This window comes from Stomoxys calcitrans, chromosome 2 (assembly GCF_963082655.1).
Source record: "Stomoxys calcitrans chromosome 2, idStoCalc2.1, whole genome shotgun sequence".
Taxonomy (NCBI): domain Eukaryota; kingdom Metazoa; phylum Arthropoda; class Insecta; order Diptera; family Muscidae; genus Stomoxys; species Stomoxys calcitrans.
This window is the reverse complement of record NC_081553.1, coordinates 122,734,824-123,262,914: the sequence shown is the minus strand read 5'-3', so window position 1 is coordinate 123,262,914 and position 528,091 is coordinate 122,734,824. Positions and strand designations below refer to the sequence as shown.

The window sequence follows — 528,091 nt, the reverse complement described above, 5'->3', positions numbered from 1 at the left end:
GAGCTACCGGGTGCGTCCACAAGTGGCGGATAGTGGAATGCTTCACAGGGAGTAGCTGCAACGGTAGTCGTAGACAATCAGCGATATCGAGCAAAGAGTCTCAGTGATAGGCCGGGCGACACCTGCTCCTGCACAAATACTGCCTATGATGCTCGATATGACAAGGCGAGTTATTGGCGCCTTTATATAATCAGTGGCCACCTTGTTCCCGCGAAACCGAGGTCTCCACAGCCTTCCGCCATAAAAGAGCTCCATTCATCTGTATTCCTTTTTCAAGACAGTTTCGAATAGAATACCAGATCCAGATATTTCACTCATTTCACTTAGCCATCTCGACATTCTACCTTTCCTTAACCTCGTTGATAGTCGCCAGAAATTTGATTCGCAGTACGACATCGTCCGCGAAAGCAATCATTCTCACGTCATCTCACTTGAGATCCAATAAAATTTGGTATATCACTAGGTTCCAGAGAACCCCTCCCTGTGGTGCTCATCTTGTCATCCGCTCTCTGACTACACTATCTGCGAAATGCGCGTTGATAATCCTTCCACGTAGCAGAGAAACTCGGTTTGACCCACGGCGGTCCATGTTACTATCGACCCTATCTCTACGTTGTAAAATAATCCCTCAATATCTGGGAAGAGTCTCATTGCGTGCTCTCTAAATTGGACTTGAAATGTGCATTTTGTGACCCATTAAAGTTCTCCGGCGTCAGTCCCCTGTCTTCATTGTTCATAATATTGATAATTTTATGCTTTGAAATTTATGGGGATTATAATTTGTCTCAAAATTTTAGGTAAATGTCAAGCTTAAAGATGTCGTTCAATATAGTTTTTAGGTAATTAGTTCTGGGGCTTAATTCTCGCATCCATTATTGAGCGAGTTTTTGTTCGAAAATTAATTCCGTTCCGTAAGTACAAATTGGATCATCGTAATTTATCGATTACGGGGAAGAAAATCGATACACCGAGCCTATTTGCTATCTCAAAGGTAAACAATGCACCCTCTAGATCATGTAGATCTTCCTTAAGGCTTCTGGTCGGTGGATATCTATTCAAAAGATGATGATTTGGATGGTCTTTGTGATAACAGCCCAAAAGTTATTGCTTAGACAGCATGTATTGGGTTGCCTAAAAAGTAATTGCGGATTTTTTAAGAAAGTAAATGCATTTTTAATAAAACTTAGAATGAACTTTAAATTAAATATATAATTGCCATTTTGTTCGATAAACTTTTGCCATCTTCCTGGCAAATTTAGTATTCCACGCTCATAGAACTTCTGGCCTTTATCTGCAAAAAACTGAACCAAGTGCGATTTTATAGCCTCATCATTGCCGAAAGTTTTACCATTTAAGGAGTTCTGCAAAGATCGAAATAAATGGTAGTCTGATGGTGCAAGGTCAGGGCTATATGGTGGATGCATCAAAAGTTCCCAGCCAAGCTCACTCAGTTTTTGGCGAGTGACCAAAGATGTGTGCGGTCTAGCGTTGTCCTGGTGGAATATGACACCTTTACGATTGACCAATTCTGGTCGCTTCTCCTTGATGGCTGTATTCAATTTGTCCAATTGTTGACAGTAAACATCCGAATTAATCGTATGGTTCCTTGGAAGCAGCTCAAAATATACCACACCCTTCCAATCCCACCAAACAGACAGCATAACCTTCTTTTGGTGGATATCAGCCTTTGAAGTAGTTTGAGCTGGTTCACCATGCTTGGACCATGATCGTTTTCGACTAACGTTGTTGTAAACAATCCATTTTTCATCTCCAGTTATGATTCGTTTTAAAAACGGATCGAATTCATTGCGTTTAAGGTGCATATCACAAGCGTTGATTCGGTTTGTTAAATGAATTTCTTTCAATACATGTGGTACCCATATTAAAATTGATGCCAAACAAACAAATTTAAACAAAATTTCGCGCACTTTTTTTCTAAAGCAAGCTAAAAGTAACAGCTGATAACTGACAGAAGAAAGAATGCAATTACAGAGTCACAAGCCGTTGAAAAAATTTGTCAACGCCCACTATATTACTACTATATTACCGACAATTACTTTTTGGGCAACCCAATATTTTTTAGGCAAGTAGTTCTGGGCTTAATTCTCCGTTCTGTAAGTACAAATTGGATCATCGTAATTTGTCAAAAATTTATCGATTTCGGGGAAGAAAAATCGATACATCGAGCCTATTTTGCTATCTCAAAGGTAAACAATGCACCCTCTAGATCATGTAGATCTACCTTAAGGCTTCTGGTCGGTGGATATCTATTCACAAGATGACGATTTGGATGGTCTCTGTGATAACAGCCCAAAAGGTATTGCTTAGACAGCATGTAGTATGTCTTCGCACCATCGACCATCACAGTCAGCTCAGTATTCACCTGACGCGTATTTTTATTGAACAGTGTGGCTGAAGATTTGGTGGCAGATATCTTCAGATTTCGTGCAGCGAAATATGAGGCACGTTCGTTGAGGTAGACGTATCAACCTATCGCAGATGTCAACAATGGGTGGATGCCATTATCGTACAATCGATCTCTATGCCGTCTGGAGGGGGTGGAATGGAGGATAGGTAGAGGTTAAACAGTGCCAGTGCTTCGACTTCTAATCCCTAAATTCCACAAATGACTGGCGACCACACAGATAATTTGCGACCCAGCGTTTCAGGCCTGGCTGGATGCACGTGTTGGCGATGTCCTCAAATAATTTGGCATGGCTGACCGTGTCGAATGCCTTCGATAGGTCCAGTGCCACGAGGACCGTCCCATCACATGGCCTGGGCTGATTGAAGCCACGGAAATGTGTGCGGTGATGGCATGCAAAGCTGTTGTTGTGCTAAGCAATCTTCGAAATCTATGTTGATGCTTGGTGAATTGAAATTCTCTTACGAGGCCTGGGAGGAGTAATGCCTCAAGCGTCTTTGTCACTGGTGAGAAAAGGGAGATCGGTCTGTACGACTTCCCCAAACTCGGGTCCTTTCTAGACTTCAGTAGCGTGATCACTTTGTCCATTTTCCAGACATCGGGAGCTATAAGAGTGTTCAAAGGTTGAGGACAGTTGTAAGGTACCCAACTCCAGGTGAATCCAGATTCTTCAACATCGATGTAGAGATTCCGTAGGGGCCCAACGCCTTAGTTGATTTGGTGCGACGGATGACATTCGTAACTTCGCCCACGGTAAATTGTGATGGCAGTTCATCGGCTCGGAGAACACGAATACGGCGAATGGCTCTCCTCCTTGCCCTGCCACTCTCGGGATGCACAATAATTGACTGTAGAACAGTCTGGTGCATCTCTTCGGATCAGTCAAGTTGCATTGTTCCAAGTGTTCCAGCCACAAATTCCGCTTATATTAGTTGACTACCCTGTTTATTTCCAGATTCAGCTCTCTGATTCTGGGTTTAGTGGGGTCTATACCACGAATCCCATCACATTCGTCTGCGAGTACCACTGCCTGCGCCGGGAAATTGGGCCGCACTAGGGGTTTTCGATCGGCTGGTATAAAGCAAGCGGCTGCTGCGTTAATGATGTCTCGGAATTTCCTCTCGGCCTCTACCACATCCGAGAGGGTGGCAGTTCACTGAAGCGGTGATTGGTATACTCTCTGAAGCCAGCCCAATCGGCCTTCTTCTGATTGATAAACGTCCGGCGCTCATAGTTATGAAGTCGGGTGGTCGGTCGATGGTGAGAATTATGGGGAGGTGGTCTGATCCCAAAGAGATGACGGCTTGCCAGGATATGTCACTCAGGAGATCAGGGGATGCAATGGAAATGTCTGGTGAGTTGCTGCACCTACTCGTAATCCTAGTGGGGGCGTATTCATTCACCGTGAAAAACGTAGAGCTTTCAATCTGCTCTGCCAAATCTATGCCACGATGGTCGTTACCTAGGAGAGAATGCCATGAAGTGAGATTCGCATTAAAGTCCCTCAGAGCCAGACGGTTATGGCCAGATAGTAACTCACTTACGTCGTGGTTGTAAGCTTGGCCATTAATCGGACACAGCTACCAACCGGCGGTATGTATACGATGTATAGCTCCATTTCGGCAGTACCCGACTTGACTGCTCTCCCCATGCACTCCATGTAGGGGTCACCAGCGCCAGGCGCAGGCGAGATGGGAATGGTGGAATGGTGTATCACGAAGGCCAATCCCCCACCTCCATTCCTTGAGCGATCCTTACGTAGCACATTGTACACTTGACAACTGTGCAAGCTGCAGGTGTTAGTCAGCTTTGTCTCCTGGATCGCTGCGACCAATATATATTTCCGACTCATGAAATCCAACTGTAGGTTTGGTCATGTTTGTATATAATTTGATAATTTGCTTTGCCGAATTTGGCTAAGCACAAAGTTCATTTTTGGCCAATTTATAATTATTGTTTTATTTTATGAAATAAATACTTTGACGTCCCTTTTTAGCCCATATTTACCGACCATGTCAATATGGGACTCAAATGAAAGGTATTTGCGAGTAGAATACGAATCTGATATCCAAATGTGGGACCACGTTTCTAGGGGTCCACCCCTTTCCCAAAACACCCCCCAAACAGGACTTATTTACTGGCCATGGGAATATGGGGCTTAAATAAAAGGTATTTGAATGTAGAATACGAATCTGATATCCAAATATGGGACCAATTGTTTGGGGGGCCGCCTCTCACTAAAAACATACTCCAATGGGGACAAATTTACGACCATAGCAATATGGGGCTCAAATGAAAGGTCTTTGGGAGTAGCACGAATCTGATATCAATATTCGGGAAAAGTGTCTGTGGGGCCACCCCACCCTCACAACACCACCCAAATAGGAAGTATTTGCTGACTATTGTAATATGAAGCTCAAATAAGAGGGTTTTTAGAGTAGAACACGAATCCGATATATATTTTCAAGGGCAACTCACCCATCCCCCAAAACACCCCCAAGCCGGTTATGTTTGCCAACTATGGAAATATGGGGCTCAAATTAAAGATATTTGGGAGTAGACCACGTATCTGATATCAACATTAGGGACCAACTGTCTAGGGGCGTCCCACCACTATAACAACTCCCTAATAGGACGTATTTGCTCACCAAGACAATTTGGGTCTTAAAAGAGTGGAACTAAATATTTATAATTTTTAAGGCCAATACCCCAAACCGGACATATTTGCTGACTTTTGCAATAAGGAGTTTAAATAAGATTAGAAAACGAATTTGATATCCAATTTTGAGGCCAATGGCAATATGGGCTCCAAATAAATGATATATAGATATATGAGAATAGAGCACGTTGCTGATATATCTAAATTGAGAATAAATCGAGCATATTTACCGACCATGTCAATGTGGAGCTTAAATGAAAGGTATTGGGGAGTAGAGCAAGAATTTATACCCTCTTTCGGGACCAATTTTCTGGGGGTCTACTCCTTTCCCAAAATACCTCACAAACACCAATTTTTTACTGACCATTGCAATAAGTGCCTCAAATAAAGGTATTTGGGACTAGAATACCAATTTGATATCCAAATGAAGGAAGGTATTTAGGGCATCACCCCTTCCCCAAAACACCTCCCAAAGGCTAAAAATTTTTCGACTATGCCAATATGTGGCTCAAATGAAAGGTATTTGAGAATAGAAAACGAATTTGATAACCTATTTTGGGAGACGCCTGTTCGTGCAAACTCCTCTAAACCAATGGCAATATGGGGTTTGAATAAATGGCATTTGAAAGAAGAGCACGATGCTGATATTTTTCAGGGCCAAGTGTCCGAAAACATCCCTAAATCAGATATCATGAGAATATCGGGCTTAAATGAGGTATTTTAAGAATGGAGTACACCTTACATCCAAACTTAATTTCGTAGGCCAATAAATATCATATGGGATTCAGATAAAGACACTTATATTGTTAAACTGTTTGTCAAGCGAAATACTATTTTCGTAGCATGGTACTTCACTAAAAGATCTTTAATTGCCGAAAATAAATATTCCAAAGAAACTTTTATTCCATATAAAGTAAAAGAAGGCGCAGCGGAGCGGGCCCGGGTCAAATTGTTCTTTATATATATGTGTAATTTATCTATGGTGTGTGTTTGTTCAGAGCTGACTTTAAAATAAAACCCTTCGCTCAAGAAATGACTTTAATTTTTAGTAATATATATATATTTTAAATATTTATTTATTTTTCAATGTATAATTTCAATAATGTACATATGTATATATAAACGTTTCATCAGAAAAGCTTCAGGCTAACAAATTACTCAAAATCCAATTAACATACGTTCCAACTCTCGTATAAACTCCTGGCCAACCCTCAAGACCACACGGTCTTGGGCCATACGATACAACACCAGCTACGTAATAAATGTGACGCTTATTTATGCTTTCGGTTACCATCAAAGGACCGCCGGAATCGCCACGGCAAGTATCTATGCCATCCTCACCACCTGCACACAATTGATACTCGGAGCTGATGTTCATCTGGAATGTTCGATATGTACTCTGACAACGTGTTACATTCCAAACATTTACCAAAATTTTCAATTTCACCGGGCTGGTATTGCCCGTTTCGGTGATACCCCAGCCGGCAACATCCATGACTTCAGATGTGAATAATTTCGAGCGAATATTTTCGGCGATGGGTAAACATATGGGTATTATATATGATGTAGGTGAAACACTTTCTGCCAAGCGAAGTAAGGCTATGTCATGGAATTGCTCCTTTGACCCAGCTTGATATGATGGATGGGCAAGGGCATAATCCACTAGAATATCTTTGTACGAATCTATGCACTCCTTTCGTCCTCTGGTATCTTCAGTACAGTCAGGATCATGACTAAGATCCCATTCGCCCAAACGTACGGCATACAATTCCCATGTGGATGGCATATCGGGATGCTTGAGACAATGGCCGGCAGTTAAGACATATCGTGAATTAATAAGACCTCCGCCACAGTAAAATCCAAAGCGATCAGGGCCTAATAAGGATGAGAACATATGGTTTATGTTTGGTAGAACTAAGAAATAATTACAATGATTTTTTTCCTAACTGTAAAGATTTGAGCGTTAAAGATAAACAACTAAATTTAAAGCCGTCCATTTACTTTGGTGAGGTTTTTATTTGATATTAGGATATTTGTAAAGGGTGTAAAGGGGAGCCTTTACATAGCCCCACAAAAAATAGTCTAAAGGCGTTGAGGCCACCGTAGCGCAGAGGTTAGCATGTCCGCCTATGACGCTGAACGCCTGGGTTCGAATCCTGGCGAGACCATCAGAAAAAATTTTCAACGGTGGTTTTCCCCTCCTAATGCTGGCAACATTTGTGAGGTACTATGCCATGTAAAACTTCTCTCGAAAGAGGTGTCGCACTGCGGCACGCCGTTCGGACTCGGCTATAAAAAGGAGGCCCCTTATCATTGAGCTTAAAACTTGAATCGGACTGCACTCATTCATATGTGAGAAGTTTGCCCCTGTTCCTTAGTGGAATGAAATAGAATGTTTACCGAACTCGCCTCTCAATAAGTCCATTGTAACACGTGCTGTGTGGCATGTGACACCGTCTTGTTGAATCCACAAGTCAAGTCTTTGCATTTTGGACAAAAAAAAAGTTGAATAGCATCTCACGGTAGCGCTCACTATTCAGAGTTACGTTTCGAGCCGCATCATCTTTGAAGAAGTACGGTCCAAAGATGCCACCAGCCCATAACCAGCCCATAAACCCCACCAAACTGTGACTTTTTCTGGATGCGATGGTAGCTCTTACAATGCTTTTGGCTGATCTTCACTCCACAATCAACAATTCTGCCTATTTATATACCAAATGAGTCTAAAATGAGATTTGTCGCTCAATGGAGAAGCGCGCGATGAACTTTCTTAACAGAGTACGCATTTTGATAACAAAATTCAATAATTTACAAGGCGATTTATGGTTAAATTATAGACCAAACTGAAGATGTTTGACAGTGAAATAAAATACGAGACTTGCGTGATCTGTTTAAACCAGTTTGCCAAAAAGACAATAGCTAAAAAATCACAATAGTAGTATGATAGATTCTTAATTTTGAGTCTTATTATATTGGTAACACCGCTGCCTTTGTTAATAGGATTAGGGGGGAGGTCTTAGATGTGCCGATATGTTCGGAAAATGTAATCGATGAGGTTCTGGATTGGATGGTCTCCTCTTGGTATGTAAGTATTGGTTTAATCACGCTCCTGTAGAGCCAGTGGACTATCCTAGGATTCAGGATCAATTTCGAGCCTACAGCCCGTCTACATAGTGCCCAACATCTATGGGCCTTCTCAGTGCCCTCCTCAATGTGACACTTCCAATTCAGTTTCCTGTCCAAGATCACACCTAAGTAATTGACCTTGTCAGATATCGAAATCGTCTTATTGAGGAAATGTGGTGCATAAAATTGGCCACCTTCGTCTTCCTCGTGAACAGGCATATTTCAGTCTACTCTGGGTTAACATTGAGACCTCTGGGTCTAGCCCAGTCATATGCCAAATGCAAGACCCTTTCGGCCCTTCTGCATAGATCGTTCGGATCATAGAAGTATTATAACATCGTCTGCGTAGCAGATGGGTTCAAATCCCTTCTCAGTCAGCATCCGTAATAGTCCATTTATGGTAATCACCCATAGGAGTGGCCATAAAATGCCCCCCTGTGGCGTGCCTTATCCCTTATATTTATGCCATGGGACACACAATTTATCCACCTGTTCCTTAGCATGTGGTTAATCCAGTCTCTAAGGACTGGGTCCACCCGGTACTGGTCTTAGGGTTGAATCAGTGTGCCGGTCCGCACATTGTTAAAAGCCCTCCACAATACGTTCCATGGTTTTGAGTAGAAAGGACGTAAGGCTTATGGGTTTGTAGGCCTTTGGTGTCGCAAAACTTGCCTTGCCGGGCTTGGGTATAAACACCACCCTTGCCTCCTGCCAGGCCTTCGGAGCATAAGAAAGTCCTAGGCACGCTGTGAAAATTTTGGCCAGACGAGGCGCCAGATAGTCTGCCTCTTTCTGTAGTAACGGTTACTTTATAGTTTTTAGAGCGCACAACAAGCCGATTCCTGGCTAAGGTGTATGTCCATTGTGGCATGGGGCGTTTTAATATCTGCACCCTCTTTTCAACATAATCTAACCTAACCCATTGCGTATTAAAGACAAAAATCTTTTAATGTTGTTGTTGTTGTAGCCACATTTTCATGTGGAGTTGGGGATCCTCGTCATACTCCTGATGTGAGCAAGCTCATTCCGGCCGAAAGAACCAATCGCCGCGGGAACAGGGTGGCCATTGGTTATTTAAAAGCGCCAAAAACTTGCTTGTCATATCGAGCATCATAGGCACTCAGTATTTGTGCAAGAGCCGGTACCGCCCGGCCTCTCACTGAGACTCTCCGCTCGATACCGCTGATTGTCTGCGACTGTCGCTGCGGCTACTCCGTATGGAGCATTCCACTATCCCCAACCTGTGGACGCGCCCGGTAGCTTGCTGCTAAACTTCACGTGACAACAATGAACACCATACCGACCGGATGTCAATGTTCAAGCCTGTGTGGTGCTCACAGCTATCCCATGCCGGGAAAATCTTTTAATAATGGTCAATTATAAACGATCAATCATTAAATCCTTTAAGGGAGGCCATCGTGGCGCTGAGATTAGCATGTCTATCTTTAACGGGTTCAAATCCTAATATAAATATGAAAGACATTTTCCATCGGTGTCACATTCTTGTTTTATTCTTTTTATATAAATAAAAAACTTCATTAAGTATTGATAAGATTTTAATTTTCAATAAAACTTTCTTAAGTTTTACAACGTTTCGTACACTCACCTGTTTTATATTGTATTAAAGCCATCCATGGGAATTCATCTATTTGGGTAACATTGCCTCCATAGATACGATTCGTCAAAATTTTACCACATTCGCCGGGTGCGGGTAATACATTACCCGCTGGCGATGATTTCATACTATTCGAAGTTCTGTTATTGCCCGCAAAGCGGTAGCGTTCGGGACAGCACACCTGTATAATGTGAAAGCAAATTATAAATATCTTTGCAATTGGGATATTAGTTAACATGCCAGTATCTGCTTAGACGGAGAGTCCTGTGTATTATCATTTCCACAGTGACTGCCTTGCAATAGTTTGAGATTATCAGCCGATATATTGGTGCTTGAAGTATTAAGGAGGTTATATAAAAACGCACAGTCTTTTATTTGAATGCATATGCCTTTTTCCAGGTGGGGATTTGTGCAGACTTGATAGGCCAAGAGTGCTGCAATAGAACATGAAAAGAAAAACGTAGTCCATTAAGCAAGGATAAATAATTTTTTCTGTGTATACCATTCACCTCACGATGAGGGATATTCAACTCTTTTCGTAATCTATCGAAGTAATGTTGCAAGAGTATATAGTTGTCTCCACCTTATTATTCTCAGTCAATTTAACGCTGCCCGTCCTTATGTCTGCTGTAAACACTCTTACTTCTCTAAAATTTTGCAGAAATACTTTGCGTAGGTCCTTATGAATTATATTATGCGTGCCGAATTCAGACAGAATTCATATAAAATATGTATTCTTACTAAAGTTTCATATTTATTATAGAATAATTACATATATTCCAAGAAAAATTTTGATCTTTATAATCGCCGAAATACCGTTAAAAAGTGCTTCCATTTGATAAAAGTTTTCATATATTCATCTGCAAATTGGGTTTTACCCATTAACACAATATATATATATATATATATATATATATATATATGTATATATATATATATATATATATATATATATATATATATATATATATATATATATATATATATATATATATATATATATATATATATATATATATATATAACTTTTTTTCTATTTAATAATAATAATTTAATAATTAATTTAATTAATAATAATTTAATAATTAATTTAATAATTTAATTTAACATGAATAAAAGAAAAATGTATTCCATACACCGAAAAAAAAATGTAGCAATATTCATCATTGTAGCAATATTCATCAGCCACCCTGTATATATATTTCCTCTGGAAGGAAAAGATGTAAAAGTGGTCGCGTATGCTGATGACGTGGCAATTTCTATTGCCAGAGTGGAACTCTTTCTGACTGCCAGTGCGGTATATACACACAGAAGGAGTTCTATAGCCTCTTCTTCTTCGATGTTCTCATAGCTTCTGCAAAAGTCTTTACTGGCAACCTTCAGTCTGTCAGCATGTTTTCCGATTAGACAGTGACCTGTCATGACGGACACAATGACAGAGACGTCTGTTCTAGCCAATAACAGCAAAGCGGTAGACCTCTTCAAATCTAGATTAGGCATAGTTTTGAAATGCTCACAGCCCCCTCTTTATGACCATATATCATTCGTTGTCCTTCGGGTCTGGTCCTGAAAACTTAACTTGCATGTCGCTAGAGGCATGCCCTCAGATTCCAGTATCCCTGAGATGTGTAAGGAAGTTCCTAGTCTCCCAAGCTCGTCGGCTTTACAATTCCATGGAAGATTGCTGTGGCCCGGCACCCAGAAAAGGTGAATTTTGAACTGTTCAGCCATCTGCGACAGTCGAGGGCGGTTTTTGTGTTCAGAAATACGTTCTCCAGGGATTTAATGGCTGCCTGGCTGTCGAGGAAGATATTTATGCCAATCGTCGTAATGACATTATATCTAAGCCATTCCACCACTTCCTTAATTGTAAGGATCTCCGCTTGACGCACTGTAGTTGTCGGTTAACCTTGGTTTGGAGCCATCCGTATGGAAGTCTATATAGCTTCTGTTACCAGGGATATCGTAGTTCCAATCAGCCCTATCAGGAATAGTAATGCAGTACTTTTTATCAAACAGGGGCTCATGTAGGGTGTAATTCACACTGCCTGGAACATCGGATATTGTATCAAGAATAACAGAGTGTCCGTGGCCGCCAAATGACCAAAGAGAAACTTCCCATAACCTCACGGCAGTGGTCGTTTGTTTAGCCACAATGTCTAGTGGCATTAGTTGTAGCATTCAATTCAGCGCATCAGATGGTGTAGTCCGCAGTGCGGCCCGGTGCATGATGCCCGGTCTAAACCCCCCAACTTTTGCCAATGGCTCTCTTACACGAGTATAGGGTAAGAGTTGTTTTTCTTGCCCTTTCCAAAATGGGTGTTTTCCTATCCAGCAAAACACCCAGGTATGTTGCGCTTTCTGTAAATGGAACATTCTCTCCACCCAAGAAGACACGTCCCATTCTAGGTAACTTGTATATCCTGCTGAAAAGAACTACTTCTGTCTTGCACGGATTTATATCTAGACCACTTACGGAAGCCTACTTTGCTGTTGCACGTAGAGCTTTCTGAAGTATATCTCTTAGAGTGCTGGAAACTTTCCCTTTACCGCAATGGCCACGTCATCAGCATACGCGACCACTTTTACACCTTTTCCTTCCTGAGAAAATAATCTATTGTTAATGGCTATATTCCAAAGTAGAGGAGACAGTACACCTCCTTGAGGTGTTCCTCTGCTGACCCACCTTTTTAGATCCACAGATTCTAAGCCTGCCGTGAGGCATCTTTTAGTAAGTAAGTTATTAATGAACTTTCCTAGAAACTCCAACTCCTTCATGATTGACGTCGGTTTTACATTATTGAAAGCACCTTCAATGTCAAGAAATGCTACCATTGTATATTCCTTGGCAACAAGAGAACCCTCTATGTAACCAACTAGGTCGTGAAGAGCTGTTTCAGTGGATTTTCCTTTACTATATGCATGCTGCTGCCGCGACAGGCGATCTCCAGGGATCTTTGTCCTAAGACATGCTTCTATCAACCTCTCAAGAGTCTTCAGCATAAAGGATGACAGACTAATAGGACGAAAATCTTTCGCCTTCGTGTGGTAGGGTTTTCCTGCTTTCGGAATCAAAATGACCTTAGCGTCCCTCCAAGAGAACCCTCTATGTAGCCGACTAGGTCGTGAAGCGCTGTTTCAGTAGATTTGCCTTTACTATATGCATTCTGATGCGATCTCCAGGGATCTTTGCCCTAAATTATGTTTTATATCAACCTCTCAAGAGTCTTCAGCATAAAGGATTACAGACTAATGGGACGAAAATCTTACGCCGTCGTGTGGTAGGGTTTTCCTGCTTTCGGAATCAAAATGACCTTAGTGTCCCTCCAACTCACAGGCATATATGACATTCTAATACAAGCAGAGTGTATCTCCCGAAGTCAGGGAACCAGTTTATCAGACACAGCTTGTAATTCAACCGGTGATACATCATCAGGGCCTGGCGTCTTAAAGGAGCTCAGACACAATTTCCCTTATAGCCTCCGACGAATGCATACCAGTGACAACCTCTTCTGGCGTTGTCCGTTGGAGAATTTCCCGGGAAATGTGTATCAACGACTAGTTCATGTGTTTCCTCTATAGACATTGCCCATACACTCTCAGACTTCTGAATATATCCTTCGTAGTTTCCACTTTCTTTTCTGGTCTAGAAGGGATAGACGTGCAGAATTTGTGCCAAAATTTATCCCAATCCGCCTTTTTTCTGTTTAGCCGAGGGACCACTTCTGCAGTATGTTCTCCAAAGCTGAAACTAATATAACGATGATCAGAGAAGCTGTGTTCATCCAGCACTTTCCAGTCGCATATTCTTCCACTTATATCTTCCGTAAAGGTAATATCTAGTACCTCCTGCCTGTTCCTGGTAATAAAGGTCGGTTTATCCCCTTTATTATAAATCACCAGATTGCAACTTATAATATATTCAATAAGCAGCTCACCTCTTTCGTTTACATCCTAACTTCCCCATATCTGGTGATGTGCATTAGCATCACTTCCTACAATGAGGCTCTTTTTCCCTATAGAAGCGGCTTCAACCAGCGACTTAAGGTTTGATGGCGGCATCTATGAATCGTGTGCCATATACATATAGGGAAGCCAGCCAGTCATTAGAGTAGTTTATTTCAAGGCTGGTTACTACTAAATCTTTAGTGCTTAGCGACGGAAGAAGAAAAACATTTAGACTACTCTTTGCAAGTATACAGACTTTGTGTCTCCCAATTCTTGTACCGTTGAGAAGTTTAAATCACGGAATTCTTAGTCCACGAACCATTCCTCCACACACCCATGGTTCCTGGATAAGAACCACAGAACCACGCAAAATCCCCCTGCCATCAGGAGGACCTTAAGTGCCGCCGAAGCGGCCTAACAATGGTGAAGATTTATTTATTTATTTATCTGTAGAAACCGGACCATTGACAGGATTCAGATTCCACTGTTGTGTTAGCCTCGTCTTCATCCAGGAATTCATTCTCACAAGATTCATTATAACTTGTCATGATGAGCTTCCGTACGCATCCAGGGACAGGTGAGAAAGCTGTGAAACCACTCTTCCTCAGGACACTGGAGGACGATGTGGACGATTTCTCTCTGTCTGTCGAAGTACTTTTTGAGTTCCGTCCTTCCCCGCTGGCGCACACCTTGAGCCCAGGATACAACCCCTTCGGACTTGTTGAGGTCTGTGAGACAGCCGGAGTTTAGTTCAGAATACTGCATATCTTCGGTCACCACCAGCCTCATCCAATCTACCAATCTTCCAGTCGGTGGTTGAAAGATTGGGATTACATTCCCTTAGTCTTCCAAGTATCAATTCAGGATCTGAAGACATCCTTGGTATCCAAGCATGCGCCATTGGTCGACAAGGAATGTCTTGTTCTTTTAGGCATGGGATGCCCTCCAGGTGACCGCAGCCTTTTGGCTGACTGCGGTGCAGTTTCCGAAGCTAGACGAGAAGTCTTTGGGGTAGCCTGTGCAGCGAATTCCCTAGCCCAATTTAGGGAGTCTTTCTCCTTATTAGTGATAGTCTTAGAATTATTGGCACCAAGCCTCTCAACAAACCTGAGAGCGATGCGTCTTCTTTTATTCCAACCTCTTAACGAGCGAGTTGGTTTGCCGGGGAAGGCTGATGGCCAGAGATGGCCTGTCAGAAACAGTGACGTATATGACATACATTTCCGACGTATATTACATACGTCGAAAACGTCGTAAACCTAGCCAAAAAACTAGGTTTCTAACAGAAAAAAAAATTCGAACGAAAATATGTCGAATTTTTGATCTGATTAACTAAAAATTTTGGCATAAGTATTAACACTCCATGTACCGTTTCACTTGACACTTCCTCAGATGTCATGCATTTTTAACATATGTCGTTTACAACAGCTTTCAAAAAGCAAATAAAAACGGGAGAAGCAAATAATTTTGCAAAAGGATACAAAATAATTGCAATTTCTAATATAAAATTGATGAAAACTAATAATTTATTGATTTTTTGCTTCACAAAAAAATCCTTAAACGTTACTTTATAAATTGACTTGAAATTTGCGTATATTTCCAATTTATTGTGTGAAAAATGTAAATGCAAAAATTAAAAAAAAAAACTTAATATTACTTTTATTGCGAAATTTTTTTACATATAAACTCTTCTATATACAACAAATAAGTGACAATAATATTTGTTAAAAATCAAACTTTTACACTGAGTTATTAAGGTTTATGACGTTTGCGACTTTTTCTACGTTTTATACAAGTATACGACGTTTTCGACTTTTACAACTTTTTGACAGTCGGAAACCTAAAAAATCGTCTTACGGACCATCTCTGCTGATGGCCTAGGCAAATTATAGGCATGCGAACTAAGAATAGTTCGGCCTTGTCCTTAAGACTCGAACCTGGTGTCTTCGTCCAAAGCCCCTGCTGACCAGTTGTCTGTCGGCTAGTGGAGATTTCAGTAGCAGACAAAATGCTACGGCCTAATACTCGTACCACCACCGCAGCTGTTGGGTCTTTGGAGTCCATTCTAAGCTTACTCCCGGGCTCTAGATGTGCCACTCCACTGGAAACAGACGCAGATCATCAACCGCCTAATGGATACCTCTTTAGCAGCTATCCTTGAGTGACTTAAATGTATATTCCAAAAATAATGACTTATTACGAGTTACAGGAAAATTCTTGCGGATTGAAATAAAAAAACGTCCGCTTCTCTCAACGGTTCAAAGAAGATTCTCTACTGGTATAATAGCAGAAAAATTAACTACTAATATTCAGAAGACAGTGTTTGCTATTTTAAGCTTACTTTTTTCTTTAAATATACAAGACTGGCATGGCCTTTTGTATCTTAGCTTAAAGAAAAAGATTATGAAAAGAATAAATTCAGTGGTGATTTATAATCAACTGAGACACACATTTAGATTTGTTTTTTATTTTTTCTTCTAATATCCCCTTCATAATTAAGCAGCTGCAAACAACATACTTTTCAGCATTAAGCCTGCTGCTCTGAAATTGTAGAACTACTGCTGTAAAAGCAGAAAAACTGCTAGAGTATCAGCAAAATTTACAAATAATATTCAGCATCAGTGATTGGTATTGTCAGCAAACTTTTTTCAATGAGTGTAGGAAAGATTTTTTTGAATTTTTTCAAATTTATTAGGCGTCTAGGCGATGGGATTAAGACGATTTTACGACCTTTTTTGTACACAAATTAACATGGAGAGACAGACAGACATTGCTATCGAATCGAATCAGAGAGTGATTCTGAGTCAATCGGTAAACTAATCAATCGGTCTATTTCTGGGCGTTAGAAACAAAGGAACTAAGTTATAATACCCTGTACCATAGTGGTGGTGTATCAAAAGACTTCAAGGTCAGGGAGGGTCTGACGTTGGAAAACTTTAGGCATGCAGCAAGGGCACAACATGCATACCTCAAGGCAAGGTCGAAGGAAACGGCCCTCCACGAAGTGGTGCGAGAAATCGAGACGTCTCTCTAACTGAAGAAGTACGCGATGGCGGCCTTCCAGAATATTGAGAGGGCATTTAACAATTAACTCAAATGGTGGGGGATAAGGGAAATGCTTCAAGGGGACGGGGATGTTCTCGGTATTCGCTTTCCCGGGAGGGAGGAATTGAAAGCGAATCCTGTTTTTAAAGAGAGTGATACTTCGGTCTTCATAGATGGCTCAAAGATGGAGATATGGATTGGATTGGGGCTTTACCCCGACACACAAAATATCGGTACGTTGGTGAGACTGCCGGCCGAGTGTATGTTCTTTGGGGCAGAGCCATGAGCCATAACGATAGCCGCAAAGGAACTTCTGGGAAGGTATTTACAGTTTTCCTTTTCATCACAGGTCGGACTAGCCACCAATTCCGATTTGGGATAGTTGTGAGCACCACACAGGCTGGAACATTGAAACTCGATCTATGTGGTGTTCTGCCGCCACTTGATATTTCCATCGTGCTTTTAGTCTTCCCGGTTTGCGTGTACCACCGTGTTTGCCTTTAAAAGACTTCTTTGCTGGAGCTTCTTCATCCATTCTGACAACATGACCTAGCCAATGCATTTGATGCGTGGAACTATGCTATCGTCGTCATACAGCTAGTGGTTCATACGTCGCCTATATTCTCCATTATCGCAAACTGGTCCATATATTTTACGAAGAATCTTTCTCTCAAATACTCCAAGCACTGCCTCATCTGCTTTCACAAGTACCCATGCTTCAGAACCATATAACAGCACGGGTAGTATCAGTGTCCCTTCAGAACCATGTAACAGCACGGGTAGCATCAGTGTCTTGTATAGTGTCATCTTCGTTTGTCGAGAGGTGGTCTTGTTTCTAAACTGCTTACTTAGTCCAAAGTATTTAGCATCTGTTTGCCAGTATTATTCTTCGCTTAATCACAAAACTGGTGTCATTCGTTTCGGTAACGGCGGTGAAGAGGTAGATAAAGTTACTGACTGTCTCAAAGTTGTGGTTCCCAACTTTCTCCAATTTATTTATCTGCTCGGTTGTACAAGGCTTTTTGGGAGTTGAAACCATCCAATTCGTTTTATCTCCATTTACTGCCAGACCCATTTCCACTGACTCTCTTTCGATTCTTTCAAAGACTGCAGTTACTACTTCTGGTGACCGACCTATGATATCGATGTCGTCGGCATAGGCGAGTAGCATGTGTTCTCTTGTGATTAGTGTGCCATATCTATTCACATCTGCATCTCGTATAATCTTCTCCAGCAGGATGTTAAAGAGATCACACGATAGGCTGTCTCCTTTTCTGAAACCTCTTTTGGTATTAAATGGTTCGGAGAGATTATTTCCCATTCTCACTAAGGAACGCGTACCAGCAAGCGTCATCCTGCAGAGTCTTATTAATTTTGCAGGGATAACAAACTCAGACATGGCTTGAAATACCTTTGAAAGTAAAGGCCTATCGAAGGCGGCTTTGTAGTCAACAAAGACATGCCAGGTCTTCTTGGGTCTTTTCCAGGATTTGGCGCAGTGTGAATATCTGGTCTAGGGTGGATTTACCAGGTATAAAGCCGCATTGATAGGGCCCAATTATCTCATTGACTTTAGGTTTTAATCTTTCACACAGTACTCTCAAGAGTATTTTGTATGCGATGGAGAGGAGACTTATTCCTCTGTAGTTGTCACATTCCGTCTTGTCTCCTTTCTTGTGTACGGGACATAGTATGCTGAGGTTCCAATCATCGGGTATGCGTTCTTCTAGCCAGATTGGGCAGATAAGCTGATGCATACGCCTTATCAGCGTGTCGCCTCTGGTCTTAAATAGTTTAGCGGGTAACCCGTCGGCTCCTACTGCCTTGTTGTTCTTTAGTCGGGTCACTGCTACTTGGACCTCATTCTGACTAGGAGGTAAACATTCTATACCATTATGAGGGATTGGTTCTGCGGTATCCTCTTCGCCGCCAACGTCGGATACTAGCAGTTGGGTAAAATATTCGTTCCATATCCTCAGCATGTTATCTGTGTCAGTTACCAGATTTCCTTCCTTGTCTCTCCAGGAGGATGTGCCTGCACCAAAGCCATCGGTTTGATGTTTAATTCTTTGATAGAATTTCCGGACTTCATTCTGACTCCTGTACATCTCAATTCGCTCATACTCATGTCTCTCCACTTCCTTTTCCTTTCCGCGGAATAGACGTTTCTCCTCTCTCCTTTTCTCCCGATACCTCTCCTTCATCTGGCGCGTTGCTACTGATTGCAGGGTTGCTCTATATGCCGCATTCTTGGCTTCAGTAGCATCTCGACACTCTTGGTCGTACCATGGGTGTCTTGGAGGAGGCTTCCGGTACCCAAGTACGGATTTCGCGGCATTTTCCATGGAGTGGGCAATAGTTTGCCACTGCGCCATTATAAATTCGGAACAAGGAGTGCTTTCTTCAAGCAGTTGGATTAGTCGAGTGGAGTATGCCGCTGCCATTTGTTTGTTTGTAGCTTTTCAATGTCCAACTTCCGTGCAGTGTCAGATCGTACTTTCCTCGCCATGTTCAAACGGGTGATCCGAATCTATATTCGCTCCACGGATCGATCGTACATCTAACACGCTGGATGAATGCCTTCCATCTATCACAACGTCATCAATTTCGTTTCTCGTGTTTTGATCGGGTGACAGCCATGTGGCTTTGTGAATATTTTTATGTTGAAATCTGTTGCTACTAACTACCATGTTTTTTGCCGTGGCGAAATCTATCAGCCTCAACCCATTACTGGACGTTATCTCGCGGAGGTTAAATTTTCGACTGTTGGACCAAAAATGTCTTCCTTCCCTATCTTCGCATTAAAATCTCCCAGAACGATTATATCATGGGCGGGGCAGTGGTTATATTCTCTCTCTAGGCGCTCGTAGAAAATTTCCTTTGTCTGCTCGTACTTGTCTTCGGTCGGGGCATGGGTACAAATAAGGCTGATGTTGAAGAATTTGGCTTTTATGCGGATTGTGGCTAGTCTCTCATCCTCCGGAGTAAAGCTGGAGACAAGGTGTTTCAGTCTCCGACTAACTACAAATCCACAGCCAAATTCATGCCTCTAGTTATGGCAGCTATAGTATAGTTCGTCATCGTTTGGTGTTGTAGTGACGCCAATCCCAGTCCATCGCACTTCCTATAAGGCGGTAATATCTGCCTTGTACTTCTCTAATACATCCGCCAGCGCGTATACTGCATCTTCTCTATAAAGAGTGCGGACATTCCAGGTGCAGATCCGCAAATCATGGTTCTTTTTTCGTTTGCGTGGGTCGTCAATGTGGGGGGAGTCCGTTTTTACTATTCCTTTCGCTGTTATATCAGCATATATTGGGTTGCCCAAAAAGTAATTGCGGATTTTTCATATCATCGGCGTTGACAAATTTTTTCACAGCTTGTGACTCTGTAATTGCATTGTTTCTTCTGTCAGTTATCAGCAGTTACTTTTAGCTTGCTTTAGAAAAAAAGTGTAAAAAAAGTATATTTGATTAAAGTTCATTCTAAGTTTTATTAAAAATGCATTTACTTTCTTTTAAAAAATCCGCAATTACTTTTTGGGCAACACAATATTATCTATCCGCTCAACATAAAATTTGGAAAATTGAATTGAGCTGTATTTGGAGGCCTCAGATGTGAAGAGGTTTGTATGTCCGGTTTTGGCGCTGAGCGCTTGGGTTCGAATCCTTGCGAAAACATCAGAAAATTTCAACGATTGTTATCCCCTCGTAATGTTGACCCCAACTTTTGCTCAAAAAGGTGTCGCTTAACGGTACGCTGGGTTGGATACGACTATAACAAGCAGCTTATCGCTGTGCATAAGCTTGGATCGGCCAACACTCATTGCCATGTGAGAAGTGTGTCCACTGTTTCCTTATGGAATACTCGTGGGCAAATTTGCTTTTGCATTTGATAACATAGCAATTATCAAACTTGTGTGATAATTGAACCCATGACCACCGCACTAGAAATCCAATTTCGCTATCAACTAAGTTTTAGGGCCTTCAAGGTTACCTAAAATTCCTCTCCAAACTTTTTCCAAATAATTTTTTAATCTGTCTACGAAGATTCTTCTTCTACCTAATAGATTTTGATTTCCTCTCAATTCTATTTCGGTGTTTGAGGGGTTTTGCTCTCCACCTATTCTTTTGATACAATACAATGAATGAAGTAAGAATAACGAATAGATTTCACCCAACTGATAATAACATTTAAAAAACAAACAATTGCTAAAGTTTAAACCGGCTCCTCTATTAGAGTGACATAATTGCGAACAACGGCTCATGTTTCGTGATATTTACTTAGGAAGTTGGTCAATGGTTTGCTATTAAAAGTGCAACAGAGTTGCGAGTAGCCTTGTGAAACCAGCAAGGGATAATGTGTTCATATTTGTGCATTAAGAGAAAGGGAGAAAGTTTTACCAGTTATTTTTAAGGAAATGAAAATCATGCTCCTTCACCTTTATTTAATCAATTAAAAGTTTAAAAATGTGTTATAAGCATTTTTTGAAATATAATCTCAAAAACAATGCTTGTAAAATCTGTGGTACTTTATACGTTGCAATGCATTGTATGGATGAAGTACCAGTAGGGGCAGCAAGACAACTACCGTTCATCTGTGGATGTGCTTTGTATATGATTTTATAGATCTTAGTTCTTATCACTTTCAAGTAGATGTGTCAAAATACCGAGAATTGTGTTATTGATACCGCTCGTTGTATATAATACATTTCGAATGTTGTTGTTGTTTTTTTTTAATAATATTTCACTGGCAGCGAAGATAAGCGATTTTTTTTTTGTTTTTTATAATTTATGCTATTGTATTTTTTTTTTTGTTTAATTCATGTCGAACCGCATTGAGCGTTTAAACTGTTTTGTCTAATTTACATTAAATGCTTAATTTTGTTATTTATTTTGGCTTTTGTCTTCTAATTACCGGCTTTGGCTACAACACTCAGACCAATCAATACACAGACTGATCTCACGAGACTTATTAACATTTCCTCAAACTCGCACGGACTGATGCCGTAATTAACGTCTTAACCCAATGCCCGATGATATGAGACTAAATTGTTAAATTGTTTGAATGCTGTCTTAACAAATCTTTTCCCATCAATTTAAAATCTCTGAGAGAAACATTTACTTACAGTAGAACATCTATATGCCAGTTTTTATTGTCCCGAAGATACAAAACTATTCTTCATTGTCGTTAAATTTGTAATAAATACAAAAATACGATTCTAAAATGCCATTTTGATCTGGGATGACATTTCTACCCAATCATAACGAAATTTGCCGCATATCACTTTTTTAAGCCAAAGACAAACGCTATGAATTTTGATGAAAATCAGTTTAGATTTATATATAGCACCCATATATATATATTGATGGCCCGATTTACAATTATAACGGCGTAGTTCCAACTGTCGGTTCAGATTTGGTTATAGCTTCCATAGAAAGATAGTAGCCGAAGGTCAATTATTGGGCTCTAGTGACTGTTGGTTGAAAACTGTAATGGCAGCTATAACCAAAGCCGAACCGGTTTTGATGAAATTAAGCAGAGACTTTCAGCTGGGTAATATAAAATTCCATGCCATAATTTCGTCAAATCGGTGGGAAATTGTTGTACGCCCTAAATAAAGTGCAAATCGGGTTTTTTATACACACTATCGGACAAAAAAAGTAAGGTTTTAAATATTTTTAATTTTCTGAATGAAACTTATTGGGTTGCCCAAAAAGTAATTGCGGATTTTTCTATAGTCGGCGTTGACAAATTTTTTCACAGCTTGTGACTCTGTAATTGCATTCTTTCTTCTGTCAGTTATCAGCTGTTACTTTTAGCTTGCTTTAGAAAAAAAGTGTAAAAAAAGTATATTTGATTAAAGTTCATTCTAAGTTTTATTAAAAATGCATTTACTTTCTTTTAAAAAATCCGCAATTTCTTTTTGGGCAACCTAATATATTTGTTGTTTTCAAATGTTTATATATAAATTATAGTTTTATTTTTAATTCGGTTAATATTTTATCTAATAATGCACATAACATTTTATTTCATATTTATAATACAAACTATATGGCACATAAGGAATTTCAAGTGACAAAATAAAGTAACACTTCTCTAATAAATATTATAAAAAAAGGCAAAAGTCGGGCAGTGCCGACTTTATAATACCCTACACCTACCCTTTAAATACAAAAGTAGGACTATATCTAATTCTAACTAATGACCATATTATTGCTGTATTACTGCAAATCGGACGAACATAAATATGGGAGCTATATCCAAATCTGAACCGATTCTATAAAATTCACCAGCAAAATTGAGGGTTATAAGAAAATCCTTCCTTCCAAATTTCAAGAGAATCGGTCAACAAATGACAATTTTATTGCTGTGTTACTGCAAATCGGACGAACATACATATGGGAGCTATATTCAAAGCTGAATATTTACTTTTAATATCGAGAGACATAAGAAAATCCTTCCTGCCAATTTTCGAGTGAATCGTTTAACAAATGACAATTTTATTGCAGTCTTACTGCAAATCGGACGAACATATATATGGGAGCTATATCCAAATCTGAACCGATTTCTATGAAATTCACCAGTTATATTGGGAGTCATAAGAAAACCTTCTTGCCCAATTTCGAGAGAATCTGTTAACAAATGACTATTTTATTGAATTACTGGCTGTTCCGGGCACGCTTCGCTGCGCCTTCTTTTACTTTATATGGAATAAAAGTCTCATTGGAATGTTTATTTTCGACAATTAAAGATCTTTTAGTGAAATACCATGCAAACTTGACTAACAGTTTAACAATATAAGTGCCTTTATCTGAATCCTATATGATCTTTATTGGTCTACGAATTCAAGTTTGGATGTAAGGTGTACTCCATTCTTAAAATATTTCATTTCAGCCCGATATTCTGTGGGCTTTTCGGGGGAGAGGTGGTCCCTCAGACACTTGGTCCTGAAAAATATCAGCATCGTGCTCTTCTTTCAAATACCATTTATTTAAACCCCATATTGCCATTGGTTTAAGAGGAGCATACAGGATGAGGCGTCTCCCAAACACATGGCCCTAAAATAGGTTATCAAATTCGTTTTCTAATCTCAAATACCTTTCATTTGAGCCACATATTGGCATGGTCGAATAATTTTTTCGATGGTCACTAAAAAATTGCTGTTTGTGGGGTATTTTGGGAAAGGGGTAGACCCCCAGAAAATTGGTCCCGAAAATGGGTATCAATTCTTGCTCTACCCTCCAATACATTCCATTTAAGCTCCACATTGACATGGTCGGTAAATATGGCCAATTTAGGCGTGTTTTTGGATTGGGGTGGTCCCCCAAACACTAAGCCCGGAAAATATATCAGCAACGTGCTCTATTTTCCTATATCTATATATCATTTATTTGAACCCCATATTGCCATTGCCCTCAAAATTGGATATCAAATTCGTTTTCTAATCTCATTTAAATTCCTTATTGCAAAAGTCAGCAAATATGTCCGATTAGGTGTATTGGCCCTAAAAACTATGAATATTTAGTTCCACTCTCTTTAAGACCCAAATTGTCTTGGTGAGCAAATACGTCCTATTTGGGGGTTGTAATGGTGGTGGGACGTCCCCTAAACAGTTGGTCCCTAACGTTGATATCAGATACGTGGTCTACTCCCACATACTTTTAATTTGAGCCCCATATTTCCATAGTCGGCAAATATGACCGGCTTAAGGGGTGTTTTGTGGGATGGGCGGCACCTCAGTGAGTTGGCCTTGAAAATATGTATATGGGATTCGTGTTCCACTTTAAAAACCCACTTATTTGAGCCTCATATTGCAATAGTCAGAAAATACTTACCACCCAAATGGTGGTGTTGTTGTGGGGGTGGTGTGGCCCCAAAGACACTTTTCCCGAATATTGATATCAAATTCGTGCTTTACTCCCAAAGACCTTTCATTTGAGCCCCATATTGCTATGGTCGTAAATTTGTCCCTTTTGGGGAATGTTTTTGGTGGGGGCGGCCCCCAAACACTTGGTCCCATATTTGGATATCAGACTCGTATTCTACATTCAAATACCTTTTATTTAAGCCCCATATTCCCATGGTCAGTAAATAAGTCCTGTTTGGGGGGTGTTTTGGGGAAGTGGTGACCCCCAGAAACGGGGTCCCACATTTGGATATCAGATTCGTATTCTACTCGCAAATACCTTTCATTTGAGTCCCATATTGCCATGGTCGGTAAATATGTCCGATTTCGGGGTCTTTTGGGGCTTGGGGTGGTCCCCCTAGCACTTTGTCCGACTAAAAAATTGCTGTTTGTGGGGTATTTTGGGAAAGGGGTAGACCCCCAGAAAATTGGTCCCGAAAATGGGTATCAATTCTTGCTCTACCCTCCAATACATTCCATTTAAGCTCCACATTGACATGGTCGGTAAATATGGCCAATTTAGGCGTGTTTTTGGATTGGGGTGGTCCCCCAAACACTAAGCCCGGAAAATATATCAGCAACGTGCTCTATTTTCCTATATCTATATATCATTTATTTGAACCCCATATTGCCATTGCCCTCAAAATTGGATATCAAATTCGTTTTCTAATCTCATTTAAATTCCTTATTGCAAAAGTCAGCAAATATGTCCGATTAGGTGTATTGGCCCTAAAAACTATGAATATTTAGTTCCACTCTCTTTAAGACCCAAATTGTCTTGGTGAGCAAATACGTCCTATTTGGGGGTTGTAATGGTGGTGGGACGTCCCCTAAACAGTTGGTCCCTAACGTTGATATCAGATACGTGGTCTACTCCCACATACTTTTAATTTGAGCCCCATATTTCCATAGTCGGCAAATATGACCGGCTTAAGGGGTGTTTTGTGGGATGGGCGGCACCTCAGTGAGTTGGCCTTGAAAATATGTATATGGGATTCGTGTTCCACTTTAAAACCCCACTTATTTGAGCCTCATATTGCAATAGTCAGAAAATACTTACCACCCAAATGGTGGTGTTGTTGTGGGGGTGGTGTGGCCCCAAAGACACTTTTCCCGAATATTGATATCAAATTCGTGCTTTACTCCCAAAGACCTTTCATTTGAGCCCCATATTGCTATGGTCGTAAATTTGTCCCTTTTGGGGAATGTTTTTGGTGGGGGCGGCCCCCAAACACTTGGTCCCATATTTGGATATCAGACTCGTATTCTACATTCAAATACCTTTTATTTAAGCCCCATATTCCCATGGTCAGTAAATAAGTCCTGTTTGGGGGGTGTTTTGGGGAAGTGGTGACCCCCAGAAACGGGGTCCCACATTTGGATATCAGATTCGTATTCTACTCGCAAATACCTTTCATTTGAGTCCCATATTGCCATGGTCGGTAAATATGTCCGATTTCGGGGTCTTTTGGGGCTTGGGGTGGTCCCCCTAGCACTTTGTCCGACAATTGGATATCAGATACGTGTTCTCATCCTAAATAAAATTTCATTTGAGTCCCATATTGTCGTGAGTGGTCTAAATATATGTTTGATAGGTTTTAGGGTGGGGCAGCCCCCCTAGGTACCCCATCAGAAATTCGATTCGAAGTTGCTCTTCCTTTGTTATTGATGACTTCTCTCAATCTTTTCAGCATACTTTGTTGAAATTGCCCTCCATTCACTTTGAATTTTTTCTCAAAATGTTTGACCATTTGGTTTTTGAGCATGCCATTCTAATTTTTCAATGTTATTTTCTTCAAAATAGTTTTTAGCGACCTTACTCGTGTGCTTAGGGTCGTTGTCTTGTTGGAAGATGAACTCCCCTTAGCCCATTTCCTCTGCACTGCTATAAAGATTTTTTTCCAAAATATTTACATAGTTCTCTCTAGTCATTTTAGAGCCAATTTTTACGAGCCTACCATCTCCTGAAGAGGAAAAACATCCCCAAACCCTGAGGCTTCGTCCACCATGTTTTACAGTATTTATAAGGTTTTTCGATTTTAGTCTTTGTGTTGGTTCACACCACACTCTTTTCTGATGTTTGGAATTTTTTAGTTCATATTTTGACTCATCTGTCCAAATAACTTTATTCCTAAATAATTCAGGCATATTTATATACTTTTTTGCAAAAGTCAATCGTTTTTCTATTGGCTGCTCGTAGGAGAGGTTTTTTCTTAGCGAAGGCACTTTTTAAACCCCTCTCATTAAGTCTTCTTTGGACAGTTCGTGTCGAAATATTCAATTCTAGCTACTCTTTTACTTCTACGGCTGTCGTAAAAGAATTTCTCTTTGCTAGAATTGCAATATCACCATCCTCAAGCTTTGTCGTCTTACATTTTCTGCCACATAAATTTTTTTCTGCCACCTTTTATTTGACTTCCTTATTTTATACCAAGCAAAAATTTTTCTGATCCCAGATTCTGATATTTTATACTTGGAATTCAAAGCTTTCAATTTCATCCCGATCTTGTACCAACATGTCGTTTTGAGTTTCGGTTAAGGGCTCAGTTTAGACAAAGTAATGGTCCATACCTATTTTTTTTATATATGTATATTGGGCGAAATAATAAGTTTCCTATGTATTGTTATTCTTGGCACTTTCTTAACGGAAGGGGACATATTTCTGAAATTTTATACGCAATTATTACAAAACTTCAGCTGATAAAATTTGAAGTTTGAAAAAATTTAAAAACCGAAAATTTATGTTTAGAAAACTGCTGTACTCCTATTCTATTTCTCTGTGGCATTTATTACAATTTATTGTTAATAATAAAGGTTAATTGTGTAGCCCACCATGGAGAGGTGGCCAGTCTGACCTGTTGTGATAAAAAGTGAGACATATGTGATAACAAGCAATTAAATGGATTATCCGCTAATCCATGTTATCATTATGTCGTGAAACTGAGGTATGTTCAGGGATTCCACACACTCCTCCACGCACTTCGACCTCACTGTACTAGAGCCCACGGCCTTGAGGGCCGCCATATACACATACTCATACATAAGCTCAGCTGAGAGCTACCGGGCTAGTCCACAAATTGTGATTAGTGAAAGGCTTTGTGTACGGAGTAGCTGCAATTGAAAGTCGCGCACAATCAGCGGTATCGAAGGGAGAGTCTCCGTGAGAGGCCGGGCGGCAACGACTCTTGCTTAAATACTGAGTGCCAATGATATTCGATGTGACAAGGCGATCTATTGGCGTCCTTTAATAACCAATGGCCATAACATTCCCGTTCCGGCGATCGGTGACCTGAACGAGCTTGAAGAGAATCGCTACCTCCACATACAAATGTGGCTACAACATCATCAACAACAACTGATTTCGAAAACTGTAAATCCCTTCCCTTTCTTTTGTGTCTATCGTTATGGCACATATCTCTGCCTGAAATGCTGTATGTGTCGCAATTTAGTCCCAATTCGGTCTCTTCTCCTGAAACCCTCCTCAGTCTGGTCCCCGCATCCATAGTCTCCAAAAGGGAAACTTGGCCGTATTCTATCACCATGCGCGGCATAGGGCGGTGACTGTCGAGCCATCTCCTCGTTATTAAATGCTCTCTCAATATTCGAGGAGGCCGCCATTGCGTACTCCTTCAGTTGGAGATACGTCTCAACTTCAAGCATCACTGCGTGGAGGGCCGTCTTCTCCGACCTGCTCTTGAGTTATGCCAAAAGTTCTTCGACGTCAGATCTCTCTCACCTTCAAGTCCTATTTTTTTAAAAAAAAATGTTTTGTTTGAAATATCAAATGCTACGTTTGGTAATAAGCATAATTGCCTCTACATGTAGTACGATACATTTGTTCTACATTTACATTATATTTACGAGGGCATAACCAGGCCTTAAGATTGTAAATACTTGGAACCCTCCAAATGATTTCTAATTTTAAGAAATTGATATTAACTTGGAGGCTCTCTGAGGAACAATGGGTTTATTCCGCTTCTATGGTTATCAGCAAGTAAGTATTTTTTTTTTATCACAAAATGGTGTGAACATAAATAAATTCCAAAAATCAAGAGATGTATGAGTGTTTTTTTTTAATGAAGAGAGACCTGTAATTAAATAGTTTTCTTTTTTTTTTTTAAACCTTCATAAAAAGTGTAATAAAAGTAATCAATAAAATTTAATTCTACGCTTTCAATGTTCATCAAGGTTTTTGTCTTTTAACTGTTTTTTTTTTTTTTATTTTATTGCAAATAAATGTCTAATAATAACGTATTCCTCATACTCGTTTTAGTTGTTCCTTGTTGTGAGCCAAGTTTATAGTTCAAGATCCCACAGATTTAAGCTATTAGGTCATTTGAATACGAATCTGGTGACGATTGAAGCGGAAGGGGATGCGGCAAAATTTTATGAAGCGATCAAGTGCGTGAAGACTGTTGTAAACTTTGTATAAGACATTGGAGAATAAGGTTATAAAACGAATTTTTTTGATTTTGGCTAATCATGAATTTCTTGTAGCATTCAGCTAGTAATATCTTATTTAAACAATTATATATAAACTTCTCCTGATTTCATTGTTGTATCAACCACCATAGGATAGGGGGTATATTTAGAGTCACTCCGTTTGCAATACATCGAAATATCCATTTCCCACCGTACAAAGTATATAATTTTCGGATCGCCGTAAAATTCTAAGACGATTTAACGTGTATCCGTCACTTGTAATCACGCTATAGTCTTTAAAAATTAAGATATTGAATTGAAATTTTGCACAAATACATTTTTTGCTGCACGCTGGTTAAGTTCGTGAATGGGCCACATCGGACTATATTTGTAGATATAGCTGCCTTATAGACCGATCTGTCGATTTAGGGTCTTAAGCCTATAACAGGCTCATTTATTACCTGACTTCGCTGAAATTTGCAACAGTTAGTGGCACAGTGAGTTTAATTAGGTCCGTCGATATCCGAACCAAAAATGGTCCACATCGGAACATATTTGGATATAACTGCCACATAGACCGATCTGCTGATTTTGGGTCGTAGGCGCATTTTTTACCCGACTTTGGAACAATTCGAACAGTGAGTTGTACTCAGACTCCCAAAATCTGTCCTGAATATGGTCCAGATCGGGCTATATTTAAATAGATATGGCTGCTATAGAGACCGATCTTCAGCTTGAGGGTCTAAAGACAATAAAAGGCGCATTTATTCTTCGATTTGCTGAAATTTGAAACAGTGAGTTGCAGTAGGGCCCTCGACATCTGACCCGAATATGGTTTATATCGGCCATATTTACATATAGCTACCATATAGACCGATTTGCCGATTTAGGGCTTTAACTCTATAACAGACGCATTTATTACCGAAATTCAGAACAGTGAGTTTTATTCAGCTCTTCGATATCCGAACCAAAAATGGCCCAGATCGGAACTTATTTGGATATATCTGCTATATAGACCAATCGGCCGACTTTGGGTCTTATGTCTATAACAGGCGCATTTATTAACCGACTTCGCTGAAATTTGGAACAATGAGTTGTATCAAGACTCCCAATATCTGTCCCGAATATGGTCCAGATCGGGCTATATTGCATATAGCTGCATAGAGACCGATCTTCAGCTTTCAGGATCTCGGACCTTGCTGAGATTTGAACCAGTGAGCTGATTTAAGACTCTCGACAATCAACTCAAATATGGTCCAGGTCGGATCATATTTAGATTTAGATATAGATCGATCATTTTGCCATTTCATTTGTAATTCATTAAATTGTACATTTTCAACTCTACAAATATGCATTCTAGTCCGTCATTATATTCATAGACGATCTGAACATGCCCATCCGTCTGTTTGTTGAAATCACTCTACAACCTTAAGTTTAATGATTTATCAATTTTTATCAACCTCTTGATAAGAAATCTTGAGTTCATAAAAGTCGTATTTTTGCCCTGATTTCAATGAACAAACGTCCCTAGTTTCAATAAAGCGATTTTAGGGTTTGAGCCCAGAAATAAGCTTTTACTGCTTATTTTCACCGTGCTAGTAAGTTGCAAGGACCGTTTAAGATATGTCTCACCATATCCTAGCCATAAATGAGGTCGTGGCAGCCAAAATACTACAAAAAAGCCTATTTTGAAGTTAAAAACCAAGTACTACTTCACATTTTATTGCACATTTGTATAAGACACTTTTCTTCGGTAGCACTTCTTCTACAAAATACAGAATCATGAAAATATCTCTATTCCATTCGATTTTATGTAACCGGCAACATAAAAGTAGAATTTTCCAAATTTTGTTGCTATATTCCGGGATTGTACAACCCTTGTATTGTAATTTGCCAACTGACAGCTCTATCGTAAAGCTTGACATTTTTGAGGTAATACTTACTCAGAACGTTTTGGCATATTAGCGCTATTTGTGTTGTTTACAGTAATTTAACAGGTTCATCTCGCCCCAAAAATGGTATTTAAACGTGAACATTTTCGTGCTATTATTTTTTACATGAACTCAACAACAGTGCATCGATGAACTTAATTAAATTTTTGGCGATGAAGCTCCATCATGGACCAGTGTTTATCGATGGTATGGTTAATTCAACCGAGGTCGTAGTTCTATTTCGAAGACGAATTTCGTGAAGGTCGTCCAAAATTAGTTGTTCCAAAAATCATTGATGTGCGTCAACTGATATTGCAAGATCGTCATGGGACCTATTGTGGGATTGAGACAACCTTAGGCATTAGCGGGACCAGCATATATTCAAAATTGCATGAACATTTGATCGTAAAAAAAAATTATTCGCGTTGGATCCCACACAATTTGTCAATCGTAAAAAAAAAGGCTCGTGTCAATTGGTCGAAAGAAATTCTCCAAAAATACGAAACAACTGCATTTTTGAGAACTCAAAACATCGATTTGATGAGTCATCCGCCGTATAGTCCTGAGTTGGCATCGAATGATTTCTTTTTATTCCCGTATGTAAAAAATAAAATGAGAGGTCAACGTTTTTCAACACCTGAAGAAACGGTTGATGCTTTCAGAATTTATGTTTTGGAGATATCTCAATCACAGTGGCAAAAGTGCTTCGACAATTGGTTCGAACGCATGCAAAAGTGTGCATATCTTAATGGGGAATATTTTGAAAAACAATAAAGTTATATTCGATGACTAATATTTGGTTTTGTGTTCTCTATTCTCGAAATATAAAAGGCAACCCTCGTACACCTTACTTTAAAAAAATTGCCATACCTTTTCAACGATGTATACAACATTTCCCAATTCGGATTCTATCTACTCAAAATTCAATGTAGTCTTCACTAAACTAGGTGTAAAAATCTCTATTTTTGAAATGTATCCTTATATGGGATCTTCATCAAAATATTGATTGATTCGTCCATGGGTTGTAATATATTTTTCCTATGCCGAGAAAATGTCACTTGGCAAATTTTAGAAAAATTGCGGTAAAAATGTGAGTTCCAGAGCGAAATACCAAAAATCGGAAATACGTTTGTATGGGACCTACACCTAAAGTAGGACCGATCTGGACCTTATTCGACACACTTGTAGATATGTCTAAAGAAACCCCTATTCTAAATTTCAGCTAAATCGGATAAAAAATACACACTAATGTCGTGTACTATGCCATGCATAAAAGTCATGTAAAAACTTCTTCCCAAAGAAGTGTCGCATTGCGGCAAGCCGTTCTAACACGGCTATAAAAAAGAGGTCTCTTATCACTAAGATAAAACTGGAATAGCACTGTTTGATATGTGTGAAGTTTGCCCTGTTCCTAAATGGTCAAATTTGTAATGCATATATATATATATATATATATATAATAATAATAATAACAATTAAGAGCGTGCTAAGTTCGGCCGGGTCGAATCTTATATACCCTCCACCATGGACCGCATTTGTCGAGTTCTATACGCGATATCTCTTTTTAGGCAAACAAAGAATATTGAATAAGAACTGTTATGCTATTGGAGCTATATCAAGTTATAGTCCGATTCGGACCATAAATGAATGGTGAACATTGTAGAAGTCATTGTGTAATATTTCAGTTCATTCGGATACGAATTGCGCCTTGTAGGGGCTCAAGAAGCCATATCGAGAGTTCGGTTTATATGGGAGCTGTATCAAGCTATTGATCGATTCAAACCATATTAGACGCGTATGTTGAAGGTCATGAGAGAAGCCGTTGTACAAAACTTCTGCCTAATCGGATGAGAATTGCGCCATCTAGAGGCCCAAGAAGTCAAGATCCCAGATCGGTTTATATGGCAGCTATATCAGGTTATGTACCGATTTGCGCCATACTAAGCACAGTTATTGGAAGTCATAACAAAAAACCTCGTGTAAAATTCAGCTAAATCGGATGACAATTGCGCGCTCAATTGGCTTAGGAAGTCAAGAATCAAGATCGGTTTATATGGCAGCTATATCAAAACATGGACCGATATGAATCATACTTAGCGCAGTTATTAGAAGTGATACCAAAACACCACACGCAAAATTTCAGTCAAATCAGACGAGAATTGCACCCTCTAGAGACTCAAGAAGTCAAGACTCAAGATAGGTGTATATGGCAGCTGTATCAAAACATGGACCGATTTGGCCCATTTACAATCCCAACTGACCTACACTAATAAAAAGTATTTGTGCAAAATTTCAAGCGGCTAGCTTTACTCCTTCGAAAGGTAGCGTGCTTTCGACAGACAGACGAACGGATATGGCTATATCGACTTAAAATGACATGACGATCAAGAATATGTATACTTTATGGGGGCTCAGACGCATATTTCGAGGTGTTACAAACAGAATGACGAAATTAGTATACCCCCATCCTATGGTGGAGGTTATAAAAACGAAGCTCTATTGAAGTACATCATCATTCTAGTATTTTCACTTTTAGGGCCTTAAATCTGGATTTCCACATTCAATTTCATGTGGATGAATTTTTAGGATATGGCCTGCTCTAACGTATTTTTCCCATCTATGCTAACTAAATTATTCATATTTGTCTCAATTTCCCTTACACGTTCAATTTGAATGTAACAAACGAAGTGTCAAATTGTCAATAGACCAGTGACCAGTGAGTAATTTATCCCAAATCTACATGCATGTAAGCTGACGTTTGTGCGTCCCTGTTTGAGATTTGGTGTGAGAGTTTTCAAATTGTTATCTTATTTCCGGTATCCTTTTGATAGGATTCCCCTCGGGCCCATAAGGCGATGCATGTGTAGGTAAGCTGCAAAGAGAACTGCTAAACTTTAGCCATCTTTTTGTTAACGAATGTAAACAGGAGTTTTATGAGAATTTTATGTCTGAGTCCACAAACATTTATGTATGTTGACTAATCTGCTACCCCAGGCATCATCAAACAAATCCTCCATGCAATGTGTGGAAGGTGTATTTTGTGTGGATGTGTATATTAAATAAAAATCCACTTATCCACTAAGACCTCCGAAGGACACTCATGGCTGTTCATATTTCTCCATGCTCTCGTTTACGGTTAACATACTTTTATAGCATTTCCAGTTGGCGATTTGAGCAAACAAAATACCTTTTCTGGGCCACGACAAGCACACACCACGACACATGGTTATATGGAAGGATCCTTGAAGGAAACATCATTATTGTACAATGTGTGCGGGTGACAAACAGCAAATAGGGTGATGAACCTTTTTTTAAAGCACATACGAACGAATATGTTTAGGCGTTGGTGTTAAACGCTCTTGGATTAGAGTTGTAAATATGCGAAATGGACATTGCACACGTGCAAAATATATTTTTTTTTATCTATTTTTACATAATCAATGGTTTTAAATTTAAAGCAGGACACATGGAAGAGCTTTGCAATTTCCTTAAATGAATTTGCTTTCCGATTAGTTATAGCAATTATGAAGTATTTAGGTTAGGTTGGGTTTAAGTGGCAATTTGCCATCAGACTCACATGGACGTTTTCGTCCATTGTGATACCACAGGAATAGGAGAAGGAATATGTCTTCTAGTTCCTCCCATTGAACCATTTAAAAACCCAACAACTTGCGAATGTTCACATCCGTTAAATCAGACAAGTTCTCACAGAAATGAGAACCTAATGTGGGACTCCTTCTGACTGTCTGTGTGGGACACACACACAGCAGATGTTCCGTAATCTCTTCATCCTCGACGTCTTGGCAGCTTTTGCAAAAGTCGTCACTTGCAACCTTCAGTCTGTCAGCATGTTTTCCGGTCAGACAGTGACCAGTCATGACGGACACAAGAACTGACACGTTTGTTCTACCCACCGAAAGCAAAGCGGTAGACCACTTCAAGTCTAGATTAGTCCACATAGTTTTGTGTATGATTACAACCCCCCTTTGTGACCATCTATAATTCGTTGCCCTTCGCGCCTGATCCTGAAGACTTTGCGTACATATGGCTAAGGCCATACCCACAGATTCTAGTTCCTCTAGAATGAGTAAGTAGTCTCGCATGCTAGTCTGTTCTGCAATTACCTGAGATATCTCTGTGGCCCGACACACAGAACAGATGAATTTTGAACTGTTCATCCATCTCTTTGAGAGATCTGCGGCAATCGAGGGCGGTTTTTGTGTTCCGAAATACGTTTTCCAGGGATTTAATGGCTGCATGAGAAGTTATTTATGCCAATGGTCGTTATGACATTACATCTTAGCTATTCGACCGCTTCTTTAATTGCAGGATCTCCGCTTGATACATACTACAGTGGTTAGTAGTTGGGTAACCTTCTCGAGTACACCCTAAATTAAAGTTCTTCATAGTTCACCCCTTAGTAGTCTATGTAACTTCTATTACCAGGAAAACTGGAGTTCCAATCGTTTTTATCAGGAATAATGGTACAGTACGTTTGATCAAAAAGCGCCACAGACAGGGTGGAACTCCAGTTTCCCTGGCCACAGTGTATCAAGGATGACACAGTGCCAGTTCCGGTTATTTGACAATGACAAATTGGTAATGAAAATAGAAAAAAAATATTTTTTTTTCAAGCTATTGGTGTTATTTTAAAGATTTTTGTTAAGGCGTGCAGACTTTAACTCGTCTTATGCCGCCATGGACATATATTTAAGCCAGTCATCGGTTTTCTGTGCGCTCTAATGAAAAGTCAATCTAATCGTATTCCTATTTATGGCCTAAGAGGGTAATACTTAGCCCACGCCCTTTAACTTGGACTGCCTTGAAAGGCTTCACATTCACTAAGGTTATTGATATCAGTCCTCTAGCTCTTACAGTCAAGACGTCTACTTTCATTCCCCTTTACTTCACTATGGCCTAGCACCAAATCGATGCGGATTTTGTCATACTCAAGGAAGGCAAGAACTCCAAGACAGAGCTTGACTTCACCATCATGGTTAATATTTCCATAAAAACCACCCTCGACGTTCTTGGGTTGACACCGCATCCTCTTAGGTTATTGGTAGTGGTCTGTAAGATTTTGTAAAACATTACGACAATGTCATGTTCAGAGAGGGTATCAATTGCCTTCTTACATTCTAGGAATATTCTTACAGTCTTGGTTGTTATGCACCTAAGGGCCGTTTACAATCTCGCATTAAAACCGCACCACCTAACGCATTTCTGCTATGGTCAGCTAGCGGAAACAGAACTCGCTCATGGGTTCTCGATTCAGGCGCCTAGACAAGTTTTCTCTTCCAGATTTCATCAGTCTGCGTATCACAAAATATTTGATGTCAATAGAAGATTGTGAAGCTAGAATAAGAAAAAAGTTGTTGTTGTTATTGTCGCGACATTTGATTGTGGTCCTCGTCAAGCTCCAAAGGTGAGCAAGTTTATTTCGCTCCATACGAACGCCACTGGTACGTTATAATCATTGGATATTTAAAGTCGCCAAAAACTGGCCTTGTCATATCGAGTACTCTCACTGAGAATCTCCACTCGATACCGCCGATTGTCCGCGACTACTGTTGTAAATCACACAAATCTGAGCGCAGAATTCTAACCCGTGTGGTTCTCCCGTGTCGATTTGAATCAATTGTCTCCCATCGCCTCGCCTATGCCAAGACAACACGTTCTCTGAACATGTGTAATCTTTCTGCTCGAGAGATGTTGACATACTTATTTTATTTTTAGCATCACGAGCCAAAGTGAGAGCAACTCTACCTTTGATTTTATAAATCTTTAAATTGATGATCCCGGCTCGAAAACGGGTCCCCTCTTTGTAAAATCCGAGTCTGAGTTAACAGCTGGTATATTGGCTTAAATGTGGAACGCAGAGTACACAAATGCACAGAGACAACATCAAACACCGTACAGATATGGCCCCAAAAAACTGGCTCCAAAATAGGTCTAACAAGTAAAAGCGTGCTAAGTTCGGCCGGGCCGAATCTTATACACCCTCCACCATGGATCGCATTTTTCGAGTCCAAAAGGATAAAAGAAAGTAATTGCTATGCTATATATCAAGCTATGGTCCGATTCGGACCATAATTAAATTGAATGTTGGAGACCATAGTAGAAGTCATTGAGCCAATTCGAATAAGAAGTGAGTCCTTATAAGAAGTAAGGGAGATCGGTTTATATGGGAGCGGTATCAGGCTATAGTCCGTTTTAGACCATATTTGACGCTTATGTTGAAGGTCATAGGAGAAGCCGTTGTACAAAATTTCAGCCAAACTGGATGACAATTGCGCTCTCTAGAGGCTCAAGGAGTCAAGATCCCAGATCGGTTTATACGGCAGCTATACCAGGTTATGTACCGATTTAAACCATATTAATCACACAACAAAATACGTCACTTAAAATTTCAGCCAAATCGGATAAGAAAGGCGCCCTCTAGTGACTTAAGGAGTCAGGATTCAAGTAAAAGTGTGCTAAGTTCGGCCGGGCCGAATCTTGGGTACCCACCATCATGGATTGTGCTTAAAATTTATACAAAATAAATTTTTTGATGGGCATAATTTTGTTCTGCATATCAAACTTCTACCAAATCAGCAAAAATTAAAGCTTTTAGGAACGGAAAAAGGATGATCGAGAGACCAGTTTACATGGGAGCTATATCAGGTTATAGTACAGTTGTTGGAAGTTGTAACAAAACACCTCATGCAAAACTTCAGGTAAATCGAACAAAAATTGCGTCTTTCAGGGGCCCAATAAGTCAAATCGGGAGGTCAGTTTATATGGGAGCTATAACCAAATCTGAGCCGATATGGCCCATTTGCAATCCCCAACGACCTACATCAGTGACAAGTATCTGTGTAAAATTTCACGCGTTCGACGATCCAGAATATATGTACATTATGGGGTCGCAGATCAATATTTCGAGGTGTTACAACCGGAATGACTAGATTACAAAAAGATTGTGAATACAAATCAGTAAGGAAAGGCAAAAGTCGGGCTACATCTACCCTATAGGTACAAGGTGGGAGCTATGTCTGTTTAGTAATAATAAATATGTTCAAACTGTAATTACAACGGTTCACAAATGACAACATTATTTGGAAATTACCGAAAATTTGACGAATTTGACATATATATAGGAGCTATATCCAAATCTGAACCGATTTTTTCCAATTTCAATAGGCTTTGCCTCTAGGCCGAAAAACATGCCGATACCAAGTTTGAAGACGATCGATTGCGACCTTTAGTTTGTACACATATTAACATGGACAGACAGACAGACGGACATAGCTAAATCGAATCAGAAAGTGATTCCGAGTCGATCGGTATGCTTATCAATGGGTCTAAATCTTTCTTTTGTGTGTTACAAACTAATTCATTAAGTTATAATACCCTGTACCACAGTAGTGGTGTAGGGTATAAAAATCACATTTTGGCTATTTTCGGTTTATAGAGCTCTTTTAAATGTTTGTGAATATGTCTGCCACTGTATGACACACGGATTGTGAATACAAATCAGTAAGGAAAGGCAAAAGTCGGGCTACATCTACCCTATAGGTACAAGGTGGGAGCTATGTCTGTTTAATAATAATAAATATGTTCAAACTGTAATTACAACGGTTCACAAATGACAACATTATTTGGAAATTACCGAAAATTTGACAAATTTGACATATATATGGGAGCTATATCCAAATCTGAACCGATTTTTTCCAATTTCAATAGGCTTTGCCTCTAGGCCGAAAAACATGCCGATACCAAGTTTGAAGACGATCGATTGCGACCTTTAGTTTGTACACATATTAACATGGACAGACAGACAGACGGACATAGCTAAATCGAATCAGAAAGTGATTCCGAGTCGATCGGTATGCTTATCAATGGGTCTATATCTCTTTCTTTTGTGTGTTACAAACTAATTCACTAAGTTATAATACCCTGTACCACAGTAGTGGTGTAGGGTATAAAAATCACATTTTGGCTATTTTCGGTTTATAGAGCTCTTTTAAATGTTTGTGAATATGTCTGCCACTGTATGACACACGGTTAAAACCTCCAACTTTTGTCAATGGCTCTCTTGCAGGTGTATAGGACGAGATTTCCCATTCTTGCTCTTTCCAAAATGTTGCATTTTAAGTTCAATTTCCTGTCTAGTAAAACACCCAGGCATTTTGCGCTTTCAGTAAATGGAACTTTTTTACCTCCCATGGAGACAGGTGCCACTGTAGGTTACTTGTAGCTCATGCTGAAAAGAACTACTTCTGTATTGCACGGATTTACACCTAGAACACTTTCGGTAGCCCACTTCGCTGTTGCATGTAGAGATTCTTGAAGTATACCTCTAAGAGTGATGGGAAACTTTTACCTAACCGCAATTGCCACGTCATCGGCATTCGCAAAATGGCATACCAGATGAAACGTATTGGAGACTACTTGAAGCTTACGACGCAGGAATGCTGTGTATTGCTTACAATAACGATACTATATCATAAAACACATCGCGCCTGCACTCAAAAATCTTTTACAAAAAGCTTGTGCAATAACCAACATCAACAAAAGGATAACATCAGAGTGGATGTGTGACCAAAACCATTTTTTTCTCATTTCCTTTCCAAACAATTTCTATTTCATTTCATTTCTTTTAACAAACCTATCATAAATTAAGCACCTGTAATTTTCAGCAAACAACAGACTTTTCAGCAGTAGGCCTGATGTTCTGAAATTGCAAAGCTACTGCTGTAATAGCAGAACTACTTCTGTAATAGCAGAACTTCTGCTATAATAGCAGCAAAATTAACTACTAACAGTCAGCAGACAGCGTCTGCTATTTTTAGCAGATTTTTTTTTATGAGTGTGGCCTAATCTAGACTTGAACAGGTCTACCGCTTTGTTGTCGCTGGCTAGAACAAAAGTGTCAGTTTTTGTGTCACTGACAGACACATTCTGACAGACTGAAGGTTGCAAGTAAGGGCTTTTGCATAGCTGTAAGGACGTCGAGGAAGAAGAGTCTATAGAACATCTGCTGTGTGTGTCCCACACTGGCAGTCAGAAGGAGTCCCATTTTAGGTTCTCATTTCTTTGAGAACTTGTCTGATTTAGCGGATGTGAACATTCCCAAGTTCTTGGGCTTTTAAAAGCGATCTGGTTGGTAGAAACTATACTGGCAATTAATGGTTCGTTAAAGAGGATGAAATTGCTCAAGATCATCTAAAGCGAAGCTTTGAATAAATTTATTCAGGTGACATATTCGTATATGTCAGTAGGTTAGATAAGGTAGAAAAGAGGGTGCTGATATTAATCAGTTCCATGCCACTATGAACATACACCTAAGCCAGTAATCGGCTTGTTTTGCGCTCCAAATACTAGAAAGTAACTTCGAAAAAGAAAATTTAAGTCAGGAATTCCGTGCTACTTACAAATTCCTTAATTGTTTTCCATACCACTCCCCTAAGTTGGTTCATATCTGGTATTGTGTACCCACATAAGTCCAGTGTCTGTTAGCAGCGAAAGCCGGACAATGACACAAGAAATGCTCCGACGTCTCATCAGCTTCTTCACATGCCCTACACATCATTTGCCGCGCCGATTTTGTATAAGTGAGCTCGTAGTCCTACGCGTCCCGTTATGATACCGAAAGCTTTATTGACCTCCTGCTTGCTTTATTTCAGTAATAACATCTTCTTCTCAAAATCCGGATCTGCCCATAGGATTTTCCTCTTCCTGCGTTTGTAGCCCACGCCATTAACTCGGTTAACCAAGTTTATTTACGGCAGTCCTATGGCCTTCTGCTTTTTCATTCCCCCAAAGCGGAGCAATGGCCCAGCACCCAAACGATGCGGATCGTGCCATCCTCAGGGAAGACGTTAATCTCCTTCTTACACTCAGTAACAATGTTACACCCGTTACATCGGAAATGCTCCCGAATCGCAAAACGAAAAAATATCTTATATACATTTTGCCCTTCTTCTCTTTCTTTCTTTAATCGGCTATGACAGAATATTTGTTCCACTAGCCGAACGTAGAATAGCGTTCCAAGCGCCTCGATCTTCTGCGCTCATTCTAAAATCTCTGACACCAAGTTTCGAGGTGTCTCCCACAACTTGATCTTTCCATCGGGCTTTTGGTCTTCCCGGTTTGCGTGTACCACCGTGTTTGCTTTCAAAAGACTTCTTTGCTGGAGCTTCTTCATCCATTCTGACAACATGACCTAGCCAACGCAGCCGTTGTATTTTGAGGCGTGTAACTATGCTATCGTCATCATACAGCTAGTGGTTCATACGTCGCCTATATTCTCCGTTAACGCAAACTGGTCCATATACTTTAATAAGAATCTTTCTCTCAAATACTCCAAGCACTGCCTTATCTGATTTCACAAGTACCCATGCTTCAGAACCATATAACATTACGGGTAGTATCAATGTCTTGTAAAGTGTAATCTTCGTCTGTCGAGAGGTGGCCTTGTTTCTAAACTGCTTACTTAGTCCAAAGTAGTATTTGTTTGCCAGTATTATTCTTCACTTAATCTCAAAACTGGTGTCATTCGTTTCGGTTACGGCGGTGCCGAGGTAGATAAATTACTGACTGTCTCAAAGTTGTGGTTCCCAACTTTCTCCATTTTCTTTATCTGCTCGGTTGTACACGGTGTTTTGGCAGCTGAAACCATCCATTTCGTCTTATCTCCATTTACAGCCAGACCCATTTTCACTGACTCTCTTTCGATTCTTTCAAAGGCTTCAGTTACTACTACCGGTGATCGACCTATGACATCGATGTCGTCGGCATAGGCGAGTAGCATGTGTTCTCTTGTGATTAGTGTGCCATATCTATTCACATCTGCATCTCGTATAATCTTCTCCAGCAGGATGTTAAAGAGATCACACGATAGGCTGTCTCTTTGTCTGAAACCTCGTTTGGTAATAAATGGTTCGGAGAGATTCTTTCCTATTCTTACTGAGGGACGCGTATCAGCAAGTGTCATCCTACAGAGTCTTATTAATTTTGCAAGGATACCCAAACTCAGACATGGCTTGAAATACCTTTGAACGTAAAGGAGTATCGAAGGCAGCTTTGTAGTCAACGAAGAGACGGAAGGTGTTGATTTGTCCTTCTCGGGTCTTTTCTAGGATTTGGCCCAGTGTGAATATATGGTCTAGGGTGGATTTACCAGGTCTAAAGCCGCATTGATAGGGCCCAATTATCTCATTGACTTTAGGTTTCAATCTTTCACACAGTACGCTCGAGAGTATCTTGTATGCGAAGGGAAGGAGGCTTATTCCTCTGTAGTTGGTATATTCCGTCTTGTCTCCTTTCTTGTGTACGGGACATAGAATGCTGAGGTTAAAGGGGTATCGAAAGCGGCATTGTAGCCAACAAAAAGACGGCAGGTGTTGATTTGTCCTTCTCGGGCCATTTCCAGGATTTGGCCCAGTGTGAATATCTGGTCTAGAGTGGATTTACCAGGTCTAAAGGCGCATTGATAGGGCCCAATTATCTCATTGACTTTAGGTTTCAATCTTTCACACAGTACGCTCGAGAGTATCTTGTATGCGATGGGGAGGAGACTTATTCCTCTGTAGTTGGCACATTCCGTCCTGTCTCCTTTTTTGTGTACGGAACATAGTATGCTGAGGTTCCAATCACCGGGTATGCGTTCTTCTAGCCAGATTGCGCAGATAAGCTGATGCATACGCCTTATCAGCGTGTCGCCTCCGGTCTTAAATAGTTTAGCGGGTAACCCGTCGGCTCCTGCTGCCTTGTTGTTCTTTAGTGGGGTCACTGCTACTTGGACCTCATTCTGCGGTATCCTCTTCGCCGCCAACATCGGACACTAGCAGCATTTTCCCCTTACTACCTTAAAATTTGATTACATCATATGACAAATTTGTTCGTTCAAAGTAAATAATACATTTTTCTCTTATTATTTATATTATCTTCCACCATATCCTCTTAGCTTTAGTTTTAGTTTTAATATTCTGATTGATCATGTGAAAAGTTTATTTTAAAATTATAACTAAAATTAACTAATATTTGAAATTCATAGCATAGTCTTATGTTAGAACACACATCCATACCACACTGTTTATATATTCGAGAAATTATTCATATTTATCTCTTTTGCAAATCTCATGTAGATTATGTCTAACACATGAGGATGTAAAAGGATTTCGCTTCGACTATCGTACATATCGGATTTATGCAAATGCAAATAGACATGGGACGGCTAAGTACTACACATCAGATACAACCTCATCACATTTGCCATGCAAAGAAAGGAGTAGTGTTTCAGTTAAATCCATTATCCGCAAATGCAAACGAGTGTGAGTACCTACATAGACGGTACAAGGATACAATATTCGAACGAGCATTTTTTGATTTTAAATCAAAAAAAGTAAAAAGGAAAAGGATTTTAAATCAAAATAAGTAAAAAGGCACTAAGTTCGGCCGGGATGAACTTTGGATTCCCACAACCTCAGGAATAATTTTAAATCACCGTCATAATCCGGTGAAAAATTTATTATTTATGCACCCATAGCACCTATATCCAAATATGGTCCTATTTGGACCAAATTCGGCACGGCAATTGAGTGGTCACTGTTCAATTTTTGTTCAATATTGGTCTTTTTGGCAGCTATATCCAAATATAGACCGATCTGAACCATATAGGACACGGATGTCGAAAAGCCTAACATGAGTTACTGTGTCAAATTCCAGCGAAATAGGCTAATAAATGCGCATTTTATGGGGCCAAGATCTTAAATCTAGAGATCGGTGTATATGGTAGCTATATCCAAATCTGGACCGAACTGGGCCGTATTGAACAAGGATGGCTAGAGGCCTAACACAATTCACTGTCCCAAATTTCAACGAAATTGGATAATAAATGTGACTTTTATGGGCCTATGACCTCAAATCCGCAGATCGGTCTATAAGGTAGCTATATCCAAATCTGGATCGATCTATGCCAAATTGAAGAAGGATGGCAAAGGGCCTAACACAACTCACGGTCCAAAATTTCAGCCAAATTGGATAATAAATGTGGCTTTTATGGGCCTATGACCTTAAATTGGCAGATCGGTATATATGGGGGCTATATCGAGATACTGTCCGATATAGCCCAACTTCGGACCTGCCTATGGACAAGACAAGAGTCTGTGTAAATTTTTAGCTCAATATCTCTATTTTTAAAGACTGTAGCGTGATTTCAACAGACAGACGACGGATGGACATGCTGGATTGTCTTAGATTTTTCCGACGATCAAGAATATATACGAGTAAACTTTGTAGGGTCGGTATGGATATTTCGATGTGACAGAATGACAAAATGAATATACCCCCATTCAATGGTGGTGGGTACAGCTGCTATATAGACCGATCTGCCGATTAAGGGTCTGAAGCCGCAATTATTACTCGATTTCGCTGAAATTTTAAATAGTGAGTTGTTTTAAGCCTGCAGTCATCCGGCTTAAATATGGTTCAGATCGGACTTATTGTATTTTATATCCATGCATAAACTTTTTGCAAAATTGCAAATTTTGCCCATGAACATTCCACTAAGGAACAGGGGCAAACTTCTCACCTATCAACGAGTGCAGTCCGATTCAAGTTTAAGCTCAATAATAAGGGGCTTCCTTTTTATAGCTGCGTCCGAAAGGCGTGCCGCAATGCGACATCTCTTTGGAGAGAAGTTCTACATGGCATATTACCTCACAAATGTTGCCAACATTAGGAGGGGAAAGCCAGATGGTCTCGCCAGGATTCGAACCCAGGCGTTCAGCCTCATAGGCGGACATACTAACCTCTGCGCTACGTTGGCCTCCATTTTCACTGCGCAATATTTGCAGCCTCCACAGCAAATTTACTAAAAAATATCGATTATGAAATCATCTTTGCCCGAAATGGGTATTTTGGGGATTTTTGTTAAAAACTTTGGGCAGAATTAATTTTTGATTTTTTAAGGACAGTCTTATCGGTAAAACACAAAAAATTATTTATTATTAAAAAGAAAATTTTGGAAATCGGACCACAAATTAAGATTTGGCAGCCCGTACAATTTTTCGAAACGCCAAGTTGACCAACTTTAGGGCCCAGACAAGAGGATCACCTAGGTCTTTGAAATTTTGCACATGTTAAATTTTTTCGATTCTGTTTCACTGTACGAAGTTCGGACTCGGCCCCATATCATTCAGCTAAAACTTGAATCGGACAGCACTCATTGATATGTGAGAAGTTAGCCCTTGTTCCTTAATGAAATTATCAGGCGCAAATTTGCATTTGCATGTGATAGACTGCTAGATCCTCGTCTAGGCAACTTCCTGATATGACTAGAAATTTAACTAACAACGTCTACACCTCGAAGTATTTTGGCAACATTCATACAGCTTTATCTGTAAATACAGATTCTGGTTTCCAATCCTCTCGAGTGGTAAAGTGCATCCCGAAAACTCTGGCATGAATCGAGTTTAGGGGCCGAATTAACGCATATGGGATCGAGAGCGCTTTCGTATCGAATTAAATTACTTCTCGTACTTAATGGATGTTATTCCACTTTTATATACATTTTAATGTTAGGTTAGGTGGCAGTCTGCCATCAGACTCACCTAGACGTTTTCGTTCATTGTAATACCGCAGGAACAGAAGAAGGAAGATGCCTTCTAGTTTTTACCGGTGAACCATCCAGCCCAATAACTTGCGAATGTTCACATCCGCTAAATCAGACGGTTTCTCAAAGAAATGAGAACCTAATGTGGAACTCCTTCTGACTGCTAGTGCGGGACACACACACAGAAGGTGTTCTATAGTCTCTTCCTCTTCGATGTCCTCAAAAGTCGTCTGCAAAAGTCGTTGCTGACAACCTTCAGTCTGTCAGCATGTTTTCCGATTACACAGTGACCTGTCATGACGGACACAATGACTGAGACGTCTGTTCTAGCCAATGACAGCAAAATGTTAGAACTCTTCAAGTCTAGATTAGGCCACATAGTTTTGTAATGCTTACAGACCCCTCTTTGTGACCATCTATCATTCGTTGTCCTTCGGGCCTGGTCCTGAAAACTTAGCTTGCATGTCGTTAGAGGCATACCCACAGATTCCAGTATCCCTGGAATGTGTAGGGTAGTTCCTAGTCTCGCAAGCCAGTCCGCTTTACAATTCCCAGGGATATCTCTGTGGCTGGGCACCCAGAACAGGTGAATCTTGAACTGTTCAGCCATCTCGTTGAGAGATCTGCGACAGTCGAGGGCGGTTTTTGTGTTCAGAAATACGTTCTCCAGGGATTTAATTGCTGCCTGGCTGTCTGAGAAAATAATTATGCCAATCGCCGCCTCATGACCAATGAGAAAACTCTCTTAACCTCACGGCAGTGGTCGCTGCAATTTGTCTAGCTACAATGTCCAGAGGCATAAGACGTAGCATTACATTCAGTGCATCAGATGGTGTCATCCTCAGTGCGGCTATAATACACAAACAAGCCATCCTTTGGATCCGGTTAAGTATTGAGCCGTAGGTGGACTTTTGAAGTGCCATCCACCAGACCACAACACCATATAGCATTAAAGGTCTGACAAATGCAGTATATACCCAATGCATAACACGTGGTCTAAACCCCCAACTATTGCCAATGGCTCTCTTGCAGGTGTATAGGGCGAGAGTTGCCTTTCTTGCCCTTTCCAAAATCAACAACAAAACAACAATGCATTTTGCGCTTTCTGTAAATGGAACATTCTCCCCACCCAAAGAGACAGGTTCCACTGTAGGCAACTTATATCTCCTGCTGAAAAGAACTGCTTCTGTCTTCACGGATTTATACCTAGACCACTTTCGGTAGCCCTTTTTGCTGTTGCACGTAGAGCTTCCTCTTATATCTCTTGGAGTGCTGGGAAACTTTCCCCTTAGATTGCTGGGAAACTTTTCCAGAAACTTTGACAGACTAGTAGGACAAAAATCTATCGCATTCGTGTGGTAAGGTTTTTCTGCTTTCGGAACAAAAATGACTTTCGTGTCCCTCCTTCCTACAGGCACATATGACATTCTGACACAAGCAGAGTATATCTCCCTTAGCCAGGGAACCAGTCTATCAGACACATCTTGGAATTCAACCGGTGATTCATCATCAGGGCCTGGTGACTTAAAGAAGTCGAAACTACTTATCGCCCAAAGGATTTTAGGCTCAGACACAATTTTCCTTATAGCCTCTGACGAATGCATATCAGTGACAACCTCTTCCGGCGCCACGTTGTCCGTTGGAGAATTTCCCGGGAAATGTGTATCAACGAGTAGTTCTAGTGCTTCTTCACTAGACATTGTCCATACATTCTCCGACTTCTGGATATACCCTACCGTAATAGGTCTCGAGGACAGAATCTTCCTTAGCCTAGAGGCCTCAGATGTATCATCCACGGAGCTGCAGAATTCTACTCAGGATTTGTTCTGAGCCTTTCTCAGCTCACCCTTATATTTTCTCAACTCAGCCTTATAGATGTCGCAATCGTGTGGTGCTCTTGTGGCTTTTGCTCTGTTGAAGAGTTTTCTGCAGTCCTTCCTTAGACCAACCAGCTCTGGGGTCCACCATGGCGGTCGCTGTTTGCACCTTGGCTTGGCACTAGGGCATGCTGACACAAGCGAGTCATTCAGGGCCGTCGTGATCCGCTTGACCACTATGTCTATATCCTCCGAAGTTTCCACATCCCTTTCTAGTCTAGAAGGGATAGTGGTGCAGAATTTGTGAAATTTATCCCAATCCGCCTTTCTTCTGTTTAGCCGAGGGATTACTTCTGCAGTATTTTCTCCAAGGCTAAAACTAATATATCGATAATCAGAGAAGCTGTGATCATCCAGCACTTACCAGTCGCATATTCTTCCACTTATATCTTGGGAGACAAAGGTCATATCTAGTACCTCCTGCCTTTTCCTGGTAATAAAGGTCGGTTTATCCCCTTTATTACAAATCGCTAGATTGCAACTTTTAATATATTCAATAAGCAGCTCAGCCCTTTCGTTGACATCCGATCATCCCCATATCTTGTGAGGTACATTGGCATCACTTCCTACGATGAGGTTTTTCTTCCCTACAGAAGCGGCTTCAACCAGCGACTTAAGGCGGCATCTTTACATCGTGTGCCATATATAGGGAAGCCAGCCAGTAATGAGACTTGTTTATTTCAAGGCTGGCTACTACTAAATCTTCAGTGCTTAGCGACGGAAGAAGAAAAACATTTAGACTACCCTTTGTAAGAATACAGGCTCCGTGTCTCCCATTCCCCGTACCCTTGAGAAGTTTAAATCCAAGAATTCTTGGTCCACGTACCATTCCTCCATAGTTCCTGGATAAGAACCACGTCAAATCCCCCAGCTATCAGGATAACCTTTAATGCCCCCGAAGCGGCCTTACAATGGTGGAGATTTATCTGTAGAAACCGGACCATAGTCAGTTAGTAGTTATACTGGTTCACGTATGCAGCAAGTCGGTCCCAGTGCTACATAGGTGCTCGTGGTATTCTCTAGCCCTTCTTAGTGTCTATTGAGGTCACCTTAGCATGACGAGCCTTGACAGCATAGTTTCGAATATAGACATCGATGAGTTGTATGTTCAACATTGTCTTAAATCCAGCTTGTGACATATATATCCTGTGATACCGGATTTTTGCAAACTTCAACAAATAGAGTTTTTTGTTTACAAAGTTCCGTTATGCTACTAAAAAGTTCATATTTTCTTTGCAACCAACATTTTTCTCAAAATTTGATATATAACTGGTTGCAGAGTAATTGAAAAAGTTTTTCTCCCACTTTTCGGTAGTCTAAGTGATGAGATGAAGAAATTCTATCTACCACATAACGCTGCGAGAGTGTCAAACAGAAAAGTTTTCCCCTAAGAATATATTCTTATTTACAAAAATCTCAAAATATTAAACTAAATCACATCCCCTTAGAATCTCTTAAGGGTCGTTAAATTTCTTTGCTTGACTTTAATATTATTTTTCCCAGCTTATCTTTTGTTTTGAATGAGTTTGTCAAAATAAATATTTCACATCGTCTGCTGAGCACGCACGCCTTCACTAAAAGTAAAGACCATAGAGCCATTTACATACCCATACCCATACCCGTGCCTAGTAGCCAGCACTATCTCTCGTGATTAAATTTTAACCAACTTTTAAGGACTCGATAAAAAAATTATGCGCTACGTTTTAATCTTGTTATGTATTCATGTTGGCGTTACATTTACAAAATAACTCCATTATTTCGCTTGTCTAAAATGCTTTTTCTTTGCCTTTGACTGTTTTATTATGCGGCCAGACGAACGAATAGCCCCACGCCCAAAAAGAAAACAAACCGGATGGAGGCTCCTACCTCTCGCGATGTCCTGTGAAATAACAGGATACTGAGGAAATCCAAATAACCTCAGTTTGGCAATGGCATCCACCATCATCCCCTTGATGTCTGCGAATATTATTTACTTCCGTCTGTGAAATGCATACGGGAGTATTTGAAAACATTGTCCTTTTGTTGGGTATGCTGGCTATTTTTCTTCCTGTTGAGACGGGCGACCAACGAGCGCCGTCGTCTGCTGTCTGATGGCAGGATACTCAGAATCGAAATAGTTTTTGTTGCATCCGCATGAGAAATAGCATCGTCAATGTCGTAGTGAAACGCATTTGCGAATATCCATACATTAGGATGGCAACTTAAGGTAAATAAGATGGTTTTTTATGGAATTTGGAAGTATTGTGGATTTTATCTTCAAAAATATATTTACAATAGATTTTAATTTCGAGCAATCAATTATTTTTTTTTATTTATTTAGGAAGCATAAATATAAAGGACAGGACCCACCCTAGTATACTCTAGCATATCAAATATGTATTACATTCAAGTGAAGAGATATGCATGTACATACATTTAATTTTTTGTCCAAAATAGTAAAGCATTTTGTACTATTTGTTACATTTTACAGCCACGAGAATATAAATAAAAGCACTTTAATTTTTGAAATTAATTTGAGGTGGCAAAATCAATTATTTTTCTAGGGAACATTTAATAGGTTTAAAAATTTTCCAAGAACATTCCATTAAGTTATAGCGGTGAAAGTTCTGTCTGCTGTCTGATTGGAAATATAAGCCCAATGGTTTGTAGGTGGCACCTAAGGGTCTTAACGAAAAGTAAAAAACAGTCTGCAACAGCTTATCTTCGCCCAACTGACCATCGTCTTGAAAAAAGGGATAGTTGCACTCGGAGAAATTTTAAAATTTTTAAAAACAGCAAAAATGTTTGCTGTTTTAGCAAACAAATAATATATATGCTTTTAAGCAAAATAAATATTAACCACTAAAATGCAATAATATATGGGAAATGACCTAAATATGACCTTTAGACGTTAAACATTTTAATTTGTTTCATTCAAAGGTAGATTAGGTTTTAGTGGCAGTTTGCCATCACTGAGACGTTTTCGCCCATTGGGATACCACGGTAGTTTCTACCGGTGAATCATCCAGGTTAAAGCGATCTGGACAAGCCCAATAACTTGCGAATATTCACATCAGCTAGAAGGAATATTCACCAAAGGGAAGATGCTTCCTAGTTTCTACCTTTAAACCTTCCAGATCTCTTTAAAAAGCCAAATAACTTGCGAATGTTCACATCCGCTAAATCAGACAGGTTCTCAAAGAAATGAGAACCTAAAGTGGAACTCAAGTCAGAAATACTGCTAGTGCGGGGCACACACATAGAACGTCTTCTATAGTCTCTTCTTCTTCGATGTCCTCATAGCTTCTGCAAAAGTCGTTGCTGGCAACCTTCAGTCTGTCAGCATGTTTTCCGATTAGTCAGTGACCTGTCATGACGGACACAATGACTGAGAGGTCTGTTCTAGCCAATGACAGCAAATCGGTAGATCTCTTCAAGTCTAGCTTAAGCCACATAGTTTTGGAATGCTCACAGCCCCCTCTTTGTGACCATCTATCATTCGTTATCCTTGGTGCCTGGTCCTGAAACTTAGCTTACATGTCGGTAGAGGCCTACCCACAGATTTCAGTATCCCTGGAATGTGTAGGGTAGTTCTTAGTCTCGCAAGCTCGTCCGCTTTACAATTCCCAGGGATATCTCTGTGGCTGGGCACCCAGAACAGGTGAATTTTGAACAGTTCAGCCATCTCGTTGAGGGCGGTTTTTGTGTTCAGATTTAATGGCTGCCTAGCTGTCTGAGAAGATATTTATGCCAATCGTCGTAATGACATTATATCTTTGGCATTCCACCACTACCTTAATTGCAAGGATCTCCGCTTGATGATCACTGCAGTGGTCAGGTAACTTTTTCCATATGACCAGTTCAAGATCTCTAGAGTACACCCAAAGCCCAGCTGGTCGTTTAGTTTGGAACCATCCGTATATAAGTCTATGTAACTTTTGTTAACAGGGATATCATAGTTCCAATCGGTCCTATCAGGAATGGTGGTACAGTACTTTTTATCAAAAAGCGCCTCGGGTAGGGCCTGGAACATCGGATATTGTATCAAGGATAGCACAGCGTCCGTAGCCGCTACATGACCAATGAGAAGCTCCCTTAATCTCACGGCAGTGGTCGCTGCAATTTGCGTAGCCACAATGTCCAGAAGCATAAGATGAAGCATTAAATTCAGTGCGTCAGATGGTGTCGTCCTCAGTGCGGCTGTGATGCACAAACAAGCCATCCTTTGGATCCGGTAAGTATTGAGTAGTAGGTGGACTTTTAAAGCGCCATCCACCAGACCATAACACCATATAGCATTATAGGTCTGACAACTCCAATGCTTGACACGCAGTCTAATCCCTCAACTTTTGCCAATGGCCCTCTTGCAGGTGTATAGGACAAGTGTTGCCTTTCTTGCCCTTTCCAAAATGTTGGATTTAAAGTTCAATTTCCTGTCCAGCAAAACACCCAGTTATTTTGCGCTTTCTGTGAATGGAACATTCTCTTCACCCAAGGATACAGTTTCAACTGTAGCCAACTTATGTCTTGCACGGATTTATACCTAGACCACTTTCGGTAGCCCACTTTGCTGTTGCACGTAGAGCTTCCTCTATATCCCTTAGAGTGCTGGACAGCTTTTCCTTAACCGCAATTGCCACGTCATCAGCATACGCGACCACTTTTACTCATTTTTTCTTCTAGAGACAATAATATATTGTTAATGGCTATATTCCAAAGTAGAGGAGACAGTACACCTTCTTGAGGTGTTCGTCTGCTGACCCATCATTTCAGATCCACAGATTCTAAGCCTGCCGTAAGCCATCTTTTAGTAAGTAAGTTATTAATAAACTTTCTCACGGTAAAGTTGATGCCTATAAACTCCAACTCCTTCATGATTAACGTCGGTTTTACATTATTGAAAGCACCTTCAATGTCAAGAAATGCTACCATTGCATATTCCTTGCCAGCGAGAGAACCCTCTATGTAGCTGACTAGGTCGTGAAGGGCTGTTTCAGTGGATTTGTCTTTACTATATGCATGCTGCTAACGCAGCAGGCGATCTCCAGCGATCTTTGCCCTAAAATATGTTTCTATCAACCTCTCAAGAGTCTTCAGCATAAAGGATGACAGACTAATAGGACGAAAATCTTTCGCCTTCGTGTGGTAGGGTTTTCCTGTTTTCGTAATGAAAATGATCTTCGTGTCCCTCCATCCCACAGGTATATATGACATTCTGATACAAGCAGAGTGTATGTCCCTTAGCCAGGGAACCAGTCTATCAGACACAGCTTGTAATTCAAACGGTGATACATCATCGGGCCTGGCGACTTAAAGGAGTCGAAACTTCTTATCGTCCAAAGGATTTTCGGCTCAAACACAATTTCCCTAATAGCCTCCGACAACCTCTACTGGCCAGTGAAAAGCTCTTCTGGCTCAACGTTGTCCGTTGGAAAATTTCCCGGGAAATGTGTATAAACGAGTAGTTCTAGTGTTTCTTTTATTTTTGTTTTTAAATTTAAAATAAGCAAACAGCGTTTGCTGATACAAGTTAACATGCATCGGAAAAAGAACAGTTAGCAGACAGGGGTTCGAGCTTGGTTAGTGTAGAACTTATATCATAAAAGTTTCTCTCAACAACCCATGTCAAAATTGAAACGTAAGTGGACGACATAGGAGTGAGGATAGAAACAACATGATACGATGATACGAACTGGCTAGTATATTCACAGCGTGCCCATAAACCTTACGTCTTTCTATTTAAAACCATGGAACGTATTGGTATCCACCATGATAAAGAGTAGGAAATCCAGCGAACTGCTCAAATACAAACAGCATGTCTATGTCAAGGGAAAGTCGGTGGAGACTGTATTGCCCGAGATTGTGCTTAAAATAAAAGAATCCTTCGACGCCAAGAGCACACACTAGCGGTATATATTAACATCGAGGGAGTTTTTAACAATGTGCGGACCGACACACTGATCCAATCCTTAGACCAGTACCGGGTGGACAAAATCCTTAGAGACTGGATAACCATATGCCATATGGAGCAGATGGATCCCATAAATATAAGGGAGAAAGTGGTACAGAGCACGCCACAGGGGGGCATTTTGTCGCCGCTCCTATGGGTGACCACAATACCATGACCTATTACGAATGCTGACTGAGGAGGGATTGGAACCCGTCTGATACGCAGACGATGTTATGATACTGTTATAATAAGGAACAGACCTACCTATGCAGAAAGGCCGAAAGGGTCCCGCAGATGACATACGACAGGGCTAGACCTAGGGATCTATGAACATCTTTACGCAAAGTAAACTGGTCATTAGGACATTAACAACCAGAACGGTAAGGTCACGAACAGTCTTGGAGTGTAAGAAGGAGATTAACGTCTTCTCTGAGAATGGCACGATCCGCATTGTTTGGGTGCCTGGCCATAGCGGTGAAGGCCAGAGGATTGCTGTCAACAAACTTAGTTAACCCGAAACCTTTCAGGTCGACGCACTCTGGAACAGCGAAACGGTCGGACGACGAAAATCCTACGGGGAGATCCGTATTATAAAAAACTAATACCGAAAGGAAGCAAGTCATCGGTCACTAAAGCTTTCGGTATCATAACAGGACACATAGGACTATGAGTTCACTAATGCAAAATCGGGGCGGCAAGTGATAGAATATGTAGGGCATGCGGAGATGATGAGACGTCATTGTCATTATGCTTGGCTTTTGCGGCTAACAGACACCCCTACTTAGGTAGGGACACATTACCATACATAAACCAATAAAGGGGCGTGGTATGGAAAACAATTAGGGATTTTGTAAGCAGCACGGAATTCCGGACTTAAATTTTTTTTTTCGAGGTTATTTCTTAGTATTAAGAGCACACAACAAGCCGATTACTGGCTTAGGTGTATGTCCATAGTGACATGGGGCGGATTAATATCCGCACCCTCTTTTCAACCTAACTTACCTAACCCATATCATAAAGGCGTTTTCGCAATTAATTCGATATGAGAACAACCTTCCAACGATGGGAGCCACCGTGGTGCATAGGTTAGCATGCCCGCCTATTGTACAAAACCGCCCGGGTTCAAATCCTGCCGGAGAGAACACCTTAAAACGTTTTTCAGCGTTGGTTATCCCCTCACCAAATGAGGTGAGGTCAGCGACACGCCATTTGGACTCGGCATAAAAGAGGAGGTCCCCTTGTCGTTGAGCTTAAATTTGAATCGGGCTGCACCCAATTGATAATGTGAGAATTGAGTTTCTCTCTGATTTGTTCCATTATGGCATGTTTGGGAAACACTAAACCGCAAAATTCCAACGTAAGACCTTCACGCCTAAAAGTGTCCGATGAGAATTCCATTAAGAATCGAAACGCGCCATACTTTGATTGGTGTTGTGGTAACCTCTAGATTTACTCTTCCATTGCAAAAAAATTATTCGATCATTAAGCTCGTCTCGAAAGAGAAATAAAAATGTGAACTCTGAAATGGGGTATACTAATTTCGTCATTCCGTTTGTAACTCATCGAAATAATGATCTGAGACCCAACAAAGTATATAAATTCTTGATCGTCTTGACATGTTAAGTTTATTAAGCCATGTCCGTTCGTCCATCTGTCCGTCCGTTTGTCAGTCGAAAGCACGCTAACTTTCAAACGAGTAAAGCTAGGCGCTAGAAATTTTGCAGAACTTCTTCTAGATGCCGCAATTATTATCTGATTTGGCTAAAATTTTGCACAATGGCTTCTCCTATAATACTTAACTTAATACTGTCAAGCATGGTCCGAATCGGTCCAAAACCTGCTATAGCTCCCGTATAGATTCTCTAGGCTCTATCCATTGGAAAAGGCGGGGATGACTCTTTCGAGGCTTTCGATGGCGCCAAGTGGCAGGAGGATGCCACGGTCATTGGATGCGGAAATGAGAAGGCATTCAATTGTCTTTCAACCTGCATCTGTGGCCTTGAACCTCTTTGGCGTGGAACGAAAATAGAGCTGGTCCCGATTGATAAAATCCCCAGCTGGAAAACGTCGCGGGTGTGGATTTTTCCTCCTGTATTGGAGGATTAAGCCATATACTAGTACTGGCCTCCATGAACGTACCATACGATGACGACAATCCCTCTACACAGTCCCAGCCCCAGTTTGCTGGTGCGAGGTTAAGAGACATGACATTGTACTAGGGGGCGACGCCAATGCACCCCACAGTCTCTGGGAAAGCACGAAAGGGGTGAGTCACTTTTTGATTACATTTTATCTATGGGTTTGCTTGTATGCAATAGGGATAAAGCCCATTCTTTCTACAACCAGATCAGTAACAGGTTATAGATATAACGCTTGTCGCAATCAGTAACTCGGTCTTGGGCTGGAATGTTTCCACCCAGTGCTCCTTTTGGGATCACTATAGGATATGCTTTCAGGTCGAGCACGAGATGGGGAGGAGGATACCATACAGAAACCCGCGAAGGACCAATTGAAACCCGAGAAGGACCAAAAGCTGGGACTACCTAAAGACCATGTTTTTAATCCAAGGGAAGTGGAGGCCACAGTAGGTCTTGTCATGGAATGCCTGAGCTAGGCCTTTTGAAGGCATGACCCGAACGAGTACCACCGCGAAAAATCAGCTAGTCATGGTGGTCGCCGGAACTGAATGTACTCACGGGGAGGAGCAGGAGGGTTTTTAATAAGACCAAGGGAGAGAGAACACGGCATAGGGCAGGTTCACGAAGGAGACGAGGAGTGCGAAGAGGATATCCTGGGCGTAATTCTGCGTAGAATTGAATAGAAGCACTAATGAGGATCTAGGTTGCGCAAAGTGCTCTGCCCTCCTCAGAAAGTTAGGTGTACTCCCTGAGGAGTCAACAGCAGTCAAGAGAAGGTGAAGCTTCTGATGGAGATGGATTTTCCGGGCGGCCAGGAAAAGGTCGGCGATAAAGATTGTAGCACCTACATATGCGGCCTTAGCGGAAGAACTCATCAGGGACATCATGGACGAGGAAAGATAGTGTGGGCATTCTTTACTTTCTGGCCATTTAAATCGGCCGGACCTAACGGGATTATCCCGGCACTGCTGCAGGGGTCCCTTGAAGTCACCCTGCCTTGGCTAGAACAGATTTTCCGGGCGAAGCTGGCATGGTAAGGGCATGGAGGGAGTTCAGGGTGGTCTTTTTCCAAGGGCAGGAAGAATAACCCACATCAAGTCCAAGCATTATAGGTTCATTATTATGTCATCTTTATTACTTAAAACAGTGGAAAGACTGATAGACTTGAAGGATAGACCCGTCTATGAAGGTATTTCGGGGAATAAAGGGGCAAACTAATGCGTCATGAGGGGTTCGTCTGCGCCAGGCGAACCAGTCACCGGCCTTGCCTACGTGCCATTTGTTGGTGGCTAGATGGGACTCAGCTGATGCTGAGGCTCTGGGGCTCTGGCCTGTCTTCGAGAGGATGAGGACGAAGGGTGACTGGCGTTCGATAAGACGTCGCTGAGCATATTGACAGAGGTTATAGCCGGACACTGTGCCATAGGCCTCATGGCGGAGAGCATGGGAATACTGCACAATGACTTCTGCAAGAGTTGTCTTGATGAACATTGAGAGGACACTATCGAGCGCTAGCTCTGCTCATGTCCGGGTCTGCAGGGACGCAGGCTCTCTTTTCTAGGAGATTTCGGGTGATCTTGCGAACGTACAGTGTTTTGAAATTTGTAAACGGAACAGGATGGTTCCGACGGAGGGTGCTTTACCAATTTGAATCCTTTACCATAATTTTTCAAATTTATTTAAAGATTATCAATGCTTATTATACCTATGATGCCAAGAATTGAATCCAAATAGATAATACCTAGATTTGATAATATCTAAAATGTCATAATAAACAGACCTATAAATAGTGATTGCAGGAAGTGCCTCTATATTTATTTTTCCTGTTGTTAAGGATATACATATGTATGTGTTCGCTGCTTCCTGATGTCTATGCATTCACGACTGTGTTACTACGTCTGTTCGTCTGAACCTGACAGCCAGCGTGCCAAACAGCTACACATTTACGTAAATATTTACTATACTCGTACACTGCCTGCCAACACCGCCACCCACCAACACTCTGAATAATAAAATCCATAGAAAAAGGTAACAACAACAACTTCATCACTAACGAACAGAAGGAGGAGGGGAATGACTTGTTACGTATATACCAAACATTAAACCAAAAGGACGAAGTCAATGTACAAAATACCGGCGAATGTAAAGAAATGGAGCAAAACAAAACTGTGAACGATAATGGAGGAAGTGAAGACGGAATAAAATGAATTGAAACATGTTACTATATAATGTTGACAAACATTTTAATTCAACACATAGACCAAAGAATCTATAAACATCGAAAGTGCCAATGCAACATTTTAAGTTTATCTGTATAGCGTAGATGTCGTTTTTTTGTGTCTTTCTTCTAAACAGAGCGGAAAAGGTAAATCCATTTTGCTAGTCCAAGAGAGGAATTGTGGTATTGCCAGCATAAAAAAGTCTACTGATGGGTAAGTATGTAAAGGGCAATTTTTTAAGAGCTATAGGAATGTTTTTCAAAAAAAAGCATATAAAATTGAGAGAAAAGCATGAAATCTTTATTTGAATCGATAGTATGGTCCATATACAACAATTTAATGCTTGAAGATTCTTTCATGCAAATGTTAGCCGTGACTGCGCATCAAATGATCATCCGTTTAGTCCAATTTCGGCATACTCTTTCCAACATTTCGGCCGGTATCTCACGAATAAAAACTTCAATGTTGTCTTTTAATGCGTCAATTGAAGCGGGCTTGTCTGTATAGACATAAGCTTCAACATAGCCCAAAAAATAGTCTAAAGTGAAATAAAAAGTTCACCGAACTCGCCTCTCAATAAGTCCATTGTGACGCGTGCTGTGTGGCATGTGGCACCGTCTTGTTGAAGACACATATCATGCAAGTCAAGCTCTTCCATTTTGGGCAAAAAATGTTTGATATCCTTTCAGGGTAGCGCTCACCATTCACAGATACGTTACGATTCGCATCATCTTTGAAGAAGTACGGTCTAATAATGGTACCAGCCCATAAACCGCATCGAACTGTGACTTTTTCTGGATGCATTGGAAGCACTTGCAATGCTTCTGGCTGATCTTTACCCCAAAATCCACAAGTCTGCTTATTTACGTACCCATTGAGCCAAAAATGAGCTTCGTCGCTAAACACAATTTTTTGATAAAAAAGTGAATCTCCGTTCAATTTTTCAGGAGCGCATTTTGATAATAAAATTCAATAATTTGCAAGCCTTGTGCATTTGTAAAACTATTCATTGTTAAATTATAGACAAAACTGAAGATGTTTGACAGTGAAACAAACCACGTACGTGAACTGTTTAAACTAGAGTTTCCAAAAAGATAATAGCTTAAAAATCAACCTTCACTTTAAATCAGAAAATTCTTTTTACTTTAAACGTTTAATTAATTTAATTATTGTTCGAAAACGTTGAAACTAAATTTATTTAAGATTAACAACTTTTAACTACAAAAATGCAGATCTGTTAATAAAATTTATTTGAATTCTAAGGCAGTTTTTATCCAAACTAAATGAGTGGATATGACGTCACGGGATAACTATGAGCATCACACAGGATGGAACTTTGAAATTTAATGTGTGTGGTGTTCTTCGTTATCTCGAGAAACTTAGCTGGGAGCTATCGGTCGCGTCCATGTTTTGATATGGCTGCCATATAAACCGATAATTATCCAATTTGCCATACTGGGGCAGCAGCAATAAACACCTAATTTCAAATGGAATCCTCAATGAGAGTGCACGTCCTACTAAGCAATTTTTGGAAAATATGAACAAACTCTTTGACGAGCTAAATGTTAAAAGTTCTATCTCAATAAACCCCAATAATTTTTCATTGAGAAGAAATACCACGAGTAAAATGAATGTACTGAAGGACGAACTCTAGTTCAACACCCGTCCTTCGGTGCGAGAAATACGCCATATCATGCGAGTATAAGTTCAGCAAAAGTTTGAGGATTTCCAGAGGTGGCACATCAAAAAATTGTGAATCCGATGAAACATTTTATGTTTCCTGGATTGGAGGTGAGATCCAAAATTAAAAAGGAGCCAAAGACTAATAAATATATAATGTTGACAAACATTTAAACTCAACATTTGGCACCGTGTTGTATAACAGTTTTGTCAGATATTTGTAACAACTTGTTTATTACGTTTGAAAAAGAAAACAGTCAACAGTTAGTTGACGCAACATAGTGGCTAAAAGTGGAAACAAAATAAATATAGGAATGAGATTGCAGTATATGACGCGACAAGAAGTAAACCAACAGCAATAAAAAAAATATGGACTTATGTGAGCCTTATTCAGTATGAAGACGCAACTACCACAGTGTATTTCGCTTATAGGCCTCACATTTCATTTGTCGCAATCAGTGGATGAATTATATAGCGAATTGTACTAAAAGCGATTTTTTTGGACTAAATGAGAACATTAGAGATTAAATTTTGTTTACTGAAAAATTTTGTCTCGCACATTGTACTTCCAACTCTTTTCATTTTTGTTCTATACCTCCACAAAAAGGGCTATAATACGTGTTTATGTTTGTCCTTTGCTGTGAACTTTGAGCTCCGATCTGCGTGGTGTTAATCATTTCATGATTAGCTCATCTCAGAGTTACCGGGCGCGTCCACGTGTAGCGGATAGTCCAATGCTTCGTAGGATAAGCTACGACTGCAGTCGCGGACAATCATGTTTTAATAAACGGCGATAGTAAGCACCGATAAGATTAGCTGCTTAGCTAATCGGGGATAGCCATTTTCTTCATACAAACTAAGCGAGAAAATCCGCTTAATGTCCAAATAAAACACCACTACAGTACACATTTATTAGTGTACCCACCACTGTTTCAAAGCCATACCTTTTCTTTTAATATACTTTCTATCAAATGTTTCTACGAAATGTTTTGCTACACTCTTTACTGTCTAAAACATTAGAAATGTTTTATACCACATTTGCACCTTGTATACCAATAATATTAAAATGTTCAGTACAGTACAGAGCTGATGTTGAATAAACAGCGCGAATTTCTTATAGCCGTGTTCAATGTACACACCTTTTGTATCTGCTGCAACATTTGGATTTTTGAGCAACAAATAAACTCGTTGAAACAGCTACACTGCACGGCAGAAACGTCAAGAAGACAGCAACATCATCGAAGAGAAATCCAGTAACGTGTAATTGAAACGTACTTTTGAGAGTGTGTGTAACACACAGCCCGCTTAGCAGGCTTTCATTGAAATGTTGATTGGAAATACGAAAACAAATGGAACCGGCAGAGGCACAGGCAAATAAACCAATGTACCTAGCGACAAAATACATACAGACAAACAAACAAAGAGGGCATATATACAACCACCAGCTAGCTCCTTCGTTTGTCAGTCAGACAGTCAAATGGACAGACAGACATGCCGGCAGATACACTACTGACACTAACTAAAAACACCGACCAATGCATGATACATGGTGGTAGTGGTGGTGGTAGTCGCCGTCGCCGCGACAACAATACTACACAATGTGCAGTGTAGGGTAGGCCTTTTTGAACGGGGCCTACTAAAATGGTTAAATGTAATAAACTTAACGGAAAGCCAAAGAAAATAACTAGTAAGATATATTCCTATTATTAAGGTATTTTTTTTAATCCTGTGGACCCATCTCGACTGTATTTAATGTGTGTTTTGAGAGTCATATCCAGATGTACTTCATGTACAAATGTTCAGTCCAATTGAATATAAGTTAAGGTTTCTAGAATCACCAATCGGAGGATCGGCTTATAAAGCAATCTTGTTTGGTGTGCATATTGGATATCGTATGTGTACTCACATGTCAAATTCTAGTCGAATCCGGAGATGGGTTTACATGGAATCCCATTTCTACTTATAGATCTATCTGGGGCTTGTTTGATTTGGGTTTTGGAGGACATAAGAGTACTTTGCCAAAAGAAGTATTTATGCAGGATTTCAAAAGAATGGCTTTATTCGTTAAAAAGCAATCGTGATTGTAATAAACGGATACAATGTTGTTGATAGTAGGTATATATATATAGTGGTATACACTCAGGGAAATTAGTCAGTAGAAATAGCAAAAAGTTTGCTGAAACAAAAGAATGTTTACTGAAAATGACAGCCATTTTTTGCTAAAGCAGAACATATACTTTGCTGTTTCAGATAGTAAAAAAATGACTGTAGCCTAAAAATGCCACAAATTCTTTAAAAACTTTTATATTATAACTATCTTGTCTTTTGATTTCAAAAGTATATAGCGCATAATTCTTTCTAATTTCTCCAATTGGTAAATTTTGAAAAATTTGAAATAACAGCAGGCAAAATCAAATATCTGCTATTAAACAAAATCACATATCTGCTATTAAAATGGCGAAAATAATATATTTATACCTATAATGACTCACATAAGTATTCGTTTTTCTGTATTCTTCAAATGTATTAGATTTTTTGTAAACCTTTGAACATTTTTGTAAAAATATTTTTATTGAGACGCAAAAAGAGTCGAACTATGCAACAAAAAAAAATTAAATTAAAAAATACTTTATTTTATTATTTCTAAGGATAAATAGAAAAAAAAACTAAAAAATCTTGTTCACAAAAGTCTTCTATATACTAACCACATTTAGTACTTTGTATGGTCACTGTATGAAGGAAATGCTTTTTTCATTGTTTTTAAGGTTAAAAAATTTAAAATTTTTTTCAAATATAGTTGAATTTTTTTTGCTTTTGTGCGCCACGATGGGGCTCATTTCTGACTGAACGCCTTCATCAATAAGCAAAATATGCGTTATTGGTCAGACAGCAATCCACGTGTACTCCATGAATCATCTTTTCATCCCGAAAAAATTGCGGTTTAGTGCGGTTTATGGGCCGGTGGCGTCAATGGGCCGTATTTCTTCCATGATGATCAAGACCGGCACGTTACTGTGAATAGGAATCGCTACCGTTCAATGATAACACAAAATATTTGGTTCCAATTGGATAACATGGACTTGGAGGCCATTTGGTTCCAACAGGATGGAGCCACAAGCCCCACAGCGAAAGACACAATCAAATTATTGGAAGCCCAGTTTGGAGAACGTGTTATCTCACGAAATGGTCCAGTCGATTGGCTGCCTCGGTCGTGCAATTTGACGCCATTAGATTATTTTCTGTGGGGCTACGTCAAGTCTATGGTCTAGGCAAGATATATTCATTTACAGATAGTGGCAGCTGCCCAACAACAACAACAGTGATTAGTGCAACTCTGATTTTGTTTATGGAACTAGTTCGCGCCATTTCTTGTTGTTTGTGTGTGTATGGTTCTTAACTATAATACACACATATAACCAAAACACTTTGACATAAAGTGCACTTCTTCAGATATAATTTTACTCAGCTGTTTACGGTACACTACCTGGTAATTATGTCATGGGCCTACGCATGACACAAAATCAGAGTTTTGGTTGTGTGTGTATTATAGCTAAGAACCATACACACACAAACAACAAGAAATGGCGCGAACTAGTTCCATACACAAAATCAGAGTTGCACTATTCGCCGGTTTTGGCAGATGGTGCACTTAATATTTTGTCGTTGGGCAATTGCTGCTACCTGTAAATGAATATATCTTGGGTCTATGTCAAAAATCCAGCGACGATTGATGATCTTCGTACGAATATCGGACGATTTATGTTGATAAACTTCTGAACTTCTGTAAGCGAGCCCGTGGTGGCCATGCAGAAGAAATCGAGTTCCATATAATGGCATCAAATGTACTTTCACAGAAATAAAGAATTTCATTGATATCCAAAACCGTTTTTTATTATAAAAAAAACTTTTGTAGCGCTCTTATTGAAATACCCTATACAAACTTTAAACTATATATTTATGTTTGTGCATTCCCTAGGCCTTTTATAAGCCCCGTTATATGGAGGCCTTAATTTACTAAAATTTTTCATATCGATGCTGTTGCGTTGCTGCCACCACCGACGCTGGCCGTAAACTCACTCTACCTCGTGTATGCTGTTGGTGTCGCAGCAAAACAAGTTTCAGTTTTTCAAACGACGCTGTCGCTGCCGCATGTTTTTCTCTTCGTGTAGCGGATGGGTCTGGGTTTAGTTTGATGTTATAACAACAACAAAAAGCAAGCAATGAGTTTGGCTTGAAAACGTGGTGTAATGGATAACAGCACCGACAGACAGACGCATCGAAGACGTAAAATCAAATCTTCTTGTGTGTTTTCACCATTCAATTCCTTCTCCATAGAAGATTAAAGCAAAACAAATGAAAATAAAATCAGTTACAAATCAGATTTAACAACAAAAACGAAAAAAGTGTTCCGTATCGCCGCGTACATTCTTCCACAACGCGCACTAACTGGTATTTGAGTAGTAGAAGTCGAGAAGTGAAAGAGAGCAGGAGAAGAATATATGATCAGGAGCTGAGAAACAAAGTCGCAAAGTCAAAATACAAATACATAACAACAAAAAAGTGCAATAAAAACAAAAACAAAGGAATAAAAATAACACAGTTAACGAAAATCTATTGGTAAAAAGTAGAAGTTTTACAAGAAACACTACAAGCAACTACAAGTGCCTTTGCAGTGTTTTAAATACAAAAAAGGGCAAACGAATTCTCGCTCCAAATTCAGCCAAGAGAAGAAAGATAAAGTGCAATTTTCTAAAAGAAATGTGAAACAAAAAATATTTTAAATCAAAATTGAATGTAGCTTTTTAAGAGGTTTCAGTGAAATCTGCTCACAAAATTTCATCAATCATTGAAATTCCCATATGGAGGATTGAAGCACCACATACGATGACGACCAAGAGTTGCTGATGCTGGTTGGCTGTCTGTCCATTAGCCCATGTTGGTCCATGCTATTGTGGTGTTGTATCTAAACAAGTTTACAACTCACGAGGCAACAGCATTCGTAGCCAGCAGCATACAAACAACCTGGTCAACGCAACACAACACAAACGGCCAAGTCCAGTCCAATAAGTTGTTGTTGTTGGTTGTTCTTCTAGTTGCCGCGCTTATTGTCTGAATAAACCGATTTTCGAAAATAATACGAAAGTGGAAGAAAACAAAACAAAGGTGAATAAAATGATCCCAGAATGAATGAAGAGAAGAAAGAATGAAACAAAAATAATAAGGGAAAAAAGTGGAATAAGATTTTAACCAAGAATTGTCACGGCAACTATAAAAGTATCGAATCGCATCAAATCGAAGCCAAAAAAAAAATAAGAGATATTTACAAGTAAAAAAGTTTTAAGTTTCACTGAATCATCATCACGATCATAATCATCAATGGAGCTGACGTGCCCCGCTAGTTAATTATTACCCACAAAAGCTAACCACAAAACGTAAAGCTTAGTGTCACGAATCAATAAATCGTAACGTTACGTACGTGTCGAGTTGGTTTTTTTTATTTTTGAGAATAAAATTTATTCGCTTACCTTTTGCGATTGTGTGTGCAAGTGTATTTGTTATCCGATGGATTAGTTTTTACATCTTCTTGAAATTAAAAAAAAGGATTAAATTATAAATGTATCTTCTGGATTCGCTACCATCACAACGCATAAGGAGTCATACACAGCCCAAATCATCTCTTGGTCATCCGTCATTTTAAGATTCTAACTTTCTTTTAAGGTAAGTTATGCCGGTGGTATTAATAATTTGTTAGAAAAGCGCTGTAACAATAGCTAGTAAAAGATAAAACCAGTAAGGAAGGGCAAAAGTCGGGCGGTGCCGACTGTATAATATCCAACACCTACCCTATAAGTACAGTGTGGGAGCTATAGCTATATCCAATTTTGAAGCAATTTTGATGGTATTCGGCGGATGTTTTCAGATGGTTTATTAAACAATACGTATCAAATTTCGAGCAAATATGTTCAAACTGTAATAACCATGGTTGACAAATGACAACATTATTGCCAATTACCCAAAATCTGACGAACATATATATTGGAGCTATACTAAATCTAAACCGATGTAGAGCAGATACTGTGGTAACCGTCATGGAAAGCATTGAATAAAATTTTGGCAAGATTGGTTAATAAAAGCGCTTGCAGTGGATTTTGGAGTGAAACTCGGTCGGTGTACATATATGATAGGTATATCTAAATCTGAACTAATTCACCACTAATGTCGAGAATCATAAGAAAATCCCTCCTGCCAAATTTCGAGAGAATCGGTTAACAAATGAGAACTTTACTGCAATATTTATTAAAATCGGACAAAAATATACATTGGAGCTATATCTGGAACAAACTTCTCAAGTATTGTGGTAGTTGACGAGAAAAGCGTTGTACAAAGTTTTTCAAGATTGGTCAGTAACTGCGCTTACAGTGGCTCTAGAAGTGAAAATCGGGCGATATACATATATGACAGCTATATCTAAATCTGAACCGATTTTTATGAAATTCACAAATTAACAACTGAGCAATTTATTGCAATATTTCTCAAAATCGGACAAACATATAGATGGGAGTTATATCTGTACAAAGTTTTTCAAGATTGGTCAGTAAATGCGCTTGCAGTGGCTCTAGAAGTGAAAATCGGGCGATATACATATATGACAGCTATATTTAATTCTGAACCGATTTTTATGAAACTCATAAATTAAAAATTGAGCACTTTATTGCAATATTTCTCAAAATTGGACAAACATATATATGGGAGTTATATCTAAATCTAAACCGATTTCCATGAAATTCATCAGAAATGTCGAGAGTCAAGAGAAAATCCTTTCCGCCAAAATTCATGAGAATCGGTTATCAAATTTTATTGCATTATTACTGCAAATCGAACGAACATCTATATGGGAGCTATATGTAAATCTGAACCGATTTGTTCCAATTTCAGTAGGCTTTTCCTCTAGGCCAAAAATTATGCCTGTACCAAATTTTAAGACGATCGGATGAAAACTGCGACCTGTACTTTGTACACAAATTAACATGGACAGACAGACGAGACGGACATCGCTAAATCAAATCAGAAAGTGATTTGGAATCGATCGGTATGCTTATCAATGGGTCTATCTCTCTTCCTTCTGGGTGTTACAAACAAATTCACTGTGTTATAATACCCTGTATCACAGTAGTGGTGTAGGGTATAAAAAGGGAAAATAAATCTAAAATGCGGTAAAGTAGATAAAAATTGACAAACGCAGCAGTTGGCTTGTTTATCTGCTCTGTAAAAAATTTAAAAGTGAAAAAAGTGAGGAATAATTAATAACATACTCCTAACCTAACTCCTAGCGTTGGAAAAGTTGTATTGGTAAAAAAATTTTCTGAATTTATAGAACAGCGACTTTGATTTTTTTCTTTACAACTCTTGGTTAAAAAGTCGATTGTAGATGAGAATAAACGAATTCTTACTAAGATTTTATTATTTGATTTCCTTAAAAGATAATTGGTCTGTATTTTGGTCCATTCCCGTTGGAGAAAGCCATTTCTCCAGCGCAATCATACTGGCATGGGGGTATACAAATCTAGCCATTCCGTTTGTAATACCTCGAAATACTGATCTGGGACCACGTAGTGTATATATGTTCTTGATCGTCTCGAAATTCTAAGTTGATCTAGCCATGTCCGTCCATGCGTCTGAACGAATGAAGATACCTGCTTGAAGTTTTGCACACAGATACTTCCTATTGATGTAGGTCGTTGGGGTTTGCAAATGGGCCATATCGGTTCCGATTTGCATATATCTCCAAATTGAATATAGCTGCGATCTTCTGATATGACTTCTTGAGCCTCAGGACCATAGACCGATATAGACCGATATCCCAATTTGATATATTGCGCCTCTGGAAGCCGTAATTGTTATTCGATTTGGCTGAAATTTCGCACGGGGTGTTTTGTTATGAATTCAAGCTACTGTACCAAGACCAATTCGGTCTATAACCTGATATAGCTCACATATAAACCGATTTCTCGTTTAGTCTTCTACGACCCCTAGAAGCTTCAATTTGGTCCTGACACCACGTAAAGAGAAGAGCAGGAAAACTATTGATTTTCTCTCTATGCGATAATTTCGATATTTTTCTTCTAACTATCGATGCTATCGCTATATTTGTTGAATAGTTTATAAAATATGTGGTTTTGGGGGAATTGACTAAGAAAATATTAGCGGGATTGGTTTCTGGGGGTTAAGAAGCCATATCACATTTCAGTGGGCAAAAATGCGGATTCTAGATGTACAAGAAATTAATTTCTGAATATGACGCAATTTTCTTATTTAAGTTTTATTCATTAACATTTTGAAGGTTATTTTCTTCTGACAAGGTTTGAAGCTTTTTCTATTCAATCTAACAAAAAATGGGCTTTTATTCACATTTTTCTTGTAGCCAACTATTGGCAGCATTTGTCATAACAAACAAGCCACCATTTAAAATTGTTCTGATGTTTACGCCGGGATTTGAACCCAGGCCGGGATTTGAACTCATAGGCGGCCATGCTTATTTCTGCGCCACGGTGGCTTTCATCAAAAGAAGTGTCTAAATATCATTTGTTGCTCAAACAATATGAAGAAGACAAGGTTTTTTTCTCTCTCTCTCTTTCTCTTCTTTTCATCAGTATCGTTTTTATAACTTTATTATCCGAACCGGGCCCGCTCCGCTGCGCCTTCTTTAACTCTCTAATATCTTTTTAGCGTGCGGACACTTCGCCCTTAATGCAGATATCGAATTCGTGCCTTTGTAGCCTATGACGCTGAGCGCTTTCGAATCCTGGCGAAAACATCGGACAAAGCGGTGTTATTCCCGTGAGCCCCTATACTTCGATCTGATTTTCTATGCCAGATTCGAAATCTACTCCCGAATACCTTTCATTTGAGCCCCATATTGAAATGAATGTCCAATATGTCTGTTTGGGCGAGTTTTGGGGTTGGGGCGGCACAATGGACCTTCCTTCCAGACCAACCTACACAATATGCGGTTCTGCCGTTTTTCAGTCTATACGGAACAAACAAACCTAATTCCATACATCTGTGACTGGCTAATGTGCCCAATTTTGGGCGTTTTTGTGGGGGTGGGGTGACCTCCTTATACTTCGACATGAATTTGTATGCCAGATTCGTTATCTACTCCGCATACTTTTCACTTCATACCCATATTGTCCTTATCGGTCCACTTTTGATTTTGGGTTGTGTTTTGGTGTAACGGTGGAGGTCCGCCCCCTTCCGTTATCAATAAATTATAAAGCCTATTCCTACTTCCAGACCATATTCGTAATCTACTCCCGAACACCTTTCATTTGAGTCCCATATTATCATGATTTGTATGCCAGATTCGTTATCTACTCCGCATCCTTTTCATTTGATACCCGTATTGCCCTTATCGGTCCACTTTTGATTTTGTGTTGTGTTTTGGTGTAACGGTGGAGGTCCACCCCCTTCCGTTATCAATAAATTATGAAGCCTGTTCCTACTTCCTGACCATATTTGTAATCTACTCCCGAATACCTTTCATTTGAGTCCCATATTATCATGATCGTCAAATAATCCTATTTTATGGGGTTTTGGGACTGGGGCGGCCCCTCAGATACTTGGACACAACTTTTATTATGAAATTCGTGCTCTGCTGAATAGCTTTCATTTGAATCCCATACTGTCCCGATTGGTCCACTTTTATTTTTGGGGTAAGGGGGAGGGTCCCGATATCAAAAAATTATATAGTCTATGTTTCCTGCCAGACCAACCTACACAATCTGTGAAAATTTGAAGGAAATCGGTTCAGCCGTTTTTGAGTATATACGGAACAAACATACACAAATTGAATTTTATATATAAGATTGTTTTATATATTAATATTGAAATATTTAAACTTGACATTTAAAATGCATAATTAATTATATCTCTATTTGAGAACTCTTAACTTCGAAAAATATTGCAGCTGTCAAAAGTCAAATTCACAAAGAAAAATAGTGGGTCACTTGTTTCGTTTGGTTTCCTTTTAATAAAAGAAAAATATTCTTATTGACTTTAAACAATATTTACTCTAGTTTACCGCTTTGTTTCGTTATCTACCTGTTCGATGGCAAACAAATTCAATAAAAACTAACTACCTGCTTATTTTCTGTTTGGCTCGCCAATGGTAAATGGAACCACCAACCAACCCTTAAAAGGTTATCAACCGTTCACATGGTTTTTAAAAACAAAATAAAATACAAAATGTGTTTTATTTATTGGACAATGTAAGAATAGACTGGAAAAGGCGATTGGAAAAACATTTGTTGTAGTGCTAGGCCATAACACTAACCCACACACATGGTTGGGATAGGTGCTAAAAGTCCATAATGTAGATGGAATGATCATTTCATCAATACCTGCAGGTAACCTTTCAAAAGAAATTGCTGATGAACGTTTTATGAAGTTAAGTTGCTTTAGATCTCTCATGTGCCTCTTTCTACACTCGTCATGTGTTTTCCACATCCCTAGGCGAAGTTCTTCTCTTTTTTGTTTAATACTTGACTTTTTGATTGGATAAACTATCTGCCTTAACCTTAGGTTAGTTAGTCTCCGTTTAGAATTTGTATCTTCAGTACTTTTTTAAGATTTTTATTAATTACGAAATCTTGCCATTTCCTCAGGGTATATTTTAACTGTTTACAAGCATTTCGCTTTAAACTCTTCTGTTGTGTTTCATTTTTTATTGAAATTCATGATTTATTAATAAAAGTTTTTTTTTTCATTATAAGCCATGAGTTATTACAAAATGAGCTAATTATACACATATATATGTTGAGACAGTTAACTGAGACGTTTTATGCGTTGAATCAGTGCGATTCAACTTTTTCAGAAATTTGGTTTTGCAGGTGACTAAACCTCATTTCTGGCTTATATGAATCGTTTACGAAAGCAAATTTCCTGAGAACAAAAATGCTTATTCAATGCGTTATGTAAAATTTAGGTTATCCGAGAATTAATTTCAACATTGACATTATTAATTTTCGCTCAGAACTATTCATTTATGTTAATTTCTGAATATGACGCAATTTTCGAATTCAAGTTTTGTTCTTTTTCATTTTGAAGATTCTTTTCTTCTGAAAAGGTTTGAAGCTTTTTCTTTTCCATCTAACAAAGAATGGGCTTTTATTCACATCTTTCTGGTGATCAACTACCGGCAGTATTTGTCATAACATACAAGCCCATAGAACGAAGCAAACATAAACAAATTTTAAAATTTCAATGACAAAAGAAAAAATTAACTGTCATCAAAATCTGTCTACAAACAAAAGCGTAGCCTAAACACTGTAAAAAGAAGACCGCTAAGAACAGATAAATCAAACAAAAATCAAAATTAGCAATTACTTGATAAGCAGTTATATTGTACACTGTTCTACAGCAAAACGGTATATTTGTAAATAAAAATTAAATAAGAACTTTAAGTAACTTTTCAAGAATCAAATCTTAACATACAGCTCATACAGCTTGTAGTTCATACGACGCCTATATTCTCCATTAACACAAACTGGTCCATATATTTTACGAAAACTCTTTCACTCAAACACTCCAAGCACTGCCTCGTCTGCTTTCACAAGTACCCCTGCCTCAGAACCATATAACAGCACGGGTAGTATGAGTGTCTTGGATAATATAATCTTCGTCTGTCGAGTGGTGTCCTTGTTTCTAAACTGCTTACTTAATTCAAAGTAGTGATGGCAAACAGATGCCACCATTGCAAATTGCAAATTTTTGCCCATGAACATTCCACTAAGAAACAGGGGCAAACTTCTCACATATCAATGGTGCATCATTATTCTTCGCTTTATTCCAAAACTTGTGTCATACGTTTCGGTTAAGCGGTGCCGAGGTAGATAAAGTTGCTGACCATCTCAAAGTTGTGGTTCCCAGCTTCCTTCATTCTCTTTATCTGATCGGTTGTAATACAAGGCGTTTTTGGGAGTTGAAACCCTCTATTTCGTCTTATCTCCATTTAATGCCAGATCCATTTTCACTGCTTTCCGTTTGATTTTATCAAAGGCTGCAGTTACTACTTTCGGTGACCGACCTATAATGTCGATGTCGTCGGCATAGGCGAGTAGCATGTGTTCTCTTGTGATTAGTGTACCACATCTATTCACATCTGCATCTCGTATAGTCTTTTCCAGCAGCATATTAAAGAGATCACACGATGGGCTGCCTCCTTGTCTGAAAACTCGTTTGGTATTAAATGGTTCCGAGAGATTCTTTCCTATTCTTACTGAGGAACTCGTATCAGCAAGTGTCATCCTGCAGAGTCTTATTAATTTTGCAGGGATACCAAACTCAGACATGGAATAGGGGTATCGAAAGCGGCATTGTAGCCAACAAAAATATGTCAGGTGTTGATTTGTCCTTCTCGGGACTTTTCCAGAATTTGGCGCAGTGTGAATATCTGGTCCAGGGTGGATTTACCAGGTATAAAGCCGCATTGATAGGGCCCAATGATTTTGGTTTTTAATCTTTCACACAGTACGCTCGAGAGTATCTTGTATGCGATGGGAAGGAGGCTTATTGCTCTGTAGTTGGCACATTCCGTCTTGTCTCCTTTCTTGTGTATGGGACATAGTATGCTGAGATTTCAATCATCGGATATGCGTTCTTCTAGCCAGATTGCGCAAACAAGCTGATCCATATTCCTTATCAGCGTGTCGCCTCCGGTTTAAAATAGTTCAGAGGGTAACCTGTCGGCTCCTGCGGCCTTGTTGTTCTTCAGTCGGATGACTGCATCTTGGATCTCATTCTGAATAGGAGGTAAACATTCTACATTATCACCAGGGATTGGTTCTGCGATATCCTCTTCGACGCCATCGTCGTACACTAGCTGTTGGGTAAAATGTTCCTTCCATATCCTTAGCATGCTATCTATGTCTGTAACCAGATTTCCTTCTTTGTCTCTGCAGGAGGATGTGCCTGCATCAAATCCATCTGTTTGATGTTTAATTCTTTGATAGAATTTTCGGACTTCATTCTGACTCCTGTACTTCTGAATTCGCTCACACTAACGTCTTTCCATTTCCTTTTTCTTTCTGCTGAATTGCTACCTCTGCTTCATCTGGCATGTTGCCACTAATTGCAGGGTTGCTCTGTATGCCGTATTCTTGGCTTCAGTAGCATCTTGACACTCTTGGTCGTACAATGGGTTTCTTGTGGGAGGCTTCCGGCAGCCAAGTACGAATTTCACGGCATTTTCCATGGAGTGGGTAATGGGTTGCCACTGCGCCTTTATATCATTGGAACAAGGGGTGCTTTCATTAAGCAGTTGGATCAGTCGAGTGGAGTATGCCGTTGCCATCGTTATGTTTGCAGCTCGTACTTTCCTCGTCATGTTAAAACGGGTGCAAACCTTTGCTGCAACAAGGTAATGATCCACGGATTGATCGTACATCTAACACGCTGGATGAATGCCTTCCATCTATCACAATGTGATCAATTTGGTTCATCTTGTTTTGATCGGGGGACAGCTATGTGGCTTTGTGAATATTTTTATGTTGAAATCTGGTGTTGCCAACTTCCATGTTTTTTCCGCGGTGAAATCTATTAGCCTCAACCCACTATCGGCGTTATCTCGTGGAGGCTAAACTTTCCGACTGCACTCCTTTCGGTGACCACCATCAAAAAACCTATTATGGATGGTGACTGGGGAGGAATTTAAACCTGTCTGCTATGCCGACGATGTAATACTACTTTTCAGCTGTGCTGGAAACACGAAAGGGTCTTGGAGATGACATACGACCGTACTAGACTGAAATCTGGACTGAACTGAAATCTGCCTGTTCATGAGGAAAACGATGCTGGACCAATTTGTCGCACCACGTTTTCTCACTGGTATATATTCGATGGAGGTTATTGGGAGAATTGAGTCTGAGTCAAAAATCCTTTGGGTGATAAAAAGTCTTGACTCCTTTATGACGCCAGGCCCTGATGATGAATCACCGGTTGAATTACAAGCTGTGTCCGATAGACTGGCACTTTGGATAAGGGAGCTATACTCTGCTTGTATCATGTCGTATATACTTGGGGGATGGAGGAACGCGAAGGTAATTTTCATTTTAAAAGCAGGAAAACCTAACCATACCAGATTTTCGTCCTATTAGTATGTACGGTTGTTCAGAGGAGCAGGTGCACAAATATGTTTTGTTGTAATAGTTGGATGTCTTCATTTCGTAGAAATGTATGAGGTGGGGTATTGTTATTTCTGCTGCGCTACGAAAGCGATACACTATTAAGAGCCTAGTTTAAACCTAGAAGACATTTTTTTGACTTGATCCTACTGATGAGATTGGTGTGGTACCCAACGAAATCGTGATCCAGGAAACCAGTCAAATGCTATTACAAGGCAAAATAAAATTTTCTGCCTAACTTCAATTAAAAAAAGGGATTTTGTTTTTCTATTTGTAGTAGAAACAGCTTCTTTTTCTTCAAATTATAGTTTTCATCTTGTTCAAATTTAAACAAATTTCAATTTTGACTACTTAACCATTAGGATTAAGGTGTTAAAAGTTCGGTTTTGCCCAACTTTACTTGTTTTTTCCAATTTTTAAATTTTGTCGATAGAACCGATAAAAGAAATCTCAATCGATATAAAGCCCAAAAAATCCTTAGTATCGAAAATACCATCGATATTTTGCCAGCTCTAGTAAACTGGCGTTCTTTGAAGATGGCACGATCCACATTGTTTAGTTGCTGGGCCATTGTGGAGTAAGGGAGAATGAAAGAGCGGACAATTAACCTGTGACGCCCTACCGTTAGTAAATTTGATTAATTCAAAGCCTTGCGAGTCGACGCAGTCCAAGTTAAGAACGTGGGCGAGGTTTTTCGAGGTTACTTTTAGTCGATTTCTGACTTAGGTGTAAGTCCATCCCTCTTTTCAATCCAACGTAACCAAACCCACCTCGACGTCCTCATGGCTTTTGCAGAAATCATTACTTGCATTTAGAAAAAGTGCTTATCCTAAATATGAGTTAATTACATAATTGACGTTTGTTCATGATTTTTACTCCCATTTAGTTAAAAATTCTTAAGGGTATTAACTTTGTACAAGTAAAGCGAATATATCATAATCATTTTTGATAAGAAAAAAGTTAGTACGATAAATGTTTTGCTTTATGTTGCTAGCAAATATTGAAAGGGAAAGGTGTCATCGATTGAAACGATAGTGATGTAGATGAATGAGTAGAGCGTATGCCTTGAAAATATAATTTTCTTGGTGCAACTCTCGGCTGCTACAAAAGCATTAAATAATGCAAGGTTTAATATTAAATTTGACTATTTCAAAGAGCTGAGCGATTGAATGCTTAGGGATGGGAGAATGTTCGGAGTTAAATGTGTTAAAAACATAGTATTCGCCAATCTCCAATTAGACCCTGTTAAGAAAATGTTGAACTTTTAACTACTACTACTAAAATTTCTCATGAACATGCCATTAAGGAACAGGGGATACTTCTCTCAAATCAATGAGTGCAGTATGATTTAAGTTTAAGCTTTTTTATGCCAAGTCCAAACGGAGTGCCGACATCACTTGGCAGAGAAGATTTAACATGGCAGGATATCTTACAAATGTAGCCAGAATTAGTTAGGGGATAACCACCGATGAAAATTTTGAGCCATCTTGAGCCTCGGACCAAGTGTAGTCTGAGACAGTTCTTAATCTGATATTCGTCCCATATAAACCGATCCCCAAGAGGGATGTATTTCTTGTTTTGAGTTGCCATTAACTTTGTTAAATATGATGGTAAATAAGATTTGGCCCAACCGAACTTGACACGGTTTTACTTATTTACACTTTTATAGACTTTTGAACCAATTAGCTGGTTTCCACTTTGAAAATAAAAGCAACGTTAAAGCTAAATAAATCCTTAGTATTACCTAAGAAATTACTACACCTCTACTCTGCAAGTGTTTATAATTTGTGTTTTTTTTAGGAATATTTTGCAGGTTTTTTTTTGTTTTCTCCACCGCTAACAAATGTATCTTTCTTTGGAGATTTAGTTTATCTGCTTCTGTTGAAAAGAAAGCAATAATTTCCTTGCATTTTTAAGTATCACACTTCTTTATTTCCACCTCAGTCTGTGATGCTTGGCTCACCATCATTACTGTTGCCTTTATCAGGGGCCAACATCTTCATCGTCATCAAATGCTGTACCAGCCATCGTCATCATTCACTCAAACCTTCTTCTTCATGGTTAGTGTTTTAGTATTTACAAAATAAAGAATCACGTTTGTTTATAAGCCGGTTTTATATTTTGGAGCTTATTATACAACGTCAATGTTGATGGTGGTGGCTGGCTGACCGACTGCCTGGTTGGCTGGCTGGTTGACTGGCTGTCAATGGTGATCACCAAGAACTTGGATGATGTCTTGAATGTCTGTTGGTAAATCACGTTTGGCGCTCTTTTTTCTGATCATTCTTGTGCCAAAGATGAGTTGCATGGCCTTATTTACCCATATTTGAAAATGTAAGAAAAATTAAATGAATTTTTGGAGCCAAGTATTTTTGGGAGTGTTTTCCACAAAAATGTTGTTGCTGAGTTAAGTGATGTGATGTATTTGTGCTAGATTTGCTGATTTTACTTTTTTGTTTTTATTTTTTTGATAATAAAAGAAAGTTTTCAATTACCCATCACTATACAAAATTATCTTTCAATCTTAAATGTTTCAAGATGATTGAAGTTAATTTTGAGATTTTGTCTGTTTGTGGGATTTGAAAGAGTAGTGCCTTGTAATGAGTGACATGTGAAAGGCGCCACCTACATGTGATTTGTATTTAAAATTCCAAATTTATGACACTAACTCATATAACACATAGAGAGGAATCGCTAGGATGTTGACTTTGTTTAAAATCAAATCAATTTATTTTAAAGTAGATATATTTTTATTCTCTTCTTATAAAGGGTGTTTTTTCAATGAATTTTCATGAATCGACTTATTGTGCGACTTATACATGCGTTCCAAAATTAGGCCATTTGGGTGGAAAAAATTCCGGCAAGAATCAAGGAACCTCTTGACCAAAATCATATTTAAAACGTAATGAAAAACTCTTAGCTTTGTCATAAATCTAAATTCCTGGCAATAACATTCATGCGTTTTTTTTTCTTCTTGGAAGCCACACGTCGAAAAAATACACCCTTTACAAAGAAGTCAAATTGTGATTGTTTGCTCCGTATAGATTCAAAAACGGCTTTGCAAATTTTCTTGAAATTTTTACACATTGTATAGGATGTTCAAAAACTATATGTGTCGAAGGCAGTTGAATTGTTAGGTTAGGTTGAAAAGAGGGTGCAGATATTAATCCGCCCCATGCCACTATGGACATACACCTAAGCCAATAATCGGCTTGTTGTGCGCTCTAAAAACTATAAAGTGACCTTGAAAAAGAAAGCTAAGAAATCCAGGCTACTAACAAAATTCTTAATTGTTTTCAATACCACTCCCCTAAGTTGGTTCATGTCTGGTGTTGTGTCCCCGCCTAAGTGCTGGTATCTGTTAGTCACGAAAGCCGGGCAATAACAAAAAGCTCCAACGTCTCATCATCTTCCCCGCATGCCCTACACAAGCTATCACTTGTCGCACCGATTTTACATAAATGGGCACGATGTCCTATGAGTCCCGTTATGATACCAATAGCTATACTGACCTTCTTCTTACTTCCCTTCGGTAATAGCCTCGTATTCTCACGATCTGGATACCCCCATAGAATTTTCGCGGACCTACCGACCGTTTCGCTCTTCCACAATGTTGCATGCGCACCCGTCGCCCATTTCCTTAACTAGGACTGCGTCGACCCGAAAGGCTTCGGGTTAACCAATTTTATTGACGGCAGTCCTCTGGCCTTCACCGCCAAATAGTCTGCTCTTTCATTCCGCCTTACTCCGTTATGGCCCGTCACCCAAACGATACAGATTTTGCCATCCTCAGAGAAGACGTTAATCTCCTTCTTACACTACAAGACTTTTCGTGACATTACCGTCCGGGTTGTTATTGCCCTTATGGCAATTTTACAGTCGGTAAAGACGTTCACACGCCACGTCCTCGCGTTAGCACCACACCACTTCACGCATTCCGTGATCGCCTGGATCTCCGCCTGTAGGACCGTATTATGGTCAGGTAGTCTAAAACAGATCTCAGTTTCTGGGCTCTCAATGTAGACCCCCAGGCCCACTCTGTCCTCTAGCTTTGATCCATCCATGTAACATGATCTTCCAGATGGCAATACAAGGGTTCCGTCAATCCAAGACTGTGCGAATGGCAGCAGTGCCTCGTACTCGACATCAAGGTTCATCTCCGATCCGATCGGAAACCTCTTCCCTTCCAGGTTTCCTATCGTCATTTATAACGCGATGGTATGAGTGTGACACTTCCAATTCAGTTTCCTGTGTAAGATCACACCTAAGTATTTGAGCTTGTCAGATATCGAAATCGTCTTATTGAGAACGTTAAACCCTTATAAGTGATTCGAATTTTGTAGGTATTTATGTATACTATTCCAAAAAGGGGAACGCCCCATCCCAAAACCCTTCTAACGGTCCACAGTCCGATCAGGAAAATTTGGGATTCAAATGAAATGTATTTGAGAGTCAAGTACAAATTGACATTCGGGTCAAGTGTCAAGCGGCCGACCACCTTCACAAAATCTCTTAACGGACATGTTGTTAAGTGTTTTTGGGAGTAGAGTACGAATCTAACACTAAGGTTTGGGTCATGTGTTAATGTTCCGTCGCACCCAAAAAACCGCCATCTTTGAGAGTGCAAAATGCAAATTTTCCCATAAAAATTCCATTATGGGACTGGGGAAATCAAAATCAATGAGTGCTGTCCGATAAAGGACCTTCTTTTTATAGCCGAGTCCGAACGACGGAACTATAGACCGAAATGGGAAAATGTGGCCAAAATGCGATAAAACCCACAAATGTGCTCCGATTTTGATGAAATTTGAAACAATTGCCAGGGATATGTTACCTGTTATACCCTGCAGTGGCACAGAGTTGAAATACAGGGTATCAAAATTGACCATATTTACCATCGTTTACTTTATAGGACTTTTAATTTTTGACGTCCAAGACCAAATATAATGATTTCTTTCTTGTATCGAAAGAACTCAACGAGATGAACAAAATTAAGTCAAAATATATGCCTTTTTATACCCACCACCGTAGGATAGGGGGTATATTCATTTAGCCATTCCGTTTGCAACACATCGTAATATCAATTTTCGACTCTACAAAGTATATATATTTCGGATCGTCGTAAAATTCTAACACGATTTAACAATGTCCGTGCGTATGTCCGTCTGTCCGTCTATCCGTCTGTTGTAACCACTCTACAGGCTTCAAAAATTGAGATATTGAGCTGAATTTTGGCACAGATACGTCTTTTTGATGCACGCTGGTTAAGTTCTTGAACGGGCCACATCGGACCATATTTGGATATAGCTGCTATATAGACCGATTTTCTGATAAAGTGTCAAATGCCAATAAAAACTTCTTTTTTCATCCGATTTTGCTGGAATTTTAAACAGTGAGTAGTTTAAGACCTCCCGACATCTGACCCAAATATGGTTCAGGTCGGACTTTATTTAGACGTAGATATCATATAGACCGATCTGCCGATATAGGGTCTGAAGCCCATAAAAGCTTTATTTATTGCCCAATTTCGCTGAAATTTAAAACAGTGGATTATTTTAAGCCTCCCGACATCTGACCTAAGTATGGTTCAGATCGGACTATATTAAGATATAACTGCCATATAGATCGATCTCCCGATAAAGGGTCTGAAGCCCATAAAAGCTTTATTTATTACCAGATTTCGCTGAAATTTGAAACAGTGAGTAGGTTAAGGCCTCCCAACACCCCACACGTATTGAGACGTTGCGAAAGATATATCCATAGTTTTGGCAACTACGGCCTTCAAAGGTCATTTCGGATGAAAGATATATATGCGAGTTATACATAAATCTGATCCAAAATCAACAGCTTTCGTCCTTGGACCAAAAGAGATAGAAGAACAATTTGATGACAATCGGACAACAAATGCGACCTATATCCTGATCAAAAGAATACATGGATAAACAGAAAGACAGAGAGTCGGACGGACAGATGGACATAGCTAAATTGAATCAGGAAGTGATTCTAAGACGATCGGTAGACTTGTCAATGGGTCTACCTCGTTTCCTTCTAAGTGTTGCAAACAAATGCATAAAGTTATAATTTGACAACAGTGGTGGTGTAGGGTATACAAATTGTAAGGTGTAAAAACTAATAGATATATCATAATAAATCTTTTTAATTTTGCAGAAGTGTTTGCACGAACGTGGTGATTTTCCAACATTGCATTCACTGACGAGAAAAAAATCTCAATTGAGCAATTAGTAAACTCCCAAAAATATCGTGTTATCTTAACGGAACACACGTGGGAGAATTTGAGTCTGCCGCCGCCACCCAAAGTAAGATTCCATCTCAAGTATGGGCAGCTTTGACCGCCGATGGCCGCTCTCCAATCGTTTTCATCGAGCCTGTCGACTTTTTATAGGAAAAACATTTTGAAAACTGTTTTGAAGCCGTGGGCTTGCAAACATTTCGGTTGTTCAGCTCTTCATTACATCCACGCAGTGGCGGTTCAATTCGCTAGATGCCCATCCGATGGACTTTTCTATTTAGGCCAGTTTAGAGAGCAAGGACTAAAAAATATACCCGTAAGGAAGCGTTGAAAAATACCATTGTAAGAAAATAGACCAAAATACAGGCAGATTACATTAGTGTTGCTTGCAAATCGTTTTTTGATCGACTCAGAAGAATAGTCACGACAAGGCAATCCAGCAAAAGTGAATGGATTCTGAAATTTTGCCAAGAAGCCATATTGGTTTTAACGCCATCACCAAAACCAACCTACCAACATATATTTGGGAAATTTTAAAATCTATTACTGATGGTTGATTAACATTTTTTAGTATTCAAAACTTTTCTACCTTTTTCCCATCGACTTCATTTTATTTGGTCACTCCAATTCGAACACTCTGTGCCAATGTGGTCACAAATTTAGGTGAGTGAATGAACGTTGTTTATTTAGTACCGGTATTTATTTTTATTTTCAAAAATGTTCAAAAAACATCTCTACGACAATCACCACAATATTTATCTTGAGTTTTTTTTTTAACTTTGTTATGTCTATCTGTTTGAACTGCATTTAACATGAAAGCTTGTTGCGAAACTGAATCTTTGTTATTTTTTTCGCCCATCTAAAATCGTTTGGATCAATACTTGACAAGAGAAATAGTGTTGTGTTTATCTTAATGATAAAATGTCAGAATTGTTAACAGAAAAATTTCAAAATATTTGCTATGGCACACCTTTTTTTTGACTGGGTTCATTTGCTCTGGTACTGGTTTAAGCTTTGAGCTAACTAACCTGCATGTGTCACAATATTGGTGATGGTATTCAGGATGGTATTCAGGTTAGTTGAAATGTGAGTGTTGTCAACGAAAATGGTACGGCAATAATAAAAAGTTGAGGATTTTTTGTATAGTTTTCATTATATAGAACAATTTGAGGATTGCCTTATATCTATGAAAAAAAAAAAACAAACACATGTAACGGTGCCGAGTCTTGTTGGTACTTCCATAGTCTACGACCGAAATATTTGGGTGCCCATGACTCCAAAGCAGATTCCAAAATGTTTTCTCAATAATTAGTGGTATTTACTACAGGCTCGATAAGACAATTGGAGTGTGGCTAACGGCGCTTACAGCTGTCCATACCATCACCTGAGGCTCACATTCTCGCATATTTTCAGATTTTTAGCCATTTGATTGCCACTACAGCATGGATTTCGTTGAAATCGAGCTTTCACTTGCCGAACCATTTCAGGTGTCTTTGTACCACCACCATGGCGTTTGACAACACTAACAGATCATTATAACGATTTATGGTGCGATATACAAACATTTTGTTCACTTTCAGGTGTTTTAAATCGCCAACCGTAGCCGGTTGTGATTTTCTGGCCAAATATAATGCAATCACACCATTATATTTGTCGTGCTCAATTTCAACCAAATCAGATAAGAATTACGTCTCCTAGTGGCTCAAGAAGTGAAGATTCAAGATCGGGTTATATGACAGCTATATAAGGTTATAGACCAATTTGAACCATAATTACCACAGGTGTTGAAAGTCATAACGAAACACGTTATGCAAAATTTCAGCCAAATCAAAATAGGAAATGCATCCTTTAGAGGTTTAAGAAATCAAGGCCCCAGATCGCTTTATATGAGAGTTATATCAGGTTATTGGCCAATTTCAACCATACTTAGCACAATTGTTGGAAATCATAATAAAACACCTCGTGCAAAATGTTTGCCAAATCGGCTAAGAATTGGGACCTCTAGAGGTTCAAGAAGTTAAGATTCGAGGTCGGTTTATATGGCAGCTATATCAAAACATGGACCGATATGGGTCATTTACAATCCCAACCTACACTAATAAGAAATATTTGTGCAAAATTTCAAGCGGAAACGTGAGGCGCCTCATCGGCCCACCTTCGTCTTCCTCGTGAACAGGCATATTTCAGTCTTCTCTAGGGTAACATTGAGACCCCTGGATCTAGCCCAGCGATATGCCATATGCAAGTCATTTTCGGCCCTTTTGCAAAGCTGGTCATTTATGTTGGTCACCCAAAGGAGTGGTGATAAAATGCACCCTGTGGCGTGCCCTGTGCCACTTTCTTCCTTATATTTATGTCATGAGACCCGCAATTTATCCACTTGTTCCTTAGCATATGGTTTACCCAGTCTCTAAGGACCCGGTACTGGTCTAAGGATTGGATCAATGTGTCAGTCCGCACATTGTTAAACGCCCCCTCAATTTCATATCAAACCGCCAATGTGTACCTTGGCATGGAAGGATTTTTCTATTTTATGCACAACCTTGTGAAGGGTAGTCTCCACCGACCTTCTCTTGACATAGACATACTATTTGTATTAAAGCAGTTCGCTGGATGTCCCACTATTTATCATGGTATTCACAATACCTTCCATGGTTTTGAGTAGAAAGGACGTAAGGCTTATAGCTCTGAAGGCCATTGGTGTCGCATAACTTGCCTTGCCGCGCTTGGGTATAAATACCAACCTTGTCTCCTGCCAGGTTTTCGGAGTATATGCAAGTCCAAGGCACGCTGTGACAATATTGGACAGATGGGGCGCCAGATAATCGGCCTCCTGTAGTAACGCCGGAAAAATTCCATCAGGTCCGGGAGACTTAAATGGTTTGAAGCTCCTCAAGGCTTCCGTCATGATAAGCCTTCGATCAACCTCATTATTCCAAGATTTCGGTGTCTCCGTGACTCCCTTCGTATCCTGTGGAAAATGCGTTTTCATCAAAAGCCTCAACATGTCCTCCGTTGTATAAAACGTAACCACATTGACAAAAAAACCAATCTTTTTTTCAATCCATCTGAATTAACTTTTACATTTTGTAAGTAAAATACAACTCTCTATGCACATTTGTATGCTTATTTTAAACTTTTTTAAATTATGGCTTTGGTTTTTTTTTCTATTTACCTTTTATCATTTTCATTAAATTTAGTAATTTTATTTCAAAGCAAATCCTTAACTCAACAATTGTGATGATTAAAAATAGCCCAAGCACGACATGGCAAGCAGGCCAAACTAAGAAAATAAATAACCGGATTTTATTCTTTGGTTGACTAAAATCCTAGGCTGGCTAGAAAACAAGCAGCCAAACAAAAAAGCTGCATTTCAAGCCAATGGCTAGCCAAGCATCAAGCATTACCTGGTATGTTATGTGGCGGCAAAAGTTGGTGGTAGTAGGAGAAAAGATTCTGGTCCCAGAACCCCCTAGAAGTAACGAAAACCGAAACCGCCACAAAAGGTGATTCCATGGCAGCAGCTACAGACGCATCACCACCAACCAAGCTGTTGAGCAATCTATGGCGGTTAAATGCTGTTCGCTGTCTCAGTGTCTTAGACCATACCCCATGCCATAACGTCCTAGCCATGGTAACCAAGACGAGTTTTAACCATTTTATTGACATGTCTTAAACAACCAAACCAAGAAAACTTCTGTGCTAATAATACAAACTTGCAGCACAAGCTGCAGGGAGGGCGATAGAGAAGGCAGGTGGAAAGGCCCAGTGGTCGGGTGGCAGGCATGCATGCATGCTGGAATGGAATGCACATACGAGTGCAACACTGTCATAGCTTCAATGCGGCTATATCTGTGCTGGTCTTCTATCTATGTATGGCCCAATGCCTCCACAACGGAAGCCTAACATATTCTTGCTGCATTATGGCTCGCTCATATCTCGGTCCCTTGTCGCACTTTCTGGCTGTTTGGTTTATTTACTGAAATAAAACCAAAAGTAAAAAGTTTCTTTAAGTGGTAAAACAGAAAATTGCAACCAAACCAGTTAGTCTGGAGTGGCAGTCAGTCAGTCAGTCAGGCGGGCGGGCAGGAGGATAGGCATATTTGAAACTACATTTACTCATACTTCATTGCGGCGGGCAGCCTCTTTGGCAGAAGGAAAAGTAAAATGGCAGCTAGTAAATAGAGTTGCTAAAGCAAAAACTTGACGAAAAAGGATGCCAGCATAAGGCATATGTGTGTGTTTTTGGAGCAGCCATACAGGGAAAAGTTCAAAGTTCTCTTGGTGGCCTCGTTCAAAGGCTGAAGTAAATTATTAAAATTAAATGAAAAGTATTGTGTCTAGAAACAGAAATCGGCTGGATTACTCATTCATTTATTCCAGGATGTGTTCTAAACGCTATTTTAAAGCTCTCAATACTCTTGGTGTTCATTGGTATCAATTGTTGTTGTGGTTGTTGTTGTAGCAGTGTTTTGAACACTGAGGCGGGAGCCCTTGCCGACGAAGGAATCCATCGGGTCAATCCGGTACATACAAGTGGCTGCCACGGGATTGTGGTACCAATTGTAATAACATTTTATTGGAATTGTACAACTTCATTATCTATAGTTTTTATGAATGAATAACTAGTCGTCGAGTTCTATGCAGACTTTTTGTATTCCAGATCTGTAATTTAGTAGATAGAGTGGAGAAAGACAACTCGAAACTAGGTGTCAGACATTGGGTATGGAGCGCAGAAGATTTAGGAGCTTGGATTTTAGTTATATATAGCCGCTGTATAGACCGATCTCCAGGCTTAAATTTGGCACAGTGAGTTCATCTAAATCGGCTGAAAATGCTCCTTTTATGGGCTCAACACTCTATATCGGGCAATCGGTTTATATGGCAGCTATATCCAAATATGGTCCGATCTGGACTACATTTGATAGGAATGGGTAGGGGTATACCAGAACTCACAGTGGCAGATTTCATCGACTCAAGACTTTAAGTCTGAAGATCGATCTATATAGCGGCTATATATAACTAAAATCCGATTTTATGAGATCCGAAGGTTAGGTTTGTATACAAAGAATACGAAATCATCAAGAATTGTTTGGAAAATGTTTTTATACCCAAGATATCTGCAAAATTATAAATACCCAGCTTTTGGGCATAAATGGGTAAATACCCGGGTATTTGCAATTAACTGGCCCATCGCCCATCTCTACTAACGGTGTAAATCGTTACTTGCAAATTGTAGTCTATCATCATTTTTTCTAATCATACAGTCACTTGCAGTGGGACTTCTTTTTTAGTCAATGGCATAATTATGGAGCGTTCACAATCCCTAATCTGGAGAGATCTTCTATACGTTGTTTCTTTTAAGGAATGGCCTCATGTCGCTGGACGCGTACCTACAACTTCCAGTTACCCTGAAGTTTGTAAGGAAGTTCCTAGTATTGCACAAAAAACAAGGAGAATTTCAATCTGCTCAGCCATCTCCTTGAGAGATCTGCGACATTTGGGGACCGTTTTTGAGTTCATAGATATGCTCTTTAGATAGTTAATAGCGGCCTGGCAAACTGAGAAGATATTTATGCCAAACCTTGTTGAGGCATTATATCTTAGCCATTCCACCACTTCCTTAATTACAAGAACCTCTACTTGATACACACTATACTTTGGCGGATATTCTTCTCTATATGAGCAGAGTACACTCCAAAGCCTACATGGTCGTCTAGTCTAGAACCATCCGTATACTTACTTTACTTTAGTTGGCTATGATAAAACATTTGCCCCTTTAGCCTAACTAAGAATAGCGCTCCAAGATCTTCGATTTTCTGCGATTCTCCTAAAATCTCTGATATCAAGTTTTGAGATGTTTTTCACCACTTAATCTTTCTATCTGGCTTTTGATTTTCCCGGTTTGCCTTTGTCACAGTAATCGTATTAAAAGGACTTTATCGCTGGAGCTTCTTCATTCATTCCGACAACATGACCTAACCAACTCAACCGTTGTATTTTGATACGTTTAACTATGCTGACGTCTTTATACAGCTCATACAGTTCGTGGTTCATACGACGCTTATATTCTCCATTAACTCAAACTGGTCCATAGATTTTACGAAGAATCTTTCTCTCAAACACTCCAAGCACTGCCTCGTCTGCTTTCACAAATACCCATGCCTCGGAACCATATAACAACATGGGTAGTATCATTGTCTTGTATAGTGTGATATTTCAAAACTGGTGTCACACAGTATTGCCAAACCGAAAAATCAAGGAAATAATTCTTGAGCTTTTAAACGGATAGAGATATGGACACGTAACATAACATAGTCAATGTCGAGGTGTTTTCCAAAATGTATGCGAAATTCGGGCAGCCTAGTAGGTCCAGAGTAGATCCTTGGGGCTTAGAAGTTGGTCATCTCGAGCACGTCAAATTTCAAATTGCTTGCCAAACAGTTATTTATGGGTCGATCGACTTGAATCGTTTTTTAATAGGACCGGTCAAATTGCACAATTTTTTTTAACTCGTAGAATATTGTAACCTTTCTAACAATGTAAAAAAATGTTCAGTCGGTTCACAAATAAACCCACAATTTCAGCTCGTAAGGTTACCAGCTCTATTTAACAAAAAAAAAAAGAATCAAGCAAACCATTAAAATTTTGACATGCTGGAGGTGACAACTTTCAAGCTCCATGAATCAACCTCTGGACCTACTAGGGATCCTTAACTTTGCATACTTATTGGAAAACCACCTTGACTATGTAAAGTTTCGTGTCCATATCTCTATCCGTTAAAAGTTCCAGAATTATTTCCAAGATTTTTCGATTTAGCAACACTGCGTGTCATTCGTTTCAGTTCGTCAGTGCCGAGGTAGATAAAGTTGCTGACTATCTCAAATTTGTGGTTCCCAACTTTGTCCATTTTTTCTTCATCTGCTCGGGTGTACAAGGCGTTGTGGGAGTGAAACGTCCACAATCGCTCACATTCTGACAAAATCTAGTGCACCGTTTTTTAAAGATTGCAAATGGTTTTTTGTGCTGCTGAGTATCAAATCTGCGTTCCATCCATTGGTCCATATTTTTGCAAAGTATTTTTTCTATCAGTGTAGACGTCAACGTATCATCCCTTACCAGAGTTATTGTAGTTCCAATCGATTCGTTGAGGAATAGTGGTACAGTACTCGTCCTCACACCGGCCATCCTTTGGATCCGGCTGAGTATTGAACATTAGGTAGACTTTTGAAGCGTCCTTCACCCTAATAGTTCTGATAACTGCAGTATATATCCATTGCATGACACGCGGTTTAAACCCCCCAACTTTTGCCAACGGCTCTCTTGCAGATGTGTAGGGCAAAAATTGCCGTTCTTGCTCAATCAAAGATGTTCGATTGAAAGTTCAATTTCCTGTCCAGTAAAATAAATGGAACATTCTCTCCTACCCAGGAGACGGGTGCAACTAGTTGTATATCCTGCTGAAAATAACAACTTCCATCTAAAACGGATTTACACCTAGACCACTTCATCGTCATACGTAGTGCTTCTTGGAGTATATCTCTAAGAGTTCCGGGAAACTTTCGGGATCACATTTACACTTTTTCTATTGTTAAAGGCTACATTTGAAAAGAGATGAAACAATACACCTCCTTAAGGTGTCCCTCTGCTTACCCATCTTTGTAGATCTACAGATCCCAAGCCAGCCATAATGCTTCTTTTACTAAGTAAGTTAAAAACAATTATGGTAGTGTTGAAGCGCTAGAAACTCCAGCTCCTTCAAAATTGACGACGGTTTTACATTATTGAAAGCACCCTCAAATTGAGGGTCTCATTGTTAAGAACTGATATCATTGTATATTCCTTGACATCGAAAGAGCAGGTCGTGAAGCGCTGTTTCACTCAGGCTTACTTTATGCTTATTGTTACCGAGTCAGGCTAACTCTGTACGAGCATGTTGCTACAAGCAGATTATGCCTTTCTAAGCCAAGGAGCCAGTCTATCGAACACAGCTTATAATTCAACTGGTGACACATGATCAAGGCCTGGCGATTTAAAGGAGTCCAAAACTTTTTATGGCCCAAAGGATTTTCGACTCAGACACAATTATCATCAATAATCTCCGACGAATGCATACCAGTGACTACCTCTTGCGGCGCCACATTGTCCGCTAGTACCAAACGATAGTAATCATTTTGTACTTGATCTATACCATGTGGTATTTCTTTGTTACCATACGGTGTTGCTTTACTATCAATACCGTATGGAACTAAAATGAGTACGTTTGGTATTAACTTTTCTCTGGGTGTACAGATCTTTAGCTTAAAATTGTTGAATGCGTAGGATTATTAATTTTTTTTTTAAACTAACTGAACCGAGCCCGCTTAGCTGCGCCTTCTTTTACTTTATATATTGGGTTGCCCAAAAAGTAATTGCTGATTTTTTAAAAGGAAGTAAATGCATTTTTAATAAAGCTTAGAATGAACTTTAATCAAATATACTTTTTTTACATTTTTTTTAAAGCAAGCTAAAAGTAACAGCTGATAACTGACAGGAGAAAGAATGCAATTACAGAGTCACAAGCTGTGAAAAAATTTGTCAACGCCGACTATATGAAAAATCCGCAATTACTTTTTGGCAACCCAATAGAACAAAATTATCCTTTGAATATTTATTTTCGACAATTAAAGAGCTTACAGTGAAATACCATGCTACGAAAATAGTATATGTGTATCGCTTGACTAACAGTATAGCAATATAATTGCCTTTATCTGAATCCTATATGATCTTTATTTAGGGTAATTAACTTTTGGGTCTTAGATATACTCCATTCCTTAAAGTCTTTATTTCAGCCCGATATTGTCATGATGTCCGATTTAGGGGTGTTTTCGGGAGTGAGGTTGTCCCTTAGACACTTGGCCCTGAAAAATATCAGCATCGTGCTCAAACACCATTTATTTAAGCCCCATATTGCCATTGGTTTAAAGGGAGTTTATGGGATGAGGCTTCCTCAAACACTTGGCCCGAAAATTTGTACTCTTTGGGGGGTGTTTTGGGAAAGGGGCTGTGCCCCAAATACATGGTCGCACATTTGGATATCAGATTTGTATTCTACTGCAAAATATCTTTATTTGAGCCCCGAATTGCGATGGTCAGTATATAATTGCTGTTGGTGAGGTGTTGTGGGGAAGGGTAGACACCAGAAATTAGGTCCCGAAGGTGGGTATCTCCTCAATATTTTTATCTCAATACCTTTAATTTGAGCCCCACATTGATGTGGCCAGAAAAAATGCCCGATGAAGGGGAGTTTTGGGGAGTGGGGTGATCTCCCAAAAACATAGCCCTGAAAATATATATGAAAATATATCAGCATCGTGCTCTACTCTCAAACGTCATTTATTGCCATTGGCCTCAAAATTGGATATCAAATTCGTTTTCTAATTTCAAATAACTTTCATTGAAACCCCTTATTGCAATAGTCAGCAAATATGTCCGGTATGGGGTATGGGCCCTAATAACTATAAATATCGAGATCCACTTCCTTTAAGACCTTAATTGTCATGGTGAGCAAATACGTTCTATTTAGGGGTCGTTATGGAGGTGGGACGTCCCCTAAGCGGTTGGCCCCGAATGCTAATATCAGATTCGTACTCTACTCGCAAATACCTTTCATTTGAGCTACATACGGTAAACACGACCGGTTTGGGAATGTTTTGGGGGATGAGGCGGCCGTTCAGTGACTTGGCCCTGAAAATATATGTCAGATTCGTGTTCTACTCTAAAATAACTCTTATTATAGCCCCATATTGCAATAGTCAGCGAATACTTCCTATATGGATGGTGTTATGGGGGTGGGGTGGACCCACAGACACTTTTTCCCAAATATTGATATCAAATTCGTGCTTTACTCGCAAAGACCTTTCATTTGAGCCCCATATTGCTATGGACGTAAATTTGTCCTCTTTGGGGGGTGTTTTTGGGAGGGGCGGCCCCCAAAACACTTGGTCCCACATTTGGATATCAGATTTATATTCTTAACTCAAATACCTTTTATTTAAGCCCCATATTGCCATGGTCGGCAAATGTTAGGGGGGTGGTCCCCCTAACATTTGGTCCGACAATTAGATATCAGATACGTTTTCTTATCGTAAATACCTTTAATTTGAGTCCCAGTTTATCGTGATTGGTGTAAAAATATATATTTGACAGGTTTTGAGGGTGGGGCGGCCCTCCTACGTGCCCCATCCGAAATTTGGATACCAAATTTTTTTTAGGTTACTATAAGAGAGCACACATCATTTCGCTTAAATCGCACCACCCATCACCGAGATCAGGCGTTTCTGAAAATTATGGTTAGGGGGAGGGTCCGCCCCCCTTCAGATATCAAAAAATGTAGTACCCTATTTTCACCACGGGGTCAATATGCACCATCAGTAAAAATTTCATGAAAATCGGTTCAGCCGTTTTTGAGTCTATAAGGAACACACAAACAAACATACAAACAGACGAACAAAAATTGATTTTTATATATAAGAAGATAAAGTTATCCATAATAAATATTTCTCTTCACAAGGAATAGGTCAAGCATTTTTGTTTAATTAATTGCCTAAATAATCAATCATCCAAAAAAAAAACGTAACCGCAAATCATTTGGTACTAAATCATAACAAAAAAAATCAAAATTAAATATGGCAGTCGCAATTCGATGCACTTGGATAGAATGTCAACAATTTAAGTTGGTCAAGAATTTCAAATATTTTTGTTTTTTAACAAATACAACAAAAAAAAAACACAACCATGCCGCACCTAAAGTAAAACAAATACAGCTAAAAGCTACGGCTACAACAAAACTTTACGATATCGACTGAAAACAAATGGCATTTATAAATAACTAACGAAACAAACGGTTTGTAGAGTGGCAACACGACACACTACCGACCTCTGCTTGAGCGCACTGAAAACAAGTTTTTAACACACATATATTTAAAAAAAAAATATAAAGAAAAGTCAAAATATTAAAAGCTACAACAACAACAAGAGAAGTCGGCAACACAAAACTTGCAAGGCACAACAACATCGCAACAATAAAATTCCAAGTTTGAGTCACATCGAATTCGAGGAATCGAACTTAAAGGAAAAAAATATTTTGCGGTTATAATGGCAATATAAGCAACTCACAACAACACACAGCAGCGACAACAAACAATAAAAAACACCATTAAGTTAGCAATTTGTTTAAACTTTTATAAAAGATATGAGCAGGCAGGAGGACATACACGAAAAGTTCCATACAAAAAGTTTATTAACAAATTTTCCTAATAATGTAAGACGTTAACTTTTTCATTGGTCGTTTATTCAAGTGAAGGCATTTTAAAGTTTATCATATAATCGAAAGAGGAAAATGATGAAAAATACTCTTGAAACACGACCCTGAAGTATTTCTGTCATACGCCCTACTGTTTAGCAAATTTTGTAATGAAAACCAGTAAGGAAAGGCAAAAGTCGAGCGGTGTCGTCTTTATAATGCCCCACACCTACCATATATTGGGTTGCCCAAAAAGTAATTGCGGATTTTTCATATAGTCGGCGTTGACAAATTTTTTCAACGGCTTGTGACTCTGTAATTGCATTCTTTCTTCTGTCAGTTATCAGCTATTACTTTTAGTTTGCTTTAGAAAAAAAGTGTAGAAAAAGTATATTTGATTAAAGTTCCTTCTAAGTTTTATTAAAAATGCATTTACTCTCTTTTAAAAAATCCGCAATTGCTTTTTGGGCAACCCAATAGGTACAAAGTGGGAGCTATGTCTAATTCAGAACCAATTTTGATGGACCTCGCCGGATGTTTTCAGATGGGTTATTAAACAATCCGTATCACATTTCGAGCAAATATGTTCAAATTGTAATAACAAATGACAACATTCTTCCAAATTACCCAAAATTTGATAATGTGGTACTCGTCGAGAAAGGTGTTGTGCAAAATTTTGGCAAGATTGTTCAAAAAATGCTCTTGTAGTGGCTCTAGAAATGAAAACGGGCGATAAACGTATATGACAGCTATATCTAAATCTGGACCGATTTCTATGAAATTCATCTATAATATCGAGAAGCAAGAGAAAATCCTTCGTGGTATATTTAGAGAGAATCGATAAACAAATGACCATTTAATTGCGATGCGATACTGCAAATCGGACGATAATTTATATATAAGAGCAATGTCTATATCTGTAGCGATTTCGAGCAAACTTTATAAACATTGTGGAAGTCGTCGAGGAACGCGTTGTACAAAATTTTGGGAAGGTTGGCCAATAAATGCGCTTGCAGCGGGTCTAGGAGTGAAAATCAGTCGATATATATATATGAGAGCCATATCTAAATCTGCACAGATTTCCCTGAAATTCACAAGTAATGTCGGGAGTCATTACAAAATCCTTCCTGCCAAATTTCGAGAAAATCGGTTAACAAATGACCATTTTATAGCATTTTTACTACAAATCGGACGTATATATTGGAGCTATATCCAAATCTGAACCGATTTCTATGAATTTCACCTGTAATGTTGGGAGTCATAAGAAAATCCTTCCTGTTAAATTTCGAGAAAATCGGTTAAAAAATGACCATCTTATTGCATTATTACTGCAAATCGGACGTACATATATATTGGAGCTATATCCAAATATGAACCGATTTCTATGAATTTCACCTGTAATATCGGGAGTCATAAGAAAATCCTTCCTGTTAAATTTCAAGAAAATCAATTAACAAATGACTATTTTATTGCAGTATTACTGCAAATTGGACGAATATATATATTGGAGCTATATTCAAATTTGAACCGATTTCTATGAAATTCACCTGTAATGTCGAGAGTCAAGAGAAAATCCTTACTGCCTAATTTCGAGAGAATCGATTAACCAATGACCACTTGTTTGCAGTATTACTGCAAATCGAACGATTATATATATGGGAGCTATATCCAAATCTGTACCGATTTTTTCCATTTTCAATAGACTTCGTCTTTAGGCTGAAAAACATGCCCATACCAAATTTGAAGAACATCGCATGAAAATTGCGGACTGTAGTTTGTACACAAATTAACATGGACAGACAGACGGACATAGCTAAATCGAATCAGAAAATGATTCTGAGTCCATCAGTATACTTATCAATGGGTCTATTTCTCTTCCTTTTGTTTGTTACAAACTAATTCACTAAGTTATACTACCCTGTACCACAGTTGTGGTGTAGGGTATAAATATGGCTATCGCTCTAGCTTGAGGACTCAGGAAATTGAGATGGCTTGATGAGGTCTTCCTGGAAATGAGGACATTGTGATAGCCTGTGGTCTGCCTTTTTGCTCTTTATCTAACCCAACCTTATCTATTCTTGCGGCTTTTGCTCTCTACCATCTTAGTATTAAGTCTTTTGTACAAACTATAACTCAAACAGCAGTTCATAAAATCTTAAATGGTTTACCAAAAAAAAAAAACTATTTTAAAAATTTTATAAACCACGAAGACATTTCACCACCCAGAGTTCTGCTTTTAAATTTCATATTTTATACAGTCAGCAGCTGTCCATCATTTATTTAAATGAACGCCAACTTACCAGCATTGGAAATTTCTCCATATCTGGCGAATTGGTGGTCATAATCAATAACTTATTCCAAATGGTGTGCAAACAGTTGGTGTTTAACGTTTAAACTTATTGACCAAGCTATTAAGGGGAAGCAGGCAGCTATGCTCTACGGCTGTAATAAATCATGGCCAGAGATTTTTTACCAAAAAAAGGAGAAAAGAGTTTATCCACTTGTGAGCTCACAGCACACAATCTGCTCAACATTTATTTCATAACTAACTTCTTTTGTGCAAAAACAAAAGATGAACAAAAAAATTTAAACTTTTTAATATTTTACCTGCTGTGCTGTGATGTTTTGTTTTTGTTCTTGTTGTATTGTTTTACTTATTTCTCAACTGTAGTTATGATAACTACTATTTCTTCTTTTGTTGATTGCAAAAATGTTAAAGGCAACAGATGGCTGGCTGGCTCAGTGAGTGAAATTATTGTGAATTTTCATTAGCAATAGCCAGTCAGCCAGCAAGAAATTCATTTATTTGATGTGTTTGATGGTTTACAGACAGCTGAGTTTTTTAGTTCAACTGTGAAAAACTATATTGAAAATTTAACTATTGGCTAGACATGAACAATTTTTAAATTTATTTTCAAATATTTATGGAATTGTTTTTGTCAAAATTAATTTAAATTGAGTGGCAGATCAGAGAAAGGACGCTTACAACAAACATATAAGTGATAGCAATAAAAGCGCGCTAAGTTCGGCCAGGACGAATCTTATATACCCACCACCATGGATCGCATTTGTCGAGTTCTTTTCCCGGTATCTCTTTTTAGGCAAAGAAAGGATAAAAGATAAGAATTGCTATGCTATTGAAGCTATACCAAGTTATGGTCCGATTGGGACCATAATTGAATTGAATGTTGGGTACCATAGTTGAAATCATTTCAGCCAATTTGAATGGGAATTGCTCCCTTTAGGGGCTCGATAAGTAAAATAGGGAAATCGGTTTATATGAAAGATGTATCAGGCTATAAACCGATTGAGACCATGTTTAACACGTATGTTGAAGTTCACGGGAGAAGCCATTGTACAAAATTTTAGCCAAATCGGATAATAATTGCGCCCTCTAGAGGCTGAAGAAATCAAGATCCCAAATCGGTTTATATGACAGCTGTACCAGGTTATGAACCGATTTGAACCATACTAAGTACAGTTGTTGGAAGTCATACCAAAACACGTCATGTCCAATTTCAGCCAATTCCGATAAGAAATGCGCCCTCTAGAGGCTGAAGAAGTAAAATAAGGAGATCGGTTCTTATGGGAGCTGTATCATGCTATAGACCGATTCAGACCATATTTGACACGTATGTTGGAGGTTGTGGGAGAAGCCGTTGTACAAAATTTCAGCCAAATGGGATAATAATTACGCCCTCTAGAGGCTCAAGACTCAAGATCCCATATCGGTTTATACCAGAGCAATTTCACTTTGTGCACCGATTTGAACCATATTTAGCACAGTTATTAAAAGTCATAACAAAACACGTCTTGCCAAATTGCAGCAAAATCGGATTGTGCCCTCTAGAGGCTCAAGAATTCAAGACCCCAGATCGGTTTATATGACAGCTAGATAAGAATATGGATCAATTTCCACCATACTTAGTTGTTGAAAGTCATAACAAAACACGTCACGCCAAATTTCAGCCAAATCGGATAAGAATTGCGCCCTCTAGAGGCTTAAGAAGGCAAGATTCAAGATCGGTTTATATGGCAGCTTTATCAAAACATGGACCGATTTGGCCCATTTACAATCTCAACCGAGCTACTTTTATAAGAAGTATTTGTGCAAAATTTCAAGCGGCTAGCTTTACTCCTTTGAAAGTTAGCGTGCTTTCGACAGACAGACGGACGGACGGACATGGCTAGATCGACTTAAAATGTCAAGTCGATCAAGAATATATATACTTTATGGGGTCTTAGACGAATATTTCGGGGAGTTACAAACAGAATGACAAGGACCTATTCGCCGTACAACTTATAGCACCATATAAATTTTAACATCACCTCATTTAGGTCTCGCACATGTAGCATGTACACGATCCTTGGGAACTGAAATCTGTGGATATGCCTCTAGCGACATGTAAGCTTATTTTCAGGATCGGGCTCGAAGGGCAACGAGTGACATGTGGTCACAAAGTGCGGGTTGTAAACTCTGCTACAGAAAACACATACGTTCATCATCCTTCCTTTCATCCAACCATTCTCCGTCTATTTTTCTATCTGTTTAGAAGTTTACAACTAGTTTTCGATACAAACCATTTTGTTATTAGCGTGCATTAAAAGTGAATTCTAGTTTTTCCACTTTTAATTCTTCCTAAAAGGCATCGATCTACAGGATTTATTTGCTGTTTACTTTACTTACTTTAACTTACTTTAATTGGCTATGACAGAATATTTCTTCCACTAGCCGAACGTAGAATAGCGCTGTTTAACAACAATAAATACAAACAGCAAATAATATTTCAAAGGCCATTTTAGAACAACAATGGTTTGTAGTAGAGAAAAGTTCTAAAACCATTTTTAAGTGCAAAAGTCATGCAACAATCACCATTCAGAAAAAATACAAAGAAAGTTGTTAATCACTGTGGCAGCAAAAGAAAATTTATGTCAATATGCCATAAGCCTCTTAGAGACAGTCGAACGTAAGTATGTATCTGCATTGGGGCGTAGTAAAGAAAACTCGTATGCATCAACAACAGTTAAAATCTTGAGGTTAAATTTTCTAATTAACACCATTAGAGATAGACAGAAAGAAACAAAAACAATGGAAATTGTAGAGAAATAAAAAACAATAATGGATGGGCAATTCCACATTGAGTGGCCTTTGGAAATTCATGTCAAGATATTTAAGGCTGTCATGAAAGGTTCATAAGAGCTACTAATCCGTTATAACAATTCGTTTTAATGTAATTGGAGATAATCTTCTTAACATTCAGTAGAGAGTTGTTTATTTTGTTTGTGTAGTGGGGAAGTTGATCATCGGAAATATTTATCTATTTTCGACTAAATATGAAAGCAATTATTTGCTATAATTAAAACAAGACGTAACTGTTACTATTCGAAAAGGCAAGCTTTTGGTAGGTTAGGTTAGGTTGAAAAGAGGGTGCAGATATTAATCCGCCCCATGCCACTATGGACATACACCTAAGCTGCCTAATCGGCTTGTTGTGCGCTCTAAGTACCATAAAGTAACCTCTAAAAAGAAAATTTAAAGTTAGGAATTTCGTGTTACTTACAAAATCCTTAATTGTTTTACAACTAGTCGTCAGACTAATAAATGAGGAAGAGACGGATAAACCAGAGGGATGCACAGTTCGTTCCCAGCCTTTAAGTAAAGGTGGAGTTTCTGACTCGGATTCAGACAACGACTGTGCCAATGAAACAATCATCGCAGCCGAATCGAGAGATGAGGGCATCGGGATGACAGCAGAAGTGAGCGATGGCTTTGCTAAGCTCACAAGCAGACCGAGAAAGCGATCCGGTGCACGACGAAGGAGACAGAGGAGAGGAGTCCCGATGAGCATAACACTGCTAAAATAGTGAAGAAGAAAAAGAGCTCCCCGCTTTCAAGTACTCTGGGAAGACCAAGCCAGCCATCCCGCAATGGAGACTCCAGACTGTGTCCTGCGGAGGTGGACAAAGTTGGAACAGCACGGCCCCTGAGTCTTCATGGAGGACTGTGACTTTCAAAAGGCCACACCCATCCCGGAAGGGGGAGATGGTCGCTGAGAATGGAAGGAGCCGCCCTCTTACGCCAGAGTGGCAAGGAAGCACAACAGAGATGAGCTGACTTATGCAGTCATCAATATCCACTCCCCTAAGTTGGTTCACGTCTGGTATTGTGTCTCCACCTAAGTGCCGGTATCTGATTGACGCGAAAGCTGGGCAATGACAAAGGAAATGCTCCAACGTCTCATTATCTTCCCCGCATGCCCTTCACGTGCTTTCACTTGCATCGCACCGATTTTACATAAGTGAGCTCATAGTCCTATGTGTCCCGTTATGATACCAATAGCTATAATGACCTCCTTCTTGCTTTCTTTCAGTAATAGCCTTGTCTTCTCACGATCTGGATCCCCCCAAAGGATTTTGGCCGTCCTACTGACCGTTTCTCTGTTCCACAATGTTGCATGCGCATTTGTCGTCCACTCCCATTACTCGACCTGAAAGGCTTCGGGTTAACCAAGTTTATTGACGGCAGTCCTCTGGCCTTCACAGCCAAATCGTCTTCCCTTTCATTTCTCCTTACTCCGTTATGGCCCGGCACCCAAACGATGCGGATTTTGCCATCCTCAGAGAAGGCGTTAATCTCCTTCTTACACTGCAAGACTGTTCGTGACCTTACCTTCCTGGTTTTTATTGCCCTTAACGCAATTTTACTGTCCTACTGTCGGTAAAGATGTTCACACTTGACGTCCTTGCGTTAGCACCACACCACTTCACGCATTCCGTGATCGTCCGGATCTCCACATGTAGGACCGTATTATGGTCAGGCAGTCTAAAACAGATCTCAGTCCCTGAGTTCTCAATGTAAACCCCCAGGCCCACTCTGTCCTCTAGCTTTGATCCATCCGTGTAACATGATCTTCCAGGGTTCCGTCAATCCATGGCTGTGCTGATTGCAGCAGTGCCTCGCACTCGACTTCAAGGTTCATCTCAGCTATTCGATCGGAAATCTCTTCCCTTCCTTCCAGGTTTCCTATCTTCGCCTCGATTATACCGCGATGGTATGAGCTGTTCCCATCCTAAATCCATTCTCCCATCGCCTTAAGTCTCATTGCCGCAGTATTATCATATCATATCATAGCCGCAGTATCAGGATATCAAGAATAGTCTCCAGTGCCCTAGTGGGCGTGGTTCTCATCGCTCCGCCTATGCCAAGACAACATGTTCTCTGAACATGTAACTGCAGCAACCTTTATAACGTTTCAAAGATGTTTGAAGTTAATGGCAAAAATCAACAACATTTTTTTTTCCCGCCACTATTGAATGGGGATATTACTGTTCTGGTCATTCCGTTTGTAATAGCTCGAAATATTGATCTGTGACCCCATAAATTATATATATGCTATATCGTCTTGACATTCTAAGTTGATTTAACCATGTGCGTCCGACCATCTTCGTGTACGTCTGTCTATGGAAATCACTTAAGCGATCCAACGCGTAGAGCTGGCTGTACGAAAATTTGCATAGATACTCCTTATTGATGTAGGTCGTTGGGGATTGTAAATGGGCCATATCGGTTAAGATTTGGATATAGCTCCCATATAAAGTGGTCCTTCGTGTTGACTTCTTGAGCTCCTAGGAGCTACAATTATTAACCGATTGCGAAATTTTGCACATAGTGTTACGACTTTTAACAATCGTGCAAAGTATAGTGTGAATCGGTCAATAATCTGATATAGCTTCCATATAAACCAATCTCCCGATTTGACATCTTAAGGCCCATTTTGAACTTCCAACAATCATGGCAAGTATTGTCCACATCGGTTTATAACCTGATATAGCTCCTATGTAAACCGATCTCCTGATTTGATCTCTCAAGCCTCAATTTTAATCCGATGGGGCTGAGATTTTTTACGTATTGTTTTGTTGCGACTTCCAACAATCGTGTTACGTACGGTCCAAATCCTTTGTGTAAATTTTAGCCGAATCCATGGTGGTGGGTTCCCAAGATTTGGCCCGGCCAAACTTAGCACGCTTATAATTGTTTTTTGTTATTTTGTGAGAAGGTTATTGCCAAAGTTTGGGTCTTGATTCATTATAGGTTAGTTAGCACGCCAAGCATATAAAATACCGGGTTTTATACGAGGACATGTTTATGATAACATCCTGCGACATCGATAATGGTAATGTATTGGTAAATTTTTAACTCTTTTGCAACAATATTTCTAAATTGTCCATTTTTATACCCAACACCTAAGGATGGGGTATACTTATCTAGTCATTCCGTTTGTAACACCTCGAAATATTCGTCTGAGTTGATCTAGCCATGTCCGTCTGTCTGTCGGAATCACGATTGCGGTCGAACGCGAAAAGCTAGCCGCTTGAAATTTTGCACAGAAACTTTATATTGATGTAGGTCCTTAGGGATTGTCATATCGCCATATCGGTTCAGATTTAAAAATAGCCCCCATATAAACCGTTCTCCCGATTTGACTTCTTGAGCCCTTACAAGCCGCAATATTTGTACGATTTTGCACGTGGTATTCCGTTGTGACTTCCAACACCTGATATATCTTCCATATAAACCGATCTCCCGATTTGACTTCTTGATTTATTTCGATTTATCCAAAAGTGTTTTTATTCTGCTCAAAATTTTAGCGATGTTTTAATTTTAAGGCGTTTTTGATGTTGATGTGGGCATAACAACATTAAAAAACCCCAAACTATCCTCGCAGCACCACTAGGTGAATATGGATTTCCTTTCTCTTAAACAACAAATGAAGCACAAACGTTTTATCTCAACAATTGAATGAAACCTGGATATGGTTTAATCATCTCCATAAATGGCATCCGTGGAAAAGTGCATTTGTGCATTGGCATAAAAGTTGCATATGAATTCGCCTTATTGCAAACACTTTAAGGGGGCAAAATGTTATGGCTGACTTTGTTGCCTCGAGGTCCACACATAACGAAAACACAACTACAAACAAAAAAGTCCTCATCATTATCATTAGAAGCCTTAGTTTTAGTAAATATTATCTGCACAGACTCTTAAATAGGAGAAAAAGGTAAATTTCAACGACACCACCTGTGCCTTAATTGTTGGAAATTTTATTATGTGTGCGCAAGCCTTTCGAAAGTTTGTTGAACGAAAGACCCAGCAAACAAATATTACATAATAAGCAGCAAACAGGATACTAGGTAAATTGTTTGAGAGTTGAGATATAAAGGTGAGTAAAACTAAATTGTGATGTGAATACAAAATCAACATTGTAAGAATTTGAAATTTTTTTGGGCAAATATGATTAAACAAATTTGAGTCAAATATTTGCCTGTCTGATCTTATCCTAAGATATTTTAGTCCATTGTGATTCCACAAGAACATGACACAAGTAAGAGCATGCTAAGTTCGGTCGGGCCGAATCTTATATACCCTCCACCATGGATCGCATTTGTCGAGCTCTTGGCACGGTATATCTTTTTAGGCAAACAAAGGATAAAAGAAAAGTAATTGCTATGTTATTGGAAAAATATCAAGTTATGGTTCATTTCGGACCATAATTAAACTGAATATCGGAGACAATAGTAGAAGTCATTGCGCAAAATTTCAGCCAAATCTAGTAAGAATTGCGCACTTTAGGGGCTGAAGAAGCAAAATATTGAGATCGGTTTATAGGGGAGCTGCATTAGGCTATAAACCGATTGATGTCATTTTCGACACGTATATTAAAGGCCATGAGAGAAGCCGGTGCACAAAGTTTCAGCTAAATCGGATAATAATTGCGCCCTCTAGTGGGTCAAGAAGTCAAGACCCCAGACTGGTTTATATGGCAGCTGTATCAGGTTATACACCTATTCTTAGCACAGTTGTTGAAAGTCATAACAAAACACCTCATGCAAAATTTCAGCCAAATCGGAGGAGAATTGCGTCCTTTAGAGGCTAAAGAAGTCAAGACCCCAGATCGGTTTATATGGCAGCTATTTTAGGTTATGGACCAATTCGAACCATTCTTAATGCAGTTGTTGGAAGTCATAACAAAACAGGTCAGCCAAATCGGATAGGAATTGCTCCCTGTAGAGGCTCAAGAAGTCAAGACCCCAGATCCGTTAATATGGCAGCTATATCAGGTTATGGACCGATTTGAACTATTCTTAGCATAGTTGTTGAAAGTCATAACAAAACACCTCATGCAAAATTTCAGCCAAATCGGATAATAATTGCGTCCTCTAGTGGCTCAAGAAGTTAAGACCGAACGGTTTATATGACAGCTATATAAAAACGTGGACCGATATAGCCCATTTACAATCCCAACCGACCTACACTAATAAGAAGTATTTTTGCAAAATTTCAAGCGGCTAGCCTTACTCCTGCGAAAGTTAGCGTGCTTTCGACAGACAGACGGACATGGCTAGTTCGACTTAAAATGTCATGACGATCAAGAATATATACACTTTATGTGGTCTTAGATGAATATCTCGAGGAGTTACAAACAGAATGACGAAACTAGTATACCACCATCCTATAGTGGAGGGTATAAAAAAGATGAATTCTATTAGTTGAACTAGCCAGATCGCATTAAATATTTTTATATCCGTTAGTTCAGACAAGTCATCAAAAAAATAAGAACCTAAAGTGGAACTTCTTTTGCTTGCCAGTGTAGTACTCTAAAGATTTTATACAGTTTCCTATTCATCGACGTCCTTACAGGTTCTTCAGAAGTCGTTACCAGTAACATTTGGTCTATTAGCATGTTTTCCAATCAGATATTTACCTGCATAGAGGAATACAATAAGTAAGACTTCTGTTCTAGCTGACGACAGCAAAGCGGTAGAACTTTCTCGTACTTCGCAAAAGCATTGGAAGGCTTCTCAGGCAGCTGTTATAGCTGTTATATTGACTGTTATAGGCCAAAATATCCAAAAAAAAACGTGACAAAAGTCTGAGAAAAAAATGCAAGTTAAAATCTGGAAGTTCAATTTTCACCGTAGTGCTCTTTTTTGCTTAGTACAATTTCAAGAATCAGAAACGCGAAGCACCTGTTAAAATTTTTTCCATCTATACTAATCTTACTCGGCATGAACGTCGAGGGGTTTGATACTTATACAAGAGCTCTTACTGTTCCAAAGTTCAGCGAAAAAGTGAATAACTTCTCATATTGACTGTAACTAGTACGAGGGTCAAGAGATCTGTTCCAAATTGCATAAATTATGGAGAAAAATTAATCTCTTGTGGGATCAATCGAGAGATCGAGCTGTAGGGTCAGATTTGGTCGATACTCTAATGTTGAGGGGTCCTGAACCAAAACAGGCCGTGTCACCGAACCGTTCTCGTGGTCCCTGATCTTTCAAAGGTATTTGAAATGGCCTATCACACCATGCTCTCCATTGATGGTGAACTACATGTGGTGTTGTCTGTCATACGTAGAGCTTAGAAAGTCGTAGTCGAAGCCCCGTAGAATTAAAGAGGGAGTTCTCCAGGCGGGTGTTCTTTCATCTATGGATAGAGATACATTATTATCTGCCTATAAAGCTTTTGTCCCAGCAGTAGTCAATTATGCATCGCCTTAGCGGGACTTGCGAATGGTTTCCGGACCGTCAAGACACTCGGGGCTGTCATTGACCGGAGAAGTACGAAGGAGTATGACTTCTGCAGGAGTTGTCTTGATGAAGATCAGGAGGAGACTATCGAGCACTTGCTCTGTCCACGTCCGGTTTCAGGAGGGAAGCATGCTATCCTTCCTGTGGAGGCGGTTCTTCTGCGATCTGAGTGATCTTGCGGAGGTCTCCCGAAACTCGTGAACGGGACGGGATGGTTCCGCGGAGAGTGTGATAAGAGACGGTACATACATTAAGTAATCTTTGCAAGCTTCTCTATAAACAAAATCTTCTGTGCTGCCATCAATCACCCGAATTTTCAATTCAATTCACTGAGATAGAACCTGGATACCTAGAGACGTGACCCGAATTAACATCACCGATCCACATACCACCTCAGAATCAGAATATTTCAGAATATTTACAAAGATACTGTAGCCAATGCGAGTATATAAAACAAGCCGAATATAGTCCTTGCTGAATGCCCACTACCAATTTCAAATGACGAGAAAGACCTACCTATGAAAATTAGAATTTCTTTGGCCCAATTAAGATCCGGATGGCGTAGCAAAGCTATCTCGTCTTGTACTTTTAGCGTACATCGCTAAAACAACAACAACCTCTTCGAGTTTAGATTGAGTGTTACAGTTTCCAATTCGTGACCATATGTTACCCGTTGCTTAACTTCGAAGAGTTAGTTCATATGTCACTAAAGGCAAACCAAGAGATTCCAGTTGAGCTGGAATGTGTATGGCAATACATAGTCTTAAAGTTTGTCAATAATCAGCTGGGATAGTTCAGTGGCACCAAGAACAGATGAATTTTTTAATTATTTGTTTGGAGATCTGCGACTGTCACGACTTCTTTTATTTCAAGGATATCTGCTTTATATGCACTTCGGTGATCGAGTATTCTTCCCGACATCCCAGTTTTTTTTAAGGAACATGCCAAAGCCCACATAATCGTTCAGTCTACAACCATCTATGGAAGACTACATAACTTCTAGTACTAAAGATACTGTAGCTAGAATCAGCTCTATCAATAATAGTGTACAGTTCTTTTTTAGCCACAATGATCACATTCTTTAAGAATGACATTTAATTAAGTAAATCAGTGTGCATGGTGTCATCTTCAGTGCCGCTATAATGCTTAAAGAAGTAATTTTTGCCACCGACAGAGTATATAAGGGGAATTTTGGAGTGTCGTCCACCAGACTAGCATTATTGGCCCGAAAAATACAGAATGCAACCACCCCAACTATTGCCAATGGCTCTTTTGAAGGTGTATAGGGCAAGAGTTGCTTTTTTCACCTTTCCAAAATGTTGGAAATGTTGATGTAAAATTTTTGATCTTTTGGGATCTTCGCCCTAAAATATATAATTATTAACCTCTCTAGAGTTATTAGCACAATAAGGGGAAATGGGCTTTTGTCCCTCCATCCCACAGGTATATATAGTAAGCCGATATAAGCAGAGTATATCCCCACCCTAAGCCAGGGAGTCAGTCTATTGGACACAGCTTGTAGTTTGGCTGGTCATACATTATGAGTTCATGGCGAAATAAACATATCGAAACTTTTGATAACCTTTAATCCGGCATAAGTTTCTTGGTGATCCAAGACGATTGCATAACATGGACCATCTCTTAGGATCCCTCATTGTTCGTTGGAGAATTTTTGAGGAAATGTGTATCCACGAGAAGTTCAAATAGTTCCTCAATGGACATTGTTTATACATTCACAGACTTTTGGGTGCATCCTACCCTAATGGGTGCGGAAAGACGTCTCGAGAATTCGAACTTCCGTATGGAGGTTCTTTTTTAACTCACTTGCCCTTGAGTTATGCACCTTTTGTATCGCTGAAAATATTTTCAATGTAAGTTTTTCTCTCACATTCACTGGCTTCTCTTTTTGTTTGCTGGGTTACTGATTTATTTACATTCGCCGTGACTCTTTGAAGAAAGGTAAAAAAAAAATAATCGTCTATAACGTTAGAAAGGGCTCATGCTAACGATGCACCTGCTGCTTTTGGCATTTCTACTCTGGCTGCTTGCTACCGGTTTCTGTTTGCTAGCAACTCCAGGGCAATTCCATGGGATCATGGAGTGTCACTGTAAACGACTACAGGATGCAAATGTAAAAATTTATGCAATTTAATACTTGAATTTATGTGCTGATTTCATAGCATTTGTAGATAGATAAAATAACACGTTTGCCATTTGGATTCTACAGCAAAAAAAAAAAAAACACATCAAGGGGCGCACAAAAAATTGTATTTTTCTTAGGAATTTCAAATAAGTTGTTGTAGTTTTTGCAGCATATAATACACATATTTCTAAACTTGTTTGTACATATTACTTAGTAATTTCATTTCTCATTATTGCTTGGCAAAAATTCTTGTATTGTTATTTGTAATAATCAATATTTATGTCTTGCTTACATCTTTGATTTCCAAATTTGTATGGTTTTCATTCATTATTTCTGCTCAAAAGCCATTTGTGGTTAGTTGCAAATTTGAATATTTGCTACTTTTTCTCACATCACATTCAAACATACCATGCTTGACCCCAAAAAAAATTCGCAATTTTTTCCCCTTCCACATGGTATGTGAAAACATGTTTTCTTAAAAATTTAATGTTGCTGCAGCAGTTGCAAGTGTTTCATAATTTAACGCTCAAACCAATGGCTTGTTCGCTGTGTTTTCATTGTCTACGTATGAGGCTGATTGGTCCTCATAGGTGAGTAGTAGCAACCTGCTGGCAGCTTAGTATCTTGCGTCTTTGATTTCACAAAAATATGTTTCTTTTGCATTTGCATTTTTTGTAGCGTTTTTTTTTTTGCCTTAGAGGTTCTTCTAATGCCCGCAAATGTACAAAAACAAACGCCATATATACTGCATTTGGGGTTTTTTCTTTCTTTGTTCAACATACAAAAAACTGGTTTATGTTTTACAGTCATTCTGGCAAATGATTTTTACTATTCTTCTAAGCATTTTTTGTGTTTGTAACAATTTATTCGCACATTTGTTAAGCTATTCATGGTTTAGCTAAAAAGCAAAATGGACTAAGTAGCAATTTGTGGTCAAATCAGGGCTGCGGAGTCGAGTTAAAATTGCTTGACTCCAGACAAATTGCTCGACTCCGACTCCGGAGTTGACCCCGGGCTCTTAAAAGTGCTATATATGCATAGCACTATACACATCCCTTAAGAATGGGTGTGTTACCCAACCTAGACAGTGAAAGGTATTAACGAGTAGATTATGAATTTGTTAAAAACATAAAAATAAAAATTGGACCTGGGATGGACTTGGACCCCTTTTAGCCTAAGGCAATATATGGTAGCAAATGAAAGGTGTTACGAAGTAGGCTACGGCGCTCTTTTCCAATTTTCACTTTTATCTAAAGTTAAGGACGACGAAGAGAAGGAGGATGATGATGAGTATGAAAAAATCACATCGTGGGTGTAAAGGAAGCCCACATTAAATAGACTCCTTCTAAAGACAAAATTTTAATTAAATTGCATCCACTAGAGGCTCAAGGGATAAAATCGTTAGATCGGTTTATATGGGACCTATATCAGGTTATAGACCGATTCGGACTATACTTAAGATATGTTAGATTAGGTTTACGTGACAGTCTGCTATTAGACCCACATAGACGTTTTCGTCCACTGTTGTACCACAGGAACAGGACAAGGAAGATGCTTTCTAGTTCCTACCGTTGAACCATTCAGATCGCTTTAAGAAGCTCAACAACTTGCTAATATTTACATCCATTTTTAGGAAGCACATTTTTGACTTACGTTTACTGTTGGACCCTTAAACTCGTTCGAAGAACACTTAATTTCACCCTCATTGGAAAGCAATAACCATTTTTTTTTTTAGAAAAATGTTGACTTTACTTTACCGTTGGACCTATGAGAGAGGGCACAACTTTAAGCCCGGCCGAAGGTATTGGTTACATTTTTTTCTAAATAAAATGGGCTAAAGTTTTCTCCTCTTTCATAGGTCCAACAGTAAAATTAAGTCAATATTATTTTAAATAAAAATGGCTATTGTATTATTGGCTATTGTACTTAAATAAAATCAAGATTTTTTTGAATAAAAATTCCTTTTGCATTCTTCCTAGGAGAAAATTAGGCGGCCTTCGGCCAAGCTTAAGATTTTGTGTTATTTTATTTTGGGATTTTTTTAGAAAATATGTTAAAAAAATGTGCCATATGGCTCAAATTATATTGGTTTTTATGTAATTTCTTCATTTGGGTTTTATGGTATTGGGCCTTATGACATTATTATGTGGTTGGGTAATATGTCATATCTATTTTCATTAAAAGTCCACAATCATTTCATAAAATGTCATTGTGCTCAAAAGACGGTCATATCGCCCAAGGTGTGCAAAAACAACTAACATTGCCATTGTTTAGGGGATATGACATTTGTTGTTTTGGGGGAAATTCCAAATCCCCTGGAATGTGTAATCTAGTTCTTAGTCTCGCAAGCTTGTCCGCTGTATAATTTCCTAGAATATCTCTGTGGCTCGGTACCCAGAATAGGCGAGTTTTGAATTGTTCAGTCATCTTGTTGAGAGATCTGCGACAGTAGAGGCCAATTCTTGAATTCAGAAATACGTTCTCCAAGGATTTTATAGCTGTCTGGCAGTCTGAGAAGTTATTTATGCCAATCGTCGTTATGAAATTTTATCTAAGCCTTTCCACCACTTATTTAATTGCAAGGAACTCCGCTTGATACACACTGCAGTGTTTCAGTCTTCCGAGTATACCCCAAAGTTCACCTGCTCAACTAGTTTGGACACATCCGCATAGAAGTCTATGCAAGTTCTATTACCAGGGATAACCCAGGCAATAGGTAAAGCACACTGCTTTGAACATAGTGCATTGTATCAAGGATAACACAGTGTCGGTAACCGCCACATGCTTAAAAAGAATGTTCCGTTAGTCTCACAGCAATGATCGCTGCAATTTGTCTAGTCACAATGTCCAGAGGCATTAGGTCTAGTATTAAATTCAGTGCATCAGATGATGTCGTCTTTAATGTGGCTGTGATGCACAAATAAAACAACCTTTTGATTCGACTGAGTATTGGCCATTAGGTGGACTTTTAAAGTGCCGTTCACTAGACTACAACACCATATAGCATTAAAGGTCTGATGAATGCAGTATATACTCAGTACATAATACGCTGTATAAACCCCAAGTTTTGCCAATGGCTCTCTTACACTCTTGGTCAAGAGCTGCCCTTTCCAAAATGTTTGATTTAAAGTTCAATTTCCTATCCAGCAAAACACCCAGTTATTTTGCGCTTTCAGTAAAGGGAACATTCTCTCCTCCCAAGGGGACAGGTGCCATTCTATTCTGCTGAAGAGAACTACTTCTGCCTTACATGGATTTACGCCTAGACCACTTACGGTAACCTACCTCGCTGTAGCACTTACAGCTTCCTGAAGTATATCTGTAAGAGAACTGGGAAACTTTCTACTAACCGCAATAGCCACATCATCATCATTATTGCAATCACTTTTACCTCTGTTTTTCCAGAGACAGGAATATTTTTTAATGGCTATATTCCAAAGTAAGATATGTTTCTATCAACCTCTCTAGAGTCTTCAGCATAAAGAATGACTGACTAATAGGATGGAAATCTTTCGCCATCTTGAGGTAAGGTTTTCCTGCTTTCGGAATGAAAATGGCTTCCTTCCCACTGGTATGTGCGATATGCAGATGCAAGCAGAGCATATCTTACTAAGCAAAGTAGCCAGAATAGCGGGAACAGCTTGTTATTCATCCGGTGATGCATCATCAGGGCCTGGCGATTTAAAAGGAGTCAACACTTTTTATTGCCCAAAGGATTTTCGACTCAGTCACAATTTCCTCAACAACTTCAGTGACAAACTCTTCAGGTGCCACAATGTCCGTTGGACAGTTTGTGTCAACGAGTAATTCAACTAATATCCTCACTAATCATTTGGCTTATTTACAATACCAGCCGACATCCTTCATCCTTCGAAAAATATCGTACTTTCGGTGGACAAGCAAGGCTAGGTCGACTTCAAATATCAAGGATGTATATATTTTGTGGCGTTTCGGACGAATATTTCGAGGTGGAGGGAAACTTTTTTTTTATAATTAGGGTTTTCCTATATTTTGAATAATTCACTCTTCTATAAATGGCGAGAAATCGCCAGTAAAAAACATAAACATTTTTACTAGTAATTTGTTCCCACATTGTTTAATATATACATCTGTAACACTACATCACCCTTTACATTATGATTTGTAAGAGGGGAACTATTCTATTCATTCCTTTTTTGCATTTCCCTCCCCTACTTAGTTGGCTGCATTATGATTTATGATGTTATTGGCCTTATTCCAAATTATGAGCACTTGATTTGTTGGCCAACCAAACATAAAAACAAAGAGAATTGCTTTTCATCTTTTTTTTTTTCGTTATAATAATTTTTTTCTATGGCAAATGACAATGACTTGAATTGTGTTTTTGTTTTATTTGCTGCAACTTTTTTCTATATGACCGAGATTTGTAGTGTGCAGCATCAAAAGAATTTGTTGTTTGTTGACCTTAATTGAGGCAAGGGCTATGATGGAAAAAATTATGTTTCTGGCAGCATTTGCATGCTTACTTTTAGTTACATTAAATATTTTGATTTTGCAGTATGTGTGGTGCTTGGTCATGGGCATGAAATGAATGATGATGGATTTTGCTAAGATTTTGCTTTTGGCCACAAGTAATATACAAATGTGGTCTTGCTTTTCTTTTTTATATAAAAATGTGTATTTGGTTTTCTCATTCTCATTCTAATTATTTTCTTTCCTCTGCTTTCTTTCAGGTAAATGAATAAGATGGAAATTTTGCTGATTAAATGCTGTATATATAGTTGGTAAGAAGTTGACTTTTGTGCAGAAATCAACAAGAAAGTATAAAACGCTAAGTTAGTAAGGGCCGAATTTTCTATACCCTCTACTCGATATCTCTTTATAGCCAAAACAAGGAAAAAGGCGTTAAGTTCGGCCCGGACGAACCCACCACCTCGGGTATATATGTAAACCACCTTTCGTCAAAATTCGGTGAAAAATGCATACAGTATGCCCCACGGCAACTATATTGACCTTTTTAGTAGCTATATCTAAAATAAACTGATCTGAACCATATACGACACGGATGTCGAAAAGGCTAACACAAGTCACTGTGTCAAATTTCAGTGAAATTGGATTATGTGGCCAAGATTTTAAATCGAGATATCGGTCTTTATGGCAGTTAATCTAAATCTGAACCGTTTTTGGCCAAGTTGCAGAAAAATATCGAAGGGCCCAACATAACGCAATGTCCCAAATTTCGGCGCCATCTGACAATAAATGCGCCTTTTATTGGGCCAAAGCCTTAAATAGAGAGATCGGTCTATATGGCAACTATATCCAAATCTGGACCGATCTGTGCCATATTGCAGAAGTATGTTGAGGGGATTAACACAACTCACTATCCCAAAGTTCAGCAAAATCGGTTAATTAATGTGACTTTTATGGGCCCAAAGCCTTAAATCGAGAGATCGGTCTCTATGGCAGCTATATCCAAATCGGGACCGATCCAGGCCAAACTGAAGAAGAATGTCGAAGGGCCTAACGCAACTCACTGTCCCAAATTTTGGCGACATCGGACAAAAAATGCGCCTTTTATGGACGCAAGACCTTAAATCGATAGATCGGTCTATATGGCAGCTATATCCAAATCTGGACCGATCAGGGCCAAATTAAAAAAGGATGTCGAGTGGCCTAACACAACTCACTATCGCAAAGTTCAGCAAAATCGGTTAATAAATGTGGCTTTTATGGGCCTAACACCCTAAATCGGCGCATCGGTCTATATGGCAGCTATATCCAAATCTGAACCGATCTGGGGCAAATTGCAGAAGGATATCGAAGAGCTAACATAACTCACTGTCCCTAATTTCAGCAAAATCAGGTAATAAATGTGGCTTTTATGGGTCTAAGACCCTGAATCGGCGGTTCAGTCTATATGGGGGCTATATGAAGGTGTAGTACGATATAGCCCATCTTCGAACTTGACTTGCTTAAGGACGAAAAATGAATCTGTGCAAAATTTCAGCTCAATATCTTTTTTTTTTAAACGTTATAGGATCGGAATTTCATTTTTCGATTTGTTGCAAACGGAATGACAAAATGAGTGTACACCCATCCTTCGGTGGTGGGTATAAAAAGGGTGATGGAAAAAAATTGCCATCTATTGGAGCCATATCAGGTTATGAACCAATTCGGACCATACATGGTTTAGAAATTGGACACCATAGTAGCTGTCATTTGGCAAAGTTTCAAATCGGATTGGAATTGCGCCTTATAGAAGCTCAAGAAGTATCAGGTTATGGATCAATTCAGATCAAATTTGCCACGCATGTTGAATGTCATAGGAGAAAATTTCAGCCAAATCGGATAAGAATAGGCTCAAAAAGTACAATAGGCAGATCGGTTTAAATGGGAGCTATATAAGGTTGGGAACAGATTTAAACCATATTTGGCTCAGTTGTTGCAAAATTTCATCCAAATCGGATAAGAATTGTGCTATCTAGAGGCTTAAGAAATCTAAATCCAGGATCGGTTTTTATGGCATGGCAGATAACGAATACGGAAAAATCTGCCCAGAAAGCTAGTCCGGTAAGGGTCCAAGAGGGTCTTCAGAATTTTGAACCCCTTCAATCTTTATATGTTCCATATTGGCCCAAAATTATGGAAGAGGTATCTATTGTGGAAGAGGAAAGTAATCGTGTTACTAAAAACCTAATTTTTTGGGGAATTGTATGTTAAGGGCCCTCTGGGCCACTTTATCTACGAGTTTGATAGAATAGTACATTGATATAGACAGTTTAATAGATATATGATATTAAATAAAAAATATTAAAAATAAATCCCAAAATCATAAATGGAATCAATAAATTTATTTATTTCTAGAGAATTTTTTAATTACTTTAAGAATTCATTTAGTTTTCAAATTTTCTTTCGGATTATTGCTTAATTTTTGGGTATAAATATATTCTTAGATAGCCAAGCAGCCATTAAATCCCAGGAGAATGTATTTCTGAACACAAAAACCGCCCTCGACTATCGCAGATCTCCCATCGTTCTGGGTGCTGCGCCACAGAGATATCCCAAGGAATTGTAAAGCGGACGAGCTTGCTAGACTTGGAACTACCCTACACATTCCAGGGATACTGGAATCTGTGGAAATACCTTTAGCGACATGTAAGTTTTCAGAACCAGGTCCGAAGGACAACGATTGATAGATGGTTACAAAGAGGGGGCTGTGTCCAATTTATGTTCTCATTTTTTTGATAACCTGTCTGATTTAGCGGATGTGAACATTCGCAAGTTATTTGGCTTTTTAAAGTGATCTGGATGGTTCAACGGTAGGAACTAGAAGGCATCTTCCTTCTTCTGTTCCTGTGGTATCACAATGGACGAAAACGTCTGAGTGAGTCTCATGGCAGACTGTTATTTAAACCTAACATAACCTAACCTCCATATAAGGGTACCTTAATATAAGTTAATTTCTGCGCCTTTTTTGATTCCAGTGTGAAGAACCTTTATCACTGAGTTACCAATCCTTTAGACGGCACGTTAGACGAGTTACTAGCGTATTTGGAATAGCAGTGCGAGGGTCGTGAAGTTGATTTCCACCAGAAGCCTTGATCTCTCGCTACTGTGGTATCCCAATGAAAAAAAAAAATTGCCTTAGTGCGTTCGTAAAGGACTGCCACTCCTTTACCTACCCTCCCATCCTTTGCTTTATGGAAATCTTCCTTTGCCTATTACAATATAATCTTACAAAATATTTTCAACTCTTTTGGTATTTGACAATCGTTTCCAAGCCAAAACAATTAAATTCCCACGCAATTCTTGGTTTGTTTGTAAACCATTTCAATCATCTGAAAATTATTCGTGTTAATTCTTTAGAGGTGGGTTGAACAACAATCATCGCTTTGTTTTTCATATTTGTTTGCTATTTTTAAAACAGCCAAAATTCCAAAGAAACGGTTTGTTGGCGCAAAACGAAATTTTTACGAAATTATGCAAATTTTTGACGGCTTTGAATTTGGTTTTGTGTGCTTCTGTAACTAAAGGGTTATTCAAAGAGTACTTACAGTATGTATAACGGATATAAGCACATCGTGCATAACAAAAAAAAAAACTTTATAAGAAGATGTTTCAAAACACCATGTCTTTTCTTATATGCGTTGTTTACTGTACTTGGGATCTTTTGCCGAGTTAACGTTAATGAGTGATATTTGAATAAAGGATTCTTAGCGATATACATTAACAGTATATTTGAGAGATAAAGGGACAGTAATTGTCCCCAGCGGAGCGTAAGGAACTTCTCTTGTTGTATGTCACACATCCATACTGTACTTATATTAACTCCAGATCTAAACGAATCTTGTGGAACCAATTTCTGCCGGACACAATTAATGAGGAGTGTGAATTATTGGTTTGCAGGCTAAGAATTTCTGGATCAGTACGGTGTGGATTTATACAAATCTAATAATTTGTAATAAAAGAAAAAGACCGCACTCTCTAATCTGAAGCAGGCAGGAGGTTCTACCCGCAAAAAAATTAAACGTTTTAGACATTTTTACGAGAAACAAAAAAGTTTTTTTTTATTTTAACAATGTAACGTTACGCTTCAACATATCGAACGTTAGCCATAAAATTAGTATTATCGAATGTAACTACCTTTGTTTATTGTAAACCCTTTAGCAACTTCGCCTACGGTAAAAGTACCTTTCTTTTGTTGTAAAACCAAAAACTGTTAAACAGTTAGCAAAAGCGTTTCGTTAGCGCAAACAATTATTTGTTTACCGGACCAATAATTATTCTCTTGTGCCTCTCTTACTAGAGAGAGAGATAGGTATGAGTATTAAAGCATATAGATCAGTGATGAATAAAAAGAGATGGGCGGATAGTAAGCTCGGAAATTGACAATTTTTAAACTTTCGCCATATGTACGTCTAATGACAAAAATCATTTGAGCAACATCCCTTTATTGCGAAATCGTATTTATTGTGGAAACACCTCTTTGATATAATTACCACATTAACCACGCTCGACAACCCTGTCTATTAGCTGTACTTTTTCCCAATGCATGTGTTTTCTAATAGACAGGATTGTCGAGTGTGGTTAATGTGGTAATTGTATCATAGAGGTGTTTTCGCAATAAATACTATTCAAAGACGAATCGCGTCCCATAGTAGTTGGTGTATGTTGCGATCTCTAGCTTTCCTTTTCCATTTGCAAAGAAACTCTTCGATCATTGAGCTCGTCTCGAAAAAGAAACAAACAAAAGCATATACTTTTATCATAAACAAAATCCAACGTTTTTCAGAAAAGAAGTTTGCTTGGCGAAAATTTCTATTATGTGGAACGAATTATTTTTGTTTGTAGATGTTACCTTTGTATGGGAGAATATCAGCGAAAGAATATTTAACTGGGAAGTTTCTCTGATCATCGTAGCATATCCGTGGAAGATGCATACGAGGCTTCTAGAATCCGAAAGATCATATTCTTCACACCTTTTACGGTAGGAAACATTTAGGAGTCAGACAAATATGTCTAGTGAGAACTTCTCGTGGATACACATTTAATTTTTTTTACTATGTTAGTCGATTCCCCGAGCTAACTTATTGAGCCTCTGGATTGCGACAATTTGAACAGATTTAACTGATATTTGGTTCCGACTTCTAATATCTGTACCTTCTTTGGTCTGAATCCGCACATAACCTGATATAGTTCCACGTTTTCCATAGTCATACCACAACAACAGGAGAAGAAAGAAAGGTTTATAGTTCTTACCGTTGAACTATCCAGATCCCTTTAAAGAGCCCAACAACTTGAGAATGTTCACATCCGCTAATGTGAGTGAAGATAAATTCCGAATTTAACTAGTGGAGACACAAACCACTGACTTAACAGTCCTCTGTTACTGCCATTAGCAGAGCACTGTTAAGGAACTTTGTAGGTAATTAATTAATAAAAAAAGGATTTGTTCATAAAAAGGAAATTTCAAAACACAAAAAAACCAAAAAAAGATCTAGAAAATAATAAGGTGATCGAACATTAAAATTTAGTTCCCTCAATAACCGCAAGACGTATTAACAAGATAAAGAAGATTGTAAAATTGATTGATCCACTGTGCACAAATGGATAATAGTAAGGCGATGAGACCGGTCTCAAATGAGAGCTAGAGAAGCCTAGTTTCTTATACATATGCACAAATTTTCCAAATAATCGTCTAACTATCGAATTTTTCAAAAAAGCTTGAAAAAAATCGCTACAAGACCTCAAAAATCTATTTTGCGTGAACCACTGTGCAAAAATGGAAAAAGTTGATACTTTGAAACCGGTGTCAAACGACAGCTTATGAAGTCTAGTTTCTAATCCAAAAGGGCCTATATTCCAAATAATCGTCTAACTATCGAATTTTTCAAAAAAAAAACTAGAAAAAATCGCTACAAGACCTCAAAAATCTATTTTGCGTCAACCACTGTGCAAAAATGGAAAAAGTTGATACTTTGAAACCAGTCTCAAACGACAGCTTATAAAGTCTAGTTTCTAATCCAAAAGGGCCTATATTCCAAATAATCGTCTAACTATCGAATTTTGCAAAAAAACTAGAAAAAAATCGCTACAAGACCTCAAAAATCTATTTTGCGTCAACCACTGTGCAAAAATGGAAAAAGTTGATACTTTGAAACCAGTCTCAAACGACAGCTTATGAAGTCTAGTTTCTAATCCAAAAGGGCCTATATTCCAAATAATCGTCTAACTATCGAATTTTTCAAAAAAACTAGAAAAAAATCGCTACAAGACCTCAAAAATCTATTTTGCGTCAACCACTGTGCAAAAATGGAAAAAGTTGATACCTTGAAACCGGTGTCAAACGACAGCTTATGAAGTCTAGTTTCTAACCCAAAAGGGCCTATATTCCAAATAATCGTCTAAATATCGAATTTTTCAAAAAAACTAGAAAAAAATCGCTACAAGACCTCAAAAATCTATTTTGCGTGAACCACTGTGCAAAAATGGAAAAAGTTGATACTTTGAAACCGGTGTCAAACGACAGCTTATGAAGTCTAGTTTCTAATCCAAAAGGGCCTATATTCCAAATAATCGTCTAACTATCGAATTTTTCAAAAAAAACTAGAAAAAAATCGCTACAAGACCTCAAAAATCTATTTGCGTCAACCACTGTGCAAAAATGGAAAAAGTTGATACTTTGAAACCAGTCTCAAACGACAGCTTATAAAGTCTAGTTTCTAATCCAAAAGGGCCTATATTCCAAATAATCGTCTAACTATCAAATTTTGCAAAAAAACTAGAAAAAAATCGCTACAAGACCTCAAAAATCTATTTTGCGTCAACCACTGTGCAAAAATGGAAAAAGTTGATACTTTGAAACCAGTCTCAAACGACAGCTTATGAAGTCTAGTTTCTAATCCAAAAGGGCCTATATTCCAAATAATCGTCTAACTATCGAATTTTTCAAAAAAACTAGAAAAAAATCGCTACAAGACCTCAAAAATCTATTTTGCGTCAACCACTGTGCAAAAATGGAAAAAGTTGATACCTTGAAACCGGTGTCAAACGACAGCTTATGAAGTCTAGTTTCTAATCCAAAAGGGCCTATATTCCAAATAATCGTCTAACTATCGAATTTTTCAAAAAAACTAGAAAAAAATCGCTACAAGACCTCAAAAATCTATTTTGCGTCAACCACTGTGCAAAAATGGAAAAAGTTGATACTTTGAAACCGGTGTCAAACGACAGCTTATGAAGTCTAGTTTCTAATCCAAAAGGGCCTATATTCCAAATAATCGTCTAACTATCGAATTTTTCAAAAAAACTAGAAAAAAATCGCTACAAGACCTCAAAAATCTATTTTGCGTCAACCACTGTGCAAAAATGGAAAAAGTTGATACTTTGAAACCGGTGTCAAACGACAGCTTATGAAGTCTAGTTTCTAATCCAAAAGGGCCTATATTCCAAATAATCGTCTAACTATCGAATTTTTCAAAAAAACTAGAAAAAAATCGCTACAAGACCTCAAAAATCTATTTTGCGTCAACCACTGTGCAAAAATGGAAAAAGTTGATACTTTGAAACCGGTGTCAAACGACAGCTTATGAAGTCTAGTTTCTAATCCAAAAGGGCCTATATTCCAAATAATCGTCTAACTATCGAATTTTTCAAAAAAACTAGAAAAAAATCGCTACAAGACCTCAAAAATCTATTTTGCGTCAACCACTGTGCAAAAATGGAAAAAGTTGATGCTTTGAAACCGGTCTCAAACGACAGCTTATGAAGTCTAGTTTCTAATCCAAAAGGGCCTATATTCCAAATAATCGTCTAACTATCGAATTTTTCAAAAAAACTAGAAAAAAATCGCTACAAGACCTCAAAAATCTATTTTGCGTCAACCACTGTGCAAAAATGGAAAAAGTTGATACTTTGAAACCGGTGTCAAACGACAGCTTATGAAGTCTAGTTTCTAATCCAAAAGGGCCTATATTCCAAATAATCGTCTAACTATCGAATTTTTCAAAAAAACTAGAAAAAAATCGCTACAAGACCTCAAAAATCTATTTTGCGTCAACCACTGTGCAAAAATGGAAAAAGTTGATACTTTGAAACCGGTGTCAAACGACAGCTTATGAAGTCTAGTTTCTAATCCAAAAGGGCCTATATTCCAAATAATCGTCTAAATATCGAATTTTTCAAAAAAACTAGAAAAAAATCGCTACAAGACCTCAAAAATCTATTTTGCGTCAACCACTGTGCAAAAATAGAAAAAGTTGATACTTTGAAACCGGTGTCAAACGACAGCTTATGAAGTCTAGTTTCTAATCCAAAAGGGCCTATATTCCAAATAATCGTCTAACTATCGAATTTTTCAAAAAAACTAGAAAAAAATCGCTACAAGACCTTAAAAATCTATTTTGCGTCAACCACTGTGCAAAAATGGAAAAAGTTGATACTTTGAAACCGGTGTCAAACGACAGCTTATGAAGTCTAGTTTCTAATCCAAAAGGGCCTATATTCCAAATAATCGTCTAACTATCGAATTTTTCAAAAAAACTTGAAAAAAATCGCTACAAGACCTCAAAAATCTATTTTGCGTCAACCACTGTGCAAAAATGGAAAAAGTTGATACTTTGAAACCTGCGTCAAACGACAGCTTATGAAGTCTAGTTTCTAATCCAAAAGGGCCTATATTCCAAATAATCGTCTAACTATCGAATTTTTCAAAAAAAACTTGAATTTTTTTTCAATGCATTGAATTTTTACAGCGGTCAAAAAAAGTATTCATCATTCAATGTTTTTTTTTAATAAGTCTACAAAAGACAATTGGAATAAAAACATATTAAACTAATGATGCAGTAGTGCTTGTGTGATATATATGTACACAATTTCATTGTTTTTAAAGAAAAAAATAGTATTTATTGGAACAAAAAGGGCCATTTTACAGCTGAACACAAAAAATTAAACAAAAAAAGTATTCATCATTGCAAAAAAACAAAAAAATAAATAACATAATTTAAAAAAATTAATACTTTGTTATTCGACCACCGCGTCTTATAACTTCTTTTAAACGGTTTGACATCGATTGGACTAATTTAGCGGTTATATTTTGGTCTATATTAGTCCATTCCTCCATTATCACCTGTTGCATTTGACTCTTGCTCGAAAAATTGCGCGTTCTCAATTTGCGTTCGAGATGTTCCCAAAGATGTTCAATTGGGTTCAAGTCGGGACTTTGAGGAGGAGTTTTAATGAGTTTGGGGCAGTTATACAGCATCCACATCTTGGTATTTAAAGCAGAATGTTTGGGGTCATTATCTTGATAATATTGAAAGTTATTACCAAGCCCAAGTTTTACAGCACTATCTTTTAAATTCCTCTTTAAAATGTCAATGTAATACTTATGATCCATTACTCCATTAATAATTTCAAGATTTCCCGCTCCTGAAGCCGCCATACACCCCCAAACCATTAAACCACCTCCACCATGTTTTACAGTAGCAACTGTGTTTCGTTCTTCAAGCTCTGTATTTGGTTTTCTGTACACTATGACCTTTCCATCGCACCCAAAAAGATTAAACTTGCTCTCGTCTGCAAAAATGACTGTTTTCCAAAATGATTCGGGCTGTTTTACATACATTTTTGCGAAGTTTAGCCTTTTCACTCGGTTTATTTTATTTATAAAGGGCTTCTTACGTGCAGTTCTTCCTCTGTAACTATGCCTTTTTAGTGTATTTCAAATTGTTTGTGTAGTAACTTCCTTCCCTAAATATTCCATAGTGTTTTTACGAAGAATGGTCGCATTTGTCTTCGGAGTTTTCTGAACTTGCCGCACTAGCCAACGCACATCTCCAACTGAAAGTGCTTTTGGTCGACCAGATCTTGGTTTATTGTCAACAGTTTTCGTTTCTGTCCACTTTCTGATGATGGATTGTATAGTAGATCGTGGTCTATTTAATATTTCACTGATAGTTTTTTGAGTTAAACCATTCCTGTGGTGTTTTATTATCAAAACTTTTACCTCATCAGAAACCTCGTTTTGCTTACGACCCATTTTGACAAAAACTATATTTTCAATGAAATTAAATATTTGCTGTCAAGGGCAAAGCCTCCTTTACTAAATAAAACAGAAAAGGGGGATTCCCAAATAATATTTGAATTTGACTTTGATGATAGCACATCAATGATGAATACTTTTTTTGTTCTGTTTTTGGTGTTATTATATAAAATTGCATTTTTTGCGCTAATTAAATTTATTTTTTGAATTTATTTTAAAACATATTACGAAAAATAAACTATTGCATAAAACTGCATTATTTGTTTACTTTAAATTTTCTTCAATTACGCAAAATAAGTGAATTTATTATCAATTTTGCTAATGATGAATACTTTTTTTGACCGCTGTACATCGTAAATATTTAATTGGTTTTTTACCTTTTTAACATAAAATTTCCTAGCCTGGGTTTTCAAAAGCAATGAAAGGTTTTGAATCCTTTTACATTTTTTGAATGAAAAGGTATGTTAGTTAAGCTGAGCAATTTGACCCATTTGCAAATATTTTGATTATGTGTGGTGAAGGATTCCAAACACGTATTGAGTTTTTACATCAGCAGGTTTAATACTTTTTATCGTGAAATTTCCCTGCCTGCATTTTTTAATGAGGTGGTATGTTAGTAATCTTTTTACCTGTGTACGCGACTTGACTCAAATTTTGCAAAAATGTTGATCTTATTGGATTCTACCTGGCATTGAATGATATTTTTTCCTATCTTTAAAATTACATTTCGGTTTCGATTACCCTTTTCAATTTCTAATCTGTGTTTGATCAACAAAGCGAACAGTTGTAATTTGCAAAAAAGTTACAAACCTTGCTATACATACAAATTCTGAAAAGTCTTGTAGCGATTTTTTCAAGTTTTTTTTTGAAAAATTCGATAGTTAGACGATTATTTGGAATATAGGCCCTTTTGGATTAGAAACTAGACTTCATAAGCTGTCGTTTGACACCGGTTTCAAAGTATCAACTTTTTCCATTTTTGCACAGTGGTTGACGCAAAATAGATTTTTGAGGTCTTGTAGCGATTTTTTTCAAGTTTTTTTGAAAAATTCGATAGTTAGACGATTATTTGGAATATAGGCCCTTTTGGATTAGAAACTAGACTTCATAAGCTGTCGTTTGACACCGGTTTCAAAGTATCAACTTTTTCCATTTTTGCACAGTGGTTGACGCAAAATAGATTTTTGAGGTCTTGTAGCGATTTTTTTATAGTTTTTTTTTTGAAAAATTCGATAGTTAGACGATTATTTGGAATATAGGCCCTTTTGGATTAGAAACTAGACTTCATAAGCTGTCGTTTGAGACTGGTTTCAAAGTATCAACTTTTTCCATTTTTGCACAGTGGTTGACGCAAAATAGATTTTTGAGGTCTTGTAGCGATTTTTTTCTAGTTTTTTTGAAAAATTCGATAGTTAGACGATTATTTGGAATATAGGCCCTTTTGGATTAGAAACTAGACTTCATAAGCTGTCGTTTGACACCGGTTTCAAAGTATCAACTTTTTCCATTTTTGCACAGTGGTTCACGCAAAATAGATTTTTGAGGTCTTGTAGCGATTTTTTTCAAGCTTTTTTGAAAAATTCGATAGTTAGACGATTATTTGGAAAATTTGTGCATATGTATAAGAAACTAGGCTTCTCTAGCTCTCATTTGAGACCGGTCTCATCGTCTTACTATTATCCATTTGTGCACAGTGGATCAATCAATTTTACAATCTTCTTTATCTTGTTAATACGTCTTGCGGTTATTGAGGGAACTAAATTTTAATGTTCGATCACCTTATTATTTTCTAGATCTTTTTTTGGTTTTTTTGTGTTTTGAAATTTCCTTTTTATGAACAAATCCTTTTTTTTATTAATTAATTACCAACAAAGTTCCTTAACAGTGCTCTGCTAATGGCAGTAACAGAGGACTGTTAAGTCAGTGGTTTGTGTCTCCACTAGTTAAATTCGGAATTTATCTTCACTCACATCATCCGCTATGGTCCGTTCTTCCTCGACGACCTGACAGCTTCTACAAAAGTCATTACTTGCAGCCGTTGAGAGATCTGCGGCAGTCGCGAGCGGTTATTAAATTCAGAAATACGTTCACTAGGGATTTAATGGCTGAGGTATTTATACCAATATTCGCACGGTGGGATTGAATCGAAAAAAACTGGTGATGGCAAACAAATCTTGAAATATAGTAAAAATATAATGTTAATGACTATATTCCAAAGTAGAGGAGGCAGTACATCCCCTTGAGGGGTCCCTCTGTTTCAGTGGACTTGCCTTAGTTCTAGACTTTCCTCACCATACATTGTACAAACATTCTCTAACTTCTGAATATATCCCACCGTTATGGGCTTCGAGGATAGGATCTTCCTTAACGTAGAGGCCTCTGATGTATCCTCCACGGAGCTGCAGAATTCACCCAGGATTTGTTCTAGTGTGTGGAGTCCTCGTGGCTTTCGCTTTGTGAAAGAACTGTTTTCGAAATCGTTCCTTTCTTCCTTAGCAGTTATTATGATTGTACTTGGACTTTCTCTTTCTGCGAGAAATAGTATGTAGAAGATCCTATTCCTTCACCACTGATATAGGGTATCATGTATTTTTTTTTGATCATAGCAAACAACCTTCAGAAAAACCTTGATTTTTTGTTCTAAGTTTTAAGTGTATCATCTTCTCCAAAAGATAGTAGACTTATGGCACGAACATCTTTTTCATTTCGCATGATTACACGTAGTTTTAAACTTCTTTAAGCAGAAAAAATTTCATATCTCTCTCCATAAATGACGATATCGAGAGATATCATAGTTGGTTATTGAAATGGATTACAATTTCTGCTCACCTACAAAATTTACGAATTAGTCACAATTTCCCCTTCAATGCCTTAACATACAGCTTTGTTGAAATATTGCAACACTTTTCTTTAAACCCTTTTTATTGAAGTATTTTTATTTTATTGTATGTAGCTCGTATTCTATTTAAAGTCTTAAGCGTGTTTTTACTTTGGCTTTGTTTACAAAGTACGCATCAACAACGCAAGTTGTAGATGTTGTCGATGAGTGCGATATATTCATGTAAACTCCATAAAAGGTGTTAATTAAAATGGACTTTAAGTAGGTAATGGCGGCCTCTGCTTTTGTGTTTTGTTATTTTGGTCGGCTTTGTTTTTTGATAGCTTCCATTTGTGACGTTGTTGTATTTTTAAATTTTCATTGCATAGGGTGTGTGGGTGGGTTTTGTGGCAGGTTTATTGGTTGGCTTAATGTGTGGGCGCTTAAACGCTTCCATTTTCCGTTTATACTTTTTTGTTGCAAGCTAAATGAATTAAACACCGTTTTAATTGAAATTAATGAATAAATTAATAAGAAAAAACATGTTAATGTAGATAACGATTAAAGTAAAACACAATAAATGTAATTCGTTGTACAATGGTAATAATAAGCACTTCAAGTGATTAGTGATATTACATTACCTGCATTCATAACAAACAGTAAGGGGTCCTTAGTTTAGATCTGTCCAAGGGTTATTGTTGAAAATGATTTATGGCAAACGTAATTAAGGGGTGAATGAGATGTCCATAGTAAAGTAGAACTATGGCTTTTAATTTTGGTTTAGAATTCCATTTCAGTTGCACTCACAAAAGAACATCTCTTTTTTCTTCTTTTATGAAATACTGACCACTGCGCTGCCTTTGTCATAACACAAGAGCTTTTCAAAAATCAATAGCATGACGTCTGTATTGTTTTCTTTTGGCTTTAGGAGACTTTTCTTTTTTTTCTCTCGTATTGTATTGCATATTTTTTTTTGTTCGTAAGATTTTCAAAGAACTTGTCATAAGTCTATGTTTACGTTCCTAAGAATGCACCAAAAACAACTCCTCTCGAGTGCATTGAAATGTGCAAAAATAATTGTTTATGTTTTTTTGTAGCTTTGCGCTTGGCTTGACTAGGCATTGCCCACTTTTTTAGATTCTCCTGTACCTATTCGTTGCTGATATTTTTCTTTAACGTTAAACAATGGACGGCTTGGCTTCTCTTCGCAGGGTTCCTGGTTTTAATGGCATCCTGACACTTCCGCTTTGGTGGCTGCTGTTCGGTTGAATTATGACATGCATGGCATGGTGCGTGGATTAATGCATAAAGCACAAATGTTGTTTTAAGATACACTGAAAAAAAAAACAGAAGTGTGCTAATTAAATATCACAACAGCTTTTGTAAGACGATATCGAAGGCGTATGCCCGGTTTATTCTCTAACTTGTCAGTGTAGCGAGAGAACCTTCCGTGTAGCCCATTAAGTCTTGAAGAGCAAATTTCTGTAGCCGCGTCTGTGAAATAAGCGGGCTGTTGTCGAGGCAGTGAATATCTAGGAACTATCGTCCTGAGATATGTTTCCAAGAGCAGCTGTAGAGTCTTAATCATAAAGAATAACATACTTATAGGACAAAAATCATTTGATTAAGTGTGGTATGGTTTTCCTATATTTGACATGAATGCGACTTTGTGTCCCTCTTTCCTGCAGGTATATAGCGTTGCTGTCGCGAAGTTTTACCAAGTTCACACTGGTATATCTAGAAATTACCGCTACATGATTTTCTTTTATTGACAGCTCGTATTGTTTACAAACCATCTAACGCATTTAATTCCGATTTTATTAGAAAATAAAGTTACTTGTAATGCAGTTCAACTTGCAATTGTTGGCGAACTCAAACACATCAAAGTGAACAAACTCATTATAATGATAATAGTGGCGTTGCCAAACGCCATATTGGTAAAAGAACTGCAATCAAAATCTGAAATGGTTCAGCAATTGAAGTTTCAAACTCAACGAAATCCTTGTCGTAGTAACAATCAAATGGCTAAAGGTCTGAAAATATCCCTTGCAACAATTAGGTTATTGAAAAACGAGTTCAAGGTAAAGCCTTGCAAGTTCCAAAAGGCACACGGGTTTACACCAAAGCAAAAAACAGTTCGACTCGAAAGAGCAACGGAGTTGCTGTTCTTGCACGAAAGTGGAGAATTTCCGAATATCGTGTTCTCTGACGAGAAAAATGTCCCAATTGAGCAATTCGTTAACTACGAAAATGATTGCTTTACTTAAACAAGTAAAGCCAACGAACCACCAAGCAGGATTCACTAATAGAAAACATAAAGTGGAAAGGTCCCATGAACATCATTAAGGATTTCAAATCTACCGACTGAAAATATCATCATATAGGAGAAAACGTAAACAAACAATGAATGTAAAAAGAGAACTAGTTGAAATCCTCAAGTACTGCCAAAAACTAAAAAATTGTATATCGACTGATCATTTGGCTTAACCTTTTTTAGTGAATCCTGCCACCAAGTAACCACGAAGGAATTTTTAATCTTAAGTGATAGTATTGGCAGCTGTGGCCGCTTTCCAATCCAATTTCATGGCGTCAAAGAAAATTTGACTTATTACAGGGAAACATTTTGGAAACTGCTTAGAAGCCGTGGGCACGCAAAAATTTCAGTCGTAGACCATGGACGTACCAAGAAGACTCAGCACCGTCACATGAAGCACGTGTAAACGAAGAATGGCTAAAAAATCATACTTCGCTGAACTAGTGAACTAACTAGTTTCGTTAGGTAATGCGTGCATATACATAGAAGCAGTTTCACTTCTGGCGAAGTTCGTGTGATGTCACTCAGTATCTCTATATTAGTAACAATGGTGATATTTGCCAGAATCCAAAAACAAAAAAATAAGTTAATATTTTTTTCGACTTTTTTTCAAAGTGTAAAAAGGAACCTTCAACGTTTTTGGCTAAAAATTTTTCATTTCAATGTTTTTTTCCTCACAGCTCGTATTTCATCCCCGGTGTTGAGCTCATTGGAGTAATTTAATTAAAAGTTAACAAACCTGGAGGAAGAAAACTTTAAGTTGCAACTATTTCATTTGACGATGCAACAAAAGAATGCTGCCAGTGCACTGTTGCAGCAACGATAATAGTTCTTTGCACTGATGCATATTAAAATGTTGAATTACCTGAGGGCGACTTGCGACTGATTCCAGAGACTGCTAACAAAAAAATGGCGAAAACAAAACCAGGGTTTTATACGCCTGAAAGACTTAAAAAGTCCAAAAGCCGAAAGAGAAGTTGCTAAAAGCCTGCAAGATAGAGTTAAGGGATTTTTAATGCAGCGAACTGAATGGATGCAATGGTTGCTGGGTAGATAGATGGATGTTGCCGGTAGGTGGAATGCTTATGCTCTAAGATAAGAGAAGCCGTATTGTCTAAATGCAGCAAAGTGCGACACACTTTGATAGTTTTGTGCAACATTCTTTCATTTCCTTGTGTTAATTTTATGGAACAGGAGTTTCAAACAGCCATATCAACAACAGCCATCCAAATGAAGTAGTTGTGAGTAGTCCGTTGGAGTAAAAGAGTTTGTTGGGCTCTTGCGGAAAAGGGGCAGGTAGCTGGTGATGATATCTTACACTTAGATTACATGCCATATTCGTCTACATCCTGGTGTAATCTGAGGATGTGGAAATCCCATTGTTCTTTTGATAACTGCCAAAATCAAGGGAGACGGCAAACACTCTCTAAAGCTCATGAGCATTAAATGAGATCTGTGCCAGGAAATGCAGACATCTATGCCATGTGCTTAAGGACATTTACAATGAAATGGGTGTTGCAGTAAGAGAAAACAAATGAAAGCGCGTTATGTTCGGCCGGGCCGAATCTAATATACAATCCACCATAGAGGATATGTAAGATACGTTATTGGAATGACTTTTTTAAGTATAAAGTAGATATATCAAGTTATGGACCGATATGGAACCAGACTAGTAGAAGTCATACAAAAACACCACGTTTAAAATTTCAGTCAAATCGAGTAATAAAAGGCGTATATGTGCCAAATTTCATCTAAATCGGTTAACAATTGCAGCTCCCAGGGGCTGAAGAAGTCAAATCGGGAGATCGGTTTATATGGGAGCTATATCAGGTTATAGACCGATTTCGACCATACTAGGCACAGATGTTGAAAGTTATAACAGAACACTATATGCAAAATTTCAGCCAAATCGAACAAAAATTTATACAAAATTTCCATCAAATATATCAAAAAAAAAAAAAAATAAAATTTTGTAAGGCAGCATTTTTGAGAAAACTTTTTTTCGCCAAAAATTTCTCAAAAAACAAAGTGTTGATGGAATTTTCGTGAAAAAATAATTTCGATATATTTTTGTCATTATCTTTAAGGAAATATTTTCAAAAGACAACATTTCAGTAAAATGAAATTGATAACTATCACAAATTATGTGTAGAAATCAGCCATTAGTTAGAAACCGGTTAACTTTGTTAAGAAACCGATTTATCAAAAACCTGAAAAATGGCAATGTTAAAAAACCGATTAGTATATTCAGACTAAAAAATCGGTTTTCAAAAACTGAACTCACCACCCTAATCTGAGGCTTTTGAATGCGTTTTTATACTCACCATCGAAGGATGAGGAAATTTATTTTGTCATTCCGTTTGTAATATCTCGGAATATCCATTTCCGGCCATACAAAGTACATATATATATTCTTGATCGTTGAAAAATTCTGAGGCGATCTAGCCATGTCCGTCCATCCGTGTGTCTGCCCGTCTGGTAATCACGCTATATTCGTGAAAATATTGAGTTGAAACTTTGCACAGTTAATTATTTTTGGCATTGGCATGTTAAGTTCGAAGATGGGCTATATCGGACCATCTCTTGAAATAGCCCCCTTAAAGACCGATCACCCGATTTAAGGTCTAAGACTAATAGAACCTACGTTGTTTACCCAATTTCGTTGAAATTCGGCATAGTGAGTTGTCTTGAATCCGTATCCAATATGATCCAGATCGGTCCATATCTTGATATGCCCCCATAGAGACCGATCTCTCGATATAAGGTGTAAGGCCAATAGAAGCCACATTTATTACCCGATTTCGTTGAAATTTGTCACAGTGCTTTATTTTTAAATCCTTGAAATCAGGTAGAAGCCGTATTTTTCAACTGATTTTGTTGAAATTCGGCATAGTGAGTTATCTTGACATCCTTGATATCCGTATCGAATATGGTCCAGATCGGACCATATCTTGATATGGCCCTATAGAGACTGATTTCCCAATTGAAGGTCTAAAGCCTATAGAAGTCGCATTTGTTACGCGATTTCGCTGAAATGTTGCCACAATGATTTTTCTGGGAACCCTGGACATCCCAACATAATAAAGTTCAAATCGGACCATATCTTGATATAGCCCCCATATAGACCGATCTCCCGTTTTAATGTCTAATGCCGCATTTTTAACCCAATTTCAATGAAAGTTGGCACAGTGAGTTGCCTTGAGGAGGCCGCCGAGGCACAGAGTTTGCATGTCCGGCTATGACGCCGAACGCCTGAATTCTGATCCCGGCGTGAACATCAGAAAAAATTAGTGAGTCCTGCCATGTTAAAACTTCTCTATCAAGTGGTGTCGCTATGCGATACGCCGTTCGGACTCGGCATAAAAAGGTCCCTTATCATTCAGCTTAAACTTGGATGGGACTGTATCCCCTGTTCCTTAATGGAATGTTCATGGGGAAATATTATAGAGTTGTCTTGAGACCTTTGTCTACAGTCTTTGACCGCTAAGCTGGCAATCAATCAATGAGATAAGGTTTCTTGATTTTATTTTAGCCGGGTATTTCATTGTGAGACTGTATACACTACGAGTTTATGCATAACTTTGTCGTATTGTCTGTCTGTGGAAAGCACGCTAACAGTCGAAAGCTTAAAGCTAGGCGCTTGACATTTTGCACAAATACTTCCTATCAGTATAGGTCGGTTTAAATTGTAAATAGGCCACATCGGTCCATGTTTTGACATAGCTGCCATATAAATCGATCTTGGATCTTGACTTCTTGAGCCTCGATTCGATTTGGCTGAAATTTTGAATGAGGTTTTATGTTAGACTTCTAACAACTGTATTAAGTATGGTCAAAATCGGTTCATAACTTGATATAGCTGCCAAATAAACCGATCGCGGATCTTGACTTCTAGAGCCTCTAGAGAGCAGAATTATTATCCGATTTGGTTAAATCATGGCATGAAGTCTTTTGTTTTGACTTCCAAAGACTATGTCAAGTATGGTCGAAATCGCTTCATAACCTGGTATAGCTCCGATATAAAATCATCTCCCGATTATACTTATTGAGCCCATATAGGGCGCAATTCTTATCCGATTTGTCTGCAATTTCGTACATCGTCTTTTCATATAATCTTTAACATGCCTGACAAATATGGTCTGAATCGGTCTATAACCTTACATAAAGGTCCCATATAAACCGATATTCCTATATTATCCGATTTGGCTGACACTTTGCACAATGACTTCTATTATGGTCTCCAACATCCAAACGATGTATGGTTTGGTCCATAACCTGAAATGGCTCCAATAGCATGACAATTTTTATGCATTATCCTTTGTTTGCTTATAAACAGACACTGGGCAAGAACTTGAAAAATGCTATCCATGGTGGAGGGTATATGAGATTCCGGCCGAACCTAGCACGCTTTTACTTATTAAAGTGACAATGTCTAGTGAGGAAACACTAGAACTACTCGTTGATACATATTTCCCGGAAAATTCTTCAACAATTTTCCGACAACGTGGCACTAGAAGAGATTGTCACTGATATGCATTCGTCGGAGGCCATTAGGGAAATTGTGTCTGAGCCAAAAATCCTTTGGACGATAAGAAGTTTCGACTCCTTCAAGTCGCCAGGTTTTGATGAATTACAAGCTGTGTCTGATAGACTGGCTCCCTGGCTTAGGGAGATATACTCTGCTTGTATCGGAATGTCATATATGTATACCTGTCGGATGGAGGGACACAAAGGTCATTTTCATTCCGAAAGTAGGAAACCCCTACCACACGAAGGCGAAAGATTTTCGTCCTATTAGTCTGTCACTCTTTATGCTGAAGACTCTTGAAAGATTGATAGAAAAATATCCTAGGGAAAAGATCCCTGGAAATCGCCTATCGCGGCAGCAGCATGCATATAGTAAAGGCAAATCCACTGAAACAGCCCTTCACAACCTAGTCGTCTACATAGAGGGTTCTCTTGTTGTCAAGGAATATACAATGGTAGCATTTCTTGACATTGATGGTGCTTTCAATAATGTAAAACCTACGTCAATCATGAAGGAGTTGGAGTTTCTAGGCATTAACTCTACCCTAAGAAAGTTTATTAATAACTTACTTACTAAAAGATGCATTATGGCAAGTTTGGAATCTGTGGATCTAAGGGCAAGAAAGGCCGCTCTTGCCCTATACACCTGCAAGACAGTCATTGGCTAAAGTTGGGGATTTAGACCGCGTGTCATGCATTGGTTGTATACTGAAGTTGTCAGAACTATTATGCTATATGGTGTTGTGGTCTGATGGACGGCGCTTCAAAAATCCGCCTACTGCTCAATACTTAACCGGATCCAAAGGATGGTTTGTTTGTGCATCACAGCCGCACTGAGGACGACACCATCTGATGCATTGAATCTTATGCCTCTGGACATTGTGGCTACCCAAATTGCGGCGACCACTGCCGTGATGTTAAGGGAGCTTTCTCATTGGTCATGTGGCGGCTACGGACACTGTGTTATCCTTGATACAATATTCGATGTTCCAAGCAGTGTGGATTACACCCTAACTGAGCCGCTTTTTGATAAAAATTACTGTACCACTATTCCTGATAGAACCGATTGGAACTACGATATCGCTGGTAACAGAAGTTACATAGACTTCTATACGAATGGTTCCAAACTAATCGGCCAGGTGGGCTTTGGGATGTACATTAAAGATCTAGAACTGGTCTTATCGAAGAAGTTACCTGACCACTGCAGTCTGCATCAGAGATCCTTGCAATAAAGGAATTGGTGGAATGGCTAAGATATAATGTCATTACGACGATTGGCAGAAACATCTTCTCAGGCAGCCATTAAATCCCTGAAGAACATATTTCTGAACACAAAAACCGTCATCGACTGTGGCAGATCACTCACAACGAGAGAGCTAAACATTTTAAAATTCAGCTGTTCTGGGTACCGGGCCACAAAAATATCCCAGGGATTTCTAAAGCAGAAGAGCTTGCGAGACTAGCAACTACCTTACACACTCCAGGGACACTGGAATCAGTGGGTATGCCTCTAGCGACGTGTAAGCTAAGTTTTCAGTACCAGGCCCTAAGGGCAAAAAATGAGGCAAAGAGGGGGTTGTGAGCATTTCAAAACTACGTGGCCTCATCTAGGCTTGAAGAGGTCTACTGCGTTGCTCTCATTGGCTGGAACAGACGACTCAATCATTGTGTCCGTCATGACAGGTCACTGCCTAATCGGAAAACATGCTGACAGACTGAAGGTTGCCAGCAACGACTTTTGCAGAAGCTGTAGGGACATCGAGGAAGAAGAGACTCTAGAACACCTTCTGTGTGTGTGTCCCGCCCTAGCAGTTAGACGGAGTTCCACTTTAGGTTCTCATTTCTTTGAGAATCTGTCTGATTTAGCAAATATGAACATTCGCAAGTATTTGGCTTTTTAAAGCGATCTGGATGGTTCAACGGTAGGAACTAGTGGTATCACAATGGACGCAAATGTTTAAGTGAGTCTTATGGCAGACTGCCACTTAAACCTAACCTAACCTACTTGTTATATTGGGTTGCCCAAAAAGTAATTGCGGATTTTTCATATAGTTGGCGTTGACAAATTTTTTCACAGCTTGGGACTCTGTAATTGCATTATTTCTTCTGTCAGTTATCAGCTGTTACTTTTAGCTTGCTTTAGAAAAAAGTGTAAAAAAAAGTATATTTGATTAAAGTTCATTCTAAGTTTTAATAAAAATGCATTTACTTTCTTTTAAAAAATCCGCAATTTTTTTTTTGGGCAACCCAATAGTAAAGAAAATTAAAAAAAACTCACAAAATATTTATGTTGTCATATGACAACACCAGGTGGATGGTTCAACGGTAGAAACTAGTCATCTTCCTTCTTTTCTTCAGTCATCTTCCTTCTTTTGGTCCTGTGGTATCACAATGGACGCAAACGTCTAAGTGAGTCTGATGGCAGACAGCCACTTAAACCTAACCTATTTGTTATAGTGAAGAAACTTAAAAAAACTAATCAAAATGTTTGAGTTGCCATATGACAACACCAGTGTAATCCGGGTTAATGTTCTGAAGTCCTACACCGATAAAAAAAATTGATACCAAAGTATTAATAGTGAATTAATACCAAAACGATGCCGAATAGTAGAGGTGATGTAAAGCGTTTTACGTACCATACGGTTAATTCACGTTATTGCTTTGGTTCCATGCGGTATCAATTTTTCTTTCGCTGTAAGTTTGTCTTCATTTCATCCGTTTTTGGAACTCCTTTCCGTGCTGCTTTCTTAAATTCTATGTCCATAAAAAATTTTAAGTTTTGTTATAATGACCCACTCTAATATAACTACTTAAACATACCGCATACTGCGGGAAAATAGAGTGTAAACTAAAACTTCGTATAAAATATAAAATGAATGAATTTCAAATGAAAGTCATTTGAAACTTATAAATGATGCACAAGAACCACTACCACCACCATCCCAACTATTACCACTAACTTTGTGTGCAAATTAACAAAAAATTTCCTTAAAACAATGAAATCTCACCCTATGAAAGTTTTACTTTACTTGTAATGCGATATAACCATCTACTGAAAAATGCAGAATCGTCACGACTAAAGAGAGAACTAGAACTTGTTCTTTGTCCAAATGCTTCTTATTGTGTGGAACAATAAGCCTTTTGTGTGTGTGTGTGTGTATGTTTTTAGGGAAGTCTCATATTTTTGCAATTGAATGATGAATTTTTAAAGATGAAATGGGTATCATATCATTCCAGCGGTTGTAGTTAGAATAGGGGAAATATTCTATTTCAAAGTTTGAAATAAATTAAAATTATGGTTTATAAAGTTAGCAGATTTTTGTTACTTAGGGAAATAACATAACGACAAAATATCTATGGAACCAAGATTTAAAAAATGTTTTCGAAAAATTAAAATTTTATAACTTTGTCTTCTTGATCTTCATCAGGGTTTTAAATTTTGAAAATTTTGAAATTTGAAAGTCGATTGTTTTGTTTCAAAATTTAAAACCCTGATGAAGATCACCGGCGGTGGTCCAAATATTGGTAAAAATTGCAAATAAAACACCAACACCTGTTTTTGTAAATTGTTCTATGACCTCTAGCCAAACCAAGAAGACAAAGTTATAAAATTCCGAAGGTCAACAATAAAATCACAGAATTCAAAATTTTAATAAGTTTTTTTCTGAATACAAAACTTTAATGGGTAAAAAAAATTAAAATTTGGAGACTATTTAAATTTTGGCAAAATCAATTTTTTGATGGTGAGGCATCTCTAAAATTACGTTATTAGGCTTTTTTGTGATTTTTGAAATACTTTATAACCAACTATTAGTGAAGTAAGAACACATATTGGAATTTTTTCCTTGGCTATTATTTTTAAGGGCTTTTCTTTTCCGTTGCTTTTTATTGCTGTTGAAGCTAGCTTAGCTCTTTGTGCAAAATTATCAAATGATTATATTCATAGAAGGCACACCTGCTGTTCCTTTTTTCTTTTCGCTTTTTAGCAGCATAATAATGGCAGCAAGGCATGGACTCTTTTATGCACTCATTTTCAGTTATAGAAACCATTCACCAACTGTGTTTTTCATTGCCAACAACGGTTTTGAGAACCAAAGAAATGGTGTGGAGTGCTGGAATGGTGGTTGTTGCTATAACAAAGTTAACAACACTGGACAACAAAATTGGCACGAATTGTGTTACTCAATCGTTGCTTAAAAGGAAGCAATACATATCAGACTTCATATACAGAACAGTTTGGATAATATCTAAAACGTGTGAATATTGTAATCGATTGATTTCTATTATTTTTTTTTCAATTTTTTTTTTTTGTTTTAACGGGATGCAAAAATGTCTGAGACTGCAGCAATAATCTGCGCCGTTAACATTTTAGTTTAAGCAAGGTCTATATAAATTAAATGAAGCTATTGTACAATCATTAGTTGTGAGTAAGCATATTCTACTCGTTTAGATTATTTGGAGATATTGATCGACCCAAAATTCAAGGCCTGAGAAACTGAGGAGAACATTGATAAAATGACCAAGCAAATCATGAATGTACAGAACGACTCGTTTAAGCCTTCATATCCTAAAACCAAAAGCGACAAACCATGGACTAGTGTTTGGTCTAAAGAATTGTTGTAGAAATTTCGTCAAGATGGCCAAATCAATAAGGGCTTCACTGGACTGGGATATATATAAGGAAGAGAAAAGAAATTACAGGAATGAGTTGTAAAACGGCTCAGAACAAATCCTCGACAGAATTCTGTTACTCCGTGCAAAATACATCCGAGGTCTCGACGGTTTGGAAGGCCGTATGCTCTATATTTTTTACGGTAGGGTAGGTTAGGATAAAGTATTGTAGGCATTGAGTGAAGCGGACGTGATTTTATTTCGCTCCTCAAAGAAAAAATAAATATATATTCGTGTCTCGGAATAGGTACTAACTATTACGAAAAAATGTTAAAGCCTTTTGGAGTAGGCTAGAAATGGACTCCAAAGACTCAACATCTGCGGTGGTGGCGTCAGACCGCAGCATGTTTTCCTCTCCTCCTATAGGTGTGGGTACCTTAGCACCTGTAGTCGAGAGTAATGCTTCAAACGTACAACTAGTCGTCAGACTAATAAATGAGGAAGAGACGGATAAACCAGAGGGATGCACAGTTCGTCCCAGCCTTTAAGTAAAGGTGGCGTTTCTGACTCGGATTCAGACTGCGACTGTGCCAATGAAACAGTCATCGCAGCCGAATCGAGAGATAAGGCCATCGGGATGACAGCAGAAGTGAGCGATGGCTTTGCTAAGCTCACAAGCAGACCGAGAAAGCGATCCAGTGCACGACGAAGGAGACAAAGGACTATGTAACGGCAGCGTAGTCGGGCAAAAGAGCAGGATGATGGAAGGGATAAAACTGACATTCCGAGCACTTCTACGGAATCTGGAAAAAGAATCAGATCTCCCGAAGAGCAGAACACTGCTAAAATACTGAAGAAGAAAAAGAGCTCCCCTCTTTCAAGTACTCTGGGAAAACCAAGCCAGCCATCCCGCAATGAAGAGTCCAGACTGTGTCCTGCGGAGGTGACAAAGTTGGAACAGGAACGAAGGAAACGCGCACGGCCCCTGAGTCTTCATGGAGGACTGTGACTGCCGCCCTCTTACGCCAGAGTGGCAAGGAAGCACAACAGAGATGAGCCGACTTATGCAGTCATCAATATCGGCTGTGCATCCGATAATCAGATAATCGGTCCCAAGTGGAGGATCTGGTTAACGATCGGATTTTTGAACATGTGTGGAACTCTGTAGAGGGTCCACCCACACAATTGATGAGCTGCGAGTTAAGAGGGGACATCTTTACACTGCGTTTTGCGTCGCCGGAATGTATTGATACCGTCAAGCAGCTCGTCAGAGGTATTCACGCTCCTAGGGAGGGCGCAAAGCTCGATCTTGTGAGAAAGGTGGATATCCCCCACCTCACAAAGGCTACGGTCTTCATCAAGGGATGGGGCAGTACATTTGCGACGGAACGCATGTTAAGATTCTTGGGCAAGCAAAACCAAGGTTTGGTCGCAGAGAAGTGGGAGGTCTTCCACAGGGAGGAGAAGGACAAAGGAACTCTCTTTGTGGTTGGCATTGATCAAGTCTCCGTGACGAGTTTGGCTAAGACTAAAGGCATGGCGCACTACGGGAGCAAAGCTGTCTTTTCAAGATTGGGAAGAATAGGATAGGCAGAAATTCACATTTTGAAACATCAGGCTGTGCAGTGGCAGGTGACTCAACACCGCCCGCTTTCAATATTGGAAAGACTAGGAGAAGCAATGATCCTAATACTAGAATATCAGGCAGTGCAGTGGCGAGAGACCCAACACAACCTAACACCTAACCTAATCTAACTTAGGTTAGGTTTGGTTGAAAAGAGGGTGCAGATATTAATCCGCCCAATGCCACTATGGACATACACCTAAGCCAGTAATCGGCTTGTTGTGCGCTCTAAGAACTATACTAAGTAACCTCTAAAAAGAAAATTTTAAGTTAGGAATTCCGTGCTATTTGCAAAATCCTTAATTGTTTTCAATACCACTCCCCTAAGTTGGTTCATGTCTGGTATTGTGTCTCCATTTAAGTTCCGGTATCTGTTTGACGCGAAAGCCGGGCAATGACAAAGGAAATACTCCAATGTCTCATCATCTTCCCGCATGCCCTACACATGCTATCATTTGCCGCACCGATTTTACATAAGTGAGCTCGTAGTCCTATGTATCCCATTATGATACCTCCTTCTTGCTTCCTTTCAGTAATAGCCTCGTCTTCTCACAATCAGGATCACCCCAAAGGATTTTTGCCGTCCTTCCGACGGTTTCGCTGTTCCACAATGTTGCATGCGCATTCGTCGCCCACTCCCTTAACTCGGACTGCGTCGACCTGAAATTTTACCAAGTTTATTGACGGCAGTCCTCTGGCCTTCACCGCCAAATCGTCTGCCGATGAGGATTTTGCCATCTTCAGAGAAGGCGTTAATCTCCTTTTTACATTGCAAGACTGTTCGTGACCTTACCGTCCTGCTTGTTATTGTCCTTATGACAATTTTACTGTCTTCCCGTTCTCACACGGCATATATTAACAGGTTTTTTTTTCGATTTTCTCCACTGTGCAGCTTCGATTCATGACCTCAAAGAGAGAATTTGTAAAGCTATCCAGTACATAAGGCATCTTTTCGATTTGGTTATGAAAAATTTCATGAAAAGGATACGGTCCTTTAAGCGTGATCTTGGTAGACATTTGGCTGATGTTCTTTTTCATTATAAACAGGATACCTTCCCTTTTATGGTGTTATAAACATTCGATTACTTGTCGCGAAAAATTTTATTTTTTTTGACTACCAAAATAACACCTCGTATTGGAAAACCCTATACATATTTAAAAATTTTGCTGTCGTCGCTCGTTTGGGAGTTTCTCCATGATGAAATGGCAGAGTATCCGGAAGACTTTTCACTCTTACGGTTGACGTTTGGACACGATTATCAACCAATGTTGGCACCCGAAAAACTTAAATCATAAACAAGTAAAAACTTGTTAAGTTCGCCCGTGTCGAACTTTGGATACCCACCACTATGGATTAATTAACCATTCAATTTCATAACAACTCCACTACCATATCCAGAGCAATATGCTAATGGGGGCTGGTCTGGATAATGTTTGATTCAGGTCTCGAGAACTCTTATACAAGTTTCAGCTTCAGCGAAATCGGTCAACAAATCCGCTTTTAAGGGATTAAGACCCTACATTGGAATATCGGTCTATATGGCAGCTATATCTTAATATAGTCTGATCTGTACCATATGCTGGTCGGAGGACGGAAGGTTTAATATAAGTCACTGTGTCAAATTCCAGCGAAATCGGGTAATAAATGCTGGTAATAGATGCAGAAGACCTCAATCGCCAGATCGGTCTATATGGCATCCAAATATAGAATTAGAATTTTACGACGATCAGAAATTTTAATAATTTGTAGGATCGAAAATGGATATTTCGATGTGTTGCAAACGGAATGACTAAATAAATATACCGCTTTCCCTATGGTAGTGGGTATAAAAATTACCCTTATAGCCCCAAGATTCCTAGACAAGGGTACAGCACGTCTATGGCAAGAGCATTCATGCAATTCATGACATAGTCAACTAGATAAAAGGCTCTCTCACTGTCAAAGAAACATCAAGGTCTATATACTGAAGGCGCAAAAGTTCTGGGTTTTTCTTCAGGTACTGAATTGAACTATAAATCCAACATTACGGAAAGAGTAAAAGAGGCAACTATCCCCAATATAGCTGTAAGAGGGTTATTAGCAAAGGTTCGGAGGTTTAAAGCACGTATCATGCACTGGTTGTATACATCATTTGCCAGCCCTATAATGCTATATGGTAATGTGGTGTGGTGGTAGGCTCTTCAACAATCCATCTACTGTTCAATGCTCAGGATGATCCAAAGGATAGCTTGTTTGTGCATCACAGCTGCATTAACGACGACACCATCTACTATGTTGACTTCTAGATGGTTTTAGACTGTTTGCTTTGGGATATATTCTGAAGAACTGGGACTGGATACATCGGGAAGGTTACCCGATCACTGTAGTTAAAGCAGTTGATAATTACAATTTTAAACAGATGGGAGATCTGCGACAGTAGAGGGTGGTTCTTGAATTCAGAAATACGTTCTCCAGGGATTTAATGGCTGCATGGCTGTCTGAAAAGATATTTATACCAGTTGTCGTTATGACATTATATCTTAGCCATTCCACCACTTCCTTAATTGCAATGATCTCCGCTTGATAAAGACTGCAGTGGTCGGGTAATCTTTTCGATATTACCAGTTCTGGATCTTAAGAGGCCAAAGACCACGTGGTCATATTGTTTGGAACCATCTGTGTAGAAATCTATGTAACTTTTATTTCCAGGGATATCGTAGTTCCAATCGGTTCTATCAGGAATAGTGGTACAGTACTTTTTATCAAAAAGCGGCTCATGTAGGGTGTAATCCACACTGCCTGGAACATCGGATATTATATCAAGGATAATACAGTGTCCGTAGCCGCCACATGACCAAAGAGAAAACCCCTTAGCCTCACGGCAGTGGTCGCCGCAATTCGTCTTGCCATAATGTCCAGAGGCATTAGATGGAGCATTGAACTTAGTGCATCAAATGGTGTCGTCCTCAGTGCGGCTGTGATGCATAAACTAGCCATTCTTTGGATCCGATTGACTATTGAACAGTAAGTGGACTTTTGAAGCGTCGTCCACCAGACCTTAACACCATATAGCATTATAGGTCTGACAACTGTAGTAATAACCCAGTACATGACACGTGGTTTAAACCAAAGCTTTTGTTTGCCATCGGCTCTCTTATATGCATATATGGCAAGAATTGCCTTTCTTGCCCTTTCCAAAATGTGGATTTGAAGTTCAATTTCCTGTCCAGAAAAACACCCATCTACTTTGCGCTTTAAATAAATGGAACATTCTGTCCCAGTCGGACAGGTGCCACTGCAGGCAACTTGTATCTCCTGCTGAACAGAACAACTTTCGTCTTAGAAGGAATTAAGCCTACACCACTTTCTATAGCTCACTTCGCTGTTGCACGTAAAGCTTCCTAAAGCATATATCTTAGAGTGTTCCGTTACGTCTTCCAAAAATTGTGCCAAGTATGGTTCATATCGATCTTTAACCTGATTTAGCTCCCATGTAAACCGATCTCCTGATTTGACATCTTAGACCCTTGGAATAAAATCCTATGGGGAGATCTTAATCTTGAGAAGACAAGGCTGTTACTGAAAGAAAGTAAGAAGGAGGTCAGTATAGCTTTTGGTATCCTAACGGAACACATGGGACTACGAGTTTACTTATGCCAAATAGGCGCAGCAAGTGATGGCGGCTAGGTGACACCAACAATTAGGTGGGGACACAGTACCAGACATGAACTAACTTAGGTGCGTGGTATGGAAAAAATTAGGGGTTTTGTAAGTTGCACAGAATTCCTGATTTAGGTTTTCTATTTCGTGGTACTTTTTAGTATTTAGAGCGCACAACAAGCCGATTACTGGCTTTGGTGTATGTCCACAGTGGCATACGGCGGATTAACATCCGCATCCTCTTTTCAATTCAATTTAACCTAACCTAGGCCGCTGGGGTCCACCGTAGCTTAGAGGTTAGCACATCCGCCTATGACGCTGATCGCCTTGGTTCGAATCCTGCCAAAAACATCAGAAACAGATTTCAGCGGTGGTTATCCCCTTCTAATGCTGACAAAATTTGTGAGGAACTATGCCATTTGAAAAAATGGTATGGCAGCCATGCAAAAGCTTCTCCCCAAAGAAGTGTCCCACTGCTGCACGCCGTTCGGACTTGGCCATAAAAAGTAGGCCCCTTATCAATGAGCTTAAATTTGAATCGGACTGCACTCATTGATATGTGAGAAAATTGCCCTGTTGCTTAATGGAATGTTAATGGGCAAATTTGCATTACTATTAATGTAGGTCTTTTGGGATTGTAAGCGGTCCACTTTTAGATATACATAGCTCCTATGTAAACCGATCTATAGATTATACTTCTTGAGCATTTAGAGAGCTTAATTCTTATCCGATTGGCTGAAAATTTGGAAAATGATTTTTCCGGTGACCTCCAACAAAATAGTCAAGTATAGTCCTAATCGGTCCTTAACCTGAAATTGCTTCTATATAAGCCGATTTATCCTTTCCTATTTGGCTGAAATTTTTCGCGATGATTTTCCTATGAACTCCAACTGATGTACCGATTATGGTGCTAAAAGGTGCAAAACCTGATATAGCTCCCATAAAAACCGATTTCCCGTATACACTTCTTAACCATCTAGAGGCCGTAAATCTGCCCATGTTCCTTCATGGAATGTTCATGGGCATATTTGCGAATTTACATTTTCCCCGCAACTGTTAAGCAATTTGGCTGAAATTGTTCACATATAGTTTTGTTATAATTTTACATCATCCATGGAGAGTGTTGTCCAAATCGGTCTATAACCTTACATAGCTCCCATATGAACCGGTTTCCCGATAAGTGTTCTACGTCTCCTAAAAGCTTAAATTTTGGTATGCAGAAATTTCGTAGCAGAATCCATGGTGGTGGATTCCCAAGATTCCACCCGGCTGAATTTAGCACGTTTTGCTTATTGTATTTAAAACAGCAGACTTTGTTAGTTGTTGACTTCCGTTTTTACTAAAACAGCAGTCCAATGATTGCTGAAGCAACAGTCATGTCTTGAGTGTAGTTATGCAGGCATGCCAAACTCAGACATAGACATAAAAAAGTTTAAATGTTAAAAATTGCAACAAAATGTTTGGTTTGGAATAATTTTTTTATTTTCTTTTATTTACCAAGAATACTATTCACATTTTTAAATTCATTCAGCGTGGTTAATAATTTTTGATATTCAGTGTAACTGGCCTTTTGTTCTGTGTGTCTCGGTTCTTATTTGTTATCAACTCATTTTCAATAGTTCATTGAAAAGTAATGAATTTTAATGTCTGTTTCACATGGAAAGCACCAATGATTTCGAACAATGCTCTCGCAGATTGTTGGGAAAATTGTTATACGCGCCTGTGTTTTGTTTGTTTTTTCATCTGCACATGCCACCAATTATAGCCACATATAATGATTATTAATTGGAGTTGTATTAATTTCCGAATTTATGGTGGAAATAACTGACCTGTGTGTAGCGGTGGTGTATGCTGTAGTTGTCGACTACTCCCTTTGACATGAAGTTAAAATTCTCTGATTAAGTGGTTGTTGGTATTGGGTTGGGCTACCTACCAGGCTATGAAACGTTTTCGAGAACAAAACGATAAAAAAATTTAAAAACAGCAAAAGTGACCGGAAATACCATGTTTTCACTCTCCCTCTTAGTATGCTCTACCTGGGTTTCATTGCCATTCCTCGCAAACGTAATAAGAGGCATATGTAGCCCTATGCGAGAGAGGGGGTGTTTATTATTCAATACGGTTTTTGGTTTTTTTTGTTTATTTTTCACTCATTGTTCATTGTAAAATTCTACTGTTGACACCATCATCATTATTTATGCATTTGTCAGCTGTAAAAATGGGTTTAACTCCACCCGCTGTGCCATAGCGACAATGATGCTTGAAGGGAAATACGTTTCGCATATATTTAGGAGCGGCTCCAATTGGAATTATCCCTAAATTACATTTTGGTTTTGTTTGGGGTTAGATTTCTATTTGTGACAAAATTAACCCCAAAACCTCAAGAGAAATACATGAGCGACCTGTGCGTGTTTAGGTTCAATGATATTTTACCCATCCATTCATCCTCCCATCTCTCCATCTGTCTGTCGTTGCAGTAATACTTAGGTCGGTCTCATCTGTTTACCTTTTGGGTTTATTTTTCTTAACTCTAAAACACTTGAAATTTTAGGTCTATATTTTGGCGTTAATCTTCGTTTTTGTTTCCTACCCAAAGACAGCTGGTGTTGCTAATGATTGGTTTCAAAAGTGGTTCTCGTTGTTGGTATCATTTTTTCTAAAGTTATTGTACAAAAAAATTGGGTTTGGTTGTGGCATTAAAAACGCGGCCATCCCAAATTGTCATATGTGGTCTCTGTATGTAGCCTTCTCGTTTTTGTTCCCTCAGACACGCCATAGGGTTGCGCATGCATATAAGCTCAGAATTATCTTTGTATTGTATGTAGTCGCACACATACATGCCCAATAAGTTATACCTTCTATATGGTAATTTCGATGTAAATTTTGTGCGTGGGCTGTTGTCATTTATGGCTACAATATTCCTTACTTACATTTTTACAAAAGATTTGTAATTGGGCCTGTAATAGTTTTTTTTTTTGGGAATTAAGGCTCATGCTGTTTATAACAATATTTTGATTTGCATATTTGGGAGCAATCATAAGTGAATATGGATTCACAAGTTTGTGCTAAGACTCTTACAGATTGTGAATAGCGACAACACGATTTAAAATTCAGCCAAAATCAGTTTTAATGTTACAACTGAATTATTGACATTTTTCAGGGCGGGGTGTAGGTATGTTGGGTTTATTTTGTTGGCTAAGCCTTGAAATTGCAATTTGAGATTAAATAAAGCCATGCATTTCTATGGGGTATTAAAATCTTTTGTTTTTTGGAAACCTATATTCAGGAGGCCACTGTAGCGCAGAGGTTAGCATGTCCGCCTTTGACGCTGAACGACAGGGTTCGAATCGGACTGCACTCATTGATATGTGAGAAGTTTGCCCGTGTTCCTTAGTTGAATGTTCATGGGCAAAATTTGTATTGTAATATTTTATTTTGAGTTTGTAGCGCTGACGTGGTTCTAACTAATTTGTGATATAAAATTCGGATACACGTAAAGTAAGTCCCAACGGGCCATATTAAAGTTATTTAAATATTGTTTAGGTTAGGTTGAAAAGACGGTGCAGATATTAATCCGCCCTATGCCACTATGGGCATACACCTAAGCCAGTAATCGGCTTGTTGTGCGCTCTAAAAACTGTGAAGTAACCTCTAAAAAGAAAATTTTATGTTAGGAATTCCGTGCTACTTAAAAAATCCTTAATTGTTTTCAATACCACTCCCCTAAGTTGGTTCATGTCTGATATTGTGTCTCCAGTGCCAGTATCAGACGCCAAAGCCAGGCAATGACAAAGGAAATGCTCCAACGTCTCATCATCTTCCCCGCATGCCCTACACATGCTATCACTTGCCGCACCGATTTTACATAAGTGAGCTCGTAGTCCTATGTGCCCCGTTATGATAACAATAGCTATACTGACCTCCTTCTTACTTCCTTTGAGTAATAGCCTCGTCTTCCCACGATCTGGATCCCCCCATAGGATTTTCGCCGTCTTACCGACCGTTTCGCTGTTCCACAATGTTGCATGCGCATTCGTCGCCCACATCCTAAAATCGGACTGCGTCGACTTGAAAAGCTTCGGATTAACCAAGTTTATTGACGCCAGTCCTCTAGTCTTCGCCTCCAAATCGTCTGCCTTTTCATTTTCCCTTACTCCGTTATGGACAGGCAACCAAACGATGCGGATTTTGCCATCCTCAGAGAAGGCGTTAATGTACTTCTTACACTGCAAAACTGTTCTTTACCTTACCATCCTGGTTATTATTGCCCTTATGGCAATTTTACTGTCGGTAAAGATTTTCACTCTCGACGTTCTTGTGTTAGCACCACAACACTTTACGCATTCCGTGATCGCCGGATCTTCGCCTGCAGGACCGTATTATGGTCAGACAGATTAAAACAGACCTCAGTCCCTGAGTTCTCAATGTCGACACCCAGGCCCACTATGCCCTCTAGCTTTGATCCATCCGTGCAACATGATCTTCCAGATGGCAATACTAGGGTTCCGTCAATCCAAGCAGCAGAGCCTCGGACTCGACTTCAATGTTCATCCAGGTATCCGATCGAAACCTCTTCCGTTCTTGTACCTCTAGAGGGTGCAATTTTTATCCGATTTGGCTGAAATTTTGTACAACGGCTTATCCCATGACCTTCAGCATACGTGTCAAATATAGTCTGAAGAGGTCTATTGTCGGATACAGCTCTCATATAAACCGATCTTCCTATTTTACTTCTTGAGCCCCTGGAAGACGCAACTTATGTCCGATTTGGCTGAAGTTTCGCGTATGGTATTCTGTTATGACTTCCAACAAATGTGCCAAATACGGTCCAAATCAGTCTATAACATGATATAACTCCCTTGTAAACCGGTAAACCGGATCGAGCAATCATCCTTATTCGGTTCTAAGAAGCTTTAATTTTTCCTGGTTTAACAGAAGTTAGGTAATTGAATAAAATTATGCCCTTCAACTAAATTTATATTGTATACACCGTAGGAAGCCACCGTAACGCAGAGGTTGGCATGTCCGCTTATGACTCTGAACGCCTGGGTTCGAATCCCGGCGTGACCATCAAAAAAAATTTTCAGCGGTCGCTTTTCCCTTTTAATGCTGGCAACATTTGTAAGGTAATATGCCATATAAAACTTCTCTCCAAAGAGGTGTCGCACTGCGACTTTGAACTTAAACTTGAATCGGAATGCACTCATTGATAAGTGAGAAGTTTGCCCCTGTTCCTTAGTGGAATGTTCATGGGCAAAATTTGCAATACATTTTTAGCAGAATCCATGGTGGTGGTTTCCCAAGATTCGGCCCGGCCGCTTTTAGCACGCTTTTACTTGTTTTTTATACCCTCCACCATAGGATGGGGGGTATACTAATTTTGTCATTCTGTTTGTAACTACTCAAAATATTCGTCTGAGACCCCATAAAGTATATATATTCTTGATCGTCGTGACATCTTATGTCGATCTAGCCATGTTCGTCCGTATGTCTGTTGAAAGCACGCTAACTTCCGAAGGAGTAAAGCTAGCCGCTTGAAATTTTGCACAAATACTTATTATTAGTGTAGGTCGGTTGGTATTGTAAATGGGTCATATCGGTCCGTGTTTTGATATAGTTGCCATATAAACAGATCTTGGGTCTTGACTTCTTGAGCGTTTAGAGTGCGCAATTCTTATCCTATTGGAATGAAATTTTGCACGACGTGGTTTGTTATGATATCCAACAACTGTGCCAAGTATGGTTCAAATCGGTCCATAAGCTGATATAGCTGTCATATAAACCGATCTTGGGTCTTGACTTCTTGAGCCTCTAGAGGGCGCCATTCCTATCCGATTTGGCTGAAATTTTGCATGACGTACTTTACTCTTACTTTCAACAACTGTGTCAAATAAGATTCAAATCGGTTCATAACCTGATATAGCTGTCATATAAACCGGTCTGGGATCTTGACTTCTTGAGCCTCTAGAGGTCGCAATTATTATGCGATTTGCCTGAAAATTTGTACGACATATTCTCTCATGACCATCAACGTACATGTTTATTATGGTCTGAATCGGTCTATTGCCCGATATAGCTCCCATATAAATCGATCTCTCTATTTTACTTCTTGAGCCCCCAAAGGGGGCAATTCTTATTCGTATTGGCTGGCATTTTACACAGGTCTCCAACATATAATTTAATTGTGGTCCAAACCGAACCATATCTTGATATCGCTCTAATAGCCGAGCAAATATTTTCTTAAATCCTTTTTTGCCTAAGAAGAGATGTCGGGAAAAGAACTCGACAAATGCGATCCATGGTGGAGGGTATATAAGATTCGGCCCGGCCAAATTTAGCACGATTTTACTTGTTTTTTTTTTTTTGTTAAGTTTTATTACACTTCATTTTAGGACATACCAATTATTAGTTAAGAAAAGAATCCAAACTGTTCCATAGGTAAGAAATCCATTCTGGCCACCTCGAGGTTGGGTATAATGCCCTTCCATCAAGCGATCTTGGACTTTATCATACCAGATTACTTTATTGAAGGACATTGCGACCCATTAAATAGAACAAGTAAGAGCGTGCTAAGTTCGGCCGGGCCGAATCTTATATACCCTCCACCATGGATCGCATCTGTCGAGTTCTTTGCGCAGTATCTCTTTTTAGGCAAACAAAGAATAATGAATTTGGACGGAGGAGGAGGAGCTATATCAAGTTATAGACCGATTCGGGACTCAAGAAGCAAAATCGGGAGATCGGTTTATATGGGAGCTGTGTCAAGCAATAGATCGATTCAGACCATATTGCACATGTATGTTGAAGGCCATGGGAGAAGCCGTTGTACAAAATTTGTGCCAAATCGGATGAGAATTGCGCCCTCTAGAGGCTCAAAAAGTCAAGACCCAAGATGGGTTTATATGGCAGCTATATCAAAACATGGACCGATTTGGCCCATTTACAATCCCAATCGACCTACACTAATAAGAAGTATTTGTGTAAAATTTCAAGCGGCTAGCTCTACTCCTTCAGAAGTTAGGGTGCTTTCGACAGACAGACGGACGGACGGAGGGACAGGTGGACGGACATGGCTAGTTCGACTTAGAATGTCGCGACGATCCAGAATATATATACTTTATGGGATCTTAGACGCATATTTTGTGATGTTACAAACAGAATGACGAAATTAGTATACCCCTATCCTATGGTGGAGGGTATAAAAATATAAAAAAACTAATGGCATTTGAAATGTTCACAATTGAACAAAAATCATTTTTGAAGATTAAAAAGGAAACAAAAATTAAAGTCACATATAATGCGAAAGAAAGACAATAAATCTAAGTATTTTACCTCTTCAACAAAAAAAAAAACATAAAAAACTAGACTAAATGAAAATTAAAATCTTTCACTTCTTGTGTACTTTTGTTATGGTCACGACTATTTTATGGTCACTCTAAAACAATTGTTACACATAAATTTCAAAGGAAAGAAAAACACTACAATGTTTTTATTATAGATGTACCGCATAAAAATGTACACTTAGTCATGCTTGGGACGGGGTCAGTCTTTTTTTGTTTCTTTTTTGCTGTAGGACTGAAATAGCTCAAAACTAAACGTGGTTATTAAATTTAATGATGTCATGTTTATTGGATTGCTGTTTTTTGTTGTACCTGTTCTAGGGCTCTAGAGTACCGCTTGCAGAAGAAGGCTGCCTGAACTCGTGTTTCCCTTTAAACAATGATAGTGGGAAATCTTTTATACTCCCATGTGTAATTATGATGTCGCCAAGAAATAACATTTCTTTTCATACTCGTATTGTGGCGTCAGGCTAAATCAGGTAATGTAAGTGATTAAATGAGTTAAATAGAAAATTATTGTGCAGGGAATTTTATGTTTAAAAGTTAAAACTTGAAGGATAACTATAAAAGTCAAAATATATTATTATTGAAAGTTTATATAAACTTTTTGTACCCTACACCACTACTGTGGTACAGGGTATTATAACATTGTGCATTTGTTTGTAACACCCAGAAGGATGAGAGATAGACCCATTCATACCGATCGACTCAGAATCACTCTCTGATTCAATTTAGCTGTTTGTCTGTCCATGTTAATTTGTGTACAATGTATAAGACGCAGTTTTCATCCGATCGTCTTAAAATTTGGTACAGGTATGTTTTTTTGGCCTAGAGACGAAGCCTATTGAAATTGGAAAAAATCGGTTCAGATTTGGATACAGCTCCCATATATATATTCGTCCTATTTGCAGTAATAATGCAAGAAAATTGCCATTTATTAACCGATTCCCTCGAAAGGAAAGAATTTCTTCTCGATTCTCGACATTACTTTACTTACTTACTTTAATAGGCCATGACAGAAAATTTGTTCCACTAGCCGAATGTAGAAAAGCGTTCCAAGTGCCTCGATCTTCTGCGCTTATTCTAAAATCTCTGACACCAAGTTTCGAAGTGTCCACTTGATCTTTCCATCGGGATTTTGGTCTTCCCGGTTTGCGTGTACCACCGTAGACTATACGTAGACTATATACTCCATTATTGCAAACTGGTCCATATATTTTACGAAGAATCTTACTCTCAATTACTCCAAGCATTGCCTCATCTGCTTTCATAAGTACCCATGCTTCAGAACCATATAACAGCACGGGTAGTATCAGTGTCTTGTATAGTGTAATCTTCATCTGTCGAGAGGTGGCCTTGTTTCTAAACTGCTTACTTAGTCCAAAGTAGCATCTGTTTGCCAGTATTATTCTTCGCTTAATCTCAAAACTGATGTCATTCGTTTCGGTTACGGCGGTGCCGAGGTAGATAAAGTTACTGACTGTCTCAAAGTTGTGGTTCCCAACTTTCTCCATGTTCTTTATCTGCTGGGTTGTGCAAGGGTTTTTGGGAGTTGTCCCATTTTTACTGACTCTCTTTCAATTCTTTCAAAGGCTGCAGTTACTACTTCCGGTGACCGACCTATGATATCGATATCGTCGGCATAGGTGAGTAGCATATGTTCTCTTGTGATTAGTGTACAATATCTATCCACATCTGTATCTCGTATAATCTTCTCCAACAAGATATTAAAGAGATCACACCATAGGCTGTCTCCTTGTCTGAAACCTTGTTTGGTATTAAATGGTTCGGAAAGATACCACCATAGCGCAGAGGTTACCATGTCCGCCTATGACGCTGAACGCCTGGGTTCGAATCCTGGCGAGACCATCAGAAAAAATTTTTAGCGGTGGTTTTCCCCTCCTAATGCATGTTGCCAGCATTAGGAGGGTACTATGCCATGTAAAACTTTTCTCCAAAGAGGTGTCGCACTGCGGCATGCCGTTCGGACTCGGCTATAAAAAGGAGGCCCCTTATCGTTGAGCTTATACTTGAATCGGCCAACACTCATTGATATGTGAGAAGTTTGCCCCTGTTCCTTAGTGGAATGTTCATGGGCAAAATTTGCATTTGAAAGATTCTTTCCTATTCTTACTAAGGAACGCGTATCAGCAAGTGTCATCCTGCAGAATCTTATTAATTTTGCAGGGATACCAAACTCTGGCATGGCTTGAAATAACTTTGAACGTAAAGGAGTATCGAAGGCTGCTTGGTAGTCAACAAAGAGATGGTAGGTGTTGATTTGTCCTTCTCGGGTCTTTTCCAGGATTTGGCGCAGTGTGAATATCTGGTCCAGGGTGGATTTACCAGGTCTAAAGCCGCATTAATAGGATCCAATCATCTCATTGACTTTAGGTTTTAATCTTTCACACAGTACGCTCGAGAGTATCTTGTATGCGATGAGGAGGAGACTTATTCCTCTGTAGTTGGCACATTCCGTCTTGTCTCCTTTCTTGTGCACGGCACATAGTATGCTGAGGTTCCAATCATCGGGTATGCTTTCTTCTAGCCAGATTGCGCAGATTAGCTGATGCATACGCCTTATCAGCGTGTCGTCTCCGGTCGTAAATAGTTCAGCGGGTAACCCGTCGGCTCCTGCTGCCTTGTTGTTCTTTAGTCGGGTCACTGCTAGTTAGACCTTATTCTGAATAGGAGGTTCTGTCGTACCCTCTTCGCCGCCAACATCGGACACTAGCAGTTGGGTAAAATGTTCTTTCCATATTGTGAGCATGATATCTGTGTCAGTTACCCGATTTCCTTCTTTGTCTCTGCAGGAGGATGTGCCTACACCAAAGCCATCGGTTTGATGTTTTATTCTCTTCATTCTGACTCCTGTATATCTCAATTCGATCACACTGACGTCTTTCCATCTCCTTTTTCTTTCTGCGGAATAGACGTTTCTCCTCTCTCCTTTTCTCCTGACACCTCTCCTTCGTTTGGGCGTTGCTACTGAATGCAGGGTTGCTCTATATGCCGCATTCCTGGCTTCAGTAGCATCTCGACACTCTTGGTCGTACCATGGGTTTCTTGGAGGAGGCTTCTGGTACCAATGTATGAATTTCGTAGCATTTTCTATGGAGTGGGCAATAGTTTGCCACTGCGCCATTATATCATCGCAACAAGGAGTGCTTCCATCAAGCAGTTGGGCCGGTCGAGTGGAGTATGCCGCTGCCATTTGTTGTGTTTGCAGCTTTTCAATGTCCAGCTTCCGTGCAGTAACAGATCATACTTTCCTCGCCATGTTCAAACGGGTGCGAACCTTTGCTGCAACAAGGTAATGATCCAAATCTATATTCACTCCACGGATCGATCGTACATCTACACGCTGGATGAATGCCTTCCATCCATCACAACGTGATCAATTTGGTTCCTCGTGTTTTGATCGGGTGACAGCTAGTGGCTTTGTGAATATTTTTATGTTGAAATCTGGTGCTACTAACTGCCATGTTTTTTGCCGCGGCGAAATCAATCAGCCCCAACCCATTACTAGATGTTATGTCGTCGTGGAGGCTAAAATTTCCGACTATTGGACCAAAAATGTCTTCCTTCCCTATCTTCGCATTAAAATCTGTCAGAACGATTTTAATATCATGGGAGGGGCAGTGGTAATATTCTCTCTAGGCGCACGTACAAAATATCCTTGATCTGCTCGTCTTTGTTTGGCTTTTATGCGGATTGTGGCTAGCCTCTCATCCACCGGAATAAAGCTGGAGACAAGGTGTTTCAGTCTCCGACTAACCACAAATCCACAGCCAAATTCATGCCTCGTGTTATGACAGCTATAGTATAGTTCGTCATTGTTTGGTGTTGTAGTGACGCCATTCCCAGTCCATCACACTTCCTGTAAGGCGGTTATAGCTGCCTTGTACTTCTTTAATACAATACATCCGCCAGCACGTATACTGAACCTTCTCTATAAAGAGCGCAGGTATTCCAGGTGCAGTTCCGCAAATCATGGTCCTTTTTTCGTTTGCGTGGTCGTCAACAAAGGGGGGGTCCTTTTTTACAATTCCTTTGTTTCTCATAGTAAGTATAGTTTTCCGGGGGCGGGTTATTGGCCCAGCGCCCCAATCGCATGGGCTTTGTGGGATTGCACATGTATTCCTCGTTGTGGCGAGCCACTTGTTCCAAGATCCGACGCTCGCTTCAAGCCGCCCCTAACCGGGGAACAGACGCTAATGTTGGCCATTGGTTTTTTGGTGGAGCCAATAACTCGTCTTGTCATCTCTCGACATTACTGGTGAATTTCATGGATATCTGCTCAGATTTAGATATAGCTTTCATATATATATCGTCCGATTTTCACTTCTAGAGCAGCTGCAAGCCCATTTATTGACAAATTTTTGTAAACGCTTTTGTAAAACGCTTTCTTCGACGACTATCGGTTCAGATTTAGGTATAGCTCCCATATATATGTTCTTCCGATTTTAAGGTATATTGCAATAAAGTACTCATATTTTAATCGATTCTCTCAAAATTTGGCTTTCGGCATTACTGGTGAATTTCATAGAAATCGGCCCAGATTTAGATATAGCTGTTATATATATATCGCCCGATTTTTAATCCAAAAGCCACTGTCAGCGCATTGTTTGACTAATCTCGCCATAATTTTGCAAAACGCTTTCCTCGACGGCTACCACAATGTCTATAAAGTTTGGTCGTTTTTAGCTAAGAAACGTATAGGAATTCTTCCTATTTCTTAATTTTTTTCAGTGTAGACAACATTGTTTTCTTTAATTTTCCTCAAGATTTCCATAGCATAATTAAATTGTAGATTGAATTAAAGGTGGCAGCGCATATCCGGTGTTGACGGTATCTGGCCACAAGCTTGCGTTGCTAACAATTGTCTTAAACGAATTGGCGCTACAAGGCTGGAACCCCAGAGGCCATTCTAATTTTATTGTTTTTTCACACAATTTAATTTATTTTCTTTTGTTATTGTCTTAACAATTTAAGTTTTTGTTTCTTCCCAACATCTTTGAATTGTCTTTACTGGTCAATTGCCGGACAAAAACTAAACAAAACAATGGAAGAACTAAACACTAGCTCTAAGTCTGGGTGCGGTGGCGAAGTCTTTACAAGAAACAAGTGTAACAATTATCATAAAAGAGATGGATAGGTTTAAGTTTTTCCTTTTTTCAAAGAACAAGTATTTTCTTTCCATTTTGTTGGATAGGCATGAGGAGTTTTTCTTGGGCAAACAGAAAACTAAAACAAAAAAAAAAAAACGTTTGTTAATCTTTAATGGTTAAGTTACCCCGGGTGTGTGTATGTATTTGAAGATGATACCAAGTGATCAGAGTGCTGAAGTGATAAATATCGCTGCATTTGACCCAAAGCCTGGCTTTATTGTTTTTTCCTTATCTCTTTTCGAGGGAATTATGTTAATTAGATAATGTGCGTGTTAGTCACTTTGGTCAATATCGCCGCCATCACCATCACCACCACCACCACCATAGCCATCATTTGTTCTCATGAAATGAAGACTTATTTTATTTTAATTTCTGACATTTAGAAAATTTACGAGACGTGTAGGCAACTAGTTTTCTTTTCGTTTTTTAATTTATTTTCAAAGTTAGTCAAAAACCTTTCTTTCCTCACGCCCATCTCCTCACTGGGAATTTCTTATTATTTGTAGGCCTTGTTAATTTATGCATAATTTGATAACATTAGCTGAGAACCTTAGCCAGTAATTCATCGCACAATTACTTGTGGGCTACGACAACTGGACTTATGGCCTGGACATTCTTAACGAGACTGGCTGACTCAGTCATATCTTGTGTTGGTCTTGACTGATTTCTTATTAATAAAAGTTTGTGGGTTTTGTGACCAGCCTAGCTAGCAAAAAAACGTGAGAAAATGTTAATTTCCAAGTGGTTCAATGAACTCTACTTAAGTGAGTAGTAGTTTTAATAGAGTTGTCTAAGCTTTTTAATTTAGTAAACCTTTAACGTGCGTTGCTAATGCTAGACAAATATAATCATAGAAAATAATTCTGACAGTATCTAACATGACCTAGTTCTTAATTTTAGTTAAGCCACACACAACTTGAACAGTTAAGTGAATCACCGATATTCCCGATTTGGCCATTAGAAAGAATTTTAATTTATCTAAGCAAATGGGGGCGTTTTTAGAATCCTCCATTTATCCTTCCAAATGTCTAATCCCAGCAAAAACTTGGTAAGTACATGTCATTATTTTTGGCATGTAAAATATTGGATAACTCATTATGCTTAGAATAACTAGCAGTTACCAACAGGTATATCATCTTTGTTTCCGGTAGAACATGTCATTACATAAAACACTCGATGAAGCTCAAGTATAAGCACTTATTTGTAATAATAAAATCAAGTAAGAGCGTGCTAAGTTCGGCAGGGTCGAATCTTATATACCCTCCACAATTGATCGCATTTGTCGAGTTCTATGCGCGGTATCTCTATTTTAGACAAACAAAGAATATTGAATAAGAATATTGAATGCTATTGGAGCTATATGAAGCTATAGTCCGATTCGGACCATAAATTAATGCTGAACATTGTAGAAGTCATTGTGTAATATTTCAGTTCATTCGGATAAGAATTGCGCCTTGTAGGGGCTCGAAAAGCTAAATCGGGAGATAGGTTTATATGGGAGCTGTATCAAGCTATTGATCGATTCAGACCATTTTAGACACGTATATTGAAGGTCATGAGAGAAGTCGTTGTACAAAATTTCAGCTAAATCAGATGAGAATTGCGCCCTCTAGAGGATCGAGAAGTCAAGATCCCAGATCGGTTTATATGGCAGCTATGTCAAGTTCTATACCGATTAAAGCCATACTGAGCACAGTTATTGGAAGTCATAACAAAATATATAATGCAAAATTACTGCCAAATCGGATGAGAATTTCGCGATCTATTGGCTCAAGAAGTTAAGATACAAGATCGGTTTATATGACAGATATACCAGATTATGAACCGATTTGAATCATACTTAGCACAGTTGTTGGAAGTGATTCCAAAACACTACGTGTAAAATTTCAGTTAAATCGTACGAGAATTGCACCCTCTGGAGGCTTAAGAAGTCAAGACCCATGATCGGTTTATATGGCAGCTATATCATAACATGGACCGCTTTAAACCATACTTAGCGTAGTTGTTGGAAGTGCTACCATAACACTACGTGCAAAATTTCTATAAAATCGGATAAGAATCGCGCCTTCCCTAGTGGGGTCGTTCCCAACAATGCAACAATGTCTCTGTGTGTCCATACTGAGACATTGGTTGACGACATGGGAGTAAGAGCGGATACAATGGAGGACATGTTGATGCTTTTGGTGAAAAAATAGGACTGAAAGCCTGGTAGGTAGCAAGAGTGGTATTTATACACAAGCCTTGCAAGAAAAGCTATGCGACTCTAAATGCAAGCATCTATAAGTCTCGCGTCCTTTCTACTCAAAACCGTAGATTGGATACCATGATAAACAGTAGGATATCCAGCGAATTGGTAAAATATAAGCGGCATGTCTATGCCAACAGAAGATAGGTGAGACCGAGATTGTGTATAAAATAGAAGATTCTTCTAAACCCATTTGAGATTTTGTCCTACTGACCTAAACCCCGTTTACATTGCTACTTTAACCCGGATTGAGCCTTAAATCGTCACCTGATTTAATAAAGGGATGATTAAGCCATTAAAACAGGTTTTAGTTGCTTGTTGAAGCCGCTTCTGCAGGGAAAGAGAGCCTTATTGTAGGAAGTGATCCGGATTTGTTCGTGGTTTTACTACGTTGCAAGAGATCCTGCCTTCAAGCCTTATGTTGCTTGTTGAAGCCGCTTCTGAAGGAAAAAAGAGCTTCATTGTAGGAAGTGATGCTAATGCACATCAACAGATATGGGGAAGTTCGGACTTAAACGAAATGTGTGAGTTGCGGTTTGTAATAAAGGGAATAAACTGAAGATCTAAGCGGAACGATATGCGACTGGGAAGTGTTGGATGACCATAGCTTCTCTGATCTTCGTAATATTAAGCTCAGCCTTGGTGAAAATACCGCAGAAATAGTCCCTCGATTAAGCAGAGGAAATGCGGATTGGGATAAATTTCGGCGCACATCCTGTACGATTATCTCTTCTAGACCAGAAAAGGAAGTGGAAACTGCGGGGTACATAGACATAATGGTCAAGCTGACCACAAAGGCCCTGAATTACTCGCTTGCGTCAGCATGTCCTAGTGCCGAGCCAAGGAGCAAACTGCGACTACCATGGTGGAACCCAAAACTGATTGGTCTAAGGTAGGGGTGCAGAAAACTATTCTACAAGGGCACCACACGATTGGTACGTCTACAAGGCTGAGCTGAAAAGGCTCAGAACCAATACTGGGTGGAATTCTGCAGCTCCTTGGAGGATACATCTAAGGCCTTAGGCTAAGGAAAATTCTGTCCTCGAGGCGTATTGCGGTGGAGTATATTCAAAAGTCAAACTGTAACAACAATGTCTAGTGAATATTCCAAAATTATGTGGCCTGGTCTAGACTTCAACAGGTCTTCCGCTTTACTGTCGCTGACTACAACGGACGTCTCAGTTATTGTGTCCGTTTTGACAGGTCACCGTCTGATCGAAAAACCTGTGCATGTTCCTTATAGGCTCAAAAACCGGGGTAGCGACTTTCTTTAAACTTTCACATATGATGTAGAATGGTCCTGTATTGGGGTACAAAATTTTTTTATTGCCTGAAGGGGGCAGATCTTCGCCTTATCCTTATTTTGTTTCGAATATCGTCAGATCTCTAAGATGGGTGAATTGTTGTAAGCTAAATTGTATTGTATACTCTTTTATAGTAACCAACAAATAAAAATTTGGTTCCAAAGTTGTGCTGGGATGCCTAGGGGCCGCTCCACCCCAAAGCCCGCCAAAGGGATATATAGAACAATCACAACAGTATTTGATTCAAGTTAAAGGTATTTGAGAGTAGAAAATGAATCTAATATTCAAATATGAGGCAAAGAGTATGCGGGCCGTTCCACCCTCAAAATATCTCGAAATCGGACATATTTACCGTTCTTGACAATATGGGGCTTTAGTAAAAAGTCTTTGAGAGAGGAATACGAAATTGATATCCACTTTTGGGACCAAGTGTCTGAGTGGCCACCTCACCCTCAAAACACTATCCGCCAATCGGATTTCCGTAGTTACCGACCCTGGGAATATGGGGCTCATTTGAGAAGTATTTTGAAGTAGTGCACGAATTTGATATCCACGAGGGAGTGAAAGAAGGCGAAGCGGTGCGGGCCGGTTCGGTTAGTTAACATATATATTCTTGATTGCCACGCCTTAAGTAAATCTGGCTTTACAGACAGGCCAGAATAGGCATTTGCGGCTTCTGATGATCACATGTTGATAGTTTAGGAACATGCTGCATTTAACTGTGGTAATGCTGATTTGAAATTTAGTCTATATGGACCATAAAAAGAAATTGCAAACTAATTGTTTCATATATGACTTTATAAGCTTTCTGGCTGAATCTTTTTTTATTTGCAGACATTTTTACAGCTGGCCATACTTTTCCTTTCCCATATTCAGTTAAACTATTTTTATGACTTCTTTGGAGGCTTGTCATTTTCTATGTGTTTTTCCATTTTCCTTGTTTATTTCTTTTATTTCATCTTATTCCTTCTCTCTTTTCCTCAAATTTACAAAGGTTCACACGCTCGTTCAACTTTGTTTTGGTCTAAGTCAAAGCAAGTTTTGTCGTAATTTTCGTTTTGCCATTTTTGCGACGACGTTGTATGGCATGCCTTTTGTTTGGCTAGATTAATTCGTCGGTTTTGGTGATGCGAATCTTTCCCATCTATTAATTTAGTCACTATGGCGGCCACAAGTGGGGACACCACTAATATGAAGGCTATTAACTTGCTTTAACCCAAAAGTACTACTTTGCCAACAATGGGCCTTACTTAGGCAATAAATAAACAAATGGAGTTTTAACTGTCTGTAAAGTGCCTGTGTTGGGAGATTTTATGTGTTAATGGGTTAGGGAGGCTATGAAGCTCCATAAAAGAAATTAGAAAATTGTCTTAGGAAATCTGTGGAACGTGAGAACTCTTAAAATAATGTGAAAACTTTTAATAGCAAATCACGAATAAAGTTTACGAAAGTAAGGATTTGCCAAACAAGTTGATAAATAGATTTGGACTTAATGTAATCGATTGTTTGGAGTGGGGATTTCCCTGATTTATTTTTTAACTTGTTGAAAATTTTTGTAAGGGATGCTGAATACAAATTCCGGGAAAAAACATGTTTGTATACAAACTTCAAATTCAAGGATAGAGGATATAAAAATCATTTTTCTATTAACTGAAAACTTATATAAATATGAAATTTTTGCGGCGATAAACTTTAAGACACGTTACGGTATGTTTTAGATCTGTAGTTTTACCTCAAGACCTTGGGCGGTCTATACTACTTTTGAACATAGCCTGGAGAAGGTTCCGTAGCGCAGAGGTTAGTATGTCCGACTTTGACTCTGAACGCCTGGGTACGAATGCTAACGAGGACATCAGAAACAATTTTTCTGCGATGGTTATCCCCTCCTAATGTTGGCGAAATTTGTGTGGTACTTTGTAGAGGCGACCAACTTAAACCACCTAGATCCTTCTTACTTTACACATGATCTCGTCAGCTATAGCCATTCGAATCTCAAAGAGTTATCTCTACCCATTCTCAAACGGTAGATTTTTTGCTAGTTTTTTTTTTTTTTAATTGCATCCCACTGTTAGTTCCTTAAACTATGAGCATTCTATGACTTTAAAAGGGGATGGCGATGCGTCATGGCGGCATGATATATGTTGCACCGGGCAGTCGTTTTTAATTGACGGGCTGGACTAGGTTTTCAGGAAAAGCACCTCTTGGCAGGATCGCTTGTTTTTTCTAGAATCTTATGTGCACTCAGCGCAATTTGTTATTTAAAACAGCAAAAAATTTTGCTAAATTTTTGTCTGCTGAAAATGAGAAAGCAGAAATTACTGCTATTTCAGCACACATAGAACTGCTGTACTAGCAAACATTTCGGTCAGCGAAGTCTGCCGTTCTAAGTAGGGGAAGGTCGGTGGAAACTACCCTGCACGAAGTTGTGCATAAAATAGAAGAATCCTTCGATACCAAAACGTACACACTGGCGGTATGTTTATGGTCAAATCGAGGGGGCTTTTAACAATGTGCGGACCGACACACTGATCCAATCCTTAGACCAGTACCGGGTGGACCCGGTTCTTAGAGGCTGCATAAACCATATGCTAAGGATAAATTGTGTGTCTCATGGCATAAATATAAGGGAGAAAGTGGCACAGGGCACGCCACAGGGGAGGCATTTTATCGCCACTCCTATGGGTCATGCTGACTAAGAAGGGATTTGAATCCTCTGCTACGCAGACGATGTTAAAATACTTCTAAGGGGCAAGGATCCCAACGAGCTATGCAGAAGGGCCGAAAGGGTCTTGCATATGGCATATGACTAGGCTAGACCCAAAGGTCTCAATGTTAACCCAGAGAAGGCTGAAATATGCCTGTTCACGAGGAAGAGGAAGGTGGGCCAATTTAACGCACCACGTTTACTCAATTAGACGATTTCAATATATGACAAGGTCAAATACTTAGGACTGATTTTGGACAGGAGACTGAATTGGAAGTATCATATTCAGAAGCGTACCGAAAAGGCTCACAGATGTTGGACACTATGTAGACGGGCCGTAAGTTCGAAATGGGGCGTGAATTCGAGGATAGTCCACTGGCTCTACAGGAGCATGATTTGACCTATACTTACTTACGCCTCAGTAGTTTGCTAGAATGGTATGGAGAAAAAGTGCAACATAAGGATCATAAGGACAACAGGTTCAGAGAACATGTTGTCATGGCATAGGCGGAGCGATGAGGACCACGCCCACTAGGGCACTGTATGTCAATGGGTCATATATCTATTATAGATAATCAACCCATTGACATACAGATTAAATGTGAGGCAGCCACTATGGCTATGAGACTTAAGGCGATGGGAGAATGGATTGAGGATGGGAGCAGCTCATACCATCGCGTCATAATCGAGGCGACGATAGCAAACCTGGAAGGAAGGGAAGAGGTTTCCGATCAGATACCCGAGATGAACCTTGAAGTCGAGTGCGAAGCACTGCTGCCATCGGCACAGTCTTGGATTGACGAAACCCTTGTATTGCCATCTGGAAGATCATGTTACATGGATAGATCAAAGGTGGAGGACAAAGTGGGCCTGGGGGTCTACATTGAGAACCTAGGGACTGAGATCTGTTTTAGACTGCCTGACCATAATAGGTCTTGCAGGAGGAGATTCGGGCGATCACGGAATGCAAGAGGTGGTGTGGTGCTAACTCGAAGACGTCGAGTGTGAACATCTTTACAGACAGTTAAATTGTTATAAGGGCAATAACAACCAGGACGGCCAGTTCACGAACAGTCTTGCAATGTAAGAAGGAGATTAACGCCTTCTCTGAGAATGGGAAAATGTGCATCGTTTGGGTGTCGGGCCATAACGGATTAAGGGGAAATGAAAGGGCAGACGATTTGGCGGTGAAGGCCAGAGGACTGCCGTCTATAAACTTGGTTAACCCGAAGCCTTTCGGATCAACGCAGTCCGAGTTAAGGGAGTGTGCGACGAATGCAACATTGTGGAACAGCGAAACGGTCGGTAGGACGGCGAAAATCTTATAGGGGGATCCAGATCGTGAGAAGACGAGGCTATTGCTGAAAGGAAGCAAGATGGAGGTCAGTATAGATATTGGTATCATAACGGGACACATAAGACTACGAGCTCACTTATGTAGAATCGGTGCGGCAAATGATAGTATGTGTAGGCCATGCGGGGAAGATGATGAGACGTTGGAGCATTTCCTTTGTCATTGCCCGGCTTTCGCGTGTAAGAGATACCGGCACTTAGGTGGGGACACTATACCAGAAATGAACCAACTTAGGGGAATGGCATTGAAAACGATTAAGGTTTTTGTAAGTAGCACGGAGTTCTTAACTTAGATATTCTTTTTCGAGGTTACTTTTTTGTATCGGCGCATAACAAGCCGAATACTGGCTTAGGTGTATGTCCATAGTTGTATGAGGCGGATTAATATCTGCACCCTCTTTTCAACCCAACCTAAACTAACCTAAGTACAAAAATCTGCTGAAAAAATTGTATGCTCTGTTTGCCTGTTACTTTCTTTGATTACTTTAGGTATTTTTTTAGAAATTTTGTTAGAAGTGGTGATTTTAATTTGTGGAATATTACTGTGAAAAGCTACCTAAACCATCCATTGGTATACATTTTAGAATGTGGCTAAGCTCGCTCTCATTGTTTGTTATTGCTCTTCTAATGTGTACATGACTGGCATCGCCTTTTGTTTCTAAATTTAGAGAAAAAAGATTATGGAAGGAATACATTTAGTGGTAATGATAGACGTCCACTGAGGCACACATTTACATTTCTATTTTATTTTTTCTTCTTACACCCCCTTCATAAATAAGCATAAGTCATTTTCAGCAAACAACAGACTTAGCAGCAGTCCAGCCTGCTGCTCTGAAATTGCAGCACTGCTGCTGTAATAGCAGAACTACTGCTACAATAGCAACGAAATTAACTACTAATATTCGGCAGACAATGATTGCTATTTTCAGCAAACTTTTTTCCATGAGTGTACGATAATCGCTTGAATGATTCTGACGCCATGTGTTGTAGGATAGACAAAGCCCTGTGATCGAATGTTTTAGGAAAGAAGAGTTTTTATATTAGGACTTAGGAAGCATGAGGGTATTTAGGAAGCGTCAGGGTATTTGGTGACAAGGAGAAGTTGGAGACAGTCAGCAGCTTTTGTTCCATTGCCCCGAAATATAGAGAAAAAAAGACAGAATTATGTTTTAGATCTATTTTCGTGTCTTATATTCTTGGGTTAATTCATTCTCATGTGCATGTCTTTGCCCATCTGCAAATTTTTTTAATGGTATGGAATTACTTAAATGGCATATTACCGGTGTGGTATTGTTTCCATCTACTGGTGACCCATTTACCACATGATCCACATTACCTTCCTATATTACATGGAATATGTGTTAAAACATTCTTGATTTCAACAACAACACGAGTACGACGGTGACAACGACAACGGTTATCATGACAGGTCTTAGGAATTTGTCGTTAGGAGCAGCAGTTCCTACAACACGTCTTTGTGGGTTCTTACTTTCTTTCCCAATAATGGCCTTCTGCGTTTTTTCACAATGGAACACGGCATGGCAGAGTATTTAAGAACAAACATTTCTTCCCATTGTCACTTTCAATAACTTAATGAGAAACGATGGGGCAATGGAAAACTAAATAGCTGTGTGCCTATGTTACAGGAGAAAATGGAGAAATGGAATGTGTTGGACGGTTATGTTAGAAAACATGGCATGTGCCCCATTGTTTGTCCGTCCATCTGTCTGGCTGTCAGTTGCCAGTACCTGCTTAGATTTTTAGCCACTGAACCACTGCCACGTTTTGCTTTGAGAATATCAGCACATGGCCGTATGACAGAGTGAATCAAGTCACTGCCACTTTATCACGCATCATGTGGCCAAAGCTAACATGGAATATGCCCGCCAACCCATCTCACTGCCAACCAGTGATGAATGAATCAAGCAAACATCTATCCAAGCTAGCAAACAACATCTTTGCTTTGCGGACAGACGTACAGACAGAGAGCGAAGAGACAAATAGAAATGAATCTAGCGATGCCGCCTCTTCCTGGCATGTCAACAAGAAATCCGTCAAAAGAAAAGTGGCTTATTGCACTTGCCTGCTTCATTTTTTCCTTTGTGCCCAACCCCCGCGTTCAGCTGAAGCAGAATTCGTTTTCGCATCTATGTAGAAAATTAATGTACATATGTTTAGTTTTGCCCTCCCCCCTTTGCCACCCCCTCAAGGCACATACCTATGTATGTTATGCAGCACTTAGGATTTTCTTTACTTTATGTTGTGTTGTGGAAAATCTTACTTGGGCAACTTGAGGGAGGATTTTGACATAATATGCGTGGTTATGTTGGTTATTTTCTAGCTCACTTTCATTGGGAAATAGAAAAGGTTCAGAGGACAAAAAAGTTCATTTAAGAATTGTAAAAAGGGCCTTGGAATTGTCCTTGGTGGAAACTATTTAACTGAACATAAAAGGAAACCTTTTGAAAATATTTTGTAATTCAGGAAAATGTACTGTGAACTGCCATTAAGCCTTCCAAATAAGCGCGACCATTAGATGAGAGATGTTTTTTTTTTTTATGCTATCGAGAGACTCGTGGTGGTATGGCAGTTACATCTGTATATCCAAAAGTCTTGAGCAACTCAAAGTACCTAATTTCAGCCAAATCGAATCAAAAGTACTTTTCCAATAACCTCAAAAAATCTAAACGAGAAATCGGGGAATTTCGCCGACTAAAACAATATATTGTCCGATATAGTTCAACTTCGATAACCTGCCCTTGGTTAAAACTGCAAGTTTCAGCTCAAGGTCTTAATTTTTAAAAACTGTAGCGTGATTATAAAAGGCAGATGGACGGACATGGCTCTGTAAGATAAGATTTACCAGATTCAATTGTTCATTTTAATCCATTTTGCAGGGACAGGAGAAGGAAGATGCATTTAACTTCCTGCCATTGAACCAGTCTGCTCGATTTAAAAAGCCTAGTGCCTTGCCAATGTTCACATCTGCTAGTTCAGGCAAGTTCTCAAAAAAGGTGGAACCCCTTCTTGCCAGAACGGGCTACGCATCCTGAAGTTGTTCCATCGTTCCCTCTTTCTCGATGTCCTCATAGATACTGCAAAAATCGTTACTGACAATCTTTAGTCGATCAGCATGTTTTTAAATCCACTCTCTGATTCTCCGGCAAAACTGGTCATGTTGCGACCGTTTTGCTGGAGGAACGTAGGACGACCTATTTTGAGTAATACACCACAATTTGACTGCCCTGAAGTTGTGGGAAAAGTTCGAAAAAGAACAAGAGAAGACGAATCATTATTAGCACATCGGCTCAAACTCCATATTAATTGGCCAAAACATCGAATTGATGTGTTATCCGCCGTACAGTCCTGACTTGCACCCCCAATGGCTTTTTGTTGTTGAACACTTTAAAAAGCATTAAACTCATTTTTGATTACAAAAATTTGCTTTTTTTTATCAAACCAGAAACTTATATAGCAGCCCTCGTATGAATATCCATGACCGTCGATTAAACGATGTCCATTCGTCCATTTTTTTTTTCATTCAAATCACAAAAAAAGTTGATATCGATTTGTAATTTAAATGAAATTGATCCAGGTCTAAAGCTCCCTCTCATAAAACTTGACCACCTTATTTGACTTCTGGAGGCCGTAGAGAGTATAATTGCCAACTAGTTGGTCGAATCTAGCTTGGGATTTAGTTCCATTCTAAGTTCATAACCAAATACTGATTTCTCTTCTTCACCGATTCCATATCTTCAGCGTCTACATATTTGACTTCTGGAGGCCCTGGAGAGTATAATTGCCAACTAATTGATCGAGACTAGCTCGGGATTTAATTCCACTTTAAGTTCCCTTTTTCATCGATTTTTCTTCCGGATTTCTAATCGGCAGAGAAAGTGTTTGTTCTTGTTTGCAATTCTTCATTTGAAACACGGTTTGACCAGAAAATTCGAAGTATTTGTCTATGCAGCGATTTATGAAAACTTGGACTTTGCAGGCAGTCGCTTGTGTCAAGCTCCAAGTTGTACAACCATATAAGAAAATCGATTTCACATTACTGTTGCTGACTTTTGTATTATGTGAGGTGTCACTGCATCTCCAAACTTTGTTGAGTTCTAATACGAAGTCTAATAAATTTAAAAATAGCGTCGGTGACAGGACACAACCCTGCTTTACTACTATGCCGATCCCGAATGGTCGGCCCTCTTTTCCATTGAAACGTACTGAAACTTCAGCATTCCTATACAGCTTTTGGGGCTGCCCTTATTCAACAGCGTGCCCTACATTGAACTTCGTAAATCTGTGTCAAAAGTATTCTTGAAGTCAATGAATAAAAGGTATAGGTGTGTATTAAGTTCTCCAGATTGTTCAATAATTATGCGCAGGGAGTTAATGTGGTCGGCACAAGAACGTCCTGGCCGAAAACCTGCCTGTTCCTTCCTCAAAATGCTGTCAAGTGCAGTCGAAATACGTTGCAGAATAAGACTTGTCATCACTTTATTTATTGCGTTTAGCAATGTAATCCCCCAGCAGTTCTTACACTGGGTAAGGTCACTCTTCTTTGGGATTGTGACCATGATCCCCTTCTTCCATTCCGTGGGGACAGCGTTTGTATTCCAGGCCTCCCTGTTTATTGGAGTGATCGCTTGAGCTATGGGGTATGCTCCATACCGCAACAGTACAGCTGGTATATTATAAGGGTCAGCTGATTTGCCATATTTGAGTGAGACCAGAGTCCTTACCCACCTTGCCATTAAAATCTTCCATAACAAGTTTAATGTTTCCTTTTGGTAGAGAGCGTATCACTGTGTCGAGTTGGGAGTAGAATTGATCCTTTATTTCGTCGTCATCGAGTTTGTTTGGCGCGTAGCATTGTACAATAGATATTTTGCCGAATTTTGAATTTAATCTTGCCTTCATGATGCGTTCAGATATAACATTGTATGATAGAAGAGCTCGCTTTGCATTCGGCGATTGTAAAAGACCGACGCCCATTTATTCGGTGGATTTCATTGCCTGAAGAAATGAAGTGGTAGCCACCTTGAAAATCTATAGTTCCCGATTTCGGCCATTCACTTAAACCGAGGATGTCCAGGTTGTAGTTTGACATCTCGTTCTGGACTTGGTAAAGTCTTGGTGCCTCTAAGAGAGTTCTTACATTCTATTGGGTTGCCCAAAAAGTAATTGCGGATTTTTTAAAAGAAAGTAAATGCATTTTAAATAAAAATTTGAATGAACTTTAATCAAATATACTTTTTTTACACTTTTTTTAAAGCAATCTAAAAGTAACAGCTGATAACTGACAGAAGAACGAATGCAATTACAGAGTCACAAGTTGTGAAAAAATTTGTCAACGCCGACTATATGAAAAATCCGCAATTACTTTTTGGGCAACCCAATATATTCCAATCATAAACCGTGTTCTGAATTCACAGTTGGTCATCGGGGAGTTGTCAGTTCCATTATTTCTTATTGATATTTCTGTAATCGTGATTTTTTTAGATTGATGGCGGATTGGGCCATCGCATCGGTGCCTAGTGCTAGGGCTGCCAGCGACCCACTAGGCCGGACTTTCTTGATGGTGAATCTTCTGAAGATCTGCGAGCGCCGCTGTTGGCCATTTCTTTTGGCTCACCAGCTGCCAACCCTGTTGCTCGAACCCATCATTATCGTATTCCTATTCGCGTAAGCGGGACACCCCCTGCATGTGCTAACTTGTTGGTTCGAGCCCCGCATATTTTACCCTCATACCTGATGAGCTTTCCCAATCCACCACCTGGGAAGGCGTCCGATGGAATAAGTAGCATTGAACTTCAGCACCTGGGGAGCGGAAATTTTAGTAGATCTGGTTGAAATTTCGTACGTTCTATATTGTATGACGACTTTCAGCCATCTTGCTATGTAATGTCCAAATTGATCCATTAACTGGCATGGCTACCATATTGAACGTTTCCTCGATTTTATACTTTGTACGTCTGAAAGGTCCCATTCCTATCGGATTTGACTGCATGACATATATGACAAATTATGTAGCAATGTATTCCAACATCTGCTCCAGTGTGGCCTTACTCCGATCCCCTGCATGGGTTTCATGAACATCTGGAGGGCATAATTTCAAACCGATTTGTTTGGCAAATATGGGCTGAATCGATCAATAACTGATATAACTTCTATGTAAACTGGCCTTGTGTTGATATTTCTTGAGCACCAACATAGCGCATTTCTTATCCAAATATTAAAAACAGTTTCCATGTGAGCTTGTGCTTTAACCTACAACTTTTGCCTTTGCTTACTGGTTATATATAAGTTTAGTCCAATGCGTATGAACACCTTGGTGTAGGCTGTCCAAATTTATCGGAATTTTTGCTTCTCTAATATTATTCTGTGAGCGAACGTTTTTGATTTAGCTATTAGCTCATAGTCGTATATTCAATCTATCGGTCTTACCACTTTTTTCCAATAACACACTTCTTTGATGTGATTTACTTCTAATACCCCATGAACGATTTTCTCAAAATACATACATGGTTACAAATGGAAACATCATAGTGTCTCAGTGTCTGATAAATCTCAATATGTACTAAATCCACTCTTAATACTTTTCTTTCCTTTTTTTTGTCATTACAGATTTAAACATTTCCGAAATTAAAAGCAAAGGTAAGTTTACGAAAAAAAGCAGATTAATTTTCCGGCATTTCTTTGTCAATTTTAATCGGCTTAAATGAGCCATTTACTTGTTGCTGGAAATGCCGTTTTAAAAACGGAAACTACAACGAATTGAACTTTAAACCCCATTTGACCAAATCATTGCAATTAGCCGTAAGGTATTTTGACACCTCTTCCAGACAATGCTGTGGACGAAACCCACATACACTGCGTCCAGCGGAACTGAACTAAATGAGCATAAATTGTTGTTACCTCTAGCCCATTGCCGCGTTCCCCTCTTGGAAGTGTATAAAGCGAGATAACTTTTGTTATACCATGATTACATGTTTTAATGAAATTGTAACCCAAATTTTATGGTAGCTTTATTGCAAAGTGTTTGTAGGCGATGAGATGTGTGGGGGAGAAAGGGTAAAACGTTGAATGAAAACGCTTTGAAGAGTAAAAAGACAAAATATATTACTGTCTAATACCGTCTTCACCTACTACGACCGAGTGAGTGGTTTTTGCTTGCATTGGGCAAATGGTTTTATTTTTCTTACTGCTCAACCTGACTACATTCAGTTCGAATTGTTTTAGACCAAGTGGCATCGATGACAAGTGCTTAACTCAGACCTACTGAACTGACCGAATTTTTTGAGAAAAGCGATTAAGTGCATTCAGTAATGCCATTTTGACCTGACAATTTACTCTTGCGAAGAGGAAGAGCATTTGCTTAAATATGCGAAGAAGGTTTCTAAAGAGTGATTTTTTTGCTATTATCTTTTTGGCAACACTGGCTTAAACAGCTCACGCACGTTTCGTGTTTTGTTTCACTGGTCAATACTAGGACCCACACTTTAAGATCGAACAATATCAATGTCCGTTATACTTAAACCATCTAAGGCGGAAGTTACAAAAGATACAAGGATCCCATAGTAGCAGCTGGGAAAAGAGATTATTCCAACTTTAGCAGGGCTTGCACCTGCAAGACTGACTGCATACTGTATGTCAGACCTACAATCCAATATGGTGTTGTGGTTAGGTGAACAGCGCTCCAAAAATCCAGCTGGATCCGAAAGATTTTTGTGGGGGGTCCTTGTTGGTTTTTGTCTCTAATGGTTGTATTCGAATTTATCTTCACGTATGTACGTGACGTTTTGTTTGTATTGATCCACAAACTTGTATCCGGTATCTATAATCAGATGCTTCGCCCTACCCAAAAGCCTACCCAAACGGAAATTTTGACCGATTAGCACAATATGTGTGTGAAAAGAAAGCTATTTTGAAATGGCGTACTAATCTTATATTATTATCTGGGACCTATTGTCGAAGGGCGGCATACCACCAAATGAACACTGGGTATAGGCAATAAGGAACTCAAACGAATCGGTAAAGTAGTTATTTGGAACCCAAAGTATTGAATCCCCTCCCACCCCAAAAATGCCACCAAACGTACATGTTGGCAACCGGGACTATATGGTTCTCAAATAATAGGTCAATGTGAGTAGAGCACTAATCTGATATCGTAGATTGGGAAGCCCCACCCAAAAAAAAAAAGAATAAACGGACATATAAGCCGCTAGCGCCAAAAAAAAGCAAATCTTGCAACCAGTTATGGTTAAAATTATATAGAAATTACCTGTAGGTTTTTTTAATGCTGTATCCGATGTGATACCTTCATTAAGTGATTTAAAAAGGAGGAAGTGTTTCGGGCCAGTCGTAATTTTTTGCAGAATTTAAAATTCTGGTCGGCAGAACTTAGCACGATAATACTAAGTTGTTCTCATCTGAAAGCTATGAGCGCCCTGGTAGATGAGTCTGATTTAAAATTACTGCTATAACTATACATAACCTTAAATTTTTAAAACTTAAATTTTTATATCCTCCTATATAGGATGGGGAGGCCACCGTAGCGCAGATGTTTGCAAGTCCGCCTATGACTCTGAACGTCTGGGTTCGAATCAGCGGTGGTTTTCCTCTCCTAATGCCGGCAACACTTGTGAGGTACTATGCCGTGTAAAACTTCTCACCAAAGAGGTGTAGCACTGTGGCACGCCGTTCGGACTCCGCTATAAAAAGGAAGCCCCTTATCGCTTAAGAATTAGCAAGATGTAGAAAATTGGAAAAAAATTCTACATTATATACTTGGTCCGAATCGGTCCAAAACCTGATATAGCTCCCATGTAAACCGATCTCCCGTATATACTTCTAAAGCTTCTAGAGTGCAATTTTTTTTTATATACGATGATTTTTCTTATGACATCCAACAGATCTACGAAGTATGATATCAATCGGTCCAAAACCCGATATAGCTCCCATGTAAACCAATTTTCCGAGTATACTACGTAAGCCTCTAGAGGGCGCAATTCTTATCCAAACTTATAAAAAAATCCATGGGATTTCTTGATATGACCTTCCATTATCCTTTTGTAGTCTCTACCTATAAAGAGAACTCGTCCAAAGAACTTGTGTTACCTATAAAGGCAAATAACTTGATAAGTGCTATCCGTGATGGAGGGTAAATAAGATTCGACCCGGCAGAACGCAGCACGCTTTTACTTATTTTATATATAAATAGCTGAACCGATATAGTATATGTATATCGCTTGACTAACAGTATAACAATATAAATGCCTTTATCTGAATCTCTTTTTATCTTTATTGGTCTATGAATTCGCTCGGAGGGTTTAGAGATATATAAAGTAAACCCCATTCTTAAAAGTCTTCATGTCAGTACAATATTGTCATGATGTCTGATTGAGGAATGTTTTCGGAGGTGAGGTGGTCCCCTAGAAACTTGGCATGGAAATAGTCTCAAATACTATTTATTTAAACCCCATATTTCCTTTGATTTAAGGAGAGTTTATGGGATGAGGGGTCCTGAAACACTTGGCATCATTCTTTGTACTCTTTGGGGAGTGTTTTGTGAAAGGGGCGGGGTGAAAGGGGATATCAAATTCGTATTGTACTCCCAAATACCTTTTAGTTAAGCCCCATATTGCCATAGTCAGTAAATAAGACCTGTTTGTGGGGTGTTTTTGGGAAAAAGATAGATCCCCAGAAAATTGGTTCCGAAAGTGGGTATTAATTTCGTACTCTTCTTCTCAATACCTTTCATTTGAGCCCCACATTGACGTGGTCGGTAAATATGCCCGATTTAGGGGTGTTTTGGGGAGTGGGATGGTTCCACCCCAAACACTTAGCCCAGAAAATATATCAGCTTCGTGTTCTACTCTCAAATATCATTCATTTGAACCCCATATTGCCACTTGCCACAAAATTTGATATCAAATTCGTTTTATAATCTCAATTAACTTTCATTTAAACCCCTTATCGCAAAAGTCAGCAAATATGTCCGGTTTGGGGTATATAGGCCCTAAAAAGTATCCATATCGAGATGCACTCCCTTTAAGACCCAAATTGTCGTGGTAAGCAAACACGTCCTATTTGGGGGTTGTTATGGGGGTGGGACGTCCCCTAAGCAATTGTTCCCGAATGTTGATATCAGATTCGTGGTCTACTCCCAAATACCTTTCATTTGAACCCCATATTTTCATAATCGGCAAACATGACCGATTTGTGGGGTGTATTGGGGGATGAAAATATATATCAGATTCGTGTTCTACTCCAAAAAAATACCTCTTATTATAGCCCCATATTGGAATGGTCAGCAAATACGTCCTATATGGATGGGGATATCAGAGTGGGGTGGCCCGATATATTCTTTTTCCTAAGTATTGATATCAAATTCGTGCTTGACACCGAAGACCTTCAATTTGAGTCCCATATTGCGTCGTATATTTTTCCCCTTTGGGGGTGTGTTTGGGAGGGGCGGCCCCCTTAACACTTGGACCCTCACTTTGATATTCGTATTCTACACTCAAATACCTTTTATTTAAGCCCCATATTGCCATAGCCAGTAAATAAGTTCTGTTTGAGGGGCGTTTTGGGGAAGGGGTGGACCCCCAGAAACTTGATCCCCCATTTGGATATCAGATTCGTATTCTATTCGTAAATACCCTTTATTTGGGCTGCATATTGCCATGGTCGATAAATAGGTTCGATTTAGGGGTGTTTTAAGGGTTGGGGTGGTCCCCTTAACACTTGGACCCACATTTTGGTATCAGATACGTATTCTACACTCAAATACCTTTTCTTTAAGCCCCATATTGCCACAGTCAGTAAATAAGTCCTGTTTGAGGGGTGTTTTGGGTAAGAGGTGAACCTCCAGAAACTTGATCCCCCATTTGGATATTAGATTCGTATTTTACTCGCAAATACCTTTCATTTGTGTGTCATATTGTCATGGCCCAAAAACCACCATTTTGGGAGTTGGTGTGGTCACCCAAGCACTTGGTCCGACAATTGGATATCATATACGTTTTCTTATCCTAAATACTTTTCATTTGAGTCCCATATTGTCGTGATTGGTCTAAATACATACTTAATAAGTTTTTGAGGGTTGGGCGGCCCCCTAACACCCCGATACGAAACTTGGATGCCAAATTTTTATTTTTAGGTTACTATAAGAGAGCACACAAAATTTCTCTTAAATCGCACCAGCCATAAGCGAGATCAGGCGTTTCTGAAAATGAGGGTAAGGGGGAGGGTCCGCGCCCCTTCAGATATCAAAAAATTTAGTACCCTATTTTTACCACGATATCATTATGCACCATCAGTGAAAATTTCATGAAAATCGGTTCAGCCGTTTTTGAGTCTAAAGGGAGGGTCCGCGCCCCTTCAGATATCAAAAAATGTAGTACCCTATTTTACTACGATATCATTATGCACCATCAGTGAAAATTTCATGAAAATCGGTTCAGCCGTTTTTGAATCTAAAAGGAACAGAAGAAAAAACGTACAAACAAACAGCAAGCAAACCGACAAACAAACACAATTTGATTTGTATACCCTCCACCATAGGATGGGGGTTTACTAATTTCGTCATTCTGTTTGTAACTCCTCCAAAATTTTCGTCTAAGACCCCATATAATATATATATTCTTGATCGTCATGACATTCTAAATCGATCTAGCCATGTCCGTCCGTCTGTCTGTCAAAATCACGCTAACTTTCGAAGAAGTAAAGCTTGAAATTTCGCACAAATTCTTCCATTTAGTGTAGGTCGGTTGGGATTGTAAATGGGCCATATCGGTCCATTTTTTGATATAGCTGCCATATAAACCGATTTGGGATCTTGACTTCTTGAGCCACTAGAGAACGCAATTCTTATCCAATTTGGCAGAAATTTTGCACAAGGTGTTTTGTTATGATTTCCAACAACTGTGCCAATTATGGTTCAAATCGATCCATACCCTGATATAGCTGTCATATAAACCGATCTGGGGTCTTGAATTCTTCAGCTTCTTATCCGATTTGGCTGTAATTTTGCATGACGTGTTTGGTTATGACTTCCAACAACTGTGCTAAGTATAGTTTAAATCGTTCCATAACCTGATATAGCTACCATAGAAACCGATCTTGAATCTGGGCTTTTTTACCCACTAGAGGGTGCAATTCCTATTCGATTTGGCTGAAATTTTGCATGAGGTGTTTTGTTACGACTTCCAACAACTGTGACAAATATGGTTCAAATCGATCCATAACCTGATATAGCCGCCATATAAACCGACCTGGGATCTTGACTTCTTGAGCCTCAAGAGGGTCAAATTATTATCCGAATTGGCTGAAATTTTGTACAACGGCTTCTTCCATGACCTCCAATATACGTGTTAAATATGATCTGAATCGGTCTTTAGCCTGATACAGCTCCCCTATAAACCTACATCCCTATTTTACTTCTTGAGCCCCTAAAAGGCCCAATTCTTATTCGATTTGGCTGAGATTTTACACATATACTTCTACTGTGGTCTGCAAAATTCAATTAGCAAAGCAATTATTTTCTTGTATCTTTTGTTTATTTATTTTGTTTATTTGATCCATGGTGGAGGGTATATAAGATTCGGCCCGGCCTAACTTAGCACGCTTTTACTTGTTATATATATATGTGAAAGGTCTGCCTTAGGAACATAACTAAATTTGGTATTACCGGACGACGTTTCCTTTTTTTCGTTTTTTTTCTTGCAACATATGTTGAGATGATAAAAACATTTAATTTTGATGTGCTTTTAACCCCATTTATACAACTTCTGCCGCAGTTTCTTGACCTTACCTCATGCCCTATTTTGCGAACCAGTACGATGTAAGTTTTTCTTTCTTAATAAACACCCATGCTTTGATTAAATTTCTCTTTTTTTATGTGTAGAAAAAATCATTTAACTAAATTCCTACGTCTTTTACTACCAACACCGACAATCAGACAGACCTTTTCTGCCATTCCTGGTTATGCGGTTTCTGGGTATTTCCTTGAATCGGCACATTGCACGTGCCTTTGGTGCTTCTGCCCACAAAACAATCAGGCAGGAAGGCAGTAATGCAGAGCATAAAGGCATGCGGCAGGCAATTGATTCGTGCTCGTGGTTTTGTTTTCGGAATTCCTCATTTCATTTTGAAAGACTTTGACTTGAATTTCTCTTGCGCTCTTCTGTAGTAGTAAATTAAACGCATTTCACATTCTGTGACCCATATTTAGTCCTAAAGGCTTATTAGGCGACACTGAAGGGTTGGGTGACAGAGGCATAGGGGGAGTGTGCAGTTACTTCCATATTTCCAGTTTCTTTCATCCGCTGTTCTCGCCGAGATAAAGCCTTTATTATTGTGCGTCCATGCATCCATCCATCCACGCTTCGATTGTTCACTTCCCCACTTCAAGATTTGATTTGGTGGCCATTTGTTATGTCAGTTGTTTGTTCGGGGGTTTTTATGCTCACTTAGAATGCTCGTTGGAAGCCACTTCATAAATTATGTATTTTTTTTTTTTGTACAGTGCACAAAACAGCTAAGTGCTGTATAATTCTATAAAAGAATGCCAAAACAAACGTTTTCATTAATAGGACAATGATGGTAATCTTAAATGCACTACATTTAGGTGCTTGATGTGAAGGACTGGTAAAATGCGCTTGTTGAACAAAAAAATACAGCGAAAATTTTGGTAAAAATAATTTTAATTTGGTAAAAATATTATGTTAAGGCCTGGTCGGTCTTAAACTGAAAAACCATCCAAAATAGTTAACGTTTGGCAAGTTAGATTAGGATGTCGTGGCAGTGTGAAATCAGACTCACACAATTTTGGTCCATTGTGATATCACAGTAGCGGACGTGTCTGTAGCCTTCCTGCCTGATTGTCGAGTCCTTAAAAACTACCACTCTTACCTAGACTACCACAGCAGCAACAAAACATACGCTCTCATGGGAATCGATCCAACTCCCAGTGTTGGACTGGGTTCGATTCCCAGAGAGCTCACCAACAACTTCTCTACCGAAACTTTAAGGAAGTTAGGCGAACGTTTTCTCTCTATATGCAAATGTTTAAAAAGTCAAATCGTGGAGTCGGTTTATTTGGGTGCTATATCGGCCTTAACTCCAATTCCAGCCATAATTGGCACGGATGTAATTAGTAGTGAGAACATGACATGCAAAAATTAGCACCAAATCGTGCCAATACCAATTTCGACCTGTTCGTGGTTAAAAATATCGATTTGGGAGATCGGCTTATGCCCAAAGCTGTTTAAAATCTGGGATCGTATTCGCACTCAAGTGCTAAATGCAACAGCCGGGCATTGACATAAAAGTGTTCCAGCTGCTCCTCATCTTCTTCACATGTTGTCACTTGCTGCACCAATTCTGCGTAAGTGCGCCCATGGTTCTCTGTGACGCATAATGTTGTAGAAAGTTAGCTTCGCCTTCTCAAGATCCTAATACCACTTGGGGATTTTTATCACTCAAACGATGCCTTGAGATTTAAGGTTTAGGTAGACTGGGTAACCTATCATGATGGTGAGTTCACTCGGAGGCAAGTCTTGGCCCATAGTGATACCCTAGCGAAATGTAGGTGAGAAAGGATGAGAAAGAAAGAAAGATATGAGATAGATTGATGGAGAGATGTTTAGAGGAGAGTAGGGAGTAAACGCCATGCGACAAGCCCATATTCACGTACATCGCCGGAGGAGCTCGGGTCCACGTCCACCTAACCGTTGGTCCTGTGCATCTACTCACACTTGAGCTCGTGTGTAGGGATGAAATCCTACATCTCCGGTTGCAAGTCGTCTGTTTTTCATATATGAAGAGACCTCCCAGTGATACTTCTGCAAGATCACCAAGATCGAAGAAAACCGACTTCCAAGGTAAAAAGCCTGTACCCTGTCTCGTCAAGACATCTTATGCAGTCATCATTATGAGGGATTTTCGATGCACCAACAGCTCGCCTATCGCACCTGTTATAACTGCTATAATAGTACTAAATGACCTCATATTAAAAGTCAGCAACTAAAGGGTGATTTTTTAAGAGCTCAAGGATAGTTTAAAAAAAAACGCATAAATTCAGAAAAAAGCTTGAATTTTATATTTTATAATCGATAGTAAAAATGCAAATTTTGCCCATGAACCACTAAGGACCAGGGGCAAACTTCTCACATATCAATTAGTGCAGTCCGATTCAAGTTTAAGCTCAATGATAAGGGGCCTCCTTTTTATAGCCGAGTCCGAACGGCGTGCCGCAGTGCGACACCTCTTTGGAGAGAAGTTTTACATGACATAGTACCTCACAAATGTTGCCAGCATTAGGAGGGGAAAACCACCGCTGAAATTTTTTTTTATGGTCTCGCCAGGATTCGAACCCAGGCGTTCAGTGTCATAGGCGAACATGCTAACCTCTGCGCTACGGTGGCCTAAATCTATAGTACGGTTCATATAATTTAATGCTTGAAGATTATTTTACGGAAATGTTGACCGTGACTGCGCTTCAATTGGTCGATCCGCCTAGTCCAATTTTGGCATACTCTTCCCAACGTTTCGGCCGGTATCTCACGAATAAATACCGGTCCCGAATGTGAAATAAAATGTTCACCGAACTCGCCTCTCAATAAGTCCATTGTTACGCGCGCCGTGTATGCCACACAGCGCGTGTGTGGCATACGCTTTGTTGAAACCACATGTCATGCAAGTCAAGGTCTAGCATTTTAAGCAAAAAAAAATGTTGGACATCATCTCATGATAGCGATCACCATTCACTGTTAAGTGTACCACCAAAGTGTACCTTTTGCATTGGATGCTTTGGTTGCTCTTGCAATACTTCTGGCTGATCTTTACTCCAAAATCTACAATTCTGCTTATTTACGTACCCATTGAGACAAAAATGAGCTTCGTCGGTGGATGGAAGAAGCGCGCGATGAACTTTCTTAACAGAGAACGCATTTCGATAATAAAATTCAATAATTTGCAAGATTCATGGTTTAATTATAGACAAAACTGAAGATATTTGACAGTGAAACAAATCACGAAACGTGCGTGAGTTGTTTAAACCAACGTTGCCAAAAAGAAAAAAAGCTAAAAAAATCACCCTTTATTTCGTCGTACTTCGGCTAATACTAGGCTAGAGTATCCTGGTAGTTCAGCACATACCGATGCCTTCATCAGACCTATCATCCGCATCAACGAGTATAATACCCAGAATGAAAATTTGGCCGTGCCCTCCTTCTTCAGTATGTTGAGCTCCTTAGCTTAAGCTTAACCTTATCAGTAAAGTTCTGTATATAGACCTCAAAAGGTTGCATAAACAGCATCGCTTTCAATCCTCGCCTGTAATGTGGATCTCAACGCTCCTCTTTTTCTGACGCAGGCCAATTTTTAAGCCTCCTCGTACTCCTTGGTACTAGTCCTGCTTTCCACAGCCTTTGGCAATACTAACGCCCATATGGCGGCACTGGTCTCACAATGCCCGTGAACATCCAGTAAATCATTTTCGGAGTAATTCTACACGTCTTAACCAAAGTTCTTCGGCGGGAGTTGTAGCCACTCATAGCCTTCTTCTTTCCTCCGGCTTCTTTCCTCCGGCTTCTTTCCTCTGGCTTCTTTCCTCCGTATTCTTTTACCAGGACAGTTTCGAATCAAGGACTAGCCCTATGTAGTATTTCGCCTCCTACCACGATTGCTGAATGGTCCTTACATCTCCTAGTAAAAAGGATCAGCTCCGACTTTCTTGGGTTAGTACTCAACCCATTTTTTTACGGCCTAAGAGCGAGATACATGCTGAGTAGTTTAATCTCCTGGCTGTCTATCGCCTTTTTTCATGAAGCTACATGCGTTGGGATATTTGCAACGTAGTTTGAACAGCTTAGATGCCTGGTTCCTCGCAGAATGTTGATAAGAAATTCCTTTTAGCACTTCTCGCCTCCCATTTGAAGCTATGCAATCCTCTGCGACGTTCGTTTAAGTTGCTCGCTTTATTCTCCCTCTTGAAAATTTGACCATGATTAGAAACAAAGTTCTCACATATCAATGAGTGCTCTCCGCTTAAATTTCAAGATCAATGATAAGGGACTTCTACTTTATAGCCGAGTCCGAACGGCGTGACGCAGTGTGACACCTCTTTGGGAGAAGTTTTTTCGTGGCTGCCATACCAAATCGTAAAGTACCTCACAAATGTCGCTAGCAATAAGAAGGAATAACCACTGCTGAAAAAATATTCTGATGTTATCGCCAGGATTCGAACCCACTGTAGGCTTGAGAGTATTATGAATGCGATGGGGAGGAGACTTATTCCTCTGTAGTTGGAACATTCTGTCCTGTCAGCTTTCTTGTGTATTAGACGTGGTATGCTGAGATTTCAATCATCGCGTATGCGTTCTTCTAAACAGATTGCGCAGACGAGCTGATGTATACGCCTTATAAGGGTATCGCCTCCGGTCTTAAATAATTCAGCGGGCAACCTACCAGCTCCTGCTGCCTTGTCAGCCGGATAACAGTTACTTGGACCTGATTCTGATTAGGAGATAAACTTTCTGTAGCATCATCAGCGATGATTCTGTCTCAACTGGAGAATGTGCCTGCACCAAAACCACCGGTTTGATGTTTGATTCTCTGGTAAAATTTCCAGACTTCATTCTTACTTATTCGCTCACACTCACGTCCTTCCATTTCCTTTCTCTTTCTGCGGAATAGACGTTTCTTCTCTCTCCCCCTTCATCTGGCGCGATGGTTTGGCTTCACTAGTATATCGACAATCTTGGTGGTACCATTTCTTGGGGGAGGCTTCTGGTATCCAAGTATGGATTTCGTGGCATTTTCTTTGGAGTGGAAAATAGGTTGCCATTGCGCCGTTATAGCATTGGGACAAGAAGTGCCTTCATCAATCAGTTGGGTCGTTCGAGTGAAGTATGTCGTTGCCATCTGTTGTGTTTGCAGGTTTTCAATGTCCAGCTTCGGTGCATTTTCTCCCTACGTTAAAACGGATGCGAGCCTTTGCAGCAACAAGGTAATGATGCAAATCTATGTTGGCTACTAGGTTAGGTTAGGTTGAAATGAGGTTGTAGATATTAATCTGCCCCATGCCCTTATACACCTAAGCCAGTGCGCTCTAAAAACTAAAAAGCAACCTCGAAAAAGAAAGTTTTAAGTTAGGAATTCCGTGCTATTTACAAAATCCTTAATTGTTTTACATACAACCCGCCTAAGTTGATTCAGGTCTGGTACCGTGTCCCCACCTAAGTACAGGTGTCTACTACCACGCTGGATGAATGCCTTCCATCTATCACAACGTGATCAATTTGGTTCCTCGTGTTTTGATCTAGGGACACACATATGACTGAATTTTTTATGGTGAAATCTGAGGCTGTTCTTTGTCGGGACGAAATCTACTAGCCTCAAGCCATTATCAGACGTTATCTCGTGGAGACTACATTTTCCGACCGCTTTGAAATCTCCCAGAACTATTTTTATATCATGGGCGGAGCAGCGTTCGTATTCTCTTTTTAAACGCTCGAAAAAAATATCCTTGATATATAAGACTGTTGTTGAAGAATTGGGTCTTTATGCGGATTGTGGCTAGCATCTTATCCACCAAAGTAAAACTGGAGCCAAGTGGATTCAGAGTACGACTAACCACAACTCTACAGCCAAATTAATGCCTCGTGTTATGGCGGCTATAGTATAGTTCGTCACTGTTTAGTGATGTTTTGACGTCTTTTCCGATCCATCGCATTTCCTGTAAGACGGTAATATCTGCCTTATACTTTTCCAACACATCCGCCAGTGCGTATACTGCGCCCTCTCTATAAAGAATGCGGACATTCCAGATGCAGATCCGCAGATCATGGTTCTTTTTTATTTGCGTGGGTCGTCAACATTAGGGAAGTCCGGTATTTGGCAATCGGGACCAGTTCTATTCTTCAGGTCTGACTAACGGAAGTGAAGTGCATTGGGAGTGGGCTTAACGCCGCTGAGTGAATCTACCTATAGAGAGGCTGTACACGTCAAATATCTCCAGCATTAGTGGGAGGACAAACACCGCTAACTTTTGTTATGTTAAATCTTCTCTACCAAGTGGTGTCACTATGCGGCACGCCGTTCGGACTAGGCATAAAAAAGGAGGCCCTTTATCAATGAGCGTAAACTTTAATCGGACTGCACTCATTGATGTGAGAGAAGCATTCCCTGTTCCTTAATGAAATATGGGAAATTTAGTAATTAAGTGGCTAGCCTCTCATCCACCGGACTAAACCTGGAGTCAAGGTGATTCAGTATCTAACAAACCACAACTCCACAGCCAAATTTATGCCTCGTGTATAGTTCATCACCATTTAGTGATGTTTTGACATCTTTTCCGAACCATCACACTCCCCCTGAGGCGGTAATATCTGCCTTATTTTTTTCCAACTCATTCGCCAGTGCGTATTAAGAGTCTGCGCCCCCTATATTAAGAGTGCGGACATTCCAGGTGCATATCAGCAGATCATGGTCCTTTTTTATTAGCATGAATCCTCAACGTAAGGGGAGTCGGTTATTTGTCAATCGGAACCAGCCGCGACATGCGACATACCTTGAGATTGGAGTATTCTTGGCCATTTGTACGACTAGCGCCAATGAAATATTCCATGTTCTTTTAGCTATACAAAATTTTTTCGTTGAATGCGATTACAGCGTCTTTAGTAAAAAAGAGCCTTCATCAAAGTATTTTGAACTTCACGGAAAATATTTTATTTTAAAAATCAATTTCTTATTGCTCGATTCCAGATACAAAAAGCAATTTTCGTACAACAACACTGTTCAATCTGGATATACAATTGAGATGCAAAAACTCCGGAAATTCATTCTACAAACTCTTAGAGGATTAGGTGACAAGCAACATAATTTTCTGCTTTTGTAATCCATGTTATGACATATTTAAAAAATGTATGTGTGAATAAACATTTTTGTGGCTACTTTTCTCTAAGTTTTACTCATTAAAATTATTTTCACTCCTCGTCAATATTGCATGGAAGTTGGGAGTAGCAAGATTTTAGCTTAAACATTTCTCACATCATTATTTGTAATATAGATTTTCTTCATCAATATTTTTCGCTCATCTGGGCTATTAACACAAACGACTTTCTTCAACGTGAATTGACTGAGGAGCTTTTAAGCCATGATATGATATTTGCAATGTGTGTGGCAGCATTTTATGCTTTGTATTTTCGTTTTATGACCAAGCAAATGGATTTTATGGCTCCTCAGTTATATGGCTTCTTCAACACATTTTAAATGTGTAACCATCATCAGCTGGTGGATGTTAATAATGCTGCAATTCAACGATATTGGCTTAAGAAAAAATGGATGGGAATATTTTTTATATGGAAATGTGTGATATAGGTAGGAGTGAAGGGAACAGCAGTTCTTGAACACGCTCTAACCAAAATTATTGATCTATACCTCGTAGAAATATGAGACACATTTCAATGATCACCCATCACATAGTCCAAGGCATCCCTCGTCAAATTCGTTGCGGTTCCATGCCATTTGACTTTGAGTGAATGCATCGTTGAGAATACAGGGATCATATGACTTCTCCATACAATCCCAAGAGGCAATACGTGCTGAAATGTTTATTTGCTTTATTGATCATATTCGATTGTTGCTTTTTATTTGGCTTTTTCTCTTTTATTTTGGAACAATTCAAATATTGTGTATGATTTAATCAAAATAAAATGGGGATAATTATTGAGGCATATTTGTGAACATGTCTTATCGTTTAAGCAAAACAATATTACAGAAATGGGAAAAGATAAAAACCAAAAAAGAGATTTTGCATCAAAAATACGAACTTCTCCCGTTACATTTAGCGTTTACCGATTAATGTTTATATTAATGATAAGGCAACTAGTTTGTATACCCGAGTCAGAGTGGTGCGCAAAAGGGTAACAGATTCTGTTGAGAAGTTTTATTGAGAGGAAATATTACCCAAATGCCGCCGGTATTAGTAAGAGACCCTCACTGAGAGTAGATACCACGCTGAGTGCTTTATCTTATGATAGGATCTCTGCGCAATAAGTGGGCATGTTAAGATGTTCCGTGTGCCACAATATCCCTTTTTTGGACACCATTACACAACTACTTAGGTTAGGTTAAGTTTAAGTGGCAGTCTGCCATCAGACTCACTTGGACGCTTTCGTCTATTGTGATAGCTATTGGATCGTCTCTTGATTTCTCAAACCCACCCCTTCTACACACCTTCAACTTCAACCTTCAACTCTTTCAGATGTGTTGAGTTTTGCTAAACGGCCGGAGTTTAGTACGAATACAGTATGTCTCCGATCTATTTGTTCCTCAATGGAAGGTTCATAGGTAAATTTGCATTTGCAAGCTGTCTAAATGTAATATGGTGGTATTTAGGTCCATTCAAGTGCTAGCATATTTTTTCCTTGCTATCTAGAATGGCTCAAATATTGTGAAAGTCCATCGGATTGGTATCTAGCAAATTAGACAACCACTGTTCGGAGAAAATGAAGTGGGGAAAATGATTTTTAGGCACCCTTCGTTTCAACGTACTTTATGTGGCAATGCCGACTGTTGTGGATATGTCCATGGTCAAAGTAGCTTCCAAATTGTTTTCCAGACAATGAGTTCCATTTATTTAAGCGTCATAGTCAATGAAAACGATTGGAGATCGGCCTTCGGCGGTCCCACTTGTCCATGCCATCACTTGAGTTGGACTTTTTTTCTGGTGGCCATTGGTGACTCAAACTCTTCATCGGATAAGTAAAGATGATCATTATGGAAGTTCAATTGAGAAATTTTTCTCGTCAGGAAACACGATGATCGAAAATTCAACACGAAGCGCAACAACTCCTATGCTCTTTCAAGTCTAAGCCTTTTTTGTTTGGCGTATTGGCAATATTTTACCTTGAGCTCGTTTTTCAATATATATTGCATCTTTTGATAGGATCTTTAGCTATTTGATTGCCAATACGGCGTGTATTTCGTTGAATTCGTGGCTTCTCTTGCCGAACCATAAAAGAGGTGATTGTAGTTTTTTTTTACCACACTATGCCGCTACTCCTATGGAAGACCACCATAAATTACCTATTAAGGATGCTGACTGAGGAGGGAATTGAATCCGTCTGCAACGCAAACGATGTTACAATATTTCTAAGGGTTAAGGATTCGAGCCAGCTATGCAGAAGGGTCGAAACGTTCTTGCATATGGCATATGATTGGACTTAATCCAGAGGTTCCAATGTTAAGACGTCCCAGAGAAGACTGAAATATGCCTGTTCACGAGGAAGACGAAGGTGGGACAATTTAAGGCACCACGTTTCCTCAATAAGACGGTTTCGATATCTGGCAAGGTCAAATACTTAGATGTGATTTTGGAAAGGAAACTGAATTGGAAGTGTCCCATTCAGGAGTTTACTGAGAAGGCTCACAGACGTTGGGCACTATGTAGACGGGCCGTAGGCTCGAAATGTTGCCTTAATCGGAGGATAGTCCATTGGATCTCCAGGAGCGTGATTGGACCAATACTTGCGCCTCAGTAGTTTGGTGGACAGCTAAGGCGAAAAAGTGCAACATTAGGACCATACACAGGTTAAGAGAACCTGTTGTCTTGGCATAGGCGGAGCGATGAGGACCAAGCCCGCTAGAGCTCTGGAGTCTATTCTAGATATCCGACCCATTGACATACAGAATAAGTGTGAGGCAGTCACTACGGATATGAGACTTAAGGCGATGGGAGAAAGGATTGAGGATGGGTGCAGATCATATCATCGCGGTATAATCGAGGCGACGATAGGAAACGTGGAAGGATGGGGAGAGGCTTCCGATCGGATACCTGAGATTAACCTTGGAGTCGAGTGCGAGGCACTGTTGCCATCGGCACAGTCTTGGATTGACGGAGTCCTAGAATTGCCATCAGGAAGATCATGTTACACGAATGATCAAAGCTAAAGGACAGAGTGGGCCTGGGGGTTTACATTGAGAACCCAAGGACTGCGATCGGTTTTAGACTGCCTGACCATAATAAGTCCTGCAGGCGGAGATCCCGGCGATCACGGAATGCGTAAAGATATGTGGTGCTATGGCGAGGACGTCGAGTGTGAACATCTTTACCGACAGTAAAATTGCCATGAGCGAAATAACAAGCAGGACGGTAAGATCACGAATAGTTTTGCAGTGTAAGGCTTTCTCGTCTAACAGATACTGGAACTTAGGTGGGGACACAATACCGAACATGAACCGACTTATGGGCGAGGCATGGAAAACAATTAAGGATTTTGTAAGTAAAACGGAATTTCTGACTAAGAGTTGTTTTTTCGCGGTTACTTTTTAGTGTTTAGAGCGCACAACAAGCCGATTACTGGCTTAGGTGTATCTCTATAGTAGCATAGGGCAGATTAATATCGGCACCCTCTTTTCAACCCTTCCTATCCAATAGCGTTTGACAGCGCAACCAGTATCAGTTTGTCCACTTTGAAGTGTTGAGTTCGCCAAAAATAGCCGGTTATGATTTTCCAGCCAAATATAACACAATCACAGAAATAAACTTGAACTCCATTACGATTGACTTTCTGTTTACATAAACTCAGAAGCAAGTGCATTTTGAAGGGTTGTAAATAATTTAAAGAGTGGTTTTTGGAAAGTTTTTCAAAACAAAAACGCATATAATTCAGAAAACTGCATGAAATCAAAATTTGAATCGATAGTACGGTCCATATAATTTAATGTTTGAAGATTATTTCAAGCAAATCTTGACCATAACTGCACCTCAAATGGGCCATCCGCTTAGTCTAATTTTGGCATACTCTTTCCAACATTTCCGCCGGTATCTCACGAATAAATGCTTCAATGTTGTCTTCCAATGCGCGATCTAGGCGGCCAATTGACCGGTCCCGAACGTGAAATAAAATGTTCACCGAACTCGCCTCTCAATAAGTCCATTCTTACGCTTGCTGTGTGGTATGTCTTGTCGAATCCACATGTCATATCAGTCAAGCTCTTGCATTTTGGACAAAAAAAAGTTGCATATCATCTCACGGTAGCGCTCACCATTCACAGTTACTTTACGATTAACATCATTTCATCATTCATGAAGAAGTACGGCCCAATGATGCCACCAAACTGTGACTTTTTCTGGATGCATTGGTAGTTCTTGTAATGCTTCTGGCTGATTTTTACTCCAAAATCGACAATCTGTTTATTTACGTACCCATTAAGCCAAAAATGAGATTCGTCGTTGAACACAATGAAGCGCGCGATGCATTTTCTTAACAGAGGACACATTTTAATAATTAAATCCAATAATATGCAAGCGTTGTTCGTTTGTAGGACAATTCATGGTTAAATTATATACCAAACTGAAGATATTTGAAAGTGAAACAAAAAACGAAACGTGCGTGAGCTGTTAAAACCAGTGTTGCCAAAAAGATAGTAGCTAAAAAATCACCCTGGTTGCCCAAAAAGTAATTGCGGATTTTTCATATAGTCGGCGTTGACAAATTTTTTCACAGCTTGTGACTCTGTCATTGCATTGTTTCTTCTGTCAGTTGTCGGCTGTTACTTTTAGCTTGCTTTAGAAAAAAAGTGTAAAAAAAGTATATTTGATTAAAGTTCATTCTAAGTTTTATTTAAAATGCATTTATTATCTTTTAAAAAATCCGCAATTACTTTGCGGGCAACCCAATAGTTTGCCAGACATACCAGTGTGATCTTGGTAACACTTCGTGTCAACTACTTCATATGCAAAATTGATCCGTAATAAGTGTCAACTTGAGAGGCTCATTTTTTAAACTGCATTTACAGTAGACAGACAATCACAGCCACAGTGACATCAATAAAATTTTAATATTTATACCCTCCACCATAGGAGGGGGGTATACTAATTTCGTCATTCTGTTTGTATCACTTCGAAATATGCGCCTAAAACCCCACAATATATATATATATTCTTGATCGTCGTGACATTTTATGTCGAACTAGCCATGTTCGTCCGTCCGTCTGTCTGTCGACGAGCACGCTAACTTTTGAAGGAGTATAGCTATAGCCGCTTGAAATTTTCCACAAATACTTCTTATTAGTGGAGGTCGGTTGGGATTGTAAATGGGCCAAATCGGTCCATATTTTGATATAGCTGTCACATAAACCGATCTTGGGTCTTGATTTCTTGAGCCTCTAGAGGGCGCAATTCTCGTCCGTTTTGACTGTAATTTTGCACGTGGTGTTTTGGTATAACTTCCAACATTTGTGCGAGGTATGGTCCAAATAGGTCCATAACCTGGTTTAGGTGTCATATAAACCGATCTTGGATCTTAACTTATTGAGCCGCTAGAGGGCGCAATTCTTATCCGATTTGGCTGTAATTTTGGACGTGGTGTTTTGGTATCACTTCTAACATTTGTGCGACGTATGGTCCAAATCGGTCCATAACCTGGTATAGGTGCTATATAAATTGATCTTGGATCTTGACTTATTGAGCCGCTAGAGGGCGCAATCCTCATCCGATTTGGCTAAAATTTTGCACGTGGTGTTTTGGTATCACGTCTAATATTTGTGCGATGTATAGTTCAAATCGGTTCAAAACCTGGTATAGGTGACATATAAACCGATCTTGGATCTTAACTTATTGTGCCGCTAGAGGGCGCAATCCTCATCCGAAGACCACCATAAATTACCTATTAAGGATGCTGACTGAGGAGGGAATTGAATCCGTCTGCAACGCAAACGATGTTACAATATTTCTAAGGGTTAAGGATTCGAGCCAGCTATGCAGAAGGGTCGAAACGTTCTTGCATATGGCATATGATTGGACTTAATCCAGAGGTCCCAATGTTAAGACGTCCCAGAGAAGACTGAAATATGCCTGTTCACGAGGAAGACGAAGGTGGGACAATTTAAGGCACCACGTTTCCTCAATAAGACGGTTTCGATATCTGGCAAGGTCAAATACTTAGATGTGATTTTGGAAAGGAAACTGAATTGGAAGTGTCCCATTCAGGAGTTTACTGAGAAGGCTCACAGACGTTGGGCACTATGTAGACGGTGCTATATAAATTGATCTTGGATCTTGACTTATTGAGCCGCTAGAGGGCGCAATCCTCATCCGATTTGGCTAAAATTTTGCACGTGGTGTTTTGGTATCACGTCTAATATTTGTGCGATGTATAGTTCAAATCGGTTCAAAACCTGGTATAGGTGACATATAAACCGATCTTGGATCTTAACTTATTGTGCCGCTAGAGGGCGCAATCCTCATCCGATTTGGCTAAAATTTAGCATGAGGTGTTTTGATATGACTTCCAAAAACTGCGATGAGGTACATAACCTGATATAGCTGCCATATAAACTGATCTGGGATCTTGACTTCTTGGGCCTCTAGAGAGCGTAATTCTCATCCGATTTGGCACAAATTTTGTACAACGGCTTCTCCCATGACCTTCGACATACGTGTGCAATATGGTCTGAATCGATCTATAGCTTGATACAGCTCCCATAGAAACCGATCTCCCGATTTTGCTTCTTGAGCCCCGAATCGGACTATAACTTTATATACGCTTTTACTTGCTTTGATTTCATTTCAATTGCGGTAGCTCAACTTTCCTTAATATCATTAATGGTAGGTTCCTGCATTCTTTATAGTAATCATCATAATTTCTTATTCCAAACATAATGTACTCTTAAAACTTTAACTCTCTTAAAACTTTGCAAGTCATAGCAATGTGGCCTTTGCAATTCTACTGGCATCACAACGAATATTCATGGTAAAAATTGTACAACTTTCAGTCATTATGTCTGTCCACAATTCAAGTGCTGCAGTTACAACAACTTGACACAAAACGTGCGCATATTGAATTGTCAGAAAAGGGCAAAAGTACACATAATAACTATGGAAAAAAGCAGACCGTGAAAGGAAGACGACTACGAAAACAGCGCTACGGCAAAGGAGAATGATTTCGTCCTACATAGAGGCATATTTTCACCCATGATGATGGATGGGTAGATGAAAAATGGAGATGGCTTGGATGCCTCATCAATGTTTAAGGTATTCAATCAAAAGTTGAACAAGTCAGGCTGCTATTTTGAGTTGATGTCTTCTGTCACCTGACAATGGGGTTGAAAATATTATCAAATAATTAAGAAAAACAAGAAGAAGGTAGAAATGTGTCAAGACATTGTTTTGACCTAGTTGCATATGGTATAGACCTTACAAGGGGGAGGGTATGGGACCAATGAAACTTTATCAGATGCAGGCTTCAAATTTAAAATGTTTCGGTAATATTGAAGACATCGTTTATTGAATCTTTAAAATTTATTTTGCATTGTAGTCAAATGATTCTTAGAATTTTAGGTCAAAGTTGTAAGATTAACTATTGTTTTCTTTTGTAATGCTGCAGTTAAATTATTTTAATTGACGGTTGCAACTATTGCACCCTCAAGGAACTTTTTAACAATCTCCTCAAAATATTTAAAATTCGCAACATTGTATTTAAATGTTTACGTGCGTTTCATATTGTTTTTTGTGTTTAACCGTTAATGGTAAAATCTCTTCAGCTGCATACTTGTCCTCTTTTTGCTTTGATAGCTGGCTGGGTGCAATAGCAGAGTGATGGGGTCAGCATGGGTACAGTGGGACATTTTATGAAATTTTCTGCACCCAAATGTGAGCAAGGGCAGAAATCAAGAAACTATAGAGGTAATTGTTTGAGGAAATATAAACTTAAAAAGAGAAAAATAAAACGCTGACGCTCTTCTCTGTTGTCATAGTCTTAGGCCCGTTTTTAAGCCATCTAAGCCATTAAGCCATTTTTTTTATCATATTCAAATTGGTATTAATGACATCTTTATACACGCATCTCCTGTAGAGGGCGCAATACACAGCATCCTTCAGAAGTGGGTGCAGTTTTTGTTAGCCAAATTACCCATATACGCAAAAAAATAATTTGTTTCACATAAAGGAGATTTCCAACAAACCAAACTTATTTTGTGGAAAACGATGGACTCTGCATACATTGAAACTGCATTTTTCATTACATTTTCGATACATTTTTGCAAGAATTTTTCATAAATACAAAGTTTTTTACCCTGAAAATACCCTTCATTAATGATATATAAAACATTTCATTGGGGATTTCAACTAGTTTTTCGTTATTTAAAGGATTGAAAAGGATACTTGGTTCCATTTAATGTTGTAACATAATTCATACTCAATTTTTTACAAAATATAATCAGAACTCTGTTGGCAATTCAAACTCTTTAGAGGTTATTTGGATTTATTTCGATGTTATGATACACAATTTTATTAAAAGGAATCCATTTTTCCGCAACTCCACTATGGTTTTGTTTCATGATCTCCTGTACTCGTTAAGATATACATAAAAGAAAAATATTTGTCATATGATTGTTGTTTTCACACATTTAAATATCTACTTTGAGATGAATATTTCTTTATCGCGTAAAAAATACAAAAAAAAATGTATGTGCCTAAGAAATTCTTTTCGTGTTTTATTGTACTTGGCAGCAACTTGTCTGTTGCTCTAATGATATTTTGTCATTGAACAGAACAGCATTTTTTTACCTTAAGCGAAACTTTAAAAGTTGTAATTTTGCGAGTTTACCCTCCGCACTCGACCGAGTTGCTCAACATACTGACTGCTCTTTGCTAAGTCTAAAAAAGGAAAATTGAAAATGTGTCCAAACTGGTGACAAGCACACAATCGCAATTATGTGCAAGCCCATGGGTTTGCTTGGGACTATTTTCTTGTGTAAATACACAGTAATATGCAATAGTGTGGGTATATTTGCCCATCACTGGTCTATAGGATCAAATACTCACGCTCTCTCTCCAGAAAGAGAGACACCAGGTATTAAATATTGTTACTATAAACTATTAATCGTTTGCGGCTATCGAAACATTTTTTGCCATGAAAAAGTTGTTGGTGTAACAAAAAAAGAAAAATTCTTTTATCAAAAGTCAAAAAACAAAGAAAAAATGAGAATGTGTATATACCAGTAAAGAGCCCATGGGCTTGCTTGGGATTATTTTCTTGTGTACGTACTCAGTAATATGCAATAGTGTGGGTATTTTTGCCCATCACTGGTCTATAGGTTAAAATACTCACGCTTTCTCATTAGTAGGAGACACACCAGAGAATAATTATTGTTACGATAAACGAATAGTCGCTTGCGGCTATCTAAAACATTTCTTGCCATTAAAGCGTTTTTGGTTTTACAAAAACTGGTGATTTTAACGTAGATGAAGCTGCTGAAGGGTTAACAATAAACAAAGTTAGTTGCGTTCAAAAATGTGAGGTTAGGGCCAACGTTTGTTATATTGAAGTGAAAGGTTATACAGCTACAATAAAGTATAAGCTTGGCAATAAAAGTATTTTGTTTATCGTGTAGTGGCTGTATCGATTTGAACCACATTTGGCACAGTTATTGAAAGCTCAACCGAAGCATGTCTTGCTAAATTTCAGTCAAATCGGAAAAGAATTGCGCCCTCTAGAGGCTTAAGAAGTCAACTCGGTAGATCGGTTCATAAAAGAGCTATGTCAAAACATGGTACTATTTGACCCATTTACAATCCCAACCAACCTACGTTAATAAGAAGCATTTGTGAAAATTTTCATGCGCCTAGCTTCTCTCGTTCGAAAGCTAGCGTGCCGACAGACAGAAGGACCCCCATCCTATGGTGGAGGGTATAAACACAATTTGTTGCGTGGCTTCTGATAAACTTCGAACAGAATTCTGGCTACAACTTCATCAAAGGCTTGAGGTACGTGATATGAAACGTTTGCTCCATGACTGTTATAAATTGAGGGCGCAGGACAAAATTTAACTTATTTAACGGAAAAGCGTTGACTTGATTTGGATAGCGCAAGTTATGTTCTGGATACGATGGCGAACATGTTTAACATGTCGTTGTTTTTGTAGCCACACTCGCTGTAAGTATACATATATACAATAATACATTCTAAACCGCATGCCGCATCCAGATGCAAATACAATTTTGCCCATGAACATTCTGTTAAGGAACAGGGGCAAACTTGTAACATATCAATGAATGCTGTCCGATTCAAGTTTATGCTCGTTGATATGGGGCTTCCTTCTTATACATGAGTCCGAACGGAGTGCCGCAGTGCGACATCTCTTGAGGGAGAAGTTTTTACATGGCTGCCATACCATATGGTAAAGTGCCTCACAAACGTCGCCAGTAGCAGGAAGGGATAACCACCGCTAAAAAAGTTTCCTGATGTTCTCACCAGCATTCGAACCCAGGCGTTCATCGTCATAGGCGGACACGCTAACCTCTGCACTACGTTGGCCTCTGCCGCATCCAGATTTAGCTCTAGGAATCTGTCTCCTTTATTATCTTATTTTTAGTAATATAATACTAGTTTTGTAAAGGGTGATTTTTTAGCTATTATCTTTTTGGCAAGATTGGTTTAAATAGCTCACACACGTTTTGTTTTTTGTCAAACATCTTCAGTTTGGTCTGTAATTTAGGCATGAATCGTCTTGCAAATTATTGAATTGCAAATTATTGAATGTTACTATCAAAATGCATGCTCTGTTAAAAAAGTTCATCGTGCGCTTCATTGTGTTCAGCGACGAAGTTAATTTTTGGCTTAATGGGTACCTAAATAAGCAGAATTGTTGATTTTGGAGTGAAGATCAGCCAGAAGCAATGCCAGAACTATTAATGCATCTAGAAAAAGTCACAGTTTGGTGCGGTTTATGGGCTGGTGGCATCATTGGATCGTACTTCTTCAAAGATGATGCGAATCGTAACGTATCTGTGAATGGTGAGCGCTACCGTGAGATGATATCCAACTTTCTTTTTGCAAGAGTTTGACTTGCACGACATGTGGTTTCAACAAGACGGTACCGCATGCCACATAGTGCGCGTAACAATGAACTTATTGAGAGGCGAGTTACATAGAACTTATCACCAGCATTGAACCAGTCTACAGTTCCTCGCTTTACGCCAATATTAGTTGTCTCCTATTATGATCAATATCTTCACCCAAAATGTACCACAGTATGAAGTGAATTTTCAACTTTTGATACTAATTACTATGTATCTTTGAGAAAAAGAGCTCTTTAAATGCTCGCACTTTCAGCTTGGTGTGGCCCCAACATGCGACCGACCAACCATTTATGCAGCACATTCATCAATGGATAGCCTCCTCTAACCAAGGCAAGCCATCCAGCCGGCCAACCAACCAGCCAGCCAACCAGCTAACATAAAGTGAAAGTAAGCAAATGTTTACAAACAGCCAACAACATTTTTATAAAATCAGCAAAACAGATACTGAGAAAAAAATTGAAACAGAAATCGGCGAGTATAAAAAACACGTCGTTTATCTTTACGCGGGCATACAAAACTGAATGCAAAAAAAAAAATGTTTATTATTTTTATACTTGGTCGCTTTGTGTTTCTCTTGGCTTGGCGGTTTTGTCAAAACTTTTCAATTTTTCTTGGGCACAAACAAAAAGAGAAACAAGGCAAAGAGTTGTGGTAAAGCGAATAAATTGGCTTTATTGTTAGGCGTTTTTCGTATGAAATATAATGAGATTCCAAAAGAGATAGTCGACAATATGGGCCTATCGCTTAATCGGAAATAATTAGCTTTGTGCAATGTTTAGTAATTGTGGTCATAGGATACTTTTTTTTGAATTTCTTTGTAGAGAGTACAACGAAAAATTTTTAAATATGGACAGTATTTGGCATTTTAGAACAAGTAAATAGAGCGGAAATTTTGAAATGGCTCACACTCTCTTTTAAATGTTAATATTTTTAAAATTTGGAACAATTTTTGTTTGTTTCTCTTTCGAGACGAGCTCAATGATCGGAGATGCAAATGGAAAAGGAAAGCCAAAGATAGCAACATACACCAACCACTATGGGACGCGTTTCGTCTTTGGTTAGAAGACTTTTCAACCATATTAGGTGTGAAGGCTTCAAGGGCCGTTATGTTATGTTATGTTGTATTTGAATCGTATTAATAGCGAAAACGCATCTATGATACAATTACCACATTAACCACGCTCGACAATCCTGTCTATTAGCTGTACTTTTCCCAATGCATGTATTTTTGTGTAGTGGCAGACAACTGTGGCAAATTACACTTCTTCCGTACTACACATGAATTTTGTTGATCTGTTGGAAGTTGTATTGATGGCTTCGAATGCTAAGAAAACGGCAATGGCTCTTGCTGTTGCTTCGTGTGCCCCCGGTTCGAATCCTGGCCGAGCTCTGCCGAATTTTTAATTTTTCAAGTTTTTTGCCTGTTAGGGCGAGATCATTAAATTTTGGAACAATTTATGTTTGTTTCTCTTTCGAGACGAGCTCAATGATCGGAGATGCAAACGAAAGTAGCAATACACACCAACCACTATGGGACGCGTTTCGTCTTTGGTTACAAGACTTTTCAACCAAATTAGGTGGGATGGCTCCATTTCGGAACAATGTAAGAACATTTTTGGTGATTTTACTTTATTAAGGGGTTTCAACAGATTCATTTGGATTTGCGGTAGAGCTTTCCACGCTTTCAGCGAAATGGCTGCAAAGGCTACTGAAGGTCCTTCTTTCCATATCTTTACTCAAAACCATTCAATTAATTTCCTTAAAAGCATGTTTCTGCTTATCCATTTTCACTCATATGACCCCAAGAAATCACCTTGTAAATCTGTGTCACATATGATTCACACATTGCAGGCAAAAGTTATTCATATTGTGCCATGACAATAAAAATGTTGATGACTCCCTTTGGATTCAATTTTTGGCATGCATCCCATTTGCACATATGATTTAACTAGCAATGGTTGTGGTTCGAGTTTTTTCTTTGGCAAAGTGGGTCACTCTACATGAGCAAAAGGATAATAAATAAAATTAATTTTAAATGCCATATGCAGATACTTGGATATTGTACATACTATATGAAGTATCCTACCTTTGAATTTGTTTTTTTTTTGGGAATATACACAAGATTTGTTATAAAGTGATATTTTTTATAAAAATAAATCTTGAGTAAATGAGCTTCTTGAAAGTAGGTTATGGTCTCCCTGTCAGCTCCCTGTTCGTTAGGCGGCATTGAGTTTACTGTCACTGCATTGTCTGATGTTTCAAAATTAGGATCTTTACCTATCCTAGTCCCCCGAATCTTGAGAATGTCGTGAATGGTTTCATCGTCGGGTCCCGGTTCGTTAGGCTGTATTGAGTCTCTCGTCCCTGCACTGCCTAATGTTTTGATATTAGAATCTTTGCTTATCCTAGTCTTCCCATTATTGATAAAGCCGGTGGTGGTCTCGTCGTCGTCCACCTGCTCGCTAGGCTGTTTGAGTCTCCTTCCACTGCACTACATTATACCTTAAAATGAGGATCTTTACCTATCATAGTCCTCCCAATTTTGAAAAAAAGGACCGATGATCTAGCGGAATCCTGTCGGATGCACTGCCCAGATCGATGACTAAGTCATCTCTTCTCTGTTGTGCTTCATTGCCAAGAGGGCGTTGAAAGAGGGCGGCTCCTTACCTTTCTCAGCGACCATCTTCCCCTTCCCTGATGATTATGGCTTTTTTTTTGGAAGTCACATTCATCGATGAAAACTCAGGGGCCGTGCTTCCTTCGTTCTTGTTCCGACTTTGACTCCCTCCACAGGACACTGGTCTCTAATGCGAGAGGGTTGGTTTATAGTAAAACGTTCTTTTTTAACGTTTTAGCAGTGTTATGCTCTTCCGGAGATCGGATTTTCTTTCCAGTTCCCATAGAAGTGCTTGGAATGTCAGTTCTATCTCTTCCAGTATATTGCACTTTCGCCGGATTGCTTTTTCGAACTTCTTATGAGCTTAGCAAAGCCCTTATCACACTTGCCGTCATCCCGCTGTCCTCATCTCTCGATTCGGTTGCTATGACTGTCTCATTGACACTGTCGCTGTCTGAATCGGAAACACCACCTTTATTTAAAGACTGGGGACGAACTAAGCATCTCTCTGGTTTATCTGGGTTTCCCATTTGTTAGTCTGACGACTGGTTGTGGGCTTGAAGCATTACCCTCGACTTCAGGCGCAAAGGCGCTCACACCTATTGGAGGGGCGGACAACATGCTACCGTCTCATGCCACCACTGCAGCTGTTGGGTCCATTTTGAACCTACTTCTGAATGGCTTTAAAATTTGCGTAGTTGGTAATACATATTCCGGTCCATTCAATGGTTGCTTCTTATTCTCCATTCAGCTTTATGCTTGAGAGATTGGTTGGTTGGTAGTCTGAACTTTTAAAGAAGCAAAACCGCGAGATTGGGAGGTTTCACACATACATTTTCATCGCGATAAAAGTGAGTTTTCTTAGCCATACCACATTTCATAGGACTATTTTTTTTTCAATTAACCAACACGCGCGTGGCTTTTCCCTATATATGCAGTGCATTGCGTTGGAGAGAATAGTGAAGTATAGGAGAGGAGAAAGAGGGAGTAGTGTTTATTGGATGCCGTAAGTAGCGAAAAAAAAATCCGCAGGAAATCGATTCCACATACTAACCGTCCTTGCGAAAAAAGAATTCTCTCGGTAGTGCATGATCCGATCAGCTGGCCAATCGATTACAAACCGGTGAGCGCTTCTAGAAAATCTTGTATTTCTGACAAACAATCTCAAGTCAGGAATCAGAAGACTAATCTCCGAAGAACACATACCGTGGAAGAATCGATAGAACAGCGCCACACAACCCACATTACGACAATGTTCAAGGGAAACAATAGAGTTGGATAACTACCATCCAACGGTCAAGCAGCTCCAAGGATGATTTTGGAGCTCCGGCCCATATATGCGAGTTATATTCCATCTTCGGCCCGATATGGTCAGATCAGAGGGAGTGAAATATTTTTCAAGAAAGCCCAAGTAATTGAATGCTTCATTTCACACTTCCAATACATGTTTTGGACCAACGTACATCACATTGAAACTTCATGCCCAGAAAATCAAGACCCTCTGATTGCTAGATATCTACACCCTTCGATAGATATTGACTATTGTAAAGTGTCAGTGAATTGTTTTGTGGGACAACAAACAGCACTGCATTTTGCGTGCATTAAAACCTACTCTGTTCATTCGACCCCACTCAGAAATGGCCAGCAAATCATGGCAGAGTGTTACGTCCATAATCCGCCTCCTGTCTTCAATCTCTCGAAGAGCCGGCCTATGGTCGAATGAAAATGAATGAGGGATGTTGTTGTCATCCGCGAACGAGTAGTTCGGATTCGAAGTCAGACCCAGTAGATCGTCAAGGAAAATAAGAAAAAGAGAGGGAGTAAGGACAAAGCCTTGTGGTACTCCTGCGATCAATCTATATTCGTCAGATGAAAACCCATCTACAACAACTCTTATAGTGCGATCTCTGAGAAAACTCGATATAAATCGAGCGAAGCTTTAACCTTCACCAAAAGTGACAAGCTTTGAAAGGAGTGCACCGTGCCAGACCCTATCAATTTCCTTGGAGATATCCATAGCCACGACCTTACTCTCACCAAACTGGTGAATTCAGACAGGACTGCCATCAGGTCACCCATGGAGCGATTTTTGCGGAACCCATTTTGTTGGTCGCTAAGAATACCATTGGACTCTAAGTATCTCACAAGATGATAATTGACCATGCTCTCCATAACCTTGGAAACCGCAGAGCATAATAACGCTATTGGTTGGTAATTCGCAGTGTGAGGCATCCGACCACCCTTCTTCGGGATAGACTGCACCTTCGCAATTTTTCAACGCGCCGGGAAAACATTCGCACGGTAAGCAAGGTTGAAAACAGTGCGTAAAGGACGAGCGAGCATCGAAGAACACTTGCATAAAGCAAGTGATGATAAGCCATCCGGGCCCGGGGACTTATTTACGTCGAGATCTGCAAGAACTCTTTTGACTCTACGTGTTCGCAAACATATCTGAGGCATGGAACTAGATACGTCTTCAATAACGGGGAGTGGTTGGACGCTTTCCGGCAGGAAGAATTTCCCGCAAACATATCAGCCAGCAGATTAGCCTTACCAACCGAGCCAGTGAACACCTAGTCGTCGTTAATGAAAGTCGGAATAGCTGATGAATTGTCCTTCACTTTTTTACTAAAGTGGAAATATCGGCATCCTCCTGCAGAGACAAAGAAGGAAATCTGGTAACTGACACAAATAACATGCTGAGGATATGGAAAGAACATTTTATCCAACTGCTAGTGTCCGACGTTGGAGGCGAAGAGGATACCGCAGAACCAATGCCTGATGATGGCATAGAATGTTTACCTCCAAGTCAGAATGAGGTCCAAGTAGCAGTAACCCGACTAAAGAACAACAAGGCAGCAGGAGCCGACGGCAACGTTACTCGCTGAACTATTTAAGACCGGAGGCGACACGCTGATAAGGCGTATGCACCAGCTTATCTGCGTAATCTGGCTAGAAGAACGCATACCCGATGATTGGAACCCCAGCATACTATGTCCCGTACACAAGAAAGGAGACAAGACGGAATGTGCCAAGTACAGAGGAATAAGTCTCCTCCCCATCGCATACAAGATACTCTCGAGCGTACTGTGTGAAAGATTAAAATCTAAAGTCAATGAGATAATTGGGCCCTATCAATGCGGCTGTAGACCAGGTAAATCCAACGTGGACCAGATATTCACAAATCCTGGAAAAGACTCGAGAAGGACAAATCAACATATACCATCTCTTTTTTGACTACAAAGCCGTCTTCGTACTCCGTAACGATTAAAGGTATTTTAAGCCATGTCTGAGTTTGAGATTAATAAGACTCCGCAAGATGACACTTGCTGATACGCGTTCCTCAGTAAGAATAGGAAAGAATCTCTCCGAACCATTTAATACCAAACGAGGTTTCAGATAAGGAAACAGTTTATCGTGTGATCTCTTTAATATCCTGTTGGAGAAGATTATACGAGATGCAGATGTGAATAGATATGGCACACTAATCACAAGAGAACACATGCTACTCGCCTATGCCGTCGACATCGATGTCATAGATCGGTCACCGGAAGTAGTAACTGCAGCCTTTGAAAGAATCGAAAGAGAGTCAGTGAAAATGGGCCTGGTAGTAAATGGAGATTAGACAAAATGGATGGTTTCAACTCCCAAAAAAGCCTTGCACAACCGAGCGGATAAAGATAGTGGAGAAAGTTGGGAACCACAACTTTGAGACAGTCAGTAACCTTATCTACCTTGGCATCGCCATAACCGAGACGAATGACACCAGTTTTGAGATTAAGCGAAGAATAATACTGACAAATAGATGCTACTTTGGACTAAGTAAGCAGTTTAGAAACAAGGACACCTCTTGACAGACGAAGATTACACTATGCAAGACACTGATACTACCCGTGCTGGTATATGGTTCTGAAGCATGGGTACTTGTGAAAGCAGATAAGGCGGTGCTTGGAGTATTTGAGAGAAAGATTCTTCGTAAAATATATGGACCAGTTTGCGTTAATGGAGAATATAGGCGACCTATGAACCACGAGCTGTATGAGCTGTATGACGACGACAGCATAGTTGCACGCATCAAAATACATCGGCTGCGTTGGCTAGGTCATGTTGTCAGAATGGATGAAGAAGCTCCAGCAAAGCAGTCTTTTGAAGGCAAACACGGTGGTACACGCAAACCGGGAGGACCAAAAACCCGATGGAAAGATCAAGTGGTGGGAGACACCTCGAAACTTGGTGTCAGAGATTTTAGAATGAGCGCAGAAGATCGTGGCGCTTGGAACGCTATTCTACGTTCGGCTGGTGGAACAAGTATTCTGTCATAGCTAATTAAAGTAAAGTAAGGAAATATCGGCGTATCCCACAAAATGTGCTTATATAGGACAAACCAGTACTTTTCTGTTATTTTGCTTTAATTTTGAAGGCTTTCCATTAAAAAACTAACGTTTTGCTTATGAAATTCTTCAATCCATTAATTTTGATCAAAAACGGGTAAATTTCATCAAAATATTAAGATTTATCCGATAATATCGATAGTGTTAAAAATTACCAATATTGGCACAAAAAAGAAAATATCGATGCAATCGATAGGCTATCGATAGCTTCCCAGCTCTAATAAAGATAAGCTAAGAAGATACAAGGGCGTGCTGAAAAAAGTTCAGAACAAATTTTGAGATAATGAACTCCGTGAAAATACATCCTAGGTCTCCAGGCTCCTGTCGAGCAGACGAGCTTGCAAAACTAGGAAATACCCAAAAAATTCCAAGAGAACGGGAATCTGTGGGCAGGAAAGGTTATTCTTAGAGATAAGGCCCAAAGGGCAACGGATGACAAATGATTAGGATTATGTGACCCTTTCTGGAAAAGGTTTATGGCTTGAATGTCGTTTGCTAGAATAAAAGTGCACTCTTCGTGTTCGTCATGACAAGCCACTCTCTAGTTGGCAAAACGGAAAAGTGAAAGGAGTGCAGTAAAGGTTCTTTTTTTAATTTTTTTTTTGAATTGCCAGATGTGAAATACACAAGCTATGAGGTTATCAAAGTAACAAATAAATAGTTGCTCTGCTTGTAAAGTATTAACACATAGAGCTCGCAAGGAAATTTGGCTATGATAACTTAACGAACTTTAGATAATGAAAAATAAATTACTCACTCTGTTGATGGAATACCTCATATAACATTTTAACTTCCATGCTGCTTCCATTTTGAGCTTATTATGGTCAGATATTAAATCACACAACGTTTACCGAAATTCCTTTATTAAAATTTCAGTAATTAGCTTAGCTCTTAATTCTTGTGGAGTTTTAATTAATATTTTTTGAGGGACCCTTTTCCCCTTGCTGCTGTCTGCTTGCCAAAAGAAAGAAACAAAAAACTCACTCTCGATGGCTGAATTCTCACAGCCAAGGATATAAGGAAGAGTATGGCAAACGTAAATCATTATTGATGATAATCGCTTAATGAAATGGAAGAAAACGTTGTAAGCAAGTCCAATAATGATAAACAGCGGCAGTGGCAAAGAGGGAGAGAGAAAGAGGAGTAGGGGGGACAAATCAACAACATTGTAGGATATCGAATACTGAAGATTCTGGAAGAGAGATTTCTTGCAATACCAATTACGATTACGTTGCTGATTACTGCAGGTTTGGTTGGTGGCTGACAGCATTTTGAGCCAAAAGCCACAGACAATGTGGCAGCATTCAGGCAACAACATCATCCCCAAACAACCATCCTCTCTAAAGTGTGAAGCAGATAATCACCATAATATGGAGTTCAATCACTGAATCTGAAACACTATCTTTACAATTTGTTGCCATAGCGTTTTGGTGTTGTAACCCCCTGGAAATATTAATAGTTTCCTTTGGTGTTATTGACAGCTCGAACACTCGAATCACCAATCGAGTCACGAAAGTTATCGTTCTGTGTTAAGAATGGGAGTTACGTTTTTCGTTTCACTAAAGCAGCCAACCGTTAATGTTTCCAACGTGAAGAGAAGTAGAACCTCTAGTTGATGAATGGTAATGGAAACTGTCTGGAACGTTGTAAGAAATAATTGGCAGAGCGGGAGATGAGGGGAATTGTAATTGTACGCCGGATAAGAAGACGAACAAGAAAATCGTGATTATTTGTCTGTGACACAGAGATAAAGTGACAGAGAGGATGGTGATGACAGTAACAGTAATCACTTGGCAATGGACGATGACAATCTTTTGTCACAGTATTTCATTTAATTTTCAAATTAAATTTCAATCGATATTTAAAACTAAGTCTAGTTGAAATGCCGGGATGTTTCGTTTAAAGGGTTATCCAGTGAAAGCTAAATTTTTAAAGTTGTGGATCTGACAATCTTTAACTTTCTTTGAAAAGGGTGTTCCTTTGTGGCACATTACAAAGTGGTATAAACTCAAAATACATCAGCCAAATGCCTAAATCTTCATTTTTAGTAGGGATTGGGTTCTGTAAAAATCGATTGTACCCAAAGATCACGTCTTTTAGGATTATACTTGGACAGAACATACTGATGTTGATGATAGAAAACCTGGGCATTTATGGATAATCCGGGAACGGAACGAGAAAAGTAATCATTCATTCACGTTGACTTTTTGAAACTTGATTGCACTCGAAGCTTAAGCACATAGACTGAAACTCCATACGGAGTTTAGAAAGAAGAAAATACCTTTTCTGTCTCTGCAAGTTATTGAGCGGTCTCTCAGAACTATTAGGACTTAAAGAACCCACTGTGGAATTGAGATAAACTTAGTCTAAAGCTAGATGAACCAAGCCTTAGTTTAGTAATTTTCAAGCAAACACCACTCCACTTTGATATGAATACACAGATAGATTGGGTGTAAGGATAAAGGGAAGGTAAAAACGAGATAAATTTGAATCTCTAGCGGTTCCGTTTTAAACTGCGACTTATTTGAGCTTTCTTTCTTAAATGTCTTTAACGGCATTCCCAATGTAACGAAAACTGTTGAATAATTGGGTCGGCAGAATGTGGCAACGAAACGTCACCTTGTTTATCGTAGTTGGAAATATCTGCCGATATGGATCGTAGAAAGCATTGGTATCAATACAAGTCATTATTCGAAATTTCAGCGAGTTTGGGAAACAAATGTGTTTTTTATGAGGGCACAAAGCCAATCGAAAGAATCGATCCGTATTCAAAAATTTATAATTTCGTTCGTAGTTAGTTTATAATCATGGGGATTGATGCGATTAACTCTGCAGGGATTGACATCGAGGGATCCGAAACAACTTATTGTTCCAAAAAACTACGTATTGATGATATCATAAAGTTATATCAGGAGTTAAACTGGTTGCAATCAAGTTACAATCCAAAATATCCAATTTTTCGGCATAAACTGACAATGCCCCAAAATGATCTTTGTCATTTTTTAGCTCAATATCTCAATTTTTAAAGACGGCAGCGTGAAAAAACTTATAGATAGACAGATTTGTCTGGATTGCTTTTGAATTTTTCGATGGTCAAATACGTGTATATATACATATAACTCCTATTGATGACCATAAATGGATATTTCGCTGTTATGCAAACGGAATGATAAAACGTATTTACCCCTATTTTGTAGCGCCAGATGGATGAATATGGTCTACATGGGCAAGATCTTGCTATGGCAGATTAAATATTAGACCTTTATAGTTTTCCAGATCCACAAGGCCGTTACAGACTCAAACAATTTGTAGTCCATAGCTACAACAGAATAGCGAAAGACCAAAGCCAAAGCTGCTTTGGGATGAATATTTCTTTATTGCGTAAATATTCCCAAACAATGTTTGTGCCCGGAGTAGCGGCAAATGCGACCGCGAGCAATCAGCGATTTTCTGAGGAGTCAGGTGTCACTGGCAACATCAGCGTCTGTTCCCAGGTTAGGGGCGGCTGGGGGCAAGCGTCGAATCTTGGAGCAGGAGGCTCAACGAGGGATACATGTGCAATCCCACAAAACCCAAATGGTTGGGGCGCTGGACCAGTAACCCACCCCGGAAAATAATGAGAACTACTATGAGAAACAAAGGAAAAGTAAAAACGGACCCAACGTTAACGACCCATGCCCCGACGGAAGACAAGGATGAGCAGACCAAAAATATTTTCTACGAGCGCCTATGAATAATATGACCACTGTCCCGCCCATGATATTAAAATCGTTCTTGGAGATTTTAATGCACAGATAGGGAAGGAAGACATTTTTGATCCAACAGTCGGAAAGTTTAGCCTCCACGAGATAACTTATAGAAATGGGATGAGGCTGATAGATTTCGCCGCGGCAAAAACATGGTAGTTAATAGCACCAGATTTCAACATAAAAATATTCAAAGCCACATGGCTGTCACCTGTTCAAAACACGAGGAACCAAATTGATCCTGTTGTGATAGATGGGAGGCGTTCATCCAGCGTGTTAGATGTACGATTGATCCATGGAGCAAATATAGATTCGAATCATTACCATGTTGCAGCAAAGGTTTGCACCCGTTTGAACATGGCGAGGAAAGTACGATCTGACGCTGCACGGAAGCTGGACATTGAAAAGCTGCAAACACAACAGATGGCAACGGCATACTCCACTCGACTGACCCAACTGCTTGATGAAAGCACTCCTTATTCCGATGATATAAAGGCGCAGTGGCAAACTATTGCCCACTCCATGGAAAATGACGCGTAATTCGTACTTGGGTACCGGAAGTCTCCTCCAAGAAACCCATGGTATGACCAAGAGTTTCGAGATGCTACTGAAGCCAAGAATGCGGCATATGGAGCAACCCTGGAATCAGTAGCAACGCGACAGATAAAGGCGAGGTATCGGGAGAAAAGAAGAGGGGAGAAATGTTTATTCCGCAGAAAGAAAAAGGAAATGGAAAGACGTGAGTGTAAGCGAATTGAAATGTGCTGGAGTCCGGAAATTCTATCAAAGAATTTAACATTAAACCGATGGCTTTGGTGCAGGCACTTCCTCCTGCAGAGACAAAGAAGGAAATCTGGTAACTGACACATATAGCATGTTGAGGATATGGAAAGAACATTTTACCCAACTGCCAGTGTCCGACGTTGGCGGCGAAGAGGATACCGCAGAACCAATCCTTGATGATGGTAAAGAATGTTAACCTCCTAGTCAGAATGAGGTTCAAGTAGCAGTGACCCGACTAAAGAGCCGACGGGTTACCCGTTGAGCTATTTCAGACGTGAATAGACACGCTGATAAGGCGTATGCATCAGCTTATCTGCGCAATCTGGCTAGAAGAACGCATACCCGATGATTGGAACCTCAGCATACAATGTCCCGTGCACAAGGAGACAAAGCGGAATGTGCTAACTACAGAGGAATAAGTCTCCTGCCCATCGCATAAAAGATATTCTCGAGTGTACTGTGTGAAAGATTAAAACCTAAAGTCAATGAGATAATTGGGCCTTATCAATGAGGTAAATCCAGGGTGGATTTACCAGGCTTTAGACCTGGTAAATCCACCCTGGAGCTGATATTCACACTGCGCCAAATCCTGAAAAAGAACCGAGAAGCACAAATCAGCACCTACCATCTCTTTGTTGACTATAAAGCCGCCTTCGATACTCCCTTACGTTCAAAGGTATTTCAAGCCATGTCTGAGTTTGGTATCCCTACAAAATTAACAAGACTCTGCAGGATGACACTTGGTGATACACGTTCCTCAGTAAGAATAGGAAAGAATCTCTCCGAACTATTTAATACCAAACGAGGTTTCAGACAAGGAGACAGCCTATCGTGTGATCTCTTTAATATCCTGCTGGAGAAGATTATACGAGATGCAAATGTGAATAGATAGGGCACACTAATCACAAGAGAGCACATGCTACTCGCCTATGCCGACGATATCGATATCATAGGTCGTTCACGGGAAGTAGTAACTGCAGCCTTTGAAAGAATCGAAAGAGAGTCAGTGAAAATGGGTCTGGCAGTAAATGGAGATAATATGAAATGGATGGTTTCAACTACCAAAAAGCCTTGCACAACCGAGCAGATAAAGAACATGGAGAAAGTTGGGAACCACACCTTTGAGACAGTCAGTAACCTTATCTACACCAGTTTTGAGATTAAGCGAACAATAATACTGGCAAACAGATGCTACTTTGGACTAAGTAAGCAGTTTAGAAACAAGACCACCTCTCGACAGACGTAGGTTACACTATACAAGACACTGATACTACCCGTGCCGATATATGGTTCTAAAGCATGGGTACTTATTAAAGCAGATGAGACAGTGCTTGGAGTATTTGAGAGAAAGATTCTTCGTAAAATATATGGACCAGTTTGCGTTAATGGAGAATATGGGCGACGTATGAACCACGAGCTGTATGTGCTGTATGATGACGATATCAAAGTTATACGCATCAAAATACAACGGCTGCATTGGCTAGGTCATGTTGTCAGAATGGATGAAGAATATCCAGTAAAGAATTCTTTTGAAGGCAAAAACGGTGGTATATGCAACCCGGGAAGACCAAAAGCCCGATGGAAAGATCAAGTGGTGGGAGACACCTCGAAACTTGGTGTCAGAGATTTTAGAATAAGCGCAGAAGATCGAGGCGCTTGGAACGCTATTCTACAATACGTTCGGTTAGTGGAACAATTAAAGTAAAGTAAGTAAAGTAATTTCGTGTTATACTTGGTAAAAGCTTCTATATAAATCGATTCTCCTATTGCTCACCTTCTTCAATTTGTTTTAAAAGTCTAAATTTTTTAAATTGTAGTTTAGCACAGCTTATTGTTAATAAAATGACATGTAAGAAATTTAAATACTATCTTCATTATAATTATTCATTTTTTTTTGTTTCGTTTTATGGTCTTTAATGAAGTCTTTTCGTTTTTGTTTTGCAGGTATGATTTCATTCTAATGGAGAATTCTTTGTTGTAGAAAAGTGTGGTAAGAACTGTTTATATTAAAATTTTAACGTTGAAATACCTAACAAAATCTTATTGTACTAAAATACCGGAATAAGGTAGGTATTGAGGTAAGCCAAGGCAAAATGTAGCAACTACTAATTTTTAGGCATCCGTTTGAATTATTTTACAAGGCGATGTCCTAGGAAGTAGGTCCTTATTCGCACATTTACCGATAACCTAGTTCAACAATTTCGTCGGCATAATTTATTCTTTTTCTCTCATTGTATGTTATCTTGTATTACTGGTTATACTTGAAAAGTCATTATTTTTAAGGCACAAGTAATGCTGAGTATAATGGTATATCTATGGATGGAAGAGCTGCAAATAATCATATGTACCTAGTAAGAAGATTTTATCTGGTTAGGCAAATATAATTTTAAGTGTGTTTCTATTAAACCATTATCACAAAGAATGTTTACCCATTTCATAACCCTTTTGGATTTGTATATCAATGCCAGAAACAGTCAGCCATTGATGTCATCTCGTTACGTTCATGACAAAAGAAGTGTTCACCACTCAAATAGACTCGTTTTGAATTTGCTCCTATGGCTGCTCCAATATAAAATTGATTTTTTGTTGCAACATTTGTATTGAAATGAAGCCAATTTGTGTGTTAAAGAAGAGATGACAAAATAAATCAATCGCTTGTAGCTTTTCTCCCATTTATCCTGCATGTTAGTCGCAGCCATAGACGCAACAAACTTAACTCTAAAGCTTCAATGTAATTAAAACAAATGCTATGGCTGCGTGTTAGAATGAATCAAAGCGGGATTTACCATCGAATTGGAAAATTGCATTAGGCCAACATGTGTGCTATGGCTAAAATCTTGCGGAAAAGTCAAATCGAGGGGGGTTTTGCCAAATCGAATAGAGACCAAACAGTTGAAATCCCTTGAAAATGAACAATAGAAGAGATACAATGTAAAATTTGATACACTTTTTCCGGGTTTGTTGCAGATATTGAAGAGAACCCAAATTTAATTGTGGCATTGCTTATATGAAGCAATTTAGTGGCTGGCATTGGTTTGAAAAATGCAAACCAGTGAATTAATCGTTTAAATCAATGAAACAATGGCCACCACTGGAATTTAATTTCTAAGTTGTTGGACCAACTTCCCAAACAATTGGAATATACTCGTATTAGGGTGTGTTCTGCTTGATGTTATTTTGTCTTGCAGTTGGGATGAACGCGAAGTTTGATTTCATGTTAATCCTTAAATATTTGATTGATTAAAGAATTTTATTATCGAAGGATTTTGTAAATAATTTCGAGACATAAGACTTCGGAATTACAATGCTTTCTTTCAGTTTAGGCCGATTGCCTAAATAAATGTGAAATAAATACGATTGGAAACACTGCTGTAGATAAGGCTTTTCTGTATTAGTTGAAGGCTTAGAAAGTGAGATGATGAAGTAGTCGAGATTGATGTGTGATTTGTCTTATTAATACTTATTTGATCTTTAGCTTGGTATCTATTATCTCCTTTTTCAACCTACGAATTTTGGTCGACATTGCAACTCCAATATCTGCAATTTTTATACCCACTACCATAGTATGAGTGAGAGATATACTAATTTAAACAAGTAAAAAGCATTATGTTTGGTAATGTCGAACTTTCCTATCTGCACCATACTCAGGAAGGCTATGGTAGGGCTTTGTACAACTCATTGTACCAAATTCATTGGTTAAAAATCGGTTATGGGCCTAAGAATTAAATCGGGAGATCGGTATATATATATGATAGCTATATCCAAATATGGACCAATCTGAATCATATTGAACAATCTTGACCATACTCGGTAAGAATGTTGAAGAGCCTAACGGAACCCATGGTGCTTAATTTCAACGAAATCGGTTAATAAATTAACCTTTTATGGGCCTAAAACCTTGAATCGGGAGATCGGTGTATATAGCAGCTACATCCAAATCTGGGAGGCCACCGTAGCGCAGTGGTTGGTTTACGAGAGGATCCTAATGCTGGCAACATTTGTGAGGTACTATGCCATGTAAAACTTCTCTCCAGAGGTGTCGCACTGCGGCACGCCGTTCGGACTCGGCTATAAAACGGAGACACCATATCATTGAGCTTAAACTTGAATCGGACTGCCCCTGCCCTTAGTGGAATGTTCATGAGCAAAATTTGCAATTTTACATCCAAATCTGATCTGGGCTGTATTGAACAGGTATGTCGATTAGCCTATCAATAGGACTGTTATGGACCCAAGACCTTTAATTGGGAGATCGGTCTTTATGTCAGTTATTTCGAAATATAGACCGATCTTGACCATACTCAGTGCGAATATCGAGGGGCCTAACGCAGCTCATTGGGCCTAATTCCAACCAAATCGGTTAAAAAATTCACCTTTTATGGGCCAAAAAACTTTAAGTTGGGAGATCGGTATATATGTCAGGTGTATCCAAATCTGGATCGATCTGGGAAGCCGGATTGTATTGAGCAGGAATGTCGAGCAGCCTAACTCAACTTGCTATCCCAAATTTCTAAATACAAAATCAAACAATAATTGTGCCTATTTGGGCCCAATGGCTTAAATCGTGAGGTCGGTCTATATGGCAGCTATGTCCAAATCTGGTCCGATTTACATCAAATTCGGCACGAACATTGAGTGGTCTAATAAATACAAGTTACAGTTACATTTTGATTCAATATTAGTGCCTTTGGTAGTTTAATCCAAATATAGACCGATCTGAACCATATAGGACACTAATGTCGAAAAGCCTGGCATAAGTTACTGTGTCAAATCTCAGCGAAGACCTTAAATCGAGAGATCGGTATATATGGCAGCTATATTCAAATCTGGACCGATACGGGTAATCTTCAAGATGGATACCGAGGGGCCTAATACAACTCAATGAGGCCACCGTGGCGCAGAGATTAGCATGTCCGCCAATGACGTCCAGCGCCAAGGTTTAAGTCCCGGCATGAACATCAGAAAAATTTTCAGAGGTGGTTTTCCCCTTACTAATGTTGGCGACATTCGTGAGGTATCCTGCCATGTTAAATCTTCTTTACCAAGTGGTGTCGCTATGCGGCACGCCATTCGGCCTCGGCATAAAAAAGGAGGCCCCTTATCATTGAGCTTAAACTTTAATCGGATTGCACTTTGCACATTGATATGAGAGGTATCCCCCGTTGCTAAATGGAATGTTCATGGGAAATTTAGTAATACAACTCAATGACTTTTTAATTTCAGCAAAATCGGACAAAAATTGCGTCTTTTATGGGCCCAAGACCTTAAATCGAAAGACCAGACTATATGGCAGATAAATCCAAATCTGAACCGGCCTGGGCCAAATTGAAAAAAACATGTCGTAAGGCCTAATACAACTCAATTTTATGCGAAATCGGATAATAAATGCGCCTTCATGGGCCCCAAACCTTAAATCGAGAGATCGGTCTATATGGCAACTATAACCAAATTTGAACCTATCTGGGCCAAACTGAAGAGGGATGTCGAGTGGCCTAACACAACTCACTGTCCCAAAACTTCAGCAAAATCGGATAATAAATGCGGCTTTTATGGGCCTAAGAACTTAAATCGGCAGATCGGTCAAGATATAATCCGATATAGCCCATCTTCGAACTTTTCTGCCTTGGGACAAAAAAAGAATCTGTGCAAAGTTTCAGCTCAATATCTCTATTTTTACACACTGTAGCGTGATTTCAACAGAGAGACGGACAGACATGGCTAGATCGTCTTAGATTTTTACGAAGATGAAGAACATGTATATTTTATAGGGTCTGAAATGCATATTTCGGTGGTGGGTATAAAAATTTCATATTCAGTTTAAAAAATGATTGATAATTTTTAAATTTACAATTAAGTTTTTAATTGATCCAACCTTGACCTTTGAAATCTTTTTCCAGTGATATCGTATCGGGACATGTGTATATGGTGCTTAAGTAAAAGCAATTTAAGGCTACTTTATAGATATTATAAACTATGGGGTATAGGGTCTAACACCAATTTAGAACTCAAACATTTTTCTATTCAATATAAAAAATGATAGATTGAATTAATTTTTTAATTGAAAAAAATTTAAAAAATTTTAATCACGATTGTAATTGATAAAAAAAGTCATGTTCAATTAAAAAAATGATTGTAGCAGTTAATTTTTTGATTGAAAACGATTTTAATACCAATTAAATTTTTAATTGAAAAAGTTTTATCGATTTTCTTTTCTGTGTAGTCATTCCGATTGTAACACCTCCAAATATTGATTGAGACCCTATAAGTAGATAAATTCTTGATCGTTTTGATATTTTGAGTCGAACTAGCCATATCTGTCCGTCCCTCCGTCCGTGGAAATCACGATAGTGGTCGAAGGAAAATTGAAATTCACACAGATACTTCTTACTGAAGTAGTAAGTAGGAGTTTGCCAATAGGCCATATCGGTTCATATGTGGATATAAAACCTACATTAACCTACTCCCAATTTTTACGTATTGAGTCCCTAGAGACCTAAATTTTTATACCCTACAGCACCACTGTGGTACAGGGTATTATAAGTTTGTGCATTTGTTTGCAACGCTAAAAAGGAGAAGATCTAGAGCCATCGATAAGCATATCGATTGACTCAGAATCACTTTCTGATTCGATTTAGCCATATCCGTCTGTCCGTCTGGGAGTCCATGTATTCTTGTAATCAAAGTGCAGGTCGTATATGTTGTCCAATCATCACGAAATTTTGCACAAATCCCTTTTTACCCAAGGATGAACGCTTTAGATTTTGATAAAAATCGGTTCAGATTTAGATATAGCTTCCATTTAAATGTATCGCCCGATATCCACCTAAATAGCCTTAGTAACTGCACAAAATTTGGCACTGATTATTTTGTAACTGGTCTTAACATATCTGCATTTCATCAAATTCGGTTCAGATTTAGATATAGCTCCCATATATAAGTATCGGCCGATCTGCACTGAAATGGCCGTAGTAGCTATAATATCAACCGATCTGCATAAAATTTGGCATGTTTTGTTACTGATTTAAACTTTCTTGCATGATTTCATCAAAATCGGTTCAGTTTTGGATATATTGGGTTGCCCAAAAAGTAATTGCGGATTTTTTTAAAGAAAGTAATTGCATTTTTAATAAAGCTTAGAATGAACTTTAATCAAATATACTTTTTTTTACACTTGTTTTCTAAAGCAAGCTAAATTTAACAGCTGATAACTGACAGAAGAAAGAATGCAATTACAGAGTCACAAGCTGTGAAAAAATTTTTCAACGCCGACTATATGAAAAATCCGCAATTACTTTTTGGGCAACCCAATAGCTTCCATGTATATGTGTCGCCCGATTTGCACTTATAAAGTCTGTAAAGAGATATAGCTCCCATATAAAAAGATCCCCCAATTTGACTTCTTGAGCTCCTTTAAACCTCAATTTTACAACTTAGCTGAAATTATGCACAAAGTCTTGCGCATAAACCGCATAAAACCGTCTGTAAATAGATATAACGCCCATATAAACCGATCCTTCTTGAGCCCCTAGAAACCTCAACTTTCATCCGGTTTGAACTAAATTTGGCACAATTACTTCTGTTCTGGCTTCCAACATCCATGCCAAGTACGATTTGAATCGGTCTATAAACAAATATACCTCTCATAAAAACCGATCTCCATATTTGAATTCTTAAACTCCTAGAAGACCAAATTTTCATTTGATTTGGGTGAAAAATCCGATTCAAATCCAGCAAGCCCTCCGAAAACTGATACCCCGATATGATTTCTAGAGACCATAGGATCCTCAATCAATACTAGGCTTGATTGTTACAAAATAATTCAAATACAAACTGACTTAACAATGGTACATTATTCGCGATATCCATGTTGGCGGGTACCCAAGATTCGGCCGGCCGATCTTAGCACGTTTTTACTTGCTTATAAAGGGTGATTTTTTAGCTATTATCTTTTCGGCAACACTGGCTTAAACAGCTGACGGACGTTTCGTCTTTTGTTTTACTGTCAAACATCTTCAGTTTTGTCTATAATTTACCCATGAACCGTCTTACAAACGAACAATGCTTGCAAATTCTTGAATTTTATTTTCAAAATGAGTGCTCTGTTAAGAAAGTTCTTCGCGCGCTTCTGCCATTTTACGACGAAGCTCATTTTTGGCTCAATGGGTACGTAAATAAGCAGAATTCTTGATTTTGGAGTAAATATCAGCCAAGAGTTACCAATGCATCCGGAAAAAGTCACAGTTTAGTGCGGTTTATGGGCTGGTGGCATCATTGGACCGTACTTCTTTAAAGATGATTCGAATCGTAACGTAACTGTGAATGGTGAGCGCTACCGTGAGTTGATATCCATTTTTTTTTTGCCCAAAATGAAAGAGTTTGACTTGCATGACATTTGGTTTCAACAAGACGGTGCCACATGCCACACAAAAATGCAAATTTTGCCCATGAACATTCCACTAAGGAACAGGGGCAAACTTCTCACATATCAATGAGTGCAGTCCGATTCGAGCTCAATGATAAGGTGCCTCCTTTTTATAACCGAGTCCGAACGGCGTGCTGTAGTGCAACACCTCTTTAAAGAGAAGTTTTACATGACATAGTACCTCATAAATGTTGCCAGCATTAGGAGGGAAAACCCACCGCTGGAAATTTTTTCTGATGGTCTCGTCAGAATTCGAACCCAGGCGTCCTGCGTCATAGGCGGACATGCTAACCTCTGCGCTAAGGTGGCCTCCGCCAGATGCCATACAGCATGCGTAAAAATGGACTAATTGAGAGGCGAGTTCGGTGAACATTTTATTTCACGTTCAGGAACTATTGGACTATTTTTTGTGGGGCTATGTTAAAGCTCATGTCTATACAGAAAAGCCCGCATCAATTGATGCATTGGAAGACAACATTGAAGTATGCCAAAATTGGACAAAGCGAATTTGAGGCGCAGAAACGGTCAACATTTGCATGAAATAATCTTCAAGCATTAAATTATATCGATTCAGATAAAGATTTAATGCATTTTTCTGAATTATAGTGTGTGTTTTTTTTTTTTGAAAAACTGTCCTATAGCTCTTAAAAAATCCTCCTTTATTTCGAACTTTGGTTCTTGGGAGTGGACTTTGATCATTCAGTTAGTCATTATTTGCTATCTATTCACCGTCACACCCCAATACAAAATTTCAAATTCAAATGGAACTCCAACAAATCCCCAACTTGTTTAAAAATGCGTTACATCGCTTTGCGATTCAGATGTTTATTGAAACTGTGAAAAACACAACAAAACCATTACCGCACTCCAAGCCAAATGTATTAGATAGAGGGTTTGAGGGGGGTAGCTAGGGCAAGCAAAACTGAAATTGAAACCAAATCGACATGATTTGGAATTCAATACGAAAGCCAAAAATAAAAGAGGTGATGTGGTAGTGGATGGTAATGCCCCCTTCCCTTCTAACAAACTGAAAATTGTTTAACGATAATAAAATTTATTGTAAATGGACAGAACAATGGTCAGCGTACACTTCAGCTGTTGAAAAAGGCGGTAATGGTGGTTTGTACTGGCTTTGAGAGGGGAAAAATTTATTGGGTAGTCTGTTTTTTTCAAATCGGTAAAAGTTTTTAATTTTCCTTGCTTTTTGATACGTTTTTTCAATCAAACACCATCTGGCCAATGCTCACATGGGGAGGAGCATTTCTCTACTGTCGATAATGATGAAGTTTTGATTTCTTTTGGCTTGGCGTGTGTTCGTCGTTCAGTCCAGTCCATTCTTAGTTTCTATTCATTGCCTTTGGGCCAACAATTATTGGCTTAGATTTATTGTTTCGTGTTTTCGTTCATTTTGTAATTTTTCCCCCATTGTTAAATTTCCCTTTAGCCAGCACACGACTTTTGTATTGTTTTTTTTTTGGCCCTATAATTAACAGCGCAGTTTTTGTTTTGTTAGAATTCAATTAAAATAATTTGTCAGTTCTCCTTTTTATATCAAAAATAATTTGCTGCTTCCCTCCCCATAAAAATTGGCATGGTGTAAATAAAATATCAGATTCGAACACTTGTGCTCTGAGTTGCTTATAGCCCATAATCTATGAGTGAAAGTTTGTTTTTGGTGAGTTAGACTCAACGTAGTCCAAACTAATCGGATAGGAACACTTTTTAATTGTATTACTCGGGGAAATTTGCCGTCCTCTTTGTGGAGGTGAACATGGCGAAAGAAATGTAATTTTGCTTCGCGCATTGGTAAAAAAGAAGCTAATCAGGCATGTTTTGGTTTTCGAATTCGCAAAACAAAAAAAAAAAAATTTTTGCTTTTATTTTCTAAGTCTTTCTCTCTTATGGTTTAATATCACTTTAGGTCCCTCTTATTTTATATAAATTTGATTGAGCTTGCATTCCAACATAGATATGGCAAGGCATTTGTCGTTTGCTATAACCATCATGCTATATTATACCCACCATCAAAGGATGGGGGTATATTCATTTTGTCATTCCGTTTGCGAAATGTATATTTCCGCACCTATAAAGAATATATATTCTTGATCAGCGCAAAATTCTAAGACGGTCTAGCCATGTCCGTCCGTCAGTTCGATGAAATCACGCTACAGTCTTTCAAAATAGAGATATTGAGTTGAAACTTTGCACAGATTCTTTTTTTGTTCATAAGCAAGTTAAGTTCGAAAATGGGCTATATCGGAATTGATATAGCCTTCATATAGACCGATCCGCCGATTGAGGGTCTTAGGCCCTTAGGTTAAGTTCGAAAATGGGCTATATCGGACTATATCTTGATATAGCCCCCATTTAGACCGATCCGCCGATTGAGGGTCCATAAAAACCACATTTACTATCCGATTTTACCAAAATTTGGGACAGTGAGGTGTGTTAGGCCCTTCGACATCCTTCTTCAATTTGACCCAGATCGGTCCAGATTTGAATATAGCTGCCATATAGACCGATCCGCCGATTTAAGGTCTGAGGCCCATAAAAACCTCATTTGTTATCCGATTTTGCTGAACTTTGGGACAGTGATTTGTGTTAGGGCATTTGACATCCCTCTTCATCCCAATTTGGCTATAGTTGCAATATAGACCGATCACTCGATTTATGGTCGTGGGTCCATGATAGGCGCATTTATTATCCGATTTTGCCAAAATTTGGGACAGTGAGTTGTGTTAGGCTCTTCGACATCCTTCTTCAATTTGGCCCAGATCGGTTCAGATTTGAATATAGCTGCCATATAGACCGATCCGCCGATTTAAGATCTTAGGCCCATAAAAACCACATTTATTATCCGATTTTTTGAAGTTTGCGACAGTGATTTGTGTTAGGCCACTTGACATCCCTCTTCAGTTTGGGCCAGATCGTTTCGAATTTGGTTATAATTGCAACATAGACCGATAACTCGATTTATGGTCGTGAATCCATGATAGGCGCATTTATTGTCCGATTTTGCCAAAATTTGGGTTGTGTTAGGCTCTTCGACATCCTTTTTAAATTTGGCCCAAATCGGTTCAGATTTGAATATAGCTGCCATATAGTCCGATCTCTCGGTTTAAGTTGTTGGGGCCATAAAATGCGCATTTATTTTACGAAATTGGGATAGTGAGTAAAGTTAAGCTCCTTGACATACTTCTGCAATATGGCACAGATCGGTTCAGATTTGGATATAGCTCCGATATAGACCGATCTCTCGATTTAGGGTTTTGGGCCCATAAAAGGCGCATTTATTGTCCGATGTCGTTGATATTTCGGATAGTGAGTTGTGTTAGGCCCTTCGACATTCTTCTTCAATTTGGCTCAGACCGATCTCTCGATTTGAGGTTTTGGGCCCATTAAAAGCGCATTTTAGTCGAAATTTGGGACAGGAGTTAAGTAAAGCCCTTCGACATTCTTCTTCAATTTGGCTCTGATCGGTCTAGATTTGGATATAGCTGCCATATAGACCGACCTCTCGATTTAAGGTTTTGGGCCCATAAGAGGCGCATTCATTTTCCGATAATGGCGAAATTTGGGACAGTGAGTTAAGTTAAGCCCCTCGACATACTTCTGCAATATGGCATAGATCGGTCCAGATTTGAATGTAGCGCCACACAGACCGATCTCTCGAATTAAGGTTTTGGGCCGATAAAAGGCGCATTTTCGCCGAAACTTGGGACAGGAGTAAAGTAAAGCCCTTCGACATTCTTCTTCAATTTGGCTCTGATCGGTCCAGATTTGGATATAGCTGCCATATAGTCCGATCTCTCGGTTTGAGGTTTTGGGCCCATAAAAGCCGCATTTATTGTCCGACTTCGGCGAAATTTGGGACAGTGAGTTGTGTTAGGCTCTTTGACATTTTTCTGAAACTTAGCCCAAATCGGTCTAGATTTGGATATAGCTGCCATATAGACCGATCTCTCGATTTAAGGTTTTGGGCCCATTAGAGGCGCATTTATTTTCCGATAATGCCGAAATTTGGGACTGTGAGTTAAGTTAAGCCCCTCGACATACTTCTGCAATATGGCACAGATCGGTCCAGATTTGGATATAGCTGTCATATAGCCCGATCTCTCGATTTGTGGTTGTGGGCCCATAAAAGGCGCATTTTCGCCGAAATTTGGGACAGGAGTTAAGTAAAGCTCTTCGAAATTCTTCTTCAATTTGGCTCAGATCGCTGCAGATTTGGATATAGCTGCCATATAGTCCGATCTCCCGGTTTGAGGTTTTGGGGTCATAAAAGGCGCATTTATTGTCCGATTTCGGCGAAATTCGGAACAATGAGTTGTGTTAGGCTCTTCGACATTTTTCTGAAACTTGGCCCAAATCGGTCTATATTTGAATATAGCTGCCATATAGACCGATCTCTCGATTTAAAGTATTGGCCCAATAAAGGCGCATTTCTAATCCGATTTCACTGAAATTTGACACTGACTTATGTTAGGCTTTTCGACATCCGTATCGAATATGGTTCAGATCGGTTTATTTTTAGATATAGCTACATAAAAGACCAATATTTTGTTAGACACAATTGAACAATTACTTGTACTTATAAGTATTTGATCGAAATCGGAACATATTTCGATATAGCTGCTATTGGGCATAAGGTATGCACTTTCACCGGATTTTGACGAAAGGTGTTTTACATGTATACCCTAGGTGGTGGGTATCCAAAGTTCGGCCCGGCCGAACTTAACACCTTTTCACTTGTTGCAATATGGTATTGTTTTCTGCTGAACAGCACATGAAACATCCACATAGTGTTTAGTTCTACGACTTAAATGTCTAAGTGAGTCTAACTGCAGCTTAACTTAATCTAACTTGATGAGACCTACCGCTTTGCTGTCGTTGGCTAGAATAATAATTTCACTGCTGACAGTTTATTGTCAGGTTGGAAAACATTCTGAGGGATTTAAAGGTTCAAGCAAGGCTTTCCTCAGAAGCTGGAAGAAGAAAAGAAAACTATGGAGCAGAAGGTGTTCCACTCGTTGCTCTTTGAAGACTTGAATAGAGGATATGAACATTGGTTAGTTATTTTGTCTTTTCAAATCTATTGGGTTGGTTCAACTTTAGGAATAAGAAAATATTTTCCTTCTTTTGTGCCTGGATTTTCGGAGTGAGTCTTTTTTCATACTGCTCCCTAATCTAACATAAATATCGTGCAAATCGGCTAACCACTTACCTAGTTCTAGTTTGAATATTTTCATAATTACATGTGAACTTCTGTTATGATCTCTAATTTTTACACCCTACACCACTACTGCCACCGTAGCGCAAAGGTTAGCATGTCCGCCTATGACGCCGAACGCCTGGGATCGAATCTTGGCGTGACCATCAGAAACAATTTTCAGCGGTGGTTTTCCCCTCCTAATGCTGGCAACATTTGTGAGATACTGTGCCATGTAAAACTTCTCTCCAAAGAGGTGTCGCACTGCGGCACACCGTTCGGACTCGGCTATAAAAAGGAGGCCCCTCATCATTGAGCTTAAACTTGAATCGGATTGCACTCATTGATTTGTGAGAAGTTTGCCCCTGTTCCTTAGCGGAATGTTCATGGGTAAAACTTGCAATTTTTACCACTACTGTGGAACAGGATATTATAACTTAGTAAATTTGTTTGTAACACCCAAAAAGAAGAGATATAGACCCATTGAGAAGTACACGATCGACTCAGAATCACTTTCTGATTCGATTTAGCTTTGTATGTCTGTCTGTCCATGTTAATTTGTGTACAAAGTACAGGTACAGGCATGTTTTTCGGCCTAGAGACGAAACCTTTTGAAGTTGGTAAAAATCGGTTCAAATTTATGTATAGCTCCCATATATATGTTCGTCAAATTTGCAGTAATAATGCAATAAAATGGTCATTTGTCAACCGATTTTCTCGTATTTGAGAGCAGGATTTTTTATATTAGACATTACTGGTGAAGTTTATAGAAATCGGTTCAGATCTAGATATAATTGTAAAATATGTATATCGCCCGATTTTCACTTCTAGAGCCACCGCAGGCGCATTTGTTGACCAATCTTGCCAAAACTTTGTACGACGCTTTTTTTTTACAACGAACCAAACCGGTTCGTCCGATTTTGAGAAATAATGCAACAAAGTGCTCATTTGTTAACCGATTTTCTCGAAATTCGACTGGAGGGATTTTCTTATGATTCTCGATATTACTGGTGAATTTTATAGAAATCGGCCCAGAGTTAGATATAGGTGTCACATATTTATATCGCCTTATATTTACTTCAAGAGCCACTGCAAGCACATCTTTTGACCAATCTTGCCAAAATTTTGCACATTGCTTTCCTCGACGAAGGCATATGTTCGTCAGATTTTGGGTAATTTGCTATAATGTTATCATCTGTAAACCATTAGGTTAGGTTGAAAAGAGGGTGCAGATATTAATCCGCCCCATGCCACTATGGACATATACCTAAGCCAGTTATCGGCTTGTTGTGGGCTCTAAAAACCATAAAGTAACCTCTAAAAAGAAAATTTTAAGTTAGGAATTCCGTGCTTATTACAAAATTCTTTATTGTTTTCAATGCCACTCCCCTATGTTGGTTCATATCTGATATTGTGTCTCTACCTAAGTACCGGTATCTGTTATACGCGAAAGCCGGGCAATGACAAAGGAAATGCTCCAACGTCTCATCATCTTCCCCGCATGCCTTACACATGCTATCACTTGCCGCACCGATTTTACATAAGTGAGCTCGTAGTCCTTCGTGTCCCGTAATGATACCAATAGCTATACTGACCTCCTTCTTGCTTCCTTTCAGTAATAGCCTCGTCTTCTCACGATCTGGATCCCCCCATAGGATGTTCACCGTCTTACCAACCGTTTCGCTGTTCCATAATGTTGCATGCGCATTCGTTGCCCACTCCCTTAACTCGGACTGCGTCAAGTCCTCTGTCCGCTGGCCTTCACCGCCAAATCGTCTGCCCTTTCATTTCCCCTTACTCCGTTATGGCCCCGCACCCAAACGATGCGGATTTTCCCATCCTCAGAGAAGGCGTTAATCTCCTTCTTACACTGCAAGACCTTACCGTGACCTTACCGTTCTGGTTGTTATTGCCCTTATGGCAATTTTACTGTCGGTAGAGAAGTTCACACTCGACGTCGTCGCTTTGGCACCACACCACTTCACGCATTTTGTGATCTCCCGGATCTCCGTTTGCAGGACCGTATGATGGTCAGGCAGTGTGAAACGGATGTCAGTCCCTGGGTTTTCAATGTAAACCCCCAGGCCCACTCTGTACTCTAGCCTCGATCCATCCGTGTAACATGATCTTCCAGATGGCAATACTAGAGTTCCGTCAATCCAAAACTGTGCCGATGGCAGCAGTGCCTCGCACTTAACTTCAAGGTTCATCCCAGGTATTCGATCGGAAACCTCTTCCTTTCCTTCCAGGTTTCCTATCGCCGCCACGATTATACCACTATGGTATGACCACCTCCCGTCCTCAATCCATTCTACTGCCTCACACTTAATCTGTATATCAATGGTTCGGTTATCTAGAATAGTCTCCAGTGCCCTAGTGGGCGTGGTCCTCATCGCTCTGCCTATGTCAAGACAACATGTTCTCTGAACCTGTTGTATGGTTCTTATGTTGCCCTTTTTCTCCATAGCAGTCCACCAAACTACTGAGGCGTAAGTAAGTATTGGCCTATTGACTATACATGGATTCAGGCCCCATTTCGGCCCGTCTACATAGTGCCCAACATTTGTGAGCCTTCTCAGTACGCTCCTGAATGTGACACTTCCAATTCAGTTTACTGTCCAAGATCACACCTAAGTATTTGACCATGTCACATATCCAAACCGTCTTATTGAGGAAACGTGGTGCGTTAAATTGGCCCACCTTTGTCTTCTTCATGAACAGGCATATTTCAGTCTTCTCCTGGTTAACATTGAGACCTCTGGGTCTAGCCCAGGCATATGCCATATGCAAGACCCTATCGGCCCTTCTGCATATCTCGTTCGGATCCTTACCCGTTAGAAGCATTATAACATCGTCTGCTTAGCAGACGGGCTCAAATCCCTCCTCAGTAAGCATCCGCAATAGGTCATTTATGGTGGTCACCCATAGGAGTGGCGATAAAATGCCCCCCTGTGGCGTGCCCTATGTGGACATGGCTCCCACATTGTACTTAAATTGTAGGGTATAATTAAGTTGGTACCGCCCGACTTTTGCCCTTCCTTACTGGTTCTCTGTTAGTCACTGCCTGCTAAAAGAAATTCCCCAGAGAACATGATAAGCGGGATCCATTTAGGGGTATATGAGACTCTTCTTGGGCTGACATGACAATTTTTTTTACTTGCTGAAAATTATTTTTGATTTATTTTTTGCTTTATTTTCCTCTATACACATCTTTTATATTTCATCTAAGTCCTATCATCAACAGTTATACTTTTGTTAAATCTCAAATAAAAACGAAAATAATTAACTATTTCTCTTTTAATGTTTAGCTAAAGTAATTTGTTGTTGTTTGTACAATTATTTTAACGTGATTTGTTAGAGAAAATCACTAAAATAACTGCCAATTGATGTTTGATTGTTTGGGGAGTTTATTTATTTTTTGGTTTACTTTGTGTGAGTCTTTCTATCCGTTCATGGCTCTTTCATTAAGTTAACGCTGTGGAGGGAGTTCTGATCATTGGGGTAAGATGCCATTTTGAAATTACAAACCATTTTCTCTATAAGGTATTACTTTAAAATATGCTCTTAGAAATTTATCATAGCCTGGTTGTTTTATTTTAAGTTTTTCCCCGCTCATCATACCGAATTGTTTTTGATGTCTGCTACTTTGTTTTCAGTTTTCAACTTTTCTTATCTTGATCTCAGTGTTGTTTTCATTTTAACCTCAAGACCAAGCCAAGCCATGCAATTAAATCAATTGATTAATTTTCCCAAACGCCGGAAGCTTTTCTACTCTACTCTTCTTCGTTTAGACACAAATCATGGTGGAGCACCAGACTAGCGAAATAGACGGGGTGATTCGTCGTGGTAATTGGCTGGTTGCTGTAGACTAAAGTAAAGCAAAACTAAAGTCAGCATGTTGGGGGCATCAAGGGTTATATTTGGCTTTTGTAGGTTACTACAATGGTTTATTATGCGGTAGTTTATTATGATGAAATAATTCACTTAAATTCTGTTAAAAATGGGTAATTTTCTTTTTTTTTTAATTTGAAGAACATCTTCTTAAAGTTTTTCGTAGCAGATAATCTACCAGCAATTATTAAAAAAAAACATTTCTGATTGTAGATGGACAAAAATAATTTGCAGTTAAGATTTATAGGTCATGTCTGTCTGTCTAGTTTCCATTATAGTTTGGTTGTCTTCTTGTAAGCCTTTATAGATGAACAAAGTGTTTGTTTATTTCTTGAACCATGTATCTACCCCTAACCTTAGTTTGATATCACATCAGCAGATTGGTGAATTACTGAACTTTGCATAATGTTGGACCTTATACACAATATTATGTACAGATCCAACTATAATAATGAAGGTATGCTTTATAAATTTTGCTACACTTTGATCCACCATAAATTTCTATTGAAAACTAGAAAAAGCGTGCTAAGTTCGGCCGGGCCGAATCCTATATACCCTCCACCATGGATCGTATTTGTCGAGTTCTTTTCCCGGTATCTCTTCTTAAACAAAAAAAGGATAAAAGAGAAGATTTGCTCTCCTATTAGAGCGATATCAAGATATGGTCCCGTTCGGACCACAATTAAATAATATGTTGGAGACCTGTGTAAATTGTCAGCCAATTCGAATAAGAATTGCTCCCTTTGGGGGCTCAAGAATTAAAATAGAGAGATCGATTTATATGGGAGCTGTATCAAGCTATAGATCGATTCAGACCATAACACGAATGTTGATCGTCATGATAGGATCCGTCTTACAAAATCTCAGGCAAATCGGATAGGAATTGCGCCCTCTAGAGGCTCAAGAAGTAAAGATCCCAGATCGGTTTATATGGCAGCTATATCAGGTTATTAGCCGATTTGAACCATACTTGGCGCAGTTGTTAGATATCATAACAAAATACTTCGTGCAAAATTTCATTCAAATCGGATAAGAATTGCGCCCTATAGTGGCTCAAGAAGTCAAGATCCCACATTGGTTTATATGGCAGCTATATCAGGTTATTAGCCGATTTGAACCATACTTGGCGCAGTTGTTAGATATCATAACAAAATACTTCGTGCAAAATTTCATTCAAATCGGATAAGAATTGCGCCCTATAGTGGCTCAAGAAGTCAAGATCCCACATCGGTTTATATGGCAGCTATATAAGGTTATTGTTCAATTTGAACCGTACTTGGCACAATTGTTGAAAGTCATAATAAAATACGTCATGCAAAATTTCAGCCAAATCGTATAGGAATTGCGCCCTCTAGAAGCTCAAGAAATCAAGTCCCGTGATCAGTTTTTATGACAACTATATCAGGTTATGAACCGATTCGAACCATACTTGGCACAGTTATTATCATAACAAAATACTTCGTGCAAAATTTCATTCGAATCGGATAAGAATTGCGAACTCTAGAGGCTCAAGAAGTCAAGATCCCACATCGGTTTATATGGCAGCTATATCAGGTTATTAGCCGATTTGAACCATACTTGGCGCAGTTGTTAGATATCATAACAAAATACTTCGTGCAAAATTTCATTCAAATCGGATAAGAATTGCGCCCTATAGTGGCTCAAGAAGTCAAGATCCCACATCGGTTTATATGGCAGCTATATAAGGTTATTGTTCGATTTAAACCGTACTTGGCGCAATTGTTGAAAGTCATAATAAAATACGTCATGCAAAATTTCAGCCAAATCGTATAGGAATTGCGCCCTCTAGAAGCTCAAGAAATCAAGTCCCGTGATCAGTTTTTATGACAACTATATCAGGTTATGAACCGATTCGAACCATACTTGGCACAGTTATTATCATAACAAAATACTTCGTGCAAAATTTCATTCAAATCGGATAAGAATTGCGCCCTCTAGTGGCTCAAGAAATCAAGATCCCACATCGGTTTATATGGCAGCTATATCAGGTTATTGTTCGATTTGAACCGTACTTGGCACAGTTGTTGGAAGTCATAGCGAAACACGTCGCGCAAAATTTCATTCTAATCGGATAAGAATTGCGCCTTCTAGAGGCTCAAGAAGTCACAGTAAAACACGTCGTGCAAAATTTCATTCCAATCGTATAAGAATTGCGCCCTCTAGAGGCTCAAGAAGTCAAGACCCAAGATCGGTTGACATGGCAGCTTTATCAGGTTATTGACCGATTTGAACCATACTTAGCACAGTTGTTGGAAGTCATGGCGAAACACGTCGCGCAAAATTTCATTCCAATCGGGTAAGAATTGCGCCCTCTAGAGGCTCAAGAAGCCAAGAGCCAAGATGGGTTTGTATGGCAGCTATATCAGGTTATGGACTGATTTGAACCATACTTAACACATTTGTTGGATATCGTAACAAAACTCGTCGTGCAAAATTTCATTCTAATCGTGTAAGAATTGCGCCCTCTAGAGGCTCAAGAAGTCAAGACCCAAGATGGGTTTGTATGGCAGCTATATCAGGTTATAGACTGATTTGAACCATACTTAAAACACTTGTTGGATATCGTAACAAAACACGTCGTGCAAAGTTTCATTCCAATCGGATAAGAATTGCGCCTTCTAGAGGCTCAAGAAGTCAAAACCCAACATCAGTTTATATGGCAGCTATATCAGGTTATTGACCGATTTGAACCATACTTAGCACAGTTGTTGTAAGTCATAGCGAAACACGTCGCGAAAAATTTCATTCCAATCGTATAAGAATTGCGCCCTCTAGAGGCTGTATGACAGTAGGAAGTATGACAACTATATCAGGTTATGAACCGAATCGAACCATACTTGGCACAGTTATTATCATAACAAAATACTTCGTGCAAAATTTCATTCAAATCGGATAAGAATTGCGCCCTCTAGTGGCTCAAGAAATCAAGATCCCACATCGGTTTATATGGCAGCTATATCAGGTTATTAGCCGATTTGAACCATACTTAGCACAGTTGTTGGAAGACATAGCGAAACACGTCGCGCAAAATTTCATTCCAATCGTATAAGAATTGCGCCCTCTAGAGGCTCAAGAAGTCAAAACCCAACATCAGTTTATATGGCAGCTATATCAGGTTATTGACCGATTTGAACCATACTTAGCACAGTTGTTGGAAGACATAGCGAAACACGTCGCGCAAAATTTCACTCCAATCAGATAAGAATTGCGCCCTCTAGAGGCTCAAGAAGTCAAGACCCAAGATCGGATTATATGACAGCTATATCAAAACATGGACCGATATGGCCCATTTACAATACCAACTGACCTACACTAACAAGATGAATTTGTGAAAAATTTTAAGCGGCTAGCTTTACTTAGGACGGACGGACATGGCTAGATCGGCATTAAATGTCACGACGATCAAGTATATATATTCTTTATGGGGTCTCTGACGAATATTTCGAGTAGTTACAAACAGAATGACCTCCTATGGTGGAGGGTATAAAAACATAATGCAATGCAATGAGCATGCTCTTTCAAAAATCAAGAGCCATTTAAAATCGATTGCGTTCAGGTCATTTCATTAGAACGGCTAGAAATTCACGTGGAAAAATTAAATCGTAGATATTCATGATAAACAAGCTAATAGAGTACACAAAAATATTTGTAACCCAATTTCCCCTTCTACCAAATATGCGCGGGTGAGCAAACGAGCGCTCATTCACTGGGGCGAGTGCAGCAGTCATAAAGTCTGCACTGATAACAGCAAACATAAACTTATCAAATATTTATACACGAGTATATGTAGCTCGAATGCATTTTGAAAATAATTCAATTGAATCATTTGTTCTATTTTCTATTGAATTTTCTGAAGGGCTATCATAAAAGTGCATAGCATGTTTATGTGACCCCATTAAATATTTGATTGACGATTCACACCCTATTGAGCTTGGGGCTGAAATGGTCTTCTTAACTGTACTGTAGGCCAATGCAGTTCATATCGTGATGGTAGAAGCTTATAATTTTTGAAAGTACATAAAATTGAAAATCGTGATGTTTTATGGAAAATGTAAATGTAGATGTTGCCCATGAACTTTCCACTAAGGAATAGGGACAAACTTCTCACATATCGATGAGTGCAGTCCGATTCAAGTTTAAGCTCAATGAAAAGGGTCCTCCTTTTTATAGCTGAGTCCGAACGGCGTGCCGCAGTGCGACACCTCTTTGGAGAGAAGTTTTACATGGCATAGTACCTCACAAATGTTGTCAGAGGAAAACCACCGCTGAAATTTTTACTGATGGTCTCGCCAGAATTCGAACCGAGGTGTTCAGCGTCATCGGCGGACAAGCTAACCTCTGCGCTGCGGTGGCCTCGTGATGTTTTATGCTCGTTATAAATTTGGCATAAGCGATTTTTCTAGAAAGGATTAAAATTTCCTATTGTTAAATAGAAATTTATTTTTTTATTGATCTCGCCATCGCGGCGAGATTAGGAACTACCTTACACATTCCATGGAAATTGGAATCTATGGTTTTGCCTCTAGCAACATGTAAGCTAGGTCTTCAGGATCAGAACGAATGGCAGATGGTCACAAAGGGGAGGTTGTGAACATTCCAAAATGATGTGGCCCTATCTAGCCTTGAAAAGGTATGCCGCTCTCCTGTCGCTGGCTAAAACCGACGTCTCACTCATTGTAACCATCATGACAGGTCACTGTCTGTTTGGAAAACTTGCTGACAGACTGAATGTTGCAAGAAGCTATGAGGACGTCAAAGAAGAAGAGACCATGCGTATGTATCCCCCAGTTGCAGCTAGAAGAAGAGTTCTGCTTTGCAAATTTTGCTCATGAACATTCCACTAAGGAACCGTGGCAAACTTCACACATATCGATGAGTGCAGTCCCATTAGGTTAGGTTAGGTTAGGTCGAAAAGAGGGTGCAAATATTAATCCGCCCCATGTCACTATGGACATACACCTAAGCCAGTTATCGGCTTGGTGTTCACTCTAAAAACTATAAAGTAACCTCTAAAAAGAAAATTTTAAGTCAGGAATTCCGTGCTACTTACAAAATCCGTAATTGTTTTCAATACCACTCCTCTATATTGGTTCATGTCTGGTATTGTGCCGGCATCTTTTAGACGCCAAAGCCGGGCAATGACAAAGGAAATGCTCCAACATCTCATCGTCTTCCTCGCATGCCCTACACATGCTAGCACTTGCCGCACCGATTTTATATAAGTGAGCTCTTAGTCCTATGTGTCCCGTTATGATACCAATAGCTTTACTGACCTCCTTCTTGCTTCCTTTCAGTAATAGCCTCGTCTTCTTACGATCTGGATCCCCCCATAGGATTTGCACCGTTCTACCGACCGTTTCGCTGTTCCACAGGGTTGCATGCGCATTCGTCGCCCACTCCCTTAACTCGGGCAGCGTCGACCCGAAAGGCTCCGGGTTAACCAAGTTTAGTTTATTGACGGCAGTCCTCTGGCCTTTAACGCTAAATTGTCTGCCCTTTCATTTCCCCTTTCTCCGTTATGGCCCGGCGCCCAAACGATGCGGATTTGGCCATCGGCAGAGAAGGCGTTAAGCTCCTTCTTACACTGCAAGATAGTTCGTGACCTTACTGTCCTGGTTGTTATTGCCCTTATGGCAATTTTACTGTTGGTGAAGATGTTCACACTCGACGTCGTCGCGTTAGCATCACACCACTTCACGCATTCCTGATCGCCCGGATCTCCATCTGCAGGACCGTATTATGGTCAGGCAGTGTAAAACAGATCTCAGTCCCTGGGTTCTCAATGTAAACCCCCAGGCCCACTCTGTCCTCTAGCTTTGATCCATCCGTGTAACATAATCTTCTAGATGGCAATGCTAGGGTTCAGTCAATCCAAGACTGTGCCGATGGCAGCAGTGCGTCGCGCTCGACTTCATGGTTCATTTTAGGTATCCGATCGGAAACCTCTTCCCTTCCTTCCAGGTTTCCTATCGTCGCCTCGATTATACCGCGATGGTATGAGCTGCTCCTATCCTTAATCCTTTCTCCCATCGCCTTAAGTTTCATAGCCGCAGTGGCTGCCTCACACTTAATCGATATGTCAATGGGTCGTATATCTCCAGTGCCCTAGTTGGCGTGGTCCTCATCGCTCCGCCTATGCCAAGACAACATGTTCTCTGAACCTGTTGTGTGGTCCTTATGTTGCACTTTTTCTCCATAGCAGTCCACCAAAATAGTGCCCAACATCTGTGAGCCTTCTCAGTACGCTCCTGAATGTGACACTTCCAATTCAGTTACATACGGCAATGGTTTTATTGAGGAAACGTGGTGCGTTAAATTGAACCACCTTAGTCTTCCCCGTTAGAGCGCACAACAAGCTGATTAGTGGCTTTGGTGTATGTCCATATTGGCATGGGGCGGATTAATATCTGCACCCTCTTTTTAACCTAACCTAACCTCGTGAACAGGCATATTTCAGTCTTCTCTGGGTTAACATTGAGACCTCTGGGTCTAGCCCAGTCATATGGCATATGCAAGACCCTTTCGACCCTTCTGTATAGCTCGTTCGGATCCTTACCCCTTCGAAGTATTATAACATCAAATCCCTCCTCAGTCAGCGTACGTTATAGGTCATTTATGGTGGTCACCCATATGAGTGACGATGAAATGCCCCAATGTGGCGTGCCTTGTGCCACTTTCTTCCTTATATTTATATCATGGGACACACAATTTATCCACCTGTTCCTTACCATATGATTTATTCAGTATCTAAGGACCGGGTCCACCCAGTACCGGGTACTCCAGTCCCATTAAAGTTAAAGCTTAATGATAAGGGGCTTCCTGTTTTATACCAAGTCCAAACGGCTTGCCGCATAGGGACACCCCATGCTATGAAAACTTTTAAGAGGATGCCTCGCAAATGTAACAAGCATTAGTAAGGGGATAACCACCGATGTTCACACCGGCATTTGAAACCAGGCGTTCGGGGTCGTAGGCAGACATGCTAACCTCTGCGCAGACTCCCTCTAAGGGAGTCTGATGGCACCATACTGTAGGCGGCAGCAATTAATGTTACAATATAAGAAAAACTGCCCAATTAAAGTATTCCGTCTGTCGTAAAAATGTCTCAAACGTTTTATTTTTTTTTTATCTGTAGGTGGACTTTTGGAGTACCGTCCATCAAACTACAGCACCATGCGACATTATAGGTCTGATATATGGTATACACTGTTTAAACTCTCAAAATTTCAGTGGCTTGCCCTTACTAAATATATGCAAATTGTTGCAGACACATACGATCTCCAGGAATCTTTGCCCTAAGATATGTTTCTATGAACCTCTCTAGAGTTTTTAGCAAAAAGGATGACAGAGTAATAGTACGAAATTCTCTCGCTTACTTGTGGTAAGATTTTTGTGTTTTCTGAATAAAAGCAATTTTTTTTGTCCCTACGATATGTCGATACAATCAGAGTGTATGATCCTTAAACAGGGAGCAAGTCTATCGTGCTAAATGATATGCTCTTTATAATTAAGAAAGATAAGAAAGCACGCTACTATGTCGGCTACCGGGACGACCTACCTCTTTGCATTTAGAGGAAAAAGAAAATGGACTTTCATGCGATAGAAGCGTTTACTACAATAGATCGATCGTTTATTCTCTCCTGGATACTCTAAATTTTACATTCAGGGCTACGATGAATGACCAATTTGGCTTGGTAGCTTTGGGGAGTTTTCATTGCTCTGGAATATCCGTTCGACGATAGCTTTCTAACAGAAACTGTTGTTGCTACATTGACTTCGGGAATACCTTAATGTCCCACTGTCTTTTATATATATTGCAACTTACTGTCCTGACAAATACTAATGCTCTGGTATTGCTTTGATTTTTCGTAAGTGACTTCCAGTTTTTCTCCTATTCATTTTACCACAACCATATTTGACTAAAAATCATAGTTTCTTTTCATAGCGAATATGGAAAATTCTATTTCCTTTTTTTATGAGAAGAAATCCACTTTATGGCGTTCCACATAGATTTCCTCTCGAGCATCATTGATAGATGCGCGTATGTATATTCCTTCATTTCCTCCAGAGTATGGTTCACAACACTGCGGTGGGAACCGTGGATGTGTTGCCGTATGTAAACTTTACGTTTATTACTATCAGCCATCGCTCCATCCATATCCAGTATGAGTGAATGTTTGCATAACAACCTGCTTTCTCATCGATCCCTGGATATTTGACTATGACGCCATCATCCACTCCTGATGTTGCATCAAGCGATTGATTTGTTATGATTTTATGTTTGACGTTGGGTTTTCAATATATTCGAGTTTTCATTTTGAGAGTGTGTGGGTGTGCATCTCCAAAATGAAAAAATGGACATATTGGAGATTTATATTATTTTCTATTACACTCAGAGAAAAATAAAAGCAGAACAAGCACAATTTAAATAAAATCAAATCAAATGTTGATGTGCGATTGAGATTTTGCCTGTAACAAGAAAAATATTTTATATCTATGTTTTTAACCTCCACCAAAGGCTGGAAGTGTGGTATTGATATTAGACGGTAAACTACATAACTTTCAAAATCTTTTAAACTTTATTCGTCCGTCTGTGAGTCGAACTTTTAAACGAAAAACGCTAGCTTCTCGACTTGGCTAATGTGGCAAAATAGACCTCTGGCTCCTGACCGGCGAGCATTTTTATTATATCTGCAAATGGTCAATACTTAACTTTCCTTGAATTGGCTATGACAGAATATTTGTTCCACTAGCCGAACGTTCCAAGCGACTCGATCTTCTGCTCTCATTCTAAAATTTCTGACACAAAGTATCGAGGTATCTCCCACCACTTGATCTTTCCATCGGGCTTTTGGTCTTCCCGGTTTGCGTGTACCACCGTGTTTGCCTTCAAAAGACTTCTTTGCTGGAGCTTCTTCATCCATTCTGACAACTTGACCTAGCCAATGCAGCCGTTGTATTTTGATGCGTGTAACTATGCTATCGTCGTCATACAGCTCGTGGTTCACAGGTCGCCTACATTCTCCATTGACGCAAATTGGTCCATATATTTTACGAAGAATCTTTCTCTCAAATACTCCAAGCAGTGCCTCATCTGCTTTCACAAGTACCAATGCTTCAGAGCCATATATCAGCACGGGTAGTATCAGTGTCTAGTATAGTGTAATCTTCGTCTGGCGAGAGGTAATCTTCTTTCTAAACTGCTTACTTAGTCCAAAGTAGCATTCGGTTATTCGTTTCGGTTACGGCGGTGCCGAGGTAGATAAAGTTAATGACTATCTCAAAGTTGTGGTTCCCATTTTTCTCCATTTCCTTCTCTGCTTGGTTGGGCAAGGCTTTTTGGGAGTTGAAACTATCCATTTCGTCTTATCTCCATTTACTGCCAGACCCATTTTCACTGACTCTCTTTCGATTCTCTCAAAGGCTGCAGTTACTACTTCCGGTGACCGACCTATGATATGGATGTTGGCGGCATAGGCGAGTAGCATGTGTTCTCTTGTGATAAGTTTGCCATATCTATTCACATTTGCATCTCGTATAATCTTTTCCAACATGATAGGCTATCTCCTTGTCTGAAACCTCGTTTGGTATTAAATGGTTTGGAGAGATTCTTTCCTTTCTTACTGAGGAACGCGTATCAGCAAGTGTCATCCTGCAGAGTCTTATTAATTTTGCAGGGATACCAAACTCAGACATGGCTTGAAATACCTTTGAACGTAAAGGAGTATCGAAGACGGCTTTGTAGTCAACAAAGGGATGGTAGGTGTTGATTTGTGCTTCTCGGGTCTTTTCCAGGATTTGGCGCAGTGTGAATTACAGCTCTAGGGTGGATTTACCAGGTCTTTAGGTTTTAATCTTTCACACAATCTTTCACGCTCGAGAGTATCTTGTATGCGATGGGTAGGAGACTTATTTCTCTGTAGTTGGCAAATTCCGTCTTGTCTCCTTTCTTGTGCAAGTTATATAGTATGCTGAGTTTCCAATCATCGGGTATGCTTTCTTCTAGCCAGATTGCACAGATAAGCTGCCGGTACCCGAGTACGGATTTCGCGGCATTTTCCATGCTTTGGGCAATAGTTTGCCTCTGCGCCATTATATCATCGGAACAAGAATTGCTTTCTTCAAGCAGTTGGGTCATTCGAGTGGAGTATGCCGCTGCCATTTGTTGTGTTTGCAGCTTTTCAATTTTCAGCTTCCGTGCAGTGTCTGATCGTTCTTTCCTCGCCATGTTCAAACGGGTGTGAACCTTTGCTGCAACAAGGTAATGATCCGAATCTATATTCGTACATCTGACACGTTGGATGAATGCCTTCCATCTATCACAACGGGATCAATTTGGTTCCTCCTATTTTGATCGGGTGACAGCCGTGGTGCTGTCACTCGATCGTACATCTAACACGCTGGCTGAATGCCTTCCATCTATCACAACGTGATCAATTTGGTTCCTCGTGTTTAGATCGGGTGACAGCCATGTTGCTTTGTGAATATTTTTATGTTGAAATCTGGTGCTACTAACTACCATGTTTTTTGCCGCGGCGAAATCAATCAGCCTCAACCCTTTACTAGACGTTATCTCGTGGAGGCTTAACTTTCCGGTTGTTGGACCAAAAATGTCTTCCTTCCCCATCTTCGCATTAAAATCTCAGAGACCGATTTTAATATCATGGGCGGAGCAGCGGTCATAATTCTCTCTAGGCGCTCTTTAAAAATATCCTTGGTCTGCTCGTCTTTGTCTTCCGTAGGGGCATGGACACAAATAAGGCTGATGTTGAAGAATTTGGCTTTTATGCGGATTGTGGCTAGCCTTTCATTCACCGGTGTAAAGCTGGAGAGAAGGTGTTTCAGACTCCAACTAACCACAAATCCACAGCCAAATTCATGCCCCGTGTTATGGCAGCTATAGTATAGTTCGTCACCGTTTGGTGTTGTAGTGACGCCATTCCCAGTCCATCGCACTTCCTGTAAGGCGGCGATATCTTCCTTGTTTTTCTTTAATACATCCGCCAGCGCCCATACTGCACCTTCTCTATAAAGAGTGCGGACATTCCAGGTGCATATCCGCAAATCATTCTCCTTTTTTCGTTTGCATGGGTCGTCAACGTTGGGGTGGTCCATTTTTACTATTCCTTTGTTTCTCGGAGTGGGTGTCATAGTTGTCCGGGGGCGGGTTACTGGCCCAGCGCCCCAAGCGCATAGGTTTTGTGGGATTGCACATGTATCCCCCGTTGTGGCGAGCCGCTTGCTCCAAGATCCGACGCTCGCCTCCAGCCGCCCCTAACCTGGGAACAGATGCTGATGTTGACCATTGGTTATTTGAAGGCGCCAATAACTCGCCTTGTCATCTCGAGTATCATTGACACTCAGTATTTATTTTAGAGCCAGTGCCACCTGACTCCTCACTGAGACTCTGCTCTCGAAAATCGCTGACTGCCCGCGGCCGCATTTGCAGCTACTCCGCATAAATACGGAGCTTTCCACCATCCGCAACCTGTGGACGCGCCCGGTAGCTTTCAGCTAAGCTTCCCGTGATAACGATGGGCACCACACAAGTCGAAGCTCAAAGTTTCAGCCTGTGTGGTGCTCATGGTTATTCCGTGTCGGCCAGCAAATGGTCAATAGCTTCTGGTAAAACCCCATACCTCAAACCCTCCTACTGGGGCGTATGGGATTCGAGTGAAATTCCAATTTGACCACCTTAGTCATGTTAACCGATTGGGCATCATCGAATTCAAATGAAATTGGAGCAGTGTACGAATCCGACATTTGAATGCAAGTCTCTAGGGGTCACCCCATCACCGAAACCTTTTCAACCCAGAAGTACACTGATCGGAATAATATGCATGTCAAATGGAGGGTAGTACGAATCTATCTGGGGTTCTGCTCCACCACAAAAGCTATGATTTATTCAAGGTTCCAATTGGTTATATTTTTGGAGTGTATGTTTGTTTGGCTTTTTGTTTGGCAAGTGCTTCAATCAATTTTTATGATGAACATTTTATTGCATTTGTTAAGGGACCTGATTGTAACATATCGCTACGAAGGCCTCGCCCTAGAATGATTGTCAAGTTATGATGTTGATAAAAAAATCTTGGGAACATCATGATATAACCCACGTGCATGGCTCCATTTTTTCCACATGGTTTTGGTCTATGCACTAGTCTATTTAAAATAGTCAAATGTGTTGTTAACACCTACCTTTGCCTACTTTTAGTTTAAGGGTTTTTTTCACTTTTTGTTTGTATTTCAAAATGTTACCTAAAAACTGTGGCCTTAATATGTTGTACATAGCTTCTATAGTTTTTTTTGGGAGAGGGTTTGTTTTGTTTTAATTAAAAATGCATGACATGTGCATTTTAATGTGGGATCTCGGGTGTCGACCAAACGGAAGCTCCATTCCACATGATGCAAATGATGGCGCACATTGCCGCACAACCCACACTAAAGTTGTCTTTATGTTTTATTAATGCCCTTTTTTAATTTTTTGCCAGCACCGGCAACATGATACCCATAAATCAGCGCACACAGTTGCCTCATTCGGCAACCTTTTTCTCCGGCCAGTTGTGGTGGCGTCACTTCCACTTTTCATCAAAATTCTCACATGGCTCATCATAGATGATGGTGGTGAAAATTTTGCGGACACCAGAGTTAAAATTTATACCCGTACTACAATGCATGCCTGGGCCACTGAGAATTGTGGCTGGTGCGAAAATAAATTATTAAAAGTGAAGTTTAATTAGTCTAGGCCGAATCATTTAAATACCCTATGCAAGTGAAAGTAGGTGGAGAGCTATGATGTCAAGTTGACGTTAATTCCAACAGGGCAAGGAAATTGAATTTTCAGTCTATTTAAATGAGAATTTGTGGTGAGAAGTTATCAAAAAAAAAGGGTTTTTTTTGGTTGTACGAGGGCTGCTATATAAATTTATGGTCTAATCATGAAAATGCATATTTTTATCATCTAAAATGGTTTTAGTGTTTTTCAAAGTATCTTCAAGCTTGCTTTACATATTTTTGTATGCGCTCATACCAATTGTGCAAACATTTTTTCCACTGTGATTGAAACACCTCCCAAACATGTTTATTGAATGCTTTGACAGCATTTTCTGGCAATGAAAATCATGGACCACGCATGGAAAAATCATGGACCACACGCCAGGCCTGTAGGGCGGATGACCTTTCAATTCTACGTTTTGGCCGATCAAAGAGGCGCTGATTTGAGCCGATGTGTGAGAGCTCGCATTGTCATGGTGAACAAGTCTTTACATGTTCGTGTTTCGAATTTCTCCCAAGACTTCAGGTATATTGACCGTACTACAGTGGAAGAAAATCGAAAAAAACTAATAAAAATATGCCGTGTGAGAACGGGTAGAGATATCTCATTGAAATTTGTAAGGGTTAGAGTTGTTAGTGAGATCGTGTGCAATAGCATGGTCCTATGTTGTCCAGGCGCCTAAAGTTGGACACCTCGGTATTTCGAAAATTTGTTGGTGCTGCCAAATTAAAAAATTAAGGTATTTCAGCAAGTTTGTTCATTAAAGACTAATCAATAAAAATATTTTTTTGAGCAAAAAATGAAAAAAATTCGTCTTTTCCATATTTTTATACCTTCCACCATAGGATGGAGGGTATACTAATTTGGTCATTCCGTTTGTAACACCTTGAAATATGCGTCTAAGATCACATAAAGTATATATATTCTTGATCGCCATGACATTTTAAGTCGATCTAACCATGTCCGTCGGTTTGTCGAAAGCACGCTAACTTTGGAAGAAAGCGCTTGAAATTTGGCACAAATAATTCTTATTAGTGCAGGTCGGTTGGGATTATAAATGGACCAAATCGGTTCATGCGCAATTCTTATCCGATTTTGCTGCAATTTTGCATGAGGGGTTTTGTTATGACTTTCAACAACTGTTCTGAGTATGGTTCAAATCGAATAACCTAATATAGCTGCCATATAAATCGATCTTTGATCTTGACTTCTTGAGCCACTAGAGGGCGCAATTCTCATCCGATGTGGCTAAAATTGTGCATGATGTGATTTGTTATGACTTCCAACAACTGTGCTAAGTATGGTTGTAATCGGTCCATAACATGATATAGTTGCCGTATAAACCGATCTGGGATCTTGACTTCTTGAGTCACTAGACGACGCAATTAACCTAATATAGCTGCCATATACTAATTCGATCTTGGAACTTGACTTCTTGAGCCACTAGAGGGCGCAATTCTCATCCGATTTGACTAAAATTGTGTATGATGTGTTTTGTTATGACTTCCAACAACTGTGCTAAGTACGGTTCATAACCGGATATTGCTGCATCTAAACCGATCTTGGATCTTGACTTCGTCATCCACTAGAGGGCTCAATTTTTATCCGATTTGGCTTATATTTTGCATGAAGTGTTTTGTTATGACTTTCTACTACTGTTCTCAATATGATTGAAATCGGTCTATAACCTAACCTCAACGTTGGTTATCCCCTTACTAATGCTGACTACATTGCCATGTATATCCTGCTAGTTTAAAACTTTTTTATCAAGTGGTGTCGCTATTCGGCACGCCGTTCGGACTCGGCAGAAGACAGGGGCCCCTTTTCTTTGATGTTTAACTTTAATCGGACATCACACATTGATATAAGACAAGTAATTCCTGTTCCTTAATGGAATTTTTGTGGGAAATTTAGTACAACACCGCCAAAATTGAGTGATTGTCTTCTTCCGGGATTCCGAGCAGTGATATGAGGGAGAGTTCTGCACAATCCATCTTTTAGGGTAACTTGCGCAAACATCTAGTGCCCATATATCCCTATCAAACGTACCCTCAGTCTTGTATTAAAAACCGGAATAAAATTCGTCGAAATTTGCACCTATTTACCAGCATAGTTCTATTTTTGTCTATCACCTTTGTTCATCTGTTACAAACTCTTTATACAAAAGTACATGTGGCCAATTGTTTGGGCGAGGGTGTACAGACAGATTAACATGTTAATGAACATGAAATCAAGAGTGAAAAACAAGAAGGTGCAAAAAACAATTCACAGAAGATGACGAAGCTATTGTGTTTTGTATTGCATAATTAAGTGGAAAGTGTTACAGTTATAGGTGTGTCATGACTCATGAGTCTTGAAGTGAAAATAACAGTAGATGGAAAACCTTTAAAGTTTTTTCATGTGACTTATTTGCAGTTTCGATTACATTGGAAAAACAATAAAAGAAATACTTCAGTTGATTAAACTAAAGGACCATAATTCAAACCGAATTAAGTTGATTGTGTGCTTTCCACTTCGTTATTGTGTAAATAAATCGTAAAATCCTTTAATTATTCAGATTTTAGGAGCTGATTTATTTCTTAATTATTTTCCCTTCATATACCATAGGTAATGATTCACCCATGCGTGTGTTTTCAATATGTGTTTGATCCAATATGTTTTATGTATTCATTCCGCGCACTTCCGTGCCGCCAAACCAATTAAAATTTGCCATGCAATTGATTTTATTAAATTAAGCGCTGACATTTATTTTTACTTTAGTTGCTAAATTAGCTTCGTGATGTCTAGTCTAGGAATCCAAATCATCTCCTCCACACCATGATTTTTGCAATATGTATAATTTATCGAAAATTTCCTAAGCACTCCCAATTTTCCACACAAGTTGGCCATTTTGCATGTCAAAATGTCATATTGCAGTGTTGTCTAGTTTGTTTCACTGCCTATTAAATTGTAATTTAATGGAAATGATATATAATGGTTGTATCTCCCGCCTTCGCATCCTGGCACACTCTTCATAGTTTTAGCACTCTTCCGTTTTGGTTATCCATTTGGAGTTTGCTGTATGGTTTTGTTCAGGAAAACATTGGTATGTATTCAGCCAATTGCATGAATATAAGAGTGGATAGATGAGAAAATTGGTGGAAGATGGATTTCAATAGGGTTGGATGCTCAAGGTCGGGGTTTTGAAAGCTGATGTTGTTTAGCTTGTTTGAAACTTAACTTTATGCAACTAAAATTATTAACCTAGCTGAAGGTATAGAATTATATTAAGCAAATTTTGAAAACTGCTATACTTTTTAGCTCACAAAGGCAACGGTCAAGCGATGGGGAAGTATATTCACGACGGAACGCATATTGGAATTCTAAGTCAAGCAATAACAAGGTTTTGTCGCAGAAAATGGAAAGTCTTCCACAGGGAGGAGAAGGAGTAAGGAACTCTTCTTGTGGTAGGCACTGTTATAGTCTCCTTGACAAGTTTGGCTAAGACTTAAGACAAGGCTGTCGTTTTCAAGATAGGGAAGACTAGGATAGGCAAAGATCCTCATATTGAGACATCATGCCGTGCAGTGGCAGGTGTCTCAGTACTGCCTAACAAACAGAGGGCTGACGCCGAGACCATCGCCGACTGTCCCAATAATGAGAAGACTAGGACAAGCGTAAATCCTAATATTAAGACATCAAGCAGTGCAGGGGCGAGAGACTCAACGCAGTCTACGAACGTGGACCTAACGATGGAACCAACACCGACTCACTAAAGATTCGGAAGACTAGGGTATGCAAAGATCCTAATATTGGAGCATCAGGCAGAGCAGTGACAGGAATTGCAATACAGCCTGACGATGAGACAATCACCTACTCCCAAAAGCCCATTTACTTAAGATTTGAAAGACTAGGTTAGACAGGGAGCCGACGATGGGACCATCACCTACTCCCAAAAAACCGATTTATTTAAGATTTGAAAGACTAGATTGACAAGGGTCATTTTAACATTAGGCAATGCAGAGACGGGAGACTCAGTGCAGCGTAACGAACAGGGAGCCGATGATGAGACCATCACCCACTCCCAAGATGTCCATTTACTGGAGGACCAATGATTGAGGTCATAAAAAGGTCAGATAAACCTCCACCGGAGTCATACAGCTACACACGCTCTGATGGAGAAAATTAGCAAGGGCAAGATTTATATTGTCTTAATTCAGGAGCCAAGGACGACCCGAAATAAAGTTTCTGGACTGAACCATATCAACTACCAATTATTCTATGCAAACACTGCTACTCGTCCGAGGATCTCCGTTATTTTTATAAAAATTAAAATTATATATTTTCTCCAGAGTTGTCAACGTCGGATGAGACAGGACGACGGTGGAGCATATCTGCCTTTCGACTCTCCGACACCGTCACCTACGTCAGAGCTGAAACGGTTTGTGAAGAAAGCAAAACAGACACGAAACGAGGTACTAATAGGATGAGATGCGAACTCTCACCACATTTCGTGGGGTAGTACCAACATTAATATACCGGTTCAAGCCCTGGTAGAATTCTTGAATACCAACGACCTAATAACACTTAATATTGGCAACACCGCTATCTTTGTTAATAGGATTAGGGAGGGGGTTTTAGATGTGACAATATGTTCGGAAAATTTAATCGATGTGGGTCAGGATTGGAGGGTCTCTATGGGGCATTCCTTCTCCGACTATCGGTACATTAGGTTAAAAATAGCACGGCCAACGCCGAATCCGATAAGCTTCCGGAATAAGTTGAAAACAATCTGGACAAAATTCAGAAGACTACGCAGAGGAAGACCTGGGCTAGATAATTTAGCCCAATTTTTAGTGAAGGAGTCCTTAAGGAGCTTCAAACCATTTTAGTCGCCCGGACCTGATGGAATATTTCCGGCGTTACTAAAGAAGAAGGCAGACTATCTGGCGCCCTATCTGGCCACTATTTTTAATGCGTGCCTAAGACTTGCATAAACTCCCAAAGCCTTATAGAAGTCGAGGGGCTATTTACACCCAAGCCCAGCAAGGCATGTTATGCGACACCCAAGACCTATAAGCTTCACGACCTTTCTGCTCAAAACCATGGAACGTATTGTGGATACATGATAAGGAGTAGGACATCCAGCATACTGCTAAAATACAAACAGCATGCCTATGTCAAGGGAAGGTCGGTGGAGACTGCCCTGCGCGAGGTGGTGAATAAAGTAGAAGAATCCTTTGATGGCAAGACGTACACATTTGCGGTATGCTTTGACATCGAGGGGCTTTTAACAATGTTCGGATCAACACACTGATCCAATCCCAGTACCGGGTCCTTAGAGACTGGATAAACCATATACTAAGGAACAGAAGGATATATTGTGTATCCCATGACGCAAATACAATATAAGGGAAAGAGGCACAGGCCTCGCCACAGGGGAGCATTTTATCGCCACTCCTATGAGTGACCACCATAAATAACCTACAACGGATGCTGACTGAGGAGGGATTTTAACCCGTCTGATTGGCAGATGATGTTGTAACACTTCTAGGGGGAAAGAATGCGAAATAGCTATGCGGAAAGGCCTGGGCTAGACCCAGAGATATCAATGTTAACCCAGAGAAGTTTGAAATCTGCCTGTTCATGGGGAAGACGAAGGTGGGTGGGAAGGTGGGATTTGACGCACCACAATTCCTTAATAGAACGAGATCAAATACTAAGAAGTGATCTTGGACAGGAAACTGAATTGGAAGTGTCATATTCAAGAGCATACCGATACTGCTGACAGATGTTGGACACAATGTAGACGAGCGGAAGGCTTGAAATGGGGTTTGAGTCCGAGGATAGTTCACTGGCTCTACAGGAGCGTGATAAGACCAATACGTACTTACGCCTCATTAGTTTGGTGGATTACGATGGAGAAAAAGTGCAACGAAAGGGTAATACAACAGGTTGCAAGAACATGTTGTCTTGGCAAAGGCGGAGCGATGAGGACCACGCCCACTAGGTTATTGTAGACTATTCTAGATATCCGACCTATTAACATACAGATTAAGTGTGAGGCAGCCACTGCGGCTGTGAGACTTAAGGCGATGGAAGAACGGATAGAGGATGTGAGCAGCTCATACCATCGCGGTATAATCGAGCCGACGATGGGAAACCCGGATGGATTAGAAGAAGATTCCGATCGGATACCTGAGATGACACTTGAGGTCGAGTGCGACACACTGCTGCCAGAGGCACTGTCTTCGATTGACGGAACTCTGGTATTGACATGTGGGAAATCATGGTATACAGTTGGATCAATGCTGTTGGGGGTCTACATTGAGAACCCAGGGAGTGAGATCCGTTTTCGTCTGCCTGCCCATAACACGATTCTGCAGGTGGAGATCCGGGCGATCATGGCATGCGTGAGGTGGTGTGGTGTTCACTCGAGGACTTCGACTGTAAACATCTTTACGGACAGTAAATTGGCCATCAGGGCAATAACAACCAGGACGTTAAGGTCCGAAGAGTTTTGGAGTGTAAGAAGGATGTTAACTCCTTCCCTGAGGATGGCACAATCCGCATCGTTTGGTTGCCGGGTCATAGCGGAGTTAGGGGGAATGAAAGAGCGGACGATTTGTCAGTGAATCCCAGAGGACTGCAGTCAATAAATTTGGTTAACCCGAAGCCTTTCGGTTCGACGCACCATGGTCGTTCGCCGACCATGCCCTAAACTCGGTTTAAAAAAAGGGATAAATGGAATTGCGAAACGGTAGGTAGGACGGCAATAATTCTATGGGGAGGTCCGAATCGTGAAAAGACGAGGCTATTACTGAAAGGAAGTAAGAAAGAGGTCAGTATAGCCTTTGATATCATAATGGGACACAGGAAGCTCACTTATGGAAAATCGGTGCGACAAGTGATAGCATGTGTAGGGCATGTGGGGAAGATGATGAGACATTGGAGACTTTTCCATGTCATTGCCCGGATTTCGGGGCCACAAACACTGGTACTAAGGTGGGGATACAATATCAGACATGAACCAACTTAGGGGATTAGTATGGAAAACAATTAAGGATTTTGTAAGTTGCACGGAATCCCTAACATTGTTTTTATTTTTCGAGGTTACCTTTTAGTTTTAGAGCTAACAACAAGCCGAATACTGGTTTAGGTGTATGCCCATAGTGGCATGGGGCAGATTAATATCCGCACACTCTTTTCAACCATATCTATTATTGTTTTTTAAACTGTTATACTTTTTTCAAAATGTTTTACATATTGCAACTGTCATAACTTTAGGATATTTTTTCTCTTAGATACTATTATTCTTTTTGAAAACTGTGTTTTTAATTGAATAGTATTTGAAAACATGGATTTTTTGTAGCACGATTAGTAAAGATTTTATAAATTTAATACATATGAGAGCATTATTTTAAAATTGTTATGCATAAGAAAAGTTCGTAAAAACTTTTAAGAGGAAGATTAAATACTCATTTAAACCTATCCAATAACTAATTGCATAATAATTGTTGATTAATTCATGGCTTTATTTGAACGTTGATACTTCGCCAGCGTGAAACCATCACCACAACAGAATCATCTTCAATTTAAGAGTATTCATTTTAATAAAGATAATAATAAGTCCATTATTAAGAATACTCTTAAACTGAAGATTATACTATTCTGGTAATGCCTTCAGGGAAGCAAAGTATCAACGTTCAAATAAAGCCACCAACTAATCAACAGTTCTTTTCAATTATTTATTGGATTATATTTCCCCATTCCTCCCCTACATCCCAATATTTTTGCCGCTCTATATGTAATCCATATCGGTTATTTGCAATTATTTTGCTTCCATATGTTGTAATAGCAGGAAGAGGGCACATTGTGATAAACCCCACATTTGCGCAGCAGCTTCCTATAGTTATTGTTTGCCATACAAGTACTAAACATATTATGACAGTTGAAACATTGCATTCGAGTTGGGTGTGAAAGGGGGACGAGTCATTGGTGCTGAGATCTAACAAATGTTTGTAATTTTCAAATATGACAAATATCTCATGTAATTATACTTGTCCACACACGCAAACACATTTGTATAGCCACTGCCACAATGATCCGATTATATATTTATTTATTTGTCAAGCGGTGGTGTGTCAACAGGAACATTTTTATAAATGTACATATGTATTTATAATAAATTATACTATCGGTAGTGGGATATTTTTGTGGAAATCCTATTAGTTTAACTATTAATTGGCTATTATTTATTTATGTTTTTTGTTTCATTTATATTGTAAATTTGATAGCAATTATTGCACAATAATCTGACAATTTCCCAGCTACTGTAATTCTATTAAATAATAAATGTATTTTTTCTTTTTTCAGATTTTTATTTATTAAAATAAAACGTGAGTATTATTTCATCAATTAATAAATATGATTAAAATAATATATTTAAAAAAAAAAATTGAAAAATGGTCATCAAGGAATCATATGACGTATGTTCTCTTATGGATTGATACATTAAAAGCGTGCGGGCGCACTGAAAGTCTTAGGTTTTGAAAAGTTTTTTATAGTTCTGTAATTAGGTTTAAAACGCTGTAAGAAGCCAAAGACCTTTTGAACTGTGACAATCCATCTTTGATTACTTTAAAATACTTTCTCAACATGTGTTGTTAGGTGCATGATAGACTTAGTTGCAAGTTGCTGAACTTGCAGAACTTACAACATCATCGAAGATGAAAATATATGATTTCTACTGTGAGTGTGTTCCACTATGGCAAGCAGAAGAAATGTCACATTAGATTCTTATTTCTGTAAAGACTTGTCTAATTTTTCTAAACATTCTAAATTATTTTTTGCAAATTTTGCCCATGAACATTCCACTAAGGAACACGTGTCAATGAGTGCAGTCCGATTCAAGTTTTAAGCTCAGTGATAAGGGGCTTACTTATAGCCGAGTCCGAACGGCGGTCCGCAGGGCGACACCTCTTTGGAGAGAAGTTTTACATGGCATAGTACCTCACAAATGTTGCCAGCATTAGGAGGGGAAACCCACCGCTGAAAATTTTTTCTGATGGTCTCGCCAGGATTCGAACCCAGGCGTTCAGCGTCATAGGCGGACATGCTAACCTCTGCGCTACGGTGGCCTCCATTTATTATTACATTTCTTAATTCGAGCTGGCTGGTTCAAAAGTAGGAACGAGATTTCTTATTTTTCGTTATTTTTGTGCTACAAAATGTGAATTGAAATGTCTAAGTGAGTTTGATTGCAGAATACTTCGTTAACCTCACTTCAATTAATGAAAATTTTTTGAACTGTAGTCTTCAAAACCGTTCGCACCTCCGCAAATTTACCGTTTTCATTAATGGTCTTCTTATATAAACATTTTTAAACTCTGAATATTAAAAAAACCACCAAATTTTTCATTTGCTATAAAGTCATCTCCAGTTTTTTTTTTTCTTCCCTATATCAATGATGGATGTTGTAATTCTCATATTTTTTCAAGTGCCGCAACTGGCGTGAATACATGGTGGGTTGTTTATTTTCTTGAATTTTATTGTGTGCCGCATGTCTGACAGACAATCCGTCTTTCCCTTTTATTTGCTTTTGCGTTTTTCATTTATGGCAAAAAGAAAATTACAATAAAAACATTTTTCAAGATCAAGTTCAAGTTATTCTTTATTTTTGTTTGCCTTATGTATTAGCAGGCATCAGTCTTGAAATAAATGACTGTCTGGGGTTCATTTCGTATTCATTGTCTTGTAATGTAATTGCATGAAACTTTAATTACAAACACAAGAAGTGTTTTATAATATCTAACTGAAGGTAATAGGGATATAATATTGAAATTAAATAACTGATTCTTGATTCAAAAATCGGATCAATTTAACAAGAGTTAAAATTAGTTAACGCTAAAAAAATATTAATTAAATGAGCAAAACTGTGTTAAGTTCAGCATAATATTCAGAAAAGAACTAAGTTTATTCTACAATATATACTCCTAGATCAATATACAAATTTGACCATGGTGAAGCGCATACATCTCTGGAGAAAAGTTTTTTCATGGCATAGTACCTTACAAATGTCGCCAGCAATTGGAGAGGATAACCACCGATAAGCATGTTTTTCTGATATTCTCTTCAGGATTCGAACCCAGGTGTTCAGGGTCATAGGGGAACATGCTAACCTCTGCGCTACTATGGCCTCATTTAATTTTTTATCATTTTACAATTCAACTATACAAGCGTCGTTATAGGTTAAGTTGCTAGAATACTTCATTTACTTGTAGCTACTCATTTATCATCCAAAAAAGGAGTCTCTCTCTCCAAAGATCTGAAGACAAAGAATGTTTTAAAGTTAAAAATTATATTTATGATGTTCTTTCATAAGCGCATATAAAAGATGACTATTTGCTATGGTAGTTACAAGTGGCCATTGTCCAATTCTCTTTTTACCCGTGATTATTGTTTAATGGAATCGAAAGCAAAGAAAAAGATTTTTTATTGCTTTTTGACTCTTGAGAATGCCTCACTTTTATTTATCTTTCTAAAGAATCTCATATAAGCGATATTAAATAATATCTTCTGTCTGTCAGCGTTTGCCTTTTTGCTGTTTATCCAGTGAGGCATGAACACAAATTCAAGTTACAAGACAATGTTCAAATGTGAAAAATAAAGAAAATGAAAAGGCAAAGAGACTTGAGATTGAAAATAGCGTGACGACCACAATAAGGTTATTATATTACTTGAATATTATCTTATTTATTATTTCTTTAGCTAAACAAGTGTATCGAAATGTTCATGACTTGTATGAATGACAGTCGATCTATTTAAATCTTCTTCTTAGATGTAAAAGTCACACATTGAATCTTATATAAAGAAGACGTCTCATAAACGGCTGACTTGAAAAATCCTGATATTTTACACAATATAGAAAATATGGTACATCATTTGTTAATATCTGAAGGGATAAAGAGCCTTCCCCTTAACCTTGATTTTTATAATCGCCAGATCTTGGAGATAGGTGCTGTCTATTTAAGCAAAATTTGGTTTGCAATCTTATGGTATCCCAAAGACACGAGTTTTTTGGAAAAATTTGTGTCAAGTTTTGGACCAAGTGTCTGGCAGCTGCACCACCCCCAAAACACCATACACGAAATATCCCTCAAACAGATATATTGACGGATTATGACAATATTTTCAGAATATTTTGCTCCGCAAGAATATTCTGTAACTCGTAATTGCAAATTTGCCCATGAACATTTCATTAAAGAACAGGAGCAAATTTCTCAGATATCAATGAATGCTGTTCGATACAAGATTTAAGCTCATAGCCGAGTCCGAACGGCATGCCGCAGTGCGGCACCTCTTTGTGGAGATGTTTTAATATGGCTGCTATACCAACTCGCAAATATCACCAGGCTTAGGAGAGGATAAACACCGCTGAACATTTTTTCTGATGGATTCGAACCCAGGATTCGAACCCATAGGCGAACATGCTAGTAACTAATAATTGGTAGTTATTTTCGGAAAAATTTGTAGTCACTCAAAGATAGCTACCATGGTGTTATCCATGATTTGCGCCTGTTTCCAGTGGAGCGGTCAATCTAGAACCCGGGATTAGGCCTTGAATAGTCTCCAAAAACCCAACTGCAGCAGTGGCGATCTGCTACTAAAACCTCGACTGGAAGATTGGCTGCGCCAGGCTTTTCTAGCCCCCAGACGACTGGTCATCAAGGGCTTTTGACGAAGTCACCTGGTTCGAGTCTTAAGGACAAGACCGAACCAATTTTGTCTTCACAGGCCTATAATTTGCCTAGGTCATCGACCTTATCTGGCAAACCAATACGCTCTTTAAGAAGTTTCAATACCTTCTCAGACAGACAGGGAACCATTAAAACCCTGGACACATATATCTGAATTGAAAAACCACCCTCAACTTTCGCAGATCTATTAACGAGATAGTTGAACAGTTCACAATTCACCTGTTCTGGTTGCAGGACCACTAAGATATCACAGGGAATTGTAGAGCTGACGAGCTTGCGAGACTCGGAACTTCCTAACACATTACAGGGGAACTGGAATATGTAGGTACTCTTCTATCGAAATGTTACATAGTTTTTAGGATCAGGACGAAAAACAAATGATAGATGGTCACAAAGGGGGTTGAGAATATTCCAAAATTATGGGGTCCTAAATAGACTTGAAGAAATCTTCCGCTTTGCTGTTGCTGGCTAGAAGAGACATCTCAGTCATTGTGACTGTCATGACAGGTCACTTCCTGATCGGAAAACATGCTGACAGACTGAAGGTTGAAAATGACGACTTTTGCAGAAGCTGTGAGGCCATCGAGGATGAAGAGACTATGAAACATCTACTGTGTCCCACATTGCGAATAAGAAGGAGTTCCACTTTAAGTTTTCATTGCTTTAAGAACTTGTCTGATTTATCGGATGTGAGTTGTTGGGGTTTTTAAAGCGATCCACCACAATAGATTCCGCTAAAAATTTACATTTATTAACTGAGTTTGTTTTTATACCCTCCACCATAAGATGGGGGGTATACTAATTTCGTCATTCTGTTTGTAACTACTCGAAATATTCGTCTGAGACCCCATAAAGTATATATATTCTTGATCGTCGTGACATTTTATGTCGATCTAGCCATGTCCGTCCGTCTGTCCGTCCGTCCGTCCGTCCGTCTGTCTGTCGAAAGCACGCTAACTTCCGAAGGAGTAAAGCTAGCCGCTTGAAATTTTGCACAAATACTTCTTATTAGTGTAGGTCGGTTGGTATTGTAAATGGGCCATATCGGTCCATGTTTTGATATAGCTGCCATATAAACCGATCTTGGGTCTTGACTTCTTGAGCCTGTAGAGTGCGCAATTCTTATCCGATTGGAATGAAATTTTGCATGACGTGTTCTGCTATGATATCCAACAACTGTGCCAAGTATGGTTCAAATCGGACCATAACCTGATATAGCTGCCATATAAACCGATCTTGGGTCTTGACTTCTTGAGCCTCTAGCGCGCGCAATTCTTATCCGATCAGAATGAAATTTTGCACAACGTGGTTTGTTATGATATCCAACAACTGTGCCAAGTATGGTTCAAATCGGTCCATAACCTGATATAGCTGCCATATAAACCGATCTTGGGTCTTGACTTCTTGAGCCTCTAGAGTGCGCAATTCTTATCCGATCAAAATGAAATTTTGCACGACGTGTTTTCTTATTATATCCAACAACAGCGCCAAGTATGGTTCAAATCGGTCCATAACCTGATATAGCTACCATATAAACCGATCTTGGGTCTTGATTTCTTGAGCCTCTAGAGTGCGCAATTCTTATCCGATTGGAATGGAATTTCGCACGACGTGTTTTGTTATGATACCCAACAACTGTGCCAAGTATGGTTCAAATCGGTCCATAACCTGATATAGCTGCCATATAAACCGATCTTGGGTCTTGACTTCTTGACCCTCTAGAGGGCACAATTCTTATCCGATTTGAATGAATTTTTGCACGAAGTATTTCGTTATGATATCCAACAACTGTGCCAAGTATGGTTCAAATCGGTTCATAAACTGATATAGCTGTCATATAAACAGATCTGGGGATTTGATTTCTTGAGCTTCTAGAGGGCGCAATTCCTATCCGATTTGGCTGAAATTTTGCATGACGTATTTTATTTTTACTTTCAACAACTGGGTCAAATAAGGTTCAAATCGGTTCATAACCTGATATAGCTGCCATATAAACCGATCTGGGATCTTGACTTCTTGACCCCTAGAGGTCGCAATTATTATCCGATATGCCTGAAATTTTGTACGATGGATCCTCTCATGACCATCAACAAACGTGTTTATTATGGTCTGAATCGGTCTATAGCCCGATACAGATCCCATATAAATCGTTCTCTCTATTTTACTTCGTGAGCCCCAATGGGCGCAATTCTTAAACGAATTGGCTGAAATTTTACACAGGCCTCCAATAATAATTTAATTGTGGTCCGAACCGGACCATATCTTGATATCGTTTTAATAGCAGAGTAACTCTTTTCTTATATACTTTTTTGCCTAAGAAGAGATGCCGGGAAAAGAACTTGACAAATGCGATCCATGGTGGAGGGTATATAAGATTCGGCCCGGCCGAACTTAGCACGCTTTTACTTGTTTTGAATTATTTTGGTCTCAGGAAGTCATATCACGATATCGGTATTTAGGAGGCCTATATCACCTATATATTTATCGATTCGGATAAAATTTGGCACTGATTTTATAAGTCAGGGTTTTGGGCTAAATTTCAGTCAAATCAGGGGAAAATTAAGGCTTCTATGGGCTGAAGAAGTCAAATCCTGGACCGGTTTATGTGGGTACTGTATCTGTTTATAGACCGATTCAGATCATACTTAGCATGGATGTTGGAAGTTATAATACAAGCGTTTTTTTTCCAAAATTTCAAGCGGCTGGCTTTACGCGTTCGACCGCTATAGTGATTTTGACAGACGGACGGGCATGGCTAGTTCGAATCAGAAAGTCGGGACGATCCAGAATACATATAAAAACGGAATGAATAAATTATTATACCTCCATCCTATGGTGGTGGGTATAACAAACCCTCCACCATGGACCGCATTTGTCAATTTGTCTATCCGGTATCTTTCTATAGGCAAACAAACGATAATGGATAAGAATTGCTATGCTATTGGAGCTTTATCAGGTTAAGGATCTATTAGACTTCGAAAGTTTGCATGCTTTCGACAGACGGACTGACAGAATGTCAAAACGATATACTTTGTTGGGCCTTAGATGAATACTTCGATGTGTTACAAAGGGAATGACGAAATTAGTATACCCTCATCCTATGGTGGGGTGATCCCGATCACATTGATAACAATGTGATGGAAATCAATCGCGAGCATCGCTAACAACAACTTCAGCGCCATCTATTGGAGTATATTAATCATTTGAACAGCAACCGCATACAACGAAAATCTATAGACTCATAACAATATGTTCAAAAAAAGCACATCGACTAAAAATCATATTTCCCAAATAACGAATACAACAAAAAAGCATATGGACTAATTTAGATTTGAAAATACTTAGACGACATAAATTGAATGACGACGTATCGATCGAAGTTAGTGCGAAAAATTTTTTTGACGACGTTGATCGACACGATGGTAACAGACATGACATAAATCGAGGTATTGCTGTATTTATATCGGCTCCATCTAGAATACTATCCAACAATATCTTATCCACACGTCTGGCTTGGTATTACCGAAAACATTGTAACCTCTTCATGGTCAAAGAGATACCTGCCTCTAACACAATGTCCAGCGACTTAAGCGTAGTATAAAATTCCACATATCAGACGGTGTCGTCTTCAGCGCATCTTTGGTGCCCCAACAAGCCATTCATTGTATCAGGCTGAGTATTGAGCAGACGATTGAATTTTGAAGCGTCGTCCTCCAGATCACAACATCATATAGCATTATAAATCTGGCAACTGCAGTATATAACAAGTGCAAGACATATTGTGTGGATGTAAAGCAACAGTTGCCTTTGTCTCCCTTTCCAGAATGCTGGATGTGAAGTCAATTTTTCTGTTCAGCAAAACACCCATGTATAGACTTCGATGTATAGACGCCTAGCCCACCTTTGGCCTACACTTTGCCGTGGTTCGTAAAATCTTTTTATCCTTTAAAAAAAAAATGTCGCCAAACTACTCTATGTAGGTATATTAAGAAAATTTCTTAAGGTAACATTGGTTCTTAGAGTTTTCACCTCCTTCATGATTGAGATTGGTTAAACATTATTGAAGGCACCCTCAATGTAGATAAATGCTACCATTGTATATTCTTTAAAGGGCTGTTTCTATGGAGAGTCTTTGGCGTAAATAATGACAGACTAATACGAAGAAAATCATTTGCCTTAAGGGCAAAACAGAATGAGGAGCGTTGCGATAAAAATGCAACTCTGCAAACAATTGTCAAAAAATAATACGAAGGTTAAACAAATTCTTGATTTTGACGTCCAACACCTTTACGGAAACTCAATTTCAGTTGTCAAAGTTGAAAATTCCTTAACTTTTGTGCACATTGCTTTTATGGGATTTGTTTGCAAAGTTGGCCTTTAGTGTGGTATGCTTTTCAGCTTTTGGAATGAAAGCTTCCCTCAGTCCCACAGGTATGCACGCACATATAGCATGCTGACTTAAACAGAGAATGTCTCCATCAGCAAGGTCGCCGGTCTACAGTCGGTACAGCTTGAATTTAAATGGCGATATATTATCAGGGAATGGCGATTAAAGGAAGCCACAACTTTTGATCACTTAAAGAAAACTTGGCTGAGACACTTATCAGGGAACATGATGGCATGACAAATCAGAGGTCACCTCTGGCACATAAGTGAGAATGTCAAAAAACGGGTTTCAATTGCAAACTTCCCGGTAAATGTTTTTCCTTTCTCCTCAATCATTTGCTTAGCAAAGTAGGCCTCCTGTCTTGTGTACCCTCCTTCCCTTATCTTTATTAACTTCTTCAATTTTCCCATGACTATGACACTGACAATTTGCTTAGTCCATTCACTGTTTGTCTTAAACCACACTCATACAATGGATAAAAAATGAATAAATAAACCAATTGTGTTATGAAGTGAATGAATCTGCAAAACAACCGAAAGATAATCTATTCAAGTGCATCTCACATTTTTTTTTTGTATTTTAGTATTATCATTAGCAAATTTAAATTGTTAAGTGTTAACATTACACGCTTTCTCGTGTTACCATACTTTTGCAGTTGCCCAGACATAGACATCATAGGCCTTGGGCGGAAATAGATAGACAGCATGTCGAGAGTGAGTGTAACCCAAGAATGCCACCTCCAACGCTATCGCGATAAACATAGCAGAAGTGGTCATAGCAACAACGACGATTGCCTCCTAAGCGTCTGCATGCATTCAAGTCAGGCATTATGTTAAAATTGCCATTATTAACAATTGTTGTGCTGTTGCCTCAAAGGCATTAAGTTTTCCCTGCACTTTTAGAAATATCTACAATTGTGCTTTTGCCTGCAGCCTTAGCTGGAAAAGATGAAAAGCAAAATAGACTAAACTTACTTTACATTTATACATATCAAATAAACAAACAATCGTATAGAATAATCGTGCAGAGATTATGTGGATACTTGAAATTGGTTCGAAGATATTCTTTGCACCGCTATATCGGATATCGACAGCAATGTTAAACGTTTTTCCATATCCTCACCACACTTAACTTGCCCCGAAGCGGTCAATTTTTGTATACGAAAGAGCACGCTGGGCTGAGCTCAACGAATTTTTCCAGCATTTTAATTGGAAATTTTGTCTTCTAAACGGTGATGTAAATGCTGCTGCCGAAATGGTGCAGGAAGTAATATTAATAGGAATTGAGATCGTTCATTCCGTCTAAGAATTTATCGGTTAAATCAAAAGATAAAATTTGGTTTAACCGGGCATGCAGAGATGCTGCCAGATCAAAAGAGGATGCATTTAGGACTTGGCGTCTGAAGTGCCAATACCGAAATGCTGCGCAAACAGGCAAAAACTTCGTGTGCCAGAGTACTTAGACACGAAAAGTTTCATTACAAACAGCGTCTTCGTGCCAAAGTTATTGCTTCTGCGAGGGGAACCAAGAGCTTTTGGTCATTCGTAAAAAGAGTAAAGGGCAATCAATCGGCAATCCCAACTCTAGTTAAGGATGATCAGGTGTTCACTGACCCGGTTGATAGGGCTAATCTACTGGCTGAAATGTTTGCAGGAAATTCTTCCTTGCCTTTTAGCAATCAACCACTCCCCTCAGATGCCTCAGATATTCTTTCGAACACGTGGAGTCAAAAGGGTCCTTACGGATCTCGACGTTAATATATCTCCGGCCCCGGACGGTATATCAACACTTGTCCTTTGTAAGTTTTCTTCGACGCTTGCTCGTCCACTACGCAACCTTTTCAACCTTCCGAACGTTCAGCCCGTCCCCAAGAAAGGTGGGGCGAGCAACCCTGCGAATAACCGGCCAATTGCGATTTGCTCCGCGCTCTCCAAGGTTATGGAGAGTATGTTTAACCATCACCTTGTCAGATACTTAGGGTCCAATGGCCTTCTTGGCGATAGACAGTATGGGTTCCGCAGAGACCTAATGACATTTTTGTCAGAACGATGGAGTCACTCTATCCACCAGTTTGGTGAGAGTAAGGTCGTAGCTCTGGATATCTTCAAGGCATTTGATAGGGTCTGCCACGCACTTTTATCAAAGCTTGTCGCTTTTGGAGTCGGTAATAACTTCGTTCGATTTATATCGAGCTTTCTCAGAGATCGCACTATACGAGTTGTTGTAGATGGGTTCTCAACCGATGGGTATACATTGACCGCAGATGTGCCACAAGGCTATGTCCTTTACCCTTCCCTTTTTCTTATTTTCATCGACTATCTATTGGGTCAAACTTCGAATCCAGTCTACTCATTTGCCGATGACAGTAGTCTGTATCATTCATATTCATTCAACCATAGGCTCAGTCCTCAAGAAATTGTGGATAGAAGGCGCATTATGGATGAGACCCTCCCCTAGGATTTGTTGGCCATTTCTGAGTGGGGTAGAATGAACAGAGTAGACTTTAACGCACAGAAGACGCAGTGCTGTTTCTTGTCTCACAAGCGATTCACTGACTCACTTCAATCGTCGATATCTATCAACGGTATAGATATTGAACAATCAGATGCTCTTGTTGTTCTGGGCATGAAGATACAATGTGATGTCCATTGGTCAAAACACGTATTCGAAGTGTCGAAAGAAGCATTCAAGTGTTTGGGCTTTCTTAAGCGGTGCAAGAAATATTTCACCTCTTCTGATCTTCTCAATATCTAGACTTCCTACATCTGGCCGAGGATGGAATATAACACTCATATATGGGAAAGAGCTCCAAAATCATCCTTGGAGCTACTTGACCGTGTTCAACGGAGAGTAGGGTATCCAACTCTATTGCTTCTCTTGAACATCGTCGGAATGTGGGTAGCGTTGTATTGCTCTATCGTTATTTTCATGGCGTGTATTCCAGGGATATTCGCCTTCTTATGCCTGACGTTAGGATGCTCACCAGGAATACAAGACTTGCCAGGAACTCACACCCGTTTGTAATTGATTAGCCAGTCGACCGAAAATGAATGCATTACCGAGAAAATTCATTTTTCACCCGAACCATTCATGTGTGGAATCGACTTCCGTCTAATGTGTTTCCCACTACTATTGACTTTCAGAAATTTAAGACGAATATCAATAAACACTACTTCCTCTTTCCCGCCTCAAACCCTTAACTTTCCTAATTGCCAACGCAATGCACTGCATACGTAGGGGACATCCCCTGCGTGTTGGTTACGTGAAAAAAAAACTCCACAGAAGGAACCAAAGCTGTCAGGCTGTTGTTTTATTCTTTGGTAAAAATTTTACGTTTCATTTCAACTCCTTTATACCTCGATTGTTTTATACTCATCTATTTTTAAAAATATTAGAATTTCTCCTCTGGTGCAATGTCTTGATGTTGATGGACCTGGGTTATTAGTTTTTTACTTCATTAGCACTACGGCCCTCTTGGTTGCAATTTTGATGAATTATCAAATTTCAAATTGTAGATTGCAGAACAGAAAATAAGATCTAACTTCTACCTAGTGTACACGTGTTATTTCTCACAAGAGTTCCTTCCACACATTGTGCAATGTTTTTTTAAATTGTTTCTTATTCTACTTTGCATTTTACCATACCTATTGCATGCCCATGTCGTGCATCATGCTCATCACTATGGTTGACTAAGTGGAAAATTTATTGAAATCATAAATAATCATAAAAATTGAAGATTGAAGAATTTGAATTTTATCTAGGCATTGTGTTGTTGTTGTTTTTTGTTATTAGGTTTGTATAGGGGGAAATTGTTGGAAATCGACAAAATAAGAAATTGGGTAATTTGACACATAAGCAGCGTTGCTTATTTCAGAGAAATTTCGCTGATAGTTAATCAAGCAATTTGCATTGTTCGGTATTCAACTTTTTTTTGCATACGGCTTTGGGTGTTGTTAGTTATTGTTGGGAAAAAGTTGAAACTTTCCCAAAGGTGTTTTTAGTATGTGTTCCTATAATAAGTTTTGATGTTGTAGACATAAAATGAGTGCCTTCAATAATGTAAAACTCACATCAATCCATCGTCTAGTTCGATTTACGATTTACGGTCTTGCGTTCATAAAATCCGATTATTCGGAAATTTGAACCAAATATGATTCAAATTGACCTAAGAGTTATAAAAAACAAACGGAAATATGAAGTTGGTATACCTCAATCCTATGGTGGAGGGTATAAAAAAAGAAACAAGTAAAAAGGCATTAAGTTCGGCAGGGCCGAACTTTGGATAACCACCATCTCTGGAGTATATGTAAACCCCCTTTCGCCACAATCTGGTGAAAATTGGATAATTTATGCAACAAAATTCGGCACGGACATTGAGTGGTCTAATAAATATAAGTCACTGTTGAATATTGTATTTCAAATTTCAACAAAATCGGAGAATAAATAAAGCTTTTATGAGCTTCAGACCCTTAACAGGCAGATCGCTCCGTATGGAAGCTATATCTGAATATTGTCCGATACAAACCATATTTGGGTAATAAATAGAGCTTTTATGGACTTCAGACCCTTTATCGGCAGATTGGTCAATATGGCAGCTATATCTAAATATAGTCCGATCCGCACCATATTTGGGTCCTATGTTGAAGGGCTTAAAATAACCCATTGTTTTAAATTTCAGCGAAATCGGTTAAAAAATAAAGCTTTCATGACCTTCAGACCCCTTATCGGGGGATCGGTCAATATGGCAGCTATATCTAAATATGAACCGTTCTAATCCATATTTAGGTCAGTTGTCGGGAGGCTTAAAATAACCCATTGTTTTAAATTTCAGCGAAATCGGTTAAAAAATAAAGCTTTTATGGGTTTCAGACACTTTATCGCGAGATCGGTCTATATGGAAGCTATATCTAAATATAGTCCGATCTGAACCATATTTGGGTCGGGTGTGGAGAGGCTTAAAGCTGTGCACCATTCCAAATTTCAGCAAAATCGGATAAAAAATTAAGCTTTTATGGCCTTCAGACCCTTTATCGGGAGATCGGTCTATGTGGCAACTATATCTAAATATGGACCCATCTAATCCATATTTTGATCAATTGTCGGGAAGCTTAAAATAACTCACTGTTTCAAATTTCTGCGAAATCGGGTAATAAATAAAGCTTTTATGGTCTTCAGACCCTTTATCGGGAGAACGGTTTATATGGATGCTATATCTAAATATAGTCCGATCTGAACCATATTTGGGTAAATTGTCAGGAGGCCTTATACTACTGAATGTTTCAAATTTTACCAAAATCGAATGAAAAATAAAGTTTATATGAGCATTAGACCCTTTATCGGAAAATCGGTTTATATAGCAGCTATATCCAAATATGGTCCGATTTGGCCCGTTCACGAACTTAACCAGCGTGCATCAAAAAGACGTATCTGTGCCAAATTTCAGCTCGATATCTCAATTTTTGAATGCTCTAGAGTGATTACAACAGACGGACAGACACACGGACTTCGTTAAATCGTCTTAGAATTTTACGACGATCCGAAATATATACTTTGTAGGGTCGGAAATTGATATTTCGATATGTTGCAAATGTAATAAATTAATGAATATGCCCCTATCCTACGGTGGTGGGTATAGAAATATAAAAACCCATATATAAAGATAAAGAAGTTAATGCGTGCTAAGTTCGGTCGGGCTGAATCTTAAATATATACACTCCACCATGGATTGCATTTGTCGAATTCTTTTCCCGGCATCTCTTCTTAGGCAAAAAAGGATAAAAGAAAAGATTTGCTCTGCTTTTAGAGCGATATCAAGATATGGTCCGGTTCGGACCACAATTAAATTATAGGTTGGAGACATGTGTAAAATGTCAGCCAATTCGAATTATATTTGCGCTCTTTGGGGGCTCAAGAAGTAAAATAGGGGTCGATTTATATGGGAACTGTATCAGGCTATAGACCGATTCGGACCATAATAAACACGTATGTTGATGGTCATGAGAGGATCCATCGTACAAAATTTCAGGCAAATCGGATAATAATTGCGACCTCTAGAGGCTCAAGAAGTCAAGATCCCAGATCGGTTTATATGGCAGCTATATCAGGTTATGGACCGATTTGAACCTTATTTGACACAGTTGTTGAAAGTAAGAATAATAATAAGTCTTGCAAAATTTCAGCCAAATCGGATAGAAATTGCGCCCTCTAGAGGCTCAAAAAGCAAGACCCAGGATCGGTTTATATGACAGCTATATCAGGTTATGAACCGATTTGAACCATACTTGGCACAGTTGTTGGATATTATATCAAAATACTTCGTGCAAAATTTCATTCAAATCTGATAAGAATTGCGCCCTCTAGAGGCTCAAAAAGTCAAGACCCAGGATCGGTTTATATGGCAGCTATATCAGGTTATGGATCGATTTGAACCATACATAGCACAGTTCTTGGAAGTCATAGCGAAACTCGTCGTGCAAGTTTTCATTCCAATCGGATAAGAATTCCGCCCTCTAGAGGCGCAAGTAGTCAAGACCCAAGATCGGTTTATATGGCAGCTATATCAGGTTATGGACCAATTTGAACCATACTTGTTGTATATCATAACAAAACACTTCGTGCAAAATTTCATTCCAATAGTATAAGAATTGCGTCCTCTAGAGGCTCAAGAAGTCAAGACCCAAGATCGGTTTATATGGCAGCTATATCAAAACATGGACCAATTTGCCTCATTTTAAACGCATTTGTGCAAAATTACAAGTGGATAGCTTTACTCCTTCGAAAGTTGGCGTGCTTTCATACGGACGGACAGACGAACGGACATGGCTAGATCGATATAAAATGTCACGGCGATCAAGAATGTATATACTTATATATACTTAATGGGGTCTCAGACGAATATTACGAGTAGATACAAACAGAATGACGAAATTAGTCATGGAGGAGGGTATAAAAACCCAAACTTCAAATTGATGTAACATACCACTGGACCAATTTTTTTATTCCTCCAGATGATAGAAATGAAATCTAAGAAGATAAACCATTTGCGGTAAACATAAAGGTGATGTTGGAAGCCACCGAGGTGCAGAAGTTACCATATCCGACTATGACGACGAACGCCTGGGCTTAAATCCCGGAACATCAGAAAAATGTTCAGTGGTGTTTACATTTGTGAGGTATCCTGCTTTTCTTTTTCTTCCAAGTGGTGTCGCTATGCGGCACGCCGTTCGGACTCGCCATAAAAAAGGAGACCTCTTATCATTGAACTAAAACTTTAATCGGACTGCACTCATTGATATGAGAGAAGTATCCCCTATTGCTTAATGGAATATTCATGGGAAATTTAATTTAGTTTAGATGTTTCTTATATTAGATGCGCCCACTGTAAAACGATCTTTGTAAACACTGTTTTCTAAAGTCTATGTTTCCGCTATTCGCAAATCAATTCTAAAATAAGCAAGAATTCAAAATGTTACAAGGCAGCTTTGGGTTGGCCCATATCATTTTAACTTAATGATAGAGAGATGATGCTATTTAATTTTTTTTTAACAAAACCCCTCAAAATATGCCACGCTTTTAAAACCGATTTAACCGACTATGATGGTTATGGACTGTAAGGGTTGTAAAGTTAGACCCTAATACAATTATATATACCATTTTTTGACAGCATTCTTCTCATTTAATGATTCAAATGAATTACGCCCAAAATTGTAACACTTTGGACATACGTTTTGTTAATGTCATAAATCAAGCAAGCAGTCATTTCAACTCGAATGCAATTATGTTTCATTATGTGTGATTAGATAATTTGAATGACATTTTGAATTTTAATTTGATTCTTTCTGCCTTTACACGAGTTGTACGTCTTGATCTCACAATGAAAAGATGCAGGTCATAAACATAAGCCAATTTGCTTAAGCCATACCACTCCCTGTTGCTCCGAAATGTTGCGTACATACATGTCATCTATGTGCCAGCATATTGAAGTTGTGGTCAAACATTGTTTTAAATATTTAATGCCATCAGCAGTCTATTTGTTAAAATGGCCCCAATTAGTCATTTCTTTCATAAATATTGCAAACACAATCATCCCATCTCCATGTGGATGTGTGTGTGTGTGTGTTCGATAAAACCTTTTGTTAATTACCTGCATCAACGCATTGTTGGTTGTTGGGGCCATGTTGAATGTCCATGCTGGGTACATTTTTATGCCACATCTATGGCATAAGGGAGTAATTGCTTGCATGTAAGGATGAACAGGAGGTGGATACCATTATCTTGAGCACATTCACTGTAGCACACATAGTACGGGGGCTACATCCGATTGCTCTTTGTGTTGTTTTTATATATGACACAGAAGGGTCCACCTACTATCTCTTATTTACAAGCCGATGTTGATATTTCCACCACAGAGGTGATTCAAATACCCGTAGGTGGGCAGAGTCGGAAGCAAATAAGTTTTCGTAGGGGCCACCGACAAAACGATTTCTATACATAACATTTTACACCGGTATTCACAAAACTTAATACAGATTTAACAAGTAAGAGCGTGCTTAATTCGGCCGGGCCGAATTTTATATATCCTCCACCATAGATCGCATTTATCGAGTTCTTTGTGCGGTATCTCTTTTTAGGCAAACAAAGAATAAGCATAAGAACTGTTATGCTATTTGAGCTATAACAAATTATAGTCCGATTCGGACCATAAATGAATTGAATGCTGAACATTGTAGAAGTCATTGTGTAATATTTGGGTGCATTCGGATAAGAATGAGCCTTGAAGGGGCCAAAGAAGCAAAATCGGGAGATCGGTTTACAGACCACATTGGACACGCATGGGAGAAGCCATTGTACAAAATGTTTGCCAAATCGGATTAGAATTTCACCCTCTAAAGGCTCAAGAAGTCAATATCCCAGATCGATTTATATGTCAGCTATATTAGGTTATGTACTGATTTGCGCCATACTCAACACAGTTGTTGGAAGTCATAAAAAAACACCTCATGCAAAATTTCAGCCAAATCGGATGAGAACTGCGTCCTCTTGCCGCTCAAGAACTCAAGATCCAAGATCGGTTTATATAGCAGCTATACCAGCTTATGAACTGATTTGACCCATACTTAGCAAAGTTGTATGGGTTTTTGGATATTTGCTCTATTGGAGGCCACCGTAGCGCAGAAGTTAGCATGTACGCCTATGACGCTGAACGCCTGGGTTCGATTCCTCGCGAGACTATCAGAAAAAAAATTCCAGCGGTGGTTTTCCCCTCCTAACGCTGCCAATATTTGTGAGGTACTATGCCTGTAAAACTTCTCTCCAAAGAGGTGTTGCACTGCGGCACGCTGTTCGGACTCGGCTTTAAAAAGGAGGCCCCTTATCATTGAATCGGACTGCACTCATTGATATATGAGAAGTTTACCTATGTTACTTAGTGGAATGTTCATGGGCAAAATTTGTATTTGCATTTGCTCTATTAAGTACAAAGAAGGACAAACAAGTGAAAGCGTGGCAAGTTCGACCTGACCAAAACGTACGTACCCTCCACCATGACTTTTTCAATATATTTATGACCTACATCAAATTATTGACCTATATGGACCTTACTTGTCATGGCTGTAAGAAGTCATAGAAAAATATCATTTCCAAAATTTCATTCAAATCGTGCAATAATTGCGCTCTCCAGTGGCTCAGAGTGTCAAATCGGCTGATCAGTTTATGTGGCAGCTATATCAGGTTATCAGCCGATTGTGACCATACCTGGCACAGTTGTTGGAAGTCAAACTAAAATGACATATACAAAATTTCAACCGAATTGGATAAGAATTGCGCCTCCCAGAAGCTCAAGAATCTTATAGGGAAATCGGTTTTTATGGCGGCTATATCAGGTTATCGAGTGATTTAGACCGTAAGTTAGGTTAGGTTGAAAAGAGGGTGCATGCATGCATGTCCATGCCACTATGGACATACGCCTAAGCCAATAATCGGCTTGTTGTGATCTCTAAAAACTATAAAGTAACCTCGAAAAAAAAGTTAGGAATTTTGTGCTACTTACAAAATCCTTAATTGTTTTCAATTGTTTTCACCACTCCTCTAAGTTGGTTCATGTCTGGTATTGTGTCTCTACCTATGTTCCGGTATATGTTGGACGCGAAAGCCGGGCAATGACAAAGGAAATGCTCCAACGTCTCATCATCTTCCCCGCATGTCCTACACATGCTATCACTTGCCGCACCGATTTTACATAAGTGAGCTCGTAGAATCGGTGCGGCAAGTGATAGCATGTGTTGGGCATGCTTTTGCTTTGTCATTGCCCGACTTTCAGACAAAATGGTACTATCTTTGCGAATTGAGCTAAAGTACTCAAAATTGGGACAAAACGTACAAAATGGTACTTTTTTTGAGGGTGTGAGCCAAAACTCAAATTGGTATACAGATCCACCTTGACAGTAAAAATTGGGCGAACAGAAGTTTTTTTTTTTTAAATCGTACAATTAGGTACTTAAAAGCACAAAATAGTAATTTCTGTACAAATTGATCTAAAGGTCTGAAAATTGGGATACAGTTAAACTTTGACAGAATATTTTTGGCAACCAGTATACTTTTTTGCCTTCTGTCCGTCCGACATGCTTTGATATGACTGCTATAGAAAACGATCATGGATCTTGAATTCTTGAGCCTCTAGAGGGCGCAATTTTTATCCAATTTGGCTGAACTTTAGTTTTTACTTCCAAAAACTATACTTAGAATGGTCTGAATCGGTTCATGACGTGATAGATGTAGCCCCATATAAACCGTTCTCGGATCTTGACTTCTTGAGCCTCGAGAGAGTGCAATTCTTATCCAATATGGCTAACATTTTTTAAAACGTCTTCTTCTTTAAGATCTTAAACGTGCCAAATATGTTTTAAATCTATCCATAACCTGATATAGCTCCCTTACAAACCGATCTACTGATTTTAATTCTTGAGCCTCTAGAAGAGCGTAGTTATCCGATTTGGCACAATGACTTTTACTATGGTCTCTAACATCCAAACCAAGTATGGTTCAAATCGGTCCATAACCTGATATAGCTCCAACAGCATAGTAACTCTTATCCATTATCCTTCGTTGCCTATAAACATATATCGGGCAATCAACTTGACGTATTGCGACCCATGGGGGAGAGAATAAAAGATTCGACCCGACTGAGTTTAGCACGCTTTTGCGTATTAAATTCCTTCATAAGGTACTTTAACGTACAAAATAGTACTTTCTTAAGTACTTTCTCAAGAGCTCTGAAACTTAGGCTGTAAGTACACCTTGACACCTTCATAGGACAATGTACAAAATGGTACGAAATCATACCAAAGTAGTAAAAAATAAAGAGACCTTTACGGAAGGACACGAGTTCATAGCTTTTTAAACTGAGTGACTGCATGGGTTTTGGGAGTTTTACTCTAACTACTTAAACGTGGATAGCGAAGCGGACCGCGGAATGCTAGTAAAGTATAAGAGCGCTTCAAAATCTTTTTAAGTATGAAATAAGCGGTTTTGGATATCAATGAAATTTCTTATTCCTGTGAAAATATGTTCGCTGCCATTATGTATGGAACTCGATTTCTCGTACATGACCACCGCGGGCACGCATGCAGAAGTCCTAACACTGAACCCAATTTTCAACGGTTTTCAAGCATACATGGACCGATATTTCACGTTCGATATTCGTATGAAGTTCAACAATCGTCGCTGGCTTGTTGGCATAAACCATAGACTTTACGTAGCCCCATAGGAAATAGTCTAACAGCGTCAAAACTGGACTGGACTGGACCATTTCGTGAGATAACACATTCTCCAAATTTAGTTTTCAATAAATTAATTGTGACATTCACTATATGGCTTGTGGCACCGTCCTGTTGCATCCACAAGTTCTCCAAGTTCATATCATTAAATTGGATTCAAAAATATTCTATTATCATTGGACGGTAGCGATTCCCATTCATAGTAATGTACCGGTCTTGATCATTACGGAAGAAGTACGACCCAATGACACCGTTGGCCCACAAACCGCACCAAACCGTAATTTTTTCGGGATGCAATGAAGACTGATGGAGTACGAAGCCATTCAGGCAAAAATGAGCCTCATCTTAGCGTTCTTAAAATTGAGGTCACTGACTCCGAATTTCGGTAGTAAATTTTAATAATTTCGACTCGTTGTTGGCTCATGAAATGGTAAACCTTATTGAAGAGAAATGTCAAAAGAGCGACAAAGATAATGGAATGTTAATGGGCAAGTTTGCAATTTTTGATTCCATAAACCGGCCTTCTGATTTGACTTCTTCAGCTCCGGTGCTGAAGGTGCAATTATGATCCAATTTGTCGCGTTGTGGTTTATTATGAACTCCAACATTGTCCAAATTGGCCCATAACCTGATATAACTTTCACAAAAAGCCATTTAATTATTTAAAAAATAAAATTAGAAAACTTGCTCCTTGATTTTTGTTGGCAATTTTGTCGAGTTCTATAAAGGCCCTGCACAAAATTCACTCAATTCCTACATCTATGGAACATTTCATTAATTTTGCATGCGTTCATGCATTTTACAGCTTGAGAACATTGAACCTATTCGCACAATACGTACAAGTGACTATTCACAATTATGATGATGAGGATACTGCTGCTGCTGCTGTTGCAGACAATAATTACAAAGCTGTTGACAATGTTTTTAGATGGCTCTGAGTGGGTGGAAGGATGTTCTAGCTCCCGGAGTGACTGAGATAGAGCGAAGTGGCAGAATTGCGGAATTGTGTTATTGTTTACTTTAGTTTGGTGTTGTACAATGAACGTAAACATCATCATCTTTCTCATCCTTGTCCACATAGTCATCTCTACTTTCATCCTGGTGTCGAACTGTATGAATGAAAATCATGGGTAGGAAATGGGAAGTCTTGTGCATGCAACACATTTTGCTATATTCATACATGTAAAGCAGTCAACATCACTTAATGCCAGTTGCAATTCATAGAGTCCCTTCACATCGCATTCGATGCCATCACGTAGCAGAACATTGTCACTCAAACCAATGTTTTAGTCTCACGTCCTATACACTTATCCTCTGACTCATGGTGGGATGGAAACATACGTCCTAACAAACAGCAGGCAGACATGAGAAGCTTGTTGGTGTTGGTGACCAGCCACGTCTGTCTATGGGGGTATCTTTGTCTGTCTGTGTGAATAAAACATCAAAAGAGTGACATCTCAATTTGAAAATTTGGAGAGTATAATGCACAGTGTTTCATTGCCACTAAAGATAGAGAAATAAACACGTTTGTAATTATTAGAAAAGCTATAACCATTTTAACTTATCATTGATTTTTAAAGAATTCTTTTAACGTTATTAAGGAGGCAATACAACAAAAATGGGAATTTTCCCTGCAGGGCGCAAAATTCATAGAGTGAATTTATGCACCCAAAGAGGTGTTCACCAACAATTGTGTATCTTCCCGTTATTCCAGGGCAATGACACAAAAAGAGCTAAACCGTCTCCTACTGTTCCTTGTTGCCATAGACCCTGCAAAACTAAGCTTCCTTCGCTTTCAGCGCTAAGTTATAATGACAGTCAGGACTCCTATCAGCAGTCCGAAGTGATGCATTCTCAGTTCCACGATTAGTGATTTCCTGTTCCGTAAAGCACTTGGTCACAAGGCCTTGGACACTTCGCAATTCACAACCCATGTCTTATTTTCTCTCTTATAATAGGATAGCGGTCAACCTTCTAAAAGGCTCACATAGGGAAGGGTTCACTGAATCCCTTGAACGATCAGCGCTTATCCATTCGTGGCTGGCACATCGTCCGCCTCGTACCACATCATTGTATGATGGTTTGAAAATCAGCAAAGTCTGATAGCCTGCCACATGATTCTTAGAAACTCTTCTATCCAGCCACGACATCACATGACACGACGCCAGAGCCTTCAGAGCCATCTGACTTTTAACCTATAGTGTGATAGACCGTTCGAGCAGCCGATCCTGCATCGGCATCAAGATTTTTAATTCCTCCGCCTGCAAGACGTTACTTCCGATCAGAAGCTTATATCACTTCATAATTCCAAGGAACTCAACGTAAACTTCTGTCCCAATGGCCCGTATGTACAGATAGTTCTGAAAAAGAGAGGGCACCCCTGTCTAAAGATCCCTTTCCGAGAAAATGACGTTGAGCCCGTCGAAAAAGAACGACTCTCCTGGTTCATAAATCGTCACACCGCAACAGAATACCCAAAGTTTAAGAAACGTCAGATTTTTGATTCGCTCAGTCTTAGGGATATCTTCATTGCCGCACACTATAAAGGTACAAAGGCATAATATCGGGCACGACATTCAGCACCTCCCACGGAGCACTCATCCCTGCTCCAGAGATCAGCAATTACCCGGTACCTTAGATGGGAAAGGCTGAAAAAAGCCTGATGATGAACCAGACCTCCTTAGATGAAAATCTTCCGAACCACCGCCGTAAACACCCAGTGTTGAGACGTGAGTAGAGCGTATTCAGTCCTTTTCTGACACTTTCCTCGACGTTCCTTCTTCAATTCGACGGTTATCCACCATCAATAGACATCATTCGCGTAAGCAACGACCTTCACCCTTTCCTCCTTGAAGAACTTGCGAATCCTTTTGATAACCAAAAGCCATGCACTCCTTGCTAAGATCTTCCATTCGCAATTTTCCTAATCGATCTCATCGGTAATGCGTTGATAATCCTGCTTATCATCGGCATCGTTTCAACCCAATTCACCAGGAATAGGGGATGTTCAGGTTCGCCAAAGAGTCATGAATACAATTCAACTTCATATTTTTTGACAGATTTGTTTATGTACGCCAATGTGAAGTTGGGTTTCCCTTAATTCTCTTCTATGCAGCCAACTACAATACATCATGAAATACATTGTGAACTGATTGACCCTTAGTGTAAACATGCTGATTGCTGCTTACTAGCAAAGAGTAGAGAAGATTTCCAATATAAGTTTCAAATAGTCTTTTCAGGCTCATGACGCATTGTGCTGTAATTCACCCAAGTGAACGAAGTCAAGCAGATATCAGCTGGCGGCTCATGCGGATTTAATTGAGCCACCGATTTCAGCAAAAACACTACGAGCCGCCACCGTCGATCAAGATTTTGGCCAAGCTGCCGCTGCTGTCGAAAAGCCTCGGCTTGGTTCACTGTTCCACCTTACCTTCCCGCTATTCACAGGACACACAGTTCAGCAAAATGCACTTCTTAAAATCAGAAGTCGTTGGCCACACGGTCCTCTCCATTATCAGTGAGGTTTGCCTCATGCTTTATCCGTATATCTATGGGCATGTTGCATTCCCCTAGTAGACGTCATTACCTCCAAAAATTTGATTCGTTGGTTTTTTTTTCGGATTGGACTTTGACGCATCCAGAACCAGGGATTGCAACATTGGAATCCAAAAAATCTTACCATAACCTCTCTTCCGAATACTGTGCCGGTCATACATCTCGAAGTTTAGTTCTTGGCATTGTTCGATGTCATTGTTTCATTTGCCGATGTCGATGTTTTAGAGCCAGTCAGCCTCACTCCCATCATTGTTTGTTTTGTTGGCCATTGTTGGGCCTGAAAGTAAAGTTCTGCTGCTGCTGATGTTTATGTTGTGGCAACTCTGTTGATGGTTGCTTATGGCATAGATGCTAAGGTTTTCCTTCTAAATTTATATTCATGCCATTGAGTACGAAAGGTGTGTGTGTGTGTATGTTGGAGTCCCCAATTGTAGACATTGTTGGTGCTGTTCGTTTGAACTGTTTGCGTGAGAGTATGGAGATGCATGCAACAGAGCTGAAGAAGGGGTAAACAAAATGGCACAAAATGCAAATTAAAGTGTTGCCTACAATAGATGGGCCACATTTTTTGGTTTCTTTCTACTCCCTTCAAAATTCTAATTTACAATCAGAGCAAATATGTCCTGTTGTTGCCAGGACTTAAAGGATTGAGTAGGTAAACTTTGACATGACTGACAATTATCATATATAGACATCAACAAATTAATTACTCGGGACAATAGCTTAGGGGCATGAAAATTGCCATAAAAAATATTTGCATGCTTTTGGAATTTTTAACAAGAAGTGATGGGGTATATAAAAGATGATTGTGCATGAGAAAATTCATTCACATTTTATATGTGTGTCACATATACCCACTGGTTAATAGGTTACCTAAGCATATGGGACGAAAAGTTTAACTTTGTTGGTTGCTGGGGCACAGCGGAGGCAGAGTCAGTAACTGGAATGGAATTTTTGTTACGTTAAGAGTTAAGACCAAAACCACTTTATGTTTGTCACTCGATTTGCTTGTCATATCTTCAGCTGCTTTTCCTGTTTTTATAAAATCTGCCGATTTAGATTTGTTGGCGAATGAACGAATCAATTTCGGTATATTTTCAAATCCTTTAGCCATCTAATTGTCACTGCGGTGTGCCACCAATATCATTATAACGATTTATGGTGCGATACACAAACATTTTGTCGATTTGAAGTGTTTTGAGTTCGTCAGCAATAGCCGGTTGTGACCTGCTAACCAAATATGACGCAATCACACGTTTTGCTTGAACTCTAAAATGAATAACTTCCTTTTTAAATAAACTCAGAAGCAAATGCATCAATGCCTACTTAACTTAATTGGCCAATACAGCCGAACCAATTTTAGCCGAACCTAGAATAGATTTCCAGGCACCTCGTCCTTCTGCGCTTCTTCTCCAATCTCTGAATCCTCCACTTGGTCACTCCATACAAGTTTTGGTCTTCCTCTTTTGGATTTTCTTTTATGGTCGCCTTCAAAAAAAATCTTTTCTGGGGCTTCTTCATCCATTCTGACAACAAGACAACCAGGCAACGCAACCGTTGTATTTTGATACATTTAACTACGCTAATACTAACTAAATTTCCCATGAACATTCTATTAAGGAATTTATCTCATATCAATCAGTGCAGTCCGATTAAAGTTTAAGCTCAATGATAAGGGGCCTTTTTTTGTGACGAGTCAGAACGGCGTGCCGCACAGCGACACCACTTGGTAGACAAGATTTAACACGGTTGGAAACCTCACAAATGTTGCCAACATTAGCAAGGGGAAAACCACCTCTGAAAATGTTTCTGATGTTCACGCCGGGATTTGAACCCAGGCGTTCGGCGTCATAGGCCTACATGCTAACCTCTGCGCCACGGTGGCCTCCACGTTTAACTATGCTATCGTCGTCATACCGCTCGTGGTTCATACGATGCTTACATTCTCCATTAACGAAGACTGGCCCATATATTTTACGAATCATTTTTCCTTCAAACACTCCAAGTAAAGTACCACCTCATCTGCTTTCGGGAGTAACCATGCTTCGGAACCATACAACAGAACGGGTAGTATCAGTATCTTGTATGGTGTAATTTCCGTCTGCCGAGAGTTGAGTTTGCTCCTCATCTGCTTGCTTAATCCAAGGTAGCATCTGTTAGCCAATATTATCCTTCGTTTTAGTTCCAGATTGGTGTCATATGTTTCGATTACGGCCATGTCGAGGTAGATAACGTTGCTGACTATCTCAAAGTTCTAGTTCTAAGCTTTCTCCATTTTCTTTATCTGCTTTGGTTTACAGGGCTTTGTGAGAGTTGAAATCATCCGCTTTGTTTTATCTCCATTTACTGCAAAATCCACTTCCGTCGATTCTCTTTCGGTAATTTCAGCTGCAATTGCTTCTTTCGGTGATCGACCCATAATACCGATGTCGTCGGCATAGGCGAGTAGCCTATGTTCATTGTGGGTAGTGTGCCTTGTCTATTCACACCTGCTTCTTCTCCAGCAGGATATTAAAGAGATCACACGATAGGCTGTCTCCTGTCTGAGACATCGTTTGGTATTGAACTGTTCGAACGGAGAAGAGCGGAGTGGAGCGCGGAGCGGAGAAGCCTATTTTTGTCGGACCGAGAATGGAGCGGAATTTTGGGAACCCGGATTGGGGCGGTTTATAATCTCTTTCGTTAACTCGTTATCGAAAACATATTAGAGAACAGATTTGTTTTTAAAAAGTTTCATCTTAAGGCCAAAGTAAGTGAAAACGAGCTAAGTGCGGTAGGGCATTTTTCAAGTTCTTTGCACGGTTTCTCTTTATAGGCAGAAACAAAAAGGATCAACCAACAAACTCCATGGACTTTTATACCCACCACCATAGGATAGGTGGATATTCACTTAGTCATTTCGTTTGCTACTCATCGAATTATCCATTTCCGACCCTCCAAAATATTTTTATTCTGGATCGTAATAAAATTCTAAGACGATTTAACTATGTCCGTTGTAATCACGCCACAATTTTCCAAAATTCAAATATTAAGCTTAAGTTTGACACAGATTCGTATTTCTTGAACCAGCTATACGGACTATATTTGAATATAGCTGCCATATACACCGATCTCCCGTTTTAGGGTCTAAACACCATAAATGCCGCATTTATTGTCCGTTTTCACTGAAATTGTATATTGCGAGTTGAACTAGGGCCCCCGATATCCAAACCGAAAATGGTTCATATCGAGCCATAATTAGATATACCTGCCATATAGACCAACCTACTGCCTAGAGGACGCGTTTATCACCCGATTTTGTGGAAATTAAGAACTGTAACATCCGGTCGACATCTGCTACCAGTTTGGTCCAGATCGAACTACAATATATTTAGATTTAGGTTTAGGTGAAATTTGAAACAGTAAGTTGCACAATGCCTCTCATTGTCCGTACTGAACATAGTCTAGATAGGACCAAATTTGGATATATCTGTCATATACACCGATCTGCCGATTTAGGGTCTTAAGCCTATAAAAATCCGAATTTTCTTATTTTGCTGAAATTTTGAGCATTGAGTTGGATTGAATTTCCTGTTGTCCAAACCAAAATTGGTCCAGATTGGACCATACTATGATATAAATTTGGAACATGGAATTGTACTAGGCCAACCCGTGTCCGAAGCGCGTATGGTCAATAATAGACCGTATTTGGATAAAGCTGCCATATAGACCGATCTGCAGATCTGGGATCTTAAGCCATAAAATCCTCATTTATAACCCGGTTTCCTTGAAGTTTTAAACTGTGACTTATATAAACTGCTCGGTACCTGAACCGAATATGATCCAAAATCGGCCCATACTTGGACATTTATATAGATATTGTAGGTTTATATTAAAATAGGATAATAAAATAATAAATGTTTTCTTGGGGTGGGTATTCAAAGTTTGGCACGCCCGAAATAAATGCGGTTCTAGTTTTTTTTCTTTTTGTTTTAATGTACTTAGGATTGCTTTCGGTATACGCTTAAGAAGTCCGATGATCTGTTTATATAGGAGCAATAGATACGGATTCAGCCCAGACTTGGCATGCATATTGGAGGAGGTTATAGGAGAATCCATTATACAAAATTTAAGTCATTAGGAAGTATATTCGGGAGGTGGGATTATACGGGAGTTGGAGGTCGTAGATAAAATTACGCATAATTTTTTCGTTTTTGTTGGGGTTAGGCATGGTGGCATAGCGGCATACTATATGAGGCGTGACGATTTATGTAATAGTGGAGTCGTTCCTTGTCGAGTTTTCGCGGATAGGGATCTCTTGGGGTAACCTTTTTTTGCATATGCGGGCCATCGGAGCAGAAGTTTACATTGATTGATCTGTTTGTGTAGGAGCAATAGACACGGATTCAGAACACACTTGGCATGCATATTGGAGGTTATAGGAGAAACTATTGGGTTGCCCAAAAAGTAATTGCGGATTTTTCATATAGTCGGCGTTGACAAATTTTTTTCTCAGCTTGTGACTCTGTAATTGCATTCTTTCTTCTGTCAGTTATCAGCTATTACTTTTAGCTTGCTTTAGAAAAATAGTGTAAAAAAGTATATTTGATTAAAGTTCATTCTAAGTTTTATTAAAAATGCATTTACTTTCTTTTAAAAAATCCGCAATTACTTTTTGGGCAACCCAATATTATACAAAACTTCAGTCATATTAAGCAATAATTGCGCCCTCTAGACGCTTAGGAAGTAAAATCGGGAGGTAGGATTATACGGGAGTTGGATGTCATAGGTGAAATTATGCAAATTTCAGCCAAATCAGCCAAATCTCTAGGGGGTCAAGAAGTACAATCGGGAAATTGGTTTATATGGAAGCTTTAAACGCTATGGATCGATTGAGATTATAATTTACAAATATGTTGGAGGTTATAAAAAAAGCGGATTCTAAAAGTTCTTCGAAATCGGATTAGCATCCTCTAGAGGCTTAAGAAATCAATTCAGGTGATCGGCTAATATGGAGGCTTTTTAAGTTTATGGTCCGATATAGACAGCGATCAAGAATACATATAATCGGAGATGAGTATTGCTTGATGCTGTAAACGCAATGACAAAATTCATGTATCACTTCATTGGAGCACGGTGTGTATAAGAAAATGTTAAAATCAAATAATCAATTTAAATGTAAAATAGCTGAAGCGGGAGCGGTGTGGAGGTACCCGCTCCGGATCCCTGGGATCCTTTTTTAACTGGCGAGCGTGTATCAGCAAGTATCATCCTGGAAAGTCATATCAGTTTTACAGAAATACCAAACGTAAGCATGGCTTAAAATGCCTTTGAATATATAGTGCTGTCGAAGGCGGCATTGTAGTCAACGAAAAAATGGTAGGTGTTGATTTGTCTTTCTCGGGTCTTTTACGCTTAATAGTATTTTGAATACGATGGGGAGGAGATTTATTCCTCTGTAGTTGGCACATACTGCCGTGTCCCTTTTCTTGTGTATTGGACATAGTATGCTGAGTTTCCAATCACCGGGCATGCGTTCTTCAAGTCAGATTGCGCAGGCGAGCTGATGCATACGCCTTATCAGCGTGTCGCCTCCGGTTTTAAATTGTTCCGCCGGCAACTCATCGGCTCTGCCTGCCTTATTGCTTCAATGCAAAGCTGACAATAAAACAAACTGTATGTAGTTGTCATTTCTAGTATGGCAGATTACAAGCGTGAACTTGTTAACACTTCGTGTCAGTTATCCTATTGGGCAGCACTCATTGAAATCCAAAAAGTATCTGCGATCGATTTCATATTTGTAAAATTAGTTTATAAAAAAAATATCCATTGTTACTAAAATGTATTGCCATCCCGGCCTGGTCTTGACATAAAAACTGTTTATCTCATAATTTGTCTGTTTGTTGCCTTGTTTATCAAAACTTTTTCATGTTAGTGCATCCTGCAACTATTGCATCCTTCCCGGCATCCGGTTCATCAGGTGTTTGGTTTGCGATGCAAATGTACTTTGTAACATCTTCACCATAAATATTTCTTGTTTGACTTGGCGTCTAAACTACCAAAAAGCACACCCATGCACAAACGAAATGAACTTCAAAATTGTCTTAAAAGATTTTAGCTATTGAAATTTGCCGGTAAGAGCTGCCAAGGAGCGAATAGGTAGTTGGTGTATGTGCTGATGTTGTTGTTGATTGTGTGAAGCTGTAAAGTTTTTGGAGCAGCAGGTAAGCTCTTAGCTAACAAAGTTTTTAATGAATTTCATTCAGCAGCAGTTCAACAGCAGCAGTTCAACAGCAGCAGCTCTTCTAACATTGTTGAACTTTATAATCCATTTTATATTATCCTTTTTTTTTCAAGACTAACACAATTGTCTTGGCTGTCTTTTATTTTTTACTGTTGTTGAAAAACTCTCCAACTCTATTTACAAGAGGTTTAGGTGTGAACGTTGAACATTTCCATTTAAGTAAAAATTTTGCTGAAACAAAAAAGTGCTTAACCAAAGAAATAGTTTTATATTAGATTATGCCCCAGGAAACTAAATTATAATGCATTGTGTCAACTACGTTTACAGATTGTAAACCAAAACTGAGAACAGTGCGTGAGCGGAATTGAAATCGATGGAAATAGCATGTTGTAAAGATAAAATAAACCTGGATGTGCTTGGACTGTTGAGATTTGATATTAAAAATTAAAAATCGAGTTTTCCTTTTACAAAGACCTGGGTAATGTGGGAATTGTGAGATTATTGGGGTCACCGCAGGCTGGAATGGAAGCAATGCAGAATATTTAGGCGTCTATATGCAAGTGTGCCAACAAGGTATAGGGTGGACTGAAAAAACTCGGGATACTGAAGGAAGATTCCTTAAAACATAAGAACTAGACACAAGCTATAAGTGATACACGACCATAGGCCATCTCAAAAAGTCGAGGACAAGAGAAGAATTAGGAATGATACATACCGAACGGACTTACTGACCGTATCCATTCAAGAAAAATTCCACTGATAGACAAAATACTTAAATAAATTCAAAATTATGCACCAATGTTGTCATTATCATACACATACGTTGTTGGACATTTGAAACATTCAATGGAATGGATGGAACACAGGTTCGATGCTCAGCAGCCCACAAAAACTTTTTGCAATATTTTAAAAAAGAGTGCACAAGACGATGTCAGAATGTGAAAGTTTCATTCACAAATGCTGCTGTTGGTTTATGAACAAAACTAAAACTACTGAATTGAAATTAGCACCTATACGCACTGAAATTCGAAAAATAGGAATTTAAGTTGGCAGGCGTCCGATAGCCCCCACCCAGGCTACTTCCCTGCTAACAACAATACGTTAAACCACTTTTAAAATTTCATCATTGTAAATCCAAGAAGTTTTTCGCGGTATCGGTCTAGATTCAGGGTAGAATTAGGGTACATTTATGTGGCAGCTATATATTGTCTGATATCAAAAGAACATAGAGGAGCCTACTACAATCCACTGCTCCCGATTTCATCAAAAATGGATGATAAATGCTGCATTTTTGAGCTTAAAAACTTAAATCCGGAATTTTCAATTTCAACGATATCGAGCAATAAATATGGCATTGGTGGCCTGAAAGCTCATAATCGGTAGGTCGGTCTACATGGCAGCTATATCCAAATATGGCCCGGTCTGAACCATATTCGATTCAGATATTAGGAAGCTTAGTGCAACTCAATGTTCCGAATTTCAGGGAAATCTCGCAAGAAATTTGCGATTTCCCGAATCGGAAATAGTCTCCATTGCCCTGGTAGACGTGGTCCTCATCGCCCACCTATGCCAAGAAAAACATTTTCTCTGAACCTGTTCTATTATCTTTATGTTGCACTTCTTCCCATCGCAGTGCACAAAACTACTGCTGCGTAAATAAGTATTGGTCTTATCACGCTCCTGCTTAAGGATTGGCCAGTTGCTTTACCGAGAAACTTCGCTTTTCACCTAAATTGATTGTTCACATCCGCGAAGTCAGACAAGTTCTCCAAAAAATGAGAAACAAAATGGAATTCATACTGACTGCCAGTGTGGGACACATATTCAGCAGATGTTCAATAGTCTCTCCTCGACGTCTTCACAGATTCTGCAGAAGTTATTACTTGCAACCTTCAGTTTGCTAGCATGTTTTCCGATCAGACAGTGACCTGTCACCACGGACACAATGACAGCAACAGCAAACTGGTAGACCTCTTCAAGTCTGGATTACACCTTATAATATTGGAGTATTCGGAGACCACCGTAGCGCAGAGGTTAGCATGACCCTGGGTTCGAATCCTGGCGAGACCATCAGAAAAAAATGTTCAGCGGGTTTTTCCGTCCTAATGCGAGGTACTATGCCGTCCTAATGAGAGGTACTATGCCATGTAAAACTTCTCTCCAAAGAGGTGGCGGCACGCCGTTCGGACTCGGCTTTAAAAAGTCCCCTTATCATTGAGCTTAAACTTGAATCGGACTCCACTCATTGATATGTGAGAAGATTGCCCCTGTTCCTTAATGGAATATTCATGGGCAAAAATTTGCAATTTACACTATTGAAGTATTCACAACCCCCACTTTGTGACCATTTGTCATTCGTTGCCTTCGGGTCTAATCCTGAAGACCGCAGAGCGGTTCGGTTAAGCGTGTTCAACTCCAAATCCGAAATCAAACTCCAAGTTCAACTTCGACCTTAAAAACTCGACTCCGGTCGACTCCGCAGCCCTGCTGAAGACTTTCTTACATGTCGCTAGAGGCATACCCACTGATTGCAATACCCGCAATAGTCCCATCATAAGTATACGTTACAGAGACAACGGTATATTGTTAATTGTCAGAGAACATGTTGTATTGTCATAGGTGGAGCGATAAGGACCACGCCCACTAAGGCACTGAAGACTATCCTAGATATCCGACCCATTGACATACAGGCAGTCTATAAGACATAAGGCTCTTGACTCATGAACATAAGCGAGTCATATAGAGCTTTCATGATTGGCTTGACCATTATGTCTATATATCCTCCGCAAGTTTCCACTTCCTTTTCAGGTCTAGAAGGGATAGGCGTGCAGAATGTGTGCCGAAATTTATCCCTGTCCGCCTTTCTTCTGTTTAGCTGAGGGACCACTTCTGCAATATTTTCTCCCAGGCTTAAACTAATACAACGATGATCAAAGAAGCTGTGGTCATTCAACATTTCTAATGTGTTTTTATACCTTCCACCATAGGAGTGGGGTATGCTAATTTCGTCCTTCTGTTTGTAACTCCTCGAAATATTCGTCTAAGACCACATAAGGTATATATACGATTGATCGTCATGACATTCTAAGTCGATCGAGCCTTGTCCGTCCGTCTGTTGGAATCACGCTAACTTTCGAAGGAGTAAAGCTAGGCGATTGAAATTTTGCACAAATACTTCTTATTAGTGTAGGTCGGTTGGGATTGTAAATGGTCCATGCTGCCATATAAACCTGTCATATAAACCTATCAGGGGTCTTGACTTCTTTAGCCACTAAAGGGCGCAATTATTATCTGATTTGGCTAAATTTTTTGTATATAGTGTTTCTTTATGACTTCCAACAACTGTGTTAAGTATGGTTCAAATCGATCCATAATCTGACATAGCTGCCATATTAACCCAACTGGGATCTTGAGTTGTTGAGCCTCTAGAGGGCGCAATTATTATTCGATTTGGCTGAAATTTTGAACAAAGGCTTCTCTTATGGCTTTCAACATACATTTCAAATATGGTCCGAATGGGTCTATAGCCTGTTACAGCTCCCATATAAACCGATCTCCCTATTTTACTTACTTGAGCCCTTAAAGGTTTCAATTCTTACTCGAATTGGCTGAAAGTTCCACACAGTGGCCTGGCCGAACTAAGCACGCTTTTACTTGTTCATAGTAAATGTCATTTCCACCTCCAGAATTTTAAAACAAATGTCATTATAGAGAACTTCGGTTATGGAATTTTTAGTTGTGCAAACATATCTGAATAACTCAAATTTTGAAAATTTAATTGACCTTGTTTCGCTGTCGTAATGCTTTTCCAGTATTAATTTATATTTCTTCTACGTGTTTAATACACCACAACATACCAAAAAAAAAATTGTCAAACCATTTCTACATAAATTTTACATGAACATTTGAGGATGAATCTCCTTTAAGCCAAACTATAGCAATTTATCATTAATTGTGCAGACACTTCTTCTGCCAGCCGCCATGCCTAAGAACACAAAATCAAGAGTGTCGAACATTTGCATATGTGTGCTTATACATATGTATATACACTTGCATACATTTGTAGGAAGCCAGCCAAAGGTCCTTTGAGGACATCTTCTTGAAACTTCTCAACTAACACTTTGCCAACAGCCACCACCCACACAGAAATGAAGGCTTTTACAAAATCATATTTTCATTGCTTTTGACACTGCACAGGCAACTAATTGCAGTGGCAAATGATGATGAACACCACCACAGTTTGGCCGCAATGTATCCTGCCAGCATTTGATGCCCTGGAGACTTAAAATGTATGCATGTGTGGCATTAAGAGCCCACATATATTGTATAACCGGTATAGCACCATGTGTTAGCTCTCTGTTATTGACAAGGCCAAAATCTGCTCGCTGTTTCTTCAACACTTTGTGCTCGAACGCTAATAAAGTAGAAACGTTTAATGCGAGAATGGTCTTAGACAGGTAGATGATTTATGATTGTAAGAGGAGATACGAAGACTGGGTACTAAACATAAGTGTGAGATACAATATATTATGAAAAAAATCTTAAGAGTTTAAAAACAAAATTTTCGTACAGTAAATTTTTAAGTATAAAGTTGCGAGATCATTTTTATACCCTCCACCATAGGAGGGGGGTATACTAATTTCGTCATTCTGTTTGTAGCAACTCGAAATATGCTTCTGAGACCCCATGTCATGTCATTTTAATCCTGTCATGTCATGTCATTTTAAGTCGATCTAGCCATGTCCTTCCTACTGTCCGTCCGTCCGTCTGTCTGTCGAAAGCACGTTAACTTTCGAAGGAGTAAAGCTAGCCGCTTGAAATTTTTTTACAAATACTTTTTATTGGTGTAGGTCGTTTGGGATTGTAAATGGGTCTAATCGGTCCATGTTTTGATATAGCTGCCATATAAATCGATCTTGGGTCTTGACTTCTTGGGCCTCTAGAGGGCGAAATTCTCGTCCGATTTGACTGAAATTGTGCACGTAGAGGTATCACTTCCAACTACTGTGTTAAGTATGATTCAAATCGGTTCATAATCTGATGTAGCTGTCATATATACCGATCTTGACTTCTTGAGCCAATAGAGCGCGCAATTCTCATCCGATTTGGCTAAAATTTTGCATGAGATGTTTCGTTATGACTTCCAATAACTGTGCTAAGTATGATTTAAATCGCTATAGAACCTGATATACCTGCCATATAAACCGATCTGGGATCTTGTCTTCTTGAGCCTCTAGAGCGCGCAATTCTCATCGGATTTGGCAGCAATTTTGTAAAACGGCTTCTCTCATGACCTTCAACATACGTGTTTCATAAGGTCTGAATCGATCAATAGCTTGAAACAGCTCCCACATAAACCTATCTCCCGATTTTGCTTCTTGAGCCCCTACAAGGCGCAATTCTTATCCGAATGAATTGAAATATTACACAATGACTTCTACAATGTTCAGTATTCATTTATGGTCCGAATCGGACTATAACTTGATATAGCTCCAAAAGCATAACAATTCTTATTCAATATTCTTCGTTTACCTAAAAAGAGATATCGCGCATAGAACTCAACAAATGCGATCCATGGTGGAGGGTATATAAGATTCGGCTCGGCCGAACTTAGCACGCTCTTACTTGTTTCTCAACTACCGTTTAGACTAATAATTTAGAATAATTTTGTTAAAATAAATTGGATTAAATGGATTGAGGATGGAAGCAGCTCATACCATCGCGGTATAATCGAGGCGACGATAGGAAACCTGGAAGGAAGGAAAGAGGTTTCCGATCGGATACCTGAGATGAACCTTGGAGTCGAGTGCGAGGCACTGCTGCCATTGGCAGAGTCTTGGATTGACGGAACCCTAGAATTGCCATCTGGAAGATCATGTTACACGGATGGATCAAAGTTAGAGAACAAAGTGGGCCTGGGGGTTTACATTGAAAACCCAGGGACTGACATCTGTTTTAGACTGCCTGACCATAATACGGTCCTGCAGGCGGAGGTCCGGGCGATCACGGAATGCGTGAAGAGGTGTGGTGCTAACGCGAGGACGTCGAGTCTGAACATCTTTACCGACAGTAAAATGGCCATAAGGGCAATAACAACCAGGACAGTAAGGTCACGAACAATCTTGCAGTGTAAGAAGGAGATTAACGCCTTCTCTGAGGATGGGAAAATCCGCATCGTTCGGGTGCCGGGCCATAGCGTAGTAAGGGAAAATGAAAGGGCAGACGATTTGGCGGTGAAGGCCAGAGGACTGCCGTCAATAAACTTGGTTAACCCGAATCCTTTCATGTTGACGCAGTCCGTGTGAAGGGGGTGGGCGACAAAAGCACATGCAACATTGTGGAACAGCGAAACGGTGAGTAGGACGACGAAAATCCTATGGGGGGATCCAAATCGTGAGAAGACGAGGATATTACTGAATGGAAGCAAGAAGGAGGTCAGTGTAGCTATTGGTATCATAACGGGACACATAGGACTACGAGCTCACCTATGTAAAATCGGTGCGGCAAGTGCTGGCATGTGTTGGGCATGCGGGGAAGATGATGAGACGTTGGAGCATTTCCATTGTCATTGCCCGGCTTTCGCGTCTAACACATACCGGCACTAAGGTGGAGACATAATACCAGGCATGAACAAACTTAGGCGAGTGATATTGAAAACAATTAGGGATTTTGTAAGTAGCACGGAATTCCAAACTTAAAATTTTCTTTTTAGAGGTAACTTTACAGTCTTTAGAGCGCATAAAAAGCCGATTACTGGCTTAGGTGTATGTCCATAGTGGCATGGATCGGATTAATATCGGCACCCTCTTTTCAACCTAACCTAACATAACCTAACCTAAAATGAAATTCTGGAGTAGTATTTATGACAAGTTAGAGTCGTTACCTTAGGCATGATATGGAACTGGGAGTAGTTTTTTCATATGCTGTTGTTCAAACTAACCTGCATTGCAATTCGATAAACATGATGTAAAATTCGTTTTGTTCTCAAATGAATATAAAGATTCAACTTTATTATTAATGAAATAACTCTATAATTGGAGTCTGTCAGAGTGTTAAAGAGTCGAACTTGTTTAGTCTTATTTATTTCCAAAGCGCAAGTACTATCGATCAATGTAAAACCTTTCAGGCCTCTACACCTCAAGTCATTACTAAGGACGAAAAGCGGGACACTATGGTTGGTGTGTGCTATCCTGTGGCTATTCCTTTCTATTGCAAAAATCTCTGAGACAAATGGAAAGTTTTACGTTGAGGTTACTCGTATTATTTGTGCACACTTTTCAGATATTAAAGACTTCTTCCTCATCTGTTGTTCTGACTTCTCTTTCATCTGTTGTATTTTATAAAAACCATCTGAGAGTTTAGTGTAGCCATTTATTGAAAATATTTGAAATTGAGAAATATTTTATGAGAATAACATTACCAGAAGTCTTGCGTGATTATCCTACATGCTGAAATTTTTTACTTTGTTATAAGTCTTGAAGAAATTGTTTTTGTGGGTTTAAAGGGATTTTAAGCTTTCTTGGTAATCGTAGCATCCATTGATCAGTTTGGTTACCAAAGGCATTCACTATTTTATCGGATTTCATTTTACCATGCACTGCTGATAAGCTTTGCCAATGTCAACATCACTGCCATGCATGGGATTATTTATGGTCCGCTTTACTCCCTATAATTCTAGTTCTCCAATGATTTGAAAGCAAACACAGCCAGAGAAAGTCGACCATATTATGCCCTAAGCTTAAGTTAGAAGTAGGCTTGTACAAGTGATAAGTGAGCTGCTGTTTACGGTCTATACAATCAATGACATTGCAATTGTGAACTTTCTTCACATCATGAGATTTTAATAATGTTTAGATTGTTTCATTTATGACAAGTTTAAAACCGTTGAACAATTACTTAAATGTAACATGCCGGCACATTTGGGTCCACAGCGATTTGTCGATGGAACAATACTCAAGTTGAAACGAAACATAGATCTGAATAGTAACTTGTTTTTGGGAGCAGCTCATACCATCGCGGTATAATGGAGACGACGATACGAAACCTGGAAGGAAGGGAAGAGGTTTCCGATTGTATACCTGAGAAGAACCTTGAAGTCGAGTGCGAGGCACTCAGGATGGCAATACAGGAACCCCAGTATTGCCATCTGGAAGATCATGTTACACAGCGGGATCAAAGCTAGAGGACAGAGTGGGCCTGGGGGATTTACATTGAAAACCCAGGGACTGACATCTGTTTTAGACTGTTTGACCACAATACGGTCCTGCAGGCGGAAATCCGGGCGATCACGGAATTTTCGTGAAGTGGTGGGTTGCTAACGCGAGGACGTCGAATGTGAACATCTTTACCGACAGTAAAATTGCCATAAGGGCAATAACAATCAGGACGGCAAGGTCACGTACAGTCTTGCAGTGTAAGAAGGAGATTTACGCCTTCTCTGAGAATGCCAAAATCCGCATCGTTTGGTTGCCGGGCCATAACGGAGTAAGGGGAAATGAAAGGGCAAACGATTTGGCGGTGAAGGCCGGAGGCTTTTCAGGCTATTACTGAAAAGAAGCATGAAGGAGGTCAGTATAGCTATTGGAATCATGACGGGACACATAGGACTACGAGCTCACTTATGTAAAATCGGTGCTGCAAGCGATAGCGATGAGACGTTGGAGCATATCCTTTGTCATTGCCTGGCTTTCGCGTCCAACTGATACCGGTTCTTAGGTGGAGACACAATATCAGACATGAACCAACTTAGGGGAGTGGTATTGAAAACAATTAAGGATTTTGTAAGTAGCACGGAACTCCTAACTTCAAATTTTCTTTTTAGAGGTTACTTTGTAGTTCTTAGAGCGCACAACAAGCCGATTAGGCGGCTTAGGTGTATGTCCATAGTGTCATGGGGCGAATTAATATCTGCACCCTCTTATCAACCTAACCTAAGTTGTTTTTGTCGCACCAAAGCAATCGCAATCTAGAAGCATTAAATTTTGCCAGACTGTTAGCAATCATCCCAGCTTAACTGCATATACCTTGGATATATTCTGTCATGGCTAGAACGGATTTACAGGGCTAGCCTACAGCAAGTAAAATTCTTTTGTTGTAAAAAAAGAAAATTTGTTTATGTAAAAAATGCAGATGTGACGCTGACATGGGTTCCTGGGCATGAAGGGATTCCAGGAAATGAGAGGGCGGACGAGTTTGTCAGGAGGGGTTCATCTTTGCTGGACGGACCAGTCATCGGTCTTGCCTACGTGTCATTTGTCGAGCTACTGAACAGAGTAGATGGGATGGCCAGGGCGGCGTCGGTGGCGAGGTGAGACACGGTAGATGGTTGCTGGACTGCGAAGGCGCTATGGCCGGACATCGACCGGAGGAGGACGAACGAGTTGCTGGAGTTCGATAAGAAGTCGATGAGTGCTTTGACAGGGGTCATAACCGGAGACTGTGACATAGACCACATGGCGGCGCGCATGGTGATACCGCACAATGACTTCTGTAGGAGTTGTCTCGATGAGGGTGGGGAGAAGACTATTGAGCACTTGCTGTTGGGTCTGCAGAGACATAGGGTCTCCTTTCTGGAGAGCCATTCCTTCTGTGATCTGGGTGAACTTGCGAATGAGGATGGTTCCGACGAGAGGGTGCCACAGACTCCGGCATAGGTAGATTCGTGCTTGGGTAGGGAAAGGCGTTTCTTCACCTCCCGCTCGGGTTTCTTCGGTTTTGGAACCTGATGCTGCTAACTACCATGTTTTTGACCCCTGCGAAATCTATCAGCCTCAACCGATTATAGAGCGTTATCTCGTGGAGGCTAAGGTGTCCGACTGTTGGACCAAAGATATTTTTAAACAGTTTAAAATACACTATAACTAATTTTTTCAATGATACAATAGCAGAGTTGCCTATCATGTCGTTAGCAAAACATGCCCAATTTAAGGTACCAAAGTAATGATGTAGGATGTAACAAAAAAAAAAAAAAAAAACATCATATGAAGAACTTTCCATGCAGCAACTCCAAAGAGGATAAAGTACTACAGCTTAAGTTTAACTATCCTCAGTGCAGCTGGCTTGGTGTTTGTTTCTGTACTCGATGCTGCTTTTGTGTTCCGTGAGTATTGGTTCTGCTGATTTCTTTGTTTGTTTGAACAATTTTCCTGCCTTTTTGTCTGAGTGTGCTGTTCTATGATGTTTTCGGCTTCACTTATCCTCAAGAACTTCACTGCAGTATGTTTGTATTGTTATCTAAGTGTCCGTGTATGTGTTTTAAGGACATGTATGTGAACATAAGCGGTAGTTTTTTTTTGCTTTGGTATATTCATTCAGTATCCCAAAGTCAATTGTGTTGTTTGCCGATTCATTGATTTCCTGCAAGTTGCTTCCTATAATTTTCACTTTAGCCGTTAGCGGCATGAAAACACAGCTTCTCTCACATTCGCGCCTCTTCATGGATTTCAATACCATTTACAAAGTGTAACGATGCATGAATTTGCACGTTCTTTTATACGGTTTCATTTGCTTTTGGCAATTGTGTGAAGCTTAAATGTTCCGACCATACTGAGCGTGTGTGTGTTTTTGATTGCAACATGAATGTTTGTTTTTAATGTGTGAGCTTAAATAGTGTGCGAATGTGGCAAGTTAAATGGACATGACCTATGCCAAGATGGATGGAGATATCCAAGAAATAATGGTTAAGGTCAGCGGAGAGCGTGAAAAGCGTTATCATCTACACAGATAAAAATCATTTTGAAAAACAACAACTTTGGTCGAAAAAACGACGACGAATTTTGTTAATTTTCCTGCAACAATTTATTTTGAATCTCAGGAACCGAAAGAACATATTTGTTGTTGAAAGGCACTCTTTGCAAGCCAACATATAACAACAACATCACCATAAGCAAGACAAAACACCATTTAACCAGCCACCACATGTGCTTCGGTGTAGTGGTGTTTTTATTTTCATTGTACCGCTGGTGCTGCTTGTCTCATTCGTCTTATTGCTGGTTTTCTCTGTCACTCTCTCTCTATTATTACTCTCATAAACAAATTTTGATAAATTTGGCGCCGCAGAGGATAACCCATTAAGTATTAGTGCACAGTAATAAGTGTCCCAATTATTAAAATAAAAAAAAAAAACAAAAACTAAACACCACTTAAACATTTTTTTCAAAAAGAAATGCATATTTTTTTATGGCGAATTTTCTAAATTAAGTTCAAACCAGTAAAAGCGTGCTAAGTTCGACCGGGCCGAATCTTGGGAACTTACCGCTATGGATTTTGGTTAAAATTTATACAAAATAAATAAAGTTGTAGGGCATAATTTTATTCTACATACCAAACTTCTATCGAACAAGCAAATATTACAGTTTCTTGAAACCGAACAAGGATAACCGACCTTTCCGGTCTTTACATGGGAGCTATATCAGGTTATTGACTGATTTGGACCGTAATTGGCACAGTTGTTGGAAGTCGTAACAAACACCACATACAAAATTTCAGCTAAATCGGACAAAAATTGCGGCTTGTAAAGACTTAATAGCTGCTTGTAAGGACTCAAGACTTAAGGCGATGGGAGAATGGATTGAGAATGAGAGCAGCTCATACCATCGCGGTATAATCGAGGAGACGATAGGAAACCTGGGAGGAAAGAAAGAGGTTTTCGATCGGATACCTGAGATGAACCATGAAATCGAGTGCGAGGCACTGCTGCCATCCACACAGTCTTGGATTGACGGAACCTTAGTATTGCCATCTGGAAGCTCATGTATCAAATCTAGAGGACAGAATGGGCCTGGGGGTTTACATTGAGAATCCAGGAACTGAGATCTGTTTTAGACTGCCTGAGAGAGGCGGAGATCCGGCCGTTCACGGAATGCGTGAACCGGTGTAGTGCTAAAGCGAGGACGTCGAGTGTGAACATCTTTACCGACAGTAAAACAGCCATGAGGGAAATAACAACCAGGTCGATAAGGACACGAACAGTCTTGCAGTGTAAGAAGGAGATTAACGCCTTCTCTGAGGATGGCAAAATCGGCATTGTTTGGTTGCCGGGCCATTACGGAGTAAGGGAAAATGAAAGGGCAGACGATTTGGCGGTGAAGGCCGGAGGACTGCCGTCAATAAACATGGTTAACCCGAAGTTTTTCGGTTCGACGCAGTCTGAGTTAAGGGAATGGGAATGTGCATGCAACATTGCGGAACAGCGAAACGGTCGGTAAGACGGCGAAAATCCTATGGGGGGATCCAGATATTGAGAAGACGAGGTTATTACTGAAAGGAAGTAAGAAGGAGGTCAGTATAGCTATTGGTATCATAACGGGACACATAGGACTACGAGCTCACTTATGTAAAATCGGTGCGGCAAGTGCTAGCATGTGTTGGTCATGCGAGGAAGATGATGAGATGTTGGAGCATATTCTTTGTCATTGCCCGGCTTTCGCGTCTAACAGATACCGGAACTTAGGCAGAGACACAATACCAGACATGAACCAACTTAGGGAAGTGGTATTGAAAACAATTAAAGATTTTGTAAGTAGCACGGAGTTCCTAACTTAAAATTTCTTTTTAGAGGTTACTTTATAGTTTTTAGAGCGCACAACAAGCCGATTACTGGCTTAGGTGTATGTCCATAGTGGCATGGGGCGGAATAGTATCGGCACCCTCTTTTCAATCTAACCTTCCCTAAGGACTCAAAAAATGAAATTGGCAGATCGGTTTATATGGGAGCTAAATACATGTTATAGACCGATTGGGACCGTACTTGCCACACTTGTTAAAAAGTCATAACAGAGTACAATATGCGCAAATTTTAAGCCAAATCGGACAAAAATTGCGGCTTCCAGGGGCTCAAGAAGTCAAATCGGGTGATCGGTTTATATGGGAGCAGGTTATAAACCGATTTGAACCTTACTTGGCACTCTAAGCTTAACTTTACATCCGAAATTTCAGCCAAATGGCACAAAAATTGCGGCTTGTAAGGACCAAAGAAGTCAAATCGGGATATCGGTTTATATGGGAGCTATATCAGGTTGGATTTGAACCTTATTTGGCACAGTTTTTGGAAGTCATAACAGAACACTACATGCAAAATTTCGATTTGCACCGATATGGCCCATTTGCAATCCCCAATGATCTACATCAATATTAAGTATTTGTGCAAAATTTCAAGCGCCTAAGCTAGACGCTTGAACGCGTTCGATCGCTATCGTGATTTCGACAAAGGGACGGACGGACATAGCTAGATTGACTCAGAACGTAAAGACGATGAAGAATATATATACTTGGTGGGGTCTTAGACGAATATTTTGAGGTGTTACAAACAGATTGACTAGATTAGTAAACCTTCATCCTATGGTGGTGGGTATCGAAGGATCAAACCTGGTTTTGCAAGTCATGAATGGCATGGGACCCTGGTGAGTTACATGGTAGTACGCCTATTTGAACAACTACCTCAACTAAAGAATTTGTTGAAAATCCACACAAATTTCATTAATCTTGTCTGTCGAGTCTCTACAACCCTACTTCCGCAAATAATGAATCCATTTCCGTGCTGAAATTCATTGAGAATTTAAAGTTTCACATACAAATTTGCTACTTGGATTTTTCTAAGAGTTATTTTTTGCTGTGAATTTTTGGTGTTTTCATTACAACCTATATTTAAAGACGAGGGAATATTAATTTGTCAACCTTTTTTTATCGAGATCTATATATGCATGTAATATATAGATCCCGATAAATCTCTAACGCTTTTAAGGATATTTGTCTATTTTTACGATTTAATTCTATAATTCCATATTCGATATAATTCTATATTCACAGAAGCCATTTTTTTACATTAGATTTCAATGATATTTGAAGTATTGATATGTTGCATGTCCCTCCACTTTTTACCCCTTTCGACATTGCACCCATGTACAAAATTGGTCTTCTGATTTCAATGAAATTTGAATTGTTGTTGTTATTATTACATGTTGGGCTTATGGTATTTCGACTTTTAGACTAAGGATATATCCATAAGTCATGCATGATATGCCAAAAATTATCTCAGATTTTGTTTGCAATTAGATATCGCAATATTTGTGACACACCGACAAACATACATCTACGAAACCCGCATTATTTATATCTATTACGCACGTAAAGTTTAAATTTCAAAGGATATTATTACAAAGATGAAACAGAAATCATCAAAAGCATTGGCATAATATTTTATTGTGCTGAAATGTCGATAAATTCAAAAACAGGCATTAAGGCTGGCATTGTGTTTGAGACAGTTTTCATTGAAATGCATCAATTTTGCTTCTCCCATTACACTTGCAAAAGTATTATGTGATATGTCGCTGTATACAAAGGCAGCGTGCGTACATATCCTGTGTTTTGTTGGCATTTTTACAAGGATAGAATGATGGCACACACACACACTCACGTACGTTTTCATAGTCATCGCCATCATCTTCATCAGGGCCATTGTCGTCATCAGTCATCGGCCTCTGAAAGCATTGTGAGTTTGATTGTGCCTGCGTTTTTTGTTTTCTCCAATTTTTCTCTTCTCTCCTCTTCTGCTCTCCTTCAGTTGAGTGATCGAATGAGACCAGGGTTAAGCTTTATATGCATCGGGCACAGAGGAAGTATGTAAATTTACTAGAAAATAATGAAAGACACAAAAGTGAATGGATGGATGGATGCCTCTTTTCGTTTCGATTGGCATACATTTTGGAACCATACAACACTTAAGCAAACTCTACTCAACTCATCTTAGATGCGTAGCATATGTTTGTAAGGGCGTCATGTTATGTGTGTCTAGGGAATTTAACCTTAGCCTCCAATGTCCTGAATTCCGTTTTCTATTTGTTTTCAATTTTGCTCTTTTGTTCCTTTGCTTATGGACCAAAGGCTGGGCTATGATTATTTGTTTGTAACCCTTGTCAAAGATGTTGCTGGAGGTCGAGACATTGAAAAAGAGTGTCTTTTCTAAATTTATATTGATTCGTTTGTTATAGATTTATGCATAGGAAAATTTATTATTTATTACATTTTATAGATGGTATTAGGAGAGGTTGCAATGATTTTCCTTGAAAAAAATGATAAATGCTAATTTTTATTGGGGACGTTTATGGTTCATAAGTAATTTTATAAGAAGACTTTCCTTTCCTTGGATATCATCACTATTTTGTAAGTTTCCTTCGGTTGAGGTCGCCAAGCAGTTGAAACAAACTTCATCCTGTTTGTTTCATCATCATACCTGTGTAAAATGTCAGCCAATTCGAATAAGAATTGCGCCCTTTGGGGCTCAAGAATTAGAATAGAGAGATCGATTTATATGGGAACTATATCAGGCTATAAGGTCATGAGAGGATCCGTCGTACAAAATTTCAGCAAATCGGTCCCAGATCGGTTTATATGGCAGCTATATCAGGTTATGACCCGATTTGAACCTTAATTTCAGCTAAATCTGATAGGAATTGCGCCCTCTAGAAGCTCAAGAAGTCAAGTCCCCAGATCTGTTTATATGACGACTATATCAGGTTATAAATCGATTTGAACCATAATTGGAACATTTGTTAGATATCATAACAAAATACTTCGTGCAAAATTTAATTCCAATCGGATAAGAATTGCGCCCTCTAGAGGCTCCAGAAGTCAAGACCCAAGATCGGTTTATATGGCAGCTATGTTAAAACATGGACCGATATAGCCCTTTTCTCAGTCCTAACCGACCTATACTAATAAGAAATATTTGTGCAAAATTTCAAGCGGCTAGCTTTACTCCTTCGAAAGTTAGCGTGCTTTCGACAGACAGCATGGCTAGTTCGACTTCAAATGTCATGACGATCAAAAATATATATACTTTATGGGGTCTTAGACGAATATTTCGAGAAGTTACAAACAGAATGACGAAATAAGTATACCCCCATCCTATGGTGGAGGGTATAAAAATTATGTTGGATGGCGCGACTGTAGTCGCCAACACTAACATTAATCAGCTTCGTCTATAACTAACTCTTAATATTGCAGTCACTGCAGTCCAATATTTGGAGGTACCACGATTAGAGTATATATATGACATTTGACGTATTTTAATGGGGTTCGTTCGCTCCCCATGTCCACACACCTTGAGAAAACCGGCTGAACCTACTAACTTGCTCCCAGTCCTCCTGATTAAATTTTTGTAGGAAAATTATCAGAAGAAAATGGGCGGATTAATGTCCGCACCCTCTTTTTAAACTAACCTAGGATGGAAGCGAACGAGTCGCGTAGGGAAGCGAGCTGATCGCGTTAAGAAGCGAACGAGTCGCGTAAGGAAGCGAGCGGATCGAGTTAGGAAGCGAACAAGTCGCGTAAGGAAGCGAGCGGATCGCGTAAGGAAGCGAAAGAGTCGCCCCCATAAGTACTTAAATGTTCATTAATGTGGACGGCCGCAAACGCACGGTGGATAGGGAGGTGAAAATAGCACAGAAGCTCCGATAGTTCAAGTTGACTAAAGATGTATAAATGCGTACAATATTCGGGGTGGCTACTAAAACTGTTATCCACTTAAAATTCTGGACTTTTTTGTGATGTACTATGTCATTTATAGAAGCCATGTACAATAGTCCACCATAAAGGTGACGCCTTGCGGCATGCCGTTCGGACTCGGTTAGAAACAGAAAATTTGTTCCATTAGCTAAACTTAGAAAAGCATTCCAAAAAACTCGGTCATTTGCGCTCTTTCTAAAATCTTTGACACCAAGTTCAGAGATGTCTTTCACCAAGATCTTTCCATTGGACTTTTGGTCGTCCCGGTTTGCTGGAGCTTCTTCATTCATTCCGACAACATAACTTAGCCAACGCAACCGTTGTATTTTGATACGTTTTACTATACTTATGTTGTCATACAGCTTATACAGTTCGTGGTTCATACAACGCCGATGTTCTCCAACAATGCAAACTGGTACATACATTTTACGAAAAGTCTTTCTCTCAAACACTCCAAGCACTCGTCACAAACACTCCAAGCACTTTCACAAGTACCTATGCCTCGAAATCTTTTTGTCTTATTTATCATTTACTGCCAGATCCACTTTCACTGATTCTCTTTCGATTCTTTCAAAGGCTGCAGTTGCTTCTTCCGGTGACCAACCTATGATATCGATTTAGTCGGCATAGGCGACTAGCATGTATTTCATTGTGACATACCTATTTACATTTGCATCTCGTGCAATCTTCTCCTGCAGGATAGTAAAGAGATCACGCGATAGGATGCCTGCCTCTCAGAAATCTCGTTCGGTATTGCATGGTTCGGAGAGATTCTTTTTCTTTCTTTCTGAGGAACGTGTATCACCAAATGTCATGCTGCAGACTTTTTGACTTCGTCTTTGTAGTCAACGAAGAGTAAGAGTTGGCATGTGCTTCTCGGGTCTTTTCCAATATAAGGCGCAGTCTGAATATCTGATCAATGGTGGTTTTACCAGGTCTAAAACTGCATTAATAGGGCCCAACTATCTCCTTGACCTAAGGCTTCAATCTATTATAAAATACGATCGAGAGTATCTTGTATGCGATGGGGAGGAGACTATTCCTCTTTAGTTGGCACATTCTGTATTATCTCCTTCCTTGTGTGCGGGTCAGCGTATGCTGAAGTTCCAATCATCGGATATGCGTAATCACTGTGTCGCCTTCGATCTTAAATACTTCAGCGGGCAACCCATCGGCTTCTGCTGCTTTCTTGTTCTTCAGCGGGTCACTGCTACTTAGACCTAATTCTGACTAGGAGGTCATTCTATAACATCATCAGGATTGGTTTTTCGGTATCCTCGTCGGCGACATAGTCGGTTCCTTATCATTAAGCTTAAAACTTGTATCGGACAGCACACATTGCTATGTGAGATGTCCTGGTCCTCACAGGAATGATCCTGAGCAAATTTCCAAAATTGCATATATACCCACACCCCGATTTGACAAAACGTCACAATTTCTGTTCGATTTTGCTATGAATCTGAATATTGTAGAAATATTGAAATAATCCAGAGATTATGCGTTTATGGAATAGTAAGCTATCCGCTTCATAAGTTTCTCTACAACTATTTACATTTAAATTTATCATATAAGCATTTCATTGTTGTTTATAATGAAGGTGAAAGCCTTTTTCAGAGTGAAGTGGATAATCTTTGCTACAGATTACTTCTAGATATGAACATTTTGCATAGTTTTCACAACGTTTTTAAAGTTGTCTAAACATGGAGTAGACAAATATATCCAACATTTGGCGAGACTTAACAAAAATGTCATATTATTGTTTTTGAAGATTTAATTAATAAAGAAATAACATATACACTTCCACTTTTTCTATCCATCTTATAATAGTTCTTTTGAAAGTGCCCAAGGCATTAAAGTTGTGATCAACAAATACCACTACTTTACAAAAATTTGGAAACTCTTTCTTTAAGCTTCATATCTTATGACCTCCCTATTGCCTTTATATGGTTGTCGGTATTTCTTGTTTCGTTGTACTTTTCTTTTGTTATATTCTACAAACCAAATTGAATGGAACGTAAGAAAAACGTAAATGACTGCTGTTGAGTGCTTAAAACGGAATTCTTGCACTCTCTTATGTTCAGACAAATTCAATAGCTTGGTTGTCGATATGATTTTCCATTGTCATGGCGAGAGTAAACTGTAGTAAAGTGAAAATTTGTGTTGCGTTATTGACAATGATGGTATGTGCAGTCTCACATATTAACACAAGACCAACAGCTAGACTCAGATCCCTTTTTTATATCCACCACCGAAGGATGGGGGTATATTCATTTTGCCATTCCGTTTGTAACACATCGAAATAGCCATTTCCGACCCCATAAAGAATATATATTCTTGATCGTCGTAAAAGTCTAAGATGATCTGGCCATGTCTGTCCGTCCGTCCGTCTGTCTGTTGAATCATGTTACAGTATTTAAAAATATAGATATTGAGCTGAAATTAAGCACAGATTCCTATAATCTTAAAAAAAATCTGCTCAAACAGTCATTATAGAAAAAATATGTCTAAATAAACTCTTTTAACGAGGGTTGACGCATGAAGTCAAACAAAATAGTGAAGATGTTAAGTAAAACCACACTAACTGAGATATTGCTGACAACGTCTTTAAGTTCTATCCAATGATGAAATGTGGTAGGTTTTTTGATCGACCAACACCAATAAGAAATGCAAATTGCAATATTGCCCACGAACATTCCATTAAGGAACAGGGGCAAATTTCGCACATATCAATGAGAGCTGTCCGATTCAAGTTTAAGATCAATGATAAGAGGCCTACTTTTTATAACCAAATCCGAATGGCGTGTCGCAGTTTGACACCTTTTTGGGGAGAAGTTTTTACATGGTTTCTATGCATTGAATAGTATCTGGCAAATGTCGCCAGCATTAGGGGGGATCGCTGAATTTTTTTATTTTTGATGTTCTCGCCCGGACTCTAACCAGGCGTTCAGCGTTACACCCGGTCATTCTAACCTGTGCGTTTCGTCGGCCATGAATAACATATATTTGTGCAAAGTTTTATTCGTTTTAAATATGTTTCCATTCAATAGTCGAATGTTACGGATAGAGTAGTGAAGTTAATATACCTCCACCCTATTCTATACACTATGAATTGAAAAAATTTTCGAAATTAATTTTAAAGAAGTTTTCTGCTGTGAAATGAAAATTAAATTCCATACTCATTTTTAAGTTGAGCTATTAATGTAAGAATTCACTTGAAGGCTCATAAGCTTCAATAATTGATTTTATTTCACTAGGTTGTGTAAGGTAAGGTTGAAAAGAAGGTGTAGATATTAATCCGCCCCATGCCAATATAGGCACACACCTAAGCAAGTAATCGGCTTGTTGTGCGCCCTAAAAAGTAAACTCGAAAAAGAAAATCTAAGTTAGGAATACAGTGTTGCTTACAAAATCCTTAATTGAATTCCATGCCGCTCCACTTAGTTGGTTCAAGTCTGGTATTGTGTTCCCACCTAAGTGCCGGTATGACGGAAGAAATGCTCCAACGTCTCATCATCTTCCCCGCATGCCCTACACATGCTATCGCTTGTCGCACCGATTTAACATAAGTGAGCTCGTAGTGCTATGTATCCCCTCATGATACCAATAGTTATACTGACCTCCTTCTTACTTTCTTTCAGTAATAGGCTTGTCTTCTTGCGATCTGGATCCCCCAACCGTTTTACCAACCGTTTCGCTGTTCCACAATGTTGCATGCTCATTCGTTGCCCTCGCCCTTAACTCGGACTACGCCAACCCGAAAGGCTTTAGGTTAACCAAGTTTATTGACGGCATTCCTCTGGCCTTCACCGCCAAATCACCTGGCATTTCATTCCCCCTTACTCCGTTATGACCCGGCACCCAAACGATGCGGACTTTGCCATCCTCAGAGAAGGCGTTAATCTCCTTCTTACACTACAAGACTGTTCGTGACCTTACTCTCCTGGTTGTTATAGCCCTTTTGGCCATTTTTCTGTCCGTTAAGATGCTCGCTCTCGACGTCCTCGCGTTAGCAACACACCACTTCACGCATTCCGTGATGGCCCGGATCGTATTATGGTCAGGCAGTCTAAAACAGATCTCAGTCCCTGGGTTCTCAATGTAGTCCCCCAGGCCACTCTGTCCCCTAGTTTTGATCCATCCGTTTAACATGATCTTCCAGACGGTAAAACTAGGGTTCCGTCAGTCCAAGACTGTGTCGCTGAGAGTAGTGCCTCATCGCACTCGACCTCAAGTGTCGTCTCAGGTATCCGATCGGAAATCTCTTCCCTTCCTTCTAGATTTCCTATCGTCGCCTCGATTATACTGCGTTGGTATGAGCCTCTCCCATCTCCAATCTATTGTCCCATCGCCTGAATTCTCATAGCCGCAGTGGCTGCCACACATTTAATCTGTAAGTGAATGGGTCGGATATCTAGAATAGTCTCCAGTGCCCTAGTGGGCGTGGTCCACATCGCTCTGCCTATGCTAAGACAACATGTTCTCTGAAATTGTTGTATCCAAGATCATTCCTAATTATTTGACCTTGTCAGATATCGAAATCGTTTTATTGAGGAAACGTTGTGCGTCAAATTGGCCGACCTTCGCCTTCCTCGTGAACAGGCATAGTTGAGTCCATTCATACTAAGTATTTTTTTTTATACCCTCCATCATAGAATGGGGGTATACTGATTTCGTCACTGTTTGTAGCATAAATTTTGAATAAATACTTTTTATTAGTGTAGGTCAGTTGGGATTGTAAATGGGTCAAATCGGTCCATGTATTAATATATCTGCCATATAAACCGATCTTGGGTCTTGACTTCTTGAACCTCTATAGGGCTCAATTCGTGTCCGATTTGACTAAAATTTTGCACGTGGGGTTCTGATGCCACTTCCAACAACTGCGCTAAGTATAGTTCAAATCGGTCCATGTTTTGATATAGCTTTCATATAAACCGATCTGGGGTCTTGACTTCTTGAGCCACTAGAGGACGCAGTTATTATCCGATTTGGCTGAGGTGTTTTGTTATGACTTCCAATAACTGCGCTAAGTATGGCGCAAATCGGTACATAACCTGATATAGCTTCCATATAAACCGATCTGGGATCTTGACTTCTTGAGCCTCTAGAGGGCTCAATTCTCATCCGAAATTTTGTACAGCGGCTTCTCTCATGTCCTTCAACATATGTGTCTAATATGGTCTGAATCAATGAATAGCTGGATAAAGCTCCCATATAAACCGATCTCCCAATTTTGCTTCTTGAGCCCCTACAAGGCGCAATTCTTATCCGAATGAACTGAAATATTACACAATGTTCATCATTTATTTATGATCCGAATCGGACTATAACTTGATGTACAATAGATTCAATAGCATAACAGTTCTTACTCAATATTCTTTGTTTGCCTATAAAGAGATACCGCGCATAGAACTCGACAAATGCGTTCCATGGTGGAGAGTTTATAAGATTCGGCCCGGCAGAACTTAGCACGCTCTTGCTTTTTAGTTTTGTTTTATTCAACTCGGGTGCCTAATTAATTTATTTAATAATTTTTATAAATTATTTAATAATTTTTTCTTGTTTATTCTCACGAAGTGAAATAGTTGAGTAACTTGGTACCCGAACCCCCTACCTGTTTGTTGGCCAGAAAAACCAATGACTCCCATTGCCTGAATTGTACTCCTACAATTTTTTCATACTATTCCACCTTATTATCCTTCCTTGTTTGGTTGTTGCCTGGCATATAGCTAGTTTGGAATGTCTATTTCTCTGAAGAACAAATGTATTTTAAGCTGATCATTAGAAGCCTAGAATTACAAGCAGCAACAGCAGCAAAGTTATAAAATTCTATATTCCAAACTAATAGGCAATCTATGCATTTCACAAATCTTTTGTTCTTCTACGCCAGTATATATGGGCAGTATATATTAGGAGTTTGCAATTTTTATACTACTGAAAGTTGAACAAAGTAGATTCCCTAAATGTTGTTGAAAATTTTTTGCCTCATAACAAAATCATACCATAATCCGTTAAACTTGTACTCAACGATTATGGCAAATTCTCATGAAAATAGTTCCTGTTTGCTAACTTAAGCTGCATACAAATATGTGCCCGTACAATGTGCAGTACAAAATCTGCAACAAATATTAAAACTTTTCACGAATAGAGACTTTAAAGCTAGAAACTATATTGTGGTAAAAGTTGACTTTGTTGTTTCTATGTCGTTGTTAAATATTTTTATTTAATTTTGTTTTGGCGGTTGTCGTGGTTTCCAATGGTTTGAATAGTTCTGCACCTTCCTGTCTGTCAGACTGTCTCACTGACTGTCCATCAGATTCCTTTGGTTTGGTAGATTTTTGTGTTAGAAAAGTGGCTAGTTGGCTCCACAATATGGGTCACTCCATAGCGAAGAAGGGAGGGGAGCTTTGAATAGTTTAGGCAATAGAAGTCGATGGATTTGCTAACATAGCCCATAATTGATACCTCAATGTTCAAACATTCAACGTTGAACATGAAGACGAGATATCATATTATAACTATAGACGAATTAGATTCCATTCAATTACATAGAAAATATTATCTGCCGATTACAATGAGAGATTTATAACTAAATCATTCAGATAATTGACCACCATCAGTGTGCTTACGAACCTTATCGGCATGAATAAAAATCAGTATCTTTCGATCAGTATCTTCCTTTTCTGTTACCGAGGGTCAGAGCTACCGTAGCATGTTCGTCTATAACACTGGACTCCTGGATTCGAATCCTAATGAAACCAAAAAAAAAGTTCGGTTCCGGTTATCACCCTACTTCTGATGGCGACATTTAAGGGATTGTGAAGTCATTATTCAAGTAGAACTTCTTGAGCAAGAGAAGTTGCAAGAGAAGTTACTCAGTGGGAAAGTTTACATCTCCATTTGCATCATGGAAATATCCATTTGCATAAACTTTATTTTGTTTTATTTTTCACGGCTAAGGCGTCGGTTTGTGGTCTTAGGTTATGTTGTAGTAGTTATGTATACACTTCACTTATTCATACAAACATCTGTACATTTGTGCGGTTGTTCTTTTAGCATATTCTTCGGTACATGGCGTAAGTACAGCTAACTAGTTTTCATAGTTTGCCATGTTCAACTTCATTTGATGTTTCTTTTCGAGGAGTTTGAGATTTAGGTTTATTGTGTTGTAAACAATTTAACGGTTGTTAAGCACAAACAAGCAATTTAATTGTTAAGATGTGTTTTTTTTTTTTATCGAAGACCATGTCTTGGTTTTGTTTTACTTTTCTAAATAATAGTCGTAATAGTCCTGCAGCAGCAACTATAGAAACTTTGTTAGGGATAGGAAGTAAATCAGAATTGCTGTAATTACTTGCATGTACCACAAGCATTCTTAAGTTGGCAAATTGTTATGATATCGGATATTTTTCTTAATAGTAAGAGCTTTATAGAGAAAAAAAAGTAAAACGGTACGGAGGCATAAGCACACAAAAATATAATTTCATCAAATATTTCATAACTACAATTATTTAGTGCTTTCGCAAGAATAAAATTTCGGTTGGATTCAAAAGTGATTTTAATATTAATTCGCCCTATGCCACTGTGGACATGCCTAAGCACCTTGTAATCGGCTTGTTGTACGCTCTAAATACGATACGCTACTCACAAAATCCCTAATTGTTCTCTGTTCCAAGATCATAAGTTGGTTTAAGTCTGGTATTGTGTCCCAGCCTCCGATTTCTGTTAGCTGCGAAAGCCGCGCAATGACTTTGGAGATCATCTTCCACACATTCCCTACATATGCTATCACCTGCCACACCTATTCTGCCTAAATGTGCTCATAGTCCAATGTGTCCCGTTATGATACCGAAAGCTACACTGATCTCCTTCTAACGAACGTTCAACAAAAGCCTAGTCTTCTCAAGATCCCAATCTCTTCATAGAATTTTCGTCGTCCTGGCGGCTGTTTCACTGTTCCACAGTGCTAAATGAGCATTCGTCACCCACGCCCGAAATATATCTCAGCCTCCGAGTCCTCAATGACCCCTAGCCACACTTTATCACATAGCTTTGGTCCATCCCTGTAGCATGAACTTCCAGATGACAATAATAGAGTTCCGTCAATCCAAGGCTGTGCGTTATTAACAGTGCCTCGCACTCACCTCAAGAGTCGTCTCCGAAATACCATCTGAGACCTTTTTATATTTCGTCGCCCACGCCCGAAATATATCTCAGCCTCCGGGTCCTCAATGACCCCTAGCCACACTTTATCACATAGCTTTGATGCATCCCTGTATCATGAACTTCCGGATGGCAATAACAGAGTTCCGTCAATCCAAGGCTGTGCCGTGGTCAGCAGTGCCTCGCACTCAACCTCATGAGTTGTCTCAGGTATACCATCTGAGACCTTTTTCATTTCATTCAGGTTTCCTATCGTCGCCTCGATTTTACCGCGGTGGTATGGCCTGCGCATATCTTCTCTCCATTCTTCTATCACCTCATCATCATTTCATTTGATTGCACAAAATTTTGTGCTACAATCCGGTAGGATTCCACCAGATCATCGGACCAAACCAAATCTTCCGCTCGTTAACCAAATCTTCCGCAATTAGAAGATTTTCGAACATGTGTGGAACTGTGGAGAGGGTGCACCCATTCAAATGATGAGTTGCGAGCATAGAGGGGACATCTTAACGCTGCGTTTTGTGTCGGCGGAATGTATTGATACCGTTAAAAAGATCGTTGAAGGCATCCACGTTCCCCGGGAGGGCGCAAAGCTCGACCTGGTGAGAAAGATGGACATCCCCCAGCTCATAAAGGCGACGGTCTTCATCAAGGGATGGGACATTACATTTGCGACCGAGCGTAGGTTGGGATTGGGCAAGCAAAACAAAGGTTTAGTCGCACTGATGTGGGAGGTCTCCGTGACAATTTTGGCTAAGACGTAAAGCATGGTGGACTACGGGAGCAAGGTTGTTTTGTTTTCGGGGAAGACTAGGATAGGCAAAAATCCCCGTCACAAGTTTGGCTAAGACTAAAGGCATGGCGGGCATGGTGGGAAGGCTAGGATAGTGCAGTGGCAGGTTACTCAATACCGCCTAACAAACAGGGAGCTGACGACGAGACCCTCACAGACTGTCCAAATAATGGGAAGGCTAGTATAAGCAAAGATCCCAATATAACACATTAGGCAGTGCAGGAGCGTGAGACTCAACACAACCTAAAAAACAGGGCCTCGAAGACGGACCAATCACCAATATTCAGTAGACTAGGATAGGTAAATATCCTAATATTGAAACATGAGGCAGCGCAGCGAAGTCAATACAATACAGCCTAACGAACAGAGAGGCGATGATGGTACCATCACCTGGGAGTAGGGATGGTACCATTACCTGGGAGAAGCTTTCTTGCTCAAGATTTAGAAGACTAGGATAGACAAAGACCAAAATATGAGACCATCAGGCAAGATCATACTACACGGATGGATCCAAAGCAAGAGGACAGAGTGGGCCTGGGGGTTTACATTGAGAACCCAGAGACTGAGATCTATTTTAGACTGCCTGACAATAAAACGGTCCTGCAGGCGGAGATCCGGACGATCACGGAATGCGTGAAGTGGTTTGGTGCTAACCCGAGGACGTCGAGTGTGAACAGCTTTACGGACAGTAACATTGCCATAAGGGCAATAACAGCCAGGGTGATAAGTTCACGAACAGTCTTGCAGTGTAAGAAGGAGCTAAACGCCTTCTCTGGGGATGGCATCGCATCCGCATCGTTTGGGTGCCGGGCCATAACGGAGCAAGGGGAAACGAAAGGGCAGATGATTTGGTGGTGAAGACCAGAGGACTGCCATCAATAAACTAAACTTGGTTAATCCGAAGCCTTTCGGGTCGACGAAGCCCGAGTTAAGGGAGTGGGCGACAAATGCGCATGCAACATTTTGAAACAGCGAAACGGTCGGTAGGACGTCGAAAATCCTATGGGGGATCAAGATCGTGAGAAAACGACGCTATTACTGAAAGGAAGCAAGAAGGACTGACCAGGTATCATAACGGGACACATAGGACTACGAGCTCACTTATGTAAAATCCATGCGGCAAGTGCTGGCATGTGTAGGGCATGTGGGGAAGATGATGAGACGTTAGAGCATTTCCTTTGTAATTGTAAAAGATAACGGCACTTAGGTAGAGACACAATATCAGACATGAACCAACTTAGGGGAGTGGTATTGAAAAGAATTAAGGATTTTGTAAGTAGCACGGAATTCCAAACTAAAAATTTTCTTTTTCGAGGTTACTTTATAGTTTTAAGAGCGCTCAACAAGCCGATTACTGGCTTAGGTGTATGTCCATAGTGTCACCCTCTTTTCAACCTAACTTAACCTAATCCCGAGGCCGCAAGGCCTTGAGAATTTTGAACCTATTTTGTCTATATGTGAAAAAAAATAAAACTGCTATCTTTGGCGTTAATCAGGTATTACTGCGTGGAGGTGCACCTTCTTTTCAACCTAACCTAACCTAACCTTACCTATTCCCTTACTAATGCTGGCTACATTTGGTAGGCATCCTTCTATGTTAAAGCATATCTACCAAGTGGTGTCGCTATGTGGCACGCCGTTCGGACTCGACATACAAAACGAGGTCCCTTATCATTGAGCTTAAGCTTTAATCAAACTGCACTCAATGATATGAGAGAAGTTTGCCCTGTTCCTTAGTGAAATGTTCATAAGAAATTTAGTATTTAGTTACCTATAAAGAGACACCGGGCAAAGAACTTGACATAGGCGATAGATGGTTGAGGGTTCGGCCTGGCCGAACTTAGTCCCGATAAGCCAGCACTACCGTTATAGGGGTTTGTGGCGAGCCCCACAGATACTTGTCTCTGTATTCGGATATTTTATTCGTACTTTACTCTCAAAGACCTTTGAACCAATAGGTTAGCAGAGGTTAGCATGTCCACTTATGACGCTGAACGCCTGGATTCGAATCCTGGCGAGACCATCAGAAAAATAAATTTTGTATATGTGGCTAACGTTTTGGGGCCACCGTAGCGCAGAGGTTAGCATGTCCACTTATGACGCTGAACGCCTGGGTTCAAATCCTGGCAAGACCATCACAAAAAAAATTTTCAGCGGTGGTTTTTCCCTCCTAATGCTGGCAACATTCATGAGGTACTATGCCATGTAAAACTTCTCTCCAACCTTTTTGACCCATTTTCATTCTCCATTTAACCAAATATTCAAACCAAATTAGTTAGCCCCATGCATTTACGCTATTTAATTTTTTTTTGTCTATTTTTAATTAAGACTGATTAGTCTTGGCATTTGACCAAAATTAGTATTTGTGCAAGCTTTTGGTTCCCATTCTATTCCATACAGTTCCAATTCATTGGTACATTTGTCATGGTCGCGAATGCAGCGACTAAGTCTCATCGCAGCCCAGATCCTTTGGTTTTTCTTTTTGGAAATTTCTTTTGTTTTGTGTTTTATGCACGGCATTCATGTCGTGTTTTTCTTGTCGTCTGGCATATAGACAACGGCGGCCAAACAAGAGGCCAAATTGTACATGGATAAATGCGAGAAAATAAAGTTTTAGCTAAGACACGTGACTTGTATCTTTAAAATGCCATAATAAAAATGGAAATCCTAATTTTTTATGCCGCATTGCTTGAGGGGGTCGTCTTTTCGTCTTCTTTCGCATACAAGTCATTATTTATCCGTACATCGTTTTCATTTTTTTGTTTTTCAAGACAACTGCCAAGCAAAGAGTTTTTTCTTTTGGTTATTTTTTATCATGTGAATGCGTTTGCGTATCTTCACTTTAGATGTCAAATTGAAATGGACATGTGATTTAAATAATAATACCTCTTTTTTTCATTGCCTTGCTTCTTTTTCTTTCGTTGCAGATTCCCTAGAATTTTAATGATTTTAACAACGCCGTCGTCGTTGCCTTTGCCGCCGCCTATCGCCGTGGTCACCAAAGAAACTTTTGCTTTCTTTGCACCCAACTAATTTTGAAGTATTAGCACGTCTTGCTAGACGCTGTTCGATTGTTAACATTTTTGTTATTTTTAATTATTAAGGTAAGTTGAAGTAGTAACATTTTCTACACTCTCTATAACAAATGCGGATATTTTATAAATAATGGAGAACATTCATTTTGCCGGACAAGAAAATTTATAATGCCATTGCCTGGTCTTAGTAGGTAGCGTATTAAGAGCATAGGGGAAAATATAAAAGATTCTAAAATACCGATTGCATTATGCGAGTATGTATTACCTCCTGTCGTGACTGGCTCAGCTAGCAATTGCTAACGTCATTTTAGCTGGGAGGTAGGTATAGAATATGCTTTTCTAATTATTCCCTTTGTAGAACTCTCCACATATCGATTGGCAATGCTAAGAATGGATTTTTAACGATTCGATCTACTGCACTCCTCTTCAATCTCTGATACCTAGTTTCGAGATGTATTTCAACATTTGATGTTTTCTTCGGAATTTTGCGTATAACTCCACTTCTCTATTCAATTTCGCCTATTCTGATATGCTATCGCCCAGGGTTGTTGGGGAACGTCTGAGTCAATAATGGTTTGAGGCGAAAAAATGTTCAACTCCTCTTATATGGAGGTTGAATTACAATAAGACACAGCCTATAGACCGGCTGTTAGGCTTAAGGAATTATATTCAGCGGAATTCTAGGATAGTCCACTGGCTCTACATGAGCGTGATTAGACCAATACTTACTTACGCCTCAGTAGTTTGGTGGACTTCTATGGAGAAAAAGTGCAACATAAGGACCATACAACAGGTTGAACATGTTGTCTTGGCATAGGCGGAGCGCTGAGGACCACGCCCACTAGGGCACTGGAGACTTATTCTAGATATCCGACCCAATGACATACAGATTTGGTGTGAGACAGCCACTACGGATATGAGACTTAAGGTGATGGGAGAATGGATTGAGGATGGGAGCAGCTCATACCATCGCGGTATAATCGAGGCGACGATAGGAAACCTGAAAGGAAGTGGAGAGGTTTCCGATCGGATATCGAATCGGATGCTGCCATCGGCACAGTCTTGGATTGGCGGAACCCTAGTATAGCCATCTGGAAGATCATGTTACATGGATGGATAAAAGCTAGTTGACAGAGTGGGCCTGGGGGTTTACATTGAAAACCAAGGGACTGACATCTGTTTTAGACTGCCTGACCATAATACGGTCCTGCAGGCGGAAATCCGGGCGATCACGGAATGCGTGAAGTGGTGTGGTGCTTACACCGGCTCTGAGAATGTGTAATAAACACTATTTGGCATAGCGGACTTTGTATTTTTTTTTGTTTTTCAAGACAACATAATGCCGTGGCCGCTGATTGACCAAGCATGAACCTCGCTTTACGTCACAGCAGTGGTCGCATCAATATGTCAAGCTACAATGTGTAACATTAAATGCAGTCCCCCAGATAGTGTCATCCTTAATGCTACTGTGATCAGGCGTATTTTTGGGTCGCCGGCCACCAGACCACAACACCATATAGCACCGTGTATCTCGGCATGGGATAGCTGTGAGCAACACACAGGCTGGAACATTGAGGTCCGATCTGTGTGGTGTTCATTGCTGTTAAGAGAAGCTTGGCTGCGAGCTACCGGGCTCGTCCACAGGTCGCGGATAGGGGAATGCCCCATACGCAGTAGCTGCAACGGCAGTCGCGGACAAGTAGCGATATCGAACGGAGAGTCTCAGTCAGAGGTCGGGCGGCAACGGCTCTTGCACAAATACTGAGTGCCTATGATGCTCGATATGACAAGACGAGTTATTGGCGCTTTTAAATAACCAATGGCCACCCTGTTGCGGTGGCGATCGGTCTTTTGGAGGATTGCCACCTCCACATGTGACTACAACAACAACCATATAGCATCATAGGTCGGACAAACCTATACCATCAAAGGCCTCCTTGCAGGTATATAGGGAAATTTTCAATGGGAAAACTAATAAGTCCAGATAACACCGTACCAAAGGACGATATGCCTTCTAAAATAAAGCTTCCAAGAGGACTACCTTGCAACTTCTAAAAATTTGACAAGGACGCCTCTACAGTCTTTATGTATTCCTTCTGAAGTAGCCCATTAAAAATATATGGGGCACAAGTGAGTGGCAAATACTAATCTGGCAAAGTCACTTAATGGCATAAAGATATACAAATGAAATTCGGAGACCCAGGCCTCGCAGATGCAAAACAAGGAATTATATCAGGCCTCAGAGAAAGTTTTCTCACCCTCACACACAGGTGGTCATAGCAATTTGTGGAGCACCAATGTCCGAAGGCATTTAGAAACATTAAATTCTTTGCATCAGATAGTACCTTCCTCCGTGCGATTGTGAAGAGATGTATTTTTGGAGCGCAATCCACCAGATTACAACACCATATATAATTATCGATCTGACAACTGCAATTAATAGGTAGTGCACCACATCAGATAGTGCCGTCCTCAGTGCGATGGTTATGAGATATATTTTGGGAGCGCCGTCCACCAGACTACAACACCATATATCATTAAAGGTCTGACAACTGCAATTAACAGGCAGTGCATGACACATAGTTTCAACCCTCATCTTTTACGAATGACACTCTTGCAGGAGTATTGGGCACGAGTTGTCTCGCAATGTTAAATTTTTTATGCAGCAAAACACCTAGACATTTCAGTAAGCAAAAAAATCTCTTCTCCCTTTTCGTCAATCTATTGGGTTGCCCAAAAAGTAATTGCGGATTTTTCATATAGTCGGCGTTGACAAATTTTTTCACAGCTTGTGACTCTGTAATTGCATTCTTCCTTCCGTCAGTTATCAGCTGTTACTTCTAGCTTGCTTTAGAAAAAAAAGTGTAAAAAAAGTATATTTGATTAAAGTTCATTCTAAGTTTTATTAAAAATGCATTTACTTTCTTTTAAAAAATCCGCAATTACTTTTTGGGCAACCATACTTCGTAAGGGTGACTGGTAATCTCCCCTAAACGTCACATGTCGTAGTCAATTTTGATTTCATTACACGACTTATTTTGGAACCGTTGCGCAGAGTTTAGCATATCCGCCTATAACGCTGAACATCTGGGTTCGAATCCTGGCGGGAATATAAGAAAATAATTTCAGCGCTGGTTATACCCTCCTTATGCTGGAAACAATTGTAAGATACAATACCATGTAAAAACTTCTCCCCAAAGAGGTGTCGCACTGCGCGACGCCATTCGGGCTCGGCTTTAAAAAGGAGGTTTCTTATCTATGAGCTTAAACTTGAAACGGACAGCACTCATTGGGCAAGAGTTGTCTTTGTCCATTCCCGCAATGTAAAATTTCCTATCCAGCAAAACACCCAGGCATTTTGCATTTTAGTAAGCGAAAAATTCTCTTCTCCCCTTTCGTCAATTTACTTTGCTATCGTTCGTAGGGCTTTCTGAAGTAAGGGTGACCGGTAACCTCCCCTCAACATCACATGTCGTAGCCATTTTTGATTTCGTTAAACGAATTATTTTTGAAACCCACCGTTGCGCAGTGGTTTGCATGTCCCCCTATAACTCGGAACGTCTGGGTTCGAATCCTGGCAGGAATATTAGAAAACTTTTTCAGTGGTGTTTATAGTCTCTTAATGCGGGCGACATTTGTGAAATCCAATGCCAATTTCTTCCCAAAGAGGTGGCGACGCAGTTCGGTCTCGGCTTTAAAAAGGAGGTCTCTTATCTTTGAGCCTAAACTTGAGCCTAAACATTGATAGAAGAGAAATTTGCCTCTGTTTCTTAATAGAATGTTCTTGGCCAAATTTGCATACGACTCTTTTGTGGAATCATTAACGTGGTGATTCTCCAATCATTTTGCTTTATAAACTTCCCCACACGAATTCCAATTCTCTTTTTACTTACCTTTGCCCTTATATACCCCACATATACATATTTTGAATTTTTCTGTTCCATAGAGTTGACAACATCCCCTTTCCTGCAACTTCTCAAACGACTCATATTTTGTGGTTTCTTTTCATTTATTCTAAATTTAGCCAAGAATAAACAATTTCATATTCCCAGCCAATCCTGACGTGTCCTTAACTTTGTTTCTGATTTATTTATAACGCAAATCAAGGACAATAAACGTCATTTTGTCAGAGGCTCCCTAGCTGCGCATTGAGGTTTTTTTGCTGAAGTGCTTTGAAATTACACATGTGCCACAGTCCACAAGCACATAAATTTGTTTTTATAACAATTATCCAAAATCCACCTCTGGTTCACTTGTGGTGCGGTGGTGGTCATCTATTATAATCCAATCATGCGTCAAATGCGTATACGTATTAGTCCTGTGCTTGGTTATTAGTCTGTCATTTCCGTGCCTTGGGGAGTGTGCTGTTAGCCCTGTGGTTATTGTTCCCCTTGGATTGCTCTTACACAAGTAGAAGACGTTCACGGAGAAGGCACACGCGCCATCAAAATTCAATAAATGATTTATAAGACGGCTCCTATGCTTTCGTGAATGGCAGCTGACCTTCAATATCCAAACAGCCCACCCCCCTTTTCCCATACAAAATTCTTATTACAATAGGGAAGAGCATGACGATGTAGAGCGCCGCAGTTTGGGCTCAGTATGAATTTCTACAGCTGGCAATGTGTAATAAATGCTTAGCTTATCCCTAAAAAAAAATCTTATATTTTTCACATATATCCCTATACATGTGTATGTCTGTAGGTGTGTTGCTTCAATAACTGTGCTTAGGCCTGTTATGTTTCTGGCTAAACACCATCTTGCTCGGTGGCTCCTCTTCTGTATGAATTCCGTTCAACAAACATACTGTCTACCCCCAATATGTCACATACTGATTTTTGCCATATTTTTCATTTCCCAGCCCGAAGTTGCTGCAATAAAAATTTGGCTGCTTGTGGTCTCAAACCAATTTTAAAGGAAACTTTAGATCAGAACAACCCAACCACCCACCAGACCACCCACCTTTGGTATTAGAGGTTTCCCTTGGCCTCACTCTTCTATTTCTCGTTTTTGCTACTCCACAAGGCTTAAGACTTGGCCTAGCTGCTTTCCAATGGCCCAACAGAACAATAACAAGTTTCCTAGCATTTGCCAGGACAAAACAAAAAATAAAACAAAATCCTTAAGGACATATAGGTGGAGAAAGAGATAACAAACACACATGCATGCCTTTCGAATAGTTCTTTAGCTGTGTTTTTACTATGTCTGCGATGTCTATCCATTATCCGGCTGTGCTCCTCTTCCACCGGGAGACTTTTATTAGCTATTAAGGGATCCTTTGAAAAGCTTTTGCTCCTCCTCGACTGCAATGAGAAGAATTTGGTAATGGTTGAGTGTGAGTACGAGTGTGTGTGTGTGTGTCGGTGTACGTTTATTGTTTGTTTTGTCAGAAGTGCTCAGAGAGCTTGCATTTTTTGTGTTACAAAAATCTGATTATGTTTTTTTTTTGGGGGGGGAAGTGTTGTTGCATTTATCATACTACACTACACGAAACCCCAAAGTATGCTTTATTGCCCTGCCTCCCCCCTCTGTTTGCCTTTGTCGTTAGCATTTTTGTCATTAGCATCTCCCATGTTGATTGTAATTGTGTTGGTATTACCTGTGCAAGGTATTCTTGTTGTGTTTTACGGCTCGCTATATTTTGTACGTGCCTACATTTATTTATGACCAAAACATTTGGGCTTACTACTAAAAAGCTTTCATAGTGTAAACTTTTTTGCGTAAGTTAGAAACTACGAGGAAGTTTAGTAAAAAGAGCTTTGGCAGCGTCAAAAGTGGTGATGTAAAGAATTTTTTTCCAGTCATACACCAGGGTTCTGGCTTTTTGTTTCTTTTTATACCCACCACCATACACGCAAAAAAATAAAACGCTTGGTATATTTTTCATTTAAACCAATCCGTTTTATAAGAGAAATATTATTTTTAAAATAACTGTGTAATATTTCCCTTCACAGATGAACGTAATGTATCACTTAGTGTATGGTGAAATCTTTAGGAACTTCTTCTGTGGCAAAGGATTGCTCTGTTACGCGAAAATTCAAAAATTATTTGAAATCAAAAATGTTTTGTTTAAAGTAAAAGATGCTTTGTTACACGAAAAGATGAATCGCTTACTTAGTTTAAATCGTGTGTGTCTTCAATGTAGCTGAGAGTATGAGAGCGTGAGAGTACAGATGCGTACGCTCAAACGTCGCATTTTTGTTTTGTTTTTAATGAGTCAATTGAGTTGTCAGTCAGCAGTCTTATTGGCACCACACAATTTGTGTTTGTCTCTCTTTCGAGACGCACCCTATTATCGGAGATTTTCTTTGCAAATGGAATCTCTGGCTTTCCTCTTCCATTTGCAAAGAAAATCTCCGATCATTGAGCTCGTCTTGAAATTTAATAATCTTCACCATAATAGGCAAAAAAGAACTTTAAATGAAAACAAGTAAAAAGGCGTTAAGTTCGGCCGGGGCGAATTTTAGATACCCACCACCTCGGGTATTTATGTTAACCATTTTTCGTAAAAATCCGGTGAAAAAATACATACCTTATGTCCCATAGCAGTTATATCGAAATATGTTCCGATTTGGACCAAATACTAATAAGTACAAGTCATTGTTCTATTGTGTATAACAAAATATTGGTAATTTTAGTAGCTATATCCAAAAATAAACCTATCTGAACTGTATAAGCCACGGATGTCGAAAAGCCTAACAAAAGTCACTGTGTTAAATTTCAGTGACATCGGATTATAAATGCGCCTTTTAGGGACCAAGACTTTAAATCGAGATATCGGCAGCTATATTCAAATCTGGACTGATTTGGACCAAGTTACAGAAAAATGTCGAAGAGCCTAACACAACTCACTGTCCCAAATTTCGGCGAAATCGGACAATTAATGCGCCTTTCAAGGACCCAAAAAGTTAAATCGAGAGATCGGTCTATATTCAAATCTGTACCGATCTGGTCCAAATTGAAGAAAGACGTCGAAGAGCCTAACACATTTCACTGTTTCAAATTTCAGCGACATCGGACAATAAATGCGCCATTTATGGCCCCAAAATCTAAAACCTAAAACAGCTATATCCAAACCTGAACCAATCTGTGCCATATTGCAGAAGTATGTCGAGGGGCTTAACTTAACTCACTGTCCTAAATATCGGCGACATCAGGCAATAAATGCGCCTTTTATGGGCCCAAAACCTTAAATCGAGAGATCGGTCTATATGGCAGCTATATCCAAATCTGAACCGATCAGGGCCAAATTGAAGAAATATGTCGAAGGGCTTAAAATAACTCACTGTCTCAAATTTCAGCGAAATCGGATAATAAATGTGGCTTTTAGGGGCCTAAGAACCTAAATCGGAGGTTCGGTCTATATGGCAGTATGGTCCAAAATTGGACCGCTCTGGTCCAAATTGACGAAGAATGTCGAAGAGCCTAACACAACTCACTGTCCCAAATTTCAGAAAAATCAGATAATAAATGTGGCTTTTATGGGCCTAAGACCCTAAATCGGCGGATCGGTATACATGGCAGCTATATCCAAATCTGGACCGATCTGGGCCAAATTGACGAAGGACGTCGAAGGGCCCAGAACAACTCACTGTCACAAATTTCAGCGAAATCGGATAATAAATGTGGTTTTAATGGGCCTAAGACCCCAAATAGGCGGATCGGTCTATATGGGGGCTCTATATGAATGTATAGTCCGATATAGCCCATCTTCAAACTTAACCTGGTTATGGACAAAAAAAGAATCTGTGCAAAATTTCAGCTCAATATCTGTACTTTTAAAGACTGTAGCTTGATTTCAACATGCAAACGGATTGACAAAATGAATATACCCCCATCCTTCGGTGGTGGGTATAAAAATTCGGCGGAGCTCGGTCGGGATTCGAACCTGGGCACACGGAGCAACAGCGAGAGCCGTTACCGTTGTCTAGCGTTCGAAGCCATCATAACAACAACAGATGCACTAAATCATGTGCTACCATGGAAGTAGTGTAATTGTTGCAGACAAGAAATCTGTCATTACACGAACATATGCATTAGGAAACTTACAGCTAATAGACAGGGCTGTCGAGCGTGGTTAATGGGGTGTTTGTACCATAGAGGCGTTTTCGCAATAAATACGATACAAATGCAACATATCAACGTACAGCCCTTGAAGCCATCACACCTAATATGGTTGAAAAGTCTACTAACCAAAGACGAAACACGTCCCATAGTGGTTAGTGTGTGTTGCGATCTCTGACTTTTCTTTTCCATTTACAAGGAAAATCTCCGATCATTGAGCTCGTCTCGAAAGAGAAACGATCAAAAATTGTGTAATAATCTTCGTCCTAACAGGCAAAAAAAAAATTGAAATGAGGAAAATAATTTTGTACTTGTTTTGATTGTTAAGATCTCTACAAACTTTCTTATGTTCAAGTTTATAATGAAATCAAGTCGTTGACAACTAATTTCATTCTTCTACTAAAGGACCGTTTGGTTCAAAAATCCAAAGAGAGATCATACCAGAGACTAATAATGTATTGGACCAATATATGGGATTATGTTTATCATGGTTGCAACCCAACATGTCATCTTTCTTGAGAAAATTGTAATACCATTCTGTGAAATGCCACTGGTTTGGGTCTTCCAACAGGGCACTTGTTCCAAATACACTGGCAAAAATATAAATTGTGGTTTGCAGAACATCCAAAGTGTCATAAAGTGGCCAGAAAAATTACATCATTTAAACTCGAATTAAATTTCGTGAAGAGAAATTAAATTCAAAAATTTCAACAGAAACAAAAAAGAAAACAAAAATATATATAAGCCATTGATATGTATTATAGGGTATCTGGAGCTCTTTTTCTTAAGAAAAATGCCAAAATCTTGTGAATTCAGTTGGAAAGCGTTGTTTTGCTGCCATAACGTACAAGGGACGCATCCCAAATATCAAAAAATTGTCATTGTTCCAAACTCTTATTAAAACCACTCAATTGGTTTCTGTTTCTATTGTATCAATAAAATTTTTGACCAATTCGTTATATGAGGTGCAATTATTTTGACATCTTGATTTTGAAGTTTTTTTGAAGCCTCATCAAAATTCCCTGATTTGGAAACCTTCTTAAACGAAATCGTTGAAATACAAATATACAAGGTTTGAAAATTATATAGAATAAAACAGCCAATTGTATTGAAAATTTTATATTGGTGCTATTATTTTGACCGTAGCTGTATATTAAAATTCCGCATTTTATTTAAGGTCCAATTGGTTTGATCTATTGTTTTAAAGCCCACTGTTTTTTGGTCTTAAAGCTTTTTTATAAGCTTTTCACCACACACATATGTGCCAGCTTTTACTCCACACTACCTCACCTCGTTTGAAAAAAGCATTTGCTTTCATGTGCTTTGAAAAGCTCGTGCTCTCTTTCTCTCTCTGCCAGTACATACACAATGTCATACAGACAATGAGTGACAGCGCGACCCTAGCCTTATCCTTAATAGCATACTAACGACGTCAGGAAGAAAACGGGAAAAGGCGCATGTATCGGAATTTTTAGTTGACACGCAACATTCGATGAAAACGGTTCCTAAAAGCGCACTAAGGCGCGTCCTAACGCGCTTCGTGTGGCACTTCCCTATTTAGTGGTGTTGGTGTTTGTTGTTGGTTTATAGATGGAGAAAAAAATTCGAAGGAAGAAAAATTAAGATAACAAAATTCCCCAAATGAAAATGAAATGAAAGTGAAAAAGTCCCAAAAGAGAAAATTAAGAAAAGTTAAAAGTGCATAAATGTCGTTCTGGTAAAGGAAAAACCAAAAAGTAGAAAGTGCAAGTAAAGAAAGGAAAAAAAACGAGAAAAAAGTCGGTGTAAACTTCCTCAGTTTGGTTAAATAATTATAATTTTTTTCTAAGCTTTACTATTACGCTAGCGGATTTCAACACAGCCATGCACAAACATACATGTACATGCACATACACTCATACACTGACACTGAGGCATCACACCTATACAGGAGCCATTCCCTACACATGTGAGGTTCAACACCCAAATAAATTACGTTAATGTCAGCAGGGCCATTGTGCCTTTAAAATTGAATGTGAGAAAAAGCTTCAAAGGCGAGCAGTATACAAAAAAGCAGCTAGAAGTGAGCATACACACCTTCAAATATCCATTGCCAACGAAAGCCACGGAATCTCTAGAGTCGGTGTTTTAAATAGAGAGAGAGAGAGAGAAAAATAAAACTCTGGCTGAGAGTGGTCTGGCTTTCACAACTTTTTTTTATGCTGGCTGTTTTAGTCTTTGTATGGGTATGTGTGAAAGAGTTGGTGTTGGGGGCTTGAGAGTGTTTTTGTTTTGTTTTTGCCTCCTGTTAACTTTGAAAATTATTGTGTAGAAATACCTCTCTCTCTCTCTCTCTCTGGTACCCACACATACATACATTTGCACCCACCGCTCTCATATGGACATCATTATTTGCAAACAAATCATGGAGAGCATAGTAGGTGCTTGTTGTCTGTGTTTGTGTATGTTTAAGGGAAACTCTGCTTAATGTTGTTTGTGTAACAGGACTCAGCATTTTCAAAACAAATTTGGCCCCAGCATAGTACCATAGTACGAAGAACATGACAAAGAAGAGTAAGGGAAACAAAAATGGCAGGAAACAAACTTAAACAAAAAATAACAACAACGACTGCTACCAAAGAAAATGTGTAAATTTTGCTTAAATGTATCCTTTTGAGCAATACACACAGTTTACACTTTTAAAGTTGTAGCCAACAACGAAACACGTTATTGGATTTGATATTTTAACAGCAGGACTCCACTTGCTAAGCAATGTTGTAGGGGCTTGATGGCAAGTTTGCATGAATGTGTATGTGTATGAAAGTCAGAGTATAAAAGCGTAGTTTTTCCTTCCTCCTTTTGTTAGAAATTGGCATTCTTGATTATATTCTCTGCTTCCAACAAATGTTTGTGTTTTGTTTTTTGGGTATACCTGTTCTATCTTGGTGTGTGTGTGTGTGAGTGCGACTGTCTGTCAGTTTGTATTTGTGTAAAGTTGTGCTTTACACGCTGTATTAAGAAACGATTAAATTATAATTTTCATATTTCCTACTCTCGTGAAAAGGAACATAACGAAAATAAGAAATTCAAAGCAAATGCATAAAATTATCATCAACACTTAACAGACAGACATAGACACCAAACGAAGGAACAAACAAACAGACAGACAGACATGGTGCTAATGGCAAACAATAACGAAATTCACTATATTCACACTTTTGTTTGTCTGACTGACTGTCTGTCTGTCTGTCTGCATGCGAACACACAGACAATTTCATATTGGCAAATTTAATACCCACTCGACTGACTTCTTGTTTTACTTCTGTTATGTCTGCTGGGATTTCTAAACTCATCAAAAACTCATTTTATTTAATGATTAATGATGACGGTTGAAGGATTTTGAATTACAGTAACATTTCCATCTTGAAAACAAAAGTGCCAACTAACGTTTTTTCGGGCAATGCCATCAACAATATGTATATTAACACCTGATATGAATTGTCTATTTGATTGGAAAAACCAAAAGTTAAGACACAAATTAGCCCAATAATGGTTGAGCAAATGGGGTGTGTTCATATGTGCTTAAGATTAATATAACATTTGGATGAAAAGAGAGCAATTGGTAGGAGTTTTGGAGTGTATTTTTATACCCACCACCGTAGGATAGGGGGTTTATTCATTTAGTCATTCCGTTTGCAACACATCGAAATATCAATTTCCGACTCTACAAAGTATATATGTTCTTGATCTGCGTAAAATTCTAAGACGATTTAATGATGTCCGTGTGTCTGTCCGTCTGTCTGTTGTAATCACTCTAGATCCTTCAAAAATTGAGATATTGAGCTGAAATTTGGCACAGATACGTCTTTTTGAAGCACGCTGGTTAAGTTCCTGAACGGGCCAATCGGACAATTTTTGGATATAGCTGCTATATAGACCATTTACTCGATAAAGGTCTAATGCCCATAAATGCTTTATTTTGAATACCCTCCACCATGGGAGGGGGTAAATCAATTTCGTCATTTCTTTTGCAACACCACGAAGTATTCGTCCAATGCTCCATAACATTTTAAGTCGATCTAGCCATATCCGTCTGTCCGTCCGTCCGTCAAAAGCGCGATTATTTTCGGAGGAAAGCTAACCGCTTGGAATATTGCACAAATACTTCTTATTAGTATAGGTCGGTTGAAATTGCAAAAGGTCCAAATTGGTCCATAATCGGATATTGCTGTGATACAATTACTTACTGCAAATTGCAAATTTAGCCCATGAACATTGCACTAAGGAACAAGGGCAAACTTCTCACATATCAATGAGTGCACTCCAATTCAAGTTTTAAGCTCAATGATAAGGGGCCTCCTTTTTATAGCCGAGTCCGAACGGCGTGCCGCAGTGTGACACCTCTTTGGAGAGGAGTTTTGCATGGCATAGCACCGAAACCAGTCGAGATAGTGTATTTCTCAAGTCTTGTAAGGGTTTTTAAGCACTTTCCAGCAAAAAAAAATGGAAATTGGACCACAAATAAAGATTTGGCAGCCCGAAAATTTTTTCGAAATGCCGAGGTTACCAAATTTTGGGCCCTGGTAAGAGGCGCCCGGATCACCGTCTTCGAAAACTCCTCGGCTCTAAGCATTTCAAATTGTAAAGTGTTTTCTCTTCCCGTTCTCACATGGCATATTTTCTCGATTCTATTCCACTGTGCAACATCTCATCATCTTCCACACATGCCCTACACTCGCTATCACTTGCCATACCTATTCTACAAAAGTGAGCACGTAGTCCAATGTGTCCCATTATGATAGTGAAAACTATACTGATTTCCTTCTAATAGCCTCATCTTCACATGATCCGGATCTCCACATAGGATTTTCGTAATCCTACCGACCATTTAACTGTTCACTGCGAAAGGCTTCGGATTACTTTCAGTGAACTTTCCAAAGGCAGTCTTCTGGCCTTCACGGCCAAATCGTCTGCTCTTTCACTCTCCTTACTCCGCAATGGCCCAGCACAAGCACCAAAACTGTTTCAATTTTCACTCGAATGGCGTCGCCGCGAAAGCTTTCGGATTGCCTTCAGTAAACTTGCTAAAGGCTGTCCACTGTTCTTTCATTCCACTTTACACCGTTATGGCCCGGCACCAAAACGATGCGGATCGTGCCATCTCAAAAATGGAGTTAATCTCGTTTTACACTGTTGTTGTTGTAACCTTGATGGCCTTGACTGTCCATAAAGATATTCAAAATCGACGACCTCTCGCATTCTGTAATCGCCCGGATCTCCGCCTGCAGGACCGTGTACAACAGATCTCAGTCCCTGGGTTCTCAATGAAGACTCCCAGACCCACTCTGTCCTGTAGCTTGGATCCATTCGTGTAGCATGATCTTCCAGATGGCAATACTAGGGTTTCGTCAATCCAAGACTGTGCCGCTGGCGCCATTGCCTCGCACTATACCTCAAGTGTCGTCTCAGGTATCTGATGCAAAACATCTTCCATTCCGTCCTGCTTTCCTATCGTCGCCTCGATTATACTACGATGGTATGACCTGCTCCTATCGCTATCCATTCTCCCAACGCCTCAAGCCCCATAACTCCAGTGGCATGGGTCGGATATATAGAATAATTTTAGTTCTCTAGTGGTCCTCATCACCCCGCCAATGCCAAGTCAACATGTTTTCTGCATTAGTTGCATTTACTTTAACGCCAGACTCTATAAAAACAATTGGAGAAAACTCATCACCGGTCATAGCATCACTTGAGATGGAAAATTACTTTGCGTGGCCATTCCTAATTTCAAATTTTCGTACGTGCACTCGATTAGGTAAATACTATCATTTTGGTAGTTTACGAATTGCTAAATTAGAAATTGTTTCTCGTCAGAGAACACGATGTATGGAAATTCAAAAAGTTCTTGCAAGCTTTGCAACTTCTTAGCTCTAACGATTCCAACTTCTTTCGCTTTGTTGTAAGGTTCTGTGCCTTTTGGAATTTGTAGGGCTTTACCTTCAGGTCGTTTTTCAATATATGCTGCACTATTTCACGGGATTGTATCAAATATTTAGCCTTTTGATTGCCATTGCTCGCCGAACAATTTCAGCTGTTGTTGCTGTTTTGTTGGACCACGTCCTTTGTGTTCGGCAACGCTACCCATATTATATTAACGACACACAAACATTTTGTTCACTTTGAGGTGTATGAGATCGCCATCAATAGCCGGTTATAATTTCCCAGCCAAATACAACGCAATCACGCTATGATTGAATTAAGTTCTACGAAAAAGTTTCTTCTTAAATAAGCTCAGAAGCAAACGCTTCTGGTGGTTTGTGTACAATAAAATGTGCAACACTTCGTATCAGATATGCAATTCAAACACCTTTGAATTTTTCAAAGTCTTCATTTGATTTTTAATAAATGAGGTTTTAAATTAGCAATTTCCAGTTTCTGAGTGGCTTGCTATGTAAAAAAAATAAAAAGGCGTTAAGTTCGGCCTGGCCAAACTTTGGATACGCACCGCCTCGGGTATATATGTAAACCACCTTTCGTCATAATCCGGTGAAGAATGCATTATTTATGCCCCCTTAGCAGCTATATCGAAATATGGTAGGGCAAAATATTATTCTTTTTGGTAGCCATATCCAAATATATACCGATCTGAAGCATATACGACACGGATGTCGAAAAGTCTAACATAAGTCACTGTGTAAAATTTCAGCGAAATCAGATTATAAATGTGCCTTTTATGGGGCCAAGACTTTAAATCGAGAGATCGGTCTATATGGTAGCTATATCCAAATCTAAACCGATCTGGGCCAAATTAAAGAGGGATATCGAAGAGCCTTACACAACTTACTGTCCAAAATTTCGTCGAAATCGGACAATAAGTACGCATTTTATGGACAAGAAACCTTAAATCGAGAAATCGGTCTATATGGCAGCTATATCCAAATCTGAACAGATCTGAGCCAAATTAAACAGGGATATCGAAGAGCCTTACACCACTCACTGTCCCAAATTTCGGCGACATCGTACAATAAATGCGCCTTTTATGGGCTCAAAACCTTAAATCGAGAGATCGGCCTATATGACAGCTATATCCAAATCTGAACCGATCTGGGCCAAATTGAAGAGAGATGTCGAAGTGCCTAACACAACTTACTGTCCCAAATTTCGGCGAAATCGGACAATAAGTGCGCCTTTTATAGGTCCCAAACCTTAAATCGAGAGATCGGTCTATATGGCAGCTACATCCAAATATGGACCGATTGGGGCTAAATTGAAGAAAGATGTCAAAGGGCCTAACACAACTCACTGTTCCAAATTTCAGCAAAATCGAACAATAAATGCGCCTTTTATGGGCTCAAGATCTCAAATCGAGGAATCGGTCTATATAGCAGCTATATTCAAATCTGGACCGATCTGGGTTATATTGCGGAAAGATGTCGAGGGCTCTAATTTAACTCACTGTCCCAGTTTTCGGCGACATCGGATAATAAATGCGCCTTTTATGGGCTCATAACCTTAAATCGAGAGATCGGTCTATATGACAGCTATATCCAAATCTGAACCGATCTGTGCCAAATTAAAAAGGGATATCGAAGAGCCTAACACCACTCACTGTCCCAAATTTCAGCGACGTCGGACAATAAATGCGCCTTTTATAGGTCCAAAACCCTAAATCGAGAGATCGGTCTATATGACAGCTATATTCAAATCTGGACTGATTTTTTATCTTTGATCCTTTTATAGCTCCAAAACCTTAAATCGAGAGATCGGTCTATATGACAGCTATATTCAAATGTGGAGCGATCTGGGCCATATTCCAGAAAGATGTCGAGGGGCCTAATTTAACTCACTGCCCCAATTTTCGGCGACATCGGAGATTAAATGCGCCTTTTATGGATCCAATGGCGGATATGTCCAACCTGGACCAAATTGAAGATGGGTATCGAAGGGCCTAACACAACTCACTGTCCCAAATTTTGGCAAAATTGGACAATATATGCGCCTTTTATGGGCGCACAACCTTAGATCGAGAGATCGGTCTATATGACAGCTATATCCAAATCTGGATCGATCTGGGCAAAATTGAAGAAGGATGTCGACTAGCCTAACACAACTCACTGTCCCAAATTTCGGATAGTAAATGTGGCTTTTATAGGCTTAAGACCCTAAATCGTCGGATCGGTCTATATGGGGGCTATGTCAAGATATAGTTCGATATAGCCCATCTTCGAACTTAACCTGCTTATGGCCAAAAAAAGAATCTGTGCAAAGTTTCAGCTCAATATGTCTATTTTTAAGGACATGGCAAGGTCGTCTTGCATCTTTACGGTGATCAAGAATATATATACTTTGTAGGGTCGGAAACGGATATTTCAATGTGTTGCAAACGGAATGACAAAATGAATATACCCCCATCCTTCGGTGGTGGGTTTAAAAAGAGTGATTTGACAATTTGTCTATTTATATTCGATAAAATTATCTTTGATATCGCATATTTTGCGTTTGCTTTAAGCATAGATAAGGAAAAAGGTTGTTTTATTCACTTTTCACCATTATATATAAGTCCTTTTTGGTTTCATTGCTTTTAGGTGTATTTAAGGACCTTGCAACATTTTGGGTACAATGTCCCCATAATGGTTTCGTCATTTATTGTTGTCATACCAAAATAAACTTCTAAGAAATCTCAACCTTCATGACTGCTCTAAAGTACAAATGTCTGTTGCAACAAAGCACTCACGTATAATTAAAATTCTCAAATACACCATGTATTTTTTTTTTGTTGCTATAACCATACATTAGTGTTAATGACATTCTTACTTACAGTCGGATGAATAAGTATCATATTGAAGATACTTATACTTCCCTAAGGATACATAACACACACACACACACAGTCATACATAAATTCTTTCCTTTATTCATTCATATTTTGTATACAATATCGTGATATATCATTTATGTTTTAGACACATACATCTACAAACATACATCTAATATTAAGTAGGCAAAGGACATGCATAAACACTCATTGCACTCATACACTTGTCTATGTATATATTTATACACACATATATATATATATATAATCAAGTGTTTGTGTATATATTTATGGGCTATGCTGAGTGTAATTTACCATCCGCAATTAACCTTTAGCATAATTTGATTTTTATCAAAATTATATTCGTATATCTGCATGTGTGTGAGCTTGTGTGTGTATGTGTAATATGCGATGGTCAGAAATGTCAGCCCTTGTGACAATGTCCTTATTAAGCCTTTATTATCATGTTCGTATACGCCTCATAGGGCTCTTGAGAACATGATTTAAAGTACGAGTACGCTTGAGTGTAATGTTTAACATATGATGTGAGTATTATAGGAGGCGTTTAATTTGGGGCAACTGTTAAACAGACGGCTGCACTTGTACACGTTGTGCACGTTTTTATATGAAATTATGTTTTTCTTTATAACTGCATTTGCCAAAGATAATAATTTGATATAAATATTTTTCACGAAGTTTGTAATTCAATTTGAAACAACCATTCTACCATTCTTTGCACTAGGATGTGGTTGAATTTAAATTACTCATACTTTCCATTGGATGTGAGAGTATGTTTGATGGAAATCATTCATATCTCCAGTTGCTCATACGCCCCACTAGACCAGATTTGAATTTAAAACACTCATGCAACACATGGTACCACCAACTATTTGAGCTTTTTATTTTTCTTTTTGACAATATCATATACCCCAGAAATACATTGTCTCTATTTTAACTACCATATGCGCTATGAAAACAGTTTAAGTACAATTCTAATTCTAATTCTTCTTAAATTGCTTCACTGACATGTTAAGCATATGCAATTTACTTTATAACTAATATCCCTTATACCACCCATTGCACTCTCTACAATTTGGATTTTTAACTTCACTCCTCCATTAATGTTGATTTCAAGGCATGGATATTTAATTCTTTTCCAGCCCAATGTATCGTTTGGGGTTAGTGAGAGAACACGCGAACATGTCGTTATGCTGCGTGAAGTCAGCAAATGGGTATTTTTATGACCGCCCTAGGTATGAGTATTTAGGCAAAACTCATGCGACAATTTCTAGACACCAAATTTTGCAAAGCATTTATTTGCTATAAAAGTTGGGCTTTTATACTACCTCTTCGAGGAAGAGAGGAAGAAGAAAGCATCGATGGTGCCATTTTGTTTGAAATTCACTAAATACTACTGATTTTAAATTTGTATAAGCGAAATAAACTTTTGATTAAATTTCAAGACGTAAGTGAAAATGCCTTGACTGAAGTAACATATTATGGTAACGGCTGTAAGTTTGGACTGAGACAAACTTTCTTAAATCCACCACCTTGGATCTAGCGGTAGGTCAGGTTGGAAGACACACGACTAGGATAGGCTAGTTTAGAGGGCAACCTTGATTACATGTCTCCTCACTCGCAGACCTTAGATCAATTGTATTCTACCTAGAAGAAAGTAGAGAAAAAAGGAGAAAAAATAGATAAACATACACCACAGAACGATAAAAGAACGATAAAAATAAAGACAGAAAAACGAAACTAACGCAAAAGACTAAAAGAAACAACTTGCCATCGAGAGTATGATTAAGTCGGCTAATTCAGGCCTTAACAAAACTCCAGAATGACCAGAGGACTTAAACCTTGAAGAGAATCCTAGATCGGAAAAAGGTGTGCAATCACCTCCTAATTGCGGAGCAGTGACACCACAGGTGCTCATCCGTATCCAACTCCGTATACCCTGATTAACCTAACTGTCTATCCCATGAGAGCTTTATGAACTTCTAACCAATTTGAAGCCTCATTTGCGCAGTTATTATAGATAGCCTCCATCCAACCAAGAAGCTCGCGCAAGGTTGGCTTCACTGAATTATTGGTACTTTCGGTGCTTATCAGAGGTCGGGGGCCTAACAGATCACCATAACCTTCCCCCATTGTTTAAAGAATCTCTTTACATTTTCCAACTAGTCTCGACTTTACATAGCCATAACTCAGAGCCTTTAGATCCAAGAAGGCTGACTGTATGCAAATTCTCCTATGTAGCAAACCCCATCATGAAGGACACTGTCAACCTACAAACCCTGATGTCTGCATACCAATGAAGGGTCAAGAAGGTTTTTAATATACGCATTAATTGGGATAGGGAGAAGTATGGTTTCCACGATTATAGGAAAAAATAAACCTAAACTTTCCGCCACCCAGTCGGCACGTTGCAAATTGCAAATTTTTGTCCATGAACATTCCACTAAGGAATAGGGGCAAACTCCTCACATATCAATGAGTGCAGTCCGATTCAAGTTTAAGCTCAATGATAAGGGTCCTCCTTTTATAGCCGAGTCCAAACGGCGTGCCGCAGTGCGACATCTTTTTGGGGAGAAGTTTTACATGGCATAGTACCTCACAAATGTTGCCAGCATTAGGAGGGGAAAACCACCGCTGAAAATGTTTTTCTTATGGTGTCGCCAGGATTCGAACCCTGGCGTTCACCGTCATAGGCGGACATGCTAACCTCTGCGCTACGGTGGCCTGAACCATTCTGCACGTAGTCAAGTAAAACGCTGCTTCTGAAGATCACCTCAACAATTCGGTCGTATGACAAACGGGGTGATACATTCAGTCTATCTCAGCATTAATGGAAATGCGTCGCAGTCGGTAGCTTGAAAGTCTCACAGTTGGACTCGTCTAAGTTTAGCCATCGATCAGAATGCTTCCCCGAGTTATTGGGTCCTTAGAGCCCATACTGTGGAATCTGGAGGATACATTTATTCTCTCCATCGATTTGACATGCTTCGACCGACTTCACCTCGCTCTTATACATGTTTAGGGATTCCTTACGCAGATCCCAGTATACACGCAGCTATTTTCTATTCGGCTTATTGCAGAGTCTGCTCATAAGCTGTCCTAGCTTCCTTATGTCGCCATTCCAGTCAATAGCCTGCGATCTCTTATCCGGGTAGATCGCGAACAGTTTGGAGTGTAAGAGGGAGATTAACGCCTTCTCTTAAGATTGCACAATCCGCATCGTCGGGTGCTGGGTCATAGCGGAGCAAGGGGAGATGAAAAAGCAAACCATTTGTCAGTGAAGGCCAGAGAACTGCCGTCAATAAAATTGGTCCGAGTTAAGTGTGTGGTCGCGGAACACGTCGAATGTATCACTGTGGAACAGCATTACCGAAACGGTCGGTGGGACTACGAAAATCCAATAGGTAGATTCGGATCGTGAGAAGACGGGTCTATTACTGAAAGGAAGAAAAAAGGAAGTCAGTATAGCTTTTGGTATCATAACGTTACACATAGGACTATGAGCTTATGGGGAAGATGATGAGACTTAGGAGCATATTCTATGCCATTACACCGCTTTTGAGGCTAAAAAACTCCGGTACTTAGTTGGGGACACAATACCAGACATAAACTAACTTAGAGGCGTGGTATAGAAAGCAATTAAGCATAAGTAGCACGGAATTCCTCACATATATTTTCTTTTTCAAGGTTACTTTTTAGTATTTAGAGCACATTACACGCCGACTTCTGGCTAAGGTGTATGTCCATAGTGTCATGGGCCAGATTAATATCCGTACGCTCTTTTAACCTAACTTAACCTACCCGGGTTAAGGCTCTTGATCAGCTGTTTGGTTTTTGGGGTTCATGGAGGTTAAGTTCTTGTCTGTGAACAACATCAAATCAAGCAATATGTGAGATACATACATTTAGTCTCAAAAAATAAAATCAATCTTTATAGGATCTGCATATGAATACGGCGATGTATGTTTACCAAACTTGGAACAGATATTGGAGGCTTAATAGAAACATGGACTAATCATTTAAAAAATTATCTGAATCTTAACCACTCGGACCTAGTCTAACTCTTAGGAACTTAGTCAATTCAAACGCACGTAGGGATTGCAATGTCTGACCTAGCTTGGTCTACAGTAATGTGCTGAAAAACTCCGTCACGTGGACGTCAGTGATCTGATCTCGCTGTAATCCGTCAAAATGCACACTAAGATCCGCTAATGTCCCCAGAAATATCTGTGTTCGCTACATACACAAGTAGATGGCTCTGGAGTCCCAGGACGCCGACATCACTTGGCATTTCTAATGGTAAATTCCTTTGTAAACATCATCGCTGATGTCATCCTGAACCTGACGGTTTTTACCAAATAATTCAATATCATATTTAAGGCAATATAAGGAACCATTACCAAGAAGTCTAGCTTACCTGCTTCCAAATTTCATCGATTTCGCATGAGCAATTCGCACTTAAGAAGTCAAGTCGGTAGATTGGTTCGTATGGGAGCTTGATCGGCTATATCGAAAAGTAGGTCAATATGTACCAAATTTAGAGCAGACATTTTAGGGATATTTATTCCTTTTTTTTTTAATGAGAAAAATCAAGTAAAAAAGTGCTAAATTCGACCATGGATCGCATTTGTCAAGTTCTTTGCACGATATGGTACGAATGAGTTCATAATCTGATATAGCTCCAATAGCATAGCAATTCATATTCATTATTCTTTGTTTGCCTATGAAGACATACCGTGCAAAGAACATCACAAATTTGATTCATTGTGGAGGGTAATAAAGATTCGGCCCGACCGAACTTAGAGCGCTTTTTCTTTTTAGATTTGCAATTTTATTTTGTGTAAAAGTCATTGATTCAGGATTTAAACAAATGATTCTCTTTAAAAAATTTATGTTACTTTTCTCCCTCCAAAACAAAACCACACACCTTAATCTACTTAGACCTGACAAATATTTTTCATTTGTCTTCTTAATAATGAAAAATAATTTCCTAAAGCCCATATCATTTCTCTTCATTTGTAGTTGTCATTCATTATTTCCTAGTAAAAACGAAATGACAAAATTGTGAAAACGTTTTTTCCACTCCTCAATTTTGTTTGAAGATTTCCTTATAATTGCTCGTTTCTTTTGACAAATTACACTGCAACAGCTACAATTATTTTCCACACTCAAAGAAGCACAACATCTCAACAACGGCAAAGAAAGAAGGCCGTATCTGATGACAGTATAACAGAACTGTGAACAATGTACAATTATTGTAGAAACCAAGAAGAAAATAATATAAAGAAACACCCACCAATGAGTGGATCAAAATCCTGCTGTTTCCTTCATTCCCATGCAATAGCAAGGAAGAAGGAGGCAAACTACAAGAAGTGTGACTAACATTCAAGGTTTCTAGTTTCTTTCGTTTTTAAAATATTTTTTGCCAGGACATTTGGTAAAGATGTCGTAAAAGGAAGCCAAAACATGAAGCAAAAGTAGTGCGAAGTTTGTTGAAATTTCTATATTGTGAAGCAATTCTGTTGTTGGCGAAGACGAAGACTTGCAATAGAACTTAATGTTATTGTTCTTTCACTTTGGTTGTTCCTTGTTGAACTTTTAATAAAACGTAACGAATTGTGGCCACGTTATTATGATGTATACGGACTTCAAGAATCTAAAACTTAAGAATTGTGCAATGTATGAAATGAGATACTTTAGACGTTTGACAAATAAATAGGTTTTTGATATACTCAAGTGAGTGATGATCAATTAAGTATACGATCCGAAGAATACATCAGCGAAAGACCACAACGCCTTTTGAAGTACTATTTCTCCATAACCATTATGTGTTTTAATCTGTACAATTCCTTCAGCTACTTTATTATACCCTACACCACTACAGGGTGTTATAACTTAGTGCATTTGTTTGTAACACCCAGAAGGAACAGAGATATACCCATTGATAAGTATACCGGTCGACTCGGAAATACTTTCTGATTTTATTAAATAACTATGTCTGTCTGTCTGTCTATCTGTCTGTCCATATTAATTTGTGTACAAAGTACAGGTCGCAGTTTTCGTCCGATCTTCTTCAAATTTGGTACAGGCATGTTTTTCGGCCTAGAGACGAAACCTTTTGAAATTGGAAAAAATCGGAAAAAACCGATTTGCAGTAATAATGCAATAAAATGGTCATGTGTTAACTGATTTATTCGAAATTTTACAGGAGGGATTTTCTCTTGACTCACGACATTGCTGGTGAATTTCTTGGAAATCGGTTCAGATTTCGATATAGCTCTCGCCCGATTTTAACTTCTAAGGTGACAGCAAGCGCATTTATTGACCAATCTTTGCACATCACTTTCCTCGACGACTACCACAATATCTGAGGTTCAGATTTAGATATAGCTCCCATATAAATGTTCGTCCGATTTTGAGATATATTGCAATAAAGTGCTCATTTGTTAACCGATTCTCTCGAAATTTGGCACTTTCTTATGACTCTTAATATTATTGATGAATTTCGTATAAATCGGTCCAAATTTAGATATAGCTGCCATATATGTATATCGTCCTATTTTCACTTCTAGAGCCACTGGAAGCGCATTTATTGATCAAACTTGCCAAAATTGTGCACAACGTTTTCCTCGGTGCCTACCATAATATCCAAGAGATTTGGTCAAAATCGGTTCAGATTTACATGTAGCTCCCATATTTTTTATTCGTCAGATTTTGGTCAATTTGCAATTTTGTTGTCTTTTGTCAGCGGGAGTTATTTCAGTTTGAACATATCTGCTTTTTATACCCACCACCGTGGAGGCCACCGTAGCGCAGAGGTTAGCATGTCCGCCTATGACGCTGAACGCCTGGGTTCGAATCCTGGCGAGACCATCAGAAAAAATTTTCAGTGGTGGTTTTCCCCTCCTAATGCTGGCGACATTTGTGAGGTACTATGCCATGTAAAACTTCTCTCAAAAGAGGTGTCGCACTGCGGTACGCCGTTTGGACTCGGCTATAAAAAAGAGGCCCCTTTTCATTGAGCTTAAACTTAAATTGGACTGCACACATTGATATGTGAGAAGTTTGCCCCTGTTCCTTAGAGGAATGTTCATGGGCAAGATGTGCATTTGCATACCCACCACCGTAGGATGGGGGGTATATTCATTTCGTCATTCCGTTTGCAGCATATCGAATTATCAATTTCCGATCCTACAAAGTATATATATTTCGGATCGTCGTAAAATTCTAAGACGATTTAACGAAGTCCCTGTGTCTGTCCGTCCGTCTGTTGTAATCACTCTAAAGCCTTCAAAAATTGAGATATTGAGCTGAAATTTGGTACAGATACAGTGGGTTATTTTAAGCCTCCCGACATCTGAATACCCAAATATGGATCAAATCGGACTATATTTAGATACAGCTGTCATATAGACCCATCTCCCGATAAAGGGTCTGAAGGCCATAAAATCTTTATTTATTATCCGATTTCACTAAAATTTGCAAAAGTGTGTTATTTTAAGCCTCCCGACATCCGACCTAAATATGGATTAGTTCGGTTCATATTGAGATATAGCTACCATATAGACCGACCTCCCGATAAAGGGCCTGAAGCCCATAATAGCTTTATTTATTACGCGATTTCGCTGAAATTAAAAACAGTGGGTTATTTTTAGCCTCCCGACATCTGACGTAAATATGGATTAGATATAGCATATTTAGATGTAGCTGCCATATAGACCGATCTCCCGATAAAGGGGCTCAAGACCATAAAACTTTATTTATTACCCGATTTCAATCAAATATGCAAAAGTGGGTTATATTAAGCCTCCCGACATACGACCTAAATATGGATTAATTCGGTCCATATTTAAATATAGGTGCCATATAGACCGATCTCCCGATAAAGTGCCCGAAGCCCATAAAAGCTTTATTTATTAGCCGATTTCGCTGAAATTTAAAACAGTGGGTTATTTTAAGCCTCCCGACATGTGATGTAAATATGGATTAGTTCGTCCATATTTAGATAAAGCTGCCATATAGACCGATCTCCCGATAAAGGGTCTGAAGGCCATAAAAGTTTTATTTATTACCCGATTTCGCTGAAATTTAAAACAGTGGGTTATTTTCAGGCTCCCGACATCTGACCTAAATATGGATTAGATCGGTCTATATTTAGATATAGCTGCCATATAGACCGATCTCTCGATAAAGGGTCTGAAGGCCATAAAAGTTTTATTTATTACCCGATTTCGCTGAAATTTAAAACAGTGGTTTATTTTCAGGCTCCCGACATCTGACCCAAATATGGATTAGATCGGTCTATATTTAGATATAGCTGCCATATAGACCGATCTCCCGATAAAGGGTCTGAAGGCCATAAAAGTTTTATTTATTACCCGATTTCACTGAAATTTAAAACAGTGGGCTATTTTAAGCCTCCCGATATCTGACCTAAATATGGATCAAATCTGACTATATTTAGATATAGCTGTCCGATGTGGTAGGCATCCAAAGTTCGGCCCGGCCGAACTCAACCCTTTTTTTACTTGTCTCGAAACTTGATGAGGGTTGTTTAATAGCCCATCTGAAAACATCCGCAGAGGCCCATCAAAATTGGTTCAGAAAGCTCCCACTTTGCACTTATAGGGTAGGTGTAGGGTATTATAAAATCTGCACCGATTGACTTTTGTCTTTTCTTACTGTTTTTTTTTTTCTTGGATTTGTAAATCGATTTTTTTTTCTTTTTTATTCTTAATGAATTAAAAAGGATTTTATTCTGTTTAACCTACACATTGATAAAGAAGCACTCATATCTATATAGCAAAATATTTCCACAGAAACACCAAAAAAATTTAACTTTCAAAAAATATAACTGCTGTTGAAATTAAATGCACATTCAAAACAAAGAATTTATAAAACATTAGAGACTATTCGAAATTTCTAAATATTTTGTTATTAGCAGGCTTTTAAAATCTCAATCTACGCATTAAAAAAATGCATTTTTTGTTTAAATATTTCCAATGAACATATTGTCTCATAAACTGTACTTGAAATACACACAATGGCTAGCTTTAAAATAGAAATCATTTTTGAATTGATATTCGAATATAGAATGCATTGAATTCTTAAATGGATTCATATGCTGCATTGCATAAATATGAAATTCATGTGTGTATAAAAAATTTCTCTAAAAAAAGAAGTAAATGGAAATAGCCTTGTTTTTTATTCATATTCATCTTCAGCATATTAAGGCTTTTCAAAAATGTGTGTTGATGTTCATGCAGCATGCTGTGTACATTTGCTTATTGTGAGTGGCGAATTGTATATGCATGAAAGATGCATGACTACTCTCTACAGTATATTTTTATGATTTGTCTCTAAATCAAGGGGCAAGATTGTCTTAAATCAAGATAAAAGCACCTTAGCTTATAGATGAGTTGGTAGGGAATTTGGATTTGAAGAGGCTTTGTCCTGTCAGTACTGTAAAATCACAATAATCATACGTTTTCTAAATAAGTCTGCCTTCCAATCTTACTAACTCTAGTTGATTTTGGTTAGACTAAAACACTACACCTCTACTGTGGTAAAACAACTTAGCGCATTTGTTGGTAACATCTAAAAGGAGGAAAATAGACCCCTGAATATACCGATCGATTCAGAATCTCATTCTGATTCGATTTATCTATGTCCGTCTGTCAGTACATGATTTATTCAAAATACAGATCCCAACTTTCATCCATTAATTTTGTACATTTACACAGTTTTCTTTTTTGGGCTAGAGACAAAAGCCTATCGACTATGTTTGTCCGATTTGGACTATAACTGCAATGATAATTACGATAATTGGCAAAAGATATTCTCTTAAGATTTTCAAAACTTAAGATGAATTTCATGGAAATCGTTTCAGATATAGATTAAGCACCCATATACATGTAGACTTATACAGTAATACCCAACAGTTGTGCAAGGATTTCCTCAAAATTTGGTACGAATTGTTTTCTTATTTATCTATAACCTCAGCCTAATAATATTTTTGATGTTTTCTCCGCAACTTTAACCAGCAACATGATACATTTTTTATCGAAAACTATTTGTTTCTTCATTTAAGTTCACGGTGTACTAAAAACTTTGATCTTCATTCAAAATTTAATTTTTCTCATAGTAAGTGCACCATAAGTTTACACACCTCCCATGCAATTCAACGAAGACTCAATAAAAGTCTTTTATAGTTATAATTAAATAAAATACCAGAGAAACCATCTTGTCAGAAGAACAACATAAGGGCAGATAAAAGCAACAACAAATAGTAAGAAAAATGATTTCAAGTTAACAAAAACAAGTTTCATCTTTGCAAAGATGATAGTCATTTATTCGCCTGCATATTTACCTGTGTAAGCAGATTTCTTTTTCCGTTCTTTTGCAAAAGCCAGACATCAGCTGGCAAATAAGGGTGGGCCCCTGAAAACTGCCAGTATATGGCAAGTCCTGTTATAACTTTGATTGTTGACAAAGTTTTGCAGCCACTGCGGAAAACAAACACAGAAAAAAGTTGCAAAACTATGTACCAATGCCTTTTACTTCTTTAGTTTCAATGTGAAAAGTTTTTGGTTTTTTTTGTTGCTGCAAACTAACTTAAAGGGGGACATCGTAAAAAATATGACATTTAGTTTTCTGTAATTCTTTCAGAAATTGTTGCCTCTTTGTGTATGCAAATCACGAGGTTGCGACTTAAGTAGAATTGGGACTAAGATGAGTGGAAATTATTTTGAATGAGTGTTCCTAATTATGATGATTATATTTATGATAAGCAAAAATACATTATTCAGGTTTATAAAACAAGAATGAGGGTAAATAATTTATAAAACAAATTTTTATAGAAAACAATTTGTGGAAACAATTTTTTTATAGAAAAAAAATTGTGGAGACAAATTTTTTATAAACAAAAATTTGTGGAGACAAATTTTTTATAGAAAAAAATTTGTGGAGACAAATTTTTTATAGAAAACAATTTGTAGAGACAAATTTTTTATAGAAAAAAATTTGTGAAAATTTTTTATAGAAAAAAAATGTGGAGACAAATTTTTTTATAGAAAAAAATTTTTTGTGGAGACAAATTTTTTATAGAAAAAAGTTTGTGGAGACAAATTTTTTATAGAAAAAAGTTTGTGGAGACAAATTTTTTATAGAAAAAAGTTTGTGCAGACAAATTAAAAAAAAAATGTTGAGACATATTTTTCAAAGAAAAAAGTTTTTGGAAACAAATTTTTTTAAGAAAAATTTGTGGAGACAAATTTTTTATAAAAGAAAATTTGTGGAGACAAATTTTTTATAGAAAAAAATTTGTGGAGAAAAATTTTTTATAGAAAAAAATTTGTGGGGACAAATTTTTTATAGAAAAAAATTTGTGGAGACAAATTTTTTATAGAAAAAAATTTGTGGAGACAAATTTTTTATAGAAAAAAATTTGTGGAGACAAATTTTTTAAAGAAAAAAATTTGTGGAGACAAATTTTTTATAGAAAAAAATTTGTGGAGAAAAATTTTTTATAGAAAAAAATTTGTGGAGACAAATTTTTTATAGAAAAAAATTTGTGGAGACAATTTTTTTATAGAAAAAAATTTGTGGAGACAAATTTTTCATAGAAAAAAAATTTTGGAGACAAATTTTTTATAGAAAAAAAAAATTGTGGAGACATTTTTTTTATAGAAAAAAAATTTGTGGAGACAAATTTTTTAAAGAAAAAAAAATTTTTTAAAGAAAAAAAAATTTGTAGACAAAATTTTTATAGAAAAAAATTTGTAGACAAAATTTTTATAGAAAAAAATTTGTGAAGACAAAAAAGACAAATTTTTTATAGAAGAAATTTTGTGGTGATAAATTTTTATAGAAAAAATGTTTGTTTTTTTGTTAGAAAATATTGAAGACTGATTTTCTATAAAAAAAAAAATAGAAAGAAGTGATAGTCAGTCTGCCATTTCTGAATGCATAAATATCTTTTCGAAAGACTCCCGGCTAAAACCTTAGCTGAAACCATGTAAAATGTCGTGAATATAAAGAACGATTTCTAAAGAGATATAGGAAAGTTTTCCAAAAAAAGAGCACACAAAATTCAGAAAAATGCATGATTTTTTTTTGCATTTGGATGCATTGATGCTCTTGCAATATTTCTGGCTGATCTTCACTTCAAAAAAATACAATTCTGCTTATTTACGTACCCATTGAGCCAAAAATGGAAGAAGCGCGCGATTAACTTTCTTAACAGAGCACGCATTTTGATAAAAAAAAATCAATCATTTGCAAGTGTTGTTCGTGTGCAAGACGATTCATGGTTAAATTATAGACCAAGCTGAAAAAAAAGACAAAACGTGCGTGAGCTGTTTGAACCAGTGTTGCCAAAAAGATAATAGTTAAAAAACCACCCTTTACCTTCAAAAATGGTGGACTTTTTTCCAGTAATTTCTTTTTCCATCCCCTTTTGTATTGGGTGTGAAAAGTGCGTGTCATTCATGGTAGGTGGATATTAAACATTCATGGCAAGAATGGTCTAAATCGGTCCATAACCTAATATAGGTCCCATATAAACCGATATCCCGAATCTACTTCTTAAGCCCCTACAATGCACAATTCTTACTCAATTTGTTTGAAAATTCACACATTCAGTTCAACAATGACCTACAACATTCGTGATAAGTATAGTCCAAGTAGGACCATTACCTGATGTAGCACCTATATAACCTATTTCTCGATTTAGCTTTTTAAGCAACTATGGAAAGCAATCCATTATTTGCTATTATGTATTGCCGATCTACCTTTCAAGATAAATCATGCAAAAAACTTAACAATCCATGGTGGAGGGTATGTTATGCCTGGAACGCTACCATGAAGTTCTTGGATAAGTCTTTTGTTATGTTCTTTTTTACCCACAACCATAGGATATACTAATCTAATCATTCCGTTTGTAACATCTCGTAATAATGATCTGAAATCCTATTCATCTTGACATTCTAAGTCGATCTAAAAATGTTCCAAATGCCGAGGCGACCAACTTAAAAGGCCTACCAAGAGGCGCCCAGACCACCTAGAACCTTAATTTTGCATATGATCTCGTTAACACCTCAGCTCTCACCATTTTAAATTTCAAAGAGATAGCTTTTTAGATTCTATCCTACGGTGCGATCCTCAAATACTTCTTGAGCCCTAGACACCTCAATTTTCATCAATGATATGTGTTGGGATTTTCAATATCTGCACCAGCCCACATAAAAACCGATTCCCAGATTTGACTTCTTGATCCCCCAAAAATCTCAATTTTCACTTGATTTGGCTGGAGTTTGACACAAAGACTTCTATTCTTACTTTAAAAACCCGTGCCAAATATGATATTTAGGGGTATATAAATTGATATAGCCCAAATATAAACCTGTCTCCCAGTTTGACTTCTTGAACTCCTAGAAGCCTCCATTTGGCTAATTTGACTAAAATTTGCTAAGTGAACTACATTTAAACCTCCAATACTCAACCCAAATCCCACTCATATAAGTCCCTAAATATATATAGAGTCACCATTTAGACCCTTTTTCGGATTTGACTTGAATAGGAAAGCACTCATTGATGTGTGAGAATTTGCTCCTTCTCGGTTCCTGGTGGTAATGTTCTTCCTTAGGGTAATGTTCTCATTAGGGGAGGGATGGCACCTCAGACATTTCGACTCAAATATGGATATCAAATTCGTGATGCACTTCCAAATCCCTTTAATTTGAGTTTAGTTTAGGGGGTGCTTTAGGGCGTACCCCAAAACACTTGACTCCAAAATTGGATATCAAATTCCTTTTTTTACTCTCAAATACCTTTCATTTGAGTCCCATATTGTCATAATGGGTCAAATAATCCATTTGACGTATCTTTAGGGAGAAAAGCGCCCTCTAGACTTGTACGCAAATTTTAATGTCATATTCGTAATCTACTCCTCGCTAGGTACTTGATCCCTAATTTTAATACCATATTCTTGTTCTGGTCTCCAATACCTTTCATTAGATACCCTAATTGTGCTTATCGTACCACTTTCGAATGTGGGTGGCGTTGTTGGGGTAAAGGGGAGGGTCCGCCTCCAACCGATATCTAAAAATTATATAGTCTATGTTTCTTTCCAGACAAACGTACACAATCTGTAACAATTTTAACAAAATCGGTTCAGGAAAGTATCATATAAAGGGTCTAATGGCGTTTTTGAGGGGTGGTATGACCCCCTATACTTCGATCTGATTTTGTATGCCAGATTCGAAATCTATTCCCGAATACCTTTCATTTTAGACCCATATTGAAATGAATGTCCAATATTTTTGTTCGGGGAAGTTTTGGGGTTGGGGCGGCCCGTTGGGTACTTGGACTAAAATTTTAATAACATATTCGTATTCTACTCTCCAATACCTTTCATTTGATACCTTTTGATTTTGGGTTGTGTTTTTGGCATAAGAGGGAGGGTCCGTCCCCCTTCCGATGCCGAAAAATTTTATAGCCTATGTTTCTTTTCAGATCAACCTACACCATATGCGGAAATTTCAAGAAAATCGGTTCTGCCGTTTTTCAGTCTATATGGAACAAACAAACCGAGTCCCATATATCCGTGATTGGCTAATGTGCCCATTTTGGGCGTTTTTGTGGGGTTGGGGTGACCCCTTTACTTCGACATGAATTTGTATGCCAGATTCGTTTTCTACTCCCGTATACTTTCCATTTGATACCCATATTGTCCCTATCGGTCCACTTTTGATTTTTGGTGGTGTTTTTGGGGTAACGGTGGAGGGTCCGCCCCCTTCCGTTATCAATTAATTATAAAGCCTATTCCTACTTCCTGACTATATTCGTAATCTACTCCCGAATACCTTTCATTTGAGTCCCATATTGTCATGATCGCCAAAAAACCTATATTAAAGGGTTTTGGGGCTGGGGCAGCCGGCCCCCCAGGTACTTGGATCCTACTTTTATTATGAAATTCGTACTCTACTCTTGAATACCTATCATTTGAATCCCATATTGTCCCGATCGGTCCACTTTTATTTTTGGATAGTACTTTTGGCTAAGGGGGAGGGTCCGCCCCCCTCCCAATATCAAAAAATTATATATTTGGGTTGCCCAAAAAGTAATTGCGGATTTTTTAAAAGAAAGTAAATACATTTTTAATAAAACTTAGAATGAACTTTAATCAAATATACTTTTTTTACACTTTTTTTCTAAAGCAAGCTAAAAGTAACAGCTGATAACTGACAGAAGAAAGAATGCAATTACAGAGTCACAAGCTGTGAAAAAATTTGTCAACACCGACTATATGAAAAATCGCAATTACTTCCTTCCAGACCAACCTACAGAATCTGTAAAAATTTCAAGGTAATCGGTTCAGCTGCTTTTGAGTATATATGGAACAAACCGACAAACAAACACAAATTGAATTTTATATTTAAAAATTTTTTTTGATATGGTTTTTCACTAACACTTCATAATTTTAACTTAATTCGCATTATTTTTAAAAGGTCCATGAATTACTCATAGCTCATATCTACCATGAGATTACTTAAAGCATGATTTAAGCGTACAAAATTGCTACTTTTTCAAGTCATCTCAAGCGACATCCAATATCCTTCTATTTATTTCCATCCTTATCAGCCTTCATGTTCTTCATCACGCATGACTTTGTTGTTTTCTTTGCCTATGCCACAAACATACAATTCCAAAGAAATTCAAACAATGGCAAAACATTGAAATTCCTTCACATTCATCATGATGTGCAAATAAAAATTCCTCAAAAGTTTTAGACACGTATCATCAGTATTTGCCTATGCAGCAAAACAATTTCCTTAAGCTGCGCTCAAGGACATGTCTAAGTCTCGAGTGTAGAGAGGAATCCAAATCAAGTAGAAAAGAAATTATAAAGCATATAAATTTCTTCGAAAGAAACGACGAATGTAATAAAGTATGAATTTTAATGACATTGCATGAAGAAATACATGGAGGCGAGACCATCAGGAGTGGGGGAAGTGGAATAAGTTTTAAAAAACAGCAAAGAGCAGAAAAAACAAACTGAACAACAAAACGAACCTTAGATGAAAAGCATGTGACATAGAAAATGATCGAAAGAAATAGAAGAAATGTAATATGAGAAATATATCGGCTGTTATGAAATATTTAAAATACCAAACGAGAAGACAAGGTCTAGCTCCCTGTACACCCACTGTCATACTCATATGGGGTATTACTCATTAGATTAAATTATATGGTGGAGTTTAGTGTTGACTAAATTAAGTCTTTGTTTTATCTAACCGAAAAACGAGAGAGAGAGAGAGAAACAGTGAGAGATGGAAAAAACCCCCAATTTTAATTTATGGTAAATTGTGGCACGTAGTCCTGGTTCTGTAAAACTCGTTGCTTATTCTTCTCATGCACATAAATGCTAAATTATGTTGAAATAGAAATATGAAAACTCATATCGTCTAGGGAATCTTTAACTATAATGTGGAGCGTATTAACGCATCCTTCTTTTTCATTTAGTCATTCTAAACTACGCATACATGGCAACTATATGAGTGAAGCAGACAGGCGACTGTTATAACTGGTCTCACATTTATAGGCTATAAGTTGCATAAAAGTTTCATTAACAGTTTGTTAATGAAAATGGAGACGCTTAGTTTTGTTGTCCATAGTTGTTTTCATGTAAAACAAATCCTTTTTACAGTATCACCCATAAAAAGCAAGGCACATAAATTTCAACTATTTGTAAGTGGATTATTTTAACTACGAGGTACAGTGGCTCAGAACTATATGTTTGTAATTTCGGTCTATATAGGTTTAGTTTAACATTACCAATAAGGAAGCCAGAGTAAGAAGTGAATACAATAATCGAAATGGCGCTGTACTCATTTTTTAGCTTGGTATTCTTTAAGACAAGAAAACCTCTGGACTTCTATAAAGTTTAAAAGAGTATTTTAATTCATTCATTCCCTCTAAACATCAGCTAATTCTATACTTGGTAGGGGTGATGGAATCTGAAGTTGAATGGCGAACCCATCTATCGCATTTTTTACTACTTTTCGGAGACGAATAATTGTTCACTATCGATTATGAACAATTGACTAGAAGCAAGATAAGAGATTATTCCACGGTGCATACATGTTCCGAACATAGATGGCCTGTTGGAAACTCCTACGTATATGACATATATATCCGACGTAGAAACATGCGTCGAAATCGTCGTAAAGCTAACCCTCCACCATGGATCGCATTTGTCAACCTCTTGGCACGGCATCTCTTTTTAGGCAAACAAAGGATAAAAGAAAAGAATTGCTATGTTATTAGAACAATATGAAGGTATGATTCATTTCGGACCATAATTGAACTGAACATTGCAGACCATAGAAGAAGTCATTCTGAAAAATTTCAGCCAAATCTATTGGGTTGCCCAAAAAGTAATTGCGGATTTTTTAAAAGAAAGTAAATGCATTTATAATAAAACTTAGAATGAACTTTAATCAAATATACTTTTTTTACACTTTTTTTCTGAAGCATGCTAAAAGTAACAGCTGATAACTGACAGAAGAAAGAATGCAATTACAGAGTCACAAGCTGTGAAAAAATTTGTCAACGCCGACTATATGAAAAATCCGCAATTACTTTTTGGGCAACCCAGTAAGAATTGCGCACTTTAGGGGCTGAAGAAGTAAAATAGGGCGATCGGTTTATAGGGGAGATGTATTAGGCTATAAACCGATTCATGCCATATTCGAAACGTATGCTAAAGGGCATGAGAGAAGCCGTTGTACAAAATTTCAGCCAAATCGGATAAAACTTGCTTCCTCTAGAGGCTAAAGAAGTCAAGACCTCAGATCGGTTTATATGACAGCTATATCAGGTTATGAACCGATTTGAACTATTCTTAGCACAGTTGTTGAAAGTTAACACAAAACATGTCAAACAAAATTTCAGCTAAATCGGATAATAATTGCGCCTTCTAATGGCTTAAGAAGTCAAGACTCCAGACCGGTTTATATGGCAGCTATATTAAGTTATGGGCCGATTTAAACCATTCTTAATACAGTTGTTGGAAGTCAAAACGAAACACCTCATGCAATATTTCAGCCAAATTGGAAAGAAAATTGCTCCCTGTAGAGGCTCAAGGAGTCAAGACCCCAGATCGGTTTATATGACGGCTATATTAGGTTATCAACCGATTTGAACTATTCTTAGCACAGTTGTTAAAAATCATAACAAAACACCTCATTCAAAAGTTCAGACAAATCGGATAATAATTGCGCCCTCTAATGGTTTAAGAAGTCAAGACCCCAGATCGGTTTATATGACAGCTATATCAGGTTATGGGCCGATTTAAACCATTCTTAATACAGTTGTTGGAAGTCAAAACAAAACACATCATGCAATATTTCAGTCAAATCGGATAGAAATTGCTCCCTGTAGAGGCTGAAAAAGTCAAGACCGCAGATCGATTTATATGACAGCTATATCAGGTTATAAACCGATTTGAACTATTCTTACCAGAGTTGTTGAAAGTCATGACAAAACACCTCATGCAAATTGGATAAAAATTGCGTCCTCCAGTGGCTCAAGAAGTCAAGACCCCAGATCGGTTTATAGGGTGTTAGCGTTTATCAATCACGACCCCAGGCGAATGCTTCCGCAAGCATAAGCTCACACTCACTTAAGTATTCATTCGCCAAGTGTCTAGCTTTGGTACCGCGATTGAGCATGCATGACGGCTTGCTGAAGTGCTCATCGCATGCCTCGTCGAATCAATCCCGTCCTATTCACGTATCTGAGGAGACTTCTCAGAGACACATCTGCATGTTCGCCGATATCGGAGAAGAACCGCCTCCCAAGAATGGAAAGCCTTTGTAGACCCGGGTATGAGCAGAGCAGGAGTTCGCCCTCCTAGGATGGAAAACTTCTGTAGAACCGGGTATGATGATAGCAGGTGTTCGATAGTCCCATTCTCATCAAGGCATCGTCCAAAGTAGCGTTTTTGCTACGACCCCCATATGTGAGGCCATATAACCTATCGCTCAGTATGCGGTTATAAAGCTTGTTATCGTACTTTGTGAGGGGCAACAGCAACTCCCTCGTCCTCATCCCGTCAATAGCTGGCCAGAGTGTCATGACAACATGATAACCATCCAAAGACCACAGACCTTACCGCCGCCTTCTCGCTGGATATCCGCTACTATGTTCAGTAGTTAGACAAAAGCACGTGTACAAAACCGTTCACAAGTCTGCTTGCCAAGGAGGATTCCCTCACGGCAAACTCGTCCGCCTTCTTATTCTCCAGGACACCAATGTGACCTGGTACCCATGTCCAATACAACGTCATAATCCACGAGCCCGTTTATGGCCCCCAAACACTCCGCTACACTCTTCAACCTAATTGTACTTGAATTTAAGGAATTTAGGGCCGCCATACTGCCCACATTCACAGATAAAAATAATTTTGATAAACAACAACTTTTGTCGAAAAACGACGACGAAATTTGTTTATTTTCCAGCAACAATTTATGTTGAATCTCAGCGACCGAAAGTAAAGATTTGTTGTTGAAAGGCACTCTTTGCAACCCATTATATAACAACAATAACAATACAAAACATCATTTAACCACACCACATATGCTTTGCTGCACAGCTTTGGTATGTGTTATTATTATAAAGCTATAAGTGTAGGTCGATTGGGATTGTAAATGGGCCATATCGGTCTATGTTTTGATATAGCTGCCATATAAACCTTGGATTTTGACACAGCTCAAAATTTTGTACAAAGTGTTTTATTATGACTTCCAACACCTGTGTACGGTTTGAATCTGTTCATAACCTGACATAGCTCCCATATAAACCGATCTCCCGATTTTACTTTTTGGTGCGCAATTCTTATCCGATTTGGCGGAAATTTCACAATGACTTCCACTATGGTCTCCAATGACCTGATATAGCTCCTATAGCATGGCAATAAGTATCCTTTATCCTTTTTTTAGCTATTAAATGATACCGGGCAAAGAACTTGGCAAATAAAATCCATGGTGGAGATTAAATGAGATTCGGTCCGACCGAACTTAGAACGCTTTTAGATCATGTCTAAAGTGGATGATTTTTTAGTCAATATCAATAAGACATATTTATTACTTAGGATTGTATTTTTCTAGCACAATTTTCAAAGTTCACTGACCGAGTCTTACTTCAAGCTGTCTTCTGTTGGTCCTTAGTCAATTGTGTCTGTAATCGCTTCCGTCACTGTACAGTCCCAAGATTGCTTGAGTTTTTTATTGGTTAAGATTTGGGTATAGCAACATTTTCAAATTTTATATAAAGTATTGAATTTTACTTGAACTCTCTACTTCTAAGGCTCATTGTTTATTAAAACTATTCCGTAGAAGCCGTTCTTCGTTGACTCTATCAGGACAATTTTAATATACTGTCTTCAGCATAATGATCTTTTTAGCACAAAAATCTTTAATAAGTTTAATGTTGCAATTGCAATTATTCCCATTTCTTCATATAAAAGTGTCCATTATTGCCAATAAAAGAAAATTAAAATTATGTTAGTAAATTGATAGCTTACTGCATCAATAAATTTCATTTATATATCCAATGCCTAAAAGCAGGCAGTGTTTTTTGTCCATTACCAATGTAGGCAACAATTTAATCTGTCTAAACCAAAAAAATAGTACCAGTAGAACAATAACAATAACTGCAATTATTGTCTAATACTTTAATAAAATCTTGCATACACAATCACAAGCTCACACACACACACATACACCCATTAAAAATATTGCAACCATTAACAAAATGACTTGTTTTTTCTTTCTCTTTTTGTCTCTGCCATAAACCCCATTTTATATTTTTTTCCTCTTTCTGCTCTGTTTAAGTGATACACTTCACTTCACTTGAGGCCACTCCATAGGTTGGTTGCAGCATCATAACGCAAAACTTTTGTTCCCTTGAAAGAGTATTTTTTCATAAATATTTTCCCAATAAAAACAACATAGATGGTTGTTGTTTCTCTGTAGAGTGGAAAGAGGCAAACAACATTTTCATCAGGCTCCAACTCTAAGCCTGTGTATGGTAACCTCACTGTTGCACACCACAGCATACCATAGAGGGGAGACAAGTAGAAACAGCAGCAGTAAAGTGCAGCATTGCCTCCAGCCATTAGTTTCAATATCCAGGCATACTTACAAACATGCATGGCGTTTTATTTTGTTATCGAAAAAATACAATAAACGTTCTATGGCCTTTTTGTATGTGTGGGTGTGTGTGTTTTTGAACAACCTGCAGCAGTCCTTCCTCAGTGTAAATGTATAATAATAACAATATTGCTGTAGGAGAAATCCAAGAAGTTTCCTCTCTACCCAAAGTGCCATCTTCACCTACCACAAAATGTGAATAACTCTCGGATGCTTATGTGGGGTTTCCTCCAACAGTTCTCTACGATGTGGTAAAAAGTTTGAAAACATAGTATTGGGGGAATAGAATAGTATTGGGGGATAACAATGAGTGCAAGTAACCGCAGTTTTGTTTTTTTTTTTACCAAATGTTCGCAGGATTAGGGAGGAAATTTAACCAAAGGTTGTTTGGAAATTTTTACATTGTCATTTTCACTTGGCCACAAGCAGGCTCGAAATAAGAAATTAACAAAAAAATTTTATAAATGGTGGTTAGAGAGATGCTTAGTAAGTGAACATTTTTGGGTGAGATACATTTCCTTCTTTCCGTTAATATCTTAATGCAGACCGAGTTGGTTTTTGGCGAAAGAATTTAAGTAAATAAATTGGAAACTTTTTATATTTTGCATAATAATGAAACTTTTGTTGACCATATTTGTACAATGGTGTTACATTTTTATATCCACACCGGAGAATGGGGGTATATTAATCTAGTCATTCCGTTTGTAAGAACTCCAAATATTGATCTAGGACCCCATACCTTATATATATCGTCTCGATATTCTGAGTCGAACTAGCAATGTCCGTCCGTCCGTCTGTCGAAATCACGATAGCGCCCGAACGCGTAAAGCTAGGCTCTTGAAATTTTGCACACATACTTAATATTGATGTAGGTCGTTAAGTATTGCAAATGGGCAATCTCGGTTCAGATTTGGATATAGCTCCCATATAAGCCGATCTTCCGACTTGACTTCTTGAACCCCTGGAAGCCGCAATTTTTCTCCGATTTGGCTGAAATTTTGCACATAGTGTTCTGTTACGATTTTCAACAACTGTCCCAAGTATGGTTGAAATCGGTCAAGAACCAGATATAGCTCCCATATATACCGATCTCCCGATTTGACTTCTTGAGCCCCTGGAAGCCGCAATTTTTGTCCGATTTAGCTGAAATTTTGCACATAGTGTTCTGTTATGACTTCCAACAACTGTCCCAAGTATGGCTGAAATCGGTCAAGAACCAGATATAGCTTCCATATAAACCGATCTCTCGATTTGGCTTCTTGAGCCGCTGGAAGCCGCAATTTTTGTCCGATTTGGCTGAAATTTTGCACATAGTGTTCTGTTATGACTTCCAACAACTGTGTCAAGTACGGTCTAAATCTGTGTATATCCTGATATAGCTCCCATATAAGCCGATCTTCCGACTTGACTTCTTGAACCCCTGGAAGCCGCAATTTTTCTCCGATTTGGCTGAAATTTTGCACATAGTGTTCTGTTACGATTTTCAACAACTGTCCCAAGTATGGTTGAAATCGGTCAAGAACCAGATATAGCTCCCATATATACCGATCTCCCGATTTGACTTCTTGAGCCCCTGGAAGCCGCAATTTTTGTCCGATTTGGCTGAAATTTTGCACATAGTGTTCTGTTATGACTTCCAACAACTGTGTCAAGTACGGTCTAATTCTGTGTATATCCTGATATAGCTCCCATATAAACCGATCTCCCGATTTGACTTATTGAGCCCCTGGAAGAACCACTTTTTGTCCGATTTCTGTTATGACTCCCAACAACTGTGCCAAGCACGGCTCAAGTCGGTCTATAACCAGATATTGCTCCATTATTTTAGCAGAATCCATGATACTGAGTTCCCAATATTCGCCCCGGCCGAATTTAGCACGCTTTTACTTGTTTTGAGGTAACTTGTTTGCTTAGCTTGTAATTTTCATACCCACCACCATAGGGGGGTATACTAGTCTACACTGAAAAAATGTTTTTTTTTTCTTTCGAGCCAAAGATTAGCCAAAGATTAGCAAACTTAATTTAAAGACAATCAATTTCCAACTATTTAGTGAAACAATCCCTTTGGCGAAAAATATTTTCATTCATATTAAATTTTTTTTATGTTAAGTGGTAGGTTAATAAATCCTTAACTTTGAGTCTGGTTTTCAATGAAGAGCATCCTTCCGTTTATGGATAAATAACGCCTTTGCAATAAAATTGTGTCACTCTAGGGGCGGATTCCAAAATCATGGTCTTTTTCTTCATTTATGCACAGTATATTTCCCATTTTTGAGAATGAACTGCTAAGTCGATGCCCCAATCTGGTATTGAAGTGCTGTCAACCAAAAATTGTAAACTAGCTTTACCAGGACATACTTGTTGAACCTTAGCTGCTTATAGACATGCGCAAAAGCATGACGATAGAGATATTCGTCCGAAGTATTCAAGTACTGATCAGCCAAAGACCCCATTCCTTAACAAGGTAAAAAACCTAGCTATATCACCTGTTTCTTAGTGGAATGTTCATGGGCAAAATTTCCAATTTCCATATCAAGGAGCTTTAATTTTTTTTATAAATTAGAATAGCAAAGTTTCCACCTACGCTTGGTCAAAGGTTAAACATTTTGTGGTACCATGTTAAGGCAAAGTCAACAAAGAAAATAACCCTAGGATGCTAGATAGCATTTCAAGTGTCCTCAATACTCATGCATATGCATATAAAAATCACTCAAAGGTATTTCTGGAATTCATGTCTGCAACTCACCTCAAGTCACTTGTCTATACACAAGATAGGATCCATCCTCATCATTATTGGCAAACTATCATCTGTAGGAGGCGCGGCAGTAACGAGAGAAATAACAACTTGTACAGCAAAGGCATGGGAGCAAAATAACCCATAGAGTTGTTGCCATAGCATCCATTAATGACATCATCATCATCATTGCCATCGTTCTGAGAAGAAAGCAAGCAAGCAAACAAGCTACCAGTCTTACTGCCATTCACAATGTCACCGCAAGCAACAACATTGGCAACGCCATCACATGTCCTGTTGGGTGTTTTGCAATCCTGTTTTGCATATTTTCTTTTCATTTCTTCTGTTGTTCCTTAGTTGGTTGGTGGCTTGTTCATTTTGCCAGGTCCTGGATATGTCTGGCTAACTGATTGTTTGTTGTTGTTGTAGTTTTCTTTTGTTGCTTCCTCTTAGTGTTGGGTGCTTTCCACATCATTTGATGTTGTAGTCCAAGCCCACAGCCGGCATTTGCCACTGAGGGGGCATGTGTGTATAAGTGCGTGTGATGGAGTATGCCATAGTCTGAATGCCTTGTAATGGCTATGTTTATATACACAGAAGGACTTATAGGGGGGTTTTCATTTTTTTTTGCTTTCCTCCTTTTCTTTGTATCGCTCCATTTGATTTTTTTTTGTATTACGAACTGAACCTCCCGGTGTCATTTGTGTCACTGTTTCCTTTTGTTGGCGTCAACATGTTGACTTGTATATGCATTCAAACATAGATATTTTAGTACACGCAAACACACATACTCACACACATTCTCCTGCCAGGCATAAGAGGCCATTGTTTCTCCTTCTTAGCAGCAAAGTATGGTGGAAATGTTTCCATTTGTTTTACCATCTTGATTTAACATATTCAGATAAATGTGAGACTGTATGGGTAAATGTGTGCGTGTGTGTGTATATGAATTTGTGTTTGCACAAAAACAGTCATTTTATCTTGGCGGAGATCGCTGCTATTCCTTGTGACTGATTTTTTCTGGAATATTTTTTTCTTTTCTGGTTTTCCTTTGCATCATATATATCGCTTGTAGTTATCCCTCCCTGCTGTTGCTACTGCTGCTTCTGCTGTAGTTGTTGTAAGCATGTCTTCTAAGCTCCAGTGATATGGTGTCACTTTCCAAGATGCCTTCTGTGTATTGTTCGATTTTGTTGTTCTCATTCTTCGTTTTTTTTTTTATACTATAAATACCTTGACAAAAGAAAAGCCAGAAGAAAAACTTTCATTTTATTTACAGAGAGAGAAAGTTTCCTTGGTATTGTGCGTAGAAGGAATTTAAATTCTATTTGAAGAAGCTGCTTTTTAAAAACCAAGAGTACATTCAAACATGCTGTATGTTTTTTTTTTTTTATTTTGTTTGGAAGTTTTTGGTTAAACGTCTTGAAAGATATTATTCAATTTGTATGTTTCTATGCAGTTTTCTTTTTAAACGGAATGCTTTATTAGCTTGTCATCGTTATATAAATAGCAGAGTATATGGGACGTATACGTTATGTGATAGTTGTAATAAAGCATACGTAGGCGAAACAAAATTTCTAAACCAAGAGATCAACATCATAAGGCTATCAGTATTTTTATAAAGGGTGATTTTTTTGAGGTTAGGATTTTCATGCATTAGTATTTGACAGATCACGTGGGATTTCAGACATGGTGTCAAAGTGAAAGATGCTCAGTATGCTTTGACATTTCATCATGAATAGACTTACTAACGAGCAACGCTTGCAAATCATTGAATTTTATTACCAAAATCAGTGTTCGGTTCGAAATGTGTTCAAATTTTGACAAATTTTGTTCAGCGATGAGGCTCATTTCTGGTTGAATGGCTACGTAAATAAGCAAAATTGCCGCATTTGGAGTGAAGAGCAACCAGAAGCCGTTCAAGAACTGCCCATGCATCCCGAAAAATGCACTGTTTGGTGTGGTTTGTACGCTGGTGGAATCATTGGACCGTATTTTTTCAAAGATGCTGTTGGACGCAACGTTACGGTGTATGAACACATTTCGAACCGAACACTGATTTTGGTAATAAAATTCAATGATTTGCAAGCGTTGCTCGTTAGTAAGTCTATTAATGATGAAATGTCAAAGCATATTGAGCATCTTTCTCTTTGACACCATGTCTGAAATCCCACGTGATCTGTCAAATACTAATGCATGAAAATCCTAACCTCAAAAAAATCACCCTTTAGTTATGCCGGGCGAAAACATCAGAAAACCTATTAGAGATGATTATCCATTCACCCAAAACGCTGCCATTTGTGAAGCCTTCAGCCAGGTGAAAATTAATGTTCCAAAATGTCTCACTCACCCGGACGATACTCGGGTATAAAAACGAAGTCCCTTATCATTGAAGTCAACCTGAACTTAAAACGGACAGCACTTACCAAAAATTCTCTTTCGCCCGGACTATACTCGGCTATAAAATGGAAGTCCCTTATCATTAAAGTGAAGTTTGATTTAAAATGGACAGCACTCACCGATTCACATATTCATTGGTTTTTGAGGCATTTTCCAAAATGAGTGTCTCAAGATAGAAGTAAAACTAGTCCAAAACTTAATAGTTTAGGTTGGTTGGGATTGCCAAATCGGCCCATATTTTGTGCATAGCTGCCATAAAAGCCAATATCCCGGCATGTTACTGTCTTCATCCCAGATGCGACAATTTTGCTTGTTTGCGTGTGCCTTGTAAGGTCCATTCACAAAAATTCAACATATAGGTAGACCATTCAGTTTTTAATCATGTATGAGGAGTTTCATAGGCTTCATAATGGAAACAGGTAAAAGGGCGTTAAGTTCGGCCGGGCCGAACTTTGGATACCCACCACCTCGGGTATATATGTAAATCACCTTTCATCAAAACCCGGTGAAAATTGCATACCTTATGTCCCATAGCAGTTATAACGGAATATGTTCCGATTTGGACCAAATACAAATAAGTACAAGTCATTGTTCAACTGTATTTCACAAAATATTGGTCTTTTTAGTAGCTATATATAAAAATAAACCGATCTGAACCATATACAACATATATGCCGAAAAGCCTAACATGAGTCACTGTTTAAAATTTCAGTGATATCGGATTATAAATGTGCTTTTTATGGGGCCAAGGCTTTAAATCGAGATATCGGTCTATATATGGCAGCTATATCCAAATCTGGACCGATCTGATCCATATTGCAGAAGTATGTTAAAGGTCTTAACTTAGCTCACTGTCCCAAATTTCGGCATCATCGGACAATAAATGCGCCTTTTATGGGCCCAAAACCTTAAATCGGCGGTTCGGTCTATATGGCAGCTATATCCAAATCTGGACCGATCTGGGCCAAACTAACGAATAATGTCGAAGGGCCTAACACAACTCACTGTCCCAAATTTCAGCAAAATCAAATAATAAAAGTGGCTTTTATGGGCCTACGACCCTAAATCGGAGGATCGGTCTATATGGCAGCTATATCCAAATCTGAACCGATCTAAGCCAAATTGACGAAGGATGTCGAAGGGCCTGAAATTAAAGAAGGATATTAAGGGGCCGAACACAACTCACTGTCCCAAATTTCAGCAAAATCGGATAATAAATGTGGCTTTTATGGGCCTAAAAACCTAAATCGGTGGATCGGTCTATATGGCAGCTATATCCAAATCAGGAGCGATCTAAGCCAAATTGACGAAGGATGTCGAAGGGCCTAACACAACTCACTGTTCCAAATTTCAGCAAAATCGGGTAATAAATGTAGCTTTTATGGCCTAAGACCCTAAATCGGCCGATCGGTATATATGGGGGCTATATGAAGATATAGTCCGATATAGCCCATCTTCGAACTTAACCTGCTTATGGACAAAAAAAGAATCTGTGCCAATCGTCGTCAAGACATTGTATCTTAGCCATTCCACCACTTCTTTAATTGCAAGGATCTCTGCTTGATACACACTACAGTGGTCGGATAACCTTCTCGATATGGCCAGTTCTAGATCTTTAGAGTACATCTCAAAGCCCAACTGGTCATCTAGTTTGGAACCATCTGTATAGCAGTCTATGTAACTTCTATTGCCAGGGATATTGTAGTGCCAATAGATTCTATCAGGAATAGGGGTTCAGTACTTTTTATAAAAAGCGGCTCAGGCAATATGCATTACGGACTGCCTAGAACATCTGGCATTGTATTAAGGATAACACAGTGTCCGCAGCCGCCGCACGATGAAAAAGAAAGCTCCCTTAACCTCACGGCAGTGGTTGCAGCAAATCGTCTAGCTTCAATATCCAGAGGCATTAGGTATAGCATTGAATTCAGTGCGTCACTTCAGAGTACACCCCAAAGACCAACTGGTCATCTAGTTTGGAACCATCTCTATAGCAGTCTATGTAACTTCTATTGCCAGGGATATTGTAGTTCCAATGGGTTCTATCAGGAATAGTGATACAGTAGCTTTTATAAAAGTCGGCTCGGGTAATATGCAATCCAGACTGCCTGGAACATCGTGCATTGTATTAAGGATAACACAGTGTCCGTAACCGCCGCTCGATCAAAAAGTAAGCTCCCTTAGCCTCACAGCAGTTGCTGCAGTAATTTGTCTTGCATTAGGTGTAGCATTGAGTGTAGCAGATGGTGTTGTTCTCAGTGCGACTGTGATACACAAACAGCCCATGGTTTGGAGCCGTCTGAGTATTAAACGGTAGGTGGACTTTTGAAGTGCCATCCACCAGACTATAAAACCATGTAGTATTATAGGTGTGAGAACTGCAGTATATATACCCAGTACATGATCCACGCGACCAATTTTATATATTTTTCTTCCTGAGACAATAACATATTGTTAATGCAAAACTACTCTACCAACAGATGTCGCTTTGCGGCACAACGTTCGGACTTGGCATAAAAAGGAGGCCCTTTATCATTGAGCTTTAAGTGGACTGCACTCCTTGATATTAGAGAATTATCCTTTGTTCCTTAATTGAATTTTCATGTGAAATTTTGTAGGTTATATTCCAAAGAGGGAGGCCACCGTGGCGCAAAGGTTACCATGTCCGCCTATGATTCAGAATGCCTTGGTTCAAATCCCGGCGTAACGTTAACAAAATTTTCAACGGTGGTTGTCCCCTTACTAATGCTGGCTACATTTGTAAAGTACTCTGCCATGTTAGAACTTCTCTACCAAGTGGTGTCGTTATGCGGCACGCCGTTCGGACTCGGCAGTAACACGGAGGCCCCTTACCATTGGGCTTAAACTTTAATCAGACTGCACTCATTGATATGAGAGAAGTAACCCCTGTCCCTAATGGGAAATTTAGTAGTAGTAGTATATTCCATAGTATAGGAGGCAGTACACCTTCTTGAGGTGTTCCTCTGCTTGTGTATGGATGTAAGTTATTAATAATCTTTCTTATGGAAGTGTTGAGTTAGATTGTAAAAAACAAACATCGATTGTGCAACATTAAAATCAAATCAGATTTAGTTATTCAAATTGACAGAAAGAGAGAAGAGGGAGGAGACTTCCTTTATAACAATGATTGCTCAAACGACATGATGAAAAGAAATACCTGTAAAAGTTTTATATCGCAACAATCCTTACAAAGGATCCCAGATCTGGTACTAAAACTGAGGGGTAGATAAAATGGTATGCCACTCAACTATATTTGCGTTGCCTGGAGATAAAACTATGAAATAACAAGTAAAAGCATGCTAAGTTCGGCCGGGCCGAATCTTATATACCCTACACAATAGATCGCATTTGTCGAGCTCTTTTCCCGATATCTCTGTTTAGAAAAACAAAGAAAATAATTGCTATAATATTGAAGCTATGTCAAGTTAAGGTCCGGTGAATGTGAAGTGAATGTTGGAGCTCATTGTAGAAGTCATTGTTTAAAATTTCAGCCAATTCGAGTAAGAATTGTGCTCTTTAGGGTCTCAAGAAGTAGTATAGAGAGATCGGTTTATATGGGAGCTATATCAGACTATTGACCGATTCGCACCATATTTAACACGTATATTGAAGGTTATGGGAGAAGCCGTTGTACAAAATTTCAGCCAAATGGGATAATAATTACGCCCTCTAGAGGCTCAAGAACTCAAGATCCCAGATCGATTAAAATGGCAGCTATATCAGGTTATGAACCAATTTCAACCATACTCAACACAGTTTTTGGAAGTCATAATAAAACACATCATGCTAAGTTTCAGCCAAATCGGATAAAAATTGTGCCCTCTAGTGATTCAAGAAGTCAAAACCCGAGATCGGTTTATATGTCAGCTATATAAGGTTATGGACCGATTTCAACCATACTCCGCACAGTTGTTGGAAGTCATAATAAAACACCTCGTGCAAAATTTCAGCCAAATCGGATGAGAATTGCGCCCTCTAGAGGCTCAAGAAGTCAAGACCCGAGATCGGTTTATATGGCAGCTATAACAAAACATGGACCGAAATAGCCCATTTGCAATTCCACCCGACCTACACAAATAAAAAGTAGTTGTGCAAAATTTCAAGCGGCTAACTTTACTCCTTCGAAAGTTAGCGTGCTTTCGACAGACAGACGGATGGACGGACGGACAGACGAACGGACAGACGGATTTACAGACGGACGGACAGACGGATGTACAGACGGACGGACAGACGGACGGACATGGCTAAATCTACTTAAAATGTCATGGCGAACAAGAATTTATATACATTATGGGGTCTTAGTCGAATATTTCGAGGAGATACAAACAGAATGACGAAATTCGTATACCCCCATCCTGTGGTGGAGGGTATAAAAATCAATGCAAATTTTGCCCATGAACACTCCACCAAAGAACAGGGCCAAACTTCTCACATACCAATGTGTGCAGTTAAGTTAAGTTTTAAGCTCAATTCTCCTTTTTATAGCCTAGCTCGAACGGCATGCCGCAGTGCGATACCTCGTTGGAGAGAAGTTTTACATGTCATAGTACCTCACAAATGTTGCCAGCATTAGGAGGGGAAAACCACCGATGAAGTTTTTTTCTGATTGTCTCGCCAGAATTTCAACCCAGGCATTCAGCGTTATAGGAGGACATGCTAACCTCTGTGCTACGGTGAATATAAATCAATACAAAATTCAAAATTATTCTCAGTTTCATTCAATATCACTTTTTTGAACGTTTACGATACTAAGTAAATTGTACAAACATATGCAATTCAATACAGAAATGGAAATTTCTACAAAACTTAAGTTGGATTGCAATCTATAATCGATTAATAAAAGTGGAAGTAGGTAAATCCGGTGATGTAGTTTATTATTGGTCGCTCGGCCGTACTTTCGCTTTACCTTGCTTGTCAACACTCCCTTTGCTTAAACATAATCGCTATTCTATTCATTTTTCAAACTTGAACAAAAATTTATTTAAGACAGCATTAGTGGCAATACTTATTTCTAGTATTAACTTTCTAAATAGTAATAATGTAACTAATTTTAAGCAGTTTTCCATGATTTGCAAGCAAAAAAAAAAATTGGAAAAAATCCCCATGGTTAACCGTAACATATTTTGATTGCCCTATTTACTTATTACTCTCTTGCCTAACAATTCCTAATCACAAGACATACAAGTTCTGCTTTCTATTTCAGTAATTTTCTTATAATTTCCCAAGTGATGTCTAATTTTTGCATCATAACCATGAATTAAGACAATATTTTCTGCATAGCAAAGTATCTACGTACATACATATTTCGACTATGAATGAGTGGTCAGTGTACGTATACGTAATATTGTTAATAATTCATTCACATTGCGTATACGCATAATGGCCATTGCCCATACATATTTAATATCTTACTATTGTGTTGTTATTTATTTTCCTTCACGTTTCGATGGGTTATTTAAATTTACAGGATGTTAATTTTCTTGAGCTTCCTTTCTTAAAGGAAATTAAAATTCAGATTTGCGTTTTTTGTACATTTGAGGTATTCCGTGAATTTGTTTCGTTAACCAAATGTAAAAGTAAAATAAATTTTTAATGGCTAAATAAGAGCAATTTGAGTAGTGTTATAGTAGTGTGTGAAAAACAGATGTTAGGCGCTTGAAATCAAATCGGCATTTTAAGAAATTATGATTTTAAAGAAACAAATTTACGGGTCCATTATGGATTTTAACCAAATTAAGTTGCGAAGCCAATAGTTGCCTATTGGCTTTTGCTGTAGAAATTTCCATTTTTCTATTGGTTTGCATTTTTTGTACCCCATTAAATTGGTAGCTGAACCTATTAAACTTTGATACTATCGAATGGAACGGACAAAATCTTCCAATTTTATATTAACTTTTATATCTTCTGGCAACTCAACTATAGTTGCTAGATATAGGTATGACCAGCTGTAATAGGCAACCATAATAAATAGAAAAATTTATTATATTGTAATGAAATTTATTTGAAATTTTTATACCCTCCACCATAGGATAGGGCGTGTATTCATTTAGTCATTCCGTTTGCAACACATCTAAATTTCGATTTCCAACCCTACAAAGTATATATATTTCGGATCGTGGTAAAATTCTAAGACGATTTAACGTTGCCCGTGTGTCTGTCCGTTCATCTGTTGTAATCACTCTACAGCCTTCAAAAGAGAAGATTGAGATATCGAGCTGAAATTTGGCACAGATACGTCTTTTTGATGCATGCTGGTTAAGTTCTTGAAAGGGGCAAATCGGACCATATTTGGATATAGCTGCTATATAGACCGAGTTTCCAATAAAGAATCGAATTCCCATTAATGCTTTATTTTTCATCCGATTTCGTTGAAGTTTGAAACAGTGAGTAGTTTTAGGCCTCTCGACATCTGACCCAAATATGGTCCATATCGGACTATATTTATCTATAGCTGCCATATATACCGATCTGCCGATAAAGGGTCCTAATCCCATAAAATGTTTATTTATTACCCGATTTCGTTGAAATTTGAAGCAGAGGGTTATCCTAAGCCTCCTTATCCTAAACCTCTAACCTAAATATGGATCAATTTAATATGGATCAAATCGGCCTATATTTAGGTATAGCTGCCATATAGACCGATCTCCAGATAAAGGGTCTAAAGCCCATAAAATCTTTATTTTTTAACCGATTTCGTTCAAATTTGAAATAGTGAGTTTTTTAAGCCTCCCGATATCCGACCCAAAAATGTGGTTTAGATCGGACTATATTTGGGTACAGTTGTCATACAGACCGATATGTCGATTAAGGGTCTAACACCCATAGAAGCTTTACTTATTACCCAATTTCGTTGAAATTTGAAATAATGAGTTTTTAAAGCCTCTCGACATCCGAACTAAATATGAATCAGATCAGACTATATAGATATAGCTGTCATATAGACCGATATTGCAATTTGGGGTCTTAGTACCATCAAAAAAGGGATTTGTTGCCTGATTTCACCCAAACTGTTACTTGTATATGGCTTCTCGGGATCTGAATATAATATGGTAGAGACCAGCATTTTAGATATAACTTTGGATATAATAGTGGAATTATAATGGGTATGGGTGGTGGGTATCCAATGTTCGGCACGGCCGAACTTAACACGTTTTTACTTGTTTAAATTAATTTTGTGCAAGCTTTTTTTTATCGAATCGCCTTATGTTTAAGATTTTATCAAATCATAAAAAATTCATCAAAATATAATACAGGGATATGAGGTTGTAAAATAGTCATAACCTTAATCCCCAACCATGTGACATTCTTTTGAAGCATTTTCCAAGAACTATCAAACATGGAAGCACTATCACATGTAACCAGTAAGGAAGGCAAAAGTCGGGCGGTGCCGACTGTATAATTCCCTACACCTACCCTCAAAGTACCATGTGGGAGCTTTATTAAATTCTGAACCAATTTTGATGGACCTCGTTTTCAGATGAGTTAGTAAACAATCCCTATTTAATTTCGAGCAAATATATTCAAACTGTAATGACTATCTCTGACAAATGACAACGTTATCGCAACTTACCCAAAACCTGACGAAGATATATGTGGGAGTACATCTCTGACCCGATTTCGAACAAACTTCTTAAATATTGTGGTTGTCGTCGAGGAAAGCGTTGTGCAAAATTTTGGTAAGGTTAGTCAATGCATACGTTTGCAGTGGCTCTTGGAGTGAAAATCGGACGATATACATATATGACCGATATATCTAAATCAGGGCCAATTTCTTTGAAATTACCACTTTATTGCAATATTTCTCAAAATCGGAAGAACATATATATGGGAGATCTGAACCGATTTTGACAAAATTTCTCAAATATTGTGGTAGTCTTTGAGAAAAGCGTGGTGCAAAATTTTGGCAAGATGGGCCAATAAATGCGCTTGCAGTGGCCTTAGAAGTGAAAATCGGTCGAATATATATATGAGAGCTATATCTAAATCTGAACCGATTTCCATGAAAATCACCAATAATATCGAGAGTCAATAGAAAATCCTCCCTTCCAAATTTCGAGGGAATCGGTTACCAAATTACTATTTTGTTGCATTATTGCAGCAAATCCAACGACTATATATGTGGCAGTTATACCTAAATCTGAACCGATTTTTTCCAATTTCAATAGGTTTCGTCTCTAGGGCGAAAAACATGTCTGTACAAAATTTTGAGAGGATCGGATGAAAACTGCGACCTGTACTTTGACAGACGGACAGACAGACAGACAGACGGACAGACAGACGGACAGACAGACGGACAGACAGACGGACAGACAGACGGACAGACAGACGGACAGACAGACGGACAGACAGACGGACAGACAGACGGACAGACAGACGGTCATAGCTAAATCGAATCAGAAAGTGATTTTGAGTCGATCGGTATTCTTATCAATGGGTCTATCTCTCTTCCTTCTGGGTGTTACAAAGAAATGCACTAAGTTAACCACCGCTGAAAAATGTTTTTCCTGATGGTCTTGCCAGGATTTGAACTCAGGCGTTTAGCGTCATAGGCGGGCATGCTAACCTCTGCGCTACGTTGGCGCCTACATTTACTCCCTCAAAATGAGCGTGATTGCTCCAGTCAGACGGACGGACGGAAGGACAGACGGGCGGAAGGACAGACGGGCGGAAGGACAGACGGATGTACATGGCTAGATCGACTTAAAATGGCTATCAAGAATATATATATTGGGTTGCCCAAAAAGTAATTGCGGATTTTTCATATAGTCGGCGTTGACAATTTTTTTCACAGCTTGTGACTCTGTAATTGCATTCTTTCTTCTGTCAGTTATCAGCTGTTACTTTTAGCTTGCTTTAGGAAAAAAGTGTAAAAAAAGTATATTTGATTAAAGTTCATTCTAAGTTTTATAAAAAATTCATTTACTTTCTTTTAAAAAATCCGCAATTACTTTTTGGGCAACCCAATACTTTATGGGATCTTAGATCAATTTTCGATGTGTTCCCAACGGAATGACGATGTTAGCGCCAATGTGATTTTTGGGTAGTGATTCAGTTCATAGTTTTTTGAAATCCTTAATGCAGAACAATTGACTACTCAACCAATGATCATCCTATGAGTGTGAAATTAATGAACGAGTTTACGCAACCTGTTCCCGGTTTCGGGCAACAGAGTAATCGCAGGAAGAACTTTAATGATGCGAAAGTTCCAGAGTGTGTTGTAGATATATGGGATATACCTAAGCTTAACAAAAGGGATCCCATTCCTCTCAGTCAAGTGACGGAAGACACGAGTGGGGTGGAAGAGAAACTTCTTGTCATCTCTTTAGCCCCCGGTTTTATTAATTTGCTTGCTCTACTTTTCAGTGCTTACCAAGTAATCCTTCACCCGAGTAGCTTTCTTTTAGATAGCCTTGTTGATTCCTGGCTGATATGGGTTTGGAAATTCAATGCCTTCAGAGAAAAACTGATGGCACACCGTTGCTGCCAATAGGGACGACAGCTTTGGTCATTTCATTGCATTTTCGGTTATATCTCTATGTTGCCTCCATCAGGAGTTGTGGCCTTTACAATATAATGAGGGTCAAGTTTTTTTTTTTACCCTCCACCATAAGATGGGGGGTATACTAATTTCGTCATTCTGTTTGTAACTACTCGAAATATTCGTCTGAGACCCCATAAAGTATATATATTCTTGATCGTCGTGACATTTTATGTCGATCTAGCCATGTCCGTCCGTCTGTCCGTCCGTCCGTCCGTCCGTCCGTCCGTCCGTCCGTCTGTCTGTCGAAAGCACGCTAACTTCCGAAGGAGTAAAGCTAGCCGCTTGAAATTTTGTACAAATACTTCTTATTAGTGTAGGTCGGTTGGTATTGTAAATGGGCCATATCGGTCCATGTTTTGATATAGCTGCCATATAAACCGATCTTGGGACTTGACTTCTTGAGCCTCTAGAGGGCGTAATTCTTATCCGATTTAAATGAATTTTTGCACGTAGTATTTCGTTATGATATCCAACAACTGTGCCAAATATGGTTCAAATCGGTCCATAACCTGATATAGCTGCCATATAAACCGATCTTGGGTCTTGACTTCTTGAGCCTCTAGCGTGCGCAATTCTTATCCGATCAGAATGAAATTTTGCACGACATGTTTTGTTATGATATCCAACAACTGTGCTAAATATGGTTCAAATCGGTCTATAACCTGATATAGCTGCCATATAAACCGATCTTGGGTCTTGACTTCTTGAGCCTCTAGAGTGCGCAATTCTTATCCGATAGGAATGAAATTTTGCACGAAGTGTTTTGTTATGATATCCAACAAATGCGCCAAGTATAGTTGAAATCGGTCCATAACCTGATATAGCTGCCATATAAACCGATCTTGGGTCTTGACTTCTTGAGCCTCAAGCGTGCGCAATTCTTATCCGATCAGAATGAAATTGTGCACGACGTGTTTTGTTACGATGTCCAACAACTGTGCCAAGTATGGTTGAAATCGGGCCATAACCTGATATAGCTGCCATATAAACCGATCTTGGGTCTTGACGTCTTGAGCCTCTAGAGGGCGCAATTCTTATCCGAATGGAATGGAATTTCGCACGACGTGTTTTGTTATGATACCCAACAACTGTGCCAAGTATGGTTTAAATCGGTCCATAACCTGATATAGCTGCCATATAAACCGATCTTGGGTCTTGACTTCTTGAGCCTCTAGAGGGCACAATTCTTATCCGATTTGAATGAATTTTTGCACGAAGTATTTCGTTATGATATCCAACAACTGTGCCAAGTATGGTTGAGCTTTTAGAGGGCGCAATTCCTATCCGATTTGGCTGAAATTTTGCATGACGTATTTTATTTTTACTTTCAACAACTGTGTCAAATAAGGTTCAAATCGGTTCATAACCTGATATAGCTGCCATATAAACCGATCTGGGATCTTGACTTCTTGACCCCTAGAGGTCGCAATTATTATCCGATATGCCTGAAATTTTGTACGACGGATTCTCTCATGACCATCAACAAACGTGTTTATTATGGTCTGAATCGTTCTATAGCCCGATACAGATCCCATATAAATCGTTCTCTCTATTTTACTTCGTGAGCCCCAATGGGCGCAATTCTAATACGAATTGACTGAAATTTTACACAGGTCTCCAACATATAATTTAATTGTGGTCCGAACCGGACCATATCTTGATATCGTTTTAATAGCAGAGCAACTCTTTTCTTATATCCTTTTTTGCCTAAGAAGAGATGCCGGGAAAAGAACTCGACAAATGCGATCCATGGTGGAGGGTATATAAGATTCGGCCCGGCCGAACTTAGCACGCTTTTACTTGTTTTTTTGATACATTTGATAAAAGATACATTCGACGCCCTCCAAACAAAAGACTTAACCGTCACCATACTTTTGGTTACCTAAGGTTGAAAAGAGGCTGCAGATATAAGCCACCCCGAGCCATTGTGGGCATACAGCTAAGCCAGTAATCAGCTTGTTGTACGCTCTAAATACTAAAAAAGTATCCTCGAAAAAGAAAATCTAAGTCAGGAACTCCGTGCTACTTACAAATTCCCCATAGGATTTTCCCTAATGGTTTTCCATACCACGACCCTAAGTTAGTTCATTGGTGGTATTGTGTCTCCACCCAAATACCGATGTGAGTTAGCGGTGAAAGGCGGGCAATGACTTAGGAAATTCTCCAACGTCTCATCATCTTCCCCACATGCCCTACAAAAGCTATCACTTGAGCCACCGTTAAGTGAGCTGGAAGTCCTATGTGTCTTGTTATGATACCGAAAGCTATACTGACCTCCTTCTTACGTCCTTTCAGCAATAGCCTCGTCTTCTCACAATCTGGTTTTCCCCATATGATTTTAGTCGTCTTACAGACCTTTCGATGTTTTGACGTAAAAAATACAAAGAATTCACTATTTTTAAATTGGCTTCCAAGCTGCATAACTTTTACCTGTATAATTGGATGTGGACACCTATTGCAGGAAAGACATTGTAAATTTTGTCACCAATCTAAACCATGCAACAAAATAAAAATCGAGCCACAAATGTCCACGTCAATCGCAAAATACAAAGAAAAAAATTTCAAAAAAATATTAAAGTCGAGCATTCTTTGTAGGGATTTTGTAGTACTAAACAGCAAAAATTGGACCACAAATAATTATTTGGCAGCCCTTAAAATTTCTCGATTTCACCACACATCTAATTATTCAATATTTCAAAATATTATCTCTATCCGGTGGAGGTCACCATAGCGTAGAGGTTAGCATATTCTCCTAAGACGCTAAACGCCTGGGTTCGAATCATGGCGAGAACATCAAAAAAAAAATGTTCGGCGTTTTTTTTTATCCCATCCCCCTCCCTCCTAATGCTGGCGACATTTGTGAGGTACTATGCCATGTTAAAAATTCTCCCCAAAGAGGTGTCGCATTGCGGTACACCGTTCGGACTCGGCTACAAAAAGGAGGTCCCTTATCATTCAGCTTAAAAATTGAATCGGACAGCATTCAGTGATATGTGAGAAGTTTGCCCCACTTGCACCTCCATCCGTTCTCAAATAGATTTTTTTAGATTTTTTTAATATTTTTTTTCGATTCTATCCCGTAGTGAAACGTCACATAATCTTCCACACATCCCTACACATGCTATCACTTCCTGCATCTATATTATATAAGTGCGCTTGTATTCCTAAACGTCCAGTTATGATACCCATAGCAATACTGATTCCTTCCTTCCAGTAATAGCCAAGTCTTCTTAAGATATGGATCTTCCTATAGAAGTTTCGTCTGAATGTAAAAAAGGCTAGCTAAGGCATTAGTACATCTGATGCTTTCTATGGTATTTAAGGATTATTTTTGGGAGAGCATTTGTTCAAAGTTTAATTAATATATCTGCATATGTAATTTGTTGCGAAAACTTGTTTTCAAGACTAATAGAGCATTCCATTAATATGATAATTAAGATTACCTTTGATCTCTGATCAATGTTTCTTTGTGTAGCAAAACGAAATGGCAAGTTCTACTACAACAGCTATTCATTTCTTCTCTGATTGTCATTGCCATGCTTTGTTTAACAAACTTAATGTTGTAGTCTAACAATGAGTGGAATCCACCATAGAAAACGGTACAATAAAATCCCTTACAGTGTCCTATATACTCTTACAATAATATCCGTTGCCTTTTTGTTTTTATTTTTCCAATGTTAAATTGATTGAATTTCACATCAAAGAGGATATTTGCCGTTCTTATTGAATTTATTTTTCACATTGTCTATGGTCAACAGGCCACAGATCGGCTGATTGTGTGTGTGTGTGTGTGTACAAGCTGGGACAGTTTCAGCTGCTTGAATGTAATAATATTGATTTACTTTCATTTAATTCATTTTATAACCGCACAAATGCACACTCATACACACACACACATAGAGGAGGAAGATTGTAATGATATCATTATGAAACTGTCGTTTCATAATATTGGCAGCAACAACTGCAGAATTCAAAGAATATTGAATTGAATTTAATTCTTTCTTACAATACATAGCCCTCATAAGTATCTGCCGTCATGGCAACCTTATGAAACTCGATATTGACTGCTGATTAATTAAAAGATAACATTGAATTGGCAAATCGAGCAGGGCAAATGGGAATGTGAATGAAATTTTATAAAGTCCATTCATTATTTCTTATATAAATATAATGAAACGTTCATTAAATGACCACTGGAATTATTATTATACTGAGTATAAAGTTTTGATTGTGTGTGTGTGTGTGTATATAGGTATGTGCTTTATATCCTGTATAGGTTATATTCTTTAATTGTGGTCAGATTACATAGTTATTTTTCGAAAGGAAAATATTTTAATGAATATTTATGTAAATCGAATTTTCCTAATTGGAGCAACAATATGTTAACAATATGCTTGATTGAAGTTATGCTAGCTTTTAAGCTCATTTATATGAGAGGCTATAAGGAAAACGTTTCAACCGAAGTTTTTGTTTTCATACATGCAAAGGAGCAGGGGCAAACTTCTCACATTTGAATGAGTGCTGTCTGATTCAAATTTAACTTCAATGACAAGGGGCCTCCTTTTTATAGACGAGTTCGACCGTAGTACTGCTGTGCGATGGCGGTATGAAAAGAAAAAGACCCCAATGCAATAAAATCCCAAATTGAAAATCAAAAAAAAAAAAAAAGAACCCAAAAATTGGGCTTTACTGCCCAGCAACTAAATAAGACAGGAACTAAATGAAAAACACCCCAAACTAAAATGAAATAAAGCCCCACATATTAGGACATTATTTCTTGTCATAAAATAAAGTCCCAATTTCAAATGAAGTAAGGCCTCATGAGTGAGCGATTGACTGATGTTCGGTAAATCTCTCGAAAGATGCTGCTCTTTCTGTTTTATTTTAAATGTTTGCAAAACAAAACAAAGTTCCAAAAATTGGGTTTGGGGCTTTGTTTCATTTCCAAAATTTGGGATCACATTTCATGTGAAATGAATTCCTAATTATACCCTACACCACTTCTGTGGTACAGGATATTATAACTTAGTGAATTTGTTTGTAACAACCAAAAGGAAGAGAGATAGACACCTTGATAAGTATACCGATCAACTCAGAATCACTTTCTGATTCGACTTAGCTATATCCGCCTGTCTGTCCGTCTGTCCATGTTAATTTGAGTACAAAGTACAGGTCGCAGTCTTCATCCGATCGTCTTCAAATTTGGTACTGGCATGTTTTTTGGTCTAGAGATGAAGCCTATTGAAATTGGAAAAAATCGGTTCAGATCTGGATATAGCTCACATATATATATGTTCGTCCGATTTTAAGTAATAATGCAATAAAATGGTCATTTGTCAAACGATTCTCTCGAAATTTGGCAAGAAGGATTTTTTTATGATTCTCAGCATTTCTGGTGAATTTTATGGAAATCGGTTCACATTTAGATATAGCTCTCATACATATATATAACCCGTTTTTCACTCCCAGAACCACTGCAAGCACATTTATTGACCAATCTTGCCAAAATTTTGCACAACGCTTTCCTCGACGACTACCACATTATCTGAATAGTTTGCTCGGAATCGGTTCAGAATTATATATAGCTTCCATATATACGTTCGTCAGATTTTGGGTAATTTGCCATAATGTTGTCATTTGCCAACCTTAGTTTTTACAGTTTGAACGTATTTGCTTGCCGAGGTCCATCAAAATTGGTTCAGAGTTTGATATAGGTCCCACATTGTACTTATAGGGTAGGTGTAGGGTATTATATAGCCAGCAGCGCCCGTCTTATGCCCTTCCTTACTGGTTTTTTAAACGAAATATAGGAACCAAAATCGTTGGTTTTTTTCTTATGTATACAAGTTTGGGGCCTTTTTCATTTTTCTTTTGGGGTTTTATTGCATTGGGACCTTATCTCATATCGTCCTGTGCGACACCTCCTTGTGGAGAAGTTTTTACATAGCTGCCGTACCAAATAGTACACTACCTCACAAGTGTCGCCAGTATTAAAAGGGGATAGGTTAGGTTAGGTTAGGTTTAAGTGGCAGTCTGCCATCAGACTCACTTAGACGTTTTCGTCCATTGTGCTACCACAGGAACAGAAGATGGAAGATTTCTTCTACTTCTTACCGTTGAACCAACCAGATCGCTTTAAAAAGCTCAATAACTTGCGAATGTTCACATCCGCTAAATCAGACAGGTTCTTAAAGATATAAGAACCTAAAGTGGAACTCCTTCTGACTGCTAGTGCGGGACACGCACACACAAGGTGTTCTATAGTCTCTTCTTCTTTGATGTCCTCACAGCATCTGCAAAAGTCGTTGCTGGCAACCTTCAGTCTGTCAGCATGTTTTCCGATTAGACAGTGACCTGTCATGACGGACATAATGACTGAGACATATTTTATAACCAATAACAACAAAGCGCAGACCTCTTCGAGTCTAGATGAGGCCACATAGTTTTGAAATGCTCACAGCCACCTCTTTGTGACCATCTATCATTCGTTGTCCTTCGGGCCTGGTCCTTAAAACTTAGCTTACATGTCGCTAGAGGCATACCCACAGATTCCAGTGTCCCTGGAGTATGTAAGGTGGGTTCTAGTCTCACAATTCTGCAATTCCCTGTGACCTCTCTGTGGCCCGGCAGCCATAACAGGTGAATTTTGAACAGTTCAGCCATCTCGTTAAGAGATCTGCGGCAGTCGAGGGCAGTTTTTGTGTTCTGAAATACGTTATCCATGGATTTAATGGCTGTCTGGCTGCCTCAGAAGATATTTATTTAAATCGTCGTAATGACATTAAATCTAAGTCATTCCACCACTTCGTTAATTGCAAGGATCTCCGCTTGATACGCACTGCAGTGGTCGGGTAACCTTTTCGATATGACCAGTTCTAGATTTTAAGAGTACACCCTAAGGCCCACCTGATCGTTTAATTTGGAACCATCTGCATGGAAGTCTATGTAACTTCTGTTACCAGGGATATCGTAGTTCCAAACGGTTCTATCAGGAATAGTGGTACAGTACATTTTATCAAAAGCGGCTCAGGTAGAGTGTAATCCACACTGCCTGTATCATCGGATATGGTATCGAGGATAACACAGTGTCCGCAGCCCTCACATGACCAATGAGAAAACTCACTTAACCTCACGGCAGTGGTCGCTGCAGTTTGTCTAGCCACAATTAGACATAAGTAAAGTTATGTTCAAAAATGCTACGTTTATGGCTAATGTTTGATAAGTTGAAGAGAAATGTTAAACGATTACAATAAAAGAAAAACTTTGTGATAAAAGTATTTTGTTTATCCTAGGAACATCTTTAACGTTTTATTTGTTTGCGTACAGTCATTTGTGGAATTTAGGGATAATAAATCGCAACACCGTGGAGTGCAACAGGGAGTTCCGTAAGACGAGGTGATATCTCTGGCACAGTTTAACTTCTACTTTTTCACAAAAATATGTACTTTCATCGTGAATAAAGTTCAACGTTTTTCACAAAAGAAGTTTACTTGTCGAAATTTTAATTTATGTGAAACGAATTATTTATTTGCTGTACAAATTGGATACAAATTAGACATCCACATCGATTTTATTATTGGGCTATATCTAAGTCGCGTTACCCCCAAAAATTCTTCAAGCAAACTCTGTAGGACTTATTGGAAGTTTGTTAGGTATGAAGTGTATCAAACCCAAATTCAAAAACCTTAAATAGACCCCCAGTGAACTTTTAGAAACATAAAAACCATATGTCATTCAGGTAAAGACGCTACGAAATGCCTGTTCCTTAACCTTGTAACTGTTACAAATTTCCCCTGATTTTTAATTGAATATGGAATCAAATCTCAATTTTGTCCAAAAATGTTTTTGGCACCAGGTGCAACATTTTCGTTAGAATTTCCTTCATGCGTTTAAACCTCTCTTTGATCTTACGTTTCTGGCCTAAGAATGCTTTTTATACCCACCACTGAAGGATGTGGGTATATTCATTATGTCATTCCGTTTGCAACACATCGAAATATCCATTTCCGACCCTATAAAGTATTCTTGATCAGCGTAAAAATATAAGACGATCTAGACATGTCCGTCCGTTTGTCTGTTGAAATCACGCAACAGTCTTTAAAAATAGAGATATTGAGGTGAAACTTTTCACAGATACTTTTTTTGTCCATATGCGGGTTAAGTTCGAAGATGGGCTGTATCGAATTATATCCTCATATACCCCAATATAGACTGATCGGCCGATTTAGGGTCTTAATTTTGGAACAGTGAGTTGTGTTTGCCCAGTCGACATCCTCCGTTAATTTGGCCCATATCGGTCCAGATTTGGATATAGATGCCATATAAACCTATCCTCCGATTTAGGGTCTTAGGCCCATAAAAATCACATTTATTATCCGATTTTGCTGAAATTTGGGATAGTGAGATATGTTAGGCCCTTCGATATCCTTCGCCAATTTGGCTCCAATCGGCCCAGATTTGGATATAGCTGCCATATAGACCGATCCTCCGATTTAGAGTCTTAGCCCCATTAAAGTCACATTTATTATCCTATTTTTCTGAAATTTGGGACAGTGAGATGTGTTAGGCCCTTCGACATCCTTTGTCAATTTGGCCCAGATCGGTCCAGATTTGGATATAGCTGCCATATAGACCGATCTTCCGATTTAGGGTCATATGTCCATAAAAGTCACATTTATTATCCGATTTTGCTGAAATTTGGGACAGTGAGTTGTGTTACGCCCTTCGACATCCTTCGTCAATTTGGCCTAGATCGGTCCAGATTTGGATATAGCTGCCATATAGACCGATCCTCCGATTTGGGGTCTTAGGCCCATAAAAGTCACATTTATTATCCGATTTTGCTGAAATTTGGGACAGTGAGATGTGTTAGGCCCTTCGACATCCTTCGTCAATTAGGCTCAGATCGGTTCAGATTTGAATATAACTGCCATATAGACCAATCTCTCAATTTAGGGTCTTAGGCTCATAAAAGTCACATTTATTATCCGATTTTGCTGAAATTTGGAACAGTGCGTTGTGTAAGGCCCTTTGACATCCTTCGCTAATTTGGCCCAGATCGGTCCAGATTTGAATATAGCTGCCATGTAGGCCGATATCTCGATTTAAAGCCTTTGCCCCATAAAAGGCGCGTTTATAATCCGATTTCACTGAAATTTGACACAGTGACTTATGTTTGGCTTTTCGACATCCATTTCGTATATGGTTCAGATCGGTTTATTTTTAGATATAGCTACTAAAAAGACCAATATTTTGTTATACACAATTGAACAATGACTTATACTTATTAGGATTTCGATATAACTGCTATGGGACATAAGATATGCAATTTTCACCGGATTTTGATGAAAGGTGGTGGGTATCCGACGTGGTGGATATCCAAAGTTCGGCCCGGCCGAACTTAACCCCTTTTTACTTTTTAGTTCTATGTAAATGTAATGGTTGCCATTCGCAAGTGCCCAGAAAAATATTTTCCCTTCCTCCATTAAGAAGCTTTATTATTTTCAATACTTAACTTAAAAACCACTTTAGGCTTTCCCCTCGTTCTTCCTATGGACATTGCGGGCAAATATTTAATAAGTTTTATCCTCAGAGATAAATAAATATAAAGTTGGCCTACTTAAGCGGCAACTAATCATGTCCATTGCTGGGTTGGTTGGTTGCTTGATGCAGTTGGTGCTTATTTTGATCATTTATTTTTCAGCAACTCAGCAAATGAAATGAAGCGTTTAGCCTAAGGACTTGTACAAATTGCCCGCATATTTTACCACACTATCTCCCATTTGAAATTGTTACTGTTTCCATTTCTTTTTGCCTTGATGAGCAATAGTTGTTTGAATCTCTGTTTCTCGCTTCTTATACCTCCCAGAAAGCAGTTCTATGGCTTGCATGTCCTGCCATATTTCTTGTTAGTATTATTTAACCAATCTTGCCCCGTCTCTCTCTCTCTCTCTCTCTCCCCTTACATTCGCTCTTCAATATACATATATTTTGGTATTAGTTTTTTGCTGTTGTCAATGAATTTTCCAGACCAAATTCCATGACCTGACCCCCTTTTTTCATCGCCTACCCCAAATGATGGCTATCATAATTAAGTTTTAACGGCTTCAGTATTCCTTGGTCTGCTTTATCTAATTTTTGTTTGAGGTGGCCCACATTCATTGTATCGGCCAGAGCTACTATTTAAGCAGTTGTCATAACCAGCCCAGAGAAAGTGACATCATTGCAGGGGTTCCTGGCCTAGCTAAGATAGACAAGCAGGCAAGCAGGCAGACGGGCAGAGAGCACAGCAAGTGAATAATTGCTGTAGGATGGTGGTCAGTTCTTAAGTGGTTCTTATATATATTTTTACACTTATACAGAAGTTCTGTTGCCTTAGACAACAGGCTTGTGAAAGGAATTTTTGTTGTTGTAGCAACAAATTACAATTAAAACAAAAGTAAATAAATGAGTAAATAGAAAATTGTCCATAACTTGAAGAAAGTTTATATGGCTACATCCAAAGTGTAAGAAAATGCGGGCGAAAGAAATTTACCAATTTCTTCATTTATTTACTTGTTTTTATTAATACACAAGCTGTAGCCCCTATAGAAGATTAAATATTTTGTAAAATGGCACTTTCAAGTTTCCTTATGGAATAAAGAGCTTTGAGTTGTCAATGTGAAAGGCTGGGGCCCATCAAATCTCCGCATGAAAATTTCTATAATTACCCTATAATCCCGCACTTTATTAGTCAATGTAAGATCCCTCGGTTTATTCTTCAGTACCAAACTTACAAATAGCTTATCAAGGAGGAGGAGAACTAGGGGTCTAAGAACTACTACTTATTTCTTCAATTATTATTTTATGCTCCTTATAGTAGCTTATCTTAGAATTTCTTTTTTACCCTTTTTCCACAAAAGCGTATGTTCTTCTTGTTGAAATTTAGCTTCTAAAGCCTTTTCAAATGTCACAATTCCTACCTCATAGCCTTATCGGAGTTTATGAAATTTCCTTTTGCAACAAATGTATGTATGTGTGCACCATAATGCTATTAGAACAGCATGTTTTGTGTTTGGCAAAAAAAGCCAAACTAGAGCAATAAGGGCCATAATATAATTTTAAAGAAAAGACACAGAAAACATTTTCTGAATTATGACAACCTTTATTGTTGTTGGCTCTTGTTTCACTTCATGTGACAAGTCGGTTGGCTGCCTGGCTGGCTGGTTGGTTGCTTGCTTCCATTAGGCACTGAAAACGCGTCAATGTGCTCTAGTTTAAGTCCACTCACTCGAGCCTCCTGCTGTTGTAGTGGTCCTTATGCTGATGCACACTCCCAAGCATTGACCTTGGAAGGTTAGTTAGTCACAGTCGAGAGTGTGCCACTTTTTTTTTGTATAAAATTCTATGCAAGCACATGCAACCATACATGACATTGCACTAAGAAGATATTTCTCGTTGTAGATGCCATATGGCTTGGCTATAGATTCTTGCTGAAAAGAATATGAAATAGTATCTCAAAGAAATATTTTTAGTAATTGTTCTCCATAAGGCATTTCATTATTTCAAATTTGATCGAAATCTGGAAAAACCTTGCGATTTAGGGTATGAAGACCACAAGAGTTTTTTTTTTTTAATTTGATTTCGATGAAATTTGGATCAGTGAGTTGTATTAGGGCCACCTTCGTCGGTGCCGAAAAAGGTTCAGTTCCAACCACTAGTTCCAAACCCCGGCCACTAGTTCCAAACCTGTTTATTCACTAGCTCCAAAGTAATCAGGACTAAATTACTGATCCAAAGTAATCAAGACCACAAAAGATGCTTGTTTGTTTGATTTCGATGAAATTTGGATCAGTGAGTTGTATTAGGGCCACCTTCGTCGGTGCCGAAAAAGGTTCAGTTCCAACCACATTTATATGGAGAGGCTTTACAGGCTTCCCCGGTAGTCCCGGCCACGAGTTCCAAACCTGTTTATTCACTAGCTCCAAAGTAATAAGGACTAGTTCCAGTTGACCCTGGAACTAGTTCTTCTGCTTATTCCAACAAACAAGTTCCGTTTGAATTCTTTGGACATGTGTCAATTTTTGAAAAAGTATTTTTTTTTTAATTTTTCTATTTGCTCTCGGTTTTTTCTATGTCACTCTCTCTACTTAAACAATTTTGTAAGCTTTGCCAGTGGTCGACGAGGAGATTTGAACTCATCGTTTTATGTTGGGTAGTCTAGAAACATATCTTAGGGCAAAGATCCCTGGAAAAACGCCTGTCGCGGCAGTAGTATGCATATAGTAAATGCAAATCCACAGAAACAACCCTTCACGATCAAGTTGCCTACAGAGGGGGTTCTCTCGCTGTCAAGGAATATACAATGGTAGCATTTCGTGACATTGAAAGTGCTTTCAATAATGTAAAACCGACGTCAATCATGAAGGAGTTGGAGTTTCTAGGCATCAACTCTACCGTAAGAAAGTTTATTAATAACTTACTTATTAAAAGATACATTACAGAAGGCTTGGGATCTGTGGATCTAAAAAGATGGGTTAGCTGAGGAACACCTCTAGGAGGTGTACTGTCTCCTCTACTTTGGAATATAGCCATTAACAATTTATTTTTGTCTTTCGAAGAAAAAGGTGGAAAAATGGTCGCGTATGTTGATGACGTGGCAATTGCGGTTAGGGGAAAGTTTCCCAGCACTCTAAGAAATATATTTCAGGAAGCTCTACGTGCAACGTGAGAAGTGGGCCACGGAAAATGGTCTGGGTATAAATATTGGGTTGCCTAAAAAGTAATTGCGGATTTTTTAAAAGAAAGTAAATGCATTTTTAATAAAACTTAGAATGAACTTTAATCAAATATATAATTGCCATTTTGTTCGATAACCTTTTGCCATCTTCCTGGCAAATTTAGTATTCCACGCTCATAGAACTTCTGGCCTTTATCTGCAAAAAACTGAACCAAGTGCGACTTTACAGCCTCATCATTGCCGAAAGTTTTACCATTTAAGGAGTTCTGCAAAGATCGAAATAAATGGTAGTCTGATGGTGCAAGGTCAGGGCTATATGGTGGATGCATCAAAAGTTCCCAGCCAAGCTCACTCAGTTTTTGGCGAGTGACCAAAGATGTGTGCGGTCTAGCGTTGTCCTGGTGGAATATGACACCTTTACGATTGACCAATTCTGGTCGCTTCTCCTTGATGGCTGCATTCAATTTGTCCAATTGTTGACAGTAAACATCCGAATTAATCGTTTGGTTCCTTGGAAGCAGCTCAAAATATACCACACCCTTCGAATCCCACCAAACAGACAGCATAACCTTCTTCTGGTGGATATCAGCCTTTGAAGTGGTTTGAGCTGGTTCACCATGCTTGGACCCTGATCGTTTTCGACTAACGTTGTTGTAAACAATCCATTTTTCATCTCCAGTTATGATTCGTTTTAAAAACGGATCGAATTCATTGCGTTTAAGGTGCATATCACAAGCGTTGATTCGGTTTGTTAAATGAATTTCTTTCAATACATGTGGTACCCATATTAAAATTGACGCCAAACAAACAAATGTATGCAAAATTTCGCGCACTTTTTTCTAAAGCAAGCTAAAAGTAACAGCTGATAACTGACAGAAGAAAGAATGCAATTACAGAGTCACAAGCCGTTGAAAAAATTTGTCAACGCCGACTATATTACTACTTTATTACCGACAATTACTTTTTGGGCAACCCATAGATTGCTACTCGAACTACTGTTTCGTAAAAGCATTTTCTAAAGTATTTATCCTTACACTTTCCCCCTTAAGGTAACCTTTTAGAATAACCCTTTAGCCACATCAGAAGTATTGTGACAATTTTCTTTTGTATAGCATTTCCTTTTAGTTGTTATTGTGTTAATAATTTTCATTGTTGTGTGTAAGTTGTAGTGTTGTTGTTGGTTTCGCTCTTTCTTCTTCTCCGACTACTGTCATGTCACGACGACAACACTGTTGAGATTGTACCTTTTGATTTTATTTACTTTTTATATTCAGTGGTGGTGGTTGCTCATGAAAACATAACGCACTACAGATGTTGTCCTTTGTATGCTGCTCAAAGTGTATATGGTCTTACTTAATAGTTAGTGTTGGCAAACAGATGAAAGCAACAATTCGAAATGTATTCACACATACACACACGCAGAATGGCCTGGTTAAGTCATTGCATTGTTATGGACCATATCAAGAAATGTTGACGACAATGTCACTGGGATAATAATAAAAAAAAAATAGACTACAAAAAATTAAGGCAATGTATTCAGAGGGGCTCGTAAAAAGGTTAGATGAAAAGTGATTGTATTCTTGGGCTTAACCACAGTTGAATTTAATTAATTTTATTGTTATTAAATAACATCATATGTGAACAAGAACTTGAAAAATGTTTGCAGCTGTCTGTTAACAAGTTGAGCCTGATGTATATAAAGGACAAAAGGTACATTTAAGAGTTATATGGAAAAATATGTTGTAGACTGTCTAAAGGAAACACAGAAATAGTTGTTCTTAGATGAATATCAAAAATACATAAAATGTTCAACTTTGATTACTTTTATAAATATATTTCATTTTTGCTCCGATTTCTCAAAATGCAAAGCCCAGACCCCCTGTTTGTGTTATTTATTATTTTTATTATTTTTTTGTTGCTCAATTTTTTACTTTTTTGAACCAAACCATTTTTGTAACCTCCACATTCATTGCCGATTTTGAAATCATCTTTGCCCGAAATTGGTATTTTGGATATTTTTGTTAAGATATTTTTTAAACACAATTTAATCTGCAAAACTAAAAAAAAAAGAATATTAAGACATTTCTATTACATTTTTCTACCATTTTTTTTTATTTGAATTTTCAGAAAATTGCATTTCTTTGCATATGAACTCTGTAACACCTCAGCTCGAACCATTTAAAATTTCAAAAAGTATCTCTTGCGTCAGATTTTTCACTAGATTTTTTCCGATTCTATCCCAATTTGCGGCCGAACAAACGCTGTAAAAATCTAATGCACCTTCCCCGGCCTAAGCTCCCAACTCCATCTTACCGAGTTGAGACAGCAATGGAACACATTTTGTCTCCTTTTGACCCTTGCTTTTACGTTCCTTCTCCAGTTTAGTTTCTGGTCAAAAATCACTCTGCACCCCATCCAAGTCTGAAAACATCCTTCGTCCTCCTCCTAATGAAAAGTACCAGCTCAGTCTTTCATTATGGCAAGCCCATTGTCAGAGCTATGAAGCTGTACTTAGTCGTATCCAAAGAATTGCTTGTTTCTGCATCACAGCAGCACGACATCGGATGCACTCAACTTCATGAATTTCGACATTGTGGCTAGGCAAATTGCCAAGCAATCGAGAAGGCTACCTGTCTTGTATTATATATTCGGTAGTTACTCTTGCAAACAGAGTAGTGACAGCGTGGTTAAGATAGAATTTCTCAACGACTTTTGGCATAAATATCTTCTTAAACAGCCATTCATTCTCGGATAATGTTATTTGGTGGAATGGGACTAAATACAGTCTTTTTATTTGCCAGACCATGAAGACATCCCAGGAAACTGAAGATGAGCTTTAGAAATTAAAATTTACTTTATACATTTCAGAGAACTCAAATCTGTGGGTACGCCTCTGCATACTTGCAGATGTGCCCACAGGTCAACGGATGGAAAATAGTCACAAATCGGGAGCTGTTAAGACACATAGATTGTATGGCTATCACATTCGTTGTGTTTATCAGGACAGGTTATTTTGTGATTGAAAACCATGCTGCGAGAGTAAAGGCTGCATGTAACAATAGAAGCTTTGAGGACGTCGAGTAAGATAAATCTAAAGAACAACTGTTCTGTGAGTAACCAGCATTTGTTAACAAAGGGAGTTCTTTTTGAGGTTCTAATATATTTTGTGACTTGTCTGTCGATTGAACATCTTGTAAGCACAGACGGTTTATTTTTCTGATTTTGTACAAATTATAAAGGGTATAGGACATAAGTCCACTATTCGATTTAACATCTATACACACTGAGTTTTCAATTTTTCTTCTTCACAGCACAGAGGGCTTGTATTTCCGAATAATTTACGTATAAGTCCAGCAGATCTGTCCATATTGTTACTGGCCTATATACGTATACATATTAGAAAGTGATTGTATAACGTATACGTTCAATGTTCCTTGAATTAAAATCAGTTAACCGCCACCTTGGAAAGTGTAGCCTTGAAAATAAAAATAACTTGTCTAAAAGAAATTAGCAAATCCTGTCACCATGAATATTACCAGCAATTTAAAAATACAACTTTTTTATTGCTTTTTGATAGATTTTCTCGATTGTTTTGTCGTTTACCCTATTTTGTATTTCTTATTTTTTATGTAACATTTTATGGCTTTTAATAGTCCTTGGAAGGAGTACCTCTCTATTGCTATAACGACAACATATCAAACATCAATGTCGTAATCCTAGATGTGTGAATTTCATAATATTTTTTTTTTGTCCATCTTAAGATTGTGGCTAGATTCGTGTCTATGTTTCACCCCCTAAGCTAAATGATCGTTTAATGCCAACAATGGCGGATGGCATTATGGAAACGAATGAAAATAAATACGAAAATGTTTATATTGCAGTATATGAAACACAAGCAATACAAATGAAAATCCTTTTTAACGAGCTAAAATTTGAAATACCAACAATGATGGCAGCCGCTACGTGTTTGAAAATATAAATGACAAAAATGAAAAGAAATGACACAAATGATAGAGAAGATGTAAAAGATGCCACGTTGCTCCAGCTATGGTGTTTGTAGTATAAATTTTCTTTCTTGGAGACAATAGTTTCTATGGCAGCTTAACTAGAAGTTGCCTGGTATGAATTTTAAAAAGCAAACAAAAAAAAATCTTGGCAAAGATTTCTTGATTTCTTTTTTTTTTGCTGTAACCTTCAAACAAGGACGAAAAAAAAATACACTGGTGCTTAAATTCAAAAGAAAATAACTTGAATATTGTATGTTGAAAATAGAGAGGAAGGAAAACGTTTGAATTTGAAACATAAACTGGCAAGCGGGTAAATTAACTGGACTGGTACAGGGTATTATACTTAAGCGCAGAGGTTAGCATGTCCGCCTATGACGCTGAACGCCTGGGTTGGATTCCTGGCGATACCATCAGAAAAAATTTTCAGCGGTGGTTTTCCCCTCCTAATGCTGGTAACATTTATGATATGCTATGCCATGTAATACTTCTCTCCAAAGAGGTGTCGCTCTGCGACACGCCGTTTGGACTCGGCTATAAAAGGAGGCGCCTTATCATTAAGCTTAAAACTTGAATCGTACGGCACTCATTGATAAATGAGAAGTTTGCCCCAATTCCTTAGTGGAATGTTAGTGGACAAAATTTGCATTTTTTTGCATCTGAATTATTTTGTAACACCCAGAAGGAAGAGAGCTAGACCCATTGATAAGTATAACGATCGACTCTGAATTATTTTCTGATTCGATGTAGCTGTGTGTGTCCGTTCGTCCGTCCGTCTGTCCATGTTAACTTGTGTACAAAGTACTGTTCGCAATTTTTATCCGAACATCTTTAAATTTGGAGGTGGCATCTTTTTTGGAGACCCAGCCAGATATAGCTCCAATATAAATGGGGTAATACTGCAATAGTGTCGCCATTTGTGAACCAATTAACATAAAAAGTCTTATAAGTCTTTACAACGCTGATGAATTTGATCTATATATATATATATGTATGTATGTATATATATATATATATATATATATATATATATATATATATATATATATATATATATATATATATATATATATATATATATATATATATATATATATATATATACATACATACATATATATATAGATCGGTGCTATATCTGTATCTGAACAGATTTCTATCAAATTCATCAGCGTTGTAAAGACTTATAAGACTTTTTATGTTAATTGGTTCACAAATGGCGACACTATTGCAGTATTACCCCATTTATATTGGGATTGGATATATATATATATATATATATATATATATATATATATATATATATATATATATATATATATATATATATATATATATATGTATATATATATATATATATATTTCGCCCAATTTCAATTTCTAGAGCCTTTGCAAGCGCACATATCAACCAATCTACTCAAAACTTTGCACTGCATTTTTTTCTACGACTGCCACAAAACGTGTGGGTTTTGGTCGAAATCTGTTTAAATTTGGATATACCTCTCGTTTATATATTAGTCCGATTTGGACTAATATTGCAATAACGTTGTAATTTTATAACCGGTTCACATGAAATTTGGCACAAAGTATTTACTTATCTCTCCCGCTGTTGATTTTCATAGGAAATGGTTAATTTTCACTTTTAGAAACTTTGTCATCGTATGTCTTAATAGATCTTTCTCTAAATTTTTGCACAATGTCTATGTTCTATAATTTTAACTATGTTTGCTGATTTTGGGTAAAATCTGTAAAGAGTTAGATATAGTTCCCATCTATTTATTTTATTTTCGTCCGATTTTGACTAATATTGTAATAATTTGGTCATTTGTTAACCGATCCTAACAAAGTTTGTCACTAAGGGTTCCCTTATGAATTTTTCGATCACGGGTGAATTTCATAGGAATCGTTTCAGATTCAGATATACATACATATATCAACGGTCTTCTCAATACAGTTGAACCTCGATTATCCGGCTCACTCGAGACCGAGCTTAGCACGGAAAATCGAAAAACACGTTTAATAGAGTTTTTTCATACCCTCCACCATAGGATGGGGGTATACTAATTTCGTCATTCTCTTTGTAACACTTCGAAATATGCGTCTGAGACCCCATAACGTATATATATTCTTGATCGTCATGTCATTTAAAGTTGATCTAGCCATGCCCGTTCGTCTGCCTTTCGAAAGTATTCTAACTTTCGAAGAAGTATAGCTAGCCGCTTAAAATTTTGCGCAAATACTTTTTAGTGTAGGTCGGTTGGGATTGTAAATGGGCCAAATCGGTCCATGTTTTAATATAGCTGCCATATAAACCGATCTTGGGCCTTGACTTCTTGAGCCTCTAGAGGGCGCAATTCTCGCCCGATTTGACTGAAATTTAGCATGAAGTGTTTTGGTATTACTTCCAACAACTGTGTTTAGTATGATTCAAATCGGTTCATAATCTGGTATTGCTGTCATATAAACCGATCTTGGATCTTAACTTCTTGAGCCAATAGAGCGCTCAATTCTCATCCGATTTGGCTGAAATTTTGCACGACGTGTTTTGTTATGACTTCCAGTAACTATGCGAAGTAAGGCGTAAATCGATAAATAACCTGATATAGCTGCCATATAAACCTATCTGGGATCTTGACTTCTTGAGCTTCTAGAGGGCGCAATTTCCAACTGATTTTGTATAAATTTTGTACAAGGGCTTCTCCCATGACCTTCAACATACGTGTCCGATATGGTCTGATCGATCAATAGCTTGATACAGCTCTCATATAAACCGATCTCCCGATTTTGCTTCTTGAGCTCCTACAAGGCGCAATTCTTATCCGACTTATGGACTGAAATATAACACAATGACTTCTACAATGTTTATCATTCAATTCGTTTAAGGTCCGAATTGGACTATAACTTGATATAGCTCCAATAGGATAACAGTTCTTTTTTATTATTGTTTGTTTGCCTAAAAAGAGATACCGCGCTAAGAACTCGACAAATGCTATCCATGGTGGGGGGTATATAAGAATCAATCCGTCCGAATTTAGAACGCTCTTGTTTTTTTTTTTCAAAATTTAACATTGTTTCGTAATTTTCAAAAAAAAATTATTTTTTACAGAAATTTTCTTTGAAAATATTGTTTCTTAAAATTTAGCATTACTCGTTTGTTCTCTCTAGAATATGTCGAATTCATCATTTACTCGTAGGAATTTCATATTAGCATTTATTGGAATTTAGTTCTTGAAACTATGCTAAAAATTGTCAAACTTTCCTATGAATCTTCCAGTTTGCATCTGACAGCTCTAGTATTGGTAAATCCCAAAATTATCATATATACGGATATATACACACTAATTCATAGTAATAATCCATAACATAAGGCATTTCTTATTAAAAGTTAAGCTTAATACACTCTATTAACGCCTAAGTATATCCGAACACTAACAACTAACAATTTTGAAAAAAATATTCCTCTCGCAATTTCACAGTATAATGAACTCCCCACTGAGCTGAAAAGGCAACCATTGTTGTAAGACAGGATGCCTGTCCATTGTTGGCATTTTCATGTCCATTATTTTCCATTAATTATACTTTTTCGTTTATTTTTCTTTTTATAGTGCACTTCATTTTCGTCATTATCATTATTGTCGTCATTTGATAGTGTAGGTTAAATGTTTGGGTTGTGTGTGTGTGTGTGTGTTTTTTTTTTGTATATATGAATGTCCTTCATACGTACATTGCCTTGAAGTATGTCATAATTGCCTTTCAGGGCATCAGCATGATATACAATCCAAAAATAAGTACTCTTTTGTTTAATTATATGCCTGTAAACACTTATGTCAGGTGTATGTGTATGTGTATGTGTATGTATACATATATATATACACATTGTAGGACCATAAATTGGGCTTTAGGACGATCCATCATTTTATTATCATTACTGATTTTCATTGAAAACATAAATTTAAAACCTCACTCAATGACAATTGTTCTTCTCATTTTTGTTTTTTTATTTACATATGTATGCTGTGGCAAGCCTTAAACGATTTATCGCGGCTAAAAGAGTGGATAGCCTTGTTGAAAAGTGTCACAAGAGACCTTTATTGAAAATTATAGAGTTGGTAGCGATATTGCTGTAGAATTTTATCGCTACTTGTCACGATTGTAGGTGCAAATATTTGGTGAATTGACAAAGTGCAATTTTCTCTTTAAAGAAGGATGGTAGGTCCTTGACTAGTGTTGGATAGCAAAAACAAACTATAGTTAATTGAGATACTTATCTTTTAAAGCACACTTCGATGGATGGCGTGGCTTCGCTTGCAAAAGCTGTTCTTTGGAAAAGGCATTAATAATATTTAGTACTCCCATGCGTATGAGTACTTTCTATGATGTATAATCATACGCCCCCCTGGTTTTAGAACCATTATTAACAATCATGCAGACCACTGCACTGAAGCCGGCCGTTTTCTGGCCAGTTGAGCCTCAAAATATTGATACGAATCTTTATTTAAAAAATAATGTGGGTGGGAAATCAAGAAATATGAAAAATCAATGTGAGTAAAGATAATATTCGAATTTTAGTGGAGACACAAACCACTCACCTAACAGCTCTCCGTTACAGGCATTAGCAGAACACTGTTAAGCAACTGTATACACAATTAATTAATTAATGACAATGAAACAAGTACGCAATTTAAAACACCACGAAGAATCGTTAATAACATCAAGAAAATAATAGGGTGTATCTATAATAAAATTTATTTCCTCCAATATCCAAAATACGAGTGCTACTGAACAAATATCTGGCCTTATAATGAGAATAAAATTTTTTGTCATTAAAATGGTTTTATTGTTTTTCAAAGTATCCTTCGACATATTTTATACTCTTTTGCAAGCGCTCAAACCAATTGTCGAAGCACGTTTTCCACTTCGATTGAGACACCTCAAAACATGGCACAGCATTTTCCGGCGACGAAAATCCTTCACCACGCATTTTTGTCTTAATGTGCGGGAATTAACAGAAGAAATGTAACGCCAAGTCAGGGTTGTACTGCAAATGACCCATTAATTTGACATTTTGGCGTTTCAAAAAAGCGCTGGTTTAAGTTTATGTGTATTAGCTCGCATTGTCTTTTTTTCGAATTTCAACCAATACCTTAAGCATTCAAATCAAGGTGTACCACTCAGAATTGACCGTCCTACGTTGCTCAAGCGGAACAGTAGCCACATGACTAGTTTGGCCAAAGATGCAGGTTACCATTTACTAGGGAGTGCTTCCTTCAAGAATAACTTTCGTTGAATTTTGCTAGTCTTCGAAGACCTACACAGTCGATTGGTGTTTTGTTTCTATCTCATACGCATAAATCCACAATTATCCACCTGTGATGTTGCTCAAGCGGAACAGTAGCCACATGACCCGTTTTGCCAAAGAAACTGGCCACCATTTGCTGGGAAGTGCTTCTTGTTCGAACAACTTTCTTTGGATTTTGCTCGTCTTCTAAGATCCACACAGTCGATTGTTGTTTTGTTTCTATCTCATACGCATAAATCTACAATTTTCCACCTGTGACCATCTTATACATGTGTATTGAAGCACCGCGATCGTTTTTTCAACGTTTCAGCGCACTAATCGACATGAGCCTTCTTTTGAGTGATTGTCAAATTGTGCGGAATCCAACGAAAACAAACGTTTTTTAAGACAAGGAGTCACGCAATATCGAATGTATGCTGGTGGATGAAATGCCCAAAGATGCCTCTGTCTCAGAGTATGCCACATGACGAGCTTGCTTTATAAGTTCACGCCCTGCATCAATGTTCCTTTGTAAAACGGCTGTTTTTGGACGACCTTCACGAAATTCCACTTTGAGGGAGCGTCGGCCAAGACTGAATTCATTGTACCAGTTTTCACAATGCAATAGCATGGTGCTTCATCACCATACAAAGATTGAAGTTCATCAATGCGCTCTTGTCGCGGAAATTCACACCGAGTGTTGTAAAAAATGGTCGCTTGAAATCTTTCAAGAGTTTAGTTCCATTTTTTACCCTCCAGCATAGAAAGTGGGTACACTAACTTCGTCATTGCGTTTTTAATGTATCGAAATATTGGTCTAAGACCCAACGAAGTATATTCTCGATCATCGCGACATTTTAAGTCGATCCAGCCATGCCCGTCCGTCTGTCCATCTGTCTGTCTGCCTGACGAAAGCACGCTATCTTTCGAGATAAGCGCTTGAAATTTTGCACAAATACTTCCTGTTACTGAAGGGTGGTTGGAATTGTATATGGAATATCGGTAAACCCATCTCCCAATTATTCTTCTTGGTCTTCTAGAGAGCTTAATTCTTATCTGATTTGGTTGAAATTCAGCGATAACGTTTTCTATGAAATTCAACAGTGTGTTAGGTATAATCCGAATCGGTCAAAGCTTGGTATAGTTCCCAAATTAACTGATCTTCCGATTATAACTCCTCTGGAGGGAATAATTTTTATCCGACGTGGTTGAAATTTTGCACAATGGGTTCTTCCTTGACTCCCAACATATGTGTCTGGTATGGCCTAAATCGGTCCGAAACCGTATATAGCTCCCAAAGAAACCCATCTTCCGATTGCACTTTTTGAGCCTCTAAAGGGGTCGGTTCTTATCCAAGTTGGCTGAAATTTTGCACAATGATTTCTACTATGGTCTCTACCATCCAAATCATGTATGGGTAGAATCGGTGTATAACCTGATGTAGGTCCAACAAGGCTGAGGAGTCGGAATCCGAGTCTTGGAGTCGGAGTCGAGCAATTGTGCCCGGAGTCGGAGTCAAGCAAATTATATCGACTCCGGACAAAGCAGTAAACATTTTTTCAACAAAATAAAAATATTAATAAAATTTTGTCTCTAAAAATTTATTTGAAATTATTTCTTAAAAAACAGCCTTGCGATTTTGTGTTTAGATTTTTTTTTTATTAAAAATTTGTCTTTAAAAAAAAGTTCATTGAGAAATTCTTAAGAAACACATTAAAAGTTTCTGTTTGTTTCTCTTTCGAGACGAGCTCAATGATCGGAGATGCAAATGGAAAAGGAAAGCCAACGATAGTAACACACACCAACCACTATGGGACGCGTTTCGTCTTTGGTTAGAAGACTTTTTAACCATTTTAGTTTCTTTAAAAAAATTTAAAAAATAAAATTTTTGTTTTGAAAAAATTTTGTTAAAATTTTGTTTCGAAAAATTTTCAATAAAATAGTAAGTTTTAGAAAAAAATTTGTCTTAAAGAATTCCAAAGAAATTATGTTTTTGAAAACATTTTATTAAAATCTTGTCTCTATGTAGAATTTCGACTAAAATCCGTACATATTTTAGGAGTTATAGAGGAAATAATTGTGCAAAATTTTGACACGATCGGTTGATAAATGCGCTTGCAAAAGCTCAATGAAGTGAAAATCGGGCGACACATATACATGGGAGCTATATTTAAATCTGAACCGATTTCTATGAAATTCAATAGTGATCAGAAGAGTCAAAAGAGAAATCTTCGTGCCTTATTCCGCGAAGATCGGTTGACAAATGACGATGTTATTGCAATGTTAGTCCAAATCGGACGAACATTTATATATGGGAGCTATATCCAAATTTGAACCGATTCTTTGCAATTTCAATAGGATTCGTCTCGAGGCCAAAAAAGATGTCTGTAATAAAATCATGTACACAAATAAACATGGACAGAAAGACGGTGCAATAACAGCAATAGAGCAATAACATAAATGCGAGCTAGCTCAGCCACATTTCGAAATGTATACCAATTGATGGATCAGGTAGCTTCTTTACAGTTATATTTCGCAAAGTAAAAAAAACTTATATTTCGTAAAAAAACAGCCCTATGTTTGCTGAAACAACAGTTATATCTGCTTTCCCATTTTCAGCAGACAAAAACTGCTGTTTTAGCAAACATGTTTGATGTTTTGAATAATATGTATGGTTGAGTGTAGTTGTGGAATGAATTATACGTAGTGTCGTAGTGGCATGGCAATGTCTTCTCAAACGCATTTCTGAATTCAAAAATCGCCCTTAACTGTACCAGATCCCTGTTACCTGTTCTACGATTTATCATCATAACTACCCTATTGCTCACTTGTGTTTGTATTTAATGTTTGTTTTGTAAATGTATGAAGTGCCTAATGACTTAATGATAACTGTCACGGACAAAAAACTTAATTTTGTTTATTTAGGCAAAGGACCTTCGTAAATATCTTTACAAACTACTCACAAAGATATTCAATTATTTTCCAAATGATATACAATTACTTTTCAAATGATTTTTTTAATTTATAGGCATTTATTAGAAAAGTGGCATACAACATTTTTAATTGGTCTTTGTCACACCATCTAGGTAACTAGTGGCAAAAGCGAAAATAATTATACCCTACACCACTACTATGGTACAGGGTATTATAATTTTGTGAATTAGTTTGTAACACCCAAAAGGAAGAGAGATAGAGCCATTGATAAGTATACAGATCGACTGAGAATCACTTTCTGATTCGATTTGGCTATGTCCGTCCGTCTGTCCATGTTAATTTGTGTCGCAGTTTTCATCCGATCGTCTTCTAATTTGGTACAGGCATGTTTTTCGGCCTGGAGACTAAGCCTTTTAAAACTGGAAAAAATCGGTTCGGATCTGGATATAGCTCCCATATATATGTTCGTCCGATTTTCAGTAATAATGCAATAAAATGATCATTTTGTTAACCGATTCTCTCGAAATTTGTCAGGAAGAATTTCTTTACTACTGTCAACATTACTGGTGAATTTCATGGAAATCCGTTCAGATTTAGGTATAACTCTCATATATATATATCGCCCGATTTTAACTTCTAGTCACAGCAAGCGCATTCATTGATGCATCTTGCCAAAATTTTGCTAAACCCTTTCCTCGACGACTGCCACAGTATCTGAGGAGTTTGCTCGAAATCGGTTCAGATTTAGATATAGTTTTCATATATATGTTCGTCTGATTTTGAGAAATTTTGCAAAAAAGTGTTCATTTGTTATCCGATTATGTCGAAATTTTGCAATAAGGATTTTCTTATGACTCTCAATATTACTGGTGAATTTCATAGAAATCGGCCCAGATTTAGATATAGCTGTCATATATGTATATCGCCCGATTTTCAATTTAAAAGGGTCACTGCAAGCGCATTTATTGGCCAATCTTGCCAAAATTTTGCACAACGCTTTACTTGACGACTACCTCATTATCTGAGAAGTTTGCTCGGAATCAGTTCAGAATTAGATATAGCTCCCATATATACGTTCGTCAGATTTTGTGTAATATGCCATAATGTTGTCATATGTCAACCGTAGTTTTTACAGTTTGAACATATTTGCTCGCCGAGGTCCATCAAATTGGTTCAGAATTGGCTATAGGTCCCACATTGTACTTATAGGGTAGGTGTAGGGTATTATACAGTCGGCACAGCCCGACTTTTGCCCTTCCTTACTGGTTTTTTGATATGTTAAAATATGCAATATTTTTCAAATGAATTGTTTGCTCTAAATTCATGGAGGATTTGTAGATAAATTAAATGACTTCTGTTGATAAAAAAATACCTGGAGGCTTACACCGGTATTCGCAAAATTTAATGTAGATTTCAGATTGGTTCATTTGATAGATTTTTTTTATAGAATTGTCAAATAAACATATTTAAGGTTTCATTAAATTTTATGGCTACGGCCGTTAGGCTTTTAATAACACATCGAAAATGGACTTGAACCTTTTTGAATTTGCATCATTTAGCAAAAATCAAACAGACAAACCATACGTCTCATGTGGTGTAGGTACCACTGCCTATAAACAAAACATCACTGCCAACATCAACCGTTGGGTGATCGCCGTGCAAAGAGCAAAAGATTTTTGTGTTTGTTGTTATTGGCATTGTTGGATAAGTTGGATTTGTATAAGGGAAGTAAGATTTTACTTGTTTTCTATTGCGCTTGTGAATCAAACCGTCTTTAAGAGCCCTGATGTGTGCTTTACAACCTACTCTAGTTAGGATGGCTGTAAATCACCATGATCCATTTGACAACGTCCGCTGATGATATTTCTTGGTCGAAATTGAAATCGCGATACGGATAGCCCTTCAAGTTAGCAACAACACACTTTTGCTGATTTTTAAACAATGGTCTAAACCCGGACAAAATCCTGCAATGGAACAAAAGTTTTACAATTTTGATTAATAAAGCATAAAGCATAAAGTTAAATTTTTCAACCATTCCTTAAAATTCATAATTTGCCCATTTTATCATTTTGGTATAACTTTGAGGAAGGGAACAGCATAACCTATCCAGTACTTCCTTCTAATCTTCTTGGGCAAGATATAAAACTAAAAAAACAATTTTCGCCCCAAGCCACAATTCCATTCAAATCCATCTCAATATTTATATCAACCCACTAGCACATATAACCCTTAGATTTATGGTATTCGTACTCGCATGCTTTGCAAGGGGTTTGCTTGTATTTCCAACGAATAATATTTTGAGGTTACTACTGTCGCCAGCATAAACGGCAACGAGGACATTTAAATTCCTAATTCAAAGCTTCGTTGCAAACTAAAGCAATATAACCGCACATGTTCTATTGCCACCACAAATATTAAATTTTTATATGAATGGGATGCACAAACTCATGCACACACACCGCAGGCATACGCACTCTCTCCCACACTCTGTGGCTTGCTTGTCCCGAAAAAAGACGTTTTAACAAATCACACTATCAGTGCCAAAACATAACAATAGCAAAAACAACAACAAAAAGAACAGCAAAAATACGAAAAAAGGAGAACGGCAGTAAATAAAGACATATTCGTTTCTACTACCGCGTTCGTTCGTGATAGTTTGTTGGCAAAATTGTTTGTAAATACATTTACGCACATAGTCAGTGTGGTAGTAGTGAGAAATAGGGCCAGCACAACAGGGTTGCCCACAAATGGAATTTCGAAAATTAATTTTGTAATTATTTTTACTAATCTAGCCATTCTATTTACTATTCTAGCCATTCCGTTTGTAACATCTCGAAATATTGATCTGCGACACCCTGAAGTATATAAATTCTTAAACGTCTCGACATTGTGAGTCGATTAAGCCATGTCCACCCGTACGTCCGTGAAGATCACCATAGCGGTCGAACGGGTAAATTTAGCTGTTCGACATTTTTCACACCGTTCAGACACGGCTATAAAAGGGAGGGCCTTTATTTTTGAGCTTTAACTTTAATCGGCCAGCACTCATTAATTTGTGAGAAGGGCGCACATCTTAATGGATGGGCAACTTTTTTTCACTTCTTATTGATGTATGTCGTTGGGGATTGTAAATAGGGTATATCGGTTACAATTTTGATATATCTCGCATATAGTATGGTCCTTAGAATTGACTTATTGAACCCCTACGGCTTCCAACAACCGCGCCAAGTGCGGTTTATAACCTGATATAGCTATCATATAAACCGATCTCCTGATTTCACGTCTTGAGCTCCCCGAAGCCGCATTTTTTGTCCGATTTGTATAAAATTTGGCACGGTCTATAATGTGATATAGCTCTTTTATAAAACGATCTCTCGATTATCCTTGTTTGGCTCCTAGAAGTTTTAATTTTTGCCTGGTTTGGCAGAAGTTTGGTACTTAGAATAAAATTATGCCCTTTAACAACATTTACTTGGTGAACATTTTTATTTTAATTTAATTTAATTTTATTTTATTTCACTTCATTTTATTTTATTTTATTATATTCTATTCTATTTTACTTTATTTTATTTTATTTTATTTTATTTTATTTTATTTTATTTTATTTTATTTTATTTTATTTTATTTTATTTTATTTTATTTTATTTTATTTTATTTTATTCTATTTTACTTTATTTTATTTTATTTTATTTTATTTTTTTATTTTAGTCTATTTTGTTTTGTTTTATTTTATTTTATTTTTTTTATTATTTTATTTTATTTTAATTTATTTTATTTTATTTTATTTTATTTTATTTTATTTTATTTTATTTTATTTTATTTTATTTTATTTTATTTTATTTTATTTTATTTTATTTTATTTTATTTTATTTTATTTTATTTTATTTTATTTTATTTTATTTTATTTTATTTTATTTTATTTTATTTTATTTTATTTTATTTTATTTTATTTTATTTAACGTTATGTTAGATTGAATGCGTTGCCTACAGTTCACTCGGAGACCAGTTTGATCCATTGTGATACCCTAGAAATATGAAGAAGAGAAAGAAGATTTGAGACCTCGAATCATATCTTGAGGTTATAGACGGATTAAAGAAACATGAGGAAAGAAGAACCAGAGCGGGGATGAAAAAGCCTGTCCATCACGCAAACACATATATACATTCACCGCATTTGATCGTTCCCTCCGTCGGCACCGTCCCGTTCCTTTGACAAATCTCAGGAAACATCCCAGAGGTACATCCTCATGATCACCTCCCCAGAAAAGAGCCTGCGTCCCTGCCGACCCGGACGTAGGCAGAGCAAGTGCTCGATATACTCCTTCTCATCCTCATCAAGACAACTCCTACAGAATCCATTGTGCGGTATGTCCATGCGCGCTGCCATGCGGTCTATAGCACATTGTCCCCTTATGACCTTTGTCAATGTGCTCAGTGACCTCTAATAGAAAACCAGTAACTCCTTCGTCCTCCTCCTGTGGATGACAGGCCAGAGTGCTTTAGAGCACCGGCAGCCATCTCGCCACCGACCGCGCTATGTCCATCTTCTCTACTATGTTCAGTAGTTCGACAAATGGCACGTAGGTAAAACCGTTGACTGATTCTTCCGATGCAGATGAACCCCTCCAGGAGCATTCGTCCGACCCTTCATTCCGACCGGAATCCCTTCATGTCCGAGAACCTATATTAGCGTCACATGGTGGACCTGGAGCCTCTCCGGAGCCTCTACAGAGACTCCAAACAATCCGCCACACACCTCGACTTAACCGTCTTAGAACCCTAACCCTTGAGCGCCGCCATAATGTCCACATAAGTCCTGTATTTTGAGGGCGGTAGAAACCTTACCAAAACATCTCTTACGGTTATTGAATTGGCACAGACCTCTGTCTGAAAGACCGTACACTTGTCCGTCTGTCTCAGAGACTTACCGATATTGAGTGCGTCGGTGTAGACCCACAATCCAGTCCCTGACTCCATCTTGGAGCCATGAGTGAAAATTGAGGTCTCATTCCCCTAAAACACACCATTCGCCTTCCATTCATCGCTCTCTGGAAAACGAATGTTGGATGTCCTTATTCCATTCGATACCGGTGATTGATAATCTGATGTCTCCCTCTGTCTATCTACCTCAGTAGCATCAAGAATGGCACTGTGGCCATACCTCTCCTTCAACATGCCGAGCTACTTCAGCCTAAGCACGACCTTGGCGGCGCACTTCCGAAAGTAGCCCACAATGGGCTACATATCCGGCATAGCCTCCAGGCCTGCCTGTGGTGCGGATCTCAGTGTACCTGCGACTCCAACGTAGGCCAATCTATGAACCTTCTCGAACTCCCTCGTACGAGTCCTCTATCCATGGCCCTTCACCATACCAGTGCCCCATAGATCAGTGCTCGTCTCACAATGACCGTATACATCCAATAAATCATCTTGGGGTCTACTCCCACTTCTTACCGAACATCCTCCTCAGTGACACTTCCATGATCTCGCTCTCGCTATTCGTCGACAGAGACTTGCCTTGCACCAACCACACGACGTCGTCCGCAAAAGCGATTATCTTCGTGCCATATCTGCAGAGATCCAACATGATTTCATTCATCACGAGGTTCCACAGAACCGGCGGGAACATCCCACGCTGGGGCATTTCTCTTGTCACCCGCCTTCTGACTACATCATCCTGCCACAAAGCATACTCGTACTATTAGTTCACATTCAGACAACTATTGATGCTATCTTCACGTTATTGAAGGCCCTCCGGAGGCCGACTTGACTTCTCCGAGTGCACATCATTGCAGGTTCGAATTACAGAAATTTTGCCTTAAAAAAATTATTTCGGTGGCTGCCATATAGACTGAACTGCTGATTTAGGGTCTTAAGCCCATAAAAAGCGCATTTATTAACCGATTTTGCTGAAATTTTAAAGAGTCAATTGCAATAAGATTTTTTGGCTGAAATTTGAAACAGTGAGTTATATAAAATTCTTTGACGTCTTTGCCAATTACAGTTCTGAACGAACCGCATTTAAACAAAGCTGCTATATAATCTTATCTTCCGATTTAGAGCCTCAATTCTATAAAAAGAGGATTCATTGTCCGATTTCGTTAAAACTGTGACACGTAAAGGACGATTTTTTAAACTATTATCTTTTTGGCAACAATGGTTTAACCAGCTCACGCACGTTTCGTGGCTTGTTTCACTGTCAAACATCTTCAGTTTGGTCTGTATTGTATTTCATTTTATAATGAGAAATTTAACTGGAATACATTTGAAGTACAACCGATAAAATCTCAGAAATTAATTTTCCAAAGATGACACTTTTTTTTCGAAACAGATCGAAACGGCAATCCTGGTCATCACTATTGCATGAATGTGATTTTTGTATACCACACACTTTTATGTAACATTCGAGAGACTTGCATGTAATATGCGCCATAATATCTCGTGCTAGTTTGTATGTACATGCGTGAGTGTGAGCTAGCGAATGAGTATATTGTGGACACGAGTGCCTTGTTTTGTTATCCCAGCCAAGTTGTGACAAGTTCATTTTATGTCAAGCGAAATGTCAATGTAAATGTTGGTGTGTGTGTGCGTCTTAATGTTAGCAGCCTAGTACTCGTTTGCGTATTTGTACTGTTCTATCGCACACTCTCGTCTTGTTCACTCTTTACCCTGTTTACACTGTGAGATTTATTGGACAAGTGTCGGTGCTTCCTTGTTTGTATATAGCTTCACTACCCGGTAGGATTTGAAGGGTCTTTGGACTGTTGCTTGCTGTAGCGGCCAACTTTATATTGTTGCCACCTTTGTTGTTATTGTTGTAGCCGATGCCATTGTAATGTCTAGCACATTCAATTTTTGATGACTTTTTGGTTGTTTTGTGTTTCCTGTTATTGTTACATGGAATTTTCACACAACTCGCCATAAAACACGTAAGATTGTCCTGTTATTGTCACTATTAATGGTTGTGTTCCTCTATTGCTCGTTTTACTTGGCCAAGTTTTTGTCTGGTCAAAAATGTGTTGTAGTGTTCACGGAAATTGGCGAAAATTGAAAAATTTTTTTTTTCTATATTCACCACCACAGGTATACTAAGATTGTCATTTCATCGGTAACACTACGATATACTGATAAAAGGTCTCATAATATATTGATAAAAGGTCTTATAATATATAAAATGGTGGATAATCAAAACTGTGTAATAAGAAAAATTTTTCGTTCTACGAGGTCTGCTCAAAAACTAATTAATTTTAATTTTTTTCAAAAAGTATTTATCTATTCATCAATAACTATCTTGTCCCCTTCAAAGTCGTCCTTCCGATTGTAAATCTTCGAAGTAATGATCTGAAACCCAACAAACAACTGTTATTTTTTCCAAGAAGTATTTATTCATCAATAACTATTTTGTCCCCTTCAAAATAAACCCCCTCAGACATGTGAACCAACAAGAAAACAAGTAAGACCATGCTAAGTTCGGCCGGGCAGAATCTTATATACCCTCCACCATGGATCAAATTTGGATCAGTATCTCTTTTTAGGCAAACAAAGAAAAATCAATAATTGGGCACGTATATTGAAGGTCATGGGAGAAGCCATTGTACAAAATTTCAGCCAAATCGGAAAAAATTGCGCCCTCTAGAGACTTAGGAAGTCAAGATCATAGATCGGTTTATATGGCAGCTATATCAGGTTATGAACCGATTTGAAATAAACTTAGCACAGTTGTTGAAAGTCATAACAGAACTCCTCATATTCAGTTTTAACCAAATCGGATGAGAATTGCGCCCTAGTGGCCTAAGAAATCAAGATTCAAGAACGGTTTATATGGCGTCTATATCAGTACATTGTACAAAATTTGAGCCAAATCGGATTAGAATTGCACCCTCTAGAGATTCAAGAAGTCAAGATACCAGATCTGTTTATATTGCAGCTATATCAGGTTATGTACCGTTATAAATCATTTCATGCAAAATTTCAGTCCAATTGGGTAAGAATTAGGCCCTCTAGTGGCTCAAGAAGTCAAGACCCAAGATCTGTTTATATGACAGCTATATTAGGTTATGGACCGATTTAAACTATGTTTAGCATTGTTGTTGGAAGTCATATCAGAACACTTCATTCCAAATCGGATAAGAATTGTGCCCTCTATTGGCTCAAGAAGTCAAGATCCAAAATCGGTTAATATGGTAGCTATATAAAAATATGGACCGATATAGCCCATTTTCAATCCCAATTGACCTACACTAATAGGAAGTATTTGTGCAAAGTTTCAAGTGCCTAGCATTACTCTTTAGAAAGTTACGGAATGACGAAATTAGTATGCCCCCATCCTATGGTGGAGGCTATAAAAATGCGAAAATCGAACATACGTAAGTCATGAAATTTTAAAATAATGGTTAATTTTTGATTAAATTGATATATGGGCTGTTTATGAACATGATCCGATGATTGGTGAAAATCAAGGGGGTCTTTGAGTGTTGAGTCCGATGATTGGTAAAAATCAAGGGGTCTCTGAGTGTTGAGTCCGAGTCAAAAATTATTTTTTGGGGTCAAGAGTCTAGGCGCCGCCAAAACCGCATATGTACCCACCTAACAGACATGTAGGGCAACCGAGGCTATATAGTGCTTGAATGAGTGTCTATGGGAGTAGAGAACAAGTAAAAGCGTGCTAAGTTCGGGTCGAATCTTGTGAACCCACCATCATGGGTTCTGCAAAAATATGGGAGATATTGGCGCAGTTGTTGAGAGTCATAGCAGAACACTATATGCAAAATTTCAGCTAAATCGGATAAAAATTGCGGCTTGTAAGGGCTCAAGGAGTCAAATCGGGAGATCGGTTTATATGGAAGCTATATCATGTTCTTGACCGATTTAAAACGTACCTCTCACAGCTGTTGAGAGTCATAGCAGAACACTATATGCAAAATTTCAGCCAAAACGGATAAAAATTGCGGCTTCCAGCGGCTCAAGAGGTCAAATCGGGAGATCGGTTTATATGGGCTCTACACCAGGTTATACACTGATTTTAACCGTACTTGGCCAAGTTGTTGGAAGTCAAAATAGAACACTATGTGCAAAATTTCAGTCAAATCGGACAAAAATTGCGGCTTCCAGGGGCTCAGAAATCAAATCTGGAGATAGGTTTATATGGGAGCTACACCAGGTTATAGACCTATTCGGACCGTACTTGGCACCGTTATTGGAAGTCATAGCAGAACACTATGTGCTGGGAGCTACACCAGGTTATAGACCTATTCGGACCGTACTTGGCACCATTATTGGAAGTCATAGCAGAACACTATGTGCACAATTTCAGCCCAATCGGACAAAAATTTTAGCTTCCATGGTCTCAAGAAGTCAAATTAGGAGAACGGTTTATATGGGAGCTATATCAGGTTCTTGACCGATTTGAACCGTACTTGGCACAGTTGTTGGAAGTCAAAAGATAAGGCCCATTTGTAATCCTCAATGACCTACAAAAATATAAAGTATCTGTGCAAAATCTCAAGCGGCTAGCTTGATCAATATTTCGAGGTGTTACAACGGAATGACTAGATTAGTATACCCCCATCCTATAGTGGTGATTATAAAAATGCAAATTTGCCCATGAACATTCCATTTAGGAACAGGGTTAAACTTCCCACAAATCTATGAGTGCTATGCGATTCCAAGTTAAGTTCGATGATAAGAGGCCTTCTTTTTATTGCCGAGTCCGAACGGCGTGCGTTTGGGGAGAAGTTTTTTTAACATTGTATAGTACCTCACAAATGTCGCCAGCGTTAGGTGGGTATAATCACCACTGAAAATTTTTTCTGATATTCTCGCTAGGACTCGAACCCAGGCGTTCAGCGTCAAATGGAGGGCATGTTGACCTCTGCGCTACGGTGGCCTCCACGGGATTAGAGTATATATATATAATATAAATATGTGGCACAAGTGTGTGGGGAGAAGAGTACAAGTCTTACACCCAAAGGCTTCCCGAGAGCCGAGTTGGTAGCATGCACGGATTACCAGTGCCGGGGGTCGTGGGTTCCATTTCCACCAGAGATCTTAGTCTTTCGCTACTGTGGTATTACAATGGACTTAAAATTGTCCAAGTGAGTCTGTAAAGGACTGCCACTCTTACCTAACCTTACACCCAAATATGGTGTAAGTTACCACAGGAAGGACCAGTAAGTCCTTTATTATATTATATCCGATGTGGTACCATTATTACATGATTTTTCAATAAGTTAACATATATTCTTAACAAAGTGAAGCTGAAAAAGGCCCATAGCTCTGCATATCTTCATCTTTTGTGCCCCAGCTCGCATATATTTTAAGAACATTTTAGGTTGTACCGAATTCCGTCGCCCCAGCTAGCGTTTTTATATGAATGAATGCATGTGACTCTTTATTTAAGTTAAGTTGGTTTTCTTTTTTCAAATTAAACAACATTTTTGCAAAAATTTTGTTTAATTTTTTGCTTGCATGCAGTTGCTTTAGGCAAAGCAGTGGCATAATATTTTACACTCCTAAGTCAAACTTAACACTTATGTCAGTCACACCAACTCAAAATGTCATTCCTATAACTCCATATTAACAAAAACAAAAAATAGCTATGGAATGCTTTAAAACAAAGTTAAAGGATACTGCTTCTTGTCAGAATTTGTATACAGTAATATTTTTTATTTTTGAAACTTTGTAGCAATGTCAGTTGCAAAAGTGAACAACTCCCTCTGTATAGAATTGTCCTCTTTTGTATGTGTGTGTGTACGTGTGTTTGGGAGCGTTGTTGACCGCATTCCTGTTTTGTTGTTGTCGTCGTCTTTTGTTGCCTCTGCTTGTCTTTAACACAGCGGCATGGTTTCTAGCAAATCCGCAAAGCCCCCGAGTTGTTTTACTCAGTTTTGCGGTCCCCCCACGTAGCAAAACCGCAGTTGTGCGCAGTAAAACCGACCCCTAACAACTACACTTACTCACTCAGCACACGAAAAACTCACGTAAATGCTGCCACAAATACACCTACATGCAACACACAAACACACACATCTTGTATAAACCCCAGGACCTTTAGAGCCTGTCTGTAAAAGGATTTTATTTTGTTAAGCTCTTGGGTTGGTGTCGCATGGCATGTTTTTTTTGCCTTTCTCTCCTCAAATTTCGAACATTGTACAAAGTATTGACAACAAAAACAATAGCGAAAACTGCGACAATATAGGAACAAATCGCCAAATCACTTATACACACAACAACACGTACCCACAAACGTATGCACGTGTGTATTTGTATTCCCATACACATGCGGCCCAATCTCCCATACTTCGCTTAAGTGGGTGTTTATGGGTGCAAGAGCCTAAAGTTTGCTTTAATTTAGCATTTTTCACAAAAGTCCCAATATGAAATGTTGCGAGTTTGCCGGAAGGGAAGGAGAAGTGTAAGCTCCACTTGATTCATAATTTTATTAGCCATATTATATTACAAACTGTTTGCCACAATCAGTGGCAGAAATTGTTATTGATTTTTAGCATACAAAAACTTTTGCTTGCTACATATAACAATTTTTAGTCAATAACGTGGAAATTTACACTAAGCTTACAGTTTTTTTCACAAAACCACAATTTTGTAATTAAAGTGGGTACTACAATTTGTTGCCTATAATATTGAAAACAAGTAAAAGTTCGGTCGGGCCGAATCTTATATACCCTCCACGTATGTTAAAGGTCTTGAGAGAAGCCGTTGTACAAAATTTCAGTCAAATCGGATAAAACTTGCTTCCTCTAGAGGCTCAAGAAGTCAAGACCCCAGATCGGTTTATATAGCAGCTTTATCAGGTTATGGACCGATTTCAACTATTCTTAGCACAGTTGTTGAACATAATAACAAAACACCTCATGCAAAATTTCAGCCAAATCGAATAATAATTGCGTCCTCTAGTGGCTCAAGAAGTCAAGACCCCAGATCGGTTTATATGGCAGCTATATCAGTTTATGGACCGATATGAACTATTCTTAGAACAGGTGTTGGATATCATAATAAAACACCTCATGCAAAATTTCAGCCAAATCGGATAAGAATTGTGCCCTCTAGCGGCTAAAGAAGTCAAGATCCCAGATCGGTTTATATGGCAGCTATATCGAAACATGGACCGATGTAGCACTTTTACAATCCCAACCGACCTACACCAATTAGAAGTATTTGTGCAAAATTTGAAGCGGCTAGCTTTACTCCTTCGAAAGTTAGCGTGTTTTCGACACACAGACAGACGGACGGACGGACAGACAGACGGACGGAGATGGCTAGTTCGACTTGAAATGTCATGACAATCAGGAATATATATACTTTATGGGGTCTTAGACAAATATTTCGAGGAATTACAAACAGAATAACGAAATTAGTATTCCCCCAATCTAATGGTTGAGGGTGTAAAAAACGTCCACAACTTTTGATATAGTCAGTACAAAATGGTTTAGGTATTTCTAGAGGAGGATAGTCGTTTGACAATAACTTCTAAACTGCTGAACAGATGCAGCTGTTCTTCTTCCAACCAAAAAATTGCCCTTATTAAGACTTAGATGTTACGCTTTGTGTTTTTTAAGTCGAATAGAAGTCGTATTTTTCATTCGAATTTGATGAGACATCATATGATGTTCTTAGACCAAGTATGTTACATTGATGCATAAAATGCTATTTTTACCCACCACCATAGGAGGGAGGTATAATATTCTGGTCATTTCGTTTGTAACACCCCGACACCATAGTATATATATATATATATATATATATATATATATATATATATATATATATATATATATATATATATATATATATATATATATATATATTTATATATATATATATATATATATGTTCTTTGTCGTCTCGACATTCTAAATCGATTTAGCCATGTACCTACGTCCGTCGGTCTTTCCATCCGTCTATCGAAATCACGATAGCGTTCGAACGAATGAAGATATCCGCTTGAATTGTTGCAAACTTCTTATTGATGTAGGTCGTTGGGGATTACAAATGGGCCATATGAGTGCAGAATGGGATATAGCTCTGATATAATCCGATCTCCTGGTTTGACTTCCTGAGTCCCTTGAAGCCGCAATTGTTATTACTGTGTCAGATTTGGTTCAATTCGATCAGTAACCTGATATAGCTTCCATATAAACCAAGCTCCCGGCTAGTTTTCTACAGCCCCTAGAAGCTTCAATTTATGCCTGATTTGGCAGAAATTTCGGGCGCCTTGGTAACCGAATTGGTAGCGTGCTTGGATTACCAGTGCAGGGGTCGTGGATTCGATTTCCGCCAGAAGCCTTGGTCTGTCGCTACTGTGGTATCACAATGGACCAAAAATTGTCTAAGTCAGTCTGTAAAGGACTGCCACTCTTACCTAACCTAACCTTACCTTGTCACGTAAGGTACAAGTATGCAACTAAGTTCATTTGATTAAATTTTTACCAGAAACCAAGTTTCGGCCCAGATGAACTTAGCACAATTTCACTTGTTTTATTACTATTAAAAACTCCTACAAGCTTGCCTTCGATGGTGAACAACCACGGAATGGACCCAATGAATTCAATACATTTTTACTTTTATAACGAATTTTTATTAATCCTGTTGTAGACTAGTGTTTTTATGTAAATAGTTTTGGTCTATTTAATACCTATAATAAAGCCATTTCAAATAACTATAGGCAAAGCTCTGCATGAAACAATATCCATATCAGGGATAGAAACAAATTACAATAATTTAAATTTTCATGATGAGAAAATGTTTCTCCAAATTTAAAGGAGTTGTAGCTTTATTTTGCTCTTCTTTGATGTCAATTAACTTTTAAATTCTTATATAAAACCTTTATTGTTTACTAAAGGCACAAAGGTTTCTCACTTATGTCGTTGCAGTTACCTTGATTACCAACCGATAGTCACAAAATTTCATATGGCACGCACATAAATCGTTCATTTATTTTACATGTACACTGAAAAAAAAAATCCTTTTTTATTTTAGCCAAAGATTACTAAATACTTAATTTCCCATCAACATTCCTTTAAGGAACAGGGGATACTTCTTTCATATCAATGAGTGCAGTCCGATTAAAGTTTAAGCTCAATGATAAGGGGCCTACTTTTTATGCCGAATCCGAACGGCATGCCGCATAATGACACCACTTAATAGAAAAGTTCTAACATGGCAGGATACCTCACAAATGTTACCAGCATTAGTAAGGGGATAACCTACGCTGAAAATTTTTCTGATGTTCACGCGGACATCTGGACATCCTAACCTCAGCGCTACGGTGGCCTCCATTAGATAATGGATATAATTGTTAAATATGTACGGCATTTTCCCAACTTATCCTGCAAAAAATTTCTTATTCAAAGCTCCTTTATACAGACGCTCAATGACTCTTTGAGTGTGGGTGCGGTTTTCACATTTGGATGACACAGTTGAAAATGCTGTTCGTTGAAAATACCTTTCGTTTGAGTTTTATATTAATGTGAACGGTTTACTTCACGAGCCGTGATAGCTGTGAGCACCATACAGGCTGGTGCATTGAGCTCCAATCTGTGTGGTTTTTATTGCTGTTACGAGAAGCTCAGCTGCGAGCTACCGGGCGGGTCCACAGGTTGCGGATAGTGGAATGCTCCATACGGAGTAGCTGAAACGGCAACCGTGGATAATCAGCGGTATCGAGCGGAGAGTCTCAGTGAGAGGGCGGGCGGCACCGGCTCTTGTACAAATACATAAAGATAAAGAAAAAGAGGCACAGGACACATCATAGTTTATCGCCGATCCTATGAATGACCACTATTAATAACCTATTTCGGATCCTGACTTTAGAGGGATTTGAACCCTTCTACTGCGCAGACAATGTTATAATACTTCCAAAGGGTAGGGATCCGAATCACTTTGCAGAAAGGCCCATGCCATTGGCATAGGACTGGCCTAGATCTAAAAGTTGAATTTTAACCCAGATATGACTGAAATCTGCCTGTTTACGAGGAAGACGAAGATAAGGCAAACTGACCTACCACATTTCCTTAACAAAACTATTTTAATATCCTGTAACCATATGTGCTCATAGGTTACCATGTCCGCCATGTCCTTGGTCCAAATCCCGGCGAGAAGATCAGAAAAAAATTTCAGCGGTAGCTGTTGTTGTTGCACCTACATTGCATGTGGAGGTAGCGATCCACGTCAAACTCCTAAAGATGAGTAAGCGCGAATGTGATGGCCATTGGTTATTTGAAGGCTCCAAACAAACTTTCCTTATCATATGGAGCATCATAGGCACTCAGTATTTAAGCAAGAGCCGATGCCGACCGGCTTCTCACTGTGAGTCTGCACTCGATACCGCTGATTGTCCGCGACTACTGTTGCAGCTACTCCACATAGCGATCCTCGTCGAACTCCTAAATATGAGTAAGCTTCGCTGCGCGAATGTGATGGCCATTGGTTATTTGAAGGCTCCAAAAAACTAGCTTTGTCATATCGAGCATCATAGGCACTCAGTATTTAAGCAAGAGCCGGTGCCGACCAGCCTCTCACTGTGAGTCTCCACTCGATACCGCAGATTGTCCGCGACTGCAGTTGCAACTACTCCATATATGAAGCATCCCACTATCAGCTCAGCTGAGAGCTACCGTGCACGGTAAGTAGTTTTCTCGAGAAAACTACTTATGACCCCCTCACAGATCGGAGCTCAAAGTTTCTGTCTGTGTGGTGTTGATAGTTATCCCGTGCCGGCCAGCGGTAGTTTCCCCTCCTAGTGCTGGGGACACTTGTGAGGTAATTACCTTAGGTAATCAGCCGTATAAACTTGTCTACCAGCTTGTTGTTGTTGGTATAGCAGTTTGTTGTGTTATATCTTTCGTCTGCTTGATTCTGTTGAGTGTTAAAATCCAGGAACTCTACGATGGGGTGCGTCCACAGGGATCTGGGTCTGAGTCGAGTGGGTCCGGCGGGGCTGTTAAACAGGTGTGGTGTATCGTGTGGTCCCTGGTTACAATCGGGACATACATCTTGCACGTCGGCATCAATCCTTGCTCTGTAGAAGTTGAGGTCGCTGAATCTGCCGGAACGTAATTGACCCAGAACTACTCTGGTTTGCCGGGGGAGATCGTTCTCCAGGGACTACATTCACCCGGTAGCTATTTACCGCATCTGCTACCGTGTCTGCATGAATGTTGTCTAGACCTGCTTGATATGCAGCTTGATCTAGAGATTCTCTCTTGTATCGCTGTACCTCACGCTCTAGATCATGTGGATCTACCTTAAGGCTTCTTCTATCCACAAGATGATGATTGGATGGTCTCTGCGATAACAGCCCAAAAGGTATTGCTTAGACAGCATCTTCTGATGGAGGTGGTCCACATGAAAACTGAGTAGACAGCTTCGTCTAGTGGTATCGCTCTGCGACAAGCCGTTCGGACTCGGCTATAAAAAAGTGCGTCTCTTATAATTGAGATTAAACTTGTATCGGACAGCACTCAATGATATGAGAGATGTGTTCCCGCCATTCCTTAAGGAATGCTCATGTTCAAATTTGCAATTTTGCAAGGTCAAATACTTAAAAGTGATCTAGGCAGATACTAACATACGCCGCAGTAGTTTGTTGAATTGCGAAGGAGAAAAGGGGTAACATAAGGACAATACAACAGGTTCAAAGAGATGTGTTCCCGCTGTTCCTTAAGGAATGTTCATGGTAAAATTTGCAATTTTACTAGGTCAAACACGTAAAAGTGATCTAGGCCGATACTGACATACGCCGCCGTAGTTTGTTGGAGTGCGATGGCGAAAAAGTGTAACATAAGGACAAGTTAAGAATAAGTATAACAAAGAACAGGTTGTCTTAGCAAAGGAGGGGCGATGGGAACCAAGCCTACTAGGACTTAGGGGACTATTCTAGATACAGAGATCAAGTATGAGACAGCCGCTGCGGCTATGAAACTTGAGGCGATAAAGAAGCAAATAGAAGTAAGGAGAAAATCATAAGATCGCTAGATAACGGTGGTGACGATAGAAAATCTGGATGGTATGGAAAAGGTTTCCGATTGGATACCTGAGAAGACACTTGAGGTCGAGTGCGAGGCACTGCTGCCAGCGGCACAGCCTGGGATTGACGGAACCCTAGTATTGCCGTCTGGAAGAATATGGTACACAGATGGATGAAATCTAGAGGAAAGAGTGGGCTTGGGGGTTTACATTGAACCCAGGGACTGAGATCTGTTTTAGGCTGCCTGACCATAACATGGTCCGTCAGGAGGAAATACGGGCGATCACGTAATATGTGAGGTAGTTGTTGTTTTTGTTGTTGCAGTGTGTTGTACACTAAGTCGGCAACCCTTGCCGATGAAGAACTCCATCGGGTCAATCCGGTACGTCTATATTCTTGATCTTCGTAAAATACTAAGACAATCTAGCGAAGTTGGTCCATACGTCTGTCAGTCAGTTTGTGGTAATCAACCTACAGTCTTAAAATTGAATTGAATTGAAATTTTGCACAGATCCATAGACAGGTTAAGTTCGAAGATGTATTATATTGGACAATACCTTCATATAGCTCCATATAGACCAAGCTCTCGATGTAGGGACTTGAACCCTCATAAGGGTCATTTATTATGCGATTTTGCGCATTGACACCGATCTCTCGATGCATGGTCCTGAAACCCCATAAGGCTCATTCATTATCCGATTTCGTGCAGCGACCTATGTTAGGTCCTTCGAAGCCTGTGCTGGCTTTGGTTTAGATCAGACCATATTTCGATATCGGCCACTACAGGTTTCACAAATGTTGCAAATTCACCGGATTTTGTCAAAATATGATTAATATATTTATGTACCTTAGGTAAAGGGTAACCAGAGTTCGTCCCGGCAGAACTCATAGCTTTTTTTACTCATTTTAATTTAATTTACACACAAACATATGCCAACAAAAATGTTGGCATTCATTTCGAAATTCAAATTCAAATTTCACCAACAAGATCAATGCAAACAAGCCTAAAAGGAGCAAATCGAGAAAAATAAACCTCAGGGCATCTTGATTTTATTTTGAGTACTCGTAATTGTTAAATATGTTTTATTGTGGATTTTTTCTTTTTTTTTTTTTGTATCTTTGTTGCTTTACATATTCCTCACATAATGTAGGCTATGACAGAGAGAGAGAGGCTGAAATCCGAAACTTTTGGATTGTAGCCAAATGCCATGTTCCAATTATAGTGGCTTTTTTGCGCTCCTCTGTCATCGCAAATGCACATACAAAGGCCATTTTTCACATTTTCAAATATTTATTTTGTGTTGCAATTTACTAAATAGAGGACAACACACCGACTTTTTGTTTTTTTAACAAATGAAGTGAAATTGAGTTTGAAAAGTGACTGTTGTGAAAAACCAGCAAATTTTTAAACAAAAAAAAAAACTCTTTGATTTTTCACAGTTTAAATCATGTCATATAATGTGCGCACATTAAAACAATTTATGCTAAAGAGAAAAATAAATAAACACAAATTATGCAGCTTAACATTTAGTCAAACCTAATGAAAAAATCAAAAAAAAAAACCCATACCGTTAAAAATGTTCAGCAACGCCACATTAAAAACTCGCCGGCATAGTTATCATCGCCATTGTTGGTGAAACATAAAGGCCAATATATTTATTATGATGAAAATAATTAAATCAATTTGTGGAGTACACACTCACACGACGAACATCATGGCATTGCGTCCATCATAACACATCAAAAGAAAAAAAAAACAAAAAATCCCACTCTGTCCTCAAATAGTGGGTAAACAGTGCATTACCAATTATTTTTACTACACCACTGCATATCAATAAAAACAGCAGCAACATAACGGCCTCAAATCCCTGTGTCGTCGGTTTGTGCGAGTGTGTGGGGCAAGTGAAATCCATCAGGATGTTTGGTTGTATTTATCAGCTATGGGATTGGTAAGTAGTGTAATTATTAAAAATTTCCTGCAATATAAAATTGAATTTATTTCTGCCATGTTATCAATGTGTTTAATGAAAGTTAAAAATAAACTATAATTTTTTTTACCACAAAATGTTTATATATCCCTATTTTGGGGCTATATAATATTAATATATTTTTTGAATTTTTTGAAGCTTCTTCTTGGTTAACTGCTACAGAGCATTTGATTCTTTAGCCAAACTCTGAAAAAATTTCCAAGTTCTTCGATATTCTTCTAAACTTCTTCAATTTCCAAAACCTACAAGTATTTATTTCTATTTGGTGTTTTCATGGGATTCTTGGTCTTCCTTTTCTGGTTACACCGTTTTGTTCATATTAAAATGATTTATATTTCCACCAACATAGGTTGTGAGGCTTGGAGTTCCAAATCGAAATATTGATTTGGAACTCCATAAAGTATAATATGGATATAATAAAATATAATTTTTGTTGCAAATCGATATTTCGAGGTTTTTCCAATAACTATATTAGTATACCTCCAAATACTATATTAGTATAACTATATTAGTATACCTCCACTTCTCTTCCGGTTTCATCTACTGACTAGGTCATATTGTTAGAATAAATGAAGATCTTTCATTTATATTCTACATACTTATCTCTTCATTTCGTTGGCAAAACCTCAAAATATTGATTTGCAACCCCATAAATTATGTATGCTGCTTTTGATCATCTTGACACTCTAAGTCGATGTAGCCATGACTTTATGAATTAAGATATCCGCTTGAAGTTTGCATGCAAATGCATATTGCAAATTTTGCCCATGAACATTCCACTAAGAAACAGAGGCAAACTTCTTACATATTAATGAGTGCAGTCCGATTAAAGTTTAAGTTCAATGATAAGGGGCCTCCTTTTTATAGCCGAGTCCGAACGGCTTGCCGCAGTGCGACACCTCTTTGAAAAGAAGTTTTACGTAGCATAGTACCTCACAAATGTAGCCAGCATTAGGAGGAGAAAACCACCGCTGAAAATGTTTTCTGATGGTCCTGCCAGGATTCGAACCCAGGCGTTGAGCGTCATAGGCGAACATGCTAACCCCTGCGCTACGGTGGTCTCCATAGATACTTCTTATTGATGTAGGTCGCTGGGGACTGTAAATGGGTCATATCGGTTTAGATTTCCATTAAGCTCCCATATGAAGTGGTCCCTCGATATGACGTCTTAAACCTCTTTAAGTTTTAATTATTGTCCGATTTGGCTTAAAATTTCCACGGAGTGGTTTGTCATAACTTCCAACATCCGTGGTAAGTGTGGTCCAAATTGGTATTTAAAATGCCGATTTTGAAACCATCTTTGCCCGAAAGGGGTATTTTGGAGATTTTTGTAAAAAAAATCGGGTAAAACTTAGTGCAGTGCGCAGTGTGCGACGCACTGCTGCCACTGGTACAGTCTTGGATTGACGGAACTGTAGTATTGCCACCTGGAGGATCATGTTACATGGATGGATCAGAGCTAGAGGACAGAGTGGGCCTGGGGGTTTACATTGAAAACCCAGGGACTGACATCTGTTTTAGACTTCCTGACCATAATACGGTCCTGCAGACGGAGATCCGGGAAATCATGGTATGCGTGTAGTGGTGTGGTGCTAACGCGAAGACGTCGAGTGTGAACATCTTTACCGACAGTAAAATTGCCATAAGGGCAATAACAACCAGGACGGTAAGGCCACGAACGGTCTTGCAGTGTAAGAAGGAGATTAACGCCTTCTCTCAGGATGGGAAAATCCGCATCGTTTGGGTGCCGGGCTATAACGGAGTAAGGGGAAATTAAAGGGAGACGATTTGGCGGTGAAGGCCAGAGGACTGCCGTCAATGAACTTGGTTAACCCGAAGCCTTTCGGGTCGACGCAGTCCGAGTTAAGGGAGGACTGCCGTCAATAAAATTGGTTAACCCTTTCGGGTCGACGCAGTCCGAGTAAAGGGAGTGTGCGACGAATGCGCGTGCAACATTGTGGAACAGCGAAACGGTTGGTGAGACGGCGAAAATCCTATGGGGGGATCCAGATCGTGAGAAGACGAGGCTATTACTGAAAGGAAGCAAGAAGGAGGTCAGTGTAGCTATTGGTATCATAACGGGACACATACGGTACTTAGGTGGAGATACAATATCAGACATGAACCAACTTAGGGAAGTGGTATTGAAGACAATTAACGATTTTGTAAGTAGCACGGAATTCCTAACTTAAAATTTTCTTTTTAGAGGTTATTTTATAGTTTTTAGAAAGCACACCAAGCCGATTACTGGCTTAGATGTATGTCCATAGTGGTATGGGGCGGATTAATATCTGCACTTTCTTTTCAACCTAACCTAACCTAAAACTTATTTTTGGGTTTTTAAAGACACTTTTATCTGTAAAAATCAAAAAGAGCTATTAAGATCTTTGTATTTGTTTTTTCTCAGAATTTTCATAGTTTGGCTGACCAAATTTTCTTGAAATACCAAGGTTACCAACTTTATGGGCCTGCCAAAAGGCACCAGGACCAGCAAGGGCCTTGAAATTTTGAACACGATCTTGCTAACACCTCAGCTTTAAACTTTCTATTTCAAAGAGATATCTCTACCCGTTTTCACACGGCATATTTTTATACCCACCACCATAGGATGGGGGTATACTAATCTAGTCATTCCGTTTGTAACACCTCGAAATATTCGTCCAAAACCCTATAAAGTGTATATATTCTTGATCGTCTCGACGTTCTAAGTCGATCTAGCCATGTCCGTGCGTCCGTCTGTCGAAATCACGATAGCGGTCTAACGCGAAAAGCTAGTGGATTGAAATTTTGCACAGATACTTAATATTGATGTAGGTCATTGGGGATTGCGAATGTGCCATATCGGTTCAGATTTAGATATAGCTCCCATATAAACTGATCTCCCAATTTGACTTTTTGAGCCCCTGGAAGCAGCGATTTGACTGAAACTATGCATGTGGTGTTCCGTTATGACTTCTAACAATGGTGCGAAGTACGGTCCAAATCGGTCTATAACCTGATATAGCTCCCATATAAACCGATCGCCCGATTTGACTTGATGCCCTGGAAACCGAAATTTTTGTCCGATTTGGCCGAAATTTTCGTACGGTGATCTGTTACGACTTCATATAACTGTGACAAATACGGTCCAAATCAGTCTATAACCTGATATTGCTCCCATTTAAACCGGTCTCTCGATCATCCTTGTTCGGCTCCTAGAAGCTTTAATTTTTGCTGGTTTGACAGAAGTTTGGTATGTAGAATAAAATTATGCCCTTTAACTAAATTTATTTTGTATAATTTTTGGCAGAATTCATGGTGGTGGGTTCCCTAGATTCGGCCCGGCTGAACTTAGTACGCTTTTACTTGTTTTAAATCAACCAACACGCAAGGAATGTCCCCCTATGTACGCAGTGCATTGCGTTGGCAATTGAAAAGTTAGGAATCGGAAGCGGGGAAAAAGGGAGTAGTGTTTCTAGACATTTCATTTAAATTTATGAATTTCATAGTCAGTTGGGAAAACATTGGCAGGAAACCGATTCCACATACGAACAGTTAGGCCAAAATTCTCTCTATAGTCCAGTCAGCTGACCAATCAATAAAAAACGGCTGTGAGTTCGTAGAAAGCCTAGGCTAACATCCGTGGAGCACACAGCATTTACGAATCGATAGAACATCGTCACAAAACCCACATTACAATGCTACTCAATGGAGACAGCAGACCAGAACTCCCAAGGATGATTTGGAATCTTCAGCCCACACATGTGATTATATTCCATCTTCGGCTCGATGTAGGTAGCATAGATATTGAAAAAGACAGAGGGAGTGAAATAATTCTTGCATCGCTTAAGAATGGCCAAACACCTGGATGATTCGTCAGTCAAACACTTAGGTGCTTCATCAGATTGTATCTTCAAGGCCAGTTCATCAAGAGAATCTGACTATACCGTCGGTAGATATTGACGATTGGATTGAGTCAGCCGATCGTTTGTGTGACAACAAATAAGACAGCTTTTTCCGTGCATTAAAATCTACTCTGCTCATTCAACCCCACTTGGAAATGTCCAGTCCTGGCATATTGTCTCATCCATCTTCTGTCTTCGGTTTTCCGAAAAGTTGGTCTATGGTATGAATGACAAAGCGAACATTTCAACCAGCAGGTTGACCTTATTTGCAGGGTCATTGACCAAATATTCACTGACTCGTTAAAAAAAGGCTAACCTGCTGGTTAAAATGTTCACTCATGGTCATCTTTAACAAGATTTGGGATAATCGACGAGTTGTCTTTAAGTCTTTTAATAAATGACTAGAAGCTCTTGCTTCCCCTTGGAAAAGCAATAACTTTGACACATAGACATTGTTCGTGTAGGACCTTTTGCGCATAAGTACTTTGACACACGAAGTTTTTGGCTGTTTATGGGGGTTTTGGGTAGGGCGTTCCCCTCAGTAATTGACCAAATTAAAATACCAATATTGTGTAGTTGTGTTACTATACGAAATAGTGGCTAACGTGATGCAGGTGTTAACATATCCATCTTTAACCCTGAACGTCTTGATTTGAATCCTGGCGGGGTTTGGTTATATAGGCCCCAAAAAAAATTTTTTGTCCTAAGAACTCCAAAGCCTTTTGGGGTTTTGCTCTACTGACCTAATATCGTCATCCTCACATGGAATTTCCCACCTCCCCGTTTAGCTGTTCTACTGTTAACAGATCAGCAAAAATTTTTTAATAATGTATTTTTATTCAACGACCAATTCTTCAATATTTATATAAAAATTTTACAGAACTTTAACCAAAGAAGACACCATAAACTTTCATCGTACAAATTATTCAGCAATCTTTAATATTTTTCGAGCTTCTCTATCACATATCGGTAAGGCCATAATATTTCGAAAAATTTATTCCTTTTATCACTATGCATGAGACCAAGGTTCAGTCTTCAGGCATGGTTTCAATCACCTTTTTTACACACAGAGACAAATGTATGTGTGTTTGTTTGTTTTTGTTTAATTCATCACAATGTCCTTCTTTAATGTATGTCATGAGTTCTTTCCTTTAATGTTGCATCGTCATCATCAACCTCGATGTTGTCCAATTTAACATGATGTCCACAACTTGGTTGTGTTACTGCCATATAATGAAACTTGTTGCAAGACATGCGCATGATTTGATAGCACCCTATATTTGGTATAAATAATATAGGACAAAGAAAATGAATGAAAATTTATATTGGATGCCGTTTAGATACAGAAAAACCAATATACCATATACTACTTAAGTCTGGTACGCCATAACATTCCAATGCCCCTAAACAATTTCTTTTATTTTCAAACCCCATTATTGAATTATTATTGAAGAATTTAAGGAAATCTAAAAATTTTGAAGGACCTACTTGGTGCCACATTTATTTTACTCATCTGAAATATATTCTCCAATTCCTTTTGATATCCTACACCACTACTGTAGTACCGAGTAATATAACTAAGAACTAAGAACCACTTTCTGATTCGATTAAGTTATGCCCATCTGTCTGTCCATGTTAATTTGTGTACAAACTACAGGTCGTAATTTGCATCCGATGGTCATTAAATTTAGCACCGACATGTTTTTTATACCCACCACCGTAGGATGGGGTATACTAATCTAGTCATTCTTTTTGTAATATCTCGAAATATTCGTCTAAGACCCCATAAAGCGTATATATTCTTGATCGCCTCGATGCTCTGAATCTATCTAGACATGCCCGTCCGTCGGTCCATCCGTCCGACCGCCTGTCGAAATCAGATTAATATTAATGTTGGTCATTGGGGATTGCAAATGGACCATATCGGTCCAGAATAACATATAGCTCCCATATAAACCAATCTCCCTATTTAACTTCTCGAGCCCCTATAAGCCCCAATTTTTGTCCGATTTGGCTGAAATGTGGTGTTCTGTTTTGACTTTCAACATCTCTGCCTAGTACGGTGCAAATCGGTCTATAACCTAATATAGCACCCATATAAAACGATCTTCCGATTTGATTTGTTAAGTCCTTAAAAGTCGCAATTTTTATCCGATTTGGCTGAAATGGAGCATGAGGTGTTCTGTTACAACTTCCACCAACTGTGCCAAATACGGTCCAAATCGGTCTATTACCTGATTCAGCTCCCTCATAAATCGATCTCCCGATTTGACTTTTTGAGCCCTTACAAGCCGCATTTTTTGTTCGATTTGGATGAAATTTTGCATATAGTGTTCTGTTATGACTTCCAATAACTGTACCTAGTACGGTCTAAATCGGTCTATTACCTGATATAGCTCCCATATAATCCGATCTCCCGATTTTACTTCTTGAGCCCTTACGAGCCGCAATTTTTGTCCGATTTGGATGAAATTTTGCATATAGTGTTCGTTATGACTTCCAATAACTGTAACTAATAGGGTCTAAATCGGTCTATTACCTGATATAGCTCCCATATAAACCGATCTCCCGATTTGACTTCTTGAGCCCCTGTAAGCCGCAATTTTTGTCCGGTTTGGCTGAAATTTAGCATGTAGTGTTCTGTTATGATTTCCACCAACTGTGCCAAATACGGTCCAAATCGGTCTATAACCTAATATAGCTCCCACATAAATCGTTCTCCCAAATTGACTTCTTCAGTCTATACAAGTCGCATTTTTTGTCCGATTTGGCTGACATGGAGCATGTGGTGTTCTGTTATGACTTTCAACATCTCTGCCAGGTATGGTCCAAATCGGTCTACATCCTGATATAGCTCCCATATAAATCGATCGGCCGATTGGACTTCTTGAGCCCTTACAAACCCCAATTTTTGTCCGATTTGGCTGAAATTTTGCATGCAGTGTTCTGTTATGACTTCCAATAACTGTACCTAGTACGTTCCAAATCGGTCTATTACCTGATTCAGCTCCCATATAAACCGATGTCCCGATTTGACTTCTTGAGTCCATACAAGCCGCAATTTTGTCCGATTTGACTTAAATTTTGCATGCGGTGTCTGTTACAACTCCCACCAACTGTGCCAAATACGGTCCAAATCAGTCTATAACCCGATTTAGCATGCATGTAAAGCGATCTCTCGATCATCCTTGTTCGGTACCTAGAATCTAAAATGTTTACTGGTTTGACAGAAGTTGGGTATTCAGTATCGCCCGATTTTCACTTTGAAAGGCTTTGTAAGAGCATTTATCAATTGGTCTTCTCAAGATTTTGCACAACGCTTTCGTCTACAACTACCGACAGATCCTTTTTATTTTGGTCGAAATTGGTTTAGATTTGGATTGGATATATTGGGTTGCCCAAAAAGTAATTGCGGATTTTTCATATAGTCGGCGTTGACAAATTTTTTCACAGCTTGTGACTCTGTAATTGCATTCTTTCTTCTGTCAGTTATCAGCTGTTACTTTTAGCTTGCTTTAGAAAAAAAGTGTAAAAAAAGTATATTTGATTAAAGTTCATTCTAAGTTTTATTAAAAATGCATTTACTTTTTTTTTTAAAAAATCCGCAATTACTTTTTACCATATATGTAAATGTTTGTCCGATTTGGACTAACATTGCAATAACGTAGTCCATTTTTAACCGATTCACACGAAATTGCATGAGACATTCTCTTATGACTCTTGACATTTCTGGAGAATTTCACCGAAACCGGTTAAGTTTAAAATATAGCTTCCATATACATGTATCACCCAATTTTGATTTCTAGAGTCCTTGCAAGCGCATTCATCATCCGATCTTCTCAAAGTTTTGCACAACACTCCCCTCTTCAAGTTACACAATACCTAAGGATTTCGGGCGAAATCGCTTCAAATTTTAATATAGCTCCCATATATGTATGTATATATATATATATGGACATCATATTATAATAGTTTTCCTGGTCGCATCAATGCCTCACTTATTTTCCATTTCCATTTGCAAGCACCTTATCTATCTACCATTCATTGCAATTCAAAACCATCGATGATGATAGATTTACATTGTTTTCCCAAACTTATGGATGTTTTATGCTGACCAAGCGATTTATAAATCGCCACCTAGCCAACTGTATAGCTGCAGACTTGCCTGCTGCTCTGCGACTGGCTCTGGATGGCAATAAGCTGAGCCGATTGTATGCAACAAATTGTGCACTCGCGATAGGCTTTTGTTAGAGTTTAATCAATTAAAAGCAATTAAGTGGGCACAAATGGGTTTACCGCCTTTTCTATAGAAATGGTGGCGGCAAAGGTAACAGTCACCATATTGTCGTAGGTCAGTCACTGTACGAGCAATGGGGGGCAGTCATTAGGGTCTCCAAGCTGACCGTGGTTTTCGAAACAATTTTATAAGCAATGGGGGAAACAACAGAGGGCATGCAAGCAGGGATTGACAAATTGGCTGCCCACCTAAATGGGTGCTTTTGTGGTTGACAAATGATGCGCTCGGAAAAAGATTAAATACTAATTGCGTGCGTGTCTGTGTTTATTTTTTGTTCGATGTATCCCGTTCATTGAAAATTTCCTCTTGTTTTTGCAAAGATTTTCATTGTTGAGAGATAAATGACGTATTACGAAATGAATGAATGAATGACCTCCATTATTATTCCACATGCCATTGGTAATGACCCCCTTCTTTAATCGCTCATTCTTTTCTCTCTACCCCTATAGGTTAGAAGCGCCACCGCTGTTCTCAGCGGCCACCATGGACGCCAAGAAATTGCAACAGTTGCAGCAAGCGCAAACGGTTCAAAAGAAAATACCATTGGCCTATCAAACGAACATCGCCGATTATCGCACAGCCACTCACTCACCAGTCTTCCAGCAACAGCAGCACCAGCAACATGGCAACTATCATATGGCCAGTCATATGAGTAGTGCCGCTCATTATCAACAGAGTCCCACAACAACTTCATCGAGTGGCGGTGGACCGCTCTCACCCATTGACATACAACCGCAAGCGAGTAAATTGCTGCTTAAGCACCAACTACAAAACTCCGGAAGTGGAGGCAGTTCCATACAGAGTTCACCCTATCATCAGGCATCCATATCATCGGGCTATCCGACAAGTAGTGGCGGAGGCACCGACCAGTTGTATCAGTCGCCACCTGAGCGCACATATCTGCAGGCGGCTGGCAGGTTAGGCTCATCGAATGCCTCTGCCTTGGCGCTACAGCAGCAATATCAGCAGATACAGCAGGCAAAGTTACAGGCCCAGATAGCCTCACAAAATGAGGCCATACAACAGCAGCAGCAAAGAAATTTTGCCATGCGTCAAGCCATGAATGCGGCCGCCCCCCAAAGCCATTATCATATGTCGTCGCAACAGGGCCAGGGCCCACCACAGCAACACCAACAGCGAGCACCGCCATCATCACTGAATTTGACCAATCAATTTCAACCGGCCTCAGGACCCTTGAAGGTCAATCAACAAAATTCCCAGAAGTCATCGCAGCACTACCACCAGCAACAACAGGAACAGATCTACGGTCACCATCAGCAACAGCAGCAACATCAACAGCAACAGCAACAAATGCAAATGCAACAGCTGCAGCAACAAATGCAACAGCAACAGCAGCAACAACAACAACAACAGCAGCAGCAGCATCATGCCCATGCCCTGCAGCATCGTTCGAAATCGGATCTGCAAACGCCCAACAGCAACGATCAAAGCCCCATTTACATACAGCAGAATCATCCCGGACATGTTGTGAATCAGGCTGTGCAAACCCAAATTTCTACGGTAGCTAAGGCCACCACCATCACAAAGACCCCCAGCTCCGAGGATTCCTCTTCTGCCTCGGCCAAGAGTCCCACACACGCTCCCTTGGACCGCAAGAAGTCGGCAGGTAGTTCCACTTCCAATGCTCAAGCTCTAAAGTCGCCCATCACCAAGAGGCCCCCCAACTCCCCAGTCACCATATCAGGTTGGCTGTACAAACAAGGCTCAGATGGCCTTAAGGTTTGGCGCAAACGTTGGTTTGTCCTGGCCGAGTACTGCCTCTACTACTACAAGAGTCCGGATGAAGAAAAGGTTTTGGGCTCCATCCTCTTGCCGTCATACAAGGTCTCCGCCTGCTTGCCCGAGGATAAAATCTATCGCAAATTTGCCTTCAAGTGCGAACATCAGAATATGCGCACCTATTGGCTGGCTGCCGAAAATGCCGAATCCATGGTTCAATGGGTAAGAGCTTTGAGTGCGGCCACCATGATGCAGGCCACTCATGGCAGTGCTGGTGACTCCTCGGAGCATCCCAGTGGCTCATCATCGGTTAATCACAGTGGCGAGAATTCCGATTCTGGCATTAACACCCTACAAAGCAAAATGTCAGGCCATGGCCAGGTGACCCCGGCCTCCGACAATGGTGGTGGGGTGACAGCTTCAAGCAGTAATAGTGGAGGTGGTGCTCAACCTCTCTATGCCAATGCTCCTCCTAAGCCTAGACGTATTACCGATGGAGGCTACTCCTCGCCATCACCCGAACATTCGGTGGACAACGAAAGGACAAGATCAAGTCAACAGCAACAGCAGACTAGTCGCCGCAGTGGCATCATGTCACCCTCTCTGCAGCAAATGCAGCAGCAACAATACCAACAGCAGCAGCAGCAACAACAACAACAACGCTCCCAACATCATGCCATTTACGACACACGAACGGGCAATGTGTCCTCAGCCATACGCATACCACAGCAACAATCGAATTACAATTTGGATAATCTCGAGTCACAGTATCAACAACAATTGACCTTGAGTCCCGAGGAATATCCTTCATCGCCTCTGGGCAGTCCTTCACAGTACATGGATGCTCAAATGGAACAGCAGATAATGCAGCTGCAACAGCAACGCATGGCTGTTGACGATATCTATGGAGAGCGTGAGTTGTATATGCAACGTTTGATACAACAGCGCTATCCTCCCAATATGGCAGGGTATGGTGTGGCAGAGCGTCGCACGCCAGATGCCTATGGGCGTTCCAAAAATCGTCTCTTCTCCGATTACGAAGACATTTACAATTTAACTGCTGCCGAAACGGCTGCACAAGCAGCACTATTGCAAGAGGCTGCATCCTATCGGCGTCCTCTTTCACCCCCCAGTTACGAGGATAACAAATATATGCCAACAGTACCATCACGTTACACACCAAATCATTTGGAGGTAAGTTCCAAAAAATGCCTAAATTCATTATACCGAAGGGAAATGAAATGAAGAAGAGATTTAGCATAAACTTTTAGACATGTCATGGTAAAAACGATCACAAAATTTAACAAATAATTGTAAAGTATGGAATTTTCAAAATATTGACAAAAATACCCAAAATGCCCTTAAACGGACAAATATGAATGGAAAAGGTGTAATTTTTTTATGGTTAAGTCTTTAACTTTTTACTCGTTAACTCTTGCTTGGCAGGTCGCTGTTCTTCACCCCAGATGTGACAATTTCCTTGTTAACGATCCATTTGCCTTATCGCTGAACAGCTGTTGTTATAGAGCACGAATAATAAATTTGAACTATGATGAAATGACAGAGTAAACTAAACACTTTTCATTTTCACAAATCATGTTCGGCCACAACTATCAACCAGTGCTGCCACCTCGAAAAACTTAACTCAAATAAATTCACCCTTTATTTAACTGCATCCGATATTGAGATCGTTCTATCTTAGCAGCGAAGGGCATTTGTCTTCATAGTGAAGAGACAAATCTCTGTTTTCTAAGTGTGGGCATTGGGACCCCTCGGTTTGGCGCATTGAAATGAAAGTCCAAGACTATCTCTCTCTCTGCCTATATAAAACATATGGATTCCCTCAGAATATTATGACAGCATCTGCATAGCAACTTGTTAAGTCTTTCAATGTGTCCTCAGCGTGCCCTATGGTATCCCACCTCTTAAATCTTTGCCGTAACTCCCAAATTGTATCCGTTTTTTTACTTAGCAAAGGGCTTTTGCAGTCCTTGAGAGCCTGTTCCAGTTGCTACAGGTCTAAGGATTGTTAATGTATACAGTCAATGTCAATTCTCTATTCTGTACACCAATTCGTATGTGCTGGTCTCCATAGAACTTCCTCTAAAAAAGGCGTGATGTCTGTTCTTGAGCAACACATACGCTATTCTACTCTTTGCCATATTTTCTAAAACGCTGCATCATTGTCGGTTCTTTTGGGAACGACTGCATAGTCAACACAAAGTGGCCCTATGTTGGGTCCCTGGTCACAAAGATATACCTGGTACGAGAAAGCTGATTTGGTTGCGAAAGATGGTGCAAATCTTCCCACGATCTCGACAACAGAAATTCACCCGCTTCTATCCCATATCTACTACAAGCTCCAATTACATTAAAGGGAAACGTGGTTTAACAGATTAAACGATACTGCAGGATGTGAGCATACAAAGCAATTGTGTGGCGAACGTACGAATTGTAGCACAGTTGCACTACTATAGATGACGAAGTTTCATCGAGGAACGTTTATAGGAATAGCTTAGTACACATACGACTCGCATAGGTATTAGAAATGAAAGCTGCCGGTAGTGTCAGGGAATTGACTCCGCGGAGGATAGTTATTCTTTCTTCTGCCAATGTCCACCATTAAGTCATAGTAGGAATAAGATACTGAGAACTTTTTCTTTCAGTCAATGGAGAAGATAATAGGAGTGATTTCATATGGGTTCAAATATTACATCCTATCTTCAAAATGGTACGAAAGGGTGCATTGAAGAAAATTGCCGGAATCATTGGCAATGGCCGTTGATTTAACCGGATCAGATATAGAAGAGCTATTGGAGGCCACCATAGCGCAGAGGTTAGCATGCCCGCCTGTGACGCTGAACTCCTGGGTTCGAATCCTGGCGAGACCATCGGAAAAAATTTTCATCGGTGGTTTTTCCCTCCTAATGCTAGCAAAATTTTTGAGGTACTATTCCATGTAAAACTTCTCTTCAGAGAGATGTCGCACTGCGGCAAGCCGTTCGGCCTCGGCTATTAAAAGGAGGCTCCTTATCATTAACTTGAATCGGACTGCACTCATTGATAGGTGAGAAGTTCCCTAGTAGAATGTTCATGGGCAAAATTTGTATTTGCATCGAATTTTTGGTGAAAATCAATTTTGTGTGAACCACTGTGCAAAAATGGAAAAAGTTGATAGGTTGAAACTGGTCTCAAACGACAGCCTATGAAGTCGACTATCTAATCCAAAAAGGCCTATTTTTCAAATACTCGTTTAGGCCAGTAATCGGCTTGTTGTGCGCTCTTAATACTAAAGTAGTAACCTTGAAAAAGAATATTTAAGTTTTTCTAAGCAATTCCCTGCTACTTACAAAATCCTTAATTGTTTTCCATGCCACCAAGCCGGGCAATGTCATAGGAAATGCTTCAACGTCTCATCCCCGCATGCCCTACACATGCTATCACTTACCGCACCGATTTTATATAAGTGAGCTCGTAGTCCTTTGTGTCCCATTTTGACACTGAAAGCTATACTGACCTCCTTCTTACTTTCTTTCAGTAATAATCTCATTCTCTCACGATCCGGATCACTCCATAGGAATTTCGCTGTCCTACCAACCGTTTCGCTGTTCCACAGTGTTATATGCATTTGTCGTCCACGTCTTTAAATCTGACTGCATCGACCCGAAAGGCTTCAGGTTAACCAAGTTTATTGACGGCAGTTCTCTCGCCTTCACTGCCAAATCGTCTGCTTTCTCATTCCCAGTTTCTCCGCTGTGGCCCGGCATCCAAATAATGCGGATCGTGCCATCCTCCTACATTGCAAGTCTGTTCGTGATCTTACCATCCTGGTTGTTATTGCCCTTATAGCAATTTTACTGTCCGTAAAGGTGTTCATACTCGACGTCCTCTCGTTAACACCACACCTCCTCACGCATTCCGTGATCGCCCGGATCTCCTCCTGCAGGACCGTATTATGGTCACACAGTCTAAAACAGATCTCAGTCCCTGGGTTCTCGATGAAGGCCCCCAGGCCCACTCTGTCCTCTAGCTTTGATCCATCCTTGTAACATGATCTTCCAGATGACAATTCTAGGGTTCCGTCAATCCAAGACTGTACCGCTTGCAGAAGTGCCTCGCACTCGACTTTAAGGTTCATCTCAGATATCCGATCGGAAACCTCTTCCCTTCCTTCCAGGTAACCTATCGTCGCCTCGATTATAACGCGATGGTATGAGCTGCTCCCCTCCTCAAACAAATCTCCCATCGCCTTAAGTCTCATAGCCGCAGTGGCCACCTCACACTTAATTTGTATGTCAATGGGTATGATATCTACAATAGTTTCCAGTGCCCTAGTGGGCGTGATCCTCATCGCTCCGCCTATGCCAAGACAACATGTTCTCTGAAACTGTTGTATGGTCCTTATGTTGCACTTTTTCTCCATAGCAGTCCGCCAAACTACATAGGCGTAAGTAAATATTGGTCTAATCACGCTCCTGTAGAGCCAGTGGACTATCCTCGGATTTAGGCTCCATTTCGAGCCTACGGCTCGTCTACATAGTGCACAACATCTGTGAGCCTTCTCAGTACGCTCCTGAATGTGACACTTCCAATTAAGTTTCCTGTCCAAGATCACACCTAAGTATTTGGCCTTGTCAGATATCGAAATCGTCTTATTAAGGAAAAGTGGTGCATTAAAGTGGCCCACCTTCGCCTTCCTCGTGAACAGGCATATTTCTGTCTTCTCTGGGTTAACATTGAGACCACTGGGTCCAGCCCAGTCAGACCCTTTCGGCCCTTCTGCATAGCTCGTTCGAATCCTTACCCCTTAGAAGTATTATAACATCGTCTGCGTATCAGACGGGTTCAAATCCCGCTTATGGTTTATCCAGTCTCTAAGTACCGGGTCCACCCGGTTCTGTTCTAAGGATTGGATCCATGTGTCGGTCCGCACATTGTTAAAAGACGACGTCAATGCATACCGCCAGGGTGTATGTTTTGGCATCGAAGGATTCCTCTATTTTATGCACAACCTCGTGCAGGGCAGTCTCCACCGACCTTCCCTTGACATAGGCATGCTTTTTGTATGTGAGCAGTTCGCTGGATGTCATACTTTTTATCATGGTGTCCACAATACGTACCTTGATTTTGAGTAGAAAGGATGTAAGGCTTATGGGTCTGTAGGCCTATGGTGTCGCATAACTTGCCTTGCCGGGCTTTGGTATAAACACCACCCTTGCCGCCTGCCAGGCTTTCGGAGTATATGAAAGCTCTATGCACGCTGTCAAAATTTTGGCCAGACGAGGCTCCAGATAGAACTCAAACGCTTAGAAAGTCTACTTTTTAATCCAAATAGGCATATATTACAAATAATCGTCGAACTATCGAATTTTTGAGTGGTTTGTGTCTCCACTAGTTAAATTCGTAATTCATATTCACTCACATGCAAGTGATACCATGTGTAGGGTATGATGAGACGGAAAATAGACACCGGCACTTAAGTGGGAACACAATACCAGACATGAACCGACTTGTGGGCATGGTATGGAAAACAATTTCGTTAGTTGCACAGAATACCTGACTTCGAAGCTAATTTTTAGTGTTTAGAGCGCACAACAAGCCGATTACTGACTTAGGTGTATGTCCATAGCGGCATGGGGCCGTTTAATATCCCCATCCTTTTTTCAACCTAACCTAAAAAAAAAATCTTTTTGCTGCCTTTTTGGCCATCACGTCCTTCATGATGAACTCTTGCCTATACTTTCAAGTGGCATATTTAAACCTATATTAAAGGATTACACTTTGAGATTACTCATAAAACCTCGAAAGCTAAAAAGCTCTACCAAAACAATTCAAAAACTATTTCATTCCATACAAAAGAATAGCCGCCACATCTCAACTTATATAATCCTATCCCATATATTACAGCAATTTTCACCTTCAACACATTTCGTTTCTAGAGATTAAAATACTAGTAGAGGGGTTTGATGCAGACATAATAAATTACTTCCCATACTAAAATCCTGAAGGTATTTCAGATGTGTTGTAATCACAGCGTGGCTATCACACTCATACAATACAGAGTTATTTTCTACTGAGCATTAAATAAAATGCCATATGACATAACCTGCGATGAGACTAACATGCAGACTCTTATTTCTCCTTACTAAACAAAAACAAGTAAAAGCGTGCTAAGTTCGGCCGGGCCGAATCTTATATACCCTCCACCATGGATCGCATTTGTCGAGTTCTTCTCCCGACATCTCTTTTTAGGCAAAAAAGGATAAAAGAAAAGATTTGCTCTGCTATTAGAAGAAGAAGATATGGTCCGGTTCGGACCACAGTTAAAATATATGTTGGAGACCTGTGTAAAATGTAAGTCAATTCGAATATGAATTGCGCCCTTTGGGGGCTCAATAAGTAAAATAGAGAGATCGATTTATATGGGAGCAGAATCAGCCCTTAGACCGATTCAGACCATAACAAACACGTATGTTAATGGTCATGCGAGGATCCGCGGTACAAAATTTCAGTCAAATCGGATAATAATTACGACCTCTAGAGGCTCAAGAAGTCAAGATCCCAGATCGGTTTATATGGCAGCTATATCAGGTTATAAACCGATTTGAACCTTATTTGGCACAGTTATTGAAAGTCATAATAAAATACGTCACGCAAAATTTCAGGCAAATCGGATAGGAATTGCGCCCTCTAGGAGCTCAAGAAGTCAAGATTCCAGATCGGTTTATATGGCAGCTAAATCAGGTTATAAACCGATTTGAACCTTATTTGGCACAGTAGTTGGATATCATAACGAAATACTTCATGCAAAATTTCATTCCAATTTAATAAGAATTGCGCACTCTAGAGGCTCAAGAAGTCAAGACCCAAGATCGGTTTATAATGCAGCTATATCAGGTTATGCACCGATTTTAACCTAACTTAAAACAGTTGTTGGAAGTCATATCGAAACACGTCGTGCAAAATTTCATTCCAATCGGATAAGAATTGCGCCCTCTAGAGGCTCAAAAAGTCAAGACCCAAGATCGGTTTATATGGCAGCTATATCAGGTTATGAACCGATTTGAACCATACTTGGCACAGTTGTTAGATATCATAACAGAACACGTCGTGGAAAATTTCATTCCAATCGGATAAGAATTGCGCTCTCTAGCGGCTCAAGAAGTCAAGACCCAAGATCGGTTTATATGGCAGCTGTATCAAAATATGGACCGATATGGCCCATTTACAATCCCAACCGACCTACACTACTAAGAAGTATTTGTGCAAAATTTCAAGCGGCTAGCTTTACTTCTTCGAAAGTTAGCATGCTTTCGACACACAGACGGACGGACGGACGGACAGACGGACGGACATAGCTAGATCGACATAGAATGTCACAACGATCAAAATATATATACTTTATGGGGTCTCGGACGAATATTTCGAGTAGTTAAAACAGAATGACGAAATTAGTATACCCCCATCCAATGGTGGGGGGTATAAAAAATACTTGAATTTCCTTATGTAATTCTTATGTGTATGCAAAATTTGTATTTATGTTCATTTGCATTTTTTCTAATCATTTTATATCCTCCATACTAATCACTTTTGAAAGCAAAAAAATTAAAAAAATTCTATGGTAAATACAGTAGAAATTTTATAAAAAACAGAGGAAAGAAACGATAGAAATGAAAAATCCTGTAAATGAGACTAGAGTTGGCATAAAAACATGAAACATAAAGAACTTCATCAACTTGATATTTAAATACAATGCAATACTTTTGGTATTTTCTCAAAACTTTGCTTAAATTTTAATTCTATTAAATGTGATTACAATTAAAACTCATTTTGCGAATTGAAGCTATGGTGCCTTTTGTTTTTGTTTAGGAAATAATCAGATCATAAGTTTAAGTTTTTGTTTTTGTTGTGCCTTAAAGGATTTTCGGAAATTCCCAATTACTACAATTAGACTTTTAAATTAGTTTTGGACTGCCGCCCCAGCAATGCTTTCCACCAAATGCCCTGTGAGTTGTGGAGGCCTAACAACAACAATTTTTCTGCGACTAACCTGAGGGCCCATCTGCTAATCGCCCACCCACAATTACACGTAGATTATATTAGAATATTTGATTGTAACATGAGCAAAGCAAAAACTTTGCTCCTCTTTTAACACAAAAATGTGAACCACCTTTAGACCTTCTAAAGGGGAAGGTGTGGGTGTGTGCTGGTTGAGGAAAGGGAATTCCAAATGGAATTAGGGCTAATAACACCAACATCACCACTGTGGTCTGTCACTCCTTGGCGTAGTTTTGCTGGCGGTGGCTAACCTCATCATCCATGCTCAGCTACCACTTCCATATGCTAAAATTGTTTGGTTGCACGCATGCAAAGTATTCTACAGCAACAACGGCAACGGCAACGGCAACAGCGACAACGACTACGACGATAGATGGCCTATTTCCTAGAGGCAAACACCAGGTGTTGGTGGCCAGGTTGACTATGATGATGGTGTTGCAGCAGCAGCTTTGTACTATTGTTTTTTTTTTATAGTTGGTCTGGTTATGCAATGCCCCAGCATTATGCCCTGGTTCCTTTTTCTAAGTGACGTTTTAGCTTTGTGCATGTGTATGTATTCCTTCTATTTTAAGGTGAAGTCCTTAAATGTTGAATAAAAGAGAAGAAGTTTGGTCCTTTTATGCACGAAGCCATCTAAAATGGATGTGTTTGCTTAGCCAACACAAAAAAGTATTTAATTTTAGAATGTTTTTATACCCACCACCTATGATAGGGGGTATATTGGTTTAGTCATTCCGTTTGCAGCACTTCGAAATATCTATTTCCGACGCTGCAAAGTATATATATTTCTGATCGCCGTAAAATTCTGAGACGATTAAACGATGTCCCTGTGTCTGTCCGTCCATATTTCACCCATACGTAGTAAAAGTTATTGAATGGGTCAAATCGGAGGCCACCGTAGCGCAAAGGTTATCATGTCCGCCTATGACGCTGAACGCCTGGGTTCGAATCCTGGCGAGACCATCAGAAAAATTTTCAGCGGTGGTGTTCCCCTCCTAATGCTGGCAACATTTGAGATACTATGCCATGTAAAACTTCTCTCCAAAGAGGTGTCGCACTGCGGCACGCCATTCGGACTCGGCTATAAAACGGAGGAGCCTTATAATTTCGGACTGCACTCATTGATATGTGAGAAGTTTGCCCCTGCTCCTTAGTGGAATGTTCATGGGTAAAACTTGTATTTGTATGGGCCAAATCGGACTATATTTGGATACAGCTACTATATAAACCGATCTGTCGATTCAGGATCTTAAGCCCATAAAAGCCACATTTATTATCTCCTTTCGCTGAAATTTGGCAATGTGAGCTGTACTATGGTCCCATATATCCGTACCGAATATGATATTTATCAGGCTGTATTAACATATAGCTGCCTTTTAGACCGATCTGCCGATTCAGAATCTTTAGCCCATAAAAGCCGAAATGCTTACCTGATTTCGCTGCAACTTAGAACAGTGAGTTTTATCAAGCCCGTCGAACCGGATGGCCCAGATCGGACCATATTAAAATATAGCTGTTATAAAAAGCGCATTCGCCGAAATTTTAAACATCGAGAGATATTCAGATTCCCCACATTCGACCCGAATATGGCCCATATCAGAACATGTTTAGATATGGCTGCCATATAGACGGATCTTCCGATATGGATCTTCCCATAAAAAGGGCATTTATTACCCTAATATAACTCACTATATTATATATATCGCTATATTATATTAGATCCTTTCACATTTATGCCAATTACGGCCCAGATCGCAGCGTATTTAAACAAAGACCGATCTTCCGATTTAGTGTCATATTATCCTAAAAAGGCGATTTGTTGCCCGATTTCGCTGCAACTGTTACTTGCATAAAGCTTCTTTGCGCTTGAATCGAATAGAATCCTGGTCAGCCCATATAAGGATATAACTATGTATATATCCTTGGTGGGGAGTATCCAAAGTTCGGCACGGCTGAACTAAATATATTTTTATACCCTCCACCATAGGATGGGGGTATACTGTTTGTAACACCTCGAAATATGCGTCTTAGACCCCATAAATTATATATATTCTTGATCGTCATGTCATTTTAAGTCGCTCTAGCCATGTCCGTCCGTTCGTCCGTCCGTCCGTCTGTCTGTCGAAAGCACGCCAACTTTCGAAGGAGTAAAGCTAGCCACTTGAAATTTTGCACAAATACTTTTTATTAGTGTAGGTCGGTTGGTATTGTAAATGGGCCAAATCGGTCCATGTTTTGATATAGCTGCCATATAAACCGATCTTGGGTCTTGACTTCTTGAGCCTCTCGAAGGCACAATTCTTATACGATTTTATTGAAATTTTGCACATAGTGTTTTGGTATCACTTCCAATAACTGCGCTAAGTATGGTTTACATCGGTCCATGTTTAGATATAGCTGCCATATAAACCGATTTTGGGTCTTGACTTCTTGAGCCTCTAGAGGGCGCAATTCCTGTCTGATTTAACTGAAATTTTGTTCGTAGTGTTTTGGTTACACTTACAACAATACCGCGCATTGAACTCGACAAATGCGATCAATGGTGGAGGGTTTGTAAAATTCGGCCCGGTCGAACTTAGCACGCTCTTACTTGTTACATGTTGTTTTGGTTTTCATTCGATTCGAACCCAGGGGAACATGATAACCTCTGCACTGAAGTGGCGTTCATCGGTCTATATGGCAGCTATATCCAAATCTGAACCAATCTGGGCCAAATTGAAGATGGATATCGAAAGGCCTAACACAACTCACTGTCCCAAATTTCAGCAAAATCGGATAATAAATGTGGCTTCTATGGGCCTAAGACCCAAAATCGGCGGATCGGTCTATATGGGGGCTATATCAAGCTATAGTCCTATATAGCTCATCTTCCAACATAACCTGCTTATGGACAAAAAAGAATCTGTGCAAAGTTTCTGCTCAATATCTCAATTTTTAAAGGCTGTAGCGTGATTTCAATAGACAGACGGAGGGACATGGCTAGATCGTCTTAGATTTTTACGCTGATCAAGAATATATATACTTTATGGGTCGGAAATGGATATTTCGATGTGTTGCAAACAGAATGACAAAACGAATATACCCCAATCCTTCGGTGGTGGGTATAAAAAGTGTTAAGTGATGGTTATCATCTCCTTAAACTGGCGACATTTATTAGGTACTATGCCATGTAAAAACTTCTGATTTCAAAAGTTGGGGCCAAGTAATAAAAAGGCAGCTAGCTGAACACAAATTTAATGTATTCTCCATCGTCATTCATTTCATTATAACACAACACTATAGTGCTGATGAAGGCGCTTACCATATCCAAAATGTTCAGCAATGGTGTCTGCCGATTTTTCTGCTGTAATGAAGGCCTATGCCCGTGACCCGTTTGGGCTGGAATCCTGGTTAGATCCGGAAAAAATTTTCGGCGGTTGTTATCCGCACCATTATGTGGTTGTAGATCTGCGTCTGTTTTCAGTGGAGCGTCAGCTCTACAGCCCCGGAGTAGACTTAGAATGGACTCTAAAGACACAACAGCTGCGGTGGTGGTATCAGACCGTAGCATGTTGTCTGCTACTGAGACCTCGACTGGTGGATGGATGGATGACTGGTTAGCAGGGGCTTTCGACGAAGACACCCGGTTCGAGTGGACAAAACCGAACCAATTTTAAGTTCTGGTGCCTATAATTTGCTTAAGCCATCGACCTTCTCTGGCAAACCAATGCGCTCTTTAAGAGGCTCATCGCTCTCAGGTTTATTGAGAGGCTTGGTGGAAATGATGCTAAGACTCTCACTAATAGGGAGAGGGACACCCTAATTGGCCTCGGAGATTCACCGCAGAGGCTACCCCAAAGACTATACGTCTAGATTCGAAAACTGTACCGCAGATTGGCGAGATCTGGCCAGGCGCAGCACTAAATTTAGTCAAGCTGGTAGAGATTCTTTCGCAACCAATGGCACACGTTTGGATAACAAGGACTCCCCCAGATTCTGAATCCATACTTGGGATACTAAGGGACTGTGATCCCAATCCTTCAACTACCAACTGGAAAATTGTTAGATTGGATGAGGCTGCTGGCGACCGGAGACATGCAATATTCATACTAAACTTCGGCTGTTTCGCAGACTTCAACAAGACTGATAGAGTTGTGTCCTACGGATTCAACAATTTGAAACTGAAGGTCTATAGAAGCGGTGGGTGGAGTGTCTGAGGAACTATCGACCATCTCTATAGTCTGGAAGATTGCAGGAGCCTGGAAATCCCCTTCCACGATCGGAACAGAAGGGGGTGGGTCATCTGGTTGGATTGGGCTCAAGGTGTGCCCCAGCTGGGAAGGACAGAACTCAAAAGGTACTTCGACAGCAGCAGTTAGTGAAGCATCTAGGGAGGGATCGTCCACACCGCAAGTGTCCAGTGTCCTGAGAAAGAGTGGTTCCACTGCTTTCTCAACTACCCCTCTCTTTGCGTAAAGATCCAACGAATCTTGTGATGATGAACTCCCGGCGGACTTAGAAGACGATGCTAACGCAACAGTGGATCCTGACGATGCTTCGGTTTCTGCAGATAAATCTCCACCATTGTAAGACGCTTCGGTGGCACTAAAGGTCCTTCTGATGGCAGAAGGATTTGACGTGGTTCTTATTCAGGAGCCATAGGTGTGTGGAGGAATGGTTAGTGGATTAAGAATTTCTGGATTTTAACTACCTAAGGATACGGGGAATGAGAGACACAGAACCTCTATTCTTGCAAAGAGTAGTCTAAATGTTTTTCTTCTTCCGTCGCTAAGTACTGAAGATTCAGTAGGAGCTAGTCTTGGCATATGGCACACGATTCAGAGATGCCGTCTTCAAGCCTTATATTGCTGGTTAAAGCCGCTTCTGCAGGAAAAAAGAGCCTCGTTGTAGGAAGTGATGCTAACGTATATCACCAGATATGGGGTAGTTCGGATATAAACAAGGGGTGAGCTGCTGATCGAATATACAATATTATAAGTTGCTATCTGGCGATTTTTAATAAAGGGAATAAACAGCGGAAGAGTATGTTATCGGGAAGTGTTGGATGACCACGGCTTCTCTGATCATCGTTATAATAGTTTCTTCCTTAGGGAAAATACAGCAAAAGTGGTCCCAGGGCTAAAGTGTCCAGTGTCCTGAGAGAGAGTGGTTCCACTGCTTTCTAAACTGCCCCTCTCTTTGCGTAAAGGTGGGATCTTTACATCATCTTGTGATGATGAACCCCTGCGGACTTAGAAGACGAAGCTAACGCAACAGTGGTGGAAATTCTGGATCCTGACGATGCTTCGGTTTCTGCAGATAAATCTCCACCATTGTAAAGCCGCTTCGGTGGCACTAAAGGTCCTTCTGATGGCAGAAGGATTTGACGTGGTTCTTATTCAGGAGCCATGGGTGTGTGAACGAATGGTTAGTGGACTAAGAATTCCTGCTTTAAACTATTCAAGGGTACAGGGAATGCGAGACTCAGAGCCTCTTTTCTCGCAAAGAGTAGTCTAAATGTTTTTCTTCTTCCGTCGCTAAGTACTGAAGATTCACAGAAGATACTGTAGAAGCCTTGAAAAAATAAGTCATTACTAGCTGGCTTCCTTATATATAGCACACGATTCAGAGATGCCGTCTTCAAGCCTTATGTTGCTGGTTGAAGCCGCTTCTGCAGGGAAAAAGAGCATCGTTGTAGGAAGTGATGCCTATGTATATCACCAGATATGGGGAAGTTCGGATATAAACATAAGGGGTGAGCTGCTTATCGAATATATTATGAGTTGCAATCTGGCGATTTGTAATAAGGGGAATAAACAGCGGAAGAGAATGTTATCGGGAAGTGTTGGATAACCACAGCTTCTCTGATCATCGTTATATTAGTTTCAGCATTGGAGAAAATACTGCAGAAGTCGTCCCTGGGCCAACCTATCCCTGGGATTGGGATAGATTTTGGCACACATTCTGCACGACTATCCCTTCTAGACCAGAAAAATAAGTGAAAACAGCGGAGGTTAGATAGACATAAAAGTCAATCGGATCACGAAAGCCCTGAAAGCCAAGCAAAGGGGCAAAAGCGTCCGTAATTGTGGACCCCAGAACTGGTTGTTCTAAGAAAGGACTGCAGAAAACTTTTCAACAAGGGCGTGCTGAGAAAAGCTCAGAAAAAATCTTGGGTGGAATTCTGCCGCTCCAAGAAAATTGTGCCGAAAATCCTGTGGGCGATAAAAAGTTTCGCGTCCTTTTAGTCGTCAGACCCTGATGATGTATCACCAGTTTACTTACAAACTGTGTCCGACAGACTGGCTCCTTGGCTTAGGGAGATATACTCTACTTGTATCGGCATGTCGTATATACCTGTGGGATGGTATATACAAAGCAGGAAAACCACATCGAAAGATTTTCGCCCTATTAGTCTGTCATCCTTCATGCTGAAGACTCTTGAGAAATTGATAGAAATATATCTTAGGGCAAAGATCCCTGTAGATCGCCAGTCTCGGCGACAGCATGCATTTAGTAAAGGCAAATCCACTGAAACAGTCCTTCACGACCTAGTCGGCTACATAGAGGGTTCTTTCGCGGTCAAGAAATATACAATGGTAGCATTTCTTGACATTGAAGGGGCTTTCATTAATGCAAAACCGACGTCAATCATGAAGGAGTTGGAGTTTCTAGGCATCAACTCTGCCGCAAGAAAGTTTATTAGTAACTTACTTACTAAAAGATGCATTACGCAACCTTGGGATCTGTGGATCTAATAAGATTTGTCAATAGAGGAACAGCTCAAGGAGGTGTACGACTTAGTCTGTTACATAGAGGATTCTCTCGTTCTCAAGGAATATGCAATGGTAGCATTTTCTGATATTGAAGGAGCTTTCAATAATGCAAAAACGACATTAACCATAAAGGAGCTGGAGTTTCTAGGCATCAAGGCTTTATTGAAAAAACTTTTTTAAATAGCATAACTTTTTTTCTTTTTTGCTTATAAAGAGGAAATATTGTTGATGCTTTTTAAGTGAAATTTGAATAAGATATCTTAACGGGTGCTTTGTGAACTTCAAAATAGGTAATTTTTTATTAAAAAATTGGAAAAACCCCTCGAGTTCAAAAACTCCAAAGCCCAGATCCCCTAATTGGGCACATGTTTTTTTACTCCATATGTCCCCTAAATCCATGCTAAAACTTTTTTGCACCTAACAGTATTTGTAGCCTCCAAAGCAAATTTACTAAAAAATGCCGATTTAGAAACCGGAAGGGTTATTTTGGGGTTTTTGTAAAAAAAATCGGTTAAAACCTATTTTTGTGTTTTTAAGGACACTTTTATCTTAAAAATTCAATCGGAGTACTGGCTTAGGTGTATACCCATAGAGGCATGGTCGGGTTTAAATCGGCATCTTCACAACCTAGCCTACACTAACGATTGAACAGACAGCAGGACGAACAAGCATCGTCAGATCGACTTTAAATGTCATGACTATTTTTTTGCATTAATTTTTCTTAGTTTTAATCTTCAAATACGTGCTTAATTATATGTGTATTCCTCTATTAATTCACATCAAGTTTCATAAAATGTATGTACATATGCACTAACCAGCAAACAAACCATGAATGGCCATCCCCTTTTTCGTACGATTAAAAACATGCAATTGCTTCGTGTCATGTTGACCACACACTTTGACTTATCACGTTCAACATACACACTTGTCTCGACATCACAACGTTGTGGCTGTGTTGGCTTGTGTTTTGTTTCTGTCTCGACAATTCATTTTATTGACAGAAATTATAGTTTGTTTTGACTTCGAAGTGCACAGGATTTGACCAAAAAGTTGCCAGAATCTAAAAACCTCAAAACTATGACACAATCACGCACACAGCTCACACGTAGGAGACGATGGCACCCCAACCTCATATTGTGAGCGGGGCCAGTCAGTCAGTTAGTCCATCAGTCAATCGTTACCAATTAACAAATATTCTCTTTAACATGCCACACAATAGTTATGAAAAGCAAATTGATCTAAGAAATAAAGTTAAAAGAAATGAGATAGGGAAGAATAAGTTTCAGCTAGCAACAGTTTCAAGAAGAAAACAAGTAAGAGCGTGCTAAGCTTGGCCGGGCCAAATCTTATACACCCTCTATCATGGATCGCATTTGTCGAGTTCTATGCGCGGTATCTCTTTTTAGGAAAACAAAGAACATTGAATAAGAACTGTTATGCTATTGGAGCTATATCAAGTTATAGTCTGATCCGGACCATAAATGAATTGAATGCTGAACATTGCAGAATTCATTGTGTAATATTTCAGTTCATTCGGATAAGAATTGCGCCTTGCAGGGGGCTCAAGAAGCAAAATCGGGAGATAGGTTTATATGGGAGATGTATCAAGCTATAGATCGATTCAGACCATATTGGAAGGTCATGGGAGAAGCCCTTGTACAACATTTCTACCAAATCAGTTGGAAATTGCGCCCTCTAGAAGCTCGAGAAGTCAAGATCCCAGATCGGTTTACATGGCAGCTATATCAGGTTATCTACCGATTTGCGCCATACTTAGCACAGTTATTGGAAGCCATTACAAAACACTAGGTGCAAAATTTCAGTCAAATCGGATGAGAATTGCGCCCTCCAGCGGCTCAAGAAGTCAAGATCCAAGATCGGTTTATATGGCAGCTATGTCAAGACATGGACCGATGTGGCCTATTTACAATCCCAACCGACCTACACTAATAAAAGGTATTTGTGCAAAATTTCCAGCGGATAGCTTTACTCCTTCGAAAGTTAGCTTAGCAGGCTTTCAAGAGATAGACAGACGGACAGACGGACATGGCTAGATCGATTTGGGACAGTGAGTTAAGTAAAACTCTTCGACATTCTTCTTCAATTTGGCTCAGATCGGTCCAGATTTGGCTTAGCTGCCACATAGTCCGATCTCCTGATTTAAGGTTTTGGGCCAATAAAAGGCATATTTATTGTCTGATTTCGCTGAAATTTGGGACAGTGAGTTGTGTTAGGCTCCTCGATAACTTTCTGCATTTTGGCCCAGATCGGTTCAGATTTGGATATAGCTGCCATATAGACCGATCTCTCGATTTAAGGCTTTGGGCCCATAAAAGGGGCATTTATTGTCTGATTTCGCTGAAATTTGGGACAGTTAGTTGTGTTAGGCTCTTCGACAACTTTCTGCATTTTGGCTCAGATCGGTTCAGATTTGGATATTGCTACCGATCTCTCGATTTAAGGTTTTGGGCCCATAAAAGGCGCATGACCTGTACTCATTAGACCACTCAATATCCATGTCGAATTTGGTCCAAATCGGACCATCTTTCGATAAAGCTGCTATGGGGGCATAAATTACGCACTTTTCACCGGATTCTGACAAAAGGTGGTTTATATATCTACCCGAGTTGGTGGGTATCCATAGTTAGGCCCGTCCTAACTTAACGCCTTTTTACTTATTTTAATTCATTTTAAAACGATGGTACTATGAATACACAATATTTCAATAGCCAAATACCATTGCATTTTTATACCCACCGCCATAGGATAGGGGGTATATTCATTTAGTCAGTTTGTAACACATCGAAATATCCATTTCCGACCCTATAAGGTATATATATTTCGAATCGTTGTAAAATTCTAAGACGATTTAACGATGTCCGTGTGTCTGTTCGTCCGCCCGTCAGTGTAATCACGCTACAGTCTTTAAAAATTGAGATATTGAGTTGACATTTTGCACGGACTCGTATTTCTTCTATACGCAGGTTAAGTTTTTGAATGGGCCACATTGGACTATATTTGGATATAACTGCCATATAGACCGATCTGGCGATTTAGGATCTTAGGCCTATAACAGGCGTATTTATTACCTGAATTCGCTTAAATTTTACATATAGATTTTATAAGCCACCCCCAAAATCCGAACCAAAAATGGTCAAGATCGGAACATATTTGTACATAGCTTCCACATAGGCCGATCTGTTGATTTTAGGTCTTAGGCCAATAACAGGCGCATTTATTACACGATTTCGATGAAATTTGGAACAGTGAATTGTATTAAGACTCCCAACATATTTCCCATGGATCAGGCCAGGCTATATATTGGGTTGCCCAAAAAGGAATTGCGGATTTTTCATATAGTCGGCGTTGACAAATTTTTTTAACAGCTTGTGACTCTGTAATTGAATTCTTTCTTCTGTCAGTTATCAGCTGTTACTTTTAGCTTGCTTTAGAAAAAAAGTGTAAAAAAGTATATTTGATTAAAGTTCATTCTAAGTTTTATTAAAAATGCATTTACTTTCTTTTAAAAAAAAACCGCAATTACTTTTTGAGCATCCATATATATATAGCTGCCTTAGAGACTAATCTTCAGCTTTAATCTTCATTAAAGACGCATTTATTTTTCGATTTTGCCGCAATTTGAAACAGTGAGCTGCTTTATGACTCCCGACATCATCCGAATTAAGGCTTAATCACATGAACGGTGCACTTATTAGCCAATTTCGCTGAAATTTCGAACTGTTACTAGTATAAAGCTTCTCGGCACCTGAGCCAAATATGATTAAGATCGGACTATATTTGGATATTAATATGAATACAGTAGTGTTGTAATAAGTTTTGATAATAATTATATCCATTATGGTGGATATTAAAAGATCGGCAAGGCCGAACTTAAGATGTTTTTACTTGTCGAAATATACGTCTGAGACGCCATAAAGTATATATATTCTTGATCGTCATGACGTTTTAAGTCGATCTAGCCATGTCCGTCCGCCAGTCTGTCTGTTTGTCCGTCTGTCTGTCGAAATCACGCTAACTTCCGAAGGAGTAAAGCTAGCCGCTTGAAATTTTGCACGAATACTTCTCATTAATGTAGGTCGGTTGGGATTATTTACAATGGCAGCTATATCAAAACATGGCAATGTCGGTCCATGTTTTGATATAGCTGCCATATAAACCGATCTTGGATCTTGACTTCTTAAGCCACTAGAGGGCGCAATTTTCACCAATTTCACCTATTTTGCTGAAATTAAGCATGAGGTGTTTTGGTATCATTTCCAACACCTGTGCTAAGTATGATTCAAATCGGATCATAATCTGGTATAGCTGTCATAAAAACCGATCTTGTATCTTGACTTCTTGAGCCTCTTTAAGGCGTAATTCTCCTTCGTTTTGACTTAAACGATGTTTTGGTATCACTTCCAACAACTGCGCTAAGTATGGTTAAAATCAGTCCATGCTGTGATATAGCTGTCATATAAACCGATCTTTGGTCTTGACTTCTTGAGCCTCTAGAGGGCGCAATTCTCGTCCGAGTTGGCATTTTGTACAACGGCTCCTCTCATGACTTTCAACATACATGTCTAATATGGTCTAAATCGATTAATAGCATGATACAGCTCCCATATAAACCTATCTCCCGATTTTGCTTCTTGAGCCCCTACAAGGCGCAATTCTTATCCGAATGAACTGAAATATTACACAATGACTTCTACAGTGGTCAGCATTCATTTATGGTCCGAATCGGACTATAACTTTATATAGCTCCAATAGCATAACAGATCTTATTCAATATTCTTTGTTTGCCTAAAAAAGATACCGCGTATAGAACTCGACAAATGCGATACATGGTGGAGGGTATATAAGATTCGGCCCAGCCGAACTTAGCACGCTTTTACTGGTTTTAATTCCTTTTGCATTTGGGAATAGGGCAATGCCGCACATTCAAGTTTTAGTTCACTAAAACACGCATACATTTGACAGTCTTATAGCCGACTACGAAAATATTTTGCTACTTCAAGGATATATGTACAAGTAAATTTCTTCTAGATTTCAAGAATATTTCTATTTGTTAAATTTTTTTTTTGTATTGTGACGTGTTGGTATTTCGAAATAACATATCATGCGTGCGTTGCATGTGCTTCATACAACCAATGCCGCCGTCATCACACCACATAGTTCACTCAAACACTTGCCTACCTACTTCGAGAATTCGAGTCTTTGCCATGTTTTTCCTTTGACCACAATGCTTATTTACACACACGCTCGACTGTTTCATTTCATTGAAATTCCAATATGGCCTTCAGAAAATATGCCAATAAATGGCATTTCTCTTTAAGGAATTCAGCTTGAAAGGATGAAGAGTGTTAAAAAAATTCTTCAAAATGGAATGTATATCATCTCTCACATGCAAATGAAATTGATCCCTACCAAATTCCATTGCTGTGAGATGGGTTTCACATTGTCTAAATGGAGGAGACTCACATAAATCCTGACAAAACGTGCTTTAATACAAAAATGGCAGAGCACACTCGTTCAATGTGTGCCAAAGTGTGGTAAGAAAGGTTTTATGAGGTTTTGGTAAACGTAAAAGTTTTATAGGTAGGCTGGTAATTTTTCATCATTGTATCCTTAATTTTTCAACAAATCGTTGTCTATGAAATAACATTCCCACATATTTTGTGGGTAATGTATGCAAGAGATTAAAGAGGACTCATGATTTAGTTGCATGGTTAACAATTTCATACAAAAGGAATTCTTATGTTTTCTCTTAAACGATACTGAATGGATGAGGGACAACGATGCCATTTTCTCAAAAAGAATATGTGATGATGAAGGTGGTCATTTACAAGATCCCTATTTGAATTAGGAATTATATTTCGCCGTTTATCAGAGCTCTTGTATTTATTAATTTTTTTCTCTCCAATTTCTTTTGGGCGGAACATGGTAGTGTAAATAGGTAAAAACTGAAGGAGAATAGTACCCCAGACCAATTTACATAAATTCCAACACAGAAAAATAAGTTGGTTGCCAATTTAAAACTTTTCTTATTGGTAGGTATTGAAACGAACTAACGAACCAAAACTTAAAAGTGTTATCTTTAAACTTAATTTCCTTATTACCAATGGACACGACCATCCGTGTCTAATTTCGATAGCTGGTTGATTCTTATTTAACTTCAAAGAAGTTTTTGTTTTTTTTTTTTAAATTTTTTCAAAAATTCTCTCTTATACTTGGCATATTATTCTATCGTACTTATTCACCACGTACTTATCAGCTAAATCTTTCTGGGTTGGCTGATGGATGTAGAAACTAGACGTGGACCCGACATCGACAGTGACCACATGCTCTTAGAGCCCACTCTACTTCTACGCCCATCTATCGTGAAAAGGACTCAAACGAAAAGCACAAAGTTCAACCTCTTAATCCTTTAAGACCCCGAAACAGCGCGCGAATACAAGGCAAAATTAACGGAGAAGCTGCGAAAAAATATCCATACATGGGCCGACATAGCAGCAGCATGTACGGTGACGGAAACCTCTGTCATAGGTATTGCTAGACAATTCCAAAAACCATGGATAATCCCCGAAATCATATAGGAAATAAAACATCGGAGACGTCTACGCAACGCTCTGCTACGGGCAAAATTAAGTGTAACCAGAAGCAAAATCGGGAGATAGTTTTATACGGGAGCTGCATCAAGCTATTGATCGATTTAGACCATATTAGACACGTATGTAGAATGTCATGAGAGAAGCCATTGTACAAAATTTCTGCCAAATCGGATGAGAATTACGCCCTCTAGAGGCTCAAGAAGTCAAGATCCAAGTTCGGTTTATATGGCAGCTATATCAGGTTATGTACCGATTTGCGCCAGCACAGTTGTTGGAAGTCATAACAAAACACCTCATGCAAAATTTCAGCCAAATCGGATGAGAATTGCTTGTTTTATTGGCTCAAGAAGTCAAGATCCAAGATCGGATTATATGATAGCTGCCATATAATCCGATCTTGGATCTTGACTTCTTGAGCCTCTAGAGGGCGTAATTCTCATTTGATTTGGCAAAAATTTTGTACAATGGCTTCTCTCATGACATTCTACATACGTGTCTAATATGGTCTAAATCGATCAATAGTTTGATGCAGCTCCTGTATAAAACTATCTCCCGATTTTGCTTCTGGTTACACTTAATTTTGCCCGTAGCAGAGCGTTATTAACCGATTTGAATCATATTTAGCGTAGAGAGAATTACGCCCTCTAGAGGCTCAAGAAGTCAAAACCCAAGATCGGTTTATATGGGAGCTATATCAAAACATTGATCGATTTGGCCCATTTACAATCCCAACCGACCTACACTAATAAAAAGTATTTGTGCAAAATTTCAAGCGGCTAGCTTTATTCCTTCGAAAGTTAGCGTGCTTTCGATATACAGACGGACGGACGGACATGGCTAAATCGACTTAAAATGACATGTCGATCAAGAATTTATATACTTTATTGGGTCTCAGACGCACATTTCGAGGTGTTACAAACAGAATGGCGAAGTTAGTATACCCCCATCCTATGGTGGAGGGTATAACAAAAACCATAGCCACGATGAAATATCTCCCCTCCTCTTCGCTGGTCAAACGCCTTGTTCGCTGAGATAAGGAAATATATTTTAATATGCTTGCAGAGCAAGCCAAAAATGAAGCTAATTTTGGGAAACAAGAGTTGTGTTTACGAAGGGTTTGTCAGCCACCATCCGGTATCTAAAAATTATATAACCTAAGTTTCCTTTTTTTATTCTACGGAACAAACAAACAAACCGAGTCTCATATTGTCATGGTGGGTTACATGCCCATTTAGGGAGTTTTTAGGGGGTGGGGTGACCCTCTACACTTCGATCTGATTTTGTATGCCAGATTCGTAATCTACTCCCGAATACCTTTCATTTAAGCCCCATATTATTATGGACGACCAATTTTTCTGTTTTTTGACATTTTGTTGTTAGGGCGACTTCCTGAGTACTTGGACCAAATTTTTAATACCATATTCGTATTCTACTCTTCAATACCTTTCATTTGATACCCATATTGTCTTTATCGGTAGACTTGTGATTTTGGGTGGTATTTTTGGGGAGAGTCCGCCCCCTTCCAATATCAACAAATTATAAAGCATATTTCTTCTTCCTGACCATATTCTTAATCTACTCCCGAATACCTTTCATTTGAGTCCCATATTGTCATGATCTTCAAATACACCTATTTTAAGGGGTTTGGGGCTGGTGAGGCCGCCCCAGGTACTTGGACCCAACTTTTATTATGAAATTCGTACTCTACTCTAGAATACCTTTCATTTGAATCCCATTTTTATTTTATTTTCTTTTCTTTTTTTTGGTAGTACTTTTGGGGTAAGGGGGAGGGTCCGCCCCCCTCCCGATATCAAAAAATTATATAGCCTGCGTTTCCTTCCGGACCAACCTACACAATCTGTGAAAATTTCAAGGTAATCGGTTCAGCCGTTTTTGAATCTATACGGAACAAACAAACAAACCGACAAACAAATATACACAAATTCAATTTTATATATAAGAAGATTATGCCTCTCAACAAAATTTATTTTTTGTACATTTTTAGCAGACTTCATGGCAGTGGGTTCCCAAGATTCGGCCCGGCCAAACCTTTCGGGGTTAGGTTGAAAAGAGGGTGCAGATATTAATCCGCCCATGCCACTATGGACATACACCTAAGCCAGTAAAAAGAAATCTAAAAAGAAAATTTTAAGTAAGGAATTCCGTGCTACTTACAAAATCCTTAATTGTTTTCAATACCACTCCCCTAAGTTGGTTCATGTCTGGTATAGTGTCTCCACCTAAGTGCCGGTAACCACATTTCAAACTCACAAAAATGGGACAAAAATTCCCATATCATGGCTCCATATCGTTCGCCGTTGACGGAAACGTTTTTTCCATGGTCGCCTTTGAAGAAAAATGGACCAATGATGCCACAAGCTCATAAACCGCCAAAAAAACTGTCGTCGGATGCATCGGTAACTCTAGTACGGCATGTGACTGTTCTTTACCGCAGGTGCAACAGTTTGATTGTTTACATATCCAGTTAGGCAGAAATGAACTTCATCGTTGAACACAATTTTTCAATAAAACAGTGGATTTCCATCGTGCTGATGTCGCAGAGCACGAATTTTGACAAAAAAAATTCAACGATTTGCAGTCGTTGCCCGTTTGTGATTTGCTCCATGATGAAATGGCAGTGTATACTGACAACTTTTCATTTTCACAGATTATGGTTGGATGCAGTCAGCAATCAGTGCTGCCAACCTGAATAACTTCACTCATAAGAAATCCATCTTTATATAGCCGACTAGGTCGTAAACGACAGTTTCTGTGGGCTTATAAGAATTCGAAACCAGGCGTTAATCGTCATAGGCGCATTTCTACGCTATCGTGGCGTTTTTATAAGTGACTTTTTCTTTATTAGATTCATACATGTACATACAATTATATATCCCATTTTACAAGTAATTTGATATATTTTATACTTTTATGAAAATTATATACAAACATGGTCCCCAGTCACCATATAGTCAAGTCCTTAAAAAATAAGTTTTAAAGCAAAAAGGTTAATGCAATTTTTCTTAAAACCTTCCATCCTCCAAAACTTTCAAATTAATCCTCGTATAATATTTGTACTACTCAGTTTATGTGTATAGAAAACAAACGTGACTCCCACTCACTATTATTCATCCACTACAGACATACTCCAAACGAACACAACAACAAGAAACACAAACAAAACTAACTAGAAGTTCAACTGACGCTTGTAAAGACTCTAAGCGCATTCTCTGCAAAATGGACTCTTAACTTTGTGGGTTATGTTGTCTAAGGTAAATATGGGCCGCACAACGATGACGATGGCTACAACGACGACGACGACGTCGATAGTGCTACAAACATTGAACCAAGGAGTAGTAGATTAAATTTGAATCTTATCTTACATTCCCTTTGGGGGTTTTCGAAACTGGGGCGCACATGAATAAGTTAGCAACGTGCGTTTAGCGTTTAGGTGAGATGAATGAAAGCGAAAGTGCAAATGAGAAAGGATATGTGAAATATGTTGGTATTTTTCTTAAAGTGACTTTAATGGGTTTAAATTTTTTAAGAGCCAAGTATGAAAGAAGCTACTGAAACCCTACTATTTTTTATCAAAGTTTAATCCAGTCGAAGTCGAGCAATTTTGCCCGAGGTCGAAGTCGAAAAAATTATATCGACTCCGACTCCGGACATAGTGGTAAACAATGTTTCAACAAAAAAAATAAATTCAAAAGTTTTTTTAGAATAACCAGTAAGGAAAGGCAAAAGTCGGGCGGTGCCGACTATATAATACCCTACACCACCTAGTGCCCTTAGTACTTTTTATATGTAGAACTCATCTCGAAATCAAGTTTTACTTAATTTGGATACAAATTGAAAAAAGCAATTTAGAACCTTGAAAGATTTTCCTACCATAGGACAAAAGAATTGGATTTCCACATCTTTAAAAGCCAATTCGGATAAAAGATTATATGGGAGTTACATCGAAACCTATGCCAATTTTAATCACATATACTGGGCGTCAAACAGAGATTGACGTCCAGTATGTGTATTTAGATGTGACCAAAATTGTGGTTTTTACTGCCATAAAAGTCCAAATCGGGCGAAAATTGTGGATTCTACAGCCTTAAAAGGCCATATCGGATGAACGATATATATGGTAGCTATATCTAAATCTAAACCGATTTTTATGAAAGTTCGCACACGTAAATAAAGCACCTCATGCAAAATTTTGTAAAAATCGGACCAAAATTGTGGCTTCTACAACCTTAAAAAGCCAAATCGGATGAAAGATATATATGGGATCTATATCTAAATCTGAACCGAGTTTTATGAAATTTTCCAGATATATTAAGATCACTAACAAAACTGTCCTTGCCAAATTTTGTGCAGATCGGTTGAAAATTGTAGCTACTACGGCCATTTAAGTACAAATCGGGCTATCGCCCGAGCTATATATAAATCTGGAGCTATTTTTATGAAATGTTGCACACATATGGAGACGTCAAAAAAACATCTCATCCCAAATTTTGTAAAGATCGGACTAGAACTGTGGCTTCTACAGCCATAAAAGTCCATGTCGGATAAAAGATATATTTGGGAGCTATATCTAAATCTGAACCGATCAAAATCTATAGCGTTTGTCCTTGGGCCAAAAAAGTGAGATGTGCAAAATTTCGTGACAATCGGTCAACAAATAAAACCTGCACTTTGATTACAAGAATAAATGGACTAACAGACGGACAGACGGACGGTCGGACAGACGGACATGGCTAAATCGAATCAAAAAGTGATTCTGAGTCGATCGGTATGCTTATCAATGGGTCTAGCTCTTCTCCTTCTTAGCGTTGCAAACAAATGTACAAATCTATAATACCCTGTACCACAGAGGTGGTGCAGGGTATAAAAAAAATTTTAATGTTGTTATCTTTATATAGACCGTTGTATTCCATTTTGCTGTTTTTAAATTCAAGCTCGAGGAATTTTTGTTACCCCCTCCACAATAGAATGGGGGTATACTGATTTCGCCATTCCGTTTGTAACTTATCGAAATATTCGTCTAAGACCCCATAAAGTGCATATATTCTTGATCGTCATGACATTTTAAGTCGATCTAGCCATGTCCGTCCGTCTGTCTGTCGAAAGCACGATTACTTTTGAAGGAATAAAGCCAGCTGCTTAAAAATGTGTACAAATACTTCTTTTTTATGTAGGTGGATTGGAATTATACAATAAATGGCCCATATCGGTCCATGTTTTGATATAGCTGTCAAATATCCCGATCTTGGATATTGACTTCTTGAGTCACTAGAGGGCGCAATTATCCGATTTGGCTGAAATTTAGCTTGAGGTGTTTTGTTATGATTTTCAACAACTGTGCTAAGTATGGTTGAAAACGGGCTATATCGGTCGATGTTTTGATATAGCTGTCATATAAACCAATCTTGGATCTTGACTTTTTGGGCCTCTAGAGGGCACAATTCTTGTTCCTCTTGAAATTTTCCATGAGGCGTTTTATTATGACTTCCAACAACTGTGTTGAGTATGCTTGAAATCGGTCTATAACTTAATGTAGATGTCATATAAACCTATCTGGGGTATTGACTTCTTGAGCGTCTACAGGGCGCAATTATTATCCGACTTGGTTGAAATTTTGTACAACGCTTATCCCATAACTTCCCACGTATGTGTCAAAAGCGGTCCGAATCGGTCTACAGCCTGATACAGCTTCCATATTAACCGATCTCCCAATTTTACTTCTAGAGGGCGCAATTCCTATCCGATTTTGCTGAAATTTAGCATGACGTGTTTTTTTTATGATCTCCAACAATTGTACAAAGTTTGACGCAAATCGGTCTATAACCTGATATAGTTTTTATATAAACCGATCTGGGATCTTGACTTCTTGAGCCTTTAGAGAGAGCAATTATTATCCGATTTGGCAGAAATCTTGTACAACGGTTCTTCCTATGACCCTCAACATACGTGTCAAATATGGTCTGAATCGGTCTATAGCCTGAGGAATCAGACCACTTCTTGTATAAAGACGAAGAAAATAGCTTATTTTAGTCGTAAATTTCAAGAGGCATTGAACACGAAAGATACTTGGAGACATATTAAGTCAATTGGAATAGGAAGTGCTAATGCATCAATTGATAGACATGTTGATTTAGATAAGATTAATAGGAGTTTTTCCAACATATCTTTTCCTGAGCCAAACGTACATTTTTACGACAGTAAATTTAGTAACGTTAACTGTAACAACACCTCACCAGACCTACATTTTGATCTTGAGCGTTTTGAACAAAGCGATATCGTTAGCGCTTTAGATTCGATTAAGTCTAATGCCATTGGTTCTGATGGTATTGACCCAAGATTTTTTAGGATAATTCTACCCTTTATTCTTCCGTATATGTACCATCTTTTTAACAATATTATTTAAAGGAGTTGCTATCCACAGTCTTGGAAACGGGCAAGGATAGTCCCAATACCAAAGAATAACCAGGAATTTAGACCAATAGCAATACTTCCATACGTCTCTAAGATATTTGAGACTCTAGTCAACCGGAAAATATCAGAATATATTGCGAATAATTCGCTGCTAACAGATTTTCAATCTGGTTTCCGGGCAATGCACAGTTGCACTACTGCACTTTTGAAAGTAGTTGAAGATGTAAGGAGTGATATTGACAGCGATAAAGTTACCTTTCTTGTTCTTTTAGATCATTCGAAAGCATTTGATTCCGTTGATCCCAATATACTTTGCCTTAAACTGAAACATTTATTTAAATTTTCTGAAAGATTCCTATCTTTCGAATAGAAGCCAATCGGTAAGTGTTGATAGCCGCTATTCTAGTTATCTTCCAGTCTCAAGAGGTGTTCCACAGGGGTCTGTATTGGGCCCATTCCTTTTTTCTTATATAGCAATGACCTTCCTAGACAATTGCGCAACTGTGGTATTCACATGTATGCCGACGACGTACAGCTGTATATGAGCTCCTCGCCAGAGAGGCGGATCGATGGCGTACTTCGACTTAATTATGACTTGTATAGGATAAACACATGGGCAAACGCCAATGGACTACTTTTAAATCCAACAAAGTCAAAGTGCCTTGTAATTGGTAGGAATCGGGTGACAATGCCGCCCAATCTTGACATGGCAATTGCTGGAGCTCCAATTGAGATTGTTTCATTTGCAAAAAACCTTGGTTTGGAGTTTGATGATAGACTTTCATGGAAGAATCATGTCAGTATGACAGTGGGCAGGACCTACGGCGTTTTACGAAACTTATATATGAGTCGACAGTATATACCCCTTTGTCAATAGGAATGCTTTTGGCTATAGGACAATTATTCTGCCGAAACTATTATACCCTTGCGAGGTTTTTTACGGTTGTGATGTAACTCATTGGAATAAATTACACGTGGCCTTTAACGAAGTCGTTAGATACATTTTTGGTTTGCGTAGAAAAGAATGGGTATCTGACTTTGCCAGACAAGTATATGGTGTCTCATTTAACTCGTTCCTTAAGAAACGCTCGTTGCAAATGATCCACAAGAAAATTTATACCAATGAACCGTCATACCTGGTTTCTGTATTGCTTTTGCCAACTCTACAAGAGGTCAAAAAGTAATACAAATACGTCATCAATATCGTGTATCTGAACAACAGTTCTTTTTTAATGCTATACGTCTCTGGAATAATCTTCCCAATTGTATTCAAATTATATGTAATGAACGACAGTTCAAATCTTTGATTTATAATCATTAATTATTTGTTTTTGTTTTTTTATAACTATTTACTAATTTATTTTATCAGTAACTTTGATTAAATTGTTAAATTATCCTTAGAGTTTCTTTTTCTTCTTTTAAAAAAAATTGTTTTAACATTTTTTATACCCTCTACCATAAGATGGGGGGTATACTAATTTCGTCATTCTGTTTGTAACTACTCGAAATATTCGTCTGAGACCCCATAAAGTATATATATTCTTGATCGTCGTGACATTTTATGTCGATCTAGCCATGTCCGTCCGTCTGTCCGTCCGTCCGTCCGTCTGTCTGTCGAAAGCACGCTAACTTCCGAAGGAGTAAATCTAGCCGCTTGAAATTTTTCACAAATACTTCTTATTAGTGTAGGTCGGTTGGTATTGTAAATGGACCATATCGGTCCATGTTTTGATATAGCTGCCATATAAACCTATCTTGGGTCTTGACTTCTTGAGCCTCTAGAGTGCGCAATTCTTATCCTATTGGAATGAAATTTGCACGACGTGTTTTGTTATGATATCCAACAACTGTGCCAAGTATGGTTCAAATCGGTCCATAACCTGATATAGCTGTCATATAAAACGATCTTGTGTCTTGACTTCTTGAGCCTCTAGAGGACGCAATTCTTATCCGATTTGAATGAATTTTGGCACGACGTGTTTTGTTATGATATCCAACAACTGTGCCAAGTATGGTTCAAATCGGTCTATAACCTGATATAGCTGCCATATAAACCGATCTTGGGTCTTGACTTCTTGAGCCTCTGGAGGGCGCAATTCTTATCCGATTTGACTGAAATTTTGCACGACGTGTTTTGTTATAATTTACAACAACTGTGCCAAGTATGGTTTAATTCGGTTCATAACCTGATATAGCTGCGATATAAACCGATCTGGGATCTTGACTTCTTGAGCCTGTAGAGGTCGCAATTATTATCCGATTTGCCTGAAATTTTGTACGACGGATTCTCTCATGACCATCAACATACGTGTTTATTATGGTCTGAATCGGTCTATAGCCCGATACAGCTCCCATATAAATCGATCTCTCTATTTTACTTCTTGAGCCCCCAAAGGGCGCAAATCTTATTCGAATTGGCTGACATTTTACACAGGTCTCCAACATATAATATAATTGTTGTCCAAACCGGACCATATCTTGATATCGCTCTAATAGCAGAGCAAATCTTTTCTTATATCCTTTTTTGCCTTAGAAGAGATGCCGGGAAAAGAGGGTATAAAAGATTCGGCCCGGCCGAACTTAGCACGCTTTTACTTGTTTTTCACATTATAATGCTCTTCGGATAGTGACCTCTACAAGTATGAACTTTCAAAACATTCGGGCACTGCAAATCCTAAATTAAAATACAATATATGTTGAGACTTTCAACACTACAAAGCCAACCTCAGTTTAAACTAATGAGTTTCTAGTAATTTTTTTTGTGGCACACATTGTGAAAACGTCATGTCGGTAACTCTATTCATTCGGACTGTACAAATCCGAGACTCTTTCCAGTCAACACGGACTCTTTCAACATGTCATTATAATGTATCATGTATACATAACCCTTAAATATCTAGCTTAAATAAATCACCTTACAGTAATCTGTGATTATGTATTAATGTCTGTATCTAAAGTGTAGGATTTTAACTGAATGTACACAAACTAAAAGTAGATTGTAGGATTTCAAAGCTTTCTCTCAGTTAGTTAAACACCTCACATAGAAATTCTATCCATCCATTTGTCCAAGCAACCAATACCATACTATATGCGCCATTTACGCTTTAATTTATTTCATGTCGTCCTTTTTCCTAGGTTTCATACAACAAAAACATGGACTACATGTAAAAGTAGGTAACACTAAATATACTTGAAAGTATACATTTATCAGTCCTTCGTCCTGTTGCTGCACACATACACAGAGGCTAGGAGATTCAGCAAACCTTTAGTTTACTGCTTTCATTGCTTTCGCATATTTTGTTTGTTTGACATTTGGTGCTAATAAATGCAGTTTAGTCCTTCAGTTTTGTACAAAATGGTAGTTGCACATACTTACATACACAGGTATCTATATATGCATAGAAGATATACAGGCTAGTGTTGTGAATGTTCTTAGATTCAAAAAGAGGAATAGAGTGTTTTCTGCTTGATGCACTATTGAGAATATTTTATAGCTAAATGTAGATATAAAAGTGTATGCCTCTCTTACAGTTTTGTCCAATAGGTCAGATGTTAGTTCAGGCTGTAATGCTGTCACTTAGTTGAAAGGTTGTGACACTAGCAAGTGATATAAAGGGTTCAATTGGTAATTTATGCCACATGTTTTGCTGACAAAAAGAATTTTAAGCAAACAAAAAATCTCGTAAAGAGCACAAATTGTCAAATAATGTTGTTTCAGCAAAAATGGAATAACTTAAGTTTTCCACAGAAGATTCAGTTGTAATCAGTCTTGAAATAATTCTCATTACTGGTTGGCTTCCCCATATATAACCAAGAACTATCCTATCCTCAAAACCGGTATTACATGAGGATACATTTAGAAGACAGATAATTTTTGGACAATGTCTAATGAGGAAACTCTAGAACTAATCGTTAATACACATTTCCCGGGAAACTCTCCAACGGACAACGTGGCGTCAGAAGAGATGGACTCTGATATGCATAGAGGAGGTTTTTGAGAAAATTTTGTCCGAGACGAAGATCCTTTGCGCGACTCCTTTAAATCGCCAGGCCCTGATGATTTATCGCCGGTTGAATTACAAGTTGGCTTGGCTTAGGGAGATATACTCTGTTTGTATCATCATGTCGTATATACCTGTGAGATGGAGGGACACAAACCTCATTTTCATACTAAAAGCAGGAAAACCTTACCACACGAAGGCGAATGACTTTCATCCTATTAGTCTGTCATCCTTTGTGCTGAAGATTCTAGAGAAAGGTGATAGAAACATCTCGGCAGAAACAGTCTCGGCAATAGCTTGCATGTAGTAAGAGCAGGTCCACTGAAACAGGCCTTCACGATATAGCTACATCGAAGGCTTTCTCGTTGTCAAGAAAAAAAATATGGTGGCCTTTCTTGAAATTGATGTTAAACCGACGTCAATCATGAAGGAGCTGGAGTTTCTAGGCATCAACACTACCGTAAGAAATTTTATTAATAACTTTCTTACTAAAAATGTTTTACGGCAGGCTTGGTATATGTAGATCTAAAAAGATGGGTCAGCAGATGAATGCCTCAAGGAGATGTACTGTCGCTTCTACTTTGGCATATTGCCGTTCCATCTAAAAAGATGGGTCAGCAGAGGAACGCCTCAAGGAGATGTACTGTCGCTTCTACTTTGGAATATTGTCCTTAGCAATATATTATTGTGTCTGGAAGAAAAAGTTGTAAAAATTGTAGCATATGCTAAAAACATGGCTATTGTACCTAAGGAAAAGTTTCCCTTCACTCTAAGAGATATACAACCGAAAACTCCAAGCACGACAGGGAAATGAGCTACCAAAAGTGGACTATGCGAAAATCCATGCAAGACAGAAGTAATTCTTTTCAGCAGGAGATAAAAATTGCACCTCTCTCTTCGGAGAAGAGAATGTTCCATTTACAGAACTCGCAAAATACCTGGGTGTTAGAGAGTGCAGGAAAGGCAACTTTTGCCTTTTAGACCTGCAGAGATCTATTGGCAAAAGTTGGGGGTTTGAACAATGTGTCATCCAGTGAGTGCATAATGCAGTTGTCAGACATTTAATGCTTATGGTGTTGTGGTCTGGTGGACTGCGCTTCAAAAGTCCATCTACTGTTCAATGCTCAGGCGGATCCAAAGGATGGCACTGAGGACGACACCATCTGATGCACTGAATTCAATGCTACAACTTATGTCTCTGGACAAAATTTTGGCACACGGAGTGCGTCCGTCACAGCCGTAAATATGATGAAGTTTATGAGGAATCCACTGAAGATATATGCCCGTTTACGATAGAGTAGCTAAGGAATATAGCCTACAGCCTCCAAAGCCGAAAAGCCGCCGGTCCCGACGGAATGCCGGCTTGGGTCATCAGGCAGTTAGATGAAAAAAGACCGTAATTTCTTCTTAGAAAGTTTTACCTGGTGCCTATTTGAAGGTGTTTTCGGGAAGTGTGGAAGAAACAAAAGCTGGAGCTCATTAGCAAGGGCTAGGTGATTCTCCATCCATATCTTTATACAGGCGTCTCTATATGCTGGAAACGATCGGCAAGCTTTTGGAGCGACTTATAAAGCCGCCGCTCCAGTACGCCATCATTGAGGCAGGTGGACTCTCAATGAGACAACATGGCTTCCGGGCAGGAATGTCCACGATCAGACATCTCGGAGATGTGAAAATATTAGGAGCGGCTAAGCATAGCAACCACTACTCTGGCCGATTGTCATCTTGGCCACACTGGATGTGAAGCAAGCATTCAATAGCCTTAGATGGACGGTCGTTCTCCAAGCACTCAGAGATGACTTAAATATCTCGGCGTATCTGATGAGAATAATGAAAAGTTACTTGTATAACAGTGTACTTATCTATAACTCTCAATATGGAACGAGTGAATATGAGGTAACATCAGGAGCGGTGCAAGACTCCATACTCCATTTTAAGCACTCAGAGATGACTTAAATATCTCGGCGTATCTGGTGAGAATAATGAAAAGTTACTTCCATAACAAAGTACTGGTTTATAACTCTCAAGATGGAAGGAGTGAATTTGAGGTCACATCAGGAACGGTGCAAGACTCCATACTCCATTTTAAGTAGGATATACTGATAACATCGCTGCAGTCATCAAAACAAGAGTCGCGGAAGGTGCAGAGGGCACACAACAACAGCTGATGCTAAGAGCAAAGGGCTGGCTGGATTCCCACGACGTGCAATGCAGAAGACGCAGTTACTACTCCTAACAAGAAAAAATATCCCAGTGGAACTGGATATACGCATAGATGGCATACTGGTGAAGACCAAGATATCGGTCAAATATCTAGCGATCCCACTGAGTACAAAGCTAATCTATGAGACAACAAAGGCCGCGAGAATAACGACGCAACTCAATCGACTGATGACAAACATAGGTGGGCCTTTCCCGAGCAGGCGCAGACTCTTAAAGGAGATATGCAATAGCATGCTGCAGGCCACCGTAGCACAGAGGTTAGCATGTCCGCCTATGACACTGCACGTCTGGGTTCGAATTCCGGCGAGACCCAAACTCCCCTCCTAATGCTGGCGACATTTGTGAGGTACTATGCCACATATATAGGCCAAGTAAAACCTTCTTCCTAAAGAGGTGTCACACTGCGACACGCTGTTCGGATTCGCCTATAAATAGGTGACCCCAGATCATTGAGCACAAACATTGATATGTGAAAAGTTTACTCCTGTTCCTTAATGGAATACGAAATCCCTGCTATCGCTACAAAGGCCGGCGGCTTTTAGGATCATATCATCCTACTGGACAGTGGCTGAGTTTGAAACCCTTGCGAAAACCGGATTAGTTCCAATAGACCTACAGGAAGTGCGCCAGGCTCTACACCTCAAGGTGCAGCACCCATAGTGGACACAGTGAGATTCAATTGGATCATACATGGCCATACGAGAGCAGTCTATCGAGAAATGGCAGCAAAGTTGAACGAATGAGAATCAGGCCAATTAGATGTGACGACTTACACCCGATGTGCAGAAATTGAGAGATAGGAGGCACGGCGACGTCTGCTATTACGTTACGCAGATATAGACAGGTCATGGTTACTTCCGAAAATACCTGCATAAAATGGGCAAATACTCTTCTAGCAAATGCATTTATGAGGAGCTAGAGGTTACAGACGATGTGGAACACACATTCTTCCTCTGAGAACGTAAGATCGAAAGACACACCGAACTGGAAACAGCGATTGGCGACATTTCGCCTGCGACAATAGCCCAGAGGATGCCGACAATGTGGAACACACATTCTTCCACTGAGAGCGCAAGGTCAAAGGACACACCAAACTGCAAACAGCGATTGGTGACATTTCGCCTGGGACAATAGCCCAGAGTATGCTCGAAGGCAAGAAGAATTGGGAAGCGGTGATGAGATACGCCGAACGAGTACTTTGCAGGAAGAAGATGAACCTGGACGCAGCGGCGTAGTGTATGAATGCGGAGATCTAGATGCAGACGCAATGACAATGATATGTACAATCACCAGGTATGGAGTCCACCTCGAAGTAATGCGAAAGCGGTTCCGAGGTAGATTTAATCCCCAAGGGTGACATAGGGTGGGTTTTTAGTCGTTATCGTTGGAAACAACTGAGTCCGGCATAATGTTAGACCGATACTAGTCACATGGGTAAAGCATATTCCCATTTTAAACTGCAAAAAAGACAAGTTTGGCCCTAAAATATTTCTATCTGAAAAGCATATGCTTCAAAATTATATCTGTTAGTCGCTTATGAAGTAAATGAGAGAGTGTCCATTAATATATAGCCGCATAAATTAAAAGAAAAGATCCTAATTTTGAAGTATTTCTTCTTTGGCTCGAAATCATAAACCAAAATCTTTCCAGTGAAGAAAATATGGTAAATTTGTAGTACCATTTTATTGTATGAGTACTCGTATATCTAATTACTAAAATTCTTCGACCAAATAAGATCCTTAAAAATTTGGTTATACATTTATTTGGTGTGGATACATTTGAGGGAGCATGATTTTGTATAAAAAGTGTGAGAAGTTTGCCCCTGTTCCTTAGTGGAATGTTCATGGGCAAAATTTGCAATTTTACATGACTTTACATCTTTTTGCCATTAACAAATGTTCTCCTTTTATTTGACGACTGCCGCAAATTTTCATTTCTTGTGATGAAGTTTTACACACTTCAAGTACTAACAAATGTCGCAAACATTGGTTACGGTATAAACACCGTTGAAAAGTATTCCTAAAGTTCTACCAAGTATTTAAATACAGATTTTCTCTGTACTAGTTGGACATGCTAAACATTGCACCACTTTGACCTCCTTAACGTTTTATAAGTGTAGATTTTAGTTTAATATGCTATGGTAAAGTTACAGCTTCTCTATATTTAGCTCTCATTTTATAACCTTCTCCCTACACAACTCATAGTTGAATGAGTTTATGGGTCAGTCGAGAATTTTGTGCGTTGCAAAATTTTCTCTTCAGTCTGTTTTTTTTCCTTGTGAATAATTTGTTGTTGGTATCATCTTTTGTGGCCTTTGCTGTGCTTGCAAAGAAACGTTCTTTATGGAGTGCTTCGTTTTTATAACGTGATGGAAATTTTAAATCTTCAACCCTTCGCATAAAGTTCAAGCATTTAGTTTCTGTGGGATTCCTATGACAAAAAGGAATTGAGGAAAGCATGACTGGGATTTGAGTTCATTAAAATATGTGGACAGATTAAAGGAATTCATAAAGACAAAGTAATCACAATGTATAAACGGGATCAAGGAAAATAGTTCTAGGGTGGTAATTTTCATTGTTTTTGCTGCTGGCAGAAAATTATGCAAGTGTTTGGAAGGCGCCTAATTTAACTTGAAGAACATAGGCAACATAATATTTATATTTACTAACTTTTCAAAATATCAGAGAAAGTCGAGATTACACGAATAAAAATAATGAAAACATCTTTTGTAGCAAAGCCAATGACGAAATTTGTTAATTTTCTTGGTATAATTTATTTTGAATCTCAACAAGCCAAAGTACAAATTTGTTGTTGAAAGGCTCTCACCATGCAAGCCAACATATTCCAAAAAAAAAATTGTTCAAAAGCAAAACAAAAAAACATTTTATCAACCACGCCCAGTGGTGCGGACGAAGGAAACAGGTGGCAAAAATCAATATTTTCATATGTGCCTACGAAATTTTGAAAGAACCTATCTTATGTAAAACTTTCTAACGATTTCAAAAATGGTACAATTAAAAATGTCAGATTTTTGGTTTAGGAGTTCAAACTAGACCACTTTTCGATTTTCAAAAAACTCACAATTTTTAGGTAATTTGGTCCGTTTGCAAGGGTAATATCTCGAAAACTTAATAAGGGATTGCCATTTTTGTCTATTGTTGGACATACCTAGTAAATGTATTATTATCGAAATGCTAATAATTATTTATTTGAGCTTCTCTAGATAAATCACTATTTAAAAAGTACCAATTATTTCAATTTTTTCCAACTTTGATGGAAAATAAAAAAATACACCAATTTATACCCTCACCATATTTTCAAAATACGCTCTTTGATTTTACCTTAACATAGTTCAAATGCGTTTAGCAGGCTGTACTTGCCCCAAAAATCCTTGGAATATTTCTACAACTTTTAAATATACACGAAACTTAACATAGTGATTGTCGAATTTTGGAATAGTTTTCAATAAGTATGCAAAATTTGGAGACCCTAGTAGGTCAGGGACTGACATAGGGCATTTATGTTGGTCACCTCGAGGATACCATTTTTTGAAGTGCGGCCAAATAAGCATTGATAGGCTGAACGTCATGATTTTTTGTAAAAGATAGATCTCGTGAAATCCTACAAAAAACATGCCTACATGCTTGGAATGTCTATAATGGATTATGAGATATTGGAGTTACAACAATTTGTATACCCTCCACCGTAGGATGGGGGTATACTAATGTCGTCATTCTGTTTGTAACTACTCGAAATATACGTCTAAGACCCCATAAAGTGTATATATTCTTGATCGTCGTGACATTTTATGTCGATCTAGCCATGTCCGTCCGTCTGTCTGTCGAAAGCACGCAAACTTTCGAAGGAGTAAACCTAGCCGCTTGAAATTTTGCACAAATACTTTTTATTCGTATAGGTCGGTTGAGATTGTAAATGGGCCATATCGGTCTATGTTTTGCCATATAAACCGATCTTGGGTCTTGACTTCTAGAGGGCGCAATTCCTATCCGATTTGGCTGATATTTTGCATGACGTATTTTATTCTAACTTTCAACAACTGTGCCAAATAAGGTTCAAATCGGTTCATAAACTGATACAGTTGAGGTCACAATCACTATCCGATTTGCCTGAAATTTTGAACGACGGATCCTCGCATGACCATTAACATACGTGTTTATTATGGGCTAAATCGGTCTATAGCCTGATACAGCTCCCATATAAATCGATCTCTCTATTCATATAATTTAATTGTGGCCCAAACCGGATCATATCTTGATATCGCTCTAATAGCAGAGCAGTTTTTTTCTTATATCCTGTTTTGCCTAAGAAGAGATGGCGGGAAAAGAACTCGACAAATACGATCCATGGATTCGGCCCGGCCAAACTTAGCATGCTTTTACTTGTTTTCGGTGATTTCAGTTATTGTATCATCGGTATTTTTGGAATCGTGGTACTATTTCTTTACCAATTGCAAATCTGAAATGTTACAATTCTCTGAATACAAAAAAATTGATAAAGATTGTCCTTTCCTACAAAACTTCACAACTTAAAATTTTGAAAAAAAAAATAAATTATGATGAAAATTTTACAGAAAATTAAAAAAATTATTTGACATTTTTTTAGGCTTTGGTTGATAGTTTTAAAATAAAAAAGCCTGAAAAAAGAAGAAAAAAATTTAAAATTAAAAAAATGATCGGTCCAAAGGATATGATTTTTGCAACGAAAAAACTCACACCGTGCGACGCACAGTGGGAGAAAATCAAAAAAACTGGTAAAAAATATGCCGTGTGAAAGATAAAGAGATAGGGTAGAGATATTTCTATGAAATTGAGATATATCTTTGAAACGGTTAGAGCTGAGGTATTAACAAGATCGTGTGCAAAATTTCAAGGTCTTAGATCGTCCGGGGACCTTTTGGCAGGCACCTATAGTTGGTCACAGGGGAATTACGAAATATTGTTCGGGCTGCCAAATCTTCATTTATGGTCTAATTTTCAAAGAAACAGATTCGAAGAAAAAAACGAATAGAGATATCTTAGTAATTTTTGTTCAATATTGCACATAAAAGTGCCCTTAAAAAAACTAAAAATAAATTCTTCCAGAATTTATTTACAAAAATATCCAAAATATCTCTCTCGAACAGAGATGGTTTCAAAATCGCGCTACATGGTAGTACTACTAGTACTTAACAACTATCTCAACTGAAGCATTTGTTGAAAACCCACAAAATTTCAATTATTTCGTCTATCAAGTCTCTACAAACCTACTTCAACAAATAATGTCTTCAAATCAATGCTAAAATTCGTTGAGAATTTAAAGTTTCACACACAAATTTGGTAGTTGATTGTTGAAGGAATGAAACTTCATAGAGAAAATATCTCACAAATTTTTTGAGAAGAATATGAGCTTTTACCTATAAGGTGTAGTTAGTCTGTATCTCCAATACACCATGATACACAGCTGAAGGCAGATATTTTTGTGCAAAAATTGAGAAAAGATCTAAAAAAGCTTATATGAGCATTGATGAAATATAAACGGGTTTTATATGTATCAAAATATTTGGTTTGCATTTAAGACATGGAAGACAGCATTGTACTCTCCTTTTCATTTGTTGCAATTATCAAATTTACCCATGAACATTCCTGTCCTATTCAAGTTTTAAGCTCAATGATTAGGATCCTTCTTTTATTACTTGTCAGATTTCTAACATACTTTTCTTCTTTTCTCTCTTTCTAGCTCTCTGCTGCTGGCAGCAATCTCAATCTACGTTCGCGACCAGCTGCTGCCTCCATGATACGACCACATTCGGCAGACTTTTTGGAGTATGAGGCACGTGCTGAGGCAGCCTCAGATGCTGCTGCAGTAGCTGCCGCCACAGCAATGATTAAACCAGATCCTGTGCGAGCACCACGTCCCAAATCCAGTCTGGACATCAATCGAACACCCGACAGCTTTTACTATTCGGAAGAGAACTATGCCGAGAAGATGCGCAAGAGTGCTCTGTATTTGCAAAATCCACAGGCGCAACCGCAAGCAGCGGTTGGTAATTATCGCATGGCCACTGGCTCTAGCGATTTCCTAAGCCCTGTGGCCAGTGGCATGAATACCATTGCCTATGAGAATCCATATGAGCGCATTTACAAACGCAACGAATTGTTGCAAGACGCCTTAGGTAATCAAGCAGGTCATACTAGCATTCCACGTATGAGTCGTTCACAAACCATGGGCGGCGGGGCCCAAATTCGTTCATCATCAACTCACCCACATCATCCACTCTCCCCTACAATGGGTACATATCAGCCACAACAACAACAGGCACCACCGCTGCATACGCCATTACTATCATCCGGTCTCACAACTCAAGAAATTATCCAACAAAATGAACAGTTCCTACGTTCAGCTAGTGCTCGCTTACCTAAGCGTTCATCGACATTTGACGATGAACCTCTATCCACGACCACAACCACTACAACACCCACTTCTCCTCCTCCACCCACAGGCACAACAGCAGCAGGCGCAACATCCGCCACTGGGACCACGGCCAGTAGCGCCGCCACCACGGCCCATCTGGAGGGCGAACGCAAACGGGAGGAGTCCATGAAACGTTTGCTGGAATGGAAACAGCGTATGCTGCAATCACCGCTAACGCGTAAATCAGCCCAACACGTATCCAATTCGGCCACGGCTGCCACACAAATTGGCCAAAAGACAAATGGCAATGGTGGGCCGAGCAGCAGCAGCAGCAACACAAACATCACTGCCAAGAACAATGGCAACAACAAGGGCTCGAGCAATCTAAAGGCCATGACAAAAATGGGCAGTAATCCCAATATCATGTTGACATCGTCCAATGCAGGCCAAAAGGGTGGTAGTTTGGCTGGTGCTAATGCATCCACGGCGGGTGGCATAATACAGCGTCGACGATCGGAAAGTCAGGCCACAAGTGGCCCCACCTTGGCTGCTGGTTATAATTCCTATTCCTCGGATGATGAAGGTAATTAATAATGCATGACGTATCTACATATTTATGCATACAGATGAACTGCAACAGGATAATCATACACATGAACACCCACGAAAATCACGCACGCAACACATTCACACACATATACACATTAAAACACACACACACACACGAACGCATCAATATTCACACACAAAAGGCCACATAAACCGAATTATGCAAAAGGTGTGCATTAGGTTGAGTCGAAATCGAAGCGATAAACTATGTCTGAAAATGATCACTTGAAAAATGAGTTACCTTTGCCACGACTAACATCGTGTTTTTAGATGTCGAAAAGAGCATTCAGGCGAATGGAAGACAGTCACTATGAACTTAATTTGTCTCTATAGGCAGTTTTTTGATATTTATTTTTATTGAGTTTTACGGTTTATTTTGTTATTGACAGATCTACAGGGTAGCTGACAGGAAGTGTTACCAATCAAACGGCGACATTTTTTGTTTTAAAAATATTTTTTTATTAAATCAAATTACAAAAACTTCCATTTACTTTTGGTTGATGTGACCACATTTTGCCTTGACTATTGCTCTGAGTCTATTAAAAAAACCAGTTTTACGAAAAGTAAAATTTTGTGTAAAAAAAGACTAAAAATTAACTTAGATTTTTGGAAAATTTTACAAATAGGTATATTTTTTAACGAAAAATCATGGATTAGCATATGGATTGCTCTTAGCCGGTTGTCGAGTTGGTAGCGTGCTTGATTACCAGGGCAGGGGTCGTGGGTTCGATTCCGCCAGAAGACTTGGTCTGTCGCTACAATGGACTTAAAACTGTCTAAGTGAGTCTATAAAGGACTGCCACTCTGACCTAACCTAACCCAACCTAGAGTAAGCCAAAAACCAAGAAAGTCATAACCAGTGTACAAATAAACGCACAATGGTTCTCAAAATGTTCGCTTCGAATATTTTCGTTTCGAACGCCCATTTGTTGATTTGGTTGACTAATCAGAGTGCCTGTGTTCAAATCCCGGCTCGAATCAAAAAAAAATATATCAGCGGTGGTTAATGCTGGCGGCATTTGCAAGGCATTCAATCATCTAAAATGGAAAATTTGTGGGAAAATATACATATGTCAAATTAAACAGAATGAGGCTTCTCGTCACAGAAAGCGATAGTAAAAAGTGGGAAAATTATTAACTAGAAATGTAAAAAGAGTCAACGTTTAGGTGGTACCTTTTCGGGCTTTGCGTGACCAAAGAGCACCAAACCTAATGCGAAAAGCACACTAAGTTAATAACCCTGGACGTGGCTATGCTGTTAGGGGAAGTTTCCCAGCACCCTTAAGAGACGCGAGTTGGTGGCCGAAAGTGATATAGGCATCTAAAGCATGTGTCTTAAAAGCTGAAAAGAATGGCCTTGTGCAAGCCTTTGCTAGGTATTTATCCGTCTACGACAGAATTAGTGCTTTCAACGGCAGATACATGATATCCACGATAGCACATGCCTCCCCTGCTAAGAGGATGTTCTATTTACTAAAAACGCAAAATACTTCGAAATTCTGCTGGACATGAGATGAACTAAAAATTTGGCATTTTACTTTACTTTACTTTAATTTGCTATGACATAATATTTCTTCCACTAGCCGAACGTAGAATAGCGTTCCAAGCGCCTCGATCTTCTGCGCTCATTCTAAAATCTCTGACACCAAGTGTCGAGGTGTCTCCCACAACTTGATCTTTCCATCGGGCTTTTGGTCTTCCCGGTTTGCGTGTACCACCGTGTTTGCCTTCAAAAGACTTCTTTGCTGGAGCTTCTTCATCCATTCTGACAACATGACCAAGCCAACGCAGCCGTTGTATTTTGATGCGTGTAACTATGCTATCGTCGTCATACAGCTCATACAGCTCGTGGTTCATAAGTCGCCTATATTCTCCGTTAACGCAAACTGGTCCATATATTTTACGAAGAATCTTTCTCTAAAATACTCCAAGCACTGCCTCATCTGCTTTCACAAGTACCCATGCTTCAGAACCATATAACAGCACGGGTAGTACCAGTGTCTTGTAAAGTGTAGTCTTCGTCTGTCGAGAGGTGGCCTTGTTTCTAAACTGCTTACTTAGTCCAAAGTAGCATCTGTTTGCCAGTATTATTCTTCGCTTTATCTCAAAACTGGTGTCATTTGGCATTTTAGGAAGATAAAAAAGGAAACGATTTCCCTATACACCTGCAAAAGTTGTCAGATCTATCATGCTCTAGGTTCTTGCGGTCTGCTGGACGGCGCTTGAAAAATCGACTTTCAAAAAGCCGCACTGTAGATGACACATAATAGCGCCTAACATTGTGGCTGGTCATATTGCAGTGAGGTTGAGATAGCTTTTTATTTAGTCAAGCAGGGGCTACAAACATTGTGCTATATTCGACGCAATAACATGGATTACTTATTGCCTGAGCCGTTATTAAGGTCACCCGGACCTAATCGAATATTCCCGCCTATGCAACAGATGGAGGCGGTTTACTCGGCGCCCCAGCTGGCCACAATATATTCACAGCCTGCTAAGGACTTGCATATACTTTGAAAGCCTAGAAGTAGGCAAGCATATGAGCTTCTAGTGGATTCTATGAAAAGAGTACGATACCCAAAGAGTTAATCAGATAACAGCAGTATACCTATGTCAAGGGAAGGTCAGTGAATATCGCCCTGCACAAGGCTGTGAATGAAATAGACGAATCCTTTGATACCAAAGATGTGCACTTTGGTGCTATGCATTGAGATCGAGGGGGCTTTAATAATACACTAATATAATAATACACACGATACATTAATTCAATCCTTAGACCAGTACCGGGAGGACGGGGACATTTTGTCGCCACTGCTGTGGGTGACCACCATTAATAACCTTTTACGGATGTCGACTGGAAAGGATTTGAACACGTATGCTACGCAAAGGATGTTATCATATTTCTAAGGGCTAAGAGTCCCAATCCATCATGGCGCAGAGGTTAGCATGTCTGGGTATGAGTTCAACGCCTGGGTTCTAATCCTGTCGTGAACATCAGAAACTTTTTCAGCGATGATTTTTCCTTAGTAATACTGGTTACATTTGTGAGGTATCCTGCCATGTTGAAACTTTTCTACCAAGTGGTGTCTCTGTGCGGCACGCAGTTCGGATTTGGCAATAGACAGAAGGCCTCTTATCATTGAGCTTAAAAATTAATCGGACTGCATTTATTGATGTGAGAGACGTATTCCCGGTTCCTTAATGGTATTTTCATGGGAAATTTACAAAAAGTCCGAATCAGCTATGCAGAAGACCCGAAATGGTCTTGAAAATTGCATACGTTCGGGCTAGATCTATGGTCTGAAGCTGAGATCCCAGAGAAGACAGAGATCTGCCTTTTTATGAGAAAGACAAAGTTTAGCCAATTTTGAGGCGCCACGTTTCCGCAACAGAACAATATCGATATCCGATAAGGTCAAATACTTAGAAGTGGTTTTGAACAGAAAACTGAACTGGATGTTCAGCGTACCGAGAATGCTCACATATGTTGGGCGCTATGTTGACGGGCCGTAGGCTCAAAATGGAGCCTGTTCCAAAGATAGTCCACTGGCTACAGGAGTGTGATTAGACGATACTTACTATCAGTAGTTTGGTGGACTGCGGAGGCGGAGACGACCATGCCCACTAGGCCACCCGAGACTATTCTAGATATCCGACTCATAGACATACAGATAAGTGTGAGGTACCTACTGCCGCTATAAAACTTACAGCGATGGGAGAATGAATATAGGATAGGAGCAGGTAACACCTTCGCGGCATAATCGAGACAACGATAGACAACCTGAAAGGAATGAAAGAGGTTTCAGATCGGTTACTAGAGACGACACTTGAGGTCGAGTGCGAGCCACCGTCATAGTTGCGGATTGACAGAACTCTATTTTCATTTCCATCTGGGATTTAATGCTATATGAATGGATTAAAACTAAACCAGTAAGGAAAGGCAAAAGTCGGGCGGAGCCGAGCCACCGAGTCTACGTAATACTTTTAATATATAGCACTTATATCCAAATCTAGTCAGACTTTAATGTTGCTTACCCATTGAAATATCGAATTGAACCTTCTACGTTTTTTTATGATGCTAGGCAAATTGTAGCTACTACAGCATTAATAGTCGAAACGATTAAAAGATATATATGGGAGTTTTATCTAAATCTGGTTCGATTTTGATGACATTTAATGCATGTAGTACGACGTTTTATAAGGATGGGACCAAAATTGTGCCTTCTACAGCCTTAAAAGACCATATCGGATGAAAGATATATATGGGAGCTATATAAATCTGATCCGGTTCTGATGAAATTTTGCACACATACTAGGACGTGAAAAAAAGCACTTCGAGCCAAATTTGGAAAAGATCGGACCAAAATTGTGCCTTTTACAGGCTTAAAAGACCATATCGGATGAATGATATATACGGGAGATATATATAAATCTTATCCGGTTCTGATGAAATTTTGGACACATACTAGGACGTCAAGAAAAACTCTTTGTGCCCAATTTTGTAAGGATCGGACCAAAATTGTGTCTTCTACAGTCTAAAAAGACCATATCGGATGAAAGATGTATATGGGAGCTATATCTAAATCTTGATCGATCAATAGCGGTCGTTCTTGGACCAAAAAAGAGACTTATGCTAAATTTTGTAAAAATCGGACAACAAATGCGACCAGTATCTTGATTACAAGAATAAATGGACAGACACACAGACGGACGTAGCTAAATCGAATCAGGTAGTGATTGCAAGCCGATCCGTATACTTATCTTTGGGTCTAGCTCTTCTCCTTCTTAGCGTTGCAAACCAATGCACAAATCTATAATACCCTGTACCACAGTGGTGGTGTGGGGTATAAAAACGAAGTTTGCCTGGCATTAAGGGCCCAGGGACTTAGATCTGTTGCCGACTGACAGACCATAGTAGTATGGTCCTGCGGGTGGAAATCCGGGCGTTCACTATTGTGAACACCTTTATGGGAACGAAAGAGCATACGACTATGGGCTCACTTATGCCCCTCGTACGTGCCGTAAGTGAAAGAGTGTATAGGGCATACGGAAAAACTCAGGTGACGTTGCAGAGATATCTAAGACCTTAACAGGACTTTTTTGTTGTTTTTAAGCACTATCCAACAAAACTTTGATAAACCAGACCACAAATGAAGATATGACAACCTTAAGGGCCTCCCAATAAACCCTCGGACGACTTAGGAGCTTAAAATTAGACATTTTTTTCACGTAACCAACACGTAGGGCATGTCCCCTAGATATGAAGTGCATTGCGTTGGCAATTAGGAAAGTTAAGGGTTGGAGGGGGAAAGAGGGGGTAGTATTTATTGATATAAGTCTTAAATTTCTGAACGTCAATGTCGATGGGAAAGACATTAGCCGGAAGTCGATTCCACATACAAATGGTTCGGGCGAAAAATTAATTATCTCGGTAATGCATGGTTCGGTCGACTGGCCAATCAATTACAAACGGGTGTGAGTTCCTGGCAAATCTTGCATTCGTGGTGAACATCCTAGCCTCAGGAATAAGAAGACGAATATCCCTGGAACACACGCCATGAAAATAACGACTGAGCAATACAACGCTACCCACATTCCGTCGATGTTCAAGAGAAGCAATAGAGTTGGATACCCTACTGTCCCCAATCAACACTATCGCTTTCCGTTGAACCCGATCAAGTAGCTCCAAGGATGATTTTGGAGCTCCTACCCATATATGAGAGTTATATTCCATCCTCGGCCTGATGTAGGTAGTATAGATATTGAGTAGATCCGAAGAGGTGAAATATTTCTTGCACCGTTTAAGAAACACTTGAATGCTTCTTTCGACACTTCGAATATGTGTTTTGATCAGCGGACATCACATTATATCTACATGCCCAGAACATCAGTAGTATTTGACTAGATAGATATAGATATTGAACCTATACCGTCGTTAGATATCGATTAAAGTGGGTCAGTGCATACGCTTGTGAGACAAGAATCAGCACTGCGTCTTCTGTGCGTTAAAGTCTACTCAGTTCATTCTACTCAACTCGTAAATGGCCAACAAATCCTGGGAGAGCGTCTCATCCATAACGCGCCTCCTGTCCACAATTTCTTGAGGACTGGGGCCTATGGTCGAATGAATATGAATGACACAGACTACTGTCACCGGCAAATGAGTAGACTGGATTCGAAGTCGACCCAGTAGATCGTCAATGAAAATAGGAAAAAGGGAAGGGGAAAGGACAGAGCCTTGTGGCACATCTGCGATCAATGTATACTCATCTCATGAGAACCCATCTACAACAACTCGTATCGTGCGATCTCTGAAAAAGCTCGATATAAATCGAACGAAGTTATTACCGACTCCAAAAGCGACATGCTTTGATAAAAGTGCACCGCGCCAGACCTTATCAAATGCCTTGGAGATATCCAGAGCAACGACCTTACTCTCACCAAACTGGTGGATAGAGCGACTCCATCGTTCCGACAAAAATGTCATTAGGTCCCATAGAGCGATTTTTGCGGAATCCATATTGTCTGTCGCTAAGAAGGCCATTGAACTCTAAGTATCTGACAAGATGATGGTTAACCATACTTTCCATAACCTTGGAGAGCGCGGAGCATATCTCAATTGGCCGGTAATTCGCAGGGTTGTTCGCCCCACCTTTTATGGGAACGGGCTGAACGTTCGCAACCTTCCAACGCGCTGGGAAAACTTCCGCACGGTAAGCAAGGTTGGAAAAGTTGCGTAGTGGACGAGCAAGCGTTGAAGAACAATTACAAAGGACAAGTGTTGATATACCGTCCGGTCTCGGAGATTTATCGAGATCCGCAAGGACTCTTGTAACTCCACGTGTTCGAAATAATATCTGAGGCATCGAACTAGATACACTATCAGTCACATGGAGTAGTTGATTACTAAGCGGCAAGGAAGAATTTCCTGCAAACATTTCAGCCAGTAGATTAGCTTTATCATCCGGGTCAGTGAATACCTGATCATCCTTAACAAGAGTTGGGATCGCCGATGGGTTGCCCTCTGACCTTACATTATCTCGTTATAAATTCAGCTTTAACTATTCCAAATTTATCTCTACCTGCTCGCAAATCGCATATTTTTATACCTTCACCATTGGATGGGGGGTATACTAACTTCGTCATTCTGTTTGTAACTACTCGAAATATTCGTCTAAGACCCCATAAAGTATATATATTCTTGATCGTCGCAACATTTTATGTCCATCTGTCCATGTCCGTCCGTCTGTCCGTCCGTCCGTCTGTCTCTCGAAAGCACGCTATCTTCCAAGGAGTAAAGCTAGCAGCTTGAAATTTTGCACAAATACTTCTTATTAGTGTAGATCGGTTGGTATTGTAAATGGGCCATATCGGTCCATGTTTTGATATAGCTGCCATATAAGCCGATCATGGGTCTTTTTTGCCTAAGAAGAGAAGCCGGGAAAAGAACTCGACAAATGCGATCCATGGTGGATGGTATATTAGATTCGGCCCGCCCGAACTTAGCACACTTTTACTTGTTTATCCATCTCATCCCACTGTGCTTTGAAGCATTTCTACTGCCAATGCCCGGCTTTCGCGTCTTGGCTATTATTAATACTTGGTCGAAACAAATATGTGTTCGATTAATGCATAGTTAACAACAAATTGCGCAATATTAGAATTTTAATACCCTCTACCATAGGATGGGGGTATACTTTTTCGTCATTCTGTTTGTAACTCCTCGAAATATGCGTCTGATACCCCATAAAGTATATATATTCTTTATCGTCATGTCATTTTAAGTCGATCTAGCCATGTCCGTCTGTCTGTCGAAAGCACGCTTGAAATTTTGTACAAATACTTCTTATATGTGTAGGTCGGTTGGGATTGTAAATGGGCCAAATCGGTCCATGTTTTGATATAGCTGCCATATAAACCGATCTTGGGTCTTGACTTCTTGAGCCTCTAGAGGGCGCAATTTTCGTCTGATTTGACTGAAATTTTGCATGAAGTGTTTTGTTATGACTTCCAATAACTATGCTAAGTAAGATTCAAATCAGTACATAACCTGATATAGCTGCCATATAAACCGATCTCGGATCTTGACTTCTTGAGCCTCTAGAGGGCGCAATTCTCATCCGATTTGGCAGATATTTTGTACAACGGCTTCCCTCATGACTTTTAACATTCGTGTCTAATATGGTCTGAATCGAACAATAGCTTGATAGAGCTCCCATATAAACCTATCTCCCGATTTTGCTTCTTGTTTTATACTGTTTTCGGCGATTTATTTCAATTTCAATAGGCTTCCAGCCATGCCAAAATGTAATCTGTTTCAAATTTTAAGAAAACACAATCAGAATTGCTGACCTATCACATTCAGTTAACTTTTTTAAAATAATTCTTGACACACAAAGCGTTAGTTAGAGTGAACACATCCACAGACTTCACTTAACAAAAGTCTTGCTGCCTTTTTTATACCAAGTGTTTCTCAACCGCTAGTTGAGCCATATTACCATAATAGTCATATTATTTAAGTTGGTACATTTTCCGAGATTTCGACTCGTCCCTATGTAGCCCCATCATTACACAACCACAACACTAGACCACAACATAAATACACATGAATACACTTACATACCTACTCTTACCTATAAACTTTTCGTGTGCTTTTAAATGAAAAATTTAAAATGAAAATCCTTTTCCTTCCTATTTTGTATGCCAGCTATCCACCTTCACTCTATCTCTCCCCTCTACTTTGTAATTCTTTGCACTGTAAACTACTACCACTAGTTCGCAAATACTTCTTTCAGCAGATTTTTTGTTGGTGCTGTTGTTTTTTTTTATACAAATCAAATGTTTTTGTTTTAGTTTGTTATCCCCCTCCTGTAATCATTGTAAAGTGTCTGCCTACTTTATTTACTTATTTTGGCCTTAACACACCAAATCCTTTGAGAAGGGATTAGTTGTGGTTCTTTATTTTATTTATGATTTTAACCCATTTTTCTTTTTTGCTTTTGGTTTTAACTCACTTTCCCAAGCGTTTATCGTTACTCTAGCTGAAAACCTAGTATTTTTGTTTTTCTTTTTCCTCCTTTTTTAACTTCCTGTCTCTCTCTCTCTCTTTCGCTCTCTCCCTCTCTTATTTTGAACTTTCTTTTTTTGATGTGGCTTTTTCAACTAATTTAGTAGCCTTTTCTTTTTTGCCGGGTACTTAAATTTTATTTAAATTATTGTGCCTTCTTGTTACACTGTTACATTTTGCTTAAGGATAATTTCTTGCATCTTAGCCTTAAACCTTAATTTCCTTCATCTAAGGAAATGATTTGTAGATTGTGTACAAAGAAGTGCAAAAGGTTTAATCTGCACTAAGCAATTTATCCCCGATTAGGATGGAAATCAAACCGACAAATGTCATTGACAAATCTTTTAGGATTTTATTTCTGATGCGGGTTTGTTTGAGAAATATTAGGGCCATATCCTCAAGAAGATGAATAGCAGGATAAATAAAGTTGAAAAGAAAGTAAGCTAATTAAAGGTATTTTTAAGATTTTGCTAATTAATTTACCCCCAAAAAGTTGGACGTTTCTTTAGGCATATCAAAAGCTGTCAAGAAAAGGCACAAAGTGTGTTGAGATTAAGGTAAATTTGAAACATGGTTTCTTTTTTAATTAAAAACCTTGACCAATGGGGAATATCGATAACGTATACAGTTATGACAGTCGGAGGCCAACGTAGCACAGAGATGTCCGCTTATGACGCTGATCGCCTAGTTCGAACCCTGGCGAGAATATCAGAAAAATTTTCAGCGGTGGTTATATCCTCCTAATGCTGGCGACATCTGTGAAGTACTATGTCATGTTAAATCTTCTCCCTAAAGAGGTGTCACATTGCGGCACGCCCTTCGGACTCGGCTATAAAAAGGAGGCACCTTATCATTGAGCTAAACATTGTTATCGGACAGCACTAAGTGATTTGTGAGAAGTTTGCCCTAGTCCCGTAATGGAATGTTCATGGGTAGAGATAGGCGATGGGTAAATACCCAAAAGGTATTTACCTGGTAAGTTGGATAAATACCCGGGTATTTACCCATTTATATCCAAAAGCTATGTATTTATAATTTTGCAGACATCTTGGGTGTTAAAAACATTTTTCAAAAAGTTTTTAATGATTTCGTATTCTTTGTATATAAACCTTATCTTCTGATCTCATAAAATCAGATTTTAGTTATATATAGCCGCTATATAGACCGAGATTCAGACTTAAAGTCTTGAGGCAATAAATTGGTCATTTTTCATTCGATTTTGATGAAATTTGGCACAGTGAGTTCTGGTAGACCCCTATTCATTTCTGTAAAGTGCGGTTCAGATCAGACTATATTTGGATATAGCTGCCCTTAGACCGACCACCCAATCTCCCGATATACGGTATTGAGGCCATAAAAGATCCATTTATTACCCTAATTCGATGAAATTTTGCACAGTGTGTTCTGGTAGACCCACACTCTTCCTTTTAAATATGGTACAAATCGGACCATATTTGGATATAGCTGTCATATATATCGAACTCCCGATATTGTGCAATAAGCCTATAAAAGGAGAATTTTTCATTCTTTTTCAATGAAATTTGGCACAGCGAGTTCCGGTACCCCTCTAAACCTTTTTGTTGAATATCTTCCAGATCAGACCATATTTGGATATAGCTGCCATATAGACCGATCTCCCTATATTGAGTATTGAGCTCATAAAAGGAGCATTTTTCATCCGATTTTGATGAAATTTAAAACATCGATTATCTGGGCTTCCATTAACCGGTTACCCCTATTAACCGGCATGCTGTGTTTTTATTTTTGGACCTCTATTAAGCGTGGTTAATCTCTATTATCCGTGTATCAATAAGTCTAGTCTAGACATTTCAAATCGATATATAGTCTAAATACATACATAACGAGTAAAAGCTTGCTAAGTTCGGCCGGGCCGAATCTTATATAACATCCACCATAGATCGCGTATGACAAGCCCAGAATCTCTTATTAGGAAAACAAAGGATAATGAACTAGAGTTGCTATGCTATTAGAGGTATATCAAGTTATGGTCCAATTCGGACCATGATTAATTTCAATGTTGGAGACACTCTTAGAAGTAATTGTGTAAAATTTCAGCCAATCCGGATAAGAATTGCGTCCTATAAAGGCTCAGGAAGTAAAATCGAAAGATCGGTTTATATGAGATCCTAATTAAGTTCAATTTTGGCGTCCATAGTAGAAATAATTGTGGAAAATTTCAACCAATTCGGATAAGAATTGCGTCCTATAGGGGCTCAAGAAGTAAAATCGGAAGATCGGTTTATATGGGAGCTTTATCAGGTTATAGATCGATTCAGGCCATACGTGACAAATTTGTTGGAAGTCATAACGAAACACCTCATGCAAAATTTCAGCCAAATTGGATAAGAATTGTGGTTTATATGGGAGCTATATCTGGTTATAAACCGATTTGAACCATACAAAAAAAAAATTGTTTAAAGTGATACAAAAACACCCCATGCAAAATTTCAGCCAAATCGAATAAGAATTGCACCCTTGAGTGGCTCAAAAATTCAAGATCCCACATCGGTTTATATGACAGCTATACCAGGTTATAGACCGATTTGAACCATATTTGGCAGAATTGTTGGAAGTCATACCAAAACACCACGTTCAAAATTTCAGCAAAATCTGATAAGAATTGCGCCCTCTAGAAGCTCAAAATCCAAGATCGGCTTATATGGCAGCTAAATCAAAACATGAACCGATTTGGCCTATTTACAATTCCAACTGACCACTTTTATAGGAAGTTTGTGTGGAAAATTTCAAGCGCCTTGCTTTAATGCTTCGAAGTAAGCGTGCTTTCCACAGAAAGACAGACAGACGGACGGACAAAAATATATATACTTTATGGGGTCTTAGACCAATATTTCGATGTGTTACAAACGGAATGACGAAGTTAGTATGCCCCCATCCTATGGTGGAGGTTGTAATAAATGAGTTGAATAACACTGAACAAAATGGATCGAAAATAAATAAAATATGAACGAATTATGGTTTCAACCATTTTAATTGCATAACTGCAGTTGCACTCGTATTAACTGCACCTCCGCTTACAGCATTTATCCTCACAAATACTAGCTTTTGGATTAATCATTGTCTCTATGGTTTGAGGTCCGTGTTTATGATTTGAAATATATTTTTCTTTCATATTGCTTACTTCATCTATCGCCACTATTTTTCTATTTGCCATTATTTTTTTTTTATTTCGAATTTTTTCAGTTATGTGTTTTTTCTTTTGTTTTGTATATAATATCACAATAATGTAATAGCTAAAAGCTACTATTCAATATTACCCACAAATGCTAATCCACTATTACAAAAATCGATAAAAAAAAATTAAAACACCAACAACTATTGAACCTTCCTGCCGTGCGTATAACCATCAAAAACATCAAATGGAGCAATAGAACATTTTATAACAAATAATGGATAATTAGTTTTTCAAATTAATCGATATCACCACTTTAAATATATAACCACACAATATAATTAATTAACACCGCAGAAACTATAATAAACAGTTAGTAATCAGCGATTATTTTCAATACCAATGCATAAAAGGAAATAAAATTCAATGAAGTGAAAAAAAGTGATATAAAATATTATTTTATTTAAAAAAATTAAAATAAAATAAAAATAAATGTAAAAAAATAAAATTATTTAGAATCAAGTAATAATGATTAAAAATTTTCAAAAATCTCAAGACAAGTTATTGCTTAATCTAGTTTTTTTTTTTTATTTAGGGTATTCAATTCATAGAGAGCAGAAATTAGGTTTATGTTATATTCTACTTTCAAAGTTTTAATTTTATATTCTTAAAAACAAATATTAGAGTAGCTGGAACTGTATGGTAAATTCATATGTAGCTTCATGCTATTGTTAAGTTATTTAATTATTTTGGATTGGATGAGAGATACCGCATTTTGAATCCCCTTAAAGTACATACAGGGTGGCTGATGAATATTGCTACAATGATGAATATTGCTACATTTTTTTTTTCGGTGTATGGAATACATTTTTCTTTTATTCATGTTAAATTAAATTATTAAATTAATTATTAAATTATTATTAATTAAATTAATTAATTAATTAATTAAATTAATTATTAAATTATTATTATTAAATAGAAAAAAAGTTATTACATTTTTTTTTGGTAGCGGCTTTCATCAGCCACCCTGTATATTGCTGATTACGGTTTGCTACATGATGGTGCAAAAATATCCATCAATATTCACATGTCTACTAAAAGTTCTAACTTATCCGCTACACTCAAATACTTCTTTCTATTGTATAGTTAGACCGGTGTGCTTAGCTATACCGTAAAATGTCCTTTTGAAAAAATTGTATTCTATTGCCCAGCCACTTGTCCTTTCGTTTGAGTACAACATAGTCCTGCTCGGCCTACATGAAAGTTTGGATTTGTTTTTACAGGGACCCAAATGAATATATCAAATGATTACTCTAGTGCCAAAGACCTTATATTTGTGTCCTTTATTGTTGCGATCTACACTTCCCGCTTAAGGGCTGGACATGATCCAGATACTTGGATTCATATAAAGGGGTTTCCAATAAGAGGCGTTATTTTCGTATTCAAAAAATTTTTTGACATAAATAATCGAATGTTTATGGTATAGTAAAGAGGAAGGTATGCCGTTAATAATAACAAGTAAAAAAGCATTATGTTCCGTCGGGCTAAACTTTGAATACCCACCTCCCCGAATATATGCAACATTTATGAACCCATAACAGCTTTATCCATATTAGGTTAGGTTAGGTTGAAAAGAGGGTGCAAATATTAATCCGCCCATGCCACTATGGGCACACACCTAAGCCAGTAATCGGCTTGTTGTGTGCTTTAAATACAAAAAAAAAAGTAACCTCGAAAAAGAAAATCTAAGGTAGGAATTCCGTGCTACTTACAAAATCCTTACTTGTTTTCCATGGCACTACCCTAAATTGGTTCATGTCTGGTATAGTGCCGGTATCTGTTAGAAGCGAAAGCCGGGCAATGACAAAGGAAATGATCCATCGTCTCATCATCTTCCCTGCATTGCCGCACCGACTTTACATAAGTGAACTCGTAGTCCTACGCATCCCGTTATGATACCTAGTCCCATTTCGCTGTTCCACAGGGTTGCATACACATCCATCGCCCATGCCCTTAACTCGGACTACGTCGACCCGAAAGGCTTCGGCTTAACCAAGTTTATTGACGCCAGTCCTCTGGCCTTCATCACCAAATCGTCTGCCCTTTCATTCCCCCTTACTCCGTTGTGGTACGGCACCCAAACGATGCGAATTTTGCTATCCTCAGAGAAAGCGTTAATCTCATTCTTACACTGCAAGATTGGTCTTGACCTTACCGTCCTGGTTGTTATAGCCCTTATTGCAATTTTACTGTCCATAAAGTAGTTTACACTCGACGTCCTCGGGTAAGCACCACACCACCTCACGCATTACGTGATCGCCCGGATCTCCGCCTTTAGGACCGTATTATGGTCAGGCAGTCTAAAACAGATCTCAGTCCCTGGGTTCTCAATGTAGATCCCCAGGCCCACTCTGCCCTCTAGATCATGTTACACGGATCTATGTAATGGTCTAACACAACTCATTGTACCACATTCATCGGTTTAAAAATAACTTAAATCGGGAGGTCGGTATATGTATTGTATATGACAGCTATATCCAAATATAGACCTATCTGAACTTTAGTGAAAAAATTTCAGCAAAATCGAGTTAGGTTAGGTTAGGTTGAAAAGAGGATGCAGATATTAATCCGCCCCATGCCTCTATGGACATACACCTAAGCCAGTAATCGGCTTGTTGTGCGCTCCAAGAACTATAAAGTAACCTCGAAAAAGAAAATTTTAAGTTAGGAAATCCGTGCTACTTACAAAATCCTTAATTGTTTTCAATGCCACTCCCCTAAGTTGGTTCATGTCTGATATTGTGTATCCACCGAAGTACCGTTATCGAGTAATAAATGTGTTTTTATTGCCCCAAGAACTTAAATCGGGAGATCGGCACATATGGCCGCTATATCCGAATATATCCCGATCTTGACCTTTTATGGGTCTAAAACCTTAACTCGAGAGATTGGTATATATGGCAGTTATATCCAAATATGGACCGATCTGGGCAGTATTGAAAAGGGATATCGAGGAGCCTAACACAACTCGCTATGCCAAATTTCAGTGAATGCGGACAATAAATACGCCTTTTATGGGCTCAAGACCTTAAATTGAAAGATGGGTTTATATGGCAGTTATGTCGAAATAAAAACCGATCTTAACCATACTCGGTACGAATGTCGAGGGGCCTTACGCAACTCATTGTGCCTCATTTCTGCAAAATTGGTTAATAAATTAACCTCGTATTGGTTTAAAACCTTAAATCGGGATTTCGGTATATATGGCAGTTATATCCAAATCTGAAGCGAGCTAAGCTGCATTGAACAGAAATATCGAGGAGCTTAACACAACTCGCTATACCAAATTTCTGCGAAATCAGACAACAAATGCGCCTATTATGGACCCAAGACCTTAAATCGAGAGATCGGTCCATATGACAGCTATCCAAATCTGGACCGATCTGACCCAAATTTAATAAGGATGTCAAAAGGCTTTGCATAACTTACTGTCCAAAATTCCAGCGAAATCGTACAAAAAATCTTTTATTGGCCCTAGACCCTCAATCGAGAGGCCGGTCTATATGACAGCTATATCTAAATCGGGTCCGATCCGGGCCGTTATAAACAAGAATGTCGACACAACTTACTGTCCCGAATTTAAGTGAAATCGGATAATAAATGTAGCTTTAATGGGCCTAAGACTTTAATCGATAGATAGGTCTATATGTGGGCTATATTAAAATATATTCCCATCTTCGAACTTAACCTGCTTATGGACAAAAAAAGAGTCTGTGCAAAGTTTCAGTTCAATATCTCCATTTTTTAAGACTGTAGCGTGATTTCAAAGGAGAGACGGACGGTCATAGCTAGATCGTCTTAGAATGGATTTTTTGTGTATTGCAAATGGAATGACAAAAATTAAAATATACTCCCATCCTTTGGTGGTGGGTATATTAATGACCACCACCACAACGTTTCATTAAATTTTCCAATGCCTTATGTTTTCGTAACATCACAATGTCTTTGAGGTCTAGTCACATCTTCCAGAGATAACATGGCCTGGAACCTTGTCCAGTAAAAGAACAGTGGTTTCGTTGCTTGTGTAGCACGTAGCGCCGTCTTGTTAAAAGTTAACGTTGTTTAGATCAATACCATCCAACTCCGACCATAAAAAATCATTAATCATCTCTCGAATGAACAATCCATTCCACCGTAGCTGTTGATCAAACCTCATTTTCAAACAGTAAGATCCAATGACCCCGCTGGACCATAAACCGCGCCACACATTAACACGTTGAGAATGGAGAGAGTTTTCACAATTACGCTTGGATTTTCTGAGCCTTAGTTGCGACAATTTTGCTTGTTGATGCACCCACCAACTGGGAAATGGTCCCCAAAACTCTTGATGATTTCACCAATTTCAATATTTCACCATTTGATATTTCACCAAATGAAGATTTGGCAGCCGGAACAATTTTTTAAAATACCGAAGTGACCAAATTAAGGGGCCTGCCTAAAGGCGCCCGGACAACATAAGACCTTAAAACTTTGCACACAATCTCTATAACAGCTCAGCTCTAACCATTTCAAATTTTAAAGATATATGTCTATACGTTCTCACACGGCATATTTTTTACTAGTTTTTTTTCGATTTTTTCCCACTATGCATTGCCAACTAAGGTATTAACACCTACACTATAGGTGTAAATTGGGTGATTTTAGTTTATGGATTCAATCTTTTGAAATGGAGTGGACCGATATATCAAATTTTTCATTGCACCCTTATAGTAACTCAGAAATTCATATCCGATATCAAAATTTGGGTTTGATAAATGGAAGAAAAAGACTCACTTCAAAGGGACATGCACAATATTCAAATTGAAGGAAAGATATTTGGGTGTAAAGTACGAATCTGATACTAAACTAAGGGACAAAATTTCATAGGGCCGCCCCAAGAGTGGCCGGAGGTTCATCCGTCCCATGCCACTATGGACATACACCAGCTTGGTGTGCACTTTAAATACTAAGTGGGTTCATGTTTGGTATTGTGCTCCCACATAGGTGGCGGTGTTTGTTAGCCGCGAAAGCCGTGCAATGAAAATGTCTCATCATCTTCCCCACATGCTATACACTTGCTATCACTTGCCGTAAACTGACCTCCTTCTTACTTCCTTTCAGCAATAACTTCGTCTTTTCACGATTCGGATTTCCCTAAAGGATTTTCGTCGTAAAACCTACCGTTTCACTATTCCACAGCGCTACGCGCGCGCTCGTCGCCCATGCTCGTACCTCGGACTGTGTCGAGCCAAAAGGCTTTGGGTTATCTAAGTTCATTGTTTTTCCTCTCACTGCTCCGCCTGATGTTAAAATAAAAGGATCTTTGCCTATATAAGGATCTTTAACTGCCTTAGTTCTCCGAACCTTGAGAAAGGCGGTGATGGTTCCATTGTCAGCTCCCTGTTCGTTAGGCTGTATTGAATATCCCGTCCCTGCACTACACGATGTTTTAACATTAGGATCTTTGGTTATCGTAATCTTCCCAATGTTGAGAAAGTCGGCGATCGTCGTCGGCCCCTTATTCGTTAGGCGGTATTGGGACTTCTGCCACTGCACTGCCTGATGTCTCCGTATGTGGATTTTGCCTTTCTTAGTCTTAGTCTTGAAAAAGACAGCCTTAGTCCCATATAACACCATTAAGCAAAACTTGATCAATGCCCACCACAAAGAGATTTCTTTCCTCCTTCTTCGCCCTGTGGAAGACATCCCATTTCTCCGCGACTTAACCTTAGTTTTTCTTGCCACCATGCGTTCCATTGCAAATTAGCTGTCCCATCACTTGATGAAGACCGTCGCCTTTGCGAGCTGGGGGATGTACATCTTTCTCACCAGGTCGACCTTTGCACCCCAGAGAGTGTGGATATTTCCAACGAGTTTTTTGACGGTATCAATACATTCCGCTGACGCAAAATAATTTGCATGGGTGGATCCTCTTCAGAGATTCACACATGTTTGAAAATCAAGAATTCTCGTTAACCATATCCTCCACTTGGAACCGATGATCTGGTGGAACCTACCGGATGCACTGCTGATATCGATGACAACATACGTCAGCTCGTCTCTGTTAAGTGGGCGGCTCCTTACTTTTTTCGGCTACCATTTTCGTCTTCCGTCAAAGCTGTGTCGATCTTTTGGAAGTCACAGCCCTCCATGAAGACTCATGGGCCTTGTGCGCTTTCTTCGTTCCTGTTCCGACTTTATCTTCCTCCGCAGGACACTGTCTGGAGTTTCCATTAAGGGATGGCTGAGTTGGTCTTCCCAGATTACTTGAAAGCGGGAAGCTCTTTTTCAACGTTTTGCAGTTTTCTGCTCTTCGGGATATCTGATTCTCTTTCCAGGTTCCGCAGAAGTGCTTGGAATGTAATTTTTTCCCCTACCAGCATCCTGCAGTTTCACCCATTTGCGCTGCCGGTGCATACTCCCCTTCGTCATGCCCCGGATTAATTTCTCGGACTTCTTGTGAGCAAAACAAAGCCTTCGCTCACTACTGCCGTCATCCTGCTGTCCTCATCTCTCGATTTGGCTGTGTTTACTACATATTTCATTTACACCATCGCTGTCTGAATCTAAATCAGAAACACCATCTTTACTTAAAAGCTGGGGCGAATAGCGCATCGCTCTAGTTTATCCGTCTCTTTCTCATTCATTAGTCCGACAACTGGTTGTGCGCATGAAGCATTACTCTCGATAGCAGGTGCCAGGGCACCCACACCTATCAAAGGGGCGAACTACATACTACGGTCTGATGCCACCATAGCAGATATTGAAAGGCCCAATTTTGAGATAAATCTTGAAAGGCTTTAACATTTTTGCATAATAGGTAGTACCAATTCCGAGATAAGGATATTTTTTGAGGAGCGAAATGCAAACACACCGCTCCACTCTACGATCACTTCAAGATTTGTAGGCTACATAACCCCAAGTATCGTGCACACTTTTTAATTTGTCCCACCAACATATAAAGAGATCTTCCGATTTATTTTCCTGATGAGGCAGAGGTCACATTTTTCACTCAATTTCCATAATATTTGAATTAACATTAGCCCCTTCTATAACTGTGCGATGCACGTTGATCAACTTGTCTATTCCACTATATGACAATTTCACTATTTAATTTCTTGAACTCAAAATTAGTTCAATCGTGATCCGATTTCGATGAAATGTTAAGCAGTCAGTCTTATCAGTCCCTCCTTCATCTACGTGAAGTAAGATGCACTCTTCTGCAGAGCCACCATAGAGGCTTTTTAACATTAAAAAAATAATTAACGATGTCCGTGTGTCTGTCCGTCTGTCCGTCTGTCCGTCCTTCTGTTGTAATCACTCTACAGCCTTAAAAAATTGAGATATTGAGCAGAAATTTGGCACAGATACGACTTTTTGATGCACGCTGGTTAAGTTCTTGAATGGGCCAAATCGGATCATATTTGGATATAGTTGCTATATAGACCGATTTGCATAAATGCTTTATTTTTCATCCGATTTCGCTGAAATTTGAAACATTGAGTAGTTTTACGCCTCCTAACATAGGACCCAAATGTGGTTGAGATCGGACTATATTTATATATAGCTGCCATATAGACCGATCTCCCGATTAAGGGTCTGAAGCCCATAAAAGCTTTATTTTTTTAACCGATTTCGCTGAAATTTGAAACATTAAGAAATTTTACGCCTCCTAATATAGGAACCAAATGGGGTTCAGATCGGATTATATTTATTGTAGATAAAGCTGCCGATCTGCCGATTAAGGGTCTGAAGTCAATAAAAGCTTTATTTATTTCCCGATTTTGCTGAAATTTGAAGCAGAGGGTTATCTTAAGCCTATATAGCTGCCATATAGACCGATCTCCAGATAAAGGGTCTAAGGCCCATAAAAGCTTTATTTTTTAACCGAAAAATTCAGTAGCTTTACGCCTCTTAACGAAGGACCTAAATATGGTTCAGATCGGACTATATTTAGATATAGCTGCCATATAGACCGATTTCCCGATAAAGGGTCTGAAGCCCATAAAAGCTCTATTTATTACCCGATTTCGTTGAAATTTGAAACAGTGGGTAGTCTTAGTTCTCCCGACATCTGTCCCAAATATGGTTCAGATTGGACTATATTTAGTTATAGCTGCCATATAGACCGATCTCCAGATAAAGGGTCTAAAGCTCATAAAAGCTTAATTTTTTAACCGATTTCGCTGAAATTTGAAACTGTAAGTAGTTTTAGGCCATCCGCCATTTGACCCAAATATGGTAAAGATCGGTCTATATTTAGATATAGCTGTCATATAGACCGATGTGCCGATTAAGGGTCTGAATCTCATAAAAGCTTTATTTATTACCAGATTTTGTTGAAATTTGAAAAAAAATTCAACAGTGCCTTACATTTATTAGACCACTCAATATTCGTGTCGAATTTGGGTGCATAAGTTATCCAATTTTCACCGGATTGTGCCGGAAGGGGGTTTTAATATATACGCGAGGTGGTGGGTTCGGCCGGGCCGAACTTAATGCCTGTTTACTTGTTTATGTCTCATTTATCACAAATGAAAATTCTTGTTTTAGATTTTGATTACAAATATTTTGTTGTTTTTTTTTATTAATAACTTAGTTTTTTTTCTTTTACCGTTTTTTTCTGGGGTTGATGGTTTTAAATTTCATGCCATTTTTCCATTTCTTTATCTGTTTTTATTTGTTGTAGTTAATTTGTTTGCTTTAATTTATTTTTCAAAAAATTAAATCCTTGGGTGAAAGGTTTTCTTTTCTTTACTGTAATTTTATTTGGTTTCTTATAACAATCTTAACTATAGAAAACTAAATTGTGAAATTTTTGGTACGCACTAAAAATCATCAATCAATTTTCCAGAAAAGTTACCCATTATTTTGTAATTTGAGATAATTGTATTTTAATTTTTTGTTAAATTTAAATTATGCATTTTTCTTTTTTCTCTTTTTATTTATTTGGGATGACTGAATGTCAATTGTAATGTATAAAACATTTGCCCCAAACAACATTTGAAATGAAAAAATACCTACAAAATATAACTAAAATCGTAAACAATCCACCAACTTAGCTGGAATAGTTACGAAAGCGCCGGCAGGAAGGTCTTCGCTACGTGCCCCCACTCCCAACAATAGCAACAACAACAAAAACTCCACAAGTAGCATTCAAACCAAAAACAACAACACCATCATCACCACCACCACTACTACTACCAACACCATTCTAAAATCGCAAGTTTCCAAAGTCAATGCCTCGCCAGGCTTGCCCATTGTTGGCAGTGTTGGCGCTGGCGCTGGTCAAGAAACTTTCGATGCATACACAAGCAATGACAATGATGCAATAGCCAAGCCAAAGTCAAAAACGATTACCATAAATGATAGGCCGTTAGAGGAACAGCAAAAGCAACAGCGACAAGTGGAACATGAAGTACAAGAAGGACAGTTTAGGACAGTGACCCCTTCGTATACGTTAGCCAAGACGGGACCATGGACGGACGAGACTGTAGAGAAAAGACCAATGCAAAAATCCATCTTAAAGCCCATATTGAAAACCAAAATTATTAATGTTAAACCGGCAGTAAATTTGGACCCTACGGACATGAACTTAGCAGGGTTGCCACCAAGAGATGCTTTGACCAGCATTAGTCTACCCAAAATACCCAATGCCATAGACATTGCAGGCAAGGCAGAACCCACATCTCCACCAATATCCTCCTATGTCCCGGTATATAATACGAAAACCTTGACGCCAGCTAAGTCGAGAACCCTTTCAAGCGGCTACGAACACATTGAAATACAGCCTTTGGAAGAAATCCCTAAAAATTCTGCTGATGAAACGCCAGAGGACAGTGAAAAAATTAAAAGTGAAACAGAAGCCATACAAGATGCTGAGGCCACTCCCATGCTTATGGGCCTCAAACGGTTCAAGGAGAAGGAACAGCAGCGTTTACAGTTTCAATTGAATTTGGATAAGCATAAAGATGTCACAGAAGAGGAGGATGAATCGAAAACTCCCACCCAAGATCAGGAGGATTCTAAAATGATAGCAGAGTTTAAAAATGAAGTTGCAGCAAGAGAAGACTTGTATCAAGCGGCCGATGAAGTTGATGAAGAGGAGGAGGACACCACCTGTGAGTACACTGATGATGATCTAGATGAAGCTCTGGCCGAAGAAGCTGACGTTGAGGAAGGCTCTACCATGAACATATCTCAGAGCCACGAAGGAGAAGAGGAAATTTCGCAAATCTATGAAAACGAACCCTCTACACCGTTGGAAAATCTTTCGATTTTGGACGAATCTCATTACTTGCCCATGACACCAAAGAAAATCGAAACAGATTCGGAGACAACAGGTACCATGTTCATGGTCTCTCTGCTAGATTTGACCCAAGAGGAGGCAGCGCGTGAAGAAGTCGAAGAGGAAAATCATTATGTGGAAATGACCAAACAATTGCAGGAAGATGACTCCAAGTCCAATTATGAAATTATGTGCATAGGTCAAAATTTAGGCACTAGCCCAAGCAGTGGTGCAGGAGGTGCCAAACCCAAGCAGTTGAAAGCTCTTAATGAACCTCTTTATATGGAATTGCAAGGTGGCAAATGTACGCCCTCGAAACCTGCAAAGGAAGATGCCATATTACCTCCCACAAAGACCTCCACACTCAAGAAACTGAAGAAGTCCACGGATACTTTGAAAAAGAAATCTAAAAAGTGCCAACAGGAACGCTCCCACCAAAAACGCAAGGATTTGCCAGACATTCTCAAACCTTCCCAGTCATCTATGGTCCTCAACTCGGACAGCTCCGATGCCGATGACGAGTCGTCGAAGCACATGGACTCTAAAAAGATGAGATGCCGCTCAAGGTTCAGCCTTTCGGATACTTTCAGACCTGCCTCCTATTATCTGGGGGCCTCCACTCCCTTGAACAACTGCATAGAGAGTTCAGATAGCGAGATTGTCTCACCACCTCCCATACCCAATTCTCCACCGCCCATGGAGGAACTAAAGACCGAGGAAATTTTCTCTTCCGAAAACTATGATACAGTCAAGCGTAGGGATAGTTCTTCGGGCAGCAAGCTCGATATCTCCTATGAGCAATTGCCCAAAATGCATGCCAGTAATACTTCTCTGAATTTACCCAAAAGCGAGGCGGCCCTCAAAAGCAGTCGCCTCTCTTTGCCAGATCATTTTCGAAAGGTGAAGAATCTCAAATCGCCTCATCTGCATCTGCTAAAACAACACGAGAGGACCTTGTCCGATTCCAATTACAGTTTCCAGACGGACAATAGTTCGAATACCTCATCCGATTTTGATTTGTACAATAAATTAAAGCAGAACTCTCCCTCCTTCATAGCCTCGCCCATTCGCTACCAATCGAACTCTTCGTTGACCCAAAATTCAAGGAATTCCTTACCCGGTACTGGCAACAGCAGTGAAACCGATACCGTGGAACTTAGGCACAGACAAGGCTCCGACTCGGAGTTGGATCGCCAGCGCTCCAGAAGACCCTTATCCCAGGAGTCAATTAGTGAAATCGAGTCCCTTAGCGAGAAATTTGAGGATGCTCTGGATGCAGCTGATCTCGACTCTTACCTGAATAACTTGCAAAATAATGACATTTATGTCTATCACAACACCAAGTTTGACAGTTCCACTAGTAATCTGCTAACAGACGCTGCAGCCGCTCAGGGAGCGGGAATTCTAACGAATCTCATAAAACCTCCAAAAATATTTCGCAATCATGAAGATGAACATTTCTATGGCAACATAAATTTTGTCTCCTCCACGGATTCTTTGCAAAAGTTAGGCGGTCCCGAAACCAAACTAACTGAAGCCTTGGGTGCTGCCAGTCTTACGCCTGTGCGCTATATGACTCCCATGCATTCACGAAACAACAGCAACATATCGGAACAGTCCGCCCCTTACTATTATTCTGAGCTGGCCAGTAGTAGGGAACTTTTGAGCACCCCCACCACCCTCAACAATCAGAGAGACATTCATGCTCATGGCTCTAACATAGATCACATTCATAATCCCATCGAAAGGCCAACGACCCAACATAGCATTAGCATGGACCTATTGGCCGACAAGGATCAGGCCATCGATAGTAAGAATCTGTACAAAATGAAGACCAACATTGAAAAGCTCAGCTATAGCTCGGGCAAGAACCTCAAGAGCGGTGAGCCCTTCCAACAGCACCACTCATGCACCACACAAACATTCCATTTGCAACAGTTACAAAGTCCCGCATTGAAAATTAACAACTACCAAACGAATAACCTGCTGTATCAACAGCATACATCCACACCCGTCACCACGCCAACAGTAACAACAACATTTACCACCTCACCGACATCGTCCTCCTCCTCATCGTCCTCCTCACAAGCCACGTCCATGCTAACCGTTAATGCTTCTGCAGGGGTGTCTGGTAAAATTTCCAGCAAGGTGGATGTCAATGCAAAAAATGTCAACTTACAAATGGGTAACAATAGTGGTATGGTCCATTCCGCCGCTCAAATCAATCCATCTGGCATTAGGCATTTTCCCAAAACTTCTAATAATGCAGAAAAATCTACGGTTTTAGGTAATCCCGTTAGTGGTGAACTGCTGTGGGAAGAAGATACCTTGTGGAGGGAAAGCTTGCGTCGAGTGTCTCAAAGACATGCCCGTTCTTTGGATGATCTCGATCGTATTGTGGTTAGTCCGCGAGTCAATGCGGCAGTTCTTCTAACCACACCTGACACCAGCAGTTCAAATGTCAATAGATCTCCGGATTATGGCCATACGGAGAGTCAAAATCGCAAACATCGCCTTTCCCGTGATGTGACCTATGTCAATGATAATGTCTCTCAGCATCTTAGATCCAGCTTTAAGTTACGCCAACATCAACATCATCACCATCATCTTGATGCCGGAGATGAGGATAATCAACGCACTTACGATGAGGTATGTCCCGATGATGATCAATCGTTAAACGATGATCTACCACCACCCATAGCCACTAATGATCATGATGTTTATGTACAGCTCAATGAGAACATTTTGGTTGCCGATGACCTCACCGGGGAGATGTATGAGGTTTTGCGTGACGAGACTGCCTCCAATATATCATCCAATAAATCTGCTGAGATTGATCGTGAGACCATACGTCAATGGGATTCCATGTCAAGTGGTCTCATGAAGAATTCCCTTACCACAACCACCTCGAGCAATGATGCCTCTTCCAGTTCGTCCAGCAATGTTAAATCAATAATCGATCAATTGAATGCAAATTGTGATAACAATGACAATCCAAATAAATGATGTATCGGGAGCAATTATCAAAATTAGCCAATAGAGAAAAGAAAACAAAACGACATGTTTAATGAGTCTACTGACTGTGATAGGTATATGGATTAGAAATAATGACACTTTTGTTTAGAAATACAAATGACCGGATACCAGAATTTCCTATGTATATCATTGGAATTTTTTTAAGAAATGTCGATTTGAACACTGTATCACATATAACATTCCATTAAATAACATAGTTGTCTTCCAGTCTATAATTTTTAGTTTCGAAAAATAATATATTAATAAATTTGCATTTAATCAGAAAAACAAAAATAAAGAATTTTTTTTTGTAGAATGTAAATATTCCTTAAGAACTCCACATAATGGAAGTATGAACCCCTTTTTGAGAAATGGCGAAATGAGAACATAAACCTTGAAGCTTGAGAGGCCATTAAGAATGTGTGATGTAAATAATATTGTATTTAAAACCACTGGTTCTGGACGAAAAGCAGGCTTTAGAGAAGAATAGCGATTTTCGTAGTAAAAGTGGGTCATTTCATTTAAAATCATATGTTTTCCAATTAGACAGTAGCCTGTTATGATGAACTCGATTAGTGAAACTTTTGTTATATTCAACGGTTGGAGCGTTCACAGCCCTAATTTGCGATTATCTGTTATTTGAAGAATAACCCTGCATATCGCCAGGGGGATACCAACAGATTTCAGTTTCCCTCGAATATCTAAGGTGATTCGCAGTCTTGTAAAATCTACTGTGCTACATTTTTCTGTAATATATCTGAGACCAGATGCTCAGAACAGGTTAAACGCTTCTGCGGCGTTAAAACGCTTCTTTTTAATTCACACTTGTAAAAAAAGACGTCGCATAGTAATACACAAATGGTTTCATTATCATGAACACGTATTGTTGATAATATTGAAAACCCTCTTGATAATATTTTGTGAACGCGCGTTGTATGTTTCCTATGTATACCAACCTTACGTTTAAATGACTTTTAAAACATTGTATATACATAGACATCAGTATTGCTATGTGGTAGGCTTTTGAAAATACCCAATCATGGGATACATGGAACACAGATTTGATTCTAAACAGCATATAACAATTTTTTTATGATTCCTAAATAAACAGCTGTACAAACGACGTTGTCAGAATGTGAACGCCTGCAGACAGTTTCGAACGCTTCGTTCACAAAAAAACGGTTGTTGATTTATGATCTTTTTTGGTTGACCTGCTAACATCTGTGTGTTGATTCACTTTCATGAACTAATGTGATCAATTTGGCAACACCGGGGTTAATGTTATTCTATTGCTGCAGAAATACGTTATGCTATGCTTTAATGTCTACCTGGCCGTACGCCCATGCTTACTCAAATATACACTCTCCAAGTGCCAAGAATTAGTGCTCCGCGTCTGTACATGCATGACAGCGTGTTGAAGATCTCATCGCATCCCTCTTCGAAACACGTATCCGAGGAACCTCCTCAGAGAGCAATTTCGCCAAGATCGGAGAATAATCACCTCACTAGGATGGAAAGTCTATGGCCCTGTAGACTCGGTTATAAGCAGAGCAGGTGTTCAATCGTCTGCTCCTCATACTTATAATGACATCACCCACAGTAGTCTTTTAGCGGAACTCCCATGCGTGCGGCCATGTGACCTATCGCACAATATACGATTATGGGTCCTGTAAGCGTACCCAGTGACCCCTTATCGAGGGCCAGCAACTCCCTAGTTCTCCTCCGGTCAACTGCTGACCAGAGTGTCCTGGCAATCCGACAACCACCCTCAGACGCTTATCTCACCACCGCCTCCGCTCTGGCTGGATATCTCCTCTACAACGTTCACTAGATCGACAAAAGGCATGTGTGCAAGACCAGTCACAGGTCTGCCAACCGTGTAGGATCCCTTCCTGGCATACTCGTCCGCCCTCTCATTTCTCAGGACAACAATGTGTCCCGAAACCCAGGCTAACACAACATCATGAACCAGGAGCCCGTTCAGGGTCCCAAAACACTCGTCCTTGATTTCCATCGTCCTTTGTTTCCTCACGACATCTTAACGCATGATTTTTTGCTTACATTACACGGCACAATGGAGCGCTGACAAAGACATTGCACAATGGCGCAATGATTTAAAAAAGATGGCTATAATACACAACAAAAAATAGCGTGCTAAGTTTTGCCGGACCGAATCTTTTATAACCATGGATCGCATTTGTCAAGTTCTTTACCCGGTATCTCTTTATAGCCAAACAAATGATAATGGAAAAGATTTGCTATGCTATTCGGGTTAAAAATTGGGCCATACTTGGCTTGGATGTTGGAGATTATAATAGATGTCATTGTGTAAAATTTCAAACAAATCGGGCAAGAATTGTGTCCTAAAGGGGGCCCAAGAAGTAAAAGCGGGAGATCGGTTTATATGGGAGCTATGTCAGGTTATGGACTGATTAAGACCACATTTGGATTTCCTAAATTTCAAATTTACGCTAAATCAGAAAAGAACTGGAAGCTAGATCAGGATTTAGACCGAATCAGGCCACATATGTTGAAGGTCATAGGAGAAGTCATGTGCTAAATTTCAGCCATATCGGCTGATTTCCCCATATAATTTTTTCCCCATTACATTGATCAACAGATGGGTAGCTGCCTTGCTAATTTCACAAATTCCCAAAAAATAAACTTCTCAAACCAAAGGCTTGCATATAGATATAGTGGGCTTGAAGTAAGTTGAGGTTTAGATTTAATTGACATTCAACAGTCACATGGGATTTCTATTTTGGTATAACGAAACTTGTTTTAAAAAAATGGATTCAATTTACAAAGGACCTTACAAACGAAATGCCCCAGCGGATAGGCAACCTAATAATGACAATATGTGGCTCAGATTCCAGATATTTGAGTGGAGAGTAGGAATTACTTACTTACTTTAATTGGCTATGATATAACATTTGTTCCACTAGCCGAACGTAGAATAGCGTTTCAAGCGCCTCGATCTTTTGCACTCATTCTAAAATCTCTAACACCAAGTTTCGAGGTGTCTCCCACCACTTGATCTTTCCATCGGGCTTTTGGTTTTCCCGGTTTGCGTGTACCACCGTGTTTGCCGTTGGAAGAGAGTAGGAATTGGACGTCTAAATTTAGGGTCATGTTTCTCAAAGACCACTAAATCTCCTCGAAAAGACATGTTGATCATTTACGGCAATCTGGCTCTCAAGCGAAAGGATTTTAGGAGTAGAGTGCGAATATGATATTGAAATATTTAACAAATGTCTGAGTTTCCGCCCTATTACCAATTGGATATAGAGCCCAATAATGGCAATATGGAACTGAAATAACAGTAGAATACAAATTTTTCCGTCCACCTGCGAAAGCCCTAAACAGTAAGTATGGTAAACAACTGACATATTGTATAAAGTCAAGTTTCTGTGCGCACGCCGCTTCTGGAATTCCCACCAAACGGACAGATAAAGCAATAATAAAAATTTGGGACAAGAGTCTGCACTTTCACGCTTCGTTAATCTTATCTTTTTTCACCATTGCAATCAACAGAAAGGTATTAACAATGCGGAGTATATTAAAAACTTTGAAGTCAAGATGCATCCATGACAATTGATTCTGTTCGATTACAACTTCCAGAAATCTAACTACTAGTCTGGCGTTTATTAGATTTTGTTAGACTGTCAAAAATTTTCTTCTAATTTTATTTGTAAATTATACATGGTATTCACCTCACACTAACTTAATTGATTCATTCATTTTCATATCCACATTCTAGTATATGGTACAACTGAACTATTTTTCTATAGTAGAGGACTTTGACTACTTCTCACTTCATATTTTTCACAATTGTACAAATATACGTATCTTTTAAAGCAAAGTAGGGTTGTATTTTTGATGCCACTGTTGTTGTATCGCTACTGTTATCAATTCATTGCCTGTGGTCATTTTGCAATACTTGTATCTAAATACTGGAATTATTATTGTTTCTCTCATCTATTTTTGTTGTGTATAAAATGTATTTTTCCTTTTTTTTATTGTTTAATACCATTGCTATTGCTGCTGTTGTTGTTGTGGTTATTATCATTATTATGTTGTTGTTGTTGTCGTTGTGTACATATTTTGGTTGGTTGTTATTATTGTTGGATTTTTGTTTTTGGTTGATGTTGTTGAAATCTCATGCATACACCAATATTATCACCACTACTACTACCACCACCACCACCACCACTACTACTACTCCAAAACAAAAAAGATGGTAAGAATATGTGTATTTTGTTTTTTCTTCAGTTTCATTTTGTCCTTTTGTTCAATATCATACAACAATTTACTTATTATTTCACTTTGCATATGCCATATATTTCTTTTGTTCAAATTATTTTTAGAAAATGTAGAAACAAATTTTTAATTATAACTTTTATATGTATGTGTGAGTTATCATTTGTATGTATGAGTTTTTTGGGTATAGTTCCATAATAGAGGCATTTGTTATAGATTTAGGCCAAATGCAAAACATACAAAATCACGTTTGTGGGAACTCCCGATTGAAGTGTGAGTTTTGGTTTAATACAACCCCAATGGAATTGATTGCAAAATTAATGTCTACATGCATATCATGTTGCAGATTTTTTTTGTACTGACATTGCTTAAGGGGATTTCATTCAAATGTATGTGTAAATGACAATTTCCAATTTATGACACAAGGAATTTCACATGGCCTCCACAAAACTTCCAAAAACCAGTATGGAAAGGCAAAAGTCGGGCGGTGCCGATTTTATAATACCCTACACCTATACTATAGGTATAAAGTGGGGGCTATATCTAATTCTGAACCAACTTTGATGGACCTCGGCGGATGTCTTCAGATAGATTATTAAACCATTCGTATCAAATTTCAAGCAAGTATATTCAAACTGTAATAAATGCGGCCGACAAATGACAACATTATTGTATATTAGCCAAAATCTGACGAACATATATATGGGAGCTCCATCTAAATGTGAAACTATTTTGACTTCTTAGATATTGTGATAGACGTCGAGGAAAGAGTTGTGCACATTTTTGGCTAAATTGGTCTATAATGCACTTGCAGTGAACCTATAAGTTAAAATTGGGAGAAATACATATATGGGAGGTATATATAAATCTGAACCGATTTCTGTGAAATTCACCGGTAATATTAGAACACGTAAGAAAATCCTTCTTGCCAAATTTTGAGAGAATCGGTTAACAAATGAGCACTTTATTGCAATATTTCTCAATATCGGACGAACATATATATGGGAGCTATATCTAAATCTAAACCGATTTCTAACAAACTTCTTAGATATTGTAGTGGTCATCGGGGAAAGCGGTGTACAAAATTTTGGCAAGATTGATCCATAAATGTGCTTGCAGTGACCATAGCAGTGAAAGTCGGGCGATATATTTATGTCAGCTATATCTTCATCTCGACCGATTTCTATTAAATTCACCAGTAATATCAAGAGTCATAAGAAAATCCTTCCTGCCAAATTTCGAGAGAATCGGTTAACAAATGAACATTTTATTGCATTATTACTGCAAATCGGACGAACATATATATGGGAGCTATATCCAAATCTGAACCGATTTCGAACAAACTTTATAGATATTGTGGAAATTGTCAAGGAACTTTTACAAAGTTTTGGGAAGATTGGTCAATAAATGCGCCTGCAGTGGGTCTAGGAGAGAAAATCGGGCGATATATATATATGAGAGCTATATCTAAATCTGAACCGATTTCTATGAATTTCTCCAGTATTTTCGAGAGTCAAAAGAAAATCCAACCAAATTTCAAGGGAATCGGTTTACAAATGACCATTTTATTGCATTATTACTGCAAATCGGACGAGCATATATATGGGAGCTATATCCAAATCTGAACCGATTTTTTCCAATTTCAATAGGCTTTGTCTCCAGGCCCAAAAACTTGCCTGTGCCAAATTTGAAGACGATCGGATGAAAATTGCGACCCGTACTTTGTACACAAATTAACATGGACAGACGCATCGAATCAGAAAGTGATTCTGAGTCGATCGGTATACTTATCAATGGGTCCTCTCTTCCTTTGGGGTGTTACAAACTAATTCACTAAGTTATAATACCCTGTACCACAATAATGGTGTAGGGTATAATGACGGAGGCCACCGTGGTGCAGAAGTTAGAATGTTCACCTATGATGCTGAACTTCGGGAAAGTTCATGGGCAAATTCGCATTGCATTTTCAGCCGACTGGGACAGTATGGGTATCTAAAGAAAAGTATTTTTAAGTAGAGTACCAACCTAATAAACACATTTTGCTTCAAGTGTCTGGGTCCTGCCTACTTCCTAAGAGGACATGTGAGCCAATCGCGACAAAATGGGTCTCACATGAAAGTTCATTGGAAGTAAAATACGAATCTGATATATAAGGAGTATGGAAAGTGATTCGATTTTATAGCTTGTCTATTTTATTACCCTACACCACCGCTGTGGTACAGGGTATTATAAGTTTGTGCATTTATTTGCAACACTAAGAACAAGAAGAGCTAAACCCATTGATAAGTACCCCGATCGACTTAGAATCACTTTCTGATTCGATTTAGCCACGTCCGTCTGTCCATCTGTGAGTCCATGTATTCTTGTAATCAAGGTACATTTCGTATTTCTTGTCTATTCATCCCGAAATTTTGCACATTTCACTTTTTTGGCTCAAGGACGAACGCTATTGATTCTGATAAAAATGGGTTCAGATTTAGATATAGCTCCCATATGTATGTATCGCCCGATTTGCCCTTTAATAGTAGTCACAACAATTTTCAAACGATCTGTTCGTAAAAAATTGGTTCAGATTAATATGTAGCTCTCATGTACTTATATCTATTTTATAATTGTAGGGTAGGTGTAGGGTATTATATAGTCGGCTTCGCCCGACTTTTGCCTTTCCTTACTTTTTTTTAAAGCCGAAATTAAGGTATTTAAAAACGTTTTTGAAAGCGGGTCCTGCTCTATGGGAGTAAATTAGAACTCTAATATGCAATTTTAGGACAAAAGTCAGGGCCCCTGCTAAATTTTGAGGTGTTTCAAATATAATGACGAATTTAGTATTTCCCCATCGCACAGTGGGAGAAAATCCAAAAAGAACTAGTAACAAATGTGCCGTTAGAGAACGGATAGAGTTATTTCTTTGAAATGGTTAGAGTGCTCGTGCTCGAAAATCCCTCGGTCTGAAATCAGACCATAAACGAAGAGTTCGCATCCCGAACAATTTTTCGAAATACCGAGGTGACCAACTTTAGGAGACTGCCAAAAGGCGCCCGGACCAAGGAAATTTTTGCAAACGATCCCGCTAACACCTCAGCTCTAGTCACTTCAAATTTCAAAGAGATTGCTCTACCCGTTCTCACACGGCACTAGTCTTTTCGATTTACTCCCACTGTGCATCGTATGGTGAATACTGTATAGAATATTTTTGTGCTCCTCATCTTCCTCATATGCCGCATATATGCTGTCACTTGATGCACCCATTAAGCGTAAGTGCGTTCATAAACCTATGTGTCCCGTTATGAAGGCGAAAGCTATACTGATCTCCTTTCCACTTCCTTTGAATAATAGCCTCGTTCGCTGCCGACGCCCTTAACTCGGAACGCTTCGCCCCGGAAGGGTTCGAATTGATCAAGTTTACTTATGTCAGTCATTTGGCCTTCACCGCCAAATCATCTGCCCTTTCATTTCCCCTCTACTCCTCTATGGCTGGACACTCAAACGATAAGAATTGTGCCATCCTTCTTAGAAGAATGTGGTTGTAATAGCCATGGTGGCCAATTTATTATCCGTAAAACTATTCGCAATCGTGTACTCAGTCATGTCAGGCATCCGATCCAAAGCCATTCCATTCATCCACTCCACCCAGGTTTCCTATCGTCGCCTCGATTTTATTGCGGTGGTGTGACCTGCTGTAGTCCTCTATCTATCCTCCAATCGTAATGGCTTCTTCATGCTGAATTTATATGTCTATGGGCGGGATATCTAGAAGATATCTGGAGACTTCTCCAATCCCCTGTTAGGAGTGGTCCTCATCCCCTCGCCTATACCAAGACAATATGTTCTCTGAACCAGCTGCTTTGTCCTTATGTTGCGGTTTTCTCCACCGCAGTCCACCAAACTACTGAGGCGTAAGTTAGGTAAGGTTGAAAAAGAGGGTGCGGATATTGATCCGCCCCATGTCGGCTTGTTGTGCGCTCTAAATACTAAAAAGTAACCTCAAAAAAGAAAATCTAAGTTATGAATTCGATGCTACTAACAAAATCCTTTATTGTTTTCCATGCCAATCCCCTAAGCTGGATCATGTCTGGTATTTGGTCTCCACCTATGTACTGGTGTATTTTAGCCGCGAAAGCCGGGCAATGACATAGAAATTGCTCCAACGTCCAATCATCTTCACCGCATGCCCTACACATGATATCACATGCCGCAACGATTTTGCATAAGTTAGCTCGTAGTCCTATGTGCCCCGTTATGATACCAATGGCTACACTGACCTCCTTCTTACTTCCTGTCTGTTATAGCCTCGTCCTCACACGATCCGGATCACCCCATAGGATTTTCGTCGTCTTATTGACTGTTTCGATGTTCCACAGTGTACATGCGCATTCGTCACCCACTTCCTTCACATGGACTGCGTAGTCCCAAAAGGCTTCGGGTTAACCAATTTTATTGATGGCAGCCCACTGGCCTTCACCACCAAATCGTCTGCCCTTTCATTCCCCCTTACTATGGCATGGCCAGGCACCCAAACTATGCGGATTGTGCCATCCGCAGAGAGGGCGTTAATCTCCTTTTTACACTGCAAAACTGTTCGTGACCTTACCGTCCTGGTTGTTATTGCCCTTATAGCAATTTTACTGTCGGTAAAGATGTTCACACTCGACGTCCTCGTGTTAGCATCACACCACTTTACTCATTCCATGATCGCCCGGATCTCCGCCTGCAGCACCGTATTATGGTCAGGCAGTCTCTCAGACAGATCTCAGTCCCTGGGTTCTCAATGTATACCCCCAGGCCAGAGGACAGAGTGCTCTAGCTTTGATCCATGCATGTAACATGATCTTCCAGATGGCAATACTAGGATTCCGTCAATCCAAGACTGTGCCGATGGCAGCAGTGCCTTGCACTCGACTTTAAGGTTCATCTCAGGTATCCGATCGGAAACCTCTTCCTTTCCTTTCAGGTTTCCTTTCATCGCCTCGATTATACCGCGATGGTATGAGCAGCTCCCATCCTCAATCCATTCTACCATCGCCTTAAGTTACATAGCCGCAGTGGCTGCCTCACACTTAATCTGTATGTCAATGGTTCGGATATCTAGAATAGCCCTCAGTGCCCTAGTAGGCGTGGTCCTCATCGCTCCGCCTATGCTAAGACAACATGTTCTCTGAACCCGTTGTATGGTCCTTATTTTGCACTTTTTCTCCATGGCAGTCCACCAAACTACTGAGGCGTTAGTAAGTATTGGTCTAATCACGCTCCTGTAGAGCCAGTGGACTATCCTCGTACTCAGGCCCCATTTCGAGCCAACGGCCCGTCTACATAGTGCCCAACATCTGTGACCCTTCTCAGTATGTTCCTGAATGTGACACTTCCAACTCAGTTTCCCGTCCAAGATCACACCTAAGTATTTGACCTTGTCAGATATCAAAATCGTCTTATGAAGGAAACGTGGTGCGTTAAATTGGCCCACCTTCGCCTTCCTCGTGAACATATTTCCGTCTTTTTTGGGTTAACATTCAGATCTCTGGGTCTAGCCCTGTTATATGCCATAAGCAAGAACCTTTCGGCCCTTCTACATAGCTGGTTCAGATCCTTACCCTTAGAAGTATTATAACATCGCCTGCGTAGCAGACGGGTTCAAATCCCTCCTCAGTCAGCATCGGTAATAGGTCATTTATGCTGGTCATTAACATTTTAAAATCCCATGGTTTTCGTTACTTGAGGAAAAATCTTCAGCAATTTATTATCTTCTTTATCTCTGTTGTATACCCTAAACATCTTTTTTCCCTACTGTACACTTACTATGCTAGTATTCAAGTAATTTATAAATATAGTCCTTACCCTTATTTCAAATTTTACTTAGAAAATTTTGCATATAAAAAGTTTTGTCCCTAAATAAAGTCTCTTGACTTTTTATTATTTCCATTCAGGCTAATCCGCCGCTAAAGACACCTCTCTGAATTTCACTTAGGTTTCAATTTATGAATAACTTTATTTTGTGCAACTTCTTAAAAAATATTTCTTTAATTATTTCCTATCAATCTTTTCTGTCTTCTCTTTTCACAGCCTCCATATCCGTACGCAACGTCAAGAACTTACCTATTGGCAATTTGACAGTGAAACCAGATCCTTCGGATGCTTTGTTGCACGGTCAAATGGATCTCTATGATTATGAGCAAATGCAACAACTGGAAAATTCCTATTATGGCACAGCACATGACATGAAATATGCCAAAACCACCATGTTAACGGATCACGGTCTGTCATCGACGGGTATTGGCGGCCTAGGCGCTTATGCCGGCGGATTGGGTGGGGGCTATCTGACATCTACGCCCCTACACGCAAGCAACAGCAATATTGGATTGGGCCTAGACTATTTGGGTAATCTGGGCAGTGGACACAACATCTATGACATGCATAATCAGTATCAACAACAGTTGCATCGCATCTATCAACAGCAGCAACATCAACAGCAATTGTCGACGGCAGCCTATCCCATGAGACGTTATGGCAGCAGGGCTGAAATTGATATTTTGGAGCGTGAAACGAGTTCACAAATCAGGGTAAGAAGTAATTGAATAATGCAATGAGGCGAATTGAGAATAGTTACTTACCCAAAGACATAATAAAGCATGCCAAAAAGTTGTCAATTGCAAGTTGGAAAACATTTAGAGATAGTAAGGAATACCTAAATTGACTTCTTTGTAAATAATGAAAAATTAATACTATATTATGAGAGTTTGGAAGCAAGTGAGGCACAAAACATCGATTAGGATTCCACTGAGTCCATCGTGCACCCAAACAAAACAAAATGTGAACAAAATGGTACTAAAGCCAAAGGCATTTAAATATAAGTGATTGCTTCAAAATTTATAACCCTTGTAGGGCATGTCGCTACTCTTCAGCTTAGATGCGACAGTTTTGCTTATTTTCAATCGATCTATTTTACAAAAAAAAAAATGTCAACGACTTGTAGCCATTGCTCATTTGTGAGCTTCTGCATGATGAAATGGCAGAGTATACTGAACAATTTGCACTCTCACTGGTAACATTTGGACGCAATTATCAATCAGTGCAGCCACCCCGAAAATGCATAATTTAGGAGTTTAGAAATGTTTTATGACGTTGAAAAGTTTCTTAACGTTAAAATATTTTCTTATTTTCCTATGTTAAAAACGGATACCACATCACAACTGGATCCAGTTTAAAAATCCAAAAATAAATGGTCAAATCATGCATTGGGTTAAAATTGTTCATGTGTTTTAATTTTATTATCCTTATATTTTTGTTTTATTTATTTTTTTATATTCAATTTCTATTATTTTTTTACAGTTTAATATTAAATTTGCTTGTTTGTTATAATTTTTATTTATTTACTGTTTTATGTTTTTGTGTTTCTGTGTTGTTATGCATAAAAACAAATTGCAGAATTTGGATGTTTCTGCCGGTGATCTACTAAGTCGTACCCATGAGGAGTTGGTCTTGTTACTGATACAGTTAAGGCGTCAAAATAGTAACACAGCTCGTGCCATAGAACAGTGTTGTTCTGATATTCATGATGTACAGGTTGTTAAATGAGCATTTTCTTTAATTAACGAAAAAATGTGGGAATTCATGGTTTTGGGATATACAATAAATCTTTTTGGTGTTGGTATTTTAGAAAATAATTTAATTGTGTGTGTTTATGTTTCTTCTTCTAATACTTAAATATTAATGGCCTTATTCACAAAACTTAGTGAAGCCATAAAATAGATTTATTTGACATTTCTATAAAGGAAATATGTCAAATAAACCGATTTTAAATCTACATTAAGTTTTGTGAATAAAGCTGTATCTATTACGTGCTAATTCCTATTTCAAAAAACCGTTTTTAAGACATACAAATAAATATTCATCATAATTTCTATATCAAATTGCATAATTCTTAATACAACTGCAAAACGAAGCATCGAACACTATTAACTTTTTTTAGCTTTATTGTAATTTTTTGTGAAGAAATTATTATCAGAAGTCCATTGTCTTTTACCATAACAACTAGAATTCTATCTAACCAAAACTAATACCCAACTGAATACCCATTTAAAGCAATGTTAAAAACAAAATTTTTACATAATGTAAGCAATTTAGTCAGTCATTTTCAAATCTAACGAATAAAGGAAACCCTTAAAGAAAATTACAAAATAAAAGTATGTTTTTTAGTTCAATCCCATGGCACTGCTACAACAACATGTTCTTTGGTTTGGAAGCTAATCTGTGTCTAATATATGAGCTTATTAAAAGTTATTTTAATTTTAGTTAGGTTAGAGAGAAAATAGAGTGCTGGTTGTTTTGCGCCTTCAATCCGAAAAGTAACCCTGAAGAGATCTGTGTCAGAAATTCCGTGCTGTTCACAAAACTTTTAATTGTTTTTCATACTATGCCCTTATATTAGTTCAGGTCTGATCTGTATCCAGAGTTTGTTATTTTAAATAACCACAATGATTTTTGCTTGAGCGATATGGAATTATTGTGTATATATAACTATGTAAACGTTTCGTTATAGGTAGCTTTCGAGTTATTTTTGACACTTACAAATAGCATCCGAAGTCATCAAAATTAGGAATGTTATCTATCCCCAAGCATGGTATCGGAAATTACAAAAATTAAAGCACACTAAATCGTGTTAGAATTGCGCCCTCTAGCGACTAGAATTTTGCATTTCCGGCTTTGTACAATCCTAGGAATACGGTTTACCGGTTTTATAGTTCCCGGTTGAAAATAATTGTGTTTACGTATATGTCAAATATTTTGGTCTCAAACATCATATTAATTGAAATTTCAAATGCAAATTGTCCCATGGACATTCCATTAAGAAACAGGGGCAAATTTCTAACATACCAATGTCCGATTCAACCTTAATCTCAATTATAGGAGCCTCCGATTAGACTTCTTGAGTTCCTGTAAGCCGCAATTTTCATCCGATTTGGCACGTGAAATTTTGCACGTAGAGTTCTGTTGTGACTCTCAACAATTGTGCCAACCATATAAACCGATCTCCCGATTTGACTTCTTAAGCCCTTACAAGCTGCAATTTATGTCCGATTTGGGTGAAATTTTGTATGCGTTGTTCTGCTACCTCTTCCAATAACTGTGGCAAATACGCTTCAAATCGGTCTATAACCTGATATGGCTCCCATATAAACCGATCTGCCGATTACACTTCTTGAGCCCCTAGAATCCGCAATTTTTGTCCGATTTGGCTGAAAGTTTCCATGTAGTGCTCTGTTATGACTTCCAACAACTGTGTTAAGTAAGGTCCAAATCGGTCTATACCCTGATATAGCCCCCATATAACCGATCAACCGATTTGACATCTTCAGTCCTTTTAAGCCGCAATTTTTGTCCGAATTGGCTGACATTTTGTATGCGGTGTTCTTTTACTTCCAACTTCCAACAACTGTGCCAATGTGGTCTATAAGCTGATATAGCTCCCATATAAGCCGATCTCCCGATTAGACTTCTTGAGACCTTGAAAGTGCAATTTTTGTCCGATTTGGCTGAAATTTTGCATGCGGAGTTCTGTTACTACTTTCAACAACTGTGCCAAATACGGTCCAAATCAATCTATAACCTGATATAGCTCCCATGTAAAGCCTTAATTTTTGCTGGTTTGACAGAAGTTGGGTATGGAGAACAAAATTATGACCTTTAACTAAATTTATTTTGTATAAATTTTTAACAGATCCCCAAGTTTCGGCCCGGCCGAACTTAGCACGCTTTTTCTTGTTTCAAATGGCATTGTTCCTCATAAATATCATCAGCATTAGAAGAGGATAACCACCGCTGAAAATTTGTTTTGATGTTCTCGCCAGGATTCGAACCCAGTCGTTCAGCGTCATAAGTGGACATGCTAGCCTCTGCGCTACGGTGGCCTCCAATTGAAATGACCCTTGAATTTTCTAATAATTTTTTTGCAACGAATATTTTCAGGATTTTATATTCGAACATAGACTATATAAACAAGTTACAATTAATAGCGTGCTAAGTTCAACCGGGGCGAATCTAATATACCCTCCAAATACCATGCTATCGAAGCTTTATCAAGTTATAAACCGATCCAATATCCAAACCAAGTATAGCCCATGGTTGGGATGTTGGAGACCGTAGTAAAATTTCAGTCAAATCGAATAAGAATTGCCCCCTATACGAGCTCAAGAAGTCAAATCGAGAGTCCGTTTTATATGGGAACTATATAAGCTTATGGACCGATTCAGACCACATTTATCACGTATATTAAAGGTCATTGAAGATGTTGTTGTGAAAAATTTTAGCCAAATCAAACGCGAAGTGCGCTCTCTAGGGGGTCAAGAAGCCCAATTGGAAGATCGGCTTATGTGGGCACAAATGGTGGAGACCATATAAAAGTGGTTGTGGAAATTTTCAGCTAAGTCGGATAAAAATTACACCATAAAGTGGTATATAGTCCAATCAGGATTGGTTTATGTGGAAGGTATATTAGAATTTAGGCCATACCTAACATGTATGTTGGAGGACATAAAGAAAGTAGTAAAGTAAAGTTGTGCAAAATTTAAGAGAAATCAGACAAGAATTGCACCCTCTAGAGGCTCAAGAAGTATAATCCTGAGATTGGTTTATACGGGAGCTATATAAGGGTTTGAACCGTTTCAGACTCTACTGTGTACATCTGTTGAATGTCATAGAAAATGCCAAATCGGATACCGGCTTTTTACAGAACTACAAAAATTATTTTCTAATTATGGGAGTTTTGATCAATACATACGTTAAATTTGAAAAACTTTGAGCTGTATCGCTATTGCAAGAGGCAAACTCCCTACATTCGTAGAGAAGATGGGAAAATCAACAAAATCAGGGACAAAAATCATTGGCTATGATAGACTTCAGTCGGAAGTAAATAATGTCCCTCTTTCGCCAGAGAAAAGTTCTTTCAATTGGGATTGGACAGACGTGTAGAAGGTTAGGTTAGGTAAGAGTGGAAATTTATTTTCTAAACAGACCGACTAAGACTATTTTAGACCATTGTGATACCACAGTAGCAACAGACCAGATCTTCACCAAGTTCCAACTCGGCTACCGGGGCAACCAAACTTGAACCAAATTTGAGGAATAGAATGGAAAATGAAAAAATTAAGGAATATATTAAAAGCATGGAATTCCTAGCGTAGGTAAAGGGTGATTTTTTTGAGGTTAGGATTTTCATGCATTAGTATTTGACAGATCACGTGGGATTTCAGACATGGTGTCAAAGAGAAAGATGCTCAGTATGCTTTGACATTTCATCATGAATAGACTTACTAACGAGCAACGCTTGCAAATCATTGAATTTTATTACCAAAATCAGTGTTCGGTTCGAAATGTGTTCATTCACCGTAACGTTGCGTCCAACAGCATCTTTGAAAAAATACGGTCCAATGATTCCACCAGCGTACAAACCACACCAAACAGTGCATTTTTCGGGATGCATGGGCAGTTCTTGAACGGCTTCTGGTTGCTCTTCACTCCAAATGCGGCAATTTTGCTTATTTACGTAGCCATTCAACCAGAAATGAGCCTCATCGCTGAACAAAATTTGTCAAAATTTTAACACATTTCGAACCGAACACTGATTTTGGTAATAAAATTCAATGATTTGCAAGCGTTGCTCGTTAGTAAGTCTATTCATGATGAAATGTCAAAGCATACTGAGCATCTTTCTCTTTGACACCATGTCTGAAATCCCACGTGATCTGTCAAATACTAATGCATGAAAATCCTAACCTCAAAAAAATCACCCTTTATTTTCTTTTTGGGACTAACTAAGGTGTATGGATTGAACGAGTTAAACCATCTTAAACTCAACACAATCTTAACTCGCAAGGTTTTATTCAAAATTAACCATCGGTCCAACAGGAGCAAAATCGCAATAAAATTGCGTCCACAATGAATTAAAATCATTTTTCAAAGCTGCAGAGTTAAATCAAATATAAATCAAAATCAGCATAAATTATTTTTTATTTTAGACATTAAAATGTTCATCTGTTCATCTCATGGTAATGGTCATTTTTGACGACTTCTCATTTAACACAAACACAACTTCATCTGTCTTCGTTGTCTGTCTTACTATTTAAGTTAATCAATAGCAATTTAAAGAAACTTCAATTTCAAACTGTAGATTACTTTTTGAAATCTATACTTAAAAAACGGTTCTAACTATCCTTCCTTTGCTGTTTCCCAGAATCGGTTACTCTCCGCTGAAGGTTTAACAAGAGCTGAGAGTATACAACGCTTGGATTATCTAAAACAACATTTACTCGATTTGGAAAGACAATATGAGAAGAGTAAACCTTTGGTAAATCTGGTTGACAATATGGTAAAATTGGGTTCCTTATATCGCAATGATGCCATGGGCAGAACATCATCAACAACCATAACTCCAAGAACAGATGCCGTAACACTGGAGCGTTTGGAATTCAATCAAAGGATGCAAGAACAACGTCTATTACAGGAAGAGCAAAAACAATGGGATCGCCTGGAGCCGGACAATACTGAATTACAGGTTTGAACTTGACAATGTCAAATAATGAATGATATTTTAAAATAATTTTTTTCTTAACTATTTTTAGTCTAAAGTTGCTCAACTCTGCCATTTGGATCAACTGTTGCAAGAAGAGTCAGGAACTTTACAAAGTCTACAACGTGATAAGGAAGATTTGGAACGTGCCTTGGGTGGCATTAAGGCTCGCATTCAAGACACTCGAGAAACGCCCATGGCCTTGGAGGCCGCCAAGAAACAGCAACATATGTTGGAGCGTGAATTGTCACGTGTTCATCAATTGTTGGCTGAAAATTCTAAGGTAGACCAGGTGCCTAGTAGAAGTTTGTCGTCTATTTTTTACGTACATAAACATAAATATGCATATAGCGCATATTTATTTCATGTGATCTCATTAATGAGCATTTCTGAGAACAAAATTATGAGCATACTTTTCAGTGCATGTCTTTCTAATTGCTTTCAAAAAATTCTTTTTGCTTTATTGTCACTAAACATCAATATCGGATAATTATCCATAAGCGATATACTAACTACCATACATATTCTCTTAGTAGTTTTTTATATAATTAATTCCCTTATAGGCACGTGGATAAAACATGTTCTCAATTTTTAATTTTGGAGGAGAATTAAATAACCCTGACTTGGAGCTTTATGAAATTGAATATAAGGAAGTGCAAAGTGTTTACCAAATGGACATTATTTATCCTTGTTTCTACACTCTGTTTTCTTTTCTGTTCCTTTTTTCATATGAACAAATGTTGAATCTAATAAAAAATATGAATGAAAAACTGCAGTCGGTTCAACGAACCAGGATCCAGGTTCGTGGCCAATGACTTTTCCTGTTTTGCAGGCCTGCGGCTTTATATCCCTACATAAATTACACCTAGTAACCTTCGGATGTCTTTGGAGTGTCGTACAACTACTACATTTCAAACCTTCATCACGCAAAATTTTTTGCGTAATCAACTGAATTGTATAATCTTTGCTGATGTCTAAACACTAGAAAAGCAGCCACTATTGGACTTATAGCACTTGAACATACGGTTTTTATGGGTAATTCGTGAAGGATACATCTGAAGCCTCTAGGCTAAGGAGGATTCTGTTGTCGAGACCTATTACGGTGAAGTATATTCAGAAGTCAGAGAATATGTGGACAATGTCTAGTGAGGAAACACTAGAACTACTCGTTGATACACATTTCCCGGGAAATTCTCCAATGGACAACGTGACTCCAGAAGAGGTTGTCACTGATATGCATTCGTCGGAGGCCATTAGAGAAATTGTGTCTGAGCCGAAAATTCTTTGGGCCATAAGAAGTTTCGACTACTTTAAGTCGCCAGGCCCTGATGATGTATCACCGGTTGAATGAATGTGGGATGGAGGGACACGAAAGTCATTTTTATTCCGAAAACCCTACCACACGAAGGCGAAAGATTTTCGTCCTATTAGTATGTCATCCTTTATGCTGAAGACTCTTGGACGAGGTTGTTAGAAACATATCTTAGGGCAAAGATCCCTGGAGATCGCCTGTCGCGTCAGCAGCATGCATATAGTAAAGGCAAATCCACTGAAACAGCTCTTCACGACCTAGTCGGGTACATAGAGGGTTATCTCGCTGTCAAGGAATATGCAATATGATAGCATTTCTTGACATTGAAGGGACTTTAAATAATGTAAAACCGACATCAGTCATGAAGGAGTTGGAGTTTCTAGGCATCAACTCTACCGTAAGAACGTTTATTAATAACTTACTTATTAAATGATACATGACTGCAGGCTTGGGATCTGTGGACTTAAAAAGATGGGTCAGTAGAGGAACACCTCAAGGAGGTGTACTGTCTCCTCCACTTTGTAATATAGCCATTAACAATATATTATTGTATGCGTATGCTGATGACGTGGCAATTTGCGGTTAGGAGAAAGTTTCTCAGCACTCTAAGAGATATACTTCAGGAAGCTCTACGTGCAACAGCAAAGTGGGCTACCGAAAGTGGTCTGGGTATAAATTCGTGCAAGACAGAAGTAGTTCTTTTCAGCAGGAGATACAAGTTGCCTACAGTGGAACCTTGGGTGGAGAGAATGTTCCATTTACAGAAAGTGCAAAATACCTAGGTGTTTTGAACTTCAAATCCAACATTTTGGAAAGGGCAAGAAAGACCACTCTTGCCCTATACACCTGCCAGAGAGCCATTGGCAAAAGTTGGGGATTACGACCGCGTGTAATGCATTGGGTATATACTTCAGTTGTCAGACCTATAATGTTATAGGTGTTGTGGTCTGTTGGACGGCGCTTCAAAAATCCACCTAATGCTCAATACTTAACCGGACATAAAGAATGGCTTGTTTGTGCATCACAGCCGCATTGAGAATGACATCATCTGATGCACTGAATTTAATGCTTCATCTTATGCCTCTGGACATTGTGGCTACCCAAATTGCAGCGACCACTGCCGTGAGATTAAGGGAGCTCTCTCATTGGTCATGTGGCGCCTACGGACATTGTGTTATTCTTGATACAATATCCGATGTTCCAGGCAGTGTAGATTACACTCTTCCTAAGCCGCTTTTTGATAAAAATTACTACACCACTATTCCTGATAGAACCGCTTGGAACTACGATATCCCTGGTAACAAAAGTTACATAGACTTCTATGCGGACGGTTCCAAACTAAACGACCAGGTGGGCTTTGGGTTGTACTCCAAGGATCTAGAACTGGTCATATCGAAAAGGTTACTCGACCACTGCAGTGTGTATCAAGCGGAGATTCTAGCAATTAAGGAGTGGTGGAAAGGCTAAGATATAATGTCATAACGACGATTGGCATAAATATCTTCTCAGACAGCCATTAAATCCCTGGAGAACGTATTTCTGAACACAAAAACCGCCCTCGACTGTCACAGATTTCTCAACGAGATGGTTGAGCAGTTCAAAATTCACCTGTTCTCGGTGCCGGGCCACAGAGATATCCCAGAGAATTGTAAAGCGGATGAGCTTGCGAGACTAGGAGCTACCCTACACATTCCAGGGATACTGGAATCTGTGGGTATGGCTCTAGCGACATGTAAGCTAAGTTTTCAGGACCAGGCCTGAAGGACAACGAATAATAGATGGCCACAAAGAGGGCGCTGTGAGCATTCCAAAATCATCTGGCCTAATCTAGACTTGAAGAGGTCTACTGCTTTGCTGTCGTTGGCTAGAACAGACGTTTAAGTCATTGTGTCCGTCATGACAGGTACCTGTCTAATCGGCACTAGCAGTTGAATGAGTTCCACTTTAGGTTCTCCTTTTTTTGAGAAGTTGTCTGATTTAGGGTATATGAACATTTGCAAGTTATAGGACTTTTTAAAGCGATCTGGATGGTTCAACGGTAGGAACCAGAAGGCATCTTCCTTCTTCTGTTCACAATGGATTAAAACGTTTAAGTAAGTCTGATGGCAGATTGCTACTTAAATCTAACCCAACCTAACCCCATATTGGAATAACGGAATTTCCAACTATCAAATACTACACGGAAAAAATCAAAATCAAAATCAGAAAAAAACCACGTTTGCTGTAGAACACAAACTAATTAAATCAACGAAAATAAAATTCTTAGATCTTGTACTAGGAAGAAGGTTTACCAAATTTTATTATACTTCAATGAAGTATTGTCTTGGTTGGTAGAAGTGATCAAATACTAGTAGTTCTAAAAAGATATGCTTCCTTAAACGGAAGTAAACAGAACATTTATTGTTGTCTTTCCGAGATTCCGTTATAACCATCAATGGAATCTCTAAAACTTCTTGCACTGTACTGCAATTTCCATGCCATTTTAATGAAAACGAAAAAGATTTTTAACTCCCAAGGTCACAATATTTTGCTTCCCATAAAACGCTCATCTTCCAAAATGGTTCACGATCAATAGAAAATAGACGACATTCTAACTACTCACCTTCCACGAAAATCATGCTAACAAATTCCCATACATAGCATGTGCTTGTCTCTTTGCATGCACAAACACATATCTCTAACAAAAATTCTATTTAAATTTCTCTCTCCTACAACACAAAGAAACTTGAGCTGACTGTGGCTGGCAATACACGCCTGGAACAGGAACTTCTGGTCTTGAGGCAAAAATTAACACGAGGTAGTCAAGTGCAAATATCCGACACCTATACCAGCAACACCACTGCAATGTTGGAATCCGAATTGAAGAGGGTACAGGCACTGGTTGGTGACATGCAGAGACAACGGCAAGAGCTGAGCCAGGCCGTCAAGCAACTGACCGAGAATTCCACCAAGCTGTATCTGGAAATTGGCAACAAGGAACATCTAAGGAATGGCGATCACAATAACTCCACTGGAGGTGGATCTGGTAGCGGGGGAGGTAGTATAAAGAAACGAACCAATTCGGGTTGTTGGTTTGAAACAGATCTGGACTCCATGATGAGTGTCAATCGCAGTCTTACAGATTCAACCATGAATCTCTCAACCCCATTGTTTGTCGATACTAGTGGCAACTCTGGTGCCAATAATACAAGCGGTAATTTATTGAATAGTTCCTCGACCTCTAGCAAATTGAGCGATTACAATACCGGTGAGAGCATCTTGAATGAGTCACATCGGCGCGCGGGAGGCTCCTCCGCGGCATCATATCGTTACAATGATTCTAGTGATAATTTAGAAACTAGTGGTGTAGATAGTGATGGCTTCTTAGAATCGAATCCCTTTGCGAATTTGACGCAGCAAGAAAAACAGGAAATTAAAACCGTGCGCATAGTAAAACGCGAGTCGGAGCGTAGACATCGCGATCGCAGTGAACGTACGGGTCTTAGTAATTCCACGCAGAATCTAGATCAAGTCATGGAAGAGGAGCACTATGGCCTCATGAATGGTGTTGGCGGAGGTGTTGGCTTGGCTGCCGTCGGCGGTGGTGGTGGAGGTGGTAACTATCACAGCGATGAATATAAGACAAACGAAAGATCGAAATCATTGCCCAGATCATACAATGAGCCACCTAACAAATCATCATCCCGACATCATCATCGTCATAAGCATGGCAGCAGCAGTAGTAGTCATCACAATGCCTCATCATCCTCATCCTCCAATAACACATCCTCCACGACCTATAATACAAGCTATAAGAACGACTACTATGGTGGTCACAATGGTCATGCCTCCTCCTCATCCTCGAATGGTGGTTATGATAAGAATAGCAATTATTCCCATCATCAAAATAATCATCACCCATCGTCCAATAATGGTCATAACAATAGCTCAGCAAATAACACTCGCGAACATTTAAATCCCCTGGCCAATGCCTATTTTGCCAAACAAATGCAACAGCAACATCATCATCAGAATCAGAATCAACAACAACAACAACACCAGCAACAAGCGCATACCTCTACATCCTCCTCCTCAACTTCAAATCATCATCATCACCATCCAAGCACTACTTCACACTCACGTCATTCCTCACAGAACGCTTTGCGTCAGAAAACCGAATCCCAGCAAAGCCTCAATAAGAGTCTTAGCGATCTTACTCCCTCATTTCAAAGTGAAGCCGCAAGACAAATAATGAATGAAATGTCTGCAGGATCAGCATCCGAGGACACCGAGAAGGTTATCGAAAAGGTCCCCTCACAGCACAAGCATCGAAGGGCAGTGCCCAAGGAGAAGCGAAGACACTACACTGCGCCCAACAATGTGGTGAATGTGAAGCCCAATGAGAATGGTCACTCAGAGAATGATATGAACAAGAATGTAATTATGAATGGAAAAAGATGGGAATGAACTTTCGCTTCTAAATTTTTTGGTTGTTTTCCTTCTTCTAGAATACCAATTGGCGTGCTCGCGATGATCTAGACATGGAGGTTGCCCTCCGACCTCGCATCAATGCCCCCGATGTCGTTCGTTCAGCTCTGCGACATGGCGAAAAAATATCGGAAAATACAATTGATAATTTACTATTGGCTCCGAATAAGATTGTTATACCCGAACGTTATATACCCGAAACGGTAATTTGAGAGTCTTGAAATTCAAGCACCATTCACAAAAATCAAAACTAAATTAATACAAAATTTTTTACAAAATTAGACGCCTGAATTATCACCGGAAGAGAAAAAGCGAAGACAAGAGAAAGTTGAGTCGATTAAGAAGATGTTATCCGAAGCACCCATAAGTGCAGCTAATGTAAGTAGTCAAATTTTTACTATTCTGATTTCGTTTATCCTTAGAACATAACTAAAAAATTTACTAAAATTCAATGAATGGGGCAGGATATACTAACTAACTCTAATTTATAAAAAATATCATAGATAGAGCACTAAAGCATCGTGTTTGCAATCAAGTTTGAAATGATGCACATTTCTGATATAATGTGAAATAAATACCCATATCAAATATTGCACGCGTTCGAATTACGGGAATATAATGATTATAAATAATAAGGATTGAAGGTTATCATGTCTGCCTATGACCCTGAACGTCAGGGTACGAATCCTGCCGAGAACATCCTTAACAAAAATTTCGGCTGTGGTTATCCCTCCTAAAGACGATGAGGCCGCTCTGCGGCTCGCCTTTCGGACTCGGCTATAAAAATGAGGTCCCGTTTTCACTTGAATCGGACAACACTCATTGATATGTGAATGTTTCTTCAATGGAATGTTTATGGTCAAATTTGCAATTTAAACGAACACTTATGGGCTATGATTGTTCTGGCCGATCCACTCCAACACCAAAGATCAAATGAATTTCTTCTAGATTGTTGGTGAATAGTGAATGAGTAATAGCACATGAACTTATTTTATAGAAGAGACCTGAGTATAACCAAAAGTTTTGGCGAATATATAAGTTAAGGACTAAAGTTCAGAATCTTTAGTGGGTAAGAGGATAAAGAAGATCCCTGTCAAGGGCAAAGGTATCCGCTAAATAGTGTTCTATGTGCACGCCATCGCAAAGAAGATGTTTAACCGATTCTACCCTCAATCTCATCATTAGATTCTGCAAGAATATGAGGTATGAATTGCAAGGTCAGCAATAAAAAATTTAATAACATATTTAGATACCTATCATTAGTTGTATGGAGATCTTTGCTATTTCAATATAGTAGGGCTAAGAGCCTGCCCAGGCATATGAAGATTGTCTTTCTGGCCAAACACGCCTGCTGAAAAATTTAAGGTACAACAATATGACTAAAATCTTCGGTTAAAAGTCCCAGCAACTGGCGAGGGTCTTCCCTGATTCTTTTATAACTGCGAATTAAAATAAAACACCAGGTTTTGTACATTCTTTTATCTTAGACGAAAGTTACATAACAGATACAGCTGTATAAAAAAAACCCAATGTCTCAGCAGTCATAGGAAAATATCCTGCATGAGGAGAAAGCGTAGGTCCATATGACCGCTTTTATTTTAGTTCATCGGCAACGTCTTTTCATGACTTAAAGTCAAGCTTTGGCTTTTGTTGTCTGTATGTTCTATGTGTTTCTAGTTCAATATAGTGGGGCAAACAGCCTTTAACAATGCCTTATCAGGCATATGAAGATTGTCCTTCTGGCCAACCACCCCTGCTGAAAAATTTAAGGTACAACAATACAATACAATTTAATACAACAATCTACACTCAACGAAATTTGTTATTCAAAACAGCAGAAATGTTTGCTAAAGCAACAATTTTTGTTGGCTGAAAAGGGAAAGCAGACATGATTGCTGTTTCAGCAAAGTGCTGCTATCTTAGCAAACATTTCGTTCTGCTAATTCTGCTTAAAGCTGTTTTAAATACAAAAATTTACTAAAGTGCATAAGTGCTTAATACCTACTTGATGCTGTGTTGGGTCCTGAGCGGGTAACTTTTTTTCGCTCCAATAAAATATTATCATTTTATGTGCAGAGTGTGTTTATTTTCTCATTTTTTTTCCAAAATTTTATCTTTCATTTAATTTCTTTAAACAAACCTATTATAAATAAAGCATCAGTCTATCAGCACCCAATAAACTTTTCAGCAGTAAACCTGCTGTTCTGAAATTGCAGACCAACTGCTGTAATAGCAGCAAAATTAACTACAGTCTATTGGACCATTTCGTAAGATAATATAGGGTGATTTTTTTGAGGTTAGGATTTTCATGCATTAGTATTTGACAGATCACGTGGGATTTCAGACATGGTGTCAAAGAGAAAGATGCTCAGTATGCTTTGACATTTCATCATGAATAGACTTACTAACGAGCAACGCTTGCAAATCATTGAATTTTATTACCAAAATCAGTGTTCGGTTCGAAATGTGTTCATTCACCGTTCAGCGATGAGGCTCATTTCTGGTTGAATGGCTACGTAAATAAGCAAAATTGCCGCATTTGGAGTGAAGAGCAACCAGAAGCCGTTCAAGAACTGCCCATGCATCCCGAAAAATGCACTGTTTGGTGTGGTTTGTACGCTGGTGGAATCATTGGACCGTATTTTTTCAAAGATGCTGTTGGACGCAACGTTACGGTGAATGAACACATTTCGAACCGAACACTGATTTTGGTAATAAAATTCAATGATTTGCAAGCGTTGCTCGTTAGTAAGTCTATTCATGATGAAATGTCAAAGCATACTGAGCATCTTTCTCTTTGACACCATGTCTGAAATCCCACATGATCTGTCAAATACTAATGCATGAAAATCCTAACCTCAAAAAAATCACCCTTTACTTTATCCAAACCAATGGTTTCCAATAAATTGATTGTGGCAGTCGATGTGTGGCTTATGGCGCCGTCCTATTGGAAGCACATGTCGTCCAAGTTCATATCATCCAATTGGGGCCAAAAATATTCTGTTATCATTGAACGTTGGCGAGGAAGTATGGCCCAATGACGCTGCTGACCCACAAACCGCACCAAACCATAGTTTTTTCGGAATGCAATGATGACTCGGCCAGAAATAATCCACATCGCTTGCGCTCTTCCAATTCTAAAAAGAAACCACATAAAGTCAATGTCGGACACTATTCACCTGATTTTAGTTGAAGTCTGTGCTGGGCACTGGCACAGTAAGTGCTGCAGTGCCACATCATATTCCTCACATACCCTGGATATAGCCTGGCTAGCCGCACCTATTGTGTATAAATGTTCATATAGTCTTATGTGACCCGTGTAGACACCGAAGGTGTTACTAATCCCCATGCTCTTTTCCCTGCATATACGCATCGTTCTCTCCTTCTCATCCCAACGTTTCACATGCGCGCCTCTCACCCATGTCCTTAACCCGGACCGAATTGTCACAAAGATATCGTGTTTCCATGCTTTTTGCAATCTTGAACTGTTTTCGATTTGACCGCCCTGGTTGTAATTGCGCCAATAGCCATTTGACTATAATTGAGCAGCACAGGTAAACCCCCTAACCCATCAGAAAATTATGCATGGCATATTGATCATTCCTTTTATAACTTTCATGCAGCTCAGAAGGCTTCCAATGTGAGATGATTCCTTTCTACAGCACAAAAGTGTTTTTAAGTTAATGAACTCTGAAAAAAATTGCTGTAAAAATGTTTTTTATATAATCGGTGGCGTAAACTTATTTCTTGGCCCTTTTAATTGTTTTAGGTCAACCTATCGTGGTTTAGATTGACACCAAACGCCTTTTCTATCGTTACTGTGGTTTTACAATAAACTTAAATAGTTTTGATAATTCTGTTTCGAAAATAGATTGCCATTCTAACCGAAGTTTTTAGTTTTAATGTGCATTACTTACGATGTAACTCAAACAAATACTGAAATGGATATTTTATTGATAATTTTTAATTAAACTCTGAACTAGATATGACTAGTCTAGTATTCTTGCCAATACTAACACTGTCTTCCCATTTATAGGAAACAGCTGCCAGTTTACCACCCAGCAAACTAAACGAGGAAAAGAAACAACGTGAACATCTGTTACAAATGAATCAGATTTTAGCACAACAAGTTATGCAAATGAGTAAAATTGTGGCGGGTAAGTAGAGATAAAAAAACGATATTCTTACCCAGTATGCATGGCCAGTCAAAATATCAAAGCAAGCAAAAAAACACTAAAGCACTTTACAAAAGAAAATTATTTCATTAAATTTGTGTTACATTTCAAGAATTTACAAAAAAAAACATACAAATACTAAACTTTATGTTTTGTTGTGTTTTCTAACTTATTTGCCCAACTCCAAGGTCGTCCCATGTGTTCTTTTATCTTTAACTATCAATGTTATGTTTCTTTTTCTCCCTTTTTCAAAAATGGTTTTCTTCAATTCTAAATGTTTCTTAAATAAGAAAAGTTCCAAATAAAAAAAAACATTTTTTACGTTTTTTCTTGCCCTATGATCTTACAAAAATGATGTTGAGTTTTACCCATACTTATTCATATTCTTCTCAAATCGGTGTTTTCCTAAAGTTACTCAATTTGAAAAAAATACGACAATATTTTCCGTTAACATTTTTCATCATTATTATGAATTTTGTATTTAAGTATGTACCACAATAACCTTTTTTACCTATGTGTATATGCTATCTCTCTCTCTAACCTCAACTAAAAGACAATTAAAATGTTTATTTTCTTTTCGTATCTAATTTTCTAGATGATTAACTTTTTAAGAAAGAAAAAAAAAGTAAAAATGTTAACACATAAGAAATGCAAAGAAAGAAAAGAAAAACACAAGAACAAAATAATGTGTCTTACGTCTTAAAGAAAAACTCCCCAAGAAAAAGAAATCATATACAAAATCATATTCAAACCATATAATAATTATTTCGCAAACAATAATTAAAGATCACGTACAAATCTCACTATAACTTGTTCTTCTTCTACCACTACTCATCATCTGTCATCATTTCGAAATCGTCTAAATCATCAATATTGAAAATTTAAACATCACAAAATCATGAAAAAGAATTTTAAAGGAAAAAAAGAAATTACCCGAAATGAAAGAGAAAATGTTAACATTATCCCATCGCTCACCCGCATCACCATAGAATAACATAAAAACCCTGCACCGTAATGTTCGTTAACCAACCGCTCGCTCATGTGATCATCATATGAACCTCTACTACATCATATTACTGCACAGTATAATCATCATCATCCAAATCACCATCACATACATAATACTCATCATTCATACTTGCCATAGATATGTATTCATAGTTTCACATGTAACGAGTCGGCATTAGAAAAAAATCTACCATAATTTTATTGAATTCGAATTTGTATTTCTTTTTTTTTGTTTTGTGTATTTTTTTCTAGACGTTCTTGTAATTGTATAAACAACAACAAAAACATTAACGTTTATATAAATATTTTTTTTTTTGAAAAATATTTATATATGAATATATTTTCAATAAATATCAATGCATAGTATAATGCCAAATTGTTTTCTTTTCGTTCAAAATTTGTGCCATAATGTTTGTAGTTTATTCGTTCAATTCGTTCCATTCCATAGTTACGGCGATATCATGTTTATGAAAAATACCTATCTATAATTTGTTTATATTAATTTTCTAAACATATTCTTATGTTTATTATTTTAAGTTAATTATTTTTTTTTAGTTTTCCACGGAAGTTTCTTGTACTATTCGTTTTGCTTTTTTAATTATTAGAATTTTTCCTTCAAACATTTTGGGTAGGTTAGGTTAATCCGCCCCATGCCACTATGGACATACACCTAAGCCAGTAATCGGCTTGCTGTGCGCTCTAAAAACTATAAAGTAACCTCTAAAAAATAAATCTTGAGTTAGGAATTCCGTGCTACTTTCAAAATCCTTAATTGTTTGCAATACCACTCCCCTAAGTTGGTTCATGTCAGGTATTGTGTCTCCAACTAAGTGCCCGTATCTGTTAGAAGCGAAAGCCGGGCAATGACGAAGGAAATGCTCCAACGTCTCATCATCTTCCCCGCATGCCCTACACATGATATCACTTGCCGCACTGATTTTACATAAGTGAGCTCATACATACATAGGACTATCCCGTTATGATACCAATACCTATGCTGTATACTTCTTCTTACTTCCGTTCAATAATAGCCTCGTCTTCTCACGATCTGGATCCCCCCATGGGATTTAATGTCGGTAAAGATGTTCAGACTCAGCGTCCTCGCGTTAGCACCACACCACTCCACGCATTCCGTAATCGCCCGAATCTCAGCCTGCAGGACCGTATTATGGTCAGGCAGTCTAAAAACAGATCTCAGTCCCTAGTTTCTCAATGTAGAACCCCAAGCTCACTTTGTCCTCTAGCTTTGATTCATCCGTGTAGCCGTATAGCCGCAGTGGCTGCCTCTTACTAAATCTGTATGTCAATGGTCGGCTGCCTCACACTTAATCTGTATGTCAATGGGTCGGATATCTGGAATAGTCTCCAGTGCCAAGACAAAATGTTCTCTGAACTTGTTGTATGGTCCTTATGTTGCACTTTTCTCCATAGCAGTCGTGGGCGTATGTAAGTATTGGTCTAATCACACTTCTATAGTGCCAGTAGACTATCTTCGGATTCAAGCCCCATTTCGAGCCTACGGCACGTCTACATAGTGCCCAACATCTGTGAGCCTTCTCACTACGCTCCTGAATGTGAAAATTCCTATTCAGTTTCCTGTCCAAGATCACATCTAAGTATTTGACCTTGTCAGATATCGAAATCGTCTGATTGAGGAAACGTGATGCGTTCAATTGGCCCACCTTCGTCTTCCTCGTGAATAAGGCATATTTCAGTTTTCTCTGGGTTAACATTGAGACTCTGGGTCTAGCACAGTCATATGCCATACGCAAGATCCTTTCAGCCGTTCTTCATAGCTCGTTCGGATCCTTACCCCTTAGAAGTATTATAACATTGTCTGCGCAGCAGACGGGTTGAAATCCCTCCTTAGTCAGCATCCGTAAAAGATCATTTATGGCGGTCACCCATTTTGGGTAACACGATTCAGTGTTTTTAAAAAATCATTACAGTACTTAATTACAATTTACGTGTGCAGTACGTTCAGCTTTTATCCATCCTTGTAATTTAAGTAATGTTATAATGACCGAACAAATATTCTGTCATAGCCAATTAAACTAAAGTAAATAATAATGACCGATTGAAATCAGATTCACAGGAATAAAAAATCTTACCAGACCGCGTAGCAAAGTCTAGTGGACTGAATCATTAATTTTTTTGATTAAGTTGGTGGCTAAGGCCCATCCTGGTCACACTTGGCATGTCAGTATTGCGTTTCGATAATCACATTACTCATGTGCTGTTAAATTTTACCCCTAAGGTATCCTACAAGGTGTTGTCGACTTACCTCCGTTGACTCATTGAGGTTGGATTCTCCCAACAAGAGGTGTTATTTTGAATCCCCTAGTATTTCGATTGCTGCCACTTTTGAAGCTTTTATTCTTTGACATCTAACAAGAAGAAGCTGCGCCATTATTAAAAATGTACAACGCATTGAAATTATTAAAGTTCACTACGAAAATGGTGAAAAACTTGCCGTCACATTAAGACATTTTTAGGTCGTAGTGAAGTACCTTGTCGGACCGCAAAATGTCTCATCTGGGGCTTGGAAAACCCAAGAGTTGTTGAAGCCTCTCCAGACTCGACGTGTGGCTGTTTGGGGAAGAAGAGACTATAAAACGTCAGCTCTCTGTATGTTACGCAATGGCAGTCAGAAGAAGTTCCACTTTAGGTTCTTATTTCGTTGAGAACTTGTCTGATTTAGCAGATGTGAACATTCGCAAGTTGATGAGCTTTTTCGATCTGAATGGTTCAACGGTAGGAACTGGAAGGCATCTTCCTTCTCCTGTTCCTTTGGTATCACTATTGACGAAAATGTCTAAGTTAGTCTGATGGCAGATTAGCATAGACATTTCCTATCCTGAGTTAAATATAGCATACATATAATGAAAGCGCCTACTTTCCACTTACGTAGAAGGTGTAGGGTATGGTATAGTTTGCACCGCCGGACTTTTTCCTTGATTAAGCCTAGTACGGACTTCATTCACAGCGAAAATGCCTATTAAATAATTGAATAATTTCTTTGTCAGAATACTAACAAAAGTCAAACAACAACAAAGACAACAGTATGGAAACCGAGTTGATTCGGCCCATTTCGTGAGCATTTAATTACATGTCGTTAATAATTTTGCTCATAGAACTCAGTACCACTTGAACGGAATGTGTTCGCATGATCTTCGTCGCCATTTTTTCTATAGTGCATTTTGACAGTTGTTCGTATGAAAAGTCGAAGTCAGTACTAGACTTAACTTGTTTATATATGTGTATATTAAATAGGATCCGATTCCATAAGTCTTTACGTAAAAGGCGGAATCCAACGCATGCAATTGTGTCCGTAATGTTCTAATGTGGAGGCCACCGTAGCGCCGAGGTTAGCATGTCTGCCTATTACGCTGAACGACTGGGTTCAAAACCTGGCGAGGCCATCAGAAAAAATTTTCAGCCGTGGTTTTCCCTTCCTAATGCTGGCAACATTTGTGAAAAATTCTCTCCAAAGAGGTGTCGCATTGCGGCACGCAGTTCGGATTCGGCTATAAAAAGGAGACCCCTTAACATTGAGCTTAAACTTGACTCGGACTGCACTCATTGATATGTGAGAAGTTTGCCCCTGTTGCTTAGTGGAATGCTCATGGGCTAAATTTTTAAATTTTTATACCCTCCTCCATAGGATGGGGGGTATACTAATTTCGTCATTCTGTTTGTAACTCCTCGAAATATTCGTCTGAGACCCCATGAAGTATATATATTCTTGATCGTCGCGACATTTTATGTCGATCTAGCCATGTCCGTCTGTCTGTCGAAAGCACGCTAACTTCCGAAGGCGTTAAACTAGCCGCTTAAAATTTTGCTTCTTATTAGAGTAGTTCGGTTGGTATTGTAAATGGGCCATATCGTTCCATGTTTTGATATAGCTGCCATATAAACCGATCTTGGGTCTTGACTTCTTGAGCCTCTAGAGTGCACAATTCTTATCCGATTGGAATGAAATTTTGAGCGACGTGTTTCGTTATGATATCCAACAACTGTGGCAAGTATGGTTCAAATCGGTCCATAACCTGATATAACAGTCATATAAACTGATCTTGAATCTTGAGTCTAGAGGGCGCAATTCTTATCCGATTTGAATGAATTTTAGCACGAAGTATTTTGTTATGATATCCAACAACTGTCCGAGTATGTTTCAAATCGGTTCATAACCTGATGTAGCTGTCATATAAACGGATCTGGGGACTTGACTTCTTGAGCACAATTCCTATCCGATTTGGCTGAAATTTTGCATGATGTATTTTATTCTTTCTTTCAACAACAACCGATCTGGGATCTTGTTTTTTTTCTAATGTAGGCAAAGTCAAGGCTTAGCTTCGGAAATATTGAAATTTCTGTGGAAAAACTTACTCATATTCGGTTATAATTTATGGTATCACTATAATCTCTTTACTTGAAAAATTTAATTTTTAAGCTGATTTTGAGAAAAATGCTAAAAATCTTGATTTAATTTGAATTGTATAAGTGCTTGTGTTTTTAATTTATTTTTAATTTTACTGTTTTTACTTTTATTTTTTTTTTTGTTTTATTCATTTTATTTTTTTGCATTTTCTAGGTAATCCCCATAGTCAAACTAATCCCAAATAATTGCAGTACCATTTAAGTTGTTAGTTGAGAGAATCAAAAACTCCCACCTGTGTACACAACATTTTCATATGATATATATAAACATACCTGTTTTGTAATTGTTTTTATATTTTGTTACGTTATGTTACGTTACGTTTTTCTGTTATATTTGAACATGATGTCAACAACTAAAAAAAAAAAAAATGTCAAGCCCGTAAGCCATCTAAAACGGAGATACCCTGGCCATGACCCATGAATGATTAACAGCTCATAACAACATTAGAAACCGAATGACACAGCTCCACTCACAACCACACACCCACTTACGTTTGATTTGTTTATGCCACCCATGCATTAACTAACAGCATTTGCATCTGGCAAAATTACTCTATTAAAACTAAAACAACAATAACAGAAAAAAATTGACAAAAGCCATAATTTGAAAAATATATCTCTTCCAATTGATTGATGATTCTCATTGCATAAAGCCAAGAATAAAAATCAAAAATTTCTAACTCATTTTCCTCCTTTTGAAACAAACATTTGCAAAAAAAAAAACAAACTATCTATCCCAAAAAAAAAAACATCTCTAACATCAACAACATTTGAAACAAACCTACAACTACAACAACAACAGCTAAAAACAACCAGAGCCATTCCAATTGTTCTTCTCCTACAACATGATGTACAAGAACTGACACAGCAAAAAACGCATGTTCACATTAAAACGAAAGAAAAGAATCGAGCCATGCCACCAAAAACAAAAACCAAAATAAAAACATTAACCAGAACAGCTACTAAGACCACGGACTATCTAACAGCTTAAACTGTACAAGCCAAGAGCTGCGACTTTGACCATAAACCCCAAAACCAGAACAAAACTTCTACGAAAGAATTTAAAGAAAAAAAAAACAAAATTTTTATCGGACCTTAACTTACAACAAACATAAAACAAAAGAAAATTCGCTACCAAAAAAAGAAAAACCAAAATTGTACAATCAGTCAGTCAGTCAACAACAACAACTACTACAATAACCCGAACAACAACAACAACATACTCTATCCCCCTACATCAAGCTATTAAAACTCTGAATGCTATTTTGTAACAGCTCGCAAAAAACTCAAGGTTTGTATAAATCATATATTCTCTTATTCTAATATTCCAAAGCTACTCCTTTATGTATTTAATATCCTATCCCCTCTGTCTCCTAAACCTCTTCCTTCCCTCTAGTCTAATCTATTAAAGCAAAATTTTAAATTTGAATTTGTTTTTTGATGTTAACCAAAAAAAAAAAAAAGAATTGAAATTTGTGTAGATCTGTGGTATTAGTTTGTTTTCTTGTTAAATATTTTGTAATTTGTTCAAATTTGCTTCTACCAAAAACTAAATCTGTTTAAATGCTTTTAGTTTGGCTTCAGTTTTATATAAGAAAAAATTACAAGTCTAAGAACCAAAAAAGAAAAACCACGAAACAAATTGTTTTGTCTCAAAATTATTGCAAAAATCTCATCATAAATCATTTGACATTTCAAACAAATGCTATACCACATCCAACCGCAATGTTACACCCTATCCTTACTCTCTAACACATTCATCATGTCACGTGTTTAGCACTTCACTGCCACTAAAGCTTCAAAATTGTACACCCAAAGAATGCATTACTAAAGCACACCCACTTTGCTAGTATGTAACCCACTGAAAGGTTTGTTGGTCGTGTATTTAGCTGAATATATATGCCCAGTGAGAAATGCAATATCAAAAAACTAAATTTTTATGTTAAAATTGCGTTAAGTATAAATTTTTACAAATAATGAGTTATATTACTTCTTTCACATGTATTGGGTTGCCCAAAAAGTAATTGCGGATTTTTTAAAAGAAAGTAAATGCATTTTTAATAAAACTTAGAATGAACTTTAATCAAATATACTTTTTTTACACTTTTTTTCTAAAGCAAGCTAAAAGTAACAGCTGATAACTGACAGAAGAAAGAATGCAATTACAGAGTCACAAGCTGTGAAAAAATTTGTCAACGCCGACTAATGAAAAATCCGCAATTACTTTTTGCGCAACCCAATATTATCGCCCATTTTTAAAGATTATTTTTCTTTGAAAATAACTTTATTATGGATTTCAGTAGGGTATTTCTCCAGATTTAGACTGATAAACTAGACTAAAGATAGCTATAGTAAAGCCATATGACCAGTTTCATGAATACCAATTTTCGCATTGCTTCTCCCACAAATAAGTTTCGTATTATTTGTGCAAAATTACAACTGCCTAGCTTAACTTCTTTGAAAGTTACCGTGCTGTCCAAAAACAGACAGACGGATATTGCTAAATCGACAAAGTATGTCAAGACGATCAAGAATGTATATACTTTGTATCAGGGACGTAGCCAGGAGGGGGGCCCTCGGACCGGAGCCCATTTGACTTATATGATTGTTGTTGCGAAATAAAGGGGGTAGACAGAATAAATATCAAAAATAGTAATGGAAACGGAAGAAACGTACGTTTAGTACCGTATTTGGTACCATTTCATACTTTCTTTAGGAATTGAACTAGAGCTTCGAAATTTAATATGTAGATTCTCATAAGATATATGTGTTGAATGACTAAGTAATTTTTAACAAATCATACATGTTGGCACCAAATTGTACGAAATAGTTTATTTACTTTTACAGTGAACGGAGAAGGAGAAGTTGTACCAAATATGAAATTTTGAAATCGTACTCCACTCCTGGTACGATTTAAACATTTAATATTTGATAAAAAGTACTAAAGTGCTGTAATTGGTACTATTAAGTACTTTTTAATAGATTGAGCTACAGATCTGAAATTTGGGTACAGTCACATGTTGGCAGTAAGTACCGGACGACTAGAAAATTTTGTGGATATTCGTACATTTTGGTACTAAAACGTACAATATGACTAAAACGTACAATCCACTTACATCTAGGCACTGTGTAGCGAGCGACTAGAAGATTTTTTAGATATTCCTTCATTTTGGCACTAAAACGTACAAAGTGGTACTTTATCTACAGACTGAGCTACATATGTGAAATTAGGGATATAGGTACATCTTGGCAGTATGTAAGGGATGACTAGAAGATTGTTTTGAAATTTGTACATTTAGGTACTAAAACGCACAAAATTGTACTTTATTTATGGATTTTGCTAAAAATCTCAAAATTGCGATACAGTTACACCTTGACAGTATTTATCGGCCGACTAAAGTTTGTTTTTTAATTCGTACATTTAGGCAATAAAACTTTCAAAATTTTCTTTCTTTACGGATAAGGCTCAAGCTATTCAAATTGCGATTCAGTTACTCCTTGATATTGGGTGTACCATCGGGGGCAGCGAAGCCACAGGGCATATGCTAGTACATTCATAATATAGAAAATGTATATTGACGCAGCAATTTTTCGAAAATTTTGAGTTTTAAAAATTTTTGAAAAAAAAATATTTTTATTTCCTAAGCCCCGACAATGATTTTGGCATAAAATAGAACCTACTATCGATCGAAGTGGGTTTTTTGCCATAAATTTATTTTTTTTATAGAAACAATCAAATGCAACAAGACTTAAAAACGGATTCCAGAAATCGCACTCGCATTGCTTCTCCCACAAATAAGTTTCGTATTATTTGTGCAAAATTACAACTGCCTAGCTTAACTTCTTTGAAAGTTACCGTGCTGTCCAAAAACAGACAGACGGATATTGCTAAATCGACAAAGTATGTCAAGACGATCAAGAATGTATATACTTTGTATCAGGGACGTAGCCAGGAGGGGGGCCCTCGGACCGGAGCCCATTTGACTTATATGATTGTTGTTGCGAAATAAAGGGGGTAGACAGAATAAATATCAAAAATAGTAATGGAAACGGAAGAAACGTACGTTTAGTACCGTATTTGGTACCATTTCATACTTTCTTTAGGAATTGAACTAGAGCTTCGAAATTTAATATGTAGATTCTCATAAGATATATGTGTTGAATGACTAAGTAATTTTTAACAAATCATACATGTTGGCACCAAATTGTACGAAATAGTTTATTTACTTTTACAGTGAACGGAGAAGGAGAAGTTGTACCAAATATGAAATTTTGAAATCGTACTCCACTCCTGGTACGATTTAAACATTTAATATTTGATAAAAAGTACTAAAGTGCTGTAATTGGTACTATTAAGTACTTTTTAATAGATTGAGCTACAGATCTGAAATTTGGGTACAGTCACATGTTGGCAGTAAGTACCGGACGACTAGAAAATTTTGTGGATATTCGTACATTTTGGTACTAAAACGTACAATATGACTAAAACGTACAATCCACTTACATCTAGGCACTGTGTAGCGAGCGACTAGAAGATTTTTTAGATATTCCTTCATTTTGGCACTAAAACGTACAAAGTGGTACTTTATCTACAGACTGAGCTACATATGTGAAATTAGGGATATAGGTACATCTTGGCAGTATGTAAGGGATGACTAGAAGATTGTTTTGAAATTTGTACATTTAGGTACTAAAACGCACAAAATTGTACTTTATTTATGGATTTTGCTAAAAATCTCAAAATTGCGATACAGTTACACCTTGACAGTATTTATCGGCCGACTAAAGTTTGTTTTTTAATTCGTACATTTAGGCAATAAAACTTTCAAAATTTTCTTTCTTTACGGATAAGGCTCAAGCTATTCAAATTGCGATTCAGTTACTCCTTGATATTGGGTGTACCATCGGGGGCAGCGAAGCCACAGGGCATATGCTAGTACATTCATAATATAGAAAATGTATATTGACGCAGCAATTTTTCGAAAATTTTGAGTTTTAAAAATTTTTGAAAAAAAAATATTTTTATTTCCTAAGCCCCGACAATGATTTTGGCATAAAATAGAACCTACTATCGATCGAAGTGGGTTTTTTGCCATAAATTTATTTTTTTTATAGAAACAATCAAATGCAACAAGACTTAAAAACGGATTCCAGAAATCGCACTCCTAAGAATTTTAAGAAATTTTTTCGTTTGTTTTTTGTCATATAAAAACTTTGGACAAGCCAATTTTTCCCCAAAATATGACGGGCCCTAGACATTCTTAATGAATGGTCGCATTATATTTTGATATAGCAGCCATTAAGAGTTTTTTTGAGCCCACGAAAACGTATGATTCTCCTTTTTCGATGAAATTTGGAGCAGTGAGTTGTATTAGACATGTCGACACCCGTTGTGAATATAAAGTTTTTCATATAGTCCCCAGGGAAATGAGGTATTAAAGGGTTTAAGCTCATTTAGTGTCAATGCATATCGCCAGCATATACGTATAGTCATCGAAAAAAATCTTCTACTTCACGTACACAACCTAGTACTGGCCGGCTTTCACCGCTCGCGCCTTCAAATGGGCATATTTCTTATAAAGGGTGATTTTTTAGCAATTATCTTTTTGGCAACGCTGGTCTAAACTGCTCACGCACGTTTCGTGTTTTGTTTCACTGTCAAAAATCTTCAGATTGGTTTATAAATTTATCATGAATCGTCTCACAAACGGAAAACGCTTTTAAATTATTGCATTTTATTATCAAAACGCGTGCTCTATTAAGAAAGTTCATCACGCGCTTCTTCCATTTTACGACTAAGATCATTTTTAGCTCAATGGATCCGTAAATAAGCAGAATTGTCGATTTTGGAGTGAAGATCCGCCAGTAGCATTGCAGGAGCTACCAATGCTTCCAGAAAAAGTTACAGTTTGTTGCGGTTTGGGGGCTGGTTGCATCATTGGACCGTACTTCTTCAAAGATGATATGCGAATCGTAACGTAACCGTGAACGGTGAGCGCTATCGTGAGATGATATCCAACTTTTTTTGCCCAAAATGCAAGAGCTTGTCTTGCATGACATGTGGTTTCAACAAGATGGTGCCACATGCCACACAGCACGCGTAACAATGGACTTATTGAAAGGCGAGTTCGGTGAATATTTTATTTCACGTTCATTAGATCGTGCGATTTAACTCATTTAGACAATTTTTTGTGGGGCTATGTGAAAGCTCATGTCTATACAAACAAGCCCGCTTCAATTGACGCATTGGTAGACAACATTGAAGCATTTATTCGTGAGATAACGGCCGAAATGTTGGAAAGAGTATGCCAAAATTGGATTAAGCGGATGGACCATTTGAGGAACAGTCACGATCAACATTTGCCCAAAATAATCTTCAAACATTAAATTATATGGACCGTACTATCGATTCAAATAAAGATTTCATGCATTTTTCTGAATTTTAAGTGATTTTTTTTTTACTTTCCTATAGCTCTTAAAAAATCACCCTTTATATGAACAATTCGTCTACACTTTATCATGGTATTCAATGTACGGTCGACTGTCTTGTGTAGAAAGAATGAAATGTAATTGGACTTAGGTGCCCAATGTCGTGAGAACTGCAGGGCTTTTGTATGAGAATTTCCATTTCCTTCTGCCAGACCTTTCGGTGTGTATGAAAGTTAAAAGTGTTCACAGCCAAAGTACTTCGTCCATTCTATAGTTATGCCACAAATATATAATCAGACCCCAGTGACTTAAACGCTTTGAATCTCTATACAGCCTCGTTCACCCTAATGCGATGGTAAACTTTTAATTGGCTTTATTTTTCCTACACTGTGCATAATTTTTACTTAACATATCCATTATTGCCTTTGCCCTTATTCCCATGGTGTATACTATTTTCTCGGTTTGGTAATGAGTTTTTGAGAGAAGCTATTTGATATAAGTGACGTCATTTAATATCGGAAAAAACTCCTAGTTTTGTGTCTCTATTTATCCTATTGCATTTAATACCCCAGATTGACTTCTATATCTTCTTGAAGTTTCGAATTTTTCGCTGTTTCTTAAGTTTAAATAAAAAAATGAGAATTTTAATATATTTTTTTGGTTTTTTTGATAAAAAAAATACAAGGCAATTCTCACTGGGATACGATTCTTGCACCTAAGTTGAATATTCATAAATAGCACAATATATATGGTTTTGTAAGCACCAAAGATTTTAAAATATACTAAAAAAACACGGACGACACAGTTAGCAATCTATAGTTTTTTTAGGATTATCATCATCAAGTTCAAGAAAAATTATGTCCAATAAAGAAAGGAATACGAATTTAGCTTCTGCTAAATTTAGTTATCATGATTGAAAAGTTTGATAAGTTGTCGCCGTAATTTAAACCGTTACGCATAATCAATACTATATGAGATGTTGCAGTATTGGCAAACATCGAAAAATATGTTTAACCTATTTGGTTTCGATAAATTAACCCCTTAAGGATTTATCTACTGTTGTCACAATGGAATATATTCCATATAAAAATAGGGGGTTTTTCATTGAGAGCGCTATAAAACTTTTTATACCCTCAACCATAGAATGGGGTATACTGATATTGTCACTCTGTTTGTAACTTCACGAAATATTCGTCTTAGACTCTTTAAAGTTTAGATATTCTTGATCGCCATGACATTTTAAGTCGATCTAGCCATATCCGTCCGTCTGTCGAAAGCACGTTAACTCTCGAAGGAGCAAACTAGCCGTTTGAAATTTTGCACAAATACTTCTTATTAGTGTAGGTCAGTTGGGATTGTAAATGGGTCATATATGTCCGTGTTTTGATGTAGCTGCCATATAAACCGATATTGGCTCTTGACTTCTTGAGCCACTAGAGGGCGTAAATCTTATCCGATTTGGCTGAAATATTACATGAAGTGTTTGGTTATTATTTCCAACAAATGTGCCAAGTTAGGTTCAAATCGGTTCATAACCTGATATAGCTGCGATATAAACCGATCTGGGATCTTGACTTCTTGGGCCTCTAGATGGCGCAATTATTGTCCGATTTGGCTGAATTTTTGCATGACGTGTTTCGATATAACTTCCAACAACTGTGCTAAGTATGGTTTAAATCGGCCTATAACCTGATAAAGCTGCGATATAAACCGATCTGGGATCTTGACTTCTTGAGCCTCTAGATGGCGCAATTATTGTCCGATTTGGCGGAAATTTTGCATGACGTGTTTCGATACGACTTCCAATAACTCTGCTAAGTATATTTTATATCGGCCCATAATCTGATGTAGCTGCGATATAAACCGATATGGAATCTTGACTTCTTGAGCCTCTAGCGGGTGCAATTATTATCCGATTTGGCTGAAATGTTGCATGACGTGTTTCGATATGACATCTAACAACTGTACTAAGTATGTTTTAAATCGGCCCATAACCTAATATAGTTGTCATATAAACCGATCTGAGGTCTTGGCTTCTTGAGTCTCCAGAGGGCTCAATTCCTATCCGATTTGACTGTAATTTAGCATGACGTGTTTCGTTATGACTTCCAACAATTATGCTTGGTATGGTTGAAATCGGTCCATAACCTGATATAGCTGTCATGTAAACCGATCTGGGGTCTTGACTTCTTGAGCCTCTAGAGGGCGGGTTTTTCAATGAGAAATTCTTTCTATTAAAGTACATTCGATGCCATTATGCATGGAACTCGATTTCCTTTGCATGGCCACCACAGGCACGCTTGCTGAAGTTCAGAAGCTGAACTCAATTTTCAACCGGCTTCAAGCATAAATCTGCAGACACCGCTGCAATTTCACGATCAATATTCGTACGAAGTTCTACCATCGTCGCTGGCTTGTTGGCATGGACCATAGGCTAGACGTAGCCCCACAGGAAATGGTCTAACGGCTTCAAATCGCGCGACCGAGGGGGCCAATCGACTGGACTGTTTTGAGAGATAACACTTCTCCAAACTTGGTTTCCAATAAATTGATTGTGACATTTGTTGCGTGGCTTGTGGTGCCGTCCTGTTGGAACCAAATGCCCTCCAAGTCCATATGATCCAATTGTGGCTAAAAATATTGTGTTATCATTGAAAGGTAGCGATTCCCATTCACAGTAATGTGCCGGTCTTGATCGCCACGGAAGAAGTACAGTCCAAAGACGCCGCCATCCCATAAACCACACCAAACCGTAATTTTTTCGGGATACAATGATGACTCATAGAGTACGCGTGGATTTCTGTCTGACCAGTAACGCATATTTCGCTTTTTTTCGCAGTGATTTCATCTCAAAGTTGAGGCCACTGACTTCAAATTTCGTTAGTAAATTTTAATAATTTTTGCTCGTTGTTGGCTCGTGTATCTTTCCATCATGAAATGGCTAACCTTACTGAAGAGAAATCTCAATAGAGCGGGAGCAAATATGGAGCCGTTTGCTGTCCCTATCAGTCTACTTTTGTAGCGTCCCTGAATAAAAAATCCTGTACATTTCCATTTTTATGGTTTAGATTTTCTTCAATTTCTTCTTTGGAACAAATCTTAATACGAAAAGTGGCCAACAACTCAGAACAATGCTCCAATCGTCTTTTGACAGAACTAGAATCAGGGTAACTTACTTTTCGTCGATGGATATTAATCCTAGACCACTGCGGGAAGCGCCGTTGTCCAGACTAGGGGATGACATGGTTTTTAAAACCCGGATTTTTCGCACCTATTTAAATTATCAGTTTTTACCTAATAATGACGGATTATACATTGTCGTAGTTTCTTAACTTAACTTTTTCCACTGTTAGAAGTGTTTGATTTGGAAATTGTATCAATGTTATATAAATACTTGAAATATAAAACTTTTACAGTATTTAGCTTTTATTTCATGAGCATAGGTGTCTACTGACCTTTCAGAAAGGTTTTCATTTTTTGCAATGGATATCCTTATGATATCTTATTATTCAATATACTTTGCCTTTAAGTAATACTCGACATGTAAGCAACTATTTTGATGTTTTTGTAAGAATCGTATGGTTCAGAATAAGGGCATTCAGTAAAGACTTTTCCTAAGATAAGCAGTTTTGTGAGAATCTCAAAATAATTAGCCTAATTTTAGATTTCCCAACTTTTTAAAAAGTGGGGAACAAAGCTATCTAGCAAAAGGATAACCACTTAGATATTTTTTAGCATTAGCAATAACTAACCAAAATCCTAGAATTGCACACTACATTGGGTATAGCTAGCTGATAACAGCTAACACCTAAGTCTAACAAACACATTTATCGAACAGTCACCAAAAAAGACCAACACCAAATAACCCCCAATAAAAACCTGTGGTGTAAGTACACGATAATAACTCTAAATAATTTTTTCTTTGGTTTATTTTTGTTTTCTCAAACCAAAACCCAAGACATGGTATAAAGGATTTTTTGAATAAAACCCTCTCTCTCTCAAAGAATAATAACACCGAATTTTCAAATACTTTTCTATGCATATTTTTCTAATCTATAATGATTTCTTTTGTGAACTCTCATTGTGCTGTAGAAAAAGCGATGTCTAAATCTGGCGATAATGCTGACGAAGATCCTGATGATGAGGATGCCAAACAACGTGACCATTCGGAAGACGATGATGACGACGATGATGAAGAAGGACGTAAATCGGAATCGCCTAGCGAACCACTGCCGATATATCAAAAACGAGATAACTTTTATTCGTAAATTCCACAACTATACACAAAACATCATATATATATAACCAGGACACAGCCATAGATCCTTAACTTAAATTAAATAACAAAAAAATTAAACAGAAAACAAAATAAGAACAAAACTGCATCTACATTTCTCTCCAGATGACAAAAACAAAACTACAATAACCTAAGGACACATGAGTATTAAATACGCAACAATTTTAAATATTACAAAACAACAAACAATTTATTTTAAACTCTGAAATTATATTTAAAAAACTACTACAACAAAACAAATAATGCATTTATCTTAAGTAAGTGAATATCACACAACAACAAGCAAAACTAAGAAAAAGAACAAATTTCTCTTAAAAATTAAGACATATTTTTTTGAACATGGAGACTCCTATATTTAACAACAAAATTATTGTATTAATGAAAATACAAACAAAAATCAATAGACGATAAATTTTAAAAAGACCAAAAGAAAGGTATGGTTGTGCACTATTCTTTTTTTAAATAATTTTTTATTTTTTTATGGAATGATCAGAAGAACAGACACTATTTTTCAACTTGGTTTCAGTGAAACTATTTTTTAATGTGTGCGATATTAAAACTTAAGTAATATCAAAGACTTCAGTCTCGCAATATTTATTTCTTTGATACAATTAGTTAAAAAAGTGTTCTAAAAACTTAAAATAACTTGTAAACAAATAAAAAAATTGGTACTCAACGTGTTCTTCGTCACAATATACATAATGGATATTTAGGTATATTAAATATTTATAATTATTACAATCTTTGTTTGTTCTTCTTTCGAGATGAGCTCAATGATCGGAAATGCAAATGGAAAAGGAAAGCCAAAGTTGTAAAAGGAAAGTAAAAGTTTCGTCTTTGGTTAGAAGACTTTTCAACCATATTAGGTGTGAGGGCTTCAAGGGCCGTGCGTTGGTATGTTGTATTTGAATCGTATTAATAGCGAAAACGCATCTATGATACAATTACCACATTAACCACGCTTGACAACCCTGTCTATTAGCTGTACTTTTCCCAATGCATGTACTTTTGTGTAAAGACAGACATATTGTCTGTGGCAAATTACAGTTCTTCCGTACTGCACATAATTTTATGCATCTGTTGGAAGTTGTATAGAAGGCACAATTTTGGTCCGATCTTTACAAAATTTGGCATGGGCCGTTTTATTCATATGTGTGCAAAATTTCATAATATGTGTGCAAAGTTTCATCATATGTGTGCAAAGTTTCATCATATGTGTGCAAAGTTTCATAAAAATCGGTCCAGATTTAGATATAGCTCCAATATATATTTTTCATCCAATATGGCCTTTTAAGGCTGTAGAATCCACAATTTTGGTCCGATCTCTACAAAATTTTTCATGAGATGTTTTAAATGACATTCCAATACGTGCGCAAAATTTCATCAAAATCGATTTAGATAAAAATCCCATATATGTCTTTTATGCGTTTCGACTTTGAAGGCTGTAGAAGCCACAATTTTCGTACCATCGTGAGAATAGGTATGCAAAATTAAAATCTGACTAAATTTGGATATAAGTGCTATCTATTAAAAGTATTACGTATACTCGGTGGTGTAGGGTATTATATAGTCGGCTCCGCCCGAATTTTGCCTTTCCTTACTGGTTTTCTAATATAATTGTTTAGTTTGTAATGTCAATGCCTACATTCATTCTAGATTTACGGTTAATTTACGAGAGCATAACCAGGCAATTAATGAAGCCCAAAAATAGTTTTATTTGACATCTCTATAAAGGATATCTGTCAAATAAACCTATTTCCAAACTACTTGAAGTTCTGTGAATACCGGCGTAAATTTTTGGACCCTGAACTACAAAAAACCATTTCTTGGGAACAACTACTGATTCTTCTTGCCTTCATATAACACTCAAATGAATTGTTTTTAACTGCTCTTTTTGAGAGTACCTTCTTATATTGTTCATCTATCATTGTTTTTGTAGAGTTAGACAGTTATCCACCTGATAAGACGAACAGAGCACCAGACCTTACTTATCAAGTGTTATTCTCTTCCATGTTTGCACATTAATATTTGTTAAAAATGTATCGTCTATTGATTTTTAAAAAAGAAAACACCTTCCTAAAATAAAAAATATAACCACACAAATAACAATCAACCACAAGAAATATCTATGTATGTAATAAATATGAAGCTTAATTGACTGATAATATTATTTAAAGGAAAAAATAATCACAAGCATACAAAACAAATACAAAGACTATGCGATTTAGTATTAATTTCTGTATTTGAAGACAAACTAAAAAAAAAACAAATAGTCAAACAATTTTTTTGGAAATTGTAATTTACAAAAGACTAAATACAAAAAAAAAAAACGAACGAACGACAAAACAAACAAACCAGCAGTTAAAAACAAAGTGCATATAAATTTAAAAAGATTTACTAAAGATGTGTAAGTTACAAATCGCAAACACATATAAATACAAATACGTATTAAAAAATTCACTTCATTTGAAAAATTCATTCGAGTGTCTGTGTGCACTCGTTTGTATGCAAAAATATTTTCAAATATTTAAATGAAAATAACAAAAATTACACTGCGAAAAAATAATTCAACATATCATTACCTATATTCCATAATCCATAGTTGTAGAAAGGAAATAAATTCCTAAAATATTAACAGCATAAAACTATTCTTAAAGAATACCAAAAAAAAAAAAACATTGGAAAAACATAAGCATTATACCTTCATATATGATATATTCGAAAAAAATATATGCAATTGCAAAAGAAAATGATCATATTTCTATATATACATATATATATATACAATACATAAACATCTAAATTAATTGTTGTTGGTTTAAGAAAGAAACAAAGTAAGAAACTTGGATTAATCATCCTACAGAAATGTATGGTTAAAACTAGTAAACAAGTGAAGTGAAGTATATACGTTAACGATAAGTTGAAATACATTGGCATGTTTTGTAATTTATAGGTTTTTGTAGGCATCTAATAAAAATTTTAACAATACGTATATTTGTTGTAAAGTGTAAACTGCAGTCTAATCGATTCATTCATCCCCTTTCTATAGCACACTTATAGGCGATTTGAATTTTCTAAATTGATTGAAATCATAAGTAAAAATGAATAGTTTGGCATTTTTCTTCTCCAAATCTAGAACACGACATAGAAAAAACATTTTTTTGTAATGTTTGGGCGTCCTATATGTAACGAGTCCGTAGTGTAGAGAAGTTTACAGCTGACTACCTAAGGTAAAGAACTCACTAAGAGGGGATATTCATCTCAGAAAATTTTTTCTGATATTCTCGCCGGGAGTTGAACCCAGGCGTTTAGCGTCAAATGCGAATAATCCTCTAAGCTATTGTGGTCTCTAGATCGATAACCATACGTCCAAAAACTCACCTTTAAGCTTCCATGCTTTGCCTGTCTCTATTGCTTTGATTTGTACAATAGGTGTTAGGCAGTATGTGCTTCAATCGGTAATGGGCTTCAGTATAGAGCTGGCAAACTATCGATAATCGCAACATTCGATATTTAAGATATATCTTATAATAAATATCGATCACTTATATCTGAAACTAAAATGAGAAGTAACAAGTATACGCGTGCTAAGTTCGGCCGGGCCGAATCTTATATACCCTCCACCATGGATCGCATTTGTCGAGTTCTTTTCCCGGTGTCTCTTTTTAGGCAATGTTATGTTATGGTCCGATTCTGACCATCATTCAGAAGTCATTGTGTAAAATTTCAGCCAAATCAAATAAGAATTGTGCCCTTTTTTGGGCTCAAGAAGTAAAATAGGGAGATCGCTTTATAGGGAACCTGTATAAGGCTATAGGCCAATTCAGACCATATTTGACACGTATGTTGAAGGTCATGTTGCACAAATTTCACCCAAATCAGATAATAAATGCGTCTTCTTGAGGCTCAAGTAATCAAGATCCCAGAATGGTTTATATGGCAGCTATATCAGGTTATGAAGCGATTTGAACCATATTTGGCACAGTTATTGAAAGTCATAACGAAACACGTCATGCAAAATTTCAGCGAAATCGGATAGTACTTGCGCCCTCTAAAGGCTTAAGAAGTCAAGACCCCAGATCGGATTATATGACAGCTATATCAGGTTATGCACCAAATTCAACCATACTTGGCACCGTTGTTGAAAATCATAACAAAACGTCTCGGGCAAAATGTCAGCCAAATCGGATAAGAATTGCGTCTTCTAGTGGCTTAAGAAGTCAAGATTCAAGATCGGATTATATGGCAGCTATATTAGGTTATCGTACGATTTGAACCATACTTGGCACAGTTGTTGGAAGTTGCGACGAAACACGCCATCCAAAATTTCAGCCAAATCGGATAAGAATTGCTAGAGGCTCAAAAAGTCAAGACCCCAAAACCGTTTTTTTTTTGACAGCTATATCAGGTTATGGACCGATTTTAAACATACTAAGCACAGTTGTTGGAAGTGATATCAAAACACCGCGTGCAAAATTTCAAATCGGACTAAAATTTCGCCCTCTATTGGCTTAAGAAGTCAAGACCCTAGATCGGCTTATATGGCAGCTATATCAAAACATGAACCGATTTGGCCCATTTACAATCCCAACCGACTTACACTAATAAAAAGTATTTGTGCAAAATTTCAAGCGGCTAGATTTACTCCTTCGAAAGTAAGCGTGCTTTCGACAGACAGACGGACGGACATGGCTAGATGGACTTAAAATGATGATCAAGAATATATATACATCATGGGGTCTAAGATGAATATTTCGAGGAGTTACAAACAGAATGATGAAATTAGTATACCCCCATCCTATGGGAGAGGGTATAAAAATCAGGAGATCAATTTATATATAAGCAATACTAATGCATAGGCCGGATAAAACCAAACTTAATAAAGTCAGTTGGAAGTTATAAGAGAAATCATTGTACAAAATTTAAGCCTAATCTAATGACAATTGCGCCCTCTATAGGTGCAATGTATCTTATAGGATACATTCAGTGTCGGATCGCATATTATACCTTTCAGCATAGGGTGGGAGGTATACTAATTTCGTCATTCCGTTGTAACACCTCGAAATAAGCGCCAAAGACCCCATAAAGTATATATATTCTTGATCGTCATGACATTCTAAATCGATCTAGCCATGACGTTTTAAGTCGATCTAGGAGTAAAGCTAGCCCCTTGAAATTTTGCACAAATACTTCTTATTAATGTAAGTCCGTTGGTATTGTAAATGGGTCAAATCGGTCCATGTTTTGATATAGCAGCCATATAAACCGATCTTGGGTCTTGACTTCTTAAGCTTCTAGAGTGTGCAATTCTTATCCGATTTGGCTGAAATTTTGCACGAAGTGTGGTATGACTCCCCACAACTGTACTAAGTGTAGTCTAAATTAGTCCATAACCAGATAAAGCCAGGAGGCCACCGTAGCGCAGAGGTTAGCATATCCGCCTATGACGCTGAACGACTGGGTTCGAATCCCGGCAGATCATCAGAAAAAATTTTCAGCGGTAATTTTCCCCTCCTAATGCTGCCAACATTTGTGAGGTACTATGCCATATAAAACTTCTCTCCAAAGAGGTGTCGCACTGCGGCACGCCGTTCGGAATCGGCTATAAAAATGAGGCCCCTTATAAGTGAGCTTAAAACTTGAATCGGACTGCACGCATTGATATGTAAAAAGTTTGCCCCTGTTCTTTAGTGGAATTTTCATGGGCAAAATTTGCATTTGCAACCTGATATAGCCGCCGATCTTCCGATTCGAGTTCTTGAGCCTCTAGAGTCGCGCAATTCCTATCCGATTTGATTGAAATTTTTTTTTTTTTTATGACTTCCAACAACTGTGCCAAATATGATTTAAATCGTTTCATAATTTGCTATAGCTGCCATATAAACCACACTTGGATTTTGACTTCTTGAGCCTCTAGAGGGCGCAATTCCTATCCGATTTGGCGGACAGTTTTACTACGGCTTCTCTCATGACTTTCAGCATACGTGTCCAATATGGTCTCAATCGATCAATAGCTTGATACAGCTCCCATATAAATCGATCTCCCGATTTTGCTTCTTGACTGAAGTATGACACAATGACTTCTACGAATCGGACTATAACTTGATACAGCATAACAGTTTTTATTCAATATTGTTTGTTTGCCTAAAAAGAGATACCGCGCAAAGAACTCGACAAATGCGATCCAGAGGAAGGGTATATAAAATTCGGCCCGGCCTAAATTAGCACGCTCTTACTTGTTTACTTCTCATATTCGTTTGAAATATAGGTGATGGGAAATTAACGGTGGTATTGATACTATCGATATTTATTACAAGAATTTTTTGTTTGTTTCTCTTTCGAGACGAGCTCAATAATCGGAAATGCAAATGGAAAGCCAAAGTTAGCAACACACACCAACCACTATGGGACGCGTTTCGTCTTTGGTTAGAAGTCTTTTCAACCATATTGGGTGTGATGGCTTCAAGGGCCGTGCTCTGGTATGTTGTATTTGAATATATTAATACGATTCATGCCAAAGATAGCATGGCTTTCCTTTTCCATTAGCATCTCCGATCATTGAGCTCGTCTCGAAAGAGAAACAAACAAAAATTGTAAAATTTAATGATCTCGCCCTAACAGGCAAAAAACTTGACAAATTAAAAATTCGGCAGAGCCCGGACAGGATTCGAACCTGGGCACACGGAACAACAGCGAGAGCCATTGCCGTTGTCCTAGCGTTCGAAGCCATCAATACAACTTCCAACAGATGAACAAAATCATGTGTAGTACGGAAGAAGTGTAATTTGTAACAGAAATAACTTCTGTGTTCATATGTTGCGGTTATCAATAGTTTGCCAGCTATAGTCCACAAGCCATTATCGATTAGCACGGCGTTCACAAATGCCTTCTAATAATGCGATTACAAATCGAAAAGCAAAAATGTTCAAAATACAGTCAAAAAACAAGTAGACCTTACAAATTTTTTTCATCGACTCCTGGAAAGCTCCTATTCGGGGATAAACTACTGCATTCCTTCCCTTTACTAATACCCAAGGGGTTGCACGAGTATCGTTTTGATCACAAGCTTTTTGACGTGTTCGTCTGTTTAGTTTGGGAAATTTCGAATACACTTACCAGAGTTGTATGTCATAGCTATTGCAAATCCTAAGCTGCAACTCTTTCACCTTAAATTCATAATTAGGAAAAATCAACCAAGCCTCTGTAGATCATTTGAATAACAACTTAAAATACCAACCTTTAACTAGAAAAATTATTTTAAAATATTTTATTTCTAAAAAAATTTAAGATTAAATTGATTTTCTGAATTTTTTGAAACGTTTGGTTCATAACTTCAGTATGAACACAGAAACATCTTCTTAACCGGAAAATACTTAGTAAAGTTTCTACGAATTGAAATCAAAAATTTAGCAAAACTACAAGTTGAAACAAAACCCAAATATGAACAGCAATTTCCATGTACCTATTCAACTAAAAAGATACTCTCTGAAACTGAAACGTAATAAATGGATAAACCTCAATATAAAAACATGCATACAAACATATATAAATATAGACATATTTCCGATATTGAAGAATAACTAGTATGAGAACATAATATGAGAACTTTATTGAAGTATGTAATAATATGTCGTCAATTAACCAAATTATAAGGCGAATATGCATGCAGCAACTAGAATCAGTCTGCCAGTTAGTCAGTCAGTCATTCATAAGAATCACTTAAATATATAGAGGATAGAAATATGAAGCGAATGGAAATAACTTTCACATTCATTGTAGGAGAACCATTAAAGGTTTTACAGATAAACCATATTATTATTATTAAAATTATTGGCGGCACGAATGCTAAAGAAAACAACGATTTTCATGAAAAGTATATAAAATTATTAAATTTAAGTTTTACTTCTTGAATATGTACAAATCCATAATCACATACACAAACACACACATCCAAATTCTTGCATATATAAACAACACTCACATTTAAATACACATAAATATTATGATAGTTAAAAAAAAAAACAAACACTTTGCATTTCAAACTTTTATTTGTTTTTTCTCTAAATAGTAAGAATGTTTTATATAGCCTAAAATATGAAGTTAAAAGAAATTTTGTTTTTTTTCTAATTGCGTAATTCTATCTTCTCGAACACAAAGGTGCTATATAAACACTTATATATTATTTATTTTTTAATTATATTTTTTCATAAAAAAAAATAAGTAAATAGATAAGCAAACAAAAAGCAGCCACAAAATAGTCATTAATCGTACATACAACTAATGGCCCATATATATTTAATTTGTTTTTTGTTTTATAATTGTCATTTTTACTTTAATGCAAATTTTATATTGAAAATAAAATAAAAGAAAAATTGAAGCACTTCACATTCTGCCTTATTTGAAAAAATTTATTTAATAATTTATATAGTTCTTTATTTTGTTTTTTTTTTCAATATTCAGTACAATTACTTTATACTTAAAAAAATTAAAAAAAAAACAAGAAAAACGTTACTTATATACATATTTTACATAGTTTTAAATATAATGAAAAAAAAAAATTATTACTCATTACAATATGACAACATAATCACACATATATACATATAAAATAAATTATTAAAAATTGGAAGAAAATAAAAATGCAAGACAACAACGTTATTCTAAATCAACCAACATGAAACTGTTTATGCATATTGTACATTACATTAAAAATAAAAGTAATAAACAAAGAAAAAACTTTAAATATTATACGTTAAACATATAAAAAATATTATTACTCAATACATACATTATAACAGCATACACACATTAATACATATATATTACAATATCAAAATACACACAAGAAAAAACACATACATATATAATATTGTAAGTTATTATTATTATTAAAGTAAAAAAAAAACACATGAAAAACAAAAACAAATACATGAAAATGAAAAATGTTATCAAATAAAACAGAAATAGTTGAAAATATTTGCTTTTGTTTGTTTTATTTAAAGCAGGATGAACCAAGGCAGAACTGCAAAACAGAAGCGATCATTATTTACCGCGGGGGTCAGCAATAGGTTAGGTAAGGTAAGGTTAGGTTAGCTTAGGTTGAAAAGAGGGTGCAGATATCAATCCGCCCCATGCCACTATGGACATACACCTAAACCAGTAATCGGCTTGTTGTGCGTTCTAAAAACTATAAAGTGACCTCGAAAAAGAAAATTTTAAGTTAGGAATTCCGTGCTACTTACAAAATCCTTAACTGTTTTAAATACCATTCCCTTAAGTTGGCTCATGTCTGATATTGTGTCTCCACCTAAGTACCGGTATCTGTTGGACGCGAAAGCCGGGCAATGACAATGGAAATGCTCCCACGTCTCTTCATCTTCTCCGCATGCCCTACACATGCATCACTTGCCGCACCGATTTTATTTACGATACCAATAGCTATACTGACCTCCATTTTGCTTCCTTTCAGTAATAGTCTCGTCTTCTCACGATCTGGATCCCCCCATAGGATTTTCGCCCGACCGTTTCGCTGTTCCACAATGTTGCATGCGCATTCGTCGCCCACTCCCTTAACTCGGACTGCGTCGACCCGAAAGGCTTCGGGTTAACCAAGTTTATTGACGGCAGTCCTCTGGCCTTCACCGCCAAATCGTCTGCCCTTTCATTTCCCCTTATTCCGTTATGGCCCGGCACCCAAACGATACGGATTTTGCCATCCTCAGAGAAGCGGTTAATCTCCTTCTTACACTTCAAGACTGTTCGTGACCTTACCGTCCTGGTTGTTATTGCCCTTATGGCAATTTTACTGTTGGTAAAGATTTTCACACTCGACGTGCTCGCTTTAGCACCACACCACACCACTATCACGCATTCCGTGATCGCCCGGATCTCCGCCTGCAGGATCGTATTATGGTCAGGCAGTCTAAAACAGATCTCAGTCCCTGGGTTCTCAATGTAAACCCTTAGGTCCACTCTGTCCTCTAGCTTAGATCCATCCGTGTAACATGATCTTCCAGATGGCAATACTAGGGTTCCGTCAATCCAAGACTGTGCCAGTGGCAGCAGTGCCTCGCACTCGACTTCAAGGTTCATCTCAGGTATCCGATGGGAAAACTCTTCCCTTCCCTCTAGGTAAGGTAAAGTAGAAGTGTGAAATCAGACTCACCCTTAGATTATTATGGTAAAACAATGCCAAAACATACATCCAACAACTGTGCCAAGTGTGACGCAAATCGTTGCATAACCTGATAAGGCTGACATATACCGATCTCCCGGTTATTCTTCTTGAGCCCCTACAAGGCGCAATTCTTATCCGAATGGACTGAAATATTACACAATGACTTCCAATACCATAAAAGTTCTTATTCATTAGTCTTTTTTTGCCTAAAAAGAGATACCGCGCAAAGAACTCGACAAATGCGATCCATGGTGGAGGGTATATAAGATTCGGCCCGACCGAACTTGGCACGCTCTTACTTGTTATACCCTCCACCATAGGATTAGTCTTTCTGTTTGTAACTACTCGAAATATTCATCTTGACTTCTTAAACCGCTTGAGAGCATAATTCTTATCCGATTTGGCTGAAATTGTCTACGACGTGTTTTGTTATGACTTCCAACAACTGTGCTAAGTATGGTTCAAATCGGTCCATAACCTGATATAGCTGCCATATCAACCGATCTTGGGTCTTGACTTCTTGAGCCACTAGAGGGCGCAATTATTATCCCATTTGGCTGAAAGTTTGTACAACGGCTTCTCCCATGACCTTTAACATACGTGTCGAATATGGCATGAATCGGTTTATAGCCTAATACAGCTCCCCATTAAACCGATCTCCCTATTTTATTTCTTCAGCCCTAAAGTGCGCAATTCTTTCTAGATTTGGCTGAAATTTAACACAATGGCTTATACTATGGTCTCCAATATTCAGTTCAATTATGGTCCGAAATGAACCATAACTTGATATTGTTCCAATAACATAGCAATCCTTTTCTTTTATCCCTTGTTTGCCTAAAAAGAGATACCGTGGCAAGAGCTCGACAAATGCAATCCATGGTGGAGGGTATGTAAGATTCGGCCCGGCCGAACTTAGTACGCTTTTACTTGTTAATATTGAAATCCGATTATTTTTGTATCATGCCAAGTGATTGGTTGTTGTTGTTGTACACAGAGGTACACAGAGGTGACAACCTTTGCCGATAAAGGAATCCATCGGATCAATCCGGTATGTACAACCGGCTGCCATGGGTTTGAGTGATTAGTAAAGAAGGAATACGTTGAACATATTTTTAATTGTACAAATAAAATTTTTATTTAATACGTGTTCTGTTGTGTCCTCTTTCACGCATATGTAATGCGAATGAGCCAAATATATATCTAGTTTTTATCATGGACAGAATGAAATGGACAGAATTCTCAAATTCTGCATCTTTGATAACCGATATTTCAGTTTTAAGGACCACTTTTACCAACAATAAAAAGATCTTCCTATGGGATCCTCTGCATCTCCAGCAGTAGCCGACATTGCAACCTGTGATATTAGACCTAAGTTTCTGACTAAATATGTTGACGACCTTTATGGAATAGGAACATCCAGTGCAATAAAAAAGCTATTGACGATATTCAACAGTTTCAACCATCACATCAAATTTACAATTGAGATAGAAGACAACAGCGTTTATACCAAATTGTTTCCCCAACGACACAATTGATCTCTTAATAAAGCAAAATCAAGACGGTAAAACCGACAAAATGGAAAAAGAAACTAAAGTCTACAAATCGGTTATATACATTCCAAACCTATCTGAACGTTTCAAAACTAAAATGCATCGACAAAACAATATTTTCAATTCAAAAACGAACCACTCACTACAACAGCTTTTAACGCAATTAAAGTCTAAAAGAGAAAATACATAAAAATTCAACTTAATTTACAAAATCAAATACAAAGGAAACGAAAAATGCAACTAACTTTATGTCAGTACAATAAAAACAAATTAAAAACAAGTCAAATATTAAACTACATTCACCGAATAGTACACATAAAACAGCTCTTGCCACTCACTGTGCAATAGAACATCTTCAGTCAGGTCTAGAGAGAGTTTCTGTGTTACAGTGTGAGAACAACTATAACAAGAGAGTCACGCTTGAAATGCTACACGTACTTGATACGCCAACAAGCATAAACTACAAAACAGACACTGAGAATCTGGCAAACAATTACCGAATTCTAATAAGAAAGAGAAGAAAAAGTACAATAAGACGAAAGCAACAAGACAAATGCAATTCAGTATGCAACGCACTGACAACGACACAAGATCGAACCGCGCTTCGTTTATTATACCCACCACCATAGCATGGGGGTTTACTAATTTCGTCATTCTGTTTGTAACACTTCGAAATATGCGTCTAAGACCCCATAAAATCTTAAAGGATGGTCGAACTAGCCATGTCCTTCCGTCTGTCCGATAGCCGCGTGAAATTTAGCATAGATTCTTCTTATTAGCGTAGGTCGGTTGGGATTGTAAATGGGCCAAATCGGTTCATGTTTTGGCATAGCTGCCATATAAACCGATCTTGGGTCTTGACTTCTTGAGCTTCTAGGGCGCAATTCTCGTTCGATTTGACTGAAATTTTGCACGTAGTGTTTTAATAGCACTTCCAACCTTTGTGCGAAGTATGGTCCGAATCGGTCTATAACCTGATATAGCTGCCATATAAAACGATCTGGCTCCTTGACTTCTTGAGCCTTTAGAGAGAGCAATTCTCATGCGATTTGGCACACATTTTGTTCAACGGTTTCTCCCATGGCCCTCAACATCCGTGTGCAATGTGGTCAGAATCGATCTATAGCTTAATACAGTTCCCATATAAACCGGTCTCTCGATTTTGCTGCTTAAGCCCTTCAAGACGCGATTTTTATCCGAATGGACTGAAACATTACACAATGACTTCTACAATGTTCAGCATTCAATTCATTTATGGTCCGAATCGGACAATAACTTGATGTAGCTCCAATAGCATAACAGTTCTTATTCGTTATTCTGTGTTTGCCAAAAAAAGAGATAGCGCGCAAAGAACTCGACAAATGCAATCAATGGTGGAGGGTATATAAGATTCGGTCCGGACGAACTTAGCACACTCTTACTTTGTTTTCCTTATTATATTTAGTTATTTATTCGTAAGTGCACCATCGTAGCCATTTGTTTTGATATTAATATTATAAATTTATAAAAATATGTGGTTGGTATATGTATTCCTTTGTAATAGGTGCAGAAATCCCTATGATGTCTTCCAGCGGAAGAGGAAATATCGAATGAATAATTAAATATATACACCAAAAAAGACCTCGATCTCGAATTAGAAACAACAAATATAAAATAATTTATTAAATAGAAATTGTTAAGTAAAAACAAGTAAAAGCGCACTAAGTTCGGCCGGGCCGAATCTTATATACCCTCCACCATGGATCGCATTTGCCAAGTTCTTTGAATGACTTTTTCAAATAGAAAAACACCAGTCATAGAAAAACACCACCTTCGAAATTTCAGGCAAATCGAGTAAGAATTGCGCCCTCCAGAGGCTCAAAAATTCAAACTGGTAGATCGGTTTATATGGCAGCTATTTATATCAGGTTATATACCGATGAAACAGTTATTGGAAGTCATACCAAAACGACATATGCAAAATTTAAAAAAATATTGGATAAGAAATGCGCCCTCTATAAGCCCAAGAAGTCTAATCGGAAGATCGGTCTATATGGCGGCTATATCAGGTTTATTGTTACCACTCGAGAAAATTTTCTCCTACTAAAATTT

The 528,091-nt window shown here is 38.8% G+C and overlaps 2 protein-coding genes and 1 long non-coding RNA gene across 17 annotated transcripts; 1 reads left to right on the top strand and 2 right to left on the bottom strand.

Annotated features, from left to right (window-relative positions):
- Positions 1 to 6,142: 6,142 nt before the first annotated feature.
- On the bottom strand, positions 6,143 to 21,860 carry LOC106087035 (serine protease easter). Its single transcript, XM_059362247.1, has 4 exons — positions 21,736 to 21,860; positions 10,066 to 10,259; positions 9,817 to 10,006; positions 6,143 to 6,959 (listed from the first exon to the last, which is right to left on the bottom strand). The coding sequence occupies exons 1-4, from the start codon at positions 21,797 to 21,799 to the stop codon at positions 6,226 to 6,228; spliced, it is 1,182 nt and encodes a 393-aa protein (XP_059218230.1). The 5' UTR covers positions 21,800 to 21,860; the 3' UTR covers positions 6,143 to 6,225.
- Positions 21,861 to 63,661: 41,801 nt separating this feature from the next.
- Positions 63,662 to 517,261, top strand: LOC106082286 (uncharacterized). 15 transcript variants are annotated; one of them, XR_001220481.2, is made up of 14 exons: positions 307,314 to 307,859; positions 394,195 to 394,703; positions 403,373 to 405,857; positions 444,480 to 445,737; positions 481,641 to 482,137; positions 483,003 to 483,140; positions 487,807 to 488,127; positions 488,195 to 488,434; positions 492,176 to 493,870; positions 493,942 to 494,124; positions 494,204 to 494,299; positions 497,958 to 498,078; positions 504,350 to 504,838; positions 514,069 to 514,155. XR_001220481.2 is itself a non-coding variant. In XM_013244780.2 (14 exons), the coding sequence occupies exons 2-14, from the start codon at positions 394,672 to 394,674 to the stop codon at positions 514,242 to 514,244; spliced, it is 6,588 nt and encodes a 2,195-aa protein (XP_013100234.2). In that variant the 5' UTR covers positions 307,315 to 307,859; positions 394,195 to 394,671; the 3' UTR covers positions 514,245 to 517,261. The 15 variants fall into 15 exon arrangements, 13 of the variants coding, with proteins under 13 accessions (XP_059219371.1, XP_013100188.2, XP_013100180.2 ...); XR_001220484.2 differs by having other exon boundaries at positions 503,702 to 504,838; XM_013244780.2 differs by lacking the exon at positions 504,350 to 504,838 and having other exon boundaries at positions 307,315 to 307,859; positions 492,176 to 493,049; positions 493,704 to 493,870; positions 514,069 to 517,261.
- Positions 442,894 to 446,125, bottom strand: LOC131995191 (uncharacterized). The gene is made up of 2 exons (XR_009397240.1): positions 446,005 to 446,125; positions 442,894 to 443,397 (listed from the first exon to the last, which is right to left on the bottom strand). It is a non-coding gene; the product is annotated as an uncharacterized LOC131995191 (long non-coding RNA).
- Positions 517,262 to 528,091: the final 10,830 nt, after the last annotated feature.

Coding starts and splice junctions, on each gene's coding strand:
- LOC106082286 (XM_013244695.2), top strand. CDS start 394,672: ATGTTTGGTTGTATTTATCAGCTATGGGATTG. Junction 394,704..403,372: donor ATTTATCAGCTATGGGATTG/GTAAGTAGTGTA, acceptor CTACCCCTATAG/GTTAGAAGCGCCACCGCTGT. Junction 445,738..467,082: donor CTATTCCTCGGATGATGAAG/GTAATTAATAAT, acceptor CCACCAACTTAG/CTGGAATAGTTACGAAAGCG.
- LOC106087035 (XM_059362247.1), bottom strand. CDS start 21,799: ATGTTAATAAGTCTCGTGAGATCAGTCTGTGTATTGATTGGTCTGAGT. Junction 10,007..10,065: donor CTCCGTCTAAGCAGATACTG/GCATGTTAACTA, acceptor CACATTATACAG/GTGTGCTGTCCCGAACGCTA. Junction 6,960..9,816: donor TTTAATACAATATAAAACAG/GTGAGTGTACGA, acceptor CATCCTTATTAG/GCCCTGATCGCTTTGGATTT.